The sequence below is a fragment of the Schistocerca nitens genome, chromosome 10 (assembly GCF_023898315.1).
Source record: "Schistocerca nitens isolate TAMUIC-IGC-003100 chromosome 10, iqSchNite1.1, whole genome shotgun sequence".
NCBI classification, from domain to species: Eukaryota; Metazoa; Arthropoda; class Insecta; order Orthoptera; family Acrididae; genus Schistocerca; species Schistocerca nitens.
In genome coordinates this window covers 26973542-27435620 of record NC_064623.1, presented here as the reverse complement: position 1 = coordinate 27435620, position 462079 = coordinate 26973542, and the positions used below count along the sequence as shown (strand labels likewise).

The 462079-nt window shown below is 43.0% G+C and overlaps 1 protein-coding gene across 6 annotated transcripts; it reads right to left on the bottom strand.

Moving 5' to 3' along the window:
* Positions 1 to 1720: 1720 nt before the first annotated feature.
* Positions 1721 to 426698, bottom strand: LOC126210295 (kinesin light chain). Of its 6 annotated transcripts, XM_049939490.1 has the most exons (16): positions 426625 to 426662; positions 426229 to 426308; positions 424084 to 424166; positions 339032 to 339165; positions 157539 to 157782; positions 110619 to 110843; positions 105513 to 105609; positions 101652 to 101877; positions 96488 to 96575; positions 95515 to 95685; positions 82250 to 82454; positions 59446 to 59672; positions 41961 to 42110; positions 15902 to 16035; positions 9358 to 9409; positions 1722 to 4967 (listed from the first exon to the last, which is right to left on the bottom strand). In XM_049939490.1, the coding sequence occupies exons 5-16, from the start codon at positions 157755 to 157757 to the stop codon at positions 4890 to 4892; spliced, it is 1872 nt and encodes a 623-aa protein (XP_049795447.1). In that variant the 5' UTR covers positions 157758 to 157782; positions 339032 to 339165; positions 424084 to 424166; positions 426229 to 426308; positions 426625 to 426662; the 3' UTR covers positions 1722 to 4889. The 6 variants fall into 6 exon arrangements, with proteins under 6 accessions (XP_049795444.1, XP_049795447.1, XP_049795446.1 ...); XM_049939489.1 differs by lacking the exon at positions 424084 to 424166 and having other exon boundaries at positions 426625 to 426698; XM_049939487.1 differs by lacking the exons at positions 339032 to 339165; positions 424084 to 424166 and having other exon boundaries at positions 1721 to 4967; positions 426625 to 426670.
* Between the last annotated feature and the right edge of the window lie 35381 nt (positions 426699 to 462079).

The following is a 462079-nucleotide window of genomic DNA, read 5'->3' as shown; positions in this document are numbered from 1 at the left end:
CGGTGAGAGAATGTAATTGGTATGCCAAAACATTACGAACACTGCCCACTGCAACACTGAATGCCACCTGGTGGCACAAAACAAGGAAAGGAAAGGAAAGTGTATAAGTGAAGCAGAGACAAAAACGGGGAACCATTTCAGTGGGAATACAGGCCACAAATGGGGATTGTTACCCCTGGCACCTGAAAACAAGCCTCTCAAAAATGGCGAAGCTACTTCGTTTTTGTGCACTACTGTTGTGAGCCCCTACAGAAAGTGGTCGACGGACAGAGACATCCCGAGTAGGTGACAGTACATCCGATGTCATTGCCTCTACCTTGTCACCGAATGTCGACATCAAAGGTTTGGCCGCTCTGTAAAGTGAGACAGGCGACGTGGCAGATCCGATGACAATACAGTGCTGGTGTAGGCACGAGTCTTTTGGAGGAGACCATTCAGTGCACAGTGCTGAATTTTGTGATCCACAGCAGATGACCTCTCATGTGTTCCCATGTTGATCTCAGGACACTATCTATTAAGTTTGCAATGGGCACGGGATCACTGACGTCTGACTGCGGATCAGTCATACTTCCTGTTACATCGAGTCAACGGTCACGTCAGGGTAAGCTGTCAATCTGGGTAACCTGTGGCTCAAATTGTGCACTACGCAGGGGTCGTGGTCTGGTAGAAGCAGTATTACAGTGCGGGAGACATTCGTCTGCTAGCACAGGACTTTCGATAGTAACGGAAGGCACTACGACAGCTGTGGACTGTGAAAGTTTTACTGTGGACCGAGTATGTCTGTGTGCTCAAAATTTTCCCTGACAGCAATAGCACCTTCCGTGTTACGAGGCCCCAATCGTGCTACAGTGGTGTGAGGAACACAATAAAACTTTCTGATTTTTTTGCCACCAAATTCACCCGATCCGAAACTCGTGAAACAAATGTGGAATGCTATTGGCCACTAGCTACGTGCCCATATACCAGTGTCCCACAATTTACAGGACTGAACATCCAGTTATTGAATACCCCCAGAAACCTCCCAAAGAGTCTTTGAATCCGTACAGCACTGTCTTGTGTTCCAAACGCAAACCATTATGTTATTAAGCAGCTGTTCATGACATTTTGATTTATCAGTGTGTGTTTTTCATGCTATGATGGCTCTAATAGTTTTTGTGCTGCTAGCTTATTTTATAAAGCAAAACCATGTATTAATGTTTCACTACGTGAAAATTAATTGGTTACCAATTTTTTATGTATTTTGCTTCATGCCCTCTATTTGAATATTGAACTTCTATAAGTAAACTATGTATGCGGTTAGTAAGTCATGTACATATAAATAGAAAATAGCAATTTTACAGTACTTCTGACTGTATTTGACGAGTAGATTAATTACAGAATCATACTCACTACAGTGGAATTTCCAAAGAATAATTTCAATGTAATGTATTGTCACAAACACTTTTCTCTTTTCTCCATATCTTAAGAATGCAGAGTACAAAATATTAACTTATCCTATTGAATCTACAGCTGCAGACAACCCGGCATAACCTAACCGAGTCCACTGTCAGTCTATTGAGTTTGTGGTCAAACTATTATCTCCGGTACAGCTGCCAACATACAGCTCTGATCATTTAAGGCCAGGATAATGGTGTGTAGTAGGAGCTGTACTATTGTTAACCCATTAATTTTATAAAAATGACAGTACACATAAGAAAATTATAATCAAGAATAAATGCCAAAAACAATTTTTTTCTGGGGTGTCGTATATTTATTGGTCTTTGCGTAAAGCGAAAAAGCCATACACATTAGAAAGCTGATATTCAACGAACACGTCTTTACATAAAAAATGTGTGCATGTGCAAAAATATCTTGCTTGCATTCATCAATAATAAATTAGATAAAGAACATCTCTCATAAAATTATTTACATGTCATCATAAATAAGAAACAAGAATATAGTTACAGACATACGATTAACTTCAACCATTTTCTCCCTACTTTCCCTCCCTCTTGATTACAACATTTGCCAGTTCCGTCAAATCAATGGAATGATAATACAACTGATTACATGACAGATGCAGCTGACAACAACATAAAATTAATCTTCCTACTGTCTGGAAATGGATACATGAAAACACAGTAAATTTATTAACAGATAAATATAAATGTTTGGGGTACAACACTACCCTAGGATGTCAGCGGACGTTACTACAATCACCCAAAACTCAGTCAAAAGCTTCCCTCAGTACTGTTCAAATAAATCCAAAGTCACAAATACTTTACTTCTATCAGGAATGCTAGTACACATGCACATACATTTAATAGTTTTTGTTTACATTTACATTTCTTCTATGGAACTAAGTTACAGAATACTGTTTAATTTTTAAATTATCAAGGTTCAACTTTTTACAGTGATGTGTAAATATGGTATTAAATTGTTGATATAATGATCACCTATAATTACTCTCCATAACAGCAAAGAGCAATGAAGAAAGTTATCTTTATTTGAAATACTTCCATTTTTTCCCCTCTCTGAGCTGGTGACTATGAAGAGAGAAGAACCTATATAAAATACACGCTAATATGACTGTCCTGCATTATACAATACTACACAGTAAGAAAATGCGGTAGCTGGTTGCCCAGTTCTCCAGGAACACACTTGCCAAAATGCTAGAAATACTGATAAGCGGCAAACAGTCACAGGCTTGAGATCGAGGAGGGAAATGACAATGAGACTCCCGAATATGTGCACAATCTCTCACGAACAGTGGCAAACACATTTTACTTATGTGACAGGCTGAAATCAACTCTGGTATATCATAACAGTATCCATGAAAAATTTAAGCTGCTTTTTTGCACAACAGAATAATTGTACAACAGATCTGGATAGGACTGGTGCAAATCTACTACAAACTTTTAATGAACGATAAATATAGTAACTAAGCAAATTTCTGCTGGCTGGCTTATGTAAACTGCCAAGAATACCACAAAACAAATATTCTAATAAATTCTACATGTGAGTTTAAAATTTTTCTATAGTATCATTAAAAATAAAAGCAGATCTTGCAGTTTAACAAATATAACAGATTAAGGATCTGTATGAGGAGTTAGTTTATTCTTTATACATCTGAAAAAGAATTATTTTGCTTTATTTTATACATATATGTTTAAGAAATTTCACACGTCGTCTTTGGTTATATTTCATGTGTATTTGTTAAACAGTAGGCTGACAAATGCAACAGGAAGGATCATACTGAGAACTTCCAGTATTTAACTAAAACACAGATGAGGATGGTGGCCTTGCACTATATAAATTTTGTAAGCTGTTGAAAGTGTGTGTGTGTGTGTGTGTGTGTGTGTGTGTGTGTGTGTGTGTGTGTGTGTCAAATATTTTAGAATACTGTTCCATAATTATTGTGTAATATTTTTGATATTTCGTTTAAGTTGTTGAGAGACTATTTATTAAATTGGTTCAAGGAAGGAATTTGAAACAAATAGCATTGTTAAAGAATAAATAGACCTTAGAAATAAAGTACTGGTAAATAATTTGTGAAAGTGATACTATCTTTGCAAGTAGCAGAAGATAAATCTAATAATGAAATGGGAAGTTTCTTTTTACTTTCCTGAATCAGTCTTCAGTGACAAAATGAGAGTTAAATCTCTAAATGATGGTGTGCACATTTTTTTTGAAAAGTAACAAAGTCCTTGGAGTCAAGAGAGAAGAAAGTATTTATGGGCTGTAAGGTACCCACAAAATGAAAGCAGATAGGTATTTAAGTAATAAGTGTAATTAAATAAACTGATAAGCTCCAATCCATTAAATGCAATGGATTTAAGTACAGTGGGTGTGTTTGTAATTTAACTTTCTGCTATCAGTAAATTTTCTTTTTATTTATATTTTGCATGACATTTCAGGAAATGATTCCCATTTTATAGTGTGTTTGTGTGTGTTACAACGTGTAGAGACTTGACAGGATAGATTAGCATGGAAATCTGCATCAAACCAGCCTGAGGCGACAACAAGAACTGGGAACCATTTCCCAAAATGTGCCGTGCAAAATAGAGATAAAAAGAAATCTTGACAGGTAGCACAGAAAGTTCTTTTATAAACAAGCTCCTTGTTTTTACATTCACAAGCTTCCACCAACCATTCCTAATGGACAAAATCAGATTTAAGTACATCACCAAAAATAATACTCTGCAGAAATCAATTTTTTTTCAGCAGAAATGAATAATACTAATTTGCCTGTATTCTTTTCCAGAAGTCCCTTATTGTATCCCAATACTGAATTAAGTATTGGGTACCAAGCGATTCTGCCTTTTTTTTTTTTTGGCACTAAGAAAATCCAAACGCAAGTAACTTCTTACTGAAACTGAAAGGAGGAGAAATCATTATATGATGATACAACTGCCAAAGAAGAAATTAACTTTATCTTGCAAGTGCTACATCTTAGTTTGTGGGTACATTTAAGCTCAGTATTATGTAGCCTCTCTCAGATTTACGACGGGCTATCATGCTTTTTACACAGTACAACTGTTTCAAGTCTTATAAAAAAAAAAAATATTGCACAAAACTGAAGTTAAGTTATACACTTCTAGCACCAATCACTCACTGCAGTTGCTTACAAACACAATTACAGTTACATCAGTGTAGAGACAGCTACTGGTATATAATTAAAGACAGAAAAATAAATGCAGACATATAACCCCTAATTGCTAGAACTGATACAGCAAAAGACAAGATAGTCTGGAGGACATAATAAGACAACAGATAAATAGCATTCTTGTGATATCTGCTAATTTCAGAAATTATTCTGTGTCCATCACTACAGTCAACTGACGGTTACAAAAAATAGCCAGATCCAGTCACCGGCATGTGGCAACAGTCGCAGAGAGGCAAGTGACGGCCTACGTCGCACCCTGCCGCAGCCGGTCAGAACTCGCCGTGCGGCTCCGCAGCAACCCAAACTCGTTCTGCTCCCGCCACTGAAAAACGGTAGACGTGTCGAGTGGCAGATAAAATCTGAAAGCTACCGCTTGTCGAGGAAGATTTACTCGAGTACTCCAAATCTGACACATTTAGACTTAACTTGTGATGCCAGTTACCATACAAAATTGTCATGTACGACAATTTGAAATGAGAGAAACATCAGTGGAAAAAACGTATCTTAATTAAAAGAGAAATATATTAACTGTAAAATTAACATTTATAAATTGTTGCATAAACTACAAATACCTCTATAAACCTGACTCTATAGCCAAAGTGAAATAATGATTAATGTAACTCAAATGAAAGAGTCCAACAGTTAGTTACTCATCACAAATTTAACATCCTTATAACTGTTTAAGCAGACTTACCATTGTCACTCAAGTAATTTTGCTGTAGTATTTCTCAACTGCTGTCAAGGGCAGACTGTATAAAAACCACAAAAAGAATGACTGCAAGCAACTTTTTTTTATTGCCTCCCCTCACTGACGCTTTCATTTTAATGCATTTGCCTGTGCTCCTCCATAGCTGAAACCTTATTTTTCCTCGTTCTGAATTTTTTTTACCAGCTCCACATGACAAACAACCGAGAAACAGTTACCTCACTCTTTCAATGGCCCCTCTACAATCCATTATCTTTAATATACAGGGTGATTCAAAAAGAATACCACAACTTTAAAAATGTGTATTTAATGAAAGAAACATAATATAACCTTCTATTATACATCATTACAAAGAGTATTTAAAAAGGCTTTTTTCACTCAAAAACAAGTTCAGAGATGTTCAATATGGCCCCCTCCAGACACACGAGCAATATCAACCCGATACTCCAACTTGTTCCACACTCTCTGTAGCATATCAGGCGTAACAGTTTGGATAGCTGCTGTTATTTCTCGTTTCAAATCATCAATGGTGCCTGGGAGAGGTGGCCGAAACACCATATCCTTAACATACCCCCATAAGAAAAAATCGCAGGGGGTAAGATCAGGGCTTCTTGGAGGCCAGTGATGAAGTGCTCTGTCACGAGCTGCTTGGTGGCCGATCCATCGCCTCGGGTAGTTGACGTTCAGGTAGTTACGGACAGATAAGTGCCAATGTGGTGGCGCTCCATCCTGCTGAAATATGAATTGTTGTGCTTCTTGTTCGAGCTGAGGGAACAGCCAATTCTCTAACATCTCCAGATCTGTTGAGCGGTCGCCATCTTAGCATCAACTGACGCTGACGCCTAGTCAACAGCACCTCAAGCGAACAAATGTACAACTAAATGAAACTTTATAGCTCCCTTAATTCGCCGACAGATAGTGCTTAGCTCTGCCTTTTGTCGTTGCAGAGTTTTAAATTCCTAAAGTTGTGGTATTCTTTTTGAATCGTCCTGTACAATGAACAACACTCTGACAGTCCCTATATTTTTCTTCCGCATTCTCGACAAGAACCACGGTAACTTTCTGCCATAAGTACAATCTGTACCTACACTCTGATTAAAACTACCTGCTATCTAATGTTTGCCAGTTTGTGTTACTGTGTCTCCCAGCTGCCCTTCACTTAAGGCTTGACAACCGGGAGCACTATGCCACCACAGGCAGAATGCCTTTTTGCACACTGCAGCTGATTACTGGTAAATGTTGTGCACGCAGTGCACAATAGTGAATTGTGCATGAACACTGCACTACTCTAGCACTGCACTACTCTAACCGACAGTTTGTTGTTGCATAACAGCGGTGGTGAATAGACTGTGTGTCACAGTGAGTGCCCCCATTAGAGGAATTAAGTTACAAGGAGTGGCACAGTTCACCCTTCCCCTTCAACCCAACCTTTCAGTGTGTGTCTGACAGTTTCCTGATCACCATGCTCTTTCCTCTCCCTAGCTAACAGGAAATACACTCAGAAAATATAATTTCCTCTCTCCTCTACGTGCGAGTCCAATACCTGCAAGTATTTCTTTCTTAACGTACTTCTCATTTCTTCCAGTCACTTCTTTCTCATTCCGTTTCTTTCCTGTCGAGTCCTCTTCTGTGTTTTGGAAGCGTAATTGGTCTTTTAATTGTCTTTTCGTCTTCATACTAAGAAAACCATACCGTGCAGCTTGGCGCTGCTATGCACTGTGCAATGGCCTGTGGAATATAAATAAAGATTGTTCATTACCATTTTTTTTATTTGGTGCTAAATCCTGTCATAATGACCACCCTCAAAAAGACTGAAGCAAGATACGAGTAAAAATGTGATGTGTTCCTGGTGCATTATTCGATTATGTGCTGTAGAGCATTAAAAGCTCATGGACACTATCCAGAGACAAAAACATTACAAACAGTGATACATCAACTTGTTTGTACTGTGCGTACAGAGCGTACCCAGCAATATAAAAAATATGAGGGTTATCTGGAAAGTGGAAAGTAGATTACATTTCCACATGCGGAAACAGTGGGCAGGGCTAGCACGGCGATACTGTCATCTGTGCGTTTGTCCGTTCAGTCGGCACGCAACTGTGCCGGTATGACATTCGTGTCATTTGACAATATAAGTTTTAAATGTCTACTGCAGTTTAAAATCCCAGAACTTTTGAAGTAGTCAGTAATAAGGTTTTTACTGGGGAAAAAAAAAAAAACAATAAAGTGACAAATTTATTGGCAACTGAATGCGAACAATGGAGTCATTTCAGATGGAGTGTGCCAATTGTGCATTAGGTTTAAAAGTAGGCCTAACTAATGTTCGCGATGAAAAGCGAGGTGGACAACATAGCACTGTGACTGATGAACTGGTTGCAAAAATCAATGAGAAGATTCACAATGATGGAGCTCTTATTTAGTTTTCCACAAAATTAACAAAGTTTGTCACATATGGTTGCACAGAAGCTAGGCTATTACAAATTTTGTGCAAGTTTGGTATCGGTACCAAAAATCTTCTTACGAAAAAGATGACACCTGGGTGAAATGTGTGAACTGCGAAACCAAAATGCAATCTATGGATGAGGGGGACACAAATTTCTCCACACAAACTCTGCAGGGAAGATTATGCCAACAGTTTTTTGGGACACGAACATATGCTTCTTGAATGAGATTTTCACTCTGCAGCAGAGTGTGCGCTGATAAACTTCCTGGCAGATTAAAACAGTGTGCTGGACCGAGACTCAAACTTGGGATCTTTATTTCAGGAGTGCTAGTTCTGCAAGGCTCACAGGAGAGCTTCTGTAAAGTTCGGAAGGTAGGAGACGAGGTACTGGCAGAAGTAAAGCTGCGAGGACGAGGCATGTGTCGTGCTTGGGTAGCTCAGTTGGTAGAGCACTTGCCTGCGAAAGGCAAAGGTCCCGAGTTCGAGTCTCGGTCCGGCACACAGTTTTAATCTGCCAGGAAGTTTCATATGCTTCTTGTTGATTTTCTTGAGCATGGCACAACAATACACACTGTGGTGTATAGTTAAACTTTGGAGAACCTAAGAAATGCAATTCAGAATAAGCATAGAGGAAAGCTGAGCTCAAAAACTTTGTTCTCGCTTGACAACTCTTGACCCCACACAGCAAATCGCAGTAAAGAAGCGGTCAATGCTTTGAAGTGGGAGGTGTTTCCACTCATGCACCATACAGCCAAGATCTTACAGCCAGTGACTACCACGTGTGAAGGTGCCGTGGAACTTCGAGGGGGAGGGAGGAGTGGGGGGAGGGAGGGGGGGCAGGGGTTTGGTGATGACTACTAACTGGCTCAAGTCTTGGATGGCAGAATTTTAAGACAATGTAATTTCGAATCTCATTCACCACTACGATAAGTGCTCAAATTTGTGTGGAGACTATGATGAAAGGTAGTATTTAAGAGAGAGAGAGAGAGAGAGAGAGAGAGAGAGAGAGAGAGAGAGAGAGAGAGAGAATTGTGTGTGTGTTTTTTGCCTAAAACATTTTTTCCTATACTTTTTCCTTTAAAATACCAAAACATAATTACTTCCTGGATAGCTCTCTCATGTTCTCACAATCCAACCTCCAGCTACCTGTGTGTATCATACCAACATCATTACGAAGCACGATTAATGGTATTACTGTACCCCTCGGAATTAACTACCGAGATGGAGCCTGTACGATGGAATGTGTCACAACACCACAGTCTGTACAGCTACGAGAGGTGCCCTACTTTTCCCATATCACGATTTGCCAACGATTTGTTTCACCACTGATGCAATTTGTGGTCTCACTCTGGCTTACTGCAAGCAGCACTTTACAGTTTTAATGATTCAAATATTCATCAGTGAAAGTAACTAACTGCATACTCCTCACATTTTGGCATTTTTTTTTCAAAACTTATTCTTGGAAATTTATACTGTAACTATTAACTTATAACAAGGGTTTACACCAATACGAATTAAGTGGCATACTGCTGTAGCAATTAATGTAAGGGAAAATGTACTCACCTGCTTTGCATTTGCATTACTAAGAACGGACAGAGAATTTGCGCGCCTCATGCTGAAATGAAAAAAACAAACAACACAAGAATGGCCATTAAATAAGTACTTAATGCAAAGACACTACATAGCAACAGATGTCAGACAGTTAACTAAAACACAGAGTCAACAATGTTTTTAAAATAAAATTGTATTCAACACTGTTTACACTGTGAAAGGTTCTGTAAATTTGGATACAGTTAGAATAAAAAATAAATGCTTTGTTAACTTACAACTCTGCTTTAATGGAGGGACCATGACTGTACAATACACTGTAGGATGTCTGAAAGTTTTCAGTTCTCCACGAGTATCTGCAATCCATTTGCAAATAAGAGGAGCACAAACGCTGTATTTGCTAGTGTCAAGCCAGAAACTACTACTATTGATCTAACAGTTACACAAATTATAAAATGTTTGCATCATTGTACTGTAACCTAAACCATTAATTTTTGGCCTTTATACTTTCGGCTTCTGAAGATCATTATTTTGTTGTCTTCTTCATCAATTTAACCAAAGAGAAAGCAGCAAATATGAATGTAACTTTAAATGAGACACAGAGAGAGAGAGAGAGAGAGAGCGAGAGAGAGAGAGAGAAAGCACAATAACATTTTAGATAAAACAAAGGAGGCCAACTTCCAGGTGAGCATTTGCAGCAGAAAAAACAAGTTAGCTAGGAACAAGTATGGCCACAAACATGATGCACAGTCTGTACTAAACTATAAAAGTTGAAAAGGAAGCTTCATTCTGCATGTGAGAATCTTACAGATATTCCTGTTCCTTTACTTTTCATTTTCTGCAGTTATGTGCTTTCAGTTATTTAATAGCCATAATCATTTGACTGAATATAAGTCACAATTTTATTTTTCTAAATAGAGTTTCTGGTGATATTTTTAGAACAGGTAATCTTTTTGCAGTAAAAAACCTGTTTGTATTTTGATTTTTGTACATATTTAATGTTCTTGATTAAAACTCCATGTCAGTTTCTTCTTTTCACATTTAACCGAAGTACAGGAAAATGGGCTAAACAGTGTGTCTAAGAGGCTGACTAAACTTAAAGTTCGTAAAGTATGTAGGCTAATAAATCCATTCACCCTGACCACAGTGAATTGGTCAACAGTTACTGCCCTCAAATTTTACACATCTTCGGAAAATTTACATCTTTTGAAAATTTATATCTACCACAGATTATGTGATTCAGTTTACTATCAAAGCTATACTGAGAAGAAAGCCATACCTTCAACATATCAAAGATTTGTATGTTTTCATAACCTCATTACTTATAACTCTTATACAACCTATATAAGATGCTCTATGGAAGCTATAGCATGGCAAAGAAGTGCAGTCATCAAATTTTATTCTGACGGATATTAGGGCTAATCCACTGTCCACAAACAACAATGTGTTAAACCTCCTACTGCTGTTACTACTGCTGCTGCAGTAACATATTTCATTCTCGTCTAATAAGTATGCCGTACGTTGCATCATGTCAGATACACCCCACTTTACACTACTACACTTAAGATTGTAATTAGTATTTTCTCATTGGTTCACAATTGGCTCAGATTTGTTCCCACATAAAAAATACCACAATTTTTCCATTTTCTTCCATGAACTTTCAATTCTGTTTCAGTGAATTTTGAATTAAACGGCATTCTTTGAACGTGATAATAGTTCAATTTGTACTCTACCATTGCTTCAGGTTGTACTCAGTAGTGAAACACGCTCAGATACAAGCACTGTGGAAGACTCAGCACTTCACTCTACAGGGTGAAACACTGGAATTTTGAAACGCTGGAACACTATTTCATTTTTCTGCACAGACCACACTTATATTTTCTCAAAGTTGAAGACCGCCTTGTCCAACAAAACTGTCTAAGCATGTATACGATGATGATGATGAGTCCCATACTTCTTTACAGAGCGTAGGGGAGCGACGCGGGAGAACCGCGCCGCCTTACTAGGCAAGGTCCTAGTGGAGGTGGTTTGCCATTGCCTTCCTCCGACCGTAATGGGAATGAATGATGATGATGAAGACGACACAATAACAGCCAGTCATCTCGAGGGAGGAAAAATTCCTGACCCCGCTGGGAATCGAACCCGGGACCCCGTGCTCGGGAAGCGAGAACGCTACCGCGAGACCACGAGGGGCGGACAAGCATATATATAGCATTTTTAATCTGCGGGATCTCCTTCCTGTATTTCTGTTTCTCTTCTGGCAGGGCAGCACACTATACCAAACCAATATGATTTTCTGTATCAAAACACAAATTCAACCAAGAACACTATTGCCTATAGAGACACGTACAATGGGCAGTCAATGTTTCTATCATCACTTTGGAGAAGAAACAAGTAAAGTTACATAATTTTTTGTTTGTTTGTTTGCATATACATCTTTGCCAATTTTTCCTCTTCCTGTAGCCACAGGCCAGCTACTCTGTCTCATAATTTAATAGTTTTTTTATACAATTTGCTAAACTGTACCAGAACTAAGTTCATACGAAAATGTAAATTCTATTTTTCACACTCAATATTTTTCCAGATTTCTGTATCTGTAAAAGGTATTTCAGCTTAATTACAGAAGAAACTGTTACTGAAGGTATCCCAAAATAGAAAAGCCTGGACAATGCAGTACGAATTTCTTCTTCAAAACTGTAACGCCACTTGTCTGATGTAATATGTAGATCTGTCATAAATGAAGCTACCGTTTCAGTGTTTGGGGAAAAGTGGAGAACTAGGGTAGCCTACCACATAAAATTTATAGCAGCCTTTACAAACACTGACTGTCAGGAAATACTTTGAAAGCTTACTGCTTTCAAGTACAGATCAATCTTGCCTCTCTAACTAAAAACAAATTCAGTTGAAGTATGAACAGATTACTCAGTAGAATACTTAAACTGTAACATCTTGAAAGCCCCACCAGCTCAATCTTCTCTGACTTAAGAGGGTATACCTACAGAACATGAAACTACTGGAGTAGTGACCTCGTGTGCAACAGCAAGCCCTAGACAGTTCCAAATTAATTTTTGACTATAAATACCAACTTTTCTTAACAGCAAACAATTTTCTATAACACTGTACTTACTCCTGAGAAAGCTAACAAATAAATATGAACTACAAGTGAAACATGTGTAGTGTTCATAAAGTGTAAATCATGTAAATTGCTTAGGTCACAATGAAAAGTAAGTGACAGTTGTGGTCAATAATCAAAGTTACCCTATACCCAGAAAAATATTAAAATCCGCTGGTGAATTCACTGCCCAACAGCACAACCAACTTCTTGAATTTGCTAGCCTTATCAGTTATCAACCTCACATTTCTGCAAGTATTATTCCAGGATGTTTAGGAAGGTGCTCAAGACACCAGTTTCAGTCCAAACTTGTCGACGATGGTTATGTCGCAGACAGTACGTGCCTCTTGCAGTATGGCAAAAGGAGACTAATGTTATGCTTACTATTATCACCAATTAATTTAGTGCAAACAAGCATTTCCACGACAATACTTACTACATCAAGCTGGTACAGTGCCTGAAGAGTGTATCATGCAGGGCATAGTGAATAGTACAACAGGTAAGTACGACTTTTTAGTAAAAGAGAGAGCTTACTGAAGAGGACTTACCTTACACAGTTAGTGCCAAGCCCCTGCAAAACTGACTGACTGTTGTAACACCGAGGCTCGCACCTGCGGCAACTTACCATAGCTTACCGTGGTTTCACAAATCCACTTGCAGTATATCTGCCTTGGCTCAGAACCAAGTTAGAGCCTTTATTTACCTTTATGAACAGTGGATCAGAGCAAGTCATGTCAGACTTCTCATAAATGTGTAAATGCAATTAAAAATTTTAGTCTTAGGTAACGAAATGAAGAATTAAACACATATAATACCACAATCAAACCAGTAGGTTGTGCTGACCAACAGCTGAAATGACTAATCCCCACTTATAGACCAACTTACGATCCCTCCCCAAGTGACCAGTTATACGAAGTGTGATTAACAAGAATTGGGAAATTTGTAATTTTGCGAACTGTAGTAGTCTGACTGGTGCAATTTTTCATCGCTGTGTTTGTATACGTGTCTGAAACCTACTTGTACACTGGTAACCATATTTAATGTTTAGTCTCTCGTCAGTTGTCAAGAAGGTCGCAGGTGTTTGCTTACAAGTGGCAACTACTGACTGTTTTTAAAACGAGTCAGAATTTTGCTATAAACATGGAATAAAATTTAACAAAGTTTTAGAAACGTTGAATATTGCTTTTGGTCAGTGAGTAAAACCACGTTTACGAGTGGTATAAGCATTTCGAAGGTGGCGGTGAAAATGTTTAAGATGAAAAACATTCTAGATACCGCAGCACATCAACAACCAATCCCAACGTGGAAAAAGTGAAAGACATGATAATGAACAATTGCCAAATCATAGAAATAGTAGCTGATGTCACGATATCAAGTGACTTAATTGCCTAGTACCATGAAATCTTTTCTGTTCTTTTGGGTACCAAGCATGTGACAGCAAAATTCGTGGCAACTGCACCTGCACTCATTTCATTGCTTGTTCATGAATTTTTGGGAAAAAACACTAACAATGCCACAGCTTCCATATTTGCCAGATATGGCATTATGCAAGTTTTTCCATTTCCAAAAATAAAGAGAACCTTTAAAAGTGCATTGCGGAAAGAGCTAAGTGCTATTCGAAAGATTAAGATCTAGAAATGTTTTGGGGATTGAAGGAAGCCTGGCAATCACCTAATGGAGACTACTTTGAAGGAGATAATATTAATGTAGATGAGTATGTAAAATAATAAGGGAGGGAGAGAGGGAGAGAGAGAGAGAGAGAGAGAGAGAGAGAGAGAGAGAGAGAGAGAAGGGAGGAGGAATAACGTATTACCACTGCTCCTTAGTCTGCAAGCACAATTCCTGTATCACAATGTTAAAATTAGCTTCTTATAGAAGAGACTATAGTGGATAAGCTAGAAGTGATGTATTAATGGTTTATAATGGTGCATCTATACTGGTTGGTTGAAACTTTCAGTCTTTTAGTGTACTGAATTTTAGGCATGTTTTAAAGCTATAGCAAGTGAAAAATGTCCTATGGCATGTGAAATGCATTCATTAGTTGTAAATTTTAACTGTTATTTGATTACAATATTGAAGAAACACTTATTTTACTGGAAGAAGAAGTGTCTATTTCACACTCTTTCAATATCATCTTATTTTCTAAATACACAACAGAAGATACTAATGTCAAAAATAAGTACAGATAAGAAAACTGGATAAGAATTTTTGCTCCCTGACATGAACAAGACACTCTTATAATGGTTTAAATTTGCAATAGACGTTTAATCTTTAAATCTAACGAAAGTATCGCTTTTCTTACACGAAAAGAAACTGGTAAACATTGCAAGGACTTTAAAGAGTGTCAAGCATCCTCCCATGATGAGGACAGCAGAACTATTGATCAGTGTAGTAAGCTGTCAAGTCAAAAAGTTCAACTTGGTTTCTTAAATAAATAATTTTATGGCAAGTTTCCAAAAAGTGGTGTTAGATAACTTGTATGTACATAATTTACTTTTTTTAGTCTGCTCATTCTTCAACATGTACTTAATGTACTTACAATGCTAGATTTTTTAAAAAAAATTCATAGTGATCTATTTGGAATTAACTCAGCTGTTCCTGTGCAAAGACTGATCAGAATCTTTTACCCCTTGCATTGGTCACACTATAATTATGTACAGCACAAATTACCCTACTGCAAGGAGTGGCTACTGTTGGGTTACAGGAGGAGCCTCTGAGTTCAAGCAAGACCTTACTGAAAGGTAGGCAAATATGATACCTTTCAAATTTTTTTGTCTAGCAGCTCTTCCTCTTAGGTGTAACTGCACTGCTAAACCTCTGACTCTGGCAAGTCTGATCCACCCACAATCAGCCTGTGGGCTCACAAAGAGAAACTGCTGTCACTGATCCTAAGTGATATTACAGAAGCAATACTAAGCTGATGAGTATCTGACTGTGATCCTCCCAAATACCTCCCCCCCCCCCCCCAAAAAAAAAAAAAAAAAAAACCAGGATGAGTTAGCTCTCTTTTAGATACTGTAAACTTCTTAAGTTCTATAAATTTTTCTGTGGATTCAGTACATGAAATACATACACTGGGCAACAGTGAGAACAACAACAAAGGAGGTCTAATACAATATTGCTGTTATTGGTTGATAGACACTCCTGCAGTTGGAATTCAGTTCTCATGGTTTATCAATGTCATCACCTCTCACATTTCTGCAAAATGCAATGGGGTGCATATGTTACCACTAGTTCAAAAAATAATAAAACTAAAACAGTAATTTTTGTGCCACACTAAAAGTTAGGTTCATCAACAGTAAACATCTGAGGTATATGCTAATCATACGCAAGAGAGAGATCTATTTGAAACTACAGGGCCCACCTCTGGATGCAGCTGATCAGTTTTTGGACAGGATCAACGCTCATTCCCCCCCGTCCTCCGACACGACCTCCCACCACACATACCTGTTGTCTAACACGGTGCCGTGACTGTCAGCATCCCCGCCTTTCGAGAACTTCTGTATCAGCTTGGCGTTCGTACGCTTTATCGTTGTCCTCAGTTTCAAGAACGAGGAACTGCGCTGCCTGTGCTTCCCCAACTACAAAAATATGTGCCAGTATCATAGGACGGGGAAAAGGTTAGTCAGTTAACAGGCATACCAATTCCCTTGAGCAGAGGCAACAGAAACGCGTGATCCCACCACCACCACCACCACTAGTCCAGACTCAGAACAGAGGGATGCACTCCAATCACCACATGATAATAAACACTGTACCAAATTACAGCATTAGATAACATAAAAACCAGTTTATGTATGTACAACAATCCAAAATATTAAAACACTATCATATACACAGCTATCTGCAAATAAAAGCTTTCCAAACACACTTAATATTTATCCGACACTTACTGTCCTCGAGAACTTTACCTAAATTATGTACCTCTTAGAACTGTGTGTAAGATAATTCTTGAGTATGTGTTCAGCCAATACAGATTTCTATGTCACAATACTTGTATCTCAGTATCATATGTTGAAAAATACATTATGCATATGTAACATTAGTAACATCCCACAGCCTAGGGACTAAACTAGACAGCAAACATTAAAATAATACACAAGACTGCAAACACAACTGAGTACAGACATTCTACAAATATCCAATTTTATTTTTTAGTGTTACTATAAGGAGTCATTAAAAATGGCTCCATTTATAGGACTGATCATTTTAGGTACAGAATTATCTCCACTTCGTTCATGTGCTGTGCTTTCAAAGCAAAGATAGATGTAAGCAATTTAAAGACGCACAGCAACTAAGATGCAGTGAAAGGTTCAGAACTGTTCTACAGAAGTTATGTTGGTAGGTAGGAATTCAGAGCGGAAAGCACTATGGTAAGTCAAGTCAGAAACACAGACTGCAATTCTTTAAGTGACCCACACCCTTAGTTTTATACAAATATTCACGTATTTTATCTTCTTATCTTTTGGGAAGAAGTAAAGGACAGACAGAGAAATTTACTTCCAATATAAAAATATATATTCAGATCCTTGTATCAATGGGCTATGGTAAAAGTGAAATCCACCTCTCTTTTTCCAGTACGGCATTATTGGTAACTTACCGTGCATTTCAATTCAAACAGCTGTAATTACCACAGCACCCACTACCTAAAAACTCACTTTTGTTATTTACCTTGGATACTATGTGCAGCAGTCACTGAAAGGAAGTGTTTTTGCTAATATTGAACCATAAAGTGCAATAATTTGTTACTACTACTACTACTACTACTACTACTACTACTACTACTACAACTAGTAATTTATTATGGCAAAGCTAACAGAGCCAATGGAAAATGTAAACAAAAGCAAAAAGAAGAGTGATAAAAGAAGAGGAGAAATTGCATTTCATAAAATGAAACAGGAAAAGTAAGTATCTGACGAAATCTCATATCATCATTACACACATTCAGATAGAATACACAGGAGACGTCTACATCTTCAAATTTGGATAATATAACGATACAGCTTAATAAATGACAGAATGTGTTTCACACCACTTAAAAAATTTAGAAACACTTGAAGCAACCACAATTACTGTTCCCAGTTATTCATTTGATAATCTTCACTTAACAACATGTTATTCTATTGAACGAGTTATGGACTCTGTCCACAAAAATTAAGGAAGTGAAACAAAAGGGACACACTGTGTGGTAGGGGCAAGACAGTTGCAAAAGGGACTGTACAAATAGAAGAGGCAGTGGATGAAGAAGAAAATCTGATTAGCCTAGGAAATGGAACGGTGTGGGAAATGGAACGGTGTGGGAACAGAAAGGTAAGACGATTCCTGTTTACCATCTTGTCAATAACATGGTCATTAGAGAGATTAAAGTAACCCTCTGTCAGGGGAATTTTGCTGAAATCTGCATATTTAAAGAAACTGTAAAATCTAAATTGCAATATGAGGTTTTGATACCAGCTCCTTCCCAAATGAAAGTTCAATGCCTTAATCACTTTGCCACCCTGCTCAGTATATAAGAACAGCCTAAGGGGAAAGGACTAGGGACAGAGCAAGCGGGTGGATGAAGTGGGGCAGGTTGAGAAGAAAGCAGTGTGTGACAGTATACCTAAAGAAGGAGATAAAGTCTGAAATTGTATTACATGATGAACAAAGCACTCTCTCTTCATTAAATTAATCCTCTGTAACACAAACATGCAATTATGCAATATGTCATTTGTTCATCAGGAGTAACTGTGTGTTAGTGATGACAGAAAGCCCTATGTTGGAATACTGCAACCTCCACTTAAATAAAACGAATTCCCAAAAACTACAATTTACACCACTGTAGATAATCATCTTCATTTATCTTCAAAATGAATGTTTCTAAAGAACGGAATTCCATAAATCTTATGGTGCACTGACAGAACAAACTTCTGCAAATATACTAGCATCATATGGGGCATAATATTGTTTCTGATACAAATGAAGTAGAATATTTGATCTGAAACGGTAAAGAAGCTGAGCAGACACCTATGAGACAGAAAAGGGAAAGTAATAGTTCCACCCACAAACTACAAGTTAATAAAGAAATGAAGTTCAATACACAGTGTGCCATAGACAAACTTAAGCAGGCAACAACCTGGTAATTTCCTAATACTGATCAACATCGAAAGTTTTTAACATATTTTATACGAAGAAATGTTCCATACCCCACTTTTAATACTGTGTAGCAGAATTTTAGCACAAACTTTCACCAGTAAAAAATTCATTTTGAAATGAGAATCACTACACCCGTTTTTCACACGATGCACAACAAAGAACGTGGTTTTTTTTCCTCTACATAACTTATGGTAATTTCTTTGTATGTGGAAGATTAAAGCTAGTAAAATGTACAATTAACATGTCACATATGGCTGTTCACATAACTGAACTACATATTAGACGCGAATCAGACACACCCAGTGAGTCAGTAGGATCTACTGAGACAAAGAAAGATTATTTTAACTACTTGTGCAACTATTTTTGTTGAGATATGTGTGTGTGTGTGTGTGTGTGTGTGTGTGTGTGTGTGTGTGTGTGTGTGTGTGTATACACACATCTATATATACATGCAGTACAGCACCACGCACTACTTTTTTAGAAGGTTATTTCCTCTGCAGAAGCAGCCAATGAAATACCTAATAACTCTCTATTACAAAACATAATATTAAACATTATTCATGTGAGTTACTACTCATGTTTGCTATCAATGCATTAAGCTATTGGCAGTCTTTTTGGTGTTATACAGGCAAAATATTTTCTGAAATTTTGCACGAATACACACATATCACACGGTACTCTGCTCTGGTAATGTACAGAGAACACGAAAATATCATTATTCAAGCATGGTGACCACTAAGTTACTAGTATGTTGCCATTAAAAAATACATTGAGCACAATATTACAGTAGCTGTTTAACTCCACTGTACTTCAGACGTTAATGAACAACAAGACGGTACAGTAACCACACAACTACATTATGCCTGCAATGTACACCACAGTTAGTATGTCACATGTTAGTTCTTTACAATACAAACAATCCTCCTCCTTATGTCTTGCACACAATGATATTTATCACCACCAATAATGACGGAGGACTGATGAACAGCCATCAGTAAGGCAGAATGCTCAGTGGCAACAAACCATGGGGAGATGACTGAATGACTCAGATTAAGTTGCCAAGAAATACGCATTGTTTTCAGTTTTTTCTGATGAAGCGATGAAATGCTTAGTAGCTATCAATATTAGTTTTTAAGTAAATATCCTTCAGTTGGATCCATCATCATCATCATCATCATCATCATCATCATCATAATCTGTTGTGGTGTATCTGTTTAAACTCTTGACTGATACAGAATTTTAGAGCATAATAGTTACCCCGGTAATGGATTTGCATTTACTATAACACCCCTTGTTCACAATTTTGAATGTGTGACACTGTAATCGAACAGATGAACCTCTTTAATCTCTTTCATCCATCCATCCATCCATCATACTCTGTAGATATGATCAAGAAGGTTCCCTTGTGGGATGTGAAATGAGTCAATTTATGTATTAACAAAAGACAAAGCATTCTTAGAAAAAATGTGTACACTGCACTATTCATGAACTATCATTATGAAAGTTCATATTGAAACTTGAAGAAAATAAAACTGTGATGCCAGCCAGTGTCCTGTAGCCAAATATTTTTGGGAACAAAACACTATATACTTGATAGGTTCCTGATGTCTTAAACAATAAGCATTACAGTCTCCATCAGTGACTTCTAAAGTCTCGAGGTACAATATGCCATCGCTCCATCCACCTTTTTTCATTCAGACTAGAATGTGTCTGCTCTGTTGCTTCATCATCTTTCCTCCAATTTTCTAATCAAATCTTACACTAGAATTTTCTCTGTGTGTGTTCATGTTTGCCATCCTCTCTCTTTATTTTATAAAATTTCTTGTATGCAACATTAGGTTCCACTCTTGGACTTTGCAACTACAGCCATTGTGTCGGTCGGAATACTCCAGAATTTCTATTTCAGCTATTAGTCCATTACTACTTTCTGGTCTTTTACTATACTTTATCTACACAACTACATAAAGACAAGTTTTTCTTTAAGGCTGTCATCAAAACCCTTGAAAAGTTCTTTACCAATTTATTTCAAATTTTTACACGACACTAACAACCATTCAGACGGATATAAGCTATACAGTGTTTTAAACAACTGTGCTGTGGAAATGTGCAGTTCTGACTGTCTTCTCAAAGTCAGTTTCATCTATGATAGAGCAAACAGAGCATTATACAATTTGTTTCTCCCACATTTATTTTTTCTCCTGACATGTATTTTCAAATAATTTTATGCATAACAATGTGCTGTTTTGTTTTTTCTCACTGTTTTCTTTAAAACAGGAAAGTTTTATTTATGGCTTACCAGCTTACGATTAGCATACTACTATCGAATCTGTATCGTCCAAAACTTTGTAATCCTACCCGTTCACAGATTAAACTATGTAAATACTGTTATTGAAGGTACTAGCCTGATAAATCCAACAGCTGGAAAGGCGTGCCTCATACTTCTTATACAATTTATCCCAAACAATTTACCCATTCGTGTTAAGCAAATTGAATTTCAAATCCCGGTTTCATTTACAATAACAATAAACTGGGCTCAAGCCCCGAGACGCAGCTAAGAGGATGGACGGGGAAGGGAGGAAGGGGGCACAGAGAAGGGAGTAGCAGATGGGATGGGCAGAGAGAAGAGGAAGGTGGTGCAGAGGAGTTTAGAATATACATAGAATTCTAATACATATTTGGCAATTGCGAAACACTGCGGGGTTCGCTAGTCTCTTACATGACTCAACTGATTTAGTATCTATCGATGCACTTTTTAAAATCATTATCCTGTTATTTATATCAAGAAACTTGCAGAACTTTTGAAACTATACAAAAAAAGCTGCTTTGGTAGGGGAGGGATAGCGGGAGGGGTCTACTGCCAGTATTATCATACAAGAGTTGCAGTATCTATGGAATCAAATACAAGATGAGAGAATTTAAGCACCTACACAACAATTTTCGTGGAAGAGTCATCATGCCAGATAGAGATAAATGCATGAATGTAACTGGAGGACCATTCTTGTTAGTCTGACATGACTCAAGAAATTAACCTCTCTAGATATACAGAACATATATGTGTTAACTATGGAGTATCCTGCAACAAGACACACCTAAAACTACTGTTTTCAGGCAGAAATTTAGGAAAATGTTCTAGCCAGTAAAAATGGAAGATTTGATAAACAATCAGATTTAGCCCAAAAATCGTCAGTCACACAAGATGCAAGTGTCTTCCCCCCCCCGCAGGTCACATATTTAATGGACCACACTGACGGATTGTTAAAATGTTCCATTTTATTCCCAGAGGAAGATGAGCCCAAGGCAGGTCATGAAAAAGATGTGGAAGCAGTTCTGTTATTTGTTCCCAATCCGTGTTCATGAAGATAGTGACAGAGGAAAAAGAATCGGGACAAAGTCGAGGGAAAGCACTGCACCTGTGCACCTGATTGCAATATTGATATGACTGAAAAACTACACTCTGAAGATGGCCAGCCGTGTAGATGGCCAGCCGTGTAAATGGCCAGTATGTTGTTGTTTTTCATTATGTAAGTGTCTAATAATTGTAAACTGACTCACTCCACATCATAACAACAGTTCTGGGATCACATTAGCTTCATCCGAAAGTTACAGAATTAATTACTATTCATTAAGAAAAGTAAATCTGATAAATGTTGTCAAGAAAATTGTGCAAGTTGAAAGAAACGAGACACCAAGGAGGAGGAATACATCAATTTGTCACCTTTAATTGATGAACAACAACTGTACAATGCAGACAGTTCTAGATGAGTGCAGAAATGAAAGAATATAACTAGTCAGTCTGAAATCTATGTTAAAGACGACATATATTTGCTTTAGCTCAAAGAAAATAACTGATTGATGAGCCTCTGTATTTACATCCAAAACAGCAAGACCCTAGTGCTCAAAAAAGAACTTTAATTTGATGGCAGCTGGCAACTAACACTCGACTTGCTGAAATGTGTCACAATGTTATTTTAATCAAAGTAGACACATCTCATGATAGACACTCTCAAGGCCACAAATAGCCTCCCACTTCCCAAATTCAGATATTGTACATGGATTTGGGTTTCACCAAGGATGTTATATGTTAGCAGACTACTGGTTATCCGGGGCCTGGTGCTTCCACATTTCTTACCCTTGGCAAAAGCAAATATGCAAAATCTCAAAAACAGATCTTCGAGTGCACGAAGAAAATCCTACAACTGAAACATACTGAGGAGTATAATCAACAATGTCCACTGCCCATGTGGCCATACGATCAGTGTTGCTGGCGACTGATGCGGAGGCCTCGTGTGTGGTTTCAGGAAACCAGATGAGGAAACGGGCCTACGCAGACTCTAGTGATTAAATGAGAAATGGCTTGAAAGTAAATGTACTGTTCAAAAAAGTTAACTGTGTATTAGATCGTGCTGTCTACATTCCCTTAACTGCATCATATCTATGAGGATTATTCGAGAACACCCCCCCCCCCCAAACCACTCTTTAAGCATCTTCAGCAATTTTTTTATTGCAGTGCTATTTGGGACCACTGTTCAAACCAGCATGAAAACAAGTTCAACAAAACTAATAAATAGGGGAATGGAGGACCAAGAATTAATACAAAAAAGTAACAAACAGAATGCTTAATTCAATAACAAAATATTTTATTAAAAACAAAAATACAACAAAAAATTACAACCTTTGAGATGCTACTGAATAGAGACTATTAACCAGCAAAATTATGCACTTTTCAGAGGTTTTATTGATTTCATTTACCACAAACATCAGTGGCTGCTGAAGGCTGTGTGTTCTATACAGCTGAAGATTACAAGGAGATACCCAATCCAGTGTCAGTACAATTGACATAATCTGAGTTCAGTTACATTAAATTTAAATATAGCCATCATGAACAAGATGTTTCTGTGCTGCTAAAAATGTTTCTCAGGAACAGTTTCAGCTAGTTAAATTATGAAGCCAGCCAAGATGCACTATCTACAAATTGGTATTCGCCCTTATAGAAGCTAACCTTTGAACTGCCTTCTGAAGTTTGGGTTACTCTTCAACCTATATTGCCACTATCTTAATACCCTTGGTCCCCCCCACCCCCTCTCGCATTCAAATAAAACTGTGACAAAATAAATCTAGAAACAAAAGCTACACATACTATTAATGGGTGATTTTCGATATGTTTGGAGGCTCAGTTATAGCAGTCAGTCAATCCACCCCATCTAACATTAATTTCCTCAATTCAAACTGAGAAATAACTAGCATGCAAAAATATCTATGTGTGCATTCCAGTTTTATGCATATGGCACAATAAAGAAAATGTCAAGAGGAAAACATGAAAAATAGCCTTCAGCAGACTACTATGTCCCGTAGTAACCATTTGACGAGGAAACAGAATGCAGTAATAATGAAAGAATGTATTTCATAAATAATTACAATAAAATAAATCAGGCAAAGTGCCAAAATAGAAGAATTTTTAAAAAGATCTGTCTTCAAGCAATTAGAAATAATGCAAGATGTAAGACCACTTCCAAATTGTACTAAATTCTGTAAACAAACAAATGTCCACTATCTGTAAATAGCAGGTCACATCCACTCCGAGACATCAAACATTTTATTCATTCCCTTCTTCATTGGTAAAGAATTTTTACTTTAAACAGCTCTATAGCTATTATGGTTTTTTGATAATCAACTCTTCACTAGTCATTTTCTTATTACAGTTAACAACAATATTAATAAAAGCTTTGAAGCAGTTCAACAGTATTCACAAAGTATCTCAACAATACAATATCAGGATTCCAACTGCAAATACAATGGAAGCAACATGAAGACATCACAGAAAATAATTGTCCAAATCATTGGATCTAAAGCCTGAAATTGCTTCCTGCTAAAATCTGCAATGTTAGCTAACCGCAGACTTACTAAAAGAATGGAAGCCACAAACACTTCTTTTACAATTACTGTACATCAACATTATCAATTAAAATATACATGGCAAGATCAACAGGCATCTGTCACATTAAGCACCACTATGTATTTCACCAATTTCAATTATTACCGAACAAAATGTCTTCTGGAGCAATCTATCATAGAACAACATTTTTAAAATCAGTCGCTCAAAAGAACCAGTCACACTATCAACTATGACACAACCAAAAGCCTCTACAGGCAATTAAACTGTAATTAGTTTAAAAAAAAAAATAAACTTACACTCATTATCAGATAAACAACCGATTTCTATTACTAATACCCAGCTAGATTTACAAACTGAACAGTGAAAAATATTGTGCACATGTCTGAATGTAAGACCACAAGAAAGAATACATAAGTCATACAGTACTTGGTAGTACACATCTGCATTCAACACACCTTCGGAAGACATACAAATACTGCATTTCCATTACCTTCGTAACTGTTTTTTTACAATGAGACAGGGCAAGAAGCCACCACTTACCAAAAACAAGTGGCAAGGATAAGAATGAGAAATCTGATAGAAATCACAATTGCACTGCAATGGTTGCCAGCTGGAGAGCTTCATAAATTTAACTACACAGATACATAAAAGTAGCTACAAATACAATTCACAAGAAGCTGTACTATGCTTTTGGCGAGTGAAGGCAAAAACTCCTGTCTCAGAAATCGTATACTGTAATGGTATGTACTGTTCGTAACACTTATATTTAGTATAAAAGTGCAAACAGGAAGGTATAAAAATTGGGTCAACAATCTAGACATCGCTAGAAGTAACTACATTCTTTTCAAAGGAATGATAGGAGAAAATCTCCAATGAAGAAAATTTGATTAGATATGTGCAAACAGTTTGTGAGGTTTCCTCCTCAGACCGTCTAAGAATATGAGAAAAATGTCTAAGAATATGAGAAAAATGTTCTAAGAGACACCAGTAAATTGTATTTATTAGCTTCCATTAACCAAAATGTCCCATTCACCATGTGTAAAATTCAGCAGCTAATATGGTCACAAATGTTATTGCCGCATTTTGCCAAATTCAGAGGGATGACAATAAAAAACCAGCTTCTTTACTTACTTAGTTGGTCCCCACCCCGCGAGAGAGAGAGAGAGAGAGAGAGAGAGAGAGAGAGAGAGAGAGAGAGAGAGAGAGAGAGAGGGGGGGGGGGTGGGGGGGGGGATGTGGAGGAGGAGGTTGGTGAAGGGGGGAGGGAGGGTTCACTAGGATACTAAACCATAAACTATTGAAAATACAGGCATAGTAGGAACTCAAATTCTGTAAGCTGCATAATAACTGGTTGACCAAGTTAGAGATAAATCTGCATGCAAATGATGCAAGGCAAAACAGGAGCACAAACTAAATACACAGCTACACACTGCCTAATGGGCAGAAACAGCGAAAAAGTGTAACAAAGTGCTGTATAATGATTAGCAGGAATGATTTTATTTTCTGAAAGTGAGGCAACAAAATAAACAGATAATAGAGAACCGTAGACTCTTGCAACTCTCACTGAGGAGTACATTTCTGAACCTACAACTCTTGCGATGTCTAATTGTTGTCTCTGCACTAATTCACACAATGAATACTATTTGAAAGAAAGATGTCAAATAGACTATTCTCTCATTAAGAACTGTTGTCAAACATTTTAAATGCTGATAATATTATTCATCTGACAGTTGTGAAATGATAGGTTTATATTGGAACTCTGAAAAAAAATTTCAAATAAGGGTAAACGTAACTGTCCCCTACCCTTGCAGCTGTGGACAGTGGGTGAGAGGTGAAATGGTTGGGGGTGCGGTGTGGGGGTGGGGGAGATAACGTACAACGGTATTGGTACAACTGAGCAACACATCTAATGAAATAAATAAAAAGTCACCTAAGCAAAAAGGTTTACATAGATGCCGGGCAAGGTCAAATACACACAATTTGCCCCATCTCGAAGGAACTCGACCAGTTAAGACAAAAAGGAATGTACGACAAAAGACAAATATTGCAAATAAATATGAATGTGCTACAGGAAGACAGAAAATTTCATCAAATGATGATGCCTTCACCAAGAACCTTGCTACAAAATTATACCACTTGCAGCTTTTTCTCTTTGATCAAAACTGAAACTCGTTTTATATAAATGAGAGTGACAATCGCACTCCTGCAGTCGACTGGTGTGTGGCAGGTACAAACACACAAAATCACAGAGATGTTAGTAGAATGTGCACTAACACAGCTGCAGGCGAGTTGTTCATTGTGTATGTGAGGGTATTTACACTGTAAAACCAGACAATGGAAACTCCAGATAGGAAAAAGACAGATCGCTACTCGACATAAAGAAGACATGTCAAGTTGCAGACAGGCAGAATTACAAGACACTGACTGGCATTCCGACCTGAGTTGCTGGAGTTGAAGGTCATGTGTGCGCGAGGTGTGCTTGCTTGCTTGTGCTCTCTCTCTCTCTCTCTCTCTCTCTCTCTCTCTCTCTCTCTCTCTCTCTCTCTCCCCCCCCCCCCTCCCTCCACCCCCCCCACACACCCCCGTTTACTGACAAAGGCTGTGGCCAAGAGCTGCATATGAGTGTCTTTTGTTTATTCTGAAACATGAAGTTGCAGCTAGAAAGCTAGTAAAAAGTCAGCGCTGCTGTCTGTGTGTGCCACTTGTCAATATACTATGGGTGAGTGGTTGCCTTTTGTATCTCTTGTTAATTATTTCCATCCTGGTACTTCCAAAATTTGGATTTCACTGAAATGGTACAAAAAAAAATTAAAACAAGTGCTGCTGAACTACCTCAACCAACAAGAGTTTTTCATTGAATTTCAAAGCATTCACACTACGTGATCTGAGGAGATGCCCAATACTTTTGTCAAACTCACTATCAGATTGCAGCACCAATTTGGAAATTTTAGATGGCTTTGCAACACAGTTACTTTTATTCTACCAGTCCAAAACTTCTAGGTTGGAAATATCCAAGGTAAGATTAATGTTTTAAAAACTTTTGCACAAATGCAATGGAAATGCCACACGGAATACACAATGGAAATTAGTGTACAGCACAGTTGGCCGGGATGCCACCAGGCGCAGGTCTTATTGCAGTCGACGCCACATCGGGCGACTTGCGTGCCGGTGATGAGGACGAAATGATGACGAGGACAACACAGGACACACAATCCACGAGCAGAGAAAATCTCCAAACCTGGCCGGGAATCGAATCCGGGCCCGCTTGCACGGGAGGCGAGCACATTACCATCCAGCTAAGCAGGCGGACTGAATATACAGTGACATTTCTGAAAGAATTTATGCTTCAAGCAAGTTGTCAGCCTGCAGTTTTTTCTAGTATTTGTAATAACAGCGTTTTGAAGAGTGGGCTACAGACAGCTGAATAAACACAAATGAAATGGAGACAGCAAAGTATCTGTTGGAAATCATATTACCTAAAAATTAGTGATCAAATAGTGCACGCTTTTCAGTGAGTCACCTACAAACACAATTCGAAGAATTCAGTACAACAGCAGACACAAAGGGAATCAACTGTATAGAAGTGACACTGGACTGCTCTGGTGTATCACAAAAACCGGCTTAAGGATATTGTGCTACAACTGTGACATGAGATTCAATCACCAATAGCAAATAAAACCACTTTTCTTGGAATAGTATCTCAGATAGTACTCTCTGGACACTAAAGGTGATGGGTAAGACTAACCCAAGTGTTGAAATTACATTAATGCACCAGGAGACTTGTCAATATGTTTGTGTAGATCACATTACAAAGCAATGCACGAATACTGAGCTATATGAAGTATTTTTGTTCACTTAGTTAAATACAACTGACAGAAAATAAAAGTAAAAAATTCCACACTGTTGGCAAACTACTTACGGACAGGATGATCAAATTTTTTAAAGTTATATGCCTGCTATAAATTCATATACATTTTACATAATTTGTAATTATGCCCCACAGGTGTAATGGGTGCTAAAATTAAAATTCGTAATCCATTACACTTCACAGTATCATTGTTCACATGTTCGAACAGTTTTTCTTTGACTGACATACTTCAACGTCAGCTGGTCTCATTTGCTAAGTGTTTACCTACACAGAGCTGAGACGCATTTTTATTAAATAATGTCACTATGGACAATAGTACCCAGGGAAAGATTATTAGGGGCCACCGAGTGCCATCTGGAAGGAAGATCTCCAATAGCCTTTGAAGGAGCACAACTGCTGGTGCACTACCTGCGAGGCACAGGAAAAGGGAGTTCTAATTTGACGGGTCTGCAGAAGAGTGTGCTAGCCTGAGAGCATAATTCTGAGTTACTGGTTAAAGTCATAGCCTATATGAAGTACAACAAGGTAAAACAATTTGAATACAAGAAATTCTTTCTAATAGTACAATGGGAACTAATTTTTCCTTTAGTGTGGAGCATCTGAAAAGCAGACATCACGAAAAGGGTAATCCTTGCTAAATTGAGGGTTAGCACTGTCTTCCACTGCCCCTTCAATTAAAACTTAATTTACTGCAACACAGGAAGGCTGGGCAGAAAGAATAGTGGAATACTTTTGTCTTAGAAAGAAACCAAATGGACAAAATAGGTTTTGGAGAAAATCTGGAAACTTTATCTGGACTTTTAAGATAACTGGGCGAACAATTATTATCCGTATAGCAAATACCACATGCAGCTGTTTCTGTTATAATGCACCACAAAATATGTGCAAAGTAAATGGAATTTCTTTAAGCGGTCAGCAATTTAACTATTTTCAACACTGTAGTAAAGTACATAAGTAATGAAGAGGGAATATCTCACAAACTGTTTACACCCACACCCCTAGTTATCGAGTTTGCACCATTTGTTACATTTCTTCATTTACAGAATACAATAAAATCATCAGCTTTAGAAGTAAAACAGGAAAGTAAATCAATAAAATCTAGAAAAACCAGCACTTAATAGCCACTTTTAGCATCCTACACGGTTTCACGTCAATAACTTACAGCTACATTAATTACAATTAAAGTTCACTTTACGGACACAACTGGAAGGAACTTTTCCAGTCATTTCTTAAGTGTTACGCCAAATGCACAGACTTTCCCATTTGTTCACGAAGTGTGCAGTCCGAGAGCGTTCAAGAGTTTGGTCTTTAACCCTCCCTGTCGGGCGTCGGACTGCCCGCCTTCCTGTGTTCTCTGTACAATACCAATGGGTGCAGCCGTCTGTACACACACACAACACAAATAAACTAAGTTTCATCTCTTCTTTCATCACGTGTAGAGCATGGGTGGTGAAATTTTCGTGTATATTGGGTGACATTAAGCAGCAATTTAAAACAGAGAACAGGAGAAAGAAGGAAAAATATAGTTATAAAATAACATTAAAAATGCAAAAGCAGTGGCTAGTTGATTTAGCTTCCCAATCAAAATAGTTACCAAATTAAGTACGTGAACAATTTGCAATGGCAGATTACAGCTTAGAAATCTTTTCTGCTCTGGCTGCAGTATAATGCAGTTCTTTAGAGGTATTATAAAATGTGGAAACATTTGCTACACACTCTATGTGACACTCCATTTGGAGCTTTTCCAATTTAACATCAACTGGCTACTGCTTCAGTAACTATGCTACAGAAACAGTGTCTGCAAATGTGAAAGGAACAAAGCCGTCACATAGACACACTTTACCAGATACCGTTAGAGGAAAAGTGGAGCCGATACAAGAGTAGAGAAGAGAGCTGGTAAAGGTGACACACAAACAGTTACAGGGACGTGTAGTTTCCAAGGTTACTGTCGGTTATTTCCACAAGCAGTTATACCTTTTGCATGACAGGTCTCTCTTCTCCCTTGTTATTTTGAAATAGTAGTCTATAATCTTCACAACAAAACAATAATTTTAGAATTATAGTAATAGCATATTTGATAAACTCATTGTTGTCTTTTCCCAGAAGCAACATCTTTTAAGGTCTAACCCACAGGAGAAAGTTAAGCAAATCATTTTTCACAACTATTAAAAACAAACATACACAAGATATATGAACAGTTTTAGAGTTCCGATGTTATAAAAAGAAAAAAGACATTTACCCTTTAAGACCCTCTGGCTACAATTGTGTACATTAGCTTTTACTGTGTCTTCGCTCCAACGAAGTATTTTTTTTTCCTTGATGTAAAAAGTACACATTTGTGAACGTTCAACCTTTCTATCACTGGTGCCAACTGCTGGGCACTACGAAACTATCAGCAAGGCAATGTAGCAGTAAGCAGCAGCTCATGACCACATAAATACAGGGACGTCGTCGGTTCACAATATTCCACTGTGTAATTGAAAAATTGTTATTGTTATTGTCATTCTGCACGATAATTGCCGAATGATCATTTTACTATTTATGGCAATATACACACACAGAATATTTCATAATTAGTTATTTTAGTTGATAAAATGAAACCAAGTCTACAAAGTATATTTTGAAAACAGGTATGTATTTTTGTTCAACTCCCGCGTACAAGTCTGACCCTCCCGCGTACAAGTCTGACCCTCCCGCGTACAAGTCTGACCCTCCCGCGTACAAGTCTCTCATGTACAAGTCTTTAAAATCACCTAAGAGAATTACCACAAGGAAAAATTTGCCATCCTCCAGAAAAAATAGGTCTGAAAGTGTGTTGGTGGGAGGGAAATGCTAGTGCTGCCTCTGGAAGCATGTAGGGGCAGGGTGGAGACAGGATAGTGTGCTGCTAGAAGCACTACTGGGAGGGGAGACAGGCAGCAAACACAAGGGCTTTTCTCTCCCCCCCACCCCCACCCCCCAATCTCAAGCACAGCCTCCCAATACTCCTATAGGCAGCACCAGCACCTCCCCCCCCCCCCTGCTATACCTCCCCCTCTCCATCCCACACCTCTTCTATGCCTCCACTACCCAGCCTAGTAAAGATTCTCGCTCATCTCAGATGCAGTCGTGTCTCGGCTCCCACGAGACAGCACTGATCCTTTGTGAATACGTGCATGTGCGTGCTCACTTTGTTATGCCTACGACGAAGAACTTAGTTTGTTACTTTGTAACAGCTAGCAGTATTTCTTCGTGTGCCTGTCTGCCGCTTAACACCTCTTCTGTTTTGTGAGTAGCAATCTCTTCCTTTTCATCTTATTGTTATCCCATCCCACATTTTCCATTATTTGACATTACTGCTTTTCAAAAATCTGACAGACTTATTATCCGTCACCCTAAAATGTGTTTGCCCTTGGGCTTTACTCTTGTGACACCAGAAATGGAAAACACTAGAAGTGCGTTAATACGTAGCAAATAAGACATCGAAATGTGGAACTACACAAATCAGAATCAAAGGCTTGGGTCATTATAAAGAGCCATCAGTGCCAGTAAAATTTTACTCCTAAATGAGACAAAATAAAAAAACTATATTTAGTCCTTAATTAATTTTGTCACTGGTCATCTTGTTTACTTTAACCTAATCGCTTAAACAGGAGCAAATGACTGACAGCAAGTGACTGGCTAATTAGCTGAAAGAAAGAAAATGTCCCTGGCCATCAGCAGGGAATGACACGCATCACACTATCTCGAGCTCTGTGTGCCGACAGCTCTGGACCATCTTCTCTGGATGAGGATTTAGCAGGTGTGTTTATTTAGGTATAAACTTTCATGGGTAATTGGCAGTCACAAAAACCGAGCTTCACAAAAGACTATCTACTGTAGTGACACTTACAACTTCATTCGACAACTACCTCAATACTGCTCGTACTGTCTTCTTACCGAGGCCTCACTACATACGAAATGTACCCCGAGTTGAAGAGGTTTCAGGAAGAGCACACTCTCACTGTCTTACCAGACAGAACTGATATGGGAAATAGGGAAGATACAAAGAGAACAGTGTTTCGTCACACATTCGTTTGGACGACACCACGGAGATGATGCAGTGGCAGGTGCTACAAGAGAGGCATTGTGCATTGTGATGTGATTTACTGTTAAAAAATCTTGAGGGCATTTGTTCTCTGAAGAATTCAACCAATACACTTCATTAAAACCCACGAGGGAAAAATTAGAGAGATTCAAGCTCACATTAAGACTTACCAACAATTATTCTTGTGCACTAATTGCAGGAAACAGGAAACGGGGGAGGCAGGAAGGGGAGTGACAGTAATACAGAGCATCATCTGCTACACACCAGAGTACTATAGTAGATGTACCAGCAAATTTCTCCTGAAATAATTGTGTATGGACATTTTTAATGGCAAATATCTACGACACAGTTAAAATAAAGAAATTTATTTATTTCACACGAGCAACATAATGACAGCTCTCATACTTTGAGTGTGTTGTTCTCCGGTACGAAACATCAATTTTGTATATCGAGATATAACTTCTGATTCGTCATTTATTGTATTATTCAAAAAGATGAAGTTCGTAATTTTACCTCTGTTAGAACTTATTTTGCACAAACAACCCTGAACAAAAATATTCAACCATTTTGTTTTAATGAGAGACATTCAGGGAATGATCAACTTCCACAGCCTTCAGTTGTAATCGATTATTAATTTACTGACGTAGCTAACTGTGCGAGAAAGAAAGAAATCTACGTATTTTCAAATATGCTATTACTATTCCAGGCATACAGACAAGCATTTTGAGCACCACAACATGCAAAGTTCACAAACACTCAACGTCTACTTTAATGTGAAGTGCAAACGGACAGCAGTAATAGCAGCAGCGTCAGTTATGAGAAGATGTGTACCAATATTAAAAAACAGACATTACTGGTGTGCTACATATGCTTATGCTAGCAAAATGATAGAAAAATTATGTAAATCTGGTACGTAAGCTGAGCATGTAAGAATCTTAATGTACCAAAGAGGATTTCACTTACCAGTAAGAAAAGCCCTTTTCCTAGACTGTCTTCTTACCGAGGCCTCACTACATACAAAATGTACCCAACTTGAAGAGATTTCAGAAAGAGCACTCTCTCACTGTCTCACCAATGAATGAAATGAACAGAGAACTACCAGCTATTTAGTTCTGTTTACCTCAATCTACAGCACAATGACATTTACAACAATACTGTCACTGGTAAAGTTTATTCATTTCTGAACACTACACCACCATAATTTGTTTTATTTGCAATTTTTTTTTGTGTGTGTGTGTGTGTGTGTGTGTGTGTGTGTGTGTGTGTGTGTGTGTGTGTGTGTGTGTTTTAACTCATTTTAAACATCAAAGCTGCTGTCTTATGAGCACACACAGAATAAGTCCATATGTTAACAATGACATTCAACACACACAAAACATTAGCAAAGACAATTCATAACAAAAAATGACTGAAAAAACACACGCAAACAACCTCAGTAATTAGCATTTACATCTTAAAGGAAAATTGTGTCTCCAGTCACATAATAGACTGTTAAGTATATTCATCATAAATGACAAAGCAACACCTTTATTCACTGAAGGAAATGAATGTACTTTTGAGAGGGGGAAAACAGGACTGAGAAATTAGCTCGTGCTCAAAAATTATACAATCCAACATATTGTATGTATTTTGAGCAAATCAAACATGAAAATATGTTTCTCTGCCACATGTGAGATCAATTCTCCTTTTTGTATTTAAAATAAGAAAGACAAAGGACATGGCAGCAACAACAACACTATGGCCAGAAATCTATTCATTGCAGAGTACATTTGTCAGCAGCACTTTTTGTAACTGGTTCATGTTTTACAACTTATCTCAACGTTATCAAAAAATACGTGCAATCACTGCTCAGAATCATTTCAACACTCTGTACTCTTAAGGTTTAAAAACTTTTTATGTCAGATGGGAAAGCACTTACATGCAGTTATACTTCCCAATGGCTAATAACACCTGACTATCATGTTTCACTTTTAGCCTTAACAGTGTAGTAACTATCTTCACTCTACAGTCTCCAAAACACAAGTAAAGCAAAAAATATAAAAATTGTATCTCAGGCATCCACAATTACTAATATTTTATAAAATATTCTTATATTCTTAACACTGAAGGACATCAAAAACAAACCACCTCCTGTCCTCAAAATAAGCTAATAAATGGGAATATTGGTTATGAACACCACCGCAGTTAGTATTAGAACAGTGAACATCAGCTTTTGTTGACCAAAATTCTGAATGACAGTACACTCATTTAAGCAAGAATTTATGAGGTCTATAACTATGCTTCCACCATTTTGCAATCTATAGCAGTAGCAACAAGTGGTAGGTTGTAAGTCTCAGACAATAAGCTGAGGAATTTGCTATCATAATGCCATAAATATATTACTCAATTTGTGATTGTATCAAAGTTATTCTTGACTGAATACGTCAACTTACAAGCCCAATCATCATTTGTGAGAGGTTTTAATTTTCTGCTTTAACATGAAGAAATCTGAGGATAAGTCTTATAAAACACTGGGTAGGACCAATAGTGATCCAACTACAAGATGATGAACATACAGGAAATGATTTCAACACTTAAAGAATGATGATTTTGATGTCAAACACCAGCACGGTAGTGGAAGAGAAGGTATTTGCGAAGCTACTGAAACCGATGGAAATGATCATAGAAAACTGTTGTCTAAAGTAATTGACTAATTTCATCTGAGCACTGAAACAGAAATGACCACAATACAGTGACAAGACCCGAAAAGGTGATTTTTGCAGCATGACAATGCTCCTGCCCGTGTTGCAAAACCCATCATAATGTACTTCGAAATGCTGAAGTGGAAGTCCTACACCAAACCAAACCCACTTTATTCTCCAGATGTTGGTTCCTCTGACTACCAACTTGTTTAATCAATGGCACACAGCCTGGCTTACCCGCACTTCGTCACATGACCAAGTGCAAAATTTGATCGATTAATGGATCTCCTCAAAAGATGCCCAATATTCCAGCTGCAGGATTCATATGCTGCCTAAAAGATGGGAGAAAGTAGTGGCCCACAATGGCCATACTTCGAATCTTAAAGTTTTGTAAGTTTTTGTCAACACAGCCTCAAACTTTTAAGCAAAACTGCAGAAGCACAGTCACAGACCTAAGAGGTTTCTTTTTATTACTAGGAGAAATGAACCGAGTGCATGAGAAACTCGAGATGAATAATTTCCATTTAAACTATACAGCAGAGAAACTAGACGCTTCTGTGAAGCCAATCTCCCATTTCAGAATGCTTTGGCTGATACTGCCAACCAAATAATATTTTTTTCACTGTGGCAAACATAGCCATGTTACTTTAAAGGCACTGTATCTTAAGGTAATGAGTTTAACACTATGTGACAAAGCAAGCTGGGATAATTTTACTTCCCATCTTGTTTTGCCATCTGCCTACTTAAATTATTATTTTTTTTTTAAATTTCAACTAATTACCATTAACATATGTGAATATAATCGGTATTCTCATAATACAGAAATGTTGACCCTCAGTTTTAAATAATATAAAACCAGATCTAATTTTGTGCTTAGTTTCATGTAAGTAATTGATTTTCTAATTTATTTCGACTATTTCTAGTTAGTATCTTTCATTATAGGGTTAAATCAGTAATTGTTTCATAACTCAAATTCTATTGTTGACATATATGTCGTCGTCGTCGTCGTCGTCGTCGTCGTCTTCTTCAGTCCTGAGATTGGTTTGATGCAGCTCTCCATGCTAATCTATCCTGTGCAAGCTTCTTCATCTCCCAGTACCTACTGCAGCCTACATCCTTCTGAATCTGCATAGTGTCTTCATCTCTTGGTCTCCCTCTACGATTTTTACCACCACGCTGCCCTCCAATACTAAATTGGTGATCCCTTGATGCCTCAGAACATGTCCTACCAACCGGTCCCTTCTTCTAGTCAAGTTGTGCCACAAACTTCTCTTCTCTCCAATTCTATTCAATACCTCCTCATTAGTTACGTGATCTACCCACCTAATCTTCAACATTCTTTTGTAGCACCACATTTCGAAAGCTTCTATTCTCTTCTTGTCAAAACTATTTATTGTCCATGTTTCACTTCCATACATGGCTACACTCCATACAAATACTTTCAGAAACGACTTCCTGACACTTAAATCTATCATCGATGTTAACAAAATTCTCTTCTTCAGAAACTCTTTCCTTGCCATTGCCAGTCTACATTTTTTACTCTATCCACTTCGACCATCAGCAGTTATTTTGCTCCCCAAATAGCAAAACTACTTTAAGTGTCTCATTTCCTAATCTAATACCCTCAGCATCACCCGACTTAGTTCGACTACATTCCATTATCCTCGTTTTGCTTTTCTTGATGTTCATCTTATATCCTCCTTTCAAGACGCTATCCATTCCGTTCAACTGCTCTTCCAAGTCCTTTGCTGTCTCTGACAGTATTACAATGTCATCTGCAAACCTCAACGTTTTTATTTCTTCTCCCTGGATTTTAATACCTACTCGAAATTTTTCTTTTGTTTCCTTCACTGCTTGCTCAATATACAGATTGAATAACATCGGGGACACGCTACAACCCTGTCTCACTCCTTTCCCAACCACTGCTTCCCTTTCATGCCCCTCGACTCTTATAACTGCCATCTGGTTTCTGTACAAATTGTAAATAGCCTTTCGCTCCCTGTATTTTACCCCTGCCACCTTTAGAATTTTAAAGAGAGTATTCCAGTTAACATTGTCAAAAGCTTTCTCTAAGTCTACAAATGCTAGAAACGTAGGTTTGCCTTTCCTTAATCTTTTTTCTAAGATAAGTCGTAAGGTCAGTATTGCCTCACGTGTTCCAACATTTCTACGGAATCCAAACTGATCTTCCCCGAGGCCGGCTTCTACAAGTTTTTCCATTCGTCCATAAAGAATTCGTGTTAGTATTTGGCAGCTGTGACTTATTGAACTGATAGGTCAGTAATTTTCACATTTGTCAACACCTGCTTTCTTTGGGATTAGAATTATTATATTCTTCTTGAAGTCTGAGGGAATTTTGCCTGTCTCTTACATCTTGCTCACCAGATGGTAGAGTTTTGTCAGGACTGGCTCTCCCAAGGCTGTCAGTAGTTCTAATGGAATGTTGTCTACTCCCGGGGCCTTGTTTCGACTCATGCCTTTCAGTGCTCTGTCAAACTCTTCACGCAGTATGGTATCTGCCATTTCATTTTCACCTACATCCTCTTCCATTTCCATAATACTGTCCTCAAGTAAATCGCCCTTGTATGACCCCTCTATACACTCCTTCCACCTTTCTGCTTTCCCCTCTTTGCTTAGAACTGGGTTTCCATCTGAGCTCTTGATACTCACACAAGTGGCTCTCTTTTCTCCAAAGGTCTTTTTAATTTTCCTGTAGGCAGTATCTATCTTACCCCTAGTGAGATAGGCCTCTACATCCTTACATTTGTCCTCTAGCCATCCCTGCTTAGCCGTTTTGCACTTCCTGTCGATCTCATTTTTGAGACGTTTGTATTCCCTTTTGCCTGCTTCATTTACTGCGTTTTTATATTTTCTCCTTTCATCAATTAAATGCAATATTTCTTCTGTTACCCAAGGATTTCTACTAGCCCTCATCTTTTTACCTACATGATCCTCTGCTGCCTTCACTACTTCATTCCTCAGAGCTACCCATTCGTCTTCTACTGTATTTCTTTCCCCCATTCCTGCCAATTGTTCCCTTATGCTGTCCCTGAAACTCTGTACAACCTCTGGTTTAGTCAGTTTATCCAGGTCCCATCTCCTTAAATTCCCACCTTTTTTCAATTTCTTCAGTTGAAATCTACAGTTCATAACCAATAGATTGTGGTCAGAGTCCACATCTGCCCCTGGAAATGTCCTACAATTTAAAACCTGGTTCCTAAATCTCTGTCTTACCATTATATAATCTATCTGATACCTTTTAGTATCTCGAGGATTCTTCCATGTATACAACCTTCTTTTATGAATCTTGAACCAAGTGTTAGCTATGATTAAGTTATGCTCTGTGCAAAATTCTACCAGACGGCTTCCTCTTTCATTTCTTAACCCCAATCCATATTCACATGTATGTTTCCTTCTCTCCCTTTTCCTACTCTCTAATTCCAGTTACCCATGACTATTAAATTTTTGTCTCCCTTCACTATCTGAATAATTTCTTTTATTTTATCATACATTTTTTCAATTTCTTCATCATGTGCAGAGCTAGTTGGCATATAAACTTGTACTACTGTAGTAGGCATGGGCTTCGTGTCTATCTAGGCCACAATAAGGCGTTCACTATGCTGTTTGTAGTAGCTTACCCGCACTCCTATTTTTTTGGCTCGGAGCACTATGGGAATTAACATCTATGGTCATCAGTCCCCTAGAACTTAGAACTACTTAAACCTAACTAACCTAAGGACAGCACACAACACCCAGTCATCACGAGTCAGAGAAAATCCCTGACCCCGCCGGGAAACGAATCCGGGAAACGAACCCGGGAACCCGGGCGTGGGAAGCGAGAACGCTACCACACGACCACGAGCTGCGGACTCCTACTTTTTTATTCATTATTAAACCTACTCCTGCATTACCCCTATTTGATTTTGTATTTACAACCCTGTATTCACCTGACCAGAAGTCTTGTTCCTCCTGCCACCGAACTTCACTAATTCCCACTATATCTAACTTCAACCTAACCATTTCCCTTTTTAAATTTTCTAACCTACCTGCCCGATTAAGGGATCTGACATTCCACGCTCCGATCCGTAGAATGCCAGTTTTCTTTCTCCTGATAACGACGTCCTCTTGAGTAGTCCCCGACCGGAGATCCGAATGGGGGACTATTTTACCTCCGGAATATTTTACCCAAGAGGACGCCATCATCATCTAACCATACAGTAAAGCTGCATGCCCTCGGGAAAAATTACAGCTGTAGTTTCCCCTTGCTTTCAGCCGTTCGCAGTACCAGCACAGCAAGGCCGTTTTGGTTATTGTTACAAGGCCAGATCAGTCAATCATCCAGACTGTTGCCCCTGCAATTACTGACAAGGCTGCTGCCCCTCTTCAGGAACCACACGTTTGTCTGGCCTCTCAACATATACCCCTCCGTTGTGGTTGCACCTACGGTAAGGCTATCTGTATCGTTGAGGCACGCAAGCCTACCCACCAACGGCAAGGTCCATGGTTCATGGGGGGGTTGACACATAAATATAAATTCTGTACTAATTATAAACATTTGGAGGAACAAACAGCAGTAATCTTTAGGTATCTATTTGGCTCTATTCGAAAACATGTTAGCAAAGACAGCTCTTCATTAATTCCAAAGTAATTAACAATTTTGTCAAATGTATTGTTTACTTGACAATGTATGTTAATTTCATCACTTAAACAAATAATTCGGCCTAAACCTTATAGTAGTAGAAATGTTTGAAAGGACAGAATTTTTCGATGTATTCAGTTGATTTAATGAGTCAAGTTTTAATTGTAATTTCTGTAAATTTAACTTTAAACAATGTGTAGTTTCAAGACCTATTATTGTGAAGATTTATAAGTGCCCAATTTTTCGTCACAAGACCGTCAGTCCACGGCCAAGTTTCAGATGAGGAACCTGTGTCGGTTGGAACGACAACAATACTTCAACTTAACCGTGGAATAAGTGTTACACAATTAGGCCTGTGTTAAAACAATGACTGTGTCTGCTCCATATGTAACTGATTACTCTTCAAGAACTGTGAACTTTGTGGTTAGGTTTTACTGCTCGTAGATGTTCAATAGTAAACTATTATAGCAGTATGTGGAGGTTTGCCTGCAAACTATTAATGAGGCTTATCGAAAGTTAAACAATAGTGCATTGGCCATGTAACTGTGTATTATTAGGGGATTGTGAGCAGTGAAATTAAAGTACTGTGAAACTTAACTGTGCACCTGTCTGCTACATTATTTACAGTAGTCAGTGTAGGAATCCACAACCCATTTTCGGCCAGTGTAGCAACACAGTACGTCGACACTGAGGACGACGAACGAAGAAAATAAAAGCAGGCGGAACCACTACAACCACAGTAAAGTGTCTCCTTCTACAAAGTGACAGCTATCAAGTAAGTAAATTATTGCATTAGTTCTACAAGAAGGAAAACTGTTTAAATGCCTCAATGACAAAATTCAACACACTGATCAGGGAAAGATAAACCTACTGATTTAGTAAAATATACACATTGGTATCATGTAAAATGTGCCTGATGATAGAAGAGGAGTCTCTCAGAGTCATAAGAGAAAATTGAAGATATTTTCTGCCTCATTCAAGATAGTTTATTTCTGTTTTAGTTATATACATTTCATAATCTTCAGTGGCTTTAAGTTTGGTGTTCAGTCTCTCATAATGCTATCAGTTGCTTTGTGCTGGTAGTTTTATATGTACCCCACTTCATACACCTCGTCACGGTTTCTAGTCCCACCGTTATATTTACTGTCGCATTACGTAAAATATGGGGAAAGCAAATATCCACCTATATAGTGGATCAATGTATGGATCACAGAAACATGTGGCAGCAAACAGCATTCACACCAACTTTTGAGCACTAGCTCTATTAGCAGAAGTACTTACACACACACACACACACACACACACACACACACACACACACACACCTTTTCCTTGGTCAATGGAGTGTACGTTTGGGTGTCTGTGCAGTTTTGTGTGTGAATGTCGATACTTTATCTAGAAAAAGAGCTAGTGCTCACAAGCTAGTATGAATGCTGTTTCCTGTTGTGCGTTTCTGTGCTCTGTGAATCGATCCTCTTGTAGGCGAGTGGTTGTCTTTCCTTTCTTTAATTTTTTTTTCTACTATTTATTTTTCCAGCCACAAATTTCCATTATTGTTACCACTGTATTATGTGTGTTAAAACACTCTTTATTTTAAGTCCACATGTATTTTTATTACAGTAACATAAGGTTTCCACTTACAGATTATCTGTCACTTGATCTTGCATTTTTGTAATAAAACGTATGTAGCTGTTATAATGGATACAGTGAACAAAACGTATGTTAACACATTCGTGACAACAGTACCCAAGGTAACAGTATCAAAAACCATGACAAGTTGTATAAAATGTGGTACACATACCAGCACCAAATAACTGGCTGTGTTGTGAGAGACAGAACACTAAATAAAAACCCACGGAAGACAGCACAAACTGTGCAAGGAAGCAAATACTTTCTAGCAGAGGGCAAAAATTCTCTTCAGTTTTTCTTTGATAGCACACACAGTAAGGAACTACGACACCCAAGAGATATTTGTCACAAGACTTTGGCAAAACAGTAGTGGTTCTCAGCCTCGTGTCGATATAAGAAATACAGAAGTATGATAAACGGAACTGCCAGTTTTTGTTACCTGACAGCCACTGTCTGCTGTCCTCAAAGTAAGACTGCAGAGTGAAGATGTTATAGCACTGCCACAGCGCGGGACGTTCACACCGGCCATATCAATGACAGACTCCTGAGCAGCGATTGCAGACACCGGCACTTCCGAGTGGCCACCGTCACTCACCTCTTCTCCCGTTTCGTACTGCATCGAGTCGAGGGACTCGCGCGAGCCACGGCGACTGTTGCGCTCCTTTCCTGAAGAGCCGCTGCGGCGCCTCTCCCCGGACTCGCTGAGGATTTGAGCCACCTTTGCCTGTTTCACGAAGTCCAGTCCCTGTGGAAACAGAACACAATAGTAGCCACTGTTGCCAAAACTGAGCAATTCCCTGTAGAGAAATTCCTATCATTACAACACACCAGTGCAATGTAGTAAACATTGTGTGTGTGTGTGTGTGTGTGTGTGTGTGTGTGTGTGTGTGAGAGAGAGAGAGAGAGAGAGAGAGAGAGAGAGAGAGAGAGAGAGAGAGAAGCAAATTGTATTTCCTATTAATTAGGGCACTCTCATTTAAAAATCAACACACGAGATTCCACAGACAAATATTAGAAAAAGCTGATTAATTATTTAACAGTGAACTAAAATATTATTCCCTGACAAATTTATACATTTCCAATAAAGGCTTGCAAGCTGCAGTCACAGTCAACAATGTTACTAAAAGAGGCCTTTATATTAACATCTGCCACTAACTGTGCCAATAAAGAAGCACTTATGTCACAACTTCAGTAAAATGATGCTCAGGAAGAGGGCAGTACACTCTAGCCTTATCAGCAATCTTAGTTTTTGTAATACATGTAATAGTTTAGGATAAGTTCCCAGTGTAACAACTGAAAACTCCACAGTAACGTAATAGTTTAGGATCTGTGCCCAGTGTAACAACAAATAACTCCTCTGACGTAAGACATGCCTCCCACAATCAGACACTGGAAATGTACAACTTGTGTTTGGAACTGTGCTTGGAGCTCTTTTACTTAAAAATAAAACTGAACACACAATTTGTCTATGACAGTGATCAGTAGACAAAGGATTATACTGGTAGAGTAAATGTACACAAGTGAAAGGAGACAAACATGTACGTGAAAAAATAGGTAAATTTACTAGATTTTGGAACAAAGAGCTGTGCTTCTGGCAGAAATGTGGAGAAGGCTGGACAAAAAGTGAGTGGTAAGCCTTAAATTGTAACAAAATGATTCTTTCACTTTGCAGTGAAATGTGCATTGTGTTGAAAATTTCTACAAGATTGGAATTGTGTGCAGGACCAAGACTGTAGCACAGAACCTCGCATTTTACAGAAATACTACCAACAAACGAGCAATCCCAGCACGACTCTTGGCCACGCCTCTCCGGTTTCTTTCTGCTAGTACCTTTCTCTGCTACACTATCATTTGTGAAAATTGCAGCATCTGGAAGCAATTGTCAGAACCATTCCAAAATCAGACAACACGTATAGCAGTGGAAGCGTAGTAAGTAAGAAAAATTGCAGTGAGGGCGCACGCGTGTAGGCTCAGCAGTCCCTCTCGTGTGTCCAGACAGGTCAGTGTTACGCCAAACCTAGCTGGTGTAAAGAGGCCAAGCAAAGTGGAAAAGTGCAAGCGTGTGCCAGTGTGCCACAATAATGTCAAATGGAGCAATATTAGCATGCAAGCAAGTTTAAGTGATTGTTCCCCCGAGAAAAAGGCTTGTCGTATCTCGACACCACGGCTCACGTGTACACTTATAACATGGTGATGTGTCTGCAACTTTAGTTGGATTCACAAACGATGGCAGTGTGTGGTGGTCGAGACACGGGCAGGGGGTGCAGTGTTGCCAATCGAAAGCAACAATTGCGGTACTACATACCCGTGTTGTGTGTTTTATGCAAATTACGGCTGTCACTTGCTCGTGTAGAATCTGTAGCTTACCACCGTGTAATAAACAAAATCACTAAACAACTCGCTACGATCACGTTTATTACTCGCATCAGTTATGACGGCCACAGCAGAGTGCTCAAAACACCATCAAATAGTCGTTTTCTGTCAGATAACCAGTAACATAGGTGCACAGAACAAGCCTAAACTCAACCGCCATCATTCGTGACTACAGTGGCCAGAAGAAGATCGTACACAATGACGAGCCAGTACTGGACTACACTCTGTAACCACATTGCCATCTTCTCTGCACGGCCTTAACCAGTTTAACAGCTCTGTCAACAGTACTCGCTTAATACGGTATACTGCAACACACGCAGATCTCTGCTTACAGCTGGACCAGTGGCATGCACGCCTTTTTTTTGCTTCCTTTGACCAGAAACCATCACCACCTCTGACTTCAATACACATTTGGACATCACCAATGACAAGCTGGGTGGTAAGATATGACGTTTTTGAAAGAGTCGTCCTCCGTGCAATACTAAGCGAGGTGGCGCAGTGGTTAGCACACTGGACTCACATTCGGCAGAACGACAGTTCAATGCCGCGTCCGGCCATCCCGATTTATTTAGGTTTTCCGTGATTTCCCTAAATCGCTCCAGGCAAATGCTGGGATGGCTCCTTTGAAAGGGCACAGCCTACTTCCTTCCCTGTCCTTCCCTAATCAGATGAGACCAATGTCCTCGCTGTCTGGTCTCCTCTCTCAAAACAACCCAACCCTTCATGCAATGGGTTAGACAAGAGTACTGAGCAACATAACAGATGAATGCAAAGTGTAACAATTTTAGGGTGCCATTACCTATAATGTGCAGTCTTGCCTCTTCTGTAATGAGGGCAATCTGAACAGCAACCACAACATCAAGAAAGTTTTAAAACCCAAGGAACTGCCCCTCCTGTGGGTAGCTACACATGCCATATTTGAACAGGATATAGCCTGGCCATGTGTGGTGTAGAATGTGCAAGCCGCCTTTGAAGAATGACAGGTACAACTGCTTCCCTAGCCTATGTGACAAGTTGTCCATCAAATAGTCTAGGACACGGTCATTCGGCAACTTGTTCCACTTAGTTCCTACGACAACTGTCTATGCTTGACCGATGTGCCTACAAACCTTGTGGCAAGGAGTTCCCCAGCAACATATCTTGGCCCTCCGATTCTATCCTACGACATCGAAAGGCTACGGTTGCAGCATGTGGCAGTTTCATACCGTACTCAATTCTGGCAAAGTATTTGTACAGTAGTGTAATATTCATCACCTGTGTACTTTACTTTCATGTCCCTCGTCTGTGACGTAAATTTCACTGTAACCCTGTCTTCTCCTTGGCGTTGCAGCTTTCGTGTAAGTTCTACGTATATTGGCAGATTATCATTCCACGAAGAAAGGATATTTTCGAGGAATCACTTTATAAAGTATATTAAAGAATTTCTGGAAAGTAGGAGAAGTGAAGGTGTTAGGGTGAGTCGTGACTGTACAGTTGGTTCGGTAAGAATGTTGCCCATTAAGGGCAAAGTTTCATGTCTGATTCCCAGTCAGCACATTGTTTTAATCTGCAAGGAGTTTTTTTAAAGACACAGTTAAATGCAGCACATAAACTTTAGCAGACATCAAAAAAGAGAAAGTGAGATTTTTCACGTAAGAGAATTCAAAAACATCAGACTAGTAATAGTGGGGGTAGTAGACAAGTTACGGACAAGTACAAATATCCTATAAACAAGCCAGAAAAAGAAAGTGAGCACTAAGTGCAGAAAGATAGCGAAGAGGAATAAAGACGAATGAAATGAAAGTTACAATAAAGAAAATAAATGTAAAAAAGAAAGAAAAACCGAGACCAAAAAATTGTTATAAATTCACACCAAGTGTGTGCCAAGAACTAAGTACGCATTGTGGAGATTGATCACATTTCAAAGTTCTGAGGAACTCTGTTGTGTGTGGTGGAAGAAGTAACCAATGTAATGACTTATTTTGCATAGCAAGCTCTGCAATGAGATAGTGTTTGTTGCCATACATACTATTTATGTTCATTCGTACTTCCAATAGCTGGTTGGTTGTCATGTCCACAGTTACCAATATTATGGAGAACAATGTGGAACTGAGGCAAGCCACTCCACACTAACCGTATCAGTGCAACATTTTGGACAATGCTCAGAAATGCAATCAGAGGCAAAAACTTTCTCAAATGCACAATGGCATGAGATGAATATGTAGAAATCACAGTGATCTGGGAAAGTGGTACACTGCCTGAAATAGCACACACACTTTGATCTGACATAAAATACAGCCAAAATAAAACTGAACATAAAATGTTTTTAGCAAAGAGATGAACAAGTGTATCAATCTCTGCTGATCCATTACGGATACAGGACAGCGGCCAGCCAGATACTTACAAAATAAAAATCACCAAACAGCCATGTTTTCAGAACTTGTTATAAAGTGACATATGTATACTCCTGTGTACTCCATAGGTCATACTGCAAAATTTTTAACCTGAATGAGGATATAGTTTTTTCCTAAGAACTAGGGTGACTTATCTATAAGAGTTAGGGATATTTTTGATATATACTAAAAAACTAGAGAAGCTTTACTAGTTTGAGCTTCCGATTCTGTATATTGTCTATTTTTTTGTTTTTGTGATGTCTGACATGTTCCATTATAGCTCTGTGATGTCAAAATAGTTAGTTTCAATGTACTATTACACTTCATTTTCTGTAATGTCAACTGTAGTATACCTCCATATGCATACTACTCTTTTTTAACATGACTAAACTGGTTGTGTAAATAAAAAAAAGTAACACCTGAAAACGTAAGGCTGTTTGTTGATTTTCCGTCGGCAAACGTGTTGATCTTTTCAATAAGATGGAGCGACAGTAAGTACTGCAGATGCAACCTTGGCACACATTGAGAGAGAAGAGTAAGGTCAGCAAAAGCTGTAAAATTTTGTGGGACTCCAGATCACCTGAATTCTCTGCATGCAGTCTTTATATGTAGGGCAACTTTTAGAGTAAGATACATTCAAGTAACGATAATGAATTGCAGGAACTGCAGTAAATGTTTGACAACAGTTAAATAAGCATGCACAGCTCTGGGTCGATGATGATGATTATTAACATTGTGGGTTCCCTTTTCATTGACTGTGACAACTTGTTTTATGACTTATAAACACTTTTCAAGCAAATTTTATTTTGGCCAAGATGCCACATCACTTTTTCTTATATCATTCCTGATGTCAATTTTTTTTTCCCCGTTTGTGATCTTTAGTTAATATGACATATGTAACAGCTGCATGAGATAACTATTTCTTGTTGAAACACTCTTTCTTTAAATTTCACTACTCACTAACTGCTGATGACAACAATATATTTAGTTAATATGGAAACATTTTAATTGAAGAAATATTCACGATTTGCTACACCTGCAAACCACATGAATCCAATTACGCTGAAAATCTTTGTTTCTAGATTACAATGGCTTGTTTAAAAGCTCTCACTCTCCTCTTTCAAGAAGAGATTTTACTTTTTCTTAAAACTATACTTTAAAATTTATTTGTATTTGAAGTTTTTGAGTTCTAGACTGTTCCAAACTTAAAATTTAATTATTTTGAAAATTTTAGTGTCATAGTTTTGTGGTACCTGATATATTTGTGTTTGAAAATGTCTATTTTCACTGAAAGAACATGTTGCTTTGTTAATCGTTCAAAGTAGAAAATTTCACTTTACATAATTTTTTGGTGAACTCTGAGAATCCCTGCCAAGTTAAAACTGCTCTCCCATAAAATGGTTGGGATAATTTTGCCATTAGCTAGTTCCACAGCTATTAGTTAAACTTACTTCACTGCCTGTTGCATCTTTGTCCCTTTTAACTTTCCTGTCTACGTAAACATATAACTTATAAAATGCAATAACTTAGTATTTTACCAAACTGTAATTCCGTAATATACATGCCTGTAAATAGGCATTGCTCATGGAGCCCCACACAGAGTGCAGTTCTTATTTGTTAATACAGTCACTTTTTTAGTCAGTTAGCACTGCTAGTCAGAATTTATAAATCTAAGGCAGTCTAAAAAAGGTATAAAATGCAGACTTAAAAAGGCAACAAAAGTGTTTCTGGAGAAGAGAAATTTGTTAACATCAAGTATAGATTTAACAGTCAGGAAGTCCTTTCTGAAACTATTTGTGTGGAGTGTAGACATTTATGGATGTGAAACATGGACACTAAACAGTTAGACAAAAAGAGAATAGAAGTTTTTGAAATGCGGTGCTACAGAAGAATTTTGAAGATTGGATAGTTAGATCACGTAACTAATGAGGAAGTACTGAATAGAATTAAGGAGAAAAATTTATGGTACAACCTGACTAAAAGAAGAGATTGGTTGGTAAGACGAGCCATCTAGGGATCACCAATTTAGTACTGGAGGGAAGCGTGAGGCGGGGAGGGGGGTTAAAAATTGTAGTGTGAGATTGAGTTATTGATTGTGAGGGGTTATGAGACCAAATGGCATGGTCATCAGTCCCACGATTCCAAAGTTAAGTCACAGAAGAAAGAGGGTCTGCTAAAAGTGGACAGATCCAGTCAGCCGAGTCCAATTATAAAATAGTGAACATTAAACACATACAGTAAAAGCATAAAGGTGAGACCAAATATATATATATATATATATATATATATATATATATATATATATATAGAGAGAGAGAGAGAGAGAGAGAGAGAGAGAGAGAGAGAGAGAGAGAGAAGGGGGGGGGGGGCAGTCACGGGGTCACAGACCGAGAGGACTGTAAAAGAAGTCCCAACCACAGCCAACCTGCCCGTGCTTCACGACTAAAGTAGAAACTTATATCTGGAAATAAAAACCACAAAAACCACTTCTGTGGAGGAAACTGAGGACCAGTTCAACCATCTGTGGATCATCTGTTAATATTAAATTTAAGGTATCGGGAAGACTACACTTAACACGAAGGCCCAAAAGAAGGGGACATTGCACCAATGTGAGATATTGTCAGTCTGGCTCCACAATCACATAGTGGGGGGGAGGGGGGGTCGGTCATTACACACGAGTAAACGATCGGTGAGCCGGGCACGACCAACGCATAAATTGCATAACGGTGGACTACTCCTGAGAGGAGCAAAAGGAAGAGCGCCAAACTGCAGAAGACTCCTCCATTGTGCGGAGTTTATTACTATGAACAGTAGCGCTCCAGGTGGCATTCCACTTTGGGGCATATAGAGATTTGACGTAGACCCACATATCTGCAGCTGGAATCGTGAAAAGAAATGGGGTAAGTATCTGCTTCTCTAGCCAAACAGGCAGCCAGTTCATTCCCTGGGGTGCCCACACGACTTGAGACCAAGAGAAAGACAACTGAACAGGCGGCACACTCAAGTGCAGAGAGGAGGTCACAAATAGCAGATACCAAAGGGCGACGAGAGTAGCGTCAGTCACTTGCCAGCAGGCTGGTCACGGAGTCTGAACAAATTAAAACACTGTGGAGGGAGGCCTGAGAAACAAAAAGGAGGGCCCTGTGAATGGCTAGAAGCTCTGCTGTGAACACACTACATGGATCCTGGCAACAAATGCTGTTTGAAGCCAGTAGAAGATGTGAAAGTGTATCCCACCTTATCGACTGGCTTAAAACTATTAGTGTAAAAGATGGTGGCACCCTGGAACTCTGCAAGGATGGCACATACGAGAAGCTGGTAAACCATAGAAGCGACAGAGACCTTAGGACTATGGAATAGATCGGTCCTAATCCGTGGTCTAGGCACCATCCGAGGGGGGTACGGGAGGAAAAAGATGGGGTGCAGTCCAGAGAGTGGAGAGGGAGATCCGACAGGGGGGGGGGGAGGGAGATGCATGCCAACCGGCAACCCCACCCGTGGGCGGGTGTTAGAAGGGAGACATCCCTCGCTGGCAAAGAGCACAGGGTACACGGGACGGTCAGGGAATTGGCGAATGGCGATTGCGTAAGAAAAAGGAGTTGGCTCCGTCAGATGTGTAGAGGGGAAATCCCAGCTTCTACGAGGAGACTATCGACAGGACTAATGCGAAAGGCACCAATAGCCAGACGCACCCCACAATGACGGACAGGGTCACGCGAGTTTCAAAGTGGAAGGAGCTGCTGAGCCATAAACCTGACTACCATAATACAGTCTGGACAAGACCAGAGCACAGTAAAGATGGAGAAGAGTGGAACGCTCTGCACCCCAAGACGTGTGGGCCAGGAGGCAGAGAGCATTTAGCTTCCGAATGTGAGGCAGCCATGTCAGCTTATCAAAAATAAGGCCCAAGAAACCGGACTGTGCTACAACATTGAGGAGCTGGGCACCTAAATGAAGTTCTGGATCGGGGTGTACTGTGAGTCGACAACAAAAATGCCTAACCAGTGTTTTCGAGGGAGAAAACTGGAATCCGTGGGCTGTGGCCCACACAGAGGCCCGTCGGATGGTGCCTCGGAGATAGCACTCGGCAGACGCTACCGAGATGCAAAAATTGTGGACGTACAACGCCGGGCTAACCAGAGGCCCAATAGAGGTCACAAGCCCATCGATGGCAATGAGGAAGAGTGCGACACACAGCCCAGAACCCTGAAGGATACCACTCCCCTGAATCTGAGGGGCACTGAATGAAGTGCCAACTCGAACCCGGGACAGCCGGTGAAATAAAAACTTGTGGATAAAAATCAGAAAGGGACCACGGAAGCCCCAGTCCTGGAGGGTAACTAAAATGTGATGGCGCCAAGCCGTGTCATACGCCTTATGTAGGTCAAAGACGACTGCAACAAGGTGCCAGCAGCTAGTAAAATCTTGTCAGATGGCAGATTGCTATCAGAATAAATGGTCAGTTGGAGATCGCCCTACCTGGAAGCCACACTGATATGGGAACAGAAGACCCCGAGATTCGAGTACCCAACATAATCTGAAGCTGACTATCCTTTTGAGTAGGTTACAAAGTATATTCGTCATGCTAATTGGGCGGTAGCTGTCTAGAGATGTTGGGTTTTTCTCGGGCTTAGGGATGGAGATAACTATACTGTCTCGCCATTGCGGCGCAAAAGCACCCGTGAGCTAAATGCGGTTAGGAACTGAGGAGCTGCTGCCGTGGGGAATGTCCAAATGTTGGATCGTCTGGTTGTGGATGGAATCTATACCTGGGGCCGTGTCTTGAGAAGAACTAAGAGCCGGCACCAATTCCCATTCAATGAAGGGTGCATTATACGGCTCGACACGATGCGGGATGAAACAGAGGGGCGTCTGTTCAACTCCGCATTTCTGCCGGAGAAAGGTAGTAGGGTAGGAAGACGACGACGGTGCCATTGCGAAGCGTGTCGCGAGGTGTTCTGCGAGGACCGACGGATCGGTGCACAGAGCTCTACGGAGGTTCAGACTCTGGACAGCTGACTGTCGCTGGTGGCCCAGACCCGGTGGACCAAATCTGCGACGAAGAGAGACATGTCCCGAGGGAGGAAACATAGCACTCCCAGCATTCCTTTTTACTCCACTTAATAAGGTAAGAGCCTTAGCACGGAGACACTTAAAAGTGAGGAGATTGGTCTGTGAAGGGTGTCACTCGAATCACTGCAGCACCTGTCGGCGGTCCTGGACAGCGACTGCAACGTCCTCGGTCCACCACGGTGCCAGTTGACGAGAGGGACCTGTGGACAGGGGGCAGCAGTGCCAGCAACACGAAGAATAGTGGCAGACGTACCTTGCATGACTGTATCAATGGAATTTGAGAGGTAGGTGTCAAAGTGCACAGCAGACGTACAAGAATGTCAATTGACCCTGCGGAATGCCCAATGTGGGGGCGTGTCTGCCTGGCGGCAGCAGGGGAACAATAGAATCACCAGAAAGTGGTCACTGTCGCGAAGGTCATCACGGGACGAGGAATGTAGGGAAACCACGAGGGTACTGGGGGAGATCGTGAGATCGATAGCAGAGAAGGTGCCACGAGCGACACTGAAGAGAGTAGGGGAACAATCTTGAGAGACAAATCGAGGCTCGTGATAAATTGGTCAATTAAGATACCCCTACCCATTGAAGTGACCCCCCAGTGGATCGTGGGCATTGACAGGGCAACAGAAGGAAGTGGCCTACCTGGAGGGAGGTAGACATTGCAAATGGTGACTGCCGGAGTCGTTTGCACCCTAACCACTATCGCTTCCCAGTTAGTACGTAGGGGGATCCGGTCACTAATGACATTGGAGCGAACCAAAGTGCAGACCCCACCAGCATGGTTCTGACAGAACGGCCGATAACCACGAAATGTTGGAGGGCGGTCATCACAGAAATGCGTTTCTCGAAGAGCAAGACAGAACGCAGAAGAGGAGACAAGACGTTGCATTTTCGGTAGGTGACTAGTATCAGTTGCAATTCCACAGGACGATCACGTGGCAAGAATGCAAGGTAGACGAAAGAAGCTGAGGAGGAGGTCAGGTCCCTCCGTCAGTAGTCGTCACCGACAAGGATGGGGTGACATCCGTAAATAAGATGTCAGACTCAGGTTGCGAGGTAGGAGATAGCACCTCTGGGGGGTGCCTTGTCATGGGATTTGTTGTTTCTTCTTCTTCTTCTTCTTCTTCTTCTTTTTCTGAGGTGGAGGAGGGCAGGGCACAGAGGGAGTACAGGCTTCTGCTAGATCTGGAACTGAGAGTGGGTGACCTAGGGCACACAGATGGTGTGCCTCGTGGCCGAGTGGTGGGAAGAGTCTTCTGGCCCGAGAGACACCGGGTAGAGGTGTCCCAGGAGGGAGCCCGATTTCCAGCAGGTGCTGAAGTAGGGGGGGCACTTCTTTGGCCAGGGAGGGGGAGCGGCTGCCTGATGGGAGGTCGTGGGAAATGGAGGGGAGAAGGGGAGAGAGGGACGGGGCTGGGGTAGGGATGAGGGAGGAGGAGGAGGAGGAGGAAATACAGCGGCAAAAGTTGAAGATAGTGAGACTGGATGGATGGAGTCTCTCATACTTTTGGCGAGCCTCTGCATAATGCAGTTGATCCAGGGACTTGTATTCTCGGATCTTCTTTTCTCTCTTGTAAGCCGAGCAATTTGGCGAGCAAGGGGAGTGGAGGTCAGCACAACTGACACACACGTGGCGGAACACAGGGGCTTACCTCACGTAGTGGGTGACCACAGTCACCACACGGTGTGTCCACCGTATAGCGGGAAGACATATGCCCAAAACGCAAGCACCGCATAGGTGGAGGGATGTATGGCTTCAGTTCACATCTGCAGCACATAACCTTGACTTTCTCTGGGATGGTATCCCCCTCAAAAGCCAGAATGAAGGTGCCAGTATCGGTGCAGTTGTGTCTGCGACCCTTCTGCACACGTCGAACAAAATGAATGCCACGCAACTCCAGATTATCCCAGAGTTCCTCATCAGTTCGCAGAATGAGGTCCCTACCAAAAATTACTCCCTGGACCGTATTCAGAGACTGGTGAGGAGTGATAGACACCGGAACAGTGCCGAGACGATCATAGGCACGAAGAGCTGCGGTTTGGGTGCCGGAAAAAGCTTTGATCAACAGGAAACCTGACCACATCTTGATAAGAGACTCCACTTCACCAAACTTGTCCTCGATATTTTCCACAAAAAACAACGGCTTTGTGGCAGTGAATGTGTCCCAATCTGTCCTAGTACAGACGAGGTAACGGGGAACGGGTTTTATCCCAAGATGAACGAACCTGACCCTCCTCCCACAGTGTAGCCAGGGAAGGGAAGGTAGCCAGGTCATACAAAGCGGCATTCAACGATTCTTCACCATTCGAAAATACAGCTGTTTCAGAACTGTCAGATTTCTGCAGCTCGATACGCTTCATGCGTGAAGCATCTGCCCTGATACCACCCATTCAGACCAGGGACTCTCCCCACAGGTGCCATCCAGCCACAGCAAGGGTGGTGTGGCACAGTGGTCGTTGCCGGTAGTTCTGATGCTCCAAGAGGATGAGCACCACTCCTTGGCGTACGTGGGAAGGGAACAACTCTGGTATCAATAGTGCAATCGCTGTGCTGTCAGGAGGCTCAGTCATATAGGTACATAACAGCCCCACCACACGGGCTGGCTACACGTGCTGGTGACCTAGCAGGATGGACGGGGCTAAAGTGGGTAGGGGGAGAGGGGAAGGAAGGAGGAAGAGGAATCCACAGCATATATGCTAGGGAGGGAGCTCCTCTAGTCTCACACTAAGAACAGGAAATTTTCAAGTGGAGGTCAAACCTCAAGTGGAGATGAAAGAACAGGCAAAAGGAACAAAATTGTAACCAATACAGGAAACCTGTAGATAGCCAGGTTGACGTCAATCAGAACACCGAGAGAGGAGAAGGTGGTGGCAACGGGGAAGGAGTGAGGATGGGGGGGGGGGGGGTCAGGGTGAAAGAAATGCAGCCAGGGAAGGAAGAATTGGCTGCAATAGCTCAGGGCCCCTTGTGTGTCACACATGAACTCGCGAAAGAACTGAGTGAGACCGAAAGATAAATACAATAAGCACATTCAGAAGTATGTAGGTTGTAGTAGTTACTCGGAGATGAGACTTGCACAGGATAGAGTAGCAAGGAAAGCTGCGTCAAACCAGTCTTTGGACTGAAGATTACATCAGCAACAACAAGGCAGTCTTGACTGGATATTAAAGGTGACTATTTATAGTTTGTAGTGAGTCTGCAACCTGTACATTCATTTGGTCGTTTATTCCCATGTGTGAAGATCTGAACATTCTCCATGTTTTTGTAGCTTACTGACCTGTGTGAAGAAATAGATTGCAAAAAGTGATGCCAATAATCACAGGGAAGAGATTAAAACCACGAGTCCACAACACAAGGCAGAGACTTATGAACCATGTTTGTAAGTTACATTCCCAGGAGACAAGATTACAGAAGAATAACGGTTGCAAGTAATTTTTAACTTTCCAAAACTCACAAAACAGTTTACATTAACTCAGGCCCAAATCAGTTTGAATACTACCTTCAATATGCATAATATCACAAGGACTTTTCACTTAACTGTTTAGTTTCCTTTATACTTAAGAGAATGCTAATACCAGAGTGTGATCATTTTTTTGGCACCACTTCTTTTAAATGTCAAATACATAAGAAAGGCAGTACAACAGTTACACTTGAGCACATTCTAGCCTCCAAAAATACGGTTTTCCAGTTTCTTACCAGTTTCATTTGATAAACTTTCTCAAAGATTGTGCACTCCTCCAAACTGAATTAAAATCTAAATTTTTCTATAGCATCATCCAATGTGAGAACAGAAATCAACTGGGCATGGTGGCATAGTGGTCAGCATACTTGACTCGCATTTGGGAGGATGACAGTTCAGATGGCCATCTGTATTTAGGTTTTCCATGTTTTCCCTATATCGCTCCACGCAAATGCTGAGACAATTTCTCTCTCTCTCTCTCTCTCTCTCTCTCTCTCTCTCTCTCTCTCTCTCTCTCTCACACACACACACACACACACACACACACACACACACACACACACACAGAGAGAGAGAGAGAGAGAGAGAGAGAGAGAGAGAGAGAGAGAGAGAGATATCTGATGACGGAGTTTTTCCTTGTTTAATTTTTTTAAAAATTCATCCATGTTATATGGATGCTGTTTGAGGTCTGCAACTGTATTATATGATAATGTGGAATAATTTATACTGCTGCCATCACTTTTTACTAATGTTTCATTAGCACAATGCTGCCATCATCAGGTGCATTATACAGTTACTTATACATCAGCTGATAGGTTATGTACATTAGCTGTGTGTACCAGTGGGGTTAAGAATCAAAAAATAAACCTGTGTGGAAGGATAAATCTGTTATAGTGTGTACATTATGTGATATCATGATTAGGTAATATACTAATGCATTTACTTACATTTCTGTTTGCGATTTCATTTTCTGGCACTTGTGTTGCCAAAGATTTTGTGTGGGTATATAAGTAATCATCCACAGAAAGGAAATGGTCAGAGTTTCGTCTTTTGGTTTATGCAAAGGAAAGATTGAAGTAGATGACAGCTGTAAAATATTTTATTTTTGCTTATTCCATTTCTAGCAGCCTTTTTGTTCACAGTAGAACAGCGCAATTTTGTCGAAGTGTACACAGTTTGTCACAAGGATCTATTATGAAATTTTCACTCTGCAGAGTGTGCACCGATATGAAATTTCCTGGCAGATTAAAACTGTATGCCACACTGAGACTAGCTCAGGACCTTTGTCTTTAGCGAGCAGGTGCTCAGGTGCTCTACTAACTGAGATACTCTAGTACGATTCGCGACTCATCTTCACAGTTTAACTTTTAACAGTATCTCATTTCCTACCTTCTAAGCCTCACAGAAGTTCTCGTGGAGTGCTAGTGTTGCAAGTTTCACAGGAGAGCTTCAGTGAAGTTTGGAAGGTAGGGGATGGAGTACTGCCAGGATTGAAGCGGTGAGGACAGGTTGTCAGTTGTGCTCGGTAGCTCAGTCAGTACAACACTTACCTGTGAAAGCCAAAGGTCCCGGGTTCAAGTGTCAGTCTGGCACATAGGTTTAATCTGCCAGTAAGTTTCTGCCCCAAGTTTGATTACAAGTACCCACAACTTCGTGTCTGTAGCGGACAACTTTCCCTGATGTGAAGAGAAGTAGTTTCCCATGTGCTGTTGACTCGAGGACAGCTCTGACACTATCTCTCGGGATAGTGTGCTGACCTGGACAACAACAACTACTTCTTCGAAGCTACCTTTCTGTGTGTGTGAAAAATCTGGAAGCGTTAAATCTAACTGAAAATTTAATTTTTGAAGTTATGTGACACAAAAACAATACATTAAACATTTTTAACGAGAACATGCACACATACCGAACAGTGATTTATTCTTCAAGTCACTATATACCAATTACACAAATTTAAGTTGCCATGTGAAAGTAATGCACTATGTAACTACATGAAAATTTGGTGCAAAGGGCAATATGCTCTACACAGATATGGTACTACACACAACACAAATTCATCAATTTATTATGCACATGTCAAAAATAGTGATCTTCCCTGTCTTCACTAGAATGCCTTATTGTGTGTGTTTTTTGTATTAAATTACTTGAGGGACTGTAAAGAAAGAAAAAAGTATTTACAGTATTTTAAACTAATGCAGCATATACAATTTCACTTTTGAAGGAACTGGGCTACATAGATTCTCTAAGACATTTATCCTGCCAGTATACATACATACATACATATATACATGAAGATACCAAATTTCATGTTCCCTTTTTATTTTTGCTAACCACCACCAGCAGCAGTAACAACAACAACAACAAAATAATAACGATGTAACAGTCCAATGCAATCTTCAGTCAGCTAATCTGATCTCATGCTCAGCTATGGTCTACCAACCACAAAAACAGAACTTATGTACAGCACCTTATATTACAGTAATTTCAAAGAGTTGATACACTGTTCGTGCTGAGAGCAAGAAAGTCATCAAATGTTCAACTGGACAAATATGGAGAGGAGGGAAAGACTGAACTCGTGGAGGCATTTATATTAAATCATTTAACTTTAATCAAGGTTAGTGAACCAACATTTGAATCTAGGTCGAAAACAGTTTTTCATATCTATTAATGAAATTATTCTTTCACAAAATGTATTAAAGTGAAGGTCTAATCTTAGGAGACTTTCATTCTTTGATATTTGCTGCTTCAAAAAGTGAACTCTTAACACTATCTGGTAAAACCAGTCACAGCAGACAAACTGTTAAACTGCAAAAAGAACTGTCATGTCTCATTGTGACCTGAGAAACGTGAAAGATAAACTGCAGAAAAACAGCAACTGAAGCTAGTGTATTAATTTTGAAGTTAAACAAAATAAGAATAGCTACTGTTTTAACTATTGTGGCTATCTGTAGAAGCAAGTACTCTTAAGTTTCTGCTTTTCAAGACGTAATTAAAAATACAATATTGGGCACAAGGCTGTAGCTTAAGTAAGTGTGACAAACTGCAGACAAATGAACACATGTAATGGAGTAGCAGTGCCCACAGCTTGCCGCAGTGAAGCTTGCAAGCTGTTCCCTACAGTAGTTAATCAGATGAAAAACTCACTTGCCACTCAAAGTTGCATACTACTGTAAATAGCATCTTCTCACTAAACAACCATTCACTGTAGTCGAGCTATTTCATCCCCTCCTTTTTAACATCCTTGACAGTAAGGGATGTTACAATCGAGAAAACTTTGTGCTCAGTTATGTTTTCTGAGGATTTCAGACAGACAATGACCACATGTATCAGACACAGTTCCAGACACGAACCCCTGAAGGGGCACGAAGACTAGTAAAGTGAGGCGAGGTGAGGTGAAGTGAAGTGAAGTGAGAGTTGTGCAAGCCCCGGCAAACCCCACCACCACATCCACAACAGAGCTGAACACACCTCGAGGTAGGTCTGCTCTGCACACTCCTCCAGAACCTCGGCAGCCCCGTGCCTGCCCTGTCCGTGGTACAGCAGAGCCAAGTTCCTCATCACCGCCCTCAATGTAGGCAAGTCCACAGGACACTGCAAGGCCAACACCAATGCCACCACTAGTTTCAAAAACAACTGCAGTGTCTGAGCCACGTGACACACTCCACACAGTCTTTAATAACAAATCAATTTCTGTCACACGACACACACACAGTTCTCCCAAATCCAAATTTTCTCCTCCTCCAAGTGCCAGGACGGATAAGGTTACTCGTCTCACCTTACATAATAAAAAGTGTGTGATCACATGTATGCTCCCCCATCACACTATTTTATTTTTGACGAGTGTTTCAGTTATGTGATGACATTAATTAAAGATCTGTAGATTTCGAAACTGTCTACGGTTAGTACATTAAATGAAAAGTGTGGTATGGTAATGGAGAGCATGTCTTCATTTGTAAGAAGTGCAGGTAGAACATTTCACTACTGTACTACTATAATAGCAATAGCTGAAATGTTTCTCTGTAGATCAAGTAAGAGTGTTCCCAACACCTAGCAATGGCAAACAGCGGGGTCTCTACCTGACGACAAACTGCCACAATTAATGCAGCATACCTATTCCACATAAGATGCCTTTAATAAAGCAGCTTTAAGAATAAATGTGTATTCAATGCATTTTGAGAAAAACTTTACTTAATGTTATCAATGTATGCATGAAATCAGTGTAGTGCAAGAAGAAACAAAAATATCCACCAAGATGAAAGAAGTTATAGAAACAGGAAAAACTTTAAAAATTGGCACTGTGGGAGATAAACCTCTGATATTTTGAGTTTTATTTGATGCTGTATCCAGGACTATTTCACTGGCTGATTTTCTACAATTTAGAATTAACATTCCAGGTGTAGCATACAACTTTGTGTTTGACAAAGAACTAAATCTCAAGGCCCCACAATCTGTTTTAGCATTTGATGACACAATTATACAGCAAAGGAATTACAAAATAGTGAAGTCAATACTGTACCTACTCAACTCAATACAGTAAGGGAGTAGAGAGACTGTCTCTATGGGTCAATGGACAAACTAAAAGAATTTTTAAACATACAATACATCAACACTTCATTTAATTTCAACTGTTTAACATCGTACTGGAATAAAAATGGCCTACTGCACAGTGCTGTAGAATAAACCCTATTCATTACAAGGAACACACTAAAATGTCATCTGCCTCATAACTTTTGCCACTTCACTGGAATATTTGGGTGATGGAACACAAAAACTTTATTAAAAAATCTGTGCCAAAGCTCACCTCCTTGCGTGAGCGCAGGGCGCAGTCTTCCAGGGTCTCTGCCGCTTCGTACTTGCCCTGTCGCCGGTAGAGGGCACCGAGGTTTTTGAGTGTCGTCGTCACCGTCGGTGAATCCACTTTGGCAGCTTTGTGCCATCCTCCGTACTCGCCGTAAGGGACATTTTCCTTGTTCCGACATTTGTTCTCCTCTCGCTCCTCGGCCACTTGCCAAATCGGCTTGTTATCACCTGTGAACAAACAATGGTGCACAACTGCTGAGAGAACATACGAGAACTGGCTCACAGCCAATTTAAGTGACAAAAGGATTTTTTTTTTTTCAACATCAGACTGAAATACGTGTCTGAATGTACTCTTTGGCAGTAGCAATTTACACCTGGCCAATTTCTTATGACTTTTAAATTTTTTTGTAAGGTATAGCATGATAATTATTCATACCAACCAATCAGGAGAAAAACCAATTATATGTGGTAATTGCAGTTGTTTACCTGTGGAATATATATTTACCAGAGTCACTTAAAGTGTTAAACAAACTTGCAGCAAGTGGTATACTGAGTCATTTTTGTGAAAAATAATCAGGCTTTTACATGAGTGGGAAAGACTTCCTTATGAAATGTTCCTCAAATTTCAATATAGAAATTGTACTAGGAAAAACTGTCATTTGTCCTCATTCGAAACTTGCAATTCTACTTTCACTGGTTCTTAGTGGAGTGGGCCCTGTTGGTCTACTGCAAGTCAAGAGTGTATTCGTAGTATGTGGGCAACTTGATAAGTGCTGGTTCGGTGCATTGTATATGACTGCAGACATTAGGAAGGAAGAGGCTATTGCTCATTGCCTCTAATCATCCTCCTCCTCGTGATGACCGTCTAGTGTCGAAAGCCACCACATTTTGGGAGACTGCCAAGAGGAATTTGATTCAACTCCATGATAAAAGGAATTTTAATCCATCACCTTTTCCACAATTGTTGGCCAACGAATTGTGACAAAGTTTTTCCATAAACACACACACTAAATAATTTTCGGGTCCAATATTACCACATTAGCATGCTTTCACAACCTGCTATGGAAATGGGTGTAAAAAAAAAAGCACATGAGAGAAAGGTTCAACCAGGTTTTCAGAAAGATACATTAATCATGATGTACAATTTGTGCTTTCACTGACTTCATAACAATCTAAGTTATTGGAAAGCCAGAACTACTGCTGAATACAATGTGTCACAGTTACACAAAATTCTACAGCTTGAAAATGGAGACTGAGTAACCATGAAAATGGAACAATACGTGCAGGCAGCATTAAATGCCTCAGCAAGTGATTGTATCTGCTATAAAATAATACGGCAATTTAAAATTGAAAATATAAGATCAGTATTTCAAAACTGATCTTTCACAAAATACCATGTGCGTGTGAAACAACTAAAAAAAAAATGAAAGTACGTAAAAACAAAATGCAAGAAAAATAGTACATTTTCAACTCTAGTCTTTTTCCTACAACAGAGGCTGACAACTTTCCGCAATAATGGATTATTATGCTAAAATAATAACAATGACACATCAGAGAAAAAAATTTACACAGGTTGAGTTGATTTTGTATTGATATATACTTCCGAGTCTTCCAGTGTAACATTACATTAACTTGTACAAAGAAACACCTGAGTAAAATGGTAGCCACTGTTCGTTGAGGAGCACACAAACTTTCACTACCACTTTATAAATACAGCTGAACAAGTTGCAGAATAATCCGTACGTCAACAGCTTCCTTCACAAACAAAATATTAATGTCCACAGTCAGTCAAATTGCCGTAACTTTCTTCGGTAATTTACGAAATAAAGTCAGATGTTAACACCGATTACAGAACGATGAAAATTTCCCAAGTCAGTCAGTCATTCAATGTCAATTTCTTCACAATTTAGTGGATTCTCATACAAGTAATGGTGGTTTCAGCAACAGATTCTTGATGACATAAATGACAAAAGTGCCACTCATAAAATTTGTGAATGGACATAATTCAGCTGCTTTGGGGATTAATCAGTACCAACTGCTACCTCTCACTTGGGTCCTTCGCTTGTTTTACAATTGCTTTATAATAGTGTCACAGTCTATAAGAAAGACAACATATCTGGCACATTGTTTCCATTTTATTAAGATAATTTTAGTACAGAATTTGACACTGATATCTGTAACAATTTCACCAGTTCCTATGACGGTGACAACCCCTCTCATTAGAATCTTCCCTGAAATGTCAAGGCTGCTTTTAGTTGGCCAACTGGACAACTTTCAAGAAATAATTCCTGTTTTCCTTCAAATGATCTTGTATGCATAAAATATTGACCATAGTCCTGAAGTAACCATGACACGATGATGGAAACCAGTACATAAGAATTGTCAACTCCACACCAACCTACAACAATCGCCTCTTAATACCTCTACACTGTGTTGTCCTTGCCTGAGAAATGTATGCATTCTAGGGAAAAGATTTCCTATCGTAGGACATAGATGGCAGAATTCTCTTTACTCTCATAGTATTTCTTCGAAACTGCTACAGTGTCTTACAAAAAGATATAACGGAATTATTTTATTTTTGTGGAACCTACAGCACACATACAACAACACAAAATTGTCAATGACACAGTCAAACAAAAGTGCAGCCAGTACACAATGTAATGATGTTCAAATTAAGATTTCTCCCGAGGGTGAGTGGAGAGTGGAAGCAGCGGTTTGTGGGGAGGGGGCAGAGGAGAGAAAAATTAGTGGGGCTGCTTGGCAGCATGTCTAGTAAAGGAAGAGAGGGAACAACTAGTATGAAACACAATGTATATTACACAGTGACTGCTGATTAGTGAACTACTATCATTTTACAACCAGTTTTGGTCTTCCACATCATCTTCAGGAACAAAATATGAACAATGTACACATATTCCATAATATGCTTCTAAAAATTTTATTAGTCAGTGTATGTTCCTTACTTAAAATCCAACCAACAATGTCACACTAGATAGGTTTAAAACACAAAATGAACTGCTCATATACATATGACAGTACAGTACTTACACACACACACACACACACACACACACACACACACACACACACACACACACACACAAATGCAGTGATGATTTGTTTCTGAAAATTGTTTGCAAGATCGAAATGGATGATAAGAAAAATTAAATCTCCTTCCGGATGTTGTTGTGCATACACATTACAAGTTTCCTACGGTAATCAACCAATTAGCGAAACTATTGAGTAAGCCTCTGCTTTTAGCATTTTCTGTTCATCTCTCACATTAGCTCAACATTCAGAGAGAGAGAGAGAGAGAATTGGGGGGGGGGGGGGATGAGTCATGGGATACTGCTTAATATTGTGTTAGACCTCATTTTGGTTGGCTTAGTGCAGCAACAAGTTGTTGAAAGCACCTACAACAATGTTGAACTATGCTGCCTCTAGACCCTGGCATAATCATGAAATTGCTGCTGGTGAAGAAGTTTGTCCACAAAATGAACTCTCAATTATGCCCCGTAACTGTTCAAAGGGATTTATGTCGAACAATTTGGGTGCCCAAATCATTCACTCGAATTGTCCGGAATGTTCTTGAAATCAATCACAAACAATTGTGGCACGGTGACACAGTGTATTATCATCCATAAAAATTCCACTGTTGTTGGGAAACAAAATCAATGACTGGCTGCAAACGGTCTCCCAGTAGCCAAACAAAACCATTTCCTGCCGATCACCAGTTCATTTGGACCAGAGGACCCAGCCCACACCATTACGGAGCCTCCACCAGCTTGCCCAGTGCCTCGTCGACAACTCGAGTCTACGGCTTCACAGCGTCTGCACAACACACAAACCCTACCATTGGCTGTTACCAACTGAAATCAGGACTCATCTGACAAGACTACAATTTTCCACTTGTCTAGGGTACAGTGTAACATTATGTGATTGCCTTATCATTCTAAATCATTCACTAATCGAGCAGTCGCTCGGCAACAGCTACAGTTAGCAAATAATGTTGCGAAAATGTAAAAGGTGAACGACCTGTGACGTAACTTGTTTATTGTCGAAGCGCCGTCAGAGATGCTGTGAGTTATTGACTTTGAAAACCGCGGCGCGAAAAACGGACAGAAGAAGAACATTTTTACACATTTTGTTTAGATGTACGAGATATTCTCGATGAACAGTTACTCATTCTTCTCTTGTCTCCTGTAACTTGTGTCGGACGCGCACGTCTTGCCGCCGTATTATTATTGTCAAGATTAATATTGTTCTAGTGTAAAGTAAATGTGTAATACTAAAAGTGCCTAGCAGTAGATTTATTGTGCGACATGTATGTGAAAACGTCAAAGGAATTGTTTTCATTAAGAGAAGTGCCAGTCAAAACGGCATCCATGTTGAATCCTTCATTGCAGTGTAAGTTCGTCTATTAATTGCCATAAATTCAGAGTTAAATGGAACTGGTGTATGGACTATTCATTTACTATAGAATCTATGTCTCACTTCTTCATGAAATTATTTAATTTTCTATATGTTTCTGCCAAATAGAGAGTTCACAGTCACAAATTCTTTCGTCGAGTTCGGACGGAAGTTGCGTGCGGCGAAATATTTTCTCCGCGCCATATTCTACTGGTAAATGCATAATAAACTACGGTCCCTTAGGAAATTCATGTTGAGCTATCCAAAATAATTATATTTTGAATAGGCATTTACTCTCCTCTGCAATGCAACTTCCGACCGATCAGACGATCCAACAAGAAACAGCCGCACACGGTCGGCGTTCGCAAATATGTTTCCACCGCTGATTATAGCTATATGTTACAGCACAAAAGTAACATATTGTTATAATTAGAGACTACGAACGGGGACATTTATAACTGTATGTTTATGTATATACATCACGTAAACATATCGTTATAACAGCTCATATGATCAGTAGCCCAGGGGAGGCACTGCAGGCGCTGTGCTGGCTTTCAGCAAAGGCAATCTTGTGTGTGTGCGTGTGCCCGCCCGCCCGCCCCCAGTAACACCAAATTCTGCCGCCCCAGTTCTAACGTGCACATTTGTTGTACATCCCACATTGATTTCTGTGGTTATTTCATGCAGTGTTGTTTGGCTGTTAGCCCTGACAACTCTATGCAAATACCACTGCTTCCGGTCACTAAGTGAAGGCCATCAGCCACTGCATTGTCTGCAATGAGATATAATGACAAATTTTGTATTCTCGGCACACACTCGAACTGTGGGTCGCTGAACACGGAATGCCCTAATGATTTCTGAAATGGAATGGTCCGTGCACCTAGCTCCGACTACCGTTCCCCATTCGAAGTCTTAACTACTGTCACGCAGCCGTAACCACATTGGAAACCTTTTAACACTATTCACCCGAGTACAAATGCAGCTCTGTCAATGCCCTGCCTCTTTATACCTCGTGCACACGATACTGCTGCCATCTGTATACGTGCACAATGCTATACCTTTACTCTTGTCACCTCAGAGTGCATAAATATATAAGGGACAAGCTCGTATTTTACAAGGTGTTTAAGTTAGTCACCTTTAACCAATTTTATCCACCCATTTTTCAGATTACTGGTGCACTATTGTTGCCTTCACTATGATCAACAATTGTAGGTTTCCTGCAGTGTTTGTATGTGTAGCAACAGCATGTTTTATTTCTTTTTCCTAGACAGGGAAACTGTTAAAATGGACATTTCATCTAAGAAACATGAAAGGTACTTGCTCTTCAGGAATAAACGTCAGCGACTATACCGGACGTTGCCTCTGTTGCTCGTGTGGGAAAATCTGGTGCAATACTGCCTCATTGTCTCCAATGAGAAAAGGAAGCTGTGGATGACAATGAGTAATTTTCAATGACGACAATGAGTAATTTTCAGTGACGAGTTACATTTCAGTGTTGAAGGTTACCGAGTAATGACTGAGACAATGCACCCACGAGGCAGTGAGACTTGAGCCTATCTCAAGCTTCTTTACTGCATGTGGCCCTGATGCAGTAGTTCCATTTGATGGCCTGAATTCAACAAAATACATGAAAATCCTTAGACACAGGATTGTACCATATCTGCAGACTTTTGCAGGTAACCGAGGAACATTTCAACTCAGTCTGAGCCTGTGCCAGACTTCTGAAGCAGCCAGGAATTTCAGTAGCCCGGTAGTTCACCACGCTTAGATTCTATCGAGAATTTGTGGAGTCTTGTGAAAAGGTCTCTCACTAAAATGGACTGTTCAATAAAAGAGTGCATGGTAGTAAAAAGTGGTAAAACTGTGGTTTCATGACAACTATGAAACATTTGCTCTAACCTGTTCAAACCTATGCCACAATGTGCTCAGAGGCTCATTAAACCAGAGGGACACAGTTATTAACATTCAGTAAGCCATTGACTGTGTTATACATATGGTATTAAATGTGCAAAGTTAATTTTATGTGTGTCACAAAAGTATTCACATCTTGTCCGCTGTGTAAGACACTCAATCTGTCTTCATTACCTCACGCATTATGAATTCGCAAGCTGAATGTATTATGTTGATATAAATGACACTCCTACTGACTGCGCCATTTACCAATTCTGACAAGAGTCACCCACTTATGCAACACAGACGTGTTTGAAAACTCTTACACTAAAAAGAGAAGAGCTTCACAAAGAAATAACTAACATCCTCTTCCAGCAACTTATTTTCTGCCAGTCTTGTGCTCTTACTCCAGATCATTTAAATTTACACACTAAACAACATGTATTTAGTGTTTAAATTCATTTGAATTTATTACAGTGGAATTATCGATTTTAAAAAATGAAAGCAATTCTGCCGCCTGTGTACCTCACTTCACATTTTTGCGTCAAAAATGTACCATGCAATCACAAGCAAGTGAGGGGACACAGAACTGTCTTTGGCAAACACGAATAAACTAATCACTAGTAGATGTACTGGATCATCTTATTGATGAATCGCCCTATCCATTCAAAAAATTCTGGAACTTTGTACACAAATTTTTTCTATGCTTACCTTTTACATATTGTGCGTGGTCTCCTCTGAAATTCTCTCCACAACTGATACACCGCTCCCTACACTGTTTCCACTTCCGGTAATAGTCTCGATATGCCTCTTGTTGGATCACACAAAGCTCCATACGAGAATTTTCTTGTATCTCCTCTATCATTGCAAATCTTCGTTCTTTCAGTGGGGTTTCCAAATTTGCAAATAAAAATGTCTGTAGGGGTCAGGTCTGGAGAGTACGGAAGATGAGGTATCACAGTGATTTTATTTTTGTGCAATAGTCATGCAACAACAGGAACAAATGTGCGAGTGCATTACCGTGGCGAGAGAGCCACAATTTGTCTCGCCACATTTCAGGCTGTTTTCTTCTAACATTTTCTTGCAAGTGTCGCAACACATCCCAATAGTATTACCAGTTCACAGTTTGTCCCCGGGTCACGAATTCATTATGAACTAATCCTTCAAAGCCAAATAAAATTATATGCATGGCTTTGACATGATGAGCTTTTTTTGGTCTTCGAGAATCTTTCCCAACCCACTGTGAATTTGCGCGATCCAAAAGCTCTTCACAGATTGCGAGGTGATGGTCTTTCTGGTCTCGACTCCTGAGCCACGAGAAACTTTGCGGCAACACGATGCATTACAAGGTGCTGTGTCAGACTTTCATGACACGATCCAACTGAAATGTTACATTCCTCTGCAATCTCTCTGACAGTCAGTCTTCGACTGGCACGCACAATTTCGTCGACTTTCCTGACGTGAGCGTAGTCGGTAAATGTCGAAGGGCTTCCTGAACAAGGGTCATCTAACTTCCGTTCAGCCATTTTTAAATGTGTGAACCATTTGTAACATCAAGTATGGTTTAAACACTCATCACTGTAGGCTTCCTGCATCATTTGGTGTGTCTGTACCAGTTTTCTTACATTTCACACAAAATTTAATGCAGATGTGTTGTTCCTCTAACTATGCCATCTTGAAATTTGCGAACTGTGAGACAAAGTTCTATTCAATACAGCACTGAACAATAACTAACAGACATACAACAATGAAACTTCCGGCACTGACACAATCGACACAGGCGTGTACAGGAATGCCAGCCACGTTTCGATCAAACGTATCATTGGTGTGAAATTAAAAATGTTCCAGAATTTTTTGAATAAACACATATATAGTCCAGCCGCCAATGAAGACACTGACCACAGCATCAAATCAGAAGAGAAAGGGGAAACAGTAAATTAGTCTGAAAGCCATTCCTTCTCTCCATAATTCTTTTACTGTATACATGTTTATTTGTTTCTCTCTTTCACTATTAGTCCACCGCCCATTTCTACTTTTCCACTTTAGCCAACCTTACCTGTAATGAAGCTCTCAGGATCAGTGTGGCATTTATACAATGCTGTGAACTCAAATGAAAATAGAAAAAGAGAATGGTGCCAAGCACCTGTAGACCTGCACATACCTTATTTACTCGAATCTAAACCGCACTCGAATCTAAGCCGCACCTGAAAAATGAGACTCTAAATTCAAGGGGAGAAACAAAGTTGGTCCATTGTAATATGAGACACAATTTAGGTCGAATGAATGACGATACAGCTACAGTAGCGTGGTTCGAGTTAAGTTTAGCAGTTACGCTTTACCAGGTAGCCATTGCTATGCGTCAGGCGCTCCGTCCATATTTATACGGGTACCGGTACCTTTCCTTTTTCACGTGCTTCATCTGGATTGAATCGATTGCTTATTTTTCTTTGATCTGATAACTGCCGTTCTCTTTGTTATAGGTGTTTACATCACTCTAAGCTGAAAACGCATTATTGTACTGTGTCGTGCATTGTTTGCCGCATTCTGATAATGAGTGTTTACGGCCTGTCGCCGCTCGCGGCACGGCTTACTTTTGTGCGTGCTACAGCCGCCTTTTTTTTTAAAAAAAAGAGAGGATCAACAAGAACCAGATAATAGACTGTGTATGATAGATGATGTTCTGAACGAGAGTTTAGCGAAAATTTTTCTCCGTTTGAAAATCTTTGCACACGCCTCTTTAGTACATAACATTCTGCACAGAAATTAGAGTCATCTTAGATTTAAAAATCTAGTCAATTGCCGCGCTTTATTTCTGACTGTATCACTATTAGGCATAAGAATAATACGAATATGAACCTGACATGACATGTACATTCTTCCACGTTTGCTGTTGTCTCATCTAGTTTCGTGGTTTATTAGGCAGGCAGGATTTAAATGAGATAGCAGCAAACACGAAACAATACATGGCAAAATGTTTATATTCGTATTATTCTTATGATGAAGAGAATACTGCATGTGATTCACAATTCATAAAAGTTACTATTAGCAACTATATCTTCTCACAGGTAGGAAAAAAATTCAGAACGTAGAGTTGGCCATATTGACAAACATCCCGAACAGTCTTGCCAGTCGGTTTTTCGTAGTACATTGAAAGACTGCTACATTCGAAGATGAACAATACGGAATTTGTATTTACTTCGTTGGATAATGTATGAAAATGCAGTGGTCGAAACTCGGGGCGGAGAAAAAAGCTCGTTTTCCACCTTTTTTTTTTAAATTTATTTACTGGCGCAGAGATTTTGGCGCCAGTATTTATCTTTGTGACTGCAAAGCATGCCTGTGTAGTGCTACATATGTTCGACGGCAGAAGTTAGTTGTGGCGGCACCTACCAACATTTTTCAGAACTTCCTCTTACGTTGCACTCGATTCTAAGCCGCAGGCGGTTTTTTCGATTTCAAAAATCGGAAAAAAAGTGTGGCTTATATTCGAGTAAATACGGTAAACAAGGGGCTACAGAAATCCTAAATATGGAAATGGTTTCTTTACCAATTTAACAAGGGAAAATAATTTTAGAGCGCAAATGAAATTGTGTTTTATTAAAATTTTTCCTTCTAGCTTTATAAGTAGGTGAAGGAATAGCTGGCCCAGAAAACTGTCAGTGTATTTTTCGTTCCTGCTCCTACTGATACTGCGTAAGTAAAATTTATTGAAGATGACAATTTAGCCTTTCAACTCTGATAACTTTCCAAACAATTTTAAACAGGCAAGAGGCGTAACTCAACAAAAGGTTACTCGGGTGGTAAAAAAATGTTAAATGCCTGTCTTCCTCTTGCCAAACAAATGTAACAATCATTTATGAAGGACAGAACAGGTTCCGACCGAGTGCTAAGGTAGCTTATATGACACGCTCTTCGCACACAGTAAGTTCCTGAGTACTACATCTCTATCCTCAAGGGTAATTATGAGAATATTGAGGTAAGGGTTTAAGGCCTGCAAGTACCAGAAAAAATTTGCGGTAAAAGTTGGGGCCCCCACCAAGGATTTGAATCCACTGTTGTTCAACCTGGTCATGAACTATGTGACAGAACACCTACAGAAACCAACAGGACACACACGCACGCACGCACGCACGCACGCACGCACACACACACACACACACACACACACACACACACACACACACACACACACACACACACACTCTCTTTTATATGCTGACAACATAGTTCTAACAGGAGAAACTCAACAAGAAATTCACAATGACCTTAATGTCTGGTTAACGGTGTTAGGGCAGAGGACTTGGAATATACAGAGTATATTTATTACAACTGTCAAGGATGACCACCAGTTCTAAACTTCAACTACAGCTAGAAAACGTCCCTATAACATAAACCACTCAGTTCACATATCTAGATTTGTAACAAAATTCACAGCTTCCATCGATCAAGACACTGAAAATGGTATGCAAACCAGGTCTCTGGATGGAGATCACTAGTGGATGTGACCCCATCAAGGTCAAAGGAAATGTGTGACAGAAGCAAAACTAACATACGGTTCAGAATGCTGGGCCAAAGGTTGATAATGCTGGTGAGGAAGAGTTACACTGAAAAAGTACAAAATGACCACATCTGATGATCGTTTAAGGTGGCAAACACAAAGAGGCACCAAATGCCCACGAAATACATGAATTAAGGCCCCTAAAGAATGACCCAAAAATGTTGGAACTGCAAACTGAAATATGTTCAAATGGGGTAACATGATAGTGAGGGCCGAGCCTGAGCGACCTGGAAAAACAAGGCAGAGAAGAGGAAGGAAAGAAGAATAATCTGGGAGGAAAGACTAAAATTCCCTGATAAATATGATCTTACAAGAAGTTTTTATATTTTTTATATTTACAGTACGTAAAGTTCAAAACTCAATAATGAATTCCCCAAAACATGTCAATGCAACTCCCAATATTCTAAGAGAAAAATCAGCTTTGAAGGTTTCCGAGGAGCTTTAATTCACTTACGCTGAAGCAGTTTTCCTGAAGAGCCATTTTGCTTACTTGGTAGATGTGGAGAATGGAGATCAGATAACAGATAGATCACTAGTTCGAAATTCACTAAAGCCCTTTTATTTGTTCAATTCGAATTCTTACATCAATTAAATGAAAAATTCAAATGTATGCTAATTAAAACATAGCCAATCATTTTTATGAAAAATGCACAAGTTGTTTCTAATTACATACAGCTTGCATTGCAAATATAAATTCTAACCATTGATTTTTACAGAAGATTCTTAATTAATGTTGCTCAAATTTTAAAAATTTGAAATTAACACTCTTTTTTAAAAAACTGAAAACTGGAAGTCCACCTGTGACTTATTAGAAACAAGACTTGCATCTTTCATAAAACAATTGTTAGATATAAGACAATTAGCATTTATTTGACGAATTTTGTATTTAAATGATGTGATGTTGCTAATTGAATTGAAAAATAAATAAATACAATAAAAATAAAGGAATATGATGAGATTTGAACCAGTGGTACACCAATTGCCTGATTATCATTAGACACTACGGAGATTCTGTGAGAGCCATTGAGAAAATTATCTTAAATATAGGAAATTACCCTTCCTCAGAAATCTTCAAAGCTGATTTTCTCAAGAATTTGTGCAAGTTGTATCTATGTGCTTTGGGTGATTGACATTTGTCTTCTGAACCTCACTTACCATCAACATAAATTATGAAAGTCCAAGTGCCCCTTGGTCTCCTTGTTAGTGAAGCACTGCATTGATTTCTGGAGTAGTGTCAGTATAGTGTAGTAGTAGTAGTAGTAGTAGTAGTAGCAGCAGCAGCAGCAGCAGCAGCAGCAGCAGTAGTAACTGTTGCTGTTTTCAGTCCAAAGACTGGTTTGATACAGCTCTCCATGCTACTCTATCTTGTGCAAGCTGCTTCATATCCAAGTACATACTGCAACCTACAACCTCCTGAATCTGCTTAGTGTATTCATCTCTTGGTCTCCCTCTATGATTTTTACCCTCCACACTGCCCCCAAATACTAAATTGGTGATCCCTCGAAGTCTCAGAACATGTCCTCTCAACTGATGAAGCTTCTAGTCAAGTTGTGCCACAAATTTTTTGTTCTCCCCAATTCTATTCAGTACCTTCTCATTAGTTACATGATCTACCCATCTAATCTGCAGCATTCTGTCAGTATAGCATCAGCCACGATAAAATTTTCAAAATATACAGCATTCACAATGACTTCCCCAGTCACATTTTAGATCTATTCAATGACTTTGGCACAGCTAATCATAAAAATTCTACTAAAGAAACTAGAGTAATTAATAAGACATGCAGGGGGAGAGAGAGGGAGAGGGAGAGGGAGAGGGAGAGAGAGAGAGAGAGAGAGAGAGAGAGTGTGTGTGTGTGTGTGTGTGTGTGTGTGTGTGTGTGTGTGTGTGTTTACTGTTGTATCAAAGAGCACACCAATAGCTTTAAATGAACAAGGACAGACAAGAAAAAATTGTGATTTTTATCCCACTATCCATATGCAAATAAAGTGTCTTGAGCAATGGAGCACCATGAATGTGAGAACTATTGATGAAAAATGCGCATGAAATCCTCAAGGATTTACACATTTCGTTAATTTTAAATTAATACTGCACATGAAGAAGATAAAAAGCATAAATTGAGGCCTAATGATAAACACTGCCAGATGTAAATGGCAACTCCCAGTCCCATGTCGAGAGCAGTAGGAACAATCTAGTTATTGAAAGGTTTACTTTACGGTTATTAGTTACTGAAGAAATCAGGAATGTCTGCACGCTCAATTATGAAAACTACTGTAAAAACGTACTGCTACCGACTTTTGATGATGATTGTGACCATTGCGAATGATTTAAAGTATATTAAATCACCACAGCCCGAACAGTCGTGTGATTTTTATGTCAACCAGTACATACACTGTTGAGTAGTAAAGAACTGTCAGATGACCTTCAACACTAGTGCTACTCTTCATTAGAATTTCTGTAAGGAGTGTCCCAGGAGGAATAATCAGTATTCACAATACAACATGAATAATTGTTCCAAGCAAAAATATCTAATGAACACGGGCTCTAAAATGCATACCTTATACCAGTTCCATAGAACAAAAGTGTCTCAAAGTAGAGAAGATAAACCATTGCTCATAAAGTACACAGTTTGGAGCCCATTTTTACTATACTTTTTTGCTTTGAATGATCATTCCCGCCATATCTCCAAATAATGACCACTACTCCTGGGGCACGATGCCTGTCTGCATATAAAACCGAAGATCATCCTTTGCTGCTATTTTACAATCTCTGGCCATCTATTTTTTTGTTGCCAATGTTCCACTATAAGTAAGGTCATATGTTACCCATCTGCCAGCAACAGTGAGACTGTTGGAGATGGAAAAATGAGTTTTCTTGTTAATGGTGATGAAGTAGAGATCCTACTTTTGCAGTCACAATGTACATTAACAGATAAAATCTACAAATCTTTATAACAATGCAAGGAATGTTCACCTTGGTAACAATCTACATTCACAGGGATTTAGATACTTTTTTAGCATGAAATGTAGCAGAATGATTTTTTTCAAACTGAACCATCTTAAGCAACAATACAGATTAGAAATAATAATACATGGACAAATTTCAAATGCATTATCATAACTGTTATATGAACAATGAGTGGAAGGCCTTGCAAGACACTGCTTACGCCAGCTTACAGCCACTGTCACCGAATTTTATAATACCGAAGAAAATCTTATGTCCCACCAATGGTTACCATCACATTTTTAATAGCAAAAGTAGAAGTTACTAGTTTAAAAATAGTATTGACTAAGTTTTCTCACATTATTAAATCATTTTTTGTAGAGTAACAAGCTCTTAATGCCTGGACCGTAATTCTCCTACCACAATTACAATCACTAATTTCAGTTGCTATCTGCAACCACCTTCAGATCATTCAAAATGTGAAAAGGTGGTGAATAAGCTTTCGAAAGCCTCATTAGCTGTACTCGTGCAATAGTATGCATTCATAAATACCAGAACAATAGGTACATAGTTTACAAACAACATGAAGAGCCAGTCACGTTGAAGACTGCAGTCTCGCAAGATGACAGTAATGAACAAAAATGTTTAGTTGCACAAGTAGTAAAGTTGGATCAAAACTTGCAATAATATAGCACGTATTATCACGAGAACAGTACATGCAACAGTTCCGAAAATTGTCAGCTATTCCGTAGCGTGGCTTCCACAAGAATGACCCCTCACGGTGTATGAAGTAGTCATCTTTATGAAATGTGTACAGGCTGAAGGCTAACAGGAAAATACTGACTCGACACATGACATTTTCCTATATTACCGTCATCCTGCGAGATTATGGTCTACAACCTGGGTTGCTCGTAGTGAGGTTTTTAAACTGTATACTGTTATTGTTCTGGTATTTACAAATGCATGTTATTGCACAACTACAGCTAATGATGCTTTTCCAATGCTTTTTCACCGTCTCATGCTTTTCCAATGCTTATTCACAGTCTCTTCACATTTTGAACAATCTGAAGATGGTTGCATACAGCAACCGAAAATTAGTTTTCTTACTTTAATTCCTAGAAGAAAACTGCAGTCTAGGCATTTAGTTTATTTCCTTTAAAAAATTTTATATATTGCACTACATTAAGAGTGCCATTCCTCCCTGAAAATGTCAGGCTTCACTAGTTTCCTCAACTCAAGAATGTTTTTTTTTTTTTTTTTCCCTTTGCATTTGTGTATGCAGTAACAACATGACATTTTAGCTCAGTATTCAAATATAATAATGCAGTAACCAAATATAAAGAGAAATGTGAAAGGAAGGAAAACAAATAGAATAAAACAAAATTTTCACGCAATCTCAACAGAAATGTATTTTATGTTGCCACAGCAAGATGTTCTGTACAGTGTCAACAAACAACAACAAAAATAAGCAACACTATAGGAACTTAACCATTATATGGAACAAAAATCAAAAGCAGCTCAACAAACGACAATACTAAAAGCACAGTGCAAGGCAAAGTATACAGTCAGGCTAATGAGAGAACACAATGTCACGTCCATCTATTCAAGCAGCTTCACTTTTTTAATTTTGCAATTGTAGCTTGCTCATTTAATTATATTATGAAGATTTAATGTGACTATGTTCCAAGTTTTGTGTAGCCTTAAAAAGATCTTTGGCTTAACTTTTATGTCCAAGAAAGTGTTCCACTCTTTTCCTGATAGCACATATAACAGATTGGTTTTACAGTACAGTCTGATTCAACAGTACAATACAGGGTGAAGGCTTTCAAATTAAACAATCACACAGTGTAAATGATGTTTAACTCTTGTCTTATAGCAGCATTAATGACAAATAATACTACAGAGGATGATTGGAAAATAAGAAAACAAGTTGTATTTGCTTTAGTAGTTACATAACATCATCATTAATTTCACTAGTGACTAAAACAAATTTCGTTAGCTGAGGAGCTGAAAGCCATGCAGGAGGCCTGCAACCATAATGTAAATTCTGAGCACTTCTCGTATCACTGCTATAATGAGACACTTAAATCAACAGATTATTTTTGTTAAAAATCTGACCCATCTCAGATGCAGCCCATCCTCAGATCTTCCTTAAAGATGCCTTAATAGGTAAAATAGCATCGCGTAAGTACATTCTCCATGGCCCTGTTACCAGGAAGCCCTCATAATAAAAAGTTAAGTCAGTGTAAGACAAACACTATAAAATTTATAAGCAATGCTACACAAAGTATTTGCAAAATTACAGTGCCCGACAAGCATTGTAGTAAGTTGCTTTTTAGCAAAAGTTGAGAACAGAAGATTTTTCTGGAACACAACATGTGGAAATGAATAGATATTTGGGGCATTCACATGAACAGAGTGTGGAAATAAGAGTTACAGCTACAAATGGGACAAATTACATTAGGGCTGAAATTTGAAACACTATCAAGTGTATGAATTAACACGTTGAAAGATTTTCAAACAAGGTAGCTACTGGTGTAAATGTATTTTAGGCAACTAATATGGTAGTTTATTGCTGTTACAGCATGAACAGAAGACAAATAACAACCACATTACTAGCCTTCCAGCAGTCTAGGCTGCATGAAGTGAACAATGTGTATAACACAAAATCACAAAAGTTTTTGTTCACATGAATAACTCCGTATTTAAAGTTGTATAGCTTATAATGCTATAATGAACGAAAAACCAACTAACAGCCAAGGTGAAAATGAATGGGAGAAAAAAATTTTCTTGTCATTTCACAGTTTACTCTACATTATAATCACAGCAAAACCAGAACTTACAGCAACTGTGTCAAGTCATTTGGATTTCACATATTTATATAATAAATACTGTCAAGACTGGTTATAACCGTGCCAAAGGGGAGCAATTGCTTTTGGTCATTATAGCCAAGAGTCACACAAAGTTTTTGCTTTTCTTATATAAATGATGTATCTATAAATTTTGGCTTGCCATACAGTTAGCACTTCAAAAAGTAGCAGATACACAGTATTTGCAGAGGAGGACTAACGAGGAAATTTTCTTATCTTTATGTAATACGCACAGCAATGATATGCCAGTGAAATGCAAAAATCTTCACTAAGTTAAAAGAGGCAGCAACAATGTAAATTGTTCAATAATGTCTAACACTGTCTTGGATAATGAATGAGACAAAATGTTGGGCAAGTTTAAAACTTACTGTAAGTGCTCATGAATGACAACTTTGTTCCAATAATCACATTACAAAAACTAATACAAAGTGGCAAAACGAAAAGACATTACTCTATAAAATAATTACACAAAGCCTACACTTTCTCCTATTTTTCTCTTTAAAATGTTGGACAAATGTAATGTACTGTACTGTACCTAACACATTGAAGATAGCTAACAAATGTAAACAAAACATCATTAATGAATACGCTATTATTCCACTTCTGTAGTTTGAAAAAATATGAGGGTAATCCCAAAAGTAAGGTCTCTTATTTTTTTATAAGTACAGAACTCTTATTTGTGTGGCATTTGGTCACACTGTTATGAAGAGTGCTTCATGCGATGTGTGTAAACATGCGCACGCTGCACTGAGGCAGTCAGTCTTGGCTTGGTAGTCGTTGAGAATGGAGCTTCCATTGGATGTTAACCACCAAGTGTGAATTGCGTGCAGTTATTTGGTTTTTGACCGCAAAGGGCACTGCACAGACTGAAATCCATCACCAACTGACGGAAGTGTATGGCGAGTCGTGCGTGGATGTCAAAAATGTTCGTAAGTGGTGTAGAGAGTTTGCAGCTAGTCGGACCGAAATTCATGACGAAAAAGGAGTGGGAAACTGTCAATTTCTGAGGACACAGTGTTGAAGGTTGAGAAAAGCATGCGTGGAGATCAGCGGGTCACCCTGGATGATCTCTGCACGTTGGTTCCTGAGGTTTCCCAAAGCACCGCCCACAGACTTAACATAAACATTGAACTACCAGAAGGTGTGTACAAGGTGGGTGCCACGCATGCTGACTGAGGACTACGTGCGGCAACAAGTTTATGCTTCCTGCGCATTTCTTCACTGCCTTGCAGCCGAACAGGACAACTTTCTGGACTCAATTGTCACTGGTGACAAAACCTGGGCATACCACTTTACATTTGGCCAGAAAGCGATTCAGCTCCGACAATGAGGTGAAAGAAGAGGTTCATAACTTCCTGAACAGCATGGCGGCAAGCTGGTATGACATGGGCATACAAAAACTGCCACAGCGTCTACAAAAATGTGACAGAAATGGTGATTATGTCGAAAAATAGCTAAATGTTCAAGCTGTAAACTGATGTAAACCAGTGCAGAAATAAACAGGTCTATGTACTTATAAAAAAATAGGAGACCTTACTTTTGGTATTACCCTCGTATTACATATTGTAATTTAGTTTTCTAGAATAGCAGAGAGGCCTGTGTCGTTTAGTTTTTTAGTCAATTGCTTTAAGTTTAAATGCGTGTCGGTCATTGTGATATCCAGATAAAGGATCACTGCATTTGTCAAGGTATAACGCGAGTCAAATGAAAGCAAGACACATGGGGGGGGGGGGGGGGAAGGAAGTGAATGGTTAATTATTTTGAAAGTGATCACCAAAGATGTTAATACATTCATTCCATTGTGAGAGGAAACTGTCAATGCCCTCATGGAAAAACATTTGCAGTTGCTTACAGTACCACAATTTTACACACACATTCAATTTTTAATCCAAAGCAAATTGTTGACGGTCACTAAAGTCATTCTTTGGGGCTCTAAAAATACGGAAATCTCATGCGAGAGATTGGACTACACAGAGATCATGGAAGGGCTCCCCCGCAAAACTTCTGCAGCCTAGTCTAAATAACCTGCCAACAAAATGCCAGCCCACATGTTACCAAGGCTGCTTCGTACGCTGCACAAGTTTATAAAGAGGAGGCCTTACGAATCACCCATATGATTCCAATCCTCTCTCCAAGCAATTTCCATATTGTTGGAGCTCTGAAGACAGACATTCGTAGCCATCTATTTGCTTTGGAAGGAGGAGGGGCGTGCAATGATCATTCCTTAGGCAACTGCAAACCTTTTTCTGTCAAGGCACTTACCATCTCTTCTTTCAGTCAGATAAATGTATTAAGGGTTATGGGGATTACTTTTGAAATAACACACAGTTCACTCACTTTTTTTTCTTCATCTGTCACATTTTCATTCGACCATCTCTTACCTATTAAGACCTTCTGCCTACAGAACTGAAATTCACTGTAAAGGGCTATAAGTATTCAGTCGGCTGCATCGGTTCCGCGAGACCAGTTCACTGTCAGCTACAGATCGTACAGGCAAAGTTGATGCTGTCCAACTCACTGCATGTTAGCTGCATCAGATCATGTTACGTGTACTGTACTGCTGCCAAGACAATGGAGGCATTAAAGATTGAAGAACTTATGAAGGAGAAACACTACTTTTGTTGTCTGTTAATCCAGAGTCTGAACTTCGTGAACAAAATTTCTTCTGAAGCACTGAGTCTTAGCAACAATGAACATCTCAGACCATTACATAAACCATGTGAGCCCAATTCATTAGCTTGTGCACAGTTGTTCTAGAGCTTCGAGTAAATGTCACCACTAAAGATGCCTGTAATACACAACCTAAATGTGCCACCATCAGCTGATGGTCAGTGGAAACTGTTACTTTATTACTGAGGAACGAGGCAGACTTGAGAGTAAAAAAATGTGTATTAGCTCTCGTGACTGCTGCTTATGAGGGGTTTCATGAGGTCATTAAAAATTGGGTAAGCCTAAACTACACATTATAAATGAGACACAGCTGCCATGAGCCCAGCACTGATGATGAGGACCACCTTGAGATGAGTACAGATGACAGCATCACGAGTGACGACATTCAACAATTGGCAATGCATCTGGGTAAACATGATGGTGATGACCCAAGCCTTGATCAATGCCTTCTACGTGGAATAAATGTGCAAACAATGGCACAGTGTGCAAATATTTGTCATATAATGTACACAGTAGTTAGCATGCAAGTGAAATCTACTCAACTGCTATTTGTATCTGATGAAGTAGGTCACTGAATACCAACGTGAGGCACTTGCGCAAAATGTCAGAGTGAGTGGTGCTGCCTCACATACATACTCTACCACAAGGCAGAGATAGCAGAAACTTTTCCTTTGCTGCAATTGTTCCTTAATTTTGGGTCAGGCTTCTGCTTAGGAAATGAACAAAATTTGTCAGTTGTCACATTTCATTTGGCACTACATACCAGTACAGTATCTTGGCCATATTAGGAGCTGGCCAAAATGCACCGGAAGGCTGTCACAACCCAAGGCAGAGGAGAGAGACCTACATCTGTCCACAAATACGACTGAAACATCTTGGTATTTAGAACTGGTGGTGCAGAGAAGGATGGTCTACAAACAGCCAGTTTAATACCTATTAAATAAAGTTACCGAGTGAAAGTCTACAGGACAATGCATGGCATTGGGTAGTGAACAAGTACTGAGGGTATTCGCAAAATGTAGAAAGGAGAACACTTAAGTTTACACACTCACAATTATGTCACGTATTTTCAATATGATGAGAAACAATTCCAAACCAATTCATGGTCAGTGCTAAAAATAAGACTCAATAAACAATGCACAATCTATAACTAACACAAGTCGCCTGGGGGAGGAAAAAAAGAAAAAGGGAGGTTATACCTTGTCCTGAAAAGCAGTTTTTTTTTAAGGGTAGCACTGTAACGTCTCTAAAATCTGATGGGTCGTCATTAGCAAACGCTCCAAATAACCCCTGCCACACCTCAAGTGCGTACAGTGTCTTTCTTTTTGGTGTACACAACTGATGATCTAAGATATTTGGTTCAACACCAGAACTGGATTTCAAGCAATATGTAACCATGACAAAATGGCAGCAGGAGCATCTATTGTAATATCATGTCTAACATTATGGTACATTTATCTTCAGGTCAGTCAGTCGAGATACACCCAAAATGAATCTACTAAAATTTATCAGATTTGTGTTCTTATTTTCCAATTCACCTTTTGTATCAAAATAAAAAATCTAACATCCAAAGTATAAAATGGTTATAATGTATTAGCTTTTGCTGCTGGCAACTTTATAATACACATCTATGAAAGGTGATTAATACTCATTCACTTAATAAAGTTTGAAACTAAACAACAAAATACTTACAGTAGACAGAAATCACTCACAGGAACAAACAGGTTGATTAAAATCATTATATTAGAGGGAAACAAAAAAGAAAAATCAAAATTGAAAGTGAAAAGTTAATCAAAAGCAGTAACATTTCATATAGGAAGTTTTGTGCAAAGTATTAGTGAACATGTGCTTATCTACTACTCAATGGATTGTCTGTACTGTGTGTTATATTTTCTGTTTTATATTACCAATGATTCTCCCACTTGCCTACAAGTGACAGTTATGGAATTCCAGGTACCTATCATATTTTCTTCTGTGTAACAAGCTGATTAAACATATACATTCAATTATGTATGAATACTATTTAAGCCACTAAAAATTTACATTCTCTCCTACACAAAGTGCCACATAATTAACAGTATTTCTGTGATTTCCCTTAGCAGGAAAGAACTTAGGTAACCCATATTTTCTCCCATCATATGCATACTATGAAAAACAAAAAAAAAAAAAATTATTTGGACATGGTATCTTATCCTTTTCTTCATTTTTGTTGGTATTTTCCTACCTACCAGTTTCACTACCCCTTAATCATCTCACGTGTCAACTACATGTTTTTTTTTTACTACACAAATGAAAGCCTGTAGAATTCAAGTCACCAAATGATGAGTGGAGCAGCTTCCATGAAAACTATTCCTAGCTGGGAAAGAAAGCTGCAGCGAGAACCTCCTGTTTGTGCAGATCCACACATGTGCGTACTTCCTAATGGAATGTATGCCTACCATAAACTTTAAATATTTCTAGTCAAGTCATATTATAAGGCAATTGCCATAAATGTCAATTACACCAAGGAAGAGAACTTCACTCTTCAATTATTTTAGAATATTCAGAGCTACGTCATCACCTGTATGGAAATTCAACCCTCAGCACGGCCGCTGTTAAGTCATTCGGTTACATTTTTCAAGACTACTCCGTATCACACATATACCTTTTTCCTAGAAAAGTTTCAGTCAGATTTGAACTGCAATAACACAGAGCACCCCTCAACTACAACTACCTCCTAGCTGATAGGCAGATGTTGAACCCAAAATAAACTTTGCCACTGCCTGACTAATGACAAAAGCCACTTTCTCAATAACATGGCTTCACACCTTCATTTCCTCATTACATTTTAAAACAAAGTGAAAATTTGTGTGTTTACTTAAAAGTACTTCACACCTAGTCTGCCTCTTAATTACTATGATACAATTCAATGATGTTCCGATCCCTCTGTCAAACACAATCATTTTGAGTACGTCATTGATACCTATTAACAGTCATTTCTTAGACTGGGCACTTTATTTTGAGAATTTCCGCACTGATTTCTCACAAAGCCTCACCCTGGCCTCACCTCTTACATTCTTATGTTCAGAAATACTATTCTGCAGGCTGTCCACTTGTCTCCTAAATCTGACTACAGTTTTACTGGAGTGACTTCATCAGACATTATTCATTCCTGACATATGTGACCTGTGAGGTCATACCCACACGATACATTTTAGTTACCTGTCCAAAACAGAGCAAATCGACCCTCTCACAATCGTCAAACCCCACTCACCAATAAAAATGGTCACAGCAATTTTAGTATCTAAATTCTCACTGCACACCAGGCACATCAAGTTATTAGTGTCAAATAGGTAGGAGTGTCCTTTAAATTCTATGAATTACTTGTATCAAGATGCATACATAAACACACACCTCACAAATGCAGAAACAACATCTGGCTTGGTGTTATCATGAAGTCCAATACCAGCCACCCATCCACTTACCATCAATGGCCCCAAACTCACGCTCGTGGGCACGAGTCAACACTTGTTTGTACAAAATCTCAGCTTCCTTGTATTTGCCTTGTTTCAGGTAACATGATGCCAGATTATTCTTTGTCTTAGCAACATTTGGGTCATCAGGACCCAACTTGGCTTCGTATATCTCCAGAGCTCTCTGGTAATACCGTTCAACCTCTTCATACTTTCCCTGTGAGGTAAAAAAAGTTTTGTTGAAATAAGATGAAAGTATAGTGTTTACATTATGCAGTATTACAGTTAACAATGCATTAAAATTATTTTGATTATGAACGATATCTTACGGTGTTTAGACATGAACTGACTTAACATATATTTGCTTCCTTCACCTACATCTACATCGATATTCCACAAGACACCGTATGCTGCACGTCAGAGGGTACCCTGTACCACTGCTAGTTATTTCCTTTCCTGTTCCACTCACAAATAGTGTGAGGGAAAAATAACTGTCTATGCCTCCATACGAGCCCTAATTTCTCATATGTTTGTTGTTCTTATGTGCAATGTATGTTGGTGGCAGTAGAATCATTGAGCAGTCTGCTTCAGATGGCAGTTCTTTAAATTTTCTCATTTGAGTTCCTCGAAAAGAATGTCATCTTTCCTCCTGTAGCTCTCATTTGAGTTCCCGAAGCAACTCCGTAAGACTTATTTGTTGTTCGAACCTACCGGTAACAATTTAACAATCTTGCATATAGTCAACTTACAGGTAGTTTGGAGCCAGCACGTTACTAGAAGAGAAGCAATATATATATATATATATATATATATATATATATATATATATATATATATATATATATATATATATATATATATATATATATATATAAAAGAAAGATGATGAGACTTTATATATATATATATATATATATAGAGCTGACAATACAAAATTAAAATGCAGAAAATTAATAGCTCTTGAACCCTTAAGACAACTGTGTCAATAGAGGGAAGTTATGGTGTTCTACAAACTATCTTAGAAGAATTAAGGTGAACAGGGAAGCGTATGCTACATTCATCAACCTACAGCAAGATTTCAACAGAATAGACCAGAAGATTTGTTTGGATAATGTAATATTATTGGAATAAAGTTAAGGGCGATAATTGGAATACAGATAAAAGACTGACCCTCAGTCTGTACAAAATAAGAAAAACTGGCACTAAGAATGTGTCCAACACAGCTGTCCACTCTCTCCACTATTTATAGCAGTGCAATACAAATCATGGGAAGTGACATCAAAGGGATCATAATTAATGGCAAACAAATATACATAGTATTCTATTTGAGTATCTATTTGCTGCAGATATAATAGTCTTAAATTTTGTAAAGAACACGAACTGTACGTCAAAAATAATGTGATGCCTTTGACAACACCACACAAAGACACAACAGGAACTAAAATAGTGGTGATAGATAAATCAACAACCAAGTTAAGCACAACCATTAAGATAGAAAATACAATACTAATGCATGTAATGAATCTTTGTACTTGGAAGGTGTTGCAATGACTAGAAAAGCCCTACGAAATAAGAGTAATTTATTAACAATCACGCATCTTAATACAATGCAAGAAAGAAATTCATCAAGATATTTGGAGCATTTTAAGCTAGATGTGTAAGGTCAGACTCTTGAGAACCAGAAAAAAGAATTAGGTGGTCTAAGTATGCGGGTATTGGGAACAGCCACAAAAACCATCTTGGACAAAGAAAATCTATTTAACAAATACTGAAAAAAATTAAACAGAAAAGGACATTAATTAACACATTACAGAAAAAACTAAGTTAGCTGGACACTTAATTTGACATAACACCTTCATAAAAAAAAGCCTACAATGGAAAAATACTAATAAAAACATCTGGAGACAGAGACCCAGAACATCCAAATTACATATGTTAATAGTGAAATGAACTGCAGAATTGCAGCAACCACAACCAAATGGCAAAGATGGCACGAGACACAAGTATGGTTACATCTACAAAGGTGTTGCCTTAAATGTCTAGTGACAATGTTTCAGAAGGAGAAAGATAGTAGACGGGAAACAAACGGTATAAACCCAGTCATCTTTTAAGGATACAGAGTACTTATGAATGGTAGAAAAATCTATTTATGACTTTATTCAATTCTATAGTCTTTCCTGATTACACTGATATATACATTACAGGGTTTCAAATGAAAAATGACCTATGTACGCCAAATTTTGAAGTTACAGTCATGTATGCCGCCACGCCCCCTTTATTTCTGTTACAGAAACCATTATTATTTCGAAAATAACTGCGAACTTTCTGTTTCCAGCGATTATGTGTCTGATACATCGTGTACGTTTGTAACAGTGCAGGTTTCTAGTGTCTGTAAATGGTTATCTTTGCTAGTATTTACTTTTGTTTCACTGAAGCAGTTTGTTCACATGTTACTAAATGTTTGTTGCCCAAGTGCTACATATATGTGTGGAAGTACATATCCTTCAGTGTGCAATAAATATGAAGTATGTCACATGTCAAGAAATTCAACAAAAGGAAATTCTGTGGTAATCAGTTCACAAAAAAGCTAGCCACACTGTTGAAAGTAACCTATGTATCAGTTCTTCAGGGAAGAAACTCGCACATGGCACACCTCCTGGTGATTCTAATTTTTGTGTTAACAATGATGATGATTGTAGTGGATTTGTTGGTGTTGATGTGGGCATCTTATCTTCTCTGATAAAGGATGTGGCGAAATGTAAACAATGTGATGGTGTAGGTTGCCTGGAAATAACTGATCAAAGTAGCAGGAAGGGTTTAGCGTCAAAATTAGTTTTACTGTGTAGATCCTGCAACAAATCTACCTCGAAAATGACTTCGAACATTGTGCGTAATTCATATGATGTGAATTTGAAGTTAGTTTATGCAATGCATGCAATACGAAAAGGAAAAAAGGCTGCTAAAATGTTTTGTGGTTTGATGGACCTTCCTCCCCCCCCCCCCCCCAAATATGTTCAGCAAGTACATAAAAATACTTTTAGGTGCCTTGACAGTTGTGTTTAAAGCATCGATGAAAAGTGCAGTAGAAGAAACTGTAAATATTGGTGGAACCTGGGACATTGCTGTTGCACTTGATGGGACATGGCAACATTGAGGACACAGTTCTTTGAATGGTGTTGTAAGTGCTACTTCTCTGGAGAATGGAAAAGTTGCTGATGTTGAGTGCTTATCTAAGTACTGCCACGCCTTACACTGAAGGACATATTGAACATCAGTGTTCTAAGAATAGTGATGGTTACAGTGGAGGTATGGAGTCTGACAGAGCTCTACAAATATTTCAGAGGTTGGTGCCCATTTATAACATTACATATACGTAGTACCAAGGTGATGGGGACTCTAAAGCTTTCAATTAAATTAAGGAGTTCAATGTTTATGATAATACCATGATAACAAAACTGGAGTGTTGTGAACATGTGCAAAAGAGGATGGGTGCTAGATTGAGGAACCTACGAAGAGAAATGAACGGAAAGTTGCTGTCTGATGGAAAATCTCTGACTGGCCAAGGCAGAGTGATAGAAATTTAAATAGACCTCCTTGAGAGTTGTTATGGTCTGCCCATTAGACTAACTGCACCTCTGAATGAAGTTATAGCAATGAGAAAAGCTGTATGGGCCACCTACTTTCATAAGTTGTCCACAGATGACCATCCTCTTCCTGGACTTTGTCCTAAATGAGCCAATTCTTTATGTTGTTGTGGTCTTCAGTCCTGAGACTGGTTTGATGCAGCTCTCCATGCTACTCTATCCTGTGCAAGCTTCTTCATTTCCCAGTACCTACTGCAACCTACATCCTCCTGAATCTGCTTAGTGTATTCATCTGTTGGTCTCACTCTACGATTTTTACCCTCCACGCTGCGCTCCAATACTAAATTTGTGATCCCTTCATGCCTCAGAACATGTCCTACCAACCGATCCCTTCTTCTGGTCAAGTTGTGCCACAAACTCCTCTTCTCCCCAATCCTATTCAGTACCTCCTCATTAGTTATGTGATCTACCCATCTAATCTTCAGCATTCTTCTGTAGCACCACATTTCGAAAGCTTCTATTCTCTTCTTGTCCAAACTATTTACCGTCATTGTTTCACTTCCATACATGGCTACACTCCATACAAATACTTTCAGAAATGACTTCCTGACACTTAAATCTATACTCTATGTTAACAAATTTCTCTTCTTCAGAAACGATTTCCTTGCCATTGCCAGTTTACATTTTATATCCTCTCTACTTCGACCATCCTTATATCCTCCTTTCAAGACACTGTCCATTCCGTTCAACTGCTCTTCCAAGTCCTTTGCTGTCTCTGACAGAATTACAATGTCATCGGCGAACCTCAAAGTTTTTACTTCTTCTCCATGAATTTTAATACCTACTCCGAATTTTTCTTTTGTTTCCTTTACTGCTTGCTCAATATACAGATTGAATAACATCGGGGAGAGGCTACAACCCTGTCTCACTCCCTTCCCAACCACTGCTTCCCTTTCATGTCCCTCAACTCTTATAACTGCCATCTGGTTTCTGTACAAATTGTAAATAGCCTTTCGCTCCCTGTATTTTTACCCCTGCCACCTTTAGAATTTGAAAGAGAGTATTCCAGTCAACATTGTCAAAAGCTTTCTCTAAGTCTACAAATGCTAGAAACGTAGGTTTGCCTTTCCTTAATCTTTCTTCTAAGATATGTCGTAAGGTCAGTATTTCCGCTTCTACTAGTTTTTCCATTCGTCTGTAAAGAATTTGTGTTAGTATTTTGCAGCTGTGGCTTATTAAACTGATTGTTCGGTAATTCTCACATCTGTCAACACCTGCTTTCTTTGGGATTGGAATTATTATATTCTTCTTGAAGTCTGAGGGTATTTCGCCTGTTTCATACATCTTGCTCACCAGATGGTAGAGTTTTGTCAGGACTGGCTCTCCCAAGGCCATCAGTAGTTCCAATGGAATGTTGTCTACTCCGGGGGCCTTGTTTCGACTCAGGTCTTTCAGTGCTCTGTCAAACTCTTCATCCAGTATCTTATCTCCCATTTCATCTTCATCTACATCCTCTTCCATTTCCATAATATTGTCCTCAAGTACATTGCCCTTGTATAGGCCCTCTATATACTCCTTCCACTTTTCTCCTTTCCCTTCTTTGCTTAGAACTGGGTTTCCATCTGAGCTCTTGATATTCATACAAGTCGTTCTCTTTTCTCCAAAGGTCTCTTTAATTTTCCTGTAGGCAGTATCTATCTTACCCTAGTGAGATAAGCCTCTATACCCTTACATTTGTCCTCTAGCCATCCCTGCTTAGCCATTTTGCACTTCCTGTCGATCTCATTTTTGAGACGTTTGTATTCCTTTTTGCCTGCTTCATTTACTGCATTTTTATATTTTCTTCTTTCATCAATTAAATGCAATATTTCTTTTGTTACCCAAGGATTTCTACTAGCCCTAGTCTTTTTACCTACTTGATCCTCTGCTGCCTTCACTACTTCATCCCTCAAAGCTACCCATTCTTCTTCTACTGTATTTCTTTCCCCCATTCCTGTCAATTGTTCCCTTATGCTCTCCCTGAAACTCTGTACAACCTCTGGTTCTTTCAGTTTATCCAGGTCCTATCTCCTTAAATTCCCACCTTTTTGCAGTTTCTTCAGTTTTAATCTACAGGTCATAACCAATAGATTGTGGTCAGAGTCCACATCTGCCCCTGGAAATGTCTTACAATTTAAAACCTGGTTCCTAAATCTCTGTCTTACCACTATATAATCTATCTGATACCTTTTAGTATCTCCAGGGTTCTTCCAAGTATACAACCTTCTATCATGATTCTTAAACCAAGTGTTAGCTATGATTAAGTTGTGCTCTGTGCAAAATTCTACCAGGCGGCTTCCTCTTGCATTTCTTAGCCCCAATCCATGTTCTCCTACTACGTTTCCTTCTCTCCCTTTTCCTACACTCGAATTCCAGTCACCCATGACTTAAATTTTCGTCTCCCTTCACTATCTGAATAATTTCTTTTATTTCATCATACATTTCTTCAATTTCTTCGTCATCTGCAGAGCTAGTTGGCATATAAACTTGTACTACTGTAGTAGGTGTGGGCTTCGTATCTATCTTGGCCACAATAATGCGTTCACTATGCTGTTTGTAGTAGCTTACCCGCGTTCCTATTTTCCTATTCATTATTAAAGCTACTCCTGCATTACCCCAATTTGACTGTGTTTATAACCCTGTAGTCACCTGACCAGAAGTCTTGTTCCTCCTGCCACCGAACTTCACTAATTCCCACTACATCTAACTTTAACCTATCCATTTCCCTTTTCAAATTTTCTAACCTACCTGCCCGATTAAGGGACCTGACATTCCACGCTCCGATCCGTAGAACGCCAGTTTTCTTTCTCCTGATGACATCCTCTTGATTAGTCCCTGCCCAGAGATCCGAATGGGGGACTATTTTACCTCCGGAATATTTTACCCAAGAGGACGCCATCATCATTTAATCATACAGTAAAGCTGCATGCCCTCGGGAAAAATTACGGCCGTAGTTTCCCCTTGCTTTCAGCCGTTCGCAGTACCAGCACAGCAAGGCCGTTTTGGTTATTGTTACAAGGCCAGATCAGTCAATCATCCAGACTGTTGCCCTTGCAACTACTGAAAAGGCTGTTGCCCCTCTTCAGGAACCACATGTTTGTCTGGCCTCTCAACAGATACCCCTCCGTTGTGGTTGTACCTACGGTACGGCTATCTGTATCGCTGAGGCACGCAAGCCTCCCCACCAACGGCAAGGTCCATGGTTCATGGGGGGGGGGGGGGGGGGGCAATTCTTTATGTAGTTACCATAAAGCAAAAGAAAGTGGTCAAATATCATAAGCATTCTCTTCCTGAGCCTGTTATGAATGAAATAAAACAAATTTTTAGAGAACTGAGTGACCTTGTTTTGCTTAGAAAATGTCTTCATGGGGACACTCAGAATAGAAATGAAAGTTACAACTACTGCATATGTGGAAAGATTACCCAACAATGTTTTTGTAGGACTAAATACACTGAAAGTTAGTGTACTAGATGCAGTGGTATGTTTCAATGAGGGAGTGATAGGAAGGTTGGAAGTACCGAGAAGTTTGGCATAAAATGTGGCTCTACTATGAAAGATCAATTGCTTGCACGCGACAGACAACGGGTGCATGAAGCTGAAAAGATTCGCTCTTCAAGTTACCAAAAAAAGCAAGAAGTGCTAAAAGGAATGCCAAGAGGAAGCTTGAAGATGAAGAAATGCTGCATGATGAAGACTATGCTTCAGGAGTGTTCTGAGGCACAGTGTAATTGGACTCTTCTCTTCATTTGCAATTTCCCGCAAGTGGTGTTTTTCAGAATTCAGGTACAATTATTTCCTAAGTTTATAAAGCATTGCTCTAATTTTCCTTTTCCTTCTGTAAATTGCAATAGCCCATACTTACATAGTAGACATAAGCTTTATTGCAGAACCAACTAATTTATAGAGGGGAGGGGGGGATGTTTTTATTACGAAAAAAATTTCTAAAAATTAAAATGTAAGACGTGATATTTTTTTCCCTTGTAATATATATATAATAATAAGTGGAATAACTCCGCTACACCGGTCCCAAGCCCGGGGCCTCACCATACAAGAGGTGAGGAAGGAGGAGGGGGAGGGGGAGGAGTAACAACCTCGTTAAAAAACGAAGGTTCACCTGGCCCGGGTGATAGCACCTTGTAAGGGCTCCTTGCTAGGACTACAGTGAAGACCTCAACGGCAGAGCAGGCGGAGAGAATAGTTCTCAGTACAGCGGAACTAGCGGAAGAGGCAACCAAAGAAAAAAATCCACTTGGCGTCTGTCTTGAAACAAGCGGCTGAGTGGTCAGCGTCTGTCCACCAGTGGTGCGGCTGAAAACCATTCCTCGGAGCTAATAACCTCGAGTAGAATCCTTAGGGGACTTGTTCCCCTAACCCAACAAACAATCAACAATGGATACGCACCTTGTAAGAGATTTTACCCCAGGGAGTAACCAATCTCCAATTTCTAAGGAAATTAAAAGTAGGCATTCGGATTCTGGGGGCCTACAGCAATGTGCGAAGGATGAGTCGGAGCATCCTGAAACCTGGCTTAAGCAAGCAACAAATAAAATTAAACACAAAAATATAAACTACTTGGCAACGTTCAAAGTAAACTCACTTCTAAAAACAGGAAAACTTAAAACATTAATAAATTTTATAAAACAGAAAAATATAATGATAACTGCACTCCAAGAAACAAGGTATACTGATGAACATTCGTTTGATTCAGAGGGATTCAGAATCTTCAAAGGGAAGCCAGGAAAAAGAGTTATGAAGAATGTACCCCAATTTGGAACAGGATTCATTGTCAACCAAAATATATTAAACTCAATAGTAGAATTTAAATCTGTCAATGAAAGGCTTTCAACATTAACCTTCAAATCAGTGAACAAACTGTATACCATTGTAAACTCACATGCACCAACAAATGAGAAAAACAGAACACAAAAAGAACAGAAATTTTTTGGCAGGAACTGTCGAACACCTTAGACCAGATTTCATCCAAAAACACAATAATATTGTTGGGAGACTTTAATGCTCAAATCGGCAAAGAAAGTCATCACCAATCCATAGTAGGCAAATTCCCTGCACATAAAAGAACCAATGCAAATGGAGAAAGACTTATTAGTTTATGCAGAGAACATGACATAGTTCTAAAGTCTACATATTTCAAAAAACTCCCTAGAAAACAAACTACATGGGTATCCCCAAATCCAGTCTGTGGGGAGAAACAACTTGACCATGTTGCTATAAGCAGACTGTCTGCATCAGAGATACTCAATGTAAAAGTTGCTAAGAGTGCAAGTTTAGATTCAGATCACTATCTATCTGTCGTTAAATTCAAAATTAGACCAATATATAAAAGAAAGAGCGAATATCAACCTAAAAAGTTTGACACTCAGAAATTAACCAAGGAACACAATTTCAGGACACTTTTGGAAAAGAAAACACCTAAAACATGGGAACAACTTCAAAAAGATATAGTACAGACAGCAGAAGAAACCATTCTCCTTACCAAAAATTGGAAACATGCCTGGTGGAATGATGAGTGTGACAAACTAATCCTAACAAGACAACGAGCTTGGAACATTTGGAATGCCAACAAAAATGATAAAAATATGAACTCCCAAAAAGAAGCCCGGAAGCAAGCTTCAAAAGGCCTTAAAAAGATCCAAGTTCAATACATAAAAGACCAACTAGTATCAATAGACTCCAACTTCAAACAGAACAATGCTAGGAACTTTTACAAAACCTTCAAAAGTAACTTAAAGAAATACTCTCCTCCTAGTCTATTTTTCACGGACCCAAAAACGCAGAAAAGTGCATACAGTAGCATAGAGAACTGTAGAATACTTGCTGAATATTTTGGAGAACTACATAACTGTTATCCACCGAAAGAAAATTTTAATTTCAATATTGTAAACCCAACACCACCAGACTCCAAGCCACCAACCACAGAAGAAATAAAAGAAATCATAAAAAGAGCTTAAAAATAATAAAGCCCCTGGAGAGGATAATATAGTTGCTGAACTATGGAAGTACTCTAGTGACAACATGATACAGTGTCTATCAGAAATACTAAAAGAAATCTGGACAACACACAGATTACCACCGGACTGGACATCTGCATTAATACATCCACTGCATAAAAAAGGGAAGAAAACAGATCCTAGCAATTATAGGGGAATCTCCCTCTTACCAGTGACCTATAAGATCTTGTCTAAGGCGCTTTTAAAAAGAGCAGAAGAGATACTTGACAAACAGCTAGGAGAGTTATCAGGCTGGATTTAGGAAGGGAAGGTCATGTGCAGAACAAATACTAAATTTAAAGAACATAATAGAAATGAGGAAAATCAGGACTTAAAATATGTAATTACTTTCGTGGATTTTAAAAAAGCATATGATTCAATTGACAGAAATACACTGCTTGATATCTTAAAACAATTGGGACTCGATGCTAAAACAACTGCAGTAATTAAAGGTACTTTGACAAATACAAAATCGAAAGTAAAATTTAGGGGAGAGCTCTCAAAATCGTTTGAAATAAAGTCAGGTGTTCGACAGGGAGATGGTCTGTCACCTCTGCTTTTCAATTGTGTCTTGGAGAAGGTAGTTCGAGAATGGAGGAAGGCCATCAATACTAAAGGGATTCAACTAGGGAGAAATCCAAACAAGATCACTGTCAACTGTTTAGCCTTCGCAGATGACATGGCATTGATTACAGATTCACTAGACAATGCCCAAGAACAAATAAGAGAACTACAAAACAAGCAACCAAAGTAGGACTACAAATATCCTATCAAAAAACAAAGTTTATGACAAACATCTGTGATGCTCCTCAAAATATTGCAGTTGACAACAACACAATACACAAAACAGATTCCTTTAAATACCTAGGAGAGTGGATTACATACAATGCCAAGGAAAAGATAGCTATAGAAACTAGAGTGCACAAAATGGAAAGAGTGTTTCATATGACCAAAAACGTTTATAATAAAAAATCCTTGTCCTGGAACACAAAATTAAGACACTACCAAACAGTGGCCAGACCTGAAGCTCTCTATGCGGCAAAACACTTAAACTAACAAGAAATGGAGATCTTGAGAAACTAGAGAAGGTCGAAAGAAGAATTTTAAGGAAAATACTGGGAGCTAAAAGAAACAATGCTGAATACAGGTTAAGACCAAACAGAGAGCTATATCTGAAAACGGAGAAACTAACTGATGTAATGAGGAAGAGGAGACTACAGTTTTTTTGGACATATATTCAGAATGGATAACAACAAACTAACCAAGCGGATATTCACATTACTCAATAGCTACAAATCCAAGCCAGCATGGTTCATAGAGACTGAAAAGGACATTGAAAATGCTGGAGTTACAATAGATACAATAGATACAATAGAAAACAGAACACATTTCAGAAAGGCAGTTCAAAAGGCAGAATTTCAGGAGAGAAAGAAAATAACTAGACGAAAGTGGACTCAAGAAGAAAGGGAACAACACTCTAAAAGGATGAAGGAAATTTGGAAACTGAAGAAATCTAATACAATGAAGAGTAGCCAAAGTTGATTCATCGTACCCTCCAAATGGGTTATTCGAAAAAAAAATAAAATAAAATAAGTGGAATAAAATAGTTCTAGTACCTCAGCCATCATGTCATGCATATGTGGTACAAATTTGGCCTCTTTCAAATGTATAATATAAGATTAAACAGTAACTCAATTTGAGGAAGCCTTTTGGAAAAAAATTCTTTGTAATTTTTTTAATAACCCTACGTAGATTCAAAAATTTTCAAAATACTTCTAATTTGTTTAGAAAGTGTGCTGCATTACCTAATATCAACAAAAAATCTGTAAAACATATACATTATAAACAGTGCCAGAAAGAAATAGATGTCTATTTTTACGTAATATTGAGCTGGAAAAGTACCTTGTATCCTTAACACTAGGTGAACTACATAATAAAACTGACATTTTGAACTGCTGCAAAGATGGCTGAAACTTCAATTTTGTTACATAGTAGTTGCAGTGTTACAAAATGACTGGACCTGATACTAAAAAAAGTTTTATTCAAATTGAAACTTTTAGTGGAAGCATATGCACTTACATTTTGCATCAAATTCTCATCGGAGGGGCACAATTCGTGCTGTGCTGGAATTTATCCAACACACTTTGCTACAAACCCATCAAATATGAAAACTGAACAAAGTGTGTGATTGCAAGGAAGCAACTAAATTGTACCCATAAGACAGCAATGAAACCAGAGAGACTGAGAAGCATACATTAGACATTTCTCAACAGCTAATGTTTCAAATACAGAAATCATTTAATTCTATTACAAAAGCCACAAACTCACTACATCACATTTGCATAAGAAATTCTCTTTGGTTTACTGGAAAGTTACATGCTTCTTATCGATAATTAAGATTGCTGGATTTATTATCCTCTATGTTACTCAATTTAGAATAAGGTCACAAACTTAACAGTTTCTCGACACCTAGGGACATTAGTACTGCATGTGTCCAGCCTTCATCTTTATGGCAATTTCAACTCTGTCTGGGACACACTGAGGTCTGCGAGTATGACAGCAAATTCTTCCTCAAGAGCTGGAACCAAAGAAAGTAGCGATGTCAGATACTAGGGTCTGGAGCAAAGTAGATGTTCCAGTCCTCCTTACCTCACTGTTCGCACTAAACACTGCTGCAGGTAACATTCTCCTCACATTCACCACACCCAAACCATTCCATTGGATTGCTTTGGGGCACAGTGTTAATAAAATTATTTCCTGTCATCCACTGTCCAGTGACTTCTCTATACCACTTAGAGCAATGCTTAGCATTGCCTACAGAAACATATGGCTATGAAGAGTTGCTCAACCATTGTACCCTTCTTTTAAACTCCCTGTGTGCAGTCACTGTGCCAGCTGGACTGCTCGAAGCACTTCCAAACTCATGCGCTATTCTTTCCGCCAATTTCATGTGCTTTTTTGCAGGCAGCTCGCAATGCTCGGTGGTCCGTGCCAGACAGTACACGGGCATTGCCTGGTCTCTGTTCAGCAGAGGTTGCTCCTTCCTGTTTTTGCTTCAGAATCACATCACCTACAGCCATCTGGGCAGCTTTAGAGGGGTAACATACTATTAACTCTGGCTCCAGCACACAATTTTAATCTGCCGTGAAATTCCAAAACGGCACACAGTCCAAAGCGGAATGAAAGATTCATGTTTGAGTGAATGCACAATTCTGGTCCACTCTTGATAATTGTATTATTTGCAATCTTTACTAATGAAGGTGCAAGAAGCCATACAGAAATGGTGGAAGAAAATTTTAGTAACCTCCGACTGTTTACGAAACTGCTTACAAATCCTTGCCATCAACACAACTGGAATTATGCAAAGGAAACTAAACTAATTTGATGCAACTGAAATAAAGTTGCTCCAATGGACAAGGGACCTAATCAGATTACTGTGCAGTCAAGCATTAGTCTGTAAGATGGAAACATGCCAAACACTGAACTTTTCTTTGTATTTACATACACTGTTACATGAAAAATTAAATTAAAAAAAATTAAAACCTATAGTTAGAAAGGATTTACATAGTAAGTATTTAGTATAGAGACCCTCACATACCATTTATGTTAACTGATTGGACAGACAACTGAAATTAGTTTACCCACCTGATTCTGACACAGCAGAGCTAGATTGTTGAGCTGCTTAGCCACATCTGGATGCTCGCGGCCAAGTACTTTCTCTCTGATCTCGAGGGCTCTTTTACACAGGGGTTCAGCTTCTCGGTACTTACCCCTCTTGCCATAAAGAACAGCTAAATTATTCAATGTTGCTGCAACCTGCATGAAGAGAGCAATTCATTACAAGAAGTGACATAACTTAACACATTTATAATTATTTAGAAAACAATAAGTAAACATGGAATCAAAAACCACTTTCTCATATTTTGCTGGATATGCAAATGAAATTACAGAATTTGTATATAACCATTCATTACAAAGAAAATGTATCAGTTGGTAAGTTCACTTTTGACTCCTTGCTTGCATATTGAGAAAAGCTTATGGACACAGTTGTCCTCCAGTGTGTTACGAAATGACATTCTTATTTACAGAGCAGCTAAAAGACGCCAAAATTTAAGTACACCTTTTCTAAATGATTAAGTAAAATTCCAAGACATGGTCATTAATTTTTATGTCCATGAATTAAAAGGTTTATTTGTTATGTTTCAGGATTCCAGAATGCACTGTAATGGTCCACCACCTTTGGGAAGTGTTCTTGCTGTGCCATGAAACAATTAGCAGAAGACAACAGACCCAAGCAGAACAGCAGTTTGTAAGAATAAACAGTCACGAAGCAGTATTTTCAGTCACTGTCTGCAGACAGACAACAAAAAATTTATGCAAGTTAGTTAAATTGTTTGCCAACAGGTTTCTTGCAGTTCAGTTCTATAGCAATATTCCACCACAAGGTTTCACACCACGGATCAAATTCAGAGAACACACCATACAAGGAATAAATATCTTTAAGAGTTCCTCAAGCTGACAATCTATTTAAAATTCATGACTGTAAATGCAAGTGAAAAGATTTTACACAAGAACCTTTCCGTTTTATATAACAATAAAGAAACCAACAACATCTTACCGCTGGATGGTTCTCTCCCAGGGTCATCTCTCTGATGTTAAGGGCATCGTTCAACAAGTTTGCTGCTTCCTTGTACTTGTTCTGGTCCCTAAAACAAATATAAATGAATTAACTGGCAACAAAATTATGACAGAGACAATTATGATGAAACAGTCGTGAACTTCAAAGATGACCAAATATGTAGGAAATAAAATTATCTGCATCTGCATCATGGAATGAATACAATTAAGAAGTTACATAAAAAATAACTCATACTAGCAGCAAAACACTTAGCAGAAAATTATTTGTATATAAGCACACTGGACAAAAAACTAGTCACCTAGGCAACATAACACCAATACCGTGTAACACTGCCTCGAAACTTGGTAACGGCCTTAATCTGGCGAAGAAAAAATGGTCCAAGTTTCTTGTGGTGTAGCAAACCCTATTCATGCCTCTCACTGATGGTTAGATACCATAAAAACTAACTGTCCGAACAGTACTCACAAGGGAAACTACCGATTGTGGTAAGAGGGCTCAGTAAACAGCCCGTCAAAAACTGAACACAGATCAAGCACGAAAATAGGAAGAAGGTGTATTGGGCTATGAAAAAAGGCAAAATACAAACAGTGAACAGTCCAAGAAGAAGAAGTGGAATATAGAGCAACTGGGCAGAGAAATGGCGTCGTCGTTAAGTGGTTAAGGTGTTGGGCTACCAAGCGCGCAAGCCGTGTCCAAACCTCCCTTGTTACTTTTTTTCCACTGTTTGCTTTATTCAAATTTGTGTGTCTCAGTGTAACATCCATTTGCAACAGCAAGATATAAGATATGACCTATAATGACAGTTGATTCTGCACAACTTCTCTATTAGCAGCCAAAAGGAAGTTGATTTCGAACAGGAACTTTAACGGAAACTGCAAACGTTTCATGGTGAGGCGACAACTCAACCGAATCCTCCACCAGAAAACACGCCTGGTGTGTTGTACACAGCATTAGTGACAGTATATGTACCGTATGACAGGAACTCTTATCAACGCACACAATTTTTATCGGCTGGTAAGTGAGTGGGGATGTCTCCTTGCCTAATATAGGTGTGTGTTCGAATGTGAATGCGATCCTTTCCAAGGAAGCTGCAACAAATGAACACAACAGTTTCAGAATCACAGTTTCTCTCTGCTCTGTCAAAACATAGGTTTTCAATGTTTTTGAAGTTTCATTTCATTTTGGAAGCATCAACTCAAATTCCTTTGTTGTAACATGGTTATTTGTTTTGATTTCTGTGAGATGTCTATGTGGTATCTCGCCTGCTCTCACTATTCATCACATTTACTGGCAATGTGAATTTATTCTTACCACATAACTCATATTCTATAACCAATATATGGTATGACAACCGTCCCAAGACTACCTAAAGAGAAATGTTTCAATGGCCAGTTCATAACCTTTTTTTTTTTTTTTTTTTTTTTTTTACAGCATGGCCACTTACCCAGAACACCGTTGCTGTTACAGCCTCCTCTTTATTGCCCTTCTTGTCCTTTGAGTGTTCACTGCTTCTATTTTGCTTTTGTTCGTTGTTCAGTACACCTACTTCCTGTTTTCATGCTTGATCTTTGTTCAGTTTTTTACGAGCTATCCATTCGGCCATCTTACACTAAATCTAGAGAGAGGGGTAGTTTTCCTTGTCAGAAGGCCCAACGATTCAGACACCCAACCATATGTCATCCTCAACCGATACACATCACTGGATGTGGATATGAAAGGGCATATGGTCAGCACACTGTTCTCCCAGTGATTGTCAGATTTCATGACCGGAGTCACTACTTCTCAATCGACTAGCCCCTCACTTGGCCTCACAAGAGTTGAATGCACCCTCGCTTGCCAACAGCACTCGGCAGATGCAGGTGGTTTCCCATTCGAGTGCTAGTTGAGAGTAACAATGCTTAACTTTGGTGACCTGACAGGAACTGGTGTTACCACTGCGACACTATGATCCCATGAGGCAACTAAATTGTGGAGATGTGATTGCTACATTTCACCCACTATGCCAAACAGTCAACACCGACAGATGCCTCATTGAGACATCTGTGTACTCTGTGACTTACATCCATTGGAAAGGGGGCAAAACTGCAATTCCAAACATCCCATTTGATGACTCCAATCATCTACTGTCCAGATTCTGTGTTCAGCCCACTGAAGACGTGCAGCTGTATGAGAAGACTTGCAACTGTATGTGCTGCTGAGGGCAATGACCTTTTGCGAGGAGCCCAAATAAAAATGCTGAGCTGCCACGTAGTAGTGTCCACATGAAACTTTACGTTCCCCTAGAACGGACTCGGCAAGTCAGTCCGAAAGTAGGGGGAAGGCAACAGAATATCACCTCAGGCAGGAAATGTCTACTGAACTTTATACTGTTGACACCTTTACCATAAGTCTTCAAATAGTGGAAGTGGATAACTGCCCAGAGAAATGCATTTCCATCATCAACCACCAATCTTCATTGGTAGCATTTAACCACAAGAAATGCCACAGCATCTCTGTTGAACTTCACTATTTTTAATTTCGGTCTTTTATTGGAAAGAACTTGTGACAGCAATATTTATAATTATAATGGGCGATTACTGTATAATGCTACAAACTTTCACGAACGATTGAGAAGGGTAAATGTACTAAGTTGAGGTAAGGGACCCCGGTTTGGAAACAACCAAGTCTGAATTATACACGAAAATCGTTCAGATACTTCCGACAGTGGAATACATGTACCGGTACTGTTGTTGCTAAGATTGTAAGGTAGGCAACTTTCAGGGGTGGCAGTATGGAACAAAACAATAGAGAGAGAGACCAGCAAACATGGACACTAAAATGCATACCTTAAGAGCTATGGGACCTGTTCAGTAGAATATATGTATTTCACTGGATCTAAGTTCACCAACTGCTCATACCTCTTACAATATGCTCTTTAGAGCTTATATTTACTAGACACTTTTCCTTGTTTCGGTCCATATTACCATCTGCAAACGTCTCCTACCTTACAACCTTGGCACCGACAGCACATGGACTCCACTGTAAGATATCACAACAATTTTCGCTAATAATTTTAGACTTCCATCGTTTACGGCCTGTCGTCCCTTACCTCAAATTGATACACTCGCCCTTCTCCATCATTCCTGGAAGTTTGAAATCATCACCACAGAATCACCTTGTACGTATCTATTAAGCCTGAATTATATGAAATACTGAAGTGCATATTATCTCTGATCCTTCTCACAGTTATCAGTTCATGAAGCAAGGACAAGGTACAGGCAGAACTGCTCCCTACTCTCACCTCCATAATCCCTCTACAATAATTGCACACGCTATACAGGAAGCATTGCTACATTGGCAAGTCTTTTTGTTGCTCGACAAACCCCATGGTAGACTCGGTAATTACCAACTTGGTCGTGTGACTAGGTACAGGCATGTTATAGTTTTAAGTAGTGTACGTTACCGTGTAGTGCTAGGTCAAAGTGAACGCTGAAAATAACTTCGCAGGCAGCCACCTCGTCTTGCTGTTAATGTCATTAAATATACTGCCAATGTGAAAAAGGAGTGATAATGATGAAAAGAAAGACGAGGGAACAGGCAAACAATAACAGGCGAGTAAGCTACCTGTGTGCAAATTACGCCAAGGGTGACTTGATACCTAGAGGAGTTGCATTCGAGTAACAGTCTCAAAGAAGAACAAACAATATTGACAATATGGATAAATGTATTATTATGCTCTAAATTTCCGTGACATTGTGAACAACACAATGAAATTATTAAATCTTCACAGCTCTTACCTAAGAGCTGGAGTTCACAGCTAGTGAGGAAACAGAGAGAAACTTATCCATGTGCCACAATAAACGAATAGTGTGATAATGAGACTGTATAGTTTAAGAAAGAAAAAAAAAATTATATTAAATCTTCACATGAAAATTAAGCATCAAAATGAAAGTGTTTAGTGATTTATTCAGACAAAACATGGATTTGTACACATTACATTGAAACTGTGAGTATCGTCAAACAGAAGTGCCGGTTACTGTTTAATTGTTGTGCTACACATGGCACTGGAGTAGACACACGCATAAATACTGTAATGTACTCTGTTATTGCCTCTCCTCCTTATTTCTGAGGTGTAAAAAAAAAGAAGAAGAAGAAGAGGGAGAGAGGGAGAGAGGGAGAGAGGGAGAGAGGGAGAGAGGGAGAGAGGGAGAGAGGGAGAGAGGGAGAGAGGGAGAGAGGGAGAGAGGGAGAGAGGGAGAGAGGGAGAGAGGGAGAGAGGGAGAGAGGGAGAGAGGGAGAGAGGGAGAGAGGGAGAGAGGGAGAGAGGGAGAGAGGGAGAGAGGGAGAGAGGGAGAGAGGGAGAGAGGGAGAGAGGGAGAGAGGGAGAGAGGGAGAGAGGGAGAGAGGGAGAGAGGGAGAGAGGGAGAGAGGGAGAGAGGGAGAGAGGGAGAGAGGGAGAGAGGGAGAGAGGGAGAGAGGGAGAGAGGGAGAGAGGGAGAGAGGGAGAGAGGGAGAGAGGGAGAGAGGGAGAGAGGGAGAGAGGGAGAGAGGGAGAGAGGGAGAGAGGGAGAGAGGGAGAGAGGGAGAGAGGGAAGGAAATTACTGTGGTAACACATCAGCAACATCTTAAATTTTAGGAAAGTGATCCACCTGTGCAACCTATTCTTGAGTACTGCTGGATTGTTTGGGATTCAACCAGGTTGGGTTAAAGAAGACTGTGGAGTGATTCAGAGATGCAATGCTGCATTTATTACGAGTAGGATTGATCAACACACAAGTATTACAGAGATGCTTTGGGAATGCAAAAGGGTGTCCCAGAGGGAAGGCAACATTCTTTTTGAGTAACATTAATGAGAAAATTTAGAAAACTGGCATCTGAAGCTGACTGCAGAACGATTCTAGTGGCACCAATGTCATGTAACATTACCACCACAAAGATAAGGGACAACTGAATTTGCAGTCTGGCTGTTACATGTACAGCCACCAAAGCACACCAGCATGTAAAGCATTTTTAAAAACTTGTATGATTTTAGATGTAATAGCATCTGATTAACAATGTTTTCTTGTTACACCATATTTTTTTCGCTCTAATCATACACTTTGGTTGCACAGTACACACTCAAAATCAACAGCAGACGTTTTCAACTCTCAAGAGAGGACTTACCTGTAAACAAGAGCCAGGATATTGAGCATAGTGGCCACATCCGGGTGGTCATGGCCACTGGTCTTCTCCAAGTCTTCCAGAGCTTGCTTGCAGAGAGGCACGGCCACCTCATAGCGTCCTTGTGACGCATACTGGATAACTAGGTTGTGTAGTGTCCTCAACCGTGCTGGTATCTCATACCCCACAGCCATCTGGGTAGCCAAGGTTGGAGGTGTGGGTGACATGGCTGTGAAGCAAAATGACACCTTTGCTCACGCCAAGGTTCACAAAAATACATGCATGGAGAAATTATTCAACAACAATGTAGAGAGACTTAGGAGTAGGCTGTCAGCAGACGTGGATTTCAATGCATAAAACTGCAGTACTTGATATTTCATTTTCAAACCTTGAAAAGGATAACACTTTTGGTTCCATGAACTACAAGCATTTCAACAAACTCTCAAACTATGTTGCTGTTTCAATGTATCTCATCCAGTGCAACTGGTGAATATATATTATAATGTTACAATATTATGAGAAGGAAACTTGCTACTCACCATACAGCGAAGATGCTGTCGCAGATAGGTGCAGCAAAAAGACTCACAATTACAGCTTTTGGCCATTAAGCCTTAAAGTTATATATAAAAACAAAGATGATGTGACTTACCAAACGAAAGCGCTGGCAGGTCGATAGACACACAAACAAACGCAAACATACTTTCCTGATGAAGCAACAGTTTGTTGCGAAAGCTTGAATTACCTGTGTGTGTTTGCGTTTGTTTGTGTGTCTATCGACCTGCCAGCACTTTCGTTTGGTAAGTCACACCATCTTTGTTTTTATATATATTGGGATTGGAATGACTCCTTACCCTCTCCCTTAAAACCCACATCCTTTTGTCTTTCCCTCTCCTTCCCTCTTTCCTGATGAGGCAACAGTTTGTGCGAAAGCTTGAATTTCATGTGTATGTTTGTGTTTGTTTGTGTGTCTTTCTTTCATTCAATGGCCAATGATTTTCCAAAATTGAGAATTTAAACAGAACAATATTTTCTGTAAACAGGCACTGAATCTAAATAATTCTATCATTTGAATGGTGTATTTTGTTACATCACTCTGTGATGACACATCAATTCTCTTATATCAGATTTACCAGGCCATTACATCCAATCCCGGTATTGTTGATCCCTCCAAAAATGAGTTTATGAACACACCATTGGTGACTCGGTATTATCCTGGTCTGGAATGTGTATCACCTACTTCGACAGGGGCACGACTTCCTAAAATCGTGCCCTGAAATACAATCCATTAAGCCTGAAATTTCGCACACCACACCTAGAATAGCTTTCCGTCCCTCTCCCAATCTCCGCAATATTCTCGTCAGACCCTACGCTGCTCCTGCTTCCTACCCTACAGTTCCTACCCCTGTGACCATCCCCGCTGCAAGATTTGCCAAATGCACCCTCCTACCATCACCTCCAACAGTCCTGTAACTGGCAAAAAACTCTATCAAAGACAGAACCACCTGCGGAACGACATCATACACCAGCTGTTTTGTAAATACTGTTAGGTCTTCTGCATCAGCATGGCTACCAACAAATTATCAATTGGGATAAATGGGCATAGGTGGAGGGTGTGTACTGTCAACTCACAATATCCTGTTGCAGAGCATGCTCTACAACATGACATTCCTGGCCTCAGTGCCTGCTTCACCACACATTCTATCTGGATTCTTCCCCAGCCACGAGTTTTTCAGAACTATGCAGGTGGGAACTAGCACTACAACATGTCCTTGGTTCTTGCCACCCATCTGGCCTTAATTTCTTCCGTATCAGCATTTCTTCACTGTAACTCCGACCCCAACAATCAGCCTTTCTTCTCATCCCACAAGGTACGTCTCCCCTGACCCATAGTTCTGGGTAACTTTCCCAAAATTTACCCCTTTTCCTAGACCTCTCCACTCCCCCCCCCCCTCACCCCTCTTCCTTCCCCTTCAACCCTTCTGTCTGAAGAAAGAAGCCACTGGCTCCGAAAGCTTGCCAATTACAACCGTCTAATGCGTGTGTTTTGCCACAAATTTGTGAACAGATCTCTTATCTATCCAATTATATAATTTAGCCAAAAATTGATTGGTATAAGAAATGACACACTTGAAGGTAAAGGGAGTGCACAAAAAACAACCTCATAATTACGAGCATCATCTATTTACATAGAATGTACCATTAGTTTCTGTCCACGTTATTTTGTAAAGCATTTCTCACGTATGCCGAAGTATGGGCATGGCAGATTTGCAGCTCTGCCTCAACCAATAATATAGGGCAATTTTTTTAAGGTATCTATGGCAACATGCCAGTGTTATCATAACTCTGCACACAGCTACCATTTTAGCCACACAGCTACCATTTTTGCCTGCAGCAATTAGTGCTTTGTAACAAACCTGGCAAGAGCACTGAACTGTCAGCAATCATCTTACACAGTGTTAACAGTAGTACCCATTAAAATGTTCTGTAACTGCATCACGACATACAAAAGTGAAGTAATGAAGAATGAAATAGCTCTTCAAAAAGCACTATGGTCCAACATTTTTATGTTAATGCTAGAGCATGAATAGCCAAGCATGTAAGAGTTATCTTGCTTTTCACCCAACACAATGACACCTGGTTTGGTTGCTATTTCAATTAATATATTAGATAGTAAGACAACATTTTGCACAAGGTCCTCTATCACAGAAAAAATGAAAATGAAAACAAAAAAGAGCAGGAACATTACAATCACCTCTACATCTTTTAATGAAAAAGTTTGTGGCAGCCTTACACAAATATGACAAATGTTTCGAAAATTTTTTTGAGAAGTTCTCTCATCATACGTGACATTAAGAGAGGGTGTATTTGTTGGATCAAATATTCAAAAAATGTGATTACCACTTTGGATCAAAAATGATTGAGTGAAAAGGAAGCTTGGGTATGATTCAAGGAGGTTATTAACAAATACCTAAGCAACAATAAGGACCCAAATTATATTTCTGATGGAGCCAACACATTGGAAGGCTTCGGAAGTCAGACTGACTGTTGATGATCAAAATTCAAGCCATCAAATCGATATTTTCCCCTATGAAAATTTGGTTTAAACAGTTTGTCACTTCACACTGAAACATATACAACAGGCAATTCATCAGGGAATTAGCTGTATTACATGCTTTCATGAAGGGAGAGATACGAAATACAAGTCAGTGGCCAACTCCTGCGCAATATAGATTTTTTGACATCTTGATGAAACATATGTTGACGTCAAAAAATTAAATTTCTTTAAATTACAATTATGTGTAAACAATTTTCTTTCTCTGTCTGGGCCGCAGGACCATAAAGGTTCATTTTATTGATTATGGTTGGTTTCAGTTCTCTTTGGAAACTATCAACAACTGCTGTGGCCTATGTCTTATGTGAAGCTTAACTGCACATATTATGTGGGGCTGATGATGGTTTTTGAAGAGAGCACAAACCAGCCAATCAATAACAACAATCTTTGTGATTCAGATGAGGCAAAATTTATAATTTATGACTGCAATGCCAACAACCTTACGCTGCTTAAACCAATTACACATTGTTTCCCAATTTTCTAGTTTATGACAGTCACATTGTGACAAAACTGTATGTGATACAAAAAATCTAAGGTCGGATACAGTTTCAGTGCCCATAACACAACAATACTGAACTATTTCCTCACAAAAAGTAATGAACAGTTCTGTTGGCCTGTGTTATTTAACAAGTAGTAATGGTTTCAATTAGATTTGTGAGAGGTCTCTGTTTCTTGTATTTAGTGTAAAGCGATATTTCGAAATGCACGAGCACACACGTGCTCTAGACATGCTCCAGCTTCTCTATACTCACTGTTTCTTTCATCTGTGTCCTCATCAGGGAAAAGGTCTACTACAGGATCATCAATCTTCGGCTTATCTTGCTTCGTCTCCGAACTAGAGTCATCACCCTACAGAACAAAAAAACCAATTTAGTAAAAAAGTCATTAGAACTGCTGATAAACATACAACAGGCATAAATAAAACTAAAATAATGGACAACCCTGTTTATTAAACTGGTAAGATTCAAGCCTTTAATAGGTCGCAGCTTCTCTAGCAGTTATGGACATTCTATGCAAAAAATAATGGAAGTCATGAAGTGGACAGTAGAACTGACTGGATTCCACCAGTGATGTACAATTAAACATAAAGGGGGGGATTCCACTGTCAGGGATAGGATAATGCATCCCGTGTTTTGACTATCAAAAGCTAATATAACAAAAGATGTAGAGAAAAACTGATGACCACATGGATCACTTTTTACCTACCTCTCTCAATCTGAATGTCAGATATTTACTAACTTAGCTGTTAATCGTATTTAAAACCTTTTCACAGGGCGGGGTAGCAAATGGACAAAGCACTGAATGCCAATCAACATTTTATAGAAACTATGGCTTATGCACTTCTATTTTCTTTTGAAAAATAATATATTTACACTACTAAAACAATAATCTACATAATGAAATATTAATAAACATAACATTATTAATATTTACTTATATATCTAAAAACACAGATGATGTGACTTACCGAACGAAAGTGCTGGCAGGTCGATAGACACACAAACAAACAAACACAAACATACACACAAAATTCAAGCTTTCGCAACAAACTGTTGCCTCATCAGGAAAGAGGGAAGTAGAGGGAAAGACGAAAGGATGTGGGTTTTAAGGGAGAGGGTAAGGAGTCATTCCAATCCCAGGAGCGGAAAGACTTACCTTAGGGGGGAAAAAGAACAGGTATACACTCGAGCGAGCGCACACACGCACGCACACGCACGCACGCACACACAGACTTTTTTCCCCCTAAGGTAAGTCTTTCCGCTCCTGGGATTGGAATGACTCCTTACCCTCTCCCTTAAAACCCACATCCTTTCGTCTTTCCTTCTACTTCCCTCTTCCCTGATGAGGCAACAGTTTGCTGCGAAAGCTTGAATTTTGTGTGTATGTTTGTGTTTGTTTGTTTGTGTGTCTATCGACCTGCCAGCACTTTCGTTCGGTAAGTCACATCATCTGTGTTTTTAGATATATTTTTCCCACGTGGAATGTTTCCCTCTATTATATTCAATCATTAATATTTACTTATAAATATGGTTATGTAAGACCGTCATGGGTAGGACAAGGAATTGTGTCTGGTGGAACTCTCATGTTGTAAGATCTATTTTTATAAGTTATAATTAATTTTATTATATTTATTTATAGTTAACTCTGTAGTTAACATATTTAAACCTCACTTCTTGTTTAAATAATCTAGTAGGGAAGTTCTGTTACCTATAAATCTGATAAATTTTGGTGCAATATTACCTTAAAGGCCAGATTATGTAATTACTAAATTAAAAGAGCCACCACTAAAGGAAACTATGCACATTTTTACTCCTTCACTTTAAAAAATGTCTAAATTGCACAAAATTCATGACGATGTGTTTAGTGTCTGAACAAGTTGTTGCTCTAGTCTCTCAAATCCCAATACTCTGTAGGACACATCCTTCTCATCAACTTTGAACACCTTTCCTGGGTCCTCCTACTGATCTCTTACTGTAATCTGTATTCCCAATTTTTTTTTCTTCAAGATCCATCTGTTCAACTGAAGCATACCTATATTTGGCTGCTATCTTTCTTGCAGTTTGAAACTCCTACAAAGTAAGTGTTCTTTGTATATTTTTGACAGCTGGTTCTGACCCAGTAACTTCAAGGTTGCATGTTTGCAGGTCTTTGAAATACATCCATCCATCATTTTAGAATCTATATAGACGAGAGAATGTATACTGGGTGTAAGTATCTCAGCTTTTCTAATAGTTACGGACATTCTATGCCGACAATAGTGAAAGATCATACCAAACTCTTCAAACTTGGCAGTTTAAACAATAACAATGGCTTCGACTTAAATGGCTAAAAAGCAAAGCTCCCAATATAAAAAGTAAACTTTTTGTCCTTCATTCCCATCTACACAAGTGCTAACTAATTCTCTTCCCAGTTACTGGGTCTGCTCGCCACCTCCTTCGACAGACACCTCCTTTAGCCACGAAACAGCCTTGCCGCAGGGCTGACAACATTTATACGAGGCAGTCTGGGAAGCACGCGTCTACAACTCATCTTCAGTCAGTACAGATTTTAGTTTCAGCCTGAACTTTATTTCTGCTTCATTTTTATGACGTTCAGTTAAAAGTATTTCAGAGGACGCTTTTATGTCTTCCCGTCTTTTTCAATCCTCCAGAATGAGATTTTCACTCTGCAGCGGAGTGTGCGCTGATATGAAACTTCCTGGTAGATTAAAACTGTGTGCCCGACCGAGACTCGAACTCGGGACCTTTGCCTTTCGCGGGAAAGTGCTCTACCAACTGAGCTACCGAAGCACGACTCACGCCCGGTACTCACAGCTTTACTTCTGCCAGTACCTCGTCTCCTACCTTCCAAACTTCACAGAAGCTCTCCTGCGAACCATGCAGAACTAGCACTCCTGAAAGAAAGGATATTGCGGAGACATGGCTTAGCCACAGCCTGGGGGATGTTTCCAGAATGAGATTTTCACTCTGCAGCGGAGTGTGCGCTGATATGAAACTTCCTGGTAGATTAAAACTGTGTGCCCGACCGAGACTCGAACTCGGGACCTTTGCCTTTCGCGGGAAAGTGCTCTACCAACTGAGCTACCGAAGCACGACTCACGCCCGGTACTCACAGCTTTACTTCTGCCAGTACCTCGTCTCCTACCTTCCAAACTTCACAGAAGCTCTCCTGCGAACCATGCAGAACTAGCACTCCTGAAAGAAAGGATATTGCGGAGACATGGCTTAGCCACAGCCTGGGGGATGTTTCCAGAATGAGATTTTCACTCTGCAGCGGAGTGTGCGCTGATATGAAACTTCCTGGTAGATTAAAACTGTGTGCCCGACCGAGACTCGAACTCGGGACCTTTGCCTTTCGCGGGCAAGTGCTCTACCAACTGAGCTACTGAAGCTTCGGTAGCTCAGTTGGTAGAGCACTTGCCCGCGAAAGGCAAAGGTCCCGAGTTCGAGTCTCGGTCGGGCACACAGTTTTAATCTACCAGGAAGTTTCATATCAGCGCACACTCCGCTGCAGAGTGAAAATCTCATTCTGGAAACATCCCCCAGGCTGTGGCTAAGCCATGTCTCCGCAATATCCTTTCTTTCAGGAGTGCTAGTTCTGCATGGTTCGCAGGAGAGCTTCTGTGAAGTTTGGAAGGTAGGAGACGAGGTACTGGCAGAAGTAAAGCTGTGAGTACCGGGCGTGAGTCGTGCTTCGGTAGCTCAGTTGGTAGAGCACTTGCCCGCGAAAGGCAAAGGTCCCGAGTTCGAGTCTCGGTCGGGCACACAGTTTTAATCTACCAGGAAGTTTCATATCAGCGCACACTCCGCTGCAGAGTGAAAATCTCATTCTGGAAACATCCCCCAGGCTGTGGCTAAGCCATGTCTCCGCAATATCCTTTCTTTCAGGAGTGCTAGTTCTGCATGGTTCGCAGGAGAGCTTCTGTGAAGTTTGGAAGGTAGGAGACGAGGTACTGGCAGAAGTAAAGCTGTGAGTACCGGGCGTGAGTCGTGCTTCGGTAGCTCAGTTGGTAGAGCACTTGCCCGCGAAAGGCAAAGGTCCCGAGTTCGAGTCTCGGTCGGGCACACAGTTTTAATCTACCAGGAAGTTTCATATCAGCGCACACTCCGCTGCAGAGTGAAAATCTCATTCTGGAAACATCCCCCAGGCTGTGGCTAAGCCATGTCTCCGCAATATCCTTTCTTTCAGGAGTGCTAGTTCTGCATGGTTCGCAGGAGAGCTTCTGTGAAGTTTGGAAGGTAGGAGACGAGGTACTGGCAGAAGTAAAGCTGTGAGTACCGGGCGTGAGTCGTGCTTCGGTAGCTCAGTTGGTAGAGCACTTGCCCGCGAAAGGCAAAGGTCCCGAGTTCGAGTCTCGGTCGGGCACACAGTTTTAATCTACCAGGAAGTTTCATATCAGCGCACACTCCGCTGCAGAGTGAAAATCTCATTCTGGAAACATCCCCCAGGCTGTGGCTAAGCCATGTCTCCGCAATATCCTTTCTTTCAGGAGTGCTAGTTCTGCATGGTTCGCAGGAGAGCTTCTGTGAAGTTTGGAAGGTAGGAGACGAGGTACTGGCAGAAGTAAAGCTGTGAGTACCGGGCGTGAGTCGTGCTTCGGTAGCTCAGTTGGTAGAGCACTTGCCCGCGAAAGGCAAAGGTCCCGAGTTCGAGTCTCGGTCGGGCACACAGTTTTAATCTACCAGGAAGTTTCATATCAGCGCACACTCCACTGCAGAGTGAAAATCTCATTCTGGAAACATCCCCCAGGCTGTGGCTAAGCCATGTCTCCGCAATATCCTTTCTTTCAGGAGTGCTAGTTCTGCATGGTTCGCAGGAGAGCTTCTGTGAAGTTTGGAAGGTAGGAGACGAGGTACTGGCAGAAGTAAAGCTGTGAGTACCGGGCGTGAGTCGTGCTTCGGTAGCTCAGTTGGTAGAGCACTTGCCCGCGAAAGGCAAAGGTCCCGAGTTCGAGTCTCGGTCGGGCACACAGTTTTAATCTACCAGGAAGTTTTTCAATCCTGTTCTCTCTTACATACGAATGTAATTAAAGGCTTTGCACAGGCCTAGTCCGATACATCACTTAGACAGAACTGCCTGCACGACCTTCAATTAATGCTCTGTTGGCCGCAAGGCCATCAATCAGACGTGTTATCTGCCAAATGTAAAAATTTTTCTCCGAATACATTATCCAAAGAGATCTCTTACTGTTTGCTGCACGTGTACCAGAAGTACCTTAGTTCCACAATATGACAGTGACTGGTGTTCCACAGCAGTTAAGAATTTGGGCCCATATGAACTACAAAAAGTTCCAGAAGCTACATAAAGATGGAAAAAGTTACGTAACAGAAACAATAAATTGAGTTCCCTGTATTTACCGAGACATCTTGATCGTATTTGCGGATGGAGGCCATGAACTCCAAGTGCTTCTTCTCCTCCTCCAGTTGTGCAACGGCCTGCTCCGAAGCCTGCAGCTTCTGCTGAGTGTTGGCCAGCTCGTCACGCAGCCAAGCATTCTCCTGGCACAAGCGCCGAACCTGAGTGCGTAGTTTCTGCTTCTCTGCTTCCACAACTTGCAGGTGAGCAGATAATGCTGTCATAACCTGCACAACAAATGCGTGAAGTGTTACTGGCAACTCCAAATTTTCATTGTGTTATAAGCACAATGGAATGAACCAACATACTGTGAAAAATCCATTAATGAATAATGATATAAGTAGAGTCTGATTTTAAAACTTCAGCATAATATTGCTCCACAGAAGCTGAAATTTGGTTTTCAATGTACGCCAATGGATCACACAATTATACTAGGGTAAAGAGGAATCTTCAATACTAATCACCCGTAAGTGTGATTCTTAAATCTGTTAACTTTTTTCCTTCCACATTATCCCACAGTCATCTGTATAACACATGACATAACTAAGGAATTTTGAGAAAAATCAGTGGAATGCTTCTTTTTGGTCTAGTATGCTGAAAATGCACAAATCCAAGTACATGAAGCAGCACAATCTCTGAATGTTGCATGCATGACTTAACATACGTTGGATTGACGAAAATAGCGTATTCTGCGTGATATATTATTATCGTCTATAAGGCAATCATTTTACATAACAGGTAAACAAAGACAAGCTGAGAAAAAGAAGTATGTACAATTAAGGCGTTGAAAACTAACAATTAACGGTTTCGAACGATAGTCAGCACTGTCATTTTTAGTTTCCATTTTCATTTTGCAGTTTAACAGCCTCCTGCCGGATGTTATGAACCATGACTGAATACCGTACCAACAACACATTCCGTCGAAGTTCGAGGACTTAGAACGAAAACAAAATAGTTCTTAAACGAAGTCAGCGATTTCGAAGCTTCAACAATGGAAGATGCTGCGAACGCTTCTATTTTCCCTCGGCTTTATAGGGCTTGCACTATGACAAACTCCCAGAAACAGAACAGGTGCAACTTACATCTTTTACTTTTATTTCAACAAAAAGTACTGTTGTTCCAGCATGCGCAAATCTCACTAAATTCATATCACGTCAAAATAACTTCGCATGATCACACCTTTTTATTGGCTCTGAGCACTATGCGACTTAACATCTGAGGTCATCAGTCCCCTAGAACTTAGAACTACTTAAACCTACGGACATCACAAACATCCATGCCCGAGGCAGGATTCGAACCTGCGACCGTAGCAGCCGCGCGGTTCCGGACTGAAGCGCCTAGAACCGCTCGGACACAACGGCCGGCTCACACCTTTTTATCTTAGCGCACTTCGTCAGTTTGTGATTCTAGTACGTAGAACCACCAGTGTGTCAGTTATAGACGAAGGCCAGTTTCTACGTCTACACATTGAAACGTAACAGCAAAATACGTGGTAGACGTCACTTATGCAAGATTAGGTTAATTGTAGTTAGCGATTCCAATATTACTTATTTCTTGTTGATATTAGTTTTTCATATACTGCCTTTTCTTTTAGAATTTAGCTAGTAGATTTCTCCAAATTTTATGCTACTGTTTCGTATTTGTTGCATTCATTTAATTTTTCCCGTTTTTCTGATACATTTTAGTTTCTCCTCTCCCAAACCCCGCTTTCATGCGCTTCTCCCGTTAGATTCAATAATTAATGTAAAATTAACGCTATTTTATAACAATATGACTTCACAATGCGCTTTAATGTAATGAAATTTAAAGGTATTCCGTGCTTTTCTAGTCGCTTAAATTAAGAGAATACTTCTTACCAGACATAATTTGTTTTTAATTCTTGTTCTTAATTTTCGTTATCTTCCGCTCGTTTCGATATAATTCATGTCTAAGTAAATAACTGCGGGAATGTGATAGTAATTTTATCGTATGTTACAATCGTTTGTTTACGAGTATGATCTGTTGTTGCTTTCATAGACTGCTATGCGTAGCGTCTTTGCCTTAGATATGACGTCATTGCTCAAAGCCGACGAATGAAATCGGACACTAGAATTTATCCCTATGTTTTATTTGCGGTGTTATTTTTAATGATGTATTGCATTCAGTCATTAAGATTAGTGTCTGCATTTCGTCACATTAAGATCAGTTTCCATTCCCAAATCGACTGCCGGGCTCCGTCCAGAGCTAACTGTTGCTCAATTCAACAGTCGGGTCTAGTGTAGCAGGGGATACAAACCGTCGGCTTTGAACAATGACGTCACAAGTCGCCAGAGAGCATGTATTACAAAGATGAAAGAGCTGAGGAGAATGTTGAGAAACAAAGGAATGCGAGAGAGATAAACATTGATCTTGTCAAAAGCCGAGAAGCGATTCTTCTTAGTGTTGTAGCTCCCTTCAGTAGCTGATAAGTGTTTTTTGGCTTTTTAAAAAATCTCACGAGATAGAATAAACTGATTCTACTTCATTAAGCAATCAATAAAAAACTAAACTAAAACACAACAGCAAAAGCAGTTATGTTGTAGTTTAGTTTTTTTATTGATTGCTTAATGAAGTAGGATCAGTTTATTCTATCTCGTGAGATTTTTTTTAATAAGCCAAAAAACACTTCTCAGATACTGAAGCATATTGGTGGAATAAGAAAGTGAAATATGGTAAAATAGTGAAATATAGATAAACGATCGCTTTTAGATTCACATTCAATTATTTTAATGATAGCGCTTATTAGAACACAGAACTGCTTTATTATCTATGCCTCGAAGTGAAGACATTACTATCTATGACTAAGGAATGACGTCATTGTTCAAAGCCGACGGGTTGTATCCCCTGCTTCACTAGACCCCAACAGTCTTGATCACTTCGAAGATCATAATTTCGTGTAACTCAAAAGCCTGTTGCAAGTCTCTCAAGACGAAACTTCGGCGACTCACGTGTCCCTAACACATCTGTTATCCAACCAAGCCTACAGTTTAACGTGGTATCCTAACTAAGTGTCGTTCCTTGCAGCTTCACACATTGTCGAGAGGTGGAAACCAAGTTAAAACGAAGACTGAAAAATCCTTGGTCCAACCGTTAATCGATACTGCGACCTCTATTTTAGACACGCGTTTTACCATTTGGCCACCATGCCTGTACAAGAGGTATGTAACTTATTTGATTTCGTGGGCTTTATACATCTGACTTCCAGTTTCTTCCTGATGGATGTTTGAGTTTTCAGATTTATGGAATATTTAGTTTATTGTCGACAGTCATGAAGGTTACACGGGTTTTCGAGTGCTCGGCGATTTTTTATTTTCGAGAAAGATGACTCAAAGAATTTACATTAGACTTGACTTGAAAAATGGAATAAATTGAGGCACCGCATTTTAAATGTTGACTGGGCTTTTGGCGAAACTACTATGAGCAAGAGTAGAGTTTACGAGTGGTATGAAAGTTTCAAAGAGAGACGAAATAATAATTATGAAGACGACGCCCAGGGCGCCCTAGCACATCAGTTACTGACGACCATGTGGAAGTAATAAAGGAAATGGTTCTGGAAAATCTCCTAATCACCGCCGCATATGGCTGCTTATGGCGGCATATCCTTTGGCTCATGCTAAACGATTTTTCCGGTGTTTTGGGCATGACACGTGAAGCAGCAAAGTTTGTTCGGAAAGGGTTAAATTATGGCCAAGCTGAATGAAGTCGCCAATGATACAGAGCTTCTAAGGAATTGTATAACAGCTGACGAAACATATGTATACGGATATGGCGTGGAAAGCAAGGCCCAATCGTCCCAATTGAAACTGCCGGAAGAGGCAAAACCGGTTTTTTTTTCGATTAAAATGGGATAGTGCATCACGAATTCCTGCTTTATGATTGTACGGTCAATAAGGATTACTACCTGGCAATTACGTGCCGTTTGTGAAACAATCCGAAGGAATGACCAGAATTACGGCAAAACCACTCGTGGAAATTGCATCACGGTAATGCTGCCGCTCACACTTCACGGTAATGCTTGTTCGTGTTTTTTTGTAAAAAGTAAAATCGCTATGTTGCCTCAACCACCGTATTCGCCAGTCGTGGCCCCCTCTCACTTCCTTATATTCCGGTGGCTGAAGACAATCGTAAAAAGACGTTTTGCCACAATTGATGAGATGAAAACATCATCGCTAAAAGAGCTGAACACCATAACGGAAGTAAGTTCCAGATCTTCCAATATTGGTACAGGCGTATTATATTTGTGAGGTATTACTCTGAAGCGTCTAAAGTAGTCGTTGACAAACATTCTTAAAGAATCACCTCGTCCGATACCTAATTTGTATAGCGAACAGTGGTGTTGCTGTTAGAACCTTTTCAGTTTACAACTTTATTTCAGTTTTTTACAACTTTATTTCAGTTTTGATTGCATAAAATCAGTCATGCAAATCTTTGATTCCATCTATCAATTATTTTGCAGGAATACAAGTGCGTGTTTTATATCCTGCCTGCTCTGTCTTTTTACGTGCGAAGAGGACGCAACGCAACAAGAACGCATGCGCAACAGTTTGTGAAAATAACGTACTGCACGCATGCGACACTATCGTGTTCAGACACAGCCTCAATTTTAAGCAGCCTACTACTTGGCGACGGGGTCAGGCTGGGATTATTTAGATCTCTGTGGTTGGAGACTGGGGTGTTTTACGCTAAGAAAGCCGATATGGAGATGATAGGGGACTACGACTCTGGGTTGGTTTACTGGTCTGCATTCTACTTCATCTTTATGTGTTTGCAATGAACATGCAAGGGAGCACGATGAGGCTTACTATAGTCTGATTAAAATTACTTGAAAGTTGACGAGTGTCACTTGCTGCTACGGTGTCGCCACATCGGCTACCGATCGCTTATGGGTGTCTCTCAGAAACACGGCGGATATGTCACAAATGCTGTTAATGTGTAACGCGGAGTAATGTTGGAAGAAGCCGGTGCTAGATATGAGGAAAATGCATGATTCTCTGTCTACAGCTTATTTTAACCCATTATGGCCTGATTATTTTTTGACTTTGACATTTCCAAATTTTTCTGTGGGATTCTAGTTGTCAGAAAACAGGTTTAGTATAAAAAAAACCAGATCAAATAATGTTATGCGAATCTAATAATTTTTTTAAAAATAATCTTTAGAGTCCATTCAGGTGACAACGGTAGAGACAGTAACAATCATTACTTCATGAAAAGCGGTACTCATAAAAACAGTTTCTTCTTTCATTGACACACAAAAATACTTTACAATGAGAACATTCAGAATGAGGCCTTGATTCTATATTATGAATAGCACAGTTTTCATATCCACCAAGGCTTGCAACAAAATTTGGTCAATGAGCTCCAAGATTGTGTGTTCGAATTACATTTGAAGGTGAAAAACCTTTCTTCCTTCTATTCAGTACGGAGCTGGTAGACGTTTCTTGCTTTGGTCTTCATTCTTTCTTCAAAACTGTTTTGCCTTTTGTCAGAAGTCCCTGAGTTACCATACTCTTAATTGAAGGAAAGATATTCGCCCAGTGAAATCTGAGTGTATAACGTATGAATTCAGAAGTGTGACATCGATGGCAGCGAAAAACAGGCGGTGCCACCATTTTTTAGCTTTCCAATCTCTGTCATAAATGGATCGGAGCATATCTCCATCAACTCCACTCCATCTTTTTGTTTCCGTTTTATGTTAACTGGTTCAGTTCCATGAAAATTAGATGAAAAATACACACTACTATTGTCTTTCCATTTGAAAAATTTAATTCCTTCTTCCGAAGTTTGACTATCAAATTCGCCTCTTAACAGCTCCTGATCACACTTTAGTTTTGGTAGGCCAAGTCTATTGGGACGCACAGTTCCACACTCACATACACCACGAGCTTTTAGATATTCAAAAAGATCCACAGAAGAGAAATAATTGTCCATCACAACTATATTATTATTGTAATGAGGCGGGATGTCAGTTTCTGCACTACACTCCCACCAACTACAAACATTCCTTTGCCGTTCGAACATTATGAATTACCTCGAAGAAAACGATTTATTGACACATAGTCAGCACGAATTCTGGAAGCATCGTTCTTGCGAAACACAACTAGTTCTTTATACTCATGAAGTAATAAGTCTTCTAACCAAACTGTGTGCCTGTGGAATATCGCCTCAGCTGTGCGACTGGATTCGTGATTTACTGTCATAAAGGTCACAGTTCGTAGTAACAGACGGAAAGTCTTCGAGTAAAACAGAAGTAATATCCGGCGTTCCCCAAGGAAGTGTTATAGACCCTCAATTGTTCTTGATCTATATTAACGACATAGGAGACAATCGGAGTAGCCGTCTTAGATTGTTTGCAAATGATGCTGTCATTTCCAGTCTTGTAAAGTCATCAGATGATCAAAAAGACTTGCAAAATGATTTAGATAAGATATCTGTATGGTGCGAAAAGTGGCAATTGACCCTGAATAAAGGGAAGTGTGAAGTTCTTCACATGAGTACTAAAAGAAATCAGCTAAATTTGGATTACGCGATAAGTCACACAAATCTGAAGGCTGTAAACTCAACTAAATACTTAGGGATTACTATTACAAATGCCCTAAACTGGAACGATCACATAGATAATGTTGTGGGTAGAGCAAATCAAAAACTGCGCTTCACTGGCAGAACACTTAGAAGGTGCAACAGGTCTACCAGACTGCTTACACTACGCTTGTCCGCCCTATTCTGGAGTACTACTGTGCGGTGTGGGATCCGCATCATGTGGGACTGACGGATGACATCGAAAAAAGTACAAAGAAGGGCAGCTCGTTTTGTATTATCGCGAAATAGGAAACACATTGCCAAATACATGATACGTGGAGTGGCAATCAATGAAACAAAGGCGTTTTCCGTTGCGACGGAATTTAAATCACCAGTTTTCTCCACCGATTGCGAAAACATTGTGTTGGCACCCACCTACATAGGGAGAAATGATTATCACGATAAAGTAAGAGAAATCAGCGGCTGCACAGAAAAATTTAAGTGCTCGTTTTTCCCGCGCGTCACTCGAGAGTGAAACGGCAGAGAGACAGCTTGAAGGTGGTTCGTTGAACCCTCAGCCAGGCACTTAATTGTGAATAGAGTAATCACGCAGATGTAGCCGGACGTATCTGCACGACAGGAAAGCTTGTACCCACGTTTCACTGGCTTCATCGGATTGTATTGTTTTAGGAACGATCGTCCTTTGTAATTAGCGGGTGTATTTTATAGTTTGTATTGTTCTTAAGTATAGAAAGATTGTCATTCAGGTGAATCACGGACAGAATTTGCATCTCTCTCGTCACTGCATGACAAGTGGAACGTTCAGATCACTATCACAACACCAATAATGACGTTCTTGTGGCAAACGATGGTATCTACAGAAGAATTCAAGACCAAGAAAACCGTAAAGCTCTTCTTCAGTTATAAGCTGAATCTGTTTCCCCGTTTGCACAATATATAGATTACCTTGAAAAATAATATTTTCAATCAGTTTTCTCGACTAAACAGTCAAAAAGATATCTGTCGCAGAATCCTAATGGGAAAAGTATTGCTCGATCACTCCCTTTTGGAGCGTAAATTTTGGGCAATCTGTTACACAGTTTTGTCTCCTAAATTTCCGAAAAACATTTAGATTGCGATTCACAATTTCGTCATTTCTTTCATTTTCAGCGGAGGGAGTGTCTGTATAGTCTTCCCGACTAGCAGCTTGCTTTTTGTTATTTCCCTCTTGTTGCGTTTGTACATTATTACTTTCTTGTTTGAAAATCATCACTGTCTCCTGTATGTATATCTTCAGCTCCTTAAGAAGAGGAAATATTCTCTTGTCGACTGGTGGATGGTGTGGCATGTTTTGTTCTTTGTACTTTTACATTGCTGAGTTCGAATTTTTCAAAAAATTGTTCTGTATCAGAGTCACTACTTTCCTCATCAGGCATATCGATGTCAGATGGAAAATCCTCCAGGAGGAACTCCAGTATCTCTTCATCTTTCAACCGTCATAGGCCTGACGGGACTTAGAAGTATCAAATTATCTTTACAAATTTATTCTAAGAATTTATTATATATTCCGCTTCTTGCCAATTATTAGCATAAACTGACTTACTGAGTAACAGGAAAAAAATATTAAAATCGGATTCTCGCAGGAAATGCACGGAAAAAAAACTGAGCGGTCACCCTGCAACTGCATACAACCAAATACCGCAACGACTGCGCGCGCTGAAATTCAAATTATTTTTTTATTTTGGCGTCATTGATAACACATCCATGAAAGAACTGCGGTACATTAACAATATACCAAAGCAACACTAAGTGGCGCGCTACATTTCCGTTCCAAATGAAAGTACGGTAGGAAGAAAAATAAGGGTCAATAACGAAATCAGTTCGATAGTGAAAATGAGGAAGCAAAGTATTAGGAAATAAAAATTGCATTTAAATCAATTAATTGTATAAATAATAATCTTTTGATGAGATTTAGAAATTAAAAAAATCTTTTTCTTTCACGAGTTTAGAACCTACGACCTATCACATGTCAACTTCATAGTCTAATCACTATGGTACGACTCTACCATGCTAAAGTTGTTACGTTTATGACTGCTATTCGAGCAGCAACGATGAGCTGCAGCCATCAAAAGTTGGGTTAGGGCCGTGTACGAAGCGCGTGCATGTGTTACGGTTATCATGTGTGATGAAATACGAAATTAAAAGGGTAAGGTCCAGGATTCGGGATCCGAACATAACAAGGAACAAAGCCGGACAAGGTGAACTGACCAATTATTGTGGAAATTTGACAACGGCGAACGGTTCGGGCGTGATGCTGAGCGGTCTAATTGAAGGAAACCAGATCCAGCCTGTGAAGTGTCAGTTGTCAAGTAATTTTAATCAGACTACAGATTGCTACTGTTGTACTTGCAGTCACGAACGATGGGGGCCGAGTTTGCATTTACGTCAGGCATTCTCCGACGCCAATCAGTGTTCATTAGTGTTCTCAGCGCTCTGCTATGAATGTCTTCGCCAGTGCGAGCATTAAAGGTGATCGTAGCGAGTTAAGTGAATTTTTATTCCATTCGTTGCGAACAGTCACGGCTGATGGTGGTGGTAAGCGAAAAATTCTGCACAAGCAGGTGAGAGATGTGATTTGGGATATACCCGCTTTTTTTCAAGCGCAGAGCATGTGTTTGTGCTTACCGCAACCGTCGCTTGGAACAGGCAACAATGCACTGGAAGATGATGGGGGAGATAGGAAAGAGAACTGAAACATTTGAGAGAGCTGCATCGAGACTTCTTTAGGAATCAGCGGCGACGAGTGAAAATGGGTGCCTGACCGGGATTCGAACCCGCGATCTCCTGCTTACTGTGGATAGGACTATATCGATCTTAGCTTACTACAACGTGTACTACTTTGCTTCCGCCGTTTGCCGATAGGTGGCGACAACGGTAAGTAGCGGTCGAAAGAAACAGATCGCAGACGTCAGGCAGTTAGCTTGGACCTCTGTCAACATAACCTCACATTCAAACATTAGTCGATTTGGGTCTGCATCATAAAGTTGTTCTTGATTGAAAATGTCAGTTTAAGAGCCTAATTCTCGTCATTTGCGGTAGGTGTTACCGTTTTGCTTCAATACGAAGAAAACAGCGGCTGAGTCTCATCGAATGCTCTCAAGTACGGCCAAACCAAATATTCACGGCTCCAAGATCATGGTCTGCATTTGGTGGGGCCAGCTCGGCGTCATGTGCTATGAGGTGTTATAACCAAGTGAAACAATCACAGGTGCTCGTTATCGAACGCAATTAATGCGTCTGAGCAGAGCATTAAAAGACGAACGGCCGCAATACAGCGAGAGGCACGATAAAGTGAGTTTGCAGCACGACAACGCTCGACCCCACGTTGCAAAAAGAGATCAAAACGTACTTGAAAACGTTCAAATGGGAAGTCCTACCCCACCCGCCGTATTCTCCAGACACTGCTCCCTCTGACTATCACCTGTTTAGATCAATGGCGCATGGCCTGGCTGACAAACACTTCCGATCTCATGAAGTAACAAATTGGATCGATTCGTGGAGCGCTTCAATTTTTTCGGCGCGGGATTCGTACATTGCCCGAAAGATGGGAGACACTAGTGGCCAGCGATGGAAAATACTTTGAATGATACATGTCTAACAATTTGTTTCATTAAGGCCTCAAATGTTGGGGGAAAACTGCGGAAGCAAAGTCGTACACCTTATATTCTCCAATAAATTACCAGAACTGAAGGCCACCCCAGACTGTAACTTTTAAGATTTGGGTATACACAGAAATGTCGAACTACAAACCATAAAAGTACAAGATTCTACTGCTGTAATTGAACTCTTTGTTATGATATGGATAGATGTCTGCCTATTACAGATTATGACCCTCTTCGACTGTCTGCGGTCTTTTGTCAGAGGGTCGGTCTGTACGCTTTTGGTCCTTCACGTTTCCACTTCACTACCACATGGGAAACTGTGGACCTAAGGATGTTCAGGAGTGTGGAAATGTCGCGTACAGACGTACGACACAATTGACAGCCAAGCACCTGACCATGTTAGAAGTCCGTGAGTTCCGCGGAGCACCCCATTCTGCCCCCGCAGGATGTGTAATGACTACGGAGGTCGCTGATATGGAGTACCTGGCAGGACAATGCACCTCATATGAAAAATATACGTTTTTGGGGGAGTCTGGATACTTGTGATCACACAGTGTAGGTATATGCAGACAACGATGGTAACAACTAATCCTAGTCCGAAGGTACGAACAAGCAAGGTTTTCAAGTTGTTCGTAGTGTACAAGATTAATTGAAGAATATGTTCACTTACATGATTTCTGCTGTAGGCTGTCAACCACGCGAGGGTGGAACTGTTCTGGTCGCGGGACACTGACTCTGCCTTGCGTGACGTTTGACGGCCTGTATATACGACGTTTGGGACTGTTTGCTTACAGATGGGACGTGACTGCGTCGCTTTTTACCTCCAATTCGCAATCAGTGAGCGTGAAATCAGCTGTTTCTCAAGGCGTACGACCTCTTAATGGGACGACGAAAACAGCTTGCACTGTACATTTGTAAGTTCATACTTAAATTTTTTCTGCCAATCTTTCAGGGTTCGGTCATTACACCATGTTATTTTTTGTTCCCGCCAAGTCACATCTAAAGTTGGCCCAAATGCCATGGCGTCTCACATTTTTTTGTTATAAGAATGTCTAGAAGCTTCGTTCTCTCTTTAATCACCTATAAATTTCAGCAAGCTATCAAGTGAACAGGCATTACACACAAGTCGCTTGAAAGCGCAATCGCAATACCATACACAACGAAGCGCATGTGGGTACCAGTTGCCTGTCATCTGCTAAACAGCGCAAGAGATACCACAAAAGCATGCAAGAAATCGGCTACGGCCTTCCATTTCAAACAAATCGCAAATGCACTCTAGTGCACGCACTGTCAGGAATGCAAAGCGCATGCGTGAAGTTGAAAAGGAAAAATGGTATCGCGTGAACGGATCGTTACATCCGTTCCCAGCCTTTGCGTAACCAGCAATTGTTCAAATCATTGTTATGATCAGACTACAAAAACTACTGCAAAATTCTAATTCGTGACGTATCACCACAGATGCGATTTACAAAGAGACTTAATCGATGTTAAAAATTAGGTAAAATGAAATTATCTACATTATTGAAACACAAAGAAAAGACAGGTACGGAACATGTGGTCTGAGCAGTCAGTCAGAGAGATAATCAATTTTAGGCAGTTGTTCGAAAAAAATCCTGTGAAGGATAAAGCGGTTATCGGGAAAATAGCCCGTTCATTGGTAGAGCATTCGCCCGCGGAAGGAAAAGGTTCTCGGTTCGAGTCGCGGGCCGGCACGTTGCTTTTACTCTCCAATTTTCTTTCATCAGAAAGCGGTATTTTCTAGTTATATCTATGTTGGTTTGCAGTACTATTTAGTTATTTCCATTTGCAAAAGTGCTTGTTTAAGTCAGTGACTGGTGAATCAGCAGTCTCCTTCAGACCTCAACAATGGGTAAGTTGTAAGGAGTATTGTAAAATGTGATTCGTACACTAGGGAAGGGGGGGGGGGCGAGAAATTTCAAACAAAAACCTAGCGGAACAAGTAGTCTGCAGGTTTCCAACTATGCTAACATACATGTAAGATTATAAGAATTCGAAAAAAGTAGTTTTGCTCTTTGTACTCATATTAAAAGAGGGTAAAAACCTCAAACAAGTTCAGCAGGATTCCAATAAGAGAGAAAATTGCTTTTCATGATCGTCGAAGACCTTAGTATGCGATGGGGTTCGTGTGGAACTCTACCGCCAGGAACAGGAAAACATATCCAGCGACCGTATCATCTCTTTTGATGAGACTAGTAAGTCTGAAACACTCAGAACGCAAACGCTGTTTATTCAGACAAATCTTGGGTAAACGATCTCTTGGTAAAGAGAAAATATAGGTGTCAATGGTGCGGGACTGATTTTAGAGCCAATGGAGATTATGGACAAAGGAAAGTTAGTAATTATAAGCAGGTGCAACATCAGTTGCTCCCTATCTACCGAAGTGTCGCGTTGTAATGGCTGATAATGCTATATATTATAGCGTTCAAAAAAACAAAGCACCCTCAAAACAACGTCGTCGAAATATATGTTATTTACTGGGCGCTAGATAATGGTGTATCTTACTGCAGAAGTATGAATTTCGACCTGTTTGATCAGATTCAAAGTTCAAAAATGCCGAAAACAGGTATCAACGAAGCGTTGCGAGTAATGGGCACGCTGTTCACAAGTTACCACCCAAGCTCTATTCAAGTCAGACACAGAAACTGCTTTTAATATGTTTTCAGAATGGTAACTACGGTTGTGCTCTATATTTGGACCAGAACGGCCAAAATGACTGACAGCTAGCTGCTGACTGGACAGCTACTAAAGTAACAACCAATACAGAATGAGTTTTGTCAGGACTTCTGTTCACCGCTGTCTCAGATACCAGCTGCTAGTTAGCTGTAGGCGACACTTGAGACCCCTCACGTACCCTTGTTATGGTTCCCTTTCGTTGTTTGCTTTCTCTTTGCGGCGTGTTTATTTTGCGCGACAATGTACTGTACTGGTTGCTAAATTACGCAGATAACTGATAAGATTATTACTAGCCTGCTGAACAAACTCAATACTGCACGCTTACGGGCACGAAGTGGATGTATACGCAGCGGGAACAATAGCTTTTATGGTGCGGGACGCCGTAGAATAAAACTGATGGTGAACAATACAGCAGCAAAAGGGATTAACCATTTTGATGATGTGGCATGGGGTATCTACATCCATACTCCGCAAGCCACCTGACGGTGTGTGGCGGAGGGTACCTTGAGTGCCTATCGGTTCTTCCTTCTATTCCAGTCTCTTAATGTTCGTGGAGAGAGAGATTGTCGGTATGCCTCTGTGTGCGCTCTAATGTGATTTTATCCTCATGGTCTCTTCGCGAGATATACGTAGGAGGGAGCAATATACTGCTTGACTCCTCGGTGAAGGTATGTTCTCGAAACTTCAACAAAAGCCCGTACCGAGCTACTGAGCGTCTCTCTTGCAGAGTCTTCCACTGGAGTTTATCATCTCCGTAACGCTTTCGCGATTACTAAATGATCCTTTAACGAAGCACGCTGCTCTCCGTTGGATCTTCTCTATCTCTTCTATCAACCCTATTTGGTACAGATCCCACACCGGTGAGCAGTATTCATGCAGTGGGCGAACAAGTGTATTGTAACCCACTTCCTTATTTTTCGGACTGCTTTTCCGTAGGATTCTTCCAATGAATCTCAGTCTGGCATCTGCTTTACCGACGATTAATTTTATATGGTCATTCCATTTTAAATCACTCCTAATGCCTACTCCCAGATAATTTAAGGAATTAACTGCTTCCAGCTGCTGACCTGCTATATTGTAGCTAAATAATAAAGGATCTTCCTTTCTATGTATTCGCAACACATTACACTTGTCTACACTGAGATTCAATTGCCATTCCCTGCACAATGCGTCAATTCGTTGCAGATCCTCCTGCATTTCAGTACTATTTTCCATTGTCACAACCTCTCGATATACTGCAGCATCATCCGCAAAAAGCCTCAGTGAACTTCCGATGTTATCCACAAGTGTGCGTGTGCATTGTGAATAGCAACGGTCCTACGATACACCCCTGCTACACATCTGAAATCACCCTTACTTCGTAAGACTTCTCTCCATTGAGAATGACATGCTGCGTCCTGTTATCTAGGATCATACGTTCATGACAAAGCTACAGCCAAAGTGGCTAGTTTGGAAAAGCATGTGGAACAATAGACAGGTGCTTTAGAAACATGGCACAAGAAATAGCAGGAAATGTATTTTATGAAGTAATGGCCGGCCCCACACTGCTCTGCGGAAGTGAGTCGTGCGTTATTTACGAACAACAAGAAACTAAAATACAGGCAGCTAAACAGATTTATTAGGATTGCGAAAAGCCGTACCAGAGTAGACACGGTAAGAAACAGCAACATTAGACAGAAACTGAACATTTGCGACATAAGAAACAAAATATTAGAATACCGAAGAAACCTGAGTCAACGTTTCGACAGGACGAATAGCAGCTGATTACCTTACAAAGTCGGAAATTACACGATACAATCACAAAGACACCACCGCCTGTGTTCGGTATCAACGTGCAATGACCCCACTCAATGGCAGGTGGCAGCATTAGGAGTGATTTAAAATGGAATGACCATATGAAATTAATCGTCGGTAAAGCAGATGCATTGGCAGAATCCTAAGGAAATGCAGTCCGAAAACAAACAGTACACTTGTTCGCCCACTGCTTTAATACTGCTCAGCAGTGTGGGATCCGTACCAGATAGGGTTGATAGAAGAGATAGAGAAGATCCAACGGAGAGCAGCGCGCTTCGTTACAGGATCATTTACGGAGATGACAAACTGCAGTGGAAGACTGCAAGGGAGACGCTCAGTAGCTCGGTACGGGCTTTTGTGGAAGTTCCGAGAACATACCTTCGCCGAGGAGTCAAGCAGTATATTGCTCCCTCCTCCGTATATCTAGCGAAGAGACCATGATGATAAAATCAGATTAGAACGCACAATGAGGCAGACAGACAATCTTTCTTTCCATGAACGGTACGAGACTGGAGTAGAAGGGAGAACCGATAGAGGTGCAAGAGTCGTGCCGCTCGTTAGTGGCGCGCCAGTCTCTTGGATATCTATTATCGATCCTTCGATGTTTCTTATCTTTGCGTGACTTCTTGTTTTCTGCATTCGCGGGGCGAGTGGCAGTTGACGTTTGCTCGGGCTACCTGCTGAGACGCCGCGAGGTACGAGGTGGTGGCAACCACGTATATGTGGAGTTGGTTGTACGCGGTCTGCCGGTCCAGCATGGAGGATATGTGTTGGCTGCCTGGTGTTTCTTCAAAGAAAAGGAACAAATGTATAAGACCTTTTGTAACCAATTTTGGTGGCCTCTTAAGTGTGGCCTTCGAGTTTATACTGCCTTTGGGGAGAGCTAATCCTTTTAAATTTAAATAGTTGGGGTTCCCTGTCCTTTATAATCTTTTCGGGGTTTTTATTTGAATTTTCTCTTTGGGGTTCCTTCCTTGTCCTTGGTTAAATGTTTACTTGTATAGAGGGAAGTGACTCCTGGTTAAAACTTGGAGAAGGTGTTTGATGTTACTGCCGCTTCCGGCATTCGTCTTTTCAATTAAGTGTTCTCACCCCATCGAGTGACCTGGTGTCACTCCTCGTTAATTAATGCTGGTTTACGTGTACTTAATTTTGAACTGGCCATTTGAATTAATATTTTGGAGCGCAGTATAGCACTAAGGCAACCTCGTTGTATACCACATTGTGCCCCGTCCAGTACCTTAATTTTCAGTGGCACGAGTTAGCTCCACTACCGGTTTCACTGATGTGCTCCCTTCAAAATCTTGTCTTGTATAAGTTTGCCCCATGTGTGTCTGGGAACACAGAGATGAGCTTTAGTGTGACTTCAGTGCTAGTCAGTTAATGGAATCTTCATTTTGGCTTGGCTTCCACTGAAGAGTTGGAGTGGAGCGTCGTTCCAAATGGCCTACTACTTATTCAATGGCAAGGCTGTTGATTAGTTGGTTACTGTGAGTACAAATTCACGCTATTGATTTGTTGCCGAAATTGTTAAAGTGTGTGTCGTGATTCGATCACTAGCTACGTGTTTGAGCGTAACTGATATAAACCTTACATTGCCTCCTTAGAATTTTTTTGCCAGCAGAAACCCTTAAGACAACTAAGTTTTGTCACTGCTTATGTTAACCTTTACTGGGAGCAATATTTCACGTAGTTAAATTTTGTCTTAAAATGTGCATTTCTCTGATGTAATAAACGAGTGATAAAAAAGTAAAAAGCGAAGGGGCCTGGTCCTTCCAACTGTGTCCGATTTGCAAGACTTATCAGTACACAAGGTACCCTCCGCCACACACCGTCAGGTGGCTTGCGGAGTATGGATGTAGATGTAGCAGTTGAGGGCATAGGAAGCGTGTAGGGGGACGCAGATACCAGTGCAATTTATCTAACGCCCAAAAGGACATGACCACTGACTTTCGAGACCTGGGTGGAACTATTTTCGAAACTGCTAAGTTTCGAAACTGATTGCGTGCCGCCGTGCTTAAAACACAGCGTGCGTGGCAAAACGGCGCTATCCAAGGCAGGTGCCGATGCAACTGTGGTGCACCACGGGCCATAGACGTCAGCGGTGAACCACGGCTGCAGAGATGTGGAACGGCCCTGATGAACCGAGGGGTTACCAACAGTGCCTGAATGACCGATCACCGAACGTTTCCAAGTAAGGCCTCTACAGCAGGTGCCTGGTTTCAGACACCCATGCTGACTACTGTTCAAGTCTGCCCCTATAGCTGAATGGTCTTGAGGCGTAGCGTCGTGTACCGATCCTACCTTGGAGGCGGTTAAGTGGGAGATGTGTCTCAGAGCTGGAGGGTGACAGATGGTGACGCGAGACTGGACGCGCACGTAGTAGCCGATAGAGGGCAATATTGGATAGGGGGACTGTGACTTTAGTTTCGACTGTGCCCACTAGAGTGCAGTAAAGTGTGAGTGTGTGTGTGTGGGGGGGGGGGGGGGGTGGTTTCGGGCGCTAAACAGCGCCGTCATCAGCGCCCAGCACTAAAGTAATAGAATGTTTTTCATAAACTGTTCTAGTATTTTCATAAAGTGTTATGTCTTTTTGTGTATGTAAAATGTTATAAATGTGTTTTAGCAGTATGAATGAAGCGTGAGTGTGGTTTAAGGTTAATACGAAGATAACTGTTTAACGAGTTATGCAGTAGGATTTAGTGTGGGAACATTTCGAAGAAGTATGGATATGGACAAAGGGAATTTTTGTAGAATAGTTTTGTAAAGTAAGTTTATCGCAAAGGGAAAGTTAATTCAGATATAAATAACAATAGTAAATAACAATAGTAAATAACTTTATGCATAAGCAAAAATTCAGCATATTAGATAATTACGTCGGTAAAAAGTGCAGTCGTTAGGTGTACCATTTTGTGATTGGTTATTGATGAAAAGCGCGGACTGACGGGGGAGAATGTTGTTTTGCTATTGGCTGTTGAGTAAACTGACCAATGGTAAAGCAATATTCTTCGCGCGCCTTTCTCTGCTGGTAGAAAATACTTAGAGCATTCTAGAGAAAAGTGGGAGCCTAGCCATGAAACAGTTCGGACGTGTGTAGTAGTAGTTCCGATGGAAACGGTAAGTTGCCGGATCTAGCAGTGTTTCATACATCAAAAGTGTGGTAAAGTGACGGCATAATTATTCCGATGTGTGTGTAGAAATGTCGGAATTTTTAAGCGAATTTTGTGACGAGATAAGAGATATTCCGCGTGGCGTATTGAGCAGGTCGGTGGCTAATACTGTGACTGCATTAGGTACCGACAGACCTAATATTTGGCGAGCATTCTCAATCAAAAATAATCAGTATTTTTGTAGCTATTACGTTTTCGGGAAATGCAACACCATAAACTTGCTAACGTGAGTGAAAGTGATGAGTGACTGTGTTAAGACTAGCACGGGCTTGGCAGTGATACTTGTTCACCTAAGTTTCAGAATATATTGAGGACAAAATTTCCAACCTTTCATTTGTGTGGACACTTTCTCCCGAAACGTAGATTAGTGACTTTAATTGCAGCCTGGTTCACGTCGAAAGTACAGTAGGTTTCCCTACTGATGATCTGCTGAGACAATGTTTACAGGTAGGTGCAGATTCGTCGTGAAAGGCACGGAAAGAACAGCGCCGCCGCAGTCTGGGTGACGGACTGCCGTCTTAAGGGGCCCGGGTTCGATTCCCGGCAGGGTCGGGGATTTTCTCCGCTCAGGGACTGGGTGTTGTGCTGTCTTCATCATCATTTAATACCCATCCGGCGCGCTGGTCGCCCAGTGTGGCGTCGAATGTAATAAGACGTGCCGCGTAAGGGGCCTCCTGGCCAATGAAGCCAAACGCTCATTTTCATCGGCGAGGAAGACTGGAATGTGTGCGCCAGTAGCGCAACTGCTCGTCCACTGAGGGGCGACCGGTGACTCCATCGGACAGATGCCCGTTGCCGTCTACGGCCCCGCGACAATCGTCTGAACCGTCCAGGCCGGAGGAGAGAGCGCTGTTGTCTGGGGAAAGTTCTCGTAGCATCCCTTTGGTGGTCATTTTGGAACACACAATGGATCAACGCAAGTATGGATCTATGCTTGGGGACCGTTTCACCCGTCCGTGCAGTTTGTTTTCCCTCGACACGACGGTATCTACCAGCAGAGCAATGCAACGTGTCACACAGCTCGCAGTGTACGAGCGTGGGTCGAAGAGCACCAGGACGAGCTTACCGTACTCCCGTGGCCACCGAACTTCCCGGATCTGAACTCAACTGAAAATCTGTGAAGCACCACCATCGGGTTGTACAAACACAGACTCAAAGGAAGGCCTCGGCGCTTGTTCGTGACGTCACGTCAGCTAGGCACGGCCAACGCCAGGTCTGTTGCAGGCATACTCATAATGGTGGTGTCTCCCTCTCTGACACAGGAAAATGTGAAACTAGTGGCGGTAGTTGACCGACACACACTGTTCTGAGAGATATCTGCAATCAATTAATTGTGCAATTCATCACACTTCTTAACAAATAGTGTTCTCCTGAACTTAAATTTCCACCTGTTTTAAGGATTGACATACAAAAACAACTTCATGCTCCAGCAGCAAGAGAATTCGTGCTGCTTTACCTTATTTGTAAATCTGAGGAAGTTACGTTTGTACTGGACTGCTTTTACAAGAAACTGTGACCATGTTGGTGCTCTTCTTCAGTTATCTTGGTTGACTGTGGGGTGAGGAGCACTGAATGTTAATGAAATATCTTGCCATTGTACACGTTGGGGGAAGGGGTGGGGGACCGAAGAAGAGGCAAAAAGAGATATACTTGTTTTATCAAATAATTTTTTTTATCTTATAAAGTTTCAAATGGTTCAAATGGCTCTGAGCACTATGGGACTTAACATCCATGGTCATCAGTCCCCTAGAACTTAGAACTACTTAAACCTAACTAACCTAAGGACATCACACAACACCGAGTCATCACGAGGCAGAGAAAATCCCTGACCCCACCGGGAATCGAACCCGGGAACCCGGGCGCGGGAAGCGAGAACGCTACCGCACGACCACGAGCTGCGGACTTTAAAGTTTCTCCTTTCAGTTGCAAGAGGGGAATATTTATCTTTTCTAATGTGCATGTTTAAAAAAGTTTAAGCTCAGCAGTATTTTCGACGTATGAAGTTATTTTGTTTCCTGTTCAGAACTCCTTTCGTTGAAAACGACTGTAATCTAATGACTGCCAACAGTTGGACATTTACACATGTAAATTAGTTCACAATTCCAGTGACGATTTCAAACGAAAATAAATAAATAAATAAATAAAAGAAACGAGTTCATTGTAAGGGGGTTGGGGTAAGTTTCGATAACAAAATGGATCAAGTAAATATAGTTACTTGAATGTAAAATTTCCGAAGCTTGGAATGGGGCAAAGCATCTTCCATATTGATCTACGTTTGTTTCGACGGGATTAAGTAATACAGAACTATGATCTTCATTTGTAGCTTTACGATAGTAATAAAATCTTTCATCTAAATAAAACTGCATAATCCAAAACGCCACCAAACATTTTGTCCAAAAATAAGAGATTTACAGTGATAAGCACGCCCAGGCTTTTCTGCCTGCAACAGACCTGGCGTTCGCCGTGCCTACCTGACGTGACGTCACCAACAAGCGCTGAGCCCTGCCTTTGAGTCGGTGTTCGTTCTACGAGCCGTGGATCCTCAACCGAGAGGCCTAGCGTTGGCATGTATAACTGCCCACGTCGTGTTGTGCCGACTCCACTGTAGCTTGAATGGATTTTTAAGTTTGTTTTATATGCCCGACTTCTAATTACACCACACAAGTCTCCTGGGTTGAGCAGTTATTGCCCGATGACGACACGCAATAAGTTTGTTAAAGCGGACTTCGCCGTTATTAATAATGTTTTTAGATTAAATTTTATTACTCGTACAGAGACTCAACGTTCCTGTGTTTAACAGCGCGTCGTCAAAGTAAGTATGAAATGCTAATGTCTTTGCAATACATAATGTCGACTATTGAGTTAAAGTTCGTACCTATTTTGCCATTTTAGAGAAGAGAAACCTTAAGCGCTTCTGCTTCTATAGTCTCAGTATCAAATGTTCACTAATTCAATTTACTTCCTATCTCAGTTCAGTATTTAACGCAAATTATATAACAATGTCATTTCAGAGATATTGCGTCGGTTCCATACTAACGGAATAACACGTAATTGTCAGTTAACATCAATTTTATTAATAATCCTTTTTCTTATGACGTTAATGTTTATGAATGATCACTATCTAGGAGGAGAGAGGGATTGATCCTAATCATGGGATAATAGCTTTTAATGAGCCCGCAATCGTTAATTAAATAAAAAGTCACGTTCGAGGATGATATGCGAACAACTTTCGTTACGCCCGTTTTCACGTTTCTGTCAAAACTAATCCTGTCGCCCACAATTTAAATTAACACTGACGTTAACCCTTTTTGTCGGAACATCGAATCGTAACTATTATGTGAAAGCTTATTCTAGTCCCCGAATTCATTGCTTTCAGATACGCGCACGACCGAACAGCAGAACGGAACACAAACTACTTGTTTTAACAACCGAACAACGCAATGGCGTTACGACAATGTCCGCCCAATGAACATCTCCTTGACTATCTTCTCTACTCTGCTTGATTAAATTATTCCTAATTACAAATTATTCGGCTATTTAACGAAAACATCTAACAAAAAATAAAAAATTTATCCCAACGTAAAAGATCCGTTATACATGGCTCCTCCTCCCTGTCGGTTTCACACTTGCTGCACGTTGGCGCTGCAGAAGGTGGTTATTCAAGCTTTTGGCAGGTGGTCACAATGAGTGCCGACCAAGTCTGGGAAGGCTGAGTAAGAGATGGTGTATCTAACAGGCGAAGGCCTAATACTTGTGAGTGCAAAAGAAAAACGGAAACACTCAGCCGTTGCTGCCGCAGCCACATTATGAGCTCGGACATACGAACTGACGCCATCCTCTGCCGTATTAGACTCCTCAATCACTTTGTTATTTTGGTAGAGGTACAGAACACACCGCGATGCACCGATCGCTGCCGCATTCTTCTCAGCGCCCCCCCTCCCCCCCCCCCCCGCCCCCACACCCGATCCCTTCTGCATACGACAGGCCGTTTATCAAGGCCCAACACGCACTATGAATAAGGCTGCCTACCCGTGGGCACGCTGCCGAGTGCATCGGCCGTACCCCGGACCGTACGCGACGTCACACAGCAGACCAGCGAGAGTGGAGCTGGCACGCCGACAACAATTCGGCAGAGGAGCCTCCATTGTTTCTGACCAGCATTTTGATCTGCGGCAACAGGGAGATCCGAGACGACTGCTACTTCCCGGCTATAAACCCACGCAAGAGACAGAGCTCCGAGCGGGTCACGAAGTTCAAAATTAAGACCGGAACTGGCACACTAGATGACGTAGGAGTGTGAGCACAGGCCAACAAAAGCTAGCAGCGAGGCGCAGGGGCGGCGTGGGGGCGGAGGGGTTGGGGAGACTATGTTTACAGTTTGTTCATACTCCCACGTTGTTCAAATGGCAGTAGAATGTAGAGAAACAGCTCAGATTTTCGGAACGCTAGCTAATGGAAAACTAGATTAGGAAATTAGGCATTGACAGGCAGTAGACGATTTTTGCTATTAGGGCAGCGTAGGTAGACCGGATACCAAATGCAGACATGCAATAGCACGAAAAGCTTTTCTGAAAAACTTAAGTAGGCCCTACGCTAACATCAATTATAACTGTCTCTTTAAAGTCAGTACCGCCATTAGACGTTTTTATTTGCAGTGTTACATTTACATGATCATGATTTCGGCTTCAAAGTGCCATTATCAAGTGTTTTAAGTGTTCTACAGTACCTAAGATGGCATACTGTCGTATTTAAAATACACTATTAGACACACAGTCATAAGTAACAGTCTAATGGCGGTACTGACTTCAAAGAAATATATTATGACTGTGGCTCCACATTATGAAAAAATTGTTGATTTTTAACTGTGTTGGAAAGTCCTTACTGAAGCTATTTATGTGGATTGTTGCCTTGTATACAGCGTAAAATGTAAATTATAAGCAACATAGACATGATAGAAAAATCTTTGTGTTGCTACAGAACAACACTGGAAATCAGATGGACAGATGGAGTAGTTAATGAAGTACTAAAAAGAAACCGAGATAGAACAAATTTATGCCCCAACTTGACTAAAAGAAGGGGGCGGAGAGCTGCATAAAACAGATCTTCGGACTGAAGCTCCCACCTGCAACAACAAACCGCCACACGCCGAAATCTAAAAGAAGTGTACAAGTGAATGATGAAATAAGAAATATTTAATTGCCGAAAGGGTCAAAACGGTTTTAACCATAAAGAACTCCCATCAAATACCGTAAAAACCGATTTGGGGACATCAACAGATCAACTCGAGTAAACTTTTCTGAATGTCGAAATCTGCAAGAATCTCACACAAGCAAAGCCCCAGAAAAATCAGAGGAGCGCATCACAAGCTATGGTTAGCCGAACAAGCGAACACGTGGGGGCAGCTGACCTTCCTGCATGTACGATATCTTGCTTGCTCACGAGGAGTCATCACTGCATGCGGTGCAAACGTGGCCTTGTTATACCTGTAACTACTGAACGTAGTTAAGTACTTTATGGCTATGATTATACGTGCACCAGCTATGTACCTTTTGAAAGTTACGTATCCCTTTACGTTTGCTATGTATAAGCTTCACAAATTACGCTTTTGCAATTTGTCAATATTGAAGTCTTACCAACGTTCTAATTTTAAGTGTGCTATTAAGAAATGGGAAAATTCTAAATCTTACGTGAATTTAAGATTTCTACAGCGTCTCTAATGATGTACAAAATTTGTTGTCAATTCGAACTGAGGTCGGAGCTCCGCTTTTTCTCGAAAAAGCGAAACCTGAGTCAAGAAAAGTGGTTCAGTTTCATTGAGAAACCTTTTTACATTCTCACTGTACAAGTTATTTTAGTGAGGCAGAGGTGATGTTTAGTGCAATCTTCTTCTAGCCACATCTTTTCCCTGGTAACCTTATCTGAAAAGTAGCTCCCACTACTAATTTCAGTCAGATGCACAAACCATTTTATTAAGATTCTGCAAGACCATGTTTTAAGCAATCCCTTTCTTGACCACTTACACTCATTAAATCACAAAATTACTGAATATAGCAACATTAGAAATAATTTTAGTCTGCCTTGAATAACTGTAGGAATTATTCCGTTTATTATTAGCTAACGTGAAGTTACAGATTAACTTTAAGGAATGTCTAGGGTTTAGCGGTCCTTTCGTATTTTCTGTATCGTTTGCTCTACACCTAAACCTTTGACAATGCTTTCTAGTTTTTAAATCACGGATAAGTTTTAACATCTTGTACTATCTTTAAATACGGCAAAATACATCGCTGCCTGCTAGGTTCTGCGGCTGTTAACACCCTTTCAGAAAGCTCCCCTAATAGAGGCGCCAAATCCAGTTGATTTCTTTTTACGTTGTCTATATACACACTCCCCAAGGCACCGCAAGGTACATGGCGGACGGTACCACGTACCGCACTACTAACTGCATCTTGTTCCACTCGCAAACTGAGTGAGGGGCAAACTACTGTCTACAAGTTTCTCTCGTCTTCGTGGACCTTACACGAAATGTAAGTTGGCGGCAATACAACCGATCTCCATTCGGCCTCAAAACACCGGTTCTCTTAATTTCCACAACAGTGGCTCGCGAAATGATCGTCTTCCCTCCAGGGATTCCCATTTGAGTTCACGAAGCACCTCCGTAATTCTTGCATGCTGGTCGAACCTATCGGTAGCAAATCCAGCAGCACGCCGCTGATTTGCTTCGATGTCTTTCTTTAAGGGGCTCCGGAACGCCCTATACTTGCAATGTTAAAATAACGCTTATAAATTACATCTTTACTCACAAAGTATTTGAGGTAGGAAGTTGAACTTTTTACAGATTATTTAGTGGAATATGGGCTACAACTTAACACAGGGATTTTACAAAATTTTAGTTCAGTTATTAAAGATGATTTTTTTTTCAATTGTAATGAAAATTCACAACATTTTTTTGCAATTTTTTATTTATATATTCAAAAATATACAGTTTTTTTTGGAAAAAGGCTGTTAAATTATGCAGAAGGTACTGTGTAACATTTACTGAAAGTTTGAAACAAATATGTTTGGAAGATCCTTAGAAAACATGTAATTAGTATGAGAAAATAAAAGTTTTGGGAATCGAGCGACAAAGATTGGATTAACTTTTTAGTGCATTCCAGGTCCATAGGATGGATTATCTTCATCCTCTGCAAACTCCTCCTCCAGCTTCCTCTTGTTCCTCCTCCTGTTTACTCTTGCTTGTATTTCTAGACTCTTTACAGCCCTGTCTGCAGCCCGAAGGCGTTCCTCGTCTAAAGCAAGCATCGCTCGTACCATGTTAGAACCTATCTTCATTGCCATATTTCTAAATACCTTGCACCTTACAATGTTGCCATCATTGAAAGTCGCAACAGCATCATACACACCAAAGTGAAGTGTTTCTATTCCAACAAATAGAGTCTTGGGGATTCTCGACCATATAACACTATTTACATTTTCATTGGGGTTTTGAGTTTTTCCGTGAATACACTTTTTCAACAGTTCAGGTGCTGCTAAGTCTCTGAAAATAGGTTTTATCACCTCCATTATTGCATGAGGCAGACTATGCTTATGAGTGTACACTTCACCAGTTAGCAATCCTTTGTTATATTTACACCAACTGTCTTCTTCTTTGGGACACAAGCTATGTTGGGGATTTTCATCGGTTGAAGTATGAAAAAAAGAGCCCAAACAGCCTTCTTCATTTCGTCGACACTTTGTGTATTTTGCCTAATAGCCATTCCATAATAGTTCTGTATTTTGTCAATTACACTGTCAGTTAACCTTCCCTTCCCATCCAACCCTTTACCATCACTGAGTTTTTGTTTTTTGTACGAAGCTTTCAGTCGCCGATGTCTTGTTCCCATTCGCTTCTGTACGTGTCCAATACACTCAAATTTCTGCACTACAACACCATAGGGCTTCAGTCCTTGAACATGTTTGAAACTTTTAGAAGCACCGTCACCAAGGTAATTAACATATCGCACTTTATCACACGCCTCAGAACGCTGGAATATACTGGCAACACCAGCCACTTCCATTCCTCCACTACTGCCACTATAGTTAGCTTTGCAATTATTTTCAGTGTACCTTTATATTTTTGTGGACATCTACAATACTTTGATATTACTGCTACATCTAAAACTTTCCCTGTATACATACTGGTGGCAGATACTACACCATGAAGAGATGTGTGTCCCCGTTTATGCCAGGTACCATCGAACGCTGCAGTCAAATCTCTGTTACCATTATTTTCCATTACTGCCTCTTCCACAGCGTTCTTCATAGATTCTATACAGACATCTTCTACTTTAGACCCTATTAATTTATTATAGGTCGTAAACTTGGTTGGGGGATTTGGAAGATTCATGATGCCACAGAAAATTGCACCTGCAGTAGCACCCTTACCAACTGAACGCAAGGAATAAACAAATCTAATGTTCGTAGATTTTGCTACCATTTTCTTCAGTTGCAGTTACTGCAACACTGTTCCAAAAGGTGGTCATGTATGAACACTTATCACATTTCAGTTGTATTTCACTAGCAAGTCCTACGTGCTTTATTATGGAGAGTTCCAGACCAACTTCACTACAATGAATACATCTTACACAGTTTGAAAAAATTCCTTTGAGAACCGACATATCAAATATTTCATTCACATCCGATTCGCCCATAAAACATTCATAGTTTTCACTCATTGAACCAAGCTTCTTCTGTGAAGTATTTTCTTTCCCACTTTGACTGCTATGGGCAGGTGTACTTGAGAGGTTAGGTTCACTCACTTGGTTATCGTCTTTATTGTTTACAGTAATAACACACACCTTTGGCTTTCCGACATTTCTCCTTTTCTTAAAAGCCTTCAGAGGATTTCTAATAACTTTACTTTTACTCATCATTATACTTCAACAAAACAGAGACTCAAGAAACAGAATTAATTACGAATATTTTCGAGATAACGACAGAGTAAATAAACATGAAACAATCGACAATCACACCAGCGATATATATTGAACCGAACCATCACAGGTTAGCCACAACACATACTTTATCTCACATCACTAAAATGTACCTGATGAACACGGACGTTAATAATAACACCATTTGACAGCAGTTTAACAGCGCCACAGTGGGTCACGCCCATGTAGAACACATTTCAAAAAAAATTTAAAAATAGTTGTAGTCTTCGGAATTGAATAAATTATATATCTATTAAAAGGTAATAGTCTGCAGATTCAGAAAACGCAAAAATGTAAAAATTGAACTTTTCATGATTTTGAGCCTTTCCGGAGCCCCTTAATGCGATGTTATGTTCTATGGGGATCCGAAACACTAACAGCACTCAAGAACTCAAACCACCTAATCACCACGGTCGAGTGCTGGGCATGTCACTACGACCCAGGACACTATGGTGTTAGTAGATTACGCAGACCGTCACTGGAGGATACCACCTCTATCTGCTCAAGAGGTCACACAAAACTGTGAAGACGAAGCGGGCGCCGGAACCAGTGTGTGCTCCACGACAACGCCCCAGCTAACTCACTTCTGCACAGGACACATTAACACATTGTACTGCTTGCGATATCAGTGACTACTTCCTCCTCCTTCGGATGAAGGCACAATTTAATTTCCGGAATGACTACGAAGTGACTTTTTCCGAGCGAGAGCGTTTCGTTAACAGTCAAAATTCTGACTTCTACGCCCAAAGTCTCCGCCAAAATTCACCACTGGGGTGAAATATGTCACACGGAGGTGTTAATTTGTAGAGAAAAAGGAACACCAAGTGTCATGGTCGCAGGTTATTTTTCCTTTTTTCCGACATCGTAATTTAAACTTCATGGCTACCTTTCGCAAACAGGAATCAGTTGGACGGGAATGTAGCAGCGACCCCCGGCGCGGATGCATTACACTTCCATACGATTCTTTCAACGAAATGCAATTTCCGCAAATGTATTACAGCAATTGCTGGAATGGTTCCTTCAGCAGTCCTCACATGGGACGAGGTGCCCAACGTTGACTTGGACGTTCAAAAAGTCTCCCCGCAGTGCCGTATGATTTGTTAGCCGCGCGTGCCGTATGCCGCAGTGAATACACCGAAATGAAATTCAGTGAGATAAAAGTTATTAATTTACTGTCTATTCATTTTTACTTACAAATTTTCACATTAAATGTTGAAAGTGCCCCTTGTTGTTGAATACACAATTCAATTCGTCTAATCATGTTTCCAAACACAAGCTGTAACATTTCTTCTGTAACAGAAGCAGTGAAAGTGGATATCACAGTTTTCAATTCATCGATGGATTTTGGACGGTTTTATAGACAGTTGCTTTCGCTGCACCCCAGAAGAAAAAGTCAGGTGGTGTTACGTCAGGCGATAGTGGAGGCCATAGTCCCTGTGAAATTATGCGATCACCAAAAACATCAGCAAGCAGTGACATTGAAACGCGAGCTATATGCGCAGTTGCACCATCTTGTTAAAAATAACCTTTCAGTATTTCACTTAACCCAAGTTCTATGAATGGGTACAGAATATCACTGCAGTATCGTTGCGAGTTTCGTTGCAAAATATGGGACCCACAATCCGACGTCTAGAAATTGAAATCCAAACATCTATTTCCACAGAATGAAGTGGCGCCTCATGAATACACAATGGATTTGCAGTACTCCACATACGAGAATTTTGCGAATTCATGTGCCCGGATAAATGAAACAACACATCAGTGAAAAACGTTTCATTAAGAATATCCCTTTCATTTTGCTGAACGAAATTTTTGAACCATTGGCAATAATGCAGTCCCTTGCCATGATCAGTATTTTTCAGTTCTTGCACGACTGTCACTTTGTATGGGAAAAGTTCTAATTTCTTCCTTACAGCTGTGTGGGCGACTTTTCTTACTGACTTGTTCGGACTCATGGGTATTTAATCGGAAATATCGAGTAGCTTATCCTCGGACAAAACGCTAGGACGACCACTTCTCGATGCATCTGTCACTGAACCCGTACTTCGAAATTTGTTAAATCTCGCACAGTATCGCGATGTGGGAGTGTTGTCTCCGGGAAAAAAGAATTAAGTGTTTGACGAACTGAAACTGTGTATTTACCGCCGGCTTTAAACACTTGTTCGACTAAAAACACGTTCTTCAATGGTTAGCATTTTAAGTGACAAAAACGAAACAAGCGAACAAAGAAACTAAACTTAATGTTTACGTCAACACGTAACGACACACACCAATGATACTACTGACGCTGGCTGAGATAAACGGAACAGTGGAATGTTGGGAGAGTCCACTTGAAGCGGAGAGACTTTTTGAACACCCCGTATCCCTTATATCTACCGTAACCCTGTTAGCTGTTGTCGAAGAAGAGCGAAGAAAATCGCCAAGAAGATTCTGGACTGGTCAATGACTAACAGCGAATTGCTGGTAGAGGAACATTACGTAATGTTGTACAACTGTCTCAAATACATAGTTACTAGCAGAAGTTATTCGTTATCTCAACTGCATCTTCATTCCATTTTCGGTTTTAAATTGAATATAGGTCAGGTCCAGTGTAATGTCAGTTTGCGCATGCGTAACATCCGTATTCTCGATGTTCTATTGACTACCAATACTGGAAAGACTTACTTCCTCACATACAGTTGAGAGATGGACTACATTCGTTTCTTAATTTCAATCGAATGTAAGGAGATTTATTCGAAGCTGCTCACAATCATTAAGGGAAATATTTACCGCCAAGATATAAACACGAGCTAGTCCGTAAACGCAGATTATATACGAGGGTCGTTGCAGAAGTCATGACAACTGACTCGAAAATGCCGACGAATTTAAAAAATCTGAAATATGCAAGTGGAAGGTTAGTTCATATGTAAACATTACATGTAGGGAGATGGATGACCCACGAGAAGAAACATTTTGTCGTTTCAAACGTGTTTTATTGTTAATTGAAACAGTACACAATGGAACGGGGCAGGAAGGCGGCCTGTGACTTCTTTAAGATTCCCTCCAAACAGGCTACGGCTTCCACAAGCTCCTCGTGGCACTGTCGCGCGTTCCTTCCACGGTGGACCGTAGTCTATACGCATAGCGCTTACAAAGTCGGGTAACACGCATCCTGAATGAATGACTGCGCAACTCACTCTGTGGGCTCTCTTCACGCTTCGTTCTCGTGGAAACGACTGCCATCTAGCGTTACGTTACGTCACGTTAATGTGGATTCTTGGGGAGACTCCTGATGCCATGCAACGCGCTTAGTTTGTAATGTACTGTTGTGCTGACGCAACTGACAGCTAAACATGTTTGAAGCGTCAAAATTTTTCATCTTTTTTCCTCCTCTTATACATTTATATATGTGTGTGTTTTTATCTCCCTATATGTAATGTTTACGTATGAGCTAATCTCCCACTTGCATTATTTTTCAGAATTTAATTCGTTGCCATTTTCGAGAAAAATAGTTGTCATGAGTTTTGCAGTGACGCATTTGACAACAGCACATACTTCGTCTGTTGCTTGTGTTTACTTTCGGGCAGATTGACGTCATTTCTGGCCATTGGGGAAATATTTCAGTCGTTGGTCTTTGCATCAATCACTGGCGGAGCACGTGTTTTCTAAAGCCGTCCTCTCAACGGCACGGGAACACGAGGGGCTGGCGACGTTACAGAGTGGAATGCCACTTTTTGCCCCGGAGGGAAGAACGTGCCATGGTGTTACGTCACAAGCAGAACACAGCAGCCGTCACATTGTATGGCGTTAAACAGCTTATGTGATGGGTTTTCTTTCTCGCAGAGTACGTGGCACAAATAAAAGCTGTTTTAAAGTATCAGCTAGTTAAGAATCTCTCGTATACGTGTTGTTTTGGTTGCTATCAGTTATAATATGGCAGGACATTACATACCGTTAGGTACCGGGTTCCTGAGATAATGCTTTCACTGTTATAACTTGGGTGTTCCATTCTACGGCACAGTGATCTCTCAAAAGCGGGTCCTTTTGGTAAATTATTCATAGTAAATATCAAATAATGATATTTTTAGGTAGTCTTCAGACGTTGTATGCCACTTACTGAGGACTGGTTGCTATGTCGAAAGTGTGGCACAGTTGATAGAGTCGTGAGCTGTGACGATGATGATGATGATGATGATGATGATGATGATGATTAGTTTGTGGGGCGCTCCAACTGCGTGTTCATCAGCGCCCGTAAAAAGTCCAAATTTTTACGCAGTCCAATTTTTTCACGGTCCAATCTAGCCACTGTCACGTATGATGATGATGAACCCAGTCACTGGGCGGAGAAAATCCCCAACCCGGCCAGGGATCGAACACGGGACTCCGTGAACTGTAAAGACGACGTTAGTAGGTTCGCGTCCACTTCTTTCCAAAAAATTTTCGCTCTTCGCTTTCTGCAAGATTTTGGGTCTTTCTTATTCATTTAATAGAAGACCTCAAAGGTTGTCATTTATTGTATATGATGAATTTGTTGCAAAGGCCAACGACTGGAATGTTTCCCCAATGGTCAGAAATGACGCCAATCTGCCCGAAAGTAAACACAAGAAACAGACGAAGTATGTGCTGTTCTCAAATGCGTCATTGCAAAACTCATGAAAACTATTTCTTTTCTCGAAAATGGCAACGAATTAAAGTCTGAAAAATAATGCAAGTGGGAGATTAGCTCATACGTAAACATTACATATAGGGAGATAAAAACACACACGTATATAAAGGTATAAGAGGAGGAAAAAAGATGAAAAATTTTGACGCTTCACACATGTTTAGCTGTCAGTTGCGTCAGCACAACAGTACATTACAAACTAAGCGCGTTGCATGGCATCAGGAGTCTCCCCAAGAATCCACATTAACGTGACGTAACGTAACGCTAGATGGCAGTCGTTTCCACGAGAACGAAGCGTGAAGAGAGCCCACAGAGTGAGTTGCGCAGTCATTCATTCTGGATGCGTGTTACCCGACTTTGTAAGCGCTATGCGTATAGACTACGGTCCACCGTGGAAGGAACGCGCGACAATGCCACGAGGAGCTTGTGGAAGCCGTAGCCTGTTTGGAGGGAATCTTAAAGAAGTCACAGGCCGCCTTCCTGCCCCGTTCCATTGTGTACTGTTTCAATTAACAATAAAACACGTTTGAAACGACAAAATGTTTCTTCTCGTGGGTCATCCATCTCCCTACATGTAATGTTTACATATGAACTAACCTTCCAGAAACGAATGTAGTCCATCTCTCAACTGTATGTGAGGAAGTACGTCTTTCCAGTATTGGTAGTCAATAGAACATCGAGAATACGGATGTTACGCATGCGCAAACTGACATTACACTGGACCTGACCTACAGTGGCGGTCAAAATAATAGAGCCACCTGGCAAAGGTTTGGAATAAAGTGCACATTTATTACTAGACATGTTTGAACTATGATGGAAACCATTACAACCGAGTCACATTGTACTATAGTCAGTTATATAGATAACACAACACAAAATAATCAGTAATAATCAATAATATTCAAAAGAATACCAGACCACAGGGTCACAAAAATAGAGCCAATTGAAACAAATATATTGTACTTGATCTCAGTCTTATGAAACGTACAGGAACAGTCTTTTGTGCATAGGACTGCATTAGTACTTCGTGGGGTAACCCTTATTTTTGAGGATTGCCCTGCACCTCTTACCCATAGAGTCTACTAAACGCCTGCATTCGTCACTACTGATCGCATGCCAGGCTCTCTGGATTTCTTCCCACAGTTTTTCTGAAGATGTAGCTTTTGAGCGGTCAATTCTCTTGTCTAAGATCTCCCATAAGTTCTCAATGGGTGATGCGTCAGGGGACTGAGGTGGCCACTCTAATACTTCGATATTGTGCTCTTGAACAAACTGCCTTATGATCCTTGCAGTATGCTTTGGATCGTTATCGTGCTGAAATTTCCATTTCAGCGGCATTTCCTCTTCAGCATAAGGCAGCATCACATTTGCCAAGATGTCTTTGTACATTTCTGCGTTCATTATGCCGTTGATACGGTGTATTGGACCAATGCCGTACCACGAAAAACATCCCCATACCATAACACTTCCGCCACCGTATTTCACAGTTTTTAAAGTGTACTTGGGATTAAATTCCTGGTTTGGTGGGCGGCGCACATAGACTTTTCCGTCTGAGGCAAACCTATTAAACTTGGATTCATCGGACCAAAGGATGTTCCTCCACCAAGTATTAGGTTTTTGTTCATTTCTCCGGGCAAAGGCTAACCTTTTCCGAACATTAGCTTGTGAAACATGTGGCTTCTTTCTTGCAATGCGCCCATTCAATTTTGCAGATCTCAGTCGTCTTTGAATCGTTGAGGTTGATGGTTGAACATCATGTTCGTCGCTAAACAAAATGGCTTTCAGTCGTGGTGTTGACAAAAATGGGTCTTTCTTCACTTCCCTAGTGATGAGTCTGTCTACGCGAGGAGTAGTTACACGAGGTCGCCCCCTGTTCTCCACCTGCGGCTTTGTTTGTTTTGACCGTCTCATGGCGTTCTGGACTCGTTTTCGCGAAACGTGCAAGACATTGGCTATTTTATTCATGGACATCCCACTTTTGAACATCCGGAACATTACTATACGCTCATCTTCACTGGTATGCTTTGCTCTGCCCATCTAGACGAATGTAAACAAAACCACACGTCAATTTACATACAAAACAACTGCATAAAAATCAATTTAAACGCACATGTGTAAAGCGGCTCTATTATTTTGACCCATAAGATTCTTACCTTTATGCCTCTTTTCACACGTCTAGCTCAAACGCTTCCTTTCGGACGACTAAAGATAGCAGCAACGTCTTCCCTGATGTTGTCTACAAGGGACTGACAACACGGCACTCGTGGCGATTTCGCGAACTAATAGATATCCTAGTTCTTAATCTCGTCAATAGAGGTGGCTCTATTATTTCGACCGCCACTGTATATTCAATTTAAAACCGAAAATGGAATGAAGATGCAGTTGAGATAACGAATAACTTCTGCTAGTAACTATGTATTTGAGACAGTTGTACAACATTACGTAATGTTCCTCTACCAGCAATTCGCTGTTAGTCATTGACCAGTCCAGAATCTTCTTGGCGATTTTCTTCTCTCTTCTTCGACAACAGCTAACAGGGTTACGGTAGATATAACGGATACGGGGTGTTCAAAAAGTCTCTCCGCTTCAAGTGGACTCTCCCAACATTCCACTGTTTCGTTTATCTCAGCCAGCGTCAGTAGTATCATTGGTGTGTGTCGTTACGTGTTGACGTGAACATTAAGTTTAGTTTCTTTGTTCGCTTGTTTCGTTTTTGTCACTTAAAATGCTAACCATTGAAGAACGTGTTTTTAGTCGAACAAGTGTTTAAAGCCGGCGGTAAATACACAGTTTCAGTTCGTCAAACACTTAATTCTTTTTTCCCGGAGACAACACTCCCACATCGCGATGCAGTTCGCTCCTTTCCTTACAACGGCGCGCGCCTCGGCGACGGCCGCATTTCGTGGACAATTCTGTCGGTCGGCCCGCCGTCCCGCCTATAGCAGCGTGCTGGCGGCAGGGTGACTCATCGCTGGGTGCCGCCAGCACAGCGCTCAATACGGGCAGCCACCTGTGGCCGCCGGAACAAAGCCGATCGCTGCCCGCCCTCCACCAACCCACATCCTGCGACGCGTCTGCAACTCCACTCCTCAGAGCCACCGGTATTACACTACCATATTCCTTTGAGAAAGATTTGATCAAAGACATAATCACATGTTGTTTTCAGTCCTGAGACTGCTTTGATGCAGCTCTCCATGCTACTCTATCCTGCGCAAGCTACTTCATCTCCCAGTACCTACTGCAACCTACATCCTTCTGAATCTGCTTAGTGTATTCATGTCTTTGTCTCCCTCTACGATTTTTACCCTCCACGCAGCCTTCCAATACTAAATTGGTGATCCCTCGATGCCTCAGAACATGTCCTACCAACCGATCCCTTCTTCTAGTCAAGTTGTGCCACAAACTTCTCTTCTCCCCAATCCTATTCAATACCTCCTCATCAGTTACGTGATCTACCCACCTAATCTTCAACATTCTTCTGTAGCACCACATTTCGAAAGCTTCTATTCTCTTTTTGTCCAAACTATTTATCGTCCACGTTTCACTTCTATACAAGGCTACACTCCATACAAATACTTTCAGAAACGATTTCCTGACACTTAAATCTATACTCGATATTAACAAATTTCTCTTCTTCAGAAACGCTTTTCTTGCCATTGCCAGTCTACATTTTATATTCTCTCTACTTCGACCACCATCATCAGTTATTTTGCTCCCCAAATACCAAAACTCCTTTACTATTTTAAGTGTCTCATTTCCTAATCTAATTCCCTCAGCATCACCCGATTTAATTTGACTACATTCCATTATCCTCGTTTTGCTTTTGTTGATGTTCATCTTATATCCTCCCTTCAAGACACCGTCCATTCCGTTCAACTGCTCTTCCAAGTCCTCTGCTGTCTCCGACAGAATTACAATCTCATCGGCGAACCTCAGTTTTTATTTCTTCTCCATGGATTTTAATACCTACTCTGAACTTTTCTTTTGTTTCCTTTACTGCTTGCTCAATATACAGATTGAATAGCTATCGGGGAGAGGCTACAACTCTGTCTCACTCCCTTCCCAACCACTGCTTCCCTTTAATGTCCCTCGCCTCTTATAACTGCCATCTGCTTTCTGTACAAACTGTAAAAAACCTTTCGCTCCCTGTATTTGACCCCTGCCACGTTCAGAATTTGAAAGAGAGTATCCCAGTCAACATTGTCAAAAGCTTTCTCTAAGTCTACTAATGCTAGAAACGTAGGTTTGCGTTTCCTTAATCTAGCTTCTAAGGTAAGTCGTACGGTCAGCATTGCCTCACTTGTTTCAACATTTCTACGGAATCCAAACTCGTCTTCCCCGAGGTCCGCTTCTACCAGTTTTTCCATTCGTCTGTAAAGAATTCGCGTTAGTATTTTGCAGCCGTGGCTTATTAAACTGATAGTTCGGTAATTTTCACTTCTGTCAACACCTGCTTTCTTTGGGATTGGAATTATTACATTATTCTTGAAGTCTGAGGGTATTTCGCCTGTCTCATACATCTTGCTCACCATATGGTAGAGTTTTGTCAGGACTGGCTCTCCCATCTTCACGCAGTATATCTCCCATTTCATCTTCATCTACATCCTCTTCCATTTCCATAATATTGTCCTCAAGTACATCGCCCTTGTATCGACCCTCTATATACTCCTTCCACCTTTCTGCTTTCCCTTTGCTTAGAACTAGGCTTCCATCTGAGTTCTTGATATTTATACAAGTGATTCTCTTTTCTCCAAAGGTCTCTTTAATTTTCCTGTAGGCAGTATCTATCTATCTGACCCCTAGTGAGATAAGCCTCTACATCCTTACGTTTGTCCTCTAGCCATCCCTGCTTAGTCATTTTGCACTTCCTGTCAATCTCATTTTTGAGACGTCACATATTCGTCAAATTTTATTGACTAAGATATTTGACGTGGCGCTAAAAAGGACTATTACACTGCCATCATATTTTTCGTCAAGTTCAAGATTGCTGACAACAACAACAACTTATGCGTAGCAGTTGCATGTACCAGAATTGCACTGTGTGCGCATTTTAAAGAGAAGCGGGAGGAAAAGAAACGTACCTGGGTGAAGTCGCGGGTCTTAAGACGAGACTATAACAGCAGTCAACAAAACTTGTTACGTCAGCTTGTAGTGGAGGACGTCAATTCGTACATAAATTACTTAAGAATGGATGAGCATAAATTTCAGTATTTGCCCAGTGAGGTGTCTCGTCATGTCACACAAAGCACAACACTCAAGTACGGCCATATCTGCAGAAGAGAGGCTTTAACACTCCGATTTCTTGCTACAGGAGAGAGTTACTCTAGCTTACAGTACAGCACTCTAATACCACACTGCACATTAACTAAAATAATACCTGGAAAAGCACTAAAGGACCAATATCTGAAAGTAAATACATGTTCAATACACTATGTGCAGTAAGAAATATTTTTATTGTAGATCAAAGTAATAATTACTTTGTGTCCCGCAACAACAAAACTAATAGAAATGTGTGAAGCTGTTGAGGCGCTTGACAATGTGAGGCATCCTGAGTACAAAATAAAAAAGTGAAAGTACTACATGAAGACAGTATACGGTGTGTCACTAGACATACCTTCATATGCCGTTTATTACACTTTACACGAGGGATCGTGAAAATCGTGGAGTTAATCTGATGCAGCACTGTGCGCTACTATGCCCTGTGTAAACATCCATCTTTAACTACTGTTAACTGAAATCCATTTGTATCTGCTTACCGTATTCGAGCCTTAGTTTTCTTGTATAATTTTAACCCCCCCCCCCCACCCCATCCCATCCCTACTTTCCTCAATTAACAATAAACGAATACCGTATGGCTGAAGATTTGGCATGAAAGCCAATACTTTTAGTCAAGTTACACCATAAATTATTCTCTGCAGTTCGATTCAGTCCCTTCTCATTAGACACTCCATCCACCCATCTAACCTTCAGCACTTTTATCTATCACTGATGACGTTTCTACTCTCTCAACTGTTTATCGTCCACGTTCCACTACGAAACAAGGCTATTCCCGACAAATTCCTTGCCGATGACTTTCTAAAATGTGTTAAAAGGTTTCTCCTTTTCAGAAATGCTTTCCGTGGTACAGCCAATCTGCGTTTTACATCCCTCTACTTAGTCCATCAGTTATTTCGCTGCCCAAATAGCAAAACTGATCTGCTTTAAGTGACGTTTCTTTCTCTAATGCCCTCAGCATCGCCTCATTGAATTCATCTGAATTTGTCTACCCTTCTTTCATTTTTGCTGACTATCATCTATTAATTTCTTTCCAAGATACTATCGATTCTCTTCAACTGCTCTTGCTAGTTCTTTGCTGTGTCCAAAAATTACTATGTCATCGGCAAACCCTGAAGATTTCATTTCTTCTCTCTGAACTTTAATTCCCTCTTCAAATCTCTCCTTTATTTCCTTTAACTGTTCCACTATGCAGATGTTGAGTAACTTCCGGGATAGGCTGCAACTCTTGTTTCATTCCCTTCCCTATCACCGTTCCCCGTTCATGTCCTTCGGGTCAAACTGCAGCCTCTTTTTTAAATATATGTGCCACTTTCAGAATTTCAAACAGTGTATTCCAGTAGCCAGTCACAAACACTTTCTGCATCTGTAAATGCTATAAACGAAGGTTTTTCTTTGACCTACCATTTATTATAGGTCACACTAGCGTGTTCCTACATTCTTCTGGAATCCGAACAGGTCTTCCACGTGGTCGGTATTTTGCGAACATGACTTATTGAACTGGTAGTTCGGTAACACAAACCTGTCTGCATCTGCTTGCTTTGGTATTGGAATTATAACATTCTTCTCGAAGTTCTAACGAATTTTGCCTGTGTCATACCAGGCGGAATAGTTTCGTTATGGCTACTTCAGCACCTCGTTTCCGACTTAGATCTTCCAGTGCTCTGTCAAATTATTCTCGCAATATCTTATTCCCCATCTCCATCTATTTCCAATTTTATAATGATGCCTCCAATTTCATTTCTTTCACAGTAAAGTTTAAGTATTAACAATAAACAACGAGCACGCCCAAATACAAAATGAAAATATAGCGAACCCTACAGCTAACAATATACGAAGTGGCCAAAAAAAATTATGAAACTTTAATAATTTTATTTCTGCACTTTCATCAATCATATCCGCTTAAAACCATTTCTCCGTTTAATAATATGTAATAATGCCACCCATTTTGTTCTGTCCCAGAAACACCTTTGGAACTACCGGTATCTTTAGGACAGCTTTTAACTACCAGCGATGCATTTTTACTCTATACTTGCAAAACGATGCCCCATTACGATTTTCCTTTCTTTTTTAAATACACAAAAATCACATGGGGTCATGTCCTCGAATATGGATGTTGGGGCATCATTATAGCATTGTTTTGAGCCAAAAATTCGCGAAGAAGGAATTGTATGTCAACAGGTATTTTCGGTTGCAAAACCCCTGAATTGTTTCGCCTCAAACACGGACGTTTTCTTCCGGGTTGCTTCACGGAACGGCGTTGAACTTTGAGGTAAAACTCATTGACCTTGGGCCAAGAACTCACCGAGCACACCCTTCGCATTCGACCGCAACTGTCCAAGTTCCTTAGGTCTTTGTGATCTAGGACGCGTCTACCGTGACGCCTGAACCTTAGTTTCCACGTCACATCCGCAAACCTATGTTTCATCACCTGAGGTGGCACGCTTTTCTGTATCGTTCTTGACATCATACGGACTCCTGAGCAACATTCACTGGCCACTGTTTTTGTTCGAAATTCAGCGATTTTTGAACAAAGTTTGCTCTCTCAAGTGTCATATCCAAAACATTCGGAACAACTTCATGATGGCATGAGCAAAGTGATATGCTAACATCAGCCACTTGGGTGATAGTGAATCGGCTATCGTCTTGAATCACTTGTTTCACTTTTTCCATTACTTCGTGGGTTAATGATTTACTCTAATGTCCAGGTCGGTCATAATCTGCAACGACTTCAGTCTTCACAAAGCTTATACCACTCATAAAATCCTTGTTCTACTTACAACAGAGTGGGCAATAGCAATATTGAATATTGCTGGAACTTTCTCGCACTTTATTTCATTTTATAGCAAAATTTGATACGATTCTCCTGACCAATCATCATCATCATCATCATCATCATCATATAAGACTGATTATGCCTTTCAGCGTTCAGTCTGGAGCATAGCCGCCGCCCCCCCCCCCCCCTTATAAGATTCCTCCATGATCCCCTATTCAGTGCTAACGATGCCTTTTCTGATGTTAAGCCTATTACTTCAAAATCATTCTTAACCGTATCCAGGTACCCTCTCTCCTTGGTGTACCCCGACTTCTCCTACCCTCTACTGCTGAACCCATGAGCCTCTTGGGTAACCTTGCTTCTGCCATGCGTGTAACGTGCCCCCACCATCTGAGCCTGTTCGCCCTGACTGCTACATCTATAGAGTTCATTCCCAGTTTTTCTTTGATTTCCTCATTGTGGACACCCTCCTGCCATTGTTCCCATCTACTAGTACCTGCAACCATCCTAGCGACTTTCATATCCGTAACCTCAACCTTATTGATAAGGTAACCTGAATCCACCCAGCTTTCGCTCCCATACACCAAAGTTGGTCGAAAGATTGAACGGTGCACAGATAACTTAGTCTTAGTACTGACTTCCTTCTTGCAGAAGAGAGTAGATCGTAGCTGAGCGCTCACTGCATTAGCTTTGCTACACCTCGCTTCCAGTTCTTTCACTATGTTGCCATCCTGTGAGAATATGCATCCTAAGTACTTGAAACCGTCCACCTGTTCTAACTTTGTTCCTCCTATTTGGCACTCAATCCATTTATATTTCTTTCCCACTGACATTACTTTCGTTTTGGAGATGCTAATCTTCATACCATAGTCCTTGCATTTCTGATCTAGCTCTGAAATATTACTTTGCAAACTTTCAATCGTATCTGCCATCACAACTAAGTCATCCGCATATGCGAGACTGCTTATTTTGTGTTCACATATCTTGATCTCACCCAGCCAGTCTATTGTTTTCAACATATGATCCATAAATAATATGAACAACAGTGGAGACAGGTTGCAGCCTTGTCTTGCCCCTGAAACTACTCTGAACCATGAACTCAATTTACCGTCAACTCTTAACTGCTGCCTGACTATATGTAAAGACCAATTTTGACACAAAATAATCGCCGCTACACCAAAACACACGTAATCTCTTTGGCATCCAACGACAGACATGTGCGAGGCGTATTCCAAAACTACGGTCTGTATGGTCATAAAAAAATAAGCTCGTGAGGAAAGCATTATACTGATAGTAACATTTTACTATAATCTATTTTACTTTTCCACATAATCGCTGTTTATATCTGTACAATTAATGTAACGCTACATCAGCTTCTTTAATACTTCTGTATAGAAGTCTGACGCCTTGGAGCTGAACTAAATGGTAACGCTAGTTTTCATTTCGTCGTTCTCGAATCTCTGCCAACCAGACTTTCAAATCCAAGAAAGGAAATAGTCGTTTGGTCCAAGATCGAGACTGTACAGAGAGCGATCAAAAAGTTCCCAATGAAAATATTTAATCTTCTCGGTTTTGGCAGTGTGTCAGGACGTGCATTGTGAAGGAGGACTATGCCAGACGACAGTTTCACGCGGCGTCTTTTGGATTGCAGGTGGTCTCAATCTGGATAGCGTTCCAAAGTATACGTAAGCTGTAGTTTTTGACCCATGGCACATTAAATAAATCAAAAGGACGCTCTGTTTGTACAAAAAAAAAAAAAAAAAAAAAAAAAAAAAAAAAAAAAACCGGCAGCCATCATTTTCGTTTCGAGAACGGAGATTACTTTTACTCTCTTGGTGTGGGCGAACTTTAATGGCGGCACTGCTTAGACAGCTGTTTCGATTCTGCGTTCGTGTGCGACAGACACGTCTCGTCGCTCGCAACAATGTAGGAAAACGATTTATCTTTTCCTTGTCTATTGCGCTCGGAACACTATGGTGCACAACGCATTCTTCGTTCTGACCAGTGATCATTTTTGGAACCCACCTCGCACACAATCCGTGATATCCAAGCTGTTCAGTGACAATCGTGTAAACTGTGGTTCGAGCAGCACTCTGGAATTCATTAGCCAGACAATCGTCCTTCGTCATCACTTCGAACTTTTTGGTTCACTTCATCGATCTGTCATCCGTCCAAATACTGGCCCTGCCACTCCGCTGTTCATCGTTAACATTTGTACAGCCATTTTGAAATTCTCAACATTTTCGAACTTGTCACTCATTATTTCAGGTCCATACATTAAACTTAACTCGTAAACGATTTCAGAAGCTGAAAATTCTTCTGCAAGCAAAAATCTTATCACACTGCGCACTTCAAAAATTGCGGAATTTACAATTGCCTCGGCCATTGCCATCTGCTCTAACCGACTGGCAAAAAACTACGATATCGCCCCAAGACTAGTAATTTCCTGAAGAGTCGGCAGACAGCGCTGTATGCGTGGAACTTCATTCAGTTAAATAGTGACCCCGGACGTAAGTCATTGAATACGCCTTAAATCCCAAATGGCTAGCACTGAACAAATCTTTACGTTCTGTTTGGCACGTAGCCTTTTATACGCCAGAATATGACATATTGAAAATCGATGCTCCAAAACCAGATGCAAAAAAGGTAATATAGTTTATTTTAGAAGACAAGCCTGTTTCGGCTTATTGCCATAAAGCGACCTGAAGAAATCATATTAATAAGGTTATCTGTACGCAAACTGTTGCTTTTTCATGTGTACAACTGCATTGGTACTTATGTGTAGTTGAAAGTGACGACTACATTGCATGTCTTCGAAAGTATAATATTATTTGTAGTTACAAAAAAATAAACACGTCTTTTTCTGATATTTTGACAGTTCTTTTCTACGATGCTATCTGTTTACAAAGTATGAACAGCTTGCCAGAGATGTTACATTTCATTGTCCTGATCTCCCTTAAAATTGTATCTGTAGTCTGTGTAAGGTTTGTTTAGAATATGACTTTCTTTTCTTATTTTATCATGACAAAATTTTCAATGTAGTATTTGTGTTTAAAATCTGTATGTTCATTAAGAATTTCGCGTGGACATTTACTTGTATGAGTATAAATTTCCAGTTCTTCGGGAATGTTTTTGCAAAATATTTCTAACGCAGTAATCCGTTTAGATTCCATTCACATCCTAAAACTCCACACCACGAAACCGAGAAAATGGAAAGTGCGTTAGAAATATTACACAAAATACCGAAAAGACTTACTGTGACCATTCTCGGAGAACTGAAATTTTATATTCATAGAAGGAAATATCCACACGAAATTCTAACTGAACACACCGGATTTTAAACATAAATACTATACTGAAAACGTTATTGAAATAATAGAATACGAAAAGAAATAGTCATATTCTAAACAACCACAGACCATAGATAAAATGTTAAGGGAAAAAAGAACAATGAAGTTTAACATCTCTGGTATGCTGTATGTACTTTGTAAGCATACACTTCTAGCATCGTAATAAAGAAAGATCTGTCAAAATGTCACACAAAATCGTATTTTCACGTTTCGTAAAGACAAAAAGTAATATAGTTACAAAGACATGACAACGAAATTTACTGTAAATGCAATATGGTCGTAACTTCTAACTAAACGTAAGTACCAATATCACTGCAAACATAAAACACCCACGACTTACGTATAGATAATCTTACCAGATAGTCGCAATAAGCCGAAATAGACCGTCGTGTAGAACATTTAAAAATATACAGCACCTCACTGTAGCACATTTAAAAAATATACGAGGGTAAGCCCAAAAGTAAGATCTATTTTTTTGTATTTACATAGACCTGTTTATTTCTATAATGGTTTACATCAGTCTACAGCTTGAACATTTAGCTGTTTTTCGAGATTATCACAATTTCTGTCGATGCATTTTTGTAGACGCCGTGGCAGTTTCTGTATGCCCATGTCATACCAGCTCGCCGCCATGCTGATCAGAAAGTTCGTCTTCTTTCACCTCGTCGGCGGAGCTGAATCGCTTTCCGGTCAAACGTTCTTTTAACCTAGTGAACAGGTGATACTCATTGGGAACCAAGTCAGGACTACAGGGTGGATGGGTGATCATGTTCCACTGAAACTGTTGCAGGAGAGCAACGGTTTGCCGCGCGATGTGTGGGCGAGCGTTGTCATGGAGAATGTGTACGCCCTTGCTCGACAATCCTCTTCTTCGGTTCTGAATTGCCCGTTCGAGTTTTTTCAGTCTCTGACCGTTCGAGTTTTTTCAGTCTCTGACAGTCCCAGCGATTCAGCTCCGACGACGAGGTGAGAGAAGACGTTCATAACTTTCTGAACAGCATGGCGGCGAGCTGGTATGACATGTGCAAGATTCCCTCGCTTCTAAACCGATACTGTTATTACTCAGCTTAGCTGCGAGTACGTAGAGGGTGGTATATGTGACGTACAGTATAACTGTCGGCATTTCCACCCGGAATTTGCGAGTGTAAGTCGGACCTTACATGATCTGCCTTGGTGGGTCGGTTCGTCGGATTTCCTCCTACCTGTGCGCGCTGCAGCTCTCGTAAATGTCGTCCCGTGAAGATTCTTCATTGGCGCATTGGATGTCTGTCGGTGGAAGCTAATTATCTGAAATTGCTGTCGATCAACGTTGGGGTATCTATTTACTCGAAATTAACATTCAGAATGGCGTAATATCACTTTTATTCTACATCTACATACATACTCCACAATCCACCATAGGGTGCGTGGCGGAGGGTACCTCGTACTACAACTGGCATCTCTTCCTGTTCCACTCACAAACAGAACGAGGGAAAAATGACTGCCTATATGCCTCTGTACGAGCCCTAATCTCTCTTATCTTTGTGGTCTTTCCGCGAAATGTAAGTTGGCGGCAGTAAAATTGTACTGCAGTCAGCCTCAAATGCTGGTTCTCTAAATTTCCTCAGTAGCGATTCACGAAAAGAACGCCTCCTTTCCTCCAGAGACTCCCACCCGAGTTCCTGAAGCATTTCCGTAACACTCGCGTGATGATAAAACCTACCAGTAACAAATCTAGCAGCCCGCCTCTGAATTGCTTCTATGTCCTCCCTCAATCCGACCTGATAGGGATCCCAAACGCTCGAGCAGTACTCAAGAATACGTCGTATTAGTGTTTTATAAGCGGTCTCCTTTACAGATGAACCACATCTTCCCAAAATTCTACAAATGAGCCGAAACGACTATCCGCCTTCCCCACAACTGCGATTACATGCTTGTCCCACTTCATATCGCTTTGCAATGTTACGCCCAAATATTTAATCGACGTGACTGTGTCAAGCGCTACACTACTTATGGAGTATCCAAACATTACGGGATTCTTTTTCCTATTCATCTGCATTAATTTACATTTATCTATATTTAGAGTTAGCTGCACCAATCACAAATCCTGTCGAAGTCCTCTTGTATCCTCCTACAGTAACTCAACGACGACACCTTCCCGTACACCACAGCATCATCTGCAAACAGCCGCACATTGCTATCTACCCTATCCAAACGATCATTTATGTAGATAGAAAACAACAGCGGACCTACCTGGGGGACTCCAGATGATACCCTCACCTCCGATGAACAAACACCATCGAGGACAACGTACTGGGTTCTATTACTTAAGAAGTCTTCGAGCCACTCACATACTTGGGAGCCAATCCCATATGTTCGTACCTTAGTTAGGAGTTTGCAGTGGGCACCGAGTCAAATGCTTTCTGGAAGTCAAGGAATATGGCATCCGTCTGATACCCTTCATCCACGGTTCGCAAGATATTATGTGAAAAATGGGCGAGTTGCGTTTCGTAGGAGCGATGCTTTCTAAAGCCGTGCTGAGGCATGGACAGCAACTTCTCTGTCTCAAGGAAATTCATTATATTCGAACTGAGAATATGTTCGAGAATCCTGCGACAAACCGATGTTAAGGATATTGGTCTGTAATTTTGAGGATCCGTCCTCGTACCCTTCTTATAGACAGGCGTCATCTGCGCTTTTTTCCTATTAGATCAATAATGAAACAAACATGTCACAAACCACCCGTAATCGAAAGCATGTCTACCATCGAACAAGACAGGAACATCAAACAAGCCAGGAAGAACTCTTAACGCCGACTGCCGATTGGCGCGCAGTCCGTGTCTTCCTAGTCTCATCACAGTTCGTGGGTTTCCGATCAAGTTCGTACTTACTAAGATATGCATTTGTTAATGAACGGGTGTGAATTTTAACGAGGCAGAATTACGACAAATAGTTTTAAACTTCCAGAGGCTGCTCCTAGTACTGATGTTGTCATAAATGACTTTAATTATTAAATATAAATGGAATTTGTGACTTTGGCGCCAAGATGGCGGTACTTCCCGTCGTGTATATTTCCCAGGCTGACGCTTGTTGCTACGGTCCAGCGCCGAGCCCCACCCCTCTACGCGCGACATACGGTCGCTTCATCACGTAGCCAGCCAGCGTGGGGAATGATCTCCGACCCATGGCCGGCTACGGACTACAGCACTTCCCAACTATCGTGAATACATCAATAAGAATGAGATTTTCACTCTGCAGCGAAGTGTGTGCTGATATGAAACTTCCTGGCAGATTAAAAGTGTGTGCCCGACCGAGACTCGAACTCGGGACCTTTGCCTTTCGCGGGCAAGTGCTCTACCATGTGAGCTACCGAAGCACGACTCACGCCCGGTCCTCACAGCCTTACTTCTGCCAGTATCTCGTCATATCAGCGCGCACTCCGCTGCAGAGTGAAAATCTCATTCTGGAAACATCCCCCAGGCCGTGGCTAAGCCATGTCTCCGCAGTATCCTTTCTTTCAGGAGTGCTAGTTCTGCAAGTTTCGCAGGAGAGCTTCTGTAAAGTTTGGAAGAGAGGAGACGAGATAGTGGCAGAAGTAAGGCTGTGAGGACCGGGCGTGAGTCGTGCTTCGGTAGCTCACATGGTAGAGCACTTGCCCGCGAAAGGCAAAGGTCCCGAGTTCGAGTCTCGGTCGGGCAAACAGTTTTAATCTGCCAGGAAGTTTCACATCAATAAGAGTATTTATTAAAACTGGTAAAAATGTCTTCCTCACGTAAGAGGCACCTTACACAGGTGCATACAGAAACTGCCACAGCGTTTACAAAAATGCATAGACAGAAATGGTGATTATGTCGAAAAATAGCTAAATGTTCAAGCTGTAAACAGATGTCAACTACTGTAGAAATTGACAGGTCTATGTATTTACTAAAAAATCGGAGACCTGACTTTTGGGATTACCCTCGTACCGTCTCACCGCTGCTAGTTTGGGAGCATTCATTTTCATTGCGTCTTGTACTGCGCAGACACTTGTAGCAGCAGGAGCGGCGCGCCGGCCGGCCACCCGCCCCGCGACACGCACCTGCGCCTCGCCCAGGCCCAGCTCGATGGTGTCGAGGAACTTGCGGACGAGCCCCGCCTTCTCGGCGCCCGCGTTGTCGGGCGAGCCGGCGGGCCCCTGCGGCTCCAGCGCCGGCGACAGCCCGTTCAGGATCGAGTTGATCTCGTTCTTGAGCGCCTCCAGGCCCTGCACCACCGTCTTGGTGTTGGTCACGATCTCTTCCTGCGTCATCTGCGTCATCTTGCCGATCGACTCAATCTTCTTCCTGCAACACGAAACGACGCACCACCATCAGCACACAGTCACAACCTGCACACAGTGCGGGCAAAGCGCACTAAAAGTCGCGGCAGAGCGCTCCGTGTTGTCAACATTGAGTCGCGCCTCAGAGCGCCACTAAAGCGCAGTTACTAAATACAGTTTTCTGTAATTCTTTCGCGAAAGAAGACGAAGTAATTATTCCAGAATTCGAAACCAGAACAGCTGTTAGCACGAGTGACACAAAAGTAGATATCTTAGGTGTTGCGAAACAAATCACTCAAATGTAAGTCTTCCGGTCCAGATGGTATACCAATCAGATTCCTCTCAGGGTATGCAGACACAATAGCGCCTTTCTTAGCAATCACATACAACCGCTCAGTTGACAAAAGGTCTTTTCCTAAAGCCTGGAAAGTAGCAAAGGTCACACCAATATTCAAGAAAGGAAATAGGTGTAATCCATTGAATTACAAATCCATATCACTTACCTGGCAATTGTAAGAGTCGAGGAACATGAAAGGGAAGCAGCGGTTGGGAAGGGAGTGAGACAGGGTTGTAGCCTGTCCCAGACGTTATTCAATCTGTATATTGAGCAAGTAGTAAAGGAAACCTTTGAGGTTCGCCGATGACACTGAAATTCTGTCAGAGACAGCAAAGGACTTGGAAGAGCAGCTGAACGGAATAGACAGTGTCTTGAAAGGAGGGTATAAGATGAACAACAAAAGCAAAACGAGGATAATGGAATGTAGTCGAATTAAGTCGGGTGATGCTGAGGGAATTAGATTAGGAAATGAGACACTTAAAGTAGTAAAGGAGTTTTGCTATTTGGGGAGCAAAATAACTGATAATGGTCGAAGTAGAGAGGATATAAAATGTAGACTGGCAATGGCAAGGAAATCGTTTCTGAAGAAGAGAAATTTGTTAACATCTAGTATAGATTTAAGTGTCAGGAAGTCGTTTCTGAAAGTATTTGTATGGAGTGTAGCCATGTATGGAAGTGAAACATGGACGATAACTAGTTTCTACAAGAAGAGAATAGAAGCTTTCGAAATGTGGTGCTACAGAAGAATGCTGAAGATTAGATGGGTAGATCACAACTAATGAGGCGGTATTGAATAGAATGGGGGAGAAGAGGAGTTTGTGGCACAACTTGGCAAAAAGAAGGGACCGGTTGGTAGGACATGTACTGAGGCATCAAGGGATCACAAATTTAGGATCGGAGTGTAAGAATCACAGACGGAGACCAAGAGATCAATACACTAAGCAGATTCAGAAGGATGTAGGTTGCAGTAACTACTGGGAGATGAAGAAGCTTGCACAGGATAGAGTAGCATGGAGAGCTGCATCATCAAACCAGTCTCAGGACTGAAGACAACAACAACAACAACAACAACAACAACAACAACAACAACACTGACCTCAATTTGCAGTAGGATTTTGGAGCATATACTGGAAAGTTATGAATCATCTTGAAGAAAATGACGTATTGATACATAACCAACACGGATTCAGAAAATATCGTTCTTGTACAACACAGCTATCTCTAGTCCCATGAAATAAGGAGTGTTGTCGACAACGGACTTCAGATAGATTCCGTATTTCTAGATTTCAAGAAGGCTTTTGACACCGTTCCTCACAAGCGACTATTAATCAAATTGCTTGCATATGGAGTATCGTCTCGGTTGTGTGACTGGATTTGTGATTTCCTCTCAGATTTTGTGAACATTTTAGGTGGTCAGGTGCGCTCCATGATTCAAATGATGTTTCCAACAAAGATGCCATACTTCAGGACGGTAATGCACTCAATTCACACAGCCAGGACAGTACAGTCGTGGAATAATGAACTGCAGTTTCTTCCCTGGCCAGCAACCATACAGAACCCTTGTAGGCGCTATTGGAGCGAAGACTCCGTAGCAGGTTTCCGCTTCCCTCGTCACTATTTCAGGAGTTAGAACAGGTTCCGATCGTACAGTGGCACAACATTCTACTGGAGACTATACAATCATTGTATGCCACTATTCCAAGACGACTCGCAGCTGTATTACAGGCAGATGTGGTCGAAACCACTATTAATAAACCACTGTAAGTACAGATGTTCACATTATTTTGCCCATCCCCTGTACAAGCGTTCTGGCAGCCTCAACAGGACCATATGGCGGCGCCCGCTTCAAGCTCGCCGTGTTCATGTGGGTCAGTGGGTGCGTCGTTAGTCGCCAGGGTCTGAAACAGCTCGCTTACGTAACGGACAGGCCCACGGCCGCGACCGCCTCGCAGAACGCAGCCTCGCGGACCAGCGTCGTCGTTGTCGTTGCTAACGCGCCAAAACGTCGGGCGGTCAAACGTTCCCAAACGCCTGCACAAAGCTATCATCTTACTCATTCGTCTGGCGTGCTTTAGTTAGCAATGGGAGCTGTACTGGTGTCGTCGACTCACGCTCTCTTGTCACTGTGCAAAGCTTGTGCGCTCACGTAACAAAATTATGCGGAGGCGAAAATTTCGCATATTTCAAGAAAAAGTTAACTCCCTCGCTAGTAACAATGCGCAGTATTTTGGACATGCTGACACACCAGAGATATCCATCAGTGATTTTCAGGCTCTTACGTCAGTAGGTATTAAAATCCACGGAGAAGAAATAAACACTGAGGTTCGCCGATGACATTGTAATTCTGTCCGAGACAGCAAAGGACTTGGAAGAGCAGTTGAACGGAATGGACAGTGTCTTGAAAGGAGGATATAAGATGAACATCAACAAAAGCAAAACGAGGATAATGGAATGTAGTCGAATTAAGTCGGGTGATGCTGAGGGAATTAGATTAGGAAATGAGACGCTTATAGTAGTAAAGGAGTTTTGCTACTTGGGGAGCAAAATAACTGATGATGGTCGAAGTAGAGAGGATATAAAATGTAGACTGGCAATGGCAAGGAAATCGTTTCTGAAGAAGAGAAATTTGTTAACATCGGGTATAGATTTAAGTGTCACGAAGTCGTTTGTGAAAGTATATGTATGGAGTGTAGCCATGTATGGAAGTGAAACATGGACGATAAATAGTTTGGACAAGAAGAGAATAGAAGCTTTCTAAATGTGGTGCTACAGAAGAATGCTGAAGATTAGATGGGTAGATCACATAACTAATGAGGAGGTATTGAATGGAATTGGGGAGAAGAGGAGTTTGTGGCACAACTTTATTAGAAGAAGGGATAGGTTGGTAGGGCATGTTCTGAGGCATCAAGGGATCACCAATTTAGTATTGGAGGGCAGCGTGGAGGGTAAAAATCGTAGAGGGAGACCAAGAGATGAATACACTAAACAGATTCAGAAGGATGTAGGTTGCAGTAGGTACTGGGAGATGAAGCTTGCACAGGACAGGGTAGCATGGAGAGCTGCATCAAACGAGTCTCAGGACTGAAAACAACGTCATATCTGCAGGATACATTTAAAATATCATGATTAAGAGTTAAAATATAAATGTATAGAATAAATGTGACAGCTCGCGCAGTCCGATACCGGTTTCCTCACACGCGAGCACCTTCAGAGATTCCTTTCTTTGACGGCAACACGTTAAATGTTTCAAACCCCTCTCGGCCCCATCGACAAGACCATTTTCTTGGTTCCTGTTAATATGCGGCGCGGATACGTACAATGGAAAGTAAGGCAAACCGACTGACAGTATCTGCAAGTATTGCTGGGTGATCGGACATTGTGGAAATACGATATTTCGTATGACCCCATTTCACTATTCACTACTGGTATTTGTCGTACGCATTTAAGATGATAAACTCCATGAAATCTGCGTGATCATTTCACATTTTTTTTTTTTGTCACTTACCACAGGTTACATTGGAGCAGCGATAACTCTGCAATTATTCGTTTCCTTGCAAACATTCTCCTTTAAGTGTCTACATCATTTAACTTTTTGTGGACAGTGAGAAGTCATTTTGTATACGTCTTCAACTGCGGAATGTACACTCTAGGCTCTGCGTCTGCTGTCTTCAGTTTTGTTCAATTGACGCAATGAATGTCTCTACCTCTTAAGCATAGCCGCCACACGAGGAATTAGACTTGATCCTGGCATTACTCACTAGTGGAGTCAATTTGAAGTATCTCTGGCAAGCCTGGTGACAGCTTCGGCTCTCGGAATGACCACAGATAAGTTATCTCTTGAGTACGTATGCTTGGCATCTGAAGAGACACCAACCGAAGTAATGTACACTGTAATGCGATTGAAACTTTTAGCTTCTGATAAGGCATTGATAGTGGGGCATGTAAGTCTGGGTCCGTATCATACGATAGAACAAGTTCACATTTGTGAAGGCTAGCCACGCTACAACGTTCGTCAAAGAATTTGTTAGTAGTTCTCTAAGTTAAACTCTACGCGTCCCTCCGCGGTAAGTGTTAAAATTAACTCAAGGTCCCGTTTCAGTAATACAAAGTCTATCCTGTACAGCACAAGTACGATTATACATTCGTTGACAAGTACTTATGAAAGCGCCGTTTCCACACACTACGTATCTTCTCGTCACACTGAATAATAGAAATACAAACTGGTCCAACTTCGCAATAAAAGGAAGGTAACACACCCTCGAAGCCAAATACAGTTTGGAAACTGCCTTGTTGGGTCTATGTGGGATCAATGTCATCCGAGCCGGCCGCAGTGACCGAGCGGTTCTAGGCGCTTCAGTCCTGAACCGCGCTGCTGCTAAGGTCGCAGGTTCGAATCCTGCCTCGGGCATGGACGTGTTTGGTGTCCTTAGGCTAGTTAGGTTTAAGTAGTTCTAAGTTCTAGGGGACTGATGACCTCAGAAGTTAAGTCCCATAGTACTCAGAGCCATTTCAACCATTTGAATGTCATACGAATAATTTAAAATCCGGATAGGCTCGAAAGACAGAAAAAATAAAATGAGCTGGTTTAAAAGTAATAAACACGTTACTATGGAAATACACAAATTGCCCACAGCTTTCACATTAATGTTGTCAACTTATTGAAAAGAAAAATAGTGACTTTTATACACACAGTCTCTTTCGAGCCGAATTCGTATGTCGTTTATGTGCAACACGATCACACAAGCGTTTCATCAACAGTTCGGAGTAGTTTAGGCCTGGCATTCCAAATGAACAATTATTTTGTTGCTCTGTTTCTCAGAATACTGAGAAGCGACAAATTAGTAGATAACGAGAGAGTAAAATTTTTTAAGTTGGAACAGCAAGTGTTAATCACGCGAAAATAGTAGCAGCAGCAGCCGCCAGCCGGGAAGCATGAACACTTCAACCCCGTTACCCGGTCACGAAAACAGCAACATCTACGCTCTTGAGCGACTCTGCGAACGAGCTCAGAAGAAAATCGCCAGTAGAGTGCAGGCAGAACAGCCTTCATTACTATCACAACGTTATGTAAGAAACACTAGGTAGGGCGCAACATCGCCTAGCAGTAGACCTACACTAACAAATTCGTTGAGCCAATGTAGGTGAACTGAAGACTGACTACTCCAAATGAGCAGGGGACATTCCGCCACTACGGGGACATTCCGCCATCGATGGCAATCATCTCTTTCACACTTGATTCTCTGTTATGTGGTGCGGTAACTTGTTTGAGCCTGTTCTATTGTTGCTGCCTTAGAGAAGATCAGCGATCTGTAGCTGTGGATAATTAAGACCAGCAGCCAGCATCTGACGGGTAGTCCAGGGGACTACCAACACAGTGCCGGTCCAGGGCGAAAACTATCGAACTCCAACGTGTATAATAGTCTTGACAGGGGGGCCAGGTTCAGCATTCAGCATGACATCTGATACTGCTGTCTACCTGATGGAACAACGCAGGCAGTTCTCTGGGACATGTGTGCGTTCCCTGAAAAAGAGTGTTACTCACAGTCGCAGTCAAGCAGGGCGTGAATACCTCGCCAACGGGCCGCAAGCCGCCGCGCCAGGGTGTCATCGGCTTCCGATCCTAGCTGATGCAACAACCTCGGCCGCCGTGAGTTCGCTGCTGGATTCAGACAGTTGGTTGCTCTCCGGATTACGAAGACACCGGCCGTCGCAGACGACAATGTAACGACCTGTATTCTGATTAATAAATGAAATCGTCTTGAATGCTGTTCTACTGCGTCTAACGTCGGCCCCTAACTACTCCGTCTGCATCCTGAGAAAACAACAGGGGGTTTCCAGCCCGGCAGTAGGTGACCCCCTACAATACGTTCAGATGGAGGACCAATTTCGTCAGGTATCGTCATAGTGTGCACACGAACAAATAACGCGAAGGCGATATACACCCACGTATTGCCACTCCATTTGCATTTGCGACGTAGGTGAGGGAACTGAAACGAGGGATTAACGTCGACAGCAGGAAGAGTTTACCTACCAACGACAAAAAACAGCACATTCAGCAGTACAGTACAGGTCAATGCTCCACGTGAAAGAGGATGAAGTTTCGTTCTGGTTAACTGAAATGCAGCTGCTGATAACCACGGCGGTTATTTTTGTGTGAACGATATTCGGCACCCGCCCTGTTAGCCGATCACAAATACACTCGTGAAAGAGTCGACCTTTAATAATTGGCGCTTCAAATATTATCCTAATATATGCACCGTAAAAGCCCTGCCGTGGAACTGTGTTCCAATTCTGACGACTTAGCTGCGTATGTGGATGGGCAACTCCATTCGTGTATAAAGCATTGAAGTTACATGGGACTTTTCTTCACTATGAGCCATAAATATGTTCAGTGAAGGATACATTTTTCCACTTTGGCTGTATTTGTTAAGACCTCAGATGCAACTACTTTATTTTTCGCCTCCATCGTACCTAGACACTCCAGCTGTTATTTTACAATTAATGTTAAAGATAATGAGTAACTTTCACGTAATAAATATTACACAGGCCACAGATTATAATTCGTCTGTGTTTGCCTTCATTTGTCTTCCTCTTTCGGGAGTCTGGTATGCCACTGATACAGACCAGATGCATTAGCTTTCTTGTGCGCCACTAGTGTTACTCTGATGTAGGGAGGCGTGAATCCGCCTCTACGTGCAACTACACAGGTACCACAGCACATATAAACTGATTGAGAAATTGTTCAGCATGGTGTATCATTTAATTGGGGGCTAGAAAGAGATAAAGTAAATCCAAGGTAAATACCAAGCTGTATGTAGTGTTTTGGAATTCCATGGAAATGAGCTTTCTGTGTAGAGACCTAGACTTTTATCCGAGTTTCACTGTTTACAACATTTCAGGCTATCTGGTCGGAAATTACTTACTGGGACTGAAGTAAATGAAATTTACTACGGGGTATAAGTAAAAACGTTATAAATTTAGACCGGTTTCCCGTATTAAAAGCGAACTTTATAAGCGCCACGAAACGAGAAAGCGCAAACGTAAAATAACGGAAAAATTTCTCCCCTGAGCAAGGTATCGAGCGCATGGAAACGGCAGCGAATTCACAACATGGCTGACGGGTAGTCGGTACACTGACGACGAGACAAGGTGTGCAGAAATCTAACGCCGATCGAAGACATTGTCGACAAACCGATTTCAGAGGTCTACCACCGTAAGTGGAACGAAGGAAAATGAGAGAGAGAGAGAGAGAGAGAGAGAGAGAGAGAGAGAGAGAGAGAGCATAAGCTGATTGTTTCGAGAATGGGGGAGGAAATCGGCCGTGCCCTTGCAAAGGAACCATCCTGAAATTTGCCTGGAGCCATTTAGGGCACCGTGGAAAACAAAATTCTGGGTGGTCGGACGGGTATTTGAACCGCGTCCTCGCGAATGAGTTCCCGGAGCTTGAGGTTATTTTCTGAATATATTATTACACGGCTAACCGGGTGCACGGTCCCATTTGGAGGTTGCCTATCGACAGCCTTCCAGAGCCAACAAATTTAATTTTCTATATTGATTCGTACAATAATTGATCGAATTTAAAACTCAAAATTGTCAAAGTACTCGTCAAGAACCAAAATCCAGCGTAGAAGGTTTAACAGAGCAAGCTGAGGATTAAAGTTAGGATAGACAGCATTGGTCGTATTTTGTTTTATTAACCGCGGTTAATAAAACAAAAAAAAATACGACCAATGCTGTCTCTCATAAGTATATCCATTATCTGGTCGTGGTGCACAGGACACTCCATGGAGTCGCCAATGAGTCTGAGGATTAAAGTTAGAAAGCGTATACGGCCTGAGGCAGTGTACCTCGAGGAGCGAAGTTACGTAGAACTGGTTTGATGGAGTACTTGGAAATGAATACTTAGCGAGTTCCAACAACCTTTACAGACAATTTCAAAGCTTTTCCACACTGTCTCACAAGCTCTAAGTCAAATGTGCAACACATTAACTCGTTTGTAATGTAACCACACGTCTGAAGCGGTTTTATACGTGGGAGTTCAATTCTTTAAAGAACCGGCGCTCGGTGGTTTTCTGGTCCTCTTCAATATTTTCTCCTTCCGATTGGCCCAGCATCTTTTCATTCATTCTGATCTTCGTTGTTCATCTGTAAACGTCCTTTTTATTGTGTCTTGTCTATTTTTGGTTTAAATTTTACGCTGTTCAGTTTCTTTTGTTTTGCAAATCGCCCATCGTTAATTCTAGCTCTCATATCGTCCCTAATTTTCTTTCCCTATCCTACTTGTTGCTCCATGTTCCAAAATTTCTAAATAATTGTTCTTGGTAATTGGTTTCTGGTATCCTTTTCATGTGACAAAAAGATCTTTTTTCGCATAGTATCTGTAATAGGGTCCTGTTCTCTCCGATGGTTCATCACAGATTAATTTCAGTCCCTTTGATTTCTTAGTCGCTTTTTGTAAATCTATTGTAGCGAAAATATCTGCAAACAGTGGAAATGGGGGACGATACAGGCTGTGTGTTTTCTTTCGAAAGAAAACTTTTTTCCATTAAGTCACAATACCTAATGTTAGTACCACTTCCGTTTACTTTAGTCTTCACCCACAAGTTTGCGTTCAGTACAGGTCGGTTCCGTCTCACGTTTACCTTTGTGACCTATTTGGATGTACGTCAACAGTGGCACATTGCAGCATGGGTATTTTGGGCCACGGAGTCACTGAGTGTAAGGCCAGAGCGACAGAACGACGCTAAGGTGAACTGTTCCAGCAGCGATGGGAATGACAGTACTTTGGCATCTGTACAAGGGTTTTATTACTCCGTGTTTTGTGCTGCAATTCCAAGATAAGAGACATAAGCGTCCAATTTGGAATCTTGCGAAAAATAATTGTTTTGAAGATTATAAAACGTAAAGATTTATTCGCTGGCAGTAGCAAATTGTTAACTGCGAGGAAGTGTTGTACGATTATTATTTTGTCGCATTTATGAAAGTCGTTTTAGAACATCTCCTAGAATCTGTATTGTAAATCATATTTCAAAAATATTAACAGTAATGATTTTATTTTCTGTATGCATTAGCACATACAGTTTAATGCTCGAGTAAAATATATTGCTGAATAAAGTGTTTTTATTGAAGAAAACGGGAAAGAAATTACAAAGCAAAGTCTAATACGTTTCCATGATAAGTGAGACATGAGTTCCACATAGATGCCTTACTCATCAAAAAAGTTTTCACCTGAACTGGGTCGTGCTTGTTTACTTGCTCGCTGTAAGATTTTGAAAGTAAACTTCCTGTCAAATTTTATCTCAGGAGTTAACCGGTTAATACTGGAGACTACGGGATCATTTTTTTAAAAAATCTTGATTACTAATTTATAATAATTATACAATCTTACCCCACTTCCTTAAATGATTAGTGGGTCCTAATTTTATCCAATATTATTTGCATCTAGGTCCAAATTTAATTAATGAGTGAGCTACAACTATAACTAGATAACAATGGGCAACTGATTTATTTATTATTATTATTATTATTATTAACGTTAACTTTATATGACCTATGCTTAACTAAACTCTACAACCTGCAGCGTTACAGTTGTGCCAGTAGTTTGTAAACCTATTTTTTAGAGCCTCACCCATCGAGCTAATCCCGATGAGCGTGTCCCTGACACTGCGCAGGCCATTCGCTGCAGGTTCCCAAGTAGCTAATTTCATAATCTAAGTTCTACTAACTAGTTCACATCTAAGTTCTACTAACTAGTTCACATGTAAGTCGAGTCCGGTGTTTTGTCCTGTATCCGTGGCGTCGTACCCACTCAAATGGCTCTGAGCACTATGCGACTTAACTTCTGAGGTCATCAGTCCCCTAGAACTCAGAAGTACATAAACGTAACTAACCTAAGGACATCACACACATCTATGCCAGAGGTAGGATTCGAACCTGCGACCGTAGTGGTCTCGCGCCTAGTACCGCTCGGCCACCCCGGCCGGCGTACCCACTCCCCCTAGTCCTGTAGACGGCGCATTCCAGACTATGAGGAAAGTCGGCCTGTCCATGCACAGACGGTATGGGAATAGGGCGCTAGATTCAGTGTTTAGTGTCTTAAGTTGTTAGTTTAGTTTATGTCCCTCAGGTGTTCTTTTAACACTTTTCGGTCAGGTAAATGGTCACTTAATGTGGACGCTACATCATTGAAAAAGGGGCACTCGTAGGCGACATGATCGGGTATACCGTCTGATACACCAACACCACATTCACACGCGGGTGTGGCCTTTTTCCCGAACCGACATTTATGTCGGGTATGGCCCAGACAAACAACAAAAGCAAAACGAGGATAATGGAATGTAGTCGAATTAAGTGTGGTGATGCTGAGGGAATCAGATTAGGAAATGAGACGAAGTAGTAAAGGAGTTTTGCTATTTGGGGAGCAAAAAAACATGATGGTCGAAGTAGAGAGGGTATAAAATTTAGACTGGCAATGGCAAGGAAAGCGTTTCTGAAAGAGAGAAATTTGTTAACATCGGGTATAGATTTAAGTCTGAGGAAGTCGTTTCTGAAAGTATTTCTATGGAGTGTAGCCAAGTACGGAAGTTTTAAACAATGGGCGATAAATAGTTTAGAGAAGAAGAGAATAGAAGCTTTCGAAATTTGGTGCTACAGAAGAATGCTTAGATGGGCAGATCACATAACTAATGAGGAGGTATTGAATAGGATTGGGGAGAAGAGGAGTTTGTGGCACAACTTGGCTAGAAGAATGGATCGGTTGGTGGGACATGTTCTGAGGCATGAAGGGATCAGAAATTTAGTATTGGAGGGCAGCGTGGAGGGTAAGAATCGTAGAGGAAGACCAAGAGATGAATACACTAAGCAGATTCAGAAGGATGTAGGTTGCAGTAGTTAGTGGGAGATGAAGGTTGCACAGGATAGAGTAGCATGGAGAGCTTGTAATGGTACTTGAATTACGTAACCATTACGGCACCTCAACTCAACCTCTCGATACCAGCAATATTCGACTGTGTTTCTGTAAAGTAGTTGACATATTTCTGAGACAAAATTCAGATTTGATTTCATTAATGTAGAGGTACTTTGATACATCGATATGTTTATGTTGCAATGATTTTATTCTTATGTGTATTCTTTGTTTTGTCACTATGATCTTTAACGTACTTTTAACTCTGATTTTTTGGGCGCGTAAACGGTAGTTAGTTGTTAGAGAGTCGGACCTTGAGAAGGTCAAGTCTTGGATGTCATGCTGGAAAGACGCATATAGTAGTCGGCTTATAAAACGTGAACTTTAACAGAGAGGAAAATGTTTTCAACTATGTTTTGTATTGTGAAGCGATGTTTTGTGTTTTACGTGATATTACAACAAAAGAAATAAAAAGGAAGTGTAACTTAAGTTCGGAGTGCTGATTACTTTTTTACATCACCATTGTGCTAAGTTTCAAAGGTTTAATCTTGAAGAATGGTTTGTGAAACACATCTATAAAACTTTCGAATATAGCAGAATAAAACCTAGGCCTCTTTGCATCCGAGCTTGGAATCATCACCACCTAGATTTTCGACGATTGAGCCGTGGCTTTACAACGAGACCAGCGTGGGAAACACGAAAAGATGAGTGCCTAGTATATCCATTATTTCAAGAAATGACTTTATTAACTGTGCTCTAAGGACACCTGCCACGTAATATAACTTTGTTGTTGCCCGAAAATGCAGTATTTAGCAGCGTGAGCAACAGCACAATCACTATTAAATTTTGACCTTTGTTGTGGCAGGGTTGTTAGAAGCTGCATCCAACCAGTCTCAGGACTGAAGACAACAACAACAACAACAACCACATGGCCCATGAGCAGTGGGGAAATGGATCAGTCCTCGGGTAGGTTCAAAGTATCTCGTGCCCAGTCGTTCCCTGACGTTAGGAGGAAGTTGAAATGTTCTGCGACCTGTTCCTTCTGCTTCGCCTTATCTCACCCGTATCCTACGGGATCACTATACAAAAATGCTGACGTCGACTTTTGACACAAACTGCCGGTGTTTGGCGACAGAAACGGAGCCTGCCTCGGTGCCAGTGGGGAAGGCGGCGCGAGCAGGAGGATAGTCCGTCCCAGTGTGGATCGATGGGCCGGCGGAGCGGCGGCCAGACGGCCAGCCGGCCAGCCACGGAGAACCGCAGTGCGGTGCCGGCGGGCCGCCTCGCAGGCGCCCGGCGCTCGGCTCGCGACCTCCCGCAAGGTCACGGCACGGCGAGGCGCTAAGCGGTTGCCAGCCGGCGGCCGCGCGTCACACGCTGCTACACAGGCCGAAGGCAGGCGCGCGCGCGCGCGCGCGCTTTGAAAGCTGTTACTCAATACCTGGAGTCGCCCGGTAGGGGAAACGACACGGCGGCAGCATCCGAGCCCGGATGACCTGGCTGTGGTCGACGAGGCTTTAGTGGCGGAGCACAGTGCGTCAGAATCCCGCAAAGTGGCCGTAAATGACAGTTCGGAGTTAAGAAGTTTCATTTAATAGGTCGATTACAGTAATGTGGAAATTAAGTATTATCCATCTCAGAAGTGGCCAGCTGTTTCCGCCGAACGTTCAATTTCAGGGCCAACGTGTCACTTGTTTGTGAGCCGCGCTCCGAGCTAGCCGCACAAGGAAAGCACTGCGTCGTTCGGATGAAATAAACTACTGGCCATTTTAGCACAAGTGCACAAAATAGGTCGCAGTAGCGCCTTCTTTATATAAGGGAACCCTACACAGTGAGGTGCTCATTAAGGTATCACACTTTTATTACACTACTGGCCATTAAAATTGCTACACCACGAAGATGACGTGCTACAGACGCGAAATTTAACCGACAGGAAGAAGATGCTGTGATATGCAAATGATTAGCTTTTCAGAACATTCACACAAGGCTGGCGCCGGTGGCGACACCTAGAACGTGCTGACATGAGCAAAGTTTCCAACCGATTTCTCGTACACAAACAGCAGTTGACTGGCTTTGCATGGTGAAACGTTGTGATGCCTCGTATAAGGAGGTGAAATGCTTACCATCGCGTCTCCGACTTTGATAAAGGTCGGATTGTAGCCTATCGCGATTGCGGTTTATCGTATCGCGACATTGCTGCTCGCGTTGCTCGAGATCCGATGACTGTTAGCAGAATATGGAATCGGTGGGTTCAGGAGGGTAATGCGGAACGCCGTGCTGGATCCCAACGGCCTGGTCGTCGAGATGACAGGCATCTTATGCGCATGGCTGTAACGGACCGTGCAGCCACGTCTCGATCCCTGAGACAACAGATGGGGACGTTTGCAAGACAACAAACATTTGCACGAACAGTTCGACGTTTGCAGCAGCTTGGACTATCAGCTCGGAGACCGTGGCTGCGGTTACCCTCGACGCTGCATCACACACACGGGCGCCTGCGATGGTGTACTCGACGACGATCCTGCGTGCAGGAATGGGAATTCTGTCCCGAGATATTTCGGTTTCAAGGCACGCGCCTGGTCTGACATAATATTGACATCAAACTGTGCATCTCGACGCCGCGGGTTCAATCCAGCAATCCAGGACGCTTGGGAAACTGAGTTTTTCTAGTCATTCCTTAGAAAAATGCGTGTCACTTAAAAATTAAATGATGCTACTGGTAAAGCAAAGTTGCTACAGTCGTAATGAATAGACCTAACAGCACCTGAACCCTACAATAAATACAGACTGACTGATGGACTCTAATTAGCCGTAACTGGAAGTATTCCACATTTACGGTGTCCTATATCTTTATCGTTTTCATAATTGTATCTGTGTTTAGATACGTAGGCTTCTTCCGTGTCGAATTCGGCTCCATTCAGTCAGATTGCAAAAGACGTCCTATTAAATCTTTATTTAAATTTGGTGAGTGCTACATGCGAAAAATAGCACCCATAAGCAAGCTTGAATGTACATAACATACTTACTTTTATTCTTATTTGTAACAGTCGTGCATGCGACCATGTCATTTTATTAATATTTATCGTGATATGCATGTTTTAGTGTTCTGTAAGGAGTGGAAGTGGAGGCATGGGGCTCATTCATATACTTACTGTAGTAAATAACGCTAATTCACAGTAAGACTCAGTTTTTTACCGTTTCTAACACACAATTCGATAAAACCCAAAGTTTCAGTTTCACAAAATGGACAGACGATTAGTGAAACTGGACAGTTCAAATTTCTAGGTGTCCAGATAAAAAGTAAAGTGTCGTGGACAGCCGACGTTCAGGATCTTGTTCAAAGACTTAACGCAGCTGTTCGTACGTTATCCGAAGTACGTGATCTTTCCACACGAAAGTTCGTCCACTTTGCTTATTTTCGTTCGCTTACGTCGTACGGTATTATATTTTGGGGTAAGTCTTCCCATTCTAAGAGGATATTTTCGGCTCAGGAACGGGCAGTACGGGCACTTATTAGTGGTACGTTGGCGTACCTCTTGTCGACCCCTGTTCACTAGTCTGGGTACTTTTGACACTGCTCTCTCAATATGTATATACTTAACTGTAGTTTCTTGTTAACAATACCAGCTTACTCTCAAGAATTAGCTGCTTTCCATCAGTTAATACTCGGCAGAAATCAAACCTACATTTGGATCGCACTTAACTCTTGTGCAGAAAGGTGTGCAGTAGCCATTTTCAACAAGCTACCACAACGATTTCAAAAATCTTTGTAGTAATCCACGCGCTTTCAAATCTAAACTGAAGAGTTTCGTCATGGGTCACTACTCCAATTCTGTTAAAGAGTTCCTTGAAAAATTAAACTCATTCTTATGTTATATTGTTGATTGCATGTACTTAAACAACCTATGGCTTGACTTTTTTGGGTTCATAAACATTTTCTTTTTATCTGTTATTACTTTTATGTTTAATTTCATGTACTGACACGTTCCATGACCTTTGAGATTTGCTCCTCAATTTGGTCCTACGGGACTAGACGTGTAAATAAATAAAAATAAAGAAATAAGAAAAAGAATGTGCCGTAACCTAAACAGTGGTGATTTGACCGTAAATTTGTAAGAACTTGTTAACCTGACAGACGTATGGGTTCCCACAATTTTAAGGGGAGTACGTATAGCGGAACCGGTCAAAAAGTGACATTTTCGGATTACTGTCTCTTATTAATATTTGATCTCTCCTGAATAATTTGATGCATTATTTGTCGAAAAATTCCAATTGGAAGCTTAGTTTTCATCATTTCAAAGTTAATAGTGCGTGTGTAAAATTATTCGGTCGTTCTGCACTGACTCGCCTAAGTGTCTCTATCTCGAACTATTCAATCTAGAAGGCTGTTTATTCCTTGAAATCATGTTAATGTTCGTGTTAAGAGGTTCGATGCGCTGTGTAAACAAATGGCGGTATAGCACATGCATTTTGTTTATTTACTTTGTGGTTGTGTTTCGTAAGTTTTGAACTGAAAACAGTGGTTTGGTGTATTATTATATGCTCTTATACCTCTTTTCAACATGACGAAAAGAAAGGGTTGTTTTAAGAAGCGACGTTTCCATGGAAATCAGCATATTTCCATATCACAAAATCTGAATCCAGTGTTGATCCTGAAATAGATGTTTCACAGACCCGTGATAAGGACACGCCTACTAGTGCTTCGAAGAGGAAACTTTGAAACCATGAGAATTTATTTATTGGCAAAGATCAAATTAGTTTAGGTTATGTTCTTTTAGATTTGAGTGTGTTAGGACAAGTTTTGCAAGAAGCTGTGTCATGTAAGGTCTGTGGTGGACAAATTAGCATCTCTGAGGACTCATCTGCAAGGACTGGACTGGCTAACAAACTTGTTATTCAGTGCGAAGTTTGCAGGCTCTCGACATCATTTTGGCCTTCTGAAAAGTGCAAGAATGACTTGTTAGATTCCTGTATGGAATGAGGTGCATTGGGAAAGGATTGACTGCAGCTGGAGTATGTGCAACGCTGAACTTGCCAAACCCACCAACCTGGTCGTGTGTAAGTACACAGAAGTAATTGGTGAATGTGTCAAATCTGTTGCTGTCGCTTCTATGAAAGCTACTGCTAAAGAAGCAGTAGAATTAAATAACACAACAGACTTATCTGTGGCAGTTGATGGCACATGGCAGAAGAGAGGTCACACATCAAAAAATGCTGTTGCAACTGTCACTAGTGTTGACACAGGTAAAGTTTTAGACACTGAAGTGCTAACTAAATACTGTCATCAGTGTAAATCAGTTGATGAAACAAGTGAAAGCCATAAAACAAATTGTGCCAAGAATTATGAGGGAAATTGGCGGGGTATGGAGGCTACTGCAGTTGTTCCTATGTTCAGACGTTCACAACAGGAGAGAGGTGTGTGTTACACTAAGTACTTGGGGGATGGTGAATCAAAAGCTTACAAATCAGTAGTGGAAAGCCAACCTTATGGTAATAAGCAGATTGTTAAGATTGAATGTGTGGGCCAGGTTAAAAAAACGGATGGGAACACTTCTCCGAAAATTGAAGCAGACAAAAGGAAAAGAGAAGTTCTCAGATGGAAAGACTAAATATTAAAGTATGACTTACAGACAAAAACACTGATGAACTCCAGCATTATTATGGCATGGCAATAAGAAACAATACACATGACCTACAAGGGATGAAACGAGCAGTGTGGACTACATTCTTCCACAAATCTTCCACTGATGATACACCTATACATGGTCTTCGTCCACCTGGTGCTGATTCACGGTGCAACTACCGCAAAGCTCAGGCAGCGGGTAGCGAGGAACAATTTAGGCACAAAAATAGCACACCATCTGCAGTGATGGACGCTATTAAACCAATATATAGAGAATTAGCTCGTCCTGACCTTTCCAAATGTCGCCATGGTCGGACACAAAACCTGAATGAGTCTTTCAATAATGTAATTTGGACCAGCATAGCAAAAAATGTCTTTGTAGGAAGGAAAACTCTATGCTTGGGTGTTTGTGATGCTGTGATAACGTTTAATGATGATATAACGGGAAGAATTGGGGTACTAGAGGAACTTTCAACGAATGGATCGAATTAGGATCATGAAAGCCCGGCGTGCAGCAGAGGAAATGACTAAAGAAGCAAGAGGCAGGAAAAGAAGGAAGCTTCTAGGTTTGCAGGATAGTCAAGAACAGTATCCAGATAATGCTGATTGTGGGCCTGGCTGTTTCTAGAAGCTGGCATGCCTCCATGTGTAAGTTAATATCAAATAAAATGTTTGAACTTGATTTGCCGGAAATGACATTTTTAAAATTGTTTACCCCTTAATCTCAGGAACTATTACAGATACATATCGCTAATTTTACACTATGTTACCACTTAGTATACTGCAGCTACTGAACCTCCCAAAACATCTCTACCTCTAACAGTTTTTTACTTACGGAAGGAAAAGTGGACTTTTAAAAGAAAATATTGAACAACATTTTTAAAAAATCGTAACTAGCTAATTATTTTTCTATAAATTTTTATTCTTGTTCAGTAATCAGAAAAGGAGTGATATACGTCCCAAAAATTTCAGATCTCTGCCACATGTTCTGAGATAATGGGTCATCAATATTGCAAATTTAACACTGTGGGTATAGGACGTACGTACTCCCCTTAAATAGACGGATCTCTCACGCCTTGTGGTCTTTTCGCGGTATTTTAGAAAACAGTCCACGGTTAATGTGTCGGGTGGACATTTGGTGAACTTCCCAGCTTACAGAAGAACTTAGTTTCTGCGCGACAGGTCAACCGCACCATGGACTGACGTGCCTGTATCTATCAGCCAAGTTCAGTTTCACTATGCCCTGCTGGGCTAGAGCCACTGCCGCTGCCAGAGGTGGCAGTTTGGTGTACTACATTTAGCACCCTGTGAAGACTGCCATCTTCCCTGGTGACGCAAAGTTAGTGGTGAACGGCGTTATGTTGGGTCGCTACAGCTGCCGTGTCACTTTGTCGAGGCAGCTGCGCCGTCGCCGCCCTTTAGTGCGCTGAGGCCCGCCAGCGGAGGTGAAGTGTGTATGGCCCCCGTTTGGAGGGGCAGCGCCCCGCAGGACCGGCCGGATGGCTCGTGAATAAGTGAGGCGCGCAGATTGCCCGCCCTGTTTACACCTCCGTCCATCCCCTACACAACAACGAAGCCTCCAGCTCCAACACGGCCACAGCGTCACCGCACTGGACTGGACTCGACAAGGTCCACCTCGCCTCAGAGCTGCACTTGAACCCAAAGTCCCAACAAATACGTTGGATCCAGAATGAGATTTTCACTCTGCAGCGGAGTGTGTGCTGATATGAAACTTCCTGGCAGATTAAAACTGTGTGCCGCACCGAGACTCTAACTCGGGCCCTTCACCTTTCGCGGGCAAGTGCTCTACCAACTGAGTTTCATATCAGCGCACACTCCGCTACAAGGTGAAAATCTCAATCTGGAAACATACCCCAGGCTGTGGCTAAGCCATGTCTCCGCAATTCTTTCAGGAGTGGCTAGTTCTACAAGGTTCGCAGGAGAGCTTCCGTAAAGTTTGGAAGGTAGGAGACGAGGTACTGGAAGAAGTAAAACTGTGAGGACGGGGCGTGAGTCGTGCGTGGGTAGCTCAGTTGGTAGAGCACTTGCCCGCTTAAGGCAAAGGTCCCGAGTTTGAGTCTCGGTCCAGCACACAGTTTCAAATACGTTGGATGTGTCACAATCCGTCCGCCCCTGCCGCTTTTATCCTCTACAGCACTACTGCAATTATTTGATGTCTTCACACGATTTATCACCATCACTACTCCTTGCTAATTTTTCCACATCCTCCCTCGCCGATTTTGTGGAGAACCACCTCATTTATCTAGTCAGTCCGTCTAATTTCGTCGTCATCCTATACCACCACATCTAAAATGCTTCGATTGTCTGCTTTCACAGTCCATGATTCCCTTTGTAACACCCCTCGTAACCCCAAAACCCAAATAAGAATGTCACGATAATTTAAAGTAGGGAACAGTGTTATCCTGGCAGTTACGACAACTTAGTTAATAATGTAACACCTTAAAGTTTTGATGAACACCAATTTCAATAATTACTGACAAGGAAACCTCCCCATCGCACCCCCCTCAGAATTAGTTATAAGTTGGCACAGTGGATAGGCCTTGAAAAAACTGAACACACATCAATCGAGAAAACAGGAAGAAGTTGTATGCAATTATGAAAAAAAAAAATAAGCAAAATATACAAACTGAGTAGTCCATGCGCAAGATAGGCAACATCATGGATACTGTGAGCTCAGGAGCGCCGTGGTCCCGTGGTTAGCGTGAGCAGCTGCGGAACGAGAGGTCCTTGGTTCAAGTCTCTTTAGCCATTTGTTTTATGGTTGTTTAGTATTACCCGGTGCACTATCAACGGTGTTTAATATTAATGTCATTATCTAGAATATTGGCACTAGAGCACATGTCAACCACTGTTTTAACTTTTCCTCTTTTTTAACAATATTACTTTTGTCGTGTTCTTTTTATTGCTTTGTATTGCTGTAATGCCTTTTATACGTTATAGGCTTATTGCAGACTTCAACTATTGTATCCCCTTTATTTTCGCTGTTTCAATTAATTACTGAAAACTAGTGTATGCCGACATTAACGACATCTGGTGAACTTAAAACGCAAACATCTTGTGGCTGCTGTACGGCAGCTTGTTTCGAACACTGGTGCTGCTGACAACATGACTCGTGCATGTGATGTTATTTATATGTATCTGACGATGCTGGTGCTCATTCAACATTTAACGGTGCCACTATGGTTGCAGTACATTAGGACTTTGTTTTTACGAAACAGGTATGCCTCTTCATATTTAAAGCGCACAAGCGTAAACTTTGTCAGTATTACTTTTCATTATGGTCTATGTATTGTTCTTAAGCTGTATAGAGTTTGCGTGTGTATTTATGTTTTTCCCATTTTTGCTGCAGATCTGATGATGGTCATTGAAGACCGAAACCGGTAATCTTAACAAAAAGTTTGTGACCATAAACGTAACTTAAAGGAGATAACTTAAGATCATCCGTCTTAATGAGCAGATCATCCCAGCAGTTTAAATTCGGTCGATAAGTATATGGAATATTGAAAGCCAGATTTTTATTGCCCCCTGGGAGCAGTTAGATATGCACCCTGCAACAGGGACAGTGCACTATGGCAGCTGTTTACAAACTGAATACAATAGAGCAGGCCGTGAAGAGGGATTCTGGACAGACAGACAGAAACAAAATCACGGTCTCGCAACGGTCGCGTGCGAGGGAGAGAGCACGGCAGCACGCGTGTGTGGATAGCGACGCAGCCCGAGTCCGGAAGCTCACGCGGCAGGATGCGAACTGCACGCAACGCACGCGCGCCCGCTAGCAGAGCCGAGGGTGCGTGCACGGCTTCGGGAGAGCTCTCAGTCAACAATACGCCGGCGACGCTGCTGTCCGCAAAGGCGACCACACCGGAGGGAGGTAACGAAAAAACCCAGAATCCCCTGCAGAGGGTCGGCGTTTGCAGCAGGGGCAGGCAGTTGTCCTGGAGCGTAAACCGTAAAGAAATCCAACTAACCCACATAAGTAATAGAACCCAGTACGTTGTCCTCGATGGTGAGTGTTCATCGGAGGTGAGGGTATCATCTGGAGTGCCCCAGGGAAGTGTGGTAGGTCCGCTGTTGTTTTCTATCTACATAAATAATCTTTTGGTTAGGGTGGACAGCAATGTGCGGCTGTTTGCTGATGATGCTGTGGTGTACGGGAAGGTGTCGTCGTTGAGTGACTGTAGGAGGATACAAGATGACTTGGACAGGATTTGTGATTGGTGCAGCTAACTCTAAATATAGATAAATGTAAATTAATGCAGATGAATAGGAAAAAGAATCCCGTAATGTTTTAATACTCCATTAGTAGTGTAGCGCTTGACACAGTCACGTCGATTAAATATTTGGGCGTAACATTGCAGAGCGATATGGGGTAGGACAAGCATGTAATGGCAGTTGTGGGGAAGGCGGACAGTCGTCTTCGGTTCTGTGGTAGAATTTTGGGAAGATGTGGTTCATCTGTAAAGGAGATTGCTTATAAAACACTAATACGACCTATTCTTGAATACTGCTCGAGCGTTTGGGATCCCCATCAGGTCGGATTGAGGTAGGACATAGAAGCAATTCAGAGGCGGGCTGCTAGATTTGTTACTGGTAGGTTTGATCATCACGCGAGTGTTGCGGAAATTCTCCAGGAACTCGGGTGGGAGTCTCTGGAGGAAAGGAGGCGTTCTTTTCGTGAATCGCAACTGAGGAAATTTAGAGAACCAGCATTTGAGGCTGACTGCAGCACAGTTTTACTGCCGCCAACTTACATTTCGCGGAAAGACCACAAAGGTAAGAGAGATTAGGGCTTGTACAGAGGCATATAGGGAGTCGTTTTTCCCTCGTTCTGTTTGGAACAGGGAGAGAAGATGCTAGTAGTTGTACGAGGTACCCTCTGCCACGCACCGTATGGTCGATTGCGGACTATGTATGTAGATGTAGAAGTACCCGACGAGGTTCGTTAGTGCCCGATTTACACCTTCACTTAATCCTTTGAGTACAAGTGGTTTCTCCCTGAAACAATTATACCTTCTCTGTCGCACGACAAACTTCTAGTGCATTAAATATACTCGCAACAGCGAAAATGGACAGTAGAAAGGAATGACAACGAAAATTTGTTGTCAACCATGCATCTACACTACTGGCCATTAAAATTGCCACACCACGAAGAAATGCAGATGATAAACGGGTATTCATCGGACAAATATATTACACTACAACTGACATGTGATTACATTTTCACGCATTTTGGGTGCATAGATCCTGAGAAATCAGTACGCAGAACAACCACCTCTGGCCGTAATAACGGGCATGATACGCCTGGGCATTGAGTCAAACAGAGCGTGGATGGTGTGTACAGGTACAGCTGCCCATGCAGCTACAACACGATACCACAGGTCATCAAGAGTAGTGACTGGCGTATTGTGGCGAGCCAGTTGTTTGACCAGACGTTTCCGATTGGTGAGAGATCTGGAGGATGTGCTGGACAGGGCAGCAGTCGAGCATTTTCTGTACCCAGAAAGGCCCGTACAGGACCTGCAACATGCGGTCGTGCATTATCCTGCAGAAATGTAGGGTTTCGCAGGGATCGAAGGAAGCGTAGAGCCACCGGTCGTAACACATCTGAAGTGTAACGTCCACTGTTCAAAGTGCCGTCAATGCGAACAAGAGGTGACCGAGACGTGTAACCAGTGGCACCCGGTACCATCACGCAGGGTGATACGGCAGTATGGCGATGACGAATACACGCTTCCAATGTGCGTTCACCGCGATGTCGCCGAAGACGGATGCGACCATCATGATGCTGTAAACAGAACCTGGATTCATCCGAGAAAATGACGTTTTGCCATCCGTGAACCCAAGTTCATCGTTGAGTACACCATCGCAGGCGCTCCTGTATGTGATGCAGCCTCAAGGGCAACCGCAGCCACGATCTCCGAGCTGATAGTCCATGCTGCTGCAAACGTCGACCAACTGTTCGTGCAGATGGTTGTTGTCCTGCAAACGTCCCCATCTGCTGACTCAGGGATCGAGACGTGGCTGCACGAACCGTTACAGCCATGCAGATAAGATGCCTGTCATCTCGTCTGCTACTGATACGAGGCCGTCGGGATCCAGCACGGCGTTCCGTATTACCCTCCTGAACCCACCGATTCCATATTCTAACAGTCATTGGAACTCGAGCAACGCGAGCAGCAATGTCGCGATACGATAAATCGCAATCGCGATAGGCTACAATCCGACCTTTATCAAAGTCGGAAACGCAATGGTACGCATTTCTCCTCCTTACACGATTCATCACAAAAACCTTTCACGAGGCAAGGCCGGTCAACTGCTGTTTGTGTATGAGAAATCGGTTGGAAACTTTCTTCATGTCAGCACGTTGTAGGTGTCGCCACAGGCGCCAACCTTGTGTGAATGCTCTGAAAAGCTTATTTGCATATCACAGCATCATCTTCCTGTCGGTTAAATTTCGTGTCTGTAGCACATCTTCATGGTGTAGCGATTTTAATGGCCAGTAGTATACTACTTTTACTCTTAGATCCATTACGTGTATTCCCGTACAGGTGAGACATTTTACTTGAAACGTCGCTTGCCCAGTGTCGGCGGATAAATACGATACTGCGGCGCCTGTATTTTGCTGAATTACGGCGCAAAATTCCTTTGCACATGCATGCAGGCACGGAGGTGACTACAGCCATTATGAAATACGTTAAATGTCATTATCACTCGCGTGTTCGCGTCCCAGTCTCGCAAATTTTCATTTGTCACCACATATCACGCTAGTTGCAAAGGGCTACGGAATGAAGGCACTGTCGTCGTGACAGGAGTGTGCGGTGCCGTTCGCAGCAAACAGCGAGATGACGACGGCTCCGCTGTGTGTGTGTGTGTGTGTGTGTGTGTGTGTGTGTGTGTGTGTGTGTGTGTGTGAGAGAGGGGGGGGAGAGGGGGGGGGGAGGGCTATGGGGGAGCGACTGCACCAGACGCGCTCATGCCTACACAAGCGGCAGGCCAGGCCGGATTGTGTCGAAATTGCTCGGCCGGCGGTGAAATTGCTGCCCGGCCGGAGAGCCCGCCAGCAGCTGCTGCCAACAGCCGCAGCGGCAGCACTTACAACGGGCACACCCACACAGGCGCCACGTCACGTCACGTCGAGAGCGGGCGCCCGCTGCACACAGAAATGGACTCCCCCACCATCGGTACCTCTACATCTACATCCACATCGGCTTCTCAAAAAACTGCCCCACATTCTTTCTGCAGATACTACACCGTGTCCCCTTTCTCCTCCTCGTAAAATTGTTGAAATAAATAGCCCAATTGTATCCCTCCTTTGAAGCTCACTAAAAGATACCTCCAAAACATAAAATCAAAAATTACGGAGCTAATAATGAACAAAAACCGCAGCTAGTTCTCAGTATATTCTCCGGACAACTAATGTGAGTCCATCCCTATGACACCACAAAGCTATATAATGGCCATAAAAACACAAATGAAAACAGCAGAATTACCAACATGTTGGTTCTATACCAATTATCTGCAGTGTAGCCTAGATATCGCTACTAAGTTGGGATGTTTGTTGGTTTTAAAAAGGAATCATCATCGTCATCATCATCGTCACCGTCACCGTCACCGTCATCATCATCATCGTCGTGGGCCTTTGTCCCACTTCAACGTAGAGTCGGCCTTGTTTCTATGGATTTGGCGCTGTTAGTGTCGCAGCAAGCAGTAAAGGAAACAAACGAAAAGTTCGGAGTAGGTATTAAAATCCATGGAGAAGAAATAAAAACTTTGAGGTTCGCCGACGACATTGTAATTCTGTCAGAGACAGCAAAGGACTTGGAAGAGCAGTTGAACGGAATGGACAGTGTCTTGAGAGCAGGGTATAAGATGAACATCAACAAAAGCAAAAACGACAATGGAATGTAGTCGGGTGATGCTGAGGGAATTAGATTAGGAAATGAGACACTTCAAGTGGTAAAGGAGTTTTGGTATTTGGGGAGCAAAATAACTGATGGTGGTCGAAGTAGAGAGGATATAAAATTTAGACTGGCAGTGGCAAGGAAAGCGTTTCTGAAGAAGAGAAATTTGTTAACGTCGAGTATAGATTTAAGTGTCAGGAAGTCGTTTCTGAAAGTATTTTTATGGAGTGTAGCCATGTATGGAAGTGAAACACGGACGATAAATAGTTTGGACAAGAGAATAGAAGCTTTCGAAATGTGGTCGTACAGAAGAATGTTTAAGATTAGATGGGTAGATCACATAACTAATGAGGAGGTACTGAATAGAATTGGGGAGGTGTTTATGGCACAACTTGACTAGAAGAAGGAATCAGTTGGGAGGACATGTTCTGGGGCATCAAGGGATCACAAATTTAGTACTGGAGGGCAGCGTGGAGAGTAAAAATCGTAGAGGGAGACCAAGAGATGAATACATTAAGCAGATTCGGAAGGATGTAGGTTGCAGTATGTACTGGGAGATGAAGAAGCTAGCACAGGATAGAGTAGCATGGAGAGCTGCATCAAACCAGTCTCAGGACTGAAGACCACAACAACGTGTGTCGTGGTGTGGCCGGATGCCTTTCCTGCCGCCACCCCGTTCCCCCTGGGACGGAATTAGTGTACCCAGCTGTTTAGTGTAAGCCTTGAAATAGTGCAAACATTTTCGAATGTCGGCGAGTCGTGTATCTGAGGCGGAGCATGGGGACCAGCCGGGCATTCACCTAGTGCGATGTGGAAAACCGCCTAGAAACCACATCCAGGCTGGCCGGCACACTGTCCCTTGTCGTTAATCCGGCCTGGCGGATCCGATTTGGGCCGGCGCGCCTACCCGAGTCCAGAAAGCAACGCATTAGCGCCTTCCGCTAACCTGGCGGGTTTTAAAAAAAGGAAGTATGATTGCTGTAAAACAGCATTTGTCATCTCATCATTTTCACTTTCAGTTCATAATTACAGTTTATTATTCATACACTCAACATTTTGTCAGTGCCTTTTTGTTCATCATGTTTTTAAGCAGGATACTTCTCAATACTGCTTTAAAAAATATGTGTATGCCATAACGAAAATGTAACACCTAACCAATACGAATAAAACACATACGACATACAAGAAATAATGACATACTCAAAAATGAAGTCATTCAGGCATACAGGTAACAAAATCAAACCATAACGATCCAGGCAGAGATTTATACCGATCATAAAAACTTTGAATAATTAGCGACTTTTCTTAAGCACAAAACAGACAAAACAAGTCCAAACAGAATACAACAGTGAGCAATACGAGTACAGTCCACAAAATACGCGGGAAAGACGAAAAACAGCATATAGATCGCACGCAACTTTCTGAACGGTGGTACGTATATCGATTAAAAATGACTGAAGAAGATCCTACCAATACAAAAAAAAAATAAAATTAAATTAAATGAAACGACATGTTATCAAAACAGAAGTCCTACGTCTGCCGATAATTGCCTAAAAATTAGGAAAAATAATGAAATAATCAGGAGGTAGAAGTGGAAAATCAAGAGTGTGTTGCTTAAGTCGGGAGAGCTGGCGCGTTGTCACTTGTTCTGTTTCACTATTTAAACCGACGTTTCTAAACGCGTTATCTGCCGGGCTGGAGCAGCGACTTGTCTGCTGTTAATTGTGGTCCCTCTCTTTTGAGCCCAACCCGACGGATACCTATGGTAGATCGGGGAAAACCACCGTTCAGGTCGTGTTGTCGGCGGGGCCGGGAGGTGCTTGCGCCTGATGTACTCTACTAGGAGCCTTGTAGGCTCAACACAAACCGTTAGCGTCATTACCTTATTACTTTTGCCACAAGTAGCCTTTCATTAGCAACTTTGAGCCAAGCACAAAAATCAGTTACCTCTCTATTGTATATCGTAAATAGTTTAGCAGGCTGGACATGGAGGTCTTGGTCTTAGTTTCTAGCTTTAACGTACCCTGATCTCTTCTAGTTACGGTAGTTTTTAGGATGGTAGATGTTAAAGGCATGGTGAGCGACGGCCAGCGTCTTGAGGGTCATTCCAAGACCCGGGCCGCCGCCCACAACCAGGTGACGGGCAATAATATACCTATCCGTTCTCTATTCAGTTCTCTTCCTTCCTTCTTTCTAAATATTTAATTTCGTTTTATTAACATCTTACTTGATTTTGTATTAGTTATAAGTTTTTCTAATGCTTCACAAAAAAAGAAGATATCAAATGGATCTAAACAGAGCCCGCCTCCACGTGGCGGGACACGGGCAACTGTGTGAGTGGGGACGGGAGCCGGTGTGGTGTTACTTTCAGTCACTCCGGACCCCGGACCCAGTCACAGCGGCTAAGTGGCAACATACGACCCACCATAAGGAATTAGACGGTGGGTCATAAAATATAAGCAGCTAGTGAAAAAAAATAAAAAGAAGTGTTCGTTGTTGGCACGATTTCCAAACGCCCTGTCTGCCCACATATAACCATGTGAGGATTTCGCACTTCACACGGGAGCAACGAAGTTTTCTGGTCCAAGGGAAATATGTGCAACAGTTGGCCAAGAGCCCACTTCATGTTGTATGGCCCCCGACACCATTAAACATTTCGGACAACGTGTTTTTCAGCGGTGCGTGAGCGGAAATTCCTATTTCCAGATGTCGCACACATGGTCAATACCACAGCTCGAGCACAACCTGTTGTTCAGGTGTACGCGTTCCTTGATGAACAATTTCGAAGCCGCTCGTTCAGCAAGAACTTTAGTTCTATTGAAATGGCCACTAAGAAACCCGGACCCCCATCACAACACCCAACTCCAGTACCAGCAAAATAAGAAGTCCCGGGTGACTCAACGTTAGTACAATACTAAGGAGCAGGAATGGAGATCCTTATATCTGTATGAAGCAAAACTGTGCACGCTGAGATCGATGGCTAAATTTTTTGTACGTAAATACTCCAATGCTGTTGTGACTACGCGGTACGGAGAATTCTTGGACACACTATAGAAAATAAGTAAGCCAACTATAAACGTCTGCGCAAATAAGTGTTGCAGGCGTCTGTACAGGATCCGGAAGTGTCTACATGTGGATTGGTACTCTGCAAATCAAGTGCCTGGCAGAGGGTACATCGGACCACCTCCACAACAATTCTTTATTAATCCACACACTAACAACTCGCGGAGAAACGAACACTTATCTTTCCGTGAGAGCTCTGATTTCCCCTATTTTATTAGGACGGTCGTTTCTGCCTATGTAGGTTGGCGTCAACAAAGTATTTCCGCATCCGGAGGAGAAAGTTCGTGATTGAAATTTCGTGGAAAGATCCCATTGCAACGAGAAACGCCCTTGTTTTGAGTATATCTACCCTAAATGCTGCATCATGTCCGTCGCACACTCTGACCTACTTCTCGATAATACAGAACGTGCTGCCCTTCTTTGAACTCTCTCGATGTACTCCGTTAACGCTATCGGGTCAGGATCCCACACCGCGCACCAGTTCTCCGAAAGATGGCCGACAGGAGTTGTGTAACGAACATCTGTTGCATCTTCAAAGCTGTCTGCCAATATGCCTTATCGGCATCCGCATCTTTCACAGGACGCCGATGTTGCAATTTTGCAGTCGATTGTTTAATACGCTGGAGATACGTCTGATTATAGGCTTACGCTTCGCCATATTTACGTCTGAGGAAGTTTTATTTCGGAATTTACATTCCGAAGACTAAACGCAGAGCACATTTGAATGTAACACGTCATATTCCTCATACCTTTCGTAATTTACGGGTTTCTGTAGGAATTACTGACAGTTTCTTTGAACATTTCTGCAGTACTGGGGAGGCAAATGAAGTTGTGTTAAAATTCCTACATCTTGCATACTCTTAAATGGTATACTTCATTTGCTAAAATCGGTGTGTGGGTACCGCGTCGAAACCAAGGCACAATCCAAATGGAAACTGCCTCAAGAGCCAAGGCTCTCTTCAATGCAAAGCGGGTGCGCTGCGTCATTCTAAAACATTTAACAGAAACGTTGAGCACCACTAATCTTGTACCACCCATTATGTACGTCCATTTAATGTAAAAACACCGAACTCCTAATACTGAATCAAGCTCTTTATTTTTTTTAAACACAAAGTAGTTATTGTAGGTATCCGCACGTAACACTTGTGGGTGTCTGAATCAGCGCAGGGTTTTATCCTCAAAACATTTATGAATGGACGTTCGCGGTTGTAGGACCTACTCGCGGACACCTTTAGCTATGAACATACGGCCGGCAACACATTTGTTGAGATACTCTGCCATATTCACATGTCTGTTGCCACTAAAATATAAAATGTGACACTTTCTACGACTGTTCAAAAATTAACGGTAGCTTTTTTTAATCAGTCATCTCATTCGAAATAAGCCACATTAATACACACTTATAACAACACTTCTTCCCGAAAATACAGCTGAAAAATGTTTGTAACAGATTTTATCTCTCAGCAATGCATTTTTATTCTTTTCGATGCTCTTAAGCCGTCGGTCTCTCTTTTTAATTTTTGGTCTCTTTTTAATTTTTGGGAACAGAATAAAGCCATTTGGGGCTACGTCTTGCGATTTCGGAGGCTTGAGTATCATTACTGTATTGATTTTGCCCATAAATTCACGAACAACCAACGAAGCATGATGGAGGTGCATTATCGTGATGAAAAATGCCATAGATTGTTTCGCCAAAGATCAGAGTGTTTCTTTTTCTCAGATTCCTTCACGCGAACAGTGCTGAGCGTGTACGTGGTACTCTGATCGTACGACCTTTTGTCAGGAACTCATAGTGACCTCACATTCTCTTTTTTCTCTGTGATTCAGAGTGCTTTCCGAATATCTTTCATTGCAATGGGCAGTCCACATAACGACAACATCAGCGACATCTTGTGTGGTTCAGCTGGTGTCGTGCTGGCGCGTCCAGGGCGCTCGTAATCTTCAGTGTCTTCACGGCCTTCGTCGAAACGCTAAACACTTACAAGCTCTTTTTTACTCTTACCAGACTCACCAAAAGCAATAAATGTTTCTAGGCTTTATTTCGTTCATATAGCAAAATTTGAAGCCAATTCTCTGATTCATTTTTATACAAAATAAGTAACAGCCAACACTACCAACACTCACGTAACTGTCGACAGACTGACGATTCCATGTGGACTGCGCACAAAGTTTTTCTGACATTTCGCAACAAGAAAGAAAAAATCTTCCGAATCGCATTAATACAACAGGCAATAATACAAAATAATACAAACTTCTTTGGACACATCTCTTATGCAATTCAGCAAGGTGGCAGTCACATGTTTTCAACAACTATGCTTATTACGAAGTATTTAGAAAATTTTTTCTCGGCATCGAGTGCATTTGTTTACTAAAGTATTTTGTGTGAGTTTTGCATGTTTTTCCTTGTTCCTTCCAGTGCAGTCGTCTTTTCGAGGTTAAACAAGGCCTGATCAAAAACGGAAATTGTTTCCTTAACGAATAATCATCATCAAAGTAATTCCCCTCAGATATAATACACGTGCCAGCACGTTTTCCAATCTTGGAAGCACTTCTGGAACTCCTTTTCCGTGATGGTGATAAGATCCTTCTGCGAATCGTTTCTTATCAACGGTGGCAAAAGTACGTCCGTTCTTTTCACCCTCGGGATGGGAAAGTCACAAGCGGCCATGACCAGCGAATACCATGGCTGAGGCAACAATTTTTTTGCCAAAAAAATTACGAACAGGCATTGAGGTGTGAGCGGGAGCATTATCAAGGTGCAATTTCCACGACTGGTTTTTCCACGATTCTGGTCGTTTTCTTCGGATTGCTTCATGTAAACGGCGCATAATTTCCACGTGGTATTCTTTATGGACCGTTCGACCATAAGCCAGGAACTCTTGATGCTCTATCTCAGTGTCATCGACGAAAACAGTAAAAATAACCTTCACATGCGATAGAATTTGTTGAATTTTTTTCAGCCTTGGCTCTTCAGGCAGTTTCCATTTGGATTGCCCCTTGGTTTCGACGTTGTACCCACACACCGATTTTTAGTCAACTGTTATAACCTTCAGAAATTGTGAATCGTTGGAGATTTCATTCGCTCAACAGTTCCTGAGCTATGTCTCAGCTACGTTTTTGGTTGTTGCTACACACTTCATGCCCAAACCGCACGAATAAAAAAGGTTGGCATGCGCCGAAGAATATGCCGAATCATCAGCAACCTCTCTCATGGTGATTCGGCGATTTTCCACAACCATTTTCCATACTTCCTCCACATTGTCAGTAATTGATGTGCTAGCGCGTCCAGGCCGGTAGTCTTGTTCAACGTCTTCTCGGCCCTCTTTGAAACGCAATCATCATACGGTATACAGAAATACATTTGACAATGAGAATAAATTCTCGTAACACGTCGTGCTAAGGACGAAGAAATACGCATCTGGGGCCGAGTTTCGTTGTTTCTACCACGAACGAACGACTGCCGTTTCTACCACGAACGACTTGTTTTTATCACGAATGACTTGTTGCAGGCATTCCAAAAACCTCTATTATGAAGAATCCATTATACATCGAATAATCTTAGTATGTCCCGAGCACCTGTGTAGTTTGGCGCCCCCGAACGAGGTGATTTTCACCGTACCGGCAGGCTGGTCGTAATATGCTGGCAGAACCTTGCATGTCGGCCGCAGCCGAGGGCCAAAGGGGGAGCGCGGGGAAGGCAGAAAACTGCGCAACGCGCCCGCCACCGACGTCCTATTGACCACTGGGGTCTCGTTGCGTAGACCGGGGAAGGGCGGAGGGGTGGGTCCTGCGCCCTCACGACACGCAGAGCAATTAGGCAGAGTGCGCGCAACTGTCCGTGTCCCCGTGTTCCTGTCGGCGTGCCACTGGCTAGTCAGCTGCGACTCGGGACAAAAGGAGCGGTTCCAAAATTAGGGAACTTTTCACTTTCACATGTATACCCCGCAAGTCGCTTGGGTGCTTGACGTACACTCCTCTTACTGCAGTCGGTTATGGGTATCTGGCGAAAAGTCTACGTGTATACCCCACTACGTGTCACCAAATGCTATACGATTCTGTATCAATTATCCCTATGTAGAGAAAGCCTGTACATCGTAACAATACCGTGTATTTATTATTCTGCAGTGCAATTTCCGCGTTTTTTCACAGACGCGTTTGGCTTTTGTTTACAAAGTAGCAGTGGTACCTCTATAAAGTACAGTTAGTATTCGTAATGTTTCAACATATTCTTTGTGGATTAAAAAGGCTTTTTCTTGAGAATTAAGAACTGTACAATTTACTTGACTGTTTATTGGTCTTTTACATTTTCTTCACTCTACAGGTTTCCTTTGTTGGCATAGCAAGAGTGACAACACTTGCTAAATGTAAGAACTTATTACGCATACCGTATTTACAGTAACACCACGTGTAAGATGTTAAACTGTGAATTTACAGTAGGCTTAAAGACGAAAAAACTGTACAACGGTTACTGTGGAAGATGTCCATCTGAACACTACAATATAATTCACGTTCAATAAAATTATCTGATTATAAACTATAGAGTGCAGCAATCAGTCATCCTTTTTTAGATTTTATTACGCAAATCCAGATTTAGGCTAGTGGCTAGCACTATTTTCTATTCTCAATGCATTTCTTTTACATGTGACTGACGCCCGAACAGGGACTTACATCCACCGAGAATAGAAAATAGTGCATTGAGAATGATTAGCCACTAGTCAAAATCTGGATTTGCGTAATAAAATCTAAAAAAGGATGACTGACTGCTGCACTCTATAATTTATAAGGCACGTAACAGTCGCTGGATACACCCACTTTCCGAATGGAAGGTAACCAGATGAAATTATCTGATGTGTTTTTGCTTTCTGTCGTTTGACTAGTGGCTAATCGATTTATAACAAATTAATATTTTCAGTTGAATAATGGAGTGTAACACGTCGAATTGCTGACGAGGCATACGCAAATAACTGAAAAACGCTCCGAATAGCTCCTTTGCAATTGCGGCGGAAATCAGTAGCGTCCACATTTGCTGTTGGTACGATATTACTATTTTGTTAGCTTTCTGGAAGAGTGCAAACAGAAGTTGGTACATTGTCGTCAGCACTTTCTACCTACTACAATTGCCTACTCCAAGGGTTCCCACCAAAATTTTCTCGTGGACCACCTCATCGAGCATGATTGATACCTAAAAAAGCCAAATTAAGAGTGTTTATACGTTTTGTATTTTGGAGCTTAGAAAATACATCGACATATTCTGTATTGAAAAAATATTGAGCTTAAAACTTTTTCAGCTTAGCCATCACTGTTTTAATGCAGAATATTGAATGCGTAAACAAAATGGTGTGTGAAAGCACTGGCAATAAATTAACAATGGCCGATTGTCATCTGAAATCCGAGTTTCTGTGTAAAGTGACTAAGTTGTCAGCTGCAGAGAGGCAGCGCGCACAGTCTAGCGGCATACAGCAGAACTATTTGCCTCTATCTAATTCTAGTTTTGCGCTAGAGTGTGCTTTAGGAAGCCGCTAGATGCAGAAGTTAGCGTTCGCTAAAGCTCTGCTCTTGCAGGAAGCGGCCAAAACAATCTTATCATACGAAATATATTTAAGATATTTTTTTATTCTGATAGCATCTTGCTGACCCCTCTGGCATAGCTCGCGGACCAACTGTTGGGAACCACTGGCCTATTCTGTGCAGGCTGCTGGCCGACTCGTAACGAGCCCCATTAGACACATATTCGACCACGTCAGACCAACGACAGCTGGCCCTGTGACAGCCTGAAGATGGTGCGAACATACTCGGAGTTGAAGTTTTAACGCGGCTTCGGCAGAGGGGGATTTCTGTACCACGGTGGCGTCGCCATAACCTCCTGTAGCGACGCCGGCGTCTCTGCAGCAGCGCGGCCAGAAATAGCGGCTCCTCCGTCCAGGTCGCGCCGTGTGTGTCGCCTCCGCATTAACCCCGCCACGGCCGCCGTGGCCCGGAAGCTGGCGCGCCGGAAGCGGAAGCCCGGCCGGCCACGCCCCACCCACGCACAAAGCGCCACCACTGGCGGCCCGCGCTTCGACAGCCGATATAAAGCCAGCCAACAGCCGGCCGGCACGCCTTCTACTCGGACTCTGCCTACAAAATAAAATCCTTTCCGAAATGAGTAAGCCACAGATAATAACCCTGGGTTGGGTGTGGGACGGCGGTGGGGTGGGTTGACTGCTGTGGCCCGCTGTGCGGTTGTGAATCACTGAGGCCTACGGCGGGACGAAGCCTCGCCGTCGCTTCTAGGTTCCCGGTTCCACACACAAGCCACAGGTGTATCAGCAAACGGCAAAAACAGCCTCCTGCTTCCGGATGCAGGCCGAGTACGCGACGGGGTCCAAGGGTAACAAAACTGATTTTCAGTATTTCAAGTAAAAGACAAAATTTAAAACGCTGAAATAATGTACTCACTAAAAGCTGTAACCTTATTTTACAGGTTTGACACGAAGTATCTCTTTAAGCAGTGTAACTCACGATGTGCTTAAATCGAGACACTGAGGTGAGGGACTTACAACAAAGTTTACACCTATAGTTTCAAACCTTTTATGAACGAAGCCCCCTTGAAAATGATAAAAATTTATCTCTTACTAAATTTTCGCTGTTTATGCAGTCCAACGTGAAGTAAAACAGCCATTTTTTGTTTTACATTTCTGTTTTGAAATGTTCTGTAATTCCAATGGTATCTCATAAGTGATTTCATGTAATATATTAAATTTCATAAAATGTATTATTCCATTTGTGTACTTGTAGGTCAAGCTTGTCCAATACGTGTTTACAATATTTTGCATTTACAAATGGAGCCATAATTAAGAAAATTTAGGTCAGCATTGTCATCTTTCACTATGTAATATGATGTATATCCTATGTAAAAGTCTTCATTGTATACGCCAGTGTCAGCATAAAATAGGCAAGATTTTGTGGATAGTTACTCATAAAATTGTTAAAATTTTAATTATAAATTTAATAAATTTGCACTGTAGCTTTGTTGACTTGATTGTTAAGAAACAAATAGTAGGAGCACAAGGCTCAAGAGGGGTCAGTTGGACACAGTTTTGAGACGCAACCACTGTACTGTACGTCTGTGCAATAATCTAATTGTTGTAATACAGTATTGTGACTATGTAGTCTGTTCTGTGGATTGGGCTCCCACTAAGACGAAGTGGTGCAGTTTGTCATAAATAAACCAGTTCAAAACGATTTGGTACCTGGATTATTTCATGGAATTCAGACAACTTTATACAGTTAGCAGATGAAATGAACCGAGGCAACGAGTATTTCAGCAGCAAACTAAGATACGTATAAGAAATCAACTGAACTATACGTGTGTCACTGTAGACCTAATTACTAAAGTGTAATGTTTCGGAAACTTTTCTAGCAGTAAACATTTACATTTGTCTCAAAGTAAGTCTCTGAGTGGTGGAGGCCAATGTGATCAGTAAGAAACACCCCATGATCACACGTTTCTTGAATGTCTATGGAACACAAGAATAATTTTTGAGCCTTCCGTGGTTAAATCAAATCATCTCTTTTCGATGTTAATTTCGCCCCAGCGAAATTTCATTGGCTCCCCGCGTAACCTAACAAAAGTTTCGTTACAAACGTCAGCACCAGGTATGACGTTTTAATTCATTGCTTCTTCACTATCAGCTGTATGTATAACATTTTCCGGACACCAGTCACATATAACACTGAACAAACCTGCGAAATTTTATCACTGTACGACATACAGTTCAGAATATACGCTGTCAAAGATAGAGATACGTGAGAAAGTAGCGTTTATTAAAACGGCGCGGAAATTTCGTATTACCGATTTCGAACAAACTACTGATGCTATTTCATACCGGGATTTCGATTCTTCAAAGAATTGCCTCGACGTGGAGGAGCAAACTGCTCTAGTTAGAAAACGCTGTTTCTCGATTACATCACACTCCGACAAGGAAAGTGCAAAAACTGCAATTCTTAGTTTGTCACTGAAAAGAGTGAAGTGCCTTAACGGGCACGAAAAAATATCCAATTTAGTGGCAACAATATTTGAAATTTAAAAGCAGCTCGAATTAATGTCTTACGTTGGGTTTTCACAAATCTTGCATTTCTGTGCTGTGTCGCTGTCCTTGCAATATGTAAGGGGTCAGTTTCAGGTGCCGCAACGTGAAAAGTGGTGTACCTGAGAATTATACAGCTTTTAAATACATATTACAAAAATAGTAGTATAACAAGAGCTCTTGCACGCTTAACTTGTGATATTCTCTGTTTCGAAAAGAGCCATCGGGGTGGGGTGGGAGGAGGGGAGGGGAGGGTGTGTATGACAGCGAGGGCAAAACTTTTCACCAGAAAATTTCAAATCGGCCGTATGCCAGATGCGAGTGGCAATAAATTTTTTCAAATATTCACAGTCGTTCCACAGTGATAATGATAACTTTCAGTAATAACGGAGGACAACATCAATGTAAGACTAGTCTGAAGTGAACATGCAATACAGTAACTCTGCCAGTGGGATGTGACCAGATACCAGTCCTAGTACGTGCGATGCAATAACGTACTTATGTGCGGAAACCTAACCAACAGGTATGCAAACATCAGGAAACGTGTTGTTTGAAGTCGGTAGCTCTCCCGCTTCGCCTCACACACATATAAAGAAAATATGTTATGTGGACATGTGTCCGGAAACGCTTACTTTCCATGTTAGAGGTCTTATTACTTCTCTTCAAATCACATTAATCATGGAATCGAAACACACAGCAACAGAACGTACCACCGTGACTTCAAACACTTTGTTACAGGAAATGTTCAAAATGTCCTCCGTTACCGAGGATACATGCATCCACCCTCCGTCGCATGGAATCCCTGATGCGCTGATGCAGCCCCGGAGAATGGCGCATTGTATCACAGCCGTCCACAATACGAGCACGGAGAGTCTCTACATTTGGTACAGGGGTTGCGTAGACAAGAACTTTCAAATGCCCCCATGAATGAAAGTCAAGAGGGTTGAGGTCAGGAGAGCGTGGAGGCCATGGAATTGGTCCGCCTCTACCAATCCATCGGTCACCGAATCTGTTGTTGAGAAGCGTACGAACACTTCGACTGAAATGTGCAGGAGCTCCATCGTGCATGAATCACATGTCGTGTCGTACTTGTAAAGGCACATGTTCTAGCAGCACAGGTAGAGTATCCCGTATGAAATCATGATAACGTGCTCCATTGAGCGTAGATGGAAGAACATGGGGCCCAATCAAGACATCAACAATGCCTGCCCAAACATTCACAGAAAATCTCTGTTGATGACGTGATTGCACAATTGCGTGCGGATTCTCGTCAGCCCACACATGTTGATTGTAAAAATTTACGATTTGATCACGTTGGAATGAAGCCTCATTCGTAAAGAGAACATTTGAACTGAAATGAGGATTGACACATTGTTGGATGAACCGTTCGCAGAAGTGTACCCGTGCTGTTGATAGTGCCTGCACACGCTGTACACGGTACGGAAACAACTGGTTCTCCCGTAGCACTCTCCATACAGTGACGTGGTCAACCTTACCTTGTACAGCAGCAACTTCTCTGACGCTAACATTAGGGTTATCGTCACTGCACGAAGAATTGCCTCGTCCATTGCAGGTGTCCTCGTCGTTCTAGGTCTTCCCCAGTCGCGAGTCATAGGCTGGTGGAATGTTCCGTGCTCCCTAAGACGCCGATCAATTGCTTCGGACGTCTTCCTGTCGGGACACCTTCGTTCTGGAAATCTGTCTCGATACAAACGTACCGCGCCACGCCTATTGCCCTGTGCTAATCCATACATCAAATGGGCATCTGCCAACTCCGCGTTTGTAAACATTGCACCGACTGCAAAACCACGTTCGTGATGAACACTAACATGTTGATGCTACGTACTGATGTGCTTGTTGCTAGTACTGTAGAGCAATGAGTCATGTCAACTCAAGCACCGAAGTCAACATTACATTCCTTCAATTGGGCCAACTGGCGGTGAATCGAGGAAGTACAGTACATACTGACGAAACAAATGAGCTCTAACATGGAAAGTAAACGTTTCCGGACACATGTCCACATAACATATTTTCTTTCTTTGGGTGTGAGTAATTTTTCCTGAAAGTTTGGCCGTACCTTTTTGTAACACCCTGTATGCTTTCTTGTGCAGTAAAGTGATGTCTACTAGACGGTTGTTTTCATTGGAACGAGTACGGCCAGACAGAAGGCGGCGTGACGGCGCCACAGGGAGGGGCTGTACACAGGCGAGAGCGGCAGCGGCTGGCGCGTGCAGCGTGTTAAGACGGAACTGCCTCCCTCCCACTGCTGCCGCCACATTGTATTGAAAACGATTTATAAAAAATATTTTGTTGCCGATCCAGGAGGAGGGAACAGGAAATTATCCCGTCGATGACCAATGTTTCGGCTGCATGGGCTCCTTCCACCTGGTGGAGCGGTTACACGGAGCGTCCGAAGCGGACACAAAAATGGCTTCAAGACAATTTTTAGGAATCTAACTGTAATCAGATTTGGCCTTTTTATTTTACTACGAAAAACACCACGAAAGTCACCTATTCATCATGCATTCTAAAAGGGCTGTCCCTCAAGACAGAACTGTGCGACGAAGCAATGCCTACACAAAGGGAGAAACTGGAGGGGGAATGGGGGAATGGGGGAGGGGGGAGAGGAAGGGGAAGGGGAAGGTAGACACTGAACAACTTTTGTGAAAGCAGGTCCTCGTCCAAATTGTCCAATCAAAGGTTGTTACAATAATGTACTTCGAAGCGGCAGTAGACGAGTGGTAAAAACAATTATTTTCGTTTATATCTGTGGAATATCGCTTGCGGGCCAGCGTTCCTTTCGTCCTTTTCAGTCATCATACCTGTTATTGGAGGTACCTATAAAACCCAATGTTCTAGTGCCGCCCGGATCTGGACAGTTAGTGGCTCCATGACACGGTATGCCTCTTGTATCCTCTGCCGTTGCAGTAAGCCGCCCTTCTTCGCGACGGTCTCGCGCTTTCTAAACCACTACAAGATGCTCTTCTTTAGTTCTTTTCCTGTCTCCTCTATTCGTACGGCCAGATCGCACGTGAGAGACACGCAATAACCGGCCGGACAACGAGAAGTTTAAGGTATTTTTTTGGCAAGTGACTTACCTACCACTAGCATTCTTCCGATGGATATAATTCCGCCGCCTGCCTTTCACACTAACAGCTTCTGTGATTCTCCCACCGTAGCCGCAATCTCTGGGAAGGCATTTCGACGTTCACGACTGTGGTAGGGCGGTGAAATCCCCTAATATCGAAAATGGATCTCTCGCCGCACTCGTGTCCTACAAAATTTCATGAGGAGTGTCGTCTAAACACACATTTCCAGGTCTGCTTTCTTTTCCATGACGAGTGTTTTTCTACAATGTTCAACAAAATAGGTCCCCTGTGTTTTGAATCTGAAAATGCCGATACTGTATATATACAGCAAACAACTTACGAAAATTTTCTTTAACTAATCTTTGGCAGTGAAAATGTCAGCTCTACTAAAAGGACACAAACAGCTTTGACCTTATATGGTGTTTAAAAAGAAGAAAGCAATGTTCACGGTAGGAAGACAATACTCTTTGATGCGATAGATAGCGAATGTTTATGGTTTGACGACATTCTTTTTTACTCAGCAGTATTACCAAACTAAATTTCTCAAGAACATCCGTAACGGATTTTCCTTTCGCCATTAATACGATTTATCGTTGCTAGTTCCTTGATACTGGTAGTCTCTCGCAACCTCAGCTTTCCTGTTCGGCACTTGTCTCAGAGAAGTGGCTTAAAGCCACCAGCACCCGACCCGGACGTCGCATTCCCTTCCCGTTCCGGCAACACTTTGCTCAGCCAGTCAGCCCCTGACGCTGCAGGTGCGCTGCGAGTGGCTGTGTACACACTGCGGGAGCACGGCCACCAAGGTCGCGCAGCACCAGCCTGCCTGCCTATTGATCGCGCCACGTGGGCCGCTGCCGGGGTTGATACGCCACGTGCGCACCCCAAGCAGAGCCTCCCCATACACAACGCAGGCACCGCCGGGAGCTGGTGGGTCTTAGCAAGTGTACTGACACAGGCTTTCTGCAGTGCCAGGATCTAACAAGGGAAACTCGACAGCGCGCAAACTGGAGGTTACGCTACTTTTTACTGCGGGTTATGCTAACCTTTAAGATACGTTGTTTGTAAATGTGTTAAGTTCTCCAATAAAATGGGCTAGGCTGTGGATAAGGGAAACATTATGGTGATTGCAAGAAATCCCAAATCTACTGAAAATAATGACACAGTAACTTTTTTTTATTTTGAAATTTAAAAACTTTGTTATGAGCTGTATAGTTGTCAAATGTGAGAGAACCACGTACAATATAATTTCAGTAAATATTTAACAAAATCTACCGACCATCCGTTTATCGTGGAGACCATGTAGACACACCAGGAGAATAAGTTTGATGGTGGTGCATGAAATATGGAGCCTCAATAATTTGTTGTTCAATACGTATTTAATTTACACTCTACGTGTTTCTCCTACATGCACTATAAATAATCTGGCCCAATTTTATACAGATCACGTTAGTGTTTGTAAGTGGCTCCCCATTTTGGTTGGTGGATTGACTTGCATGCTCAGTATGTTATAGCTAAATATCTCGATGCTTCTGCTAAATGGGAACAAAGTACAGGAAACGACCCTGGGAGGACAGTTCGTTCAAATTGATATACACCCACATGAAGGTGCAGATGAAAGATCTTTTCAGTGTACGTTCGAATGATTGACCACACACCAGAGTACATACCAGGTGAGTAGGAATGTACTGATGTTTTTGCACACGATCGAGTGGGCAGTGAGCTGGAGCACCATCTGATACTGGCCACATCGCCGCCAAAGGCCCTTCGTCCAGGAGGCAGTGCAGGTACGCCTGTCCTGTGAGACGTTGTCGAAGGATGACCCGTCCTGCAAGGTGGCCGCCAATACCCGCCCGTCTCTCTCTCTCTCTCTCTCTCTCTCTCTCTCTCTCTCTCTCTCTCTCTCTCACACACACACACACACACACACACACACACACACACACACACACACACACACACACACACACTGAACCGGTACTGATGATTCGGTGTCACTGTCCCATAGGAGATTGCGAAGGCTGACGACACGGTCCCTCGAGAACGTAGCCTCATCTGCAAATCGCAGCACCGTGGTCGCCTGTGCGACGAACCAGCGTCAAAACCGTCATTGCTGTGGCAATCTGTAGGTAAGTCCTGCATTGACAGTGGCAACAGTCCGGAAGGACAAGTCACCTGCCTAGTGCGTACCTCACTTCCCACTCATTACCGGCCATATCTCCATGTGACCACCTTGCTCCTTATCGTCTCAAAGATAGTTTCCTGCAGTTTATCGCCATCTAGCAAATCCTCCATGTATTGTCTATAAGCCGTGGATCCGTAGGGGAGAATACCACAAGAGATTCTTTCGGGAAAGGTAAATGGAGCTCCTGATAATCTCACTACACGTACAGCATAAACAGGCAGACAGCAGAAAATGAAGTTCCAGCCCTACACTTTGCGCCAACGAGAGAACTTCAGTATGATGTGACTATCAGACAGGTAGCAGTGGAAGGTGCCGAAAGGGAGTCGTCAATCATACTTGCCGGCGGCACTTGGCTGGGAAGTTTTATTAGCTTTTCCAGGAAGACAGTTTGCTGGCAGTATTTCCGTGCCAGATAATAGCCCATCCTCTGATGTTTTCGCACTCTTGTTGGTGTGTGTGTGTGTGTGTGTGTGTGTGTGTGTGTGTGTGTGTGTGTGTGTGTGTGAGAGAGAGAGAGAGAGAGAGAGAGAGAGAGAGAGAGAGAGAGAGAGAGACAGCAGTCGCCGGTACAGAAGCAGCTGCCAACTGCAGGGGCGGAATCCGGCGCTATCGATTGCCACGTGGGCAGCACGTGGCAGGTCGCCTTAAAGCAGCCGCTGCCGGCCACGACGCTGGAACGCGCCGTGCGACTGCACACTGATTTAAGCCAGGGGCGGATCAGAACAACGTTACAGTAAAAGCCTACGTATAGTTAACCGGAGTACTGCCGCGGCCTGTCCTGCAAGCAATGTGCAGTAGGGACTTGCGTAACCAGTAGTTTAAGTCGTGACATTCTCGTTACACGGCGAAGCAACACACCACACAGCTCACACCGTTCTTTCTGCTCTAGTGTCACGAAGGCCGCTACGACGATGGACATCCTGTTTCCCTTTCAACCTGACGATACTCAGGACGACTATGAAAACTCACCAGGTACAAAGGAGCTCGCATACCGTTTGTGGCGGGACCGAGAACGCTGTATGCCCAGGCACTTACCAGTACGGCGGCCGAGAGACTTGGTACGACTCCTTACGCCTGTGCGTGAAGCGGGTTATCGCTGAAGTCACTAAAACGCTAGTTTCGGTCGTATCGTATCGTTCGCGCTCCGCATACGATCCAGGACTGTGAGTCTTCACCAAGGATACTCGTGGAGCTCAGTTCGTGAGCGCACCTGACGATGGCGACATGTCTGATCGCCGAAATATTGTGCCCGTTGGACACTATGAACCGGCAGTATACCCGTGGACTGTTCGAGCAAGAATACTCTAGTGCACAAACGTTCCCCTACGGTTCTAAGGCGCAGATCGACTATGGGTGCTTCTCGCTCAAGGAAACTGAAGACGCGCTCGATGATCGCCAAGTCGAGATTTGTCATGGCGGAGTGGACGAGACAACACGACCAGAACACGAAGATACCCCAGCGCTGCCACACAAAGTACCACTGACGAGATCGAGATACACAATGGCGTAAACGGCACCAATGAGAGCTTGTGAAACGGTGAACGGGTTGCGGTTTCTCCTGGCGAGGGAGCACTGCCACGAAAGCTGGTGCGTGCAAAGTGGAGCAGCGCTTCCCATCGCTGCTCGGCGTGATGCGGCCGCCAGTTCAAATCCAATCATCAGCAAATATTTTTGTATTTACTATTACCATTTCTTGGTAGTCGCGGAAAGTTGTGTTTGCAAAGTTTGCGTATCCTGGTATGTATGTATGAAACTGGGGGACCTAGAAACGGAGAGGCTTTGTCCCGCCGCAGCCTCAGTGGTTCACAACCACACAGCAGGCCACAGCAGTCCACCAACACCACCGCCGCCGCCCCACACCGAACCCAGGGTTATTGTGCGGTTCGGTTCGCAGTGGCCCCCCCCCCCCCCCCCGAGAACGTCTCATACCAGACGAGTGTAAGCCCAAATATTTGCGTGGTAGAATAATTGTGGTGTACGCGTACGTGGTAATGGGTGTTTGCGCACAATCGCCGACACAGTCTAACTGAGGCGGAATAAGGAGAAGCAGTCTGTATTCGCCGAGGTAGATGGAAAACCGACTTAAAAACCACCCACAGACTGGCCGGCACGCCGGACCTCGACACCATCTTCTGGGCGGATTCGTGCCAGGGGCCGGCACGCCTTCCCACCCGCGAAGCAGCGCGTTAGACAGCGCGGCTATCCGGGCGGGCGTATTCTGGTATGTTCCATGTCTGTATAAACTCCAGCACTTTCCGTCCAAGAGGCAGTTTCTTTACGTCTGTACGTTGGCGTCCATAACAAATTTGCTTTCAAAGCTAATTGATGTATTTCACTGGCTGCCCTGGTTTTCTATTTGGACTTTATTGTGGTTACGACGAGGCAATATTGTACTACCCTACTTTGTGGCCGCTCTATCATACCGACAAAATATCATAATGAACATTGTTTGTTACGAAGGATAGACAGACACTTTCAATTAACACGGCCAATCGCGTGAAACACACAAGCAGTGTTACTCTCAGCTCGTCTATACTTGCCTAAGTTTACTATATTAACCCATCTGATAAGCAAGAGAAACAGGCCAATTTCTTTTAGCTAGACTTTGAACTTACATGTTTACATTATTTTTCCACATAGACCGCACTCTAACTCGATCGTTTGTGGGACGGTGATAGCAGCTTCTTTATCCATTCATGAAAGAATGGTGCTACAGCCAACTGATGGCAGCTTCAAAAAAAAATGGTTCAAATGGCTCTGCGCACTATGGGACTTAACTTCTGAGGTCATCAGTCCCCTAGAACTTAGAACTACTTAAACCTAACTAACCTAAGGACATCACACAACACCCAGTCGTCACGAGGCAGATAAAATCCCTGACCCCACCGGAAATCGAACCCGGGAACCCGGGCGCAGGAAGCGAGATCGCTACCACACGTCCACGAGATGCGGACAGCTGCAGCTTCCTTTGAACTCACTGGTAGTCGTGAAGTGCTGAATACGTAGCCAGCCTTGTGGGTGAGATGAAAGTTAGTGCCAATTCCGGACTATAGACAGGATGTTGAAAATCTCTGTCAAAAGTATGAGACTTTCCTTCTTTCTATTGAGGATATGGAGTCGCATATTACAATGAAGGACAATGGTTCCTTCGCTAATTATCCAAGGCTGACTAGGATTCACTGCAGGAGTTACGTATGGTTCTCGCACGTTACTCTAACTCTGTTGGCAAAATTCCTTTGAGATTCCACAAAACAATGATTTTTGTTTAGTATTAAGAAAAGTCTTTATCGCGATTTGTTATTTATTTAGTGCCGACCGGTTTCAAGCCATCGCAGGTGCCATGTTCAGGTGCGGCAGGACACATGACGCCACCAGCAGTCGACCATATAATCGCCCTGAAGATGGGCTGAAACCGGTCGGCACTAAATAAATAAAAAATCGCGATTAAGACTGTGTGCTTAATACTCAGTTAATTTACAGCAATCGCTGTTTCTGAACAACCATGTTGTCGAAACATGTAATGATTTTCGCGGTTTTACAGCGTCTGAGAATTCTTTGAACTGATCTTTAGTTTCAGAGCTCACGAATTACACCAATGTCTCGTCCTAGTCATTATGTTCAGAAACTCCTCCCCCTCCTCATATTAGCGCTGAAGGAATATCTAGTCTGTGGTACCAACAGTACACTAAATTTACGGTAAACGTACCTACTGTGAAAGTTAAAAGTGGGTTGTCCTCCTGTCTTGAGCTCGGAAATTGTCAACCGAAGTCTCGCACGCACATCTGAATGTCCTTCTGAGCCACTTTCAACGTGGTCCTGTGTGCTACTAGCCTTAAATTTTCTGCAGCACTCCCTAGACACCATCACTCCAAATCTCTTCCGCGTACACGCCACACACTCCGACGCATATCTGCAGCATTGCCACCACCAGCTTCCTGGAAGCTAATTAACGCACGCTTCTCGCAAATGGTGGCAGGCGCAACAATACCGGCCACCTCAACCGCTGGCTGCTCACATACTGACGAACGAAACAAAGCTGACTGGCGTAACTCTACCTCCGAAGTCTTATTCCAAGGACGCAGCCATCACGAAGCTACAAACCTTTATCTCGATCAGCCATTCGCAGGTTGCTCTGTGAATAGGCGTCGTATCCGTAGTGTCTGCGTAGACGGATTCGGCAGCTTGGGTGTGAACTGTGTGGCAGTCAATGGCAGCTCACGTCACAGGCGAGCACCTGCTGGCGGCGGCGCACGGGCAGAGCCGAGGGTCCGTAGCGGCAGCTGCCGCCAGCGATCGCCAACAGTCACACGCACTCAACAACAGACCCAGCTCAGCTCAGGGCAGTTTCCCACCATTAGGCAAGACTAGGCGGCCGCCAAGGGCGGAAGAAATTAATTTCAAATCGAAGGAACTCACGGCAAAGCATGGAAACTGAGGACTGACCCATAAAATGAGGACATCTGCTCACCTCAGTTTAATTACTGAAAATATAATAGGATAGATGCATTGTTGTGCCGTTTGGTGGTGGTGGTGGTGGTGGTGGTGGTGGTGGTGAAGAGGGGATACCGGGCAGATCGACGGTAGTAAAAAAAGAGGAAGCCTCATTTCTCAGTTCTCGCCTAGGGCGGCAAAATACCTTGCAACGCCCTTGTTGCTGTTAGAATCAAATTCACAACATGCATAACAGGAAGTCTGTGTTCCCAAACATCTTGTGGGACTGTAGTGTTCTATGGCGGTGAATTGCGGAAAGAAAGGGGAAAATACGTGGGCTTCGGTTATGGAGTAAAAGATTAAAGTGAAATAGATTGATAGAACGAGCAGTCAACAAGTACTTTTAAGAAGAGTACCAAAAACGAGAAGTGAAAATAAGAATAAGGGGGGAGAGAGAGAGAGAGAGAGAGAGAGAGAGAGAGAGAGAGAGAGAGAGAGAGAGAGAGAGAGGGGGGGGGGGAGCTGGATAACATTAAGGTTGCACGAAATTAGCACAACTAAACGAAACATGGGACAGAGGAAATTGGAGTGGCAGTAAGACACACTTAGGAAAGAAGAAAGTAAAAATTCGGGTTTTTACAATTGGTTTTGCAATTTTACTAGAGGTGACACCAGAGTAATTTGTAGAGCGTTGACAATTTCGTCTTCGAGTAGTTAACCTCAAGCGCAATAGTAGTTCACTTGAAACAATATAGTTTCTATGCTCCACTTCCTGCTAGCGCTATCCCAGACTGATGCAAGTCGCATTATATTTAATCTCGCTAGATAACGTACATATCTGTAGCACTGTTATGGTTTTCAGTCTGAAGACTGGCTTGCTGTAGCTCTTCACGTTTCTCTATCCTATCTCGCAAGAATTACCACATCCATTTGAACCTAATTACTTTATTTACCCCTTAGTCCCCCTCCACAATCTTCGTGGCCAATAACGCAATCTAAGAAGGGGGGCAACTACGACGTTTCAAACACGAATTTACTTCAAACACGAATTTACTTCACACTTTTTGGCCATTAGGACAACAATGTGAAAGTAGGAAGCCGATTTCGAGAAACGCTCAAGAGAAGTTCTATGCGTCGATGATGTATCGGGGCGCTGCGGCGGTCACGTGGTTAGCGTTAGGGCTCCGTAGCAGATGGATCGCTGGATCGAATGTCAGTCATTTTGTAATTAATACTTTTTCAACACCAATAATAGTATTCAGACATTACATTTGTTAGGTAGTAGAATGAAAAGACATTTTTATAAACTTTTATTGAATTTTCAATATTATTTTGCTGTTTACTAATTTTTATTACAAAAAATACACTGAACCGCCAAAGAAATCGATATACGCATGCGTACTCAAATACAGACATATATAAACAGATAGAATACGCCGCTGCGGTCGGCAACGCCTACATGTGACAGGAAGTGTGTAGCGCACTTGTTAGATCGGATACTGCTCCCACAATGGCAAGTTATCAAGATTTAAGTGAGTTTGAACCTGGTCTTACAGTCGGCGTACGAACAATGAGACACGGCATGTCCGCGGTAGCGATAAAGTGTCGATTTTCCCGTACGACAATTTCACAAGTGGAGCGTGAATGTCAGGAATCCAGTAAAAAATCAAATCTCCGACATTGCCCACTCGTGTACCCTTGATGACTGCACGGCACAAAGCTTTTTACGCCTCGCCTGGGCCCGTCAACACCGACATTGGATTGGAGTACTGTTGACTGGATCCATGTCGCCTGGTCGGACCAGCCTCGTTTCAAACTGTATCGAGCGGATGGACGTGTACGGGTATGGAGACAACCTCAGGAATCTATGGACCCTGCATGTCAGCAGGGGATTGTTTAAAGTGATGCTCTGTAACGGCGTGGGCGTGTGCTGATGGAGTAATATGGGACCCGTGATACGTCTAGATACGACTGACAAAATCCTGTCTGATCACCTGCATCCATTCATGTCCATTCTGCATTCCGACGGACTTGGACAATTCCAGCAGGACAATGCGACACCCCACACGTCCATAACTGCTACAGAGTGGCTCCAGGAACACTCTTCCTAGTTTAAACACTTCCGCTGGCCACCAAACTCTCCAGAAATGAACACTACTGAGCGTATCTGGGATGCTTTGCAAGGTTCTGTTCACAATAAATCTCTACCTCCTCGAGCTCTTACGGATTTATGGACAGCCCTGCAGGATTCATGGTGTCAGTTCCTCCAGCACTGCTTCAGACATTAGTCGAGTCCATTCCACGTCGTGCTGGCGGGGCCCTACACGATATTAGCCAGACGTAGCAGTTTCTTTGGCTATTAAATGTACTATGCGAATATTTCTATAGGCAAATTATGAACTTTATCAAACTCGTTCATACTTGACTGACGGCGAACGAGAAATTGCTTCTCGTGAAAATGCTATTAAAAACATTCAATCGTACGCCGCAAATTTTCGGTACGGACATTTAATTTAAGTAAGTTGCGTTACGCATGATTTGCGTCCAAACTGTCAAAGACATTTCTCAAAATGTGACAAGATTTGTTTTTCCTTAGTAACTTTAAGATTCCTTGCCCATGCGGAAAAATTGCATTCATTCAATGCAGTAGATGACGTTTTGTTTTCTGAGCAGGTATGAAAAATATTCAATTTTTAATGCTGAAAGCACATCAGACGATTAACCGTACATTAGTCTCATATTCTGCCATACTGCAACTCGCATCACTGAATGAAGTAAATTACACCTTTATTTATCCATGTTTGACTTGCGCTTTCCAAGCCTGTCCTTCGTCCTCGAAATCTCCGTGTACAAATCGAAGCATCCAAATGCAAAGCAGTTCTCGGAAATCACGACAGGCATATATTTTGAAGAGAACTCTATGCGCTTGGTCGTTTACTTGTGGATGATTATGAATCTAATATTTGTTGTGATAACGTAAGTAGCAAACAACCAAACAATCTTAACACTGGAAATAGAATAAAAATTCATGGAAATGCAACGCGTCTTCGTGATATTACAATTCAAGTATGAAATAATGAGAAGTGTTGACAAAATTTTAATTAAAAAACATTAGCGGGACTCGATCCACTGATCCACTGATTACGGAGCCTGAAAGCTAAAGACATGACCGCCGCCAGCTCGTGCTCAAGAGTCGCAGTGCACCGATACATCAGCGACATGTAATACTTTTCTTGCTATTTTCTCGGAATTGGCGTAGTAGTCCGCCCTACTACTTTAGGTTATCCTAATGGACTGCAAAAAGTGTACGAAGTATGAAGTTAATTTGCGATCTGAACGCGGCCTCCCCTTATGACAAACAGGTTTATTCTTTTACTTGTGCACAATAATCTACACTTCTTCACGTTGAGGGCTAAGTACCAACCCCTGCACCAATTATTGATCCTCTGCAAGGCTTGCTGCATTTAGCTGCTGTCGTCGGGCATTGCAATCCTCCAATACATCACATTATCGTCTGCAGAAGCTGCATGGAGTTTCCGACATGCTCCGCCGCATCATTCATACTTACTGTACGCTGTGTATCGGCTCTGAAATACTTCCTCGAAATACCACGTTTGTCGTTTTCGTCTAGTTAAGACCAAGATATAAGTTCCACAGGAAAAGAAGTTCCGTGTCGAAATCACAAATGTGGTGCGATTCTCAGTAAGCTCTCATGCTGTTCCATAAACGATAGCTCTGAACTATCGAAAGCCGCCTGGTACTTAGTCTAGGAACACTGTGTCACCGTGGGCACTGTTCTCTACGACACCAAGCTATGGTGTGTGCTCATGACTTAATTTTATGAAGACGACTGTTGAATACTGGACTGTAAGATGGAAACTTTTACGGTCAGAAATATGACATGTAAGAAAATATTCAGGGCTTACTGCCACAGTCTAATTTCTTGGAGAAAAAGTTGCCCCATTTGCGGAAGACATCATCGGGACGAGAGGGGCGGTTGTAGATTCTATGAAGGTCCGATACAAACAAGAGAACAAGAGAGCCAGAAATATTTTGTTACGTATATTGCACTAAGTTTTCGGAAACAGCCACAAGATACACTTTGTATTTATTATGACCGGTTTCGTTCTTCAAATGATAAAGAGCATCAGAATACACAGTTTAAAGTTGGCTGGCAGTATAAGAGATTGCCTTTAAAGTTCGGTGACAGCTCTAATTTGGCTGTACACAGTACTTAAACTTTCGTTTAAAGTACAGTAGTAAATTATGGCATTGACAGCGCTTAAGATATTCTGATGATGCTCTTGTTTATTTGAAGAGCAAAACAAGTCATAATAAAAAATTCTAAGTACGCCTTGTGGCTGTTTTCGAAAACTTAAACAGTTGCTCCACCTGCAGACAACGCCAGTTCTCGGTATGCATATGTTTTACTACGCTCCGAAATGGACGATATGAAACATGGCATACGTAAAAGACTGGGAATGGTATATTTCTATCGAAGAGTGGTACAGATTTCACCGCATGGAAAAGCACGATAACAGATATAAGTAACGTTCATGTTTGACGCAGGTCAGACTCCCAACAAAGGTCGATATCGGGCTCTCAGTGCGGAATAGCCCCTCCTCAAGCATTACTGCACATTTTGCACAGTTGTTCATGCTGGCTACCAAACTGTCGAAAGAGTCCTTGAGGGAGACTGTCCCACACTTTTCTCAGCGCTCCTTTCTGCTCTATCTCGGTTCGGGGAGGTGGTGTTTGTTGGGAGACAGGATTGCTAAGAGCATCCCAGGCAACGGCTATACGGTTTACGCCCAGGGAGTAGACGGGCCATCCCACATGTTCAAAACTTTCACTTTCCGACACCTCAGCGGTCCTGTGTGGGCAGACACTTTCGTCCATGAACTACGTCTGGACTAGCTGCACCCCTGAACACGCGTACACGATCCAGAATAATCTTCCTGCAATAGCTCTGTGCTGTTACGGTACCTCGCCCAAAGATACGCAGCTGTGTTCGGCCAATACCGCCTTGGCCATACCGATTACTATCACGAACATTCTGTGGCGTGTAACATACTCCTCTCCGCATTCACAGCGCACTCGCAGGTGGCTGATGATGATGTAGCACTTAAGCAATCGCTTCTTGCTGCAAGGCGCGTATCTTAACAATGAGCAGTGTTGTATTGGACCGCGAGTCTTTAGCGACGGCGCTGGAATAAAAGCTGGTGTGTGTTTGTCTGACATTGCGGAGCTACAGATAGCACGCCTGCGGCCCGGTATCGATCGGCGTACCTCAGGAGGGGAGAACCCCTCCGCTGCGTCGTAAAACTGGCGTGGGGGAGGGGGCAGGGGAGGGCAGAGGCGGCCCCAGATATTTTCTACCCGCCAGCGCAGACGTGCCTAGACAGCCAAATACACGTCTGCTTCTTTCTGGACGAACATCAGGCGGCGTTATGGCCTGTACTTATGCCATTCCGAAGCCATCTTTCAATAGCCTTCCACTCTTGCGTCTCGTTCATCCTCCCCCCCCCTCCCCCCTTCGCTCCCGATACTTAGAGCGTTTTCCCATCACGTACGTGGATCCCGTTTCAAAACTATCTTTAACTATCCACTTGATACACATATTTCCTTTATTATAACTGGCACTAACACTAGCCGCATTGGTAATATAGAATCGCAAATCTATAGCTCCCGCAGATGCACAAGGTGGTTATAATTAAACTTTCTGAGCCGTGCCGCTCGTTACTGGCGCGCCAGTCTCTTTGATGTCCATTATCGATCCTTCGATGTTTCTTATCTTTGTCTTATTGTTTTCCGCATTCGCGGGGCGAGTGGCAGTTGACGTTTGCTCGGGCTACCTGCTGAGACGCCGCGAGGTACGAGGTGGGAAGCAACCACGTATATGTGGAGTTGGTTGTACGCGCTCTGCCGGTTCAGGATGGAGGATGTGTGTTGGCTCGTTGCCTGTCTGCTCTCCTGATTTCGCTCGCCGTGCCTTGCGACCGCCTAGCTTTGGTTGCTGCCTGGTGTATCCTACACGAGCCATACCGGACGTCCAGCAGAAGTTAAGCAGCCTTTTGTTTCTTATAAAGAAAATGAGCAATTGTATAAGACCTTTTGTAACCAATTTTGGTGGTCTCAAGTGTGGCCTTAGCGTTTACACTGCCTCTGGGGAGAGCTAATTCTTTTAAATTTAAATAGTTGGGGTTCCCTGTCCTTTATAATCTTTTCGGGGTTTTTATTTGCGTTTTCTCTTTGGGGTTCCTTCCTTGTGCTTGGTTAAATGTTTACTTGTATAGCGGGAAGTGACTCCTGGTTAAAACTCGGAAAGGTGTTTGATGTTACTGCCGCTTCCGGCATTTGTCTTTTCAATTGTGTCGTCATCTCTCCGAGCGGCCTGGTGTCACTCCTCGTTAATTAATGCTGGTTTGTGTGTACTTAATTTTGAACTGGCCATTTGAATTAATATTTTGGAGCGCAGTATAGGACTAAGGCAACCTCGTTGTATACCACATTGTGCCCCGTCCAGTACCTTAATTTTCAGTGGCACGAGTTAGCTCCACTACCGGTTTCACTGATGTGCTCCCTTCAAAATCTTGTCTTGTATAAGTTTGCCCCATGTGTGTGTCTGGGAACACAGAGATGAGCTTTAGTGTGACTTCAGTGCTAGTCAGTTAATGGAATCTTCATTTTGGCTTGGCTTCCACTGAAGAGTTGGAGTGGAGCGTCGTTCCAAATGGCCTACTACTTATTCAATGGCAAGGCTGTTGATTAGTTGGTTACTGTGAGTACAAATTCACGCTATTGATTTGTTGCCGAAATTGTTAAAGTGTCTGTGTCGTGATTCGATCACTAGCTACGTGTTTGAGGTAAATTGATATAAACTTTACATTGCCTCCTTAGAATCTGTTGCCTGCAGAAACCCTGCTTATGATAACCTTTACTGGGAGCAATATTTCAGGTAGTTAAATTGTCTTAAAATGTGTATTTTTGTGATGTAATAAACGAGTGATAAAAGAAAAAAAGCAAAGGGACCTGGTCCTTCCCATTGTGTCCGGTTTGTAACACGTATCACTTTCGCTACAAGTGACATTAGGATAATGGAACTTTGTGGAAACGTTTCTAAGGACACGCGAAAGAGAAAGAATTCGCCATTGAAAGAAACATTTTAATTTACACATGAGAGGGTAACATTTGTTAACTGCGTACCATTTTTCTGTCGCAGGTGACGGACTATGCCAATCCACGACACCCTAGAACCGACCGCGCTACGGATACCATTTCACAGCTGTTTGCAACACTTTCCGAACAGTGCACCATGAAATGTTTGGCCGTCGTGATACAGCTTGGGCACTTCTTGAAGATCGGACACTGCGGCCAACATTCTCAGCCAGGGCAAAAAGAAAAAAAAAAAGAAAAAATCTGTGGCGCAACTGACCGTCGGCCTCTCACAGGAAGTTCCCAAAATGTCAGTTGAACCTCTGAATCATGTTGTTGAAGAACGGTGCGGAAACAGAACCTCTCCGTGTTGCTCTAATGCGTCGGTATTCGCCGAAGCACTACTGCTGTTCGAATTACGGGTAAAGCCCTCCTCACCTCGCCCAAATCCACGTTGACGGACTGCAGCTGTAATGCACACTGATGCCCGTGTTTCAACCCTACGTCGTCGTGCCAGCTCCGGCAGCTAACGGCAAGTCATGACACTAACAACGTAAATCCGAGCACCATTCCTATAAAACTGGATACTCATAGGGTGAATAGTTTTCCGTCTGCATTGGCTGTAGTAGCGAAAGTTTAATTACAATCACCCTGTACTTAGCTTGTAGTCGTTTGTTGTTTACAGCGCAGGGCCACAGCTCGATATGAATGAGGTGATTCTGAAGCTGTATAAGAAACAGAGACTTGGAATACTGTAGATATATCTGCACTCTGTTAACAAAGATATTGTACTGAACGACGTTTCAGTCAGCGTTGCCATTTTCACAATACGCAAATAGAATGCTGCGCCATCTTGACATGATGCGCACACCTGTCGCCTGACCACAACCACCTCTCACGCGACTGCTACTGCCAAAAACTACGACTCCTCAGGTGGGACGGATGATTAACACACTTAACGCGGAATGGTAGTTTGAGCTAGATGCATGGGACATTCGGTTTTGGAAATTGTTAGTGAATTCGCTATTCCGAGATCCGCAGTGTCAAGAGTGTGCCGAGAATACCAAATTTCACCACGGGCCACGTAGAGGCCGACGGCTTTCACTTAACGACCGAGAGCAGCGGCGTTTGCGTGGAACTGTCAGTGCTAACAGTCAAGCAACACTGAGCGAAATAACCCCAGACGTACGGCGAACGTACCCGTTAGGAAATTGCGGAGAAATCTGGCGTTAATTGGCTGTGGCAGCAGACGACCGACGCGAGTGAATTTAGCGAGACCACGACATCGCCTGCAGCGCCTTTCCTGGGCTCGTCACCGTACTAGTTGGAACCTGGGACGACTGGAAAACCGTAGCCTGGTCAGAAGAGTCCCGATTTCAGTTGGTAAGAGCTGATGGGAGGGTTAGTGTGTGGCGCAGACCCCACGAAGCGACGACATAAGACTCCACACGCCAAGTGTTGAGCATCTAAGAAGGTGCATCTGGAGCTGCAATTAACCAACGTAAAAGTGTCCTGCTTCCACTCGGACTGCACCTTCCTGACGAACGCCGGTCGTTCAATATCGTCCAGGAGCACAAATTGCTGAGACTGCAGGTGTGCGCCTGCCCTCAGAAAATGCAGACACGTGGAGACGACTACTGAACACCACCAGGGGATTGTGCCGTTGCCACGCCAACCGACGTCTGAACCTTCGCCAGGCGGGGTCGGTCATTAACGCGACGATCCTCGCCAAGACTTGGTATGTCGGCCAGCTGCTGCCTGCCCCGAAACTTATGGGAAATTGGATTATGAAAGCAGTTTACGGGATGCTGTGGCATACCCCATCTTCAAAGTGAGAGCCACCAAGTGCGTCCTCGATCGGTCACTAGGGGCAGACTCTGATTGATCGACTTCCGGCGGAACTGCACGGCACTCCTCGTCCACCCAACAGCGACGCTGCAGACCGACCATCCGAACGGGACAACGGCAGCCATATCGGATCGATACCGGCCTCAGTCACAATACGCTCCAATTTCAGTAGTCGGCATCCCTTACAATATGTCATACGTCAGGGAATTTATCTCGCACGCAGTTATGTCGTGGACGCGGCTACGGATCGGAATACGTCGGCTCGACGGATCTATGAAGCTGTCCTAGGCTATCCACCAGCGCACAAACTGGAAATACGGATGCCAACGGGCGTCTGGAAGCAGGTATGGGATAGTATTAACAACCCATTCCTGCCGTCGGACATCACTTCGTTGTGGTACCGAGTCGTCAGTGACACCTTTCCGACTAAGCAGCGTCTAGCAGACATTCACCTCAGCCAGACGAACGAGTGGAGCCGGAACTGCCGCTACGTGTGGGGAGTATGGGAGTTATGCAGATTGATGGTGGGGCTTATCAACGAGACTGCACCTTCCAGTGTGACACCAATGTGGATTATCCTTCCTGGCCTTAAACTGCACCCAAAAACGAAGTGCAGTGCCGAGACCTGGCTACTGGGACACACTGCCTACGCCATTTTTTAGTTACAACTCAGAGACGCCGTGCAGTACATGGCCTACCTGTGGGAGGTTCACCAAAGATTGCAAAGTACAGTGAACATTTTGCCAACACTTTATCGGTCGCGTTATTATCCGGATATCAAAGGAGGCTTCAGTTTCAGTGAATACTTTCGCTAGAAGTATCCCTTTTGTTTCTCTTTTCTCATTAGAGTTTTCCATTTTCTCTTAGTTTCTTATATGACACTTATTTCAATTTTTGCTTACATTTCAAAACTCATACTGATTTTTTTTTTTAGAATTGTTACTAAAAGCTCTCTGTGAATAACTTTTCACACATTTCAGTTGTACTTATTTCTGTTCTTAAAGGATTCCGATTATGTGAAATATTGACCAGCTATTCATAATTACATTTTTCTGTTCATGTATTGTTGTAACGATGTTTTGCTCATAAATTTAAAAAAACCGTGTTGTGAACAAGGCATTATGAAAGCTGGTGGTGGCCCCATACCGGACTGGGTCCTCTGGTACAACTGAATCGGATCGTGTCATGGTCGGCTACTTTCGACAACATATGCGGCCATTCGTGGACCTCATGTTCCCAAACGACGATGGAATTCTGATGGATTACAATGTGGCATGTCACTGGGCTACAATTTAGAATTATTTGGCCGTCCAGATCGCCTGACATGAATCCCACCGAACATTTATGGGACATAATCGTGTACAAAATCCTGCACCAAGTACACTTTCGCAATCAGAGGCGGCTACGGCTCATTGTCTCTGCAGGGGACTTACGACGACTTGTTGAGCTCATACCACGTCGAGTTGCCACACTACGCCGGGTAAAAGGCGGTCCGACATATTAGGAGAAAGTGTGTGTTACGTTACATCAGAACCAACTTTTATTACACAGAATTTTTGGTATGACGAACAAAATTTTATAAATGCAGCCATCTATTTGGATTGATGGACTGGTCGCAGTCGATGTCTGATTTATGAGAAGCGCACGAGGTGAACAGAATCATTCACTGTCGCCTCTGACCAAACAAACTTCGTAATCTTTATTTACTCTCCAACTGCCTGCTACTACTCTCAGAGGCGGTAGTTGGGGGTATGTCGTTTATCACGGACGTTGCGTTTACACCGCCGGCCGGCACCATCTCACATTAATGGACAGCCCGCCCCCTTATGGGGTGTCGAGAGAGCTGCCGCTGCTGCTGCAGTTTAACGAACAGTGGCAACGACCACCGTATTTCCTGAGTTGGCCCGACACACCCACACCCACAATATTTCGCAGCGTTCTTCCATTGATTTCAAAGACGCCCACCCCCTCAAAGCCACCAATCACCTTCCTTCGTCCGGTGTTTTCCGAGCTACCGTCCTGCTGAAACGCTCCTTCCGTATAATGCACTCCGTGCATCAAAGTAAGCGCACTGTCTCAACCAAAAGCAGTTGCAGAATTCACAAACAAGTAATTTAAGAACAGCCGCAGGGCAGAGAACTGACCATAAATTTCACACTACTTCGGTAGTAATAGTTCCACAATTCCAACTTCCAGATCTTTCTGATCAATACTATTTTATTAATTTTTAATTTAACTAAGTTTTCGTAGCCTGGAAGCCTTTATATTGCGGAGATTATACGAGAATATATTCACGCACAACTAGAAGTATGTTGGCAGATTCTCTGTGCAGCAAAGACAGGTAGCAACACCGGCGGTAAAGCACAGGATCATGAATGGAATGAACGGAGCTACATGCAAAAATAAATAAAAACCACGAATCCACAAGGAATGCGTAGCGTTTGGGTTAGCACAGATGATAGCTGACGCTCCTTATGGGATTTCATATTAAAAGATTTAAACTTGCACAGGAGTATGTTCCGAGAAAGGTTTTCTGGCCAAGTACATATGCATTTGTCTACAGACTGGCGCTAATACTCCCGTCTTACATTGGTGAAGAAAAACTACTTTGCCGAGATCGCTACTGATACTCTTTACTCTCTATGACCGGTACCGGTAATGAAAGTTACTATCTTCGGATCTAGACGAACGGGTTATTGCATATGTCTTAAAATAGCAACTGCAGTACTCTCGTGGATTGGGAGGTACGTAACAGACTATCAGACTGATGCATCGGCACGCCAAAAAACTATACACACAATTATTCACAACATAAATGTTTGTGTGTATAAATATAGTTATTTTAATTTTGACAGCCTTCTAGTCTGTCACGTACCTGCCACTTCACCTAAGTACTTTGACTGCTATTTTACCACACATGCGGTAACTTATCTGTCAAGATCTGAGGATGGTAACACTCAGTACCAAAAACGGTCATCGAGAATAAAGGTTACCTGCCGGTAGCGATCTTGGCAAAGAAGTTTATCTCCGGTAATGTAGTATGACAGAGCGCACCATTGCTTCTTAAAATGAGTGAATCAAAACGATCTTCGATATTTCGGAGGTTTTCAGCATTTTTATGGACATTTTGATACAAGGGACCTGTGGTCTCCCGCAATGAAGTCAAAGAAATGGATTTTGAATTCTCATCCCCATTTACTTTTTATCTGTCTTGTACTGAAAATCTTCACACCAGCGCATACGTGGACAGCATGTGCTGTGAATGTTGTGTTTGAAAACACTTGTCTCGCTCACAGCAGTCGCTCTTAACAACAGCACAGTTACTTTCATTCTTCGCCTTGCCGACTGCATTCAGTCCTGCTCGAGCCTGTGTGTTTCTCGGCCAGTTTTAGCTGTACGTCAACAGCGATAGACAGCAGCAGGACCAGGTTTATTGACTCAGACTCTACAGATACACATCTCGTGCTTGGGTCCGTCGAATGCAATGGAAGAGCGGCAGCGAGTGGCTTAACATACACGCAACGTACCTGCACAATGTTACGGATTCACTTCGTAACCGATCCAGGCGCTTATCAAATCCAAGAGCGGGATTACACGACGTTAGATGATACTTATAATCTGTCTACTGGTGACAGACTTACTGTCTGGTGAGATTTTATGAGCCCTAGCACGCAGGCGCTTACTAGAAAACCAAATCACCTTGTGTCAGAACAGAAGATACTGGCTGTGCACGATATTTCCTCACTGTTGTAGAGGCATTTCCACGGGAATTCCCTTAGTCAACGTATATTGTCAAGAAGAATGTAATAATTCCAATCCCAAAGAAAGCAGGTGTTGACAGACGTAAAAATTACCGAACTATCAGTTTAATAAGTCACAGCTGGAAAATACTAACACGAATTCTTTACAGGCGAATGGAAAAACTGGTAGAAGCCGACCTCGGGGAAGATCAGTTTGGATTCCGTAGAAATGTTGGAACACGTGAGGCAATACTGACTTACGACTTATCTTAGAAGAAAGATTAAGGAAAGGCAAACCTACGTTTCTAGCATTTGTAGACTTAGAGAAATGCTTTTGACAATGTTGACTGGAATACTCTTTCAAATTCTTAAGGTGGCAGGGGTAAAATACAGGGAGCGAAAGGCTATTTACAATTTGTACAGAAACCAGATGGCAGTTATAAGAGTAGAGGGGCATGAGAGGGAAGCAGTGGTTGGGAAGGGAGTGAGACAGGGTTGTAGCCTCTCCCCGATGTTATTCAATCTGTATATTGAGCAAGCAGTAAAGGAAACAAAAGAAAAATTCGGGGTAGGTATTTAAATTCATGGAGAAGAAGTAAAAACTTTGAGGTTCGCCGATGACATTGTAATTCTGTCAGAGACAGCAAAGGACTTGGAAGAGCAGTTGAACGGAATGGACAGTGTCTTGAAAGGAGGGTATAAGGTGAACATCAACAAAATCAAAACGAGGATAATGGAATGTAGTCAAATTAAATCGGGTGATGCAGAGGGGATTGGATTAGGAAATGAGACACTTAAAGTAGTAAAGGAGTTTTGCTATTTAGGGAGTAAAATAACTGATGATGGTCGAAGTAGAGAGGATATAAAATGTAGACTGGCAATGGCAAGGAAAGCGTTTCTGAAGAAGAGAAATTTGTTAACATCGAGTATAGATTTAAGTGTCAGGAAGTCGTTTCTGACAGTATTTGTATGGAGTGTAGCCATGTATGGAAGTGAAACATGGACGATAAATAGTTTAGACAAGAAGAGAATAGAAGCTTTCGAAATGTGGTGCTACAGAAGAATGCTGAAGATTAGATGGGTAGGTCACGTAACTAATGAGGTGGTACTGAATAGAATTCGGGAGAAGAGGAATTTGTGGCACAACTTAACTAGAAGAAGGGATCGATTTAGGGCATATTCTGAGGCATCAAGGGATCACCAATTGGAGGGCACCGATGAGGTTAAAACTTTAAGAGGGAGACCAATAGATGAATACACTAAACAGATTCAGAAGGATGTAGGTTGCAGTAGGTACTGGGCGATGAAGCTTGCACAGGACAGTAGCAGGGAGAGCTTCATCAAACCAGTCTCTGGACTGAAGACAACAACGTATATCGTGGAAGTGGCGGGACAGTGTAAGCTTAAGCACAGTTGGCAACGAGAGTGTAACACGGAGCTACACAGGAACGCGAAGCCCGGGGATTCCCCGGGCAGGTGTGACGCCACTTCCGGCCTCGCTCTCCCGCCGTCGGCTGCCTCCCCCCCCCCCCCCCCCCCCCAGCACACCGCCTCCTGGGGGGAGGAGTCTATATCTGTCCCGTGTGTCGCGTGCCTACGTTCGAATGCTGCACTGCGCCACGGACCTGACCCGCTCTGACTAAGCATCTGTTCACACAGTCGTCTGCCGATACCCGGCGCGGACACAGGGGGTTGATTTGTCCTGCTCTGTACGGACACTTGGCTCAAACTGACTGCCAAATAACTAATGAAAATACGGCCAGCATTACATACATTTACAAAATACTACGTAATTTCATTTCTTCCTTCTGACTTTTTACCAATGTGTGCACAACCACTTTCTCTTAATTTTTCGCAACTGCACTTTAGTTTCAGATCTTACTTCATCTGCCTCATGTACTTAAGTCAGTTTTCCTCGCGCGTTCTACCTTCTACGCGTCGAGCTCACAACCCATCGGTGCCTCCGTTCCCTGACAGCCATCTGTGTGTCTTATGTTGTTTAAGATTTCACTGCTCATTCTCTCTGCCCGTGATATCTTTATGACGCTTTTCCAACGTCTCAAATGCCTGTTTTGTTTTCCGTCTTGGCTTGCGTACTGTCCTTGTCTCCAAGCCATATTGGGCAAAGCTTCAGAGTTTTTAGGTACTGTATCTTGCTGCTTAAAATAATGTTCTTTAACGTTGGTAGCAGCTACTTTCCTTGATCGCCGTTTTCGATTCTGCAATTCTGCATTTACTCGCCTGGCAAACTCTATCCTGTTATCTGGTTAACCAGGCACTTCAAACTTGTCACTTGCTTCAGCATCTCTCCATTCAAAGGTAGGTTTCGTCGTGTTGAAACTTTACTACATACAAGAATTTCGGGTCACATTTTCACACACCTTTCTGGAAATACCATGTTCATATGTTCTACGGAATTTCGGAAGTTTTCAAATTTAGCTGACACCGCCTCATCACTTTCAACTCATATTTTTACTTCTCTGATGTATTATTGTCCCTTCACCATATCTTTACAATCAACGAATGTAAAGATATGGTGAAGGGACAATAATACATCAGAGAAGTATATATATATATATATATATATATATATATATTTAGGAGACAGGTTACTTTTCCTGTCTAGATAATTCAACTTAACGTACATTAAAAATCGCGTATCTAATGAAAGTTTTCGATGGCGTTGAGCCACAGTCATGCAGTACCTTTTAGAACAGTAAACCGGCATTTGACTGTGTATTATTACATTTAGCATTTTACGTGATTGTGGCATAAAAGGCGAAATGTGGGTAGTACAAAAGATAAATATAATACAACCAATGGCAGTTTACCCTTTAAAAATTATCTAAAGGCTTTTTATAATTCAATTAAGCCTCAAAACAGAAGTTATATGTTCGTACCTGCCGGGAAGTTTAACCCAGTCGATGCGGCATATATTCGTGCGCCCGTATTTTGTTTACAAGGCGGAACTATATCTGACGCTTTTCTGGAAGGCAAAAAACCCCAGCAGTTACGTGGCGCCGTTGTTTTTGGCTACTTGACATTCATGAACGAACGAAGCTAGTCTGCGGAACCCATTGTATGGTGGTTTTCGTTGTCCAAAAGTGGTCGCGAGCATAAAGCTGTTTCTGTAATTCTATACGGTCAGAATGAATTATTTGAATAGTATGTTTTTGAGGACATAAGCCAACCTACGCACGTTTGTGGCAAACTGAAGAAAACTAATTTGTCTAACTTTATATGGGCGTCTTAATTGGCACTGTTATGATACATGAAAGCCTATATCGACGATGTTTCGTTGAATGGTTCGCACGCTGACACTATGGCACAGCAGTGAAATCTGCAGCACTTTGCTGAAGGCTTGTACTTCTGTCACGCTGAACGATTCTCTTCAGTCGCCGTTGGTCCTATTATTGGAGGATCTTTCTCCAGTCTCAGCTATGGCGGAGATTTGGTGTTTTATTATATTCCTGATATTCACGGTACACTCGTGAAATGGTCGTACGAGAAAATCCCCACTTCATTCCTACCTCGGAGATGCTGTGTCCCATCGCTCGTACGCCGCCTAACACCACTTTCAAACTCACTCACATCTGTATAACCTGCCATTGTAGCAGCAGTAAGCGATCTAACAACTGCGCCAGACACTAGTTGTCTTATGTAGGCATTGCCGACCGCAGCGCCTTATTCTGCCTATTTAAATATATGTATATTTGAATACGCATGCCTATACCAGTTTATTTGGCGCTTCGGTGCGAAAGAGCTTCATCAGTGCTGTTATCTAAGTTCTTTTTTTTCCCAAAGGGTATGAGTGATGACTAATGCCTCTTTACTTTTAAAAGGGCAAATCAGTTTTTGACTGATGCACCTATACAAATAACATCGATTTTTAGAATCATACAGGATGTACACTGACAGATACACCTTTAATGTCAGTTTGAGCAATTATAAATGTGTCTGAAACAGAAGCAATACCTGACCTAATCAACGAATTACGGACTGATGCCCTCTCAAAAATACACGTTTCGTTTGTATGTTGTGGTGATCCGTCTTCTGCGCGTGGTGTTAGCGGCTGCGCCTTGTTTACGGAGCTGCAAGTGGCAGCTGGGTTCCGTCCTTCAGACAGCCCTGACCTGCTCACACACCACACACACCACACGTCGTATCACCGGCTCCCGGACAACATCCTACAGAGGAGGCGGCGGACACACCAGTCTGTTTCTACACCAGCTTACCGACTGGACTGATACGGGCACGACCAGTGCCGCGTGTAAGACTATTATTTAAGTACGACTGAAAATTTATCAACCTACGTATATCGACGGGCCTAACTGTACCTCTTTACTATTCCAGTAGAATAGATGACCAATTCCATACGCAGATCTTCAAAATCCGAACAACATCGTAATCGAAGTTCTCTGGAACAGGAAAAAATTAAGTCTGTTACACGAGTTCGGTTGCAGAGGTATAAACTGGAGGCTGAAGAAAAAAGAAAAATGCTTTTTGTATCTAATCTACACTTTTCTGGAATAAAACGTGTTCAGAGCGTGCAAAATAAGCAAATCAAACAAAAAATATAAAGAAAAATTATATATACTGGAAAGTACTCATACTGGCCTCCGTATCTATAAATTAAAGACTGTATGTAGAATGCTAATCTCAGGAGCTACTGCACGGATTTTGATACACTTCTCATAAATAGACTTATTCACTAGGAATTTCTGTGTAAAATTTACTATAGCTACGCGAGCCAAGTCGTCCGGCTTCCCGCGAAACCTGGAGCAGGCCACGTGTTAATAAACGAAATGAGCAAAAAAACTATCACGCGATAAAGCTAACACCTCTGTACATTACAAAAGTGTGTGTAACATTTTGTACAGAAAAGGCCGCTGTTTACATAAACCGGCAGGGCAACTTTGTGAAAATTCGCCTGGCGTTGCTTTGCCCGACGATCGTAGTAACAAAGATACTCTACAGTGATCTTATGAATCCATTACCTCATGTCTAGCATCGAACTTCTTGTTTGAAAAATCTACTTAGGTAATCATTTTTGATTAACAATGCCGAACTTTTACTTATGAATGCCGAAACAAAATGCCTGTCTGAGAATGCGTAACGTAGGTGTGCGGAACAATCCCGAACTTGACCGTCATGATTCTTGACTCCAGCTAATGTGGGTGCCAACGTAGTTATCAGTGCTAAGAGACTGCACCTTAACGCTATCCTTAAAGAGTAGTAACTCTATGACAATGATAGGCGTTATACGTAAATCTGTAACGGACAGCGTCGCGTTAGACCAAGTCGTAAAATTGTCGCGACGACGAACATGTATGTGTCTAAACCAGAAAGTATACAGTTTCTTTTAAATACGTACTGTGTATGGAGTGCCTACACTCACGCACCCGGCCAGAGGTGCTAACTGCCTGAAATACCTTGCAACAGAACTCTACTGGTAGCGTGCGTAACTGCTGCGCCGCGTGGCGAACCTCTTCACCTAGATACCTGATCATGTAAGTTGAGCTGGTGCTGCTCCCCTTCCATTCGCTCACGAAATGCAGCAAGAATGAGTGCGTGCTGGAGTTACTCTACAGCCTTGTCACCCGGACCAAGTTTCCCCGTAAATCTGCGTGACGGCGCAAATGAGAAGGCCAGCTAGCTGGCACCGGGGGCGGTTTACGGCCTGCAACAAGTTGATGGGGTGGCAAAACGATGCTTCAGCTGCACAGGTTTGTTGGAATATTTAGGCGATTTTTCGGCACGTAAGCACAACTCTTCCCTATACGTGTCTAACAAGGGGAGGCCACGACGTTTGGAACGCGGATTTACTGCACACTTAGTACACTCGTAGTACTCCATTAGGACAACAAAATGTGTAAGCAGTAGCGCGTACTTCTCAAGCGTTATTGACAAAATCGCAAGGTAATTTCGACCGTCAAATGTCGTCAAATATATACACCTGTGCGTGGCCGTTTTCACCAGGAAGCGCCGGCAGCCGACTGGTTAGTGTTCGAGTACCGTAATCCCTGGGTCGCTGGATCGAGTCCCGCACGTCAGATTTTTTTCTAACTCACTTTCTTTGCTATTTATGTAACAGTTGTTGTAATGGGAAAAATACGTGTAATCGGATGAGCTTTTATTAAATTTACAATGTTATTTGGCTCTCTACAAATTTTCATTATCACAAATGATGTAATATTCATAACTACCGACTAGTAAATTACCAAACGCATAAAGTGATACTGAAAATGTATCCTTGTCCGTGTCTTCAAAATTGTTCATATTTAATCGAAAGACAACGAGAAATTGCTTCTCGTGAAGACACTATTAAAACACACTCGATACTGCATGACCAATGATCAGCGCCGGTATTTAAGGAAATGCTGCGGTATGCATAGTTTGCTTCCAAATTATCGTCTGAAAGAGATGTTTTTGAAAATGTTAACGAGGTTTCTTTTTCCACGGAAAACCTCAAAACACCTTGCGTGTGCGGAAACACAGCATTTATTCAATGCAGCTGGTGCCGTTTAACTGTTTTTCATGGTTTTACGAAAAATACCATCCCGCAACTTGTAATCGTAATGTCGAAACCGACGATTAATTTCACATCTTTCGGAAGCCGTCTGTAACGGTCAAAATTTGGAGGTAACAAGTCGTTTCGGGCTCCTTCCAGGTATAAGTGATTTCTCAAATCACGGACAAGCATACCTTTTCAGTATCATTTTATGCGTTTGGTCGTTTACTAGTCGATAGTTATGAATACTGTATTATTTTTGATAATAATTTGTAGACTGCCAAATAACACTGTAAATTTAATAGAAGCTCATCCGATTACACGTATTTTTCCCATTACAACAACTGTAACACAAATAGCAAAGAAAATGACTGTTAGAAACTTAAAAAAAACTGGCGAGCGGGACTCGATCCAGCGACCCAGTGATTACGGGGCTTGAACGCTAACCAGTCGGCTGCCGGCGCTTCCTGCTAAAAACGGCCACGCACAGATGTATATATTTGATGACATTTGACGGTCGAAATTACCTTGCGATTTTCTCAGTAACGCTTGAGAAATACGCGCTACTGCTTACACATTTTGTTGTCCTCATGGAGTACTACGAGTCTACGAAGTGTGCAGTAAATCCGCGTTCCAAACGTCGTGGCCTCCCCTTGTAAGAAATAACGCTTCCTTCCCTGAACCGTCGAGGCATCCGCGGTAACTGGCACTTGTGAGTTCGAGCGATGTTCAATAAAAGCCGACAGAACGAGGTAGCGCAGTGACACATTGGGATTAGTTAGTTTTGGCCAGTCATCCTGATTTATGTTTTCCTAAATAACTGCCTTCAGCGAGGTCACGGCTGACCACCTGTGATATGCTCGTAAAAACGTCCACATATATTCCGTGGATGCGTATCTCAGTACTTATTTTCATTTATGATACAGCCAACGTCACTGAGGTAAGCCCTGAGTGAACGAACGAACGAGTAAGTTGCAGACCAGCGCGGCCGCTGTTGCGGCAGGGATTCGCCTTGCGGACTGTGACGCTGAGGCGCCTCTAGGGCTCCCAGTTGGCCGGTGCATGCAGCATTCAGAGATTCTTACACGGAAAATACTGGAGCTATGAAATAAAACACAAAAAAGGCCTTACTTTTACTTCAAGGATACGGGAGCGAAACATTGCGATACACTCGCGACCACAGCGAGACTTCATGCCGCCCAGTGATTGGTTGGTTCACACATGGGTCTGGCAATGTCGCCGTCTGCCGCTGCTGCGTTCTGCAGGCAAAATGGGGCCGTGCACTGTTAGGATATAACAATACCTGCAGACAAATCTGCTTGCTTGCAGGATTTTTTTACAGAGCTATCTAACTACGATGAACTAGTCCTATTGCTCACTCGCAATTTACAGATCTATAACCCGTTTTTTTTTTCGTCTGAAAAGAGGGTGGCTGTATTCAGAACAGCGCCAGTCATTACTCCCTCTCGTCGTGCCAGGCAGTGGATCCAGGTTTGTGTGTACCATGCACTTTCTGCCACTCTGTACGATTATTACGAGTGCACAGAGACAGCTACAGCAGGCAGCATCAAGTGGATCTTTTTCCAAATCGGACATTACTCAACGATACACCCAATTCCTCTATCTTCTAATCTCCTATGGGATATTCATCCAATATCTGACAAAACATCCGAACCCTGGCAAGTGTCACTGACACCAGGTCTGTTCTACAGGCAAAGGAAACCTCTCCCCTCGCCGGTCGCTTATCTATAGAGATAATTGCTATCTCCTGAGAAAGCACTCCAGATTACTTGGCGGACCATGTCCTGACGTAACGCGCGTATAGTTGCAGATTCCTGCATGAAACAGGTGCGTATGGCGGGAGCAATTCCTACCAAAAACAAGGAACACGCTTCCACCAGGCGAAAAGTAGACAACATTAAGGCACTGGAATGGTACGCTCAAGCGCCAAAGAAACAGGTACAAGAATGAGTATTCAAATACGGAGATATGTAAACGGGCAGAATGAAGTGCTGCCTATACAGGGTGTTCCAAAAAGGTACGGCCAAACTTTCAGGAAACATTCCTCACACACAAAGAAAGAAAATATGTTACGTGGACATGTGTCCGGAAACGCTTACTTTCCATGTTAGAGCTCATTTTATTACTTCTCTTCAAATCACATTAATCATGGAATGGAAACACACAGCAACAGAACGTACCAGCGTGACTTCAAAAACTTTGTTACAGGAAATGTTCAAAATGTCCTCCGTTAGCGAGGATACATGCATCCACCCTCCGTCGCATTGAATCCCTGATGCACTGATGCAGCCCTGGAGAATGGCGTATTGTATCACAGCCGTCCACAATACGAGCACGAAGAGTCTCTACATTTGGTACCGCGGTTGCGTAGACAAGAGCTTTCAAATGCCCCATGAATGAAAGTCAAGAGGGTTGAGGTCAGGAGAGCGTGGAGGCCATGGAATTGGTCCGCCTCTACCAATCCATCGGTCACCGAATCTGTTGCTGAGAAGCGTACAAACACTTCGACTGAAATGTGCAGGAGCTCCATTGTGCATGAACCGCATGTTGTGTCGTACTTGTAAAGGCACATGTTCTAGCAGCAGAGGTAGAGTATCCCGTATGAAATCATAATAACGTGCTCCATTGAGCGTAGGTGGGAGAACATTGGGCCCAATCAAGACTTCACCAACAATGCCTGCCCAAACGTTCACAGAAAATCTGTGTTGATGACGTGATTGCACAATTGCGTGCGGATTCTCTTCAGCCCACACATGTTGATTGTGAAAATTTACGATTTGATCACGTTGGAATGAAGCCTCATCCGTAAACAGAACATTTGCACTGAAATGAGGATTGACACATTGTTGGATGAACCGTTCGCAGAAGTGTACCCGTGGAGGCCAATCAGCTGCTGGTAGTGCCTGCACACGCTGTACATGGCACGGAAAAAACTGGTTCTCCCGTAGCACTCTCCACACAGTGACGTGGTCAACGTTACCTTGTACAGCAGCAACTTCTCTGACGCTGACATTAGGGTTATAGTCAACTGCACGAAGAATTGCCTCGTCCATTGCAGGTGTCCTCGTCGTTCTATGTCTTCCCCAGTCGCGACTCATAGGCTGGAATGTTCCGTGCTCCGTAAGACGCCGATCAATTGCTTCTAACGTCTTGCTGTCGGGACACCTTCATTCTGGAAATCTGTCTCGAAACAAACGTACCGCGCCACGGCTATTGCCCCGTGCTAATCCATACATCAAATGGGCATCTGCCAACTCCGCATTTGTAAACATTGCACTGACTGCAAAACCACGTTCGTGATGAACACTAACCTGTTGATGCTGCGTACTGATGCGCTTGATGCTAGTACTGTAGAGCAATGAGTCGCATGTCAACACAAGCACCGAAGTCAACATTACCTTCCTTCAATTGGGCCAACTGGTGGTGAATCGAGCAAGTACAGTACATGCTGACTAAACTAAAATGAGCTTTAACATGGAAATTAAGCGTTTCCGGACACATGTCCACATATCTTTTCGTTATTTGTGTGTGAGGAATGTTTCCTGAAAGCTTGGCCGTACCTTTTTGTAACACCCTGTATAAGACAGCAAGTGCCCGGCGCAGTAGTTAGATCGGTTACTGCTGCTACAACGGCAGGTTATCAAGGTTTATGAGTGTTTGAAGGTGGTGTTACAGTCGGCGCACGAGCGTTGAGACACGCCATCTCCGAGGTAGCGATGACGTGGGGATTTTCCCGTACAACCATTTCACGACTGTACCGTGAATATGAGGAATTCGGTAAAACATCAAATCTCAGACGTCGCTGCGGCCGGAAAAAGATCCTACTAGAACAGGACGAACGACGACTGAAGAGAATCGTTCAGCGTAAAAGATGTGGAACTTTTCCCCAAATTGCCGCAGATTTCGATGCTTGGCCATCAACAAGTGTCAGCGTGCGAACCATTCAACTAAACCTCATCGATATGGGCCTTTGGGAGCCGAAGATCTACTCTGTACCCTTGATGACTGAACGACACAAAGCTTTACGCCTCGCCTGGGCCCGTCAACACCGACATTTGAGTACTGTTGACTGGATCCATGTCGCATGGTCGGACCAGTCTCGTTTCAAACTGTATCGAGCGAATGCACGTGTACGGGTATGGAGACAACCCTCATGAGGCCATGGATCCTGCAAGTCGGCAGGAGATCGTTCAAGCTGATAGAGGCTCTGTAATAGTGTGTGGTGTGTGCAGTTGGAGTTACACCTGACCCCTGATACATCTAGATACGACTGACGGGTGACACGTGCGTAAGCATCCTATCTAATCACCTGCATCCATTCATGTCCAGTGTGTACTCCGACGGAGTTGGGAAATTCCAGCACGACAATGCGGCACCCCACACGTCCAGAATTGCTACACAGTGGCTCCAGGCACGCTCTTCAGTGTGTGAACGCATCCGCTGCCCACCAAACTCCCCAGACATTGAGCATATCTGGTATGCCTTGCAATGTCTTATTCAGAAGAGATCTCCAACCCCTCGCACTCTTACGGTATTATGGACAGCCCAGGAGCATTCATTCAGGGAGTGAAATCCCTTTTAGTGTATGTGAGAGGAAAAGTGTTCGGAGACCTGTTATTTCTCCTTTCCCGTTGATAAGCTCCGCGCTTCGGCCCTGACGAACCATTCATGCCGACTGGCCGTGTCATCCTCTGCCGACGGTATTGTCAGACGCGGTATAGAAGGGCATGCGGGTATGCGGTCAGCACACTTGTTTCCAAACCTTGAAGCCGCTACTTATTATTCGAGTAACTCCCCATTTGGCATTATCAGTCAGTGATCGCCGTTCCAGTCGTCCCACAAAGCGAAATTCCTGGCAGCACAGCGAACTGAATGCGAATCCCCCACGGGGCAATCCGGCGAGCTTATCCACCCGGCTACGGAGACCCAGCATTATGGATCGATGTTCTGCAAAATTAGTTTCTTCAAAGAACTCACGGTCGCCTTTGTTTCTCCTTTCTTCCCCTCGTACATGTTGTACGAGATCGTACACAGTACGGACCTATCAACAGGTTTCACAGACATCCGGAAATCAAACGAAATCGCCGATACTTACCGTAGACTCTGCCCTGTTTGTATCAGTACGCATTTAGCGCGATGGATCACCTTATTTTGTCCCATTCATCGATTCTCCGTTGAATTAGAGAGTATCATGCATATCGAAACGCCACGCCACTCCCGACACACGTTAAAGTCCATTATGGTGTTTCTAAGAACGAATGCATGGTGAACAAAATAACGAATTAAAAGTCAGCTGCCTTAACGAAAGTATGCACTTTTCTACGCTGACTGGCGATTTCACGACACGCACATTGACGGGTGACATCTCGTACACCATCGCCGCACGTTAAGTCGTCTCGCATCTCTACTGCTCAACGATTGAAGAAATAAGAACAAAACCCTACTGGAATGTCTTAATTTTTCCGTTACACCTCTACACACGACAGCTTAACTGCGGCAGCAATTTTGCAAACCGCCAACTGTTTCGAAACAACTGATGTCGTCACACGAGTTCGTTCTACATCTGAGTACAGTGACATGGCTGACGATGTTGTTATCCTGAATGGAACGAAGTTTAATAAGCATAGGATATGAAAGAGTGAACCACGGGAAGAGCATCACGGACTGAGGGGAAACTGGAATACAAGGGATTCAAAGCGTGTTACACAAGGTTGCTGAAAATGAAGAAAGAGGCGGTTTTCCGTAAAAATCAAGGAGGAAAGGAATATGTGGAAAACATTGGCAAGAAGAAGGGACAGCATGAAAGAACTTCAAGGAGTGACTTAGCTGGCGGTAAAGCGACGTGTGCGGATAAAATTTTTAGAGCAATGCAAAGGTTGGAATACGTCGAACACACAATTCTGCAATAATGAGATTGGCACAGACGAACAAGCCGTGGAGGGACAAGAGGGATAAGACCAAAAAGTAGGTGCAGTTTTCTTGATCATATTTATGATCAAAACTCTGAATGTGCGTACGTGATTGTTCACTCGCGGCGTTTTTCTGTGGACTGTGTGAAACTATGTTAAAGGACATAACTTAAAGAATAAAAGCATTACCTATGAAGTCAGTGGTGGAACGATTTTACTTCCGCTGAGGATAATGATAGTCCTAAATTTGGATGTTTAATTAACGGAGCCGAAAAACCATTTTTTGAAGCATTACCAGTATTGCACAGGCCTGTGTACCCCCCATAGCCTCCCAGTCCCGACAATAGGTTTATTATTACGTACTTTTTGTTAAGCGCACGATGAACAAGGTATTTATATAGGCTGCATCCAGGTCAATTTTTATTACTTAAATTGAATTTAAATGCGGCAGCGTTTTAGAATAAGTGACGCTATGCACTTTAGCGTGCGCGTCATCTTCTCATTGATCGCCAATGCCGCCGCGTTCAACTGCAGGAAATGCACCTGAGAGGTCGCTAGAGCGAAACATGCCCGGCAGTCGCGTATCAAACACCAGTCTTGATATTATGCAGTGACTTTAACGTACTGCTACTTTCTTACGCAAAATGTCGGGTGGCCTGGGAGTTCACATAGCCAGACAAGCTGAACCAGGACATGTCTGAAGAAAAGAAGAACCACCGAAAGCTTCCGATACCACTTCATTTAGAAACCACCAGAAGATCCGAACACACTCAACTGGTTTTAATTATTTAAAAAGGGTTCAGGTGCCTTTCGTTAATGCTCTGAGAAAATACACTATTTTAATTCTCGACTGTAAGGCTTGCCAACATAGCTATTTTGTCGCACTATTTCTGTAAGCTGGAGTTAACGTTTTGTGGTCTACCGACCTGCCTGGATCTTCTTCTCATCTCTCTGTTCCGCGAGGTTTAGGAACTGCAGTTGACCTTAAATAACGAAAAGTGTGAGGTCATCCACACGAGTGCTAAAAGAAACACGTTAAACTTTGTGACTTTTCATGCTTTCCCGACGGATCTGTTGCAAATACGCTTCTCGGGTTTGTCGCCGGATCGTATTGTGTAAATCGTACAATATTTCCTCGATGCAACTGCTCGACATCATCAGGTGGTGGTAGCTGCTGCTGTCACTGCTGCAAGGCGCGACTGATGATAATCGCGCGGCGGCGTCGGAATTTATCATGACGGGAGCAGGCAATACGCGTGCGCGAGAAGACGCTCATAGTTGGAGAAAGCGGCGCTCCTGGTGCCCCCTACTGGGAGCTGCAGAAAGGCCATCCACGCGTGCGCTTTGGGCAATAACTGTGCTGCCTAACGCTCCTGCGGATAAAGTTTGAACTAAATCTCAGCTACGCGTTGAGTCACTTGAGGAAACGGAAGTTCTTGTTTTCCCTGTTTTTGATTTAATGGCAGCCAGTGCTGGATTCCAGGCGGCGCTCAGTTGAAAACCTGCATCCCTGTTGATTAGATTGTCCGCCGTGCGAATATGTATGGCCTCCTTAATAACACAGTCCCAGAAAGATGACGCTGGGGATAAAATTTCCGTCTGTTCGTAAAGCATACGATGTCCCGTGTCCAGGCAATGTTCCGCTACTGCTGATTTATCAGGTTGCCCCAGGCGTGTATGACGATGATGTTCGACGCAACGTTCTTGCACGGTTCGGCATGTCTGTCCGATATAAGATTTTCCACATTGGCATGGGATTTTGTACACGCCACGTTTTCTGAGGCCAAGGTCGTCTTTGACAGAGCACAATAAATTCCTCAATTTTGCTGGTGGCCGAAAAACGCACTTGACGTCGTGCTTTTTGAGGATTCTTTCTATTGTCGAGGACATGCCGCCAAAATAGGGCAAGAACGCTGTTGGAGTGGGTGCCTCCGCATCTTCATATACATCCCTGCGTAGAGTTTGCTGAGAACGGAATGCATGGCATATCTGCCTTTCTGAATAGCCATTCTGTTGGAATACCGTTCTCAGGTGTTGTAGCTCACCAGGTAGGCTGTCAGCATCTGAGACTACATGTGCTCTATGCACCAAAGAGCATAGGACACTACCGCGTTGAGCAGGATGATGGCAACTTGTGGCCTGCAAATATAGCTCTGTATGAGTTGATTTGCGATAGACGCTGTGTCCCAATGTACCGTCAGCTCTTCTTCTGACTAAGACGTCCAGGAATGGTAAGAGGCCATCCTTTTCCACTTCCATAGTGAACTGTATATTGGGATGTAGCGAGTTCAGATGTCCGAGAAACACAGGTAATGTCTCTACTCCGTGGGGCCACACCACAAAGGTATCGTCTACATACCGCCAAAAATAAGAAGGTTTGAGACTTGCCGACTGCAGTGCTTTTTCCTCAAAGTCTTCCATAAAATAGTTGGCCACCATTGGAGACAGAGGACTTCCCATGGCGACACCGTCCACTTGTTCAAAATACTGGTCATTAAATAAGAAATAAGTTGAGGTAAGCACATGTTTAAAAAACGCCACAATGTCTCTCTCAAACTGGCTGCTGATAAGCTCTAACGAGTCCTGCAGAGGTACTTTCGTAAACAAAGATATAACGTCAAAGCTAACTAAAATATCCGACGCTTGCAACTTAAGTGTCTTCAGGCGTCCTACGAAGTCCTCTGAATTCCGGATATGGTGATCACACTTGCCTATGAGAGGTGCCAACAGCGTAGTAAGATATTTGGCCAGAAAATAAGTAGGAGCTCCGATGTTGCTCACTATTGGGCGAAGAGGTGTCCCATCCTTGTGAATCTTGGGTAGGCCGTAAAGTCTTGGGGGAACTGCAGCCTGTTGGCGTAGGCCTGTGGTCACTTTAGAAGGAATAGAACCTTGCCTATGAGAGGTGCCAACAGCGTAGTAAGATATTTGGCCAGAAAATAAGTAGGAGCTCCGATGTTGCTCACTATTGGGCGAAGAGGTGTCCCATCCTTGTGAATCTTGGGTAGGCCGTAAAGTCTTGGGGGGACTGCAGCCTGTTGGCGTAGGCCTGTGGTCACTTTAGAAGGAATAGAACTTTTCTTGAGGAGATCTAATGTTTTTCTCTGTATTTTGCCAGTCGGATCCTCTCTTAGCTTGCGATAGGCAGGATCGTCGAGCAGTGTCTCCATCTTGCTGTTGTATTCAACTCGTGAGAGAAGAACAGTGGCGTTCCCCTTGTCGGCAGGTAAAATGACGAGGTCTTTGTCTGATCTCAAGTCTCGCAGGGCCTTCCTTTCTGCTGAGCTGATGTTGTACTTGCTCTGTGGGGGTCGTGTTAAAATTCGGCAGGTGTCCCTCCTGATCTCTTCTGCAACGTCACTGGGAAGCTTCAAAATTGCCTGTTCTATGCCAGCCATGACATCTCGGATTGGAGCTGTCCGTGGTGTTGGTGCATAGTTCAAACCTTTCTCGAGCACTGCAACAGCTGCGTCGTCCAGGATTCTACCCGTGAAATTAAACACGGTGCGTCGACGTGGTGCATTCCCTTCTTGCTGTTGGGCCTCGAGACGAGAATACTTGGACATTTGGCGGGCCTTGGCTTGTTGTTTTGACCAGTCTGCTAGCGCCCAGGTAGCGCTATCTACCCAATCCCATGATGACGCTGAAAGTTTCGAAGAGATTTTCAGATGCAGTGATAGCAATTTTGTGGACACCATGTGCAGTTCCCGTCTTGTATAACGTACCCTCTCTCTCACTAGGGCTGCACTCGCCCGTCGTTTAATTCTACCAGCAGCCGCAGTGTCAATATGATGTTTAAATTTAGCAAACGTTGGAACAGTTTGCTTGTCACGGCATCTCAATAAAAACGCCATAGTGCACAGCAGTCTACCTCTCTTATTACGTAACTTGTCAAACTCACGTATGTCGTTGGCCATCCCCTCCCCGTAGAGGTACCAGATGTGACTTTTCATGCTTTCCCGACGGATCTGTTGCAAATACGCTTCTCGGGTTTGTCGCCGGATCGTATTGTGTAAATCGTACAATATTTCCTCGATGCAACTGCTCGACATCATCAGGTATTGCACGTTAAACTTTGGTTACACGATAAATCAGTCTAATCTAAAAGCCGTAAATTCAACTAAATACCTAGGTATTACAATTACGAACAACTTCAATTGGAAAGAAGATACAGAAAATGTTGTCGGGAAGGCAAACCAAAGTCTGCGTTTTATTGGCACGACACTTACACCTACTAAGGAGACTGCCTACACTACGCTTGTCCGCCCTCTTTTAGAATGCTGCTGCGCGGCGCGAGATTCTTACTAGATAGGACTGACCGAGTACATCGAAAAAGTTCAAAGAGAGGCAGCAGGTTTTGTATCATCGCAAAATATGGGAGTGTCACATAAATGGCACAGGATTTGGGGTGGAAACCATGACTAGAAGGCGTTTTTCGTTGCGACGGAATCTTCTCACGAAATTCAAATTACCAACTTTCTCCTCCGAATGCGAAAATATTTTGTTGACAGCAACCTACAGAGGGCGCAACGATCACCACGATAAAATAAGGGAAATCAGAGCTCGTACGGAAAAATATAGGTGTTCGTTCTTTCCGCGCGCTATACGAAATTGGAATAATAGATAATTGTGAAGGTGGTTCGATGAACCCTCTGGCAGGAACTTAAATGTGATTTGCACAGTATCCATATAGATGTAGAAGTTAGCAGCTACACTGCTGAACTGGTATGGATCGACAGAGATAACATAGTTTAGTGGGTTTTAAGTGCATTTTCTTACTGGGAGTTGAGCGACCCTGCAGCTCCCCGCTTTGAGCCTCCAATGCTCAAGGGGTTCAATCAGTCTATGCACGAATGTGAAGCGTCTTGTCTGTAAATGCCTTGAAACGAGGCCCAGTGCTAAACATATTTACCGGACACCGAGTTCCAATGGTGAGTGTTAGGCAGTGATACTGGTAATTACGATGTATACCGGCGCTCGACGCATCAAATTATTTTTCTAGTGCACAATACGCACGCTTATTTGCACGGAAAAGCGTGAAATCGACGAACCCGTTGAGTGTCTTTGTTTGCGATAAGCGCGCGCGGTCAGCCACTTCACTTCAGAGATGACCCTGGCCCGCGCAGCGTCAGCGATAAGCGGTAAACGTAAACAGATGGCGCCCCTGCAGCGTCCGGATTCTGCGGGCACCTCACAAGCAAAGCAAAGCAAACCAGAAGGTCCCTCGCCTCTTTACCTCCACAAGCGCGCACACGTACAGGGCTGCACCGCATATATTTCGATAGTAGAAAGCGCCACTGATACGCGGGTTTCACAGATTGGAATGGCAGATGGGGGGGGGGGGGGGGGGGGCTGCCTGTCTTTGCAGTCCACATACAGAGAGTTACGAGTTTCAAACGTGTATTTACAAAAGGCGCAATTATTTCAATGGCACGATTCCTACTGGCAGTGCCACAGTCAAAGACTAAATTATAACGTCAGTGCTGTTTGTTGCATGAGGCTATGGTAAGTAGTTTAGGAGGTAAAATTGTAAACTACAGTTGCTTGTTCCATGTTGTAGCACAGACTAATGAATTTCAGAGAGGTGAGTTATGTGCAGCCCTGCACGGATATTAATACGTCTCGGAAGGTGTAGTGTTGTTAAATGGGGCATTACCTGGGATAAACGAAAGACAAAGGTGAATACAGTACCCTTCTGGGATCTGACCCGTAAAGAACCAACGTATCCTCAAAGCCTGTGCTCAAAATGACTACCACCAACATTAGTAGAAGTTTGCGATCTGCAATGCAACGACTCTTGGGCACGTTCTAGCATTTCAGCTGGAACTACAGCGCAAGCAGTATTAATACTCCGTTTCATATTATCCTTAATTGTTTGAAGAGGTTATGTCCATTGGGATATTTCTCGGCGTACACTGTTCACAAACGACATACTTCCTACATTCTCAATAGACCACGAGCAAGTCCACTTTTTTCCGCATCGGGAAATGCGGTCTTCCAACCACGACCTACTACATCCACTGATCACACAGTGACAACAGAAAAGTCGCGACGCTGCCGCAGTGTAGACACAGCACAGTTTGTAGAGTACCGCAACGTCGTCTAGCGTCTAACAAGGCAAACTCCCGCCGCACCCCCCCCCCCCCCCAGATTTAATGGTAAAATGGGGCAGTGCATAGCCCGCCATAAACTGCGCACAGATCAAGCAGGGAAACAGGAAGGTGTGCTTAACTGTGAAAAAAAGAAAAATCAGCAAAATACAAGTAGTGAACTGTTCAAGATGTACAACATCGAGCGAACTGTAAATAACCCAGTGCTGATAACTGCGAAGTTGAGCGCCCCACAAAGCAACGTACCCCCCACCCCCCATTTTGCAGGACAACGCTCAAGCACGTATAGCGCAAGCTGTTACTGATTTGTTTGACTGATGGGGCTGCTAAGGGCTATACCACCAACTGCACTCCCCTGACTTAAGCCCTCTTAATTTCAACTCGATTTCTAAACCGAAGGAAACACTTCACGGCATTCGCTTCAGAACTGCTACAAGTCCATCGGGCAATAGACCGCGGCGCTCGAACTGTCAACACAACTAGCATTGCTAAGACTATCCTACGGCTTCCACATCGCTGGCAACGGGTTATGCACAATGCTGGTGACTACTTCGAAGGCCAGTAAAACTTTGAAACACGCATTTTGTACGAGCTGTAAATAAATTGTTGCCACTATTTAAGTTCCAACCGTCGTATACTGAAAGGCATGAGGACTAGTCGGCCACGCACGTATGTTGAAAACATTGAGCGTTTCCGAGATCACACGGAGCCCTCTGAAACCCACGAGACGGGCAAGCCAGGAACTTCAACTTTCTCGAAGAACGGTGCGGCGTGTTCTGAAACGATGACTGCATACAAAGCCTTACAAGTTGCAGTTATTGCAGCAACTGCGTCCCACTGACCACGACAGAAGATAGGAATTTTGAATTTCAGTTTTCCACTCATCTTTTCGGACGAATCAAAGTTTCATCCATCGGGTAAGGTAAACGAGCTCAATGTAAGAATTCGGGGGGTTCAAAGCACTGGCTTCATCGTCGAACATGAAGGGGCCCACCGGAACAGTGTTTTGTGCCGTTCCTGTTCACGAAAGTTCATGAACCTTTCCTTTTTGCGGAACGAACTGAGAGGAATGTCGCACGTGGACATGCTACAAAACTTGCTGCCTCCTCACCTTGACGAACATTCCATTGATCTCATGTCTGTGCATGACTGCGCGCCGCCTCACTTTCACGTTGAAGTGCTGTGTTGTCTTAAAACCGTCGTCATACATTGGATTGGATAGGTGGGCAACGATGTCTTGTTCATTGCTTTGGGCCTCTACGGCCACCATACATCACATGTGATTTTTGATGCGGGAGTACGTGAAAGAGTCCTTGTCCCACCTATCGCAGCTACTTTTCTGGGTCTGACAAATGGAAATGCTGAAGCTGTCGACTGAATAAACAGTGAGTTGTTGATTGGTGTGTGGAATGAAATGGACTAGCGTTTCAATGTATCTCTAAAGGTACGTTTACACTGGGATACATGTATCGCGACATGTATGAGCGACATGTCAATTTGACATGTCGCGATACATCACCTCATACAAAAATTCACGGAACTTGTATGCGGACCCTCGAGCTCATACATGTCGCGTATACATTTTGTATATCGCTTTATGGCCATATACGCGACATGTATGAGCGACATTTGAAGAACTCGTGCATGCGCAGTACTATCATTTCCTGTCGTATTGTCGACTGCCGCTTATTTCGACGATTAGCGCATGCATAGTACCAGGCTCTTCGGCGGCTGTTTGAGTTTTGAAGGTGCCGACTGTCGTTTCGACGTTAATATATCTGCATAGAATATCAAAAAGTGCCATATGCAACATTATTCTTCGTGTTTGCGAGGCCATTGTGCAAGTTTTATCCCAAGAAGTGAAGGTAAAAGTTATATATATCAGAGTATGTAATACATTATATAGTTTTTTCATGCATCTGACACGTATATCAATGTTTTACTATTATTCCGGCGGCCTCGCGTGATAATGTTGACAACGGATGCCGACAATCGTGTGTGAGATGTTGGAGCAATCGCGCGACAATGCAAATGTTTTGTCATGAAATCTTCGTTTTACGAGGAATCCCCAGTGGCTAAAAAACGGAGTGTTACTGCCAACTGATCCTCTGGTAGAATCGCTTCCCGAAAGTTTGTGTTGGTTTTGGACACAAGAGGAGCCACAAGTGATAAAAAACCGCGGAAATCCTCCATACTCATCCTAACATAATTTCTAAAATATGCGCCATCTTCTAGCGTTAATTCGCGAGAAACTCTCTGTGCCACCATCTACGCTTCCTCCGCCTTTTCTTCCTATCATCTTCCAAAAGAGCAAGTGTATCAGCACATAAAAATGTGAAATCTTCCAAATCGTCGTCGGAAGCTATAGCACAGTGATACATATCAACCAGTGTAAACGCACGTTCATACATGTATGAGATTGATACTTGTCAACTCATACAAGTCGCGATACATGTCGCAAAGTCGCATATACATGTATCTCATTCATGTGCCGATACAAATCGCAGTGTAAACGCACCTTAACAATGCATGGTTCTAGTGTCGATTATAAGGGACAGTATCCATCCTATGTACAGCGTCTGCTGTCGTAAGGTACAGCGTCTGCTGTCGTAAGGTACAGCGTCTGCTGTCGTAAGGTACAGCGTCTACTGTCGTAAGGTACAGCGTCTACTGTCGTAAGGTACAGCGTCTGCTGTCGTAAGGTACAGCGTCTGCTGTCGTAAGGTACAGCGTCTGCTGTCGTAAGGTACAGCGTCTGCTGTCGTAAGGTACAGCGTCTACTGTCGTAAGGTACAGCGTCTACTGTCGTAAGGTACAGCGTCTACTGTCGTAAGGTACAGCGTCTACTGTCGTAAGGTACAGCGTCTACTGTCGTAAGGTACAGCGTCTACTGTCGTAAGGTATAGCGTCTACTGTCGTAAGGTATAGCGTCTGTGCGAACATAAAACTTTTAACCTTCCTCTTCTCTCTTCCTTTCGGTCCCGCCGTATTTGTGGCAGCCGCTAACCAGCCCTGCGCAGGCGGAGTAGGCTGGGCCACGACAGCTGTCGCCACTTTTCGCGGGAGGGTTTTAATCTGCGGTACGTGACGGGGGACTGCGTCAGCCCTGACAGCCAACACAGGCCGGCAGCCGCAGACACCGCCCGTCAGCTCGTAGCAGACACGTCCTGTCCGTCCCACACCACAACTAAACTCTGCAGCTCTGCCAGTGGCCACCTTACACACGCAGGTGCGGCTGTGCTACACATATGGGCGTCTGTAGAAAAATGTCCGAGGGGGTCGGACACAAATTGGGAGCAGACACGTAAGCTGCTACTGGCTGAACAATAAATTTAGCGGATTTACAGTAAATCAACCTTATAACTGTGAGATAATTCTGTAATGAAGGAAAGCTCCTGTACTCCAAGTGTGTGTCCCCCTCCGCCCCCCCCCCTTCCCATTACACGGACACCTATGAGTACATTTATAGGGTATTCAGCTACCCCTACCGATCGGTTTTATGCAACCCGCAATCCCTTTAAAAACCACTCGCAAGTTATCAGTACTACATGAAAATGAAGAGGATTTTCTTTCAGGAAAACGAACGTAGTTAATCTCTGTATTCGGGTACATTTTGGCTGAGGGCGATAGTTTTCGAGTAACTCGGGAACAACACGTTTGAAGGTCAAATGTCACTTTTGTACGTTTTTCTTGAATAATTTCCGACAAAAAGGTCGTGCTCACTTTTTCTCTAGGACTAATAGTTTGTGTGTAGCAAGCGAGACAAAATGAAAATTGTGCGTATGGCAACTGAATGCGGTGTGGTTTGCATACAACCCAGTGGCAGCGGGTTAGCTGAATCACCATTGCATCTACCGCACAAGTGGAAAAGTGCAACACGGTATCGAAAATACTCGTCAGTCTAGCTCTGCTTTCCGTCATTCCACGCGTGTTTCATTAGTCCCGAGGAATACGATGGTCAGATAACATTGGTTTCACACTTTCGTAATGTAGTGTACTTATGTACACTTCGCATTGTTAAACAGCGTACATTCCAAATTTTAGACTACTTTGTTGTTTATTTACAACTGCAGTCTACTTACGTTAGTCCGATGACTTTCTTTAGTTTGTGGTAAGGAAAAGAGCGGACTGTATTGAGTGGTGTTAATGTAAATGTCGCGTGACTAGGGACTCCCGTCGGGTAGACCGTTCACAGGGTGCAAGTCTTTCGATCTGACGCCACTTCGGCGAGTTGCGCGTCGATAGCGATGAAATGATTAGGACAACACAACATCCAGCCCCTGAGCGGAGAAAATCTCCGACCCAGCCGGGAGTCTAACCTGGGCCCTTAGGACTGACATTCTGTCGCGCTCGGCACTCAGCTACCAGGGGCGGACAGTGGTGTTAATGTTTTGTCGTATATAGGGTACATGAAGACTGTATGACTGGGTGGATAGTCAATTAACACGATAGTAAAACTAGCAGGTGTGCTTTTGGTCAACCAAAATTATGGAAACTACCGCTCGCAGTGCATCTACAATAGAACGTTTTCCGTCCGTACGTTATCTATTACAAATTTTGCCTTAAGGCACTGACAACCGACAGTGCTGAGACCGTGAAAACTTAACGCTTCTCAGCTACTAAATGACAAATGGTTCAAATGGCTCTGAGCACTATGGGACTTAACTGCTGCGGTCATCAGTTCCCTAGAACTTAGAACTACTTACACCTAACTAACCTAAGGACATCACACACATCCACGCCTGAGGCAGGATTCGAACCTGCGACCGTAGCGGTCGCGTGGTTCCAGACTGTAGCGCCTAGAACAGCACGGCCACTCCGGCCAGCACTAAATGACATTCATGTTAGGTTCTATATAAGAGAAATTAATACATGTGCGAGGGTTGAATGAAAATTAATGCCTCCACCTTCGTTAATTGGGTTTGAATGGGAATATTTTAATAAATCAAACGCAGAAATAATCCTTAGAATGTGATCTTTAATTATCAATTTCCACATAATCCAGCCAACTGGATAGATTTGTGCCAACGATGAAAAAGTTTTCTGAAGCCCTCACGGAGGAAGTCGACACACTTTTCCCGGAACCACAGTATCTCAGTTCTCTCAACGTCTTCATCAGAAGTATAATTATGTCCCCGCAGATCGTCTTTCATTATCAGGAACGGATCGAAGTCAGACGGTGCTAAATCTGTGCAGTATGGAGGATGCTTCAGGACTCAGCATCCGGGGTACCCATCGTACACACATCTTCAGATAGCCAAGCAAAGCAATAATGTGACCCCACACGCTCGTGTGAAATGCCGATTGTGCTTGCAGTTTGAGTGATATGACGATCGTCCTGAATCAATCTGTCAACATTTTGGTTGTGAAATTCGGTGGTTGCTGTCACAGGATGTCCAACTCTTCGTTTGCCATGCAGGTCAGATGTTCCGCCTCTCAACATCTTTAAACTTACTCGCCCAACGACGCACAGTACACACATCAACACAATCACCACATAAACTGCTTTCATTCTCTGGTGAATCTCCTTTGGGGTGACACCTTCTGCTATCAAGGATTCAATGACTGCACATTGCTTAAATCGCACTGACCGTCTCTGCAGGGTTCCATACTTTACACTGCAACACCACAACCGTTCAATGCTGAGGCTGCCCGCCAACTGGAGCTGTAGAGACGAGGCTACGGAATAAGCCAGTACCTGCCGCATACCAATGCTGCCAACTGTTGGAGAGTTACGATGGTGGTGACATTACTTTTCAGTCAACCCTGGTTTTAAGACTGTTCGAACAGCAAAACGAATTAAAAATGCGACCACTAACGTATTTTTAAGAACTGTTGCACTGGTTGACACTTATTCCACACATTACAAACACGCGTCAAACAGCAGGTACACTACTGGGCATTAAAATTGCTACACCACGAAGATAACGTGCTACAGACGCGAAATTTAACCGACAGGAAGAAGATGCTGTGATATGCAAATGATTCGCTTTTCAGAGCATTGACAAGGTTGGCGGCGGTAGAGACTCCTACAACGTGTTGACATGAGGAAAGTTTCCAACCGATTTCTCTAACACAAACAGTAGTTGACCGGCGTTGCCTGGTGAAACGTTGTTGTGCTGCCTCGTGTAAGGAGGAGAAATGCGTACGATCACGTTTCCGACTTTGATAAAGGTCGGATTGTAGCCTATCGCGATTGCGGTTTATCGTATCGCGACATTGCTGCTCGCGTTGGTCGAGATCCAATGACTGTTAGCAGAATATGGACTCGGTGGGTTCAGGAGAGTAATACGGAACGTCGTGCTGGATCCCAACGATCTCGTATCGCTAGCAGTCTAGATGACAGGCATCTTATCCGCATGGCTGTAACGGACCGTACAGGTACGTCTCGATCCCCGAGTCAACAGATGGGGACGTTTGCAAGACAACAACCATCTGCACGAACAGTTGGACGACGTTTGCAGCAGCATGGACTATTAGGTCAGAGACCGTGGCTGCGGTTACCCTTGACGCTGCATCACAGACGGGAGCGCCTGCGATGGTCTACTCGGCGACGAACATGGGTGCACGAATGGCAAAACATCATTTTTTCGGATGAATCCAGGTTCTGTTTACAGCATCATGACGGTCGCATCCGTGTTTGGCGGCATCGAGGTGAACGCACATTGGAAGCGTGTATTCGTCATCGCCGTACTGGCGTATTACCCGGCGTGATGGTATGGGGTGCCATTTGTTACACATCTCGGTCACCTCTTGTTCGCACTGACGGCACTTTGAACAGTGGACGTTACATTTCAGATGTGTTACGACCTGTGACTCTACCCTTCATTCGATCCCTCCGAAACCCTACATTTCAGCAGGATAATGCACGACCGCACGTTGCAGGTCCTGTACGGGCCTTTCTGGATACAGAAAATGTTAGACTGCTGCCCTGGCCAGCACATTCTCTAGATCTCACACCAATTGAAAACGTCTGGTCAATGGTGGCCGAGCAACTGGCTCGTCGCAATACGCCAGTCACTACTCTTGATGAACTGTGGTATCGTGTTGAAGCTGCATACCTGTACACGCCATCCAAGCTCTGTTTGTCTCAATGCCCAGGCGTATGAAGGTGGTTGTTCTGGGTACTGATCTCTCAGGAGATATGCACCCAAATTGCGTGAAAATGTAATCACATGTCAGTTCTAGTATAATATATTTGTCCAATGGATACCCGTTTATCATCTGCATTTCTTCTTGGTGTAGCAATTTTAATGGCCAGTAGTGCATTATTCTCTTGACAGCCCTCTATAGTGTCATCGGGCATTTCTCATTATCTCTCTCACAGCACTAAACGTGGCAGCTCTCTCCTCAAACAGTCGTCCGCGAGATGCCATCCGTCTGGCACACCTGTTGAGTCTGTCGTCTGTCCGTCACGCGTGAAGCACACACAGCAGGTGGGTTCCTGGGTGCCGAGGCGCCACGGCCGGCTCCACTTCTAGCACGAAACTGCGTAGATGTTGGCCCGGGATGGAGCCCAGCCGAGACGAGGTCGGCTCGCCTTCCTCCACAGTCGCGCCGCAGCTATCGATTCCCGCAGACTGCTGCGGCTCCTGCTCTGCAGAGCACAGGCAGAGGTGCTGACAAGAGGCGAGCACGTGGCGGGCGAGGTTCCGTTCCGGGGGGGCAGGAAGCCGCCGCCTTATCGGCCGCTCGCCATCCGCCGCTTCCGGCGCCGATGGGCCACTATCACAGGGGGGAGGGAGGCCAGGACGTCGGGACCACAGACTTACTTCACACTTTCGACACGTTCAGCACGTCACTAAAAGAACAATGTGCAAGTTGCAAGGTGCGCTACCACGTCAATTCCGAGAAAATCGCAAGAGAAATTTTACTTGTCTACAATATAACTGATTTAAATGAAGCAACAAGTTTACTATAACCAGTCACTGTATTTATACGAGGCGTGTTTTTTAAGTAAGTACCGTTTTGAAATTTAATACATGCTAAGATCTCAATTTTATTTTTACATGAAAGTCTGTACCTTAATCTACGCACTGACGCCATTACAGACTGATTCTTCCTTGTTTACTTTGTGTACTGAGTGTTTAAGATGCCTCCGATAATCGTTAGTCCCGCCGACTGAAGTAGGGGCTGTTATTTCTTAGTGCTGCCTAAAAGCGATCTATATTCATCGTGAGATCTGTGCAGTTTACGGAGAAAACTTAGTGAGTGATGGAATGGTAAGAAAGTGGGTGAGAGCGTTTAATATGGCGGCACAAATGTGCATGAAGAAGAACGGAGTGGGCGTCCTTCAGTCGTTAATGAAAGTTTAGTGCAGGAAGTGGACTATAAGGTGAGAGAAAACAGGCGCTTTAGGCCTACGATTTCGTCCTTGCGGGATGACTTTCCTAATGTTTCTCGTAGTGTTTCGTATAGCACTCTGACCGAGCATTTGAATTGCCGAAAATTGTGCGCACGTTGCGTACCGAAAATGTTGACGGATGTGCACAAAACCAAACGTTTAGACAGTGAATTTACTTTCCTTGAGCGATACCACAACGACGGTGATGATTTCTTAAGCCAAATTGTTACGGGCGATGGAACATGGGTGGCCTACGTCACACCAGAATCAAAGCAACAGTCCATGGAAGTTGAGCAAGGGCATCGTTTTGCTGCAAGACAATGCCCGTCCGCATGTGACGAATCAGACCAAAGATCTCATCACATCTTTTCGATGGGAAACTCTAGATCATCCTCCGTACAGCCCCGATCTTGCGCCCAGTGGCTACCATCTGTTCCTGCACTTGACCTCGACGGTCAGCGTCTTCAAGACGATGACGAAATCAAAACAGTGGTGATGCAGTGGTTATCAAGTCAGGTGGCAGACTTCTATGAGGAGGTTATTCAAAAACTGGTACAACGTTATGACAAGTGCCTCATTACTGACGGACATTACGTAGAAAAGTAGATTAATATACAGGCTTTCATGTAAAAAAAAAATTAATGAGATATCTTAAAGCAGGAAAGCGATAAATACGAGAGAGCTGGGGTCTATAAAATTCAGTGTAACACGTGCAAGGCAAACTATGGATGCCAAACTGGTAGGTCGTTTAAAGTACGTTACAAAGAACATAGCGATGCTTTCTGGCTTAATAATTTCGAAAAGTCAGCTGTAGCCATGCATATTTGGGAAACGGGACACCCTATGTTGGTAATAGATCAGGATCTGGTTATTTTACATAGACAGGACAAAGGTAAAAAGCTGGATCTACTAGAACAGCTGGAAATTACGATGTATAGCGTGGATAATCACAACACACTGAATGAACAGCTAACTGGTAATACAAACAACTTTTTCAAACATTTCACTGGTTTCTTTTAGTAACTACATTTTTAGTAATTGGCGAGATACCATCATTTCATGAGGTCCTTGGAACATGTATACGTTATCTGTTTGCATAAACAGCTCGGTGACTTCCTTGTTTATTTGTGCGTGAGCTCACTCGCATTTCAGTGTCGTGTTTGGCTACGCGGTGTGTGGCATCAACGAAGACGCACGGGCGGTTTACGACGATAGAGGAGAGAGCCATGTGGTTAGATGTCGAACACCACAGGCGACACCATTTTAGAGTTTTTTATATTTTGACGACTTTGTGGAGATGCACCTTGGAAGACACGGCTGCAACAAGGGAAGTAGCCACGATGTTTTAATTTTATCATCAGTTTTATAGTGGTGGCAGGGGTAAAATACAGGGAGTGAAAGGCTATTTACTAATTGTACAGAAACCAGATGGCGGTTATAAGAGTCGAGGGACACAAAAGGGAAGCAGTGGTTGGGAACGGAGTGAGACAGGGTTGTAGCCTCTCCCAGATGCTATTCAATCTGTATATTGAGCAAGCAGTAAAGGAAACAAAAGAAAAATTCGGAGTAGGTATTAAAATTCATGGAGAAGAAGTAAAAACTTTGAGGTTCGCCGATGACATTGTAATTCTGTCAGAGACAGCAAAGGACTTGGAAGAGCAGTTGAACGGAATGGACAGTGTCTTGAAAGAAGGGTATAAGATGAACATCAACAAAAGCAAAACGAGGATAATGGAATGTAGTCGAATTAAATCGGGTGATGCTGAGGCAATTAGATTAGGAAATGAGACACTTATAGCAGTAAAGGAGTTTTGGTATTTAGATAGTAAAATAACTGATGATGGTCGAAGTAGAGTGGATATAAAATGTAGACTGGCAATAGCAAGGAAATCGTTTCTGAAGAAGAGAAATTTGTTAACATCGAGTATAGATTTTAGTGTCAGGAAGTCGGTTCTGAAAGTATTTTTATGGAGTGTAGCCATGTATGGAAGTGAAACATGGACGATAAATAGTTTGGACAAGAAGAGAAGTTTTTGAAATGTGGTGCTACAGAAGAATGCTGAATATTAGATGGGTAGATCACATAACTAATGAGGAGGTATTGAATAGGATTGGGGAGAAGAGGAATTTGTGGCACAAATGGAATAGAAGAGGGGATCGGTTGGTAGGACATGTTCTGAGGCATCAAGGGATCACCAATTTAGCATTGAAGGGCAGTGTGGAGGGTAAAAATCATAGAAGGATATCAAGAATACACTAAGCAGATTCAGAAGGACGTAGGTTGCAGTAAGTACTGGGAGATGAAGCTTGCACAGGATAGAGTAGCATGGAGAGCTGCATCAAACCAGTGTCAGGACTGAAGACAACAAAAACAGTGGAGGTGCAACTTGGAAGACACGGCTGCAACAAGGGAAGTAGCCACTGTTTTAATTTTATCAGTTTTATAGTGCCTGGTGCATGTTCCATTTTAGCTAGTTTTAACAGGTTCTTTTACTTTTTATTATTCTGATGGAAGCTTGACTTTGGAAACGCGTCAATCTTAGTGTTTTACACTATAAACAAGTGGTTGAGCCGATATATTTTTTAACATTGACATTCACAACCACGACCTCCCATAAAAATCATATTTTCTTGAATTACGGCGCAAACTACCAAGAATCAAAACAAATGCTTAAGACAAAATGTACGTAGTATTGTATGTAGAATCTGATTCTGCAATAAAAAATGGGGGTTCCCGTTTGAAATTTTAAAGTTTCCACCCGCCCCACTCCCAGGGGAGCTGGGGTGTGGGGGCTAATTTTAGCTCCAGCAGATGTCCCCCTCCCCCTCGAAAATAATCAACTTTGGATTCTACGCATTTTTTTTTCGTGTGAAGCTTATTTTTCGAGTTGCTCTGGTTTGTCAACTTAAAATTTACACCCTGTACAGTAATGGTGAATGTGGATGAGTGCCGGACAGACAGAGATAGCTGGTAGCGAGCGGCGGACACTTACACTCGGTAGGCGTTGATGGTCTTGGACATGATGCGGTGCTGCTGGCGGCGGCGGCGGCTGGCGCTGTGACGTCAGTGCTGGGGCCGCCGGGTCATCCTAAGCTACGGCGCGGCGCTACTGCTACTACACCTGCGAACACGCCCGCAATGCCATCCCCCGCGTGCCGCTGCTCGCTCGCTCGTCGCCGCCAGGGCCGCCCCACGTGCACACCGCTGCCGCCCCCACCACGGACACCTGTACTGGTACCACTTAGGAGTCACGCGCCGTCCCTCAACCACAAGGTATTTATCTGAGAGGGAATGAAATTAGGATCCGACGGCGAGCTCGTTAGGGACTGAATAAGCTCAGATTGGGAAAGGTTAGAGAAGGCGCACGACGCCCTCAAAGAAATCACAACATTCGTTTTCAGCGATTCAGGGAAGCAGCCTACTCGCGCCATATAGAATTCATATGCTTTCCATTGTGTGCCAGCCTAGTCCGCTACGACGTCACGAATGTTGTGCAATAACTTAAAAGTGAAGTAAATAATCTGAAAAGTAAATAGCATTTCAGGATTGATGCTAAAATGATAATGTGTTAAGTTTCAGTTTAATAACTTTAGCAGTTTTTAGAAATTTGGACGTTTTACGTAAAACTAATCGGCGCAATAGGAAGGAGCTAGAAACTTCAAAATTTATATCGTATTCCTTCTAATGGAAACAGCATGCTGGATCTCACAAAGTAATATTTTGGTTGAAACTCATGATTTTCTGTTTTTGTGGCCTAAAAGTACGGAAGCAAGATAGATCAAGTGATTAGCCGAACATAATCTCTCAGGTTTCCGTTCTCCTGTCGCAGTTCTCATGAAACAGCTGTTGCTCGTAATGTGGCTTTCAAGGTCGAAAAAATAGCTGACTTTTTGAAATTGTCATTACCGTATGACGTGACAGTCCAGTTTCCGTAGCAGATTGACTGGTTGGCTTCGAAGGGCTCTGCTCCAAGATGTGGTGAGCAACACTCGCATTATGAAACTTCCTGGCAGATTAAAACTGTGTGCCGGACCGAGACTCGAACTCGGGACCTTTGCCATTCGCGGGCAAGTGCTCTACCAACTGAGCTACCCAAGCACGACTCACGCCCCGTCCTCACAGCTTTAATTCCGTCAGTACCTCGTCTCCTACCTTCCAAACTTCACAGAAGCTCTTCCAGGAGTGCTACTTCTGCAAGGTTCGCAGGGGAGCTTCTGTGAAGTTTGGAAGGTAGGAGACGAGGTACTGACGGAATTGAAGCTGTGAGGACGGGGCGTGAGTCGTGCTTGGGTAGCTCAGTTGATAGAGCACTTGCCCGCGAAAGGCAAAGGTCCCGAGTTCGAGTCTCGGTCCGGCACACAGTTTTAATCTGCCAGGAAGTTTCAAAGCCAGGATGTTTTGATTTAAGTTTCCGAAAGGTAGCTATTATAAAACTATAGCTGTAGCGTCTCTCCAAATGGCAAGTTCAGAACTCTTCTATTGCGCGCAGTAGAACTAAAATAATTCCCTCGCCAAAAATATTTAGCCTAGCCACCTCAGAATCCTATTACAGATACATATCTGTGTGCTGATCACAAATTGAGAGCTTCATTGGCCTTCAGCGAATGAAGCAATTATTTTGTAAGTTGAAGTGGTGCTTTACTAGCCCGAACGGCTAGTCAAGAAGGCAAATGTTGTCGGCTGCGCCTTCGGCGGTCCGCACCGCGGCTATATAAATAAGGGCACTGCGAGCTAGTCAGGCCCCAGTTCTCTTCTAGATTCGTATCAGCGCGCACTCTGTGTCGGAAGCCGCGTAGCTTTTGTGAGTTGCAAGGAACAGTCTTGGATGCCGTATTACGTAACTCAATATGCACGTAGCAATGAGTTCGCATTATTGTAAAGTGTTAATTGTAGAACGACTTCAGCGATTTATTCTCAGTTTGCGTATGTCGTATTTTCACGTGTCACCGCAGGACAGACCTATCATTACTAGCGTGGCGTCTGATCAGTATTAACATCAAATTTTGACGGCATTCACTTAGAACATTTACAACGATAACGGTTATTCAACAGTTTCGTTGTCTATGGATAATAGGATCCACGTAATAGACTGAACAGCTCTAATAGTACAACAGCGGATAGTAGCATTGCTTGGTTAAATATTTATTTGAAACTTTACGCTTTATCGTTTTCAGAATATAGTGAAAATTGTTATAGTAAACTGCATTTTCTATGAATCCCAGACATCCTAAAGCCTCAGAGTAATGAACTTCAATGATCAATAACTATTTTTCTATCAGAGTGGGCACAGTAATTACAGACGTCACGTTTTTGCTTATCACTTTGTGGTTGCCAACATTGTAGTTAGAGAGCCTGTGTTGATGACGGAAAAAATACAATAGAAATTAAATTTTCCAACGCGCCGCCCCACAGGATGCCAAGGAAAACCTAAATGCTGACGACTGGACGGAGATTTCAACTGGCATCTTACCGAACCCTATTCCTTTTTAACGAAATCGTGCACGAATTACTTGATACAGTAGAACCTCGCTAATCCGCCCTCGAATGTTACGACTCCCCGCTTAGTCGGACCATCCCATTTCCGGTGTTTGTTTATCTACAAAGACCGCTGCTCCTGTCAGGACTGGACTTTTCGATGGCTCATCGCCTGCGACATGGATCAGCAGGCAGTTGAACGTTGCCAGATGCGATGGTTCGATCACTTTTAGGATGAAATAACTTGCTTCCATTAGTATCATGGTGCACACTTTAATAAAATCGTTGGCAATGTTCTTATGTATTAAAGTACGTGACACTAAATTATGGAACCAACTAAACGTAAACGTGTGATGCTGTCTTTACATGTGGACGTTGATCCCAGTGAGGCGGATGGATCAGTACAGCTCATGTTGACTGCACAACGGAAACAGGATTAATTGATGACCAACGCACTGACGCTGTAACTAGAGCAACCGATAAGAACTACAAAGACGATAACGAAGACAATGAACCTACAGCTCGAGTATCACATAAGGATGCTAAAAATCCCTTTCATATAGCGCTTCGATACATCGAACACAGCTCTACGTCTACCCCGATAGATATTTTGTCGATTAGGAAATGGCGGAACAGTGGCATAATCAAAGTTGTCGTCTGCAACACAAAATGAAATTAAATATTTGCCATTAAGACCAGAACTTTTTGTACCGTGTGATTTCTCATGTTTTAAACAGTTACGTGCAAATCATCTGCGTGTACTGCACTACTGCAGTACATATGAAGTTTTACTCACAGTAACAAAACATTACCGTAACATACAGACGTATCTTACAGTACAAGCGCTACTGTATATTACACTTTGGTGTAAGATTTTTAGTGTGCTAATGTTTTCTTGTTTTGTTACTGTTTTAACATAGAACAATATTTCAGACAGTATTTCCAGTTGGACATTATACTTGTACTGTGTTGTGATTTTATTGGTCAATGAAAGTGTTCCTCTGCTAACCCGACCTTTTTCGCGCTCCGACCGTGCTCCCGGTCGCGTTGGCACGAAGTAGCGAGGTTCTACTGTAATGCAATTTCAGCAGGACTCGACAAACGACGAAGTAGCACAGACTTGCCCTCAGGTAAAAATGTCAATCTCACTATCTGTACAAACATTCTGAAAGGTGGACACGACGCCCTCATCCAACCATCCCTAGGCTGGCATGGTTCAATCTACCAGTACGGAAAATAAATTCCTTGATAATAGTTAACCAGCCGACTCTCCCTACAATCTTCCTTCAGATACTTAACGCATGAACTCTAAGGATACTTCTCACTGTGATTGTGATAACGTTTCTCATGGGAACGTAAAAACATTCATTTCACATGCAGGAAATAGTAAAACTCAGTTTTTCATTCGCGTTATTCAACTGCAGCATCAACTCCCCACGTACAGTGCCTTTCATACGTTTCGGTACAAACATTGTTAATAGTATGTCTGGGTATGAACGAATTTGTGATGGTTAATACGGAAATAAAGTTGTAGGACTGCGAACCGTACATGTAATTATGGGCGATGAAAAGTGCAGTCACGTATGTTTGCTTGTTTACAACAGAACAAGACGCATTTCTTACTGCGAAGTATGAAACTCTGCACTTCAAAAGTTTTGGGACAAATGTCAGGGTGCACATCTCTGTAATTATTCCCTGCGATGTCAGTCATTACCAGCCGAGAGCTCAAAAGAAACAAGTGTGTTTGTATACAATGGTATGTAGAACTAACAACAGTACTTTTGAACATAGGCAGTTTTTAATATTCCACCACGAAAAGGGAAGACCATGCCCGGAAATAGCAACGTTACTGAATATGGAGAAAAGTACTGTAAAAAATCGTCCGTCGATATAAATATGGAGACAGGATGGAAAAATCTGCCACACACAGGCTGTCCAAGAATATTTCAAAGGACAGAAGAGAGCGCAATAGAACTAAAGGTCAAGAAAGATCCACGAAACACAGACGAACTGCCATTGAGGCTGAGGAAGAGTTTGGGAAGAAAGCCAGTCCTAGCAGAATCAGACGAGTACTGTAAAGAGAAAATTACCGTGGACAAACTGCAAAAAGGAAACCCTGCGTCAGTCCTGCCAGTAGGAAGAACAGGCTGCTATTCGAAAGAGAACACAAGAGCATGAATCGGTGGTATCATGTAATTTTTTTCGGGAGAATCAAAATTTAACATATCAGAACAACAAAGAGCTGGAAGAAAAGAATATGCAAGCTACAGTGAAACATAGCAGGGGCCATGTTACTGTTTGGGGTTGTATGTTGGCCCAGGTCTTCATTGACGAAACAGTGGATAAAAATATATAGTTGCAGATTCTAAGGAACAATTTGAAGAAGAGCGCAGAAAGTATGGGAACTGGAGACTGTTTCAAATTTTGTCAAGCCGACCACCCCAACCATGCCGCCTGTACTGTACGGTAGTGGCTCCTGTATAACTGTCCCGAAGTTGTCAGTCCCCCTCCACAAAGTCCAGACATCAACCTATAGAGAATTTATGGGATGCCTCAGAAAGAAATATCCGAAAAGTCTCGATACGGTTAAAACAAGGCGACGGGAGACGACTGCAAGAAAAATCCAAGTATTATGTACTTACAGACGCTTCTACAAAGTCTGGCAAAACGGCTGATAAGTGTTACAACGTCGCAGTAGACGTACAAAGTACTAATTCATCATCATTTCATAGTTTTCCGTTTATTTCTGCACTTTGGTTGGTTTAAAAGAGGGGGAAAGGGACCAAACTACGAGGTCATCAGTCCCTTGTTTCTAATAAAACAATGCCACAAGTGTGAGAATAAAACAGACGAGAAACGTAACACAAAACGGAATGAAAGGAAAGACGGCAAGAACGAAGGGAAGGCAAAGAACACTAAAAGGAACAAATGAGGACAAGAAAACAATGAGACGCAAGAGAGAAGAGAGAGAAACACTGAAGCATATTACAATAGCTGGCCTAAAAGCACTAGCGTGGAGGACACAGAGGGACAAAGGACACGAGTTAAAAGTTAGATCAAACGATAAAACCCATCCTCACGAATAAAACGTTAAACTAAATCAGCCACCGAGTCCGGTAACCGAAGATTTGGTCGCAGGGCAGCCAAAGTGGGACAGTGCACCAGAATATGGGCCACTGTCAACCGGGCGACGCACCGACACTGGCGTGTCTGTACTTTGTCCCGAAACTTTTGCGAAGGCAAATCTATGTTATTTCACATAAATATTAAATTGTGTTCTTTGAGTCTTTTTTTTGGTCATCAGTCTACTGACTGGTTTGATGCGGCCCGCCACGAACTCCTTTCCTGTGCTATCCTCTTCATCTCAGAGCAGCACTTGCAACCTACGTCCTCTATTTGCTTGACGTATTCCAATCTCTGTCTTCCTCTACAGTTTTTGCCCTCTACAGCTCCCTCTAGTACCGTGGAAGTCATTCCCTCGTGTCTTAGCAGATGTCCTATCATCCTGTCCCTTCTCCTTATCAGTGTTTTCCACATATTCCTTTCCTCTCCGATTCTGCGTAGAAACCTCATTCCTTACCTTATCAGTCCACCTAATTTTCAACATTCGTCTATAGCACCACATCTCAAATGCTTCGATTCTCTTCTGTTCCGGTTTTCCCACAGTCCATGTTTCACTACCATTGAGTCATTAAATGAAGTAAAATGTTCAATTTATTGCTCTCTGAATATTCTGTCTGTCGGAATAACAAATATACGTTTATCTGTTATTTCTGAAGTAAAATACAAAATTATTCTGTTTGTCCCAAAACTTATGAAAGGCACTGCATGTAGTAATTCTGATAGCTACGAATGATTCGTATCCGCAGAGCAGTCGGTGCTTACGTAAGGACAAGCGATATCAACATACCGACGACCTTAAATTCTGCAAGGTATCTCTTACATAACATGTTTAGTATTTGACGAAGCAATTTGTGCTTCAATTGCCCCATGGGTTAGTGAGTATCCGAGCCCAACTGAATTCTTTCGCACGTATACTGTTCCTGTTATGAGCTGAGTAATCGCATCTACGAGAGCTATTCCGAAAGTAAGATCCGATCGGTCGTGAAACATACCACAGTGTAGCAGATGTTTCATTTAAACTATTCGCTAAACCTTCCAGCCACTTCTCAACACATTCGCCGCTCCGACATGGACATTTGTTGCAACTTTCTACCAACTTTCAAGTACCCTCGTCATGGAAGGCAGTCGCCTGTGCTTTCCGCCACTTCTGTACGCTGGTCTGGAGCTCGTTGTATGTGCCACAATGTTGTCTTCATAGGCAGCGGTTGGTGCGATCAGAGCCAATTCCAGGCTGTAAGGTGGATGACTAAACACTGCCCCTCGAAAACGCTGCAGGTGCGTCCTCATTAGCCCTGCAATGTGCGGCCGAGAACTGATATGACATCTACATCGATACTCTGCAAATAACATGCAAGTGCCTGGCAGAGGGTTGATCGAACCACCTTCACAATTCTCTATTATTCCTATCTCGTATAGCGCGCGGAAAGGATGAACACCTACATCTTTCCGTACGAGCTCTGATTTCCCTTATTTTATCGTGGTGGTCGTTTCGCCCTCTGTAGGTCGGTGTCAACTAAATATTTTCGCATTCGGAGGAGAAAGTTGGTGATTGGAATTTCGTGAGAAGATTCCGTGGCAATGAAAAACGCCTTTCTTTTATGATTTCCAGCCCAAATCCTGTATCATTTGTGTGACATATTTCGCGATAATACAAAACGTGCTGCCTTTCTTTGAACTTTTTCGATGTACTCCGTCAGTCCTACCTGGTAAGGATCCCATACCGTGCAGCTGTATTCTAAGAGAGGACGGACAAGCGTAGTGTAGGCAGTCTCCTTAGTAGGTATGTTACATTTTCCAAGTGTGCTGCCAATAAAACGCAGTCTTTGGTTAGCCTTCCCCACAACACTTTCTGTGTGTTCGTTCCAATTTAAATTGTTCATAATTGTAATACCTAGGTATTTAGTTGAATTTACGGCATTTAGATTAGACTGATTTATCGTGTAACCGAAGTTTAATGCGTTCCTTTTAGCACTCATGTGGATGACCTCAGACTTATTTAGGGTCAACTGCCACTTTTCGCACCATTCAGATATTTCTTCTAAATCGTTTTGCAGTTTGTTTTGATCTTCTGATGACTTTATTAGTCGATAAACGACAGCGTCATCTGCGAACAACCTAAGACGGCTGCTCAGACTGTGTCCGAAATCGTTTATACAGATAAGGAACAGCAAAGGGCATATAACACTACCTTGGGAAACGCCAGAAATCACTTCTGTTTTACTCCATGACTTTCCGTCAATTACTACGAACTGTGACCCCTCTGACGGAAATGCTTGACAGGTACGTTATGTGAGGGTTGCATGAAACCTCGCAGTGGGCATCATACTTGGCGAGAGACATTGTTTTACGCATCCCTGCGTGCTCAGAACTGGAAACGAGCGACGTGACGCTATCGACACTGCTCAACACCCGCTAAAAGTTTCACCGGATTTTCGCGACCTATCGGACCTTACTTTCCGGGCAGCTCCCGTATTTTGCGTCACTACCGCTACGCCAGACGCTTGCTTGTTTCTCAAGTATTGTGCCACAGAGGCGGCAGGGCGCCTCAGTGACCGTACTGAACACCCAGTACACGCCACAGGCAGAACGCGGCACAGGTGGCTTTTGAGCAACAGCATCGATCGGCGGGTGCGGCGGTGACCGCTAAAAGCGTGCACTCGACAGGCCATTAGCCTTCCGCGGTCGCCTCTGCACAGATGGCCGGCAACACAACAGCTCGTTTTGTAACATTCCGCTCCCTCTACCTGCCCAGTAATTTCCATATATCTGTCTCCGACACACTACCGCGCAATTCACTTTTCTGATTTTAGAGGTTTCAGTAAGTCACCACCTCTGGCTACCATTCGAATGACTAGTCCCATATTATTTACACTGAAAATGAACCTGAAAGAACATCACAAAAACCAAACAATGCAAAAAGGTATAAATCCGCGAAGCTGGAGCGTCTTAAACTGTGAAAGACAGCGACTGGTACAGTGGCTGACAAATGACAATCACTCCGAAAATCAAATCTCCCATCTCCCACGCCACGTTTTAGCGAGCAACAACTTCGTTAGGACTGAAATCCTCTGGTGCAACAATGACAAATTCCACCGACTGAGGTCTCGCCTCAAGACCTGTTTTCCAACACGGAGATCAATGTAGAACGCAAAAAGCTCGAAACTTGGCGCGGACTTCAATGCGAGATGCCTATTAACAGTTTCCAAAACGAAATTGTCTCGAAACCTGGCGGAAAATCCAAAGAGATTCTGGTCGTATGTGAAGTATGTTAACGGCAAGAAACAATGCCTTCTCTGCACGATAGTAATGGAGATACTATCTAAGACAGAGCTGCCAAAGCAGAGTTACTTAACACAGCCTTCCGAAATGCCTTCACAAAACAAGACGAAGTAAATATTCCAGAATTCCAATCGAGAACAGCTGCCAACATGACTAACGTAGAACTAAATATCCTCGGATTAGCGAAGGAACTTAAATCACTTAATAAAAGCAAGTCTTTCGTCCAGACTGTATATCAATTAGGTTACTTTCGGAGTATGCTGATGCAATAGCTCCATACTTAACAATCATATATAACCGTTCGCTGTGCGAAAGATCCGCACCCAAAGACTGGAAAGTTGCACAGGTTACACCAATATTCAAGGAAGGTAGTAGGAGTAATCCACTAAATTACAGGCCCATATCGTTAACGTCGATATGTAGCAGGATTTTGGAACATATATTGTGTTCGAACATTATGAATTACCTCGAAGGAAACGGTCTATTGACACAGTCAACATGGGTTTAGAAAACATCGTTCCTGTGAAACACAACTAGCTCTTTATTTACATGAAGTGCTGAGTGCTACTGACAAGGGATTTCATATCGATTCCGTATTCCTGGATTTCCGGACGGTTTTTGACACTGTACAACACAAGCGGCGCGTAGTGACATTGCGTGCTTATGGAATATCGTCTCAGTTATTTGACTGGATCTGTGACGTCCTGTCAGAGAGGTCACAGTTCGTAGTAACTGGCGGAAAGTCATCGAGTAAAACGGAAGTTATTTCTGGCGTTCCCCAAGGTAATGTTATAGGCCCTTTGCTGTTCCTTATCTATATAAACGATTTGGGAGACAATCTGGCCAGCCGTCTTCGGTTGTTTGCAGATGACGCTGTCGTTTATCGACTAATAAAGTCATAAGATAAAAAACTGCAAAACGATTTAGAAAAAATCTCTGAATGGTGCGAAAAGTGGCAGTTGACGCTAAATAACGAAAAGTGTGAGGTCATCCACATGAGTGCTAAAAGGAACTCAAACTTCGGTTACACGATAAATCAGTCTAATCTAAAAGCCGTAAATTCAACTAAATACCTAGGTATTACAATTACGAACAACTTAAATTGGAAGGAACACATAGAAAATGTTGTGGGGAAGGCTAACCAAAGACTGCATTTTATTGGAAGGACACTTAGAAAATGTAACAGACCTACTAAGGAGACTGCCTACACAACGCTTGTCCGTCCTCTTTTAGACTTTTGCTGCATGGTGTGCGATCCTTACCAGATAGGACTGACGGAATACATCGAAAAAGTTAGTTCGAAGAAAGGCAGCACGTTTTGTATGATCGCGAAATATGGGAGAGAGTGTCACAGAAGTGATACAGGTTTTGGGCTGGAAGTCATCAAAAGAAAGACGTTTTTCGTTGGGACGCAATCTTCTCACGAAATCCCAATCAACTTTCTCCTCCGAATGCAGAAATATTTTGTTGACACCGACCTACGTAGGGAGGAACGATCACAGCGATAAAATAAGGGAAATCAGAGCTCATACGGAAAGATGTAGGTGTTCATTCTTTCTGCGCGCTTTATAGGAGATTGCAATAATGGAGAATTGTGAAGGTGGATCTATGAACCCTCTGCCAGGCACTTACATGTGATTTTCAGAGTATCCAGGTGGATGTAGAACAGGACGCGGCAGCATTTGCGAGCAAACCGGCACAGACTCTGGTACGCAGTACCGTACCTTCAGTTTCTTTGTTACATCCTGTTTCAGACCTACGCCACGCAACTCTCAGGCATGGCGCCACCTCACATTCGTCGGGAATCGTCTGCCGACGCGGAGAGGGGACGTGCTAGCCAGGGAACCCGTCCACTACGTGAACATTTTCCAACTGCCCCACGGTTGAGTTTCAGAAGACCACTTGGCTAGTAAACAGCAGCAGCTGCAGCAAGGAAACAACTGTGGATTTCTCGACTGTCCGGTCTCTCCCTTCAGAAGCCGACCTCGGCAGTAACAAACGGATCGTGTGGCAGCCACTCGGCGGTCTTCGTTCTGGACTCTGAAATTCAAAGAGTAACCACCAGAAATTACACACCCCTGTCGATTCCACGGACTGTGAGTGTGGAGAAACAGACTGGAGCACCTAGTGGATTGCCAGCTGTGCCTTGTATCTTTCAATGAAGATCATTGCTTGCTACTTCGAGAGCAATACTGTAGATGCAAGATTTCAGTCAACACTATTATTCCTTACTTCATTTGATTTTAACGTTTATCATATTTTACTTGTGACTCAAAAATAAACTCATACACACTTTCTCGTCTTCTCCACCTTTCCCTTGTAGTGTGTCATGCCCTAAGCAATAACACGTTCACGTACTCTTACATGGGGGGGGGGGGTTGTTGGATCATCAGCATTTAGACAAGCACAGATATCTAGTGTCGTTAACCAGTAAACGATTACAGCGGTTTACAGCTCCAAGCAGTATCTCGAAACTTACAGTTGCTTTCGACGAATAAGCGCATCTCTGCATTTTTACATACTTTTCGGGGGAGGGAGGCGGACATCGTGCACCAAATGAAGAGGGAAAAAAAAAAACAAAAAAAAAAAGAAACGAGTCCATATACACACATGTCCAAAGAGCCTTAGAGTGAGTTATTAACGAAAGACTTTTTAAGTCTCTGATGCTGTCTCAGCAACGGGTCCATGAACAGGAGCAAATGGCGTGTGACTCGCCTGGATTCAATCTGGAACCCATTCTTAAAAAGCACTCCAGTCTCGCGATCGTGCACCAAAGTCCTCTCTCTGTGTACTCACTAAATGACTTTGTGCATTATACGAGGGGTTAAACGCTACGAAGACGCACGTGAAACGATCCACGTAGCTTAATCTAATGTACACAGATGTCATCTGCAGGACGCAACATCGCCCTTGACAGTACAATGAGTACATTAGCACACTGCTTTCAACCGGTGATGTGTTATCCAACGTGATCATTTTTAAATATGGGTCGCGATTTCTACTGTGTCCCAATACGTATCAAGCAAAACTTTCGTAAATGACTGAAAAACGACAATTGCTGCATTTGGGCACTGAAATACCCCAATAGCGACGGGTGAAAACTTTTGCCGCACAGGGATTCGAACCCGGCTATACGACCCACATCTCCAGACGCTCCACACTGCAGAGCAGAGTCTCTCTTCTATTATTCCTCTTCGCTCGCAGCCCCACTGCACCGTTATTCCTGCGAGAGGTCGGGCATTACTGCCCATTTGCACTGAAAGATGGATATGCTGTCAGGTGTGTATGTTACGTAGGTATGGTGCCTGTTCTTTCGGACATGCGTGTCCAATAGAACCGTGTCCATCCCCAGCCATCTAATTAGGACGAAAGAAGTTTGATTTTTGGTTTCAGTGCAAATGCACAATAATGTCCGACCTCTCGCGGGAATACAGTAGGGCTCCGAGCCAAGATGAAGAATGGAAAGGGGACACTACAAAGTAGTGAGTGGCTTCCGGGGCTTTGCGTGGGTCGGGGAACGTGACCGGATAGCCGAAGCGGTTAAGGCGACCGCTCGTGTAAACCGGGGAGACTCCGCGTTCGAATCCCGGCCTGACATACATTTTCATCTGTCGACAATGAGTTACGACAATGCCCGAAGGGAGCAAAAGTAAAAAAAAAAACTTCTTTTGTTAAGTACATATATACGGCTGCAGATCGACAGTGGTGTGTGTTCCCTCGGACATGCATGTCCCGAAAGAACAAGCATCATACCAATAACTCAGATGAGCCTTTTAGCCGTCTCGTGTGCGCACAACGGGAAGACGCCCGCCGCCATTTGCATAGCGCTGAGCGAATCGCCCCGGTCCCCACCCAGCCCAGCCTCCACCTGTGCGACGGCCGCGCAACAAGTGGCAGGCCGTACTCGCACAGACACGTCGAACGGCGCGTCGTGCTCACACCGACAGGCAGCGCACCTGCGACACCGGCGCTGTAGCCGTCCAAGAAACGCGAAAATCACTCTTGCAGGGAAATAATCATCCACAATAACCTCATTACCTTGGCAAACTCAATACAAGAAATAATGGGAGATGCATTTGCGTTTTGGGACATCTAATGAATTTGTAGTACCTTAGTCACGAGAGAGAGAGAGAGAACCTTTTAAGAGGTCGCCGACTCCATGATATAAAACGAAACATAGATGTCTGTGCTGTCTTGAATAAGTTAGGAGATACATATTCCCTGGCAGAACTGAATGTCTTCAGGGAGGAAGAAGAGAAGTCCAACAGGGCTGAAGATTCAGCATTAGACACTGCACGGAAAGTAGAGCTGGTCCCCTACTTCTGACTCACTGAAATACGCGTGTTCTCAGGGTGTACGTGGCGACTTAACTGCTTAAAAAAATCTTTATTTCAACATCAATAATATTATTTATACAAAAGGAACCCACCACCTTAGTGATTAGTGGCTCATAACAATTCTACAATGTTATATATTCAGCAGCTATTTTTATTATTAACTGCTTCCTTCTCGAGGAGTAACAGCGGTCCCAGCTTTGTGTCCGTTCAGAGTTCATGCAGTGTGTGTATGGCAACAAAGAAAGGTAGTTGGCGGGTTGCCAGGAATCGAATGGTTGGGTGATTTGGGGGAGGGGGCCGAACAGCGAGGACATCAGTAGCATCGGGTTAGGAAAGGATGGGGGAAGGAAGTCGCCCCGTGCACCTTCAAAGGAACCATCCCGGTATTTGCTTGAAGCGATTTAGGGAAATCACGGAAAACCTACATCGGGGATCCCAATGACACTGTACAGTACCCGTGTCGCATCCAATGAAAGACAGTACTGTAGCGCTCGGGATGTGCGCTCACGGACTTAACCATCAGATGCAGATAATACGCCCAGCCACAATGATTTAATTGTTACGAATTATCGGTAGCCAAATTTAAACATTTCTTGTGGTTTTGTAGCTGCTGTTTTGACGTTTCCGCGTCGTCTCCTTCCTCTGCCCGTTCTAAACCAATTCGGAATCTCGAAAGGACATTAATGCAATCCGTTGAGGATCAATTGTGAAAATGTCCTGCGGAAGGAACCCTCTACCACACACGTTGTATGTACAACATGCAAGAAATAAACGGCTGCACGTCAGTTGGAAGCAGTTGGCAGGCCAGTGTGTTACTGAAGCGATACAGAACCACCAGCTGCTGCTCTGTCCCCAGCCCTCTGTCTCATGGCAAACGTGTGCAGATCATTCCTGTCATCGGCCTAACTACTCTAACAGCTAGACTCTGAATTGTAATATCACGCTTCTGGCGGATAAAAATGTAGGAAGGTCAAAGAAGAGCCACTTTTTTTATTTTGCTGGTTGTTTAGGAGCTGCAAGAATGAACGTCTCCACACACAGGTGCGTAATGAAATATTCCAAGTTGTATACTGCCCAGAGCTAGTCGCAATGTCTAAAGTGGGCGGTGACGCTGTCACACTCCCAAAATCAATGACCATCTATTTCTACATCGTAACCTGATTACTTATTTCATACAATCAATCATTACCGTCTTGTATACCCTCTATTCTCTACACATTTATTCGTGTGTTTGTTAAAGGAAGTCTTTAAGTCTTCCCGCCAGTATTCTATTTATTATATTTTGCACGAATGGCTAATTTCGCCCTTACAGGCTATTTTCAAGCGCAGTCTGCGAAGAAACATATCGAACATACAAGTCTGGCTTGCTTACATGGAAAAGTAGTACTTTTTACAACTGACAGCCGAAAATTGTACTTACAGGTGTCGATGTGTTTCACAATTATCCTGTTAATGGACAGCGGATATAGCCGATCTGAAAGTCGTCACTTGTGAAAATTACTATTTCTGTATGTCAGTAAATCAAACTTTTATCTTTGATCTGTTTCTTTGTAGGTTGTGCCTCAAAATCGCCTGTAAGGCCGAAATTGGCCGTTCATGCAGAATGCAATAAGTTTAATACGAGGGTTGGAACTTTAGTAGTGGCAACTATTTATTTACAGCTCGTACAAAATACGTGTTTCAAAGTTTTACTGACCTTCAAAGTAGTCACCAGCATTCTGTATAACCCGTTGCCAGCGATGCGGAAGTCGTGGGATACTCTTAGCAGTGCCACTTCTGTTGACAGTTTGAGCGGCGCGGTCTGTTGCCCGACTAATTTGTAGCAGTTCTGAAGAGAATGCCGTGAAGTGTTTCCTTCAGTTTAGAAATCGAGTTGAACTCACGAGGGCTTAAGTCAGGGGAGTGCAGTAGGCGGTATACCACTTAGGAGCCCCATCAGTCAAATCAGTAACAGCTTGCACTATACGTGCTTGAGCATTGTCCTGCAAAATGGTCAGGTCTTGCAGAAAGTGTCATCTCTTCTGTCTGCATGCTGTTCATTTTTTGAACACAACCTACCACCAGCTTAGAGACAGAAATGATGGCACTTTCTGCAGGACCTGACCATTTTCCAGCACAATGCTCAAGCACGTATAGTGCAAGCTGTTACTGATTTGACTGATGGGGCTGCTAAGTGCTATACCGCCTACTGCACTCCCCTGACTTAAGCCCTCGTGAGTTCAACTCGATTTCTAAACTGAAGGAAACACTTCACGGCATTCTCTTCAGAACTGCTTCAAATTCGTCGGACAATAGACCGCGCCGCTCGAACTGTCACCATAACTGGCACTGCTGAGTGTATCCTTGGGCTTCCACATCGCTGGCAACGGGTTATGCACAATGCTGGTGACTACTTTGAAGGCCAGTAAAACTTTGAAACACGTATCTATTTTGTACGAGCTGTAAATAAATAGTTGCCAGTATTAAAGTTTCAACCCTCATACTTGTGAAAAACGGCAGGTGGCAAATTTCTATATATCCTTTATCTCCTCTATTCTACCGGCAACTAAACTGCGCTCTTTCCCACTAGCCAATTTTCACAAATACCATCAATGTTGCAGTCCGGTACCGACGTCCCCCTGGCTTAGTATACGGCACGTTAACGGGTAGCACCGACCGACAACACGTCAGCGAACCATTCCCGACCACATTTTGCTATCTTGCTAGAAATTTAGTTTCAAATGCTTCTCACTCCATATACTGCATCCTCATTTACTGATCCAACGAGAAACCTCTTCCACGCTAGAGTATGGAGAAACCTAGCTGGGTGGCGTAGCCTACGGGAAGGCTGGCGTCGCATTACGTTCCAGGCGTGGTGACCTCTGTAAGGCCCGGTATCACAGCAGCTATGGACCCAGAAAATTTGGTAGCCGCCGCGTCCAGGCTGCAGCCAAACTTGTAGCGGGCAACTCTGGAAACTGAGGCGCCAAATGTACACCGCAGGGGCAGGGGGGGAGGGGGGGGGGATGAGTTTGAGCCCCGGCACAACTTTCCGGCGAGACGCACGCCTCTGGAGCAACGGCAGTGGAATGGGAATGGAAGGGAAGGGAAGATACTGCACACCAGCTACAGTGGCAGAGCGCCTGCCGCTACACTTCACCCGTGTGGCTTTCTGACGTTATGCCATAATAACGCTTCAGGCATAAGCTCAACGGCACTTCTACCTTCCTCTAACATTTTTGACGTTAAAACATCAAAAACTTTTGGAACAACCGTGTTTTAATAGCAACGTACCGTCTGGCACGACGCGTTTCTGCCGTTATCAGGCGAATGAAGAGGGTAGCTCACAAACCAAAATCATTCGTAATTGTGTGATGGAGCCAATCTTACAGTTGCTGATGGAACACGAAAAGCTCGCGTCGGCAACTGCGACCGCCAGTGGAACAGCCGCGGGAAACTTAGGGTGCAAATTTCGTTTCTGACGAGATGGGGAGTGCAGAAGGACCCTAATGTGACACCGCTGTCACTTTTGTGCGTATACCGGTTAGGTTGTCAGTGACACTCCACTCGCTTGGGTGGGCCCTAACAGCAGCAGTGGCGGAAATTGAGAAATCACACTTTCAGTACATACTTTTACTTTACGTAGTCAACGACTTTTACTTTACGTAGTCAACGACTTTTACTTTACGTAGTCAACGACTTTTACTTTACGTAGTCAACGACTTTTATGAAACCTAATATGCTAAAGCAAACATGCCTGAGTTTTGCAAAATGCATTTAGATAATTTTTAACCCATTTCTAAATCACACTATATTCAGTGAAGTTGAATGGAGATGGGTTAAAGAGTTGCAGATTTTACAGCATTATAACATACTCTATGGAAGTTCACAAAAATAAGGCTAGCAGTATGAGCCGTTATATTTCTAAAATACTTTTGGCTCTATAGATGACGTGCTTCCAACGCCCTATAGCAGGGCGTACAATCCGCCCTCCCCCCAAGTGCAAATAACGTAGCTGAAACAAGTATATCTCTCAGTTTAATGTCCCTTGGATGGGGCACGAGCTGTAACTGGGGAATGGCAAGCAAAAAAAAACTGTTTTCAAAGCGACGTAGAAAAGCTTCGGGAAAGCTAAATATGAAAAGCCGGACGGTGATTTGCATCGCTGTCCTGAAACATGCGTCTACCAACTCTTAATGACTGTCATTGGTCAGCAACGCCCAAGCCGGTGAAAGGCATGCGAGAAGGGAATATGACTACGGCACACGGCTTCGCGTGGAAGAAACGAATATAATGTTAAACTATAAAAAATATGCAGGCTCAACAGGGACGTTTACAACTGAAGTGGCTACAGGCGGTCTCTATTTTTTGTTTTTAGACTCTGGATACCCATAAGAAGGGTAACATGTTTAACAGAAAAATTTCAGAAACCTGTACATAGCAGCTTGATGGCCCGCTTTCGTGCGTTCTGCCGAGTTGCCGATTCCATTTTATACACAACGTTTTGACGACCGCCTATCTTTCCAGCGTTGCTCTCCTTGTAGCCAAACATTGCTGCCTTTAAGCTGAACCAACCTCCGGAAAGGCAGACTCAAATGGACCTAGAATCATGAAATTTGGCAATGTTTATCGGCACAATTAAAAGGATAAATCCGAAAAAATTATCTGTAATTTGTATCACATGAAAACTCATTTGCTACACTCGGAAATCTGAATTCCAGCGTCCGATATCTTGACAGTATCAATAGCGATAACATTCTACAATCGTCTGTTTTCGGTCCAGAGACTGGTTTGATGCAGCTCTCCATCATCTAACCATACAGTAAAGCTGCATGCCGTCGGGAAAAATTACGGCTGTAGTTTCCCCTTGCTTTCAGCCGTTCGCAGTACCAGCACAGCAAGGCCGTTTTGGTTAGTGTTACAAGGCCAGATCAGTCAATCATCCAGACTGTTGCCCCTGCAACTACTGAAAAGGCTGCTGCCCCTCTTCAGGAACCACACGTTTGTCTGGCCTCTCAACAGATACCCCTCCGTTGTGGTTGCACCTACGGTACGGCTGTCTGTATCGCTGAGGCACGCAAGCCTCCCCACCATCGTCTAGAGCAGTGATTGCCAACAGGTAGTCCGCGACCTATGCCAAAGGGGCCCTCAAGATGCTATTAGAATAAGAAATATATTAAATAAATTTCGTATTGTAACAGATTTTTAGTTTTGGCCGCTTCCTGCATGAGCAGAGCTTTAGCGAACGCTAACTTCTGCGTCTAACCTCTTCCTACAACCAACTGACAACTAGCACACTAGGGCAAAACTAGAATTCGATAGAGGCAAATAGTTCTGCTGTATTCCGTTAGACTACGCGCGCTGCTTCTTCGCAGCTGACAACTTACAGTCACTTAACAGAGAAACTCGCATTTCAGACGACAATCGGCCATTGTTAATTTATTTCCAGTGCTTTCTCAGACGGTATTGTTTACATATTCAATATTGTGTATTAAAACAGTAGTGTTTGTAAAGCGTTGTTTTTTGGGAAAGCTACAGTTCGCATAGTTAAAAATGGACCGTTTGTTAAAAAGTTGTTCGTTAAAACGAGAAAGGCCTACAGATGAAGAGGAAGATAATGCATTTGTTATACTAAACACCCAGATTTGAAGACAAAGATTTCGAGCAATAATCCAAAATTTAACAATAACAATGATGGCTAAATTGAAAAACTTAAAGCTCAATAGTTTTTCAGTAATGAATATATCAATGTTTCATCTAAGGAGCAAAAACAGAAAAGGTATAAAAAGAGTCTTAATTTGGCTTTTTTAGGTACTTGATACTGTGATATGACAAGGTACCAATCATGCTTGATGAGGGGGTCCTCGAGAAAATTTTGTTGGGAATCCCTGTTCTAGAGATTATTCCCGTGATGGATGAACTGTCTGTAAACGTAACTAAGTTTGTACTACTATGATACGGCTTTTTTCCTAATGTGATATACATACACTCAAGGTATAATATATATATTTAAAAATCAGCTTTCGCCGAATTATCCCTCGAGTGTAATCAGAAAACGAAATGCCGCGCGACCAGTGGTGCAAATGTCAAGTTTCCGGGACAGCGTAAATAAGGGATCTACCGAAATAGAGATGTAAGAACATTAACACCGTCGGAGGTTTCAATTTAAACAAGGCTTGGGGGCGCATAAGAGCTAAGAACCAGCGAGCCATCTCAGCCATCAGGCCTGAGATGCTGACAGCGAGTGCGCTTCTTAACACAAAAGAGTGTTGTGGGAGCCGAGAGTGGGATAGGAGCACAGACAGCGGCGCCCTACCCAGGGCAGTCCACAGTCTGGTTGGAGTCCACCCACCGACAAGACTCAACAAAACTCAAAGCGCCTGAAGAATACGAACGAGTCGTTCGTCGAAAAACTGTGCATAAAAATGGGAAGAACACACTCGCCCGGAAGCACACCATTAATCGAGCCTAGTAACCCTCAGGGACGAGATGTATAGCAGCCGCAGCTAGGGCAGTCACTCATTAAGGTGATTGAAACGTCGCCGTCAGGTACGGGGGCAGAGCGTGCGCTGGCGCGTCCTTGCAACACGCTGGCAGCAGCTCGGGATCGATCTAGCGACCCCGGGGGAGAGCTATCGACACGCGACGTGCGGATCAATAGCGGCAGAGGCGGCGCCAAAGCCAGTGCGACGCGCAAAGTCAGACAAGCAGGCAGCCACTCGTAGTGCCCGGCCGGGGGCGGCGCCGCCCACCCGATGATTGGATCCGTTCACAGGGCGCCTCCAAAGTCGCCAACACCGCTGCCCCAAGTCCCACCACAACAGCTCGTAGACCGCAACCACCCAGAACCACCTACACAAAGTCGTGTGTCACCGCCACTGTCACTTTGGGCCTTTACGTCCAGCTTCAAATGGCTACAGTTGTGTTTATAAGGTGTACAGCTTCAGACACTTCTTCCACTCCAACGGATTCCAATGCTCAATGGGCCATTCCTCCTCACACTATACATATTTGGGTGCTCTACATTACATCTGTCAGATGACCAGTTTGATTCTAGGAAAACTAAAGGCACCACAGTACCAAGTCTGACGCTGTGAATTTTAATGGAAGCAAGACAAACATCAAAACACCATCTACATAGAGCATTGTATGTAGAGGTAGAAAAAGCGACCTCGAATTTAAAATTGTGAAATGTGTGTGACAATTTCAAGAAAATGGGTATAAACCGTAGGTAAGGACATAAAACATACGAGGCGTGTTTTTTAAGTAAGTACCGTTTTGAAATTTAAGACGTGCTAAGATATCTCAATTTTATTTTTACATGAAAGTCTGTACCTTAATCTACGCACTCACGCCATTACAGACTGATTCTTCCTTGTTTACTTTGTGTACTGAGTGTTTAAGATGCCTCCGATAATCGTTAGTACCGCCGACTTAAGTACGGGCTGTTATTTCTTAGTGCTGCCTAAAAGCGATCGATATTCATCGTGAGATCTGTGCACTTTACGGAGAAAACTTAGTGAGTGATGGAATGGTAAGAAAGTGGGTGAGAGCGTTTAAAGATGGCCGCACAAATGTGCATGATGAACAACGGAGTGGGCGTCCTTCGGTCGTTAATGGAAGTTTGGTGCAGGAAGTGGACAATAAGGTGAGAGAACAGACGCTTTACCATTTCCTCCTTGCCGGACGACTTTCCTAATGTTTCTCGTAGTGTTTTGTAAGGCATTGTGACCGAGCACTTTAATTACCGAAAATTGTGTGCACGTTGCGTACCGAAAATATTGACGGATGTGCACAAAACCAAACGTTTAGACAGTGCATTTACTTTCCTTGAGCGATACCACAACGACGGTGATTATTTCTTAATCCAACTTGGTACGGGCGATGAAACATGGGTGGCCTACGTCACACCAGAATCAAAGCAACAGTCCATGGAAGTTGAGCAAGGGCATCGTTCTGCTGCAAGACAATGCCCGTCCTCGTGTGGCGAATCAGACCAAAGATCTCATCACGTATTTTCCATGGGAAACTTTGGATCATCCTCCGTACAGCCCCGATCTTGCGCCCAGTGACTTCCATCTGTTCCTGCACTTGAAGAAACACCTGGGCGGTCAGCGTCTTCGAGACGATAACGAAGTCAAAAGAGTGGTGACGCAGTGGTTAACAAGTCAGACGGCAGACTTCTATAAGAAGGGTATTCAAAAACTGGTACAACGTTATGACAAGTGCCTCAATGTTGACGGAAATTATGTAAGAAAGTAGAGTAAGGTACAGGCTTTCATGTAAAAATAAAATATTAGGTCGTTTTTAAAATTTCAAAACGGCACTTAAAAAACACGCCTCGTACAATGGAACTTCCTGGAAGATTAAAACTGTTTGCAAGGTCCCGAGTTAGAGTCTCAGTCCGGCACACAGTTTTAATCTGCCAGGAAGTTTCGTATCAGCGCACACTCCGCTGCAGAGTGAAAATCTCGTTCTGATAATATACAAGAATCGAGAGGAGTGAATGAACTGCTAGAAATGCAGTCTTTCTGTCCTTCTGTTCAATTTGTGTATCTAAGGAAATAATGACGAAAATAATCATTCACATATGGGATTAAAATATCAGGCTAGCAGGACATCCGAGTTCGCTGACGAGATTCCTACTCTCACGACCAGCCTAATGAGCACACACTGGGTCGTGAATCAAATGCGTACGGAACTAATGAGTAGCAGAAATAAGATTATCACGGAATTTCGGAAAATTCTGGGCCACACAGTACGGACTAAAACGTATACGTCACCATGGAAGATAGGTCCTGAAGGGCAAAGAAATGAAATAGAAGACGCTGCTAGGCAAAGGGTGAAAATTTTTTGATGAAAGAATGCCTAGTGCATCAGACAGGCCGTAACCTGAATCTAGGGAGAAAAAAATGCTGTTGGCGAACACGGCCTTAGCAATAAACGTAGTATCTTGTTTGAGCAGCCTATGCGTCAAACTAAATGGACTGAATCGCCTAAGAGACTGTAGAAAATAGCCATATGTGGCCATATGTGGTTAACAGAGGTACGGAACAGGAATCAGTGATGCGTGGAAGCGCATACGGAGAGACTATAGGAGTATTCCCCATATCATACATGGTGACAAATGAAGATGCTGCGACTTGCTTTTCACTGTTAGTACCAATGTAATCTCTCATAGTGTACACTTCAATTGTTTTTCGACAGAAAATTGCCTCTCTGAAGAAGACAATGGTGAATGATCTCTAAAACACTGACTCAAAGATAATTAAGGCATGTGCACCGAGTACATGAATATTAAGTCTTTAGTACGTTGGAAGGCGTTAAGAACAACGCCGTCCAAAGCCCCCTACTCCACATAGGTTTCGATATTTAAAACCTGCGGGTTCTATGAGGTGATTGTAGACATAATGGTGTAATGGTACCGACAGTGGCCTTGTTGACGGTCACTGTTCAAAATCGGACATGCTGTAATGTACTTTTCATTGGACCCATCTCTCCTACCGGCCACACATCGGACACGAATGAAAGAATGGAACTTGCCAGTGAAGACTGCAGGGATTTGCGGCGATATTCCTGGTTATGGGAGCAGCTGGCTGGCTACGAGCCCGCGGGTTGAGCAACGGGGCAGTCGCCACTTTGGAAAACTTTCTCAAGCTTAAATTAGGTCTCGCGTCAGGACAGGCCGCGCTGCACTTCGTCTTCCCCATCCGACGAGAGGTTCGTGTCAAACGATTTCTTGTGGGGCAGTTCCACATGTGTTTCATCCCTATTTGACAAGTCGCGACTCCGCGCGGTAGTCCTATGGCAACCAAGTGCTGTAGCAGACGAGAGCAGGCCGACTACAATTATCGTAAGAATTCTAATGCTGCTGTACGTGGAACAACCGGCTCAGTCAACCGCCACGAACAAAACACGATGCTCCGACTGTTTCAGAAGGGCACTAGAATGTCTCAGGTGAAGTCTACAATATTCCATGTACTGTCTTGCTCACGAGCTGAAAATTTATGACCCTAGAGGCGTTCTCGGTGACATGGTTTACAAGTCTTTGGGACTCGAGACGAGCAGTTATGTTCCCTTTGTGCGGTATTATGCATCTTTTCCCTAGTTGTCTTTGTCACATGCCGGGCGCCGAATTTGTTGCTCACTACGTACTCCCAAGAAAACTGAAAAGCTGACATGTTAAGGAGTATGGGGACTTAGTCATAAAATCACACTTTAAATATCTAAGTATAAATAGCTACGCGAGAATTGGGGGTTACGAGCAGCGTCATTGTCTCGCCTAATAACTAAATGTCAAATCCACAACAGCTTTATTTCAGATACGTTTATTACGCCACTACGCAGTTCGAACTGAACGATTATCTCCGGGTGATAATAGAAAATCTCAACGCTTCTGAATATACATAGTCATACATTTGTGGCGTAATAAACGCACTAAATACAACTCTGCCACACAAAATCAAGATTATACTGAAGAATTGAAAATACCTTACCACTCTTAGAAAATACCTTTCGATCGGAACGTAAATTTAACGATCATTAGACTAGTTGAGTTCGCCAATTCACAGCCAAACTGACACTCCAACCTAACCTGGCCCTCAGGCTACACTACAAGTCAATCTGTCTGAATCGGCTTAAAATTTTCCGCTCGTGATAACATTCTGTGAATGGCAGTATCGGAGGCTTCCTTAAGCGCACAAAGTTTCACATTTATAGTGGAACTTCAGTACATCCACAATAAAGTTTATTTCCGTTTTAGAGAGGAACCCTGACATGGTCTGCGCTGTATGGCTCAGATTTCGGAGGAGAAAGTGTTTTACAGCCGTCAGCATGGTTTAACCAAGACGCGGAGGTTTGGTATTATACTCTTCGTGTGAACAACAGGCCAAAGAAGACGCAAACGTAAAGCGCGCAACTCCGAACTGCCAGGAGCTATTTCCACGGCCTTGTGGGACAGCATGGCCCTGCCAGCGATTTTGGGCAATGGAGGGGGAGAGGCCACTTGGCTGCCCTCGACAGCGAACAGCCACTTCTGAGGAGGGCTTCCACAGCGGCCCAACAACGCAGGCGCCAGCCCTTTTGTGAACGATGCCATGCGTCACGCAATTGACTTACGCTTTCTGAATCGTATTGTCACTGGATCGAACAGCAAACAAACATACGGAACGTATGAAACCGAGTCTGCGCTACAGGTGTGCTCACGTAATTTGCCAAAACATTTTTGTGGAGGAACTACTTTCTGGATCGATCTTCCAACGTTGAATTTGTCCATATTTTGCAAGAGATTGCTTTGAACTATGACACTTATTGCAGCCAATGTTAATGACGTAGTGGCTAGACCGGTTATTACCAGTAGACCCCAAACTCTGCATTGGCGCTCTGTGGCTGAGCACGCTGGCCGTCATTTCCTACTGAAGATATAGGAGCCTCAGTGAAATGGCCGACAGCATACTCTGATGCTGACATTTATGGGCTAACAATCATGATTAGTAAGAAAGAATATGTGAGCACTGATTGACAAACTACATAGGCAAACGTTTACTTATGGCCAGTGTGCGAGTTATCCTAAATACAAATAAGCAAACCGTTTGTGCTTTCTTAGCTACGCGGAAGTTATAAAATCGGTCAAATGCAAAGTCCACACGCCTCCTTGTGACACTAGGCGCGTCTCTTCTACACTTGTGGCTGAAACACTGTGCAAAACGTTTTAATTGTGTCACTAGCAGAAGCCTAAAATAACGATTTCCATAAACTTTTTCTTTCAAAAGGTTGTCTGCTTAACCTTCTTAGACGCCTAACCTTTAGCGGAAACAGTCGGCCACCTACCTTTACACAGATCGTGATGGTGCAGCCCATACCTTATAGTTCGCTCAGAACGCCATCGTCCCTTTCACTTTAAACTATTCATAAAATAAAAGTACCTCAATATAAGCATCTGCTTAAGCTGTACACTTGAAAATGGCCAAGTGGCCGACAGTACAAAAGCGAATTTTATTAAAGTTTTAATAAACGGCTTTTAAATACTTTTGTATGACAATAGCAACGAGGAAACAAGCAGTCGTTTTATCCCTCTCCATGCGCGAATTTATTGAGACCCTGCAGCTACCAGAGAATGTAACAAAAGAAACACTGGGAACATTTGCCGATGGGACGATCATCCATTTCGCCGCTGTAGTACGAGCCCCTCCTGAAATCCTGGTTATGAAGACATCTGTAGCATATCCCGAGGTCTGTATTATGCTGAATGGTGTTAATTTCTTTGAGAGTGTGCAGCCAACAAATGTGAAGCTAAATTAAGATTTTATCAGTGACGTAGCCTGATTTCATTTGTGCCAAATGTAACGCACTTTTTGTCAAATTCAGGAAACATTTAGTGCTCAAGTGTCCTGTGTGTATATTGATGGCTTCATGTATAAGTACCGTACACAAATACGAAACAAGTAATCGGTTCTACCGTGTTCCCTACCTCCCAAAGGAGTGGTACGCAAGACTAACAAGCTGTTAGACAGCTGACGCAGGAAGGCGGAGAGAAACAGCAGTGTTTAAAGGGGGCGTCAGCGATTAGTCAGCACGAGATATTTTACCGCTCTGATGCCGCCTGGAGCCGGCGTGAGTCACGGCCGCAGATGAGCCAGCTAGCACTTCCTGCCACACGGCACGACTAGATGGTCACTTGTTCGCTATCTTGGCACACGCTGAGCACTATACACGAAACGCTCCCAGGACCGTTATATTACTTGATTGCCGCAATGAAACAAAAAGCGCATTAATTTCATCACTGCAAGATTAACGGGAAAACTTCCAGAGACCCAGCAACAAGAAATAAGATAAAGACACATGGTATAGCACAGACCGAATCAATAGCTCTCTCAATACCGCGACGATCAATATTCCAGTATGACACTTTGCTCACATTTTGCCAGTGACTTCTGCACCACAATTTCATAGATGAGGCACCTGCAATATATTAATAAAAAAAGCCTCAGTCAATTTCTCTAAGTCTATTTATAGACTGACGAAATGGGGCTGCAGATGTAATTTAGGAGTGCTCGACTTGACGGAGCAGCCACGTCGATTTGTATCTGCCGTATCAAACTCGGCACTAATTGTTGCGGAACCGCAGCAACTGAAACCTCAATAACTAGGGTGGACTTTCCTTGGACGCTTCCATTACGCGCGTAGCAGCATTTCCAGCTACGCATTACCACTGGCAGCACTGTGCACGTGAGACGTTCCTCGCGGAAGGCCCTAGAACATGGTGGAACACTCACTACAGAACACTGGAACGACGGAAATTTGGCATCGCACCGCCGCTTCCTGCTCTAAAGCCACACACACTACGCACTACACACAGCAAGCTGCTCCGGCCCGACCCGCAAGCAGACTAAACAGCGAAGCACTACTCTGTTGTCTCGCCGGCAGTACGACTGCGGGCCGCAACGGCGCGCGCGTCGCCCATGTGCTGCCGCCTGGTGGGCAAAATGCCAGCGTCTTGCTGCTGTTCTCAATCTACTCGCAGTAATACGAATTTAAACGAAAAACGTTTTGGCGGCGTGTAAGATATTTCAGATCCCAGATCAAGTTTCTCACTTTATGGTGGTGTGTACATTGCAATAACCTTAATTTGTAAGGGCGGTGCACAGTTCAGATTTCCTCACCGTCTGAAAATATTCGTTATAGGAATGCGAGGGTTAATGTGAACAAAATACGCATCGAGAAACGCCACTGCAGAACGAAAGACTCCGCTAAAATGACATAGATCCCGAATGAGAGTCTCGGTCCGGCACACAGATTTGATCCGCCAGGAATTTTCATATCAGCGTACACGCCGCTGCGGAATAAAAAATTCATTCTGGACATTTTGCTAACACCGTGTCGCAACAGCAAACCAGCAAATTTATCCGACTGCTTTGTATTCTAGAATCATCACAATTCGTGTCACCAAGACAGCGACTGGCATCGATATTCATTTCCATAAAACTATTTCGTCGTTGTGCGCCACCTTCCTAACTTGTTTGTATGCTATATAATTCGGGAACCCAGTTTTTTGATACTGGATCACCTTCAGGTCATCACTTCGATACTTCGTTTCCCACAGAACGCTTAGCTAAATGGTCTTAATCTTTGGGAAAAAAAAAATGCATACTGTCCCGGACACACCGAACTGAACAGAGAGTACTGTATAATAGGTGTATAACAAAGCATACGACTACAGAGGGAGACAGGTTGAACTAAACGTGTTAGGCTGTCAAGAGAGCAATGCGTAAAATCTCCAGAATATTGTCAAATAATCTTTCACAACACCGAAAGAAATTCTGGGGTACCATGTAAAGTCTATTAGTGGCACCAAAATTAGTGTCCAATGAGTCAAAAGCAGAAATTGAGGATGCCAAAGCAAAAGCAATTCTTTACACAGTTTTCAGATGTTCCTTTACAAAGGAAATCCTAGGAGAATTGTCCCAATTTAAGCCTCGCACCATTGAAAAGACAAGTGAAATGTTAGTGTCAGTGGTGTAGGGAAATGCTGAAATCGTTAAACTTCAACAAAGCTCCAGGGCTCGATAGAATCCCTACCAAATTCTATATAGAATTTGTGGCTGAGTTACACCCTTTTCAAACTAAAATCTATTATAAATCCCTCGAACAAAAAACCGTGCCCAGTAGTTGGAAGAAAGCACAAGTCACACCTGTTTACAATAGCGGTAGCAGAACTGATCCACAAAATTACCGTTTAGTATCCTTGACATAGATTTATTGTAGAATCTTAGATGATATTCTGTGCTCAAACATAATGAGGTATCTCGAACAGAAATGCTAATCAGCACGGATTTCGAAAATATCGATCATGTGAAACCCAACTCCCACTTTTCTCACGCGACATACCGAAAACATCGGATCAAGGCAGTCGGGTGTATGCAGTATTTCTTGATTTACAAAAAGCGTTTGAATGAGTACCACGTCCACTCTTATTCTCGAAAGTACGATCGTATGGAGTGTCTAGCGAAATTAGTGACTGAATTGAGGATTTCTTGGTAGGAAGGATACAGCATACTATCATTGATGGAGAGTCACTTTGGAGGGTAACTTCGGGTGTGGCCCCAGGAAGTGTTCATGTTGTATATTAATGACTTTGGGGACAATATTATTAGCAACCTAAGACTTTTTGCAGTCATTTATAATGAAGTACTGTCTGAAAGAAGTTGCATGAATATTCAGGCGGATCTTGATAAGATTTCACAGTGGTGCAAACATTCACAACTTGCTTTAAATCTTCACAAATGTAAAACTGTACATTTCACAAAACGTAAAAACGCAGTATTCTATCAGTGAATCGCAAATGGAATTGACCAATCCATACAAATAACTGGATGATACACTGTGTAGGGACATGAAACGAAATGATCACTTGGCCCTTCGGTTTATTGATAGAATACTGGAGAAATGCGAAGAGTAGTACGAATCCTACTGACAATCTGGATATGGGCACTGGATGGTCGAACCGATTATGGTATCGTAAAATGTTCATGAGGCTGCATCTAAAAGATAAATAAATATATCCCAGTCCTCAGTTGGAAATTTTTCTTGTTCTGTCATACAAACTACTCTTAGCAATGATAGAAAATGTTTTTCTTTGATCTCTACGGCGGGAAAAAAATGGAAAACGTGTTGCTATAACATGGCAGAGCCAACTACTTTACTGATGAGACGCTTGTAGTGCAAATGATCGTTAAGAACTAACAGGAGAACTTAGTAGAGTATATCTGAAAGAAGGCTTAAAAATTGGCTACAATAAAACTGAAACAATTTATTGTAAACATTTTGAAAAGTTGATTCATTAGCGTCATCGTTTCTTTACGGAACTAATACATCTGAAATATTTATAGTTATTTCTGTAGCAGAAAAGTAGAGTAGAGGCAGTAGAGATGGGCGGAGTAAAGAGGGAGGCAGCATATCCAGGAGAGAGAGATGACAAGAAGAAATGGTGATAAAGGATTGGGAACAATTAGTCGTCCACAAAATTGAGGAAAGAGCTCCTCAGTGGTGTGGCCATGGACAGTAAACGGAGCAAGGATGACGGCAAGAAACAACCCTGGATTTGTCGCTCCGATGGGCGAGAATAACAGAGAAGTGGCCGCTGGTTATCACGTGCTGATGTTCACTGTAAATACTGCACTTAAATTATGCTATTTCACTTCGAATACGAGCCGGAAATCGCATTAAAAGTGTGCCACTTCTCCTCGAATGCATGCTGATATTAAAATAAAATTGACGGAAACTACTTCTGTAGCACTCTCTCCAGAACAAGAAACCAGTGTCGAGTGCTGAAATGAAATGTCAGCCGCGCTATTATCAACTCAGGGAAGGGACGCAGCTGCCTGTTTCCGAAGGTGCGTGATCTGACGTCACGTCATCCTTTACCGCACTACCAGCGCTACGCTGCTTACAGAAACAGATCAGTATCTCTCACTAAGACTGCATTTTAACCACTGTGCTAGCGTACGAGGGAGTTTTGAGGGGCAGTTGACGCAACAGTACCGTGGCCCAGTGGTCAAATCATCGTCTCGGGTTCGATTCCCACTGCTACAATCATTTTTTTCATTTATTTTATTCCTCGCAATATTAAAATACCACTGATCGAGAGAGGGAATAATTGGAATGATGAGGTATAAAGACCGGAATGAGAGAGACAACAATGATTGTGTATGCTGGCGAATGGGACAGAAAGGGCAAGTAAAGAAGAGTTAATTTTCGCTACTGCCCTCCTTCCCTCGTACCCCACTGCGGCAATCGATGCCACGAATCAGTCTAACGTCACAGAATCAACATTTCCGTTAATCAAACGCACCAATGCGGTACAGACTTGAAGTGTCGTGTTTACCTGTGGCCGACTTCAGTTTGCCTTCTCTCCATCTGTATGGAACGTTGTCTTACAAGGGAACCTCCCCATTGCATCCCCCTCAGATTTAGTTATAAGTTAGCACAGTGGATAGGCCTTGAAAAACTGAACACAGATCAATCGAGAAGGCAGGAAGAAGTTGCGTGGAACTATGAAAAAAAAAATAAGCAAAATATACAAATTGAGTAGTCCATGCGCAAGATAGGCAACATCAAGGATAGTCTGAGCTCTGGAGCGCCGTGGTTTCGTGGTAAGCGTGAACGAGAGGTCCTGGGTTCAAGTCTTCCCTCGAGTGAAAAGTTTAATTTTTTATTTTCAGACAATTATCAAAGTTCAGGCACTCACACACAATCAACTTCGCTCTCCAAAATTCCAGGACATGTTCAGATTTGCTTGGACATATGCAGGATTTGACGGTCTACACACGGAAAAGTTTGAAAACGTTAAAAACATATGTTTTGAAAGAGCACAGGGAAAACTGTGCGACTGTGAAACTGTTGCATTCATTTGTTGCAGTTTATGTGACAAACTCGTATGTTTTCATCACTTTTTTGGGAGTGATTATCACATCCACAAGAAAACCTAAATCGGGCAAGGTAGAAGAATATTTTTACCCATTCGCCAAGTGTACAAGTTAGGTGGGTCGACAACATATTCCTGTCATGTGACGCACATGCCGTCACCATTGTCGTATAGAATGTATCAGACGTGTTTTCCTGTGGAGGAATCGGTTGACCTAAGCCCTTGCGATCAAATGTCTTCGGTTCCCATTGGAGAAGCACGTCCTTTCGTCTACTAATCGCACTAAACTTATTACAGTGAACAGAGACGTCAATGAACGAAAGGACAGACCATAACTTTGCGAAAATAAAGACAGTAAAATTTTCACTCGAGGGAAGATCTGAACCAAGGACCTCTCGTTCCGCAGTTGCTCACGCTAACATCTTTTAATCTCATTTCGTTCGCTTTTGTTCGTTGCATCTGCTCGGGGCGGACGTCGTAAGACATCCGTTTAAGTTCGTTGTTGATCGATTAACTCAGTTTTTTGTTACAGAGGGCTGCTAAAGCCTCTGACCGAACACGCTGAGCTACCGGCCCGGCTACCTCGGAACTACGGCGCTCCTGAGCTCACACCATCCTTGATGTTGCCTATCTTGCGCATGGACTATTCAGTGTATATTTTGCTTATTATTTTGATAGTTCCACACAACTTCTTCCTGTTTACTCGATTGATTTGTGTTCAGTTTTGCACTGTGCCCACTTATAACTAAATCTGAGGGGGGGGGGGGTGCGATGGGGAGGTTTCATGCCTCCGGAAGTCGCCTTCCGCTTTCTCGGATACTGCGGCTGCAGTACCGTCCAAGACGTGCCAGGTCGACTCGTTTCTTGGCTCTGCTTTGAGATCCAGAGTACCCCATACCTGACGATCATTACCCGCTGCATCTTCATCCCACAATGTATGTGTCGGAGTTCCCACACTGTCGCTAGCGCAATTTTGTCTGTTCGGTCTCAGTTTCAAAAGTCTCCTTCGTACTTCCGTTTGACTGTCTTTCCTTAATGCATAAAGGTTTGCTCTTTTCCCGATTTCCATGTCCAGTATTCCTACAATCAGCAAGAATGCTTCATGTGGGGTTGCACGGGAGGCGCTTGTCAGTCACAGAAACAACACTGGCTGCTGAAGCGGTCTTCACCAGCTCTGCGTCCATACGGTCGCACCAAGTCACACAACCGAAGCTAATACACGCGGATATTCAAAATGATGTAGACAGTTTCAAGTGACAGTAAAAGGCATTTGTATTGAGGCAAGGTGTTATTTGATTATACAGGGTGTTTGAGAAGTGATGGTCAATAATTCACGCATTGAAAGTACAGGACAAAAGTAGCTACAAAACTCCAATAAACGTGGGTATACAAATCTACCGTTGTCGAGATAAAGCACATTTTCTGTCGCGGTACATCGATGTCTAAGAACACATGGCACCTGTAAATGATAAGGTAGGTGAAACTTCCAGGCAGATTGAAAGTGTGTCCCGAGTCCGAGTCTCGGTCCGGCTCACAGTTTTAAACTGCCTGGAAGTTTCATATCAGCACACACTCCGCTACAGAGTGAAAATCTCATTCTGGAAACATTCCCCAGGCTGTGGCTAAGCGATGTCTCCGCAATATCCTTTCTTTCAGGAGTGCTAGTTCTGCAAGGTTCGCAGCAGAGCTTCTGTGAAGTTTGGAAAGTAGGAGACGAGGTACTGGCAAAAGTAAAGCTGTGAGGACGGGGCGTGAATCGTGCTTGGGTAGCTCAGTTGGTAGAGCACTTGCCCGTGAAAGGCAAAGTTCCCGAGTTCGAGTCTCTGTCCGGCAGAGAGTTTTAATCTGCCAGGAAGTTTCATATCAGCGCACACTCCACTGCAGAGTGAAAATCTCATTCTGTTAAGGTAGGTGTTCGAAATGTTGCCCATGCGTCTGAATGCAACATTGAACTCGTTGCTAAAATGAGCTGCTAATCCTCTCAGGCAGTTCTGGGAAATTCTGTACATGCTGGAAGGCCGCTTCAATCCGCAAGCGTAATTCCTCAAGAGAGTTGACCTCGGCAGCCTAGACCAGGCTTTTGGCACGACGCCGCACTCATAAATCTGTGGGACTTAAATCCGGAGAACTTGGGCGTCATGGCACCCGCCCTCCTCTACCTACCCAATGTTGACCTTAAGTCCGAGTTAGAAGCCGGCGCACTCTAATATGAAAATGTGCTGGAGCACAGTCATGCATGAACCACATGTTCCGGCGTGTGTGTTCAGTGGGACTCCACCATGTACATCTGGAAGAATAGTACACCGAAACCGGATATACTGCGAGAACGTAGATCCAGATCCATAACGCCCGACGTTGAGGAAAGAGTGTTGCGCATTGTAGACGGAGCACTTCAATAAGGAGGACAGCTACCCAGGAGAATGTCCTGAGTCATAGCAGTGTGTGGCGGGCTTTACGTTGGCAAGAACTCTATCCATATTACTCCAGCGAATGCAAGCCTACAAGAATGCAGACTTCCCTCCAAGAGAGAATTTCTGCTAATGGGTGAAACAACAGTGTACCCTGAGTCCCCTGTTTTTAAGCAGTATTCAGTTCACGGATGAGGCTGGATTTACCCATGACACCTACATCTACACTCCATAAGCCACCTGACGGTGTGTGGCGGAGTGTACTTTGAGTACCTCTATCGGTTTTGCCTTCTATTCCAGTCTCGTATTGTTCGTGGAAAGAAGGATTGCCGGTATCCCTCTGTGTGGGCTCTAATCTCTCTGATTTTATCCTCATGGTCTCTTCGCGAGATATACGTAGGAGGGAGCAATATACTGCTTGACTCCTCGGTAATGGCATGTTCTCGAAACTTCAACAAAAGCCCGTACCGAGCTACTGGGCGTCTCTCCTGCAGAGTCTTCCACTGGAGTTTATCTATCGTCTCCGTAACGCTTTCGCGATTACTAAATGATCCTGTAATGAAGCGCGCTGCTCTCCGTTGGATCTTGTCTTTCTCTTCTATCAACCTCATCTGGTACGGATCCCACACTGCTGAGCAGTATTCAACCAGTGGGCGAACAAGCGTACTGTAACCTACTTCCTTTGTTTTCGGACTGCATTTCCTTAGGATTCTTCCAATGAATCTCACTCTGGCAACTGCTTTACCGACGATCAACTTTATATGATCATTCCATTTTAAATCACTCCTAATGCGTACTCCCAGATAATTTATGGAATTAACTGCTTCCAGTTGCTGACCTGCTATTTTGTACCTAAATGATAAGGGGTCTATCTTTCTATGTATTCGCAGCACATTACACTTGTCTACATTGAGATTCAATTGCCATTCCCTGCACCATACGTCAATTCGCTGCAGATCCTCCTGCATTTCAGTACAATTTTCCATTGTTACAACCTCTCGATATACCACAGCATCATCCGCAAATGGCTGGGTGTTGTGTGATGTCCTTAGGTTAGTTAGGTTTAAGTAGTTCTAAGTTCTAGGGGACTGATAACCACAGCAGTTGAGTCCCATAGTGCTCAGGGCCATTTGAACCATCATCCGCAAAAGCCTCAGTGAACTTCCGATGTCATCCACAAGGTCATTTATGTATATTGTGAATAGCAACGGTCCTATGATACTCCCCTGCGGCACACCTGAAATCACTCTTACTTCGGAAGACTTCTCTCCATTGAGAATGACATGCTGCGTTCTGTTATCTAGGAACTCTTCAATCCAATCACACAATTAGTCTGATAGTCCATATGCTTTTACTTTGTTCATTAAACGACTGTGGGGAACTGTATCGAACGCCTTGCGGAAGTCAAGAAACACGGCATCTTACCTGTGAACCCGTGTCTATGGCCCTCTGAGTCTCGTAGACGAATAGCTGGGTTTCACACGATCGTCTTTTTCGAAACCCATGCTGATTCCTACAGAGTAGATTTTTAGTCTCCAGAAAAGTCATTATACTCGAACATAATATGTGTTCCAAAATTCTACAACTGATCAACGTTAGAGATATAGGTCTATAGTTCTGCACATCTGTTCGACGTCCCTTCTTGAAAACGGGGATGACCTGTGCCCTTTTCCAATCCTTTGGAACGCTACGCTCTTCTAGAGACCTGCGGTACACCGCTGCAAGAAGGGGGGCAAGTTCCTTCGCGTACTCTGTGTAAAATCGAACTGGTATCCCAACAGGTCCAGCGGCCTTTCCTGTTTTGAGCGATTTTAATTGCTTCTGTATCCCTCTGTCGTCTATTTCGATATCTACCATTTTGTCATCTGTGCGACAATCTAGAGAAGGAACTACAATGCAGTCTTGCTCTGTGAAACAGCTTTGGAAAAATACATTTAGTATTTCGGCCTTTAGTCTGTCATCCTCTGTTTCAGTACCATTTTGGTCACAGAGTGTATGGACATTTTGTTTTGATCCACCTACCGCTTTGACATAAGACCAACATTTCTTAGGAATTTCTACCAAGTCAGTACATCGAACTTTAATTTCGAATTCATTGAACGCCTCTCGCATGGCCCTCTTCACAGTACATTTCGCTTCGCGTAATTTTTGTTTGTCTGCAAGGCTTTGGCTATGTTTATGTTTGCTGTGAAGTTCGCTTTGCTTCCGCTTTGTAACTCCGCTTTGTAACTCGGTTGTTGTACCACGGTGGCTCTTTTCCATCTCTTACGATCTTGCTTGGCACATACTCATCTAACACATATTGTACGATGGTTTTGAACTTTGTCCACTGATCCTCAACACTATCTGTACTTGAGACAAAACTTTTGTTGAGCCGTCAGGTACTCTGAAATCTGCTTTTTGTCACAGTATTTTTAACTACCATAAATGTCACATTTGCGCCGATGGTAATCCTAATACAACACACGTTTCACGAAGTCAGCAGCGTTATTCAAAAAATCGTGCAGCGTCAATGGCACTGCCATTGGCGGAGTGCGTGTCAGCGTACTCTTCATTGCCGTCACCTCTGTCCACGGTGCCCTCACGTTCGTAACTGATCGTGAGTCCGGTATGGCACAGCGCACGGAGGGGGAAGGTGAAGTAGTTGCGCATGCGTAAACAAACATAGTCGATCCCAAACCTCAAGATAACAACGTAAGTAGCGCGATCGGTTGATTGGCGGACCCATGTTTATTGGAGCTTTTTAGCTACTTTTGGTCTGTGCTTCCCATGCGTGAATTATTGACCATCACTTCTGAAACACCCTGCATGTATAGACACAGCAATACAAGAGGGTATTTTTGGTTAGAGTGATCACCAGTTGGATTGGGTTGGGTTGTTTTGGAGGAAGAGACCAAACTGCGAGGTCATCGGTCTCATCCGATTAGGAAAGGAAGTCGGCCGTGCCTTTTTAACGGAACCATCCCGGCATTTGCCTGGAGCGATTTAGGGAAATCACGGAAAACCTAATCAGAATGGCCGGACGCGGTATTGAACCGTCGTCCCCCCGAATGCGAGTCCAGTTTGCTAACCACTGCGCCACCTCGCTCGGTGAGCAACATGGCTTCGAGAGCAGCAGACAAGGCATTTTGCGTGACTGAGTTCTGCAAGACTGAGTTCACAAGTGCAGTGCTTTGGAAATTCGAACTACATTTACCAAACCTGCACCTACCAGACAATTCATTCATGAGTGGGTACAGAAGTTTACGGAAACAGGAGGTGTCTGTCAGTGTGGACACTGCAGCGCAGCTGTGACTGGTATCGTTGTGGATACTTGGGGGGCGAGAGTGGGCCGAATTGGACAGCAGGTTTTACGTGTGCCGTGTGACTACAGGTCCACACATTGAACATTTGTGATCTTCTTGAGTTGCTGTTTCTGGGCGGAAAATCATGCAGTACCTTACCTCAATACAAACATTTTTACCATCATTTGAAAGTGGCTTTCCTCCGTCGCATGGAATCCCTGATGCGCTGATGCAGCCCTGGAGAATGGCCTATTGTATCACAGCCGTACACAATACGAGCACGAAGAGTCTCTACATTTAGTACCGGGGTTGCGTAGACAAGAGCTTTCAAATGCCCCCATACATGAAAGTCAAGAGGGTTGAGGTCAGGAGAGCGTGGAGGCCATGGAATTGGTCCGCCTCTACCAATCCATCGGCCACCGAATCTGTTGTTGAGAAGCGTTCGAACACTTCGACTGCAATGTGCAGGAGCTCCATCGTCCATGAACCACATGCTGTGTCGTACTTGTGAAGGCACATGTTCTAGCAGCACAGGTAGAGTATCCCGTATGAAATCATGATAACGTTCTCCATTGAGCGTAGGTGGACGAAACTAAAATGAGCTCTAACATAGAAATTAAGCGTTTCCGGACACATGTCCACATAACATCTTTTCTTTATTTGTGTGTGAGGAATGTTTCCTGAAAGTTTGGCCGTACATTTTTGTAACACCCTGTATAGTAAAAGGCACCCCGCCATTGACCATCTGTGCGAATGCGCACGGGTTGCCCGAACTCTTACGGGAATCGTCACCTTCGTGTGCGCGAGTAATGAGTGGATGAGCAAATATCTATAAGGTACATTACGTATGTAGATCGTGGACAGTTGGGAATATGGGTCTCACGGGAAGCGTGCAAGGGTTAAGTCCCGGCAGTCGCGGCTCGGTGGGTCAGATGGATAGAGCGTCTGCCATGTAAGCAGGAGATCCCGGGTTCCAGTCCCGATCGGGGCACACGTTTTCTGCTGTCCCCATCAAGGTACATCAACACCTGTCGGCAGCTGAGGGTTTCAATTAATTATCAGTAATATGAAAATGTTATCATTACGCTTGTGTTACTACTTTCAAGCGACTTTGTGTTATATGCTCCAATGCTGCATCCCATAACTTCAAAGCAAACACCGATCACTGCGGAAAGACTTTTGAGAGTGTCTTCGTCATCTCTTGTCCTGCGCCCCTTATAAATGCTTCTCTCGACAGCAACAGTCTCCCAGGCCGTTGCGCAGTGTGACTGGACACACGAAGCCCGAAAGCTGACCACAGAAAGGCGGCCACTGCTGCTTAACAAAAGTGCCGGAAATAACCACAAAAAACAAAAATTTTGTAAAAACCTGGAGACATCACGCTAATACAGTGTACCACTCAATTAGGCTTGAATGAGAATCCATAAGTTTGTCCACGTACGCCACAGCCAGCTGAAGCCGCCCACGGATGATTAGATCCGGCAGAGCTACAAAATAAAAGTGGCTACCTTTCCATCCTCTATTCAAAACCCAGATATTTTCTGCAGCATTAAGATCGGGTGATTTAGCGGGCGATTCGATCTGCGATAGTGTGCTCGGGTGTTCGTCAAACTAGGGACGTAAGCGTGCAGCTCTATGAACAACACGGCTGTTCCCGTCTCGGAAGACTATAGAGTGTCCACAGGATTCTCATCACGAGGATGTAGAAGAGAAGACAAATTTGGACAGATAGAATTCGGCAACCTTGCGTCCTGCAACGTCGCCTTAGGGCCGGGTAGCTCGGGGCTGGTGGCAGAAGAGAGCACAGCATTGCTGAATGTGCTGCGGAGAAATTGATCAACTGAAAAGCTCCGTAAGCTACGTTGGGAAGTGACACTGAAGATGGAGAATAGTGTAAAAGTAAAGTACAGTGAAATGGACCAGACACTTCAACAAATAAAATAAATAATTATAATAATGATACATTTCGACATTCGCGAACAGGAACTGTACGGCTAAAATTTTTAGAATCTAAATTCATCATCTTTTGTCTACGTGCGTGGTTAATGACACTCAAAAGGTCCATTATCAGAGCAATAAATTGGCAGGAAATCGGTAACAAATGCAACAATAAAGAAAAGAAACCGATTATGAAAATGGCAAGTGCTTCATAACTACTTCTCTATAACTTTAGTGAAACACGAAGGAATACGCTGCCACAACAGAATTAATCTACCACTTTTGCCTTCCTTTGCGACGTATAAGTTTGATTTGGTTGTAATGGTGGCCACCTGTGACGTCACGCCCGTGTTCGGCGACATATGGGGAAAAAACGCCACGGCTCGAAGTTCATGTGACGTGTAAGGTGGGTTCATGATGTCAGACTGGCACCACATTTCACCACAATCCCACCCAAAGCCGCCGTTGACGTATCACACGATGAGAAGATCGTAACGGTCCCTCTTACCCACATTTCGACCCCCGTTTTGACGTCTCCGCAACGTAGGGCAGGTCCGCGACACCAAACGCCGAAACTACGCGGTCTTCTTATGGCTGGCCGAGACAAATACCGCCGCTCAGAATCTAAACGAAAAGGCGTGAGGGTGTGGCACAAATGTCCTCATTGAAAATCAACCCTTTCCCTGGAGCGTTGATTCCCACACATTCCGCGGCCGAAAACGGCACTTTGCATTACGATGAGCAACACAAAGATATTCCCGACAACTCTTAACACTGCTGACACCGTCGGACGTTACAACCCTTCTCTAAGAACATTGTGGGGTTGCATTCCCACTCAAATCGATCGCACCACTTTGGAGTGCAGCGCGGCCGCCATTTTTGCTCTCGGTTACAGGTCGTAACGATTAGGAACTGTTCAAAACCATTCAACGAAAGTTGAACGTGATCCGAAGCAGCAAAGGGTACTTTCGATTTTTCAACCCTCCTGTGGGATGCTGACGTGGGCATTACCTGTGAGACCACCCAGCTGGGCGACACCCTCGATGCCACCCACGTACTTTTGTTGAGCACGTTACAAATTTCGTCACCAAACCAGTCTGGCGCCTAATCCCGCGCCAGAGGGTTAGGCAACACCTTGACGCCCATCGATTGCGGTTTGCCTACCTTCAGGCGCTGTAGCCGCCGCCAGGCGGAAGGTTCTGACAGGTAATGGCTTTTTGCGACCCGACCCGACCCGACCCGACCCGAAATGTCCATTCCAACCAGTTTCCTTCAGACTGGTTGAGATGGACCTGCATTCACGGACAGCAGCAATTTCTTTAGGGTTTGAAACCAACTGTAACAGAGAAGGCGTGACATTCGTCTCTGGCCCCTGTTCGTTACGATCGTTCTTAGTACGACCAGTATTACGCTGTATTACAAAGCGGCAATTGGTGCACATACTAGACAATCCGCGTCGATGCATGAACAAATCTGGCTAGTTCATTTACGAAGTGGTGACGGGCACGTCGAAACACGATGGGTCCTTTCTGCCATTCCTGTCACGTTGCGTGCTACTGCGGAGACTGGCACATAGTGGAACTTCACCAATACCACTTACGTCAGCGGTGGGGGTCACACGATGGCCTGGCACCAATGCTACAACGTCTGCAAGTACTCCAAAGCGACCACTGCGCTCTTGCATGGCGGTCAATGCTTTATTCAAGAGAAAGAGTTTCACAAGTGAGGCAAGTCAAGAACGCATTGGTCCACCTTTGGGCCTTATGCCATCATTCTACATCTACGTGATTACTCTGCAATTCACAATAAAGTGCCTGGGAGAGGGTTCAATGAACCACCTTCAAGCTGTCTCTCTACCGTTCCACTCTCTAACGGCACGCGGGAAAAACGAGCACTTAAATTTTTCTGTACGAGCCCTCAATTCTCTTATTTTGTCGTGATGATCATTTCTCCCTATGTAGGTGGGTGGCAACATAATGTTTTCGCAATCGGAGGAGAAAACTGGTGATTGAAATGTCATGAGAAGATCCCGTCGCAACGCAAAACGCCTCTGTTTTAATGATTGCCACTCCAATTCACGTATCATGTCTGTGACACTCCCCTATTTCGCGATAATACAAAACGAGCACAGCAATAGTCCAGAATAGGGCGGACAAGCGTGGTGTAAGCAGTCTCTTTGCTAGACCTGTTGCACCTTCTAAGTGTTCTGCCAATGAATCGCAGTCTTTGGTTTGCTCTACCCACAACATTATCTCTGTGATCGTTCCAATTTAGGTTATTTGTAATTGTAATCGCTGAGTATTTAGTTGAATTTACAGTCTTCAGATTTGTGTGACTTATTGCATAATCGAAATTTAGCTGGATTATTTTAGTACTCATGTGAATAACTTAACACTTTTCCTTATTCAAGGTCAATTGCCACTTTTGGCACCACACAGATATCTTATCTAAATTATTTTTCAAGTCGGCTTCGCACTGATTGATTGAGTTGTTGGATGTTCTCCTCAGGGATACTGGGCCAAATTCTATCCAGCTGATCCGTTAAATCGTCAAAATCAGCCTCCGGTTCGAAAGCCATGCCAATAACGCCCTAAATGTACTCAAACTGGGGAGAGAACAGGCGACATTGTCGGTCAAGGTAGGGTTTGGCGAGTACGGAGACAAGCAGTGGAAACTCTCGCCGTATGCGGGCGGGTATTATCTTGCTGAAGTGCCAGCCCAGGATGGCTCGCCACAAAGGCAACAAAAAACGGGGCGCAAAATGTCGTCGACGTGCCGATGTGCTGCGAGGATGGCGCGGGTGACAACCAAAGCAGTTCACCTAGGAAACGGAACGGCGCCGTACGCCACCACTCTGGCAGTTGTCGAGTCGCCGTGAGGCTCGCCTCCACACAGGTATTCGGCCTGAAATCTCGCTCAGTGCAGTACAGTACTGTACAGTTGTCTTTGGTGACGAGTCCCACTTCCAACTAAGTACCGATAACCAGCGAAGGCGTGTCGGGTGACACGGCAGCCAGTCGTCCCCCGCCATACGGTCCCACACAACCTGGAGTGGTAATCTGGGCCGCCATTTCTTTCCATAACAAGACCTCTTCGGGTGAGAGATGAGGAACCCTTACAGCGCAACGGTGCGTTCGGCGATAAGTCTACGTCCCGTTTTGTTTCCCTAGAGGCGAGCCAGTCTGGACTTACATTTCAGCAAGGTAATGCCCAGCTGCACACGGTGAGACGTTTGGAGCGTTACGTACCTTCCAAACACCTCGGGAGGGCAGCCATTCAGTGCCAAGTTGAACAGCTGGTCGAGTAACGGCCACAGGTGGACCAAAGCGTCATTCACTACCTAAATTCGTGAAGCTCTTTCTCTTGAATAAATCATTCAATTTTTGTGATATTACAATCATTTGTTTGTTTGTACACGTACAGTCGTGGACAAAACGAGCGAGACCCCTCGGCTTTTCGTTATACTGATCCGCACAGCTTTAAAGTCTGCTACATAGCATAACAGGCAAGGCGACGAAGTGCTACCAACATACTATCCGAAATTGACAAACTTTCCGAATTTTCTCAGACTGTTTTCAATCATGTGTACCACTATATTAATGCTCAAATATAACATGTAAATGAAAGAAGAAACCCCAATTAGTATAAACTTTACAAATAAAAATGAATTTCACCTTATCGAGATAACATAACTGTCTTAGTAAGGCAAAGTACCACAGATCGTTGCGAATTAGCAAAACGGGTTTTAAGGGCTGGGTAGACAGATAGACAGACAGGAAATTGAGACTAGTATGGTTCCATTTTTACCGATTTAGATGGCGAAATCCAAGCTACGAAAATAGCTACGACAGTTACTGAAGACGAGGGCCGCATAAATAACACCCCCTACTCTTTATTGGAAATGTTCCAGTTGCAGTCCATACATCAGCATATTCCTCGTAGCTATGCTTTCGATCCACATCACGTTTACAGGAATGCGAATAAAATCCATTTGCATATACACGTGGTAATTCAGATCCCAGTATTAATGCCATCGCGTTTTAGAAGTGCGAGCTTAAGAAACACTTCGGCTAATGAACGTTTTCTGGCTGTGGCGAGTCTAATGGAGAATTCGAAACATAGTAGAATACGTTTAGCAACTATGTAGCCGTTTATTTCCTGGGGTGGTGCAGAATTATCCTTCTAAATTTACTCGCTAATAACAGTATTTTGTTATTTCGATAAACATCCCGAATGATTGACACATAAGCGGTGACATAAGGTAGAAAATTCTTGTTTTTGACTCCAGAAAGATCTATCCAACAGAAACTGCAAATCATTTTGCCATTTTCATTGCGAAACTGCCGGCTTATTCAAGTCTGGGGAATAATGGAGGGCTTTTTCCCTGGGTTGTCTGCTGGCGTAGTGAAAGGTGTTTCCTACTGCAAGGGAGGTCTGGTTTGTTTTCGGTTCTAATCTCGATGGAGGCAGGTAGACTATCAGTAAAGCAATTTTAAGATATTCTCGCGCCTCCAATACGTTTCATTGCTACCTGTATTCTGTACCGTCGCCCTGTGGATGTAAATATGAAGATCTTGTAGAATTTCATACTTCTTATTGATTACTTTTTCCGCTTCTGTCAATAACTGAATTGACTTACTTGTGGCACTGAATGATTTTTAACTGAATTTCGTTGTGAATCTTCACGCATTGCTAAATTTGCACATTTTCATGATAGGTCAGCAACGGTAACCCAATATGACTGGTCTGAACGTTGACACAGACTGTTTCGCAGTCGAATACGCATAATATTTTGCTAATTCGTAACGATCAGGGGTACTTTGTCTTACTAAGACAGTTATGTTATCTCGATAAGCTGAAATTCATTTTTATTAGTACAGTTCACGTTAACTAGCGTTTCTTCTTTCATTTACATCTTATATTTACGTATTGTGTTTACGACACTAATCAGCATTAATAGAATCATACACATGACTGAAAACAGTCTGACAAAGTTCGGATAGTTTGTCAATTTCACGCCTGTGCACAGTAAGCTGGTAGTACTTCGTCGCCTTGCCTGTTGTGCTGTGCGGATCAGCATAACGAAAAGGCGAGGGATCTCGCTCGGTTTCTCCACGACTGTACATCACATCTAGGGATTTCCGTACCATTCGGATAATTCCTCGGTAAATTTTTGTAGACAACGTAGTTGTATGGTGATAAACAGCGATTAATTTACTTATAATCAATTATTCAAAATGACAGTCACAATCGAATTATTTGTTTTGCCGCCAACCGGTTTCAACCCGCGATGGGGCCATCTTCAGGGCACATTAACCTATTAGAAAAAGAAGTATATCAAATGCCCCTTAGCCTATTTGGCAAGGGTTCCGTCATCATAGTAGCCCCCTCGTACGTGTCGTCTGCTGTAGCACGCCATTCGATATCGTAGCATCGGTGTACCACAATCCTCCGTAAGGAATCCTAGCCAAATAGGCAAAGGAGCACTCGATATACTTATTTTTATTTTTCTAATAGGTTAATTTTATAACGGAGAATACACTGATTTTGAAGTTTTTTTTACTAATTACTAGGAACAACTTTTATGGGCAGCAGCCAGAACACACCACGCCAACGCATGTTGTGAAAAGATAACGCCGCAGCAGAAGACCACATGGATTGACAACAACATGGCGGAAGAATGGTTATGGTACGCCGTTACCATAACAACGAACTCAGGGCAAAGATGATATTACAGCAGACGACTTATACGAAAGACCGAGCGAGGTGGCGCAGTGGTAAGACACTGGACTCGCATTCGGGAGGACGACGGTTCAATCCCGCGTCCGGCCATCCTGATTTAGGTTTTCCGTGATTTCCCTAAATCACTCCAGGCCAATGCCGGGATGGTTCCTCTGAAAGGGCACGGCCGACTTCCTTCCCCATTCTTCCCTAATCCGATGAGACCGATGACCACGCTGTCTGGTCTCCTTCCCCAAAACCAACCAACCAACCAACCTTATACGAAGCGGCTACCATGACGACAGCGTCCCAACCACACAGGCTAGGGGGCGCTTGATATATACCGTCGCCCATGGCAACGGCGTCCCTACCACAAAAGATAGAGGGCTCTGCTCTATCCACAAATGATGTGAAAAATCAATGGGACGACAGTTGGGGTTGGGCTGTTGGGGGGGGGGGGAGGGGGGGAGGGAAGGAGGCCAGTCAACGAGGTCATCGGTCTCATCGGATTAGGGAAGGACGGGAAAGGAAGTCGGCCGTGCCCTTTCAAAGAAACCATCCCGGCATTTGCCTGGAGCGATTTAGGGAAATCACGGAAAACCTAAATCAGGATGGCCGGACGCGGGATTGAACCGTCGACCTCCCGAATGCGAGTCCAGCGTGCTAGCCACTGCGCGGGACAACAGTTCCCTGGATTTTAATTAATTGTAAATTTCTCAAGGTTTAATTAGTTATATTTATTATTTATTACGTTTTGTATTACAACTGGAACAAACTTTAAAATTTACGATTTCTTGCGTGGAGGGCGTTACCGTCATCCCACGTGTTGTATTTATGCTCATGCAGAGAGCCAACCATGCACAGGCAGGCAGGGTCACGACTCCAGCGCGCGACCAAATGGGTATAAGAATCTATTTATTTATGTAACTTTCACTAATTGCTTGTAGATTACGTACATGATTACTTACTAACATTATAACTTTACAGTGCAAACTGCCCTGATGATAACCCCATCGCGGGTTGAAACCGGTTGGCGGCAAAATAAATAGTGCGATTGTGACTGTCATTTTGAAAAATTGATAATTCCTCGGTGGTGCGTCGTTTTTTTGCCTCCGGTGAAGTTCTATACCAGCGTCGCTGAAACGGCTGGGCTGCGATACGAGGGAGCGCACACACACGGCGTGCCTTTGCTAGCTTTCTGGGGCGCCGATCGATGCGGCGAGCCGGCAGGCAGGACGGGGGACGGGGGGCTTTAATAGCCGCCTCCCTCTCTCCCCCCACCCACCACAGGCTCGCCGTAAAGCCGCGCCTCTATTACCCCGACACCCACTTCCACAGGTACGCTATTCTCGGCGACATTCCTGCCGCCTCAAAAGGCCGCAGCCGCGCGCCCCAAACAATATTACACTCTGCTGCTGCTACTGCAGCAACTCGCTGGGGCGCACTTCCACTTCTGTGTCGTTTCCCCGATATACCCGAAGCCCTCACTATTACGTTAAGTGCTGCTTCGCACTGGCTAAAGGAAAGAAAGGGAAATATCGTAAACGACTATAAGATAAAAAATATAGCCGTTACGTGCCTTCCATGACTACCAGCGCCGTACACCGGCCCCACACACTATACACAGGGTGTTACAAAAAGGTACGGCCAAACTTCCAGGAAACATTCCTCACACACAAATAAAGAAAATATGTTACGTGGACATGTGTCCGGAAACGCTTAGTTTCCATGTTAGAGCTCATTTTACTATTTCTCTTCAAATCACATTAATCATGGAATGGAAACACACAGCAACAGAACGTACCAGCGTGACTTCAAACACTTTGTTACAGGAAACGTTCAAAATGTCCTCCGTTAGCGAGGATACGTGCATCCACCCTCCGTCGCATGGAGTGCCTGATGCGCTGATGCAGCCCTGGAGAATGGCCTATTGTATCACAGCCGTCCACAAAATGAGCACAAAGAGTCTCTACATTTGGTACCGGGCTTGCGTAGACGAGAGCTTTCAAATGCCCCCATGAATGAAAGTCATGAGGGTTGAGGTCAGGTGAGCGTGGAGGCCATGGAATTGAACCGCCTCTACCAATCCATCGGTCACCGAATCTGTTGTTGAGAGGCGTACGAACACTCCGACTGAAATGTGCAGGAGCTCCATCGTGCATGAACCACATGTTTAGCAACACAGGTGGAGTAACCCGTATGAAATCATGATAACGTGCTCCATTGAGCATAGGTGGCAGAACATGGGGCCTAATCGAGACATCACCAACAATGCCTGCCCAAACGTTCACAGAAGATCTGTGTTGATGACGTGATTGCACAATTGCGTGCGGATTCTCGTCAGTCCAAACATGTTGACTGTGAAAATTTACAATTTGATCACGTTGGAATGAAGCCTCATCCGTAAAGAGAACATTTGCACTGAAATCAGGATTGACACATTGTTGGATGAACCATTCGCAGAAGTGTACCCGTGGAGGCCAATCAGCTGCTGATAGTGCCTGCACACGCTGTACATGGTACGGAAACAACTGGTTCTCCCGTAGCACTCTCCATACAGTGACGTGGTCAACGTTACCTTGTACAGCAGCAACTTTGACGCTGACATTAGGGTTATCGTCAACTGCACGAAGAATTGCCTCGTCCATTGCAGGTGTCCTCGTCGTTCTAGGTCTTCCCCAGTCGCGAGTCGTAGGCTGGAATGTTCCGTGCTCCCTAAGACGTCGATCAATTGCTTCGAACGTCTTCCTGTCGGGACACCTTCGTTCTGGAAATCTGTCTCGATACAAACGTACCGCCCCGTGCTAATCCATTCATCAAATGGGCATCTGCCAACTCCGCATTTGTAAACATTGCACTGACTGCAAAACCGCGTTCGTAATGAACACTAACCTGTTGATGCTACGTACTGATGTGCTTGATGTTAGTACTGTAGAGCAATGAGTCGCATGTCAACACAAGCACCGAAGTCAACATTACCTTCCTTCAACTGGGCCAATTGGCGGTGAATCGAGGAAGTACAGTACATACTGACGAAACTAAAATGAGCTCTAACATGGAAATTAAGCGTTTCCGGACACATGTCCACATAACATCTTTTCTTTATTTGTGTGTGAGGAATGTTTCCTGAAAGTTTGGCCGTACCTTTTTGTAACACCCTGTATATATGCATCCCATTGGCACTCAAACGTCATAAAACCGGCTATAAAGCACTTTAGTTGTCGCGGTATTCAGTCTCATGAAGCTCTTCGTGCTGCTCTACTCTGTGTGGAATTATTCTTGTCTCCCATGAAAGAGTGCGAAAACCGATAAAATATTTTCAGGTTATTGTGAAAACTACTTTTAAATGTTGCACCATCCCTCGACAGACTAAAACATTGGAAAACACTCTCGCGTCAAATGTGCACACGTCGTAAGAGACTATCAATAAAGGTTTTTTTATCTTTAGTTCTTTATTCTATCACATTCGACAAAGAATAGTCAGCACGGATTCGGAAAACATCGTTCTTGTGTGAAACACAACTAGCTCTTTACCCTCACAGTAATGAGTGCTATCGACAGGGGATGTCCAACTGATTCCATATTTTTAGATTTCCACAAGGCTTTCGACACCGTCCCTCACAAGCGTCTTCTAACCAAACTGTGTGCCTATGGAATATCGCCTCAGTTGTGCGACTGGATTCGTGATTTCCTGTCAGAAAGTCACAGTTCGTAGTAATAGACGGAAAGTCATCGAGTAAAACAGAAGTAATATCCGGCGTTCCCCAAGGAAGTGTCATATGCCCTCTATTGTTCCTGATCTATATTAACGACATAGGAGACAATCTGAGTAGCAGTCTTAGATTGCTTGCAGATGATGCTGTCATTTACCGTCTTGTAAAGTCATCAGATGATCAAAACGAATTGCAAAATGATTTAGATAAGACATCTGTAAGATGCGAAAAGTGGCAATCGACCCTGAATAAAGGAAAATGTGGAGTTATTCACATGAGTACTAAAAGAAATCAGCTGAATTTCTATTACGCTATAACTAAATAATTAGGGATTACAATTACAAATCACCTAAATTGGAACGATCACATATAATGCTATGGGTAGAGCAAACCAAGTACTGCGATTCACTGGCAGAACACTTAGAAGGTGCAGAAATGTACTAAAAGAGAGTGCTTACACCATGCTTGTCCGTCCTATTCTGGAGTATTCCTGTGCGATGTGGAATCCTCATCAGAAGGGACTGACGGACAACAACGAAAACGTTCAAAAAGGGGCGGCTCCTTTTGTGTTACCGCGAAATAGGGCAGACAGTGCCACAGACATGATACGTGAATTGGAGTGGCAATCATTAAAACAAACGCGTTTTTCGTTGCGACGGGTTCTTCTCATGAAATTTGAATCACCAGTCTTCTCCTCCGATTGCGAAAACATTCTGTTGGCACCCACCTACATAGGGAGAAATGATCATCACGATAAAATAAGAGAAGTCAGGGCTCGCACAGGAAAATTTAAGTGCTCGTTTTTGCCGCGCGCCGTGCGAGTTAGGAACGGTAGAGAGATGGATTGAAGAGAGGTGGTGGTCCAAATTGCTGTACAGACCGACACCTTTAATACCCAGTAACACATCATTTGCACTGATGCATGCCTGTATTCTTAGTGGCATACTGTCCACAAGTTCATCAAGGCACTGTTGGTCCAGATTGTCCCACTCCTCAACGGCTATTCGGCATACATCCCTCACAGACGTTGGTGGGTCACGTCGTCCATAAACAGCCCTTTTCAGCCTATCCCAGGCATGTTCAATAGGATTCATGTCTGGAGAACACGCTGACCACTCGAGCGATGTCGTTATCCTGAAGGAAGTCAGCCACAAGATGTGCACGATGGGGGCGTGAATTGTCGTCCATGAAGACGAATGCCTCGCCAATATGCTGCCGATATGGTTGCACTGTCGGTCGGACGATGGCATTCACGTATCGTATAGCCGTTACGGCACCTTCCATGACCACCATCGGCGTATGTCAGCCCCATATAATGCCACCCCAAGACAGTAGGGAACCTCAACCTCGCTGCACTCGCTGGACAGTGTGTCTAAGGCGTTCAGCCAAACCGGGTTGCCTCCAAACACGTCTCCGACGATTGTCTAGTTGAAGACATATGCGACACTCATCGGCAAAGAGAACGCGATGCCAATCTTTAGCGGTCCATTCGGAATGTTGTTGGGCCCATTTGTACCGCGCTGCATGGTGTCGTGGTTGCAAAGATGTACCTCGTCATGGTCGTCGGGAGTGAAGTTGTGCATCGTGCAGCCTATTGCACACGGTTTGAGCCGTAACACGACGTCTTGTGGCTGCACTAAAATCATTATTCAACATGGTGGCTTTGCTGTCAGGGTTCCTCCGAGCCATAATCCGTAGGTAGCGGTCATCCACTGTAGTAGTAGCCCTTGGGCGGCCTGAGCGAGGCATGTCATCGACAGTTCCTGTCTCTCTGTATCTCCTCCATGTCCGAAGAACATCGTTTTGGTTCACTCCGAGACGCCTGAACACTTCCCTTGTTGAGAGCCCTTCCTGGCACAAAGTAAGAATGCGGACGAGATCGAACCGCGGTACTGACCGTCTAGACATGGTTGAACTACAGACAACACGATCCGTGTACCTCCTTCCTAGTGGAATGACTGGAACTGACGGACTGTCGGACCCCCTCCGTCTGACAGGCGCTGCTCATGCAGGGTTGTGTACATCTTTGGGGTTTAGTGACAGCTATGGACAGTCAAAGGGACTGTGTATGTGATACAATATCGACAGTCAACGTCTATCTTCAGGAGTTCTGGGAACCGGGGTGATGCAAAACTTTTTTCCTTATATGTGTACTTTATGATTAAACGATAACTGAAATGTCACTGAAAGTAGTTCTATTAAATATCTGGGTGCATGTGTGAAGAACGATTTAAAATGGAACGACCACATAAAACGAATCACAAAAGGCGGCTGCGAGATGGAAGTTGACTGGAAGAATGCTCAAGAAGCGTAGTGCATCCAAAAAGGAGGGAGGTTAGCAAACCCTCGTTCGACAGACACAACAAATTTGATTGTCATTGTGGGATCCGTACCATATAGGATTGACGTGGGAAACAAGGGTAGACCCACAGACGAGGAGCGCGTTTCGTTACAGGTTCATTTCGCAAGCACGAAAGCGTCACGAAGATGCTCTGTGAACGCCAGCGCCACAAGAGAGGCTTTTTTGCAGCAATGTGCGGTTTACTGGTAAAATTCCAAGAGCGTACGTACCTGGAGGAGTCAACAAATATAGTGTTTCTTCCGATTTATATCTCGCGAAAATTCCACGAAGATAAAACCGGAGATTGGAGCTGACACGCTGCTGTTCGCTAATGTCTCGAGGCCTGAATGTAGTGGACACTCGATCTTCCCGCGCACCACGCATTTCCGAAACAGGAAGAGGGGTAACAGGCAGTGTAGACGCAGTACCTTCTGCCACACAGCATACGGTGCCTTGCCCGAATATACAGGATGGACCTATTTTTAATCTCGATTCTCCTAGAAAGTAGCATCGGCTCTTGCTGGCGTGTAATGACGTTGACTAATGTGAGGTTTATTATTTCGACTTCAGAGGTTGATCGAGTGAACACAAAAAAAAAAAAAACGGCTGGTGTACTTACAGTAGAAGACAGAGCTAAGATTGCCGCTAGGTATGGAGTTTTCCGGTCGGTGGAGCAAGTTCAGTGATGGTGAAGGAAAGAGCGAGGTAGGAATGCAAAGATTATCCCGAAGACAACTGCTAGTGTGAAAGACCTAAGTCGATCTGAAAGTCCCTCAACATCCACACCGGAAGACAATGCGAGTGTTGCTCACCACATCTTGGAGCAGAGCACTTAGAAGCCAACGAGACAAGTTGCTACGGAAACGGGACTGTCATGTCACACGGTGATGACAATTTCAAAATGTCAGCTATTTTTTCGACCTTGGAAGCCACATTACGTGCAACAGCTGTTTCATGAGAACTGCGACAGGAGAATCCTGTGAGATTATGTTTGGCCAGAGAGTTGAGTATTCCGAATTGTACAATATATGACGGTGAGTCAAATGAAAACCTTAAATTTGTAATAACAAATGGAAATTTCAAGCCATTATCCTGCAAGTTGGTAAGCCAGCTATAAAACAGCGTGCAGAATGGCCTGTAGGTGGCAGCATAGTGCAGATGAACACATACCGTCACAGTATCAGTATAAAGATGGCCGCCCTTACTTGCGACTTGCACCAGTGAAGAACAGCGTTCTGTTATTCGGATTTTGCGTAGTGAAGGTGCCAAACGTATTGAAATTTATCGACGAATGAACGTCCAGTACTGTGATGCATGTTTGTCACAGCAGCAAGTCTACGAATGGAGTAGGAAGTTCGCAAATGGTGTGACTTCAGTGGAAGATGCCCCTCGTCCAGGTCAGGCACAACGAGTTGTGACTCCACAGAACATTGCATCAGTTGAAGCCATAGCGAAGGAAAACCGCCGAGTGACACTGAATGACATTGCAGCATGTTTAAAGATTAGACATGGGTCAGCACACCACACTGTGCATTATATGGTCCATTTTCACAAAATGTCTGCAAGATGGGTGCCACAGCAGCTGACTCCTGAAATGAGAGAACGACGTGTTGATCCTCGTGAAGAACTTCTTCGGCGCTTTGAACGGAAAAGTAATGGCTTCCTTGCAAGAATCGTTACTGGGGACGAAACCTGGGTTCACTTCCACCAACCGGAAACGAAGAGAGCGAGCAAGGAATGGCGCCATTCCTCATCACCAAAACCAAAGGAGTTTCCAACAGAACCATCAGCAGGGAAGGTTGTGCTGACTCTCTTTTGGGACGAAAGAGGCGTCATTTTGGAGCATTACATGCCTACAGGGACCACTGTCACCAATGCATCATACACAGATACCCTAAAAGATCATCTGCGGCCTGCAATCAAATCAAAGCGACGAGGATTGCTGTCAGCAGGTGTCCTTTTGCAACATGACAATGCAAGGCCCCACACTGCCCGTACAACAGTTGCAACAATCACAGACCTGCATTCTGAGTGTCCTCCTCATCCACCATACTCACCAGACCTTGCCCCAAGTGATCTCCATATGTTTGGACCACTCAAAGACGCGGTGGGAGGAAAGAAGTTCCGTTCTGATGAAGAGGTACGCCACGCGGTGCATGAGTAGTTGCGCGGACTACCAAAGAATTTTTTTCTAAAGGAATTTATGCACTTTGTAAGCACTGGAGGGCTTGCATTGCGCGTGGGGGAGATTATGCTGAAAAGTGATACAGCTTTGTACCACTCCTGCACAATAAATAATATTTTAAAAAATATTTTATGTTTTCATTTGACTCACCCTCGTACTACGGTCTGATAAAGCAGTATTTCACGCTGCATGTTTCTCGAATCGTCACAAGTGTTATTAATGGTCAAGTTGGATCCAAATGTAAAGGTTACAAAACGCAATCAAGATAAAAGGTAACCGTCTGGTGTGGGATGACGTCCAACAGATTCAATGGCCTTACGTGTTGCGCGACACCGTGAATAGTGCACGATTCAAGGAGATGCTTCGAAAGTCTGTGATTCGAGAGTGAGAAAATGGAAGGGACTTGATGATCATGTAAGATGGGGCTCCGCCCAGTTACGCGAGCGATTGGTTTGATGACAACCTCCCTGGTAGAGGGATTGGCCGCCGGGGACCGACTGTACGGCCTGCACGCAGCGCCGAGGGACCTTTTCCCTTTGGAGTTGGGCTAAGGGACAAGTGTACAAGTTAAAACCAAACGACGTCAACAATGTTGAACAAGATATCCGTGAAGTGTAGGCAAATGTCCCTGGCGAGATACTACGAAAAGTCATCGACTGTATTCTTACGAGGGTCACTCCAAAAGAAATGCGCACTATTTTGGTAAAAATACAATTTTCATTCTGCATGTGTGAAAGTTTTACAGTGTGTAGATACATCCTTCCCGCTTGTTTTCAAACTTAGTTCAACCTGTTCCCGTGAGTGGCACCGTCACAGCACGTCTTCGAGATGGCTGCTGTACTTGACGTTCGTCAGGAGCAACGTGCTGTCGTAGAATTCCTGTGCTGTGAAAACGAGACAGTGGGAAACATCCACAAGAGGTTGAGAAACGTGTATGGAGATGCTGCTGTCGATGGCAGTACAGTTAGTCGGTGGGCGAGCAGGTTAAATGATGAAAGTGGGCACGGCAACATTGAGGATTGTCCTCGCAGCGGTAGGCCTCGTACTGCACACGCTCCAGACGATGTGCAGAGAGTTGACGAATTGGCGACTGCTGACAGACACATCACAATGTACGAATTGTCATGCTACGTTGCGATAGGGGAAGGAAGTGTTTGCAGAATACTGAAAGTGTTGGTGTTAAAAAAGGTTCGTGCCAGGTGGGTTCCCAGGATGTTGACAGTGGCTCACAAAGAAACAAGAAAAACGGTATGCAGCGAACTTTTGGAACAGTACGAGAATGATGAACTTCTTGGAAGAATTGTGACAGGCGATGAAATATGACTCCATCATTTTCCACTAGAGACGAAGAAGCAATCAATGGAGTGGCATCATGCAAATTCACCTAAGGAAAAAAATTCAAAACCACACCTTCTGCTGGAAAAGTTATGGCTACGGTTTTTTTCGATTCCGAAGGACTTTTGCTTGTGGACATCACGACAAGATGAGCCACCATAAATTCTGATGCATATGTGACGACACTGAAGAAACTTCAAGATGGACTGAGTCGAATTCGACCACACCGGCAAAAGCAGAATGTTTTGCTGTTGCATGACAATGCACGACTACATGTCAGTCAAAAAACCATGGACGCAATCACAAAACTCGGATGGACAACACTGAAATACTCGCCTTACAGTCTTGATCTGGCTCCATGTGACTATCATCTCTTTGGGAAACTGAAAGACTCTCTTCGTGGAACAAGGTTTGAAGATGATGACTCCCTTGTGCACGCTGCCAAACAGTGGCTCCAACAGGTTCGTCCAGAATTTTGCCGTGCGGGTATACAGGCGATGGTTCCAAGATGGCGTAAGGCAGTTGAGAGGGATGGAAATTATGTGGAGAAATGAAAATATTGTTCCTAAAGAATGTATCTACACACTGTAAAACTTTCAAACATGTAGAATAAAAGACGGATTAAAAAAAAAAAGTGTGAATTTTTTTGGAGTGACCCACGTAAAAGGTTCACGATTTGTGTGGAAAATGGGCGTGCAAACGTTTAAATGTAACTTAATAACGAAATCGTACATACTAATAATGTAATCAACGGAAATAAAAGTAAGTAAGTTATACACGTCACTGTTACAAATAGGTGCTGACTTTACAATCACACTACAGAATTGGATGAAGAGCGAAGCTTCTTTTGCTTTCGTACTGAACCGCGTGGGGCGGTCAGTGGTGGAGCGGTGCCATAACGGACAAAGTGAAGCTGCAGGTACGAGACAAACACGCGGTAACAATGGGGCCTCCGCGCTCGGTTACGGCTTTATCGCGACGCGCCGGTGGAATGCTACAAAACATGACGTCACGCGGTCCGCTAGCTGCGGGCCGGCCGCCTGTTTTCTGCTCGCCGGCCCGCGAGAATAGGCCGGGCCGCAGCAAGTGGGTACTTATGTTCAAGCAGTTTGTAATAGCACCTTAACCTGTTTTTCAGTTCCGTAATGAAAGCGAATTATCTAAGAGTTCACAGAATATCTGGTAATATACACAAAGTGTGGGAAAATGTATACCAGTGGATACTACAGTGTGAATAAAGATAAATATGGTTATTAGCTTTTGGTGAGTGCTCCATGGGATTTAAGTCAGCGAAACCGGCAGCCCAGTCCATTCGCCGAATACCCTCTCGTTCCAAGAGCGCCCCCACCTTTGCAGTTCGATGTGGTCGCACACCATCATCCACAGAAATGACGAAAGGTGCGAACGCAGCTCTGGAAAGTCGCTCATGGAGAAGGACGGCAACAAAGTTCATTAGTGTACCGCGTTGAATGATTTCGTGGTCAACGCAACATTATGCCTCGCCACATCGTAACGCCTGGAGCACCAAAACTATCATGTTCAACAATATGGTCTTACCCTCATATGAGGCGGCTTAGGAACACGTAATGCACGTAATATACACTGTTGAATATTCTGATCTTGGTGGTCCAGCTGCTATGGTGTGGGACGGCATAATGTTGCATGGGCGTACCCACATCCAAATCTTTGAACACGATACTCTCCACAGATATTACTAGTGAGACAGGTGACACTAATAGTGATAGCAGGTGAGACTACAACAGCACAGACGAAGACGGACAAACACAGAATAAGGACTAAACGTAGTCACGGCAGTGTCACGAAAACGAGATTGTAAGACGAATGTAGAAACAGATAACAGCATATGCTCATTCATTCATTTCCGTATCCGGTCAGCATTTCCAGAAGGTAGCTACTCCGATGGTCTTGTTGGTTCCCTCGATCAGGCCCTGTGTTGTGCAGGGTTGTTCAAGTTGAGGACAAATTAGCAGGTGGGGCGGGTCTTGTGTTGTTCCGCACTCGCAGGATGTATCTCCATCAGCTGGCAGAATGCCCCATTTTTCGCATGTTGTTCTTGCAAAGAGGAACGCCCACCCTAAGACGATCGAGCGATCTCCAAATAGGGTAGGGCAAGTCGTTTCCTGAAGCTAGCTCTTCCTTTACAGGGATATCAGGTGGTAGCTTGCTCTTCGACCTGCTGGTGCGGTTAGACCCTGGTGTTCCCTCTGGTGGTTGAGTCCTGGTGATGAAGCTCTTTCTCGACTTCAGTCGACGGACTACAGCCTGATGATCATGCAGTGGATGTCGCGGATCATAAGTTTGCTTAGCCCTCTCTACATCAGCAGCAACAGCCCTTGTAATAGTGGCGGGAGCTATTCCAACAATCGGCTGGAATTGGCTTCATACATCCCGACAAGATTCGGACGGTCTCATTGATTGCAGTATCAACCCGTTTGGTGTGAGTGGATGCACTCCGCACAGGTGAAGCATACTCTGCAGCGGACACACACAAAGCAAGAGCCCAAATTCTCGTGAAGGGAGGACTTGTTCCCCAGGCGGTGGATGTGAGCTTCCTCAAAGTGTTATTCCATGAACTAACTTTAAGCCTGGTGTTATGGCAATGTTTCTTGAAGGAAAGAGATCGGTCAAGGGTAACACCCAGATATACCGGTGTTGAACAATGCTCCAGTCGTTTGCCTCGCCATGTAACGTCCAGTTCTCGCTGGGCTTCTCTATTCTTCAAGTGAAATGCGCACACCTGAGTCTTGTTGGGAATCGGCTTTAGATGATTGGCTTTGTAGTAGGAGCAAAGCGTATCTAGCCCAGAAGTCAACTTTTCCGCCTTCAAACGCCTTTCCTTGAGCAGCTACTGCAGTATCGTCAGCATAGATGAAAAGCCTGGAATTTTCCGTTATGGTCTGGTCATTAGTGTAAACTTTGAAGAGCACAGGGGCGAGCACACTTTCTTGAGGTAAGCCATTCTTCTGTATGCGCCATCTGCTCTTCTTACCATGGAGACAGAACAGCATATGCTGCAGTATAGAGCAACCTATCGTAGGATCGCGTCATTTGAGGGCGAGAGGCTCAAGGCACTTCAGAGATCTATGTCCTCGGACGGTGAGTTTTGGTAGGTCGGGGGTGCCATTCTAAAACATTACATAAAAAAAATGACTCTGAGCACTATGGGACTTAACATCTGAGGTCATCAGTCCCCTCGAACTTAGAGCTACTTACGCCTAGCTAACCTAAGATCACACACATCCATGCCCGAGGCAGGATTCGTACCTGCGGCCGTAGCGGTCGCACGGTTCCAGAGTGAAATGCCTACAACCGCTCGGCCACACCGGCCGGCTAAACATTACCAAACTTTCTATTTTTCTGTCTTCTTAATGCACAAATTACAAATTGTTAGTTTTAAGTATTTCCGTTTCGTAATTAGTTTTAAATTTTGTAGCATTTAAAGCTGAAAATTTGTTAAAATAATAAGAAACGAAATAAGCTTCATATTAAGTTTACCTGTACAATTTAATTTTGCACACAAACGACCTGTCTTAGTCAGCAGTCATTTTTAAATGGTAGCAAATGCAATAATAAAAATAGAATGAACGTTACAGTTCTGGAATCTTGGCGGCAGCCGTTGGCTGCTTACTTCCTTCCACATCGCTGAACAGCGCGTGTGTGGTCCACCCCGAATGTCTCGGATGCCGACGTAACGGTAAACGCTAGCCATACTCCTAATGGACGATAATTAGCGAAACTAGGTATGCTGGAAAGTAGGGGTAAGACACACATTAGTGGAAGTGAAGCTGTCAGAAAAAGTAGTGAGTCATCTGTCTCGTTTTACGAGCCCGCCCACAGAAGATACTGTGCACGTTTACTAGTTCTGCGATTCGTTTCTGTCGCGTCCCGCAAACAAAGTACAATCGCCTGAGACCGCAGACACACTGTCGGCACGCGACTGCTGTCTGTAGCTGGTCGGCCGGCTGTTGTCTGCAGTTGCGATAACGGCCTATCAGCCGAGGTATGTGCCGCGTCACGGCAGCGTCCTGTTACCGGCAGCCGCTGGGCCCAAACCGTGGTGTGTCGACACCGGCCGTCGCTTTCCGGAAATACTGGAGGGGCGCGGCCACGCTATTCGGGTGTGACGTCTTACGCGCTTCTCATGGCTGGCCGTCGCAGGCAGCATTCAAAGAAACTTACAAGGGGAGGCCGCCAATTGTGAAATTCAGATTCGATTCATACTGCGCATAATAAAAGCTCATGGCCAGAGGTGTAATGTGGCACAGCACCAAGATGCACTTCTCAGCCGGTGTCGAGAAAATCGACAGTTAAAAGAAACCGTTGCGGTGAAATACTCTCTACGGTAATTAATTTTCTACAGCGTCGTGGCGCAGCGGTAAGCGCTCGGGTTCATAATCAGAAGGTCGCGCGATCGAATCTCGCGCCATGCAATTTATTTTTATTATTAGTTTTTTGTAATTCATATATATATATATATATATATATATATATATATATATATATATATATATATATATACTATTAATGAATTGATTATGCATATTGGTGAAGGCGGATCGCTCTCCAATTGTACCGCCTCCATTTTTCCGTTTTTTTTAACAGGGTGTACCAAAGCTCTCCCGTCCGCACTGATTTTCGACGATGCTATAAGTTGCGCTAGGGACCGCATCTACCTTCTTTCGAAGTTAGCAGGCAACTACGCTGTTATGCGGCGGCTCGTTTCGGCCCATTCAACATCTGTCCTTCAAGTGTAACGAGCGAGTAACGGAGTTTATATTTCATACCTGCCGCAGCAAATTTGTGTTCGTGGGGTCTCTATTCTAATTCGAACGTTTGACTTACGCTATACGTATTCGTTTCGGAATACCGTTTCTACGTCTTCCGTTAACTATACGTGGTTAACATTACGAAGACAATTAATAACATTTGTGAAATACAACTTTGTTTGCGGAAAACATATTGATATTCGAAGTCGCCAGTTTTTCCACGACAAACGACTTTCAACAACTTATTATATGCATAATTGTTGCAACTGATTGCCGGGAATTATATATATATATATATATATATTTGAACTACAAAAAACAAATACTAAAAAAAAGTTGCATGACGCGAGATTCGATCCGGCGACCTTCAGATTACGAACCCGAGCGCTTACCGCTGCGCCACGACGCTGTAGAAAATTATTAATGGTAGAGAGTATTTCACCGCAACGGTTTCTTTTAACTGTCGATTTTCTCGACAACGGTTGAGAAGTGCATCTTGGTTCTTTGCCACATTACACCTCTGGCCATGAGCTTTTATTATGCGCAGTATGAATCGAATCTGAATTTCACAATTGGCGGCCTCCCCTTGTTAGAAGTAAAATTGCAGCGGGGCTATCGAGGCAAACATGCGAAGCTCTCTGCAGGAAGGCCAGTCAGCTGTCGATGGCGCCTGCTAGGGAGGCTTTGCGCGAACGCACAGGTAAACGAACCCTCATACGTTCAATATATTGACCGCCAATATTGTAAGCGCCTGAGAGCGCTTGCTGACGTATTGTCAATACTAGAAATACTGACGAGCAGTACTGGTGGCCCTCTAAATATTCTCACGAGGGGAGGCCACGACGTTTGGAACGCGGATTTACTGCAAACTTCGTACACTCGTAGTACTCCACAAGGACAACAAAATGTGTGAGCAGTAGCGAGTACTTCTCAAGCGTTACTGAGAAAGTCGCAAGATAATTTCGGTCGTCAAATATATACCTGTGCGTGGCCAATTTTACCACGAAGCGGCTGCAACCGAGTGGTTAGCGTTCAAGCCCCTTAATCGCTGCGTCACTGGATCGAGTCCCGTTCGTCACTTTTTTATTTTTTATTTTCAACACAGTCATTTTCTTTATTATTTATATTACAGTTGATATTATGGAAAAAATACGTGTAATCGGATGAGCTTTTATTAAATTTACAATGTTATTTGGCAGTCTACAAATTATTATTATCACAAATAATATAATATTCATAACTATCGACTAGTAAACTACCAAACACATAAAGTGATACTGAAAATATATGCTTGTCAGTGTCTTCAAAATTGTTCGTATTTAATCGAAAGAGAACGAGAAATTGCTTCTCGTGAAGACACTATTAAAATACACTCGATGCTGCATGACCAATGATCAGCGCCGATATTTAAGGAAATGGTGCGTTATCCATGGTTTGCTTCCAAATTATCGGCTGAAAGAGAGGTTTTTGAAAATGTTAACGAGGTCCGTTTTTCCCAGGAAAACCTCAGAAGACCTTGCGTGTGCGGAAACAGCATTTATTCAATGCAGCTGGTGCCGTTTAACTTTATGTTTTCCATGTTTTTACGAAAAATACCATCCTGCAACTTGTACTGGTAATGTCGAAAGCGACGATTAATTGAACATCTTTCGAAAGCCGTCTGTGGCGGTCAAAACCTGCAGGTAACAAGTAGCTTCGGACTGCTTCCAGGTATAAGAGATTTCTCAAATCACGGACAAGCATACATTTTCAGTATCACTTTATGCGTTTGGTCGTTTACTAGTCGATAGTTATGAATATTATATTATTTGTGATAATAAACGCGACCGCTACGGTCGCAGGTTCGAATCCTGCCTCGGGCATGGATGTGTGTGATGTCCTTAGGTTAGTTAGGTTTAAGTAGTTCTAAGTTCTAGGGGACTGATGACCTCAGATGTTAAGTCCCATAGTGCTCAGAGCCACTTGAACCATTTTTTGAAAAAAAAAAAAATGTTCAAATGTATGAGAAATCTTATGGGACTTAACTGCTAAGGTCATCAGTGCCTAACCTTACACAATACTTAACCTAAATTATCCTAAGGACAAACACACACACCCATGCCCGAGGGAGGACTCGAACCACCGCCGTGACCAGCCGCACAGTGACTGTTCTGATTGGTTGGTTTTGGGGAGGGGACGAAATAGCGAGGTCATCGCTCCCATCGGATTAGGGAGTGCCCTGTCAAAGGAACCATCCCGGCATTTGCCTGAAGTGATTTAAAGAAATGATGCAAAACCTAAATCAGGATCGTCGGACGCGGGTTTGAACCATCGTCCTCCCGAATGCGAGTTCAGGGGACTGTTCTGTCATCGAGTAAAACAGAAGTGATTTATCGCGTTCCCCAAGGTAGTGTTATAGGTCCTTTCCTGTTCCTTATCTATATAAACGATTTGGGAGACAACCTGAGCAGCCGTCTTCGGTTGTTTGCAGATGACGCTGTCGTTTATCGACTAATAAAGTCATCAGAAGATCAAAACAAACTGCAAAACGATTTAGAAAAAATCTCTGAATGGTGCGAAAAGTGGCAGTTGACCCTGAATAACGAAAAGTGTGAGGTCATCCACATGAGTGCTAAAAGGAACTCAAACTTCGGTTACACGATAAATCAGTCTAATCTAAAAGGCATAAATTGAACTAGATACTTAGGTATTACAATTACGAAAAACTTAAATTGGAAGGAACAGATAGAAAGTGTTGTGGGAAAAGCTAAGCAAAGACTGCGTTTTATTGGCAGGACACTTACAAAATGTAACAGACCTACTAAGGAGACTGCCTACACTACGCTTGTCCGTCCTCTTTTAGAATACTGCTGCGCGGTGTGGGATTCTTAGCAGATAGGACTGACGGAGTACATCGAAAAAGTTCAAAGAAAGGCAGCACGTTTTGTATTATCGCGAAATATGGGAGAGTGTGTCACAGAAATGATACTGGATTTGGGCTGGAAATCGTTAAAAGAAAGGCGTTTTTCGTTGCGACGGAATCTTCTCACGAAATTCCAATCACCAAACTTCTCCTCCGAATGCGAAAATATTTTGTTAACACCGACCTACATAGGAAGGAACGATGACCACGATAAAATGAGGGAAATAAGAGCTCGTACGGAAAAATATAGGTGTTCATTCTTTCCGCGCGCTATACGAGATTGGAATAATAGAGATTTGTGAAGGTGGTTAGATGGACCCTCTGCCATGCACTTAAATGTGATTGTAGGTGTAGATGTAGATGAAAAAGATAGTTTACGAGAATGTCGTCGTGAGACATATTCCTCAGAGTGGCCTAGACTAGTCTCGTGGTCTTCTCACCTAGGCCGACTTCTTGTAGCGCATACCTTTTGGAAGTCCCACTAGGATGGCTCCCCACGGATGTCTGCCGTGATTCGTGCACAGAAGGACGGTCTTGAGGTTTCGTATCTTCTCTGTGCAAGATGTAACAGCTCGAAAGCCAGGCTGATATTCACCTATTTCGGAATCATGTTGGTCTGTGACTAGTTAGCAGGGCTCTATAAACAGTCTTGTAGCTGGTCATAAGTTAGAGATTAGATGTGACACTAATGAAGAAGTCTGGAAAGGGAAGTGCAAATATTTTTTGCACGATTAGTTACTTAGTTACCGCTTTTCAACTGGAAGGCGGCTGCTACTGCAAACTTCAGTGTAATGTTAAAGAGCAGTTCGTCAGTGTGGGCCACTCCTCGTACACAGAGACACCGAAGCAACTGAAGTGGCAGACCCATCGAGACAGAAGGCAACTATCCCGAGGAAGCCTGCTTATGAAGTTTCGAGAGGTGGCTTTGAATGAGGACTCTAGGAATATACTACAAATCTCTACACACCGCGCCCGTCGGGGTTGTGAGGATAAGATCAGATTAATTACAGCACGCACGGAGGCTTGGAGCGATCATTCTTCCCGTCTTGTATAAGACGGCTGTCCAGAGAGTAAGTTCCGATTAGTCGCGAAATGGAAAACACAGTGCAAAACCAGAAACGTTTTATTTGCAATAGTTAGGTACACCTTCCACCTATGTCTCTACATAGTCGCCGCTCCAACTTCGAGTTTTGTCGCAGTGTTGTATCAATATCCTCGTCATAGAAAGCAGCCGCCTGTGCTTTCGGCCAGTTATCTGCACTGGTCTGCAGCTCGTTGTCTGTGGGAAAATTTTGTCTTCATAGCCAGCAGAGATGAGACTCAGGGGGAGCCAATTACGGAGTGTATTGTGGGTGATCAGACACTTCTCATCGGAAACGCTGCAGGAGCGTCTTCATTGCCCCTGCAGTGTGCGGCCGAGAATTGGCACGAGGAAGGAACTGCTCGACAGTTGTGTTATGTGGGCTGCATGACGCAGGCGAAATCTCTAACCAGGCCCTCATACTTGGCGGGAGATGCTATTCCCTACGCATCTTTACGTGCTCACTGTTCACTCAAAACTGAAAAGAGCGACGCGACACGATCGACGGGCTTACTAGAGACACAGCCCAACACATCTGTGCAAAGCTTTACCGGATTTTCCCAGTGGTTTCCATTTCGCGACCGATCGGTACTTACTTTCTGGACAACCCTCGTACATGAATGGGACGGAAAAAATCCTAATAACTGGAACAGTGAGACTTACCCTCTGCCATGCACTTCACAGAGGTTTGCATAGTCTATATGTAGATACCTTGATGCGACTGCTTGGTTTATTGCAGTGAGTCCCTGGTGGAAACGTCGATCTGTGTTGGTTGTTACGCTCGCTATATTGACCTTTAGTTAATATGGTATACTTGCCCTGTTTCGCTCCTAATGGATCTTAATAGGCGCTGTAGCGGAAACGGTTTATTATTGGCGAATAGCTTAGTGGGCTAGTAACTGTCTAGTTTCATCCGAGGTTGTTTTTTTTAAGAATTATTCGACTCTAATACCTGTGTGGAAGAGAGGAACGAATCCCCACATTTAACGAAAGTAAAATTAGTATTGCAGGCTAGCACTGCGTTAGAATAGACGGGTTACTGTCCGACTGTCTAAGCAAAAATAAATACATAAATAAATTCGTTCTAACTGCTATTGCCGTGTGTTTAGCGATACTTAATTTTAAGGGAAGAACTGTGTCAATCGCGTTATGCAACAACTATAGTAGCGTCACAGCATAGTGAAACTGTTGCGTGTGAGCTAACCAACCTTGTTGTTAATGTTGACTAGCAATCACTTGTTTTTAATCAGTGTTGACATGCGCTGATCACCTGTTTTGTGTTTTGTCGGGTAGCGGTCCGAGCCGAACGGCAAAATTCTGAAGATCACAATTTAAGGATGCTGTCAAAGGTTGATTGAAGTTATTCAAACCTGCTGTTTTTAGTGCTTTGGGTAATTTGCTGTTTTTTTAAAGCATACTGCAAAATTTTATGAATTCTGAAAGCAATGTTCCAATTCAACGATGCTTTCCACTTTTATGCGGCTATTTAATATTTTAAATATTGCCACCTGCTAAAGTTGTAGCCTTGCCGTAAGGAGAGAGATGACTGAAAGGTCATATCATTATGAAGTTCACTGTTTCAGAGGGAGAGTAAACAATTCCTTGCGTCTGTTTGTTTACCACCTACGCAGTGGCGCCGGGAAGAAGAAAGCAGAGGCATGAAATACACAGGCGGACTTACTCGCTATTGTATTTAAAGTTAATTGAATATTCGGCTCAAGTGCCTACCAGTCAATGAGACCAAGCCCTCCATTCCCCAAACACCTTATATAACTCGACATTTACAACTTATAAACTATTCTGTCAGTTAGTAGTCAGTACATCCTCCAGAGCACATCTCTGCCACATGGCTAGAAAGTAATTCCAGAACGTTTCAGATCGCTGCATCCGCAGCATTCTCTTGCAGCAGAAAGCTTGTATTCAGCAGGCGGCGTCTGCCATCTGGCGGTAGACGCCGGAACCACGTGAAGCCAGCGCGCGCTCGCTTGCTCTCTCTCTCCCTCTCTCTCCTCCCCCCCCCCCCCCCAAAGATTGCCCAATACTTAACAAATTTCTCCAATTCTCGAAAATGTCATGTACAACGTCTTTAAACTAAAATATATACAGAAAAACTTTGAAGGACAAATGAAATGTATACTGAAAGGAACCTGCCTGACTTCAAAATATCGTCCAGTACTGGTACGATTGAACGGAGCTCTGAAATAACGTTTCATTTGGCGAAAGTTACTTTCGTTACACTGGGCTATTGGAATGGATGTTACCGCTTTCACTGAAAACAAGGTGGAAGATGCAACCCACAATGTTACATCTGACCTTCAAAAAATTTGCGCGACATTTTCATATTCTGCCAATCAGACCTACAGGAAAACGAACAGGGCCTTAGTAGGAAATTTATTGCATTTAAATTTTATACTGGGATACGTTTTCGCTGGAGGCCAGGGTCTTTTGAGTTACTCAAGAAAAACACGTTTGAGGCCACTTTTGTACGTTTTTCTTGAATAATTTGAAAATTACGGCCTTTACAGAAGGCATATTCCAATACAAAATTTAAACTATATTAAATTTCCTACAGAAAGCTCCTGTTATTTTTTTCTTTTTTAGGACTAACAGGTTGCGTGTAGTGAGCGACAGAATAAGAAAATGTTGGGTATAGCATTTGAAGGCGTTGCGGGTTGCATAAAACCGATAGGTAGGGGCAGCTGTATCACCCCATATAGAGCCAAGAGGAGCTAAGCTCTGCACTTGTTGCCTACTGTCAGCTTGTAGCTGCTGCTCCCGTATTATTCTCCACGTGGTACTGAGTGTGAAACCGATTCCCAGTATAGTTGATAAGTCGCTGATTCAAGGCCCATCATCCACTCGAGCAGACATTATTTCCTCCAACTCGGCAATCCCTCGTGTATCCTGTCCTCTTCGCTCGTTGTCTTGGGATACCATTTCCCCGAAATGGTTAGCCACTGGGAATTCCTGGAAAAATACTGTGGGATACAAAACCCAATACAACCTGTGAATTTTTCTTAAACAGACCTGCCATTGGCCCGAAGGTGCTTTACTAGGCATGTTTCTCTTGAATTGTCTTACCCAATTGATTTATTTAAATATATAATTACGGGGGAAGTAATAGTTGAGACAGGTGTGAGATACAGTTGTAACTGATTCTGATTTTATTCACTCTGCATGTTGAGCAAGCTGTGAAGGAGACCACAGTGTAATTTGGAAAGGGAATCAGTTCAGGGAGGAGAAATAAAAACCTTGCGGTTTGCCGACGATACTGTAATTCTGTCTGAGGTGGCTAAGGAATTGGAAGAGCAGTTGGACGGAATGGACAGTGGTTTGGAAAGAGGGTATATGATAAAGATTAACGAGAGCGAAACAAGAATAATGGACTGTGTTGAAATAAATCCAGTGATGCCTATGGTTTTATATTTATATTAGGAAATGACACTAAAACTAGTAAATGGGTTTTGATATTTAGGCAGCAAAATTACCGAAGATGGCCGAAGAAGAGAGCGTACAAAATGTAGGACAAATGGAAAGAAATTTGTTAACATCGAATATAGGTTTAAATGTTAGGAACTCTTTATCTCGAAGTATTTGTCTGAAGTGTAGCCATTTACGGAAGTGAAACGTCAACGACAAGCTGTTCAGTTAAGAGAATAGAAGCTTTTGAAATGTTGTGCTATACAGAATAATACCGAAGATTGGATGGGTAGATCGTGTAACTAACGAGGTGGTACTGAATAGATGTGAGGAGAAAATAAATTTGCGGCGCCACCTGAGTAGAAGAAGGGGTCGGTTGAAAGGTCGCACGCTGGGGCGTCAACGAATCGCCAGTTTGGTAACATCTGTAGAGGGAGACCAAGGCTTGAACACAATGGAAAAGTCTATTGTCGTTGCGGTAATTATGCAGAGATGACGAGACTCGCACGGGACAGACCAGCATGGAAAGCTCCATCAAGAACAAGAACGTAATATTAGCAAGTAAGTACGCAATAAATCACCTTATTTCGTCGCACGAACAATTATAGATAGGTTGTCGTCCTGCACAGGCAGAGGTACCCCACAAAACATGTTGCTTTGTGGGTTTACTAATAAAACAATGGCAGATGTCGAGAGCAGACCTACTTTGTTGTGTGCGCAGCGACGGCCGACGAGAGCAACTAACCACTTTGCTTAACGTATTTTTTTAAGCTTAACCCGGCGTGAATGAGGTGAGAAATTGTTACATCAGCTATGAGGTGGATATGAGATACCCGAAACTCTGATGGCGAATTTCTAATACTATGATCGTGTATTAAGCATTTTTTCATTTGGGATATTAATAATGGTGTCTATTAAACAAGATGAGCAAGTAAAATACTATGCTTAAGATATAAAACATTTTTTTGGGTGAAATAATGAAGTGTGTATTTTCTCAGAAAAAGTACACATTTCAGTAGTTTAAACAGTTTTTCATACAAAATTCGAACAAAATTACAGTTTCTTTGATTAATTAACAAAAAAATTTATATTCTAATACCTTTTACGCCTCGAGAATTGGTAATATTCTCTGAACGCATACGAACACTTTGCCTAGGACAGCCCCTCATCCATTTTGTACCATCTTTGGACCTATAAAAGATCCCACCCACGTACCTCAGGTGACTACTTCGTTCTCAGTCACAGGAACTAGCATTTGAACAGTTTCCTAAGACTTCTAGTAGTTCTTGTAGCCGACGTTCATTATCCTCATAAGACATCCTGAGAAATATAAAAATAAATCAAAGAATGCTATAAATAACTATGTATCTCATAAAATTGCTGACAGCTCACAAGTGTAACACCGACTACGAGGTCTGACGTACCCTAACAACCTTTACACACGTGTATCTCCCTCTGACGCTGGCGCAACAATAAACTCAACACTGCATCCTGTCCCCCTCTCCCTTACCCCCAGCCACTGTGACAGCATGATTTGTGCGGCAACAATGAGGTTCAATAATCAGCGCTGCAAAACACCTCGGGTATGATATACCCGACCTCACGTAGGGTTAAGTGAGGCAAGTACATCATCAGTAAACAGATGCATAGAGGGAATGTAAAACTGTGCCACTACATAAGCTCATGAAATCAGGCGAGCCACCTGACACTGGTCAGGTGGTAGGGGCTACTTTACGTGTCTGTTCTCCAACAGCAGACCAACCATAAGATCACGAAATGACCTCAGTAGATTATCGAGACAAAACACGTCCTGTACGCGCCCGACTAGCCGCGCGATCTGCTTCCCGGCGGATTGGTGTCGAGGTCCGGTATGCCGGCCAGCATGTGGATGGTTTTTAAGGCGGTTTTCCATCTGTCTCCGCGAATGTGGGCTGGTTCCCCTTATTCCGCCCCAGTTACACTATGTCGGCGATTGCTGCGCAAACACTTAACTCTACCACACAAACATTTGGGGGTTACACTCGTCCGGTATGAGACGTTCCCGGGGGGAAGGGGGGGGGGAGAAGGGGGGAGAAGGGGTTTCCACCGGGAAACTTCATGAACTTTAAACCTCTCAAATCTCTAAAATAATACCACCAAATTAAATATAACCAACAGTATCCATCATAAACTAAAACCCTGTGATCAGCTCGCGTACACAAACGTCTTCGGCGCGATCTGTTAAAGCCAACGGCAACCACGTCGGCGGCAGCCATCCGCCTATCGAATTCCAGCCAAGTGATATGCATGGGCCATGACTGCCCAAATAGAAGCCTTCAAACAACAACTTACACTCCTCTACCACATGGAAAAAAGCTTAATGGTGGGAGGAAGAGCATTTTCATAAAATCCCAAAACACACGCGTGGGTTATACCTCAATACATTCCTCATATAAACTAGTGGCACGACAATTGCCCGAGTCCTGCCTATGCTATCCAGATACCGGTGAGCTCTAGATTTTTAGAAAACAAAACAATGACGACACAGCCGTCCGTCACGGACATCCTGCTCCTTCGTGTGTTTGCTCTCACGCGACAATCATCGTGTTGCCATTTTTCAACAGGACATCCAAACATGCTTCGTGTGTCTACGAAGGACGTATGTGGGACCAGCTCTGATGTCATTTCGTCGCAGTGCCAGTATCAGAATATCGACGACAGCTACAGCATTTTTTCATGGAATACGCCGCTATTTGACGGTTTTACTGTTTGTTTAACTACAACCCGAGTTTCGGCGTTTTATGCCATTTCCAAGTATTTGATTTTATGTCTTTAACATACATTCAGGACAGTTAAGCACAAAGTGACCACATGTTAAGTGTCCTCCAATATACGTTAAAGACATAAAATCAAATACCTGAAAATGGCATAAAAGGCCGAAACTTTGGTTGTACTTAAACAACAAAACATTCAAATGGAGGAGTATTCCTTTAAAAAAATTATGTATGACTGTTGCTCAGCAACATCACAAACTGTTTACAGTTAAAACGGTTGTGTGCCAGCTTAAGTCAGGAGAGGATACGACGGCTTTACTACGAGATCCTTCCCTATCGAGTGACAGCCTGCATCGTGGTAAGGTGGGGTGCGACATCATACTACCGGCGCAGTGTCATTTGGCTCCGTCCACTCGTGCTCTGGGTGCCTCAGTATCCCCTGGTCCGGTCGGCCCTCGCCCGTGCGCCCTCTACGCTCTGGTTGCCCGGCGCCGCTTTCTAGCCGGCGTTTTTAGCCACTTCCTGCCGGCTGCCGCCGCAGCTGGCGCGAGGTTTCTGCTCGCCAGCTCTGCCGCTGTTCGCTACTCGCGCACCGCTCGTCTTGCAGTAGTGGCCGCGAGGAGGAGGAGGGAGGTGGTGGGAGGAATGACGTCACCAGCAACGTGGATCTACTGTTACTAGCTGCCATATCTGAAGTTCCTAGTGCCTGACCCACTGTTCGTCGGTGCCACTGGCTTGCTTATTCCCCACCAACCGAATCGTGGAAAATATGGCAGAGTGTTATTTCAGGTACCTGATGATGGTTTCTGCAGAAGACACAGCGTTGTTCTGTTTCGTGTCACATACCGTGCGACGTCTGTCGCCTTGTCCCGTGGCCTGTTTGCTACCTTGCAAGAACATCACACACATCCATACGCGAGACAGGATTCGAACCTGCTACCGCGAGCAGTCGCGCGGTTCCGGACTGTGAAGCGCCTAGAAGCACTCGGCCTCCGCGGCCGGCCGCTACTTTGAAACCGTGTAGGAGAATTACTTGGGGAGGATAAGCGCGCATTCTGCCGTACTTTACACACAACACATTTTTTTTACACGTCACACTTTTATTCAGCTTTACGTTTACAGTTCAGCGTTGTTCGGTATTGTCCAACAATCACAGTGTACACGGAATCAGGTTCGTGACATCGCTAAAATGAAATACAGTAGTCTTCGCCTCACTCTACTCACAGACATAGCCTATTTCAGACCGAACTGTCTTAACTTGAACAGTTAAATTAATACGAGGGTCGGTCAACAAGTAATTCCTCACTTAAAAAAAAAAAACATGAATATACATATACAAGCGTCCTTGTTGGTACTTCGCATTTGATGTTTGTTCTTTGCGCCGGTGAAGTTTCGAAACGTTCCGGCAGATGGCAGAGCCGTAGTACAGCGTCAAAATGGCGTCTACATACGACTCACATTATAAGCAGTGTGCTGTTATTGAATTCTTGTGTGCAGAAAAACAAAACGTGGTGAACATCCACAGACGTTAGTCTGCAGTGTACGGCGATACTGCAGTTGATAGGAGTACAGTTGGGCGATGGCTAAAGAAAGTTGCAGCCTGAGGAAATACAGGAAAAGTGCTCCGTGATCAGCCACGCTCGGGACGTCCTGTCACAGCCACTGCTCCAGACATGCTGAATCGTGCGGCTGCCATTATTCGTGCCGACCGGCGCATCACAACTCGACAATTGGCTCTACAGTTGCCGGTCAGCATTGGAAGTGCGTCTGCAATGATAGAGACTCTCGGATATTCAAAGAGGTGCTCACCGTGGGTTCCACGAATGCTCACAGCTAACTACAACGTTCAAAGAATGGTCATTTGATCTGAATTGTTGGAGCGTTTTGAGACCGACGGAGCGGCCTTTGTCACGGATCGTTACGGGGGACGAAAGCCGGGTGGGCCAGTTTGCGCCGGAAGCGAAAAGTCAGTCCATGGAGTGGCATCGTCGTCATCCACCACAAAAGAAGAAATTCAAGACAACCCCCTTTGCTGGCAAAGTCACGGTCACAGTCTTCTGGGATTGTGGTTGGCGCATTCTCGTGGATGAATTGCCAAGAGGGTCAACCATCAATTCAGAGGCATATGTGAAGACTCCGAATAAACTCAAGAACCGTTTTCGACGTGTTCGATCGGACAAGCACTCACTGCACTCCGTCATCAGGCCACAAGTGGCCCATCGGGACCATCCGACCGCCGTATCATCCTCAGCTGAGGATCCGCATAGGAGGGGAGCGTGGTCGGCACACCGCTCTCCCGGTCGTTATGATGGTTTTCTGTGACCGGAGCCGCTACTATTCGGTCGAGTAGCTCCTCAATTGGCATCACGAGGCCGAGTGCACAACGAAAAATGGCAACAGCGCATGGCGGCCCGGATGGTCGCCCATCTAAATGCCGCGACAGCGCTTAACTTCGGTGATGTGACGGGAACCGGTGTATCCACTGCAGCAAGGCCGTTGCCTCGATCGGACAAGAATCCAGCAGAAATCGTGGTCCAACACGATAACGCACATCCACGCACAAGTCTGAGAACCCGAGAACACATCGCCAAATTGGGTTGGACGTCGTTGCCTCATCCACCTTACAGTCCAGACCTGGCACCCTCGAACTTCCAAATGTTTCGGCCGCTTGAAGATTCTCTACGAGGAAAGCACTTTGAAGGTGACGAGAGTGTCAGCCATACAGTGAACACATGGGTATGCCTACAGAACAAGAGTTTTTACCAGCAGAGAATACACAACGTTGGCGTACGGCCATAGAACGTGATGGAGACTACGTAGAAAAATAAGACATGAACAAGACATGTCGATGTATATTGTCACCAAATTCTGACTCTTAACAATAAATATATTCTGAGGATGAAAAAGTGGGGCATTACTTACCCTTAAGAGCTGCGAGCCCTTGTCAATGTTCGCTGCTGTGAAACCAGTCTCTCCTGCTGCAACTTCCTCGCTTTGCATATTTTTAGGAGGAGGCAGTGTCGACCAGAAGAAGAAAACATCCCCCAAAACTCTGGATATTGCACGATTACACTAGGCGACCGAGTGGACAACCACTATGAGGCCCCTTTCGAGCTCTCTCAAGCGCTGATGAGCAGTCTCATAGGGGTACGCGGCATCTCCGTGTTTTCGCATTGATCATTCAACATCTGACGGTGTTTACGCCTCTTATATTTCCTACAAGGCCTTGTAACAACGCTAATACGCTCTGGTGACCAACTTGTTTGCGACAATAATCATTTAAATATCCGACGTTGGTGTGTACGTGAACAAAGGTACACCGACACCTGGGCGCTCGATTTATTTTGTCAGCCAGTCTATTTGAGTCAATAATTAAACCACTGAAGACTAAGGACTCTCGTGGTTATGATGGAGGGTCTGGTAGAATATTAAAGTACTGTGCTGCACATGTTAGCCCTGCGCTTAGCCATATTTTTAATTTTTCCTTAGGAATGGTCAGTTTCCCGAGCGCTTAAAGTACTCAGTAGTAAAGCCGCTTTATAAAAAGGGAGAAAGGGATAATGTAGATAATTTTAGACCTATTTCTGTGCCATCAGTGTTTGCAAAAGTTATGGAAAAGGCTGTGTATGTAAGGTTAATTGATCATTTTATATCACACGATTTGCTATCAAATGTACAGTTCGGCTTTAGAAGTCGTTTGACAACTGAAAATGCTATATTCTCTTTTCTCTGTGAAGTACTGCATGAGCCGGCCGCTGGTGGCCGAGCGGTTCTGGCGCTACAGTCTGGAACCGCGCGACCGCTACGGTCGCAGGTTCGAATCCTGCTTCGGGCATGGATGTGTGTGTTGTCCTTAGGTTAGTTAGGTTTAAGTAGTTCTAAGTTCTAGGGGACTTATGACCTCAGCAGTTGAGTCCCATAGTGCTCAGAGCCATTTGAACCATTTGAAGTACTGCATGGGCTAAACAAAAAGTTTCGAACGCTTGGCGTATTTTTTGATTTAACAAAAGCATTTGACTGTGTTGATCTCACAATATTGCTCCAGAAGTTGGACCATTACGGAATAAGGGGAGTAGCTCACAATTGGTTCACCTCTTACTTTAGCAACAGGCAGCAAAAGGTCATTATTCACAATGTTGATAATGGCTGTGATGTGGGATCTGAGTGGGGTACTGTCAAGTGGGGGGTGCCCCAGGGATCAGTGTTGGGGCCGCTCCTGTTCCTTATTTATGTGGTGGTGGTGGTGGTGGTTGTTTGTGTTTAACGTCCCGTCGACAACGAGGTCATTAGAGACGGAGCGCAAGCTCGGGTTAGGGAAGGATTGGGAAGGAAATCGGCCGTGCCCTTTCAAAGGAACCATCCCGGCATTTGCCTGAAACGATTTAGGGAAATCACGGAAAACCTAAATCAGGATGGCTGGAGACGGGATTGAACCGTCGTCCTCCCGAATGCGAGTCCAGTGTGTTAACCACTGCGCCACCTCGCTCGGTTGTTCCTTATTTATATAAATGATGTACCCTCTAGCATTATGGATAACTCTAATATATTTCTGTCTGCTGATGCGACTAGCCTGGTAGTAAAGGATGCTGTGTGCAACATTGAGTCGGTTTCAAATAGTGCACTGTGATTTAACGTTAGTTTATTTTCTACAAGCCATGAACTGAGGTCATGGCTTGTAGAAAATAAACTAACGTTAAATCACAGTAATACTCAGTTTTTACAGTTCCTAACACACAATTCAACAAAACCTGACGTTTTAATCTCACAGAACGGGCATATGATTAGTGAAACTTAACAGTTCAAATTCCTAGGTGTTCAGATAAATAGTAAGCTGTCGTGGAAAGCCCACGTTCAGGATCTTGTTCAAAGACTTAATACTGCCATTTTCACTATTCGAACGGTATCGAAAGTGAGTGATACTTCGACACGTATATTAGTCAACTTTGCTTATTTTCATTGACTTCTGTCGTATGGTATTACGTTTTGGGGCAACTCTTCCCATTCTAGGAGTATATTTTTGGCTCAGAAACGGGCGGTTCGGGCAAGAAGTGGTGTGAGTTCACGAACCTCTTGTCGACCTCTGTTCACGAGTCTGGGTATTTTGACATTGGCCTCTCAATATGTATATTCCTTATTGTCGTTTCTTGTTGCCAATATTAGTTTAATTCCAACAATAAGCAGCTTTCACTCGGTTAATACTCGGCAGAAATCAAACCTCCATTTGGATCGGACTTCCTTAACTCTTGTGCAAAAGGGTGTGCAGTATACTGCTTCATCCATTTTCAATAAGCTGCCACTCGAATTCAAAAATCTTAGCAGTAATCCACAGGCTTTCAAATCGAAACTGTTAGACACTGGACTCGCATTCGGGAGGACGACGGTTCAATCCCGCGTCCGGCCATCCTGATTTAGGTTTTCCGTGATTTCCCTAAATCACTCCAGGCAAATGCCGGGATGGTTCCTCTGAAAGGGCACGGCCGCCTTCCCTCCCCATCCTTCCCTAATCCGATGAGACCGATGACCTCGCTGTCTGGTCTCCTTCCCCAAAACAACCCCCACCCTTCAAATCGAAACTGAAGAGTTTCCTCATGGGTCACTCCTTCTATCCTGTCGAGGAGTTCCTTGAAAAATTAAGATGATTCTCATTGTATTGCTGATAGCGATTGTTTGAACTTATGGACTGATTTTCTTTCAGCTTCATGAACATTTATTTTTATACGTTATTACTTTTATGTTGTAAGTTTATGTACTGACACGTTCCATGACCTTGGAGATTTGCTTCTCAATTTGGTCCTACGGAACTTGACATGTAAATAAAATAAAATAAAAAGCAGTTAATTTGACATTTCATCCTTAATTCCATAGTCAGAGATCGTGTGTGTTGGTAATACCTTAATTTTCAAAATTTAGTTTCGGTCACACTCTAGTGCCTTTGTGGTAGTTTGTTACCTGGTAATGGGGTAAGGTATGGTAAATTTTTGCGCTCTGACCACAATCGGGCGTGACCGACCGCCAAGTCGTCCCCTGCCTGTGGCGTCATTGTATGCGTTATCGAGGAGCATGAGGTCAGAGATCGGTCTCCCGGTAGCTGTTGGGTTTTTTTGATCGCGGAACCGCTAATAATCGATCGAGTAGCATCACGAGGCTGACAGCGCCCTGTCCCAGTCCTCCTACCAAGGATAAATCCCTGACAGTACCGGTAATCGAACCCGAATCCTGCGCATGGCAGTCGGCCGCACTCACCACTCATCTAAGCGGGCGGACTGGTCACGGGCTAATCAACCGAAATTCTAGTAGTAATAAATGAATAACAGTGGAACAAAACCAGTTTTTTTCCTCACACAGATATGAAAATTTTCTATCAACTGGCGGAGGACAATTCCATTGTAATACAGCGGTTCAAATTTGTCGTTAGCTTTCAAGTTTCGTGGCACATCAAAACTGTATACAGCACCGGGACTCTAATCTGGAACGTTAGCTCTTGATGTATCCAGCCACGCCTCACAGCCGGGAGCCCTCTCCTACGTTCCAAACTCCACAGTAGTTCTCCAGCATACCTTGCGGGACTGGCACTGCTGGAAGAAAGGATATTGCAGTGAAATTACCTTAGCCACAATGTGGGGGGACCGTTTCCGTAACGAATTTTCACTCTGCAGCGGTTGGTGTGCTGAAATGACAGTTCTCTGCAAATTAAATCGGTGTGGCTGATCGCGACTCGAACCTGGAACCTGCCGGGCAGCTTCAAGTCGGAGCACACTCTGCTGCAGAGTGGGAACTCGTACTGAATGTCACTAGCTGTTCAGTGTTCCCATGGTGGTGATAAGAACTTTCAAAAGGTAGCGAAGAAGCGACAGCTCTTCATTCTGAGACGTGCAGCCCTGGTCCGGAAGCGACCGAGCGTGAAGTTGTAAAGATTCCCATCAGCGTCTACATAACAGCCATTTAATCCGCTGAACACATTACGGTGTAGCAAATGCCCGGGGGTCATTCGTTGAAATCTGCCACTGTTATAATTTCAGTCTTCTAAAAATAAGTAGTAAGGTCATGCGTCTATATCTAAATATTTATTCCACTTCGGTCAAGCTCTCTTTGGGCTTCGGACAATTAGTCTCGGACAGGGAGTCACAAATAACTCCAGCTTTGAAACTTCGTGGCAGATTAAATCGGTGTGCCGGACCGAGACTCGAACTTGGGACCTTTGCCTTTTGCGGGCAAGTGCTCTACCAAGTCAGCTACCCAAGCACGACTGTTCAATCAGGTGATCACGTAGTGAAATTTTCGGAAACTGAAGTTTTATGTACTATGACGAACTATTGGTTGGTTGGGGGCAGAGACCAAACTGCGAGGTCATCGGTTTCATCGGATTAGGGAAGGATGGGGAAGTAAGTCGGCCGTGCCTAGTCAATTGCATAACGAATTACCGGTCATCTGGAAGCTGTAACTTACGTAAATGTGTGTTTATGTATATTTGGCTATATTCAAGGAAGGTTAATGTACGCCGTAGTGGATTTTTTATATTGTTTCTAGCCAGCAAAAACTGTTGTGTGTTTTTGCAATTCAATACCTTTTAAGGCTTTTACTCAACGTGCTTGTGTGTTTTATACAGGTAGTTGGTTATTAGTGTATTTACTTGCCATACAAAAGTTTGCCATTTCATTACGGGTAGACATTGTTGCCTTGAAAGGAAAATGTTACAAAAGTTCGCAAGTCCTACCTGGCGAGCGTGTGTGTTTGCCGTAAGTTAACTGGCAGAAATTTGTAAAATTAGTTTTTTTTATATATTTTGGAAATGCTGTGAATGTCCCCGCCGTGTGCTTGACTCATGCGTTTTGTTTTTTCTATTTTGAGAACTTTTCTAAACAGAATTGTCTTTATATGTTGCAGACAAGTTAGATTCTGCGCCATTTGGTGAATGGAGTGAAATTCACCTGTAATTTAGCTGAGCTTGAAATATTATACAGCGTCGCGTCGTATACGTTAAATTGCTTGCCTGTACTTGCCTTTTACTGGCGTGAAATTTTTTATAATAATTTAAAAAAGTCCTTTCCTATCGTAAATTGTGACTTATTTGTTAAATGATAGTTGGTTTTTTTTTTAATATCGTAAAGTCTTGCAGCAAATTTGAATAAAGAGTGTTACTGAAAATTGTGGTGTAATTTCGCCAGTTACTCCTCGGCACCTACTTCCACTTTACATTTTGTGTACTGATTGAGATTATTAACTTTTGGTTAACCAGTAGCGATTTTACCGTTCAATCCAATATGTTTTCGCAAATGACCGGTTATCCGAAAAATCAGTTATCCAGGCACACCAAATTTTTGGGAAACTTCACTCGTGTGAAAGACGCATCTTTACGAGTGGGATGGTAAGAGAGAAGAGAGTGGTGCAGCTGCAAGAGGAACGGCTTCAGAGAGGGAGGGTGGGAGGGGGTTGGACGACGCGAGCGCCGGCCTGCAGCCCGGGCGAGGAACTGCGCAGTGAAAGCGGCGGAGCGCAGCGGCGCGGCCTGACCTCAGCGGCCGAGCTGCCGCCGCGCCGGCCTGAGTCATCCACCGCCTTCCGAAGGCCCCACCAGCCGGCTGTGGCCCTTCTCCGCGCGCCACCGTTCCTCTCTCTACACTGCCGTGACAAAAAGACGCGAGGCAGCGATATGCTGATAATACAGACTGCGGTAGTATTGAGTACACAAGACAGAAAATGGCAGCGCATTAGCGGAGCTGTCATTGGTAGTCGGATCATCCATGTCAAAAGGCGCCCGACGTCGTCGTAGCCGCACGACGGCAATTAGCAGACTTTGAACGCGGATGGTAGTCCCCCCCCCCCCCCCCCCCACTTGCAGCGGTGTACCGTAGGTCTCTAGAAGAGCGTAGCGTTCCAAAGGATTGGAAAAGGGCACAGGTCATCCCCGTGTTCAAGAAGGGACGTCGAACAGATGTGCAGAACTATAGACCTATACCTCTTACGTCGATCAGTTGTAGAATTTTGGAACACGTATTATGTTCCCGTATGTTATGCAATCTGTATATTGAGCAAGCAGTAAAGGAAACAAAAGAAAAATTCGGAGTAGGAATTAAAATCCATGGTGAAGAAATAAAAACTGAGGTTCGCCGATGACATTGTAATTCTGTCAGAGACAGCAAAGGACTTGCAAGGCCAGTTGAACGGAATGGACAGTGTCTTGAAAGGAGGATATAAGATGAACATCAACAAAAGCAAAACGAGGATAATGGAATGTACTCGAATTCAGTCGGGTGATGTTGCTATTTGGGCAGCAAAATAACTGATGATGGTCGAAGTAGAGGAAATATAAAATGTAGACTGGCAATGGCAAGGAAAGCGTTTCTGAAGAAGAGAAATTTTTTAACATCGAGTATAGATTTAAGTGTCAGGAAGTCGTTTCTGAAAGTATTTGTATGGAGTGTAGCCATGTATGGAAGTGAAACATGAACGATAAATAGTTTGGACAAGAAAAGAATAGAAGCTTTCGAAATGTGATGCTACAGAAGAACGCTGAAGATTAGATGCGTAGTCCGCATCCCGTGGTCGTGCGGTAGCGTTCTCGCTTCCCACGCCCGGGTTCCTGGCTTCGATTCCCGGCGGGGTCAGGGATTTTCTCTGCCTCGTGATGACTGGGTGTTGTGTGACGTCCTTAGGTTAGTTAGGTTTAAGTAGTTCTAAGTTCTAGCGGACTGATGACCATAGATGTTAAGTCCCATAGTGCTCAGAGCCATTAGATGCGTAGATCACGTAACTAATGAGGAGGTATTGAATAGAATTGGGGAGGAGTTTCTGGCACAACTTGACAAAAAGAAGGGACCGGTTACTAGGACATGTTCTGAGGCATCAAGGTATCAGCAATTTAGTACTGGAGCGGTGCGCGGAGGGTAAAAATCGTAGAGGGAGACCAAGAGATGAATACACTAAGCAGATTCACAAGGATGTAGGTTGCAGTAGGTACTGGGAGATGAACAATCTTGCACACGATAGAGTAGCACGGAGAGCTGCATCAAACCAGTATCTGGACTGAAGACCCAACAACAACAATAATGACTTTTCTGCAGACTAGAAATCTACTTTGTAGGAATCACCATGGGTTTCGAAAAAGACAATCGAATGAAACCCAGCTCGCGTTATTCGTCCACGAGACTCAGGGGACCATAGACATGGGTTCCCAGGTAGATGCCGTGTTTCTTGACTTCCGCAAGGCGTTCGATACAGTTCCCCACAGTAGTTTAATGAACAAAGTAAGAGCATACGGACTATCAGACCAATTGTGTGATCGGATTGAAGAGTTCCTACATAACAGAACGCAGCATCTAGTTATGAATGGATAGAAGTCTTCCGAAGTAAGAGTGATTTCAGGTGTGCCGCAGGGTAGTGTCATAGGACCGTTGCTATTCACAGTATACATAAATGACCTCGTGGATAACGTCGCATGTTCACTGAGGCTTTTTGCGAATCATGCTGTGGTAAATCGAGAGGTTGTAACAATGGAAAATTGTACTGAAATGCAGGAGGATCGGCAGCGAATTTACGCATGGTGCGGGGAATGGCAAGTGAATCTCAATGTAGACAAGTGTAATGTGCTGCGAATACATAGAAAGATAGATCCCTTATCATTTAGCTACAATATAGCAGGTCGGCAACTGGAAGCAGGGAGTAGGCACTAGGAGTATGGAATGATCATATGAAGTTGATCGTCGGTAAATCAGATGCCAGACTGAGATTCATTGGAAGAATCCTAAGGAAATGCAATCCGAAAGCAAAGGAAGTAGGTTACAGTACACTTGTTCGCCCATTGCTTGAATATTGCTCACCGGTGTGGGATCCGTACCAGATAGGGTCGATAGAAGATATAGAGAAGATCCAACGGAGAGCAGCGCGCTTCGTTACAGGATCATTTAGTAATCGCGAAAGCGTTACGGAGATGATAGATAAACTCCAGTGGAAGACTCTGCAGGAGAGACGCTCAGTAGCTCGTTACGGGCTTTTGTTGAAGTTTCGAGAACATACCTTCACTGAGGAGTCAAGCAGTATATTGCTCCCTCCTACGTATATCTCGCGAAGAGACCATGAGGATAATATCAGAGAGATTAAAGGCCACGCAGAGGCATACCGACAATCTTTCTTCTCACGAACAATACGAGACTGGAATAGAAGGGAGAACCGATAGAGGTACTCAAGGTACCCTCCTCCACACGCCGTCAGGTGGCTTGCGGAGTATGGATGTAGATGTAGATGCAGCTTAAGACGTAGGACGTTCCATTCAGAGAATCGTTAGGGTATTCAGTATTCTGAGAGCCACAGTATAAAAGCTGCTTAGAGTGCCAAATTTCAGGCATCACCTCTCAGCAAGACGAACGTATCCGTTCGGGCAGCACGGCGAACTCGCGTTATGGGCTGTGGCACCAGACGACGGTCGCAACTGTTTTTCCTAACAGCACAACATCGCCTGCGAGACCTCTGCTGGACTCGTGACCGTATCATAGGTTGCACCTGCAGACGACAAGAAAAAATTGGCCTGATCAGTCGAGTCCCGTTTTCAGTTGGTAAGAGCTGACGGTAGGGTTGGAGTGTCGCTGAAACCCCACGAAGTCGCAGACTGACATCGTCAACACGGAATTGTGCAAGGTAGTGGTGGCTCCATAACGTTGTGGGCTGCATTTACACACAATGTTCTGGGTCATCTGGATGTTAGGTAACTTCGACATCATTTGCAACTATTCATAGAGCCATGTTCACAAACAACGGTGGAACTTTTGTGGATGACACTGTGCCATGTCACCGGGCCAGAATTGTTCCCGACTGATTTGAAGAACATTCTGAACGATTCGAGGGAATGATGCAGCAAACTGGTACGCCGGACATGAATCCCATCGAACATTTATGGACATAATCGAACAAAATCCTGCACCGGCAACACTTGCCAAATATGGACGACTATACTGACAGAATGGCTTAATATTTCTGCATGGGACTTCCAACGACTTGTAGAGTCTATGTCATGTCGACTTCCTGCTCTAGGATGGTCAAAAGGAGATGACACGATATCAGAAGGTATCCCGTGACTTTTTGCCACCACAGTGTATATTCGTACACTGGGGCAAATGGAAAGTTTTACACCATGGACACCTTGACCGAACGCCGCCAAGCTGGTACTCCAGTACTCCCACACTAGTCAGATGTGTTGAATGATATTACGTCCTTCTTTCGTTCTTATTTTCAGTACAGAAAAAAAAATCGTTGCCACTGACGCAGAATGGTGAGAATACGTGGTGGCTACTGGATGTAGGTTGCGCTGCTGAAACTTCACAGGTGGAGATCGCAACGCAGCGAGGTCAGAGGACGGTAACGTGCGGCCTACTGCAAGCTTTAGGACTTCAAGAAAGGTCAACCCACTGGCGTCCTGAGGGGCAGATCGCACGGACAGCCGGATGTAGCGCAATGGGTACAGAAAGAGCGGCGACAAAATAGGAAAATAGTCACGCAGTCAGAGTCGGCAAGGGTCCTTCCAAGAGGACTACATCACGAGAAGATTGTACAATTGTTCCACTGGCTCTCTTGACGAATGGTAAGTGATAACGGCTGGAATTCGGGCAGAGGTTACACGTGAAGTGTCATCATGAACCGTCTGGAAGAGGTTACTGGAAAGTGGGTTGAGATCTCGTGTTGGTATGCGTCGTAAATCGCTGACACCATACCGCAATAATGGGGATTTGTATGGTGCACAGCCAAGTCAGTGATGTCAGTGAGTGGGATCTGTTGTGTTCAGCGACGAGTGTCGCTTCTGTCTTTACGGTCAGATCGACGCGAAAGTGACTGTAGGTGGCGTGATGAGAGGTCACGGGACGCAAAACACGGTCGACATGTCGCTCTGCTGTAAGGTTGTCGTGGATGACAACCAAAGGGGTCCTGCCATGAAATGGACTGTACGCCAGACCATGACCCCTGGCTGTCGGGCCTATGGCGGACGACAATCGGGCAGAAGTCCCACCGATGCTCGGGGCGTCTCCAGAGACTTCTCCTCTGGTCATCGGGGTTCGGCTCCAAGCGGGACTCATTACTGAAGACCCTTCTACTCCAGGCAATGAGATTCCAGGCCGCATGTTCAACAATGGTTCAAATGGCTCGAGGCACTACGGGACTTAATATCTGAGGTCATCAGTACCCTAGAACTTAGAACTACTTAAACCTAACTAACCTAAGGACATCACACACATCCATGCCCGAGGCAGGATTCGAACCTGCGACCGTAGCAGCAGCTTGGTTCCGGACTGAAGCGCCTAGAACCGCTCGGCCACAGCGGCCGGCAGGTCGCATGTGACCGACCCCACTACAAACATGCTTGTTGGTGTTTAGGGGTCAATGGTGTTCGGCGCAAGGGGTGCTGTGAGCTCAGGCACCTTTCTGTAGGGTTGGGTTGTTTGGGGAAGACACCAAACAGCGAGGTCATCAGTCTCATGGGATTGGTGAACGACGGGGAAGGAAGTCGCCCGTCCCCTTTCAAAGTAACCATCCCGGCATTTGCCTGGAGCGATTTAGGGAATTTGTTTATTTATTTCATTAGAAGTGCACAGTAACTCACCGCCTTGAAATGTACACCGCGCGGGATTGGCCCAGCGGTCTAGGGCGCTGCAGTCATGGACTGTGCCGCTGGTCCCGGCGGAGGTTCGAGTCCCCCCTCGGGGACGGGTGTGTGCGTTTGTCCTTAGGATAATTTAGGTTAAGTAGTAAGCTTAGGGACTGATGACCTTACCAGTTGAGTCCCATAAGATTTCACACACATTTGAACATTTTTTGAACTGTAACGTGGGTCGGATGCTTCTAAATCCAACAGCAAACACTTCTCATTATAACAATCTTATTGGTATGCAGTTGTTAATGCTGTTTTAAATAATATAAATTTCTCTAAGGTTACAGCGAATTGAGTGCTTCACAACGGTTAAAATGGTTCTACATAATTTGTTCTGCCTAGTTGATGAGAATATAATTTATATAATGCAAATGTCAAAGAAAAATAAAGAGAAATAAGTAATCCGTGAGTGTCGTGAAAATAATTTTTAATATGTAGAGGGGAGTGATATACTGTATCTGGATGTGTAATACAGCCTATGTACCATTGAGCCGTGCTCACTCCCAACTGTGACTTTTCGTGAACTATCTGTGTTTGGTTTCCCGCCCTTGATGCGGTTACGTTGTGGTTCTTCTTCGTTCTACGTGTGGCAGCAGTGATGTTATCGATATTTGTGCCGTGTACCATCTTTGGTTTGGTGCATATAGTTTCCGGCTAGGGGGTCTCGAGGCGGCAGGTCGGTTGTTGCGGACGAGGGAGGATATCTCCGCGCGGTGCAGTCGGCTGTGGCCGCTGGCAGCCCCTGCGCAGTGCCGGAGCGGGTGTGGAGCTGTCCGATCGCTACGAGCTTCGTGGTTCACCGACCCAGCACGTCAAAGTTGAGTAGAGGTTTCAACTACCCAAGCCACGTGTATTCATGTTGTGGTGGTTCACTTCGGTGGTTCGCTGTTGGGGAGGTTTTCCGGTGAGCAACACCGAGTGGTTCTACTGCTGAGATTTAGCCACCATGCGATGCAATTAATTATTTTCGTCCACTACGATTTGAGTGCACCAGTGGAATTTTCTGCCTTGTGGCTGTTAGTGTTCTGGTTACCTGCCGTGGGCACTGACGTAAATCCAGGCAGTGTTCTTTTGGGTGAAGTTAACTATATTGCCGTGTTTCAAATTCAAGTGTACCAGCGGGATTTTCTGCCTAGTGGCCGTTAGTGTTCCGGTTACATGCCACGGCCACTAACGTAATTTCAGGCAGCGTCCTTTCTTCGCCTGTTGTCGCTGTTGAACATGGTGTGTAATTTTGACAGCTAATACATACGGAGTAGCAGTCGCGGACGGATCAGCAGGCAGTCGGTCGGTTGGTACGAACCAGGGAAGACATCTCCGCGCGCTGCAGTCGCTACGAGCTTAGTGGTTCACCGACCCAGGACGTCAAAGTTGAGTGTAGTTTCACAGCTAATACATATTTCATATTCCGAGCAAGTCGTCGTGTCGGTCGGTCCGTGGCCGTTCCCTGGTTGGGTTCCGACGGATCAAGTGTGGTTGGGCTCACCACCTGTCTCACCTAAGTGAACGAGGGCAGACCGAACTCCCCGGAGGCTTGGGAGTGCCACGGGTGTTTAATTATGTGTTTTCAGCTGCTTAAAGTTATGGTTATTTTTTCTTTTTCCTTTTTTGCAAAATTAATTCTTTAAATTTATGTTTCAAGCTTAAACATTGCAACATTCTGCCTTTAAAAGTTTGTGGTAATATATTTTAAAATTTTGAAACTTAATTGTGACCTTTAGCCGTCTGTATTGCACCTTGCGCATATGCTGGTTCTATCGACCCTAGTTTTTTTATTATTTTATCGCTATTTTACTCCTTTTTAAAAGATTTCTTGTTTGGAGGCCTTCAGCCGTGAAAGAGTTGCATTCGGTAAAGGTCCGGCTATGTGCCGCTTTGGATGTAAAGCTTATTAAATTACAATAAATGACAATTAGGAAAAACTGACCTCAACCTTTGGCCCTATGCACAATCCTATTACCTGTTCTGCCCAGCGGGTTTAAGGCCTGGCCAGACAGAATGCGGCCTCCAACCGCAGTCGGCAGGCCGCACTGTTGAATCTCTCGTTATTGCATGGCGGCGGTCACACAGAGTGCGGCTCCATACTCGTAGCATGGATCAACGATCGCCAGGAGAACCAGCGAAAAGAATTGTTTGTAACAGAAGAACTAGGATCGGCTATCCTTCGCGCATTTTAACCTGATATGCTTTCCGTCTATGCTTCCAAGGCAGTTCGGAAACTCCCAAAGTTCTAGAAATCCTTCTTCAGATTTCTTCCACATCTCTGTTGTAGGAGTAGGTAAATACTTGGGCTGTAGAACAGTCCATATTGCCCGGCACACATGTTTCACAATTTCTGAGACTGTTGAAAGTCCTAACCGAAAAGAAAAAGCTATGGTCTTGGTGACTGTTGCCTGTAGTCAAGTATGTTGAAAAGATTAAAATAAATTATGGCGATAGAACGAATAGATAAGTTAACGACAAAAGACATGTTTGTTTAAATTCAATGACAATGTTATAAATACAATGAAACAAAAAAATCGATTAAGTAGAAAGTTATCTCTGGCTCTGAGTACTATGGGACTCAACTGCTGAGGTCATTAGTCCCCTAGGACTTAGAACTACTTAAACCTAACTAACCTAAGGACTTCACACACATCCATGCCCGAGGCACGATTCGAACCTGCGACCGTAGCGGTCGCGCGGATCCAGACTGTAGCGCCTAGAACCGCTCGGCCACCCCGGCCGGCTGAAAGTTCTCTCTAGCGGAACATACGGAACTAGATGTTACTATCGTTTGCTGTATTCGTAAACACTGCAGATAAATTTATCACTCCACTCGTAACTACGTTGTAGGATAGCACTTTCTTCCGACGAACCTTTCATATGACACAGCAAAACTGAAATGGAATAAATTATATGACGTCTGATTGAAGCAAAAAGAGGCCACAAATGGTAAAACTTACCTCAAACAAATGGCTAGTCTGTGCCTTGTATCAAGTGGCTTTCTCCAGTTCGTTGTGCACTTCTCGGTGCTACCTTTTCATCAGGCGATGCAGTTCCTCGAAACATTCTCGCGACGTATGATAATATTTGAAGAACCTATCTTCGTCACACTCTAGATCAATACACAGACGATGGTATTCTCCTAAGCTTTCTCTCTTGCTATTAATGTCGTGCACCCAACATCTCCTCTTCTTGGTGCGAGGTACTCATTTCCTCGCACAAAGATAACGTGTCCCTCGTGTGGCTTCCAAATCGTCCAACGCCAAGACAATCGCGCTACGCATGCAAGCTTAATAATGGGGTTCGGCCCTTTCCACAATGTTAACGGCTGACGCATCAAGATGTAGTGCTCCTTTTGCAATATTCACCATTATCGAGGTGAGACATAATTAAAAATGGCTGTATGTGACTCAAAATGAACTGCAAACATCGATTTATCTGTAAAAATATACAATATAGATCGATAGATGCAGAAAAGACATTTTTATTGTATGAAATTATAATGTGTAAGTAAATAAAAGTATTATTATCTTTGTAAGAGTATAAAACACAATGCAATGCTCATTCTTCTGTCTAGTCTGTTTTGTTCTGTTCGTTCTGGTGTTAGCTGGAATAAGGTACGCAAGCTATTATGCTGCGCTTGCATTTGTTTCTGTCGTGACGTAATTGCAAATATTTAATGGTGTAAACTGTGTCCTAGTAAGAATATATTAGTATAAAGTGATCTCCGTGTGTTATTTCAAGAACCTACGGCACATTTATCTTAAGAAAAGAATATTTAATGAAAATTATTTTGCATGTTTCCAGCTGCTGCGGGGCGCGTAACAGTGATCTCTGACTGTTAACAATTAGCCGCCATTACGCGGTACATTTAAAAATATTTTTTCACAGCACAATATCTGATAGCCGGAGCGGAAAAAATTATGTAAAAATATTCAGTGAGATTAATCCAGTGAAATAATTTTATTAAAACTTGTCTAATAGTAATAATTTCAGATCAGTGAACTGGAGCTGAGTAATACTACGCTATTGCATTTACAGTAATTTGTAGGGAGCCTGGCGCTCGATAAAACCAGATATAATACGTAATTGGAAACCTACGAAATTCATTATTTTGCTTATTATATCTCTTTTGTATTTTTTTGAAAGCTAAACGTAAAAACTAACTTCACTACAAATCAGTAACAGATCACGATAAATCAAAGGACAAACAAATTTACTAGGAGAGTGTTTCCTCTAAAATATATTAGTTGCACATTATTTTTTTAAGAGATATAATAAAGAGTCGCTGCGGCCGGCCGTTGCCTGTGTGTCGTCCCTGGCCGTTGAAGGGCCCGGCCTCCCACTGCGCCGTCCGTCTCAGCGGCAGGCCGGATTCTGTCTGGCCAGGCCTTTAGCGGGCGTATCTAGCATGTTGGCTGGTAATGGCAGAGGGGGAAAGCGCGGCGGCCGGCTCATTTCCAGAGGAAGAAAGCCCGCGGCCGCGGAGAATGGGGGCTGGGCGGGATGTGATGTGGGTCACGGCCGCGCCGGCTCGATATTACACCACACGTCCTAGCTGACTCACCGCGGCCGCTAACCTCACACACACAGCCTCTCCACAAAGTCCCGCTATCGTTTTCAAAAAAATCATACGCCGAGAGTTCATTAAGTAACGGCGACACTTCTTTCCTCGGCCAATTTCGGCTAAAAAAAAAAATGCGGAATGAGTTGCGGTACACCGTCGAATACTTCCGCTTCAGTCCCTAAAGTTTCATGAAGTTGCGATAGACGGCGGCGCCATACGTAGCTATCAAAATGCCGTCTGTAACGGAGGAGCGTTCCACGCAGAGTGTTTCTTTCGACGGAAAACCACAGCATCGCAGTTATTCACAGGCGCTTGCAGGATGTCTACGGAGACTTGGCAGAGAACAAAAGCACGGTGAGTCGTTGGGCGAGGTGTCATTGGTCATCGCAAAGTGTCGCGCAAACCTGTCCGATCTCCAGTTTGCCGGCCGGCCGCAGACAGATGTGACTCCTGCAATGTCGGAACGTACGGACACTCTCATTCGAGGTGATCGCCGCAGAACTGAACGTCCCTGTTTGTAGTGCTAACACACTCGTCCATCAGTCACAAAACTTAATTGGACTCTTCTCCCTCATACACCCTACAGACCGGATCTCTCACCTTCCGACTTCCATCTGCCTGGCCCAATGAAGGGTTGGGTTATCGTGGGGGAGGACACCAGACAGCGAGGTCATCGGCCCAATCGGATTATGGAAGGGTGGGGAAGGAAGTAGGCCGTGCCCTTTCAAAGGAACCATCACGGCATTTGCCTGGAGCGATTTAGGGAAATAACGGAAAACCTAAATCAGGATGGCCGGACGCGGGATTGAACCGTCGCCCTCCCGAATGCGAGTCCAGTGTGCTAACGACTGTGCCACCTCGCTCGGTCCCGAAGGATGCACTCCACGGGAAGCAATACGTGGAATGATGCGGAGGTTAGGGATGAAGCAAGATGCTGGCCCGACTTCGACCAGTAGGATGGAACCATGCGGGCACACAGGCCCTCCGAGTAAAGTCGGTACGGCCGTCGCATTGAACGGAGATTATCTTCAAAAAACTGTTTTCTAGCCAGAACAGTGGGAAATAATTCGGTGTACTGGAATCCTAATTAAAACCGACCTGGTGTCAGAAAAAAAAAAGTGTAGCATTACTCATTGAACGCCCCTCGCAACTTAAAAACTATTAGAGATATAGCTTTGCGGTTTGCTGTCAAGTGTTTACCAACTCTCAGATTTTTTCCTTTGACCGTTGCTGCAGAGTGTATAGAAATGGCAACAGAGCAGGCGAATGCGCAACGTGCCATCTTCTATGCAGACTCTAAATGTTCGACAACGCTACCGCTTGACGCAAGTGTGGGGGTATGGGGGGGAGGGGAGGGGGGGGGGGGGAGACGCAGGCAAAACCAGCAAAGATAAGCGTAATGAGTTGGTTCAAAAACTTTACAGAGGCAGGCAGTGTCAAATATCTTCCTCGACGTCGTCGTCTCCTGATACCACAGATCGAAGAGCTGCACCCGTCCATCATCTGCCGGCGTGATGGTGGAATTCCACACTGGAGTTGGAACATGTGGGATGACATTTCCTGACAGGTTGGGAAGACGTGACAGTCCCATCACAAGTCAACCCCCCCCCCCCCCCCGGTCTTCTCTCGACTGTCGTCACTCTATTAGACGTCTTACCGTGGGGTTAGGTCGAGGGTCCGGCATGCACACCACCAGTCAGTGGCACTCCTGCCCTTGGAGCACGAGTCGGGGAAGAGTCAGAACTGTTGAGGCTGAAATGCTGATCTGTACAGGGGCAAAACTCTTAATATCGCCATGATGTTCTACGAGCGACGACTGGAACACACATTGAAATTCTGGGATAACAGAAACAGAACTTTGAGAGTTACTAAACGCTAAACAACGAATCACGGTCGTCTGTCTGTCTCTCAATAGTTTCCATGTTACGATTTTGTTGAAACTATGGAGGAACTTTAAGGGATCCTGTACTTCAAATATAACGCAGAAAAAAATTTTGTGCCACGAAGGGCTCTGAACAAGGAAAGTGTCCAGGCGTCTCGGAGTGACACAAAGCGATGTTGTTCGGACATGGAGAAGATAAAGAGAGACACGAACTGTCGATGACATGCCTCGCTTAGGCCGCCCAAGAGCTACTACTGCAGTCGATGACCACTACCTATGGATTATGGCTCGGAGGAACGCTGACAGCAACGCCACCATATTGAATAATGCTTTTCGTGCAGCCACAGCACGTCGTGTTACGACTCAAACTGTGCGCAATAGGTTGAATGATGAGCAACTTCACTCCCTAAGTCTACGGCGAGGCCCATCTTTGCAACCTCGATACTATGCAGCGCGGTAGTGATAGGCCAACAACATGCCGAATGGACCGCTCAGGATTGGCATCACGTTCTCTTCACCGATGAGTGTCGCATATGCCTTCAACCAGATAATCCTCGGAGACGTGTTTGGAGGCAACCCGGTCAGCGTGGACGCTGATGTTTTGGGGTGGCATTATGTGGGGCCGACATACGCCGCTGGTGGTCATGGACGGCGCCGTAACGGCTGTACGATAAGTGAATGCCATCCTCCAACCGATAGTGCAACCATATCGACAGCATATTGGCGAGGCATTTGCCTTCTTGGACGGCAATTCGCGCCTCCATCGTGCACATCTTGTGAATGACTTCCTTCAGGACTAGACAAGACTTCAGTACTCGACTAGAGTGGCCAGCATGTTCTCCAGAGACGAACATTATCGAACATGCCTGGAATGGATTGAAAAGAGCTGTTTATGGACGATGTGAGCCCTACAACAACTCTGAGGGATCTACGCCGAATCGCCGTTGAAGAGTGGGACAATCTGGACCAACAATGCTTTGATGAACTTGTGTATAGTATGCCACGACGAATACAGGCGTGCATTAATGCAAGAGGACGCGCTACGGCGTATTAGAGGTACCGGTGTGTACAGCAATCTGGACCTCTACCTCTGAAGGTCTCGCTGTATGGTGGTACAACATGGAATGTGTGGTTTTCATCAGCAATAACAAGGGCGGAAATGATGTTTATGTTGATCAATTTTCTGTACAGGTTCCGGAACTCTCATAAAACAAACCCGGATTTCCCGCTAGTCGCGAGCGGCCGCCTTACCATTCGGCTATCCGTGTACGACTCACGGCCAGACCCATAATTCTATATGTCGTCACCATGCGTCAACAACCTATATATTACCGTACAGGTGCAGGCGACCTTCAAGTAAAACGATTCACCTGTACGGGAATACGCCCTTTCTCGCGTCTCACTGTACATGCTGTCATACTCAACCACCTGTCGGACGTCCGCCATGAACAAATTCAACGAACAATATGAGATTTAAAAAAAAGTCGGCAGCGCAAAGGAATGCCATGCTACGGACCCGGGTTCGATTCCCGGCTGGGTAGGTGACGCATAATGAAAAGACTTCTCGATTCTGGTCCCACATCAGACTATTCATCGCACATTGATAGAAAGCTCAAAGCCAGAAATAAGAATCCTTTAGCACGTACAGACAGGTGGATTTTTTTTTTTTTTTGCCTAATTACAACTTGGCGGACTCGGCAGATGAGGATAATTTGCAGGCATGTCGAAGTCCCATGCTCTGAGATCAGGTATCTCCATCCAAGTAGTACATAGATCACTACTCCAAATAATTAGTTCAGGATTCTCTACCGTCTGTGTAACTTTTACCTTACAAGTTTGGGATTAAATGGTTGGGCGTTAAAGCTACCGATACGAACAATATACATTAGCAAACAGGGATATAACAGCAGAGTGACAATATTTATTTTGCAGCAATATTATTTTTTGGAATGTAGATTGTGAAGAGACTTACCTGTGGCGTGGCCCAAACTGACTTCTAAGTTACGTTGGAAGGCTACCGTTTCGTTGTGAGTTAGCGAAGCCAGCGGATCTCATGCCATGATAACCATGTACTATACGCTTACATTACTGGATGCCTCTGACTGGCTATGTCCACTGTGTTGTTGACTTTATAGGTAAAAGAGGATAAATATTTCCAATATGGGAACTCTGTACGAACTTTTCAATTTTGAGGCATCAGTCACTGATGCCTTAGTGCAGTTCAGCCAGTAAGACTACTTCATATTTTGCATCTGTTGTGGACAAACAGGGCAGAAAAAAAGCCTTTGACTGGATGACGGCGGCTGTAAGCAACAGGATGTAAGCAACAGGACGTGTATTATACGTGTACACTGAGGTAACAAAAGTTACGGGACACCTCCGAATATCGTGCAGGACCTTCTTTCGCCAGGCGTACTTCAACAAGTAGACGTGGCATGGACTTAACAACTCGTTGGAAGTCCCCTGCAGAAATATTGAGCCATGCTCCTCGTACAGCCGCCTTAACTGTCAAAGTGTGGCCGGTGCTGGACTTTGTGCGGCGCGAACTGACCTCTCGATTATCTCCCATAAATGTTCAGTGGGATTCATGTCGAGCGATGTGGGTGGCCAAATCATTCGCTCGAAATGTCCAGAATGTTCTTCGAACAAACTGCGAAAACTGTCACCCAGTGACACGGCGCATTGTCATCCACAGACATTCCATCCTTGTTTGCGAACTTGGCTGTAAACGGTCTCCAAGTAGCCCAACATAGCCATTCCCAGTCGATGATCGGTACAGCTGGACCGCAGTACCCAGTCCATTCCACATGAACACAGTCCACACCACTATGGAGCCACCACCAGCTTGCACAGTGCCTTTCTGACAACTTTGATCCACGGCTTCGTCAGGTCTGCACCACAATCGAACCCTATCGCCAGCTCTTACCGATTGAAATCGGAACTCATCTGACTGGGCCACGGTTTTCCAACCTTCTGAGGTGCAACGATTTGGTCACGGGCCCACGAGAGGCGCTGCAGACGATGTCGTGCTGTTAGGGAAGGCATTCGCGTCGGTCGTCTGCTCCCATGGCCCTTTGACGCCAGATTTCGCCGCACTGTCGCACATTGGATTCTGCAGTTATTTCACGCCGTGTTGATTGTCAATTAGGACTGACACCGCTGGTCTCGATAATGATCGAAGCGGAAGAAATGAATTAAAATTTGTGCTGCGGCCTGGACTCGAACCCGGGTCTTCTTGCAAGCTAGGCAGAAATGCTAACCATTGCACCACCACAGCACGACGGTCAACATTGGTGCACGAACTACCCGAATTGAGTACCCTCCCCAACTCAAACTTCAATTCATATCTTCTGCTTATTTTCCCTTGGCAACGGCCTTGCCGCAGTGGATACACCGGTTCCCGTGAGATCACCGAAATTAAGTGCTGTCGGGCGTGGCCGGCACTTGGATGGGTGACCATCCCGCCGCCATGCGCTGTTGCCATTTTTTCGGGGTGCACTCAGCCTCGTGATGCCAACTGAGGAGCTACTCGACCGAATAGTAGCGGCTTCGGTCAAGAATACCAGCATAAAGACCGGGAGAGCGGTGTGCTGACCCCACGCTGCTCCTATACGCATCCTCCTCTGAGGATGACATGGCGGTCGGATGGTCCCGGTAGGCCATTCGTGGCCTGAAGACGGAGTGAATAAAACTAAAGCTTATTTTCCCTTACATTATCACCACAGCCACGGCTCTACGACATTGGAAAAGCACCCCAGCGTTGTACGTAATGGGATAGATCTACAAAATCCCCTATGGTACTGGACTTTCCCATTACGTCCAACGCTGGGGTGCTATTCCAATGTCGGAGAGCCCCGGCAGTAGTGACAATGTAAGGGAAAATAAGCAGAAGATATGAATTGAAGTTTGTGTTGGAGAGGGCACTCAATTCGGGTAGTTCGTGAAGCAATGTTGACCATCCTGCTGTGGTGGTGTAATGGTTAGCATTTCTGCCTATCAAGCAAGAAGACCCGGGTTCATTCTGCTTTGATCATTATCGTAGATAATGCAGAGACTTGAATGTCTCAAAGAAACTTTTAATTATAAGCTGTGCTCCCTGTCGTTAAGTGAAGCCCCTCGGCTGCTGCGTTGTCCGTGGTGAGAGGCAATACTTAAAATTTGCTATTCTCAGCACACTGTGGATCTCGGAATGCTGAATTCCCTAACGATTTCCGAAATGAAATGTCCCATGCGCCTACTTCCAGCCATTATCCCGCGTTGAAAGTCATAAGTCCACTCGTGCGGCCATAATGACGTCGGAAACCTTTTAGCACGAATCAATCACCTGTCTACAAATGACAGCTCTACCAACACACTGGCCTTTCGATACCTCGTGCACGCGACACCAACGCCATCTGTATATGTGCATGTCGCGGTCCCATCACTTTTGTGACCTCAGTATACATACCGACTGGTTGTGGACTCACCTGTGTGTGAGACGAGGCGGGCCAGCTGAAGCTAAGCAGGAGCAGAGGGCGGGCGGCGGTGGTGCGGCTCGTGCAGCAGCTGGTGTTTGAGATGAGGGGAGCCAACGTCCACAGGGTCAGGCGCACACGGCTACCTGCAGCACACAGCACGGGCGGCGGACTATTATTACACACAGCCTGTGGAACCAGCCACTCGTGGTTTACAACTTCTGCATCTAGCGCTCTGCGAAACACAGAAGCGCGCAGCGCCACACGTTAAGGAATGTCTTCTGACCTCACGAAAAAGGCGAAGCGTTCCCCTACTCTGGTTGGTTGGGGTGTAAAGGGACCAAACTACAGCCCCTTCAGTCCCTTTTTCGTCATGCAAGCAAATCGCGAATTCTTTACAGACGGATGGAAAAACTGGTAGAAGCCGACCTCGGGGAAGATCAGTTTGGATTCCGCAGAAATGTTGGAACACGTGAGGCAATACTGACCCTACGACTTATCTGAGAACCTAGATTAAGGAAAGGCAAACCTACGTTTCTAGCATTTGTAGACTTAGAGAAAGCTTTTGACAATGTTGACTGGAATACTCTCTTTCAAATTCTGAAGGTGGCAGGGGTAAAATACAGGGAGTAAAACGCTATTTACAATTTGTATAGAAAGCAGATGGCAGTTATAAGAGTCGAGGGACATCAAAGGTAAGCAGTGGTTGGGATGGGAGTGACACAGGGTTGTAGCCTGTCCCCGATGTTATTCAATCTGTATATTGAGCAAGCAGTAAAGGAAACAAAACAAAAATCGGAGTAGGTATTAAAATCCATGGAGAAGAAATAAAAACTTTGAGGTTCGCCGATGACATTGCAATTCTGTGAGAGACAGCAAAATGACTTGCAAGAGCAGTTGAACGGAATGGACAGTGTCTTGAAAGGAGGGTATAAGATGAACATCAACAACAGCAAAACGAGGATAATGGAATGTAGTCGAATTAAGTCGGGTGATGCTGAGGGAATTGGATTAGGAAATGACACAAAGTAGTAAACGAGTTTTGATGTTTGGGGAGCAAAATAACTGATGATGGTCGAAGTAGAGAGGATATAAAATGTAGACTGGCAATGGCAAGGAAACCTTTTCTGGACAACATAAATTTGTTAACATCAAGGAGGAGGGCAGACGCCCACCCTTAGATTCTCAGATAAAATCGCCCCTCACGAGTAAAACGTGAAACAACAGCAGCCACTGACGCACTGTCTCCCAACACTGTCGGCAGTATGGCGGGAAGGTTAAAAGTCCTCCGCAGAGCAGCTAGAATTGGGCAGTCCAACAATATGTGCAAGACAGCCATGGGGGAGCCACAGCGACACCGAGGTGGGTCTTCTAGAGGGAGGAAAAAATGGCTGACATTGAAATAAGTGTCCAAGGAATAGAAAAGCAACTGAAATCACTCAACCGAGGAAAGTCCACTGGACCTGACGGGATACCAATTCGATTCTACACAGAGTACGCGAAAGAACTTGCCCCCCTTCTAACAGCCGTGTACCGCAAGTCTCTAGAGGAACGGAAGGTTCCAAATGATTGGAAAAGAGCACAGGTAGTTCCAGTTTTCAAGAAGGGTCGTCGAGCAGATGCGCAAAACTATAGGCCTATATTTCTGACATCGATCTGTTGCAGAATTTTTAGAACATGTCTTTTGCTCGCGTATCATGTCATTTCTGGAAACTCAGAATCTACTCAGTAAGAATCAACATGGATTCCGGAAACAGCGATCGTGTGAGACCCAACTCGCTTTATTTGTGCACGAGACCCAGAAAATATTAGATACAGGCTCCCAGGGAGATGCCATTTTCCTTCACTTCCGGAAGGCGTTCGATACAGTTCCGCACTGTCGCCTGATAAACAAAGTAAGACCCACGGAATATCAGAACAGCTGGGTGGTTGGATTGAAGAGGTTTTAGCAAACAGAACACAGCATGTTGTTATCAATGGAGAGACGTCTACAGACGTTAAAGTAACCTCTGGCGTGCCACAGGGGAGTGTTATGGGACCATTGCTTTTCACAATATATATAAATGACCTAGTAGATAGTGTCAGAAGTTCCATGCGGCTTTTCGCGGATGATAGTATACAGAGAAGTTGCGGCATTAGAAAATTGCAGCGAAATCTGCAGCGGATAGGCACTTGGTGCAGGGAGTGGCAACTGACCATTAACATAGACAAATGTAATGTATTGGGAATACATAGAAAGAAGGTTCCTTTATTCTACGATTATATGATAGCGGAACAAACACTGGTAGCAGTTACTTCTGTAAAATATCTGGCAGTATGCGTACGGAACGAATTGAAGTGGAATGATCATATAAAATTAACTTTTGGTAAGGTGGGTGCCAGGTTGAGATTCATTGGGAGAGTCCTTAGAAAATGTAGTCCATCAACAAAGGAGGTGGCTTACAAAACACTCCTTCGACCTATACTTGAGTATTGCTCATCAATGTGGGATCCGTACCAGATCGAGTTGACGGAGGAGATAGAGAAGATCCAAAGAAGAGCGGCGCGTTGAGGCGCTCTGCATCGCGGTGTAGCTTGCTGTCCAGGTTTGGAGAGGGTGCGTTTCTGGATGAGGTATCGAATATATTGCTTCCCCCTACTTATACCTCCAGAGGAGATCACGAATGTAAAATTAGAGAGATTCGAGCGCGCACGGAGGCTACCCGGCAGCCGTTCTTCCCGCGAACCATACGCGACTGGAACAGGAAAGGGAGGTAATGACAGTGGCACGTAAAGTGCCCTCCGCCACACACCGTTGGGTGGCTTGCGGAGTATAAATGTAGTTGTAGATGTAGGTGACTGAGTGTTAGCCAAGCACGGCCGATGCGGACCCGGCAAAGGACAACAGAGTCCCTGCGAGTGGCTCGCACGGATGACTGCCACACATTCAATCTCGATAACACGTTGTTAATTGTTGAGGGTACGCCAGTCAGTGTACCAGATCGAGAAAACTTTACGATGGAACACCGATCGAAGATCAGTCTCCGGCAGGCCGATCTCCAGAATTGGTTCACTGGTAGCCTGTTTGGCCAGACTGTCAGCAGCTTCACTGGCCGGGATCCCCACATGTCGTGGGTCCCAATGAAGGTTACTGAAAGTCCACCGTTTTCGAGGGCACAAAGAGACTCCTGGATAATCATTACCACAGGATGGCGACGGAAGCACCGGTCGAGAGTTTGTAGGCTGTTTAAGGAGTCACTACAGATGAAGGACTCGCCGGCGCAGGAGCGGATATCCTCAAGAGCGCGGTAGATGGCCACCGACTCAGCACCGGAAACACTGCAGCCAGCCGGTAAGGCGCGTTCAGTCTATCTCCAAAGTGAGCGTAGGCGAAGATAACAAGACTGTCTACAGGGTCTAGAAAATTATCCGCTACCAGTCACAGTAAAAGGTTATTTATTTGTGGGCTGTGGTCAAAGAACTTAGATGTAAAGATGTTGCTCATTCTTTCAATATTTCATGTGCGTAACATTATGTACCTCCTAGATCTAAGTTCTCCGACATCAATGTGGCTCAAAACAGTTCTAGCTGTCATTTTTTAATCTGTAATAGCTTTGAGTAATTTCATACATATAACATCATTGTACTTCCTAGATGTAAGTTCTACGACAAAAATGTAAATGAAGAAACGTCGCAGTCTATAATAGCTTTTTAAATTTATATATATGAAACAAACTTGCACTTCCTGTGGCTAAGTTCCTTGAAGTTTCTGAATGAGCAACATCTTTACACCTCCTACATCTAAGTTCTTTGAGCACGCCCACATGTTGGTATGTAAACATAGTGTATTTCACGAGTGCAAATCACAATAGTGAAATATGAAGCTATACTGAAATATGGATGTGAAAATGACAATAAGTGTGTAACTAAGTGGCAAAACTATCGCCACAGCATAACTGTAATAATGGTGCTTCATCTTTATGTAAGTACAGATATATTTTCGTCAAATGCTACCTTACCACTTACAATTGTCCCACTTATATCTGTGTAGTCACCAGCAAATAATCTTTTTTGTATTTATACAGTGATCTCCAACAGTATAAACATGTACATGAATGTGCAAACACCTGAGGATGGGCGCAAGCCCGAAACCGGCCGTGTGACAAATAAATAACCTTTTATTGTGACTGGTAGCGGATAATTTTCTACACCCCATAAAGGAACAGACACAGAGTTCGACAGCATCCACTATGGATAAAATTCATAGACTGTCTACACCTGATCCACCGGTGTAGACTGTTTCTGAGCCTTGAAACTCGCCGAGAATAGGCAAAAGGCGCCGGCGGAGGGCCTCTGGTGGAGCCGAGCGTTCGGGGCCTCTCCTACTGTGGGAATGAGTGTAGGAGATGTGGTGCGGGAATCCGGCTTCGCTGTTCTAGGCAAGGTCCTACTGGAGGTGGTTTAGTGCTGCGTTTTCGTAACCTGTTATCAAGCGTCGAGTGTGTATCTGTGTCTTGTGGAGCACTGTGGCGAGTGTGTGTACAGTGCAGTGTGGGGTTTTCCTTATTCTGGAAGAAGGGTCGGCAGAGGCTGAAACCTGTTGCCGGCACACAGGCTGTTCCCCCCAAATAGCGGCGAGGAGGCCGGCGAGCTTAAGAGTCTCCATCCGACGGACGTATCACCGTCAACAGTGTCACGCGCCCTTCCTTCGTGAGACACGGCGGACAAGTTTCGTATTTAATCCGGAACAGAGGTGCAAAGACTTGTGATACGGAACTTTTCGATACCATCTCTAAAGACATTACCGGCCAAATACCGGCACTGAAAATTTTTCAGGGCCTGTATTCTAACCGGATTTCCCCGGAATCGGGCGCCACCGCACAAAAGCCTGCGTTAGCGAACTCTGCTACGGAAGAGTGTCACCTAAATCTACACACCGCACGCCAGCAAGGGAAGTGTCAGGTCGAAAAACGGCAACTTTTAGTTTTTCACTGAAAAAAGACTTGCGCAGTGCCCCAACTCTCATGAAAAATCTAGCGGAATTTACTGCCAACAATACTTACTTGAAATTTAAAGGAAGCTTATACAATTTCAATAGTAGGTTTAATTCTTTAAGTCGAGTTTCCACGGTATTGCATTTTTAGTTGTGCCACTGTTCTCGCCGGGGTGCGATATGAAGAGTGGAAATGTCGAACGTTCTAAGTGCCATTTTTTTCACAAAAGGCGTAACCAGTGCTGCTGTTTTCTCGGTAGCCAGTTGCATGTCCCTAGACGTGTTCTAAGTGCCAAACCGTGGAGAAAATCTTTCAAACTTTGATTAGTAGAGTAGTTGGCGCACAGTCTTTGTACCAGCAATGCTGTTTTCCTCTGGAGTTCGAAGAGCCATGCGTCGAGGTCTCCTCTACTTTAGAGGATGAACTGTTTGTGTCTAAAGCTGAGTCCATGAAGGTTCTTTTATGTATCAATAAACAATGTATGTATTATGGAAGGAGATATACTGGGTTAAAAATAATAGACTGTTGGAGGAGTGAACAGACAAAAAAAAAAAAAAAAAAAAAAAAAAAAAAAAAAAAAAAAAAAAAAGTATGCCTGAAATGTTACGAAAAGAGAGAGAGAATGAATGCAATTCCTCAACAGCACTGGAGGATCTACTGTAAAGTTTGCAAAATCTGAACTCATGAATGGAACCGTGTAAGAAAACGAAGACTACTGAGAGATTTTTTTGCTTGAGTTTAATTTTTTGTTAATCTCTTCTGAAACATTTAAAAGATGTGAAAAAAGGATTTTGTTGTCTACAGTTCTGCTAGTTAATACATTATTGCTTTATTTCCATATTGTAGTATGGAGGCTGAAGCGGACTCTTTTAAGTAGTGTTTGATTAGAAATAAATTGCGCACACATAATATCTAAAACCCTCTTTTTGAAGCATCTCCTCTTCCTTATGAATTATCTTTCATCCGCAAGGAACTTTACGTCTCTCTTTGTTAAAAACTAATAATAATTCAGTTTAGTGTTGTGACTAAAAGGAAACGGGCGATTCACAGGCGGCAGTAGCGTACAACGGGTAAAAAAAATCGTAAAACTGTCATCAACCCGACGGCCAGTTCGGGCACTAATGCGCTACTTCTAGGCATGCGTCTTACTGGAGGCGGAATTGCCTCGCCTCGCCTTCCTTCGCTCTTTGAACTGACTTACCGAGCCAGTTATAGGGGAGCAGACAACAATACAGCGACTGCGAGGGACAGAACCCGTAGTCTCGCACTTTTATCACAGAGCCAGACGCTCGGAAAGCAGATATCTTTGGCGGGATGGCTAAATGTAATCAGGCTCGACGCGTCCACGCAGCCCGGCCGCCTCGGCTCGCGTGACGCGACGCGACGCGCCCTCGATTTCCTCGCGAGGCGGCGTATCGAGTGGCGGCCGCGCGCCGCGTCGGACGGTCTAATCGCATGCAGCGGCGCCGCGACCGCAGAGATCGATACTGCACTGCGGCGCCGACATCTAGCGGCCGCCGCGCCAACTGCTCCCAGGGGTGCCGTTCCCTGCTGCTGCTGCAGTGGGGTTGCCAATGGCCGCGGGCGGATCTGCGCTGCGAGAAAGAGCGGGAGAGTTTGCGTAACCCACCGGCTGTGCTACAAGGACAAAGGGGGAGGGGGGGGGTACCCCTGCGTCCCTGCAGCAGAAGCGCCCTGGACCTCTGACGCTGCACTCGTCCCAGGCGAGGCGTCGGCCCTTGTGCGTCCTACGTAAAGCCCCTCGTCTCGATCGACTACCCGTGGCAAGTGTGTGTACTACACAGCCCCTGGCATACTATTCCTGCGCGGAGGCTAGCTTGTCAGGGGTGTTCGTGTGTGTTCAGACGTCGGCGGCAATACTGGGCGTGTTCTGGCAGCAGTCAACGGCGGAAGTGACGTTACCAAGGAGTGTCCTCCTTACAAAACGTCTCAGTATAGTAACAACATTAAGTAACTAACCAACTGAAGTAGAGTTTCTTCTTCTTGCGTACGGATTATGAGAATAAGATGACAGAGATTGGAGCACGTACAGGTACATATGACTGCATCTTCTCTTACATATAACGTGAAATAGGAAAGGAAAGATGATGATGATGATGATGATGATGATGATGATGATGATGATGATGATGGGGTCCCATACTTCAAGGAGCGTAGGGAACGATGCGGGAGACCCGCACCTCCGACTAGGCAAGGTCCTAGCGGAGGTGATTTGCCACTGCCTTCCTCCGACCGTAATGGGGATGAATGATGATGAAGACAACACAACAACATCCAGTCATCTTGAGACAGGGAAAATCCCTGACCCCAACGGGAATCGAACGCGGGAACCCGGTGCGCGGGAAGCGAGAACGCTACCGCAAGAGCACGAGCTGCGGACGAATGGGAAGAGAATAGATAATATTGTACGATGTACTCTTTGCCGTAATGCACAGCATATATGCGGATTAATTACAGACCTACCTGTCTCGAATTTAAAAGCGGCAGTGGACCAACTCTTTCTAAATGGGGCCACAGCTCGCCCAGTCGGCCAGGTGATAAACAACACCCAGACCCCTGCCAGCGCTACAATACATTGCTCAAAACAACTAGGGAATCAGGTGAGATATCATACATAATAGACATATGGTAAAGTATTTTATTCAGATATCGGGCAGAAGTGTAATTTGTGTGTAATACAGTACTATATTTTACTGTCTCAACTCTTTACTTGAGGTTTACATGGCATTTACGTAGAGTGAGGCACCACGGGGCAACCATACCAGTGAAACATGCTCGTTGCCCTCTAATATGGTGTGAGATCACCTCGGACGGCCAGTACAGTTACACACCTGCGTGGCATGGACAGTATGAGGCTATCGATCAGCTCTGGACGGATATTTGGCCATTCATCCATCAATGCAATACCCAACCCTGCAACCGTTGATCTCGAAGAACAAATAACATTTGTTCTTTATTACACATCTTACAAAAACTAATGTAAAGTAGCTGTCATAGACAATAACACATGAAGTTTGTTCTACTTTCAATTTCCTTAGAAAGTCTATGTTACTCTTTAATTTATTTACTACAATGATGCGTAAGGGGTTCAGAAAACAAGTTCCTCATATCGTGTAACGGTAACACCACTGTTCAAGAAGAGCGGCGCATTATGGGAAGGGAGTGCATGTTCCGGATTTCCTACAGACACAGTTCTACTGAGGTACTGATAACAGGGGCACCACACTGTGTGTCGGAAATCGCGCGGCACTTGGAAACGCACTTCAGTTGAGTGAGGTATGCGGGACAGTATGATTCATTTGCGCAGCAGGTGTATAGCCGATTGCACACTGATTTCCTATGAAACTCTGGCGGGGTATGGAACAACTGCAATGTCTTTACCTGCCGCAGTGAAATGGTGCTAACATATCGACCACGGCACAACAGACATGAGTGATGTTGATCGGCAAGCCGGCATCTTGCACCGCGCGGTTTTCATCTCCTCGGAAAGCTGAAACAACATCTGGGAGGGGAGAGTTTCGAATGATGAGGGTGTCAGAAGAGCGGTTCTCGAATGTCTCCATGCAAAGGAGCGGCTTTCTGTCGTAGAGAATTTGAAGAAATTTGGAAATTTGTGGTAAGTTGCTATGAGACCAAACTATTAAGGTCATCGGCACCTAGGCTTATACACTACTTAATGTAACTTAAACTAACTTACGCTAAGGAGAACACACACACCCATGACCGAGGGAGGACTCGAACCTCTGACGGGGTTAACCGCGCGAACCGTGGCAAGGCGCCTAGGACCGCAAGGCTACCCCGCGCGGCGAAGAATTGATTCCGACCACTGTTTACTGATACTTTGTAAATGCGATTTCAAGTAAAGTCCTCAGAGAATACTTAAGAAACAATTAAAAGAATAAACAACACGAGACTTAGACGCCGTACACCTCCCCTGTTCCGCCGGGAAATGGACTTGGCCAGCCGCCTCAAGGCTGGAATCCGCCATGTTTTTGGATTAGGAGGGGGGGATTGTACATCAACACCGGACTTGACAACGCACCGATCACGACAGTAGAGATAGTGATAGAGTAGTTGTAGGATTAGAAATAGGAATAAAGACTAGTATAGAATTGCGGAAAGGGCAGCAAAATTAGGTTTGTTTCTACTGGCACACCTGTAACGCTGCAGGTAGAGTATTCACAGTAACATACCAAAAGTAGTATTCTAGTCTAACAGTTGTAGAGGAACATATAATTCAATCATCATAAACAACATGTATAATAATTAACAGTAGATTAGTCCCCATAGTGTTGAAGGAATTGTAGTATTAACTGTAGTGTTAGATATTAAAGCTGCAGAATTGTCAATTGTTAATAGTTGGAATTATGACCTACTAATGTATTTAGGTAGTAGGTTATGTATGATTATAATGATTGAATAAAGAATTTTTTGCAGCACTGGCTTCACGCGATAATGTGTAACTTACGTTTTGAAGTCCCCTAGTACAATTAATGTGTAATATTTTATATCTATGTGGTTCATTTAGGTATTTTTCCAATAATGCTTGATTTTTATTAAACGTACTTAGGAAATGAGACACTTAAAGCAGCAGATGAGTTTTGTTATTAGGGGAGCAAAATAAGTGATGATGGTCGAAGTAGAGAGATCGCCGGCCGGTGTGGCCGAGCGATTCCAGGCGCTTCAGTCTGGAACCGCGCGGCCGCAGGTTCGAATCCTGCCTCTGGCATGGATGCGTGTGATGTCCTTAGGTTAGTTAGGTTTAAGTAGTTCTAAGTTCTAGGGTACTGATGACCTCAGATGTTAAGTCCCATAAGGCTCGGAGCCATTTGAACCAGAGGTGATCTAAAATATAGAATGAGAATGGCAAGAAGAGTCTTTTCTAAAAGTATCTGTATGGGGTCAAGTCATGCTTGAAAGTGAAACATGAACGATAAAAAGTTTAGACGGGAAAAGAATAGAAGCTTTCGAAATATGGTGTTACCGAAGAACGCCGCAGGTTTGATGGGCAGGTCACGTAACTAATGAGGAGGCACTGTAGGCCTACAGAATTGGGGATAACGGAAATTTGTGGCATAACCTGGCTAGAAACAGGGATCGGTTGGTAGGACACGTTCTGAGGCATCAAGGGATCACCAATTTAGTACTGGAGGGAAGCGTGGTAGATAAAATCGTAGAGGGATACCAAGAGATGAATACAGTTAGCACATTCAGAAGATTGTAGGTCGCAGTAGTTACCCGGAGTTGAAGAGGTTTGCACAGGATGGAGCAGCGTGGAGAGCTGAACGGAACCGGTCTTCGGGCTGAAGACAACAACAACAAGTTTATAGAACGTGCTAAATCTACTTGGAAAAATTTGCAGGACGGTAGTTTTATGGGAGTTAGGAGTGGGAGGAGGTTTCGCGGCTTCGGCTTTCCCGCCACAGTCGCAGCATCGCTGTGCGTGGTGGACGAGTGATGTTCGACACGGCGGACCCACGTCTGATGTTTCGCTGCCTCTTCTGAGCGGGCTAATCCCGGCGTGTGGAGGCGACTTTCCGGCGCCGGCTGCCCAGCCGCCACCTGTCGCCCGCTTGACCAGGAGCTGCCCGCCCGTCCCACGACGCTCGCCTTACACCGCGTGACGTCAGCACGCCTTGCGTAACGCGTGTTTACCGGCGCCCAGGGCGCACCGGCTGCCCAAAAATGAGCAACGCGCCGTTTCCTTCCCTTCAGCGCAGCCACGCGCTCGGGTGCTACCGAGCGCGCTTTCCTCACCAGCATTACGTGGCCACTGCAACTGTTAACAGTTCGAGACAGACGCTGGCGTCCAAAACTTGACGGAAGTAATTTTCCCACGACGTGTCGCTGCCAAGTAGCACTGCTCGATTGTACACTGAAACGCCAAGGAAACTGGTATAGGCACGCATATTCAAATACAGAGGTATGTAAACAGGCAGAATACGGCGCTGCGGTCGGCAACGCCTACATTAGACAACAAGTGTCTGGCGCAGTTTGTAGATCTGTTACTGCTGATACAATGTCAGGTTATCAAGATTGGAGTGACTTTCAACGTGATGTTACTGTCGGCGCACGAGCGATGGGACACAGCATCTTCGAGGTAGCGATGAAGTGGGGATTTTCCCGTACCATTTCGCGAGTGTACCGTGAATATCAGGACTCTGGTAAAACATGAAATCTCCGACATCGTTGCGGCCGGAAAAATATCCTGCAAGAACGGTACCAACGACGACTGAAGAGAATCGTTTAACGTGATAAAAGTGGAACCCTTCCGCAAATTGGTGCAAATTTCAATGCTGGGTCATCAGCAAGTGTCAGCGTGCGAACCATTCCACGAAACATCATCGATATGGTCTTTCTGAGCCGAAGGACCACCCGTGTACCCTTGATGAATGCACGACACAAAGGTTTAGACCTCACATGGACGCGTCAACACCGAAACTGAACTGCTAATGACTGGAAACATGGTGCCTGGTCGGACGAGTCTCGTTTCAAATTGTGGAGCTGGGGTGATATGAGATCCCTGATATGTCTAGATACAACTCTGACAGGTTTGATGATGATGTTTGGTTTGTGGGGCGCTCAACTGCGTGATTATCGGGAAAAAAGGTTCAAATGGCTCTGAGCACTATGGGATTTAACATCTGAGGTCATCAGTCTCCTAGACTTAGAACTACTTAAACCTAACTAACCAAAAGGACATCACACACATCCATGCCCGAGACAGGATTCGAACCTGCGACCGTAGCAGCCGCGGGGTTCCGGACTGAAGCGCCTAGAACCTCTCGGCAAAAGCGTCCGGCTGCGTGGTTATCAGCGCTCTTACAAATTCGCAGTCTTTGGTCAGTCGAATCTCGCGACTTTCATTAATAATAATGACATGTTGGAGACAACACAAACACCGAATCCCCGGGCGCTCTGACAGGTGACACGTAGGTAAGCATCCTGTCTGATGACCGGCATCTAATCATGTCTATTGTGCATTCCGACGCACTTGGGCAATTCCAGTAGGACAATGCGACACTCCACACGTCCAGAATTGCTACATACTGGTTCCAGGAACACTCTTCTGAGCTCCAACACTTCCGCTGGCCACCAAATTGCCCATAAATGAACATTATTGAACATAGACACTGACAGGTTTCAGATAGATTATATAATGGTAAGACAGAGATCTAGGAACCAGGTTTTAAATTGTAAGACATTTCCAGGGGCATATGTGGACTGTGACCACAATCAACTGGTTATCAACTGTAGACTAAAACTGAAGAAACTGCAAAAAGGTGGGAATTTAAGGAGATGGGACCTGGATAAAGTGAAAGAACCAGGGGTTGTAGAGTGTTTCAGGGAGAGCATAAGGGAACAATTGACAATGGGGGAAAGAAATACAGTAGAAGAAGAATGGGTAGCTTTGAGGGATGAAGGCCGCAGAGGATCAAGTAGATAAAAAGATGAGGGCTAGTAGAAATCCTTGGGTAACAGAAGAAATATTGAATTTAATTGATGAAAGGAGAAAATATAAAAATGCAGTAAATGAAGCAGACAAAAAGGAATACAAACGTCTCAAAAATGAGATCGACAGGAAGAGCAAAATGGCTAAGCAGGGATGGCTAGAGGACAAATGTAAGGATGTAGAGGCTTATCTCACGAGGGGTAAGATAGATACTGCCTACAGGAAAATTAAAGAGACCTTTGGAGAGAAGAGAACCACTTGTATGAATATCAAGAGCTCAGACGGAAACCCAGTTCTAAGCAAAGAAGGGAAAGCAGAAAGGTGGAAGGAGTATACAGAGGGATGTACTTGAGGACAATATTTTGGAAATGGAAGAGGATGTACATGAAGACGAAATGGGAGATAAGATACTGCGTGAAGAGTTTGACAGAGCACTGAAAGACCTGAGTCGAAACAAAGCCCCGGAAGTAGACAACAATCCATTAGAACTACTGACAGCCTTGGGAGAGCCAGTCCTGACAAAACTCTACCATCTGGTGAGCAAGATGTATGAGACAGGCGAAATACTCTCAGACTTCAAGAAGAATATAATAATTCCAATCACAAAGAAAGCAGGTGTTGACAAATGTGAAAATTACCGAACTATCAGTTTAATAAGTCATCGCTGCAAAATACTAACGCGAATTCTCTACAGACGAATGGAAAAACTAGTAGAAGCCGACCTCGGGGAAGATCAGTTTGGATTCCGTAGAAATGTTGGAACACGTGAGGCAATACTGACCCTACGACTTATCTTAGAAGAAAGATTAAGGAAAGGCAAACCTACGTTTCTAGCATTTGTAGACTTAGAGAAAGCTTTTGACAATGTTGATTGGAATACTCTCTTTCAAATTCTGAAGGTGGCAGGGGTAAAATACAGGGAGCGAAAAGCTATTTAAAATTTGTACAGAAACCAGATGGCAGTTATAAGAGTCGAGGGACAGGAAAGGGAAGCGGTGGTTGGGAAGGGGGTGAGACAGGGTTGCAGCCTCTTCCCGATGTTATTCAATCTGTATATTGAGCAAGCAGTAAAGGAAACAAAAGAAAAGTTTGGAATAGGTATTAAAATCCATGGAGAAGAAACAAAAACTTTGAGGTTCGCCGATGACATTGTAATTCTGTCAGAGACAGCAAAGGACGTGGAAGAGCAGTTGAACGGAATGGACAGTGTCTTGAAAGGAGGATATAAGATGAATATCAACAAAAGCAAAACGAGGATAATGGAATGTAGTCGAATTAAGTCGGGTGATGCTGAGGGAATTAGATTAGGAAATGAGACACTTAAAGTAGTAAAGGAGTTTTCCTATTTGGGGAGCAAAATAACTGATGATGGTCGAAGTAGAGAGGATATAAAATGTAGACTGGCAATGGCAAGGAAAGCGTTTCTGAAGAAGAGAAATTTGTCAACATCGAGTGTAGATATAAGTGTCAGGAAGTCGTTTCTGAAAGTATTTGTATGGAGTGTAGCTATGTATGCAAGTGAAACATGGACGATAAATAGTTTGGACAAGAAGAGAATAGAAGCTTTCGAAATGTGGTGCTGCAGAAGAATGCTGAAGATTAAATGGGTAGATCATATAACTAATGAGGAAGTATTGAATAGGATTGGGGAGAAGCGAAGTTTGTGGCACAACTTGACTAGAAGAAGGGATCGGTTGGTAGGAAATGTTCTGAGGCATCAAGGGATTACCAATTTAGTATTGGAGGGCAGAGTGGAGGGTAAAAATCGTAGAGGGAGACCAAGAGATGAATACACTAAGCAGATTCAGAAGGATGTAGGCTGCAGTAGGTACTGGGAGATGAAGCAGCTTGCACAGGACAGAGTAGCATAGAGAGCTGCATCAAACCAGTCTCTGGACTGAAGAAAACAACAACAAGAACATCTGGGATGGTTTGCAACGTGCTGTTCGGAAGAGGTATCCACCGCCTCGAACTCGTACGGATTTGTGGATAGCCCTGCAGGATTCATGGTGTTAATCCCCTCCAGCACTACCTCAGACATTAGTCGAGTCCATGCCACGTCGTGTCGCGGCACTTCTGCTTGCTCGCGGGGGGCCTACACGATATTAGGCAGGTGCACCACTGTCTTTTGCTCTTCAATGTACTTGGACAGTACGCAGAACTGCTACAATATAGTACAGAACGTAGCGAAAAGATACACGCCGTGAAGCGAACAGAAATTACTTCTTCGAAAACAATAATTACACTGAGTTCACCACGATTCATGATCACCCGTGGATATTCCTGAAAGCAACACACTGTTCTTACTTGGGTGTCTGGCCTGCACGTGCGGCAAGTCAGGCGCTGCGACGTACTGCCATGCCGGTCACAAGGTTACTTTGGAGTTCTCATCGTAGGGTGTTCCACTCCTCGACCAGTACGGTTGATAATTGCTCGATGGTCGTTGTTACATGTGGACGTCCTGCAACACGTCTCGACTGATTTAACTTGGGGGACGGACAGGTCAGTCCGTCCCGCGATATCATCCACAAAAATGAAATTGTTGTGAAATGGAGTATCCGGACACCTGGCTGAAAATGACTTAACAGTCCGTGGCGCCCTCCATCGGTACTGCTGGAATTCAATATGGTGTTGGGCCACCGTTAGACTTGATGACATCTTCCACTCTAGCTGGCATACGTTCAATCAGTTGCTGGAAGGTTTCTTGGGGAGTGGCAGCCCATTCTGCACGGAGTGCTGCCCTGACGACAGGTATCGATGTCGGTCGGTGAGGTGTGGCACGAAGTCGGCGTTCCAGAACGTCCCAAAGGCGTTCTAGGCCAGTCAGTTACAGGAATGTTATTGTCGTGTAACCACTCCGCCACAGGCCGTGCATTGTGGACAGGTGCTCGTTCGTGTTGAAAGATGCAATCGCCATCCCCGAATTGCTCTTGCAATGGGAAGCAAGAATGTTCTTAAAACATCAATGTAGGCCTATGCTGTGGTAGTACCACGAAAACAACAAGGGGTGCAAGCCCTCTCCATGAAAAACACGACCACACCGTAACACCACCGCCTCCGAATTTTACTGTTGGCACTACACACACTGGCAGATGACGTTCACCGGGCATTCGGCATACCCGCACCCTACGATCGGATCGCCACATTGTGTACCGTGATTCGTCACTCCACACAACGTTTTTCCACTGTTTCAATTGTCCAATGTTTACGCTCCTTACACCAGGTGAGGCGTCGTTTGATCTAGGAGCAGCCGCTCGACCACGAGATCCAAGTTTTCTCACATCCCACCTAACTGTCATAGTACTTGCAGTGGATACTGATGCAGTTTGGAATTTCTGTGCGGTGGTCTGCATAGATGTCTTCCTATTACACATTACGACTCTCTTCAACTGTCGGCGGTCTGTCAGTCAACTGACGAGGTCGGCCTGTACGCTTTTGTGCCGTAGTGTCCCTTCACGTTTCCTCTTCCCTATGAGATACAAAACAGCGGACCTAGGAATGTTTAGGGGCGTGGAAGTCTCGCGTAAAGACGTATGAGACTAGTGACACCCAATCACCTGGCCACGTTCGAAGCCGGTGAGTTCCGCGGAGCGCCTCATTCTCCTCTCTCAAGATGTCTAATGACTACTAAGGTCGCTGATATGGAGTACCTGGCAGTAGGTGACAGCACGATGCACCTGATATGAAAAGGTATGTTCTTAAGGGTGTCCGGATACTTTTGATCACAGTGTACTTTTAAGTCAGTACTCCTCACACGAAAACAACCATATTCCACAATGGTGGACATACCCACATATGCCGAGAACTGGGAACACGCAGTGCACCAAGGAACGTTGTCGAACATGATCTTTTTGGTGGTTCACGTGTTATAGTGTGAGGGCGTATGTGTCACATGGATGTACTGATCTCCAAATCTTTGAACAAGATACACTCACCAGCTTACGTTATTGTGACACTACTCCTTCCCTATACACGTCTGTGCAGAGGTGCATTCCAAACGCCGTGCGGAGTTGTCGCGCTTTGAGGCTCAATGGATCGCATTGCGCGGCCGCTCCCGACGGAGGTTAGAATCCTCCATCGGGCAGGGGGTGTTCTTCTTAGCACAAGCAGTTTACGTAGTGTGTACGTCTAGGAACCGAAGCAGTTTGGTCCCTTGGGAATTCACACACATTTCAACATTCCTCCCCCCCACCCCACCCCCCAAACTGACTTCATTGCACGGATAACAATGCGCGACCGCATTGAACGGCACAGTTGCGGGAGCTCTTTGAACGAGATTATATTCGGCGAACGGATGGCCTGTCCGTTCAGTTGGTTGGTTGAAAGAGAGAGAAGGGTCCAAACTACGAGGTCATCGATCCTTTGTTCCTAATAAAACTATGCCACAAGGGTGAGAATAAAACGGACGAAACATATAACACAAAACTGAAAGAGAGGAAAAGCCACAAGAACGAAGGGAAGGCAACGAACACTAAAATAAACAAAAGAGGACAAGAAAACAACAGAGAAACGCTAGAAACAGAAGGGAGTAAAACATGAAAGCAGATTACAGTGGCTGGCCAACCACGAGAATAAAAAGGGAAAGCCAGCCACTCTGCAACATTAAAAACCCCATCCTAGAATCACTAGGGTGGAGGACACGGAGGGACAAAGGACATGCGCTAAAACGTACATAGAGGTATAAAACCCACTCTCACGGATGAGACGTACAACTGAAGCTGTGGGGGCTTTGTCGCCCAACACCGAAGGCAGGGTGCTGGGGGAAAGTTAAAAGTCTGCCGCAGAGCGGCTAGAAGTGGGCAGTCCAGCAAGAGGTGGACCACTGTCATTCGGGAGCCAGAGCTACTCTGAGGTGGGTCCTCCGTGAGGTAACCATGCGTTTACCACGTACGGCCAATGCGGAGCCGGTAGAGGACAACTGATTCCCTGCGAGAGGCCTGCATGGAAGACTTCCACACGTTCATAGTCTCCTTAATGACACATAGTTTGTTATGCGTGCTGTTATGCCATTCTGTCTCCCAAAGCCGGAAAACCCAGCGGTGTAAGACAGAACGCAGGTCAGCTTCGGAGATGCCAATCTCCAGGAGCTGTGTCCGCGTCGCCTGTTTGGCCAGCCTGTCGGCAAGTTCGTCGCCGGGGATTCCGACGTGTCCTGGGGTCCATACGAACACCACGGAGCGGCGGGACTGTTCCAGGGCATAGATGGACTCCTAAATGGACGCTACCAGAGGGTGGCGAGGGTAGCTGCCTGTTCAGTCAATTCCCACCGAGCGCATGTGGGATACGGTGGGAAGACATATCGCAGCGGGTCCACTTGCACCAGCGACCATCCAACAGTTGTAACCGCGGAGGTGGAGGAATGGGGCGCCCAACACATGAACTCGTTGCCAGCATTGTGGCCAGCCTGCGAGCGCGTTTTTCAGAGGGGCCCCTGCCGTCCGTAGCGACCACACACTCACCTTATTAAGAGCAATGTCCCACCTTTTGTAATGTCCATGCGGCCGCTATACGCCGCGGTCACTTAAGTGGCATTAACATCTTTGAATAGGAATGTCATTCCTGTTCTTCTCTTCAAGTATTTCTTTTGGTTATCTCATGTACTATAAGGCAGTACGCTATTGCACTGCCTGTGCCTGTGTTATTCTGAATTACGATGCAAAGTAAAAAAAAAAAAAAAAATATTAAGCCGACCGCCCGCGATAAGTGTGAAACCCGGGTTCGACTCTCGGTCAGCCACAAATTTTGGTTGCCATTCTGTTCTACAGCTGATGGCTTTCCATATTGACGATTGCGGATAAATATGTGTACTGTTGCGTATTTAAACCGGGGACCTAGAGGCTTCGTCCCGCCGTAGCCCCCAGCGGTTAACAACCCTCAACAGGTCACAGCAGTCCACCCACCCCACCTGCGCCCCACACCGAACCCAGGGTTATTGTGCGGTTCGGCCCCCAGAGTCAGCAAAACATGAAGAATAAGCGGCACTCCAGTAGTGACTGAGCAACTCTGCTGCATGGCGGCAGTAGTAGGCGCGGACGAGGTCGTAGCAGTCGCGGCTTGAGTGCATCTACATCTTCATACGTACTCCGTGAGCCGCAGTAGGGTGCGTGGCGGAGGGTACCCCGTACCACGCAGACAGAAGTCGACCTGGCACACCATCGGCCGCCGTCGTCTCAGCGCTGAGCCTAACCGCGCCCAGGAGAGGTAGCCTGCCGTCGAAAGAGTAACCTTGTACACGGGTGGCCAAGACATGGGAACGGTGGGCGGAAGTGGGAGGAGTCTTGGCGGGTGGGACAGCTTGGCCTCCTACGGTGGGAGACCGGCAGAGGGAGTCAATTGACCGGCGTGCTACATTTACGACTATTACCGAAAAACGACCGGAAGATCAACTGCATCAGATATGCTGATGACAAGGTACTGCTTGGTGGTAAAACAACATCTCTACAAGGAACAGTATCCAGACTGGAAGGACTGCAAGGACTGCAAGAGTACGGAATGAAAATCAACGCAAAGGGGAATCAAAGATAAAGAATTGCAATGGCAATGCAAGTTTCCAGGGGGGAAAAACCGCTTACTATGCAGTAAAACTGGGTTGGACTTGAGCAGAAGGTTGCTTAAATGCTTCGTGAGGAGTGTTTCTCTGTCGACTGTGAAAGCTGGACACCAAAGAAGAGAGAAAGATACCAATCTGAAGTATTCGAGATGTGGTTTTGGAGGATGACAACAGATGCTGCGCGGTGTGGGATCCTTACCAGGTGGGATTGACGGAGGACATCGAAAGGGTGCAAAAAAGGGCAGCTCGTTTTGTATTATCACGTAACAGGGGAGAGAGTGTGGCAGATATGATACGCGAGTTGGGATGGAAGTCATTAAAGCGGCGAGATCTATTTACGAAATTTCAGTCACCAACTTTCTCTTCCGAATGCGAAAATATTTTCTTGAGCCCAACCTACATAGGTAGGAATGATCATTAAAATAAAATAAGAAAAATCAGAGCTCGAACAGAAAGATTTAGGTGTTCGTTGTTCCCGCGCGCTGTTCGGGAGTGGAATGGTAGGGAGATAGTATGATTGTGGTTCGATGAACCCTCTGCCAAGCGCTTGAATGTGAATTGCAGAGTAATCATGTAGATATAGATGTAGATACTGGCGGTACCGTGGAAGCACAAGACAAAATAGGAAGCAGAAGAATAAAAATGCTGAATGACAGGAAAAGAGAAAGAGCAGTTGGCATGGAATAGGATCAGGTAGAGACAGCAATGTTAACAGGCAGAACATGTTACGACGACGACGACGACGACAACGACATGGAAATACTGACCAGTAATGTACTGTGCGAGAGTCGTTTGTTATTCTAGTGAAGGAAGTTAATACGCAGGGCAGCGCCATGTGATCTCATAGGTTAGTGTTTCATAAACTTTTATTTAACGTACGCGATTTTTAATTCAAACTTGCAGAGAGGGGTTCCTTAAAAAGCAAACCCTTAAATTTTTCAGTAGTATGTACGACATCCAAGTATAATACAGTATTGAGCGGAGTTCCGGTTAACTGGCGAGTGAATCGATTATTCCCGGAACTGCCACAAAACTCGAGGGAGGAACGGGTGATCCGGCATTTGACGAAAACAAGCCGTAAGGGCACTGTCGCTGTGTCTTCTGATGTTCTACACGTGTCACGCGACGAAACAGGTGCGCCGATTCTTTCACTGACAGTATTACAATATTTGTAATTAGAAAAACAAGTGTTTTTTTAGATCAAACGTGTAGCAGTGTACCGAAACAGTGGAGGATGAAAAATAAGTAATTTGCAGCTTTTTGTGGACGGTCCTATGCCTCAAGTGAAGAAACGTATAACCCCCACAATCATTTAAAATGATCCCACAAAAATTACCGCAATGGTCTGAGGCCACAAAACAATGAAGTCTAGAAATACGAAAAGGAAAGCGTTTAAATGAAAATTTCTGAAAGTAATTGTAAGCAAAACTTGGTAGAACAAGTCGTGGAATTACATGACGTTTCGCAGTTCCCATTCCTGGGTTCTAGGGACTGTTGGTTGGTTGGTTGGTTTGTGGGATTAAAGGGACCAGACCGCTACGGTCATCGGTCCCTTATTCCAAGCACTAAAAACACCCACAGAGAATAAAAACGATCAACAGAATAGAGCACAAACGACACAGAACAAGAGAAACTGAGACAAAGACCAGACAAAACGAACTAAAATCACACAGTGTGTGACGGTGGTGGGCCGACCACAGAAATAAAAAAGGAAAAGCCAACCACTTAAAACACATTAAAAAAAACAGTTTAAAACCGGAGGCCAAAGGCCAGAATCCACACAAAACAATAAGATAAAACAGAAACACTTAGATTAAATGATAAAAACCCCCTGCCCGAATAAAACGTAAAACTAAGTCAGCCGTAGCAGAGTCATCTGTTAAAAGGGCAGGGAGCGTGTCAGGCAGTGCGAACGACTGCCTGAGCACAGCTAAAAGCGGACACTCCAATAAAATATGGACCACAGAGAAAACGGAGCCGCAGCGACATAGAGGCGCGTCCTCACGGCGCAATAAGTGGCCGTGCGTAAGCCGAGTGTGCCCAATGCGCAGCCGGCAGAGGACAACAGTCTCCTTGCGGGAGACCCGCATGGACGACCGCCACACAGTCGTCGTCGCCTTGATTGGACGGAGTTTGTTGGGCGTGGGCAGATTGCGCCATTCAGCGTCCCAAACCGAAAGAACTTCGCGGCGTAAGACTGCCCGCAAATCAGTCTCCGGGAGTCCAATCCCCAGAGACGATTTACTAGCGGCCTCTTTCGCCAGGCGGTCAACATTCTCATTGCCAGGTATCCCAACATGGCCTGGGGTCCACACGAAGACCACAGAGCGCCCGCAACGCGCAAGAGTATGCAGGGACTCGTGGATAGCCATCACCAGACGAGAACGAGGGAAACACTGGTCGAGAGCTCGTAAACCGCTCAGGGAATCGCTACAGATAACGAAGGACTCACCTGAGCAGGAGCGGATATACTCTAGGGCACGAAAGATGGCGACCAGCTCAGCAGTGTAAACGCTGCAGCCATCCGGCAAGGAACGTTGTTCAGAATGGTCCCCTAGAGTTTGCGCATACCCGACACGACCAGCAACCATCGAACCGTCGGTGTAAACAATTCCAGAGCCCTGATACGTGGCCAGGATGGAATAAAAGCGGCGGCGGAAGGCCGCTGGAGGGACTGAGTCCTTCGAGCCCTGTGCCAAGTCGAACCGAAGGCAAGGGCGAGGAACACACCACGGGGGTGTACGCAGAGGTGCCCGGAAAGGAGGTGGAACAGGGACAAACCCAAGCCCAGAGAGAAGCTCCTTGACGCGTACGGCGATCGGACAACCCGACCGGGGCCGACGTTCTGGCAGATGGACGACTGACTGCGGGAACAGGACACGGTAATTTGGATGCCCGGGCAAGCTAAAAACATGGGCAGCATAAGCAGCCAGTAATTGTTGGCGTCGTAACCGTAGTGGAGGGACACCTGCCTCCACTAGTATGCTGTTCACAGGGCTTATGCGGAAAGCACCAGTGGCAAGGCGTATCCCGCTATGGAGGTTCGGGTCCAGCACCCGCAACGCAGATGGGGAAGCTGAGCCATAAGCCAGGCTCCCATAATCCAGACGAGACTGGATTAACGCCTGGTAGAGCCGGAACAGGGTAGTGCCCCCCACAATCAAGGGGGGTTTTGGATGCTGACCAATCATAGAACCAACCGTATGGGACGACACAGGAGATGGAAGAACCGTCGCTGCAGCAGCGGCGTACGTTGACGTCATTGGCACAGGATGGAGTCTCTCATATTTCCGCCTAGCCTCAGAGTAGGTCAGGCGGTCCAGGGTTTTATATTCCATTATCTTCCGTTCTTCCTGGAAGATCCTACAGTCCGGCGAGCAGGGGGAATGGTGTTCTCCGCAGTTAACACAGATAGGAGGCGGGGCACATGGAGTATCAGGATGCGAAGGACGTCCACAATCCCGACACGTGATGCTGCAAGTACAGCGAGATGACATGTGCCCGAACTTCCAGCATTTAAAACACCGCATCGGAGGAGGGATACACGGCTTCACATCACAACGGTAAACCATCACCTTAACCTTTTCGGGTAAGACATCACCCTCAAAGGCCAAGATGAAGGCACCGGTGGCTACCTGATTATCCCTCGGACCCCGATGGACGCGCCGGACGAAGTGAACACCTCGTCGTTCTAGGTTGGCGCGTATTTCATCGTCGGACTGCAGAAGAAGATCCCTGTGGAATATAATACCCTGGACCATGTTTAAACTTTTATGGGGAGTGATGGTGACGGAAACATCACCCAACTTGTCACAAGTGAGCAACCTCCGTGACTGGGCAGAGGATGCTGTTTTGATGAGAACCGACCCAAAGCGCAGTTTGGACAAGCCCTCCACCTCCCCGAACTTGTCCTCTAAATGCTCCACAAAAAACTGGGGCTTGGTCGACATAAACGATTCTCCATCAACCCGCGTACACACGAGGTACCGGGGTGAATATTCTCCATTGCCTTCTTTAGCAAGACGTTCCTCCCATGGAGTAGCTAGGGAGGGAAACGATCTCTGATCAAATTTCTTCCCGTTGAGGTTAGACCTCGATCGCTTAGAGACTGCTGGCGGCTGGCCGCCAGCGAGAGATGATGTACCACGCTTCATTGCGGGTCATCCGGCCTGATGCCACCTACTCCGACCAAGGGCCCTCCCCACGGGCGCCACCCAGCCACAGCAATAGCCACCTGGCAGGATGGCCATTGCCGGGAGTCCTGATGTCCCAAGGAGATGGGCATCTACTCCTTGACATACGTGGGGAGTGAACGGCGCAGGCATCAGTAGAGCGATCCCCGTGTTGTCAGGGGGCTACAACCAAGAGGGTACATGGCGGCCCCACCACAACGGACTGGCTACCGTGCTGGATCTTGGTGCAAAAAAGTCCAAGGTCGTCGTTGCAGTTAAAAGCGACACCGCAGAGTGCAGCGTGGTAATCGCACCCAGGGACGTATCCTCGCCCAAGAGATGGAAAACGAGCGGGACACCATTGCAACGACGAGAAAGCCGGCTAAAGGTCTCAATGCACGACGGATACAGTGCACCATGTAAGGCGCCCTTCCCCAATTGGCTCGCTCTTCGGAACAATTTAGAAAGCTGGAGGTCAAACCCGAGAGGGGACCATCACGTAAGGCCGAAACATTTGAGACTCCTTTTAGTCGCCTCTTACGACAGGCAGGAATACCGCGGGCCTATTCTAACCCCCGAACCCGCAGGGGGGTCTAGGGACTGTAAGAGGGACTTGACAGATGAAATTTTCATAAGGAACCCGTGTCTGGAAATTAACCGCTTGAATGCGACTTGAAGTTAGTTTGAAGATGGGACCCGCTTCGCGACGAGCACACAGTGGAAACAACGTGCCCGCGGCACAGGCGACGTCCTCGGGTTCTCTTCTACGTCACGAGGGACGGCCTCTTCAAACTCGAGAGCGCGGCGCGGCCGCCAAGCACCACAGCCAGCCCTGCTACGTACGGACCTACCAGTTCCTCACAGCTCAATCCGAAGCCGAGCGAAAAAGGTACGTCATAAAATTATGTCAGGCACTGCGGCAGTCACCCTCGGGTGCGTACAGTGAAGCGGGACACTTGAAAGTAATCCCATCTTCAAACTTATTTTACATATAAACGGTACATTTCTGAATATAGGTCCCTTGGGTTCGATTCCCGGAGGAGTAAGGGATTTTTCCAGCCTCGAGATGACTGGCTGGTGTTGTGTCGTCTTCATCGTCAATCATTCATCCCCATTACGGTCGCAGGAAGGCAATGGCAAACCACCTCCGCTAGGACCTTGCCTAGTACGGCGGTGCGGGTCTCCCGCATCGTCCCCTACGCTCCTCAGAGTATGGGACATCATCATCATCATCATCTCCAAAACTTACCATTCGTTAGGAGACGCGAGTAAAAAAACAAACTTGTTATAACAATATGCCAGAAGTAAATAGTTAAAAAGTACGTAGTTCCAGTTAGCGTCATATATTCTACCTAGCAGCTGTATCAGAGGAAAATGCCCTGAACTGGACTACTCCTCCCACCCACCTCTCAAGCGAACAGCCTTCTTTTTGGATCTGCTTCTCCCGAAATGCAGTGGGGCCGCTTCACTTGTAACTTACCAGTTCGAAAGAACAAGTTCTCATAATGGAAACTTCTTTACTTTGCGCTACAGTTTACCTTATTTCTCCTACATATTCGCAGGTAAGCCCTTCAAGATATATATTTGCAAAGTAAGGATTAAGCGTAATGTTTACGACTAAAAGTTTTCATTTCGATCTTTCGTTACAAATTTACACGGTTAAAAAATGTAGGCGGTAGGTAACTGAAACCTTTTCAACTGCTTAAGCCAGACCTCTTACCTTTTGATGCCCACATTACACTGAAGAGCCAAAGTAATTGGTACACGTGCATAATAATGTGTAGGGACCCCGCGAGCACGCAGAAGTGCCGCAACACGACGTGGCTATGTCTCAACGAATGCCTGAAATCGTGCTGGAGGGAACTGACACCGTGAATATTAGAGGGCTGCCCATAAATCCGTAAGAGTACGAGGCGATGGAGATCTCTTCTGAACAGCACGTTGCAAGTCATCCCAGATATGCTCAAATGTCTGGGGAGATCGTGACCGGAGGAAGTGTTTAAACTCAGAGCAGTGTTCCTGGAGCCACTCTGTATCAATTCTGAACGTGTGGGGTGTCGCATTGTCCTGCTGAAATTCCATAAGTCTGTCGGAATGCACAACGGACATGAATGGATGCAGGTGATCAGACAGGATGCTTACCTACGTGTCGCCTGTCAGAGTCGTATCTACACGTATCAGAGGTCCCATATCACTCCAACCGCAAACGCCCCACACCATTACAGAGCCTCCAACAGCTTGAACAGTACCCTGCTGACATGCAGGGTCCATGGATTCATGAGGTTGTCTCCATATTAGTAAACGTCCATCCGCTCGATACAATTTGAAACAAGACTCGTCCGAGCGGGCAACATATTTCCAGTCATCAATAGTCCAATGTCTGTGTCGACGGGCCTAGACGAGGCGTAAAGCTTCGTGCCGTGTAGTCTTCAAGGGAACACGAGTCGGCCTTCGGCTCCTTAAGCCCATGTCGATGATGTTTCGTTGAATGGTTCGCAGGCTGACACTTGTTGATGGCCCGGCATTGAAATCTGCATCAATTTGCGGAAGGGTTGCACTTTTATGACGTTGAGCTATTCTCTTCAGTAGTCGTTGGTCCCGTTCTTGCAGGATCGTTCTCCGGCAGTAGCGATGTCGGAGATTTGATGTTTTACCGGATTCCTGATATTTACGGTACACCCATGAAATGGTCGTACGGGAAAATCCCCACTTCATCGCTACCTCGGAGATGCGTGGCCCATTGCTCGTGCGCCGACTATAACACCACGTTCAAACTCTCATAAACCTTGAAAACTTGCCATTGTAGCAGCAGTAACCGATCTAACAACTGCGCCAGACACTTGTCTTATATAGGCGTTGCCGACCGCAGCGCCGTATTCTGCCTGTTTACATATATCTGTATTTCAATACACATGCCTATACTAGTTTCATTGGTGCTTCAGTGTAGTACACACACTTATTCTCTGGCAATTGTATTGCAGATTCGAAGAGGATAATGGGGAAGGCTGACCTAAGAAAGTGGAGTGCTTCTAAAATGACTGAAGCTATTGATTCACTTCAGAATAGAAGGGTAAATTGGTTCAAATGGTTCTGAGCACTATGGGACTTAACTGCTGTGGTCATCAGTCCCCTAGAACTTAGAATTACTTCAACCTAACTAACCGAAGGACATCACACACATCCATGGCCGAGGCAGGATTCAAACCTGCGACCGTAGCGGTCGCGCGGTTCCAGACTGTAGCGCCTACAACCGCTCGGCCACTCCGGCCGGCGAAGGGTAGATTGGGAGAATATCAGTAAACACTTTAATGTTCGAAAAGCAACACTAATGGGATTGGGTAACATAAAGTACGCTAACCCATAAGAAACACCAAAAACAAAGTACGCACTTCCAATTTTGGATAAAGTTCTTCAAGAAGTGGAGGTTTACTACTGCCTTACTATGGAAGCTTCTTTCTTTGCACATGCTCGTCATGACTTGTGAAGAATGCCCGTACAAATTCGCAAAGAGAAATAACATCGATCACACTTTCAAGGATGGAATTGCTGGTGAAAAGCGCGTTAGTCTTTTTCTTAAACGTCACAAAACCGAACTGTCAGAAAGAAATCCAACATGAACATCTTACAGCAGGTCTTTTGGGCTGAGCAAAGTAAACACAGAAAATTCTATAACCTTGTGGAAGATGTTATATTATACCTACTTTGAAACTAGATTATGTTTTCTCTAATTTAAAAACTTCTTAAAATTTTATTTAGTGCCGTTTTCCTAATTATATGAAGGGGTCCGATTTTTGCAACTGTTTTTCAAATTCGCTAAGTGTAAGGTTTTTGAAAATGAATTTTTAATAATAACTTTTACTGAATTTTCTAAGAGTAAAATGTAAACAGTGCATAACATCATATAGGAAATTTTACACGTTTTTAAAACAGTTTTTTACTATTTTCTAAAAACGAGAAACAAAATGGCGGTCCGATTTTGGGCACTCTTCCCCACATTTGTCATGGAGAAAACTTGAAAAATATAACTACGTGAATATAAGGTACCTCATTAAAATCAGAGAGGTAGAAACACCTCTCGCTAACCTCAGTAAACCAGTGGAACTTTTGCAAGTATTTTGGTGCTCTGTGTTGCACGCGGCTACAGATCCCGCGACCAGTGGGGAACACCCGCCTCTACGCTACCGACGGCATGTTGCACGTATTTACCAACTGGTTACTCCACTAACGAAAATGAACTAACAACACAACGCGTAGAGGCACTGAGGAAGAGTGTAGGTTGCTACGTTCTAACTGTCAACTGACCACGACGAAACCACTAGCAAGACATACAAAATTAAAAACTAGTCTTTCCCAAGGATTGGTACTTGCACCACTGATATTCAATATTTATATCAGTGACATGCCGGCTACCATGTGTCAGTTGGTCACGGGAGCTGTATCAACGTACTTCGTGGAGTACCAAAACGTATGGATTTTGTACAATAGGTCTTTTACTGAAGATAACATAAGTAGCTGTTTCTACCACGTAGATTTCAGCAATGTGTCGTATATTTACATGATTACATTTTTCAAGCCCCCTCCCCCCAACAAACGCAACGCTGATAACTGCTATACCGTATACAAGGACGTGTCTTGCATGTACGAGTGTGAGTCAAATGAAAACCTTAAATTTGTAATAACAAATCTAAATTTCGCGGCGTTATCCTGTAAGTTGGTAAGCGTGTTACAAACAGCGTGCAGAATGGCCTGTAGGTGGCAGCATAGTGCAGATGAACACTTACCGTCGCAGTACCAGTGTAAAAATGGCCGCCCCACTTGAGACTTGCACCAGGGAAGGACAGCTTTCTGTTACTCGGTTTTTGCGTAGTGAAGGTGCGAAACCTATTGAAATTCATCGACGAATGAAGGTTCAGTACGGCGATACATGTTTGTCACAGCAGCAAGCCTACGAATGGAGTAGGAAGTTCGCAAATGGTGTGACTTCAGTGGAAGGTGCTCGTCGTCCAGGTCAGGCACAACGAGTTGTGACTCCACAGAACATTGCATCAGTTGAAGCCATAGCGAAGGAAAACCGCCGAGTGACACAATGACATTGCAGCATGTTTACAGATTAACATGGATCAGCACACCACATTGTGCATTATATGCTCCAGTTTCACAAAATGTCTGCAAGATGGGTGCCACGGCAGCTGACTCCTGAAATGAGAGAACGACGTGTTGATGCTTGTGAAGAACTTCTTTGGCGCTTTGAACGAGAAGGTGATGGCTTCCTTGCAAGAATCGTTACTGGGGACGAAACCTGGGTTCACTTCCACCAACCGGAAACGAAGAGAGCGAGCAAGGAATGGCGCCATTCCTCATCACCAAAACCAAAGAAGTTTCGAACAATACCATCAGAAGGGAAGGTTATGCTGACTCTCTTTTGGGACGAAAGAGGCGTCATTTTGGAACATTACATGCCTAGAGGGACCACTGTCACCAGTGCATCATACACAGATACCCTAAAAGATCATCTGCGGCCTGCAATCAAATCAAAGCGACGAGGATTGCTGTCAGCAGGTGTCCTTTTGCAACATGACAATGCAAGACCCCACACTGCACGTACAACATTTGCAACAATCACAAACCTGCATTTTGAGTGTCTTCCTCATCCACCATACTCACCAGACCTTGCCCCAAGTGATCTCCATATGTTTGGACCACTCAAAGACTCAATGGGAGGAAAGAAGTTCTATTCTGATGAAGAGGTACGCCATGCGGTGCATGAGTGGTTGCGCGGACTACCAAAAGAATTTTTTTCTAAAGGAATGTATGCACTTTGGAGAACTTGCATTGAGCGTGGATGAGATTATGTTGAAAATTGATACACTTTGTACGACTTCTGCACAATAAATAAGATTTAAAAAAAATATTTAAGGTTTTCGTTTGACTCACCCTCTTAATCACTAACAGTGTAATATTCTTGATGGCAGGCTACTTCCGAACACCTGTCGAAAGATGAGTAATTTATACGCAGCTTAAAGGTGTGGATTTTTTTGTATTAGAAGCTGGCAGAATGGATGACCTCCGGAGGCCAAACATAAAAGACGTAAATAATTTCAGCGTATCACTGGTGCTGCTGGGGAGAATATTCTACTTTTAAAGGGAGCTAGTAGGCTGTTCAAAAATGGTTCAAATGGCTCTGAGCACTATGGGACTCAACATCTTAGGTCATAAGTCCCCTAGAACTTAGAACTACTTAAACCTAACTAACCTAAGGGCATCACACACACCCATGCCCGAGGCAGGATTCGAACCTGCGACCGTAGCAGTCCCGCGGTTCCGGACTGCAGCGCCAGAACCGCTCGGCCACCAGCGGCCGGCTAGTAGGCTGTGTTTAGGTCTCAAAGGAGGTCATGAATAGGCGCTTTCCAGTTGTTCTAGCCTCGGTCGCATCAGTGCTAGCCAGAGCGGTCGCAGCTCTGTGTTTATGGGAGTGGCTGTAGCTATGTACGCCCTCCGCGGCAGTCCAAACATCCACGCCCAGAGCCAGTTTTTGTGCAGGAGGCGAGGCGAGGCGAGGCGTGTTTGCGGAGCGCGTTGCGACACGCCACCGTCAACAGGGCGCAAGAAGCGGCCACAGCTGCGACACGGCCACGTGGGAGGGTCATCCAGCGGTGGCCAAGTCCCACAACAGTCCGGCGTCTTCTTCGCATGTAGAGTGTTCTCAGAAAACCGCGTCGAGCGCTCCAGCGCCACAGCCGAGATCAAGGGCTGACGCTCCTCTGGCTGCAGCATAAGGGCAACCATCACAAAAATCTAAAATTTAAAAAAGTGTTTGTGTCAATGCTATGGCGCGAGCCCTTTGTAATCGTAAGAGACGCGGACGTTACTGCACTGAGGAGGAGGAAAGGAAAGCCCACGGTTGGGAGCACACCTGGTGATATTTCAGTGATTATGAAGTCGGGTCAAATTTACAAAGAACTTGGCAGTATCAGTCCACTTATAATTGCGTCACTGCACCCGTCTGGCGTGGATGCATGCGCTGATTCTGTTGGGAGCAGTGCCATGAAGCCGTTCTAGTCTCTCCTGAGCCAAGAACTGCTATATAGGGTGTAGAAAAGTTTCCACTACCAGTCACAATAAAAGGTTATTTATTTGTCACACGACCGGTTTCGGGCTTGTGCCCATCCTCAGGTGTTTATACATTCATGTACATGTTTATAATGCTGGACATCAATAAAGATGAAGCATCGTTATTATAGTTACGCTGTGGTGACAGTTTTTCCACTTACTGTCACCACCATTCTTTGCTTGTTCGCAAATATGTTTCTGTTTTTGTCCACTCAGACATTTTTATCACTATTCGAAAAGTCACTATTGATTCCAATGTATGTAATGTTTTATCGGATATTTAAAACACGTAATTTGAAAGACATCTAAACATAGCAATTTTTATTGTTTCATGCTGTCTTATACAACAATGAAAACTGTTTAATGCTATACAGCAACACAAATATTAGTATAATCGAAAGCCTAGTAATTATTTCATTAAGTAAAAGCTAATGTTTCATACTGTTAAAGTCATGAATATTTCGAATTTGAAGTATAAAAATCAGATGTCGTGTTATACTGAGTAATCAGTTTATGTCTACAGGTCATTACGTTCACTGCATTGCGATGTCATTGTTGTTGTTGTGGGGGTTGTTGTTGTGGTCTTCAGTCCAGAGACTAGTTTGATGCAGCTTTCCATGCTACTCTATCCTGTGCAAGCCTCTTCGTCTCCGATCAACTACTGCAACCTACATCCCTCTGAATCTACTTAGTGTACTCATCTCTTGGTCTCCCTCTACGATTTTTACCTTCCACAATTCCCTCCAATATTAAACTGGTGCTCTCTTGATGCCTCCAAACACGTCTTCCGTAACCGCACAACAAAGAATTTGCAAATTAACGACATGTGCGCAAATTTTGAGTGTTCTGACTGTACAAATAATGTGATACCTGACCCCACCGCAGCTGATTGCTCCTGCACTCGGTGGTGTGCGTCCACATCGTACAACTATACTCACATGGAACAGAGATTTCCAAAGAGGAATTTTCACTCTGGAGGACGTTGCAAGGAGGGAAAGGTCACGATCATTAGTTACGGAGGGAAAAGTTGATGCTGTGAGGTAATTGCTAGACGAAAACAGGCGTGTGACCTATCAGCAGATAGAGGATACGTTAGGGATAAATGCACCACAATTCGTTCGATTCTGCAAGAAAGCTTTGCTGTCTCTGTGCGCTGCATAGCCTGACGGAAGAGCAGCTGACACGACGTGTGACTTGGTGCCGGGAAATGTTGAAGAGGTTTACTAAGGGACAATATCAGTGCGTGAATAACATCGCGTCAGGTGACGAGACTTGGCTGTACTATTATGACGTGCCGACTAAGACTCAAAACACAGCTTGGGTCTTTGAAGATGACGACACACCCGTAGCTGTCAGAAAATCCCGTTCAGTAAAGATGAAAATGATAGCCTTTTCTTAGAAGACAGTCACAGCTAAGTGGGACACTGGACAGTGCCTGCCCAAAGTCATCCAGTCTTTGAAGAACCTGCGACCCAAGTCAGGAATGGACACTCGGTTCCTCCATCACGACAACGGTCCAGCTCACCGCACCAAAGCATGCGCCGAATATTTGCGGGGTACAGGACTGAAACTTCTTGAGCACCCTCCTTACAGTTCAGACATTGCTCCCTCTCGCTTTGCACTGTTCCCGCATGTGAAAATCAAGAGGAAAGGGGTGCAGTTTTTAAGTGATGAGCACCTCCTGAGGGCTTGGTACTAAGAGTTTCCCTTACTCCCTACAGAAACTTGAGAGAACTGGTTTAGGGACTGGTATCGGAGGATGCTGAGTTGTATTAAATGTGGCGGAAATTACTTCGAAAAAATTAAATAAATAAGGTTGTATTGCAAAACTTTCCTAGTACCCTTTGTACAGGAACCGATGGGATGGCCAATGTTTCGAGTAATCGTCGTCGGGTTCTCTTCTACGTGACGAAGAAGGTCCTCTTCACAGGCGAGTGTGTGGCGCGTCCATGGAGCACCACTGCCAACCCTCCTACCAGTTTTTCGCAGCCGTTGTAGTAGTCGGACGAAAATGGCATGTTGTGACGTCATAATTACAGCAGACTACCGTCAGCACCCTCTTCTCAGGCTGTGTGCGTTCCGAGAAGCCAGAGACTTTTAAAGTCATCCGATATTCAGAATTATTTTACACCCAAACGGTACATCTGCGACATGTGTTCCTTACCAAAGCTTTATCTACTAAGTGCCCGCTACAAGCTCGCAGTCGGCTAACAGGAATTCTGAAAGCTCTGTATGGGGAAACATATGTAATTCACTGTTTAACTTTTTTTTTCTTGCTTGTCAAGTCAAAATTAATAATTTACTTCACGGCAAATGATAACAGCCAAACAGTTCCAGGATAAAGGTTTATTAAAATCCTTCACCACTGTTACGGTATATGTAAATATACCTTCATCATAAGTAAAAAAAGCACTAAAATCACATGCTGCCATGGAGGTACATAAAACTCAGTTCATAGGCAAAGTACTGACGCTATGCTGTGTTCGCATCGACCCTCTGTCCATAATTATGTTGTATAAATGGAGATAGATGGTGTTTTAACTACTGACGACGCGCTTGGCACGATTATTTTATGTATCTCCACTGCAGGATGCGATTTTAGTGTATTTTACTTCTGATGAAGGTATATTTACATATACCGTAACCGTGGTGAAGGATTTTAATAAACCTTTATCCTGGAACTGTTTGGCTGTTATCATTTACCGTGAAGAATTTCAACAGTTGCTGTTTCAGCCATGTTTAAAATATTGTAATAATTTACTGTTACTTGACTAATAATTGCCGTCTTCACCCTTTCCATTCTCTTAAAAAGTTTCAGTCTCTTAGAAAAAAGTCTGATTATATCTTACCGAAGTCACGTTAGAACTACTATGAATTTGAAAGTTTTATTCCCTTGCAGCCAAAATGTGGCAAGTCTTTTCTTCTGCACGTACAAATACGATAAATTTAAGATTTGTGTATCGAAATGTGTCAAAAACGACTGAAGAAAACATAAGGCACTGAGAGCGATCGAACTATTTCAACTTTTCGTCCTTCCTGTCGAACTGGAGCAAATCGGAGCCTTCGACTGAATGTTACAAAACTACCACCTCCGGAAAAACAACTCCGCGATCAGCACTACTCAATTCATATTATTAATTAATTCTATTCTCTCGTACAAATAGTCAGCACTGCAACGTGATTTCTTGTGAGACCGGACGTGCGATAGGAGAATGATTACATCGTTCTCACCGAATACGCCAAGGATGTTCGGGAAAAAGGACAAAACGCAAATTTAAGCTTTCAACAAATAAAGGGCTATAGGTTTGTTGTTGTGCCTATCCCAAGTGACGGAAGATCGGCATGCTGTAAGCTTGCAACTTTTTAGTAATTTGAGTGACTGGTTCCGGTGGCGTCAAATTAGTTAGTGTTAGTCACTGGTTCAGTAATATTCTTGTCAAAAGCCCTCAGACTCCAAGAAGAACGTAATAACCGCAATAATGCACATGCTGACAGGAGCAAACACTGCCAAAATGTCGTCTTGGTAAGTCATGGCGCAGGAAAACTAAAACGAATTATTTACAGAAGAATGGAAAGACTTTGGAAGAATTCTAGGAAGATCAGTCTGGCTTCCAGAGAAATGTAGGAACAAGCGAGGCAGTATTGATTCCTCCCATTTAGCTTAGACGATAGAGTGAGGGAAAGCTTTTGACACTGTTGACTGGAATTCTCTCTTTCATATTCTGAAACTTGCTGGTATAAAGTAAAGGGAGAGAAAAGGTATTCACAATTTAGACAGAAATGAGTCAGAAGGAGATGCAACAGAGGCGCTAGTTGACAAGCGAGGAAGACAGGGTTGTAGCATATCCCCAACGACATTCAATCTGTACATTGAGCATGCAGTAAAAGAAACCAATCTGAGATTTGGAGGAGGAATTAAAATTCAGGGAGAAGAAATAAAAGCTTTGAGGTTTACCCATCATATTTTAATTCTGTGAAGGGATGGCAAAAAACATAGAAGAGCAGTTGAACGAAACAGGTAATGACAGGAAACGAGATTATAAGATGAATGTCAACAAAAGTAATAAAATTGTTACGGAATCTAATCGGGCGATGCTGAGGTTATTGGAATTGGAAATGAGAGATACTTCAAGTAGCGGACGAGTTCTGTTATTTGGGCTGCAAAATAAGTGACAACAGTATACAAACTGCAGGCCGACAATAGCAAGAAAATCACTTCGGAAAACGAGAAATTTGTGAACATGAAAGATAAATTTAAATGTTTGGAAGGCCTTTCTGAAGGTATTTGTCTAGAGTGTAGTCTTCTACAGAAGTAAAACGTGAACGATGAACAATTCACACAAGAAACTTCCTGGCAGATTAAATAAAACTGTGTGCCCGACCGAGACTCGAACTCGGGACCTTTGCCTTTCGCGGGCAAGTGCTCTACCATCTGAGCTACCGAAACGACTCACACCCGGTCCTCACATCTCAATTCTGCCAGTATCTCGTCTCCTACCTTCCAAACTTTACAGAAGCTCTCCTGCAAACCTTGCAGAACTAGCACTCCTGAAAGAAAGGATACTGCAGAGACATGGCTTAGCCACAGCCTGGGGGATGTTTCCAGAATGAGACTTTCACTCTGGCAGAAGTAAAGCTGTGAGGACCGGGCGTGAGTCGTGCTTCGGTAGCTCAGATGGTAGAGCACTTGCCCGCAAAAGGCAAAGGTCCCGAGTTCGAGTCTCGGTCGGGCACACAGTTTTAATCTGCCAGGAAGTTTCATATCAGCGCGCACTCCGCTGCAGAGTGAAAATCTCATTCTGGAATTCAGACAAGAACAGAACACAAGTTGTTGAGATGTGATGCTACAGAGGCTCCTGGATATTAGATCGGTTAGATTATGAAGATGTGTTAATTCGAAATGAATAAAAACGAAAATAGTGGCACAACTTGAGGAAAAGATGTCATCAGATTATACGACACAATCCGAACGGCAAGGAATCGTCAGTTTTGCAGTGGAGGAAAGTATTGTGATTGAAACCGGTAGATGGAGAACAAGGTAACCAGGTTTAAGTAGATGTAGGCATGCAGGGAGGAAGAGCTTTGCGCAGAATAGGCTAACGCGGCCGCATAAAACCAGTCTTCGGAATGTAGGCCACAGAATGTACGGAAAAAGTGAGTAGTTGCACCCAACACCCACTAAATGCATAATAAACAGAATTAGGAAAACCCGATATATCGGAGACTGTCAATACGTCGGCAGTATAACACCTACAGGGTGCCTATGAAATGAATTGTGTGGCTAGGGCCTCCCGTCGGGTAGACCGGTCGCGTGGTACAAGTCTTTTTAGGTGACGCCCATTCGGCGACTTGCGTGTCGATGGGGATGATATCATGATGAAGACAACACAACATCCAGTCCCTGAGCGGAGAAAATCTCCGACCCAGACAGGAATCGAATCCGGGCCCCTCTGCACAGCATTCCGCCGCGCTGATCACTCAGCTATCGAGGCGGACACCTACCTACGAATGTAGGTATCACTTCTACACAATATACAGGGTGGTCCATTGATCGTGACAGGGCCAAATATCTCACGAAATAAGCATCAAACGAAAAAACTAAAAAGAACGAAACTTGTCTAGCTTGAAGGGGGAAACCAGATGGCGCTATGGTTGGCCCGCTAGATGGCGCTGCCATAGGTCAAACGGATATCAACTGCGTTTTTTTTAAAATAGGAACCCCATTTTTATTACATATTGGTGTAGTACGTAAAGAAATCTCAATGTTTCAGTTGGACCACTTTTTACACTTTGTGATAGATGCCGCTGTAATAGTCACAAACATATGACTCACAATTTTAGACGAACAGTTGGTAACAGATAGGTTTTTTAAATTAAAATACAGAACGTAGGTACGTTTGGACATTTTATTTCGGTTGTTCCAATGTGATACATGTACCTTTGTGAACTTATCATTTCTGAGAACGCATGCTGTTAGAGCCTGATTACCTGTAAATACCACATTAATGCAATAAATGCTCAAAATGATGTCCGTCAACCTCGATGCATTTGGCAATACGTGTAACGACATTCCTCTCAACAGCGAGTAGTTCGCCTTCCGTAATGTTCGCACATGCATTGACAATGCGCTGACGCATGTTGTTAGGCGTTGTCGGTGGATCACGATAGCAAATATCCTTCAACTTTTCCCACAGAAAGAAATCCGGGGACGTCAGATCCGGTGAGCGTGGGGGCCACGGTATGCTGCTTCGACGACCAATCCACCTGTCATGAAATATGCAATTCAATACCGCTTCAACCGCACGCGAGCTATGTGCCGGACATCCATCATGTTGGAAGTACATCACCATTCTGTCATGCAGTGAAACATCGTGCAGTAACATCGGTAGAACATTACGTAGGAAATCAGCATACATTGCACCATTTAGATTGCCATCGATAAAATGGGGGCCAATTATCCTTCCTCTCATAATGCTGCACAGTATATTAACTCGCCAAGGTCGCTGATGTTCCACTTGTCACAGCCATCGTGGATTTTCCGTTGCCCAATAGTGCATATTATGCCCGTTTACGTTACCGCTGTTGGTGAATGACGCTTCGTCGCTAAATAGAACGCGTGCAAAAAAATCTGTCATCGTCCCGTAATTTCTCTTGTGCCCAGTGGTAGATCTGTACACGACGTTCATAGTCGTCGCCATGCAATTCCTGGTGCACAGAAATATGGTGCGGGTGCAATCGATGTTGATGTAGCATTCTCAACACCGACGGTTTTGAGGTTTCCGATTCTCGCGCAATTTGTCTGCTACTGATGTGCGGATTAGCCGCGACGGCAGCTAAAACACCTACCTGGGCATCATCATTTGTTGCAGGTGGTGGTTGACGTTTCACATATGGCTGAACACTTCCTGTTTCCTTAAATAATGTAACTATCGGGCGAACGGTCCGGACACTTAGATGATGTCGTCCAGGATGCCGAGCAGCATACATAGCACAACCCGTTGGGCATTTTGATCACAATGGCCATACATCAACACGATATCGGTCTTTTCCGCAAATGGTAAACGGCCCATTTTAACACGGGTAATGTATCACGAAGCAAATACCGTCCCCACAGGCGGAATGTTACGTGATACGGCGTACTTATACGTTAGAGACTATTACAGCGCCATCTATCACAAAGCGAAAAAAGTGGTCCAACTAAAACATTCATATTTCTTTACGTTCTACACGAATATGTAATAAAAAATGGGGGTTCCTATTTTTAAAAAACGCAGTTGATATCCGTTTGACCTATGACAGCGCCATCTAGCGGGCCAAGCATAGCTCCATCTGGTTTTCCCCCTTCAAGCTAGACGAGTTTCGTTCTTTGTAGTTTTCTCGTTTGATGCTTATTTTGTGATATATCTGGCACGGTCACTATCAATGGCCCACCCTGTAGATAATTAAGACACATAATGGTGCCACCTCTAGCAATAACAGCAGGATCATAATCCTGTTCCGAGCAGAACGAATACCCTGAACGATTTTCTTGACATTCTGTACTGGAGGTCCGCAGTATGCGAGGACCTCTAAATTGTCGCACACCGCAGTGCCCAGAAATTAACATGGGCAGAAGACACGCGAAACAGAAGAGCCTCAACTGAATGGCAGTGGTACTCGAAAAGCAAACGACGCGATGGAAACCTCGTGTTCAAAGGTTACAGTTCAGGCCAGCACGGGACATGGTAAAATTGTTTTGATCTACGGAGCAGGTGGCAGGCTTAGCGGGGACACGAATCACAGGGTCCACACGGAACACTGGGCCGTCTGTGACGCTGGCGCTTCCAGGGAACGCGCACCTCACCTCACCTCACTGTAGCGTGCAGGCAGAACAATGCAAGGTCAAGCAAGTCTCCCTCCCTCTCCCTAACCCCAGCTTGCGTGCACGAACAACAAGCTGGTGGAGGGGAGGTGCCCAGGCTATTGTTGCACACAATGAACAGAGCGACGCACTCCCCTCCACCGAAGGCAAATGCCGAGACAGGTGGCACAATGGTTACAACACTGGACTCGCTTTAGCCAGGACGGTGGTCCCAGTCCTCGACACACATCCAGAGTTCGGGTTCCTTCTGCCGCTGAAGGCAAACGAGCTGCGCTGCCTCTGTTTCTACATCCGTAGCCTACAAACCATTCTGAACGGCACGGCAATTACTTTTGTTTTCGCATTGCCTGCGGGAGCGATATGTAGGTGTCTGCACAGTATTCCTAGATTCCTCCCTTCTTAACTTTGTAAGTAGGCTTTCGCGGGATGATTTGTGCCGGGCTTCAAGCTTCTGTCGCTCCCCCGTGTGCTCCAACTAATGACTTAACTGTCGACATAGTGTTAAAAGCTATCTACAAGGTGTATTTCCTCGGAGTCGACAGGCGCATTTTGTACGGTGTTTCGGCAGATATTTACAACATCGTTTCTGCGTTGTGTAGCTGGACTCACCCTACACAAATAGTACTCATTACGTCTTTATTGCGAGCCCAGTGTCGACGGAAACAGTCGATTTATTTCCTATTAACAGACAAAATTATATTTAAATTTTCACCGCGGGTGGGCGGTGGGGATCCACTGGGGGCCGAACCGCACAACTGGTTGGGTGTGAGCCGGCGGTGGGGTGGGTGGACTGCTGTGGCCTGTTGTGAAGCACTGAGGGATACGGCGGGACGAAGCCTCGCCGTCGCTTCTAGGCCACAGTTTAATACACAGTACACAAGATCGGCAACTTGCTTCATACGTTCAGCTGTTTAAAACTGTGCGCCTTGGGAAATGAAGAAAAAAAAAAAAAAAAAAAAAAGCCTAGCATCCTACGACAACATCTATGAATTAGGAGCAGAATGAGCCAGAATTTGTGGATATGAAATGGAACGATTAAATATGGCAGTCTTAGGTAAAGCACGAGGCAGACTTAGAACCAATGAGAAATGCAATCAATCTACAAAGCAGATTGCTAATAAAACTCTTGTCCCATCGTACTTTAAAGAAGCTTGAACTACTAATACTAACTGAAAAGTAAGACGGCCAGAAAATTCCTTTGCATAGAATTAGTGCATGTTTCCTCGCCAGACAGAGAGATTGCGAGAGAGAGAGAGAGAGAGAGAGAGAGAGAGAGAGAGAGAGAGCTCATTATTTATATGTATTTCACTGTTCCTATTTTAGTTTATGTATTGTTATTTTGTCGTGTGAAGATAGTGCGTAGAGCTCTGGATGTTAGAAAATGGAGAGCCTAGTGGAAAAATCGGAACTTTTCCGACATATTTTTCTGCTGGAGTTCAATAGAGGGGTAACAGCAGCGGACGCAGCCAGAAACATTTGCGCCGTGTTTAGGCATAATGCCACTGGACAGAGCACGGCAAGAAAATTGTTTTCTCATTTTAAAGCGGATTGTTGTAACATTAAACACTCTCCACGTTCAGGAAAAACGTAATGTTGTGCGTTTGGTGAAACGGGGACGGTAAGATATACTAGGAATTGCTTCCACGAGGTGTTACAATCACTGCTGACATTTAATGTCAACAAGTGAGAGGTCTTGCAGACGCAATCCAAGAACAACGACCAGGAAGGCTGTGGAGTGAAGTGAAGTGATGAAAACGCTTTCCAACATGGCTCGACGAGTTCTTCGCCTTAAAACCACGTGATTTCTACAGTCGCGGAATCGTAAAGGTACCGCAGCGTTGGCAGACTGTTTGCTGTAAACAGTGAAGGGTAATACATTATAGATGACTACAGTCTCTGTTACGTGTATCTGTTGTGTTTATTAGACTTACGGAAAAAGCTACGAACTTATGCACCAACCCAGTATCTGCTTCCATCTAACAAAGATACGTGCTTCTCTTCAACCAAAAAAGGAAATTAATAACTTCCTCTTGAGTCGAGTACTTATTTTTGTTCATCCCACATAAAATCGATTCGTCTACATTAACCTACATTTTATTAATGTAGAACTCAAATTACTACTCAAATGTGTTCAGATGGGAGCGAATACCGACTGTGGGATATGAAATACGGCAGACAAACGCGCATTTCCAGAACTGGAATGCTTACACGACCTGCGAGGAGCGATACCGGGAAATCGTCATCGGGAGACCTACATAAATGTGGTGTCCTGTGGCCGTAGCTGTGCAGTTGTTTCGACTGTGTCCTGGGACCTGTGGCAAGACATAAAATACGACGACAGCGGCAGAGGCGTTACCATCTCCGCAGTCGTAACTGCCTCTTAGCGCGGCGTGTATCATTTATCGGCATCTGGCTGTCACTTGGCCTTACGTGTGCACGTGCTAACAGACTGCTAATCTGCAGCTCTCTGGCCCGGATGACGTCATAGCTGCGGCTGGCCCTGCTGCCGTAACACTGCGTTCGATGTCTGAGGTCGCAATGCCTGGCACAGTGACAGGGCCGTAGCGAAGGGTGGCGAGATAGGGCACTCCGACCACCCAGGGCGCAAAAACAAGAAAGAAAGAATTAAACAGGGAGAGGTACCAGAGATGTGTCTCGTGAACTACGCCCAGATTAGGTCGAGTTAAACTCCACCGAATACCTCGTGGTAACTCCGCAACCTGCCCTGTAGATGTTCCAAAACGAACTGTAACGCAAACATTTTTACAATCAGAAGTGATGGCAATTATTTTATATTCTGTCGGTAACAACCAATTTTCTTTTACTTAAAACCGGATCTACAGAAGAAACAATGGAAAACATAAAAACCGTATCAAAAACACAGAATTTGAAAATAGTATCTTCTACTTGACACAGCATACTTTAAAATAAATATATAATGAAATATGCTCGATACCCGTGGATCGGCATATGGTACATGCAATGTACAGTACATGCGTTGTCATCCTAACTAAATGGCCAAGATTATGCCTATATATATATGACGGAAACTGTATACAGCTTCTCCTCCTAATCCTAGCACTGCACGGGGACTTCCTATGTGTGTGGCTTGAAAACTTGAAAAGAATTGTCTTTGTAATTATAATTTTGCATATTATTCTCATTGTTAGAAAGTGGAAGATATGTCAACATCATAAATTTGTTTATTGATGACGATTACTTTAAGCTTTATAAAACAACTTAACTTTAAGCTTTATAAAACAACTTACGCAATAACAAACAAAAACTGTTTTAAAGTGATCGTGCACAACAGTTTTCAATATTAGAGCAGAGTCGGGTGATGCTGAGGGAATTAGATTAGGAAATGAGACACTTAAAGTAGTAAAGGAGTTTTGCTATTTGGGGAGCAAAATAACTGATGATGGTCGAAGTAGAGAGGATATAAAATGTAGACTGGCAATGGCAAGGAAAGCGTTTCTGAAGAAGAGAAATTTGTTAACATCGAGTATAGATTTAAGTGTCAGGAAGTCATTTCTGAAAGTATTTGTATGGAGTGTAGCCATGTATGGAAGTGAAACATGGACGGTAAATAGTTTGGACAAGAAGAGAATAGAAGCTTTCGAAATGTGGTGCTACAGAAGAACGCTGAAGATTAGATGGGTAGATCACATAACTAATGAGGAGGTACTGAACAGGATTGGGGAGAAGAGGAGTTTGTGGCACAACTTGACTAGAAGAAGGGATCGGTTGGTAGGACATGTTCTGAGGCATCAAGGGATCACCAATTTAGTATTGGAGGGCAGCGTGGAGGGTAAAAATCGTAGGGGGAGACCAAGAGATGAATACACTAAGCAGATTCAGAAGGATGTAGGTTGCAGTAGGTACTGGGAGATGAAGAAGCTTGCACAGTATAGAGTAGCATGGAGAGCTGCATCGAACCAGTCTCAGGCTGAAGACCACAACAACAACATCCATCATTAAAGAAGGAAAAACAGAATTTAAGTGTTAAAACAACTAGAAGCAGTCCAGTATGTACACACAGGGTGAGTTTTTTCACTTTGTACAAACTGCCCGCATCTCGTGGTCGTGCGGTAGCGTTCTCGCTTCCCACGCCCGGGTTCCTGGGTTCGATTCCCGGCGGGGTCAGGGATTTTCTCTGCCTCGTGATGGCTGGGTGTTGTGTGCTGTCCTTAGGTTAGTTAGGTTTAAGTAGTTCTAAGTTCTAGGGGACTTATGACCACAGCAGTTGAGTCCCATAGTGCTCAGAGCCATTTGAACCATTTGATTGACCAACGAGAGGCTACGGAACAAAAAAGGTCTGACGAACTTATAACCGGAAAGGCGTGGTTTCCATGCTAGAGAAGATTTATTCAATCATACTTTGTTACAGAGACTGCAGTCTAATACGCGCTGTACCATGGAGCCACAGTTACACCATACATGGTACTGCTCCTCATACGTCATGCCCTAGCGCCCTCTTCTACCATAGTAATCGGTAATGTTGTGTCCGATTCCCTTCTCTTACTGACTCACCTTGTAGTGGATGTGATACAGCGTCGTAAACAATGGTTCCGCATTCTAATCCCCACCTTGCCGACATGGTGCTTACTTACGGAAAGGCAAATGGCAACGGGCAGCTGGCAGCATGGTAGTTTCAGGAGGCCTACCCCCGCCGACAACAATCACAGCTTTGAATGTTTGCAACAGTGTTTGCCCGTTTGTCTCGGACAGGGTCGCTTTAGGAAGCAGGAAATCTTGAACGCACTCGAAATGTTCGGACACCAGACAAGGAGGAAAATACGATTAAGATCGTGGAAGACGACTGCTGTGTCAGTACCAGGCAGTTGGCCCGACAGCACCTGGTAATCCAGATGACCGTGTGGAAAATTCTCCGTGACACTTGTCGGAGCAGTTTTGTCACTGGTTCCTTCACCAGGCAACCACGATTCCGGAATTTGTGTCATCCGTCTTATTCACAGATGAGGCGACCTTTACGCGGAGGGGTATATGCAACTTTCATTATGTCATTTGTGTCATAGTGTGCAGAATCCCCATGGTATAATGACAGTGAATCATCAGCATTGGTGAGTCGGAATGTGCGGGCCGGGAAAATTGGCGACCGTATTTTGGGACCAGTCTTCCTTCCGCGTCGCCTAACACGCCGGAACTATCGACGTTTCTTGCGGGTGACTTTGCCTCCCTCCCCTGCTGGAAGTAGTGCCATTGACGATTCGAAGGGTTATATGACTAATAAATGATGGTGCTCCAGCCCACTTTGCCGTTAACGCCCGGACGCATATCAGTTGTGTCTTCCCTGGATCTGACGAGGGGGTCCATTTGCAAGGCCTGCGTGTTCACCGGATTTCAATGAGTGCGATTTCTGGCTATGGGGCCATCTCAAAATTATCAAGTATTATGCAGTGCCCATTCCAGATGTGCAGACACTGGGGTAGCGTATTCATATTGCCTTTGATACTGTTCGGGTGCTGCCTGGCCGATGTGAACGTGTTACACACAAAGTGCTACGGCGCGTACACGCACGCACTGAGGCACAGTGAAACCATTTTCGACGCAAACTGTAAAGTCGTCGGCACACGGACCGCGCTGTCGAACGTTGAGGTTCAGCGTGCCAAGTTCAACGTGCTGCTGAACGCTCAGGAACGATGCGACTTGTGCGCACGGTACGTGGGCCCCAACGTGGTACACGCGATCGCAACGCACTCCGGCGGCAGTTGAGGGATGTTTCTAGTTCGTAAATAACACTGTTTACTCAACAGGCGTGCGTAAAAATTCCCACGTTAGCTCTATTAAAACGCACATTTCCTCCATTGTCCACGAAAGGAAAGTACCATGTCCAATGAGTAAGGACACAGGCTTATAAAAGTTCTATTACAAACAGGGCGATACAAATTTGCAATACTTCTTCACATAAGATAAACATTATTTCATCATTCTCACATTTTAGTAAAAATCTAAGGTCAGTCTTGCTTGATCACTGTCCCTACCCAGTAGCAGAATCTTTTCAACACGTGAATTACGAAGCGTAAAAAAAAGGAGCAAAATAGCTTTACACAAGTAGCGCAAGGTGTCCTGTAGATCAAGCCAATCGAACACCCAAAGAAGGGTGAACTTATATTTGTATAACATCAAAAATTATAGTATATACTTATATTAAACTAATAATAAAGTAACAGAATCTGATAAAAACGCATATGTTAGGAAAAAAATTTACGTACTGGCGAGTCGCGAACTACCGCCTAAACATAAAAATTTCACAAATCAGTGACGCTACTCACCACGCTAAACGAACATTTTGAAGTTAATTGTCATTCCTAGGATCTTACCAATCTTAGCACTTGCTGAAAACTTTAATCGTAAGTATGCTACTAACTGAAATTTAATTATAACAAATTGTACCAAGGACAATGCGTTTTGGGTCATCTTCAGCGTATTGCTGCCTTCAACTAGCATACTCTCATAATATGCAAGTTACAGTAATTCTTTTGATACGAATATGTTTCTCATTATTTTATTGCGATGGATCACACAGTTAACAACGGGCTTTCCAGTGATTCTCAATTTGCTGGTGCTCAGAAACGGCATATATAGGTGTAGGCCTGAAATGAATGCCAATATGGCGTCTCACAACTTTGTGCTGAAGGGAGATGGCGTACATGTGACATAGGTGGCGTTTTGCCATCTCATTGGTCAACGCTCAGACGCACGCTCAATATATATGACATGCTAGATATTGCTCTGCACATTCGGAAAGACTCCCGAACGTGCTATTCCACGCTATGACGTCAGAAACTCGGCACGCTCAACGCTCGGATGCACGGTCCGTGTGCCGACGGCTTAACTGTGGTTGCATGGTACAGCGCGTATTACACAATGTATGATTGAATAAACGGTTTCTAGCATGGAAAGCATACACTTCTGGACATAGGTTCATTGGACCCTTATTGTTCCGTATCCTCTCAGGGATCGATCCCTATGGTGGGAAAAATCACCCTGTGTAGCAGGCCATACCGCGGACTATCGGCAGCGCTGTTGTTCCGGCAGGCCAGCAGGCTGTTTTGTATATGCTGCTCTTAATTTGCACGGCGGGCCTGCTCCTCAGTGCGGCCGTGCAGATTGTTTCCGGTGGGCGACGACACCCGGGATCCAAAGTAGGTCGTGATTTGGTGAGCACGAATACCGGCCGGATATTTCACTGGGCACCTGGTATTGCAAAGCCTAATCCTCGGCCCGTTACTGTAAAATTACGCTCTTTCGCAGTGTCGTTTCTTTCATCACAAAGAAATGAGTACTCCCCACTCTCTTCATTTTATTTATTTATTTTTTGAAAGAGTATGCTATTTGCCTACAGGAAAATTAAAGAGACCTTTGGAGAAAAGAGAACCACTTGTATGACTATCAAGAGCTCAGATAACCCAGTTCTAGGCAAAGAAGGGAAAGCAGAAAGGTGGAAGTAGTACATAGAGGGTCTATACAAGGGCGATGTACTTGAGGACAATATTACGGAAATGGAAGAGGATGTAAATGAAGATGAAATGGGAGATATGATACTGCGTGAAAAGTTTGACAGATCACTGAAAGACCTGAGTCGAAACATGGCCCCCGGCGTAGACAACGTTCCATTAGAACTACTGACAGCCTTGGGAGAGCCAGCCCTGACAAAACTCTACCATCTGGTGAGCAAGATGTATGAAACAGGTGAAATACCCTCAGACTTCAAGAAGAATATAATAATTCCAATCCCAAAGAAAGCAGGTGTTGACAGATGTGAAAATTACTGAACTATCTGTTTCATAAGTCACGGCTGCAAAATACTAATGCGAATTCTTTACAGACGAATGGAAAAACTGGTGGAAGCCGACCTGTGGGAAGATCAGTTTGAATTCCGTAGAAATATTGGAACACGTGAGGCAATAATGACCCTACGACTTAGAAAATAGATTAAGGAAAGGCAAACCTACGTTTCTAGCATTTGTAGACTTAGAGAAAGCTTTTGACAATGTTGAATGGAATACTCTCTTTCAAATTCTGAAGGTGGCAGGGGTCAAATACAGGGAGCGAAAGGCTATTTACAGTTTGCACAGAAACCAGATGGCAGTTACAAGAGTCGAGGGACATGAAAAGGAAGCAGTGGTTGGGAAGGGAGTATGTTTGTAGCCTATCCACGATGTAATTCAATCTGTATATTGAGCAAGCATTAAAGGAAACAAAAGAAAAATTCGCAGTAGGAATTAAAATCCACGGAGAAGAAATAAAAACTTTAGGTTCGCCGATGACATGGTAATTCTGTCAGAGACAGCAAAGGACTTGGAAGAGCAGTTGAATGGAATGGACAGTGCCTTGAAAGGAGGATGTAAGATGAATATCAACAAAAGCAAAACGAGGCAAATGGAATGTAGTCGAATTAAGCCGGGTGATGCTGAGGGAATTAGATTAGGAAATGAGACACTTAAAGTAGTAAAGGAGTTTTGCTATTTGGGGAGCAAAATAACTGATGATGGTCGAAGTAGAGAGGATATAAAATGTAGACTGGAAATGGCAAGGATAGCGTTTCTGAAGAACAGAAATTTGTTAACATCGAGTATAGATTTAAGTGTCAGGAAATCGTTTCTGAAAGTATTTGTAAGGAGTGTAGCCATGTATGGAAGTGAAACGTGTACGATAAATAGTTTGGACAAGAAGAGAATAGAAGCTTTCGAAATGTGGTGCTATTGAAGAATGCTGAAGATTAGATGGGTAGATCACGTAACTAATGAGGTACTGAACGGAATTGGGGAGAAGAGGAATTTGTGACCCAACTTGACCAGAAGACGGGATCGGTTGGTAGGACACATTCTGAGGCATCAAGGGATCACCAATTTAGTATTGGAGGGCAGCGTGGCGGATAAAAATCGTAGAGGGAGACCAAGAGATGAATACACTAAACAGATTCAGAAGGATGTAGGCTGCAGTAGGTACGGGGAGATGAAGAAACTTGCACAGGATAGAGTAGCGTGGAAAGCTGCATCAAACCAGTCTCAGGACTGAAGATGACGACGAGGACGACGACGACGACAATGCTCCAAATGTACACTTCCGCTTGTTGACAATCACTGACATCGTACATGAGGCATCAGTGCGCTTGGTTCAGACAAATGCACCTATACAGTCCACTCTTCAAGAATGGAATTCTTGATGCTACTTCGCTACGCCATTGTAGCATTTCAAGGTCAGCGACCCGCTGCTCAAGCGAACAAGTGTATTAAGAGATACTTATACAAGCATGGAAATGGTTTCGAGATCATTCACGACACTGACGCGACTGCAGCAACTTGCCGACATACACTGCACAACAGGACCGAAGGATCACTTTTTAGAAGCCCTGTAATTGCCTCCCATTGCGACGTACAGGTTTGAAATTTGACACTTAAGATGCCTGCAACTTTCCTCTGTAATTGAGCAAAAGCCTCAGCCTGGGGCTCGGCGACGCTGCGAACTTGGGAAGAAACGGGCACAGCTCGGAAGTTCGTGTGAGGCGAACGCTCGGTTAACGTCACACTGACACCAAATTTCACCATAATTCTGCCCAACGCCACTCCTTCTTTTGACGTATCTGGATCGGAAGTCAAAAACGCGACACCCAGCGCTGAAAGCACGTGATTTTATTGCAGATTGCCGAGGAAAAAATTTCACACACACCGCTGCTTACAATCGACACGAAAAGGCTTCAAGGGGGTGACATAAACGTCGTCAGTGAAACCACCCCTTTCTTTGGGGCGTTGATTCACAGACATTTAGCGATCGAAAACGACACTTCGCAGTACAATGGCCAACGGGAAGGTGTTCTCCACAATCTTTCACACTGCTGAAACCCTCGGTCGTTTTAATACTCCTAAGAACATCGTGATACAGCAACCTCACCGAAGCACTTCGGAATGCAGCGCCATCGCAGTTTTTTCTCTGTTGTTCAGAATGGAACACTAGGGACCTCTCAAAATCATTCGACGAAATCTGAACGTCATCCGAAGCAGCGAAGGGTCTTCGTGCTTTTACAGTGCTCCTGTTTTCCGTCATCCTGTGGCGTGACCACTCGGTAGTGCAACATTAACATGTGCGTGAATAAAACGGCAAAGGATACCTCTAATACCTACCAGTTCGGCAACACACTAGGCGCCATCCACTCACCTTTGTTGAGAACGTTAAAAACGTATCTTCAGAAATTTCGACATTAAATCAGCCAGGTGCCTATTCTACCGTGTAAGGGTTAGGCAACCCCTTCGACATCGCTAGGTGGAGTCTGCCTACCTTTACGCGCTGGAGCAGACGCAAGGCTGAAATCGTGTCGAAGTTTCTGACAGCTACCAAAGTTGTGTGGGCGGCATCGAAGTGTTGCCGAATCGGGGGCGGGAGAGGAGAGGGGGGGGGTGAAGTCTTAAGGGAACCTTTGCCGTTTTAGTCACACTCATGTTCATGTTGCACTGCCGCGTGATCACGCCACAGGAGTATGGTTGAAAAAGCGCAAGTACACTTTGCTGCTTCGGATCGTGTTCAGAATTCGTCGAATGGTTTTGAAAGATCGCGAGTGTTCCACGTCGAACAACAGAGCAACATAAATGTAAACATGGTCCTTAGCAGGCTGTAATGCAGTTTTTATTTAACCCTGCGGTTCTGTTCATTTTCACTATACGAATGTACTGTTCGGATCAACACGACCCGAGATAATAAAATGCTGAAATAAACTGCATTTTTCGTACAGCTCTAAGCCATCGACATTTTTGTTATATTACGGTAGGTAGTCAATAATCACAGCTATAATAATAATAATAATAATAAAATAATATACTGAAGTCCACTAAAGAAAATTTATTATTTTAATATCCATACAGGGTATATTATGAACAACATTTCCACAAAAAAAAAAAAAAATATCAGTCTCAACAACCATCTGTCCGTTTGCCATCTTACTTTCCTTCCTTCTTGTTCACTGCAGTTTGGACACAAAGGTGACGTGTGTTTTGGGCAAAAGTAGGTGACGTGTGTTTTGCTTACGTGTTTATTACACTTTCCATATAACAAGTTTGTTTTATTGTCACTGCTTGCAGGACAGAACTTACAGCGTGCACGTTTAGTAGACTTTCTTGTTGTTACTAATTTAGCCCCAATTACACTCTTTAGGGGCCTTGGATGCCCTGACCATTCTCCAAGAATCTCTTCTTGTTGCAAAATGCTACTAGTCAGTTTTCTTTCATTACAGTTACGGTCAATCGAAGTTCACAAGGCATAGAAATTATGTGATCAAAAGTATCCAGACACCTCCAAAAACATACATTTTTCATATTAGGTGCATTGTGCTGCCACCTACTGCCAGTACTCCATATCAGCGACATCAGTAGACATCGTGAGAGAGTAGAATGGGGCGCTCCGCGGAACTCACGGACTTCGAACGTCGTCAGGTGATTGGGTGTCACTTGTGTCATACGTATGTACGCGAGATTTCCACACTCCTAAACATTCCTAGGTCGACTGTTTCCGATGTGACAGTGAAGCGGAAACGTGAAGGGACACGTTCAGCACAAAACCGTTCAGGCCGACCTCGTCTGTTGACTGACAGAGACTGCCGACAGTTGAAGAGGGTCGTAATGAGTAATAGGCAGACATCTATCCAGACCATCAAACAGGAATTCCAAACAGCATCAGGATCCACTGCAAGTACTATGACAGTTAGGCGGGAGGTGAGAAAATTTGGATTTCATGGTCGAGGGGCTGCTCATAAGCCATACATCACGGCGGTAAATGCCAAACAACGCGGCCGACCGTTGGGGCCGAGCGGTTCTAGGCGCTTCAGTCTGGAACCGTGCGACCGTTACGGTCGCTGGTTCGAATCCTGCCTCGGGCATGGATGTGTGTGATGTCCTTAGGTTAGTTAGGTTTAAGTAGTTCTAAGTTCTAGGGGACTAATGACCTCAGATGTTCATAGTGCTCAGAGCCATTTGAACCATTTTGAACCAAACAACGCGTCGCTAGGTGTAAGGACCGTAAGCTTTGGACGATTGAACATTGGAAAAACGTTGTGTGGACTGACGAATCACGGTACACAATGTGGCGATCCGATGGTAGGATGTGTGTATGACGAATGCCCGGTGAACATTATCTGCCAGCGTGTATTGTGCCAACAGTAAAATTCGGAGGCGGTGTTGTTATGGTTGGTGGTGTTTTTCATGGAGGGGACCTGCACCCCTCGTTGTTTTCCGTGACACTACCACAGCACAGCCCTACACTGACGTTTTAAGCACCTTCTTCCTACCCGCTGTTGAAGAGCAATTCGGGGATGGCGATTGCATCGTTCAACACGATCGAGCACCTGTTCATAATGCACAGTCTGTGGTGGAGTGGTTACACGACGATAACATCCCTGTAATGGACTGGCCTGCGCAGAGTCCTGACCTGAATCCTATAGAACACCTTTGCGATGTTTTAGAAAGCCGATTTCGTGCCAGGCGTCACCGACCGGCATCGATACCCCTCCTCAGTACAGCACTCCGTGAAGAATGGGCTGCCATTCTCCAAGAAACTTTCCAGCACGTGATTGAACGTATGCCTGCGAGAGTTGAAGCTGTCATCAAGGCTAAGGGTGGGCCAACACCATACTGAATTCCAGCATTACCGATGGAGGACGCCACGAACTTGTAAGCCATTTTCAGCCTCTTGTCCGGATGCTTTTGATCACACAGTGTACATTACGAGTAGCAACATCAAGAATATTGTAGAATATCACGGGCGGTCTACTGGTGTTTCGTTTGCATGTATATATGAACCTGTTAGCTCATCGAGCGTGTCTACAGCCCCTTCAGTTACAATCTAAAATCATTTTTTGCTTCTTATCAGCCCTGTCACTTATTTCCCCGCCATGGTGGAAAGTGCTCATTAGTACAACATTCTTATTTCTCTTAGGAATATAATTGACCAACGTGGTGTCATTTGTGAAGTAAAATGAAGAGCTATCAACCACCTTGTTATTCATATTTTGTGGAGGCTCTGGGTTATTTTTACGTATTGTTCCTAACATTGTCAGTTCCCATTTCTCGAGCACCTGTACCAAATTGTATGACGTAAAAAAATTATAACATGTTACATTCTGATCTCGCAAATCAGAGGCAAGATCAGAAAACTACTCGCATGCCCTGACTTTCTACTGGTGCCGCTCCACTCTCCTTTCCTGTGTAAATTTGGGCTTTCAGAACATATGAAGATTTGCTGTCACACAGAGTCCATACCCTGATCCCATATATTGCAAGTTTGCATGGGATGACTGTTTGAGTGGACGGCGGGCTCTAATTGCTACCAGCTGCTCGTTGACGATCACATTTTGCCCTGGATTATACAGTTTAGGAAGGACTTGTAATCACTTCTCCCGGATATTGCTAAGTGCGTCGAGTTCATCAATACGTCGTCTTTCCTCTCTTGCGGATTTCTTATCAAATCGCAGGACGCGCAATATTTTAGAGAATGTTTCTAGGGACGTGGTTGCTCGAAATATGTTCCGACCAGTATCCTTATCCCATAAACTTTTCGTAGATTCCTCATGTGAGCGATATACACCCGCAAGGAATAGGAGTCTTTAAGTACGCGTTGAAAAGAGAATGGTCAGTGTTTGTCCATTGTTTGCCATTAATTCATTGCCCTTCAATATTTGGTATCTCTATTATGACATTCTGAAGTGCTGTAGAAAATAATTCTTCAGATGAACTTTTTACATCACTTACTCTGCTGTTTGCATACCTGGTAACTCCCGGGGTACTCCAGATGACGTTCGAAGGAGGTAGGCGGCAGCGTCGTGCTGGTGGTTGCAACTGCCATTCTACGTTCCCAGTTTTAGAAACAGAAGTCTGTACACTAATTAGAACAGGCAGTGGACTGTCGGAAATATCATCAGAACACTCGCTTTCAGATGCATTACTAACATGAACTTCAAACTCGGAAAGTGATCATCTGTTGTGGTATATAGTAATTCATCTATATTTACATGGATACTCTGCAAATCACATTTAAGTGCCTGGCAGAGGGGTCATCGAACCACCATCACAATTCTCTATTATTCCAATCTCGTATAGCGCGCGGAAAGAACGAATTCTTCCAACTCAGCGTCAGTCAATGATGTAATCGCCATGATGTCACAATTCAGACTGGTCAGAGAAGACAAAGAAGACAAACTGAGCAGAAACAATAGATAATTCCAACAGCTGACAAGTCGTAATGACAAATCCATTGTTGTTAACGCAGCGCCTTTGTTGACTTGTTGAATGTTGAGAGGAAGTATGGACAATGAACGTCATTACTACTATAAAATATGAACAGAAAGTAACTGACTTTAGAGTAATGATATTAATGTCGGGTCACACTGACCAGAACATAATCTTAATATTCTCTCACTAAGAAATTTTTACTTTGCTGCATCGTAAGTCTATTCTGAATAAAAGAAAAATATAATGTATCCACGAATTATATGAACGTAGATGTCTAGTAAATAATAGTATGAATGATGTTTAAACAACGTGTACCACTTGTTAAATTCTACGATTGAAATAAAGCACTCTTGGATGGTTCAAATGGCTCTGAGCACTATGGGACTTAACTTCTGAGTTCATCAGTCCCCTAGGACTTAGAATTACTTAAACCTAACTAACCTAAGGGCATCACACACATCCATGCCCGAGGCAGGATTCGAACCTGCGACCGTGGCGGTCACGCGGTTCCAGACTGAAGCGCCGAGAACCGCACGGCCACCCCGGCCGGCTCTTGGATGGTCACGTCACTTTTATATCCGGACAGATGGCAGTGCCGCACTTGTTTTCACCGTTCACACCGGGGTAAATACTTCGAGTCAGAAGCCAAGTGTGTGTTTACAAGCGCCGTCGACTGTCCAGACGGTGCGATGCCACGCAAAACTAATACTAGTTTTGAGATGCGACAGCTTATGATGTTTCACAACGCGAAAGGTAAATCATGTAGGCAAATTGCTGCCTCGCTCAACATAAGTAAGAGTACTGTGGCAGATATCAACAGACGACTCAAAAATGAGGACCGTATCGACTCTTCACCGCAAAAGGGCCAGCCACCGAAGCTGGATGCACGTGACAAGAGGCAGATAATGCGGAAAAAAAGAGAACGATCCTACACTCAGTTCCCCGTGAGCTGCTAAACGAGACTGGCAACAAGGTACATCCTTAAACGATTCGCAGAGCATTGAATGAAAGTGGCTGCAATGGAAGAGTGGCCAGGAAGAAACCGTATATGAATGAACATAATTGAAATGACAGATTGTACTTTGCCAAGGAGTTTAGTACGAAGGACGAAATATGGCGGAACGACGTTATTTAACGTTTTTGGGTCGGATGGACGAATCGTGGTGTGGCGGAGGAAGAACGAAGAATTTAGTCACAAATATTAATCCCACTGTAAAGCATGGAGGTGGCAGCGTTCTCGTCTGGGGCTGTATATCGATATTTGGACCGGGCGAACTGGTGTTCATCAGGTTCGAGTCCTCCCTCGGGCATGGGTGTGTGTGTGTTTGTCCTTAGGATAATTAGGTTAAGTAGTGTGTAAGCTTAGGGACTGATGACCTTAGCAGTTAAGTCCCATAAGATGTCACACACATTTGAACATTTTGTTATCTTAATAAAGTTTATGCTGTTATTTACAAGACCCATCACAGAATATAACAGTTATATGTTTTGTTACGAATAAAGTTATGAAGCGACAAGGTTAACATATCATAGTGTCCGAATATTAAAGTGATTAACAGGGTATGTAGCTCTTAAAGGTTTATGGCCAGATAACATATAAAATATTTTAAAACTTTTGAAGCCACATACTGCCCTTGCATTTTCAGACAAGGTCAACTAATTTCATAGTTATTTTGATATTTAAATAATAATAAACGAAATTTATAACCATTTCGAGTTATACAGACCCGAAGAGAACAGCACGGTTAATCGTGCGATTAGCTAATTCCGACTACGCGTCCTTGTCAAACGCATTTGTAACATCTGTAGCTCATGTCATTTTCAAATCATTGTTAACTTTTACTTGTAATTATTTAATCTCACGATTAAATAAAATGTGCATTACAGCCTACTACGGACCATGTTTACGTTTATTAAACATCTGGAGGCTGTGGATCCCCGCAAATATAAAATTTTAACAGAGGAAAAATTGCGGTCGCACTGTATTCCAAAGAGGTGGAATTTCGTTCAATGGAGATGCAGCGTCACAATGTCCTTAGAGAAGGGTTAAATGACCGAGGGTGGCCGCTGTGTCAACGAGTGTCAAGATCATCATCTTCTTCAAATGGCTCCGAGGACTATGTGACTTAATATCTGAGGTCATCAGTCCCCTAGAACTTAGAACTACTTAAACCTAACTAACCTAAGGATATCACACACATCCATGCCCGAGGCAGGATTCGAACCTGCGACCGTAGCAGCAGCGCGGTTCCAGACTGAAGTGCCTATAACCGCTCGGCCACAGCGACCGGCCATGATCTTCTTGCCCACTGAACTGCGAACTGCCATTTTCAACCCGAATATGTGGGACTCAACGCCCCAGGGGAAAGAGGTGGACTCGCTGTCGCCGTTCATGCCAGCCCCTCTCGTTAGTGAGCGGCGGTGTGTCTCGAACGTTTCTCTCCGACACCTATACGTAAACCGCGTGACTTCAACACTGGGTGTCGCGGTCCTGATCTCCATCGCAGACGTCGAAAGATGGGGACGAAATGTGGGTAACCTCGTGGCGACCTTACTGTGTGACACTTGTGTCGACGCCTTTGCCGTTCGAAGCGTCGCAGGGCGCCACGCTTTTGTACCATTAAAGAGGACGCTTGTGGGCACCTTTGAGCCTAATTTCAAACTTAAGCGTGGCTCTGGGGGACAACTGCAGGGTTTCGAAAAAGTGATCCTTTGATGTTGTTGCGCAGTGTGGTTTCAGCAAATTAAAAAGCATGAAACACTGCTCGAGGTCGAGTACGGGTGAATGCAGTGTGTCAATTTTAGTTACCCTGTCGACAGATTACGACACATCCGCTAAACTTGACTTCAATGAGGCAAACAATGTGTTTGCTTCGCCCGAAGCAAAGTTATACAAAGTACAATTAGAATAACGATACAATTCCTAGAAACGCATATTTGCTCAACTCTTGACCTTTTTACAACGAGGTGACAAACGTCATGCGATGGCGATTGCAAATACACAGATGGCGGTAATGCCGCGTACACAGGGTACGAAAGGGCAGTGCATTGATTTGTAGTGAGGTGATCCGTGTGAAAAGGTTTCCGACGCGATTACGGCCGCAGCACGGGAATGTGCAGACTCCGAACGCCGTGTCAGACGCATGGGACATTCCACTCCGAGAATCGCTGGGGAATTCAATACCCCGCCACTACTGAGGGTTCCAGCGTTTATGACGGGCGATGTTTGAAAAAACATTTCCAATAGATTTTCATAAAATTTTGACATACGGCATCTGGTTACTAATTATTACAATTATATGCCGCCAGTTGCTGTAACTTTAGCACCACTTCCGAGATAGCATTCGATAGTTTGAAAATGTTACTGCACAATAAAGGATGACAGCCAAAACAGTTGCAGGATAAAGATTTATTAAAATTCTTGATCAACGTTTCGGTATATATAAATATACCTTCATCAGAGGTAAAAAAATCCTGAACAGGAAGACACTTTCATTAGCAAAACCTTAGCATCGGAAAGCTTAAGTAACAGTGAAATTACCAGAGTAATACAGGCACGAAGTGCCCTCTCTCGTTAGATGTGTTCCATAGCGCAAGCTTCATATGTTTGACACTAGGACACAGGTAAATTGGTTCCATATTTTCTATTTTACATAAATGTTTTTAAATGGTCCGATATATTTTATTTATTAAGACAGAAGGTTTGAATTAGCACAACTTTTAATAATTTTGATGCGCTTATGTATCTATCCATGGATTTTAATATGCGCGAGTGTCTGGCACATACCACAAGTGCCCTCTCTCGGCGAAACCATCTGCCCTAGTGCTTTCACACTCTTGTCTCGATAGTTCATAGGCGAAGTACTGGCGCTAAACTGTTCGTATTGACCCTGTGCCCATAGTCATGTTGTACAAATGGAGAAGATGTCTTAATTATTGACGACGCCTTTGGCACAATTGTTTTATTAATCTCCATTGCATGATGTAATTTTATTAAGTAACTAAAAGATTTCGTGCCTGTATTACTCTCGTAATTTCACTGTTACTTAAGCTTTAGTGTTTCTCATTTCCGATGCTAAGGTTTTGCTAATGAAAGTGTCTTCCAGTTCAGGATTTTTTACTTCTGATGAAGGTATATTTATATATACCGAAACCTTGGTCAAGAATTTTAATAAATCTTTATCCTGCAACTGTTTTGGCTGTCATCTTTTACTGTGAAGAATTTCAACAATTGCTGTTTCAGCCATGTTTAAAATCTTGAAAATGTTACTGCTAACAGAGATGCGAAAGTAGGTGGTAGATAAAAATGACTGACTAGGCCTGCTGTATATTGTAAACAGTAACGATCCTGTCACACATTACTGACGTATTTCATAATTACCTGTACATCTGTCGATTTTGTTCCATTAAGAGAAAGACGCTTGCAACGAAGTCCTCAATCCAATCAAAAAGCTGGTCCGCTACTGGGTATGCTGGTATTTTGTTGGCTTAGCGACAGTGCGGCACTGTATCAAATGCCTTCCTGAAGTCAAGGAAGACGGCACCGCCCCGATCTCTTCTGCGCACCGTGTCTCATGCACGCACAGAGGCAGCCGAGTGTTGCAAGATAGCCCGGTACTTAGCACCACACCAGACAGCTCACACTCCATTTCCAGGAGGTACCTGGCTATTTCGCCAGTCCCCCTCGGCGAGTTCAGCGACTCGCGTCAACCCGTTAGCGGACGGCGCGCTACACGAAGCGAGACGAACAGCGTTGCCAGCTGCCTTGTCATGAGAAAAGAGAAAGAGAGAGAGAGAGGGGGGGGGGGCGGATGGACAAGGAGATGAACGAAGAAAGGAGGCGGGGGCGACGGACATAGGGGAGAGGAGGAGATTGGGACGTATGTCCATTTCCCATACAAATCACAAGCATATTTCCCAAATAAACAGACAGCCACAGCAAAGCGTGGTCTGGTGCAACTTGTTTATTTATAGAACAATGGAAAACAGCGAATTTAGTTTAACGAACTATCACCATCCCTATTAACATAAACTATTAGGAACCTGTAGCCTAGCAGACGTAAACATGACTGACCTGTGGCTGTACAAGCTTGCGAAACCAGCTAAAGCTGTGACAGCAGCGCCGCCGTGGGGCACGTGAGGTCACTGGGAAAATACATCTGTTCCAGGCGCCTTGCCATTTTCGCCGCTCAGCAAGTCCCTCTCTTTCCTGGCCTGCTTGCACGACTTTACGGAATTTATTTCATTTAAAGTTTGTGGATATACACAAGGTGTACCTAAAATCCGGGAACACTTACAATTATTTATTGCACAAGAACTAAACACTGAACAAATGTTATGCATATTACATTTTGAAGAGAAACTCTCAGTTTTTTTTCTTCTTTGTTTTTTTACAAACATTCGACATGCGAACCATGAGTGGCCCGGCAGACGTCAATACCGTAATCGAATTCTAGCCATGGCATCGTCGACTGTGCCTTCTGCACTAGCTCCAATTTGAATGGCTTCCTAGACAGCTTCTGTCGCAGGACTTTCCACACTGTCATTCGAGCCATTACGAGTTCACGGGATGCACGACGCACCGATTTCTTTGGACTCCTTATGAATGTCTCTCGTACGCGCTCCACATTCACTTCACTCGCACTGGGACGTCCGCACCCCTTTGCCGGGCACAAACAACCCGTAGTAACGAATTTGTTGTGCCAGTTGTAAATGGCCTTCCTTGTTGGTGGCTTCTTACCGTGCTTGGTTCTAAACTTCCGTTCAACAACTGTAGCACGCCTGTTTTTTTAGAACTCCAACACACAGAAAGCTCCCTCCGCACTCAAACTCGACCCGTTTGCGACTAGCGCTGCCTATCGGCAAATTACCAAACTACGCTGTGGCGGTATGCATGAAAAAAGAAAACGTTTTCACGGTTTCTCTTCAAAATGACATATATATGATATGTTTACAATGTTTGGTTCTTGTACAATAAATAATTGTAAGGACTTTAAGTACACCCTATATACAGGGTGTCACCCAACATTACCGCTGGATATATTTCGTAAACCACATCAAATACTTACGAATCGATTCCACAGACCGAACGTGAGGAGAGGGGCTAGTGTAATTGGTTAATACAAACCATAAAAAAATGCACGGAAGTATGTTTTTTAACACTAACCTACGTTTTTTTTTTAAATGGAACCCCGTTAGTTTTGTTAGCACATCTGAACATATAAACAAATACGTAATCAGTGCCGTTTGTTGCATTGTTAAATGTTAATTAGATCCGGAGATATTGTAACCTAAAGTTGACGCTTGAGTACCACTCCTCCGCTGTTCGATCGTGTGTATCGGAGAGCACCGAATTACGTAGGGATCCAAAGGGAACGGTGATGGACCTTAGGTACAGAAGAGACTGGAACAGCACATTACGTCCACATGCTAACACCTTTTTATTGGTCTTTTTCACTGACGCTCATGTACATTACCATGAGGGGTGAGGTACACGTACACACGTGGTCTCCGTTTTCAATTACGGAGTGGAATAGAGTGTGTCCCGACATGTCAGGCCAATATATGTTCAATGTGGTGGCCATCATTTTCTGCACACCATTGCAATCTCTGGCGTAATGAATGTCGTACACGCCGCAGTACATCTGGTGTAATGTCGCCGCAGGCTGCCACAATACGTTGTTTCATATCCTCTCGGGTTGTAGGCACATCACGGTACACATTCTCCTTTAACGTACCCCACAGAAAGAATTCCAGAGGTGTAAGATCAGGAGAACGGGCTGGCCAATTTATGCGTCCTCCACGTCCTATGAAACGGCCGTCGAACATCCTGTCAAGGGTCAGCCTAGTGTTAATTGCGGAATGTGCAGGTGTACCATCATGCTGATACCACATACGTCGACGCGTTTCCAGTGGGACATTTTCGAGCAACGTTGGCAGATCATTCTGTAGAAACGCGATGTATGTTGCAGCTGTTTGGATCCCTGCAATGAAATGAGGAGCAATGAGGTGGTCGCCAATGATTCCGCACCATACATTTACAGTCCACGGTCGCTGTCGCTCTACCTGTCTGAGCCAGCGAGGATTGTCCACAGACCAGTAATGCATGTTCCGTAGATTCACTGGTCCGTGGTTTGTGAAACCCGCTTCATCTGTAAACAGGTAGAACTGCAACGCATTCTCTGTTAATGCCCATTGACAGAATTGCACTCGATGATTAAAGTCATCACCAGGTAATTGCTGATGTAGCGACACATGAAACGGGTGAAAGCGGTGACGAAGCAGTGTGCGCATGACACTACTTTGACCCAGTCCACCGGCTCTCGCAATGTCCCGTGTACTCATGTGTGGGTTCATGGCAACAGCAGCTAATACACCAACTGCACCCGCTTCTCCTGTGACGGGCCTGTTACGGACCCGTTTGCATGCAACGACCATACCTGTTGCATGCAGTTGGCGGTAGATGTTTTGCAATGTGCGGCACGTTGGATGCTCTCTGTCCGGGTACCGTTCTGCATACACCCTGCACAGGCTTCAGCTGCATTTCGTCGACACTCGCCATAGATGAGTATCATCTCCGCCTTTTCAGAGTTCGAATACACCATGGTCACAGTTCCTACAACACTACACTATCACAGACGTCTGGTAACACGGTGTACTACAGTTGGTCTGCGTGCGGAGACGAATGCAGAATAACAATAGCAGCAAGCGCTACGTGCGGACACTGCGACAGCTAGACCAAACCACAACAGTGCACTACAGCCACACTCGTAAACACGGTCGTCATCGTAAACATGTCCCTGCAGATGCTGCTCGCCGACCGTGGCCCGTGTTTGTTACAACACGCAACTGAACGTCGGAGGTTTCAAGCGCTAACTTTAGGTTACAATATCTCCGGATGTAATTAACATTTTACAATGCAACAAACGGCACTGATTACGTATTTGTTTATATGTTCAAATGTGCTAACAAAACTAACCGCCGAAAAAAATCACACATTTGTTGGTCGATGCACCAGGTCAACGGACGTTAACCCGCGGCGGGATCCCACCCGTACCTGCTAGCACCCTAGCTAGCTGCAAGGTGTAAGTCTAAAATCATCAAAAGTCGGGTTTTACAGAGGGTGTTTCTAATAACAGGACTTCACAACCTTAGAAATTCATACAAAATTATTCATACGAATTTCAGACATACTTTTGGAGTAATTTTGTTGGACTATAGATGACATTTTGGCTAACGTAGTAAGCTACTGCCGAATCGCGCCACCACAAATTAGCGACAGTTGCAGCAAAGATGACTGTCTTCGCTATTCGCTTTGCGTTTTGGTTTGATGATGCTCATAATGATGAGGACAACACAAGCACCCAGTCCCCGTGCAGAGAAACCCGGCCGGGAATCGAACCGGGGACCCCGTGATCCAGAGGCAGCAACGCTAGCCACTGGACGACGGGCTGCGGACGTGTTGGTTTGATGAATTAAAGTCTGGCACATCCGTACCGAGGAAGTAGACTGCCTTTCCCAGTAGCCGTAGCATTTAGGAGTGTCGTAAGTGTCCTGCTGAAAGTGTGCGCTCGCTTAGTCACAGAATGATTTAACAGCGAGTGTCTAACGACGTCGTCAGTCGAGTGCGGTACACCTGTGTTAACAAGTCCACGAAACCGCCCGAGAGCTGCACGTCCTACACGTGACTGATCGTAGTGTGTTAAGAAGACATTCGCCTCTCAAACCGGGTAAATTAATAATGGTCCAATGACTGCGACATTAATGAGATTACTCAAAGAGTTTCGTGGGGAAATATTACATCGATTGGATAACGACGATTATTACATCGAAACACTATGTTTATTGATGAGTCTACTTTCTAGGTAAATCGTACAGTTCATAAACACGACTGTGCGATTAGGTGCAGTGAAAATCCACAACGAACCTCATAACATGGTCGCGGTAGCACGAAAGGTAACATCTTTCATGCAGCGAGCATTTGGAACAAACTGAAATTCTAAACATAACATAGAATTTTCTTGACAAACGTTCGGTGCTCTTGTATGTCCGATGGCTTCGTGTTCACTAGTGCACAACCGCACTGTTATTATTTAGCGTACTGAGTGATAATATTCTTCTTGGGTCTGCGGACAGACCATTCAATCATCCTGGTGTGATAATCAGCGGTCCACCTGACCACTATTTCCAGGTGAGGGACAGAAAATGACGTACGATGAGACACAGACAGTTGCTGCTGCGACTCATTACTGGGACTGTCGCTTAAAGGTATCGATTGAAATTAGACGGGCAGACAATATTAAAGAGATGTCTTTCCGGTAAAATATGCATTCCTGTTCGATCTGAAATTTAAAAAAAAACTCATTTAAATAAAAAACTTTCTAATATAATACGTTTTTAAGGCGGATATAAAATACAAAATAATTTTTCCTGGCCCCATACAGATTACTAACACCATACAGATTCAAAATTTGTGCACGTGAATTTTTAATAGCTATGAAGTACACTACTGGCCATTCCAATTGCTACACCACGAAGATGACGTGCCACAGGCGCGAAATCTAACCGACAGGAAGAAGATGCTGTGATATGCAAATGATTAGCTTTTCAGAGCATTCATACAAGGTTGGCGCCGGTGGCGACACCTACAACGTGCTGACATGAGGAAGGTTTCCAACCGATTTCTCATACACAAACAGCAGTTCACCGTCGTTGCCTGGTGAAACGTTGTTGTGATGTCTCGTGTAAGGAGGAGAAATGCGTACCATCACGTTTCCGACTCTGATAAAGGTGGGATTGTAGCCTATCGCGATTGCGGTTTATCGTATCGCGACATTGTTGCTCGCGTTGGTCGAGATCCAATGACTCTAAGCAGAATATGGAATCAGTGGGTTCACGAGGGTAATACGGAACGCCGTGCTGGATCCCAACGGCCTCGTATCACTAGCAGTCGACATGACAGGCATCTTATCCGCATGGCTGTAACGGATCGTGCAGCCACGTCTCGATCCCTGAGTCAACAGATGGGGACGTTTGCAAGACAACAACCATCGGCACGAACAGTACGACGATGTTTGCAGCAGCATGGACTATCAGCTCGGAGACGACGGCTGCGGTTACCCTTGACACTGCATCACCGACAGGAGCGCCTGCGATGGTGTACTCGACGACGAACCTGGGTGCACGAATGGCAAAACGTCATTTTTTCGGATGAATCCAGGTTCTGTTTACAGCATCATGATGGTCGCATCAGTGTTTGGCGACATCGCGTGTGTTCGTCATCGCCATACTGGCGTATCACCCGGCGTGATGGTATGGGGTGCCAGTGGTTACACGTCTCGGTAACCTCTTATTCGCATTGACGGCACTTCGAACAGTGGACGTTACATTTCAGATGTGTTACGACCCGTGGCTCTACCCTGCATTCAAACCCTACATTTCAGCAGGATAATGCACGACCGCTTGTTGCAGGTCCTGTACGGGCCTTTCTGGATACAGAAAATGTTCGACTGTTGCCCTGACCAGTACATTCTCCAGATCTCTCACCAATTCAAAACGTCTGGTCAATGGTGGCCGAGCAACTGGCTCGTCACAATACGCCAGTCACTACTCTTGATGAACTGTGGTACCGTGTTGAAGCTACATGGGCAGCTGTACCTGTACACGCCATCCAAGCTCTCTTTTGGCTCAATGCACAGGCGTATCAAGACCGTTATTACGGCCAGAGGTGGTTGTTCTGGGTACTGATTTCTCAGGATCTATGCACCCAAATTGCGTGAAAATGTAATCACATGTCAGTTCTAGTATAATACATTTGTCCAATGAATACTCGTTTATCATCTGCATTTCTTCTTGGTGTAGCAGTTTTAATGGCCAGTAGTATAGATTCAAAACGAAAAACGTGATTGAAGTGCAAAATGAGGACAATTCCTTACTTGAAAATATCATAACGGGTCACGAGATGACGACAAAAGGCGTCATCCATAAGAACCTACCATAAAACTACAAAGTGTAGAAATTCACATGAAATTCGTATCGAAAGGATAGGCAAATGTGGGATGGAGGTGGTGTATTTGTTGCAGTAGACAAGAAACTCAAATCCACCGAGACAGAAACTGCATGCGAGATTGCTTGGGCGAGACTCGGTATCAGGGGTGGACAATAAACGATAACTGGATCCCGCTATCGATTGATAAACTCATCTCCTGACGGAACCGGAAGCTTTAGAGAAAACCTTTATTTACTTGTACGTAAGTTCCCCAATCATACTGTAACCGTGGGGTGTCACTAATCATCAAATAATTTCCTTAAAATATAAGTCTTTTTTGTAGTATGCAAGTAGTGTTGGATCTTGAATTATTCTGGCCTTTATATAAATTTCCCCCTTCGCCTTACGTGAGATTTTAATTCTTTTTGTTATCCATGGCTTACCCTTTATTTTGAGTGGATCTTCTGGATAGCTTTTTCGGAAAACACCTTTCAAAGACTGACACAAATTTACTATAGAATAAATTCAATTTGATGTTAAAGCATATCTTTGTAAAAAATACCTCATCCATCACCACTCCTTTCACCCGACCTAGTTCACCTGAAGAGGATGTCTACTTCTGTGATTTAGTTTTTAGGAACTGTTTCACTTTAATGGTATTTTATGACTAGCTTCGTACTAAATAAGAAAATGAAGATTTTCAGATGGTTGACTCTGAAATGACGAAACGCATTTCTGTAAATTATGTTCAGATTGGAATGAGTATGCTAACACAGACATTCTAACAATATTTACTTTTGAGTACATTATGGGAGTGACAGTGATCAATGCGTTACAAAAATGGTTCAAATGGCTCTGAGCACTATGGGACTTAACATCTGTGGTCATCAGTCCCCTAGAACTTACAACTACTTAAACCTAACTAACCTAAGGACATCACACACATCCATGCCCGAGGCAGGATTCGAACCTGCGACCGTAGCGGTCACGCGGTTCCAAACTGAAGCGCCTAGAACCGCACGGCCACACCGGCCGGCTGCGTTACAAATATTTACTATTAAAAACAGTCTTCATCACAATTTATTTATTAAGGTGACCGGTTCCTTCTCAATGGTCTGAAGATGACCACACTAATGGGCGAAACCGGTCACCTTAATAAATAAATCGTGATCAAGACTGTTCTCAATAGTAAATGTTCTAACAATAGTTTTATAATTTGACTAATTAGAAAATTGCTTGGTCTCAAGCCCAAGGTATTTCAAAGGCCCGGTTTTACTGTGCAACCTGTAATTAATGAAGTACAAAGTGAAGAAACGGCGGCAACATTCCAGACTGTATATGCAAAGGGCTCGGGTTCGGTCTACAGCCAGTCCTGGGATTTTTACCTGTCGCTTATGATTTCTTTCGCCTCTGGCAATGTTTGCGGTCGTGAAAAATGCCGGCTTGCGCCGCTGCTCCGAATCCACACTTAGCTGTAGGTTGCCCACTAACTGGCTGGCAAGTCTGTGCAAAGGTCACCTCCTCTAATTGGACGTTGTGTAGTAAAGCAGTGTCGTGTTCAAACCCGTTTTCTTCAAGTTGATGACTGCTTAACTACTACTTACAGTAAGAGCGCCTAGCTTTTTTCCACTGCACATTACTTTTAACACTATTCTTCATCTCCATTATCACTGTTCTACGCGTCTACCAGCACTTTCGGTAAATTACTTTCTCAGAACTAGCTTCGGCATTACTGTTCACGTCTCTGACACCAACGAGTTACTTCGGCCAAAGTGACATTGCCGCGCGCACCTGCTCGGCGTAAAACGTGCCAACTACCAGAACGGCAAGCTGGAGGCTTCCGAGTACGAGGATTTGTGGAAGCTTCCAGCAGACCACGACCTTTTCGGATTTATGTCTGTCCGGTCAAACATAGGCGACAGCTAGCTTCAATATATTTACAGCAATTGTGGTTCATGGTGGGGGTTCCTGTAGTCATGTCCTAGTTCATGAACCACGGGCAACGTATGAGTGGCCTAGTAAGTGGTCCCGACAGTCGGGATACCAGTTACTTTGGAATAAGGCTTGGCATCTCGGACATATTCTGAGTCGTGGTCACCTTTGTGCTCATACGGCAAAGACTACCAAATCCACCGGTTAGTCCCTCAACCGTTAGGGGTAAAACTCAATGGGACTCGGGGCAAGTAAGGCTATCAACCTGCTTCCCTGGTACTTTAAATATGATGCTGGCAACAATCAGAGCAAAATGCCTCGGACCTTTGGAGGTGACGGAATCCCACCTCTAACTGACAAACCAGGGACTCCTAAGATACGACTTGGCACACAAATGGTAATGAGATGGGGAGCTATTAATATCAATGGGGGCTACTCTGGGAAGAAGGTAGAGCTGGCAGAGGCTGCAAGTAAGATGGGGCTGGACGTTTTAGCTGTTAGTTACATTCGGGTAAGGGGTGAGAAAGAGGAGGAAGTGGGAGAATACAAGGTCTACCTGTCAGGAGTCAAAGCAGGAATAGCACAATGGGGTGTAGGGCTTTACATCAGAAAAGAAATGGAACCCAGCGTAGTTGCAGTAAGGTATGTAAACGAACGACTGATGTGGATAGATTTGACAGTGTCTAGCAAGAAAATTAGGATTGTGTCAGTATATTCGCATTGTGAAGGGACAGATCAAGATAAGATGGATAGTTTTTATGAGGCACTCAGTGATGTAGTTGTTAAAGGACAAGGACAGTGTTCTGCTCATGGGTGATTTTAATGCCAGGATTGGAAATCGAACAGAAGGGTATGAAAAGGTTATGGGTAAATTTGGAGAGGATATGGATGCCAACAGGAACGGGAAACAACTCTTGGATTTCTGTGCCAGTATGGGCTTAGTAATCACAAACTCCTTTTTTAAACTTAAGAACATTCACCGGTATACTTGGGAAGGCAGAGGAACCAGATCTGTCATTGACTATACAGGGTGATTCAAAAAGAATACCACAAATTTAAAAATGTGTATTTAATGAAAGAAACATAATATAACCTTCTGTTATACATCATTAGAAATAGTATTTAAAAAGGTTTTTTTTTCACTCAAAAACAAGTTCAGAGATGTTCAATATGGCCCCCTCCAGACACTCGAGCATTATCAACCCGATACTCCAACTCGTTCCACACTCTCTGTAGCATATCAGGCGTAATAGTTTGGATAGCTGCTGTTATTTCTCGTTTCAAATCATCAATGGTGGCTGGGAGAGGTGGCCGAAACACCATATCCTTAACATACCCCCATAAGAAAAAATCGCAGGGGGTAAGATCAGGGCTTCTTGGAGGCCAGTGATGAAGTGCTCTGTCACGGGCTGCCTGGCGGCCGATCCATCGCCTCGGGTAGTTGACGTTCAGGTAGTTACGGACAGATAAGTGCCAATGTGGTGGCGCTCTATCCTGCTGAAATATGAATTGTTGTGCTTCTTGTTCGAGCTGAGGGAACAGCCAATTCTCTAACATCTCCAGATACTGTAGTCCAGTTACAGTAGCACCTTCGAAGAAAAAGGGACCAAAAACTTTATTGGCTGAAATGGCACAGAAAACGTTCACCTTAGGCGAGTCACGTTCATACTGAGTTGTTTCCCGCGGATTCTCAGTGCCCCATATACAGACATTGTGACGGTTGACTTTCCCGTTAGTGTGGAAAGTTGCTTCATCATTAAACACAATCTTTCAAACGAAAGATTCATCTGTTTCCATTTGAGCAAGGATAAAATCACAGAAATCGATTATTTTAATCTTATCAGCTGCAGACAGTGCTTGAACCAATTTCAGACGATAAGGTTTCATAACTGCTTGCTGGATGCTGTTACATTTTCATCACTCGTTCTCGGCCGTCCAGAACTTTTCCCTTTGCACAAACACCCATTCTCTGTAAACTGTTTATACCAACGTTTAATACACCACCCTATCAGGAGGTTTAACACCATACTTCGTTCGAAATGCACGCTGAACAACTGTCGTCGATTCACTTCTGCCGTACTCAATAACACAAAAAGCTTTCTGTTGAGCGGACGCCATCTTAGCATCAACTGACGCTGACGCCTAGTCAACAGCGCCTCAAGCGAACAAATGCACAACTAAATGAAACTTTATAGCTCCCTTAATTCGCCGACAGATAGTGCTTAGCTCTGCCTTTTGTCGTTGCAGACTTTTAAATTCCTAAAGTTGTGGTATTCTTTTTGAATCACCCTGTATAACAACAGATCAGGAATTCAGGAAGGCTGTGAGGGACACACGTGTATACTGGGGATTCTTTGATGACACTGATCATTATTTAATCTGCAGTGAAATTGGGATTGTGAGGCCAAAAGTGCAGGAGGTCAGGTCCATATGTAGGAGGATAAGAGCAGAGAAACTTCAGGATAAGGAAATCAGGCACAAGTACATAACAGCGATCTCAGAAAGGTACCAGTTAGTTGAATGTAGTCAATTACAGTCACTGGAAAAGGAATGGACAAGGTACAGGGACACAGTACTAGAAGTGGCTAAAGAATGGCTTCGAACAGGTAGGTAGTGTGTAAAGGTAGGATGAAGCAAACAGCTTGGTGGAATGACAGTCAAGACAGCCTGTAAAAGGAAAAAGGAGGCGTATCAAAAATGGCTACATACTAGAACTCAGGTAGACAGAGAAAGGTATGTTGAAGAAAGAAACAAAGCCAAACAGATAATTGCAGCATGCAAGAAGAAATCTTGGGAAGACTTTGGAAACAGGTTGGAGACTATGGGTCAAGCTGCTGGAAAACCATTCTGGAGTGTAATTAGCAGTCTTCGAAAGGGAGGTAAGAAGGAAATGACAAGTATTTTGGACAGGTCAGGAAAACTGCAGGTGAATTCTGTGGATGCCTTGGGCAAATGGAGGGAATATTTTGAAGAGTTGTTCAATGTAGGTGAAAATACGATCAGCAATGTTTCAGATTTCGAGGTAGAATGGGATAGGAATGATGATGGAAATAGGATCACATTTGAGGAAGTGGAGAAAATGGTCAATAGATTGCAGTGCAATAAAGCGGCTGGGGTGGATGAAATTAAGTCGGAACTCATCAAATACAGTGGAATGTCAGGTCTTAAATGGCTACACAGGATAATTGAAATGGCCTGGGAATCGGGACAGGTTCCATCAGACTGGACAACAGCAGTAATCACACCAATCTTTAAACATAGAAACAGAAAAGATTGTAACAACTACAGAGGTATCTCTTTAATCAGCGTTGTGGGTAAAATCTTCTCAGGTATTGTTGAAAGGAAAGTGCGAGTATTAGTTGAGGACCAATTGAATGAAAATCAGTGTGGGTTTAGGCCTCTTAGAGGTTGTCAGGACCAGGTCTTTAGCTTACGGCAAATAATGGAGAAGTGTTATGAGTGGAACATGGAATTGTATCTATGCTTTATAGATCTAGAAAAGGCATATGACCGGGTTCCTAGGAGGAAGTTATTGTCTGTTCTACGAGATTATGGAATAGGAGGCAAACTTTTGCAAGCAATTAAAGGTCTTTACATGGATAGTCAGGCAGCAGTTAGAGTTGACGGTAAATTGAGTTCATGGTTCAGAGTAGTTTCAGGGGTAAGACAAGGTTGCAACCTGTCTCCACTGTTGTGCATATTATTTATGGATCATATGTTGAAAACAATAGACTGGCTGAGTGAGATTAAGATATGTGAACACAAAATAAGCAGTCTCGCATATGCGGATGACTTAGTTGTGATGGCAGATTCGATTGAAAGTTTGCAAAGTAATATTTCAGAGCTAGATCAGAAATGTAAGGACTATGGTATGAAGATTAGCATCTCCAAAACGAAAGTAATGTCAGTGGGAAAGAAATATAAACGGATTGAGTGCCAAATAGGAGGAACAAAGTTAGAACAGGTGGACGGTTTCAAGTACTTAGGTTGCATATTCTCACAGGATGGCAACATAGTGAAAGAACTGGAAGCGAGGTGTAGCAAAGCTAATGCAGTGAGCACTCAGCTACGATCTACTCTCTTCTGCAAGAAGGAAGTCAGTACCAAGACTAAGTTATCTGTGCACCGTTCAATCTTTCGACCAACTTTGTTGTATGGGAGCGAAAGCTGGGTGGATTTGGGTTACCTTATCAATAAGGTTGAGGTTACGGATATGAAAGAAGCCAGGATGATTGCAGGTACTAGTAGATGGGAACAATGGCAGGAGGGTGTCCACAATGAGGAAATCAAAGAAAAACTGGGAATGAACTCTATAGATGTAGCAGTCAGGGCGAACAGGCTTAGATGGTGGGGTCATGTTACACGCATGGGAGAAGCAAGGTTACCCAAGAGACTCATGGGTTCAGCAGTAGAGGGTAGGAGGAGTCAGGGCAGACCAAGGAGAAGGTACCTGGATTCGGTTAAGAATGATTTTGAAGTAATAGGTTTAACATCAGAAGAGGCACCAATGTTAGCACTGAATAGGGGATCATGGAGGAATTTTGTAAGGGGGCTATGCTCCAGACTGAACGCTGAAAGGCATAATGTCTTAAATGATGATGATGATGATGATGATGATGATGATGACGTAAAATACAACAGCCGCGCGGGATAAGCCGAGTGGTCTCAGGTGCTGCAGTCATGGACTTTGCGGCTTTTACAGGCGGAGGTTCGAGTCGTTCCTCGGGCATGTGTGTGTGTGTGTGTGTGTGTGTGTGTGTGTGTGTGTGTGTGTGTGTGTCCTTAGGATAATATAGGTTAAGTAGTGTGTAAGCTTAGGGACTGATGACCTTAGCAGTTAAGTCCCATAAGACTACGCACACATTTGAACATTTTTTAAAAATACATTTAGAGTTTTGTAAACAACTACATATTATTCCCTTTGCAGACAACGGAAAATACCTAAAACCAGTAGGTGACTCATTTCTGGTCAAAAACAGGAATTTAACTCTGTTGCAAAAGGCGAGCAGCAGGTAAAGTAGCCATCCAGGAAGAACAGTTGCAATTTTAACAATAAACTGCATCTAAAAAAGTCGCCAAACCAACATATTTTTATGAGGCTGAAACTTTCGTTTTAAACCGAAAGAGAAACACTAAAATTCAGAACAGAGAACGAAAAGTAATGAGGAAAATCATAGATCCACTTTATACTGGAAAAGGAACACACACACACACACACACACACACACACACACACACACACACACACACACACTATGAACTAATAATGGAACTGAAAAGTATTTTTGGGAGAAAAAAAAAAAGCACGGCTAAATTTCTATGGGCATATTAAAAGAATGGCGCCAACCAGATTAATTAGAACGGTTTTGGAACTCTACGAAAATCGCAGTAATATTTAAACACTAAAATGGGTCGGTGTAATAAAAGCAGACCTGAAAATAAGCAGGATTAACATAACTTTATGTACCACACAGCAAAGTTGTAAGGAGGGAATTCACGACTGGAGAAGCTGGCCATGCAGCAAAAAAAGATCCGGACAATTTGCTCTGACGAGGCAAAGAGCCCATTCTGGGAGAACGATGATAATTCGGACACACAGAAAACTAACACAAAACTCTGAAAAAAGCCTCGTGTACATCGCGTGGTCCGGTAGGGCTTGATTAACGATAACATTAAATTACCTATCGTTGAGGTTTTCTCCTAATTCCGTAATGTTCCAACCTGCGGTCCTCCTCAATGAAGCCTCCAGAGATGAGACAGTCCTTCACCTCCAGCGTCAGTCGTCGTGACGTATACGGAGAGCAGATTCCGCTTGCCCCATTTCCGATCACTCGAGCCACACGCAGATGAGCTGAACGCACCGCGCACGCGCAAACCAGCCGTGTGGAGAAATGCCCACGGGGCCGTTCCCGTCCGCACTGGTCGGACAGCGGGCCGCTCACACGCAAAGTAACCACAAGGGTGTGGGGGGGGGGGGGGGGGAGGCGGCTGTGGCCTCGCATGACTCACCGCCGACCGCCGGTCCCTGCTCCCTCCCCTCCCATCATTCTCCACCCACACCACCTCCTTAGCGCGGCAGAACAACCACGTCCGGGACAGGAGAACCCGTACAAGATTTGAGGGACCCTTCACACTGTCAATAATACGGGCTGTATCAAAAAGAATCATCCGATTTGGCACGTCTATATTTCTGAAACTAATACACATACAATTAATTTTTGTCTTTTGAGGAATGGGGCACTCAAAACTTTTCATACCTTTTCATAGGTGTTCAATATGCTCCCCTTGAGGTGTACGGCATATGTCAATGCGGTATTGGAATTGTTCCCACACTTCAGCGAACGTGTCTCGAGTTACAGCTTCCACAGCTGTTGTTATGGCCGGTATTACACTATCAAATTTCTTTGTCAAAGATTTGATCAAAGATGTGATCAAATATTCCGTCAAATATATTTGACAAAGATCTTTGACGTAGCGTTAGAAGGGGTATTACACTGTCATATTTTTCGTCAAAGTTCAAGATGGCTGACAACAACAACTTATTAACCGCAGCAGTTGCATGTACCACAATTGCAAAATGGCTCTGAGCACTATGGGACTTAACATCTATGGTCATCAGTCCCACAATTGCACTGTGTGCACATGCGGAGGAGAAGCGGGAGGAAAAAAGGAAACATACCTGGGTGAAGCTGTGGGTTTTACGACGACACGGTGAAAGCATTCAACAAAACTTGTTACGTGAGCTTATAGTGAAGGACATCAAGTCGTACATCAATTACTTAAGAATGGATTAGCATACATTTCTGTATGTGCTCAATGAAGTGTATCCTCATATCACAAAGCACAATATTCACTTAAGAACTGCTACATCTGCAGAAGACAGGCTCACTGTAACACTCCGATTCTTTGCTACAGGAGAGGGTTGGGTTGGGTTATGTTAGGTCAGGTCTCCAATCTTCGTAATCTATTTTTTTATTCGGCGTGCCTCACGTTGTAAAGCGTCACATCAGCTTCATATATCTCTATCAATTTTGTAGCTGTCGGCACACATCAATTGTATTTACCGGCAATGTTTATAAAAAACACTACAGACGACAGAATGCAGGGATGCTAGCGCTCCATGTGGTAACATGCCACATTGCAGTGAACAGAAGACAAGCGACTTCTTTGATCAAATCTACAGCGAGGCCCTAGATTTGATCAAATATTGGACGACATTTGACAAAGTTCCCTATTACACCATCAAATATCTTTGACAAAGATATTGGACAAAGTTACTTGACAAAGAAATTTGATAGTGTAATACCGGTCTATGCGATGTCTCAGTTCGTTCATTGTTGTTGGTAACGGAGGCACATAAACAGAGTCTTTTATAAACCGTCACAAGAAATAATCACTTAAAGTTACGTCCGGTGACCTTGGAGGCCAGTAATGTAAGGCTGAATTATTTGGTCCAGTACGACCGATTCATCGTTCAGTAATCCTTCGATATAAAGTTTCCCACATTTGCAGAAGCCAGTGTGGCGGTGCGGTGCTCCATCCTGGTGATTCGATGAACCCTCTGCCAGGCACTTGAATGTTATTTGTAGAGTATCCGTGTAGATGTAGATAAAGTCCTGTGGGAAAAGACACTACTCAAGCATATCGAGAAATGTGCTTCCTGTAACAGTGTTCTCGGCAGATAAAAATGGACCATATACCTATTCCCGTGAAACTGCACAAAACACATTAAATTTTGGAGACTCCATGTTATGTTGTACAACTTCATGTAATTGTTTCCTATCCCATTTTCTCACATTATGAAGATTCACCTTTCCATTTAAAATGGAATGTTGCCTCGTCACCAAACATTAAGCGTTGAAGAAAACTGTCATCCTCCATTTTGCCAAGAACGAAATTACAGAACTCCACACGTTTTTGTTTGTTACCTTCAAGAAGAGCTTGCAGTAGCCGGATTTAGTATGGTTTCATGTTTAAACGTCGACGCAACACGCGCCAGACGGACATCGGGGACATGCTGAGCAGTCGAGCTGCACGGCAAACGGATTTCTGCGGACTCCCTGTGAAACTATGGCGTGTGCGGTCGACGTCTGTGTCAGACACTCGGGGACGGCCCGGCGATTTGCCTTTACACAAACAACCTGTTTTTACGAATTGTTCGTGCCATCACCTGATGCTCCGTGCTGTAGGCGCATCCACACCATACCCAGTACGAAAGTCACGCTGAACAGTTATTACTGACCCGCACTGCGCAGAACATAAAACGCAAAACGCTTTCTGTTGTTCCGACGCCATTTTTACTAGAACTGAAGTGAGCCCACACTGCTGCTACCTAGCGGGAACCATGCAAAACTCGAGAGGTTGCTTTTTCCAACAGTACATTGTTCACGCAAATATCTCAAATAACACAATAGTTATGATTTTCTTTAAACCGGATGATTCTTGAAACTTCCTGGGAGATTAAAACTGTGTGCCGGACCGAGACTCGAACTCGGGGCCTTTGCCTTTCGCGGGCAAGTGCTATATCAACTGAGCTACCCAAGCACGACTCACGCCCCGTCCCCACAGCTTTAATTCCGCCAGTACCTCGTCTCCTACCTTCCAAACTTCACAGAAGCTCTCCTGCGAACCTTGCAGAACTAGCACTCCTGGAAGAAAGGATATTGCGGAGACATGGCTTAGTCACAGCCTGGGGGATGTTTCTAAAAACATGTCTCCGCAAAATCCTCTCTTCCAGGAGTGCTAGTTCTGCAAGGTTCGCAGGAGAGCTTCTGTGAATTTGGAAGGTAGGAGAGGAGGTACTGGCGGAATTGAAGCTCAGTTGGTAGAGCACTTGCCCGCGAAAGGCAAAGGTCCCGAGTTCGAGTCTCGGTCCGGCACACAGTTTTAATCTGCCAGGAAGTTTCATATCAGCGCACACTCCGCTGTAGAGTGAAAATTTCATTCCGGATGAATCTTTTTGATACACGCTGTGCCATCAAACCGTCAACATATTGACGGTCTACGGCGCTTATTGAGGTATTGTCAATACTAGATATATTAACGATTAGTGTCGATGCACCTCAAAATAGTCTCAGTAGCGTCAATTTGTACGCAGCGTGTGGTCTAGAACAGACGGTTTGACAATATTCGCCATTCAGATGCTGACAGAGGTTCATGAGCGGCCCACACGGCGTTAGTGTTCACTGTTTATGTTTTCATTTCATATTAGAACATACATCGCTCAGATCGTTTTCAAGTAGTCTTTTGACATGCTTTTAACACGAAAGAGCATAGGCCTAAGGACTATGCAGTGGTAGTCGCATTTACCACTTTAGGAAGGTCAATGGAGGATTCACTACGACATTGCTTTTTTTTATTAATCTAAAGTGACCACACGTCCCGATTTTGCCGGGACAGTTCCGGTTTTTGGGGTCCTGTCACCCGGGACGCCAAAATGTTCCGGTTTTTACAAATCAAACCCAAGTCTCGGTCATGAGACTTCTCACATTTTTAGCACTGTAAAAATGTTTTGCTCTTTATTTCCATATCATATTCCAGCTCTAACATACCACATTATAGAATGCGTTCACACGATCTGTCAAGTTCGAGACCTCAATAATACTTGCGCTGAGGTTGGTACTACTGAGCTGGATTTCCCTAGCGGTAGCCCTTTCGTGATTGTTTTGTTCGCTTGAGTATTGTAGCACATACAAATTGTAACCAGCCTCGCAATGACCAAATGTCACTGCGTTTTCAGATCCGAACTTCAAGAGAGGTAAGTATCGTACTCATAATTAAGTCTCATAAACAGTGTGGTAACTCTGCTTTTAGTTAACCCTCAACTATTTCGGACCGTCTCTCAGAGCGCGCAACAAATTTTTTTTTTCTACATTATCACACACCCACGCAAACCGCAGTGGGGTCTTCCTGTTGGATGTGATACATAGATGCCAGAACTCTATACTATTACTGCACTTTTTTCCTTATTAGCCGGCGACGCAAACAGAGGGGTATTACAAGTTTTAAGTGTGTTTGTATATGTCAGTGGCACAATAACTTCCAAACGAAAGGTCCGATTTTCATGCAGTTTTTTGACAGCTGGTTTAATCAGAATGGTTTGTAGCTATGTTCCATAAAGGCATGTACAGTAGTTCAAATTTCACCAGCTAAATTTTAAGTAAAAAGTTTTACGTTAGCTCCCCTAAAAATACGATTCATAAGAGCTACATCAAGTTACGTACTGCCAGATTGTAGAGCGTAACACGTTGCCTGCCAACTACTAGTTACCTCGTACGAACGAACTAGCCACTGGTGCCAACTGCGTACGAGTTGAATCGTAGGAAACGAGTTTATGCATAAAGCCAGATACGGAAACATTCGTAGCAAATACGTGTGATTTACAGGTTTTTGAAGGGCAGGAACAGGTATAATATGTCATCTGGACGTAGTGAAAAAGAATTTTTATTTTTCCACTTGGAATAAAAAGTAAGAGCAAAGTACACACAAAATTTCATACAAATATTTTAGTTTCAGGTGAAAAGTGTGCCGCTAATGGTAATGGAAACAAAGTTTTTTTTTTTAATTGTTACTATGTCTTATAGCATAGGTTCCCAAATTTTTTATTCTGGCCCGGTTATTTTTTTTTTGCCTGCCCTTTCTGCACCACTGCAAATTTTTTGAATGAGCTACCGTCCCCACCGCTAATTGTTCTCCTGCCTTTCCACACTGATGCCAACACTAGCGAGAATACCGTCTTTGGCACAGACGAGATAAATTAATGAAGTACGTGAGTTCTGCGCGAGTAAAAACGTTGTCGGCCCTACTGCATTGCCCTTCTCCTTCAAAGCCTGCGCAGGTGAACTTTTTTTAAAAAAGTGATTTGGCATTACAGACAATGTTATTTATTCTCATATACGGTACCGATAAGTAGCAAAGACTACGAAATTAAATTCAACTTATTGTAACAACACTTTGCCACGCAGTTATAGTGCAAAAATTGCTAGATCTAATCACGCTGGCAACAATGAGAAAATGAGCACAGCTGACACGATTAACATTTCCAATGATGCTGCCAAGACCCCAAGTGGCTGATAATAAAGCAAATTCAAACACAGTATACAATGTAGTTCAAGCGTCAACTTTTAACAATGAAATGATAATTAGAGTTTCACAGTTATATTATCTTAGCTGTCCTCTATTAGTGAGAAGTATGTAGCTGTTTATTTTTAACTATGAAGTCAAAATTCGGTTCAAAAGATGTTATCTTTCTCCTTAGGACTGGTTCAACTTACAGTCGGTTTATATAGGCATATTTATTTCTTCAGGAACACCAATGTTGAAAACTCGGACTCACACTTATGTATCGAATCTAAAGGCATTAGAAATTTCGTGGCTTGTTCTGATAAAGTGGGATCTGAAACTTCCTGGCAGATTAAAACTGTGTGCCCGACCGAGACTCGAACTCGGGACCTTTGCCTTTCGCGGGCAAGTGCTCTACCAACTGAGCTACCGAAGCACGACTCACGCCCGGTACTCACAGCTTTACTTCTGCCAGTACCTCGTCTCCTACCTTCCAAACTTTACAGAAGCTCTCCTGCGAACCTTGCAGGACTAGCACTCCTGAAAGAAAGGATAGAGCACTTGCCCGCGAAAGGCAAAGGTCCCGAGTTCGAGTCTCGGTCGGGCACACAGTTTTAATCTGCCAGGAAGTTTCATATCAGCGCACACTCCGCTGCAGAGTGAAAATCTCATTCTGGAAACATCCCCCAGGCTGTGGCTAAGCCATGTCTCCGCAATATCCTTTCTTTCAGGAGTGCTAGTCCTGCAAGGTTCGCAGGAGAGCTTCTGTAAAGTTTGGAAGGTAGGAGACGAGGTACTGGCAGAAGTAAAGCTGTGAGTACCGGGCGTGAGTCGTGCTTCGGTAGCTCAGTTGGTAGAGCACTTGCCCGCGAAAGGCAAAGGTCCCGAGTTCGAGTCTCGGTCGGGCACACAGTTTTAATCTGCCAGGAAGTTTCATATCAGCGCACACTCCGCTGCAGAGTGAAAATCTCATTCTGGAAACATCCCCCAGGCTGTGGCTAAGCCATGTCTCCGCAATATCCTTTCTTTCAGGAGTGCTAGTCCTGCAAGGTTCGCAGGAGAGCTTCTGTAAAGTTTGGAAGGTAGGAGACGAGGTACTGGCAGAAGTAAAGCTGTGAGTACCGGGCGTGAGTCGTGCTTCGGTAGCTCAGTTGGTAGAGCACTTGCCCGCGAAAGGCAAAGGTCCCGAGTTCGAGTCTCGGTCAGGCACACAGTTTTAATCTGCCAGGAAGTTTCATATCAGCGCACACTCCGCTGCAGAGTGAAAATCTCATTCTGGAAACATCCCCCAGGCTGTGGCTAAGCCATGTCTCCGCAATATCCTTTCTTTCAGGAGTGCTAGTCCTGCAAGGTTCGCAGGAGAGCTTCTGTAAAGTTTGGAAGGTAGGAGACGAGGTACTGGCAGAAGTAAAGCTGTGAGTACCGGGCGTGAGTCGTGCTTCGGTAGCTCAGTTGGTAGAGCACTTGCCCGCGAAAGGCAAAGGTCCCGAGTTCGAGTCTCGGTCGGGCACACAGTTTTAATCTGCCAGGAAGTTTCATATCAGCGCACACTCCGCTGCAGAGTGAAAATCTCATTCTGGAAAGTGGGATCTCTTGACGACAAGATGTTCAAAAATCTATCACAGGACAGCACAGTTAACGAATCGGCATTTGAATCAGACAAATTACAGGATTCTAAATTGACTGAAAATGGTTCCTTTTCCATGTTCGGTTGCTGTTGATTGAAGGAAAATGCTACTTCAGATTAGCATCCACTGTGCAGTCCCAGTAAATGCTCCGTGATAAGAGTTGCTGTATCATGCGGGCATGAACATACGTTGTACTCTCTTTGAAATTCTCTTAGCTATGTGAGCCTCAGTGTTAGGCCAAACGCAGGACGATGGTCAGTAAAGTAGTATCTTAACGACGTGCAATTTCATTATTTACCAGAATGAGTACAACATATATGTAACATACAACTGTCATATGATCCCCTTTAGAAACTAAGCTTTTTAAATTAACTTATAATTACTAAAATGTGATTATTTAATAACGTACGTAATTGTAAACTGTCAATTACGACAAGGAGATATTTGCGCGAAACGGTATTTTATTTTCGTGTCCCGGCCGGGTTGCGACCGTTCACTTGGGGAACGATGTCTTACAGCATTCTTCCACGCAAAGACTTTGTGCTTCTTCACAAAATGGACCAAAAACCACGAGATAACTGGTAAAAGGCGATTAACGATAGGGTCATTTAATAAGTACACTGACGTACACAACTCATCTGGAAAATGTACTTTCTCCTTCTCGTTCTGCTCCATTTCTTTAAGGTGTAAGACGATATCTCAGCTGAACTTTCCAGTCTTTACGCCAACCACGAGATAATTCTCAGTCTCTATTTTCTCGTCAGTAATTGTTTTTTACAAAATTCGGAGACAGATGTACTACAACTGAGATGACGAATCAAATGGCACGAACCGTTTATCATGCATTCTGGGAGCAGTTCAGTCATTCTGTCCGTGGCTGTAAACGTGTTACAAAGATCTAAATAAAAGTCTTCAAGAATGTATGTTTATCGTATACGGCTGACCAACGATGACAGTTTCTGTCTCTTGAAGTTACTCTTTTCAGCACTTACAAAGCAGAAAAAGAACAAGAGATAATAAACATGTATATTCACCAGAACAATTTTTTACGTAATAAATAAATAAATAAAAAGGCGATCTGATAGCCCCTTACGTAGTAATGGTCTTCCTGCAGACATCCATAGACAGTAGACAGGTTAAATCAAATTTAAGTGAACAAACTCTCGTACACTGCCATTTATTTACTTTTAACACAGGTACCAACTCATAATAAAAAGAAGGAGAGCAGACCACAATGTACGTTACACGAAATGTAGAGGAGAGTTTTCTGTTCCTCATGAAAGGAAGTACAACATACACTATCACTTGAAAACGGCCAAACACAAGTCATCAGATACCAGTGCCGCATCTTCGAGAAGTTTAACAGACTTCTTTCGGTAAGTTGTTCCAAGTGACCACGAACTTAAACAAGCTGCAGCGGAAGGCACATGGGCCTTCCATTTTGTGCAAGAGAAGCATAGTTCTCGTTGAAGTAACGGTACGTCTAAACTAATCCAGAAGTGCTTAGAGTCTAAGTGCTCTTGTAGCCGTACGAAATGATCCACACTGTCGTGACGAATTCTAGCGAGAAATGTGCAAAGTGATCTGCATTATTATTCTTTCTGATGCATCTAATCATGGAAACACAAAAGCTCTTCCCTGTATTTGTTCGATATTTCTTTCCTCTTGAAGGCATATGCGTGAAAATTCTCCAGTTTAAAGAGCAGTCTGGTGAAACTGCAGATATTGTTGGAAACTTTCTATGCGATACCTTCACAGAATATAATTTGAATGATAAGGGATAAAGAATATTTTCCACAAATTAAAGGGATGGCTTGGTCGTGACACCATTGGTATAGGATGTGCAGTGCACATAGCGCATAATGCTGTAAATACAGCTGCAGCTTGTTAACCAGTCGATCTGGAGTGTGCCATTCACAAGATTTATTATTACTTCAACATATATTCTGTGCACGTAGAAAGCCTAAAAGAATTTTGTACATTTTTTGACGAAGAGCACAAACAATTACAGGGACACTGCAGTACCAGATGGTTGGCCTTGATGCCAGCCATTAGGAGAGTTTAAGGGAGAGGGTAAGGAGTCATTCCAATCCCGGGAGCGGAAAGACTTACCTTAGGGGGAAAAAAGGACGGGTACACACTCGCGCGCGCGCACACACACACACACACACACACACACATCCATCCACACATATACAGACACAAGCAGACATATATATGTCTGCTTGTGTCTGTATATACAAGCAGACATATATATGTCTGCTTGTGTCTGTATATGTGTGGATGGATATATGTGTGGATGGATATATATATATATATATATATATATATATGTGTGTGTGTGTGTGTGTGTGTGTGTGTGCGCGCGCGCTCGAGTGTATACCCGTCCTTTTTTCCCCCTAAGGTAAGTCTTTCCGCTCCCGGGATTGGAAAGACTCTTTACCCTCTCCCTTAAAACCCAAATCCTTTCGTCTTTCCCTCTCCTTCCCTCTTTCATGACGAGGCAACCATTGGTTGCGAAAGCTAGAATTTTGTGTGTATGTTTGTGTGTCTATCGACGTGCCAGCGCTTTCGTTTGGTAAGTCACATCATCTTTGCTTTTAGATATATTTTTTCCCAGGTGGAATGTTTCCTTGATACATTTCTTGCAGTTACTTGTCCGTAGTACACTCTGAAATCCCCGCACCACAGTGTCGCAGCTCACCGCTAGGAGAGCTAAAGGAAAACGGCCCAGCAGTTGGTAAAGAGGATGTATGGTGAAGCAGTTTGCTTTCTACATCTGAAGGGCATCCGTGCTGCAACAATCCACGCTGAGTTGGTGGAAGTTTACCGCAATAATACACGATCATATGATGGGTCTGGCGGCGCGGACGCTTCCAGCGTGGTCAGAAAAACGCCCGAATGACAAAGAACGAAGTGACGGATCACCTCTCTCTTTAGAATAGGGAATCGCAATTGGTGCTAGAAGACCGGCGTGTCACAGTCGAAACGACAGCTGAAAAAGTGAAAATCAGTCTCATATCCCTGCTCAGCATCTTGGATGACGTTTCGAGCATAAAAAAATTTGCGGTCCGCTAGGTTTCGCGACCATTCAAAAAAAAAAAAAAAAAAAAAAAAAAAAAAAAAAAAAAAAAAAAAAAAAAAAACCACCAAACCGAGGCAGCAGCAGAAATCGGTGCAATCCATCATCTAATTACCATGGACGAGTGTTGCGTCTATCATTTCGAACTTGAGACAGAGGAGCAAAGCAAATAGCGGAAAAAAGTACACGGATATTCAAAATGAAAGAACAGATTTCAGTTGTTTATTACAGACAAACTAGTAAAGTTAGAAACATTGCACATGTCATCGGATAGATGAGGGTTCAAGGTTTTGACACAGTTGCGTTGTTCGTTTGTAGCAACATGGGAGCTACACCACACGAAAATTCATTGTGTGCTGGAATTTGCGTTAAGTGAATTCATTGTTCAAGTGCAACGTGCATGCCGCCGCCAATCCGGCAAGAAACCAGATTTATGATTGGCATAAAAAATTCGTCCAACATGAGAGATCACCGAAATCTGAATGTTTTTTGTGCTTTCTGTTCACAAAGTTTATGGACCTTTCTTCATCGCGGAAAAAACTGTGATAGAAACGTCATACCTGGACACTCTGCAAAACTGTTTCTTCTTCACAAATATTACAATGATTTCATTTTTAAGCGTGACGGTGCCCTCTCTCACTTTCACCTTGAGGTTCGGCGTTATTTTAACACTGTCCCACGACGTTGAATGGAAAGAGGTGGGCAACATGACAATGTAAATTGTTTCTGACTTTCCAGGTAACCAGACAACACACCTTGCGACTTTTTCCCTGTGGGGTTTCACAGAAGGCAGAGTGTATGTTCCATGTACGCTAGCTACTCTTCTAGGTCTGAGAAATCGAATTGTTGAAGCTGTCGAGACAAACAAGAACCTGGAATGATATCGACTATAGTTTCGATATTTCTAGGACAACGCATGATGCTCATGTTGAGTGTATTGGTATAGTGTCTGTGCGTGGGTAAAGCTTCGACCCTTCCTCTAACCAGTGATTCGCGCAATGTGTTTCTTTCACAGTTTGTTAAACAACCGACATCTGTAATTTCTTTGAACCACACTGGAGATTCATCACCCTCGAAAAGGGTAATGACCCCAACCATCATCAGGCGAGGTGATGGTTATATAAGTGCGCGTGCGAGAGAGAGAGAGAGAGAGAGAGAGAGAGAGAGAGAGAGAGAGAGAGAGAGAGCGCCATGTCGTGGTGTTCACAGGTTATTTCCATACGGAGCAAACCATCACAATCGCGAAATCTTCTGACAAGGATACTGGAGGACGTCATAGGGAGTATTTTTGCTCCATCGTAATGCCCCAGCTCATTGTGCACAGTTACATATGCTGCTTCCATGGACTATCAAATCCTCCCCTCCCCGCTACTTTCAAGAGACATGGCATTTACTGACTTTCCTCGGATGAAGGAACTGTTACGTGGCAGGCATTTACAGAATATCGATAAGGTCATGTTTCAGGTGTAATGTTTTCTGAACAGCCAAAATTCAGACTTTTGCAACGACAGCTTCAGCACGTCGGCCATCGTTAAGAAAGTTTTCGCACTGAAAAGTTACCCCTCGTCGAGTATTTGTACCGTATTCATCTATTAATACCTTCCGAAATGCATCAATAGCTCGACACCAGTTTCCATCTTAACGTCAAGCTCTGTGTAGCGAAGTGAAAACGGGGGTGGGGGAAACAACGTATCACAGCACGTCGCCTCAGGAGCTGCAGAAATGAGTATACCAACAGTGATGGCGTGAGACCCGGTGTACGTCACGGCCAGGCGTGATGACTCTAGCAGCTGCATGCAAATGAATCACCATGCTGCATGAAGCAAGTCGGGAAGAAGATGGGAGAAGCTCGTCTGGGCGAGCACAGAAATTCAGTCATCCACAACATCACAAGGTACAACCCGGAAGATTGAGAGCTATGGAGATAGCGACGACCGGCAGGAGGCAGAGGTTTTACGTCTGTATACTCAGGTTACCACACTAGTTCACAAGAAAAACGCTTTTTTCATGCTGGACATTAATTTTTTTTATTTCATTTATGTACCCAGATACGTTTTTAACAAGGCGTCTTCAGTGGGTGTCCTACATCACACGATTTTTTTGTTTCACATATTGAGTGTAGATTTAAAACAGTTCACTCAAGTTTGTTTTAATAATAAAACAACACAGATACTTACAGATCTGAGTCCGATTCATTATCTGAAAATCAAGTAGCTTTCCCTCATGTGGAACGCCTGTTGAAAGCCAATTTTTCATGTAGTCACTGTTTTTGTAACATGACAATTTGACTGCTACTTTCTGTGTCCAGAGTCATTTGTTTTTCTAAGGGTTGCTAACTTTTTTTTTTTTAATTACACACTCAGGAGACTAATAGGATTTGTGTTCATCTTTTGGCATGTTGTCTATTGCGTAGTCAGATAGTGTAAACAGCGAGTGGTTAGTCATATTTACTTGTTCATTTTGCAGGAGTTCTTTTTTGCCATTGTTTAGTATATGTGGTTATTTTCTTGTCATGTCAGCGGGTGACTTACTTATTCTATTTCCATGTCTTCTCCTCTTGTAGAAAGCTTGTGATTCATTCCTCATAAATGTTCTGCAGAAGTTGATCGACTGGTCTGATATTTCAATGCTCCGACAGATTCTTTCGAGTATTGAATGTTCTGCTGGTTTGTCCTACATACCTTACATAAAAAGTGTTGCATAGTAACTGGTATACTCCTGCCTCCTGGTAGATGCCTGTGCCTCATTATTTTGGAAATGTATATTTGGACTACATTGTTGGTTTTAAATCTTCCCTTTTGAAAATGCAGGTTTTTTGTGTGAGAGTTTGTGCTTGTATGTCAGTGTCCAAAATCTTAAATTGCCTTTCTTGTTGGCATGTATTCTTTGTTTCATTGTTGTTCTGTCACTGTGTGCTTGTCTTTATCGAGTATTATTGTGCTGTTTGTGGCTGTGTGAATTGTGTTTATTTACAGTACTTTTTTTAAATTTGTGGCTAGATTATTACTGGACCCATACTTTGTTGCTTATAAAATACTGCAACTTGTAATTACAGTAATTTTTTTTCATCAGTGGTTAGTACAATTCTCCAGAAAATTTTCAAGAAAACTGCAACCTCGTAACTTCAACAACATCCAAATTTACACAACAAAGTAGAAGTGTGCATCCACCATTGCTGTATTCACGATATTAAATAGAGGTCTGCAGATTATGTCTGTGCGAGCACATAGATGAGGGAATGCTGTTTCTTTCTGTTGTTGCCATCCACATTCAGTCATTTCATTTTCTTTTATTTACACATTTTAGTTAGAGGGAAGGCCCATCCAAGTGTTAAGGTAACTGAGAAATGTCCTGCGTTGAACATATGTCTTAATTTTCTGTAATTTTCATGTTACTCTATTCTTGGAAAGTTAGTTGAGAAATTTGGGAATGGATATAGATAAAAAAATGTAAACACTTGTAGCCCATAAGCAAGGAAAATCTGCATTTAACATCTACCCCAAGGATTCATCCTGGAATTTGTAGAAAAGAGGGGTGGGAGGGAGAGTAGATTGTTTATGCACGACATGCTCACCTGTATGTAACTAGTAAGCAGCTCAAACTAAGATCCAAGCTGGCCAGACCTTGGTTATGTGCACATTAGCAGTAAACGTGTAGTCCACACCACAAATTCTGGACAGTGGGCAATATACGTAGCACACTCCAAACATGAAACAGCAAAGTAATCTCATTTACTAATATAAATATATTTTTAGCTTTCAATAGCACACCTGAGTTTCTATGACGTCCAGAATAATGTATCCATTTTTAGAAATCGCCAAACTGTCACAGGCATAATTGATGGCACTGGAGGTAATTACTCCAGAAATTAATCTCAGCTCAGGGCATCACCCTGTTTAGGTGTGTTACTGCATGATTACATTTATTACCCGTATTAACACATTTCAGTACTGCTCACTACGTGAAGCTGTATAAAAATATGGAGACATACCTTACACTATTGGAACTAGAAGTGCCACACAGTTCTGAATAATTCACCAGGAGTGGTATATGCCGACTAACTTCTATCAGTACCTGCCAACAATGAATGTTTAGGTTCCCTTCAATTCACTGTGACACACAATCAGCATCACTGCCTGTTGTTATTCTACCACAGAATTTAAGAGAAATTTGTATGTCTACAAAAAATAATAATTACACTCTCACAGAAAGATCTACTGCTACAGTGGATGTACTAGCTAACCATACAATCAAGTCGCTGTCACTCCAACGCAGAAAAATATAGGGATGCATGAATCTTAAAAGTCCATAAATACTACAACAGTTAATTGTTATCACTACTACAGGACCAGTACAATGATATGTTCTTATGATACATGATATTTCAGCATTTACTGCTTTCAATTACTTCAATCATATTGTCTCATGGTACTTCTAGAAAAACCAGAAGAGTAAACAAAATTTTTGCTTTAGTTGCTGACTACATTACTCAATGCACACAGAGTTGTGGGCAACTGCTTCTCAAATTTCAGGTTCATCATGATATGTGATGATTACAATAGCGACGTTGTGCGACATCATGTGTGCAAAACGCTAAAAATATTTCTTTTACCTGTGTATTGGTTTTCGTTTGTAGGTTTTGGTGAAGCCCAGGGCTACATTAGGTTGGAAGGTGACAGTTGTGAGTTCGCAAAGCACTATCACAAACTTCATTTAATCTAGAAGGTAACACTACCAATTTTTTTTTTGCACTTACAAAACTGTACATAAAATTTGTAGCCCTTTATCAGAAGTTACGCAGATTTTGTTGACGTGTGTGTGGTTTTAATTCAGAAACACAATAAAATACTGTGTGTTCTTGTTGCACTATTTCCAGTCCACAATGTTAGGCATAGGAAGGAATCGAAACACAAAGGAAGTAAAGAAAAAATTATCCCTCCACTATAGGAACAGTTAATACATCAATACTTGACTCTGAATTGCTCAACGCAACACTGAGTAATCGAAAGAAAATTATTGGAGCATCATAAATGCCTGCAACACAGTTGAACAGGTTGAGCCACACCCATCTTATAAACAACAGTCAATTGCACGAGTGCATGTAGTTGAAAACATCTGAAATTTACATTTACAAATATCATTTGATGACTGTCACCCTTCAGATGAGCAAGAGTACAATGTTAGCAGTCCTTTGCTTGCAAATTTCCAGTGAATCACTGCATTCTCCACTTTTATAATATTCACAAAATATAACAATTTTGTTTAGATGACTTTACCTCATTGATACTGTTGGGAGCTTCACTACATCTACACAATATTACCGTTTAGCTTTTCCCAGAACATTCACTAATGCAATAGCCACAAAGAGGTAGGAATAAAGGAATTTAATAAGGGTACAACACTGTTTTGCCATTAAGTGAGTGAAGATTGGGTACCAGCTTCATGGAAAATTTAATCTTGTAAAATATATTAGACAGCTTTCTTCGATATACGCACATCACGTGTTTATCTTGATTAAGTTCTGCATTACTTATAATTAATCCATCCATCACCATTCAGGAATTTAATTATGTTACTTCTGCTGCATTTCTCAATAAGTGGTATACTGTTCTGCATACAATATTTTCGCTGTTAGTTTCCAGTGACATTGTGTGCGCTTTGTATGTAGAAAACCATTTGATCCAACATGAAGGCTTAGTTACAAGCATTCTGTGCAAATGACTGATTACATAGTCCGTATTCAGACTCTGGAACAGACACCAAAAATACATCTGTGTAACGTCTACCTGGTGTTGGAATACACAGTGGTGAATAGGTGCCAGTCAAAGTACAAATTGACATTTACTAGTACATTTACTGACAGCAACAGACGTACAACAATAGCATATACTGCATTGCGCAAAACTTTCATCGTCGCGAAAACTGATTGGAAAGAACAAATCCGTGTTCAATAAGTACCACGAAAACTACAGTTCTATACTTCGATTTTCTTACTGCACAACTCAACATACCAAATAAGGGAAAATGTTGGTGACAGCGTTGTCCATGATATATAGTTTAAACCTTTTGCCGAAGGTAACAAGTAATTCATAAGAAAGATAAGTTTACTAATGTATTCAAAATGTTGCAAACTTACTGCTTGTCGCGATCTTCCATAACTACTTCACATGAAACCATAAGGACTGCTGTCCATTTATCAGTTCAGCGAAGTATGGTCTGAAAGAAAAAGCAGATGCTACGTAAGACTGTTTATTTACTCATTCACATCGAATGGATTCCGTCTTTATTATTTTTTGTCTCAGATACCGAAGCCTGATTAGACGTCAAGAACTACACAACAAATTTTGCCGCATGATGTCATGAGAAAATGGCGAGAAAGTTGACTCATGTAGACAATTATTCAACAACTTTTGAATGAAGAAGATGAAAATGATGCTTTTTTGCAAGTAAATACAACTAGATTTCGCCTATTGCCACTGAAAACGCTTGCAGATGGCAACAATTTTCGCTAAATGTATTCCATGCAACTTACCTGACAGTTCACTGGCACTACTTGCACAAACTTCTGCACGTCTGCTGCTGCACTCTGTCGACAGTCACACAAACAAAAGCTTCATTCGCCTTCGAGAATCGATAGTCGTAGCTAAATTACCCTCGATCTCTCGAGAGAAATTATACATCTGTACGAGAACAAATTCGTTTTTAGGTGCAGAAGGTTGCATCATGTGAAAACAATCAGACTTTGGGTTTTGAAGAGTATATTTTTAAGACTGTGCTACTGACACCTTAATCTGTAATGTGTCTGTCTGTATTCCAGAATACTGCAAGCGATGCGTCACAAAAAATTTGCAATGCCACCGATACGAAAACACACACACACAGAGATGGTGGGGTCAATAATAAGGGGAAGGCGTGCGATGCAAATGATCTCTCCAGGAGGAATGATTAGCATACTTCTAGTTCGTGACTAGTAGTATTATTTCCACCAGTTTGCTGTTCTAATACTTATCTTGATTACTGCATCAGTATACCGCTTCATAGTATTAGATGAACCACTGAAGGATGGTATACACCAGTGAAACATCAAGATGCAAACTTTTAAATGTGTACACAACTGTCAACACAGAAAACATCAGGTGTAACTAAAGCTGCATGTTGGAAAGATATGTGTATGCCACACAGAGCTAAGAGCAGCTTTCAAAGGAACACTGTAGTGTTTCAAAAGTCCAAGTTTTCATAGTTCCCTTGTGGAGTGGCTGAATTTGAGTATTTCCTGCTCATATTTGTGTAAATTTTATTGCATGATACTTGTCTTCCACTTTTGTGGGAAATATGATGGTAAAATTACACTGACCGTAGCACACACACAACCATTTAAGGAATCATTCTTTCCACTCTCTGTTTGTGATTAAAAGGGGAAGCAACCTTAACATGTGGTACCATGTTAGGCATCCTCAGCCATCCATTTATTAGTGATTTGCAGAATGTGTACATAGGCATACATTTCTGGGTGTTCTGCTGCATTGAAAAATCCATGTATATACACAAAATGTCTGCGACTCTGTTTTCTTGTTAGCTGCTACAAGTGATGGCTTTATGTGTATTACAGGTACGCATTCTAAACAGGTTGAAAAACCATGGCTTAACATCTCATTGATGTCAAACTAAATATGGTACAAGTTTGGACAACGAATGAGTAGTACAGAAATTAGCTGTGGCCTTATCAGAGGAAATCACCCAATCATTTAGTGTAATTTATATAGAGAAACAACAGAAAGCATCAACAAAAAGATGAAGATGGTCACTGAGGCCTAAACCGGTTACGGCTGCATCATTTAAAACAAAAAAACCTAATGTAGGATCAAGTCTATGGCATTATGTATGGAAGCATCTGAATCCAACCATCTACTTAGACACGATGTCATCAAGATGGTGGACGCCCCTACTTCGAGCACATACAATATGACAGCCATACCATAACTACATACATATGCAAACAAAAACAAAGATCCACTGAGAAAGCTTGAAGAGTCACAAAAACAAAAATGACACGAGAATATTTCACTCCAGCAATGGAATAAAACTGAAAGGGCAACCAAAGAAAATAGGGGGTTTAAGATGGGGACAAGCTAAATATACAATCATATCAAGAACAGCATCATTCCAAAACAAATATCATCCACAAAACTGAGCATAAAAAATTCTCTTCGTATGACAATGCTACGAACACAAAAACCACAGGAATTGTACATTTCACTTGACTTACATAGCTTAAAAGAAACACTCAGTATCAGAAAGCCAACACATGCAACTCCAAACATGGTATAGCTCTAATGAAATCAACAATACCAAGACCCACACACAAATCGAAAACCCAAAACCCCCAGATTCCTTTGACCAATGGAAATACACTCCTGGAAATGGAAAAAAGAACACATTGACACCGGTGTGTCAGACCCACCATACTTGCTCCAGACACTGCGAGAGGGCTGTACAAGCAATGATCACACGCACGGCACAGCGGACACACCAGGAACCGCGGTGTTGGCCGTCGAATGGCGCTAGCTGCGCAGCATTTGTGCACCGCCGCCGTCAGTGTCAGCCAGTTTGCCGTGGCATACGGAGCTCCATCGCAGTCTTTAACACTGGTAGCATGCTGCGACAGCGTGGACGTGAACCGTATGTGCAGTTGACGGACTTTGAGCGAGGGCGTATAGTGGGCATGCGGGAGGCCGGGTGGACGTACCGCCGAATTGCTCAACACGTGGGGCGTGAGGTCTCCACAGTACATCGATGTTGTCGCCAGTGGTCGGCGGAAGGTGCACGTGCCCGTCGACCTGGGACCGGACCGCAGCGACGCACGGATGCACGCCAAGACCGTAGGATCCTACGCAGTGCCGTAGGGGACCGCACCGCCACTTCCCAGCAAATTAGGGACACTGTTGCTCCTGGGGTATCGGCGAGGACCATTCGCAACCGTCTCCATGAAGCTGGGCTACGGTCCCGCACACCGTTAGGCCGTCTTCCGCTCACGCCCCAACATCGTGCAGCCCACCTCCAGTGGTGTCGCGACAGGCGTGAATGGAGGGACGAATGGAGACGTGTCGTCTTCAGCGATGAGAGTCGCTTCTGCCTTGGTGCCAATGATGGTCGTATTCGTGTTTGGCGCCGTGCAGGTGAGCGCCACAATCAGGACTGCATACGACCGAGGCACACAGGGCCAACACCCGGCATCATGGTGTGGGGAGCGATCTCCTACACTGGCCGTACACCACTGGTGATCGTCGAGGGGACACTGAATAGTGCACGGTACATCCAAACCGTCATCGAACCCATCGTTCTACCATTCCTAGACCGGCAAGGGAACTTGCTGTTCCAACAGGACAATGCACGTCCGCATGTATCCCGTGCCACCCAACGTGCTCTAGAAGGTGTAAGTCAACTACCCTGGCCAGCAAGATCTCCGGATCTGTCCCCCATTGAGCATGTTTGGGACTGGATGAAGCGTCGTCTCACGCGGTCTGCACGAACGCTGGTCCAACTGAGGCGCCAGGTGGAAATGGCATGGCAAGCCGTTCCACAGGACTACATCCAGCATCTCTACGATCGTCTCCATGGGAGAATAGCAGCCTGCATTGCTGCGAAAGGTGGATATACACTGTACTAGTTCCGACATTGTGCATGCTCTGTTGCCTGTGTCTATGTGCCTGTGGTTCTGTCAGTGTGATCATGTGATGTATCTGACCCCAGGAATGTGTCAATAAAGTTTCCCCTTCCTGGGACAATGAATTCACGGTGTTCTTATTTCAATTTCCAGGAGTGTATTTCATACTTGAAACTAAGTATTTATGTAATTTGACATGCAGCACCATCAGGTGTCTGAACACAGAAAGGACAGAACTGTTAACCAATATTTACATTCCCATGTTTAATCATTCTGATACATTATACCAGGAATGGTTAATAAAATACTCTTCCACTTGGTATCTGTGCAGCTGGAGATTTCTTGCCTGCATTAGATAGTGAATTTCACAGTTCATCCTAAATTCACTCTTATTATTAAATACAAGTCCGAAGAGGTAAATATATTGCTAAGAGACTGTAAGAGTTCAAAGGTCATAGCCACATTCATTCTTAATTTGTGCCAGGGCTTTTTCAGTGAATGTAATGTGTTTTCACAACTGTGAACTTTTTAAATTCACAAATTGATGGAGTTTCCTTTCCTCCCCTCTTTCTTTCTCCCTAGGCAAATTCCAGGGCAATCATTTCTATTTAAATGGTTAATTAGTTCAGCTGTTGAAGAAAATTTGTTAGTTGCCAGAATGAAATTTTCACTCTACAGCAGAGTGTGTGCTGATATGAAACTTCCTGGCAGATTAAAACTGTGCCAGACCGAGACTCGAACTCAGGAATGGTTCAAATGGCTCTGAGCACTATGGGACTTAACATCTTAGGTCATTAGTCCCCTAGAACTTAGAACTACTTAAACCTAACTAACCTAAGGACATCACACACATCCATGCCCGAGGCAGGATTTGAACCTGCGACCGTAGCAGTCCCACGGTTCCGGACTGCAGCGTCTAGAACCGCAAGACCACCGCGGCCGGCCGAACTCAGGACCTTTGCCTTTCACGGGCAAGTGTGCTCTACCAACTGAGCTACCCAACCTGCCAGGAAGTTTCATATCAGCGCACATTCCGCTGTAGAGTGAAAATTTCATTCTAGAAACATCCCCCAGGCTGTGGCTAAGCCATGTCTCTGCAGTATCCTTTCTTCCAGGAGTGCTAGTTCTGCAAGGTTCACAGGAGAGCTTCTGTGAAGTTTGGAAAGTTGGAGATGAGGTACTGGTGGAATTGAAGCTGTGAGGATGGGGCATGAGTCGTGCTTGGGTAGCTCAGCTGGTAGAGCGAAAGGCTAAGGTCCCGAGTTCAAGTCTCAGTCCGGCACACAGTTTTAATCTGCCAGGAAGTTTCAAATTTGTTAGTTCCTTCATCCACACCACTTCACAAAAATGAGGTAAAAATGCTTTGAGTTTGAACCTATTCCTTTGCGCTTAACATAGGAGTTACAAAAGTTCCAAACTTTTCTATATGCATGAGTTCCTTGAAGACTTGGACAAATAGCCATAAGATTTTTTGCAGCGGAACTGCTATTTTCAGAAGAAAAAAAAAGAAAAAAAAAAAAAAAAGAAATTCACCAGCTAGAGCTCCACACATAAAACTGCCCTTCAAAAGTAATGAAGTAGATAATGGGAAGTCTGTATGGACATGCCCCTGAGAAAAATTCAGTGATGTATTATTTTTCACCCTAAACAGGATCTGTTCTGCTCTACCGCCTTATAACAAACACAAAATGATGAGATGATGCTCAAGAAATTGTGGTAAACAGAATTGGTGTGAATTTGTGCCTAAAACAGTATAACAGAGGTATGCACATACTGATGGAATGCATACTTAAAACCATTCACAGATTCATGACAAATATAAAAAGCAGCCCTTTTATTTATAAAAATTATATACAAGAATAGGCAAGAACAAAATAACTGCTACAACAGTTAACTTAAAAAAGTGCTGTGTTACATACAAATATGTCACATTTTGTACAAGAATAAGTTTAGTGGGAGAAAAATCATAAAAAATACATTTCACTCACCTTGCTAATACCGGTAAACAGACAAGGTTAAATGTGTGAGAGGAGACTGGAAGATACATTATCAAACAGAATCTGCTGGTGTTTTTATACTGAGCTACTCTCACAGAGGATTCATATTCTCCAAGTGCTCAAAATGGTTCAAATGGCTTTGAGCACTATGGGACTTAACATCTGAGGTCATCAGTCCCCTAGAACTTAGAACTACTTAAACCTAACTAACCTAAGGACATCACACACATCCATGACCGAGGCAGGATTCGAACCTGGGACCGTAGCGGTTATGATGAGGATTGTGAGAAGTGCAATTGACTATTTCAGCAGGAATATACTTTCTTCAGACTAAAGGGGAAATTTCAAACTATCAAAATATATTTTTTGCTAATAGTATTACTCTTATTTTGTGCTAAAGTCTGTGCTATTTTATTTAGCAATAATGTAGGACAGAATGCAAAGAAAGCTACACATAATATTTGCATATACAGAAAAGTCAATTTACTGTATTAAAGATAGTCATAAAAATCCTTGAATTTGACAAAAATGTAATGGATAGGTTAGTCTTAAGTTACTGTATGCTTTCCTACAATGCATAGTGTGGTATATTTTTTGTAAAAAACATAAAAATTGCTACAAATTTTTATGAGGATTATAGAGAGAAAGCTCTCCTGCATATCACATTCGCTTTACAGTAACATTTAGCACACACAGATCTTTCAAAATGCTTATTAATAAATTAAATATTTGATTTTCAGGTCTTTACATTATCATTAAACTACAAATATAAAATAAGGTACTGCAAAACTTTGGAATTTTTCTTCTCTGAAGATGTTATATTTGTGGCAACTGAACTATCGATTGTCTTAGCAAACTCTTTGGTCAGCAGGCTTTTTCTAAAATATTTGATGCATGAATGAAAATCAGGGTCACAAAAATCTAGCCTTCTTGGACTACACAACAGAAATAAAAAGAATTTTGGAATAAAATAAACATGTTGTCGTACTTAATTTAGATTTGTCCAAAGCTTTTGATACAGTAAATCAAGGAATACTGGCAAGGAAACTTGAAGCAACAGGCATTATGGGTATTGTTAAATAATGGTTTGAATCCTACCTGCACAACAGGTCACAAGTTGTTAAGTTGAGGTCATCTCACAATTTTCATAATTTTAAACTCATGTTAGAATCAAACTAAACTGAAACTAGAGTTCCACAGCACACAGTCCTGTGCCATTGTTGTTTCTAATTTATGTCAATGATATACAGGTTACAGACAGCTCAGCCAAAATTCTGTTATTTGAAGATGACACAAGTGCCATAATTAGCAATATAAAAGAATCATTGCGTACTACAGTAGAAAAAGTGCTTACATACTTACAGTCATGGTTTCATTCAAATAAGCTGACATACAAAATAAATAAAAAACAACTTTAGACAGTAGTGAAGTAAGTGTCAAGGGGAAAATATTGAATGATACTGGAAAACAAAGAAATAGAAAAGGTGTCTACCATAAAGTTTCTGGGAATGTGGGTTGACCAACACTTAAACTGGAACGAACATGTTGGTGTGTCTTATTCAAAAACTAAGTGAGGCATGTTTTGCCTAAGCTACAGCATAAGTTTATGGAGCAAAAACGAGTCAGTATTAAAAGAAATTTTTATTATACAAAAAAGAGCTATTCATATCATGACTCCAAAACCACAAACACTGTAGACCATTATTTAAATAGCTAAAGATACCATCTAAATATATTTTAAAATGCTGGAATACCGTGCCAGTGAGAGTGGTGCAGGGGACTGGCCAGCGGCGGCAGCACAGCAGGTGCTGCAAGAGCAGGTGATATGCGCCACGCTGGCGGCTGTGGCAGAGGAAGCGATTGTGGCCTTCAAAGCCGCCACGGATGCAGATAGGACAGCTTTTAAGGCCACCCTGTCTGTAGAGAAGGAGGAGGCACGCAACCAAGTGTGGCAATTGCACTCGCAGCTGGCAGAAGACATCTGTGCGGATGCCACCGGTAAAGAGAAGACACCTGCCACCACTCCCCTTATGGAGCACCCGGCGGAAAAACACAGCTCGGCAGATGCACCAAAGGAGAACACAGGTGCTGCCACAAGAACACCAAAGCTAGTCAGGCCCGAGCAGCTCTGCTCCGATGAGTAGGCCACTACAGTGATCAGGACACTCAAGGGTATCGGCTACGTTGTCCGCTACACAGGGGAGACTCAACCGTGGACCTCACTGAGTCTGTCAGCACAACCAACGAGGGAGAAATGGTGCCGATACATGACACACGCATCTCTGAGCTCTTGGCTTCGACGCTCGCTCACCAGACACCGATGGGCGACCTGGACCTTCCCCTGTTCCTAGTCACCAGTGACGCAGCGTGACAGGGGGCTCTCACAGCCCAAACTGCAGTGCACCGTGCTGCAGCACCGTAATGGACTGATCTCTTTTGATGAACATATGGCTTGACATGGTATCCACTTGCATGGTACTTGCTTGTAATTTAACCCATCCTTGCACGACCTGTCGCAGTCAGCAAGATTCTGCTATTGCTCTTACTACCCGACCTAACTATCGCAGATGTTTTTTTTCCCTTGGCACTTGCCTTGGCACTTTTCTCCCTCTGCCCTTCAAACCACTACCCTTCGCTCAACTTGCAACCCAAACTATCTCCAGATGAGTGCATATTAATGGTTAACCTTAATCAGACGTATGCAAACATCGTAGTACCCACATCCTGTGAGACCTCATTTTAGTGAAAACTAATCCTTATGCAGAGATGGCAGTAAACCTTTTATGTTGGTCATCATGCCGGTGTGGGTGTGGAGAGGCTCTACCTATTTTCAAAAAAAAAGAAATGATCAGTAAAAATCACTGTAATCTTCAAACCAACTCTAGCTACCATAATCACAATACAAGGCATTGTAAAGACTTCCACTTTCCCTATAAGCTAAAACCAGAAATAACAATCATGTGAGCCACTTAGGAATTAAACTATTAGATGCACTTCCATCCCAAATTAAAGACAGAAGTTAATTCAAGCATGAAGTAAAAAAAAAAAAAAAAAAAAAACAGATGGGTAAATGCTTCTATAGTGTCAACGAATATCTGTTTCTCACAATAAGCGGATGTAAACAAATTTAAACTTATTTTCAAATTATGAAATATTTATAAAAACTCTGTTATATCCCCCAATACATTTTGCGCAGTTAATGCACAATGTATTTTTGCATTGAGAATGTGTTTTTTGTGTACTAAATTGTTTCTTATCTATTATGTACTTGGGTATGCAATTTGCTTTCCTTGTTTATTATGTTATGTATTGTTATCATGTGTTACATGTATGCATTTTAATGACAAATCCTTTATCACATGTGATCTTTTGGATGATGAATAAAAAAATTAAATAAAACTGGTGAACCTACAACAAATGTCAGCATCAGACTTGGCAGAGATTCATAGACAATATTCTCTTCAAATTTGCCTTTTGTTATGCATAGCTTAATGGTATCTTAGTCTTTTCCATTTCCCCACACAAACTTGAGGAGCATCTCAAACTTGTTATGAAAACACTGCAACATTTTGGCGTTGTGATTAACGATGACAAGGCAACAGGCTTGTCTCAGTGGTAACACCGGTTCCCGTCAGATCACCAAAGTTAAGTACTGTCAGGCTCGGCTGGCACTCAGATGGGTCACTGTCCGGGTCTGCCGAGTCCTGTTGGCAAGTGGGGCGCACTCAGCCCTTGTGAGGCCAGTTGAGGAGCTACTTGATTGAGAAGTAGCAACTGACAACAGCTGGGAGAACAGTGAGCTGTTCACATGCCCCTGTATCTGCTTCCGGTTACAGCCAAGGGCTGAGGATGACATGGTGGCTGGTCTGTACCACTGGGCCTTCAAGGTCCAAGTCTTTGTTATTTTTGTTTTGTTTTGTTTTTGATCAACAGTCAACAATGACAACTGTCAGTTTGTCATTCTGTTAGCAGCGATGGCACGTGGCCTACTATGGAATGCCTGGAACTCAAATGGTGCAGCCACAAAACTACAAGAAATTACACCGATTTCTCAAAATGGTAAACTTTTGTCATCAGCACTTACCTCACACAGCTGCCACTCAAGTCCCATTACATAACTGCTCTGGGGGGCAAACACACATCTGGCAAGTGAGACCCCGTATGGAATCTACAGATGCAATGAGCCGTTGACTGGATTAAAGACAGTCTCTTTCAGGCTACAATGTTGGCACACCTATTTCCCACCACCTCTCTGTCAATCACTTCCATTGCGGGTGATTCTACTATTGGCGAAGTACTTCGGCAAATGTCTTAGCAACTGCTATAGTTTTTCTCCAAGAAACTGACTGATTCTCAGTGCAAGTGGTTGGCATATGATAGGGAGTTGTTCAAAGTGTATGAAGTGGTCCTCCATTTCAAAGATGATATTGAAGACAAGCCACTTACCATCTACACCAATCACTTATTATTGGCAGACTCCATCCGCAACCTGTCAAAAGACAGTATTTTTGATGTCTAGACTATTTTTCACAACTTTCACCAAATGTCTGATTTCTTCAGTGAGCAGATGACATCATCACAGATTATCTCTTTGTGATCAATTCACTCTCAGTGCACATTGATTATGGTGAGCTGGTTAAGGCACAACTACAGGAGATACAATTACTTGATCTCATACACGACTCCAAAACTGACTTGCAAATTGAACATCCCACACGATTCCCGGTTCACCAGCACAAGTTTTGACCTCATACATGACTCCAAAACTGACTTGCAAATTGAACATCCCACACGATTCCTGGTTCACCGGCACAAGTTTTGCGTGACCTGTCACAGGCCACTTTAGACCCGTGATCCCACTCGTTACGTTGAAGGCTATTTTTGATCGAGTGCTCAGGTTTTCACATCTGGGTGTCTGTCCAATAATTAGGCAAGTCACAGACCGTTTTATATGGCCAAATGTCAAATATGGTTGTAAACAATGGACCCAAGTTTGTACAGTTTGCCACTGTTCTAAAATAGGCCAGCATGCACTGCTGAAAGACAATTACTATTTGAAACCAAAGGGTCACTCTGAACAAGTTCACCTGGATCTGACCATGGCCATCCCTGAATCATGAGGCTTCTGTTACATTTTTCACTGAGTTACCCACTGGTTGATGCCATACCATTCTTTGACATCATGGCAGAATCCTTGAGAGGCCATTTGTTCACTTATGGATTTCCCATTTTGGCTCCCTGCCCCTATAACAACTGATGAAAGCCGTCAATCCAATCAGCACTCTTCACCAAACGCTGCAACTTGTGTGGTGTTCAACACCTCCAAAACACAGCATATCAACCACAAAGCAATGGCTTGGTGGAGCACTGGCACCACTTACTTGAAACAGCATTGGAGCTCATAGGCATGCATTCAGCATCTACAGAAGACCTCTGCACTTTCCTAGGGGAAACTCTATGCCACGAACCTCTGCATTACTCGCTCACCAGCACAACCACCAACAGACAAGGAACTCCATGTGGTCATCCACAAGATCGAGCAGCACATCACATGTCTCAGGATACTATCCCAGTAGGCACACAGATCTCATAAAATCTTTGTTCATCAAGTCCTAAAAGACTGATGAGTGATGACACTGTTCCCCCTACCACAAAACCAACTTATTCTGGACATCACAGAGTGATAAAACAAGAGAACAGTACCTTTGATATTCTACGCCGTGGAAAACTGACAACTGTTACAGTGAATCATCTCAAGCCTGCTTGTATACTACATGATACCACAGGTATGATGATGCTAACACCCATGCAGATGTTGGCTGGTTGATTGATTTGAGGGAGGGGAGCAAACAGTGAGGTCATCGGTCCCAGCAGATAAGGGAAGGATGGCGAAGGAAGTCGGCTGTGCCCTTTCAAAGGAACCTTCCTGGCATTTGTCTGAAGCTATTTACACACAAATGTCAGTTCAGAGACTGCCCAAGACGACAACGGTGAATCAGGTAAGTTTAGTGGGAGTGACCCCTTTATAATGTCACTCAATATGCAGCGTTTTCAATCGGAGGATGTGTCTGTGAAACTAGTTGGTGACTTCGTCCTCGTAGAAGGACAGTATTGGGGGGGGGGGGGGTATGGCAGGCTGATGAAGTACCTCTTCCTACACAAATCACTTGCAGCTACCAACTCCCCTTGACATGGATCCAGACACAACAACACGGTTATCTGCTGACAGAACTCTTACCATCATGCCTGAAAGGAAACGATTTCTGCTTCAGAGTGCATTAACAGTGTGTGATACAACTCCAACTATGACCTCATCACTCCAACAACCTGTCTCTGTGCCTCTCCCATCTCTCTCCAACCCAGGCCAAGCATCACACTGTGGCCAACCACACCATATCCCGTCTTACCTCACACAATATCAACTGTATTACGATGAGACACAGACAGCAGTACCGTGCCTTCGCCACTACCACACTGAGAAATGGTCTAGCTGTGCCCTATGCAAGCAGGCAGCCACGGCATGGTGTGCTCGTGCTTGACTGTGTACTGTGGTGTCAAAAATCAAGTGTGCCTTACCTGCACTGAACACCCTCATTATTCTGTCTTGAGTATCCCTACCTGGACCCTCCCCACATGCAAAATGACAAACTGGTAAAAATTGCCATAGTATGCTAGAAGAGTGAGATGTAATTAAAAACATTGTTAAAAACTAAACATAGGCATATAACTATTAAGAATCAGTTAGAAAGAATAATATGACTTATGAATTCTTTAGGAACGCTATAATTTTCAATGTATATATTGTACGGGGGTTGACTGAAAAGTAATACCTCCACCTTTGTAACTCTTCAACAGTTGGCAGCATTGGTATGTGGCAGGTACTACCTATTTCATTCCGTAGCCTCTTCTAAACAGCTCCAGTTGGCGGAAGGCCTTAGCACTGAACAGTTGTGTTGTTACAGTGTAAAGTATGGAACCCTGCACAGATGGTCGGTCAGTGGAATTTGAGCAACATGCAGTCATTGAATTCTTGACAGCAGAAGGTGTCACCCCAAATGAGATTCATCAGAGAATGAAACCAGTTTATGGTGGTTGTGTTGGTGTGAGTACTGTGCGTCTTCATTCTTTTAATGCGAGAGGAGTTCCTGGCAAATTTCAAGTCTGTGACCTTTCATTTCAGGAGTCAGCATCTGGGGTACCCATCATGCACAGATCTTCCAATAGCCAAGCAAAGAAATAATGTGACCCACACATTCTTGTGAAATGCCGATTGTGCTTGCAATTTCTCTCTGAATGATACGACGATTGTCCTGAATCAATCTGTCAACATTTTGCTTGTGAAACTCGGTGGTTGCTGTCACAGGATGTCCAACTCTTTCTTTGTCATGCAGGTCAGATGTTACCACCTCAACATCTTTAAACTTACTTGCCCAACGATGCACAGTACTAACATCAACACAGTCACCATAAACTGCTTTCATTCTCTGATGAATCTCCTTTGGGGTGACACCTTCTGCTGTCAAGAATTCAATGACTGCACGTTGCTTAAATCGCATTGACCGACCATCTACGCAGGGTTCCATACTTTATACTGTAACAACACAACTGTTTAATGCTACAGCTTCCAGCCAATTGGAGCTGTAGAGAAGAGGCTACGGAACAAGCCAGTACCTGCCGCATACCAATCCTGCCAACTGTTGGAGAATTACGAAGGTGGAGGCATTACTTTTCAGTCAATCCTTGTAGATTAGGCTTAACCGTGACTGTTAATCTTTGTACAACTACAGCATTTAATTATGCAAGATACCACAAACAGGTGACCTAAGACCGATTAAAGCATGTGCTTCAACAGTTCCCACAAACTGTGCAAAAAATAATTTCCACCATGCACTAACAGATTTTAAACTCACTTGACTATATCAGAGAATTAATCTTTACTGTGTAATTGATACAGCAGAAATTATTTGTTACAACATTTGTTTTGTGGTGTCAATTCCTGTGCTGCAATTTGTTAAATTCTGTCTCTCTAAAAATGTCAAATGAAACAAAAACAAAAAAACTTCAAATTTGATTTCAAGAGTGTATTTTGTACAATTATTTAATTTAAAAAGACAATATGTCCCACTGATTACAGTATCATTGACAGGTGAAACTGTATGTTCACTGATATTTATTGAACTAATAATAAAGGTACCTGAGCTTTCTCCATGTTTCAAGCAATATACAGCTTCCTACACACAAAGGAGGCAGAAGAGACAGCAGACATCTTTATTTAGCAGGTTCGAGTGAGATCTTTGTTTGCCTGTACTTTGTAGAGAGTAATGGTTAAGAGCTGTTGAAAGTGCAGCACAAAATTTTGGGGCAAAATCCAGAATATTTCAATAAATGTAAGTCTTAACAGTTTTTCTTTTTGTGTAGTACTACAGGATTACTCTTGTGGGCAAAGAAGCATAAACCAAACTTTTTTTGTGACCATTGACTGAAGTTGCAGAATGCAGTTTTGTACTTTGTGGATCCCTATCTTTATTCACAATTATATCAAGAGCTTGTACAGTCATGAGTGACCCTGACTAACAGTGGAACATGTATATACATACAGCAAGCAGTAAAGGAAACTTAGACAGGAAATGAAAACCTAGAAGCAGAAGACAAGTTGTGCTATTTGGGCAGCAAAATAACTGACAATTGCAGAAGCAAAGAGGACATAAAATACATACTCTCAACAGCAAGAGAAATAAGTTGAAATCAAATACATATTTAAGCATTAGAAAGTTTTTCTGGATGCATTTGTCTGAAGCATAGCCTTGCTGTGTGATACATGGACAGTCATGGTTCGATACATGGTTTCAGCTTGCTGGATATCTGAAGCTCATGAAGTTGTCCATTTAAAATTACTGTCAGTTATGTGGATTACTATGTGATTTCTGACAGGGAGGGGGTGGGAAAGTTGCAATAATTAAACTGAGGAAGTTGATCATTCCTAGTACTTCTGCGTTATAAGATAATCTGACACATTTGGATGCAGTGTAAAGAAGTCATATTCAGAAAGTCCACTAAAGTGGTTCACAAAGCAGTAAAATGTAATTGACAGTAAGGTTTAAGTTTTTGTCAGAAAGAAAAGGCTACATATAAATGAATGTAGATGCGACATGAAGCTTTGATAAACTAAACAAACAAACAATAAGCATATAGTATTTGTTTATTTTAAAAAGGCATAAAATTTCATATGGATTGACCCTTTTAATGTGCGGAAGGAATTCCAAGCTGGGGGGGGGGGGGGGGGGTGGGGGTGATGGAAGAGGCGAAAATGAAGAAGAAGAAGAAGGAGGAGGGGGAATTGGTCAAATAAGTTCTGACCAAGATAAAATTAAAAGTGAAAATATTTAAAAGAACTTTCTGAATGTTTTAAAAACAAAATCTGAGTCAGATAAGAAGATTTATTGTCAGTATTAGTGTTCAACTTAGATGAAAAAATATCAACATGAAACTAAAGGCATAAATAGTAACTGTTGGCAGATCCTAAATAAAAATTATTGGAAAACAGAATTGGGAAATTCTCAGAAAAAAACTTAGGACTGAGATGGAATTTAAAGGAAAAAGAAACCACAGGAGAAAGGATACATGCTTAGAGGGGTGATAGTATTAGTTATTCTGAACAAAAAAAATTCATATGAGCATATGTCCTGTTTTAACAGTTTCCACGGAAACTAATGAAATCAGAGGGGAACAGGACAAATGCAGGTGATAATAAATGAAACATTGTAATCTAATGTTTTGTTTAACTGTGAACACTTGCTCACAAAAGATGTACACAAAGTCCACAATCAACTGCAACACATTTTGCAGCTCTTGTAGACAGTTGCTGTGTTGCTGACCTGACCTCATTTGTATGGTCTTTTACTTAACCACACACACATAAAATATGAGTGAGCAGTACCTCCTTTGTGTCCACTCTGTGCTGACTGGCCTTGCTCTCAAGCCAACCCCACAAACATTAATCTAATGGAGTAAGATCTGGTGCCCTAGGTGTCCAAGAAATTTCTCCATAGACTTATCGCTAATCTATATGGTAGTGAAATGCACAGTGAAGTAGTCAGTAAAGACAACACCACAGTGCCTAATGTTACTTTGGTTCTTTGGTTATAGTTGCACCTAAGTGCTGATGAGAAAGGAAATGCAACAGATGCCTGTGATTTTCAAACAGCTATGTCAGATACAGTTAACAAAAGGGCATATGTTCGTTTGGAGTTTTTTTGTTCGGAATCATCAATAGTACCACCTCTCAAAGCATGTACCTTTCCTCCTGACTGACCCTGCATTTCACGTTAAAGAAAAAAAAAATCACTGATGCTATTAGGAAGGGGGCAATTAAAGTTTTGCAGCCACATATATAGAATGGACAACAGAGTCAAAAAGAAAATTCTACGCCTAACATTTAGAAAGATGTAAAACCACAAGGAAAATATCATTCAAAATAGAACACTTCTTTAACATGAATTTACTGAAATGCCTACTTGACAAATTTTGGCATGGACAGAAGAATGTAAAAGAAAATACGGTGAACAAATGAAGAGATATAGGGAGTAAAAGAAAAAAAATCAGCTGTAAATAAATTCAAACACGTTCTTTAATTGAGGACAATAAAAAGCAAATACCATAATAACTTTAATTGCGTCGTAGAGGGGGTATCAGAAGATAGGAGGATGAAATTGTCACTCTCTACAGAGAACACTGGGCATGAGATAACAAGTGCCACTAGATTCAATGTTACAAAATGCAGAATCCACAAATATGAGAAATAGCTAATTGGTGTCTACATGAACATATTTTTAAATATAAGACACAAATTAATGAATGTATGGCATGTTTCTGTGATGAGTTTTCAAGATAACATACAGAGAAATGTAGGCTACCAATAATATACTTGCCTGATAGTAATAGGGTAATACATTACTTAAAATAATGTGGTAGATGGATGGGCCTGAGTTAAAAATTTCCTAAAACACTTTTAAATTACAGGAACCCAACGAAGTCGTGACCCTGAGACTTTACCAAAAATAAGGGCTGAGTCAAAGCTACTACCAAAAATAAGAGCTGAGTCAAAGCTACAAGTATTGTCTCTTGAAGATTATAAAGAAGCATTTTTAGTGAAACTGTAGAAAGAACAGACAAGGGGTTTCCTACAAGTCATCCATAAAGACATATCTGTTCTGAGAAAGAAATATCTAATGAATGACTAGAATTATTACTGACATCTCACAACAATTTATGTAATAAATATTCTGTAGAAATATGGTTACAGCCTGCTTTTTCAGACTGTTTCTGGCATCATTCTATTTTTTTAAACCTAATATGATTTTTCTTTATTAAATAACAGAACCAAATTACCACTCAACAATTAATTGGAAAATGAGCAACATTTTTTTAGATTCTAGTACTATATCACCTCTAAATTGTAGGCCTTATTATGGCAGGAATAAATTACACATTGAAAAGATGTCTCTAGCTGATGTGCTACAGCTGATGTATTTCTATGATAAAGAGGTATTTCCCAATCAACGGGATGCTGTATTGTAGGAATTAACAATTGGTACCTATATGTGCAATAATATAGCTAAGAACTTAACAATACTTTAAATCAAATTAATGAAAATATTGCACTTGTGTAACATCTATAAAAAGGCAGTTTCTTATATAAACGGAATTTTTTGTAACCAATATTAATGTTTATAGATGACAAAACACTGGTACACAATAAACAAATGTCAATGGTAACAAATAGTTTTGAATTAAATTAACTACATGTAACAATGTCATTAAACAGTTAAAATTATTTTTAAGGTCTGTAAATTTCCTTGGCCCTCCTTCATATGTGCTTGCACTGAACAGCTATGTTCATTCAGCAGCACAGATTTTTTGAAAACTTGCCAAATTGCCGGAGTTAATTAACAATGTTAGTTACAGTGGTGAGATGACCTGGGTAGTTATCTTTCAGTTCTATATTGAACTGCTGGAACAGCGTCCTGTTTCACCCCTGTTTGATGTCCTTACCCACATGGAATGAAATGGTGGTTTTCAATCTTCTATGTAAAAGGAATCCATTATTCAGGGCAGAAAATTTGTAGCCTGCAACATGCAACTCACAAAATTGGGAAAGTAAATGAAGATTTAATTACCACAGAAACTATTCTCTCAATATTGTGACAAGTTTATCAGAGCTTAATTGTTATATAATCTACAAGTATGTAAGGGCTGTGTACTCTTATGAGAATATTTCAGTTTGAGGTTACTTATTCTGGAGCCCATTTGGCTGTCAGTGGAAGGCACCGTGGCCTCTTTTAACAAGGTGGGCACTGAGGTACCTGACAGCAAGTCAAATAATATCTGACTGTTGAAAGATAAAGAAAGGTGTACTGCAGACTGACAAGATGGGCTGTAGAGAACCAGTGTCAGAGCAACCCAAATTCAAAGCAGTTTGCCGTGAACTGCAATGTGTTGTAGTCACTGAAATAGGTCATACTAGCTTGAACTGATCGTCTGAATAGTGCAAGAAAGAATTGGATTACAAAATGAAGTCAAACATCTGCATCAGGAACAGACACATGATCTAGAGCACTTGTGGACAACCTCTGTTGACCCTCAGCATGACAGACACAGTCAGTTAAGCTCTTGGGCTGCCTCGTCATATGAAATGACAGCAGTGCTCCTATTGCATAAAGACTATAGCATCTGTGACATTAATGTTTTTATACTAATGCAGTGATATGAATGGCAACCCTTTCGTGACATGCCACAAAAGTAAATTATGCCTAAAATGTGTGTTTTTGAGAGTACACTCATTTTATGTTCACCCCATCTTCAGTTATTTACAGTTAATTATAAGACATGAACACCGTTTCTTCAATTTCTCTTGGTCAGGGTTCAAAGACAAATAGAACTTCGTAAAGGACACTATATTTGATGTTGACTGGTAACTGTCCATGTAATTTACATCAATTCACAAGGTACAGAGTTTCATACTCATTTGATGTTACTATATTTCTACAGTTGAAAGGCTTACTTTTGACAATGACAAGTATACCTGTCCAAGGATTTTAAAATCTAACATGTGCTGAAGCGAAATCTTTTGCAGTACCACTCAAAAATGGCCCAAAGGCTCAAACTGCAATTGTGAAATAAATAATTTCTACTGACAATGGCAAATATGCTATCCTTTAAAAAAATCATTTCTTTACTTACGATGTTTTACAATAACTGTCTTAAAAACTTCCATTGAAAAATTCTGCAACACTGTTAGCAAAGAAACAGTGTCCACGACACGTAAATAAATGTAAACATCTGAATATGGGATGCCAAGCATCCTGAAATGTTGTCATGGGAAAATAAATGACTATAAAAGCTATTGGTTGCAGCTAATTCATTATAAATGACTTTCAGTTTCAACAGTTGTAGTATTCTAATGTGTCCATGCTCTCTCCACAAATTTCGTTCACGGGTCAGACTGAAACCAATCACACTCCAGTTCTGGCCTGCTGACCACTGGTTCCCCACCCCTAATCTAGGGTTTCAGTGTGAAAAATTTTAGTTGCATCTCATGGCCCACAGATATTGTGCTTCACCATGAATCTTAGTGGCCATTAGATAACAAACAAATAAATAAAATAATGTGTGCAAGTCCAACATTGCATTGGCATAAATACCAACAAATGGATTTGTTTAGCCTTTAATCACAGTCGCATATAATCTTTAATGGTCACTAGTTTTGAACACTCGGATTAATTTTCAAACCGTTGCCTGCATCTCTAATATTTGAGTGTTACACGATTCCATAGCAAGTAACGATTTGAAAATGAATTAAAGTGTTTAAAACTAGTCACCATTAAAAATTATGTGCAACTGTGACAAATATTAAAAAATAATAAATAAAATTATGTTTGTGATCCTAAACATAAACACTGTCATGTAAAAAACATGAATATTGAATACACCACAAAACAGTCATCAGTTTGCTGAGGAGCAGCAGGAGTAGAAATACTACAATATCACTAGTGCTATCGTAAGTCTTTTGTAGCGATGTAAAGTTGTGATGCTCATCAGTAAACTATTGTTTGCCAGTGAACTGGTGGAGATACGATCTTCTAATGCCTCTTATATTCCATATAAAGTTGAAGAATTAGTAGTTTGCGGCAGACTATTTCTGGCTCAGTTAATGGCTGTGTCGTGGTGGGTACACTGGTTGCCACGATCAGATCACTGAAGTTAAGCGTCATCAGGCACGAATGGCACTCGGACGAGTGACTGTCCGGGCCACCGTGTGCTGGGGTGCACTCGAGTCTCGTGATGCCAGTTGAGGAGCTACTTGACTGAGTAGTTGTGGCTCCAGGTCACAAAAACTGACAATGACCAGAAGAGTGGTGTGCTGATCTCACAACCCTCTGTATCCTCATCTGATGACATCAGTTGGTAAAGGATTTCACAGTTGCGGGTCGGTACTGTCGGGCCTTCCGAAGACTGTTCAGATAGTGTTAAGTTTTACTTCCATCCCAATGTATTTTAAGCACTCAGTGGATCTGGTAGCCAATATTTAATTTCACAAAGTAATTTCAGTCGATAATTTAAAATGCACATGTTCGGCAGGGTAAAGTGATGATTTTACATTAAAGTAATACTATTGCAGTGTCTGTTTTATGTTTGAGGTCTTTCTAAGGAATGAGAGTGATTTCAAGTGTTTATTCATTTACAGCTGAGAGCCAGGGAAAGAGAGAGTGCACACAACCACAGCCACCCAAGAGAACAATCAGTGTTTAATGTCACGTCAAAGAAGAAGTCGTAGACATATAGCATAAGCCAAAGTGGACTAGGAAATCATTTTGTACTTTGCAAAGGAATCAACTTGTGGTTTATGAAAATGATGAGGGATCTAAACCTGGATGGCCAGACAGGGATTTGAAAGCCAGTCCTCCCAAATGCTTACCCCTTATCTTAACCACTGTGCCACCTTACTCTTCAATAGCAGAATTGACAGTGACTAAATAATAAACGGGCTATTTAGAAGATGCAGTTTATTTATTGAATGCATGTTCCATGGATCTGCACAACAATGAGCTCATCCTGGATGTGGAATTTACCAGGATTAATAAAATCTCAAAATAATTTTCGTGTCACTCTCGCACATTGTGTAGTTTGTGTGTGTGTGTGTGTGTATTTCTTTCTTTCTTTTTTTATATTAAAAAAATCACGAACTTCCTCTTCTGACCACAGGGAATCACTACCTTCACCTCCCTGTGTTACAGTACACTTCAGTATACCACACTGCATCTCCAGTTGTATATACTGTTCAGTCTATCAACATTCTTTGAGTAGTTATTTTGAGCTTGGACGGTGCAAGCATTTACACTTTATAGTAAGGAGGATTGTCAACAGGGCAAGCTTTCTGGCAAATATGTGTATGTCATAGAGACATCATAGTGACCACACATTCGACTGCTATCGTGATACAAAAAAGTTTGAAGATTTGCCTTGTAATGGTTGCATGTGACTGAAAACCCCAACTAATGACCCCTACCGATATATTATGACTCGTATGTACCCTGAAGAGAAGGCAACAGATTTGAGTGCTGACATTGTTGGAGGCACCTGGTAGAGCTAACAGTATGCAACTACCTCCACGCAGTCAGTTGTTTCTCTATGTGTCCATTACAATCCCTACCACACTGTGGTGCACAGAGCTGGATAAGGGAACTCCTGGAAATGAACCTGGGCCAGTGGCATCAGTATTTAATTAAACAGATTAGAATTGGCCCAAACAATGTTTTAGACAGATTGGACAGAGGCTCGCTATTTACAAACTTTCCTGTGGAGGACACAGTGAAACTGTTGGCAGAGCACTTCCCTCCTAAAACGATAAATTTGTTCCGACACGTTATGACGACCACCTACTTCTCGTACAGTGGTAAATTTTATGAAATGACGGACTGAATGACTATAGGTTCTCAGTTGTTTCCAGCAATGGCCAACTTTTTTATGGAACATTTTGAGAATCGTACATTAAATTCGGCTCTCCATCCATCTTCATTTTATCATTATGTGGATGACACATTAATGGTCTGATCACATGGGGTAGAAGCTTTTGAGCACTACCAGGAACATGTGAACAGCATGCACCCAAACATTCAGTTCACTGTTCAGACAGAGGGGAGGCTGTCAATTTTAGATGTTCTGGTACTATGAAAGTCAGACGGACGCCTTGACCACTCAGTGCACTGCAAGCCAATGCACAATGATTTCTATCTTGGCACCCAGAGTTTTCGCCGTAAACTCCAAGAGAGAGCAGCTTTAAATATGCTGATACATAGAGCAAAAACTGTTTCTGACAAGGATCACTTCCATTCCAAATTATGTGTTCCGGGTGAGACATGTGATATCAAGGCAGTGTTCTCTCAGAAAGGAAATGTGAAAATGTTGAACTTTCACGTGATGAGTCACTGACTGCATTCCTCTGCTTTTGCAGTGCTACATCCAGCAAAATAGGGAGAGTCCTGGGAAGACGTGGTATCAGACGTATTTTCTGACCACCTAAGAAGATGAAGCAGATACTGCGCCCCATTAAGGACAGTCTCGGTCTCAGGATTCCTGGAATTTACAACATCCCATGTGAGTGTGGAAGTAATTACAGTGGCAACCGCTGTGTAGAACATCAACATATTAAAAATCAAAAACTTGAGAAGTCTGCAGCTGCTGAGCACCTCCTCACAAAAAACATAAAATACTCTTTGAAGAAACAAAAGTTTTGTCCCAGGCTTCCACATACTGGGTTGGGTTGGTTGTTGTGAGGGAAGAGACCAGACAGCGAGGTCACCGGTCTCGTCAGATTAGGGAAGAACGGTGAAGGAAGTCGGTCGTGCCCTTTCAAAGGAACGATCCTGGCATTTGCCTGGAGCGATTTAGGGAAATCATGGAAAACCTAAATCAGGATGGCCGGGTGCAGGATTGAACTGTTGTCCTCCAGAATGTGAGTCTAGTGTGCTAACCACTGCACCACCTCGCTCGGTCCACATACTGGGACTCTGTAATTAAAGAGGCTGTACAAATAAGAATGTGTGAGAAAACCTTCAACCGTGACGGCAGATACAGTCTTCGCGGTGCATGGAAGTGATATCTTGATGCAGTGATGCTTCGCAATATTCATCGCAATGTTTACACTACAGCGGGAGGGGTGGCACCAAAAGCGCAGTCGTTGACAAAATCTGTGACAGCACGTCCTTAACTACTGATGAATCAGAAGCTGTCTTTGAGCTACATAAGGCCAGCACAGCAGCAATTTTAACAGTCAGGTAATTGCTCCTGATGAACACAATGATGGCAATTGTTAAAAGCTTGAGGTTTTACACTGAATTGATGCATCAAGAAGTCTGAGAGTGTTTAATACATTCTGTCCTAGTATTGGTGACACCTGGGTGTTTGTTCTTTTCTGTTGCTTGATTTTATTATGAAATTTTGTTACTAATTTCTTTTGTATCCATTGCCTGTGACTATTTGTACTATGGTATTATTTGGTTTTGGTAGTTGTCTAATGGGACTGTGTTTAGCCTGTGGAGCATGTATGTCAGTGTTTGCTTCATGGAAGTTTGGGTGATTTGATCTGATGTCTGATGTATAATTATGTCTGTTATTGTCAATTTTTGGCATGTGTCAAATGCCCATTGATTGTTCTGAATCTTTATGCAATATCCTTGAAATTTAACTGCCTGTGTTACTATTTTTTACTGTAAAATGTATCTTATCATGAGCAGAATTTATGTCTGTATGTAACTGGTCAATTTTATTGCTTGATTCATCTGGCAGTCATAAGATGTCATCCAAATATCTAATCAAATATAAGATGTAGGTCTTATTTGGAACTATCTTGTTTAGTATGACCTATTCTTCATGGTTAATTAATCTGCTTGCTATGTTCCCCGACACTGGGGTCCCCAGGGGTAATCCTTCATTTTGTAAATAGAATCCATTGCTGAACTGGAAGTAGTTATGTTCTGTTCTTTTATTAGATCTAGCTGCTCAACTGTTTCTTTGATGTATTCATGTGGAAATGTACTGCATGTCTTATAATGTTGTTCTATAATGTTTATTGTTTCAGTTACTCATACGGCGCACTACATATTCTCTACATCAGATGAGAAAGGTGGCTGTGTTTGGAACCTGTATGTTATTTATGTACTGAATCAGCTATGTGGTGTTTCTTATACTTATACCCACTTGTAATTTGTTGTTTTAAGACATTTTCAACAGCTACCTTGGAAATGGGTATTTTTCTATAATTCACAATGACTATGACAGGAAGGTCTTCCTTGTGTAGCTTTGGGTTGCAACAGAGAGAAATTGCACTGTGATTTGTCTGTAAGAGTTATCTTTTTTTTGTTGGCTTCTAGTGTATGTTCAACGTCTTTCAGGGTGTTTCTCAACTTCATTTGGAATCTGTTAGTTGGATCCGATTTTAGTTTTAGAATATTATTTTTTGTGGTGACCTAACTGATTGATGTACTGCCATTTATCCATGAGAACCACTGTGTTTCCTTTATCTGCTCTTGTGATGATGGTGTTGTGTTCTTGTAGTTTCTTTTCAAGTTTTGTCAGTATTATATTTATATTTTAGTTTCTATAATTGGTTCTGATAATGATTTCTTTCTGATAATAATATCTTAAAATTATTTTCTTGATCATTCCTTGTTTACAGAACAATTGTAGTTTTGTTTTTATGACTTATTTATTCTTATGCTGATGTAAATATAATTGATATTATTTTGTTATTGATTATTTTTCTATTAGTTTCTTTTTATTGAGTTTTGGATTTGTTCTTTAATAATTAATGCTGAGGGTTCAGTTTATTTTTCTTCATAACACACTATTGTTTTTATTTGTCTGCCTTTAATTTTGATAATTACTGTACTGTTCATCTGTTAGACTAAATTTGTTCCTTTAAGCACACCCCTTCACATAGTTTGTCTCTGAAGGGGAAAAACATTGTTTTGCATTTGACGATTTCTTGGCACTAAATATGAGAGACTTCAGAGTACAAAACTTTCCTTTACTAACATGTTCTGTGATAGCTTGGACATGCATCCATACAATTATTGCAGTGGAACTGCCATTTACAGAAAAAATACTTCACCAGCTAAGGATACACAAATAAAATTGCCCTCCAAAATTAATGAAGAAGTTGGCAAAAAGTCTGTATGGACAAAAGTCTGAGAAAAAATTCAGTCTTTCATTATTTTCCACACTAATCAGGAAAGATAATTCTGCCCACCAACCTGATAACATACACAAATGATGAGATTATTCTCAAAAAGTTAAGGTAAACAGAATTGCAGTGAGTTTGTGCCTAAAATGCAGAATAGTTGTGTGCTCCATTCTGATTACTGCAGTATAACATTGGATGGTGTGTTTGTAATACAGACACAGTCACATTATCATCAGTTTAGTGTTGGTCACATTTGCAGCTTTTTACAGTCTAGTACCTTCACCAATACTAACACCATGTTGTTATCGTCACTATTGTTGTTATCGGTTGTGTCTACCAAGTGCATCATCATCATCAAAAAACTGGATCACTGTCATCAAAATCTGATTATTCCAACCTCCTCACTAATTCTTCATCAGTGAAACCAGTAGTTTTAGACATTCTCTGTGCTGTGCAATTCCACTGGTTGATGGTAAGGAATATATGTAAGCTAAACCCATTTATGCTCACATTATGTGATAAAGTAAATCTCACTTATTCATCCTAAAATGCAAGGCGTGTGTTTTTAAGTAAGTACCGTTTTGAAATTAAAAAAAGACGTGCTAAGATATCTCAATAATTTTATTTTTACATGAAAGCCTGTACCTTAATCTACTTTTCTACATAATTTCCGTCAATATTGAGGCACTTGTCATAACGTTGTACCAGATTTGAATACCCTCCTCATAGAAGTCTGCCGCCTGACTTGTTAACCACTGCATCACCACTGTTTTGACTTCGTCATCATCTTGAAGACGCTAACCGCCCAGGTGTTTCTTCAAGTGCAGGAACATTAGGAAAGTCATCCCGCAAGGAGGAAATCATAAAGTGTGTGTTTTCTCTCACCTTATTGTCCGCTTCCTGTACCAGACTTTCATTAACAACCGAAGGACACCCACTCCGTTGGTCATCGTGCACACTTGTGCGGCCATCTTTAAATGCTCTCACACACTTTCTTACCATTCTATCACTCATAATGTTTTCTCCGTAAACTGCACAGATCTCACTATGAATATTGATCGCTTTTAGGTCTTTAGCACTAAGAAATCTTATAACAGCCCGTACTTCACAGTCGGTGGGACTCACGATTATCGGAGGGATCTTAGACACTCAGTACAAGGTACCCAGCGCGCATGCGCAGAGCGCTGACCACAGCGGCTGCGGCCGCGGTGTGGCAAAATGGTACTTACTTAAAAAACACGCCTCGTATAAATCAGAAGTCAACTTAATAATGGATGCAAAGCAATATTGAAATTTCATAAGAATCAGCAATAAAGAACACAAATTAATACACAGTACTGCACTACATCCTGTGCGAAACAGAATGGAGTGTGTAGCCACTGCAGGCAAACAGCATGAGGCTCTGCTGTGTCTGCCTGTGGCCTCGTGGCAGTCAACATGTTTAGAGGAGAGCATTCTCCTCACCAACCTGATAACACACGCAGCATGATGATAAGATGCTCAAGAAATTATGGTATGCAGAATTGGGGAGATTGCACCTAAAATGTATAATAGCTCTGTGCACATAGTGGTGGAAGGCATATTTATGATCATTCACAAGTAAATGACAAATATAAAAACCAACCCTTTTATTTGTAAAAATTACACACAATAAAAGCTGAGTAGAAAATAAATTACTGTAACAATTAACTTAAAAAAGTGCACGTATATTGGATGTTACACACAAATATGTCACATTTCGTACAAGAATTAAGTCAACTGTAAAAAAATGTAATGAAAGAAATAAAATTACATTTCACTCACTTTGCTGAAACCAGTGAACTTACAGGGCTGATTGGGTGGAAGAGGCTGGAAGAAGTATGACCAAGCAGTATCTGCTGGTGTGTTTTTACTTAACTACTCACACGGATAATTCATTTCCTCTAAGAGTAAATGCAGAGGGGATTTTAGTTAGTGCAACAGAGTATCTCAACAGAAATAAATTTTCTTCAGACTAAAAGGGAAATTTTGAAACTCTCAGAATATTTTTTATCAGCTAACTGTATTAATCTCATTCTGTGCTACAGTTCATGTTTTATAATTAGCAGTAGTTTTGGCTAGAATACAAAAGAAAGTGATATGTAAGAATCATAAAGATAGAAAACTAAATTTACTATAATAAAGGTAGCCTTAAAAATCTTTGGATTTGACAAACACATAATGGATAGGTCAGTCTTAACGTTACACTGTACAATCCTATAGTACATAGTGTATTATTGTTTTGTTAAAAAAATAACAACTGCTTCAAATTTATATGAGCATTATACAGAGACAACTCTCCTACAAATCACATTCACTTTACAATAATTTCTAGCATACACAGAGCCTTCAAAATGCTTGTTAAAAGTAGCATTTCATTGTCTTCAGGCCTTCACATCTTCATAAAACTACAGATATACAATAAGGTACTGCAAAACTTTGGTATTTTTTCCCTATAAAATGTTTATGCTAAATGACAAAAACTTTCATGGTAGGCTCACAGAGTGAGATAAAATATACAAAACAAGATTTACCATTACACTTTCAAATCCTATATGAATATCCAAAATCATTAAACTGCACATTATTAGAAACTAAACATAAATGTACAACTATTGCAAATGAGTTATAAAGAAATATTTGACTTAATAAATTCTTTGGGAATACTGTAAATTTCAGTGCAGATCGTGTAGGTTAGAGTTATCTGTGACTGTTTGTCATTGTAAAACTACATTTAACTGTGTAAGATTCCACACACAAGTGACCTAAAACTGATAAAAGCTTGTACTCCAACAATGCCCATAAACTGTGCACAAAAATAATTTCCATTGGGCACTGACAGATTTTAAACAACTCACTTAAATTAATCCTCACTATGTAAATAACAAGACACAAATTATTTGTACAACTATTATTTTGTAGTTTCAATCCCTGTACTACAATCTGCTACAATATGTGTGTCTAAAAATGCTGAGTGGAGCAAGAACAAGTCCAGTTTTAATCTTAAGACAGAATTTTGTAAAATTATTTACCTTAAAATAGCCAACACGCTATCCCACTGATTACAGTATTACTGACACGTCAAACTGTTATCCCACAATTCTCTTATGTTCACTCACATCCACTGAACTAATAATAACAGCATCAAAGCTTTCTCGGCGTTTCAAGCGACACACAGCTTCCTGCACGTAAGAGAGACAGAAGAGAGAGCAGAATCCGGTGAGGTCTTTTTTTGCCTGTAGTTGGTAGAGAGAGCAACAAATAATTGTTGAAAGAGCAGTATTCTGTCTAGACTCACTCAAATGCAGTCTAGTAAGCCTTATCAACTATCAAAGCTATTTGACAATTACCACAGAGGCAATGAGCTGCATGTTACTTTTACACATACTCATTAAAATGTTATCTGTGTAAGTAAACTGTCATACGGTTCACGGCAAAACAAACTTGGGTGTGCAGCAGTTGTACTAAAGACTGTAATTTACAAAGTACATTGTTAAGGAGTTTGCTTAATTCCTGGTTTTGAACACAGCTGAAATTAGGTGCAAACAGTTTTGGAGTTTGTTTATTGCTAGGCACATTGCAGTACTCATAATATCCAATTGTAAGGAAATGATGTTATTACTGCGGAATCTTTATTATTTAGGACTGATTGTAAATTCAAATCCTGCAATCTCAGTACCCTGTCTTAAGATATACTTGCAGTTCATTGGAACCGAAAACTGCTTATTGCCGTAGGAAATTGTGACACACTGAATACGTAAAAAAATCCTAGAATCCCATAAACGTAAGTCACCAGCACACTGAGGCTTCTAAAATTGACTAGCTACAACAAAAGTACAACAGATTACATAATGATCATCTTCGTTATTCACATTTCCCATATGCACAGTTTTATCCAACAACATTAAAATAATATTTCTGATTTGGGCAATATTACATACCTTACCATCTCAGAAACCACACCCAATTCTGACTCCTGCCTCCACACATTCTCAATGAAAAATATTTTCCATTCAAAATAGTGCCCACAGATTTCCGTTGATAGCATAATCTTTAGTCATCACCATGAGATACAAATTTATTATGAGCCTATCAACAGTGGCGGGTACCTATGACATGGGGCCAAGTGTCTCTTAAAAAAGTTGTCAGTTGTCATTTTTGCACCATTTGTGTTCTAACTCAGTACAATAAAAAATTTTCACAGTGGGAGAGAGCAGTTCAAGAAACAATTTGCCTATTTTTTATGCTTCGTTGACCATACTGGTGTTGGAAGGAGGATGATTATGGGTTAATACTAGAAACAGAGATGGGATGGAAATCAGAAGTGTCCTCTAAGAAAGAACCATCCCATCATTTTCCTTGTGTTGCTACAAGAAACAATGGGAAACCTATATCAGCATGGCTGGATGGGAATTTAAATCTTGTGACTCCTAAATGTGAAAACTGGTGTTGCATAGTGGGTATTCTGGAGGCTCTAAAAGAGATACTACACTTCATGTTTGTTTGGTTACAGTTACAAATCAGGAAACATTGTCTCTAATTTTGTAACAAATATATAAGGCTGTGTTCAAGGATTAATGAACAAAATGCATAATAACCTTCATATGAACTATCAGTCTTAGAATGAAACTGAATTAATGTTAGCCGTGCGGGATTAGCCGAGTGGTCTAAGGCACTGCAGTCATGGACTGTGCGGCTGGTCCCGGCGGAGGTTCGAGTCCTCCCTTGGGCATGGGTGCGTGTGTTTGTCCTTAGCATAATTTAGGTTAAGTTGTGTGTAAGCTTAGAGACTGATGACCTTAGCAGTTAAGTACCATAAGATTTCACAAACATTTGAACATTTTTTTTGAATTAATGGTAAATTCCATTTAGGATTTTCCATTGTTTGAATTAATGATAGGATGAGCTACATTAATATTACAACATTGAGAGCCAAACTAGGATGCTGAAAATTGGTGGAGGGAAAGGGTTTGTTGGTGGTAGAGTGGTGGAGAAAGACCAAATTTTAAGGCAAAAATAAAAAAAAAAATTCAACATCTTTATGTTTTAACAGTTTTGCCTCCTATATAGTACAAAAAGGCTGAACAACCAATAGCCATGAGTGAGTTTCTTTAATTCAAGTCAGCGATCACAAACAATTCATTGACTGGAAATAAAGAAAAGAATTCTGTACTTCCTGGATCAATGTCTTTATTCACAACTAGGTCACAGTCTGTGCACCCATGAGTGGCCCTGTTTGACAATGTAACATGTATGTACATACAGAAAACAGAAAAGGAAACAAAGAAGAATGTCGGGAAATGAATTAGAGGTAAAGGAGAAGAAAAAAAACTTTCACATTTGCTGATAACATTGTTATTCTGTAGAGGTAGCAAAGGACTTGGTAAGTTCAGTTGAATGGAATGGATAGAGTCTTGAAAAGTGGTTATAAAATGAATGTCCACAAAATTAAAACAAGATTAATTGAGTGTAGTGGAACTAAATCATGTGATGCAGAGGGAATTAGATTAGGAAATGAGGGCTGGGAAGTGGTAGGCAAGTTGTGCTATTTGGGGAACAAAATAACTGATAATGGAAGAAGTATAGAGAACATAAAATGCAAAAGAGAACATAAAATGCAAACTGGCAATAGCAAGAAAATCTTTTCCAAAAATGAGAAATATGTTGACATCAAACGTGTATTTAAGTGTCGGGAAGTTTTCCTGAACACATTTGAAGAGCAGCCTTATACAAAAGTGATATATCGGCAATAAAGCATACATACAAGAGGAGAATAGAAGCTTATGAAGTGTGGAGTTACAGAAGTATGTTGCTGATTAGATGGACAAATCGAATAACTAGAGAAGATGTACCGTAAAAAAAAATGGGGAGAAGAGAAGTTATTGCTTGACATGACACAACCCGAGATGTCAAAAAATAGTTAACTTGGTTATGGAGGGAAGTGTGGCGAGTAAAAATTCTGGAGGGGGACAAGTGAATGAAGGCTGTAGTACTATGCAGAGATGAAAAGAAACTTGCACACAACAGACTATAAGAGAGAGCCTTATCAAATCAGACTTCAGACTGATGATCACAACATACCAAGAGACCTAATAGCAACCGGGTCACCTGTTCAGGCTTGCCGTTATGTCAATAGATAAACTTCCACTAGCCCTACATTGAGAACAGCGTAAAACTTGTAGTAGAGAGACATAATAAGAACAGAAGTGAAAGTATGAAGATTTTCTACAAGAAAAAGAAGAAGAAGAAGAAGAAGAAGAAGAAGAAGAAAATGCAATCCATGAAGCAGCTACCTGTGGTCTTACAGAAGCCATAATGGAAAAAGACATAGTTATGTAAATTGGGGAGGAGGCTTTATTCTGACAGCCCTACAACCTCTACAACCTCCACTTTATCCTTTACAACTCAGTTGTGTATTTTCCTTATTATGGCATGAAAGGTATTCAATTCAGCCAACAATTTATTAACAATTTTGTTTACACATGCAAAGACAAATGGGAGGAAAGGAGACGTACTGAACAACACAACCATCACATTAAAAGGTTGAAATGAACCAAATAAACTGATACAAAGGCATAGATATATGCTTTGTAATTTGAACATAATTTTCTGTAGTGATAAGTGTCTAATTATTTTATCTCACATATTGTCTTAACATCATTAATTTTTTGTGATGTATTAAGGTATGGCAGCTTAATTTTATTATCAGCCTTTTACGGAGGGCGAGTGTGTCCCCTTACATACTTGTACAAGTTTTGTAAATACAGCAAATGGTAATAAGTGATAAGTTCAAACTTTTGAGTCATGTTGTGAGGTGTCAACAATGTAAAGTATAATTGTTAGAACACTGTCCATACAAGGCAAAGGTGGCAGGCTACCCTACAATACCAGAATGGCCATTTGTGAAAAGTGCGAAAACGAGAGGGAATTACCCAAATAGCGCCACACTTGGTGGAATTGCAACGGGTGTACAAGCAATATGGTACGTTTTGCAGCGAGATGGGGTACACATAGGCCAAGCAGAGCCCTCTCATGTCGGTCCGACAGCGTTGTCGTTGCGCCTAGTGCATTCAGTGCAGAGCTGTCACACAAGGTGGAAACAACACGGTGAGTTCCAGGATGCCTCGTCGACATCAAAGGGAGCCATATCGGCATGTGAGCGAGTTCGAATGGGGCAGAATGATCAGTCTGTGGGAAACAGAACTGTCATACCGTGACATTCTGGCTCGCACAGGGCATGTTGCTACAACAGTGATGCGTGTGTGGAAGTGGCGGATAGAGGAAGGTCGTACGCACTGACGAGCAGGAACTGGACCATGGAACATGACCACAGCACGGGATAACCCTCATCTTGTCCGCACGGCCATTACGGACTGTACAGCGCCTTCCACAGTATCGGCTCATAGCTGGAGCACTGCAACAGGTGTGAACTTGTCTGCATCAACGGTTCGTTGCCGTCTACTGCAGGTTGGACTGGTTGCACGCATGCCATTATGTCGGCTTCCATTGTCTAGAAACCACAAGCTCCTCCGACTGCAATGGGCACGTGAACACCGTCACTAGGGTGCTGAGTTGCAACATGTAACCTTTTTGGACGAATACTGCTTCAACATGTCGTACAGTGATGGCCACTTACGTGTCTGACAGTACTGTGGTGAGCACAATCTGGAAGGCTGCTTTGTGGAGCGGCATAGCGGACAAACATCAGGTGTGATGGTTTGGGGCGCCACAGGTTACAACAACCCATCTTGCCTCGTTCGTATTGCGGGCACTTTGGACAGCAATCAGTACCTAAAGGAGGTTGTGGAGCCTGAGGTACTCCCCCTGCTTCAGGCATCGCCACAGGCCACATTTCAACAGGACAATGCCCGGCCACATAGTGTGGGGAATGTACAGGCCTTCTTCAAACAGCTATGGGTACCATTGATTCCCTGGCCTGCAAGTTCGCCAGACATGTCGCCTGTCTGGGATATGTTTGGTCAGCACCTGGTGCGTCACGGTCCTCCAGTAATTGGTGTCAGGAATGTATTCAGAACCTTATTGATTGAATACTATTGTGTATAGCAGCTCTAACTGCAGTGCATGGTGGCCACAAGACATACTGAATAGTAGGGCTCAAAGGACATGTACAGATTTGAAAAGGTAATCATTTGTTACTTGTCATGTACCTAACCTGTGGTATTAAATTAATTGAATTCATGCGTTTCCTTCTTGGTGTTGCAATTTCCACAAATGGTAGTGCATAATTGGTAGAACACTGACCAGGATGGCAGACTACCCTACAATATCAGAAATTAATATCAGGTAGGCTGAATAAACCTGGGAAGATCAAGGAAGAGATGGGCACCATAACGGGGAGAGGAATAATGCTTGGAGTGCAAAACAAGAATAAAAAAAAGAAGAAGATATTATCAGTAAGCAGCTTCTGACACATTTTAATTGCTGGCTTATCCTTCTAAGCAGCATAGTATTACTATTAAGAGTTGTATTTTGGAGGAGGAGGTAATACTGAGTGAAAGGGAGGCACAAAATACATCATTCACTTCTAAGCCAATATCACAAGCCAATTTAGATCCAGCAGACACAGTGCAAAGCACATAACTACACAATCTCATCTGCCATCTTTGATGCGATGTTGGCGAATGTACTGTTTGGCCATATTTACACCTAACACCACTATGTGAGGTATCGCATATAAATGGCATAGCCATGAAATTTGATCAACTTTCAAATGATCAATTTCATCTACCAGAAAGTCAAGTTTCAACTACGAGAATTATCACAAGCTGCCGTTATTAAAATAAAATATGACAGTGAGCTTCAGTGGACTAATCTTTGATTAAACAAGACAATCCATTTAAAACCCTGAAGAAGGTGCTTCTTGTTCACAATGGATCGAGTGGAAGGATTCACACAAAAGGATGAATTAAGAAAGTCGTTCAACAGTCAAGAGATCAAACGGCAATATAGGGGGCTTTCAGTCTTTAGTAGGTGGCAGAAGCCATTAGCGTTACTGTTTACTTTGGTTTTGTATGAAATAGTGTACAGAGACATGGCAGAATTCTTGACATTGAAGAAAGAAGGTCTTAGGCTGGTTAGCCTGATCAGGAAGTCACGGAATAAACTGAAAGATCCGATCCGATGTGTCTCTCTCTTCACGAAGGAATTCTTTGCAATGTGCATGCCATTATCTAAATGTAGAAGGAGTGGTCAGCAAGTTGTGAGCTACTCCACGTGGAGTTTGAAAAAGTTGTAGCGATTAAATTACGCATTTGAAAATAACAGAAGAAGAAGAAGAAGAAGAAGAAGATACAGGAAATGTTTAAAGAGCTTAAAAAATGGAAATATCTTGTGGTTGCTGGTCATAATAAGTCTGATAAACAAATTAAATATACCTCCCCAAACTAGAATTTAGTAGCTGCTTGGCACTTGGATGTGATCACTCATCCATGGACAGGACTGGTTCAACGCACTGTTTCACCTTGTTGAAAGATATAGAGTGTAAGAAGTTGCTGTTTCTGGCTATCTAGTCAAAATTAATGACAGATACGTGGGCTAATGTGAATTTTGACTGGGAGGAAGAGAGAGAGGTGCAATAATTTAATTGAGGAAGTTGACCACTCTTTGTCCTGTTGTGCTATAAGGCAATCTGATACATGTGGATGCCATACAAACAATTTACATGCATGGAGTTCACTAACAGTGATTCACAAAGCAGAAAGTCATTTTTATAATTGCCAGAGAGAGAGTACTATACATACCAGTACATAAGTGTAGATGTCACATGAACTTACGAGACACTAAACACACAGTTGTTACATATGTCGAGTTCAAAAAAGCATATGATTATGTATGGGCAGACACAGTTTGGTGTACTAGAGGACTTTCATACAGAACTGATCCAACAAGTCTTGAGCAACACAACATCAAAAGTTATGCTTTTGGAAAAGTTGATGAACTGTTCTAAATCAAAATTGAGGTTAGGTAAGTGGATTAATTATCACCACTACTGTCCAACTTAGCTAAAGGAAAGGTGATTAGGAAACACTGAAATGAAACTGAAGGTATAAATAATAACTACTGGCAGATCTCAAATAGAAACTCATAGAAAAACAAGAAAGGAAAATTCTCAGGAAAATATTATGACTAAAACTGAATCACAGAAGATCTATAAGGGGAGGGGGAATCAGATATACCATCAGATCAGGGTGTAGTGATGACAGATACCAGTCAAATATATAGAAAATTTTGAACTTAATCTTACTGATGAAAAAAAGAAATCATTCACAATAGAATGAAATTTAGAATCGCAATTCATAAATACAAATTAACTGAGCAGCTTACCTTACAACATTTGGGCAGACAGAAGAATATAAAAATGAGTACAGTGAATGAATGAAAAGAGACTGGGAAAAAGAAGAAAAACAATTCTAAGTAAATTCAAACACACTCTTTAGCTGGACACAATAAATAAAAACAAAATTACTGTAACAACTTTATCTGCAACCAAGTAGGGATATCAGAAGATTCAAGGTTCAAATTTTCACACACTGGCAAAGAACCCTGGGCATGAGCAAACAGGTGTCATGCAATATAAAAAAGAAGTTTCAGAAATGCAGAATCCACCAATATGAAAAACAACAGCTACTCAGTGTTTGTATGAACATATTTTTAAATATATGACACCAGTTAGTGACCACAGGACATGTTTTTGTGAGGAGTTCTCAAGATAACGTACACAGTACTGTGGGATACTGATAATACACCTGCTTCTTAGTAATAAGATGACACTAATTCACACAATGCGACAAAAGAAAGTGTCAAGAGTTAAAAAAAAAAAAAAAAAAAAAAAAAAATCTGAAGAATTTTTGAACTACAGGAAACCAATGAAAACTAGACCAGAGAATTTGACAAAAAATGATTATTGGGAACAATGCTACAAATATCGTCTCTTGAGCATTTTTGTATGAACTTATACTAGAGAATGCGTGAGGTACTTCCTACAAGTGCTCCACAAGCATACGTATTCTCTGAGAAAGAAAGATATTATAAGTGACTAGAATTATTG

What these genes read in the sequence shown, in the direction of transcription:
- LOC126210295 (XM_049939487.1), bottom strand. Translation starts at nt 426,269, where the DNA reads ATGGTTTCATGTGAAGTAGTTATGGAAGATCGCGACAAGCA. An exon ending in TGGGCCTGGGCGAGGCGCAG is followed by an intron (nt 110,844 to 157,538) that starts GTGCGTGTCGCG and finishes TTTGTTGTGCAG; the next exon opens with GTTATGACAGCATTATCTGC. An exon ending in GTAATGCAAATGCAAAGCAG is followed by an intron (nt 4,968 to 9,357) that starts GTGAGTACATTT and finishes ACCGTTTTTCAG; the next exon opens with TGGCGGGAGCAGAACGAGTT.